This window comes from Hemitrygon akajei, chromosome 4, assembly GCF_048418815.1.
Source record: "Hemitrygon akajei chromosome 4, sHemAka1.3, whole genome shotgun sequence".
Taxonomy (NCBI): Eukaryota; Metazoa; Chordata; class Chondrichthyes; order Myliobatiformes; family Dasyatidae; genus Hemitrygon; species Hemitrygon akajei.
Genome location: NC_133127.1, coordinates 75,203,531 through 75,736,601, shown reverse-complemented (window position 1 = coordinate 75,736,601; position 533,071 = coordinate 75,203,531). Strand labels below are relative to the sequence as shown.

The window sequence follows — 533,071 nt, the reverse complement described above, 5'->3', positions numbered from 1 at the left end:
ATTCCTCTCAACCCCTGCCTTCTCCCCATAACCTTTGACACCCTTATTAATCAGAAACCTATCAACCTTGACTTTAAGTACACCCAAAGACTTGACTTCCACAGGCATCACCCTCTGGCTAAAGAAATTCCTCCTCATCTCTGTCCTAAAGGGACATCCCTCTATTCTGAAACTGTGCCTTGGACTCCCCCCCCCCCCCCCCCCACTATAGGAAACATCCACTCTGTCTAGGCCTTTCAATATTTGATACATTTTAATTCCAATGAGTACAGGCTCAGAGCCATCAAACACTTCCCATACGTTAACCCTTTTATTCCTGGGATCATTCTCATGAACCTCCTCTGGTCCTTCTCCAACGCCAGCACATCTTTTCACACTTAAGGGGCCCAAAACTACTCATGATACAGTCTGACCAATGCCTTAAAAAGCCTCAGCATTACATCCTTGCTTTTATACTCTAGTCCTCTTGAAATGAATGTTGACTTTGCATTTTCCTTCCTGACTACTAACTCAACTTGTAAGCTAACCTCTGGGGAATCCTGCATGAAGACTTCCAAGTCCCTTTGCACTCTTGATTTCTGAATTTTATCCCTGTTTAAAGAATAGTGTAAGCCTATATTCCTTCTACCAAAGTGCATGACTATAAACTTCTGCAGACTCCCTGCTTCCTCAACACTACCTGTCCCTTCAGCTATCTTCATATTATCTGCAAACTTAGCTACAAAACCATAAATTCCATCATCCAAGAAGTCATCTCTCTGACATAGTGGTGTCAAGAAAACAAAGGAGCTGGTTGTGGATTACAGGAGGAATGGAGACGGGCTAACCCCAATTGACATCAGTGGGTAAACAGCTTTAAGTTCCTCGGCATCCACATCACCAAGGGTCTCATGTGGTCTGTGCACACCAGCTGTGTGGTGAAAAAGACACAACAGCACCTCTTTCACCTTAGATGGTTGTGAAAGTTTGGTATGGGCCCCCAAATTCTAAGAAATTTCTGCGGGGGCACAATTGAGAGCATCCTACCTGGCTGTATTACTGCCTGGTATGGAAACTGTACCTCCCTTAATCGCAGGACTCTGCAAAGAGAGGTGTGGACAGCCCAGTGCATCTGTAGTTATGAACTTTCCATGATCCCGGACATTTACAAAGACAGTTGTGAGAAAAGAGCCCTTAGGATCATTGGGGACCTGAGTCACCCAACCACAATCTATTCCAGCTACTACCATCAGCATAAAAGCCAGGACCAACAGACTCTGGGACAGCTTCTTTCACCAGGCCACGTGACTGATTAAGTCATGCTGATTTGAATGTATTCTATGTTATATTGACTTCTGTTTATTATAAATTACTATGGTTGCACATTTAGACGGAGACATAACGTGAAGAATTTTACTCGGGTATGTGCAGGATGTAAGAAATAAAGTCAATTCAATTCAAATCATTGACATATAACATGAAAAGAAGCAGTCCCAATACTGACTCCTGTGGCATACCACTAGTCACCGGCAGCCAACTAGAAAGGCCCCCTGTATTCTCACTATTTGCTATCTACTAGGTTTCAGGTCCAGTCTCTCAGCTCTGTGGATACCAGAGGGCACCTACCAATATCTTGCCCGGACCGCTGAAAGGTCTTGTGCATCAGGTAGGAGAGAGAAAGAATCATATAATCATGCTAAGGGGAAGGGGACTTTGGTTGAGCCATTTCTCTCCTGCAGTCCAGGAAAGATTGAATAATGATGGTGGACTAAGAGTTTTGAAGAGGTGGGGGTAACTAACTGAACCTCCAGTCTGCTACTGGCAATTAGTTTGATTTCCAGCATGCCCTTCTCCAGACAGCTTAATCTGTAGGTGTACTGGGACAGAAACATTTGTGTGCCACTGTCTGCTGAAAAAGTGAGAATGTTGGCTAAGTTTGTGGTGTATTGTTGGTATGATTGATGGAGATGGTGAATGAACTCAAAGAAGGTGCAGATGCTGAAGACTCAAAATAAATAATACTGGAAAATCCTAGCACCGTCTATGGAAAGAGAAATAGACAACATTTCAGGTCCACAACCCTTCACCAGACTGGAGAAGAGAAAATAAACATTTCATTTTCTGCAATAGAGAATGGCATGTTCCTGGACTTGCCCAGTAGATCAGAAAAAGAAAAAACAGCCAATGCAACATGAAAATGGAAAATGCTGGAAAGTCTCAGTAGGACTGGTAGCCGTTGTGTTAACATTTCTAATGAGGGACCCTTCACAGCTCAGAGAGAGAATCAAGAGGCTAGTGTTGTGTATTTAATATTTATGTAATCTTGTTTGTGTGTGTGTGTATGCATACAAGTATATAGATAAGCATTTCTGTTCATTTAAATAATTCATTGAGTTGTATGCATAAATAAGTGAATCATCATGCTACCATGTGATACGTATGTGCCTCGCTTAGAGTAAACTCAGAGTTAGACTTGCATTTGAGACTCCCATGTCTTTACAAAACATAACACTGGTGACAAGGCAAACACGAGGAAATCTGCAGATGCTGGTATTTCTAAAACCAACCCGACTTGTTGAAGCGCAGCAAGAAGATCAAATTAAAAATTATGCAGCGTATGCATAAAGCAGCCCAGTACGTGTTCTTTGGAAGGGAAGACACAATGGAATTCTATTTCAAAGTAAGAAAACTGAAGAATTCATGGGTTCATAAAGAGTGAGTACCAGGTCATAACAGTCATTAAAAAAAAGCAGAAATGGCTAGCTACATCGGAAAGGACACATTTGATCACATAACAAATAATTGGATTTTATATCCTGAGCAAATTGAACAGTATTTTGAACCAAACTCACCCTTGCTGATACTGTCAAGAGGGATGCAGGAACACTTACAAATGAAACCACTGTTGATTACAGAATGCTTCAGGTTTCACAAGCAGAATCAAAAAGAAGACCATTTCAGTGTACGTGGCTGAATTGAAGAGATTGCGCATTGTCTGGTAATGTGTTTAATGATGCACTGAGAGATTGTTTAGTTTGTGGAATCAAATCATTCAAAAATGGCTCCTATCTGAAGCACAACTTTGCATTTAAAAGAGCAGTTGACATTGCTGTTCCAATGGAAAGCACAGACAGAGATGTGATTGAGTTTCAGTCAGGAATGAAAGTGAGTGCAAACAAAATGACAAAGTCTAAACAGAACTCGGCCTGGCTGAACAAATTGTGTTACTGTTGTGGTAGAGGCTCACATTCAGCAGACCATTGCAGATTTAACATAGAAATTTGCAGAAAATGCAACAAAGTAGGATGCATACAAAAAGCACGTCAGGCAGACAAACATAAATGGATTGCGTAGGGGAAAAAAAGAGATCAAAAAGTCAGTTGAAGTTTCCAAAAGAGCATGCTGTTGATGAAAAATCTGATAATGATGCCACAGTACTATGTAGCCTTGAGATTTACAATGTGTAAACTTATCTATATTAGACAAGCAATATGGCATACACCAGAAGTGAATGGGAAATTAATTAAAATGGAATTGGGTAAAAACACAAAATGCTGGCAGAACTCAGCAGGCCAGACAGCATCTATGGGAGAAGGTAGTGACGACGTTTCGGGCCGAAACCCTTCATCAGGAGTGAAGTAACATGGGATGGTCAAGGGGGGATAAGAAGTGGGGGGAGGGATGAAGTAGAGAGCTGGGAAGTGATAGGCTGAAGGGAAATGGGCTAGGGGGAAGGTGGAGAATTATGGGAAATGAAAGAGAATGAAAGGTAGGGCTGGGGGGAGATTATAGTGAGGGGGGAAAAAAGAGAGAGAAAGAGAACCAGACTAAAATAATAGATTGGAATGGGTTGGGGGGGGCAGGGGTATCAACAGAGGTCTGTGAGTTGGATGTTCATGCCGGTAGGTAGGAGGCTACCTAGGCGGGAGATAAGGTATTGCTCCATCGACCTGCGCGTGGCCTCATCTTGACGGTAGAGGAGGCCATGGACAGACATGTCAGAGTGGGAGTGGTCTGTGGAATTGAAGTGTGTGGCCACAGGGAGATCCCACCACTGCTGGAGGACTGAAACTGTTCGGTGTTCGGTGAAACGGTCTCCCAGTCTGCGGTGGGTCTCCCCAATGTATAAATGGCCACATCGGGAGCACCGGATGCAGTATATCACCCCAGATGACTCACAGGTGAAGTGGTGCCTCACCTGAAAGGACTGTCTGGGGCCTAGGTTGGTGGTGAGGGAAGAAGTGTGGGGGCAGGTGTAGCACTTCTTCCGTTTGCAAGGATAAGTGCCTGGAGGGAGGTCCGTGGGGAGGGATGGGGGGGATGAATGGACAAGGGAGTCGCATAGGGAGTGATCCCTGCGGAAAGCCGAGAGTGGGGGGGAGGGGAAGATGTGTCTGGTGGTGGGATCCCATAGGAGGTGGCGGAAGTTATGGAGGATTATACGTTGGATCTGTAGGCTGGTAGGGTGATAGGTGAGGACCAGGGGGACTGTATCCCTGGTGGGCTGGTGGGGGGATGGGGTGAGGGCAGAGGTGTGTGAAATACGGGAGATGCGATGGAGGGCAGAGTTGATAGTGGACGAAGGGAAGCCCCTTTCTTTAAAAATTGGGTACTGCTTCAGTAGTTTCAGTCACTCCACAAAATGAGTTGAATGGCATTTCAAAGATTCTAAACTAAAGCCTGCAGATATCCCACTTAGAACTTATACTGGGAAAAAGTTAACTCCTGTGGGAATGACATTCATAACAGGAAATACAACAACCAACAAGCCACATTGAACTTGTATGTGGTAAAAACAGGAAGGCCAGCATTATGGGGTTGTGACTGGTTGAGAACTACAACTTGATTAGAGATCCAGACACTTTGCATTCCACGTCCCCTGCAATGAAGCCACCAGAAAGCAAATTAAGAAATGTGCAGGAAGATGTCACAGCAGTGTTCGAGGCTGGCATTGGTAAACTCAAAACATACCAAAGGTAAAATAGTGTTAAATGAAAATGCTACATCCAAGTTTTGCAAAACCCTTCTGGTTCCTTATACCATCTGTGATAAATAGCCAGTGAGCTACATCACATACAAACTGAAGGAATTCTTTCCAAGGTTGAGTGGAGCCCATGGGCAACGTCAGTGGACCCAGTAGCCAAGAAGAATGGGTCTGTCAGGATCTGGTGATCCTGGCCCAGTACTAAAAGCAGATGAATTCCCTCTGCCTAGGATAGAGGATATCTTGACCAACCTTTCCGGTGCAAGACACTTCAGCAAAGTGGACTTAGCTAAGGCCTACTTGCAGATGGAGATGGAAGAAGATTCCAAAATGTTTCTCAGCATAAACACAAAGGGCTTTATCATTATAATAGGGTTACTTTTGGAGTAGCATCTTTAGACACAGCTTCAAGCCAAAGCTTTCATTTTCTACCAGCATGGAGATGAATTTGCTCTTGACGGAGGTTGCCTTATGTGGGGATTGAGAGTTTAATTGCTATCCAAGCTGAGATCTGAAGTGTTGGAGGCTAGGCATGGTTAAAATGAAAGTGTTGGCTCTTAGCTTTGTCTGACGGCCTGGGATAGATCAGCAGATCAATCAGCTTGCCATGATCTGTTCGGGATGCCAACATGTCCAAAGTTGCTTCTCCATTCATGGGAATGGCCTGCATTGCCCTGGCAGAGGATTCATGTGGATTTTGCTGGACATAAATTTCTGGTTGTAGTGGATACAGCTACAAAGTGGCCAAAAGGGTTGCCAATGGCCTCCACTACAGCCTCGTACACTGATGATGTTTTGAGAAGACTCTTCACAAGGACCGGTGTTCCAGAAACTTAGTCAGTGAGAATGGACCACAATTTGTTGTGAAACAGTTTAAGTCTTCCTGAACATGAATGGAATAAGATACATTACGTCTGCACCACACCACCCAGCTACAGATGGCTTGGTGGAAAGGTTTGTACAGAGTCTAAAGAACGCACTGCAAGCAATTTAACAGAACACACTACATTAACATTCAGCCAGAAGCTTGCCAATTTCCTCCTTATATATGTAATGGAACACACTCCACAACCACCAACTCACCAGCAACACAGTTCCTGGGCCACATTCACGCTTGGATCTCTGCAAGCCCAGTCTCCGAAGGAGGATGCAGGACAAGCTGAGACAAACTGAGGGCTCCTCAAACAAGGTGGTTTGATGTTTCACTCCTGGACAAGCGGTCCTGGTGAGGGACTACAGAGGTGATCCAAAGTGGGTACAGAAAGTTTAAGGACAGGGCTGGACCACTCTCCTACACAGTGGAGATTGCCTCTGGTCATCTGGAGAAGACACATCGATCAGTTGAGGAGACCAGAGTCAATGGCTAGAGAAGAAAGTTGGCTACCGCTATCAGAATCAGGTGTAATATCACCGGCATATGTCGTGAAATTTGTTAACTTTGCGACTGCAGTACAATGTAATACATAGGAAAAACACTGTGAATTATAGTGAGTACATATATGTTTATCAAATAGTTAAATACGCAGTGTAAAAAACAAAAATAAAAAAGTAGTGAAGTAGTGCTCATGGGTTTAATGTCCATTCAGAAATCAGATGGCAAACGGAAAGAAGCTATTCCTGAATCACTGAGTGTGTGCCTTTAGGTTTCTGTACCTCCCTCCTGACGGTAATAGTGAGAAGAGAGCATGTCCTGGGTGGTTGGGGTCCTTAATGATGGATGCTGCCTTTGTGAGACACTGCTCCTTGAAGATGTCTTGGGTGCTACGGAGGCTTGTACCCATGATTTAGCGGACTAATTTTACTACTCTCTGCAGCTTACTTCGATCCTGTGCAGTAGCCACCCCCCCCCCCCAAATACAGCCCGATGATGCAGCCAGTCAGAATGTTCTCCATGGTACATCAGTAGACATTTTCAGAACCAGAGATTGTTTTACAATTCTCACCTGTCAAACAGAGTGATCCCTCTTGTCAGGAAAGACATTAACTCACAAGAGTAAAAAATCCCTCACAGTGATAAGTCTTTAGGCCTGAATGGGACAGTTTAAAACTGACAATGCTGTGGGTGTCTATGTGTAGTGGTTGAGATGCATTCCCTATTGAGTTGGAGTTTATAGCTAAGCAGGGAGGAATGTTGTGTATTTCATTTTTAAGTAATATTTGAGTAATCTTGTGTGTGTATATATATATATATATACATACACACACACTGGTTTATTAAGCATTCTTGTTCAGTTAAATACTTCATTACATGCTATTTGCATAAATACATGAACTGCATACGTCATCACGCTGCCACATGATAAGTGTGCACCTCGCTAAAAGCAAACATGAAGTTAGACTCTTATTTCAGACTCCCGTGCCTTCCTATGAAGTAGTTTAATGTTTTGATGTAACAAAACATAATAGCTAGATAGAAGCAAAGGAAGGGGAAGAGATGGGATTTTTTTTGATCTGATGAATTCATATGACAGGTAGGATGTGACTAAACTAAAATGTATGTGATTGGTTGCTACTGTGGCAATGGCCTCCTGGGGAATGGTAGCAAGCTAGACTGCACAGAAGACAAAAGCAAGAAGGATGGCAGACAAAATGGGTTCTTTTATAAACAAGAAGATTTGGAGAATACAATATTGTGAAGTGCTCAGATGGAAGATATGTTGTTCTAGGTCTTGTAATAATGCAGGAGGCCACAGATTCAGAATGGGATGGTGAATTAAAGTGGCAAGCATTTAGGGTTCTTACTACAGACTGAACATACTGTAGGAGCTCAATCCATGTTTGCTCTCTCCATTGTAAGAGGAGGCCACATTGTAAACACCAAATAAAATACACCATATTGGAGGAATACAAGTGAAATGCTCTTGCATCTAGGAAGTCTGGTTAGGTCTCTGTCACAACATGTTGTACTGTACTCTCAGTCTATCTAAATAATTTTTATTTTTATCATTTTGAAATGGATAACCTCACTTTGCATCATTACACTCTATCAGACATGTTGTTGCCCATTCATATAACCTACCTGTATCCCTTTGAAGATTCAGTTTTGTTTCCTACTCATAACTTGCTAACTAACCCAGCTGTCTTTGTATTATCAGCAAATCTGGCTACAGCATACTCGGGCCCTACATACAAGCCATTGTAGAAAATAACAATTAGTTGAGACCCCAACACTGATTTCTATGGCAAACCACTAATTAGCAATTCATTGAGGAACCTATTTATCCTGAATTTTTCTGCCAGTACATCACCCCCAACTCCAAGAGCTCTTATCTTGTGCAGGGCAATCTTTCACATACCAAGATATTGGTGAGATTACACTTGGAATATTGTGAGCAGTTCTGGTCACCACACTATAGAAAGGATATTGTAGTGCAGAAGAGTACTATAGAAAAGATAGAAATAATGTTGAAGAGATTCACTAGGACGTTACCTGGAATGGAGGCCTTTAATTACAAGGTAGATGGGATTGTTTTCAGTGAAGTACAGGAGGCTGAGGGTGGCATTAGAGAGGCTTATAAACCCCAGAGAGGCAAGGATTGGATAGATAATTAGTTTTTCCATTGATATAAGAGTCCAAAACTGCAGGCCACAAGTTTAATATAAGGGAAACACTAAAAGGGAGATCTGAGGGGCAAATTTTTCACACACCAGGTGATGGTTGTATAGAACAAGCTGCTAGAGGTGGTGGTAGTGGCAGATACAATAACAATGCTTAAAAAGCATTTGGACAGATACATGGATTGAAATCGAGGGATATGTCCCAAATGACGGAAAACAATATTAGCATAAATAGCCATCTTGGGCAGCATGGACTTCATGGTGAAGTTTCCATGCTATATCACTCTAATTAAGTCAAGTTTCTATATTGCATTAGCAGGTGAAGAACTGCAAGAGCCCATAACTGATACAGAACAGCTCTCGAGTTCTCTCAGAGCCTGTGAACGATGGAGGGAGATTTTCCAACTTAATTGAGAAGAGGAGCTGCTCCATGTCCTCCCAGTGCCCTTAACCGGGAGGGGGAGCTGCTCCATGTCCTCCCAGTGCCCTTAACCGGGAGGGGGAGCTGCTCCGGTCCTCCCAGTGCCCTTAACCGAGAGGGGGCGCTGCTCCATGTCCTCCCAGTGCCCTTAACCGGGAGGGGGAGCTGCTCCGGTCCTCCCAGTGCCCTTAACCGAGAGGGGGCGCTGCTCCATGTCCTCCCAGTGCCCTTAACCGGGAGGGGGAGCTGCTCCGGTCCTCCCAGTGCCCTTAACCGGGAGGGGGCGCTGCTCCATGTCCTCCCAGTGCCCTTAACCGGGAGGGGGAGCTGCTCCGGTCCTCCCAGTGCCCTTAACCGGGAGGGGGCGCTGCTCCATGTCCTCCCAGTGCCCTTAACCGGGAGGGGGAGCTGCTCCGGTCCTCCCAGTGCCCCTAACCGGGAGGGGGCGCTGCTCCGGTCCTCCCAGTGCCCTTAACCGGGAGGGGGCGCTGCTCCGGTCCTCCCAGTGCCCTTAACCGGGAGGGGGCGCTGCTCCGGTCCTCCCAGTGCCCTTAACCGGGAGGGGGCGCTGCTCCGGTCCTCCCAGTGCCCTTAACCGGGAGGGGGCGCTGCTCCGGTCCTCCCAGTGCCCTTAACCGGGAGGGGGCGCTGCTCCGGTCCTCCCAGTGCCCTTAACCGAGAGGGGGCGCTGCTCCGGTCCTCCCAGTGCCCTTAACCGAGAGGGGGCGCTGCTCCGGTCCTCCCAGTGCCCTTAACCGGGAGGGGGCGCTGCTCCGGTCCTCCCAGTGCCCTTAACCGAGAGGGGGCGCTGCTCCGGTCCTCCCAGTGCCCTTAACCGGGAGGGGGAGCTGCTCCGGTACCTCCCAGTGCCCTTAACCGGGAAGGGGCGCTGCTCCGGTCCTCCCAGTGCCCTTAACCGAGAGGGGGAGCTGCTCCGGTACCTCCCAGTGCCCTTAACCGGGAGGGGGAGCTGCTCCGGTCCTCCCAGTGCCCTTAACCGAGAGGGGGAGCTGCTCCGGTCCTCCCCGTGCCCTTAACCGAGAGGGGGAGCTGCTCCGGTCCTCCCAGTGCCTTTAACCGAGAGGGGGCGCTGCTCCGGTCCTCCCAGTGCCCTTAACCGAGAGGGGGCGCTGCTCCGGTCCTCCCAGTGCCCTTAACCGGGAGGGGGCGCTGCTCCGGTCCTCCCAGTGCCCTTAACCGGGAGGGGGCGCTGCTCCGGTCCTCCCAGTGCCCTTAACCGGGAGGGGGAGCTGCTCCGGTACCTCCCATTGCCGGCGACGTTAGGAGGAGTGAAGCCCGGGAGCCGGAAGTGTAATAATTTGAGGCGACGGGGAGGGCGGAGTCGGATTGGGAGAAATCACCGGTGGTCGGGGGTTGCCGCGGAGACCGGTTCTCGGATTATTAGTGACCGCGGCTGGAGTTCAGGTACAGTTTACGAGTCTCCGGGGCTGGTCTCTTCAGCCGCCGGCTGTTCACGTTGTCTCAGGTTCCCGGAACGGGCTGAGAGTGAGATGGCCGCAGGCCCCCGCACTGGCCGGTGGTCGTGTCGCTCGGCCGACGTTACGTTGGCCCTGGCAGCATTTAAACATTCTTATTTCATTTATATGTTATTGAATAGGTGAGAAGCAAAAACGGTAAACTTTTAGAGGAAGTAGGAGACGCAGATCGGGACCATGCTGGACATGGACGCGGATAGACTGCAGGTGATAATGTGGGGGACGATTAATGTGTCATAATCCCACGGTTAGTCGGGGAAGAAACGCGAGGAAAGCATGCAAGCCACCTTATTGCGCACGTAAATAAATAATATTCCTTTACTAACTTCACTAGCTCATATGTTACTCTGTTTTCACCGCAATTAGATGTTAGGAGCAACCAAAGAGAAAGCAATAACTGCTGAAAACTTATGTCCGCTCTCATATTAAGGCATTAGTTGAAATCCATGTAAGAGAAGAATTAGCCTTGCTTCTGTTTCATCACTTCAGATTCTTTACTGGTTTATATTTTATTCGCTGTCCTAGGCGGCAGTGGAGGCCAAATCATTGAGTATATTTAAGGCAGAGGCTGGTAGATGCTTGATTAATCAGGGCATGAAGAGATACGGGGAGAAGCCAGGAAATTGGAGCTGAGAGGGAAAATGGATCAGCCATGACGAAATGATGAAGCTGACTCGATGGGGAAATGTCCTAATTCTGCTCCTATATCTTATGGTTTTGCTTACAATTATTTAGAAATGTAAGGTGTAGGACCACCAAAGTAAATTTGGGCTTCTGGTTGGACTTTTTTTTTTGTGTTTACAAATTGTTTCTCTTTTGTACAAGTTTAAAATACCTTCATCAACTCTGTAAGACTGAATAGATACAACCTGTCATGTTGACTATCCCTAATCGATCTCTGTCCATCCAAATAATATCCGGTCTCTTAGAGTCCCTTCCAATAACATGCCCACCACTGATGTCGGGCTCACTGGCCTATAATTTCCTGGCTTATTCTTGGAGCTTTTCTTAAATGATGGAACAGCAGTTCTCCGGCACCTATGCCTGTGGCTACGGATGTTTTAAATATCTCTGCTAGGGCCCCTCCAATTTCTGCACTAGCCTCCCACAAGATCTGAGAGAATACCTGGTCAGGCCCTGGTGATGTATCCACCATAATTTGCTTCAGGATAACAAGCACCTTCTCCTCTTTAATCTGTATAGGTTCCGTGACTTTGCTGTTTTGCCTCACTTCTATAGACTCCGTATCCATCTCCTGAGTAAATATAGATGCAAAAAAATCCATTTAAGTAAGATCTCTTTTGGCTCCATGCATAAATAACCACTCTGATCTATCATGCATCCATAGAAGCCCTTGGGATTCTTCTTGTCTGCTAAAGCAATCTTTTGCATTCTTTTAGCTTTCCCGATTTTCTTCTTGCATTTCTTATACTCAAGTACCCAATTTGTCCCTTTCTGCTTATAACTGTTATGCACTTTTTTCTCACCCAGGGCCTCAATATTTCTCAAAAACCAAGGTTCCCTAAACCTGACAGCATATATATATTAAAAAAATCTGTACTCCCAGAATTTCACTTTTGAAGGTCTTCCACTTACCGAGCACCTTTGTCAGAGAACAACCAGTCCCAATCCACACTTATAGAGAGAGTGCGGACAGGTGTAAGAAACCTAAGGTTGTGATAGTAGGTAATTTTAACTCTCCACATATTAACTGGGACTCCCATATTGTAAAAAGGCTAAATGGGATAGAGTTTGTTAAATGAGTTTAGGAAAGTTCTCTTAATATATAGAACTCCTACCTAGAGAGAGTACAATACTGGGAATGAGATAGGGCAGGTGACAGTGTTTGCATCTAGTGATTATAATGCCATTAGATTCAAAGTAACTATGGAGGAGGTTAGGTCTGATCCTCGGGATGAGATTCTAAATTGGAGAAAGGCAGCGTTAGAACCTGTTTATCCCTGATTATTCTTGATCTAAGGAGGAATTAAAAATCAGCTACCTTGGACGAGAAGTCACCTGAGTCATTTGGGAAAGATTGGATGTATCCTTTACAGAAGGATGTTAGATTTTTCAATGCTTGGAAGTGGCACAGAGATAACCATTTTTAGGCCATTTGGCTCATGGTGTTTGCTTCGCCATTATATCATGGCTAATTTATTATCCCTCTCAAGCCCATGATACTGTCTACTCCCTGTAACCTTTGAAGCCCTGATTAATCAAGAACCTATCAACCTCTGTTTAAAATATACCCAATGACTTGGCCTGCACAGCCGTTTGTGGCAATGAATTCCACAGATTTACCCCCTCTTGCTAAAGTAACTTTTCCTCATCTCTGTTCTAAATGGACATCCCTCAATTCTGAGGCTGTGCCCTCTGGTCCTAGACTCCCCCACTACAGGAAACATCCTCTCCACATCCACGCTACCTAGCCCTTTCAATATTCATTAAGTTTCAGTGAGATTTCTCCCCCCCCCCTCATTCTTTTAAACCAATGAGAACACAGAACATAAGATGTAGGAACAGAATTGAGGAGCAGGAGACGCTCATGGAGTGAGCACTGTTTCAGATTCGCTCCATAACCTTTACTTTTTTTGACCTATGATCACCCTTATTTAATTTATTTTTACCTACACCAAAAGATTCTTGTTACTTTTTTGGACTTATCTTTAAGAGTTTATTGTGAATTTTTGAAGAAAGGAATACAGAAATGGCTCTTAGATCTAAAGGGCGAGAACTCGGGAAGGATCCTAACGGGAAACGGGAAGAAGAAGACGACTGATCCTAAGGGCACTGAATTGACTTACGAAATGTTATTGGAGGTTTTAAATCAAAAATTTGAAGAACAACGACAAATTTTTAAACAAGATATAAAGGCTTTTCAAGATTATATGGATAAGACGGATTCAGTAGTTAACCAGCAACAAGTTCTAATCTTCGGAAGCGAGACTTGATAATTGAAAAACTGGAGCAGAACTTACTTTCGACGATTAAACAGGTGGAAACATTTAAAACCAAGAGTGTCGACTTTGAGAATCGGTCCAGAAGACAGAACCTACGCATACTTGGTCTCCCGGAAGGTATTGAACAAGGGGACCCCTCGCAGCACTTTGCTCAACTTTTAAAGGATGCGTTCCCTTCTGTATTCCCAGACAGTCCTCCGTTACTTGATCGCGCTCACAGAATTATGCGTCGATCACCAAGTGCTTCAGCTAAATCACCGGTTGTAATTGTCCGATTTCACTATGTGCATGTTAAAGAGCAACTTATTCGTGTGGCTCGGCGTGTAGGGATGGTCAAATTTCAAGATCACAATTTTCGTTTAGTAGAAGATTTTAGTCCAGAAGTAATGAAGGCAAGGCTTCTTTTTAAACCTCTGATGTCTGAATGTTATGAGAAAAATCTAAAACCTGCGCTCTTATACCCAACGAAGCTCAGAATATGGCCTCCGAATGCACCACGGCGTGTGTTTCTTTCTACATCTGAAGCGAGAAGCTTTCTGAATGAGAACTTCCCTACTGCTACGGACACTCATTTCAAATAAATGAGTGATTTTGACCGTGCAAGATGGTTTTTATTTCCAAAACCAGATTTTGTTTCTGGCTATTGGTGTAGGTTTACTCTATATTTTATACTCTAGTTAAAGTTTTTTTTTCTGGACATGCTAATCTTTTTATTTTACTTACTTCAACCACTGTACTTTATCTTTGGTCATTATTATTAATCCTTAGAAGGTGAATTTTTTTTTACTAAGATGGCGGTTTCTCTAAAATATTTTTGGCTTTTTTTTAATTTCGCCATTTTATTTTCTCTCGTCTTCTTCCTATAATGCATCTCTTATCACAGTTTAAATTTTTTTTGGTTTGTTTGGGTTTTAACCCAATTTATAAGTTACTAGTGATTATACTCTTTTTGTTTTTTTTTACTACCAATTATATTAAGTAGTTTGGTTTTAGTATAGTGATTATTATTTCTTTAGAGTTTGGGTGGATTTTTTTTATCGTTTATATACGGAGTTGTCTTCTGCTGATATGGGGGTAGATTTAGTTTCATCTTTCCCTTTTCCCAGCCTATCCTTGGCTGAGGTGGTCTTTTCTTTTCCTCTTGGGTGGGGGGTGGGAGGTCTTTTTCTAAATCTTATGTTTCTTATATCAGTTTTTTTCAGTTTTTTCATTTGGGATGATTTTAAACTACAAAAATGTCCGCGATGTCGTCACTTCCGGGTCCGCTCCTTATTTTTGTTCCTCTTCCGGGTGCATGAGTTCATAATTTGGTTAACCCTTTATTTACCAAAGGGTTGATTTCAGAAATATGGCTCAGACCATTAATTTTGTCTCTTGGAATACTAATGGCTTAAACCATCCGATTAAACGGAAAAAGATTTTCAAAGTATTCCAAAGACTTAATGCTCATATTATTTTTGTACAAGAAACTCATGTGAGGAAAAAGGACAATTATTGCTTTTTTAGGTTTTGGAGGGGTCAACAGTATCATTCGAATTCGAATGCCAAAGTAAAGGGAGTTTCAATTTTTATTGACTCCTCTATTGCATTTGTCCAACATGATATCTTTTTGGATCCGAATGGTAGATTTTTGTTAATTACTGGCTTACTTTTTAACAAAAAGGTTGCTATGGTTAATGTTTATGCTCCAAATGTGAATTGTCCTGATTTTTTAAGTCCTTATTTACTTCTCTACCTAATCTAAATGAATATAAGTTAATAATGGGTGGTGACTTTAATTGTTGTTTAAATCCTTTGATGGACAAATCTATATCGACTCAGACTTTACTCAATAAGTCGGCCACTTGTATTAACTCTTTTTTGACTGATAATAGAATTTTTGATATTTGGAGATTTCGGCATTCTAAGGACAAAGAGTTTTCTTTTTTCTCACATGTTTATCATTCCTACTCGAGAATTGATTATTTTTTTATTGACTCTTGTTTTATTCCATCGATAATTGGTTGTAATTATGATATTATAGCCATCTCTGACCATGCTCCATTAAAACTTTCTATTAAATTTACGGATACAGCTTCTAATGCTAGACAATGGCGATTTGATTCTACCTTACTGCAAGATCCGGATTTTATTAAATTTATGAAGGAACAGATCGATTTCTTCTTTTCAACTAATTCCACGGATGATATTTCTTGCGGAACACTTTGGGACACTTTTAAAGCATATATACGTGGACAGATTATCTCTTACTCTGTTGGTCTGAGAAAACGCATTAAGGAAACTCTTTTATTGGTTGATAAAATTAAAGAGATTGACAAGAAATATTCGATCACTCCTAGTAAGGAGCTTTACAAACAAAGGGTTGAACGTCAAACGGAACATAGTTTATTACTTACATCTTCGATTGAAAATCAATTAATGAAAACCAGATCTGATTTTTATATACAGAGTGATAAATCGGGTAAACTGTTAGCTAGTCAATTGAAGAATGCTTTGGTTAAACGTCAAATTACTAAGATCCGTCAGCAGAATGGGGATTTGACAGTTAACCATGATGAGATAAATAAATCATTTCAAGATTTTTAAACCTCTCTGTATCATTCCGAATTCCCTCATGATCGTAATACCATGTGTGATTTTCTTGGGAAATTGAATTTTCCAAAATTATCATCAGATGATCTTTCAATATTAGAAACTCCTATTAGGGATGCAGAAATTAAAGGGGTTATTTCCTCCATGAATTCTGGGAAAGCACCAGGTCCAGATCGGTATACAGTAGAATTTTTAAAATGTTTTTCCGCTACTCTTTCTCCTTGGTTATGCAGGGTTTTTGAAGAAGCAATTAGATTGGGCAATTTGCCACAATCTTTTTATAGAGCTTCCATTTCTTTAATACTGAAGAAAGATAAAGACTCTACTGACTGCGCATCCTATAGACCAATATCTTTATTGAATGTAGATTCCAAGATCTTTTCCAAGTTACTGGCGTCTAGGTTGGAGAAGGTATTACCCCAAATTATTTCGGAAGATCAAACCGGTTTTATTAAAAATCGCTATTCTTTTTTCAATGTTAGGAGATTATTGAATATTGTTTATACTCCTTCACATAGCACTTCAGAATGTGTTATTTCATTAGATGCGGAGAAAGCATTTGATAGAGTTGAATGGCCATACTTATTTAATGTGCTGGAGAAGTTTAATTTTAGTCCGACATTCATTTCCTGGATTAAACTGATATATCATACTCCAGTAGCCTCGGTGCTTACTAACAATCAAAGATCTCCCTTTTTTCGTTTATTTCGGGGCACTAGACAAGGCTGTCCTCTTAGTCCATTATTATTTGATATTGCTTTAGAACCCTTGGCAATTGCTATCAGAGAATCACAGAATATTTTTGGTATTAATCGTGGGACAGATATACATAAGTTATTATTATATGCAGATGATTTATTATTATTTATTTCTGATCCTGAGAAATCCATTCCTGCAGTTTTATCATTGTTGGCTCAATTTAGTGATTTTTCCGGGTATAAATTAAATCTTAATAAGAGTGAATTGTTTGCTTTAAATAGACAGGTTCCAATTTATGGAAATTTACCTTTTAAATTAGTTAATGACTCTTTTACTTACTTAGGGATTAAAATTACAAAAAACTATAAAGACTTATTTAAGGTTAATTTTTTACCCTTAATCGATCAGATTAAATGTTTGTTTACTAAGTGGTCACCACTATCTTTATCTCTGATAGGTCGGATTAATGCTATTAAGATGGTTATTTTACCCAAGTTTTTATATATATTTCAAGCGGTACCAATTTTTATTCCGAAATCTTTTTTTGCTAATGTTGATTCAAAAATTTCCTCATATATATGGCAGAATAAAAATCCTAGGTTAGGTAAAATATATTTACAGAAGGCAAGGAAGGAAGGTGGATTGGCATTGCCTAATTTTAGATTTTATTATTGGGCAGTTAATATCCGATATTTAATATGTTGGTTAAAGGATTGGGATATATCTTTTAGCCCTCATTGGGTGAACCTGGAAATTAAATCTGTACAAGGATTTGCATTGGGTTCTATTTTAGGGACTTCTCTTCCCTTTGTTCTTTCTAAATTGCCGAAACAAATTGACAACCCGATAGTTAAACATACTTTACGTATATGGTTTCAATTTCGGAAATTTTTTGGGTTGACTCAGTTTGTTTTAAATATTCCTATTGTATCCAATTGCTTTTTTTATCCTTCTATTATAGACCAAGCTTATTCAGCTTGGAAGACTAAAGGATTACTACGATTTTCCGATTTATTTTTGTATAATTGTTTTATGTCTTTTGAGCAATTATCTAATAAATATAATTTGCCTAGATTTCATTTTTTTTTTAGATATTTACAGATTAGGAATTTCTTAAATACTGTACTTCCTACTTTTCCAAATTTTGTGTCTTCAGGTATTTTGGAGAATTTGTTTGAACTAATCCTTTTCAGAAAGGGCTAATATCAAAACTTTACAATATAATTATGAAGATATGTTCAGAGCCCTTTTATAAGATTAAAAATGATTGGGAAAGAGAACTTAACCTATTGAGAATTGGGATAAAATTCTTCAATTAGTTAATACATCATCTATATGTGCTAAACATTCATTAATACAGTTTAAAGTTGTGCACAGGGCTCATATGTCCAAGGATAAATTGGCTCATTTTTATTCCTATATAAATCCTATTTGTGACAGATGTCATTCTGAGATAGCGTCTTTAACTCATATGTTCTGGTCGTGTCCACTTTTGAAAAAATATTGGAAAGATATTTTTGATATTATTTCTGCGGTATTGAACATTGATTTACAACCACATCCGATTACTGCAATTTTCGGCTTACCAATGATGGACTCACTCCGTTTATCCTCTTCCGCTTATCGAATGATTGCATTTCTTACACTAATGGCTAGAAGATCTATTTTGTTGAATTGGAAAGAAACTAATCCTCCTACTGTATTTCATTGGTTTTCTCAAACTATGTTATGTCTAAATTTTGAAAAAATTAGAAGTGTTGTATTTGATACTTCCATTAAATTTGAAAAGATATGGAGACCATTTATTCAATATTTTCATATGATGTAATATGACCCTGTTCCAAGCCTATTTGTTTTTCCAGTTTCGATTTTATATATGTTGAGAGGATCAGAGTTGACGACACTGATGATTTTGTATTTTTGTGAGATATTATAAACAGCCCTTTTTTTTCCATTTTCTCTTTTTCTCTTTTTTCTTTTTTTGTTTTTTTTCTTTATTAGTTATTCGATTAGTTTTCTTTTGCATAATTTTTTTTCTTTTTCTTTTTTCTTTTTTTTAAATATATACTATGATATACCTAGGTTTGCCTTGTTTATTTGTATATTGTATCGTTCATGATTTGGGAATACTCATTTATACTGTAATCATTGCTTATGTATTCTTTCATGTTCAGTTGAAATGTTTATGTTTGTAATCCCAGTATCTATGTATCAGTTTTATTTTGTTGATATTAATAACAATAATAAAAAGATTTGAAAAAGAAAGAAAGGAACAGAATTGGGCCAGTTGGGCCATCGAGTGTGCTCTGCCATTTCATCACGGCTGATCCAGTTTCCCTCTCAGCCCCGATCTCCTGCCTTCTCCACATATCCCATCATGCCCTTGCCAATCAAAAATCTATCAACCTTTGTCTTAACTATACATAAAGACTTTGCTTCCACAACTGCTTGTGGCAAAGAATTCCACAGATTCACCACTCTCTGGCTAAAGAAATTCCTCCATTTCCATTCTAAAAGCCCCCCCCCCCCCCATTCTGAGACTGTCCTCTGGTCTTAGAATGGACACACTCCCAACATCCTCTTAACATCCACTCTATCAAAGCCTCCCACTATTCGATAGGTTTCAATGAGGTCACCCCTCATTCTTCTGAATTCTAGTAAATACAGCCCCAGAGCCATCAAACATTCTTCATTTGACAAGCCATTTAATCCTGGAATTATTTTTGTGAACCTCCTTTGAACCCTCTCCAATTTAAGCACATCTTTTTTAAGATAAGGGGCCCAAAACTGTTCACAATACTCCAAGAGTGGCCTCACCAATGCTTTATAAAGTCTCAACGTTATATCCTTACTTTTATATTCTAGTCTTCTTGAAATGAATGCTAACATTGCATTTGCTTTCCTCACCACAGACCCATAGCCATTAACAGCTCCTGGTATGTTTTATTCCTTGGATCTTTCTCGTGAACCTCCTCTGGATCTTCTCCAGTGCCAGCAGATCTTTTATTAGATAAAGGGCACAAAACTGTTCACAGTACTCCACACGCAGTCTGACCAATGTCCTTTAAAGCCTTAGCATCACATCCTTGCTTTTGTACTCTGGTCCTCTCAAAATGAATGCTAACATTGCATATGTCTTCCTTACCAACAATTAGGGGGCTTGTCTTCTGTCGAACAAACAGCTCTGGCTTGGATGCTGCACTGCACCACCTCCAATGGGGCGCACTGACTCTGACACTTCTCTCCTGCGTGGCTGTATATAGGCAACACCGTGCTAGAGGCCTATCCTAGATATAACCAAAAGCATGGAGTTCACCCGTCACCCGCCAATAAATCAGTCACTTGGCCTTGCATCATTCCACATTAACAATGTCCAACAGGATCTTGTGATCACAAGAAAAGCACCTAAGACGATCGCTGTCTGTTAGACTGTACGCCTCCTCTGGACACCGACTCCTCCGATGTCTCTGACACAGGTAGCAGCGCAAACCACACCAAGTCCAGCTCCTTCAGTTTCTCTGCCAATAAGCGACCCACTGATAGGGTTAACCTGCAATGCTTTAACTTCTTAGTGTCCAGCAGGGTCTTGCTATTGTAAAAAAAAGTTTTAAAATGACAATAGCACCTTTGGTTGACCCTGTAGAAGCTGCTGTGATGGAGCGTGCTGCTATCTTACCGGAAGTTCCGTACCTTATTCTGTATACTCGTCGTTGTCTCCTCGCCTGAACCCTTAGTGCTTAGGTGGCACGTGGGGCCTCTATTCTGTATACTGCATGCATTCAAATAAAAACACCTTCAATCTTGTATTCGTCACCCTTTTTGTTTTGGCCCCGTGTTACAGTTTAACTCATCCAGCTGACCCTATTATTTGCCTGTCCTTCCTCACAGTCCCATTACACACTGCATCTGTTGTTTACCCATCCCTCTGGTTCCTATACCCCTGCCAAATTAGTTTTCTGCCAATAGGGAGATGCTGAATAAGAAGATAAGTCATACCATTGACATGAAATAATCCATTTCAAAAATATACTGTAGAATCTTGTTCACAGAAAACATTAGATGACATACTGTAGTGAAATTGGGGTGGGTTGTATTGGTATGGGTTTGCTTGAAAATGTTAATCCAATTTATTTTGCTTTGATGGACCAAGCAGATTCGTTATAAATGTCCATGGTTTGAGATTAGTTAAGGCACTGTTGCTTTTCCATTCATCTGGACTTGAGCAACTGTTCCTTCTAAATATTCTCATAAATGTGCAAGTGTCTTTCTTTTGTTGCCTGTTTATTTCTGGCCAATATATTTATTCCTTGTGACATGAAGGGGTACTTTAATTTCAGTACCAGCAAAGTAACACCAGTACTGCTGCTAAACGGAGATGTTGTCATGGGATTTGCTTATTTTGTTTTTCTTATTCTGCCAGTTTCTTTCACCATGTTCTCCATAATTCTCGTCGTCCGGTGCCTGAGACTCTTTTATTCATTTGCTGTCTTCATTGTACAGAAACTGTTGAACAGTGCGGGTAGTAAGTTTGGCCGAAGATCAATTGTGTTTGTGGTGGCCATTGAGATTCCTTAGTTTTGAACGAAATGGGAACTTGACCTATTTGGAGTCAATATGGGCTTCAATCAGCAAATCTTTACATATTTTCTTTGGATTGCAGTGTTTTGTTTTCATATTTTTGTAAAAGACAAATAATTCTGTTTCAGAAAATGGATCCATATTTAATTCATATTTAATCCTGTTACAGAAATGGATCCAGCATTATTGAAAGAAAGGGAACTGTTCAAGAAGCGTGCCCTTTCCACTCCTGCTGTAGAAAAACGAAAAGTGCCCTGCTCTTCAGGTTCCTCTAGTTCCAAAAAGAAGAAACCGAAGTCAGATCAAGGAAGTGCCTCAAAGTCAAATTCAGGTAATCTGCTGCATGTCCTAAAAATGAAGACTGAATGGCCCTTCCCCAAGTCGTGGCCCAACCTGCAGCTTGCAAAAATGCTGGGATTATTGCTGTTGGCAAGGCCTTAAGAATTTTGGGAGCCTGGAAGTTGCTAAAGGGACACCTAATCCTGTTCACAAAATGAACTTTTCCTACAGATAGCTAAGTATCCAGACTTGGCTCAAACATTCAAAGATCTTCTAAAATATTTGTTTAAAATAAATATCTTTAGTATTTTAAAAGAGTAAAACTTGAAGCACTTTTCAATAAAATCTAAATTAACAATTCATAAAATGTTAAAAGTTACTTAAATAGAATTATAATATTAAACAAATAGTATTGCTATGCATTTAGCAAAAAGTCTTATTTCTTTTTAAAATTCCACGCTAAGGGCAGGTTAATGTCAGTTTGCTGACAGCAACACATGCTGAAATCTCAGCTGCCATCCATATTACTTGGTGGTGAAGCAAACACTGGCTTCACTGACATTACTCCGCATGTTTCAGGGTAATACTCTTCCATCTAAGCATCTGTCAGAAATTCCTCAGATCTCTGAGCTTAAAGGAAATGAAACAATTTCTCTCTTGGTAGTTTTTCCACCATGTGCTAATATTTTTTTAATACGGGTTCTGAGAAGAAATTGAGAAGGTCATTTGAGCTTCTCTAATAAAACCATCTGCAGGACGTATTACGTTGGAATGATTCTTAACCATTTTATAAATAAAATCCTTTAAAGGTGAATTGGTGGAGAATGATGCTGGTGTCGTATACCTACCAGCATACTTTATCAATTCTGTATAATAAGCAAGTTTAAGGAATAGAGCATTTTATGTGTCGGATGAATTCTGAATTTTTTTTTGGGATAATTATAGAGGAAGAATGGTGAAATTCTTTCCAGGATGGAAACAGTATTTCCTTCTCAACATAGAAATGTCCGTATTTTAAAGAAAGTTTCTTCCTGTGTAGACTCAAACTTTTAATCTTGTTCTCGAAGATAGTAAGTTTTTGTGTAGTGTATATAACAGCATTTACCACTGTCACTAGTAATGATTCTGTAAACTTGCCTCAGTTAATTTCATTTGGCAATTTTGGAATTTGTTGTTCAATAAGTTGACTGAGTAATATATTTACATGTGTTTTTGTTTTGGTAACTAAAAAGTATAGGACATCATAATGGTGTGACCCAGGGACCATTGTGAAATAGGAACCTTGGTGTGCCAGTTCAAGTATTCTTAAAGGTGGCTGCACAAGTAAATAAGGTTTCGAAGAAGTATGTGGGATACTGGCTTTTATTGGCTGGGTTATAGAATATAAGTAATAGAAGTTATTATACAATTTTATTAGACCACAGCATGCAGTCCCGGGCACCCCACTCTAGGAAGGACCTAGAAAGTACTGGAGACTGTGCAGAGAATATTTACCAGGAGGTGGGTGAGATCAGATATATAGAATTAGGATGGACAAATACAGTGTGGATAGTGAGAAGCTGCTCCTAATTTGATGTCTTCCAGTAAGATGGTGGCAGATGTGGTGGTACTCTCGGGCTAACCAAAGGTGCTATTTTAATTTATAAAATGTTTTTTTTACAATCCAATGACAATTCTACTCCAAGAGCCTGGGGTATTGCAGGGCTATGCCATCAATGAGCTGCTCGTTGATCGGAGTAGCTGCACTGGTGTTGGCAGCGGAGCCAGCCGAGGATGGGTGGCGGAGAAAAGACTGGCCAAGTTATTGAAGGAGCCCGCCGGGATACCGGAGAGGCTGGTTTGGGTTTGGAAGAGATGACTGCAGACTGTGTTGCTATCCGCTACTCTGAAGCATTGGAGTTAGTGTACTATAACCATGAGCGGGTGTCTCAGACATTTCACTTGCATTGTGAAACTGTTGGACAGTGATAATGTAAGTTGCCTCAGGCCTGTTACTCTTGTTTGATGGAGACGCAGTCGACATGAGAGCTGTGTAGACTCAGTTGTAGCAAGAACTAGGCCATGGCTTGGGGCTTGCCTGCTATGCAGACGGTGAATGACACGGAAGCGCTGCAGTGTGGTTGAGCTCAGCCTGGATCTGGCCTTGCCTGTTGGTGCTGCCCTCTGGTGTTCAAGTGGTGGAATGACAGGCCAGGAGAATTTATCATCGATTGTACATTGTCACTTAGGGTCTTGGACTATATATATATATATATATATATATATATATGTTTTTTTTCAAATGAATATGCATCTTTGAACTTATTACTCTTTTTTTTGAATGTTTGTTTGCTATTTTTGAATATTTTTCACCTTGACCCCGGTGGCACGTTGTTTGTTTCACCTGTATCTATGTATGGCTTGAGTGATAATTAAACTTGATTTGATATAACTAGAGAACATAGATTTAAGGTGAAAGGTTAAAAGAAATCTGAGGGAAAAAATTTTCACCCAAAGTTTCAGAAAGCACTGCCTATGAAGATGATGGAGGAAGATAGACTTCAACATTTAATCCTTTATCTGTATGAACAACTTGAATTGTTGAATTGTTGGTCTACCATAGACCAAGAAGTGGTAGTAAATGGTATTGGTGTAGATGGATGGCACATATGTGGTAGACCAAAGGGCCTGTGATTCCAAGTGAATTTTTTTGAAGTAGAAGGATCTTGAATGTAAAAGTGCTTTGAAACTCTGTCCCTTTGTTAATACAGGTTGAGATTTCCTTCTGGATTGCTTCAGTACTGATTGCAGTGTTTACAGATTTACTGAAATTATTCTCAATAAAAAACTCCCAAAGAGCAAAAGTTGACAGTTCCAAAGTAATTTTATAAATTAGCAATGAAATTTTTTTAATACATTTCCATTTTATATAAATGTATTGTATTTTTTTTTTCAGAAAATGGACCTTTATCATACAGGGCACTTCCAGGAAGCACTGGGTACAAATTTGGAGTTCTTGCTAAAATAGTGAATTACATGAAGGTAATTTGCATTTATCTATTACTCCCAGGGTTGATAGTTAGCATTTCTGATTTTACATTAAAATGGGTATTGAATATTTTTAAGGTTCTACACTTTTACAGAAGCTATGTCAGCAAGTCTAGCTTGCGGTAGCTAAGTTTCGGTTGGATCTCACGGGATGGGCTGCTTTCTCACAACACTTGTATCTACACTCTCTCCCTTTATTCTCACTCCCCGCAGGTGGAAACAGTTCTTGGGCTTGTCTAACATCGCAAAAATACACAAGTATTTCAGTTTATTTCTCCTGTCTAATGCTTGTCACTGTATAATATTTGCATTTTAGATGTTTTTTTTTCTCATTGGGTATTGATTAGGTATTTATTATGTAATTATTATACAGAAGGGAAACTGAGCTCCAACTTGTGCACTTTAGACTTTCATTAAAATGGGCCCTTTTCTTTTTTGTTCTTCTTTACCCTTCAGTCAGATTAAGAATTATAACGCTAAATCGTTTAATTGCACATGGTATACTGTCTGTTATTTCGTGGCACTGTTTGGAACACATCACGCAGCATCCACAGAAACAGGAGGTTTTGCACCTCAATCTCATACGTTTGGCAGGGCCAGAGATTGTCTTCCCTGGACCTACACAGCCAACAAAACCTGAGGGTCGCAGTTGTGGGGGCTCCTCTGGGATTCATTTCGTTGGATGCTGTGCGATTGCCCTAAGCATTGAACTAATGGGTTGTGTGTTTAAGTCTGTGCTGAACTATTGTCTGGTAAAGCAATTTCGATACGTGGGTATGGATGCTGCCAGGGTTGAGTGGCAGTGTGTATCCACGAGGTTACAGGTAACAAATGTGTGCATGTTGAATGGGGAAGATATTCGTACTCCTGATGAATTGATAATTCAACTTTTAAGTATTGTTAAAGCTGTGGGCAAAGTTACAATTGTGGGGTGGAGATTTGATAAAACGGCAGGCGCGGACTTTGTTTTAGTTCAGACTAGTGTTGACGTAACAGCAGTGTAACTGCCTGGTACTGTTGGGACCCCAGGTGGTGGTGGTGGGGTGTGTGGACTGTCCAGACTTGTCCAGACTTTCCGGGAGGAGTAGAGTGTAGATGAGCAGGCTGAATCGCAAGTCGAGTCTCCCGTAGCTGGGGGCGGAGTCTTCTTTGGGATACTGCAAGTCTATGTCTTTACTGATGCTTTGCTGCGTGCTTAAGTGCTTGGTGGAGGGCGTTGATACTTTTTTTTTGCTGGTGGGGGGGTCATTGCCTTACTGCTGTTAGTGTGCGGGAGGGGGAGCTGGGGGGAGGCTTTGGGATGCTAACATTTAACTGCCATTTATTCTTTGGGGTACCTCTCTGTTTTCATGGATGTTTGCGATGAAAAAGAATTTCAGATTGTATGTTGTTAACAATTCTGACACTAAATGTACTTATTGGATATAGAGATAAAAAAGATAATAAAAATATGGCCAAAGGTCTTGTCCAAGATTGTTAAGGAAATAATGAAGGTAGAGTGACAGTCATTTAATAGTGGAATTATGTCCATACATGGCCTCCTCTACTGCCATGATGAGGCCAAACTTCGGTTGGAGGAACAACATCTCATATACCGTCTGGGTAGTCTCCAGCCCCTTGGTATGAACATTGAATTCTCCAACTTACGGTAATTCCCTCCCTCTCCCTTCGCCATCCCACCTCTACTCTGTCTCCTCTTCTAGCTGCCTATCACCTCTCTCATGATTCTGCCTTCTACTACCTATAGTGCTTTCCCCTTAGATTCCTTCTTCACCTCTCTGGCCTATCCCCTCCCCCCACTCCTTGATCTTTCCTCTGATTGGTTTTTCACCTGGCACATTCCACCCTCCCCCCCCCCCCCACCTTCTTTATAGGGCCCCTGCCCCCTCCTTCTTTAGTCCTGACGAAGGGTCTTGGCCCAAAACGTTGACTGCTCCTTTCAACGGATGCTGCCCGACCTGCTGAGTGCATCCAGCTTTTTTATACGTCTTGATTTAATAGTGGAATCCTGACCTATGGGCAAGGATAACTGATACAGTATCACAAATTACAGACCAAAGTAAAGGGGGCAGAAAGAGTGGGTTGTAAGAGGCTGCAAAAATTGGGAGAAATAATGGTAAGTGAAGGTGGCAGCGCTTGGGAAGATCTAATGAAGAGACATTAACTGTTGTTGTAACTAGTATGTCCGAATGTTTTACCATTTTAGATCATAAGATATAGGAGCAGAATTAGGCCATTTGGCCCATCAAGTCTGCTCCTCCATTTCATCATGTCTGATCCATTTCCCTCTCAGCCCCAATCTCCTGCCTTCTCCACATAAGCCTTCATGCCCTGACCAATCAAGAACCTATCAACGTCTGCCTTAAGCATACATAAAGACTTGACCTCCACCATTACCTGTGGCAAAGAATTTGGGTTTAGATCTTAAGCATTTGCTTATTTTACTTTTGTTTAACTGTAGAAAAAGATGTGAGAGAAAGAAAAAGTGGTGTCCAGCATAATAAAGGCACGGGGAAAAACGAGAGGTCGTCCTCAGATTACAAACACAGGCACTCCATACAATCAAAAACACTTCCATAAATATTAAATTCAAATGCAAATCAGTCTTGAAAAAAAATTACCTGAATACTAGAGACCTCCCTACAATAATCAAATGTTATTGTCTTTTAAGTAGAAAGGCAACTAGTTTCGTTGTGGGAGGCCAGTTAAGAAAGTTGTTTTGGAAACTGACAGTGAATCACTTCAGTTGATACACTTGTGCAATGATACTCTATCAAACAATGTAACATACACTCGTACAAGCTCATCAACTAGCCACTGAGCACAGGACTCTTGTAATTAGGTAGGGGAAGATGAGAAATAAATTCAATCTTAACTGGCCTTAATCAGCACCATTCATTACAATACCATTGAAGTATGGTTGTATCTAGTGATTTTGTCCATCTTCCAGCTTATGGACAAAATCAACTTATGGACATCTGCAAAAACAAAACCCATTTGTAAATGGGTAATGGCCTGAGTCATATCAAGTGGGGGAAGAAAAGCACAAGGAGGGAGAATACAGTGCATTTCTAACATTGTTTCAGTCTCATGGTGTGATCTGAAATCTGAATGGAGTTTCCCAAAAGATGGTCAGAAATATGGAAGGTAACAACATTCAAAAAGTTCGGAGAGGTAAATGAGGTTAGAAATCAGATTATTACTAGTAAGAAGACAACAATCAAGACTTAATTTTAAGACATGGGTCAATAGTTGTTTTGGATTATTTTTTCACTTGAAGTCTAAACACTGGTAATTGCTGTTAATGAATATATTCCAGTCCTAGTTACCAGCACTCCTCCAAGTCTAATGACTTGTCCATTCCCAGATTTAAACACTCCTTCGTTGGCAACCAGGATTCAGCTGTAGAGGCCATAGACTCTAAACTTCCAATCCTAAAACTTCTGCCTTTCTATCTTTTTCATCCATAAAGTTGTTCTTTAAACTCAACCTTATAGCCAAGACCTGTGACATATCTCTTTTTGATATTGCTCCTGAGATCTGAGGGATGGGTTTGATGTTTTGGTGTGAAAAAGGTATTGGATAAGTGTATTGTTATTTAAATTATTTATTTTTATGCAGACACGCCACCAGCGTGGAGATACCCATCCACTGACCTTGGATGAAATTCTGGATGAGACTAAACTCTTGGACATTGGCATGAGGCAGAAACAATGGTTAATGACAGAGGTGAGGCACTTGTACAACTAGTTGGGGACTGTGATCTTTACCAATCTGTGCAACTGTGACATTGAACATTGCAAGTGAAATAGAAGACAAAATTACCTGAACTTATAAAGCTTTTTTCATAGCATTTAGATATTCAAAAGGAGTTTATAACCACTTTGCTAATTAAAATGTAGTCAATATTAGAGTGAAACAGCAGCTAATTTGCTCTCAAAGGGGTTGTCAGCAATAAGAAAAAACACAGATAACCATATTATGTTTGAAAGATAAATATTGGCCAGATGTTATCAATCTTGCTTTTGTGTTTTGGAATCTTGCATCCATTTGAAAGAGCATTTGGAGTTTATTTGAAAAGATATCTTACCCTACAGAGCAGTTCTTGAATGCTAAAATCTAGATTACCTGCTTGAGTCTGAGGATGAGATTAAATTCAGGAACAGGCAGATACAGAAATTTCAATTTCTCGAACCTGTTTTGCTGTTTAGTTAGTTTGTGGCTGTAAAAGACCTTAACAATCTTCCATACCTTAACAGAAATGTTAATTATATTTTTCAAAGCAAGTTTTTTGAACAAATAATTTTTTAGAAAGATGTTTTTCATATCATCTTTGAATGACTCAACTCTAATTTTAATAAAAATAGTAAAAAATTAAATTAAGCATGGACGACTGTTTATTTGTTGAGATACAGTGCAGAGTAGGCCATCTGACAACCCCTGATTTAACCTTGGCCTAGTGACGAGACAATTTGTAATGATCAATTAGCCTACCAACCGTACATCCTTGGATTGTGGGGGGAAATCGGAGCATCTGGGGGAAACCCATGTCACGGGGAGAACGTACAAACTCCTTATAGGCAGCAGTGCGAAATGAACCCGGGTTGCTGGTACAGTAAAATAATGAGCTAACCACTTTGCTTCTGTCCTCTGTGTTAGCCACCAGGGAAGAGTGAAGTGAAACTACTCTAAGCTATCAAGTCTTTTAGACATCTTGCGCATCTCAGTTAAATTAGCCCGATCTTCTAAACTCAGGAAATAATGAAATTAGTCTCTGCAAGTGGTCCTCGGAGCTAAATTTATCTATCTTTGATATCCTTCAGTTAAATTTAAGCTGCAACCATTCCAGGGTAGCAAATTCTTCATGAGTTATGGAGCACAGAAACAAACATTACTCGGAGTGGAATCTAACCAGCATAGCCATCACTTCATATTTTCCACTCCTTGAGATGAGAGTTTTTTTCAATTTTGGTTACCTTGTCATTTTATTTTAGTGATTTCTGTACTTGTAGCAATAATAGAATTCATGTTTTTGTCATTGCTATTACTGAATAACATTTGGCGCCAAACAATATAGGGAGCCAATTGCTTGTTCAAAGCAGGATTTTAAAGAGAGTCTTAGATGATGTAAGAGAAGTGGAGAGGTTAGGCTGAGGCTATAAACAAAGGCTTTAAAGTTACTACATTTAGTTAGAGGAAATGTTGCTCATCAAATACCACTTGTTAGATAAGCAATACCATGAGTTGATTAAGGTGGCAGTGAGGCGTGCATGTGAACTTGTGTGTTTTTGGTAGAATTTGGACAAGAATTGTAAGGGGGATAATTGGAGACTGGTTTTAATGAGGATTAGAATATCAAAAATAAAGGCTATTTTGGGATTGGGAAGTTTGGAAGCTACAGAAAAGGCAGAGAATGGAGCTAAAAGTCCAAAGAGAAGAGATTTTCAAACTGTTAAAATAGCTGAAGCGAGTTTTTTTTCTACCCCAGTGGCAAAAAAAGAAATGTGGATTGGGAATGGTGATGAATGGAAAGGAATTCAAGTAAGTGACAGAGATGAGATTCTACAGATGATGGAAATCCTGAGCAACACACACAATGCTGGAGGAACTCAGCAGGTCAGGCAGCATCAATGGAGTGGAATAAAGAGTCGAAGTTTCAGGCTGAGACCTTTCAGCAGGTCTGAAGAAGGGTCTTGGCCTGAAATGTCGACTGTTTATTCCCCTCCATTGATGCTGCTTGCCCTGCTGAATTCCTCCAGCATTTTGTGTGTGTTGCTCAACGAAGTGATGGCATGACGTGTGCCTAGCTCAGTGGGAGTATGGACAATGGCACGATGTTGATCGTGAATGTGATAGGCAGGTTAGGAACAAATGGGTGAGAGAGGACTCTGCAGTGGTATTCTGTTGTATGTGATAGAGAAAGTGGTCTTTAATTGACGTGTGATGTCAGAAATTAAATACTCCCCACCTTGATCAATCCACATCATTACTTCTAGTCAGGCAATTCCTCAGGATACCTCAGTTTCTTAAATTCTGGTTCTAGCTGTCAAGGCAATAAGATTTTGTCTGAATTTATTACCTTTTTCCTCCTCAAAACTTTCCTATTTGGTGAAATGTATGTCATTTCCTCTTGTAACTGTTGTGATAAGGCACCCAGGCACCATGAGAATAGAAATTACTGTTGATGATGGTGTCTTTAATTTGGTCTGTAGAGCAACTTGTTTTTCTAGTTTTTAGGGTTACGCTACAAAGTGAAACAGAATATGAAAGGCAGAGGTATGCTAATGTTCCAAGCTATACCTCCCAAATTAGCCAGTAGTTACTCACGTAATTGTAAATTTCAGCCCTAGTCCCTCATCTATCCATCATAATACCTAGGCATATCTTGGCTGAATGATAGGGAGGAGTCAGCAGAGGTGATGCTACAGTTAGTAGTGAATAGCATTGAGTCCTCAACCCCCATGAAGGATTGTAACATCACATTAAGCAAGAATTAAGAATGCTGCTTGTAGAGTACCTCCCACCTGTGTCCTTCTGCTGATGAATCAGGACACTTTATTAAACGTCCCTTGTTATCTCCATGTCCATCATCAAGTGACTGAACTGGATGAATCCTGGGGACCTGCCTTTTAATGAGGTGAAAGTAAAGGGTTAACTGTGTTTGATGCCCTAATCTGGTGACTAGTAAATGGTAGATGTCCATCTGGATTTATTCTTACTCTGGTTTTGATGTGAGAGTTCGGTGCAACAACTGGCTTTTTGGCTAATTCCTTATCTTAAAACCAAAACTAATGAATCTGATGAGTTTCTGTGAACATTGGTAACTTTATAGCTGGGATAGCTTTATATAAATGAGTAGTTGTGATAGAAGTGAAGATTCAATAGAGGTAAACCATCCCATACATCTAAGCTTGGTGAAGAGCCAGCATTGTGACAGTATCTACTATATATTAAAACTACTAATTTTATATTCCTAATTTGAACATGATTAATCTGATACAGATTCTGTTATTAGCTGATAGAGCCCAGAGCTCTAAATCTCTGTAATTATCATACGCGGTAGTAATATTAATGACCTGAGAGACATTTACTTTGTCCTGACTTTCAAGAAACAGACATATTGGTGCAATAGATGTATTTCCTTAAAGTTTTTTATTCTGTTACATCTCTCTGCTTTTTCACAGGCACTTATAAACAACCCAAAAATTGATGTGACAGATGGAAAATATGCCTTTAAACCCAAGTACAACTTGAGAGATAAAAAAGCTCTCTTAAGGCTTTTGGACAAGCATGATCAGCGGGGTTTGGGAGGGATCCTCTTAGAAGACATAGAGGAAGGACTACCCAATGCACAGAAAGCTATAAAGGTATCTGTGTGAATCGTCACTTAACCTGTCTATGATTCTGTAGGTTTTTGTCACAGTTTACCCTGCTTACTTAGCTTTGTGTCATCAGCAAATATAGCAGTCTTTTCTCTAGTGCATGCAAAAGTCTTTGGCACATGTGAAAAAAAATTCTGCAAAGTGAAAATGCTTTCAAAAATAATGAAATGAAAATCTTCTAAATTAAAAACCTTTGCCTTTAAAACTGCATCAATTCTCTTGGGTTCACTGTCGTGCAGTTTTATAAGAAAATTGGCTAGTAGGTTGTTCCAGGCATCTCCGAGAACTCGCCACAATTCTTCTGCAGAATTTGGCTGTCTCGCCAGGTCCCAGGCATCGATGTTCAGATCAGGGCTCTGAGGAAGCCATGATTCCATTAATTCTAACCAGATCACCAATTTCATTTGCAGAAATACAATCCCAAACCTGCACGGAACTTCTACCGTGCTTCACTGTTGACTGCAGATACTCATCCATGTAGTGCTCTTCAGCTCTTCAACGGATAAACTGCCTCCTGTTTGAGCCAAAAATGTCAAATTTTGACCCGTCAGCCCAGAGCACTTGCTGCCATTGTTTATCACCCCAGTCTTTGTGTTTCTGTGCATAGGTGAGTCTCTTGGCTTTGTTTCCTCTTCAGAGGAATGGCTTTTTGGCAGCACTCTTCCATGAAGATTACTTCTGACATTACTTCTCTAGATTGTAGAGGGGTGTAATTGGGTTCCAGTGGTTTCTGTGAGTTCGGAGCTGATAGCAGTGCTGGGCTTCTGTGCTGGATAGCAGAAGGGACATCAGTTTGGTGCATCCTTCTCGTCTGCTGCACTCAGTTTCCATTCCTGTGCACTGCGTTTTTGGTCCTCAATTTTGTTCGTTTCTTTGTGCCTCTTCAGAAGACCTTGCTGATGCAGGATGACCACCTTGTCTTGTTGCTATTCTCACTCTTGCCATGGTGTAAGAATGAATGATTTGAAGGTTAAGCTGTCACTTCTGCCACACCCTCACCTTTTACTTTGGTTGTCCTTCACCCAATTTGATTCCTTCTACATCTGTTTGTTATCTTTGTTTAATCAAGCACTGGGCTGTGTACCTACAAATTAAGTTTTTATTTTGAAACGTGGTCTATTATTTAATTTGTTACCTTAATGAAATACAAAAAATTCTCTGCAAGATTTAATTTTTTGGAAAATGAATGTATGGATATCTAGAATTTGCTCTTTTCTACTGATACACTAAAGCAGATGACAAAAAAATCTAAAACAAAATTTATATAAAAAATCTAACGTGTCTAAGAATTTTGCACGATACTCTGTTAATTTATATAAATGTAGAAACTTGGCATCCCTTTACAAATCCAGTGGCCTACCAGAAAAAGACCCATTAATGTCTAGTTTGTTTTCCATTAGCCAACCAATCTTCTCTTCTTGCCAATATGCTACCTTCTACACTATGATCATTTTTAAGCAGAAACCTTTAATATGCCAAATTTTCAATTATTTTCAAAATGATATTGCCTAATTCCTTTGATTTTTTCTTTAAACTTTTAATAATAAGTAAGTTATTTTTTTACTTCCATTCTCCTTTTTTGAATAAAGGAGTCACATTTGTGTTTTTTTCAATCAAATGGATACTTCTCGGAACTTGGGGAACCAAGGCAATGCACTGTGTAGTTCCCAAGCCACTTTGAGGCTCAAGGATGAAGTTCACAAGGCTTGTTTTTTCAGATTCCTTTCAGTATCTCCAGACCGTTGAGCATTATTTAAGAACAGGTATATTATGAATTATCAAATTAGTAGAACTCAACTGGCATGTTTTTATTTTAATGTAAGAATTTTGGGTAACATGCATATGTGTACCTCTGTAGGTATTGGGAGACCAAATTGTGTTTGTAACACGACCTGATAAAAAGAAGATTCTCTTTTATAATGACAAAAGTTGCCAGTTCACGATAGATGAAGGTAAGCTGTTTTATTTTGAAACAAATGCACTTCTCAGTCATTGGTCCAGTTTTATTTCAGTACCTAGTAATACAAAATGTCACTACGTATTGCAACAATTTTAATGTGATTTTAATAAACAAGTTATTTTAGATAAACAGATGGCCTCAAGAGTAAAAGTTACAGAAGTTTGCATATGTGAGATCTCTAACCTAAAGTACTAAATTATTTAATGGGAGTATGATTAAACAAGTTGACAATAAACCGTAGAAAGACATTTATGGAAGACTTAGGGGATGAGATATAGAAGGTATTTTGGAGTTTGCACTCTACACACAGTGTATGATTGGCTGTAGTGCCGTTGTGATATTCAGGAGGCTGAAAGCACCTGAAATTGAGGGGTGCAGAGATGCAGAAAGTTTGTAAAGCTGGGAAAGTTTTCAGAGGTAAGAAGGTTTGGGGTGAGACTATTGATCCAACAAAGATAAAAATTTTAGAAGTGTATTGTAGGGCTTGAAACAAGTGTAGATCAGAAATGAACAAGTGAGATGAGAAATATGATTTTGGTTGAGCACAAATAGAAGATGGCTGGTCAGTAGTTGACAGTCAAGTCTAGAGGGAGCAAAGGCGTGGTTGAAGCTATCAGCGGCTGAAAAGCTATGCAAGGGTAGAATGGGAAATGTTATAGAACTGTGTAGTTTTGGTTATGGAAATGTAAAGAAAAATCAGTTTTGCATCAAACTCCAAGGGTGTGAGTGTTCTGGCTCAGGTTTGGACAGTCTGGTAAGAATGTTGCACTGCTGGTTGGGTTAGTGGTCCAGATGAAAACAGTGAGTGGTAGGGTGGTGCAGATGGTATTATTTCTGTCTCTCAGTGTCGGAGACCTGGGTGCAATCCCAATCTTGGGTGCTGTTTGTTCATCTGAGTGGATTTCATCTGGTTTACTGGTTTCTTCCTACCTCCCAAAGGTGTGCAGATTAGTTAGTTAATTTACCACTGTAAATTGTCCCTAATATGCAGATGAAATGCAGAGTCTGGGGGAAATTAATGACAATGTGGAGAGAATGAAAAGTGGGATTGATGTAGGATTACTGTTAATTGAGTGGTTAATGATCAGCACAGACTGGATGGGCTGAGGCTCTATCTCTGTGCTGTACCTCAATGACAATGACTTTACTCTCTATTTAGGCAGGAATTTTCTGTTTTGCTCATGTCACACTTCAGCTAAATGGCGTGATAAATTTGAGGCAGTGGAGTGATTGAAGGAGATGTTTAAGAAATGGAGTACAAGAGATAATACCTTCAAATGACATTGCTAAGAGGTAGAAACAGAGGGATTTTGATAGTTATGGTGCAGGAGTGGAGCAATTATAGTGCAGGATTGGAAAGGGAACTATTGTAGTGGACTCTGTTTCAATGATATAACAGTGGTACCATCCAGTAGGATATTAGATGAAAGATCTGGAAAGAAATGAAATGGTCAATTGTGTAATGGGCTGCAGATAAATTTAGAAGATTGATTTTATCTTAATTGTCACAGTGGTGACTTGTGGCTTTGATAAAGATCTGACGTGGCTATAAGCTAAATTTGAGGGGATGCAGATGTTAAAATGAGGAACTGATGGGCAAGGACCTCTCATTTGTCCTCGTGGCAGGGAGTTTGTGGTGGCAAGGTAATTTTCAAGATCATTGGGGTTAAGGGTGAATGGTGATTGCAGATATTCAAATAAGTTGGAAAACAATATTTGGGAAGAGGGCAATATTAACCAAATGGTGAGTTTCAGTAAGATTATCTTTTGTTTATCTAATCACCTTTTGTAATGTGTGCTTGTACTCTGCTTTTGGTAATCTGCTAATGAAGAAATAATCTGCACAGAATTTCAGAAGGGATGTTAGCAAAGCTCAATTTGATTATGGCAAGACTTTATTCACCAGCACTCTCCTATGTTTAGCTGTCAGTGGTGGAAACTATGCAAGAGGTGTGACGAGATCAGGGATTTCCCTTGTAGATTTTAGCAATTGTACTGGAGGAAATGGATTTAAATAGCCAAAGGCACTTTAACAACTCTAAATGATGGAGGCTTCCTTGTATTCCAGTTTACCAGTGAAATAAACGAGGTGGTAGATTTAGAAATTCAAGATGTTACGTTGTTATTTTTGTACCTGGTAGTGTTTTCTTTTATTAATGTAAAAGCTGTTCATAAACCAAAACAGAGTTACTCACAGGAAGTATTTTGGACCATATTTTAGTCCAACAATGAGATTGGAAATGTATCTCCGAGTAAGGAAGGCACCACCATTGCTAAAACTCCATATTTTTGTGGGTTTCAAATTTAATGAGTCAAAATACAGAAATGGGATAGAAAACATAGTAACACGGTGTCATGACAACAACCTTTTGCTCAATGTTAGCAACACAGAAAGGGGCAGTGCACATCCTCCTATCTACATCAACAATGTTGAGGTTGAGAAGATTCAGAGCTTTAAGTTCCTACATCACCATTAACTTTTTCTGGTCCAACTATGTAGATGCTATGGCCAAGAAGGCTCAACCAACACTTCTTCCTCAAGAGGCTATAGAAATTTGGCATGACCCTGTTGACCAATTTTTGTCAATGCAGCATAGAAAGCATCCTGTCTCGATGCTTCACAGTATGGCAACTGTTCTGCCCAGGACTGGAAGGAACTGCAAAGTTCTGGACTCAGTTGAGTGCATCTCAGAAGCCAGCCTCCCCTCCATGGACTCCCTGTACTTCTCACTGCCTCAGTAAAGCAGCCGACATGATCAAAGATGCCATCCACCCTGGGCATTCTCTCTCCTCTCCTCTCCTGTTTGGCATAAGCATGTACCACCAGGCTCAAGGCTTCCACTCCACTGTTACAAGACTATTGAATGGTTGCCTGGTATAATAAGATGGACTCCTGATCCCACAAACAACCTTGTTATGATCTTGCACCTTGTCTACCTGCACTACACTTTCTCTGTAGCTGTTGCACTTCTCTCTGCATTCTATTATTGTCTTACCTGGTACTAGCTCAATAATTTGATCTGTATGAGCAGTAAGGCAAGTTTTTCACTGTACCATGGTATATACAACAATGATAAACTACTTCCAATTCAACCATAATAGTATATTCGTCAATTAGCAACTCAGGGCAATCCAAGAATCAACGTCGACTTCCATGAGGGAATTGCCTAATTGCCTATCAATTTCATTATGAACATGACATTCAAATTTGCTTTGGATCTTAAAGCACAAGAGATGTTCTTCTGTTGGTTGTAAAAGGAATAGTTGCAAAGGGCTGTCATAGAGTTTGTTAGACAAATTTTAGTTGGGTTATTTGTTTTAACAATTTTTAAAATCTTTACAAGAATTTATTTCAAATTTCTATTGGCTTGTTGACTATTTTAAAATTGTTTTATTTTTGAGTCGCTTAAAATTTTTAAAAAATGTTTTGCTCCTTTTATGCCATCATATTCGTTCAATCCAGCGTATATACGAGACAGAAACCTTTCAAGGTTTCCACAAGAGCTTGCTGGGGGTATTTTGAAGAACAGTATCTTATTATTAACGAAATTAATAGCTGTCTGTTGGGTGATTCTGCCCGTTCAATTCATTCTTTTCATTAACAACTAGGAATAAAATCTCTGTATAATACATCAAGTCTATTTGTAGAATTTCAGAAATTGTGGAGAAGCATTCCAGTGGATTCTATGGATGAAGAGAAGATTGAAGACTATTTAAAAAGACAGGGAATTTCTTCAATGCAGGAGACTGGACCAAAGAAAGTGGTAAGTTCCTTTGTGTTGTGACTCCCTCGCTTGGGACAACACAACTAACCACACGCAATTTTTAACATTGTGTGTGCTGCTATCTGGTCCTCCGTCTACAGTTGAAAAGTGAAAAAGCATGGGTATAATGATTTTTTAAAAGTAATATGGCATGTAATGTGCATTAATTCAACCAGGCCAAATGACTGTATACTGTTATGTATCCCGTAACTGGATCACTTACCAGCAAAGATAGAGAGGTCCGCTGAAGTCTGATGGTACCATTTTTAAACGTTTTTATTTATAAAGGGGCACAAAAGTAAGGTTAATACAAACATTCAGATAACATACGTCGTCAATACTTAATCTAAAGCGCAGGGATAGTACTAATCAATAAGAAATAAGCTCTATCGTTGTCTAGGGGTAAGGTATATATTGTCCGCTGTATATCTAAAAGTCTCTTGCGTTCACTGCAGTTCCACCAGCTGCCGTCTTTTGGGGTGTCGCGGTGGTGCACTTTTGATAGAGAGAGAGAGATAGAGATTGAATGAAACAGTTACCCGGCGGGTTTTTTCCAACCTTCAGGAGTTCGATCCGTCGGAGTCTCATTGGGGGTTGGCCGTTCACTTGTGGCCTCTCCTGTAGCTATTTCTTTCGTGGTGAGGTCGCCAATCCCAGGCAAGGAAAAGACGCACACGAACCCCCCCCCACCGGCTGTCGCTATCAAACGCTGTCACAGGATTTCTAGCGTGTCTTCTGGTGCATCTGGGGGGGCCGTCTTTACAACCCCTCTTTTATCTGAACTCACGGGGTCTCAGATGTCAATCAGGTTGGGATGATGCAATCTCTCTCCATCTCTCCACCCACGTTGCCCTGAGGGTATACACGTAGTACAGTTCCCAATTCATAAAGGTGTCTCCACGAGACAATGACCACAGTCGCCAGCTTTTGCCTCGCCGTGAAACGAGGGACACCGCACGTATCTCTCTCTTCTCTTGGGTCATTGACCCCCCCTTCACTAGGGCTCTGGCGATTCTCACAAAGGAGGGGGCTGGGATCATAACAATACTGTACCATCACATCTCTCTTACACAGCCTCCACCACAGTATTATTTGTCCAATCAGTTGTCAAACTTACTTAGCATTTTCCCATCATTGATTCATTAAGTCCAAATGGTGCCACCATTGTTTTGGAACTCTATTGAAAGTGTTTTTTCTATAAATTTTGGCACCATTGACTCAAACTTTGTACCTGTAGGTAATGGACTGTGTATCATCTACACATTTCTAGATAATTTTTTTTGCATGAATGTAAAAAATTATTGCAAAAGATGTCCCAAAATGCATTTTCTAGGTCAGTAACAGTTTGCTTTCTTTTACTTTGGAAATATTGCCCTTAACTCTCGAATGTTCATTCCTTTCTACCCAATACTTATGCACTATATATGTATGTTCACCCTAATTCCAATACCCCTAATCTTTTCTGATAATCTTCTATAAGACATCAGATCCACCTATTTTCCACATCTATCATTTACATTTCCCTTTTGAGGAATTCTATGAAGTAAGTCGAGCTTTTTTTATTCCAATGCTTATGAGTTCGAGCCATTTCTCTTTTTATCTATATGTTGGTAATTTCTTCTTGAATTTTAAAATGTATTCTCCCACTAAAAAGGATCATACTGACTATGGCTAAATGGAGAAACTGTAGATCCTTTGCATTAAAACACGGATAAATTATTGACCAATCAACAATGAATCAAGGTTCTTAGATTTAAAGAATTGAACAGTTTTTTAATGTCATTTAGAGAGCGCTAATGGTTTTCTTTTCACTCAAGGTGCAAATTGGTATAGGTGAATACCCATATGAAAAGCAAAGGAAGATCTATGCCTGGTTCTCCCGAAGTGGCTTCCTCTACATTGGTGTGACCAGATGCAAATTGGGGACTGCTTTGTTGAGCACATCTGTTCCATCTGCCAAAACTAGAATTTCCCAATGGCCAACCATTTTAATTCCTATCCCCATTCCCGTTGTGACACATTGGTCCACAGCCTCCGTTTTTGCCATGATGAGGCCACTCTTGGGTGGAAGAGCAACACCTCATATTCCGCCTAGGTAGCTTCCCATCCAGATGGCATGAGCATGAGTTTTTTTTCTTTCCTCCCCTTCCCTCTTCTATATTTTATCATGGAACAGCATCGGATTTTGTCTGATGCTCCATGTATTCATTTGTCAATACCATGTTAGACAGATTGGCCTATCCTGAAGAAGAGTAAATATTTGCATTAGATAAAACTAATGCAAATTAATGATGAACAAATATATTCAATATAAACAGATCTATAAAACCATTAGTATCTCTTCTGTAGTTTAATGTTGCTAATACACAGAGATGCAAGAGGCAAGAAGATAACAAAATTGTAGCAGATGTTACACAGAGAAATGAAACATAATCCTATAGACATTTAAATAAACCTAACGTTATTTGCTTTCATGTTGGAATTTCAAAAAGCCCAGAAGCATTTGAGGTGGAACAAGAAGAGCATCAGTTTTATATTAAAATTAATAGCAAACTAATCAAATCAAAACAAGTTTAACTACCATTCAAACCAAACATATCCAGCTGAACGAGACAGTGTTCCTGTGGGGCCGAGGTACAAAACATTTAAAATAGCGAGTAACATAATTCAAGATAGTAAGCAGAGAAGCATATCCACTTGTCAGCTTCCGTTAACATCTCTTGATGGCTTCAGTTTTGAATAAGGACTTCCCATGGTTTAGTTCTTTACACTACTAATTTTGTAAGTAAGCATGCAAGTTAGAGGACTTTCTGGAGAGCCTGACACAATCTTCATAACTAGTTGCAGGTTTACCATAAAATTGTGGTGAGGATCTTGTTTTAAAATGGGCGTAGATGAGAATTCCAGTCAGATTCAAGTGTGGAGTTTCAAGTTTGTAACTCGTGGTGGGGGCAGGAACATTGAAATACTGAAGTCAAGATTTATCTTGCATTGTGCAGATAAAGTAAGAAACTCCCAGAAGTGGAGAATTTGTATGTAAACTTTGAGGGACACAGATTGTCATGTTTGTTTTACAGTGAGTATAGCTAAGTGTAGTAGTTAGTGAACATGATAACGTTGTTTAAATTAACACATCTACAGTGGCTCAAGGTGGCTTTACCATAGAGATGACATTTGAATGAAACATCAATGATTCTATGATTCAAAAAGGAATTGAACCCCAGCTTTGTTTTTAAGATTGATGCTAATGAAGAGAACATATTAAATTGATGTGGATTTCAGGGTCCCATTGATTGCACAAGATCTGGAATCTAGCTTGTCACTCACACATTGTAATGAGACCCAGGTAGATATTAAAAACAGAGGTTAGGCAACATCTGTGGAAAGAGAACCAGATGTGAGTTTATTTGCTGTGTGCTGTATTAGGCTTCATTTTATTGGAATAATATTGGAAGTGGTGGAGCCTCCAGTTGCTAGCAAATACAAATAATGAAACCTTTATCATGGAACAACATCAGATTTTGTCTGATGCTCCGTGTATTCATTTGTCAATACCATGTGTATCAAAGCACACTGCCATGCTGTCTGCTCTTCATGGCCTTGCCCTCACCTTCCTCATTTGTCTTTCTTGCTACATTACTTTCCTGTGCTTTTCTCGTGGTTCCGTCCTGCTCTCACTCTCACTCTGCCCTCTAATTTTCTGTATAATCCACACCACCCGCCCTGTGTGTTTTTGCTTTAGAAGCAGTCAACATATTAATCAGCCAGTTAAAGTGAATACCGCTATATTATTTATTTTAAAAAATGTATATTTATTTCAGCTATCTGCGCAGAAGAGGAAAAAGTCTGCTTCTCAGAGGAAAAGGAAATTCAAGGCACATAATAATCATATGGCGGGACTGCTGGAAGACTACTCTGAAGGTGTATCTGGCAAAGAATAGCTATATGGAAAGAGGAAGGAGAACAATACTTGAAAAGGAACTGAATAACGCAACAAAGTGCTGTGACTGAAGCACAGTGCAGTAAGACCGATCACAGCTTTTCAGTTGAGATCTCAGCTTTTCATTTGAGATTCCTTAGTTCTGTTACTTAATCTTATTTGAAAGTTTATAGAAACCAGCATTACCAATTATAGAGTTAACTTATTGGACAAGGTCTGTTTTGCTCAGTAAAATGTGTTTTCAACATCATGGGTTCTTATCTTTTTTTGGAATTCTGAAGTGTTTGGGGGAATATTGTATAATAAAAACAAGTAGGTATTGTATCAAAAATAATAAGCCTTAAAAACTAATTCATAGTGAATGCCCTATTTTTAACAACATTTCGGAGCCATTTATTGCCCTGCGAATAGTTTCGAACAGAATGACCAAGAAATTCTCTTGGGCTGTCCCCACTCTACTTCCATCATGCTGCAGAAGTTTCATGTTCTGTGTTTAATTTGACACAATTAATTCATGTTTGTACAGTCCCATACTACTCCAAATTGAGTTTTTAAAAAAATAGGTTTTTAGCCTAATTGCTTTGTAATTTCGGAGAAATAAAATGCAGTCCTAATTTTCTGTTTTAAAAAAAATCCTGAAATGTCACTATCAACAGAAAACTATTTTTACCATCTGTAATAATGAATCCCAACACACTGAACAATTGTTGTGCCTCATTGAATCAGCAGGAGATTAATCCATGAGATAATTGTGAATACAAATCAGGTTTGCTCGTACCCTAGAGGGCAGTGTGAGTGGATCATAAAGGAGAGAATCTGCAGATGCTGGAAATTTGAACACACACCTGACTCCAGCATTTTGGGAAGTGTGAGTAGACTTGCTGACTTGCTGATTTGGTGAGGCTGACTGGTGACCACTCTTCTCTCACACACTGTTTTTGTTTATTTCAAGTTTGGGTTATGAATGGAGCCGCCCAAACCTGAGGACTGCCTTATCTTGACTAAACTAAGTTTGCTGCCACATTAAACAGTACAAATAGGAGCAGGAAGTTGCAAAGGGACATAATGAGATTAACTGGTTGCGAGGGAAAATCTGTGAATGCAGGAGTTTATTTTTGGGATGTGTGTTATCATTCTCTTTGAAGCTAAGAAAGTTAGATCAGACTATGTTCTAGATGCTAGTTAGCACATCCCAATAATCTCTAAGACGAACTGAGTGTTACACTTACCATGGGGGTCAACTATATACTGTAGATGGATAAAAGTAACTTGCGTTACAATTGTATAGACTTTTGTTTTACTGTCTCTAGAATTCGATGGTCAGTTCTAAGCACCAGTCCTCAACAAAGGAACATTAGGTTTGGAGTACTCTGTAGCAGCACTTTCAATTTGCTGGCAAAATACTGCATTTAGTGGGTTAAATTATTAGAATAAATTAGTTTTGCACTCTCTCTTGTTTAAAAATAAAGGGTTAAATAAATGATAGAGGTTTCCTTTTGTTGTTTTTGATTCTTAACTGGTTCATCCCATAACCATCACTTCTGTCATTTTAGCTTCATTTTGGCCCTCATTTATTCCATGAAAAGCAATTATAGATATTTCTCATAAATCCCAGCCTTTATAACATCACCAGATTTTTACCAAAGTCTGCATGATCTGTCTGTTTCTCTGGTTATTTACAAGCCGTGAGCATCACTGTATTGCTCAGCCCTAGTCATCAATGAATGGCCGTCCTGAAACACTGCAGCTCTTCAGCTTGGAGACCTTTTATACTATCAAGACCTATAGGCAGGTGGCAATGAAATCTACATTGGAGATTAGTGCCAGAGGAAGCCCCAAGGACATGGATCCAGGATTGTCAGAAGTTCCTGTTGCAGTGGTTTCCAACCTATTTTAGCCCAACGCCCCCCTCAAAGCATCTTCATATGTGCCAACATCCTCTTAAAACACCTTCATACATGCAAACACCCCCTAAATCACCTTCATTACTTGCCAACACCCTCCAAAGCACCTTCATACTTACCAACACCCCCCTAAAGCACCTTCATACTTGCCAACGCCCCTCTTAGGCACAATATGCTTTCCGGCACCCCCATAGTGTAAAACCATGTCTACAATATTCTAACATGAGAAAACTGATTCTGCTTTAAATTTTCATTGTCTTTAAACCTAGTTTACACAATACCTGTACGTGCACTGTACAGTGGTTTCAATATCAATATGACCCCTGAGCTTGACAATTTTTAGCATGATTTGAAATATCTGGTTCAAGTTGTGACAGCAAAAGCCTTAAGTCCCCACGTGTAACAATGTCCAAGTGGTTTCTGTTCTTTGTCAGTAAGTGGTTCATTGCACTGAAGCCTCTTTCAACAAGGTGGTAGAAGGGAAATGCAATAAAGAGCAGTTTGAAACTTTGTATGACTTTGTAGCCATATACTATAAAAACAGACATTTTTGAAAAAACATTTTTGTTTCTTCATCATTCTGCGTTTTGGTAATTTCTTCTTGCAAGCCCTTTCTTGTTTTTCCACCTTGCAAATAAATGGATTAATTTCCCAGTCTGGAATTTCCAGATCATTCAAATCCTTGAATCAATTCTCAAAATCTTTCTTCAATGACTGCAGGTATAAGCAGTACTCTTGCAAATCACTGTCTGTGAAAGAGTACCATACTTTCCATGCAGGGAAACTATGAGAACATTTCTCTCCCAATTTTTGCTTATTTCCAGTTTTCTGATAAAAGTTGACATTACTTTTTGCCTGGATTAAAATGAAATTCTCATCCTGCAGTTTCATATTTAGAATGTTCATTCTGTCATACAGATCGGCGAGATCAATCTTGTTTCCCAAGCTCTTGTCGACTTTGAGCAAAAATTCAACAGTGTCAAAAAGACCAAAGAAGTGTTTTAAGCAGCAACCTTTTGACAGCCAATGCACTTCAGTGTGAAGAAGCAAGTGATTCAAACTTTTCATTGTTAACTTGGCATAACAATATTCAACTATTTAATGGATGAGCTTTAATTTTGTTGACAGCAGATAATAAAAGAGTCATGCTTGAACAAAGTTGCTGTCTGAGGTTTTTGGCTGCAAGATGTTGATGATGAATTGCACAATGAATGGATTGCAAACAGACTTGGAATTTCTTTTTTCATAAATACAACTAAACCAGCATGGTGACCTGCCATTTATGGTGCTCCATCTGTTGCACAAGAAATCATGTTTCTAATGTGAATGCTTTTATCCTCAATATACATTTTGAGCTGCTTGTAGATTGATTTTCCACTGATATTTGTTTTTAACTTTTTACAAGAGAGTATCTCTTCATAGACTTTTGCATTTTTGATAAACTGTTTACATATGCTATTCGCATGCCTTGTCCCACATATTAGCTCATCCAGTTGTATTTCAAATTCGGTTTTTTGTGGCTCTGTGCATAGTTGATACTCAATGTCTTCACTCGTTTCGTCAATACAACGAGCGACAGAGTTACTACTCAGAGGAATTGATTTTAAAATACTGGGATCCATTTTGAGAACAGTGGTGAGCACTTCTGATAAACCAGGCTTAATTAATCTTTCACCAATTGTATGAGATTTTCCACACTTTGCTATCATTTTGGAAATGTTATAAGAAGCAGAAACCACAATCCAGGTCATTTTTAACTTTCTTGACAAATGACTCGAGTGTGCAATGCTTTTCAAATACTTCTTTCATCTTCTGGAACTGAGTAATACCATGAGTAGCCTTTTCAGGGTGCCTTTTATGGAAGTGTTCCTGCAATCTTGATGGTTGCATGGCTTCATTACAGTACAGTATTACAAATAAGACACATGGGGTGTCACTGATCTGGCGGGAACAGAATAAAACCATACTTCAGGTATATAACATTGTATTAACGCACTTTCTGTAGTTTGTTTTTTAGCAGGATTAGAATTCAAGGTTTCACTGCCTTCAGACTTGTGGAGATCACATCGTATGTATTTATCCATTATTAATGGAGCTAAATTAAATTAACACTAACTGGGAATGACTATCAGATGCTGATAACAGCAGCAAGTTGACACGGATGGAATGATGGTAGTGGCATGCAAAGGAACGACGAGGTGAAGATAGAGACGATCACAACAGCAAAAATTATATTGACAAGGATTCAGGTTGGAATCTGAATGTTAGTCAGGATAGAGCTGATGTTCGGCAAGCTACCTTTATACTATTGCAGTTAGCGAACTGACCAAGTAGGGTCTCATATCCTCAAAGATGGTTCTTGTTCGTACATAATGAATCTGAGGTTGCTTTGAATACCTTGAGGAATCCTTAGGGTTGGCAAATTCACTGATTGGCTCTATTTCCCCATTTCATTGTGCAACCTGTTTTCCGTATTTCTGTTGAGAAGGTGTACTTGACTTACCAACTGTTAAATTGCTTGGATTCATTCTCTGCTGCGAGTTGAGGAAAGCTGTTGGGCACCCTGGTTGCTAATTTATGCGTTCCTATAATGAAGTTGGTGAGGTCTGTTGAGAGGTAGGTCAGATGTGTCGTGACGATGAGTGCTCACCGCCTGCAGAGCTATGCTTCTTCCCATGTTCCGTGCCTTTTGTTTAGAGGCGCCTGCTCTATTAATGGTTGGTGAGGTCTCGTGCCTCAAGTTAGGGTGCTGCTTACCACCCCTAGACTCTTGGACGCCCTCCAATGACTTCTATTTCCCATAGTGTGGTGCTACCCGCCCCCACTGGGAATCACTATCCTATGGGAAGGGTTTCCTACACGGTGCAATGAGGTTTGACTGAAAAGTGATTTTATTCAACAATTGTTTCTGTTACCTGTGAGTTATGTGGATAAGGATAAGATCTGTCAGGAGGGTGTGACATCAATATGTTGAAGCAGAAGACTATCTCATGGGTGAGGAAATGATATGATAATCGTGGAGGACTTATGGAGAAAGATAAATATTTTTGAAGAAGATTAAATCCCACTTTGTACATTTAGTTTTTTTGTGACACAATTGAGTTCTCTGTACTTTTTTCTGAAAAGCAGAAAATGAGTTTCAGCTACTAAAGTTTTAGATTGGTTAGCGCTGGCTTTAAGGTGATGAGATACTCTGACAGTGAAGTGCAAAATCTACTCAAAGAGTAAGTGGTTGTAGAGTGTTGGAATGGTTTCAGCAAATTATTTACTTGATACAGGATCCGTTCTTACAACTCAGTTGCAGCACTTTAAATTGAGAAAAAATTGATGAATAGAGAGGTAACAAAAAAAAACACATGAAGGGTAAAACATGCAGATCCTGGTAGCTTGGAGAGATACAGAGAATAGGAAAAGTGACAAGACAATGTTACATTCTAAAAATAAGCATGAAGAGAAGCTTGCAAAGGGTGTATTTCAAATTTAGAAAAATACTGTATATAGGCACTTTTAAAATGGAGAGCAGTGATACTGTAATTTAAAGCAAGGAAAGGGCAGAAATAGCGAATGCATATAGTATGTACTCAGATGAAAATGATGGAAATTAAAATACAGCTATAAAATTTCATAAATTTTGTTTAATTTTAATTGTGAGCAGTGCAGGTCACCACTCCTCCGGAAGATAATGTGGCCGGATGCCCCTAGATCCTAGAAAAACTGGTGTCCAATCAATGTCTAACTATAAGCTGATTGTTCACTTGCTTCGCAGGATTAGTGGTAGGAACATCTATGATGTTAAACATTCTTATATCACAAACTGGTGCCACCGATTCTTAAATAGCAACCACACCAGTATAAACATGTGTCCATCTGATCCTCTAAACTACGGTAAGTAATGATTCCAATTGAAAGAAGATTCAAGCAGGATAAACAAGACTTGAAATGTCACATGTCATTGCAGATTATTTCATCACCTATTTACAAAGTGTTTGTCAGTTAATACTATTAATGACATTTTCTTATGTTATTTTTGCCTGGTGTTGAAGCTGTTTCCAATTTGCTTAGTCACTGTTAGCAAGTACAAATGTAAAACTGATTCTTCCATAATTGAATAGGTGTAGCAGTTTGTATTGAGAATGAGGTTGTTCTCCATCACCACCTTTGTCTTACAAGATATGATATGACTTCTGTCAGTGGAGAGATTCATAGCACATAATACTGTAGTGCAGGACTGGCCCTTTTAACCAACTCTAAAATCAATTTAATCCTTCCCACACACAAAGCTCACCATTTCTTCTTAGTGCCTACCTAAGAGTTTAATTGCTGTCACCAATACAGCCTCCTCTACATTGGTGAGACCCTTTGTAAATGGGGGGACTGCTTCATTGAGCATTTCCGCTCCATCCACCAGAGGCAGAACTTCCCAGCGGTCAAACATCTTAATTCCGATTTCCATTCTAATTCTGGCATGTTGGTTCATGGCCTCCTCTTGTGCCACAATGAGGCCACCCTCATGGTTGAACAGCACCACCTTATCTTCCGTTTGAGTCGTCTCTAACCTGATGGCATGAATATCGAGTCTTCCTCCTTGTAAAAAAAACTTCCTGTCTCTCCTCTCTTCTATTCCCCACTCTGGACTCTTGATTCTTCTGAGCTGCCTATTACTTCCCCCAGTGCCCCTTCTTCCCTTTCTCTATGGTCCACTCTCCTCTTCTATCAGATTCCTTCCTCTCCAGCATTTTACCTTTCCTACCCACCTGGTTTCACCTATCACCTTCTATCTATCCTCCTTCCCCTCCTCCACTTTTTAATTCTGGTGTCTTCCCCCTTCCTTTCCAGTCCTGAAGAAGAGACTTGGCCTGAAATTTTGGCTGTTTGTTAATTTCAATGGATGCTGTCTGACCTGCTGAGATCCTCAAGTATTTTGTGTGTGTTGCTTAAGAGAGTCTTAAATACTCCCTAATGTATCTGTCTCTGTCACTACGCCTGGCAAGGCATTGCGTGCACCCATCACTCTGTGTAAAGAACCTACCTCTGACGTGCTCTCTATATTTTCCATCAATCACCTTAAAATTATGCCCTCTTTTATTAGAGACTTCCTCCCTAGGAAAAAGTCTCTGGCTATCCACTCTATCTATGCCTCTTAACATTTTGTACACCTCTGTCAAGTTACTCTCATCCCCCTTCATTTGAAACAGAAAAGCCCTGTTGATTTAATCTATCTTCACAAGATGTTCCCTTTAATCGAGACAGCATCCTGGTAAGTTTCCTCTGCATTCTCCATAATGCTTCCACATCCTTCCTATAATGAGGAGACCAGAGCTGAGCACAATATTCCAAGTGGAGCTGAAACATTACCTCATAGGTCTTGAACTTGATCCTCTGACTAATGAAGACCAATGCACCATATGCCTTCTTGATAGCCCTATGAGCACCCCAAGATCCCTCTTTCTCCACACTGCTAAGAATCCTGCCATTAACCCTGTAGTCTGCCAGCAGATTCAACTTTCCGAAATGAATCACTTCACCCTGTTTGGGCTGAACTCCATTTGCCACTTTCCAGCCCATCCTTGCATTTTGTCAATGTCTTACTGTGACCTAAAACAATCCTCCACACTACCCATAACTCCTCCAACTTTCATGTTATTTGCAAACTTACTCACCAACTCTTCCACTTCCTCATCTAGTCATATAAAAATCTCCAAAAGCAGGGGTCTCAACAGATTCCTACAGAAAGCCACTGGTCACTGACCCCCAGGCAGAATGTGCCCCATCCACCACAACCCTCTGCCTTCTATGAGGAAGCCAAATTCTGTATCCAAAGAGCTAAGTTTTCCTGGATTCCATGTTTCCTGCCCTTGGAATGAGTCTAACATAGAGAACCTTATCAACCGCCTTACTCCACATTGACTGCTCTACCTACATCAAAGTGCTTTGTCACATCCTCAAATAATTAAATTAGATACAAGAGTTATGACCTGCCCCTCACAAAACCATGCTGACTTTCCCGATTCAGACTATGCCTCTCCAAATGCTCATAAATCCTGTCTCTCATAATCTCCAATAATTTGCCCACCACTGAAGTAAGACTCACTGATCTATATTTCCCAGAGTTATCCCTACTCCCTTTCTTGAACAAAGGAATAACATTGTGTGAAGGAGAATGAGGGGAGATTTGATAGAGGTATATAAAGTTATGATGGGTATAGATAGAGTGAATGCAAGCAGGCTTTTTCCACTGAGGCTAGGGGAGAGAAAAAACCTCCCAGAGGATATGGGTTAAGAATGAAGGGGGGAAAGTTTAAAGGGAACATTAGGGAGGTTTCTTCACACAGAGTGGTGGGAGTGTGGAATGAGTTGCCAGATGAAGTGATAAATGCAGGCTCACTTTTAACATTTAGAAAAACTTGGACAGGTACATGGATGAGAGGTGTATGGAGGGATATGGTCCAGGTGCAGGTCAGTGGGATTAGGCAGAAAAATGGTTCGGCACAGCCAAGAAGGGCCAAAAGGCCTGTTTCTGTGCTGTAATGTTCTATGGTTCTATGGTTCTATTTGCCACGTACTCCTAAGGCCAGCGAGGATGCAAAGATAATCGCCAAGGGTGCAGCAATATCTTCCTTTGCTTCTCATAGTAACTTGGGGTATATCACATCTGGCCCCGGATTTATCTATCCTAATGCTTTTCAAAGGTTCCAACACATTTTTTTTTTAACATCAACATGTTCAAGCGTATCAACCTGTTTTATGCTGTCCTTACAGAGGTCAAGGCCCCTCTCACTGGTGAATACTGAAGCATTCTTTATGGATTCACCCTACTTCCTCCGATTACATTGGCTTCAATTTTATTTGAGCTCCTAGATGCCACATATAGGCCAAGGGTGTCATGACATCAAGAAAAATCGCTCTTACATTGCCTAAGAATTCAATTCTTCAGTCCATGTTTGAGGCTTCTGAAGCTGAACTTATGTATAACATTATCCTCTGGTGTTGATCCTTTTCTCCTGACTGGTGCATTGATCCTACCCCGATCTGAGCTCTAAATTAAATCCAGTTTCTGAACTGATGGCTTGCACTATCAAATCAAGTGACAGCATCTCAGTTTCTCTCTCCCACCAATGTCCTAATGGGTGGCAGTTCTTGATTATATAAAAATTTCAAGAGCGGGGAGAAAAAAGAGGGGCGAGTATGGAGTGAATACATCTTCAGAGAGTGTTGGGTGGTGAGAAAGGGGTATATCTCCATCTTGTGTGGACTCCACCTTGCTCCTCTCTGTGGACTCAGGCATGACCTCTCAATTAATGGTAAACAGTGACTCCTCAGAGGATAAGAAGATGCCGCAAGCTCTCTTCCCTGCTAGTTAGTTGCTGTTGCCTGTAATTATTCACCACTTTGTCTTGCAGGAAAGAGTGAACCTTTGTCTATGTGGTGGGATGTGGTACTTGAAAATCGATTCACTGACCTGGACCATTAGCCAACATCATGGAACTTCTTGCACGGAGGGGAACAACGTGGAAACAGGCATTCCCCTCGGTGAGACTGTCAACCCTCAAACATCGATCAGCAATCTGCACTGTCCCATTTTATTCTCTCCTCATTCCTTCTCTCCACCGTTCCACCTACACATGAATTGCAGGTCAACAGCAGCCAATTAACCCACCAATCTGCACGTATTTGGGCTGTGGGGAAAAATCGAAGAACTGGGAGCACAGAGCGTGAGTGCAAGCTCCACACAGACGGCACAATCGACGCCGAGCCACTGGACCTGTGAGACAGCAGCTCGCGGAAAGCTCCACCACAGTGTTGCCTTTTCTCCAGCCCTTTAGTTGTAAAGCCTAACAATGTTTTTTTCTGTGTTACTACTCCATTTTTCTGCACTATGTGCCTAGACTCCTAACCTGTTCAGACCTGCACAGTTCCAACTTTTCTCCATTTAAATAACATTCAGATCTGTCTCTTCTGACTCACAATGGTTGGCCTCACACTCTGCATTGAAATAGCACTAACATTCAAGGCCTCAAACAGTCCTTCCAGATGAAGCAACACTTCACCTGTGAGTCTGTTGAGGTTATATACTATGTTTGCTGCTCCCTGTGTGGCCTCCTGTGTATCGACGAGACCTGATGTAGATTGGGAGACCACTTCACCGAACACCTACGCTCCGCCCGTCAGGAAGAGTGCGATCTCCCAGTGGCCACCCATTTTAATTCCACTTCCCACTTCCATTCCAATATGTCCATCATGGCCTCCTCCACTGTCGTGATGTGACCACACTCTGGCTGGAGGAACAACACCTTATATTCCATCTGGGTAGCCTCCAACCTGATGGCATGAACATCAATTTCTCAAACTCCCGGTAATGGCCCCCAACCACCCCCCTTCACCATTCCCCATCCCCTTTTCCCTCTCTCACCTTATCTCCTTGCCTGCCCATCACCTCCCTCTGGTGATCCTCCCCCCTTTTCTTTCTTCTGTGGTCTTCTGTCTCTCACCAATTTACTTCCCAGCTCTTTACTTCATCCTTCCCCCTTCAAGTTTCACCTATCACCCTGTGTTTCTCTCTCCCTCCCCCCCACCACCTTTTAAATTTACATCTCTCCAGTCCTGCTGAAGGGTTTCGGCCCAAAATGTCGACTGTACTCTTTTCCATAGATGTTGCCTGGCCTGTTAAGTTCCTCCATATTTTGTGTGTGTTGCTTGGATTTCCAGCATTTGCAGATTTTCTCTTGTTTGGCATATTAACATGGTTGCCAATGTATTACTCAACAATGATAAATATAGTGATGAGTTGGGTCCATAGTTCAGATGCATATGGATCATCATTTGTTACTTCCTTCCATTTGAAGTACACAGACTATTAACCTCACAATCTACCCCTTCATGGCCTTTGCTTCTCATTGCCTGCAGGCACACAATTTCTCTGCAAGTTTAACACTGTAATCTGCATTCTGTCATTGCTTTTCTCTTATGGACCTTGATGGACTAACGGTGTGAATGGATGGCATACAAACCTCAGTCCATGTGACATTAATAAACTAATTAACAATTACGTACCATGCTATATATCTCCCACCCTTTAACAATCTTCTAATTAGGTAGTTAATTCACCTTTGATCCTATGCCTTTTATAAATCTCTACATAGAATCAGTAATTGTGATCAGTGAAAAGAAATCCAATGAAATAGCAATTGCTTTAGTTACACCCATATAAAATCCAATTGAATTTGCTGGCTATGACCCACCCTTTAAAGATCTGTGTTGGTTCTCTCTAATCACTTCAGTTTTTTTTTACCACTATTTTCTCCATGCTTATATAGTATATCAATATTTTAGACTAACAAGCCCTGAATATCTTGTTTACCCTCTCTCTTAGATGTTACAATTGCCATTTTCATTTCAGGGGGCAAAAATAAACCCAGAAAGCATTGGAAGATTATTCAGGAAACATTTAGTATTTCTACTTTCTCTAAAATCCCAGTATGCAAAACATCATGTCCTGAAGTTTGTACTTGAGTACAATATTCATTTTTAATACAGTATCCTTGTTTGTGTAAATTTAGTGGAGTTCTAGCCCTTGATTATTCATTAATTTCTCTCAAACACCAAGTAGATTATTTGTTTTGTCTAACATAAGACTAGATTGCTCAGTAAGTCTGTCATTTCCTTATTCAGTACTGAAGAGCATGAGTAACCAAGTCAAGCCAATTATCATTTAACTGCACTGATATATACCGTACATGTATCAATGACTTTCTTTGGTCAATACTCTCCAGCTGACGCTGGAAGCATGGTGACACTTGTGGGCTGCCCCCAACGCATTCTGGCACTGTGTTGGTCGTTGACACAAACAACACATTTCACTGTTTCGAAGTATGTGACAAACAAAGCTAACCTTTAATCTTTAGGTAAGGCACTTTTACTGAAATAGCCTCTGAGAGCTGAGAATGACGAGTGTTTTGCCAGCCATTGTTTCCCCTCTTCCCACACCTCCTCCTCATGCAGACAGCAGTTGAGATTCATCATGGTAAAGTTGTGGTTCATGAGCAAGAGATGCTCACCTGAGGGACACGCAATAAGTTCAACTGGAGTGATGCGGACACGAACTGCAGCGAGAGGCCTTTGACTGTTTGCTGTCTTGCATGTCTCATTATGGATATGCTCTGTGGTTCCTGACAAGGACCCTGACCCACCACATTACAGGTGATCTTTGTGCACCAGATATCCAGACTGCTTTCATTCCAAAATGATAGGCAGGTCACAATCAGTCATTGCTGCTGTTCCGAACATCATGATGGCAATGCCTGAGATCAGAAAGATCTGCTTACTGTGGGAACCAAATTCCTTTCAAGTGTGCAAACACTGTTATTTCCTTCCACTGTGAATTTTCCATTTGTATAAATAGCTACCGTCCTGTCCTTTTCATCTTGGTCAACGGAGGAAGAGATGCAGGCATTACTGAAGAAGGGTCTTTGACCTAAAATGTGACTCTGATCCACACATGTATTTTCTGTTTTCATTTCAGGTTTCCAGCGACAACAGTTCTTAAAAAAAGTTTCATTAGATACTGCCCTGGGTAGAGAGCTGCAAAAAGAGACACTTGCAGAATCTCACACCCAGTAGCTGATATTTCCTGTCTCAAAAGAGAAATAAAGAGTACTTTGTCATCTTCAGAAATGTTCACATTGCAAGGATGCCCTCTTTAGAATAAAAGGAGCCCATGGAAACTATAACTTTGACAGCAGCAGACAGTACTGGCCTCGGTGTGCTATGAGGCCCAATCTGTAGCCACAGCCGCTGGATTAGCTCGATAATGACCTTTTTGGTGAGGTGGTGTTGAGCAATTCCTCATCAGCTAACTTCACATGGGGGGGGGGGTAATACTCTTTTCATTGAGACAGGGTTGAGTGCCCCATTCTCACAGCAGCCATTCCCTTCCCCTCGCAACGTCTTCCTATCTCATTCTCCAGTCCCACAGGTTCTTCCCATCGTTAATATTTCTGAGGCCATTAACAGCAGTAGAATCTTTGTGTCTGGACAGTGACAGAATGATAAAAATAAACCACAAAGTACCCAAAGTACCAGGCAACGATGAGCTAAAAGACAAGCTGTGACCCACCCTCCCTTAAGTATTAACTGGTGAGGGACCTACCTTGTCCATTGGTGCTACGTGTTTAAAGGTAGATTTAGCACATAAAGTCAGAGAAAAGGGCAGCACATGAGAAATTGGTGAAAATGATACTGAAAGCAGGTCTGCTATTAATGTGGTGCTGTAAGTATAAACTGTGATACTGGGATTAAAAAGGAATGGAACCCTCTCAGTGTAGGCAAGTCCTTCCAGAGGCCAAAAACTTACTGTCTCCACAATTGAACTTTGCCAAAACGGGTGCTGCAAAATTAACCTCCTAGCTCATACCTTTGGAGAAAATCTTTTTGTGTTGTTGATATCCCTTCAAAGCTGAACTATAAGACTTGGAGACGTGGAGGCTTGACGCTTGAGATGAATCACTAAGCTGATTTATTTCACAAGCGACGAGTAAGCAGACTAGCTAACGGTCAAATTAAATTCCACTTACTTAGCTCCAGCTCACTTCTTCGATCAGAAATGTTAAGTGAAAAAAACTTCCGTAACATGAACTCCGTTCCTCCCTTCAACTGACTCTCTTTCTGTACTGCTTCTTATAGGAAGAACACATCCCCTGTACTTTTACTGCAGTTTTGGGGCAAAAATTGTGCTAGAACATTCTTAGTTAAAATCTTAAACAAGCTTACTCCATTAAGCATAGACTTCGATCTTTTGTAAATTCTGACCTGAGGGTTTAGAATCACATTCATCACAGAGGATGCAAGTTATTAATTGTCCCTGGATGAGAAAATTGCCAGGAGTCTCTATTTGTATTCTATCATTGTAACTTGGTAGGAACCCAGAGAAAAGACACTGGAAATACTAAACAGGGAACCCTCATATAAATTTTATCCCTGTGTGAAATAGAGTATGAATTGCAATTTACTACAAATTGGATCATCGTAGTTTTAATACCTGCAGCAGTTTAAAACTAGTGTGAACTCGGTTATTTTCTTTAAATGTAGCGTGACTTAGTTTAAAAATCCTTCCTTGAAATGAAGTGTTCATAAATTTTAAAAATGTGACAGGTATGTAATGCCCTCAGATGTGTGGCCAGTAAACATTTGTACAAGGATTACCCGAGGATCTCTTCTGACTGGATTAACCAAAAGCTTATGCAGTACCAGGACAAAAATAGCAAATTAGTCTGCCCATTCATTAATATTTAAAGCAGTTTAGAAAAGGGATTAAACTGATATTCAGAAAGCCTCGGATCTGATTCAGACAAGGACAGACGTTCCCTTTGCAAGAAAGTATCTCGCAATTTACAACAGGTGAATTTTTGGAAATTTATTTCTTCATGTATATACCGTTTTCTTAAACTTTTAGCAATCTCTGCTTTATGAGGAAAAAGCTAACTATTTTAAGTATAATGCTCAATGCTTATGTTCAAAATGTTGGTATTTAAATGCTTGCATTAATGAATAGGAGTAAATGTTAAATAATTTTGGTGTGGCTCTTTTTCAATGCTATGAAATATTTTTGTTTTTAAAGCTTCAGAATGATACACTAGTTTAGTGCCAAAGGAATCTCATCAGGGGCTATTGGTTTTCAAACAAAATAGAAATAAATGCTAAAGGTATTTGGATATGGGATTAGTTTTAGTTTCCTACTATTGTGGCTCTTGGTTTACAGAATAAAAATAACACATCTGGCAATGCCGTAAACAAAGAGATTCTGCATATGCTGGAAATCTAGAGGAACTCAGCAAGACAGTCAGCATCTATAGAGGGGAATGAACAATTGACATTTTGGGCCAATACCTTTGATGAAAGGTCTCAGTCTGAAACATCGACTGTTTATTCCCTTCCATTGATGCTGCCTGAATTGCTGAGAACCTTCAGTATTTTGTGTGTTATTCACTAATGCCAGTTTTTAAAATCAGAAATAATCTCTCCTTACGTCCACAATCACCTATCACACACTTACATAATAATTAACATTGTTATTCTGTATTTACTGTTGGTTATGATTCTGATTTGAATGTTAAATATTCTAAAAGATTTCCAAAATTTCCCAATCACTTTTTGCAATTGAGCTAATCTTCAATTATCCTGTCACTCTATTATGAATGATCTCAATTCCTTCTATGCCCTTCTAATTGTCATTTGTGGTGAAATAGCAGAATTGATACACAGTAAGCAGGGAAAGGTGAAAATAATTAAGTCAATAAGTTTGACTAAGTTAGTTATTAAGTCAGTAAGTAAGCTAATAGGCAAGATCACATACCTTTCTCTTCTTTCATCCAAGTCACATACAGATATAGTGAAAAGCCCCTTGCTGATTTGAATGTCTTTTCATTATTTGGCCCCATGTCCTACTGCCTTGCCAATTCTCCAGCCAGGTTGAAAGGTTTTTCTTTGGTTGCATCAGCTTACATGTTAATATCTCTTGGGCTGACATTTATTGAATAGTGATGGCCTGCAATAAATTACCTTTGGCACTTGTCTTTATATGATCTATTTCTGATCATGTGAGCAATGATGCTTTCATTGCCTGTTGCCGGGTGACAGGGAAGATAGCAGTGGTGCTGATGTTTGATTCACTGTGGCTGGGGTGGTGGTGACACCGGGGTGTTGAATGGAGGATCACAGGAGTTTGACCTGTGATGAAGAAGGAACGGCAATATAGGGTAAGTCAGGCTCTTGAGTGACTTAGAGGGAAATTTAAGAAGTGACGATGTTCTTGTGACCTTGTCTTTCTGAGTAACAGTGGCAGGAAAGTGTGCTGGATGAATTGCTGAATGGATCACATAGATTGCTCATAATGTAGGTCTAATGGGTGGGTGAGCTCCATAGTTATCTGTTCCCATATGGTCCTCATGCAGTACAACACACTGTTAAATGAAATGTTATGTACTGTATAAAACAGCTGCATTTAGATTTTCTATTTTACCCACTCAGTATCCATCGTCTAGACAATACTTGAGCCATGGTATAGATACAGGGGTCCAGTTCACTTCTAGTCACTGATTATTTCCAGTGATGTTGATAATTGAGAGCTCACTAGTGGTTTGTGACATTTAAAGGTCAAAATACTGTTATGCAGTCCTTTTGTTTAAGATTTTAATCTCTTAGCAATAACTGACTCAATTGTTACCTGCAACCTTTTGTTCAACATCAATATAGCATAAATATACAAACATGTTTCTAATATTCAGATAATCCTTGTACCATATCTTATTACATAAAAGATAGTATAACTCTTTGGTAGATGCTTTCTGAGTCAGAGCTAATCTGAGTCCGACCCAATCATAGCCAATCCAAGCACCCTGGCCAAGATCATAGCCAATTCAAACTCGGCCTGACCTTGGCCAATCCAAACACCTCTCAACCATGGCCAATCCAAACATGACCTTATCTTGGTCAATTCAAACCCCTCTTGACAAGGCCAAACCGAACCTCACATGCCTGTGGCCACGGCCCAAGCTCAATTCAACTAACCACAGATCTGGTCAATCCAAACCCAATTTAACCATAGCTACACCCGAGCATAGTGTTGTTTATCAATATCTGACAAAACCTCCAGGCAAGTAATCATACTCAACAGAGCTCTGTTTCCTAGCTGCTCTATTAATTCATGTATATACTGATTGCTTAACATGCACCATTCATTTACTTTTTCTAAGTTGGGACACTGCTTGCACACTTGCAAACCGACCAGGTTCTCTATGAGGTGTCTTCCTGACTCCTCTTGTCAGATGTGAGGGAGATAACCCCTTCCTTTGCAATGGATGGTCTCTGGAGTTGTTACTGCTGATACTTTTCCATAAATTCTCCCTAGATGCATCCTGATTTCTTGACAGCCACCCACAGGGCTATCAGCCTGTTCTTTCCCCACAATTGTACTTTCTTCGGGACTTCTTCACGTGCTGTCTCCACCTCGAACCTTGGTCTTCAAAGATGAATCTCAAGGATGTATATAGTACATAGGCTTTGATAGTGAATTTGAACTTACCTCTTGGCTTTGGTGTCTATCAGCCCATTTATTTGTAATGAGCTCAACAGACAAGAAACATCTGTTCTGTTGAGTAGTACAGATTAGTGAAGGTCTCTCTAAGTTTCAGATTGCTCTGAGTATGAACTTTCTACACAGCCGACTCCCTGACTGGAGAAGCTCCACTCCTGGAGCCTATCAGAATACTTGAGAATGGTCAATCGAAACCTCAGCAACTCACCAATCCAAGCCCCACCTGGTCTTAACCAACAAAATCTGAACTGGACCTAAACACTTGAAAGACTTTTTCTATTCCACATCATCACCCCCCCCCCCCCCACCCCACCTCCAATGAAAGCAGTGACAACCATCAATATCCTGAAGATGTTATTTATCTGTTTTGAGGAGAAATCACCCAATACTATCAAGAGCAGTGGCCACATGCAGTAATAGAAAGTAAATTACAGTGATCTGGAGAGACCACAGAACAGCCAGACTTGACTTGTTCCATCAGTAACCTACAACATAATTCCTGCAATTTTGAGGTAAGAGTAAATGTATGAAAACATTGAAGATAATATTTTATTGTCCTTCATAGGATGAATTACTCCAGGTTTGTCCTCCTCACCATTGTCATCTCATTTATTGAGGATTCCATTTCCACCTCCTGTGTTGTTGATCAATTCAGTGTGAAGAATGGATTTGACCAGAAGAGAGTAAGTTGTTTCTTATGTTTTAAATAAATCTGCAGTAAATAAGGAAAAAAATGTAAAAAAAAATCCAGTGGCAAAAGGCAGGATTTATCTTGTGTCATGCCGATCAAATACTGCCAGAAAAATTCGATCTGGGCACCACAGTAAGAGCAAGAAGCTGGGAGTTGAGAGAGTGAGAAATGTACACTCACTCCATCTATTGCTTGTAACTCAGAAGAGATTGTGGGACTGGAAAGGGAAACAGACAAAGGAATAAGCAGGCTAAACTGTCTCAAATTTGGCTTTGATCAGTGATGTCATGATGCTTGCTCCAATTATGTCAATGTTCCCTTCTCCAACGGGGTAGGAGGTCTTATTCACACAGTGTTTTTCTCTCACTGATTTGTTGTTGCTGGTACAAGTCATTCTATGGCCGCTCCTCTTGCTTGATAGAGGACAATAAAGGTTATACTATGTGTTAGTGCAGTGGGATTGACAGTTGACAGAGCATGCAGAGTCTTAAGTGTTGGGGGAAGGTTGAAGTACTGGTATGTGTGGATACAGCAAGTAAGATCTTTCCCTTCATCTGCCGTTCATCCATTGCTCATGAATCCTTCTATTAGGAATTGGAATTGGGACTGGATCCAAAGTAGCAGTGAGCAAGGAACATGGAGAAGGCCTGAGGGATGATAGGAGGAGAACTGGAGAAAGATATAAATTCAGCACAGTGCATGAGGGAAGCCTGGACTGGGATAAAAGCAGAGAAAGCAACTGTTACATATAGCCTCAAGCTTAGACACAAAGATTGAAAAAGAGACCATTGACCTTTTGGAAAAAGATAAGCAATGTGCCACCTTTCTCTCAACCATCAGGTTTCTGTCTAACATCGAACTATATTCCCTAAAACTCCAGGGTCTAAATCACTCTGGCCCCAGCCTGCGCACTGGCTCTTCTCCAATTGCAGAAATCTGGGCAAGTGATCAGCCACACCTTTAGAAAGCGGGGCTCCAAATGGTAATAGGACCTTCTGCCTGATGGTAGAGGGTCAAAGAGATTGTTGGATGGATGGGAGGGATCATTGCAATGGTAAGGGCCCTGAGTATGCAGCACTCCTGATAAGTATCTCTAAAGGGTGGAGGAGTGACGCCGATGATCCTCTCGGCAGTCCTCGCAATCCTTGGTAGGGACTTGCGGTCAGATGCCTTGCAATTGTAGGACCAGCGGTTGGAAAGACTCCCAGGACTGATGTGAAAGGACCTGCAGCAGTCCTGATTGACAGAGAATGCTGCTGGGATTGAAGATCTATTCACTTTCCAAAGATATGAGGACTCTTGGTCATTTTGAAGCAGTGCTTCCAATTGTTTGAAGCCATGTCCCTGGATCCGTTGCCCCCTCCCACCACAAATGGCGGAAGGGCCAACGTCTTGAGAGTTCCACCAGAAATTCTAGCAGCTGATGGTCTGCTCTACCAGACTAAATAATCATCCTCAGCATAAGTGTAAAGCCCAAAAGCATTAAATAAACAGCTGCTTCCAGCAGCTTGAGTTCTAACAGAATAGAAAATGTATATTAATCTTGCACGAATTTGTAAATTATATTTGTAACACAAGTAACTCAGCATAGCACTATAATTTGTGCATTTTACAAATTGCAGTACGCTGGAAAGTGGTATGCTCTGGCAAAGAAGGACCCTGAGGGCCTGTTCCTTCAGGACAACATCTCAGCCGAATACTTTGTGGATGATGAAGGAACTATGACAGCGTCTTCAAAGGGAAGAGTAAAACTTTTTGGGTAAGTTCCATTTTGCCACCATCTAGATTTGATGCTAAAAAGCCCTTGGCAAAGTCCAAAATAATAATCATTTAACTTACTTAATTGTCAATGTTCCTCCTTTAAGATTCTATTATTGAGCTGCAGTTACAATGGAGCATGCATAAGATTTATAAGAAGAAACGACTTATAATTTCTTCATTATTGCTAAATGGAACACATCTAACTGGGGAATATTACATTTCTGTATTTTCTTTTCTTAACTATTTGCACAGTGATGCTAATTAATTTTGACTTTCTAGTTTGGGTGTTCATTAATCTATAACATATGTCAAGAATACCACCAGATTACTTTCGAAACCAAAGTAGCCTAAGCATGCACGTTTAAGCCTTTCTTTTGAATGATAAGAAATGAACAAATCAGAAAGGAATTATATAAGACCATTTCCCTCAAAGTATCTGCTTCATCTCCCGGGCTATCAAGTAGAGTAGGGGTAAACAACATTTCCACTGTTCATGTTTTAACTTTGTAATGGTTGCTTTCTATTGGAACTAAATGGTTGACCATTCACTGGTAGGTTCTGGGTGATCTGTGCAGATATGGCAGCTCAGTATAATGTACCCGATCCTCATGAACCAGGGAAAATGGAGATGACCTACCAGGGGCTTGCAAGCTACCTGTCCAGTGGAGGTGAGTGAATGGTGACATTTATATTTTTATATTGACGAGACTACATTTAACGATCAAAGCTGAAAAGTTTCATTCCCCATTGATTTTACTGCCTTTAATAGACATATTCTTGTAAATTTGTTTCACTGGATGGTTATAATTATTTTCTTCAACCAGTAGAGATGATACTGAGACCTCAGAGCAAATCAAGGTTACAGACTGAGCTCTCTGAGTAGTCTACTAAAGACCCTTTGTGTGGACTGGAAAGATGCATATTTTCATCACATAGACAGAAGTCAGTGTTGTCTTGTTGATATAGGAACTAACCTTGCCAGCAATACCACTTCCTGGGAGCGTTCTAAGCAAAAATCAAAGAATGTAATTAGGATCATTTAAATTTTAGAGGATACATATTCCATTTGCACTGCACTAACCTTTAGTGCTAGCCAAGAAGGCGGCTCTTTTATCAGCCTGTTTAAAAGTATTATGCTCTGCTTGTGGTTTAGTTTCTGATTTCATAATTCTGCACACACTTCTAGTACTTCTTACAATGTTTGACCTCTTTTGAGCAGCCACTATGCCAAAACAGAGGCTGAATATCTATGAGTTTTAATGTTTTTCTTAATATTCAGCCATCCTTCACAAATAGGTTCTCCCCTGAAATGAGTGGTCAGGTAGGACAGACTTTGGAGAAGGATGGTGAAGGGGCTTCCATACTCTTACAGTGAAGAAACTTGAGGTTCTCAGATACTCCTTGTCGACTTTGATTGGTTAAGGGCCAAGGACGCCATCAGTGGGTGAGTGTTATATTTCTCTTCAAGGAGGCTTTGAGAACTTGCATGAAAGGTTAGTTTTACTCACCTGGTAATCTCTCGCTGTGAGGAACGCTGGAGTCGAGTGCCTGTTTGGGAATGATGTTGGCTGCCCATTGTGTTTGAAGCACTTGTAGGGCGTGGACTGAAAGCCAGTATGAAGCATGGCTAAAAAAACACAAAATACTGGCAGAACTCAGCAGGCCAGACAGCATCTATGGGAGGAGGTAATAACGACGTTTTGGACCGAAACCCACCCTTCATCAGGAGTGAAGTAACATGGGATGGTCGAGGGGGGATAAGAAGTGGGGGGAGGGATAAAGTAGAGAGCTGGGAAGTGATAGGCTGGAGGGAAATGGGCTAGGGGGAAGGTGGAGAATTATGGGAAATAAAAGAGAAAGAAAGGTAGGGCTGGGGGGAGAGATTATAGTGAGGGGGGAAAAAGAGAGAGAAAGAGAACCAGACTAAAATAATAGATAGGGAAGGGGGTAAGGGTGGGGGGCAGGGGTATCAACGGAGGTCAGTGAGTTGGATGTTCATGCCGGCAGGTAGGAGGCTACCTAGGCGGGAGATAAGGTATTGCTCCATCGACCTGCATGTGGCCTCATCTTGACGGTAGAGGAGGCCATGGACAGACATGTCGGAGTGGGAGTGGTCTGTGGAATTGAAGTGTGTGGCCACAGGGAGATCCCGCCACTGCTGGAGGACTGAGCGCCGGTGTTCGGCGAAACAGTCTCCCAGTCTGCGGTGGGTCTCCCCAATGTATAAATGGCCACATCGGGAGCACTGGAAACAGTATATCACCCCAGTTGACTCGCAGGTGAAGTGGTTGCCTCACCTGAAAGGACTGTCTGGGGCCTAGGATGGTGGTGAGGGAAGAAGTGTGGGAGCAGGTGTAGCATTTCTTCCGTTTGCAAGGATGAGTGCCCGGAGGGAGGTCCGTGGGGAGGAATGGGGGGGATGAATGGACAAGGGAGTCGCGTAGGGAGCGATCCCTGTGGAAAGCCGAGAGTGGGGGGAGGGGAAGATGTGGCTGGTGGTGGGATCACGTAGGAGGTGGCGGAAGTTACAGAGGATTATACGGTGGATCTGTAGGCTGGTACAGTGATAAGTGAGGACCAGGGGGACTCTATCCCTGGTGGGCTGGCGGGGGGACGGGGTGAGGGCAGAGGTGCGTGAAATACGGGAGATGTGATGGAGGACAGAGTTGATAGTGGACGAAGAGAAGCCCCTTTCTTTACAAAAGAAAGACATCTCCTTTGTCCTAGAATGAAAGGCCTCATCCTGAGAGCAGATGCGGTGGAGGCGGAGGAATTGAGAGAAAGGGATAGCATTTTTGCAGGAGACAGGGTGGGAGGAGGAATAGTCTAGGTAGCTGTGGGAGTTAGTAGGTTTGTAGTAGATGTCGGTGGATAGGCTGTCTCCAGAGATAGAAACAGAAAGATCTAGAAAGGGGAGAGAGGTGTCAGAAATAGACCAGGTGAATTTGAAGGCTGGGTGAAAGTTGGAGGTGAAGTTAATGAAGTCGACGAGCTCAGCATGTGTGCAGGAAGCAGCACCGATGCAGTCATCGATATAACGCAAGAAAAGAGGAGGACAGATACCGGTGTAGGCTTGGAACATAGATTGCTCCACATGGCCGACAAAAAGGCAGGCATAGCTAGGACCCATGCGGGTGCCCATGGCTACACCTTTAGTTTGGAGGAAGTGGGAGGAGCCAAAGGAGAAATTGTTAAGGGTGAGGACTAATTCCGCGCGGCAGAGAAGAGTGGTGGTAGAGGGTGACTGGCTGGGTCTGGAATCCAGGAAGAAACGGAGAGCTTGGAGACCTTCCTGGTGGGGGATAGAGGTATACAGGGACTGGACATCCATGATGAAAATGAGGCGGTGGGGGCCAGGGAACTTGAAATCTTTGAAGAGATGTAAAGCATGGTAAGTATCACGGACATAGATGGGAAGGGATTGAACAAGGGGAGATAAAACAGAGTTGAGATAGGCAGAAATGAGTTCAGTGTGGCAGGAGCAAGCAGAGGTAATGGGTCTGCCTGAACAGGCAGGTTTGTGAATCTTAGGTAGGAGGTAGAAATGGGAAGTGCGGGGTGTGGGAACTATAAGTTTGGTGGCCGTGGATGGGAGATCTCCTGAGCTGATGAGATCGGAAATGGTTTGGGAGACAATGGACTGGTGCTCCCTAGTGGGGTCATGGTCCAGGGGTAGATAAGAGGAGGTGTCAGATTTCCCCCCTCACAATAATCTCTCCCCCCAGCCCTACCTTTCTTTCTCTTTTATTTCCCATAATTCTCCACCTTCCCCCTAGCCCATTTCCCTTCAGCCTATCACTTCCCGGCTCTCTACTTTATCCCTCCCCCCACTTCTTATCCCCCCTCGACCATCCCATGTTACTTCATTCCTGATGAAGGGTTTCGGCCCGAAACGTCATTATTACCTCCTCCCATAGATGCTGTCTGGCCTGCTGAGTTCTGCCAGCATTTTGTGTTTTTTAATTTATTTCCAGCATCTGCAGATTCACTCGTGTTGCCTATGAAGTATGGCTACCTGCTGGGGATGGTTGCTGCCTTCCTGTAAAGTTCAGAGACCTGGAGAGCCTGCAGTTGGTACCACAAAGCACTGGAGAGATACCAGAAACATCGTCTCTGCCATACCCTCCAAATCTACTGAGAGGATAAACAAACTGAGTGGTGTTCTCTCCCAGCGTCAAGGTGCTAATTGCTCAACCAGCCACTGTACTCCAAGCAAAAAAAACCAGAACTGTTGGAGGGACTCAGCAGATCAGGCAGCATCTGTGGAGGGAATTAGGTTCTACACTGAGCTCTGTTAGGGCAAGCAATTGAGGAACATCTCTTCTGATTCAACATAGCCGAGAAAAGACTCTATGGTGCGCCTTCATTTTACTAGGGGGGCTCTCTCAAATCAGAGCATCCTCGGCACTGTCTGTGGGTGCTGCTTTGACTCAGATCTTTTAATGTTTAAGGTAAAAGAAGAGGACATACTTAACAAGTGGCCACTTTATTAGGTACACCTGTACACCTGCTCATTAATGCAAATATCTAATCAGCCATTCTTGTGGCAGCAACTCAATGCATAAAAGCACACAGATATGGCCAAGAGGTCCAGTTACTGTCCTGACCAAACATCAGAACAGGGAAGAAATGTGATCCAAGTGACTTTGAATGTGGAATGATTGTTGATGCCAGACCGGGTGCTTTGAGTATCTCAAACTGTTGAACTGCATTTTCACACACAGCAGACTCTAGAGTTTACAGAGAATAGTGCGAGAAACAGAAAAAAATACATCCAGTAGGTAACAGTTCTGTGGGCAAAAACACCTTGTTAAGGTGGGAGGTCAGAGGAGAATGGCCAGACTGGTTCAAGGTGACAGTAACTCAAATAATTACACGTTACAACAGGTGCGCAGAATCACCGAACACACAACACATCAAACCTTGAAGTGAAGGGCTACAGCAGCAGAAGACCATGAACATACACTCAGTGGCCACTTTATTATGTACCTCCTGTACCTAATGAAGTGGCCACTGAGTATCTGCTAAATGACGAGAGATTGGAGTAGATCTGATGGGACCTCTCTCACCTGCAGACAGGTCCCTGGGTGGACCTGACAACACCTTGTCACGTACCCCGTAACTGGGTGTCAGACCAGCAGAGAAAGAAGAATCCGTTGGAGTCTGGTGATACCAAACTAAAGGTGTTTATTAGTAAACTACACAATACAATATCAAAAATGCAAATATACATATAAAACAAGTTAGCAGTAATAAACCTAAAAGTGTAGGAATAATAATAAGCAATAATAAACAAGCTCTATTGATGTCTAGGGGTAAATGAATTGTCATAGAAAAGTATAAGATTCAGTTCAGTTCATACATGCGTGCTGAGGTAGTTATGGTTGTTGTGTTGTATTCGTTGGAGAGAGAGCGAGCGAGCGAGATGTAACAGCTGCAGCAGGCAAACCTTCTATTGCTTTCTTATTCCGTCATATCATTGGGGTCATTCAGCTATGACCCCTCTGTCCTTCAGCTAGACCGTTCTTCTGTGGTGGACTCGTCACTCTGGCATGAGTGGACACACCCACAAGTCCCCACCGGCCCTGCTGTAACACTGTGAGCTTTACTGACCGATCTCCTGGTTCGGTCTCCGAAGCCCCCCACCTTTCTGTGGGTTCCCAACACTCAGTCAGTGCCCACTGGTGTGTCTGAGGGGTGTCTCTCCAGACCTGTCTTTTATCCCCACTCACAGGGTCTCAGCTATCCACCAACTCTGAATGACCGTGTCCATCAAATCAGGCCACTCCTGTTATCTCCTGAGGAATGTTAACGAGCAAAGTAAAGTCCTTGTAGTGGAAGGTAAATAATCCAGGAAGAGTCATAATACAGTAAATCAACAATCTCTCTCCCCCTCTTATCTGTAGCAGATGTTCTTGCCTGTGTTTCATCTCTCTCTCTCAGTAGCAGCATAGCAACAGCAATAGTTCGTAGTTCTCAGGAGGGGGGTTGGGAATGGTTAACTCTGCACCCCATTTCCATCAGGTCTGTCCATCACTCATAACAACCTGAACTATCTTATCAAGGCATAGGATGCAATTGACCGAACACTGGAATACAAACGGGAGCCCTCTGGCTGGTGCCTGTTTCCATTTTCTATCACTCTGCCACTAACAAGCCAGCAATGTGTGGAAGTTCACAGTTACAGCCAGAATACTGCGGCTCCGTCGACCGGGGAAACTTTAATTCTCTACAGGTGAAGGGGGCTCGACTCCTGCGTTCCTCACAGCAGACTTATCAGTGTGGGTCTTACAAGCACCTCAGATCACAGTGGTTTACAGGCAGACACATCTCTGCCCACTACAGTGGTATTTTTCATGGTCCTTTCATCCTGTGATAGTCCTCAGGGCTGCCTTTATTTGAGACGCAGACTTCCTGTCCTGGCAGGATTAGTACTCTGCTGAATGTGATTATAACGAGAGCTGCTTTGCAGTAAGGACTATTCCTGACTAATCACTTATCGGCCTCAAGCAATTCTGCCCCTGATCGGACATAGGTTGTTCACTCCACAGACCACAGGTTTACTTACCTTCACCAGTATCTAGCCCTTACAATCAGCAATGTGAACAGGTGAGGGTGCTATAAGATTATAAAAAACAAATAAAACAGGAGACGGAGGAGGAAGGGGAGAGCCGGCAGCCACTGATCCTACTATCAACCTCGACTTTGAACAGCAGATTAATTAAAGAAGCCTACAGCTAAGTCAGCCCTCCACGTCTGCAGCCAGTAACCATGACAACCATTTCTTATCACCCGTTTGTTTTCTCCTGATCACACAATGAGTGGTGCAGTTTGACGGCTGGCAGAGCTGTTACCTCACAGTGCCTGAGACCTACGTTCAATCCTGACCCCGGGTCTGAGATCTGTAGAGTCTGCACACTCTCCGTGTCTGTATGGTCTCCCTCCAGGGGTTCTGGTTCCCTCCCACATCCCACAGATGTGCGGCTTGTTACCTGGTTACTGCTAGTTGCCCCTAGTCTGTGTGTGAGTGGGAGAATGTGGGGTGGGGTTACATGGAGAATAAAAATGGGATTGCTGTATGATTAGTGTAAATGTGTGGTTAATGCTTTCGAATGCCTGCCTCCCTGCCCATCGCCCTATGTTTCTATAACTTACCTTCAACTGACCTTAGAGAGGCTAAGGTCGCTCTGACATGGAATATGGAAGTTTGTGACAGCTGGCTAAATGGCACTGGGCCTGCAGTGGTCTGATAGGGAGAGAGGAGAGAGGGAGAGAGGAGAGAGGAGAGAGGAGAGAGGAGAGAGGAGAGAGAGAGAGAGAGAGAGAGAGAGAGAGAGAGAGAGAGAGAGAGAGAGAGAGAGAGAGAGAGAGAGAGAGAGAGGGAGAGGGAGAGGGAGAGGGAGAGGGAGAGGGAGAGGTGAGAGGGAGAGGGAGAGGGAGAGGGAGAGGGAGAGGGAGAGAGAGAGAGAGAGAGAGAGAGAGAGAGAGAGAGAGAGAGAGACTCTCTCTCTCCCCCCATGGAGTGAATACATTTAGAAAACCTACAGCACAATACAGCCCTTTGGGCCCACAATGTTGTGCTGAACACGTCCCTACCTTAGAAATTACTAGGCTTACCTATAACTCTCTATTTTACTAAGCTCCATGTACCTATCTAAAGCCTCTTAAAAGACCTCTGGAGTGCGCTAGCATATAGGAATCCCATTTCAAAACTTGCCTTAATGAGAACTGGGGATAGGTGTGCTTGAGTATTATCCTTGTTTCTATGGCAGCAATATGAGTTGACACAGAGCTATGTGAGTTTGTGTAACTTTAACTTGTGTTGTGCTGGCAACTGCAATGCCAGTTTTGTCTAAATTGGAAACTCCTGTGCCTTTAGTCAGTAGGTTCTGGGTTCATTGCCCATTTACAAAAAACTTGAGCAAAGAATCTACACTCTCACTTCAGATAGTTCTTTAATAAAATAATGTAATGTGTTGTATAAATGTGTGCAGATTTTCCATCATGGTGAGTTCCGCTTGAGGGGTGATGGAACTTGCCACTTGTTAGAAAGAGTTCTTTGTTGCAGAGTGCCTTGCCAAGTGTTAGGATTGGTCAGTCCTCAGTTAGGCCATGTGCACTCTCTTTGGTGGGATATCCAGTGCACCAAGCAGTTTCTGGCATAAAAAACAAGAAACTGAAATACTGAGCTCATCAAGCACCTGTGGAGTGTGAAATAGAGTTAACATTTCAGGCAGGTTAAGTTCTTTCATTAGTAGACCTTTTGCCCTTGAACTCTGCTTCAGAGTTTCCTGCAACAGAGCTAGTGTGTGATCTCATCCTCCGGTGAGATGGTATCAATGGCACGTGTTTCTCTGCTCTATGTCCTGCATGGTTTTGAGCTTGGGAGTGGAATGGAAAAATAGGATGGCAGGAAATGGAAAGCTTAGGTTTGCTCCTGTGTGCTGAATGCAGGTTCTCTGCAACACGGTCGTCCAATCTGTGTACGGCACTGTCAACACTGAATACTTTTAATAAACATATAGGATGGCAAAAGGTATGTGGATTTCCTTTGCAAGTTGGTTGAGTTATAGGCCAAGGAGATCATATCTACAGTCCCCTGTGATGGTTTGGTTTCCATCACTAAACTGAATATATTTATTCTGACAGCAAACATTCACCGAATTATTTCATGAAATCTTAGTTTGGCATGTAGGGAAGTGATTGATTAAATTGTCCTATTTCAAAATACCCATGTCATCATATAAAAAGCTGAGATTCATTTTCTTGCAGCCATACTCAATAATTCCATAATAGAATCAATGAAAGACAGCTTGAACTGTTTTAGCCAGAGTTTAAGACAATAAACACAGATCTTATTGACATGCAAGGTTCTGATCTGATAAGAAGTGGAGAGGATATTCCTATTTTAGACTGTCTAGAACCAGGAGACACAGTCACAGATAATGCTAGATAGACTTGAAAGTTCTTTGCAAAGAGAGTTGTGAATGTTTGGAATTTGTCATCCTTGAATATAATGGAAGTTCAGTCACTGACCTTACCCAAGGCTGAGTAACATTTTTTGACTCAAAGCAATCAAAAGATATGGAAACAAACATACATCATGCACAAGGAAGAGATTCAGCCCTGATTTCATCTGGTAGCAGAAAGGCTTAATGCATTGCAAGACCTGATATTCTACTTCTTTCTGAAAAGTAATCTTAAAAATATTCTATAGCCTCTGTTCCTCCACACCTGGATGGACAATCTTCAATTTCTTTACAAGCATCAGAATGTTTCTCTTCTAATCAGCTGGACAGCCAGTAGCGCCAATACTGCGATCCTTAGAAATAAAATTTCTAATTCTCCATGAAAGAAGCTGAACTTACTTTTTTTAGTTTAAATTTCTTTATGCTTACTTGCACCCTTTAGCTAAAAAGATACAAGTTGGGATCATCTCTGAATCAAATATCTTCTGATATTGTAATCCTTGATAACTCGGATAATCGTTGATATCTGCAATGTATACGTGTATAATGAATGAATTGTTCAGTGATAGTGAATCTTTTGTAATGCTGAAAATCTCCTCTTTCCAAATTCAAATGTGAATTATTTAGATTGATCTTTTTAGAATTTAGAATAATTTTTAGCTTGTTCTACAGAATGTACAATTATCTGATACTAAACGGTGTTTATACTGCCTAGGTGATCAGTACTGGGTTATTGACACCGATTATGATAACTATGCCATCACGTATGCCTGCCGTAGACAGAAGGCAGATGGAACCTGTGATGATGGCTACGCCCTCGTCTTCTCCCGTAACCCTCACGGTCTTCCATCGAACATCCAGCGCATTGTTCGTCAGAAACAGGAGGAGATTTGCCTCACTGGGCAGTTTGAACCAGTGCTGCAATCAGGTGAGTAAAATTAAACTCTATTAAAAATGAATAAAATGAGTGAACCAGAGCGTGTGAGATTAATAATGCCACAATGGAACACCTGTTCCAGCTATACCTCCTGTCTACTCAGTGTGGTGCTCAGGGAGATGGATATCTGGAGTGTATGCTGGAGTTTTAAAAATCTCAGATTACAGTGGGAACCATTTTCTGATATTTGACAGTCTCAACAACTGATTCACCACAACATAAAGGCAACTCGCAATTTGTGACGTTAACAACCAACAAGACCCTTCAGCAGCACTAACTAGCCATCTCTCCATTTACACTCGGGTTAGATGCAGATTTGTCTCTGGGGTAATGTCTGTCTTATTACTGACTTCTGAAAAATAACATTGTCATCTGAGAAGTTTTGCTGCTGCTTTCCCATCTGTTTCATTGCTGCTCTTCCACTATGTGTGGGTTTGTGAAGTGAGCAGGACCAAGTCACAAGCATGAGAATGAAGGGTAAATTATTATGCAATGGACCATCGGCTTCACTTAAGAACAATATACGAAGCACATTTTCTTTATAAAAGGCAGAACCCTCAAGCTAATGCACCAACTGCAATCAAAACTCAAGCTTCCTATTGGGTCATGGACAGTGCTGTTTATACCTATAAGGATCTCTGGGATCATCTTTGTTGTAATGGGATCCTTTCAGATTACAACATTTCGTCAATGACGGAACACAATTTATAGTCCACCACGTCAGTGAGGTTACCAAGCTTCTCTGTAGCAAAAGGCTAAGTTCTCTTCCTATGCCCAGCATGAAAGAGGACAGCAGAGTTCATATTGCAGGACCCAAGTTGGGAGAGATTGTACCCAGATTACCTAATGTGCTGCCCATCTTCCTGAACTGAAATGGATTACATCTCCTCAACGGCAGCTTGTTAGTGATCATAGATGAAATGCTTTCCTGTTCTATGCTTGACTTAACTGTAGATGAGACAGAACGAACCAAAGAAGAAAAGCATGTTTATCATATGAACCCCGTGCCCCAAATAGTCACAAACCAGTTCATTAAAGTGTACTTCCTTTGAGTTGCTGTTTCATGGTATCAGACAGGGAAACCTTCTGTCATTCCTTAGCTGAAACACTAGCTGTGTTTCTCCATATTGAATGTCACTTGGAAGAAGTATTGAGAGGACAAATGGACCAGAATTATTTTCAAGTAGGATCTCATTATCCATTAAACATCAGGCTTTCAGCACTGAGAACCGACCATGTCAGGACCAACACAAAGAATAACCCTTCTTGACCTTATTCTTACAAATCCACCTCTTGCAGATGAGTTTACTAGACTGGGCAAGGCACAGCTCTTTCATCTAGTCTGACAGTTGCATTGTCCAAAGTAGGATAAATTTAGGACAGATCTGACAATTTAAACTTCCCAACTGAGAACATTATGTAGTACTGATAGCATCAGACATGTAATTCTCTCCTAACTATAACTTCAAGCCTTAGAATCAGGGAAGCAATTCTGGTTTAGTGGGGAGTGCCGAGGACCATGCCGGGAACAGCTCCACATGAACATGGATGTGAGATGCCAAATCAACATCTTTAATCTGATGCAATACCTTCCACTTACCTGAATAAATCTACAATGCCATATGGGTCAAACCATGAAATTTGCCTGATGGGAAGAGGAGAATCCTTCACCATTAGCTCAGTTTTTCCATAACTGATACACTATGGGTGCTATATAGATTATCTTTAAAATGCATTGCAACAACTTCTTCAGTAGACTTCTGCCCCAGTCCCAACCCCCACCCTAAAAACCATGATCTCCATCACCCCAGAGACTGAGGACAACAAGACAGTGGTAATGTCACAACCTGCAAGCTTCTCTCCCAGTTATGTGTTATTGTGACTATGTCTTCATCTGTATTGGGTCAAACTCCCAGAGAGCCCAAGATGACAGCACTTTGAAGACTTGTTTGTAAATCTACATTTGTTGAAGAAGGTAGCTCGCAGCTGCAGGATAAGTAGCTTATAATAAAGGCACAAATAAATGGATGGTGGGAGGGTCTGATCAATGGGTTGTGGGGGTTGGGGCCCAAAGGGGAGCTTTCAAAAGTGATAAATATACATTAAAGACCTACTTGAGGGGGGGTTCCTAAACCTGACCTACTTGAGGTTAACTCCAAGACTAGCAGAAGGATAATTAAAAATTAACGAGTCACATGCATTGTCGACCTGCAAGGGAAATTTGCAAACTATTTTTTGGGGGCTGGAGGCCTGCAAGGTCATCTTTATTTAATTAATTATCAATTGTAATTGCAATTATCCTGTTTTCCATATAAATGTCATATCAAGATTTAGGAGCTATATTAATATTAAAATAATCTAGAGTTGTAACTAAACAGTTAAGAATTGTACTTAATTGTGATTTTTAAATTATTTTTCAGGCGCTTGTCCTTAAAGTTTCCAAAGGGAGAGACGAGTTGTTGGAAGCAGAAGCACAGGGTTTCATTATAAAGATCTGTTACATTAATTAAGGTTGCATCAATAGATGCAAAAACCTTGTAGGTCCTTTAAAAAATTATGGGGCAGAAGTAGTTGGTTTACACAGCCTAATGTTTTTGTTTTATATTTGTAATAGCAGATATTAATAAAAAATGTTTCAAATTGTTGCCCATAACACGGATAGAATCTTGGCACTAAACAATAATTAGAACTGAAATGAACTTCAGTATAATTTCCTCCTTGTCAAGTTGTAGACATACATGATTATTTTATAGGAAAAGCTATGATAAAGACCATTCATTCTCAAACTATGTGGAATAAAACATTGTTGCTGTTGTAGAGTGTGTGTATCCAGAAACTGATATAACTGTGACTTTTACCAATAAATACATCTGCTGAAAGATTTTCACCAGACTTCATTTCTGTTTAAAAAAAAGTCAGTCAGCACTAGTAGCCAATTTTTTTGAAATATAACATGGTTGATAGAATGAACAGATTGCAAATAGCGGAGACAAACCGCTCAATGAGGGAAATAGGTGAAGGTTGTGAGGAGTCATCACTTCATTGAGGAAGTACTTGCTGTAACCTGTCCCTTGCTGAAGCCATGATAATCTCCCAATTAAGTTAGCTTTAAATAATGCATGCTAGAACTTAATATGTGCCTTTGCTATCTTTAATATGTGTTCAAGATAAAAGCTACAGTTAGAACCATAGAACACTACAGCACAGTACAGGCCCTTCAGCCCTCCATGTTGTGCCGACCCATATAATCCTTAAAAAAGATCTGAGTTAACTTGCTAGAAATAGTCATCAAGTTGTGCGGCATCCGTGTAGGGAGAAACAGTTAACATTTCGGACTGGTTTAATCAGAACTAGCAAAAGTTAGAGGTAACACAAGCTTACAAGTGAAGAGAAAATGGGGTGAGAAAAACAAAAGGTCAGCCCAATGATGAAGGCAAAGGTAAGAGAGAAAAAGGGGAGGATGGTGATAATACCAAAACAGGAGGTGGAAATGGGAAGAGGAAAATAATCTGAAATTATTGAATTCTATGTTGATAATGGAAGTCTGAAAGAAAAAGGGTTAAGACCAATCTTACTAAACTAAGTTACGATCTAGCTGAAGTAGACTGGGAAGAGTTACCTCAGTCATACAAGTACAACACGTGAACTTGGAGCAATGGTAGACCCCTCAAGCTCGTTGTACCACTTAGTACAATCACATGGCTGATTGACTTTAACCTCAATTCTACATCCCCATCAACTTGTGGTAAACTTGCTTCTCCTTACTGACGATGTAGATCTGGGGATCCAAGATGTACTGGGTCAGATGGATCACAATGTACAAGTCCATGGACAATGGGGGTGGGTGGAGATCATACCATGTGTTGCCCTCACCCTGATGACCACCTTCATATGTGGCTGCATCAGGCTATGTGTAAAATCTAAGTACATAGGCAACAAATACCACTACATGCCAAGGTTCTGACTGTCCCTGGAGTCACGAAAAATGGGTTTATTTCTATTGCCACGTAATGTCCCAATCGGCTGCATGTTGCTGAACTACCTGTCCTCCGTGGAAAGGTTCTTCCAGACCAACGCCTTTGACCACAAGGCTCTCAGGCAATGGTCAGCATGGAGCATCCTGCAGACGCTGAGGGAAAGAACTTGATGGACACTGTGGAGTGGTTCCCTGAGCAGAGTATCCAGACCATCTGGCAGAATGCCTCACCACTAGATCTGAGTGACAGGCACCAAGACCTTGACTGGCTGGCAGTGAAGGGGGCCCTCCCAGTCAAATCTTCCGTGCACACTGCTTGTGGGGTGACTGTGGTGGAGACAAAACAGTTGCTCACCTTTTTGTGGACGTGGGATTGTGAAGGAGTTGCAGAGAAAGATGCAAGGGCCTGTGTCACGGTTTATCTGAGCAGCTGAGGACTCTCCGATGTCCCAGGGCCACACACAGGGATGGGCATCAAGTGCAGCTGGTAGATCATCGACTCGGTGAATGACTCCCTTTGGTCTGCCAGCACTTCGAGATGTCCATGGAGGAATGTTGCTGACTGCCACGTTCCAGCTTGCAGTGCTGAGAGATACATGCAAGGGCTCGATGGGGTGGACCACAGTATGGGAATCTTGCACTACTGGAGAGGGAGGGGCCAGGTTGGGTGAGGAAGCCCTCAATTATTGTAGTATCACCCTAGGGGACCACATGAGTGGTAACAGTCCTATTGGTTTTAAGGAATATAATAGAACACTACTTAAAGCATTGGTTATGAATGCAAGAATAAAAAGGCATTGCACTGCTTATTCTTCTAAATATATCTTTAAAATGAATAAACTTTATTTTTATATAAAAAACTTACAAAAATGTTGAGGTCCCAGCCAAGGTCCACATGACACACTGCTCCTTACAGAATGACTACTAAAAAAAAGACTAATTTATGCCTATTCTCTACTTCCTGGAACCCACCAGTCTTCTATCCATGATGATATATTACGCTGTTCATCACGAGCTTTTATTTTCCACAATACCCTTTGACACAGAACATCTACTCATTGCCTCTCATTTGGTGCAGTTAACATTTCAGGTTGAAGAATCTTCAGCAGAACTTCTAATTAATGGTGGTTCATAAAACTGTCTTCTGTTACATTTTGGACAACAATAAGTACACCGATCTGAACAGAAACTGCACATTGCCAGTTATTTCAAAAACTGTAGCGATAGAAGTTAATCTTGGTCATATACATTAATCTGTAAATCAGGATCCCTCAGAATAAAAGCAGTTAAAGATGTCACAGTAGCAATATACATAAATGGATCAGCCGTTGGCAGCATTTCTCTGGCTGAAACCTAATCCAAGTCCTTGACCTCCGTACCATCTATGGTATATGTTCAATGCTGATCACTTGTCATTATGCTTGTTACCTTAGAAAATTTACTACTGGGAGAGATTAGACAGAGGACAGTGGCTTCCTTCAGATCCCATAGAGGGTGTTGAGGAAGACCGTGAGACCGAGGCAGCCTATCGTCATGTGATCCTCCACACTGGCCAGGCTGCATTCTTGAGCCTCAGTAGTGAATGGCCTCATGCTGCACCTTCATCACGACAGCCTCAGCACACTGAGCAGAGGGGACAACCTTGGTCACCCTGTCAGAGGAAGGACGTGGAGGCTTTGGAAAGGGCACAGAAGTGGATTAGCGAAGCTTTGCCTGGATTAGAGGACATGTGTCATAAGGAGAGGGTGGACAAACTTGGTTTGTTTTCTCTGGAACACTGGAGGTTGAAGGGAGACCTGATAAGGGTTTAATAAAACTATGAGAGGTATAGGTAGGGCAGATGGTCAGAATATTTTCCCCAGGATAGGAATGTCAGGTACTGGAGGTCATGTATTTAAGGTGAGGGGGTGGTTGAAAAGGGATATGGGGTGTAAGAGACTGCTGGGTGCCTGAAATACACTTCTAGGGGTGCAGTGGAGGCAGATACGATAGTGATGTTCGAGAGATTGCAGATGGACACACGGATACACAGGGAATGGAGGGGTATGGATCAGGTACAGGTAGAAGAGATGACTTTTAAGTTAGCAGAGACATCATGGACCAAATGATATGTTCCTATGCTGTACTGTTCTATCTTCTTCATTTACTTATTTTTATTTAGAGATACAATGTGGTACAGGCCCTTCTGGCCCACCAAGCCACACCGCGCAGCACCCCTAGCCTAATCACAGGACGATTTACCATGATCAATTAACCTACTACTCAGTATGTCTTTGGACTAACTCATGGATTCAGTGATTATGGAGGATATAAGTTTTGCCAGATTCCTGGTACACAGTGTGTAGCCTAAACTTAGCAAAATATTTTTCATCCATGATGTTGTTTTAAAATAAGAATTACTATGCTTGTAATGCCATTTGATCTCTGATAATTACCTGCTTAATACTATTGGTATTACAAATATTTCTCACAAACATTTTCTAATACTTGGGTTCAATGTATTTAACAGGGTCAGAATATATTCCAGCCTTGCCCCAGTAATCTATCGCTCGAATCCGGTAGAAACCCGACAGATCTGTCAAAGAGGGAAAAAAAGATAGTTTAAGAAGTGATAAAAGGAGTTTTGCCCAAGAGATTTATTAAATGTTAATTAAGCAATCTCTACACTTTGTGATTGATTAGAACGTGATCTGGCAACGAGCATATCCTCTTGAACCAGACTGCTAAACTCTGCTTTGAGTAGGTCGTTAACTTACTGCAAGCACCTCCTGAACCTCATGGAGTGGTGCTGTATTTCCTAGGAATGTCTCCCTTTTCTTGCCCAAGGGAGGAAAACAAAACAACTGGTCATTGACTTCAGGAAGAAGGACAGTACACATGCTCTCCATCAATGGTGCTGAGGTTAAGAGGGTTGAGAGCTTCAAGTTCCTCGGAGAGAACATCACCAATAGCCTGTCCTGGTCCAACCATCTTGATGTCATGGCCAAGGAAGTTCACTAACATCCTCAGGAGGCTTGTCCCCATTGACTCCTACCAATTTGTATGAATGCACCGTAGAAACCATCCTATCTGGATGCACGATGGCTTGGAATGGCAGTTTCTCTGTATGCGGCCATAGGATACAACAGAGAATTGAGGGCACAGCTCAGCACATCATGGAAACCAGCGTCCCCGCCATGAATTCTTTCTACACTTCTCACTGCCTCCGTAAAGCAGCCAGCATAATCGAAGACCCACCCCCCAGGATATTCTCTTTCCCCCCTCTTCTATCGGGCAGAAAATACAAAAGTCAGAAAGCACACACAACGGGGCTCAAGGTCATCTTCTAGACTATTAATAAATAGCTTCTTAGTATGATAACTTGGACTCTTAACCTTGCAATCTATTTCATTATGATCTTGCACAATAATTTTTACCTCTACTGCACTTTCTCTATAGCTATTGAACTTTATTCTGCATTGTTACTGTTTTACTTTGAAATGCACCGTGTAATGATCTGATCTGTATGAACTGTAGATGAGAAAAGTGACTGTATACTTCCCCATGACTACTGACATACACGTTTCTGTGAGAAAAGGGTGCAGATGTGGATATTCCATCGGCCTTTCATCATGATACGTAAGAGGAGGCTTTGCATAACAGGGAAACTTAGCAGGGGAGGTGGGAGAAATGGGTCTCTACTCATATCCCAACCGTGTTCCTTATTATTTTGTGAATTGTCAAAACTCACTCACAAAGTACAAATATTTATTGCAAACTCTAAAAGTGACTTTTTAATCTCAACTAGTCTTTTGATAAAGTATTCCAGGCAAAACTCGTGAGTCATCTCCCATTTAGAACAGGAAAAAATGAAGGTCAAATACCTGCATTTTTGTTTCATTAATTCTCTACCAAAATATCTTCAAAATTAGTTCTTGTTCTAAATGTATGAAACAAAGAAATGGAAAGGAATATCAAGTGAAGTAACCATTTAATTAAAAACGGGGACAGGACACTATCTACAAGTTCAGAGTTGTGTTTTGTGCTTCACAAATGCGTAAGAAAGCCAAATACCAGGAGCTGGTAGAGCAGTGCCAGAGACAGGGGTGGAGGGCACGATGCTAGCCTATAGAGGTTTTGCTGGCTGCTCACTGTGCAGAACCTGCTCTCTTCTTGGCATTACAGGGGCTGAGCGAGCTTCCAGATATCTATGGATCAAGAGGTGTGACCTGTGGACCAGTCGTGCTGGGGCACAAGTTGGGGCCTGATCAGCTTTGGCTGGGTTGCCTGGGTGAGAGTGTCTGACGCTGGAAAACACGAAACATCCTATGGCCGGTGGTTACATCACTGATGATGGGTCTCAGCATGTCCCAGATGTATCTCAGCATCAGGAGAGTGACGTGGTCTCTATAAGCATTATATTTCTGGCAGCCAAATTTTACTTAAGTATTATACATACAGTAAATAAATTACAATTGTATTTTAATCCTATATTATCCATGTCTGTGAAGGGTGTGGACTGATGAAAGGTCTTAACCTGAAATGCGGGCTGTCCATTTTTCTCCATAGATGCTGCCTGACCCACTGAGTTGTTCCAGCAATTGTTTATTGCTCATTATAGTGCTTTTTTGGGTTAATTTCACTATGTAAACAAAAATGAATGTATAATACTAACCTTTCCTCTTTCCAGGTGGAGCATATACAAAAATGGTAAATATAGTGTCCATATCATTAATCCTTTTGTAAACTCTTCCATTAATTGAAAACTCCACTTCAAATGTTTTCAAACATCTGAAAAAATCAAAAAAAGTGAATATTGAAGACACTCGCATCTTAACTTCAAGTTTAAAATGGTAAGTAGTGATAGAACATAGAACAGCACAGGAACAGACCCTTAGCCTACAATCTTGTGCCGAACCAGCTAAAAAGTCTATCAAAAAAATCCCCCAAAACAAGTCCCTCCTGCCTCTGGTATTCGAGATTTCTACCTTGGGAAAAGATACTCCCTGTCTACTCTATCTATTCCTCTCTCAATATTGCACACCTCCATCAGCTCTCTCCTCAGCTTCTCCTGCTCCAGAGAAACAACTCATTTATCCAGCCTCTTGTGATGGCACATGCCCTCTAAACCGGGTAGCATCCTGACAAACATCTTCTGTACCCTCTCCGAAGCCTCAGCAGCCTTTCTATAGTGGGGCGACTTGAACTATTGCATTGATATTTGCAATTTAGAATGAAGTACCTGCTTAAAAATGTCACAGTATTAATTACATATGGGTTTCCCCACCAGTTTCGAAATCTTTCAGCAAGTTTTTACAGCAAGTACCTTTTTTTTTAGACAAAATAGTTAATATTACATCATGCAAACTCTGACAGGTTATTCCTCCTTTCAGTAAAGAACATTCTCAGTTTGTAGGTTCTTACTGAATTTTGTTGAGATGTTTTTGAACTACCTATAACCGTGTAAGGCTATTATTCTATATTTTGACAAACTTGTATCTAAAATTGTTTACAATTATTGTATTAACATGACATTAGATGATACATTTTTTACATTCTTTCATATTTGTTTAATGAATGTTCCAACTTGCACATTCAAAGTAAAGACCATTCTCCAAGTGTCACAGTCATGGAGTCATACAGCACAGAAATACGCTCTTTGGCTCTTCTTATACCATCACTATTAGCAGCACTTACCCATTTATGTCTTAGTGAGTACCTGCCTCCAATATCTTCACACACAGTGTGCTCCAGATTATCATAAGACCATAACATAACGGAGCAGAATTAGGCTATTTGGCCCATTCAGACTGCTCCGCCATTTCATCATAGCTGATCCAATTTTCCTCTCAGCCCCAATCTCCTGCCTTCTCCCCTTCATGCCCTGACCAGCCAAGAATCTAACAACCTCTGCCTTAAATATACATAAAGACTTGGCCTCCACAGCTGCCTGTGGTAAAGAATTCCACAGATTCACCACTCTCTGCATATAAACTCCTCCTCATCTCTGCTCTAAAAGAAGGGCCCTCTGTTCTGAGGCTGCGTCCCCGGTCTTAGACTTTCCCACGATACGAAACATCCTCTCCACATCCACTCTATCAAGGGCTATCAGCATTCAATAGGTTTCAATGAGGTCACCCTCATTCTTCTGAATTCTAGTGAATACAGGCCCAGAGACATCAAAAGCTCTTCATTTGACAAGCCATTCAATCCTGGAAACATTTTTGTGAACCTCCTTTGAACCCTCTCCTGTTTCAGCACATCCTTTCTACAATAAGTGGCCTTAAACTGTACACAATACTCCAAGTGAGGCCTTACTAATGCTTTATAAAGTCTCAACATGACATCCTTGCTTTTATATTCCAGTCCTTTTGAAATGAATGCTAACATTGCAATTGCCTTCCTCACCACAAACTCAACTTGCAAATTAACCTTTAGGGAATCCTGCAAAAGGAGTCCTAAGTTCCTTTGCACCTCAGTTTTTTTGTATTTTCCCTCCATTTACTCCTACCAAAGTTCATTACCATACACTTCCTGACACTGTGATCCATCTGCACTTCTTTGCCCATTCTCCTAATCCGTCTAAGTCCTTCTGTAGTTTCTCTTCTTCCTCAAAACTCCCAGCTCCTCCACCTATCTTCATATCATCTGCAAACTTTGCAACAAAGCCATCAATTCCATCATCCAAATCATTGGCATATACCGTAAAAAGAATTGGTCCCATTACAGACTCCTGTGGAACACCACTAGTCACTGGCAGCCAGTCAGAAAAGGCTCCCTTTATTCCCACTCTTTGCCTCCTGCCAATCAGCCACTGCTTTATCCATGCTAGCATCTTTCCTGTAATAACAAGGGCTTGTAGCTCGTTAAACAGCCTTACATGTGGCACTTTGTCACAGGCCTTCTGATATTCGAAGTACACAACATCAACCGATTCTCTTTTGTCTATCCTGCTTGTTACTTCTTCAAATAATTCTAACAGACTGATCAGGCAAGATTATCCCTTGAGGAAACCATGCTGACTAGGGCTTAATTTATTATGTGCCTCCAAGTACCCCGAAATGCATGCTTTTCATAAAACATAGAATAGTAAAGCACAGTACAGGCCCTTTGGCCCACAATGTTGTGCCGACCCTTAAACCCTGCATCCCATATAAACCCCCCATCTTAAATTCCTCTGTTATGCCCGTAGCCCCCTCCTTTGTGAGAATTGCAAGAGCACTATTGGGTTGGGTCAGGGGACCCAGAAAATGAGAGAGAGACGTGCAAAAATGCCTCGTTCCCCGGCGATGTAAAGTCACGAGACATATCCATTGTCTCTTGGAGACACATTTGTGGATTGCGATCCTTTGCTACGTGACCGCCTTCGGGCAAAGTGGGCTGGGTGAAGGGGAGAGATTGCATCATCCCCCAACCTGATTGACATCTACAACCCTGCAAGTCAGGATAAAAGAGGGGCTGTAGGAACAGCCCCCTCAGACGCACCAGAAGAAACGCTAGTGATCCCGTAATAGCGGGAAGCCATTTGAAGGAAGCCACGTGCGTTCGGTTCCCTTGCCTGGGAGCTGGTGGCGGGTACCACGGACAACGGATTTGAACTAACAACGGGGAACCAACTCCCCCGACTCAATGGATTGACATCATAAAAGACCCGGGCAAGTTTAAAACCGTCTCTTTTAAACCCAAAGGCTGCAGCCTACATGAACTGAGTGAACTTTATATTTCCATCCGACAATACATTATCCCCTAGACAACGATAGAGCTTATTTCTTATTGATTATTATTATTATACCCGCGCTTTTAGATTGAGTATTGACGACGTATATTATCTGAATCTTTGTATTAATCTTATTTTTGTGCTCCTTTATCAATAAAGAATTTTAAAAATAGTACCATCAGACTTCAACGGACCTCTCTATCTTTGCTGGTAAGTGACCCAGTTACAGGGTACGTAACACCTCCATATACCTGTTTAGTAGTCTCTTAAATTTCACTAGTGTATCTGCCTCCACCACTGACTCAGGCAGTGCATTCCAAGCACCAACCACTCTCTGAGTGAAAAACCTTCCTCTAATATCCCCCTTGAACTTCCCTCTCCTTACCTTAAAGCCATGTCCTCTTGTACTGAGCAGTGGTGCCCTGGGAAAGAGGCGCTGGCTGTCCACTCTACCTATTCCTTTTAACACCTTGTATACCTCTATCACGTCTCCTCTCATCCTCCTTCTCTCCAAAGAGTAAAGTCTTAATCTCTGATCATAATCCATACTCTCTAAACCAGGCAGCATCCTGGTAAATCTCCTCTGTACCCTTTCCAATGCTTCCACATCCTTCCTATATTGAGGAGACCAGAACTGGACACAGTACTCCAAGTGTGGCCTAAACAGAGTTTTATAGAACTGCATCATTACCTCGTGACTCTTAAACTCCATCCCTCGACTTATGAAAGCTAACACCCCATAAGTTTTCTTAACTACCCTACCTACCTGTGCGGCAACTTTCAGGGATCTGTGGACATGTACCCCCAGATCCCTCTGCTCCTCCACACTACCAAGTATCCTGCCATTTACTTTGTACTTTGCCTTGGAGTTTGTCTTTCCAAAGTGTACCACCTCACACTTCTCTGGGTTGAACTCCATCTGCCACTTCTGCATCCTATCAATGTCTCTCTGCAATCTTTGACAATCCTCTACACTATCCAGAACACCATCAACCTTTGTGTTGACTGCAAACTTGCCAACCCACCCTTCTACCCCCACATCCAGGTCGTTAATAAAAATCACAAAAAGTAGAGGTCCCAGAACAGATCCTTGTGGGACACCACTAGTCACAACCCTCCAATCTGAATGTCCTCCCTCCACCATGATCCTCTGCTTTCTACAGGCAAGCCAACTCTGAATCCACCTGGCCAAACTTCCCTGGATCCCATGCCTTCTGCCTTTCTGAATAAGCCTACCGTGTGAAACCTTGTCAAATGCCTAAGATCCATGTAGATCACATCCACTGCACTACCCTCATCTATATGCCTGGTCACCTCCTCAAAGAACTCTATCAGGCTTGTTAGACACGATCTGCCCTTCACAAAGCCATGCTGACTGTCCCTGATCAGACCATGATTCTCTAAATGCCCATAGATCCTATCTCTAAGAATCTTTTCCAACAGCTTTCCCACCACTATCGACTCCCAACATCTTTCCAACCACTGAGGCCTATAATTTTCCTTCATCTGCCTTTTCCCCTTCTTGAACAGTGGAGTGACATTTGCAATCTTCCAGTCTTCTGGAACCATTCCAGAACCTGGTGATTCTTGAAAGATGTAAGTGCTTTGGTTGAATGGTTAACTCACTGCCTAGTTTAGTGTCACCTGCCTCCTGTTAGTCTTTCCACAGAGCTCTGTAAAATGATGCAGGAAGCCCTTTGTCCAAGTGGCCACAGCAGATTCCCACCACATGCAATTTTCCAGCTTGTATGAGTGATACAAGCATCAAAGGTGAGAGTGAACTGTCTGGCGTTTTTCAGAGCTGGTGCTGCTCAGCGGGATGGGGACCCTGCATTTTCTTGGCTGCATAGTCCAGTCTACAGCCCAAAAGAGCAACTGAACGTGTATGCATTGGAGGACGTCACCTCTGGTCCTGCTCCCATCCAGGTGAAGGCTACAGCAGATGCCCATCAGGTGGGACACTTCACTACCGTGCATCACATAACCTGGGCAAATGAAGGCGTCATTCGCTGATGGAGAGAGGGCAGGAGGCAATGGCTAAGGACAGTGGTAGCAAAGTGAGGAAGCCATTCATCAGAACACTAATAACCTCATCTGTTAGCATAATTGAGTAAGTGGCCTTTGACTGAATTGCTGTGAGGGACTCCCTCTTGGAGACACTTTCCATAAGAAGCCTGGTAAGTCAAGTACCCACTGTAGACACTGTTAACATTAACGTCAGCATAGTTTGCCAATAGTCAGCCAAGAGAGGTCAGAGGTTAGGTATAATGATTTCTCACTGTCTTACCTGCAAGCCAACTGTGCTAATCATATTATTTCATTAAATGACTCAATGGTCTAATTACTGAAATAGCTTGGTAGAGCTCTTCAATACATAGTGTTATGACCTCGGCCCCCTCCTTTGTGAGAATCGCAAGAGCCCTAGTCAAGGGGGGGTCAACTGACCCAAGAGGGGGAGAGACGTGCTGAATAGACACAGGAAATGGGAGAGAGAGAAGGAGACGTGCGGAAGACCACGTTCTCCCGAGAAGCAGAATAAAGGCGACATTGACTATTGTCTCATAGAGACCACGTGAAAAGCCCTCGGGCAAAGTGGGCTGGTTGAGAGAGAGATCGCATCACCTGCAACCTGATTGACACCTGCGATCCCGTGAAGAAGTATAAAGGAGGGTCTGAGGGGGGCACAACCCTCAGACGCACCAAGGAGACACCAAGGAAGCACGATACCGATTCCCGTGGGAGCGGGAAGCCATTTTGAAGGAAGCCACGTGCGTTAGGTTCCGAATTTTGAATCTGTGGCTGGAACCATCGGAAGACCGCTTTTAACTAACAACGGGGAAGCCTGCTCCCCTGATTCCAAGGATTTGCTCTGTAAAGACAACGGGCAAGTGTTTATCCTTTCTCAACCATCTCTCTCTCTCCACAACGTGAAACCCCAGCGGTTCCCAAAAGGGAAAAGCCTGCAGACTTCTGAGTGACTCTTTATATTTCAATTGGACTCAGTATTACCCCCTAGACAACTATAGAGCTTATTTCTGATTGATTATTATTACACCGGTGTTTTAGATTGAGTTTTGACGATGTATATGATCTGAATGTTTTGTATTAACCATACGTTTATGCCCCTTTTTGAATAAAACGTTTGAAAATAGTAGCATCCGACTCAGCTGATCCCGCTATCTTTGCTGGTAAATTACCTGGTTACGAGGTTACGTAACAAGTGGGGTTCTCGTCCCGGATTTGAAACCAAAGGGGAGGGTTAGTGAATCGGGCTGTAAGTCCAAACTTAAATCTGGTTACGCAGGTAGCCAGACAGGAAACCAGCAAAGATGGATGTGGATGAACTTATGAGAAACCCGACGATAGAGGCGCTAGGGAAGGCTACAAAATCAGACTTGGTAAATTTGGCGCAGGTGTTAGACCTCACAGCGGTGAAGCCAGCAATGAAAAAGCAGGAAGTGCGAAGGGTCATACAACAGCATTACGTTGGGAAAAAGGTGTTTGCAGCTGAGGATTTGGAAAATATCCCCGAAAAGAGATTAGCAAGTGGGACAGATCAGGCAGAGTTGGAGAAAGCAAGGTTGGACCATGATCTTAAAGTAAAGCAGCTAAAAGCAGCTGAAAAGGCTGAAGAAAGAGCTGCAAAGGAAAAGGCTGAGGAAAGGGAGCATGTGTTCAAACTAAAGGAATTAGAGATGAAACGGGGTCATGAGCTCCAGCTAAAGCAGCTAGAAGCAGAAGCAGAAGAGAAAGAGAAACAAAGGAGCCATGAATTGGAGCTGGACAGGCGAAGACAAGAGCGAAGAGCTCAAGGGCAAGAGAGAGAGGAGGGGTTTGATGTTAGTCGGGCGTTGAGGTTGGTCCCCCCGTTCGAGGAGACGGATGTTGATAGTTATTTCTTGCTTTTTGAGAAGGTGGCAGTGAATCAGAAGTGGCCCAGAGAGCAGTGGGTGGCGTTGTTACAAAGTGTGTTACGAGGGAAAGCACAGCGGGCATATGCCGCGTTGCCCCCAGAAGGGGAAGGGAATTATGATCAAGTAAAGGAGGCCATTCTCCGAGGTTACGAGTTAGTACCTGAGGCGTATAGACAAAGGTTCCGAAATTTAAGGAAAGGGTGGAATCAAACGTATACCGAGCTAGCCCGTGAGAAGGGTGTGCTCTTGGATCGCTGGTGCACCGCGGAAAAGGTGGCCGAGAATTATGGGCGTATCAGGGAGTTATTTTTGGTTGAGGAATTTAAAGGTTGTGTTCCGGAAGAGATCTGGGTGTATTTAAATGCGAGGTCGAATCAGTCCATCTCAGAAATTGCTAGGTTCGCAGATGAATATCCCCTAACCCACAAGCCAAAGTTTTCCTCACCAAAAAGTTACCCAAGAGACCGTTGGAACGGCAGGGAAAGTCCGCCGGCTGAGGCGGAGATCCCGCCGGGAGCTAGCAGAAAAAGTGAGGATAACAGACAGGAAACCTGGAGACCCTCTGGTTTAACCTGCTTTAATTGTGGGAAGGTGGGTCATATCGCATCAAAATGCCCTGCTCCGAGGAAGGAGCCAGAGTGGGAGAGAGCAGCGATCCCTATCGGGCGTGCAGTGGTAATCAGGAAATCGACAAGAGGGCCCCAGGTAGATGGAATACAGGAGGGGTGGGAGACATTTAGTTCCGAAGGAACCGTGTCTTTGAAGGAAGGGGACCCCCCCATCCCCGTACGAATTTGGAGCGACACGGGGCGGAGCTATCATTAATTAGCCGTAACGTATTACCCTTCGGACCTCAGACGGGTGAGGTAGCCCTGAGAGGCCTAGGGAACTGGATCGAAGTAGTGCCTTTGCATAGGGTCCTTCTCGATTGCGAGTTGGTGTCGGGACCTGTGGAACTAGGAGTCCTGCCGGAGTTGCCGGGGGAAGGCGTGGACCTCCTTTTGGGTAATGACCTCGCGGGTGGGAAGATGGGAACCGCCCTGATAGTTGAGGCCCCGCCCATGGAGTCCCCGAGCTATCCCGCATGCGCGGACACTTGCAGCCTGTCGAGAGCGGCTGCTGGGACAGCGCGCAGTTTGAAATTGGCCCAGACGTTTTTACCGACCCTATACCACGAGGGTTCCGAGGGTGGTAAAACAGAAAGTAGTAAAGTGAAAGGGGGTAAGGGCGAGGAGATAGCCCTCCCCTTAGTGAAGAGAAAGGTCCTAGAGGTAGGAAATAAAGATGAGAAACGGATAAAGCTGTTAAAAGGTCCAGAGTTGGACATGATTGATCTGTCTGGTTTGGCAGAATTGTTTGGAGAAGTTGAGAGTTCTAAAGGTGTTCCCGATGGTCCCGAGAGTGAAATGAGGGCAGTCTTAGAGAGGAAGTGTATCCTTGCTGTGGAGAAGTCAGCTGAAATGGCCGAGGAGGTTGTTTCAGCTCGCAGGGTTGCGCCTTACCCAACGGGGGGCTGCCTAGAGAGTAACTGGAAGGATCGGGGGATGTTAGAATTTGAAAAAGGTACGGGTATTGAAAGCCTGGAAGAGGCCAATGTCCCGTTTGAGTGTGTCCAAGATGGGGATGCACGTGGTGCTGAACCTAGTCACGGAGCTCAGGAAAAAGCTGAGGTATTTGACTCAGCTGGACGAGACGGCCGTCCTTTTGGATCAGATAGGCTTGGTTCGGGGAAGAAAGGGTTAACCTTGGGGAGTGCGAGTCCCCAGAGGGTTGTGCTTAGGGGAGTGTTCAGAGTTAATGTGGAGTTTATGAATGGGGAGCTAACTGTTGTTGTGGGGGAGAACGGTAAATCTGTAGTTCACAACTCGAAGGGAAAAAGGTTAAAGTCTAAAATGATGCCTACGCACCGATTACGGGTTGATTTGGAATGTAAAGGTGCCTCACACGCTATTGTTATTCAAGAAAGCGCTGCAAGGAAACTGAAATTTAAATGCGGCCAGGGGGAAAGGTTCGCCCTGTAACACATCAGCCTGTATGGTCTTGGCAGAAGGGCTAACTACCTGGGTGGACGCGGAGTTAAGAGAATAACCCTTGTGGGAAGGAAAGGCGGGAGAGTACCTTGCCAAATTACTCGCAGTCCCCACGGGGGGACTCACCGGGAAAAGGCGATGGGTAATAGAAATGCCCTTTGTAAACCACAACGCCAGTTGTACAGGTTCACGCCAAAGCCTGTGAATAATAAAGACCACCCCTTGGGAGACCTGCCGGTGAAATACCACGACCGAAACGATTAGTATTTGTATAAACTTTTGTAGATGCACCTAAGCTAAGATCACACCCCCTTAGTTATGTTGCTGAAGAAAATAAATAAATAAGGTGGTTATTAAGCTGAAGTTTGATGCTACCAGACTTTAGTATGGCACGTGAGGTTAAGGTATTAAAGAAAGGGGCACTGTACTTGTTACCTGTTTAGATACTGACTTGAATGTATAACAGTAGTACTCTGTGAAGAGAAAAGCTTGTGTAGTATGTAGATTCAAAAAAAAAAGTCCTGTACCAACCTGTTTTTAACCGCTGGAAAAAAACCTGCTATGGGGGGAGGTGTTATGACCTCGGCCCCCTCCTTTGTGAGAATCGCAAGAGCCCTAGTCAAGGGGGGGGGGTCAACTGACCCAAGAGGGGGAGAGACGTGCTGAATAGACACAGGAAAATGGGGGAGAGAGAGAGAGACGTGCGGAAGACCACGTTCTCCCGAGAAGCAGAATAAAGGCGATATTGACTATTGTCTCATGGAGACCACGTGAAAAGCCCTCGGGCAAAGTGGGCTGGTTGAGAGAGAGATTGCATCACCTGCAACCTGATTGACACCTGCGATCCCGTGAAGAAGTATAAAGGAGGGTCTGAGGGGGGCACAACCCTCAGACGCACCAAGGAGACACCAAGGAAGCACGATACCGGTTCCCGTGGGAGCGGGAAGCCATTTTGAAGGAAGCCACGTGCGTTAGATTCCGACTTTTGAATCTGTGGCTGGAACCATCGGAAGACCGCTTTTAACTAACAACGGGGAAGCCTGCTCCCCTGATTCCAAGGATTTGCTCTGTAAAGACAACGGGCAAGTGTTTATCTTTTCTCAACCATCTCTCTCTCTCCACAACGTGAAACCCCAGTGGTTCCCAAAAGGGAAAAGCCTGCAAACTTCTGAGTGACTCTTTATATTTCAATTGGACTCAGTATTATCCCCTAGACAACTATAGAGCTTATTTCTGATTGATTATTATTACACCGGTGTTTTAGATTGAGTTTTGACAATGTATATGATCTGAATGTTTTGTATTAACCATACGTTTGTGCCCCTTTTTGAATAAAACGTTTGAAAATAGTAGCATCCGACTCAGCTGATCCCGCTATCTTTGCTGGTAAGTTACCTGGTTACGAGGTTACGTAACAATAGTAAGCACATTGCAGAATGATTATTTCTGCATTGCTCAGGTGAGTGGGGACTGGCCAATAGTGGTGATCACCTCCTCTCTGGTTCTTCTCGACTGTCCCTGTCTGCTTTCCTTGCCTCGCTTATGCCCGGGACCATCCTCCTGGCACGCATCTCACTGACTATTTGATTGAATTGCTATAAGGGACTTCTTCTAGGTGGGTCACTTCTCATAAGGAGCCTTCTAAAGGAAACCTATGGACTCTCTCCTGCTTCTTTTTTGGTAAAGGGCATTTTAGGAATCGAGTTAAGTGAACAGTATTTGAACTTTGGTAGTCAAGGGAGCTGGTTCATTTCTCCAATTAAAGAGTAGTAGATGACAGCAGGAGATCATGCAGACAGATAAAAGTATGAGTCAATAATGGTTTCAAACAGATCATATCTGTAAAGGAGGCAAGGCCAGTGGGAATTATTGTAAGAGTAAAACATGATAGATCAGAGACAGATAGGAAGCTCAGTATCAACAGAAAACCAGGACAAGGGAAGTGGATGACTCACATTTCAGATTCTGAAAGAGATACCCAAGGAATTCAGAAATAGACAGACACAACTTGATATGGATAGGTAGGATGGGCAACAGTGTACGTGTGCAAGCACAGGAACCTCTTTAAACAAAGGGGATTTGAACAGATTCGGTACCGTGAACAAGCAAGAGAGAAGACCCCAAGCTAGGAAAGCAGTGCATGTGCGAGAATTCAGCACAGTCCACCAACATCAGTAATGAGTATAATGCATCAGGTTTTGAGTTTTGTTAATCTTTAAATAAATAGCTGTCTATATCATTCCTTCATTTTCTGTTATCACAAAAATACCAAGTTTTGGCAACAGCTTGCAGCCTTTCTCTGCTCTGTGATTCCATATTGTGTGTTGCTGATGTTTGGTTGCCACAGAAGTGTGCCTTAAGGACCAATGCCCCCTTCAGATGAGTACACTGGCACTGGGTCCCACTGGGAACCTCACTGGTTTCAGTTCAGCACACGTTTCCAGGTATAATCTATTTCCGATGCCTTTTCACCATTTTCCTGACTTTATGCAGAGGACCCAGATAGACAGTGCAAAATGCCCAGCAATTTAAAAAGAGACACTTGGCTCTTAGCTTTTCTCCTGCACTGGGATGAAATTGTATTAATCTTTTCATCTGTAGCGTTCCCTCACATAAGCAGAGCCCTTCTCCCCCTGCTACTTTTGCTGTCTGTCACAACATTTGGATACTTTAAGCTTCTGGTGTTCTGTCTATCTATTTGACTGTATGTCACATCCACCATTGAACTCATCAGCTTCAGCCACTGACCGCTCCGAGGGCCTGCAGGGTTTGACACACTTGGCCAGATCTATGTCAGTTCTTCCCCACTATGCTGCCCCTTGATGTGTTGTATGCCAGTTGAGAACTCGGATAGGTAGCCCAGGTGGCGTTGCTGCCATGCAGACCAAGGGGCTGTCTGATGTTTCAGCCATCGCATGCACAACGAATGCTGTGAAATGGCGGTCCTCTCAAAGAAAATGAAGATGGCAGACAGCCAGATAGAGACTGGAAAGGTCACAGTCAAATGGGCCGTACTTCCTTTCAAGGGGATGGAGCTGCCGGCTGAAAGAGGTGAGCAGCTGCCACACACCTCCGATCAACTGTTCGTGCACTGTGCCCACAGCGTGGTCTGAAGCATCAGTAGTGATGGCAAAGATACACTGGGGAGCAGGTGCACCAGTAGGTTCACATTGGAAAGAGCCTACTTAGTGGCATTGCCTTTAAGCTCAGCAGCTCGTGGAATGAAGTGGGATAGAAGTTCATTTAAAAAGAGCTCAAAAATCTAGTAGCGTGGGGTGCTGGGAAATCTGTAATAGTGGTTACCTTTAATGGGTAGGGTTTCGCACCTTCTGCGGAGATGTGATGCCCGAGAAAGTCAATGGTTGACAACCTAAACTGGCATTTAGCAGGATTAGTATTCAACCTGTGTTGGCTTAAGTGCTCGAAATGTGTGTGGAGGTGAAATATGTGTTTGGATTTCGATGCACTAACAACATGTATGTCATCAGGTAATCAGAATCTAATTCTTTTAACACAGAGTCCATCAGCTATTGGAAAGTCTGTGCTGCATTTTTCAGTTCAAATGGCATGTGCAGAAATTCAAAGAGGCCAAACAGGGTTGCCACAGCCATTTTGGGAATGTCTTCCGAGCACACAGGCTAGTTAGTGCCTAACTAAGTTAAATTTAGAAAAAAAGTTAAAAGCTAAACGTGTTGAGAAGTCTTGGGTGTGTGGGACCGGGTAACGATTGTGGGTGGTGGCCCCATTAAGGCGTCAGTAATCGCTACATGGGTGGCAACCAGCATCGGGCTCAGGGACCATATGGAGGGGTAAAGCCCAGGGATTATTCGACCTGCATACAATGCCAAGTCTTTCCATATTGGCAAACTTGGCCTTGATGGTTGCAGCTTTTCTGGGTCCGGTCTACACGCACGGGCATGGACTGATGGGCCAGTTATGGAAATGTGGTGCTGGACCCCGTATTTTCTGACTGTAGTGGAGAATGTGGGCTTGGTGAGGTTTGGGAATTCACCCAGCAGTCGAGTGAACTCACCTGCAGTGGTGCATGTGCTTGACAGAGTCATGGGGATCCTACAGGGGTATTGACCCAAGGTCCTTGACATCCACAAGCTGGCTGTTCTTAAGACTGACCGGCAGTCGTTGGGCACACAGAAGATCTACACGGGGCACTCTCCAACCAGGACGAAGCCCCATGTGTAATGTCGCCCACTGAAGCAGAGCAACACCCGTCCTGTCCTACAAGTCTGGATCCTGCTGCTGTTGGCAGCCTCCAGCGAGGTTCCATCTTTCCTTGGCTTCTCATCGATAGACAATACTGGCAGCACACTCACTTTAGTACCCATGTCACACAAGGAATGTCAGCCTGAAAGGGTGTCCGTAATGAACAGCAGTCAAAAGCCACGGTGTTCACAGACCTCTGATGTCCCAATGTGCTGGCACTGTCAAAGCTGCAAGGCAGTTGGCATTTCTTGGCGTTCGTACCAAAGTGAGCGTGGTAAAAGCACAGGACCGACGTCTGTTTCAAGCCGCGGGCGTGTGTGTTGGAGACCCGTTGACCAGGAGGAGGAATTATGTACCTCTGATTGACTGAGTGTAGACTATCAAACATTTTAGCAAGGTCCCTATAGCCATTTATGGGTGCAATAGCGAGGGTCATGCGAACTTGTTCAGGTATTTGCTGCATGAAGAGCTCTTTAAAATAAAACAAGGATGGTGATTTCTCAGGAGAGGCAGTGTGTGGTCCATTAGCTCTGAAGGCCTCATATCCCCCTGGCTGGGCAAGGAGAGCAACTGTTTGGCGTGCTCAAACTCCGAAAGTCCAAAACTCGGTAACAGGTGAGCCTTCAGCGAGCTGTATTTATTGAGTTGCAGTGGGTGCTCAGGCAGACTCACCACTCTTGCTGCCGTGGAACTACTGAGAGGTGCTACTAGGTAGTAATACCTGGCGTCATCGGCAGAGATAACTCACAGCATGAATTGGGCCTCGGTTTGTACAAACCAACCGACGGCATTTTGCTCCCAAAACTCTGGTAGTTTCAAAGTGACTGAGTTGGCTAACATGTTGAATAACTCTGGAATCATCCTAGAGCATCGGGGTCAGCAATGTAGGCTTTCATAAATCAAATGGCAGAGGCATTTTAAGTTTAAGGGAAACAGTAACTACTCCTTCATCGTCGTCCAAACACAGAACAAAAAGCGCTGTAAAAAAACCACGTCATTATGTCATCACGTCAAACCAGCCTCTTAAAGTGAATCCCAACTCAACACTGGGTATGTTTCCACCAACTACATTATCCTACAATCTGATCTCAGGCTTGCAATTGCTGTAATATCTTTCGGTGACACAAGATGGCACTACATTCCTTACAGCTAATAGAAGTTTAAAAAGGCTACACGTCTGGAGATCTGAAATGCAAATTGAGAATTCTGAAATAATTAGAAGGTCCTATAATAGATAAATAACGATTAATATTCAATGTCGAGATCCGTATCATAATCTCTCATTATAAAGATGATCAATTACCATCTGCAACACTAACATTTTTTAACCGCTGAGGACATCCAATGCACATCCAGTGTCCATCACTCGTTTGCAGGACATCAGCACAACACTCTAGTACAAAATCTTGTTCCTTCACCTTGCATGCACATGTCAAACTGTAACAAGGTACCTCAATGATTGTAAAATTACAAAGACATGGACTCCAGCAGACAATTTTATTCTCAAAGTTACTGTAGTTCAGTAAATTAATCAATACATTTTGCTCTCACCTAGCCCGGAGTAACTTGCCTAGCCAAAATCACTACTTTTCAACAATAATATGCCTGGGGGGATGTCACGTGATGACGTAGGATCGAGATGTGGAAATCCAGCTCTCCCGTAAAAAACCAGTAAAATAATGTTTAAATGAAGAAAAGTTAGTAAATACTTTTAAAAAATTACTTATAAACTACTCAGGATTGTCTTAAGATAGCCTCGGGCTCAAGTTTTTGACCTCCGGCGATACAGAACAGGAAACTGCGGCAACATCAACCATTTCCAAAAACAAAAGAGCAACAGTGCGCATTTGCGCATGTGTGAAGGAAGGGGCATGCGCAAACACGAGCAACCCAAACTACAAATCCCAGTTATGATCGGAACTGAAAGTGGAAGTGAATGTGAGGTGGAATCAGATCCTCTGGATAAATCAGACGAAGATGAAGAGACAAACAAAGAAGAGCAACAGGAAGAGGTTGGAGGTGATATTGGAGACATAAAAAAATCTTTGGTGCAAACAATGCATGAATTAAAAGCATTAAAAGTAATAAAAAAGATATTAAAAATATGAAGATTATGTTTGATAAAATGATGAAAAGACAGGACAAAATGGACAAGAAAATTAAAAACTTGAAAGAAACAACGGGAGACACCATTGGTAGAGTGAATAAAATGGAAGATAATATTTCTGCCTGGACATCAGAAAGAAAACGGTTGTTGGAAAAAGTGGATGTACTTGAAAATTTTAGCAGAGGAAATAATATTAAGATTGTTGGACTTAAAGAAGGTATAGAGGGAGAGGATCCAATAAATAGACAATAGACAATAGGTGCAGAAGTAGACCATTCGGCCCTTCGAGCCTGCACCGCCATTTTGAGATCATGGCTGATCAATTCCTATCAATACCCAGTTCCTGCCTTGTCCCCATATCCCTTGATTCCCCTATCCATAAGATACCTATCTAGCTCCTTCTTGAAAGCATCCAGAGAATTGGCCTCCACTACCTTCTGAGGCAGTGCATTCCACACCCCCACAACTCTCTGGGAGAAGAAGTTTTTCCTTAACTCTGTCCTAAATGACCTACCCCTTATTCTCAAACCATGCCCTCTGGTACTGGACTCTCCCAGCATCTGGAACATATTTCCTGCCTCTATCTTGTCCAATCCCTTAATAATCTTATATGTTTCAATCAGATCCCCTCTCAATCTCCTTAATTCCAGCGTGTACAAGCCCAGTCTCTCTAACCTCTCTGCGTAAGACAGTCCAGACATCCCAGGAATTAACCTCGTGAATCTATGCTGCACTTCCTCTACAGCCAGGATGTCCTTCCTTAACCCTGGAGACCAAAACTGTACACAATACTCCAGGTGTGGTCTCACCAGGGCTCTGTACAAATGCAAGAGGATTTCCTTGCTCTTATACTCAATTCCCTTTGTAATAAAGGCCAACATTCCATTAGCCTTCTTCACTGCCTGCTGCGCTTGCTCATTCACCTTCAGTGACTGATGAACAAGGACTCCGAGATCTCTTTGTATTACTCCCTTACCCAACTCTATACCGTTCAGATAATAATCTGCCTTCCTGTTCTTACTCCCAAAGTGGATAACCTCACACTTATTCACATTAAGCGCCATCTGCCAAGTATCTGCCCACTCACCCAGCCTATCCAAGTCACCCTGAATTCTCCTAACATCCTCATCACATGTCACACTGCCACCCAGCTTAGTATCATCAGCAAATTTGCTGATCTTATTTTCTATGCCTTCATCCAAATCGTTAACGTAAATGGTAAACAGCTGTGGTCCCAATACTGAGCCCTGTGGCACCCCACTAGTCACCACCTGCCATTCCGAGAAACACCCATTCACCGCTACCCTTTGCTTTCTATCTGCCAACCAGTTTTCTATCCATGTCAATGCCTTCCCCCCGATGCCCTGAGCTTTGATTTTACCCACCAATCTTCTATGTGGGACCTTATCAAAGGCCTTCTGAAAATCGAGGTACACTACATCCACTGGATCTCCCCCGTCTAACTTCCTGGTTACATCCTCGAAAAACTCCAACAGATTAGTCAAGCATGATTTACCCTTGGTAAATCCATGCTGGCTCAGCCCAATCCTATCACTGCTATCTAGATATGCCACTATTTCATCCTTAATAATGGATTCTAGCATCTTTCCCACCACCGATGTCAGGCTGACAGGTCGATAGTTCTCTGTTTTCTCCCTCCCTCCTTTCTTAAAAAGTGGGATAACATTAGCCATTCTCCAATCCTCAGGAACTGATCCTGAATCTAAGGAACATTGGAAAATGATTACCAATGCATCCACAATTTCCAGGGCCACCTCCTTTAGTACCCTAGGGTGCAGACCATCTGGACCTGGGGATTTGTTAGCCTTCAGTCCCATCAGTCTTCTCATCACCGTTTCCTTCTGAATGTCAATCTGTTTCATTTCCTCTGTTACCCTATGTCCTTGGCCCATCCATACATCTGGGAGATTGCTTGTGTCTTCCTTAGTGAAAACAGATCTAAAGTACTCATTAAATTCTTCTGCCATTTCTCTGTTTCCCATAACAATTTCACCCAATTCATTCTTCAAGGGCCCAACATTGTTCTTAACTATCTTCTTTCTCTTCACATACCTAAAAAAGCTTTTGCTATCTTCCTTTATATTCCTGGCTAGCTTGCGTTCGTACCTCATTTTTTCTCCCCGTATTGTCTTTTTATTTAAGCTCTGTTGTTCCTTAAAAACTTCCCAATCATCTGTCCTCCCACTCACCTTAGCTGTCATATTTCCTTTTTTTTAATGCTATGCAATCTTTGACTTCCTTTGTCAACCACTGTGGCCCCTTTCCCCCCTTTGAATCCTTCCTTCTCTGGGGGATGAACTGATTTTGCACCTTGTGCATTATTCCCAAGAATACCTGCCATTGCTGTTCCACTGTCTTTTCTGCTAGGCTATCCGTCCAGGCAACTTTGGCCAGCTCCTCCCTCATGGCTCCATAGTTTCCCCTGTTCAACTGCAACACTGACACCTCCGAGCTGCCCTTATCCTTCTCAAATTGCAGATAAAAGCTTATCATATTGTGATCACTACCTCCTAATGGCTCCTTTACTGTGAGATCGCTTATCAAATCCTGTTCATTACATAACACTAAATCCAGAATAGTCTTGTCCCTGGTCGGCTCTCGTACAAGCTGTTCCAAGAATGCATCCCGTAGGCACTCTACAAACTCCCTATCCTGTGGTCCAGCACCAACCTGATTCTCCCAGTTCACCTGCATGTTGAAATCTCCCATAACTACTGCGACATTACCTTTGTCACATGCCAATGTTAACTCCCTATTCAACTTGCACCCAATATCCATGCTACTGTTTGGTGGCCTGTAGACAACACCCATTTGGGTCCTTTTGCCCTTACTGTTCCTCAGTTCTATCCACACAGACTCTACATCTCCTGACCCTATGTCCCCCCTTGCAAAGGACTGAATCTCATTCCTCACCAACAGGGCCACCCCACCCCCTCTGCCCACATTTCTGTCCCTACGATAGCACGTATACCCTTGTACATTCATTTCCCAGGTCTGATCTCCCTGCAGCCATGTCTCCGTTATCCCAATAGACAATAGGTGCAGAAGTAGACCATTCGGCCCTTCGAGCCTGCACCGCCATTTTGAGATCATGGCTGATCATGGTTTTCAAAAATGGATTCCGGAAATTTTGGAAATGGAAGAAGGAACCCAGTTAATTGAAATTGAAAGGGCTCACTTAAGATCAAGACCTCAAGTGATCAAAACCCACGATCAATCTTGATAAAATGCTTAAGATATCAAGATAAAGAAAAGATCCTGAAGGTGGCTGCCCAACGTGCCAGAAAGAGAAACGGGCCATTGATGATAGAAGGGAAAACAGTTCTTTTCTATCCTGATATAAATTATGACCTTTAGAAGAGAAAGAAGGAATTTAACCCAGTGAAAAAAGTTTTATGGGAAAAAGGTTATAAAGTTATATTGCGCCACCCGGCAACCCTGATAATTTTTTTAGATGACGGAAAAAGAAGATCTTTTACTGATTATTGGGATGCAGAAGAATTTGCACAAGAACTCCCAAATATTCGCTAACCACAGCCAAAGATTTAAAAGTGAAACGGATTAAAGATGAAGACAGGGACAGTGAATGGAGTTGATGGATGTTTAAGGACAGAAGAATATTTAAATATATTCTTAATTATATGATACGGGGGAGAAAGGTAAAAATTTGAGAAATATTAATCGAGAGTAGTGATATTATTTTTTCTTCTCTTATATGTACTTTTAATGTTACGGGGGAGCTGGGGGAACTTCGGATCGATTGCTACGGGATCCACGTGTGTAATCATGGCGATTGCCATGACCCGCACAATGGAGGGGGGTAATGTTGTGTTTTTTTTATTCACAACATTAGTAGGGGGGTATTTTGTTATTTTTTTCTTTATAATCTATTTTTGTTTAATCTTTCTTTCTTTGCCTGGACAATCGGGGGGGGGGAGACACATAGCAACACGGAGAATTTTAAAAAGATTCCCCAAGGTACTACGAAAGTTGAAAAGTTAGGTATTACTATAGACTGGAGTAACCCTGTTAAAAATAATGACTAATTTACTGAATTTTTAAAGTTTTAATGTTAATGGGCTTAATGGACTGGTGAAAAGAAAAAGAATTTTAACATACATTAAGAAAATGAAAATAGATATAGCTTTTAGCTGCATTCCATTTGAAAAAATTACTTATAATTTAAGAGATAAATATGAAATATTTCTGAAAGTTTGGCGCCCTTATTTACAAAAGATAGGATTAAATATATAGGTGCTCCGAAGATAAAATTATTGGTTATTTGGGGAAAGAAATAAATATATATACTAAAACTATTATGAACTCCATAGAGCATGTGGGGATCTTCCGATATCCAGGCATTCTTTCTTTCTTTCTTTTTTTCTCTTTCTACAGGGATATGTTGGGGGGAGGGGGGAAGGGTTGATAATTGTTTTTCCTTCAGTAAGCATTTGAAAATTCAATAAGAAAAATTTTAAAACCCAAAAAACAATAATATGCCTATCAGTGCATGGAAATTCATTCTCAGACGGTTGGGCTAAACAATGTATTGTGTCATATCAGTGTTTAGTACTATAACTATGAAATTAATTCTACTGAAGCAACATGTATCCATTTAAAGATTCAAATGGTTGTCTTTGATACAACTTGGTATTGGTTTCACATTACTTTTTCAATTCCTGCTTTGTTCTCATTTGACACACCCTCAATACCTCAGAATTAGTCAAGGGGTGGTGAGGTAAAACTTCTCCTTGTCCCTTTATTTATAAAGGGCACCATTTTAAATACCCTTTTAACAGTCTTTCCAACTTCCCTTAACAACATTGCAGATTTACTCACATTCATCTGCCCCCACACTTCTTGAAAATTGTTTAGTTTAATTTCAGTACTTACTTTGAATTGACACAACCATCATCCCACCTGATGACCACCTGACCCAGGGTCAGAGGTATGAAGCTCACACCATTAACCTGAAAAAATAATTGGAAAATAGTTCACAATGTTATGCTGCATTCTTTACTTCCTTGACAATATGTGACCTTTTCAAACATTAGTTGAAGTTGCTAAGAACTTAATGTTCAGTGTGTGTTCTTTCCATTCACAGATTCACAACCAACTGATAACACAACATATAAGCCTGGGTGCTAATGATTTTCGGTGTTCATGTTTATTTTATTACAAATACAGGCTTCCACTCTGATTAAAACACATCAACAGGCAATTGCTGGGTTATCCTAGGATAGTGATTTATTGCAGCAGTGCAGAAGGAGAAAATTGTGGGTCACATTGCCTGATTATAAGTGATGTAGGATTCTGGTATAACCTAACTTCTCTAAAATTCTTGGCCCCAGGCGAAAACTGAATTTTTTGTGTTCTTCAACACTTGAAATTTTGGGGCTCTTCCTTAACATCAAAACATCCAAGAGCCCGTGCATGACGTCAATGCCCAATTCATGCCTTTGCTGTAAATTGATTCATGGATGGTTAATCAACGAACAGCATGGGCAATACACAAGAAAGCAAGTCTGAACAGCAGAGACTAACATTTCTCCTGTTCTATTAGCCCAATAAATGAGTTTCTCTTCATCGCATTAATATGATTCATATGTTCTATGTCGGAGAGGACAATAGGAGTGTGCTTGGTTAACCTGGATCTGGCAGTTGTAATCCTAAGTGGCATAGGACACCATGTCACAATTCCTTTGTCATACTAGGAATGGCAGCATAGCCACAGGGTAATGACTGTATAATTTCTATTCAGTGCCCAGAACCTCCAAGTGCTAGAAACTCCCACTCCAGGCAAAGTGGCAGAACACTGGTGGGTTAAGTGGCTTCCAGCAAGCCAGCCAAGGAAATGGCTGCAGTTTGAGGAAGACGTAGGCCAAATCATTGAGGTAATAGCCAAGGAAGATGTTGATAAGACGACTCCAGACCTTATCAATTATCATTGTCAGTTGTGCTACTGACAGCTTTGGCCTAATGGAGAAGAAAGCCAGAAAAGCCCCTGACACAATAAACCATAGGGTGGGCAAAATACACTAAGCAGTACACAGCGCCAAGTTGCTGAGTTCTGTAACATCCTCAGAAGAAAGCTTATGACAGTGTGCAGGGCAGGCTGGGAGAGAGAGAGAGAGAGAGCCAGAAAATAAGCTGCTCTTTTTGATTCACCAAGCAGCTGCTAGGACAGAAGGCCACCTCGGAAGCTCCAAACAAGAGATGGATCTACACCTTCAGAATTCCCTCAGCGACTTAGAGAGGGAGCTGGAGCTAGGGCAACATAGCTCCCTCGTAAATCCTCCTCCTCCTGTGGTTGAGCTCAATGTCAAGGAGCTCTGCTGGAAGGAGATCCAGGAAAGAATCAGAGCAGCCAGAGCTAGTTCTGCCCCTGGTCTCAGTACCAGGGAGTACCCTACAAGGTGTACACGCACTACCCCAAGCTCCTCCAGTTACTTTAGAAATTCCTTAGGGTTATCTGGCGTAGGTGAAAGGTTGCAGACCAGTAAAGGTGTGCAGAGGGAGTCTGGGTCCCCAGGAGGAGAATTCTAAGGACAATGATCCATCTCACTAATCAGTGTGGAAAGAAAGTTAATTTTCAGTATCGTTTTCCGTCACCTGACTGAAGAACTGGCAATAGATTTCCCATTTAAGGACAGCTTGTGATGGAAGGAAGTCTGGAGTTGGCAAAAATCTAACACACGGGTTGACTCTGCCCTTCTCAGCAGGTAAATTTTAAGTCTCTGCAATGTGAAATTGAAAAGGGAATGATAATGGTGAGGGAATGGGCATGTAGATGGGGTTATAAGGCAGAAGGTGGTAATGGGAAATGAGGATGGGATACGAACATACCACTTTCCTGAATGAACAATGAAGTTTTGCTGATCGCTGGTTCTGTGGTGACACAGTTAATGATTGCCAGCAACCTGTCCCTTTAAGCGACTGACCAGCGGACGTGATGGGGTCAGTTTGCTGCAGCGACTTGCAGATGTGGATTATCTTCTGCTGCAAGAGATTGTGAAAGCTGCAAAGAAAGTGCCAAGAAGTGTGGATAATATGGCTTCATGAGTAAAGTACTGGAGAAGTGTGGAAAAAGCATGAAAAAACATAGCATGGAACAGTACAGCACAACACCAGCCCTTTGGCCCTTTTAACCCACTCTAAGATCAACATAGTCCTTACCTTCCCACATAGCCCTTCATTGTTCTTTATCCTTGTGCCTATTTAGGAGTCTCATAAATATCTGCCTCTACTACCACTCCTGGCAGTGTGATCCATGCACCCACCTCTCTGTGAAAAGAATGACACTACCCCTGATATCCCCTTATACTTCCCTCTAATCACCTCGTCTCTATTTCCTGAGGAGACTGAGGTTCTTTAACATCTGCCGGACGATGCTGAGGATGTTCTGCGAGGCTGTGGTGGCCAGTACTATCATGTTTGCTGTTGTGTGCTGGGGCAGCAGGCTGACGGTAGCAGACACCAACAGAATCAACAAACTCATTCGTAAGGCCAGTGATGTTGTGGGGGTGGAACTGGACTCTCTGACGGTGGTATCTGAAAAGAGGATGCTGTCCAAATTGCATGCCATCTTGGACAATGACTCCCATCCACTCCATAATGTACTGGTTAGGCACAGGAGTACATTCAGCCAGAGACTCATTCCACCGAGATGTAACGCTGAGCGTCATAGGAAGTCATTCTGACCTGTGGCCATCAAACTTTACAACTCCTCCCTCGGAGTGTCAGACACTCTGAGCCAATAGGCTGGTCCCGGACTAATTTCCACTTGGCATTATTTACTTATTATTATTTAATTATTTTTAAAAAAAAATCAGAAAGATCAAGGGTCCCAGTATAGATCCCTGCAGAACACCACTGGTCACTGTCCTCCAGGCAGAACATACTCCAACTACCACCCTCTGCCTTCTGAGAGCAAACCAATTCTGAATCCACCCAGCTATGCCTCCCGACTTTCTGAATGAGCCTGCTCATTTAATCATCTATGAATGGTTTGCCCACCACTGATGTTAGTCTTGCAGGTTTATAATTCCCAGAATTATCCATACTAACTTCCTTGACAAAGGAATAACACTTGGCACCTTCCAATCTTCTGGTACTATTATGGCCTGTGAGGGGCCAAAGATCATTGCCAAAGGCACACAATCTCTTCCCTTGCCTCTTGTAGTAACCTGGGGGTACATCCTGCCCAGCTTAATGTTTTTCAAAAGTTCTAGCACATCCTCTTTCTTAACGTTGACATGCATCAGCATATCAGCTGTTTTACACTGTCCCTCTCACTGGTGAATACTGGAGCAAGTACTCATTAAGAACCTCTCCTACCTTCTCCAACTCCAGGCACACATTTCCTCCTTTATCCCTGATCGGTCCTACCCTCTCTCTAGTCATCCTTATGTTCTTCATGTACGTATAGAATGCCTTGGGGTTTTTCTTTATCCTACACACCAAGGCTGTCTTGTGACCACTTTTCGCTCTCCCAAGTCCATCGTTAAGCTCCTTCCTGGTCACCTTGTCTGATTCTTGTTTCCAAAATTTAAGTATTCAATCAGATTGGATGTTTCCTATGGCGCATCAATAAAAATTGGTGAGGGTCGAAGGGGACCAGCCAAATTTCTTTAGCTTCTCGAGGAAGTAGTGCCACTGGTGAGCTTCCTTGGCTGTGGTATCAATGTGATTCATATGGTACAGGCTACTGGCGATGCTCACTCCCAGGAACTTCAAGCTCTCAACTCTTTCGACCTCGACCTCAGTACCATTGATGTACACAAGAGCATGTGCACTGCCCTTCTTTCTGGTCAATGACCTGCCCTTTTGCTTTGCTGACTTTGAGGGAAAGGCCGCTATCATGACTCCATGTTACTAAGCTCTCTGTCTCCTTCTACTTCCAGCTCATTATTTGAGGCACGGCCCACTATGGTGGCATTGTCTGCAAACCTGTAGATGGTGTTCGAGCAGAATCTGGCCACACAATTGTGAGTGCATAGGCAGGAGAGTGGGGTGGGGGTGGGGGTTGAGGTTGTGACCTTGTGTGGCACCAGCGCTGAAGATAATTGTGGCAGGTATGGTGCTGCCTATTCTTACTGATTGTGGTCTGTTGGTCGGGAAGTCAAAAATCTAGTCGTAGGGGAGGCATTGACTCCCACGTCCAAGAATTAGGAGATAAGGTTGTTTGGAATGAGAGTATTGAAGGCGAAGCTGTAAGTAATAACCTTTAGTTTGATGCGAGTGTTTTACCTTCCTGGTGCTGAAAGCTAGAGCACAGGATAAGGAAGACTGCTTCTGTTGTAGTCCTGTTTCAGTGAGGGGGAAACCTGCAGCGAGTCCAGACTGGAGTTAATGTGTGCCATGATCAGCCTCTCAAAGCACCTACATGATGGAGGATGTCAGAAGCCACCAGGCAGGAGTCATTAAGGCATGTTACCTTCTTTATCTTAGGTTCTAGGATGATAGTAGTACTCTTAAAGCGAGTGGCATCCTCAGATTGAAGCAGAGAGAGAAAATAACAATGTCTGAAATAACCCCACTAGCTGATCTGCACTGGATTTAAGGACATGGCCAGGGACACCATTCAGACCAGAAGCTTTACTGTAGAGCTATATACTCTATTGCGATACAGTTTTAAATGAACTAAGCAATTTCGTACTGATTTTGTTCTTTGCAATCAAATGATGATCATATATCATTTAAATCTTTAGCATGAGAAATTCTACAGATGCTGGAAATCCAAAGCAACACACAGAAAATGCTGGAGGAACTCAGCAGGTCAGGCAGCATCTATGGACATTAATAAGCAGTTGATCGGTTCTTTTACTGAGGAAGAAGTGGAGAGCTTTAAGGCCTTCTTGATGGGGGATAGAGTGTATAGGGACTGGACATCATGGTGAAAATGAGGTGGTCAGGGCCAAGGAATTGAAAGCTACTGAGGAGATTAAGAGCAAACAAGAGAAAATCTGCAGGTGCTGAAATTCTAAACAGCTGTCTCTCCCTGCACCTGCCCCACTAAACATAACCTCACACCTCAGTTCCATTCAATCCCCCTCAGTCGAAACATTGACTGTATTTTTTCCATAGATGCTGCCTTTCCCGCTGTGTTCCTCCAGCGTTTTGTGTGTGTTGTGAGGAGACTGAGAGCATAAAAAGTGTCACAGATGTAGGTGGGGAAGGGACTGAACCAAGGGAGATTGAATGGAACTGAGGTATGAAGTTACAAGTTTAGTGGGGCAGGAGCAGGGAGAGACAATAGGCCTATCTGAACAGTCAGGTTTGTGGATCTTGGGTAGGAGGTAGAGGTCAGCAGTACGGGGTAAGGGAACTATGACTTTGCTGGCAGTGGATGGGAGTTCACCAGAGATGATGAGATCAGTGATGGTGTTGGAGACAGTTTTCTGATGGCCCAGAGTGGGGTCTGCTTCAAGGGGTAAGTATGAGGAAGTGTCTGCGAGTTGGGGACAGTCCACCACACCACAACAGCACTCCCTTTGTACTTCTTCAATACCATTTCTCAAACTAAAATTCTCCACCATCGACAAGAAACAAATATTCCTCAATTGGAAAAACATTGTTATTTCTTCACCGCAGTTGGGTAAATAGAACTTTCTATCAATGAACACCGTGGGCATAACTTCATCATGCAAACTGGAAGTTCAGTAAGGTGACTCATTAAATAAAGATTAATTAGGGGTAGGCAAACTATAACAGTCAGGCTTTGAATAAAGAAAAAAAATTAAATAGAACGATAAGTCGTGCAGAGTAAAAATTTGAGTTTGCACGATCTCCCAATAATACAGTAAGGTTTTTCCTCATATAAGAACAAGATAATTCTAAAAAGTCAAATTATAACCTGATTTGGTGGCCTTTCGGGCTTTGCACAGACGTGCAGAAGATAAATGGAAGGAAGAGGAAGCTGTAGCTTTAAAATGAGTGTTTCTTCGGGAGAAAATGGCAATGGTCCCTTGACAATCGGATTCTGATGAAGATAGAGTAAAATTACTACAAAACACAAAACAACACATAATGCTTCCTATATATACTTCTACATGTAAAGGTAACTTTTAGAAACATAGAAAACCTATAGCACAATACAGACCCTTCGGCCCACAAAGTTGTGCCGAACACATCCCTACCTTAGAAATTACTAGACTTCCCCATAGCCGTCTATTTTTCTAAGTTCCATGTACTTATCTAAGAGTCTCTTAAAAGACCCTATCGTATCTGCCTCCACCATCGTTGCCGGCAGTCCATTCCATGCACTCACCACTCTCTGAATAAAAAACTTACCCCTGACATCTCCTCTGTACCTACTCCCCAGCACCTTAAACCTGTGTCCTCTTGTGGCAACCATTTTAGCCCTGGGAAAAAGCCTCTGACTATCCATATAACCATATAACAATTACAGCACGGGAACAGGCCATCTCGGCCCTTCTAGTCCATGCCGAACGCTTACTCTCACCTAGTCCCACTGGCCCGCACTCAGCCCATAACCCTCCATTCCTTTCCTGTCCATATACCTATCCAATTTTACTTTAAATGACAATACCGAACTTGCCTCTACCACTTCTAATGGAAGCTCATTCCACACAGCTACCACTCTCTGAGTAAAGAAATTCCCCCTCGTGTAACCTTAAACTTTTGCCCCCAACTCTCAACTCATGTTCTCTTGTTTGAATCTCCCCTACTCTCAATGGAAAAAGCCTATCCACGTCAACTCTATCTATCCCCCTCATAATTTTAAATGCCACTATCAAGTCTCCCCTCAACCTTCTACGCTCCAAAGAATAAAGACCTAACTTGTTCAATCTTTCCCTGTAACTTAGGTGCTGAAACCCAGGTAATATTCTAGTAAATCTTCTCTGTACTCTCTCCATTTTGTTGACATCTTTTCTATAATTTGGTGACCAGAACTGTACACAATACTCCAAATTCGGCCTTACCAATGCCTTGTACAATTTTAACATTACATCCCAACTCCTATACTCAATGCTCTGATTTATAAAGGCCAGTATACCAAAAGCTTTCTTCACCACCCTATCCACATGAGTTTCCACCTTCAAGGAACTATGCACCATTATTCCTAGATCACTCTGTTCTACTGCATTCTTCAATGCTCTACCATTTACCATGTATGTTCTATTTGGATTATTCCTACCAAAATGTAGCACCTCACATTATCAGCATTAAACTCCATCTGCCATCGTTCAGCCCACTCTTCTAACTGGCCTAAATCTCTCTGCAAGCTTTGAAAATCTACTTCATTATCCACAACGCCACCTACCTTAGTATCATCTGCATACTTACTAATCCAATTTACCACCCCATCATCCTGATCATTAATGTCTATGACAAACAACATTGGACCCAGTACAGATCCCTGAGACACACCACTAGTCATCAGCCTCCAACCTGACAAACAGTTATCCACCACTACTCTCTAGCATCTCCCATCCAGCCACTGTTGAATCCATTTTACTAGTTCAATATTAATACCTAATGATTGAACCTTCCTAACTAACCTTCCATGCGGAACTTTGTCAAAGGCCTTACTGAAGTCCATATAGACAACATCCACTGTTTTACCCTCGTCAACTTTCCTCATAACCTCTTCAAAAAAATTCAATAAGATTTGTCAAACATGACCTTCCACCCACAAATCCATGCTGACTGTTCCTAATCAGACCCCGTCTATCCAGATAATTATATATACCATTTCTAAGAATACTTTCCATTAATTTACTCACCACTGACGTCAAACTGACAGGCCTATAATTGCTAGGTTTACTCTTAGAACCCTTTTTAAACAATGGAACCACATGAGCAATACGCCAATCCTCCGGCACCATCCCTGTTTCTAATGACATTTGAAATATTTCTGTCAGAGCCCCTGCTATTTCTACACTAACTTCCCTCAAGGTCCTAAGGAATATCCTGTCAGGACCCGGAGATTTATCCACTTTTATGTTCCTTAAAAGCGCCAGTACTTCCTCCTCTTTAATCGTTATAGTTTCCATAACTTCCCTACTTGCTTCCCTTACCTTACACAATTCAATATCCTTCTCCTTAGTGAATACCGAAGAAATTGTTCAAAATCTCCCCCATCTCTTTTGGCTCCACACATAGCTGTCCACTCTGATTCTCTAAGGGACCAATTTTATCCCTCACTATCCTTTTGCTATTAATATAACTGTAGAAACCCTTTGGATTTATTTTCACCTTACTTGCCAAAGCAACTCGTATCTTCTTTTAGTTTTTCTAATTTCTTTCTTAAGATTCTTCTTACATTATTTATATTCCTCGAGCACCTCATTCACTCCATGCTGCCTATATTTATTGTAGATCTTTCTCTTTTTCCTAACCAAGTTTCCAATATCCCTTGAAAACCATGGCTCTCTCAAACCTTTAACCTTTCCTTTCAACCTAACAGGAACATAAAGATTCTGTACCCTCAAAATTTCACCTTTAAATGACCTCCATTTCTCTATTACATCCTTCCCATAAAACAAATTGTCCCAATCCACTCCTTCTAAATCCTTTTGCATCTCCTCAAAGTTAGCCTTTCTCCAATCAAAAATCTCAACCCTGGGTCCAGTTCTATCCTTCTCCATAATTATATTGAAACTAATGGCATTGTGATCACTGGACCTGAAGTGCTCCCCAACACATACCTCCATCACCTGACCTATTTCATTCCCTAACAGAAGATCCAACACTGCCCCTTCTCTAGTCGGTACCTCTATGTATTGCTGCAAAAAACTATCCTGCACACATTTTACAAACTCCAAACCATCCATCCCTTTTACAGTATGGGCTTCCCAGTCTATGTGTTAAAATCTCCCACGATCACAACCCTGTGTTTACTACAAATATCTGCTTTCTCCTTGCAAATTTGCTCCTTCAATTCTCGCTCCCCATTAGGTGGTCTATAATACACCCCTATAAGTGTTGCTACACCTTTCCCATTCCTCAATTCCACCCAAATATACTCCCTAGATGAGCCCTCTAATCTATCCTGCCAGAGCACCGCTGTAATATTTTCTCTGACAAGCAACGCATCACCTCCCCCTCTTGTCCCTCCGATTCTATCACACCGGAAGCAACGAAATCCAGGAATATTTAGTTGCAAATCACACCCCTCCTGCAACCATGTCTTCAGCCACGTGTTGATCTGCACTATCTTACTATTTCTAAACCCACCTGCACGTGGCACTGGTAGCAATCCTGAGATTGCTGTCCTGGAGGACTTGGCACCTAGTTCCCTAAACTCACCTTTCAGGACCTCCTCACTCTTCCTACCCATGTCATTGGTCCCTACATGGACCACGACATCTGGCTGCTCACCCTCCCTCTTCAGAATACTGAGAACTCGATCCGAGATATAGCGGACCCTGGCACCAGGGAGGCAACAGACCATCCGGGATTCTCAATCTCTTCCACAGAACCTCCTATCTGTCCCCCTAACTATCGAAACCCCTATCACTACTGCTCTCCTCTTTTCCCTCCTTCCCTTCTGAGCTGAGGGTCCAGTCTCGGTGCCAGAGACACAACCACTGCAACTTGTCCCTGGTAGGTCATCCCCACCAACAGTATCCAAAACAGTATACGTATTATTGATGAGAACAGCCACAGGGGTGCTCTGCTCATTCTGTCTAATCCCCTTCCCTCTCCTGACAGTCACCCAGCTACCTGTCTCCTGACTCTTAGGGGTGACTATCTCCCTGAAACTCCTGTCTATTTCTGCCTCTGCCTCCCAAATGATCCGAAGTTCATCCAGCTCCAGCTCCAGTTCCCTAACTCGGTTTGTCAGGAGCTGCAGCTGGATGCACCTTTTGCAGGTGTAGTCATCAGGGACAACAGTGCTCGCCCTGACTTCCCACATACTGCAAACGGAGCACTCAACTGCCCTAACTGCCGCCTCCATTACCTACTCCTAATCTAATTAGATTAATTAAAGGAGCTTACCCAGCCTTACCTCACCTGGAGTGAAGCTCGTACTCAGCCTCTGCTCGCTTTTAAAAATTCCCCCGCTGATCTCAGAGGCCGACTTACACGCATTTGCGCAGTCGTGCCCTGTTCAATCTCGCTTCTGCCTGTTCTCGCCGAAGCCTGATTGAGCCAAAGCCATCCCGCTCTGCCTCAGTCCACTCCGATCATGGCCGCTGTATATGGTGGTCTTTCTTTTAGACCTTTGGCACGCTATGTCACACACCTGCGCAGTCTAGCCTCTTTGCCCTGATCAGTTAACAAGAACAGCTTCTCTCCGAGCTTCTTTTACCTCTTCCCTCTCCGCCTCTTGCTTCGACTCCACATGATCAATGCCTCTCAAATTGTATATATTCTGCACATATAAACACTAAACTCAGAGTAAAAATAAAAGATAATCCTATGTTGATTCTATTGGACTAATTATGATACTTATCACTGAAAAAAATTTGAAGTACAACCTCCATTTCTCTCATAATATGAAACTGATCCACCGTTGGAAAATCCGGGCTTCCAAAATTCTTCCACTGTAGGTAAGGGTTGGTGTCCTTGTTATCCAGGTGGTAAATGACATACATGAGCTCTACAGAAAGATTAAACAGACCAGAAGTCAATCCATGTTAGAACATAATTGCAATTTAAAGATTCTGTAACACCATCTATTATACTAAATTCTTACTTGGGAAAAGTACGGGATGTGAAGAATGATCAAAACCTTTCTAAGTTAGTTGTATCTGGTGATCTAATACAAATAGGTTTCACTTTAAATTACAAATCCTCAGATACTGCAGTATCGCCAGAGATTTAGAGAAAAACGAGACCATTGTTTAACACTCCGAAAACAAGCCTGCGATGATCAGCCCTCTGCTTTGGTAATCAGGTTCACAGGGAGGCCCTGGAGAATGTTAAGTACATTGCATATCACTACCATCCAGTAGCCCTGACATCTAACATTATGAAGTGCTTTGAGATGCTAGTCATGGCACACATTAATTCCAGTCTCCCAAACAACCTCATAGCACTGCACTTTGCCTACCACCAAAACAAGTCTATGAAGGGCGTCATCTCCCAGGTTCTACAATCTTCCTCAGAGAATCTGGACAGTAAAGATTATTGATTATTGACTACAGTTCCCCTTCAATACCATAACTGGGGACTCTATAGTTAGGGGGTCAGATAGGCGATTCTGTGGATGCAGGAAAGAAACGCGGATGGTAGTTTGCCTCCCAGGTGACAAGGTCCGGGATGTTTCTGATTGTGTCCACGATCTCTTGAAGAGGGAAGGAGAACAGCCAGAGGTCGTGGTACATATTGCTACCAACGACGTAGGCAGGAAAAGGGAGGAGGTCATGAAAGCAGACTACAGGGAGTTAGGAAAGAAGTTGAGAAGCAGGACTCAAAGGTAGTAATTTTGGGATTACTGCCTGTGCCACATGACAGTGAGTGTAGGAATAGAATGAGGTGGAGGGTAAACACGTGGCTGAGGGATTAAAGCAGGGGGCAGAGATTCAGATTTCTGGATCATTGGGACCTCTTCTGGGACAGGCATGACCTGTACAAAAACAACAGGTTGCACTTGAATCTGAGGGGGACCAATATCCTGGCAGGGAGTTTTGCAAAGGCTATTGGGGAGAGTTTAAACTAGAATTGCTGGGGAGTGGGAGCCAAACTGAAGTGACGGAGGAAAGGGAGGTTGGCTCACAAAAAGAGAAAGCTTGGAGACAGCGTGAAAGGGCGGATAGGCAAATGATAGAGAAGGGACACGCTCAGACCTTTGGCTTGAGATGTGTCTGTTTTAATGCGAGGAATATTATGAATAAAATGGATGAGCTTAGAGCGTGGATCAGCACTTGGAGCTATGATGTTGTGGCCATTACAGAGACTTGGGTGATGCAGGGGCAGGAATGGCTAGTTCAAGTGCCAGACTTTAGATGTTTCAGAAAGGACAGGGAGGGAGGCAAAAGAGGTGGGGGCGTGGCACTGTTGATCAGAGATAGTGTCACGGCTGCAGAAAAGGAGGAAGTCATGAAGGGATTGTCTACGGAGTCTCTGTGGGTGGAAGTTAGGTATAGGAAGGGGTCAATCTGCTGTGTGTTTTTTATAGACCACCCAATAGTATCAGGGACATCGAGGAGCAGGTAGGGAGACAGATTCTGGAAGGGAGTAATAATAACAGGGTTATCGTGGTGGGAGATTTTAATTTCCCAAATACTGATTGGTATCTTCCTAGAGTGAGGGGTTTAGATGGGGTAGTGTTTGTTAGGTGTGTTCAGGAAGGTTTCTTGACACAATAGGTAGATAAGCCTACAAGAGGAGAGGCTGTACTTGATCTGGTATTGGGAAACAAACCTGGTCAGGTGTCAGGTCTGTCAGTGGGAGAGCATTTTGGAGATAGTGATCATAATTCTGTCTCCTTTACCATAGCATTGGAGAGGGATAGGAACAGACAAGTTAGGGAAATATTTAATTGGAGTAAGGGGAAATACGAGGCTATCAGGCAGGAACTTGGAAGCATAAATTAGAAGCATATGTTCTCAGGAAAACGTACGGAAGAAATGTGGCAAATGTTCTAGGGATATTTGCGTGGGGTTCTGCATAGGTACGTTCCAATGAGACAGGGAAAGGATGGTAGGGTACAAGATCTGTGGTGTACAAAGTCTGTTGTAAATCTAGTCAAGAAGAAAAGAAGAGCTTACAAAAGGTTCAAAAAACAAGGTAATGATAGGAATCTAGAAGAATATAAGGCCAGCAGGAAGGAGCTTAAGAATGAAATTAGGAGAGCCAGAAGGGGCCATGAGAAGGCCTTGGCAGACAGGATTAAGGAAAACCCCAAGGCATTCTACAAGTATGTGAACAGCAAGAGGATAAAATGTGAGAGAATAGCACTAATGACAGTGGAAAAGTGTGTATGGAACCGAAGGAAATAGCAGAGGTACTTAATGAATACTTTGCTTCAGTATTCACTACGGAAAAGGATCTTGACGATAGTAGGTATGACTTGCAGTGGACTGAAAAGCTTGAGCATGTAGATATTAAGAAAGAGGATGTGCTGGAGCTTTTGGAAACCATCAAGTTGGATAAGTCACTGGGACCAGACGAGATATACCCCAGACTACTGTGGGAGGCGAGGGAGGAGATTGCTGAGCCTCTGGCAATGATCTTTGCATCATCAATGAGGATGGGAGAGGTTCCGGAGGATTGGAGGGTTACGGATGTTGTTCCCTTATTCAAGAAAGGGAGTAGGGATAGCCCAGGAAATTATATGCTAGTGAGTCTTACTTCAGTGGTTGGTAAATTGATGGAGAAGATCCTGAGAGGCAGGATTTATGAACATTTGGAGAGACATAATATGGTTAGGAATAGTCAGTATGGCTTTGTCAAAGGCAGGTTTTGCCTTACGAGCCTGACTGAATTTTTTGAGGATGTGACTAAACACATTGATGAAGGAAGAGCAGTAGATGTAGTGTATATGGATTTCAGCAAGGCATTTGATAAGGTACCCCATGCCAGGCTTATTGAGAAAGTAAGGAGACATGGGGTCCAAGGGGACATTGCTTTTGGATCCAGAACTGGCTTGCCCACAGAAGGCAAAGAGTGGTTGTATACGGGTCATATTCTGCATGGAGACTGGTGACCAGTGGTGTGCCTCGGGGATCTGTTCTGGGACCCCTACTCTTTGTGATTTTTATAAATGACCTGGATGAGGTAGTGGAGGGATGGGTTAGTAAATTTGTTGATGACACAAAGATTGGGGGTGTTGTGGATAGTGTGGAGAACTGTCAGAGGTTACAACGGGACATTGATAGGATGCAAAACTGGGCTGAGAAGTGGCAAATGGAGTTTAACCCAGATAATTGTGAGCTGGTCCATTTTGGTGGGTCAAATATGATGGCAGAATGTGGTGTTAGTGGTAAGACTCTTGGCAGTGTGGAGGATCAGAGGGATCTTGGGGTCCGAGTCTATCGAACACTCAAAGCTGCTATGCAGGTTGACTGTGGTTAAGAAGGCATACAGTGCATTGGCCTTCATCAATTGTGGGATTGAGTTTAAGAGCCGAGAGGGAATGTTGCAGCTACATAGGACCCTGGTCAGGCCCCACTTGGAGTACTGTGCTCAATTCTGGTCGCCTCACTACAGGAAGGACGTGGAAACCATAGAAAGGGTGCAGAGGAGATTTACAAGGATATTGCCTGGATTGGGGAGCAGGCCTTATGAGAATAGGTTGAGTGAACTCAGCCTTTTCTCCTTGGAGCAATGGAGGATGAGAGGTGACCTGATAGAGATGTACAAGATAATGAGAGGCATTGATCGTGTGGATAGTCAGAGGCTTTTCCCCAGGGCTGAAATGGCTAGCATGAGAGGACATAGTTTTAAGGTGCTTAGAAGCAGGTACAGAGGAGATGTCAGGGGTAAGTTTTTTATGCAGAATGGTGAGTGCGTGGAATGGGCTGCTGGCAACGGTGGTGGAGGTGGATATGATAGGGTCTTTCAAGAGACTCCTGGATGGCTACATGGAGCTTAGAGAAATAGAGGGCTATGGGTAAAGCCTTGGTAGTTCTAAGTTAAGGACATGTTCAGCACAGCTTTGTGGGCCAAAAGGTCAGTATTGTGCAGTAGGTTTTCTATGTTTCTATAATTCCAAACAAACTCATTACCGGACTCCAGAGCTTGGGAGTCAATGCTTTCCTCTGCAACTGGATCCTTGACTTCCTGACCAGTAGACTGCAATTGTTAAGGGTAGGCAGGAACATCTCATCGCTGTTTCTTCAGCACTGGAGCCCCACAAAACTACATTCTCAACCCCCAACTCTACTCCCTGGACACTCATGACTATCCTGTCGGATTCTAACTCCACCTATAGTTTTACAAATGACAGTATCACGCTGGACCTATCTCAAATAATGATGAGTCTGCGTACAGGAAGGAGATAGAGAACTTAGTGACATGGTGTCACGACAACAACCTTTCCATCAATGTCAACAAAACAAAAGAGCTGGTCATTGGCTTTTGGAAAGGGGGCAGGGGCTGTGTCCAGGCTCCTATCTACATCAACGGTGTTGAGGTTGAGAGCTTCAAGTTCCTAGGAATGGACATCACTAACAGTCTGTCCTGGTCCAACCACTTTGGTGTGACAGCAAAGGAAGCTCACTAGCATCTCCACTTCCTCAGGAGGCTAAAGAGATTTGGCATGGCCCTTGCAACCCTTATTAATTTTTATTGATGCATCATAGAGAGCATCCTCTCCGGATGCATAACGGCTTGGTATGGCAACTGCTCAGCACACTGTTGTAAGAAACTGCAAAGAGTTGTGGACACAGCTCAGTAAATGATAGAAACAAATCCTCCCTCTCTGCACTCTGTCTCTACCTCTTACTTCCTCAGTAAAACAGCCAGCATAATCAAATACCCCACCCGCACTGGGCATTCTCTCTTCTCCCTTTGGGCAGGAGATCTACTGTAAAAGCCCGACATAACAGATGATACTGTCGGGTTCAAGGATGGCTTTTATTGCACTGCAATAAGACTCTTACATGGCTCACTAATGCGATGAGATGGACTCTTGACCTCACTATCTACCTTGTATAATTTTGCACTTGATTGTTTAACTGCATGGAACTTTCTCTGTAGCTATTACACTTTATTCTACATTGTTATTGTTTTACCTTTTTTCTTCCTCAATGCACTGTGTAATGATTTGATCTGTATGATTTGTATGCAAGATAAGCTTTTCACTGTCTTTGGTACACTTGACAATAAAGCAGTACTGATATCTTGGAAGCTATTTTTTTCAAAGGCTGACACTGCCAGTTAATCCAACATTGTCTTTAATGCATAGGCAGAACTTACGATTACTTAAGGAAACATCTTGGCAACTGTGACTGTCAATGCAAGACTGAGCTCATTGTTTATCAGACAGTTGTGATTCCCCTCTCTACTATAAGGTGTTGAGGCAAGGTCTACATATAGGAGACTACTTTCAGTTTCGACAGACTGTTGGTTGAGGAGCAGCAGATGGATCTCTGAGCTTTCAGCTATTCATATTACACTTTAAAGACACATAAAAGTCTAGGTATAGCGTGTCTAACTTTGTTGATAATATCAAGCTGGAGGCAAGTTGTGAAATGAGGAGATAAAGAATCTTTAAAGGGTTACAAACAAGTTCACTACATGGAAAATAAAGCAGCAGAATATGTTGGAATAATGCAAATAAGAAATTTTATAGGAACGTAATACCTTCTAATTGATGTGAAAATGGTAAATATTGTTAGAGGCAGCTTCTTTATGAGATGCAGAAAATAAACATGCAGGTAGAACAGAGAACTGGGAAGCCAAATGGATTATTTGATCAAAAAGGACAGCAGGTCTTGCTGCAGTCTTTGTTGGGGCTTCATATGTGTGCAGTTTTGCCCTCTGTTCCTACCTAAGAATCAATGACTAAATTGATTTCAGGGATGAGAATTTATCTTTTGAAGAGAGACTGGGTAGTTGTAGTTCAGAACAATGGGAAGAGCTTTCACTGAAGTAGAGAAGTACCTCAGAAGGATTGACAGAGTAGATGCTGAGAAGTAGTTTCTTCCAGCTGGGAAACTGGGATAAAGGTTCAGTTGATCTGGACTGAAATTTTTTTTCACATATAGTATATGATTGCATTTTTTTTGGAATTCCCTATTGATGCTTTCAGTAGCAACATGAAGAAAAGTGCTGGAGGAACTCAGCAAATCAGGCAGCATCTCTGGAAGGAAATAAACAGCTGACATTTTGGGCTGTGGCCCTTCGTCAGGACTGACAGCCTCAGCAACTGTTTATTCACCACCATAGATACTTCCTGACCTGGTGAGTTCTTCTGGCATTTTGTGTGTATTGCTTTGGATTTCCAGCATCTGCAGAATCTTGTGTTTATGATGCTTCCTATAGATGTTCAATTGCTGGAATTCAAAGGCTGAGATTTGCGAGTTTCTCTATCACCTCCATGATCAGATTATATTCCCTTCTGCTGCCTCTGGGATATCCTCCATGAACCCTTGTATGTTCCACTGATCTACCATCTGAGTGCTGTCTGAAGATCAGCTTTTTCTTCTTCACAAAATCTATGACAGCTATATTTTGGATAATTTCCCACTCTGCTGTTTTTCACCAGATTCCAGCAATCTTCTCTCTGAATCATCTCCTCATGTCCATTGCTTTGCCTCTGTGATCATCTTCCCGTCCCAATGTTCTTGCCCTTTGCAATCATCTGCCCATCACTTTCCTGTGAACAGCTCTACTTGAGTATGAGTGCAAGGTCGGCTCTAAAGCGCACAACATTTTGTTATGTTTTCACATGTTGCTGAATTTCTAGTTCAATAACCATTGCATGGCAACAAAAACAAACTACATTTACCTCTTTGGATGGGAAAATTGGTCAGGTTGACAGTCACGAAGGTAACATCTGAAGATGTTCGAATATCATCGCTATTGTAAATTAATACTGCAGCCTGCCAACTGTCAGACGAATGATTATTTGGTGGCTCATGAATACTTGCTAGTGCTCCTAAAGTACTATTCCAATTCGAAGTATCACCAGTGGGCATCATGTCTATTTTCAATTGCTTCTCACCTAATGTTAGAAAAAAAATGTTGTTAACAAAACTAGGAATAATGATATTGTATTTCAAGAAAGCAACAACTTTTCTGCCTTTTTACAACTAGTAAATTAATATAAATGTAATGAAAATGCCCGCAGACTATTTTGACAAAGGGCTGTTGAAGTGTTGAAATAAGAGAACAAATTCATGAGTGGCTCAGTTGTTAACTCTCTTTCCTCCCAATCATGAACTCGACTCTGTTTTCAGTTCATAAATCCAGATTGATGTTCCATGTAGAAATGAGAGAAAGCTGTTGAGAATGGCAGTAACAGTATTTGCACCTTAATACAAATGTAAAAGAACTCGAATGCATCCATTGTCATCATTACATTAGATAAAGAGTATGTTAGCATTATTTTCCACCCCTAAGGTGTAGAATAGGCAGCGGGGAAGCAGCATACTAGGGGAAAATAAAACCCGAAAATATCAGAAACACTCAACAGGTCAGGCAGCATCTGTAGAAATAGAAACAGTTAACATTTCATGCCTGGGACCATTCACCAGAGCCAGGAAAGAGAGGTAAATAGCAAGTTAATGGTAGAAAATACTATTACGGATGTTAGTAATCTGCAGTTCTAATTAAAGGTCATTTGTCTGACCTATACTGTTGATGCTGAAATGTGCCCTAAACATGGGATATAAGACTGGCTGTGCACTAGACAGTACTTCTGAAACTTGGGTCTGATCATGTGTGAATGACATTGCCAATTTTCTAATCCAAGGAGTCAATCCCACAATCAAGTGGGTGTTTGGACATCATGATGAGACATCTACAATCTTCTTATGAATTTGTAACATGAAACTAACAGGAGTTAGAAATTGTCCGTATTGTAGCGATGTACTACATAAGAGCTAGAGACAACGACACGCAGTCGGTAAGTCGTTTCGAGACTAGCTTATTCAAACTTCGCAGTGCTGGCTTTTAATCCCTAGCTCCCGCCCTCTCCGGGTGGAAATGACATCAGAGGTGCATTACCAAAGTCTCTCCCCGCGCGCTGGCTATTTGTGAGCCAGTTCGCCAGCGCAGAAAGTGGGTCGCCACAGTATTATTTTTTCTGTACCACTTTTTGTTTATATAAAAGCTTAAACATTTGTTTCTTTAATTAAACTTCAGTACTTTAGGGGGATAAACTGAAGTAATGAAAGACTTTTGGATAACAGAAAACACCTTTGTTCCTATGGATAATTGCACAAACCCAAACTAGCACTGAATGAATCCTAACCTAATGTATTTGCTTCCATCAAGGTGGAGTATGGTGTTGAAATCATGCCCACTCTCCTTTGATAACTATGTCATAGAAACAGGAAAATAAGCTGGCAGTTCCTCCAGCATTGCATGTGTGTTGCTTGTATTTCCAGAATCTGCAGATTTTCTCTTGGTAATTTATCCCTTTCTCCACATGCTTCATATCTTCAGCTAATGAAAAATGATTAGTTTCATATTTAAAATTTGTAATTGTCCTGCTGTTTTTCATGAAGTAGTCTATGTAGGTCCAAAGTAGATGTCCACAACTTATTAACTTACACAACAACATAAACAATACGGCAGTACCAAAGCCATTTGACCCATTGAGTGGTCTCCACCATTCCATCATAGCTGAGATATTATCCCTCTCAACCCTATTCTCCTGCCTTCTCCCCATTGATGAGAAATTCACTGGGTCAGCCACATAAACACTGCGGATACAAGAACAGGTCAGAGGCAGGGTATCCTGAATTGTTCATCTGCTGACTCCCATTAGCCTTATCAACAAGGCTCAAGTTAGGAGTATGTGGAATACACTCCACTGTACTGGATATGTACAGCTCCAACCTCACTCTAGCAGGCTGACACCAGCCAGAACAAAGCAGTCCACCATTTCCCACTTTAAACATTCATTCCCTCCAACAGCAGCACCCAATGGCTGCAATTTGAGGCATCCGCAAAATGCACTTGCCTGGTTTATACTGACAGCACTGCCTAAACCCACAAGCTCAGTGGAACCAGCTCAGCAGAGAACTGGGAGCTCCACCACCTACAGAATTCCTTCCCAGTCATATACCATGCTAACTTGGAGGCGTGCTGCTGTCCCTTCACCATCTGTGGGTGTAAATGCTAAATATTCCTGCCCAATACCTTTATGGGCATAATTTCATCAGAAAAGTATGCTCTCCATCTCCACCTCCTTGAACTGAGCCGAAAAATCCTAGTGCTACATGATAGAGGCATAACAGAGGATCTGGCCAAAGTTGATTGGAAGGAGACACTAGTAGGAATGACAGCAGAATGGCTGAATTTTCTGGAGACAATTCAGAAGGTGCGTGATAGGTGCATCTCAAAGATGAAGAAGCATTCTAAAGGGAGAATGGGGCAATTGTGGCTGACAAGGGAAATCAAAAAGACAGCACAAAAGCAAAGGACAGGGCATACAATATAACAAAAAATAGTGGGAGGCTAGAGGTTTGGGAAGCTTTCAAAAGCTATCAAGACATCTAAAAAAGCCATAAGGAGAGAAAACATGAAATAGTAAGGGAAGCTATCCAATAATATAAAAGAAGATACCAAAAGTTTTTATAAATATATTAAAAATAAGAGAGGCAACAGTGGATATTGAACTGCTGACAAATGATGCTGGAGAGGGAGAAATGCGGGAACATAGAAATGGCAGATGAACCTAATAAATATTTTGCATCAGTCTTCACTGCGGAAGACACTAGCAGTGCGCCAGAAATTCAAGAGTGTCAGGGAGCAGAAGTGAGTGTTGTTTCTATTACTAAGGAGAAGGTGCTTGAGATGCTGAAAATTGTGAAGGTAGATAAATCACCTGGACCAAATGGACTACACCCCAGGGTTCCGAAAGAGCTACTGTAGCTGAAGAGATTGTGGAGGTGTTAGTTATTATCCCTCAAAACTCACTAGATTCTGAAAAGGTTCCAGAGAACTGGAAAATTGAAAATGTCACTCCACTCTTTAAGAAGGGAGGGAGGCAGAGGAAAGGAAATTATAGGCCAATTAGCCTGACTTCAGTGGTTGGGAAGATGTTGGAGTCCATTATTAGGGATGAGGATTAGGGGTACTGGAAACACATTATAAAATAGGCCAAAGTCAGCATGGTTTCCTTAAGGGAAAATCTTACCTCACAGTTCTGTTAGAATTCTTTTAGGCAAGATAGACGGAGGAGGGTCAGTGGATGCTGTTTATTTAGACTTTCAGAAGGCCTTTAACAAAGTGCCTGCCATGAGGCTGCTTAAGGTAAAAACCCATGGTATCACAGGAAAGACATTAGCTTGGAGAAAAGATTGGCTGACTGGCAAGTTGTAAAGAGGGTCTTTTCTGGGTGGCTGCCAATGACTAGTGGAGTTCCACAGGGATCAGCATTGGGACCACTTCTTGCATTATATGTTAATAATTTGGATGATGGAATTAATGACTTTGTGGCCTGGTTTGTGGATGATAGGTGGAGGAGCAGATAGTTTTGAGGTAGCAGGGTGTCTGCAGAAGGACTTAGATTAGGAGAATGGGCAAAGAAGTGACAGATGGAATACAATGTTAGGAAGTGTATGGTCACGTATTTTGGTAGAAGGCATAAAGGCATAGACTATTTTCTAAACCAGGAGAAAATTTAAAAATCAGAGGTGCAAAGGGACTTGGGACTTCTCGTGCAGGATTCACTGAAGGTTAACTTGCAGGTTGAGTTGGTGGTAAAGAAAAAAATGCAATGTTAGCATTCATTTCGAGAGAACTAGAATATAAGAGCAAAGATGTAATGCTGAGGCTTCATAAGGCATTGATTAGACCACATTTGGAATATTATGAGCAGTTTTGGGCCCCTTATCTTAGAAAAGATGTGTTGGCATTGGAGAGAGTCCAGAGAGGGTTCACAGGAATTATTCTAGAAATGGAAGGGTTAACCAATGAGCAGCATTTGTTGACTTTTGACCGGAACTCACTGGAATTTAGAAAACTGAGGATCTCACTGAATCCTATCAACTATTGAAAGGTTTGCATAAGTGGATATAAGGAAGATGTTTCTTATAGTGGGGGAGTCTAGGACAGAGGGCACAGCCTCAGAAAAGAGAAACATCCATTTAGAACAGAGATGAGGAGGAATTTCTTCAGCCAGGGGTAGTGAATCTGTGGAATTCATTGCCACAGATAGTTGTGAAGGCTAAATCATTGAGTATATTTTAAGTGGAGGTTGAAGGATCAAAGTCTATGTCTAGACTCAGGTCTTATGTGTAGGTATGTAACACGTCATTTGCTGAGGAACTGTGAATGGGATTAAACATTGTGCTTGTCATCAGCACCTACACACAATGCTGAATTTAGGATGGAAGGGAAGGTCAATGATGAAGCAGCTGAAGATAATTGTCCAAGAAAATCTTCTGCACCGAAGTCCTAGGCTTGGGATACTTGATTTCTGAAAGCCATAATCATCTTTCTATGTGTGAGTTTAGTCTTCAGCTATTGCCATAGTTTCTTCCTGTGCACTGATCTAAATTTTAACAGGGCTCTGTTCTACCATACTCATTAAAATGCTGCTTTAACATCAAGGGCAGTCACTTTCACTCACCTTTGGAACTCAAGTCTTCAGTCTGTGTCAGGACCAAAGCTGTGATGAAGTCTGGAGCTAAGTGGTCCTGACAAAAACCATATCAAGCATCACTGAGCAAGTCATTTTTGGGAGTGTTACTTCTTAATGACAATCTCCTCCACTTTGCTGATGTTTGATAGTGGACTGATTGGGTGATAACTAGCTGGATTGGTTTATCCTGCAACAGTAAAGACTCTCAAATTCCATACTCAAGAACACATGACTTCTTCTATTATTTTCTCAGCGCACAGAATGGAAGAATGCAGGCTATTTACCTGCATTGTGGACTTCCCAAAAGTCCAAGAATTCACTAACCATACAACCAAATGCCAAACTCCTACATGCCTCCAACAAGTTCTGTTCTTCAGACTATCCTGCCCTTCTGTTCTAATTATTCAGAAACTAACTCTCCATAAGACCGTTGAGCATTGTTTGCATTGAAGTATGGCTTCAAAGATGTCACAAATTGTGCTAAATGCTGGCAGCTGCAAATATTTGCAACACATCTAGAGTCAGTTTCATCATGATGTGGAAAACCTGATAATACTGCCTTGTAAACTTTGAACTGGAAATCTTTATATTCGTGTAACATTCATAACCAGACTTCGAGTGATTCTGTCCCAGTGTACACTGACATTGATGGAGGAAAGGCAGACTCCTGTGTGGAGATGGCAAACAGAGTTTAGACAAAGGAATTCCAAGAGAACATTGGTAGCTTGACCGAGCGACACTGCAAAATGAAACATTCTCCAAACTAGTACCCTGCTATAAGCACTAAGAAACATCTGCTTAAATAGTACAGGCGGCCCAGAATCTCCGAGTCTATCAAAATAAATCTAACAAAGTTAAACCTCAATTAACCAATTAACCTTGGACTCCAACACTCTCCGGCTTTCTGCACAGGCCCGGAGAGCTTGGTACAGTTCCCACCCTTTCAATGGCTGGCACCTGACAGTCCAGGACGACCTGGGGAACTCAAGATCCAAGGACGAGGGCCAGACAGACCTGGTAAATTCAACACAGACCTGGTAAACTTGAGATAGCCCTGAGGAACTCAAGATAGACCTGCTAATCTTAAAACAGGCCTGGGGAACTTGAAATAGAGCTGAAGAATTCGAGACAGGTCTGAGGAACTCAAGACAGGGTGAACATAGAAAACATTGAATATACTTTGGGAACATAGAATAAACATCAGAAAAAAGCCCCTACAATGTAGACTAGAGAATCTTGGAATGTGGACTTGAGAAATTCAGAACGTAGACTAGAATCACCTGGAATGTGGACTTAAGAACAGATGGCATCCTTGGTTCAAGCTGACTGATGTCAAAACACCACTGTTCAACCTCCGCTGGATCCATCACATTGCGGGGTCTTTCTGTCAAGGAGGATGCTGACGATGGCAGAAACCAAGTGCGGAATAAAGACAGACTCCCACGTAGAGATAGCGAACACAGTGTGTGCATAGGATTTCCCACAGAATACTGGTGGCTTCACCGAGCCACACCGTGAGATGAAACTGTCGCCACAATAAGCGCTAAGGAATGCCCGCTTAAATAGTACAAATGACCCGGAATCCCCAAGCCTATCAAAATAAACTTAACAAGGTTAAACAATTAAATACTCTAGTTAACAATTAACCATTTAAGGTGCTCTAGAAACCTTGGGACACCACGCTGTCCAGCTCCCTGCACAGGCATGGAGGACTCTTTACTGCTCATTACATGATATTAACATCATCAAAAGGTAGTAATGATTCCTGACAACAAACACTAGATTAACAAGTTAATAATGGTTCAATAGTTTTCCTTTCTCACGTTTCTCAAATAGTAGGGTGATATTCAAAATGTTTCAGTCATAGCAATAATAATAATAGGCTTCAGAATAGCTCCTATAGATCTATACCAACTGGGATCAGAGTTCCAGAAGAGCATGCACTCACAGGAATCTTTAGTAGCAAAAACAAAGGGCATCAGAAGAAAAACTAGCCCAGAAACATTTCCTTTTGTGTAACACTACCTACTTGAGAAATACAACCTTCATCCTTCTCTTCAACGTGCAAAAAAAGACATCCTACCCCTGCAATATAGCAAAACATATGCTATCCATGTCCCTTTATAAACAAATTGGTAATGATCACTTTGGTGAATAAATCAACACCAAATCAGCATATTCCAAATGTGCAAGTACAGTCTCTGAATAAAACATGATCTAGTTCTAATACAATCCTTTTCATAGTAAAAACTATCAGTCCTCTTTCCTGCCAATGGATGTTGGTAATCACCCACTTTGCCACCTAAAAAAGGAAACCATGAATGCACATATGTGGGGCCAGGATGTTGGGTCTTTGCTCATTGAGACTGGGATCGATGTTGCGGAGGTGCCGGACAATGATAGGAATAGGGGTTAGTGGTTAAGTTGTTAGGTTGGGTAGAGATTAGGGCCCACTTGGATAGGAGGGAGACCAGTACAGGTCGAAATACATGCAGGATGGCAGTGCTAGTTAAAGGCGGTTGGTGAATGTACAACATGAGTGCATAGGAAGAGATGAATGGACTCTGAAACATCAGGGGTGCAGACAGAAAGAAAACTGAATGTTGGGAGAATGGGATAAGTGGCAGGAATGGTTAATTATATTACACTATTGAATTCAACGTTAAATCCTGAAGATTGAAGTCAGAATAGAAGGGGGATGTAGAAATTCCGTGTCACGCTTACAGATGGAATGGTCTTGCCCAATCTGCATTTGCTTTCTCCAATGCTGAGAAGATCCCTTTACAAACACAGAATGCAGTAAACTCAGCTGAAGACATGCAAGTGAATTGCAGCTGTTCCTGGACGACAGGAAAAGAGCATATCAGGATAGATGCTGTTGTTAACTCTTAGTTTCCAGTTGGACTTTTACAGTGGAAGCTCATGTAACACCCTGAGAAAGGTTTCACTGCTAATGTAATGGTCCTTCTGTAGAAGCACTGCTAATCTAAATAGTTTTTCTATAGCAGCAGTGTTTGGGTTATGGCTGGAGATAATGAGGGGTGAATGTGCGCTGTCCAATGAAGGGAGTGTTTTTTCTAGTTATGTGCCTGAGACCAAGGTGATCTGGTTCTTTTATTCGGTGGAAGATGGAGAGAGAAGATCCCAGAAAGGAGAGGTCGTAGACACTAGAAAGGAGACTTGGAGTGGGGCCAGGAGTCGACAAAGCCCGGGGAAGTCGATGGAGGACCAGCGGAAGGGAAATTGTGAGCTCCACCTTGTTGCATATCAGACTGTTTCATTAAAATGGGCCCTTTACTTTTTGTTTACTTTATTAACCCTTTAGTTAAATTAAGAATTATAAAGCGAAATCATTTAATTGCATATGATATACTGCCTGTTATTTCGTGGTACTGATTTGTAACGGGGTAACACAGCACCCACACAGCCAGGTTTTGCACCTCAATATCATACATTTGGTGGGGCCAGAGATCGTCTTCCCTAGATTTACACAGCTGACAGGACCTGAGAGCTACACTCAGATTGTCACAGTGTAGAACAAGAGACCTGACTGCTTTACATCAGGCCAGCAACATGTCCTCTACCAGGTTATCATCTCAAGGAATCGGCAGTAGGATCATGAACCCGCCTTTCTTTCTGTGGATTACAGCTTTCGTCCTCCCAGTCCTGGCACTCTGTCGGTAGCCTCTGCCAGCCTGCACAGACCGTTGCCACTCATGGCAAAAGACTCGATTTCTAGCTGCAGAATGGTGCAGTGTCCTTCCTCACTATGTGCAGCCTTGTCAAAATCACCATCCTTCCAACAGCGAATTACTCCTCTGGAATACGTAGTATGGGCACTAAGGAAAAGCTGAAGGTCACCATGACCTTGACTTGAATAAATCCAGCATTTGGCAGAAATCTGTGATTATCTTCTTTGTAATACAAACACCCGAGGTACTGCTCCTCAATTAAATTCATTCAAATCCATTGAGGTGCACAAAATAGGTCTCCTATTGAGAGATCTTCCTCATTCTCTTATGGCAGATGTCCCTGACTTGTGGACCCTTTCCTCATCCACCTTTTGAAATATTATGCTCACTATGTGTTTGCAGGTGACTCTAAAGAACTCCATGCTGATCAGCAGCCAAGATTTATAGCTCATCACTGGCAATGTAACAAAAAACCTTAACAAACTGATGATCCTATTGAATGGTGTAAGTGTGAGGCTGGTGAGGCAGTAGTGCCCTCCCATGCCACAAGGCAATTTTCCCATGTGCGAGTAACACCCTGAGTTGGCTGCATGGTGAAGCTACTAAGCTAGTGTGGGGGCTGGTATCAAATCAGCATTGTATGAAGACTGAGGAAAACAACCATGTGCTCAGCATACTTGCAGTTTGTGGTAAAATACAAGCTCTGCCACTTTATCCAAATTGCCAGACTTTGCAAGCTGTGCTAAAAATATGCTCACTGTTTGTGCTGGAACTTGGGAGATATTTCACCTCCCAGAGTGTTATCAAAACCAGCATTGTGAAACACATAAGTGCTGAGGTGGGTTTTGTCACAGACAGTAAGTTCTTGGCCACAACTGAACATTGCTCCTTGGCAGCCTGATCCTACATTAGACCACTTCTCAGGGGAAGTACTGGTGGGCCTTTCCCGCTTTCCTGCGACAGCAACGTTTAGCAAATAAAGTTCAGTCGCGGTTACTTCACTGGTTCAGGATCTGCAGCTCAGTGGCCAGTGGAACAAATCATACAAATGCAGGAGAAATTGCAGGTCAGGTAACATCTATGGAGGGAAACGAACAGTCGATGTTTCATGCCGAGACTCTTTGTCAAGGCTGGAAAGAAAATGGCTGAAGCCAGAATAAAAGGGCATGGAGAGGGGCCTTTTCTTACTGTCATTTAGAAATTCTGAAAGATAATCACGGAACAATAATGATTGTGTGCTCCTTTCTAACCTTGTTTGACTGTAGGACTACAATCATGTCAGGTCCACTGAGCTGATTAACCATGGCCGATGTCAACTATACCAGCAAGCTGGAGGAAGCTTTCTTTACGTTGCTGCAAAGGAGTGTTGTAACTTTGAGAGTCACAATGGTCTTCTGTTGCCTCCACAGCATCAGAGTGCAGTTAGGTACAAAATCCTTCAAAGATTCTGCCTTTTGTATGAACACTATGTAGATGCAGTGTCCATTATTCAGTCCCTCAGTCGGCTTCCAGAGAAAGGAGTGGCTGCAATGTGAGCTACTTCCTCACGTTGTATTTGCAGGATATAGTCTTCACAGTCCACCATAATACCTTGAGATTGTTATATTCAGCCACTTTCTCCAGATGTAGTAACTTATCTTGTGACGGTAAGGTCACATTCTCATACTGAGTGGTGGCATCCGTCAGTCTCGAGAGACCATGGATCTGCGCCTGGAGTTTCCAGGGCGCAGGCCTGGGCAGGGTTGTATGGGAGACCGGCAGTTGCCCAAGCTGCAGGCCTTCCCCTCTCCACGCCACCGATGTTGTCCAAGGGAAGGGCACTAGGACCCATGCAGCTTGGCACCGGTGATGTCGCAGAGCAATGTGTTGTTAAGTGCCTTGCTCAAGGATACAACACGCTGCCTCAGCTGAGGCTTGAACCAGTGACCTTCAGGTTACTAGTCTGATGCCTTGCCCACTAGGCCACGTGCCAACACATTCTCATACTGTTACTCCTTAAATTAGAACAATTGGTGGTAGGCATCAGATAGATGTGAGAGAGAGACAGCAGATGATGGAATCTAGAGCATAAAACAAACCCAGGTCTTTACACTTTTCATTTTAGCTTTCCTGTGTCCTTTCTGCATTGGTGAATTGCATGCATTGCAATTATTTTGGAGTTGTGCAACAGGAATATGCTCAGTGCCTGCTTGCCTCAACTCCTGTTGGATTGTAGGGTGCTTACAATAAAGATGGTGGATCTTGTAAAGACGTTGATGCTGATGTGGCAATTTTCAGAGTTTATACTGGGGATGTTGATGCTGGCAATCCAAGCTTATTAGCTGTTTTCTGTAGATTCTCCGAGTCTCACAACCGCAGAGGAGATGATAATCACTTTGTAGACTAAAGGTTAGGGTATGTACTTATTTTAATATAAAAACAGAAAATTCTGTAAATAGTCAGCAGATAACTGCATCTGTTGAAAGTAAAACTGTCAACATTCCAGGTCAAAGAAGATTCTGATGTAGGGTCTTTAACCTCAAGTCAAGTCAAGTCACCTTTATTGTCATTTCGACCATAACTGCTGGTACAGTACATAGTAAAAATGAGACAAAGTTTTTCAGGACCATGACACAGTACAAAAACTAGATTGAACTACGTAAAAAACAACACAGAGAAAACTACACTAGACTACAGACCTACACAGGACTGCATAAAGTGCACAAAAACAGTGCAGGCATTACAATAAATAATAAACAGGACAGTAGGGCAAGGTGTCAGTCCAGGCTCTGGGTATCAGGAGTCTGATAGCTTGGGGGAAGAAACTGTTACATTGTCTGGCCGTGAGAGCCCAAATGCTTCAGAGCCTTTTCCCAGATGGCAGGAGGGAGAAGAGATTGTATGAGGGGTCCATGGGGTCCTTCATAACGCTGTTTCCTTTGTGGATGCAGCGTGTAGTGTAAATGTCCGTGATGACGGGAAGAGAGACCCCGATGATCTTTTCAGCTGACCTCACTATCCGCTACATGGTCTTGTGATCCGAGATGGTGTAATTTCTGAACCAGGCAGTGATACAGCTGCTCAGGATGCTCTCAATACAATCCCTGTAGAATGTGAACCTGAAAGAGAAACTCGGTTTCCCTTCCAACAAATGGAGCCTGGCCACTTAAGTATTCCCAGAATCTTTTGCTCTTGTTTTAAACCACCATATTTGCATTTTTAAAAATATTTTGTGAATATTGAATACTTGGTGTGCGAAGGCAAGGTAGCTGAACAGATTCAGTGTTGAATCCAAACAGCTATGGTTATTCTCAGGCAGAGAGGGCTGCCAAACTAGGTAAAATTCAATTTCCTCATTGTCACTAACTTCTTTGTTGGGTCCAACCAATTATTGGCTGGGTACAGGCTGATAGAGACCTGATGTTGGATGGCAATGTCCTACAGCAGATGTATCAGGTTTTTTTATAGCTGCTAGAAAAATGGAGAAGAGAATGTGTTCCAGTACCCAGCCCTGTTTTGTGTTGGCTTAGATGACAAGGGGTTCAGAGATACAGAATGAAGCCAACCACATGATTGTGCAGTTAGCATGCTAATTTGCACACTGCATGGTCCTAAAAACAGAGTTTGTTTTAAGGATTGCTTTGGCTCACTGCTGGTGGGAAAGGAGGGGGTGAAAGTGAAGCTGTTGCACCTCCCGTGTCTGCAGGGGAAGTGTACTGAAAAGGACAGTGGTCAGTGGAGATGAAAGCATGAACGAGGGGCTTCAGAGAGAAAGGTTCCTTTGGAACACTGAAACAGCAGGGAGGGAAGATATGTCTCATAGTCCAATAGCACTGGAGATGGTCCATTGAATGAGATGTTGGTGAGGTAGAAGGTGAACACAAAAGAGCCCTCCAGTCTTGTTCAGGCTGGGGAAAAGGAACACATTATAAAGACACTGCTGTGCAAATTCTTGTCAACGGAACAGATATGGAGAATAGGATTGTCCTTATTGGAAGCTGGATGTGAGGGAATGTAGTTGACAGAGCTGTGTGAGTCTGTGGGCTAGCAGGCAAACACTCGTACCTTGCAATGCTTCACGAAGATTTACAGGAAGATGTTGTTTCCTGCTGGCATTGCTACCCACTGCACCTCCAACAGTGCTTATATTTATACTGTCCAAGCTGTCATGTCAGAGTAAGATTAAAATTTTGGCTTTGGAAATTCAACCCCAGTTGTTTGTGTTAAATGTGATTCATTTCCTTTCTACAATTCACTTCCACTGAAGATGATGTACTGATAATATTTAATTTCACTTTTAGTGCTGTTCGTCTAAGACAAACTTCTGCTGACCTCTACCTCGCTGAGGCCCAGCGCCAACTCTCAGACACCTCCTCCTACTTACCCCTTGAACAGGACCCCACTAAGAAACACCAAGCCATTATCTCCTACACCATCACCAACCTTATTGACTCTGGAGATCTCCCATTCACAGCCACAAACCTCATAGTTCCCACACCTCTCGTTTCTACCTCCTACCCAAAATCCACAAACCTGCTTGTCCAGATAGACCCATTGTTTCAGCTTGTTCCTGCCCCACTGAAGTCATATTTGCATACCTCGACTCTGTCTTATCCCCCCAGTTCAGTCCCTTCCCACTTACATCCACGACACTTCACATGCTCTTGATCTTTTCAAGGATTTGAAGTTCCCTGGCCCCCATCATTTTACTTTTACTATGGATGTCCAGTCCCTATACACCTCCAACCCCACCAGGAAGGCCTCAAAGTTCTCCGTTTCTTTCTGAACACCAGACTCAACCAGTCCCCCTCCACCACCACTCTCCTCCGTCTAGTGAAACTTATCCTGACTCTAAATAATTTCTCCTTTGGGTCCTCCCACTTTCTTCAAACAAAGGGGGTAGCCATGAGCACTTGCACGGGCCCCAGCTATACCTGCCTGTTTGTCGGCTACGCGGAACAGTCTATGTTGCAAGCCTACACTGGTGACTGTCCCGCACTTTTCCTACGCTTCATCGACGATTGCATTGGTGCTGCTTCCTGCACCTATGTTGAACTCATCGATTTCTTCCACTTTGCCTCCAACTTCCATCCTGGCCTCAAATTCACCTGGTCCATTTCTGACACTTCCCTTCCCTTTCTCGATCTTATTGTCTCTATCTCTGGAGACAGCTTATCCACAGATGTCTACTATAAGCCAACAGATTCTCACAGCTACCTGGACTATACCTTGTCCCACCCTGCTACTTGTAAAAACGGCATCCCCTTCTCTCAATTCCTCCGTCTCCGCCACATCTGAGAGATAGGAGCTACGGGGAGGTAGTTAGCCCTCACTTGCATAAGACAGGTAAATGGGTGATGAGGCTTCTCATTCTAGAACGTAGGAGATGTCCTCCTTTTTCAAAGAAAGGGGCTTCCCTTCCTTCCCCATCAATGCTGCCCTCAACTGCATCTCTTCCATCTCACGCATTCCGTTTGGGTAGCCTCCAACCTCATGGCATGAGCATCGATTTCTCAGACTTCCAGTAATGCCTACCCTCCCCTTCACCATTTCCCATCCCCTGTCCCTCTCTCATCTTCTATCTCCTTGCCTGCCCATCGTCTCCCTCCGGTACTCCTCTGCCCCCTTTTTCTCTTTCCTCCATGGCTTTCTGTCTTTTTCACCAACTTCCCAGCTCTTTATTTTATCCCTCCCTCTCCAGGTTTCACCTATCACCTGGTGGTTCTCAATTCCCTCCCCCATCCCTCAGATCTACTCCTCAGCTTTTTTTCTCCAGTCCTGCCGAAGTGCTTCAGCCCAAAATGTTGACTGTTCTTTTTTCCATAGATGTTGCCTGGCCTGTTGAGTTCCTCCAGCATTTTGAGTGCGTTGCACAAACTCCTGCTTCTCATTTTTCAAAGGCTTCTAAGGGTTTCTGCGACTCTCTCTATGCTGGCTTATTGCTATTGCTCCCCAGGTATCTTACACTTCTCTCCAACGGAGAGATTGTCTTTTAATGCCAGCATACATATCCTTCCAGCGAACCTTTGCTGCAGCATTAGGTATCACCTACTTTAATTTGCCATGACAATATATACTGGGCAACGAAGATATTGCTTCCTCAATACTTTTGGGAATATCTTATGGATCTTGGGCTACTGGCCATGAAAATTGCCATGAAATTTCCCTACCACACACCTTTTTTTGAAATTGCCTATATTTATTATTTCAATTCATAATTCAAGTCAGAATAACTGATGCCAAGATTAAGAAAGGTATTTTTGTTGGTTTACAAATACAGGTCATCAGTGACAGGCAATTTGCGGGACTTCTAGTGAGACCGGAGAAAATTGCATGGAAGGCATTCAAGGACATTGCAGTCAATTTTCTTGGCAACTACAGAGCACCAAACTAGGTGCAACTGGTTGACAACATGCTTCAAGCATACAAAACCATCAAGTGCAACATGTCACTAAAGATTAATTTTCTGCATTCCCATTTAGACTTCTTCCCTGCAAATCTGTCTCTGTCAGTGATGAGCATGGTGAAAGGTTTCACCAGGACATTGTAGTCATAGAGAAATGATATCAGGGCAACTGGAACCCATCAATACTGACTGAATATTGTTGGACACTTAAACGAGATGCCTCAGACACTGAGTACAAACAAAAATTATCAACAAAATATTTTCATCTTAGTTAACTATTGCAAAGCTTCAGCACTGTTATGCAATTAAACGTATTGTAGTCAATAAAAGTTAATTTCTTGTTTCTCCAAGTTCTTACGTGATACAAGTAGTCTGAAATTATATTTGTGTTCAGCTTCAAATGGTCTATCATAAACTAAAAAAAAAACTAAGGAAGCAACACTTTTGAAAAAAAATTGCTGTCCAGTCTAATTGGAAAATTATACCTCCCAACAATCAAATATGCAGGATCTTTTTTAAACAGTTCCATAAAATGTTAATTGTTTTTTAACTGGATAAACATCCCATCCCCTAAACAATGAGCACTCAGAGATTGGTGGATTGAATGTTTGGAACTCAGTCAGCATAAATGTTTAATGAAATGTGTGCTTATATCTGTAAATACAAGATATCCATGACTCATCAACCACAGAACAGGGCTCTTGCCATTTTCAGCCAAAGATAATTTTAGACATTTTAGCAGAAACACAGAACTAAGTAGAAATTAACTTGATTGGAAGAGTGTAAAATGCATGGCTCACCCAGAGTACCCAATAACTCAGGTTAAAACTCTCTTCCATCAAAACATTAAAATCTTTAAAAAGTCTACTTTCTACTTCCTCTTGATGTGCTTTGCACAATAACTTTGCAGAAAGTTCTTTTGGGTTCATTATAAATAAGAGTTGAGCTGATTGAGCAGAATTCCCTTCCTCAAGCAGTAAGCATGGAATTTTTAAATTAATATAATTAAACTGAATAAAATTGGAAGAGATGGCCATTTTCATTAATTGCACAACAACTGCATGTTGTGCATAAAGCGTGTGAATAGAAGTTTTTATAATTACCCCCAAAGATGTGATACATTGTAAAATCTGTTAATATAGCTTAAATGGCATTGCTGGACCTGATGGTTATTGATGAACTGGAAGTTGGCCCAGCAGCCCTTCAGTGTTGTTCTGACTAAGGCTCAAGCACTCCCACGGTGTTGCCTTGAGCATATTCTTAATACCTACCTGATTCTGGCCTTACAGCTCCCAGGCGTTATTCCTTTGTCAGTTTGACTGCTCTTGCTGAGATGTCAATTACTGTGGTTTGCTGGTCTGTATAGTGCCAGAACAACAAGATTTTACTGTACTACAGAAACAAAGACATACTATAGGGTTGGATTCAATATCTGGCACATGATGTGGGAGTGGCGGGCTGAGCCTGTTAACTTGTTGTAACTGCTGTTAAATCTGAGACACATTCAGACCTGCCAAAATGTCTCAAGGTGTTAATTGAATAGCTACAGCTTATTTTTATAACTATGCATCTATTTGGGTGGCGGGGTGGAGTTATGTCTCTACCAAAAGAGGTGTAAGGCGCACCTTCCCTCCAGTAGCCTGCAGGTCACCCTTTGGCAAGGTGTAGCACCTGCTTAGACACCCCCCACCCCCGATCAGGGTCACATGAAGCCATGGGAGTAGGTGGTGGATGGTCAGATCACAAGTCCTGGTTACGTGACCACTGACGCCAGGCAGACAATCTCTGAAGAGTATTGATAATGGCTGGGGTCATCTATGTTGTAAAGACACTGCCCAGAAGTAGGCAATGGTAAACTACCTCGGTAGAAAAATTTGGCAAGAACTATCACTGGAAAGACCACGATTGCCCACGTCATACGACATGGCACAAAATTAACGAATGAATGAGCATCTTCTTGCACTTTTAAAGCAACCTCCCACCTGAAACTGCTCGATAGTATTGTGGTTCCACTAAAAGTATTTATTAAGCTGACGCTGCAGGCATAAATGGGGATCTAATTAAGGAGCTTGTGTGCATTTATGATTGATCATAGTTAAACTTTGCCCTGTATATACTTAGCCACAAACTGCATGTCAAAAACCCATGATATTTCCATTTTTGGTATACACATTAAACTGACAAATGGTGTTGGCCAATACATTAGGTGATAATTAACATTAGATATTGTGTAAAGATTTGCAACAGAACTGATATATTAATCATAATTCATGATATCTTGTATTCACCATTGGTGCAGCATCAACACCAATCTCATTTTAATGGCTTGGTTTTGTAAATATCTAATCTTTGCAACTAAGAATAGTAGTAATTGCAAGTATAAATAAATTTAATTGTTTTTTTTATTTTTAGAAGTTACTTCCATGTTCAGCTTCAACTGAAGCCATTGATCTGATTGCTTTATGGTTTTTTGGCCACCAAGCTACTCATTGCCTACTCAGGTGGTCATCATGTCCGAGCCGTGAGAACAGCAGTAGGCAAACAACGCAACTGCAGAGGCTAAACCTAATCCTTGCCCGTCCAAGCACACCATCAGCTTTATTGTTTCCTTCCTAATCTGAGAAACGCAGGTGATCATCCATTAGGTTATTAGGTAATTAAGATCAGTCAACTCAGCTCAGAATGGAAACTAAAACAAAGAATGTACTTACCTAATAATGCCAACAGCCCCATAACAGTGAGCACTGGTTTGCGGATCATCTGTACGTGTGGTGGCTTTGTATTGTTCATCTGAAATCTGGCAGTAAGAGTCCTCTGTGTAAAGTAGTTTGGGTGGTAGTTCAGGAAGGCATTATCATTGCTTAGCAATGTGAAATTTATTGTGCTCTCTGGATTCGCAATTAGCAGATTCTGGTGCTGTGATATTATCTAGAAAAAAGCAAGAGAATAGCCTTTTGTAACTCAAAACATTTTTCATTCTGTCAAAAATCATTAATTAGACAAGGCAAACATTGTGCAAAACCTGCAACAGGATGTGATAAATTAAATATTGGTGTAAGAATTTTTAAGCAATTTATATTTGAAGCTGTAGTGCATCTAAGGGCCAAACTTTCCGTAGTTGCTTTCATTCTGCAAACCAATTGTGAATGGATCTGATCAAAGAGCGTAGATTGCTGCCATGTGTCAGTAATCTTGTGACTAATTTAATTAAAAATTTCACTTGGATAGAAGTTTAGGACCATTAACAAAAATAAATACTTCTACAAAATCACATGTTGCTGTAGTTAACTGGCCATTGAATCTTCAAACACATCTATTACTAACGGATTTTAATGTGTGGATAGTAAACAAGTGGTTCACCCTGGTGCAGTAACAATCTGGGACTATGTGAGCACTGAACAGCAGAAGCAGCAACCTCTCTTATTAGGCAGTTCCTTCGAGTTGAGGGAGACTTGTTTCCATTGAACTTCTGTGGGTTCTGAGTTGGCTGATATGTGGTTTGGCAGATAGTATGCTCCTTCTACTGTTTACAATGCACTTCTGTATGCTCGCAATGTTCTCAGTCGCTAATCCAACATTCTTTCTCCATTTTGAGTATCGCTAGCCCAAAGGTTGGTGAAGATATTGTACCTTTTCAAGACGTCTTTGAGAATAACCTTGAATCACTTTGACCTCCTTGCCGGTAACTTCTTGCCGTGACAGAACTAGGAAGAAATTGTATGTTTGGGTAGTCAGGTGTGATGTATGGTGTGATCTACCAATTGGGGTTGACTGAGGCCTCTTTGCTGGGGATGTTGGCTTGGAGGGGACACTGACGGATGATTGATTTTGTTTGTGAATTTGGGCTATTTTACAAGATGGCATTGTTGTACAGCAAACAATTCCACTCTGAATTTTTGAACATTGACCACACACACACACAGACACACACACACACACACACACACACACACACACACACACACACACACACACACACACACACACACACACACACACACACACACACACACACACACACACACACACACGTAACAGAATGTGTGGTGTTAAAGATTCTGGGGCCAACACTTTGCCTGACCTGCTGAGTATTTCCAGTATTTCCTATTCTATTTCACTCCTGATTCTGCTCATTACTACAAAGAAAAACAGCACAGTTAGTGCAATTTAAGCACTAAATTTATTTCACAAAACATGAAAAACAAGTAGGGGCATGGTTATAGTGCAAGCTTTCTAATCTTTCTAATTTCTAAGCCAATGTTTTCAATAGTTATTTGGATGTTAACAGGATGATGGTTGAAAGCAGGCACTTGATTGTATAATGCGATTAAATTCCTGCCATTTCATAATGCAGACATCATTTAATCATACTGTCTGAAGAGTTTAATGACTATTGTGTGCACCCATTTCTATGTGTGTTGCTGATTGGCCAGACATCCATATAACGTGGGGCAAAATCCAACCCTTCCTGTCTGGAGAAGTCGGCAGGCAGAATAAATCTGTATATGTGGTGTGGTGTTCCCATGCCACAGAAGGTGGCAATTCTCTGTATTTCTCTTTACTGAAGGCTTGTGGAGGCCAGATCATTAGGGGTATTTAAAGACGAAGTTGATAAAGTTTGGAAGATCATGGAATTATGAACTTTAGTAAACTGGCACAAGAAAGGAAATGAAGCCAGGGGGCAGATCAGCCATGATGGGATTGCATGGAAGGCACGAGGGGCCACCAGGCTTATTCCTGCTCATGGCTGCTTTAGCTTTTATGTTTTCCTTAAGTAAGATAGTGTGAGAGGGCAGAGTGGTGGCTCTGAACCTCTGCTCTGAAGAGGGGCTGCTCATGTCAGTACGATGATGCTGCCAGAATGGGGCTGAGCAAAATTGCAAAGGGTGGGAAAAAACAAACCAAAGATTAATGAAATTAACTGTAATTTGTCAAAAATGTTGGTGATGGATGGTTGAATAGGAGAAGAAGCAAGAGATGGATGGATGGATTTTTAAATATTAAGATAGTCAGGAGTAATGTGAGGAAGTGGTGCTGATCTGTTGAATGCCATAGTATGTGGTCCAAATGGCCTGATCTTGCTTCTGTTTTCTACTTCCTATGACAATTTGCTGGTAGTTGAAGGTTTTTTAATAGTTTGTCAATGCCACTGATAGCTGAAGATTATTAAAGACCATTAAATTATTTAAAACTTAGAGTAAATGTAATTAAGAGCACATTAAACACAAACAAATAATTAAAACAATTTACCGTAGATTCCGGATTTTAAGCCGCTACTTTTTTCTCACATTTTGAACAGCTTTGAACACTGCGGCCTTTAAAACGGAGCGGCTAATGCATGATTTTTTTTCATGCCGCCTTGTAAACATTTTGCCTCGTAACAGTAGACCAATAAAATTGATGAGTAGTTCACAGAGGTCCAATGAAATTGTACGATAAATCAAGCGCACTTTCACAATTAAATTATTGTAAATCAGTCATTTGTACTCACCCTCATCAACATGGAAAACACTCGAAGCATTGTGCTGCCTTATGGCAGTTATTTAGTTTATAATATTTTCGCTTAGTAATTCATTTTCTAGTTAAAGTTAGAAGAGTTTTAACTATATTTGTTTTCTGTACTACATCGCGGGATGCTATGACGTCACACCCGGTTTCGCCGCGTCTTGTGGGAAAACGCCGGTTTGCGATAAAACGGGACGGCGGGGGTCGAGCGGCATTACGCGAGCGGCATTAGATCTGAGCGAAACGCTGCTTTTAAATGCCGTTTACGATAAACGGGACGGCGGAGCGAAAACGCTGCTTTTAAGTTAAAGGCGATCAATAACTTTTCCTGGTAGGCTGCAGTATATATATTTTTTACCAGTCGTTAGGAGATATTGGAATGTTGTTCAGTAAAGAAGTATACGCAACGTATATTTAAAAGTAGCCGCGTTACGGGCACGGTTCGAAAAAAAGCATTTGCAATATGTATTTGTTTTTGTTACCATATGGATTTAATTAAAAGTTAAAAAATCCTCACGTGTAATATCTTTCTGTGTAAATATCTCATATTACAACGTGGGACACCTACGGCCGAAAATCCGGTGCGGCCTTTACAAGTAAAAAATTGATTTTATTTCTTAAAATTAGAGCCAGCGGCTTTTAATCAGGTGCGCTCTGTAGTCCGGAATCTACGGTAATTGAAGTGAAATAAATAAAGCACATGTGTTTTCTACAGAGTTGGTGGTCCTATTCACTGTTCCTACAAAGACCTGCTGGACCATATGGATCCAACCTGTCTTCAGTGAGCTGCCACTTTGTCGCTGTGCTCATTAGTGACTCCAGCGATAAGAGTATACTGCTATGGTTATCGGTAGTATGATTCAGCCCATATCTTTACAGTTAATGGAAAAACTGAATTGACCTTTTACAGCCTCCAAATCCACACTGAATAAATTTCCACATGATAAGATTATCGTTCTTTAATTTATAGTTCACCCTGAAATTGCTATTCCCAATTTGCAATGTTACTGCATCGTTATATGTCTTAACTGTTATATGATTCTCTGTCTTAACTCTTATACTTTTCAGTGTATCGTACACATGAAAACAATAAACCAATTATCAATACCAATTTTCATGCTGAAATGACAATTGCCTTTTATAAACCTATTTGATTCTGAAATTCCAGCCTAGTGGAAAATCCATTGAAATCACTCACTTAATATTCTAGTTCTCCCCATTAGTAAGTTGTTCATATTTGGAATATCCCTGAAGATCACCTTTATAACACTGCCTTCAGCACATTACAGATCTTTCACACTCAATGGATAAGCTCCCATATTAACTCATAGGCAAAAATGTGAGTGGGCTCCTATTGGCTCCCTGCAGTTTTGTTGATTCACATGACAGGAAGGTGCTTCTTTTTGGGGAGCTCTTTCAGGACTAGGTTCAGAGGGTTCAAAAAGGATAGATGTGTAATTTAGGAGGTTGTATGCTTGGCCTGCTGTCTGTACATGACCCAGCAAGCTCCTGTGTTCAAGCTCTTTCTTCAACTTGAGTAGCAATGCTTCAGAGGTACCCACTACTGGCTGAGGACATTGCAGTTTTTTTCCCCTCAAGGAGATTTTGAAGTGTTCTGTTGGAAAATCTCTTTGCATGCTGGAGTTAAGACCAGAGGATTTGCTGAGGGGGCTTGGTTTCTGCTGTGTGGTTGAGAATGCCTATGACCTGCATTGAACAAGTATGATCAAAACTGCTGGCATTGGCCTGGGCGAGGAAACCAACTAATTTACTTATCCTGATAATTTCCAAACTTCCAGTAAGATGGCACCATTAGGTGGCAACTCTTTGCATGCAGCACCGATGGGAATCAATAAATATTCTCATTTAGGACTACTGCAGCTGTAGTTCATGTTCACAGCCACATTTCCCAGTAAGCAGCATCATTTTACGAGGTTTTTAAAAAAAATCTATCAATACTCAAAATTGACAAACTTTGGACAACAGACTTGGGTCACAAGTACAGTTCCCCTTTTATGAAAATAGAAGCGAGGTCGCTGTGCCAGTCTAAAAGTTCGATTGAAACACAGAGGCATTAAACTTCCTCTCCCAACTATCCGGCTGGCAAATGTACAGTCTCTGTAAAATAAAATATTGCTGTATCAGAGGGACATCAGGGACTGTTGTGCACTTTGCTCTACGGAAACATGGCGCACACCCACAAATTCGGATACAGTGCTTCACCACTCTCTGCAAAGACGGGACAGCTCAGTCTTTTAAAGGCAGAGGAGATGGAGTATGCTTTATGATTAACTCATCGTGGTGCACAACGTGGGAGTTCTGTCTCAGTTTTGTTCGCCCAACTTTGAACATCTAATAGTCAAATGCCGTCCATTTTATCTGCTGAGAGAGTTTTCTGCCCACATCCTGGTAGTGATGTACATTCCACCACAGGCCAATACTGGGCAGGCACTGGAGGAGCTGAGTAATGTAATCAGCAGGCATGAAGCTGTGCACACTGATGCTTTCCCTATCATTGTGAGAGATTTTAACCAGGCCATCTTGAAAAAGTCTCTGAATAACTACCACCAATATATCACTTGTGGAACCAGAGTAGCTAATAAAAACAATACATTTAACCACTGTTATACAGGTTGACCTCCGATTTTCTGGAAACTGATGGTTCTCTTTTAATTCGGATTAAGTTACGAGACATAGTTTACTCGGCAGCCACCAGATGGCATTGTATGAAGCACACGCAGCACCAACTGTGGCGAGACTGATTTTGACAAAAGCATGCTATTTTTATTATTTACATTGCACATGTTGTTCATGGTCCCAATATTTTGTGCTTTGTTTACATAACTTCAATCCTAACAATGGCTTCTAAGACAAGTGCAAGTACCAGCTGTGCTGTCAAATGTAAAGATCAGTCCATATCAATCCAAGAGAAGGTTGAAATATTGAAAAACCTGGACCAAGGTGTTTCTGTGCGTGAGCTGTGGGACTTATATGACATTGGTTTGTCAACTGTGTATGATATAAAGCACCAAAGAGAAAAAACATTTGCAGTTCTATGCAAACAGTGATTCACTGCAGCAAATGAGCATTAGAAAAACTATGAAAGTTGAGCATGATCGAGTGATGATTGAATGGTTTCGCCAGCATTAGAGTGGAGTAGTCGACTTGTTGGGTAGTATGATATTGAACCAAGCTAAGTTGTTCCATAAAGAATATGTGTGCAACTATAGAGAAGGTTGGCTTCAAAGGTTTAACAAGCACCATAGAATTTCCATGTACAAAGTGTGTGGAGAAAAATGGTCTGCGAACCACGAAGGAGCTACCAAGTACATGGACTATTTTGCGAAGCTCATACATAGCAGACAAAAACATCAGTCCTGAGCAGGTGTATAATGCAGGTGAAACTGGTGATGCACACCTAGGAAAACACTAGCAACAGAAGACGAAGAAGATCCCACAGGATTCAACCAATCTAAGGACAGAGTTAACATTTTGGGGTGCTCCAATGTAGCAGGTACTCACAGATGTAAACCACTGGTGAATGGTAAAAGTAAATGCCCTTACGGCCTTGAAAGGTGTTAAAATTTACCCAGTAACATATCAGGCAAATAAAAATGGCTGAATTACTACCGAGATTGTATTAGAGTGATTTGAAAAATATTTTGTGTCAGAAACCAGAGCTCAGTTCACATCTGTAAGGCTAACTGAAGATTACATAATTCTTCTTATTTTGGATAACCGTTCAGCTCACCCCAAAGCTGAACTCCTGTGTAAGAATAATGTTTTTACAGTCTATTTACCACCATACTGTACATCATTTACCCAACCCCAAAACCAAGGAATACTGCGCTCCCTGAAGGCCAAGTATCACTCACTTTTCATGAAACGCCTGTGAAATGAGATGAGGTGACTGCTAGCAATTCTGTACAGACATTTATTAAAGAACTTAACATGATGGACGTTCTTTGGTTCATTGCTCGAGGATGAGAGAAGGTAGAATCTTCAACACTAATGAATGGCTGGCATTAATTGTGGCCGGACTTGACATTTGATGAGCCTGAAGAAAAGCTTGACAATGATTTTACAGTGTTTTGTGTACCAAAGGAGAAAGTATTTATTCACGATTAGCTATATATATTCACGAACTGTTATATGACCTGCTTTCAAAGATATCACAAGTAGTCTTAAGGAAGAAAATCCACATGTGGATGATTGTCATCGATGTAACATTTGTTGTGCATCTCCTTGCAGACTCGGAAATTATAGACAGTATTCTGAATGCTGATAAAAACACTGTAAGTGATGAGGATGGCAGCAATGATGATGAGACTGTAAGATTTACTATTGACAATTTAAATAAGTTGTAGAGTGATTTAATCAAAGGGTTAGAGAAACATATCTTCATGATGGAACAAGAGCTAATAAATTTTTATTTGATGCAAGAAAAATTACCCACGGAGAGATTCCATCACATGAAACAGCTTCGCCTGGATGAAATGTTTAAAAAGATAACCGAGAAGCAACATTCTTTGTAAGCACAGTAATTAATAAATTCACATTTAAATTTTGTTTGATTAATAATCCTTTTTAAGTTTCTACAGTCCATTTTTGTCATTATTATTGTGTGACTTCTTTTAATCCAGAAAGGCTCAGGAACTGAGGGTGCCGGAAAATCGGTGGTCAACCTGTACCACCATCAAGAATGCTTACTGTACCCTACCATGCCCACATTTCGGAATGTCTGATCACCTGCCTGTACTTCTACTCCTGGTGTATAGGCAGAGACTAAAGACCACAGCACCAGTGATAAGGACCAGAAGGTATGGTCAAGGGAAGCCGAGAAGTGCTTACAAGACTGCTTTGAGTTGGTGGACTGGACAGTATTCAGGGAGTCATAATTAAGTCTGAATGAATTTGCCACAGTTGTCATCGACTTCACCAAGAACTGTGTGGATGAGAGTGCGCCTTCGAGAACATACCAAAAAATACCCAAACCAAGAGCCATGGATGAATCAGGAGACTTGTAGTGTGCTAACGGTTAGATCTGTCACATTCAAGACTGGTGATTTAGAACTATACAAGAAGTCCAGGTATGACCGACAGAAGGCTATTTTAAGAACAAAAATAAAAGATTCTAATTAAGATTAAAGATGAAATGGGATGCACGTCAGTTTTAGTAGGGTTTACAAGCCATTACTTTCTACAAAGTAAAACCCTCAATGCCACTCTCCTGCCTTCTTCCCATAACCTTAGACACCGTTACTAATCAAGAACCTATCAAGCTCTGCTTTAAATATACCAAATAACTTGACCTATACAGCCTTCTGTGGCAATGAGTTCCACGTATTCACCACACTCTGGTTGAAGAAATCTATATCGGCCATTCAATATTTGATAGGTTTCAATGAGCTCCTCCCCTCATTCTTCTAAACTCCAGCAAGCATATGCCAGAGCCGTCAAATGCACCTCAGACGTTAACACTTTCATACGTGGAATCATTCTCGTGAACCTCCTCTGGACAGTCTCCAATGCCAGCACATCTTTTCCTAGATAAGGAGCCCAAAACTGCTCACAATACTTCAAGTGCAGTCTGACCAATGCTTTATAAAGCCTCAGCATTACATCCTTGCTTTTATATTCCAGTCCTCTCAAAACAAGTGCTAACATTGCATTTGCCTTCCTCACCACCAACTCAGACTAGCAAGTTAACCTTTAGGGAATACCTGCACAGGCTCCCAAGTCCTTTTGTACCTCTGATTTCTCAATTTTCTCCCCATTTAGAAAATAGTTCATGCCTTTATTCTTTCTACCACAGTGCATGACCATACACTTTCCTATACTATTTTCCATTTGCCCATTCCCTTAATCTGTCAAAGTCCTTCAGACTCCCTGCTTCCTCAACACTACCTACCCCCACCTCCACCTATCTTTGTATTGTTCGCAAACTTGGCCACAAAGCTATCAATTCTATCATCCAAATCATTCACATATAACCTGAAAAGATGCAGTCCCAACACCATCTCCTTCAGAACAACACTAGTCACCAACAGCCAACAAGTAAAGGCTCCCTTTATTACCACTTTTTGCCTCCTACCTGTCAGCTAATCTTCTATTCATGCTAGTATCTATCCATGGGTTCTTATTTTGTTAAGCAGACTCACGTGCAGCACCTTGTCAAACAACATCCACCTGCTTATTATTTAGAAACAATACAGGCCGTTCGGCCCACAATGCTGTGCTGAACATGTACTTACTTTAGAAATTACATAGGGTTACCCATAGCCCTCTATTTTTCTACGCTCTATGTACCTGTCCAGGAGAGTCATAAAAGATCCTATCGTATCCACCTCCACCACTGTCGCCGGCAGTCCATTCCATGCACTCACCACTCTCTGCGTAGAAAACTTACCCCTGACATTTCCTCAAAGAATTCCACCAGCTTTGTCAGGCAAAGAAAACATACAGACCTTGGCCTATTTTAACATGTGCTTCCAATTACCCTCAAATCTTATCCTTAATAATGGATTCCAATACCTTCCCAACCACTGAACTCAGGCTAACCGGACTACAATTTCCTGTCTTTTGCCTTCCTGTAGTAAAGCTACAATAATCCATCATTATATTGTTCAGAAACAGTGGAGGTTTTACATCTGGCTCACACATTCAATTGGCATCGGAACTAGGGGTTTAAAGTGCAAAACATGAGTGTGAAATTGAGCGAGAGTATGAGCATGTGTGTGCATAAGATACATTATGTCACTAAAGCAAGGAATCCATTCCGAGATAGATAGATACCTAATTGATCCCAGAGGAAATGACAGCATCACAGTAGCATTACAGGTGCACAGATATAAATATTAGAAGATAGGTAGAAAGAATAAAAAAGAAGTTACCACAAACAGTTTAAAAGGAAGGGGTGATCACTTCCCCGGATACAGGCTGATTCATTATGGAGCCTAATGGTGGAGGGCAAGAATGTAAGAGTGGAAGGTAAGAGTTTTCTTAAGCTCGTGCGTCCAAATCATTTCAAAGCTCCGGAAATTAGATTAAAGTCCACTTCTAAAGAATCTGTAGCTTTGCTTGAACCTTGTAACACAGGCAGGTGCCAGGTATATTGGTGTGTTATTGTAGCATAAGTATAGAGTTAATGGGTTACTGCTACCCACATAGATAAACAATGCAAACTTCCATGTGTTGTGTTTCTGAATTGGTCTTTCAAGTACTTTTATAGTTTCAGCTCCCTTTAAACTCACACAATTTACTCCTACACTTATTATACTACTGCGTAGCATGTAAAACAACTTAAAGTGTGTTTGGCATTAGTTCATGTATTTGATTATTTTAACCATGCTTACAAGGTTACAAGGTGGATCTGTGGAATGCTCTGCCTCAGAAGGCAGTGGAGGCCAATTCTCTGGCTGCTTTCAAGAGAGAGTTAGATAGAGCTCTTACAGATGGCGGAGTCAAGGGATATGGGGAGAGGGCAGGAATGGGATACTGATTGTGGATGATCAGCCATGATCACAGTGAATGGAGGTGCTGGCTTGAAGGGCCGAATGGCTTACTCCTGCACCTATTGTCTATAAATTTTCCTCAGCACTGCATTTTGATCCTGTAGTCCTAATTGCTGAAGTTCAATGTGCCAAAAACTATCTTCCCCACTGTGTCTGTCTGTGATGTCACTTTCAGGGATGTAACTCTCACTGTTACAACATGCCCCAGGGCCCTACTGATAAATGTGGAAGTTCTGTCCTCATTTGTCTTTCCAAATGCAACAGCTGGCACTCATCTGACTAAAATGCCACTTGTTATCTTTCAGTCCACTTGTACAGCTAATCAAGATAATCTTGTAACGTGATAACTACCTTCATTATCTACAATGCCAAGTGTTTTATTGTCATTTGCAAACTTACTCACCAAGCCTTGTGTATTCTCATCCAAATCATTGACACAGATGTCAAATAGCAATGGGCCTCACACTGACGATGGGAACACCAGTAGTGATGGGCCTCCAATCCAAAAAACAATCTGCCACCCTCTCTCTGCTTTCTACCATCAAGCCAATTGTTCATTCAGTTAGCAAATTCTCCCTGCATTCTGTGCAATTTAACTTTCTATAGCTGCCTAGCATGCGGAACCTAAGATCTGGGGGATCTCACTGAAACAGTTAGTTGCTTATTGGGAAACTGGAGTGCCAGCTTTTGTTCCTGAATAGCTGTGATCCAAGTACCCAATTCCATAGAATGACTTTAATGACAAAATGGAGACAATGTCCAATGTTGCACTGGTTGCAGTGAAGAATTGTCAGCTTTTGTCAATGCTAATTAGGCTATAAGCATTGTCTGGAGATCACAATTATAATAACAAAATGTAAGCACCAAGTTCGGATGTTACCCATTCTATGTCAAATGACTCTGTGTGGCCTGCTGCGTTCACCAGCGTTTTGTGTGTGTTGCTTGAATTTCCAGCATCTGCAGATTTCCTCGTGTTTGCTGTGTATTACTTCTTTTTTGTGATTCTAGTTTACATCCTCCAGGCATCCTAAATCTCACCTTTCCATTTCTTTTACACTTGTGACTAATTATTACTACATGTGCATTTACTGTGAATAATGCAAACCTGAATTTTGATGACACCCTGTATGTGACCCTATCTACCTTCAACTGAATTGCCGTTTGTTCTGCTTTATAGAATTGTGCAAACAATTCTAGTTCTCTGAAAATCTTGTTCAGACCATAAGTCCTCCCAGAGAACTACAATTGGAATGGGTTGTGGGGGGGGGGGGGGGTGTGGAGAAGGGTCAATAAATTTTGCCTTCAAGATGTTTTTGATCTATGAACCGAATATCCCCAATTTTTTTTTTGTATTTTGACAATCTCCTCTTCAATGACCATATATTGAACTTTCAGCAACCTAATCTATTGTTTTATCTCCACTAAGGATAACACTTTATTTGGTAACTGCCTTCTCTTTACCATTATAACTGCAGTAAAGACTGGCTATGAACATAAATAGGGCTTTGTGTATTTTCAGCAAAATTGTGGATTCTGTGCTGCCCTGATAAAATCATCAGCAGATAAGCAGAATAGTAGAGTGTGAAATATGTAAATATAGTACATTCGGCCCTCCTTATCCACAAGGGATTGGTTTCGGGACCCCTCATGGATACCAAAAAACACAGATGCTCAAGTCCCTTATTCAACCTGTTACAATTCGGTGGACCTTAGGACCCAGCGGAACCCCAGAGCTTATTTAACCTGTCTCAATGCGGTGGACATTAGGATCCGACGGCGGAGCTCTGAATCCGCACTGTTCATGAAAATAATCACGATCACGATTGAAAATAAAGTGATCGGAAAGAGGTGAAATGCCATTGGTCATTGTAAAATTGTTAGGCTACGTCGGTCAACGATCAGAACAATTTTAAAGGATAAAGTGAGAAAGGCCCCACCCCGATGAAAGCTACAATTATTACTAAGCAACGCAGTGGTTTAATTATTGGGGTTTGGGGTTTTTGATCCTCTACATCAACCCAGCACGGTGGAGAGCGCGCTCGGGAGCGGTCTGTCACTTCCGTTCCCGAGCCCGGCGCTGAAACATACATTCTTAAGTGTTTTATATGCATAGAAAGGTAAAATATATAGTATATACGAAGACAAACGTTTGACTAACTGACGCTAAATAATACTGGATGTACCTGTTCTGACTTACTTAGTAAGAGAACTTCCTTTCTTTTTCAATCTTTTTATTATTGTTATTAATATCAACAAAATAAAATTGATACATAGATAATGGGATTACAAACATACACATTTCAACTGAACATGAAAGAATACATAAGCAATGATTACAGTATAAATGAGTATTCTCAAATCATGGACGATACAATATACAAATAAACAAGGCAAACCTAGGTATATCATAATATATAATTTAAAAAAACAGAAAAAAGAAAAAGAAAAAAACTTATGCAAAAAAAACTAATCTAATAATCTAATAACTAATAAGGGGAAAAAACAAAAAAAGAAAAAAGAGGAAAAGAAAAAATGGAAGAAAAAAAAGGGCTGTTTATAATATCTCACAAAACTACAAAATCATCAGTGTCATCAACTCCAATCCTCTCAACATATATAAAATCGAAACTGGAAAATCAAATAGGCTTGGAACAGGGTCATATTACATCATATGAAAATATTGAATAAATGGTCTCCATATCTTTTCAAATTTAATAGAAGTATCAAATACACCACTTCTAATTTTTTCTAAATTTAGACATAACGTAGTTTGAGAAAACCAATGAAATACAGTAGGGGGATTAATTTCTTCCCAATTCAACAAAATAGATCTTCTAGCCATTAGTGTAAGAAATGCAATCTTTCGACAAGCGGAAGAGGATAAATGGAGTGAGTCCATCATTGGTAAACCAAAGATTGCAGTAATCGGATGAGGTTGTAAATCAATGTTCAATACCGCAGAAATAATATCAAAAATATCTTTCCAATATTTTTTCAAAAGCGGACACGACCAGAACATATGAGTTAAAGACGCTATCTCAGAATGACATCTGTCACAAATAGGATTTATATAGGAATAAAAATGAGCCAATTTATCCTTGGACATATGAGCCCTGTGCACAACTTTAAACTGTATTAATGAATGTTTAGCACATATAGATGATGTATTAACTAATTGAAGAATTTTATCCCAATTCTCAATAGGGATAGTAAGGTTAAGTTCTCTTTCCCAATCATTTTTAGTCTTATAAAAGGGCTCTGAACGTATCTTCATAATTATATTGTAAAGTTTTGATATTAGCCTTTTCTGAAAAGGGTTTAGTTCAAACAAATTCTCCAAAATACCTGAAGACACAAAATTTGGAAAAGTAGGAAGTACAGTATTTAAGAAATTCCTAATCTGTAAATATCTAAAAAAATGAAATCTAGGCAAATTATATTTATTAGATAATTGCTCAAAAGACATAAAACAATTATCCAAAAATAAATCGGAAAATCGTAGTAATCCTTTAGTCTTCCAAGCTGAATAAGCTTGGTCTGTAATAGAAGGATAAAAAAAGCAATTGGATACAATAGGAATATTTAAAACAAACTGAGTCAACCCAAAAAATTTCCGAAATTGAAACCATATACGTAAAGTATGTTTAACTATCGGGTTATCAATTCGTTTCGGCAATTTAGAAAGAACAAAGGGAAGAGAAGTCCCTAAAATAGAACCCAATGCAAATCCTTGTACAGATTTAATTTCCAGGTTCACCCAATGAGGGCTAAAAGATATATCCCAATCCTTTAACCAACATATCAAATATCGGATATTAACTGCCCAATAATAAAATCTAAAATTAGGCAATGCCAATCCACCTTCCTTCCTTGCCTTCTGTAAATATATTTTACCTAACCTAGGATTTTTATTCTGCCATATATATGAGGAAATTTTTGAATCAACATTAGCAAAAAAAGATTTCGGAATAAAAATTGGTACCACTTGAAATATATATAAAAACTTGGGTAAAATAACCATCTTAATAGCGTTAATCCGACCTATCAGAGATAAAGATAGTGGTGACCACTTAGTAAACAAACATTTAATCTGATCGATTAAGGGTAAAAAATTAACCTTAAATAAGTCTTTATAGTTTTTTGTAATTTTATTCCCTAAGTAAGTAAAAGAGTCATTAACTAATTTAAAAGGTAAATTTCCATAAATAGACTAATTTCCTGTCTATTTAAAGGAAACAATTCACTCTTATTAAGATTTAATTTATACCCAGAAAAATCACTAAATTGAGCCAACAATGATAAAACTGCAGGAATGGATTTCTCAGGATCAGAAATAAATAATAATAAATCATCTGCATATAATGATAACTTATGTATATCTGTCCCACGATTAATACCAAAAATATTCTGTGATTCTCTGATAGCAATTGCCAAGGGTTCTAAAGCAATATCAAATAATAATGGACTAAGAGGACAGCCTTGTCTAGTGCCCCGAAATAAACGAAAAAAGGGAGATCTTTGAGTGTTAGTAAGCACCGAGGCTACTGGAGTATGATATATCAGTTTAATCCAGGAAATGAATGTCGGACTAAAATTAAACTTCTCCAGCACATTAAATAAGTATGGCCATTCAACTCTATCAAATGGTTTCTCCGCATCTAATGAAATAACACATTCTGAAGTGCTATGTGAAGGAGTATAAACAATATTCAATAATCTCCTAACATTGAAAAAAGAATAGCGATTTTTAATAAAACCGGTTTGATCTTCCGAAATAATTTGGGGTAATACCTTCTCCAACCTAGACGCCAGTAACTTGGAAAAGATCTTGGAATCTACATTCAATAAAGATATTGGTCTATAGGATGCGCAGTCAGTAGGGTCTTTATCTTTCTTTAATATTAAAGAAATGGAAGCTCTATAAAAAGATTGTGGCAAATTGCCCAATCTAATTGCTTCTTCAAAAACCCTGCATAACCAAGGAGAAAGAGTAGCGGAAAAACATTTTAAAAATTCTACTGTATACCCATCTGGACCTGGTGCTTTCCCAGGATTCATGGAGGAAATAACCCCTTTAATTTCTGCATCCCTAATAGGAATTTCTAATATTGAAATTTTAGAAAATTCAATTTCCCAAGAAAATCACACATGGTATTACGATCATGAGGGAATTCGGAATGATACAGGGAGGTATAAAAATCTTGAAATGATTTATTTATCTCATCATGGTTAACTGTCAGATCCCCATTCTGCTGACGGATCTTAGTAATTTGACGTTTAACCAAAGCATTCTTCAATTGACTAGCTAACAGTTTACCCGATTTATCACTATGTATATAAAAATCAGATCTGGTTTTCATTAATTGATTTTCAATCAAAGATGTAAGTAATAAACTATGTTCTGTTTGAAGTTCAACCCTTTGTTTGTAAAGCTCCTTACTAGGAGTGATCGAATATTTCTTGTCAATCTCTTTAATTTTATCAACCAATAAAAGAGTTTCCTTCTTAATGCGTTTTCTCAGACCAACAGAGTAAGAGATCATCTGTCCACGTATATATGCTTTAAAAGTGTCCCAAAGTGTTCCGCAAGAAATATCATCCGTGGAATTAGTTGAAAAGAAGAAATCGATCTGTTCCTTCATAAATTTAATAAAATCCGGATCTTGCAGTAAGGTAGAATCAAATCGCCATTGTCTAGCACTAGAAGCTGTATCCGTAAATTTAATAGAAAGTTTTAATGGAGCATGGTCAGAGATGGCTATAATATCATAATTACAACCAATTACCGATGGAATAAAACAAGAGTCAATAAAAAAATAATCAATTCTCAAGTAGGAATGATAAAACATGTGAGAAAAAAGAAAACTCTTTGTCCTTAGAATGCCGAAATCTCCAAATATCAAAAATTCCATTATCAGTCAAAAAAGAGTTAATACAAGTGGTCGACTTATTGGGTAAAGTCTGAGTAGATATAGATTTGTCCATCAAAGGGTTTAAACAACAATTAAAATCACCACCCATTATTAACTTATATTCATTTAGATTAGGTAGAGAAGTAAATAAGGACTTAAAAAAATCAGGACAATCCACATTTGGAGCATAAACATTAACCATAGCAACTTTTTTGTTAAAAAGTAAACCAGTAATTAACAAAAATCTACCATTTGGATCCGAAAAGATATCATGTTGGACAAATGCAATAGAGGAGTCAATAAAAATTGAAACTCCCTTTACTTTGGCATTCGAATTCGAATGATACTGTTGACTCCTCCAAAACCTAAAAAAGCGATAATTGTCCTCTTTACTCACACGAGTTTCTTGTACAAAAATAATATGAGCATTATGTCTTTGGAATACTTTGAAAATCTTTTTCCGTTTAATCGGATGGTTTAAGCCATTAGTATTTCAAGAGACAAAATTAATGGTCTGAGCCATATTTCTGAAATCAACCCTTTGGTAAATAAAGGGTTAACCAAATTATGAACTCATGCACCCGGAAGAGGAACAAAAATAAGGAGTGGACCCGGAAGTGACGACATCGCGGACATTTTTGTAGTTCAAAATCAGCCCAAATGAAAAAACTGAAAAAAACTGGTATAAGAAACATAAGATTTAGAAAAAGTCCTCCCACCCCCGCCCACCCAAGACGAAAAAAAAGACCACCTCAGCCAAGGATAGGCTGGGAAAAGGGAAAGAGGAAACTAAAACTACCCCCATATCAGCAGAAGACAACTCCGTATATAAAGGATAAAAAAAAATCCACCCAAACTCTAAAGAAATTATAATCACTATACTAAAACCAAACTTCTTAATATAATTGGTAGTAAAAAAAACAAAAAGAATATAATCACTAGTAACTTATAAATCGGGTTAAAACCCAAACAAACCAAAAATATTTAAACTGTGATAAGAGATGCATTATAGGAAGAAGACGAGAGGAAAAAAAAGCGAAATTAAAAAAAAGCCAAAAATATTTTAGAGAAAAAAACCATCTTAGTAAAAAAAAAATTCACCTTCGAAGGATTAAAAATTCACCTTCGAAGGATTAATAATAATAACCAAAGATAAAGTACAGTGGTTGAAGTAAGTAAAATAAAAAGATTAGTATGTCGAAAAAAAAACTTTAACTAGAGTATAAAATATAGAGTAAACCTACACCAATAGCCAGAAACAAAATCTGGTTTTGGAAATAAAAACCATCTTGCACGATCAAAATCACTCATTTATTAGAGATGAGTATCCGTAGCAGTAGGGAAGTTCTCCTTCAGAAAGCTTCTCGCTTCAGATGTAGAAAGAAACACACGACGTGGAGCATTCGGAGGCCATATTCTGAGCTTCGCAGGGTATAAGAGCGCAGGTTTTAGATTTTTCTCATAACATTCAGACATCAGAGGTTTAAAAAGAAGCCTTGCCTTCATCACTTCTGGACTAAAATCTTCTACTAATCGAAAATTGTGATCTTGAAATTTGCCCATCCCTACACGCCGAGCCACACAAATAAGTTGCTCTTTAACATGCACATAATGAAATCGGACAATTACAACCGGTGGTTTAGCTGAAGCACTCGGTGATCGACGCATAATTCTGTGAGCGCGATTGAGTAACAGAGGACTGTCTGGGAATACAGAAGGGAATGCATCCTTTAAAAGTTGAGCAAAGTACTTCGTGGGGTCCCCTTGTTCAATACCTTCCGGGAGACCAAGTATGCGTAGGTTCTGTCTTCTGGACCGATTCTTAAAGTCGACACTCTTGGCTTTAAGTGTTTCCACCTCTTTAATCGTCGAAAGTAAGTTCTGCTGCAGTTTTTCAATTATCAAGTCTCGCTTCCGAGCATCCTCTTGCAGAGTTGCGATTAGAACTTGCTGCTGGTTAACTACTGAATCCGTCTTATCCATATAATCTTGAAAAGCCTTTATATCTTGTTTAAAAATTTGTCGTTCTTCAAATTTTTGATTTAAAACCTCCAATAACATTTCATAAGTCAATTCAGTACGCTTAGGATCGGTCTGCTTTTTCTTCCCGTTGCCATTAGGATCCTTCCCAGGTTCTCGCCCTTTAGATCTAAGAGCCATTTCTGTATTCATTTCTTCAAAAATTCACAATAAACTCTTAAAGATAAGTCCAAGAAAGTAGCAAGAATCTTTTGGTGTAGGTAAAAATAAATTAAATAAGGGTGATCATAGGTTAAAAAAAGTAAAGGTTATGGAGCGAATCTGAAACAGTACTCACTCCATGAGCGTCTCCTGCTGACCTCCCGTAAGAGAACTTCCGATTTTTTTCGATCCTGATCCACGATAACCCACACACATCCTCCCGTATATTTTAAATCATCTCTAGATTACTTATAATACCTAATACAATGTAAATGCTATGTAAAATAGTTGTTATACTGCATTGTTTAGGGAATAATGACAAGAAAAAAAATCTGTACATGCTCGAACAACAAGCGCTGGAAAAGCACTTCCAGGTTTTCTCGATTTGTGGTTGGTTGAATTCGCGCATGCGGAATTCGCGGATAAGGAGGGCTGACTGTACAGATATTTAATTCAATCATACATGAAATAATGTGCAATGTAGAGTAGTATAGAATAGATTGTTTTGATTTTTACCCCTATTCAGTTTTTTTTTGTTTTGACATCTCCGAAAAATCAAAGTTGTTTTCCAAACCAGTACTAGTGAAACTTTATCAAACCTAAAGTGTAATTGGAGAGAGATGAACACAATGTGAGAAAGTCAGTTATTTGTTTAAGTGATTTGTGCCTTTTTCATTACCATGTGTTATTTTTCTCAATCACTTTGCCAGCTCTTGTAAACCATCTGTTAGACCTCCCACACATTCAAAGCTTAACAAAGCTTTGCCTTCTTGCTGAAGGAAAAATAATGCAAACCTCCTTCATTGATGCTCGTTCCGAATGCAAACAGCTTACAGTCAATAATTTAAAGTGAGACGTATAATAAGATTAGTCCAGAAACAAGAGATATTAGACAGGAGGAATTGGAGGATAGATTAGGATGGATTTACAAAATATTATATATATATATTATTTATTTTATTTTGTTTAGTGATACAGCACAGAATAGGCCATTTCAGCCCTTCGAGCCATGCTGCCCAAACAGTTAATCCTAATCTAATTTTGGGACAATTTACAGTGACCACCCAACCTACTAACTAGTATCTCTTTGGAGTGTGGGAGGAAACCAGAGCACTCTTTACAGAACGGTGTCAGAACATCCGAGCGGTAATAGCATTGCATAAACCACTATGCTACTGTGGCCCCCATCACATGCACAAGTTGAGCACCCTTCTCCAAAATGCTTGGGGCTGGAAGTGTTTTGTGTTTTTTTCAGATTTTGGAATATTTGCATCTATATAATGAGATAACTTGAGGAAGGGACCCAAGTCTAAACGCAAAATCCATTTACATTACATATACAGCTTATACATACACCCTGAAGGTAGATGTATGTAATATTTTTAATAATTTTGTGCATGCAACAGTAACGTGTACATTGAACCATCAGAAAGATAAGCTATCACAACCCTGGCCACCTAGATGAACAGTCAGTGGCTGTTTGCTACTGACATCATTCCAGACTCTGACTTTGTGTGTTACCGGTAAGCAGCCTTTGTCTTACACTTGTTCATCACACTTACTGTAAGTACCGATTCAGCTGTTCACTGTGTTAGATTTTCATCAGTACAATCTGGGCCAACTCACAATGAATTTTTCTGCTGTTTTGTGAACAACACTTTATCACCCCAAATCACTGAAAATTTAATTCCGCACCTTTTCTTAAATTTCTGCAACCAGCCAGCTGAATATTCACAATTCCCTTCAATTTTCAGTTTGTTGATAGATCTTTGCTTGTTTCATGATATGCATACTGTTAAGAGGCTGATGAATTCAGTTTTCAATACATGATTGGGATCTTCATTTTTCACTTTATGCAGTGTTTTTCTACTTTTCATTCATTTCTGTTAATTACTTTCAGCACAGAACTTTAAGATTGTCCTTTTGTTTCTTCAGGTTGTAGGTGGACGTTCCGAAGCCCTACTCCTCTGTAGATGCTTCACACTTACACCGTTGTCAAGCTTTTCTCAACAAGTTGACTTTCTGTGTTATAGATAAACATAAACGTTTTTCTTTTCACTATTACCCAGGGGTAACAGCAGGCCTTTTTGACATTTTCAACGAAAAGACATCTTCACAACATGAAGCAGAGAATAAGAACAAAACACATGGTAATCGCTGCAGATAATGACTATGATGACTGCTGAAAACAACCGGTGCCCTGGTGTCAACAGGACTCCACTCTGGGTACGTGAGGTCACTTCGCAGAACAGTCTGTGGTGTGCACAGACCTGTGCATCATCTGGCAAATTTCCTAGCTCCTTGTGAAATTTTCCATCTGTGGCATTATGTTAGCACTGAAATCTCAGATGTTGTCCCCGGGATTTGTTGGAGCCACTCTCCCAGTCCAGGTGTCACAGCTCCGAGTGCTCCTATCACCACCAGGTTTACTCTGTGTGAGAGTCGAAGTAAATTAAGATGTGCGTTTCTGAAAGAGGTCGGGGTTAAAGTCAGAAAACAAATGTGATTTAATTATGTCTGGGTTAAAGTCAGAAAACAAATGTGATTTAATTATGAATGCAGAAGCCCTGACAAGATTAACTGTTTGTGGAATCATTGAAGTCCTGAGATATGGACTAGTTTTACAGAAATGTGTAAAAAAACAACTCCAAATATGGAATGGGAAAACACTGTGTACCTCCCGAGTCAGGGAGGGGAGGGGTAAGGAAGAAGGATAAAACCTGCTGCCCTGTAAGGTTCAGGGTTCCCTTCTCTGAAGGCACCCAGCTCTGCAGAACTGTTAATAAACTTTATTTCCTTGAATTTGTCTTGAAGCCATTATTCGGGAGCGTGGCTCGTTTCTGACACTCTGGCTTAAACCTTCTACATCCTTTCTATCTGCTCTTTCAAGCCCTGGTATTTCTCCACCTTCTCATATTCTTTCTTACTGATGTTACTGTCATTCGGGATTGCCACATCTATTATTATTGCCTTCTTCTGTTCCTTGTCCAGTAAGATGATGTCTGGTTGGTTGGCCAGTACCTGCTTATCAGTCTGCATCTGGAAGTCCCACAGGATCTTAGCTCTGTCATTCTCCACTACGTTCTCGGGTGTTTCCCATTTGGACTTGGGAGTGTTCAATCCATACACAGCACAGATGTTCCTGTACACAATTCCTGCAACTTGGTTGTACTGTTTAGTGTATGCTGTCCCTGCCTGCATCTTGCACCTTGCTACTACATGCTAGATGGTATCAGTGGATTCCTTGCACAGTCTGCATTGTGGGTCTTGTCTGGTGTGACAGACCCCTGCTTCTATAGCTCTGGTGCTCAGTGCCTGTTTTTGTGCAGCCATGAGCAGCATATACATATATAATTAAATTCATAGAGTGGGAGAAATAAAATTGTGGAGCTATACACATAAATAAACCACAGGGAATTGTAATGGTAATGGAGAATTGATTCAAAGGAATCATGAAAAATGGGGAAGTTGACAAATGGGTCATTGTAGGGTGGTGGGAAAGTGATGTTTTCAATCAAAGCCACTATTACAGGATGTTCTTAAGAGTTAAAAAACTTAAAAAGAGTTAAAATTTTTAAAGCAGACAGACAGGACCTTAAGTTCTTTACCCAGAGGGGGCTAAAGGTGTTTTCTTTTCACATGATAATTAGCCCTTTTTCACAGATCTCTTCAGGTAATCTGCATCCTGCATTCTAATAAAAACACGCCCAAAGGTCATGTGGCATGGTTCACTAGCCACAGGCCTCTAGTCAAAGAGGCAACCATCTACTACACTCTCTGGTTTCTCCTGCAAAGTCAATGTCTAATTCAATTTACTACCTAATCTTGAATGCCAAGTGACTAACTTTCTTCACCAACCTCCCATGTGGGATCTTGTCAAAGGCCATACTGAAGTCCATGTAGACAACATTCACTGCCTTCCCTTTGTGACCTTTCTTGTAACCTCCTCCAAAAACTCTATAACATTGTTAGACACGAATTACCACGCACAGTACCATGTAGACAGTACCTAATGAGGCCCTGTCTATCCAAAAACTTACAAATCTGGGCCTTTCGAATACCCTCCAATAACTTTCCCACTACTGATGTTAGGCTTACTGGCCTATTAATTCCTGGTTTATTCTTAGAGCATTTCTTAAACTAACAGAACAACGAGGTATTCTCCCATCCTCCGGCACCACACCCATGGCTAAGGATGATTCAAATATCTCTGCTAGGGCCCCTGCAATTTCTGCACTGGCCTCCCACAGAACCTGAAGGAGCACCTTGTCAGGCCCAGGGGATTTATTCACCCTATTTTCCCCTTTAATGTGTAATACAGTCCATGGCTTTGCTGCTGTATTGCCTCACATCTATAGACTCTGTGTGTCTCCCAAGTAATTACAGATGCAAACAATCCATTTAAGACCTTCCCCATTTTGGCTCCACGCATTGATTATCACCCTGATCTTCCAGAGCACCAATTTTGTTCCTTGCTATTCTTTTGCTCTTAATATATCTGTAGAAGCCCTACGATTCCCCTCCACTTTGTCCACTAGAGCAACCTCGTCTTCTTTTAACTATCCAGATTTCATTCATAAAGTGTTCTCTTGCATTTCTAATACTCCTCAAGTACCTCATTTTTTCCTACCTGTCTTTACCTGCTAAACACCTCCTTTTTCTTAACCAGGGCTTCAATATCTCTAAAAAACAGAGCTTCCCTAAACATGTTATCTTTGCCTTTTATTCTAACAGGAACATAGAAACTCTACACTCTCAAAGTTTCACTTTTGAAGGCCTTCCACTTATCAAGGACATCTTTGCCAGAAAACAACCTGTCGCAATTGACACCTGCTAGATCCTTTCTGATACCATCAAAATTTGGCTTTTCTCCAATTTTGAATCTTAACCTGAGTACCAGACCTATCCTTTTTCTGTAATTACCTTGAAACTAATGGAATTACGATCACTAGTTGCAAAGTGCTCCCCTACACAAACTTCTGTCACCTGCCCTGGGTCTCTAATATAATCTCATTAATGTGGTCATACCTTTATTATTCTTGAGTTCTACCCATAAAGCATCGCTAGATGAGCTCTCCAGTCTGTTCTGACTGAGCTCTGCCGTGACATTTTCCTTGACTAGTAATGCCAATTCTCTCCCTTTAATCCCTCCTACTCTATCACAAGAGAACCCCAGAACATTGAGCTGCCAGTCCAGCCCCTCCTGCAACTAAGTCTCACTAATGGCTACAATATCATAATTCCATGTGCTGATCCTTGTCCTAAACCCAGCTGCTTTTCCTATACTTCTTGCACTGAAATATATGCAGCTCAGAATATTATTCCCACCATGCATTACCTTTTGATTCCTGACTTTGTCATCGTCGTCGTGCTTAACAACATTTTTCTCCACAGCCACTCCACTATTAGTTCTGGTGCTCTGGTTCCCATCCCCTTGGAACTCTAGTTTAAACCACCAATGTGCAGCACCAGCACACCTTCCTGCCAGGATATTAATCCCCCTCCAGTACAGGGGCAAACTGACCCTTCTGTACAGGTCCCACCTTCCCTGGAAGAGAGCCCAATGATCCAAAAATCTGAAGCCTTTCCTCCTTAGCCGTGTGTAAAATTGATTGATCTTCCTATTTTTGGTCTCAATTACATGTGTACTGGGTAGCAATCCTGAGATCACAATCCTGGAGGTCCTGTCCTTTAACTTAGCAACTAACTTCCTGAAGTCATTTTGCAGGACCTTGTCACCCATCCAAAGTCCCCCTATCACCGACTGGCCCCTGTCTTACTGTTCCCCCTCATTTTATACTGGCTATAATCTTTCTCCAGTTTCTATTCAACTGCAAGGTCTCAACCCAAAATCCCAAACCTTTTACTCTCCCCCTGCCCCCCAATGTTGCTCGACCCATTGAACCTTTTGCTTGGAAAACTCCCCACTTGCTCAGATATATACAACTCCAACCACACTCAAGAAGGTCTGAGCTAAGTTTGACTTTCTGAACACCTACTCTCCAGCATGCTAGGTACATTGTGTATCATCTATAAAATGCACAGTAGAAATTCACCAAGGCTTCTTTGAAAGGATGTCACAAACTTATAACCACAACTGCGTAAAAGTAAATGGTTCCTTTGCAATCAACTAATTACCCAAACTCTGAAACATACTTTCACTGCATCAAAATCCTGAATGCCTTAGGAGCCCCATGGGTGTTCATTCTATTCAGGGATTACTCTAGTTCAAGATAGTGACTGACAGCAGGGAATTTCCAGTTGAACATTAATCTCCCAGCACTATGTATATCCATTTGTTCAACCAGATATAATAGCACTGTACTGAAAAGGTGTATTCAGTAGAAAAATATCAGTTTGTGTTTCATGGCTTTACAGTTCAAAACTACAACTATAATAAATTTTATTCTATCTGTTTCAGCCAACAAAACAAAGTTCTGGCAAAGAAAGTAGTTAAGTGCATTAACACCTTTTAAAACATACTCAGGCAGGAAATTGGATAGGAAAGGTTTTGGAGGATGCAGGCTGAACACGGCCAAACAATCTATCTTAGAATAGCTTAGGCGGGAATCAGAATCAGAACCAGGTTTAATATCACTGGCATATGTGATGAATTTTGTTGTTTTGCTGCAGCAGTACATTGCAATATATAATGATTAAAAACTATAAATTTGTGGTCGCGCTGATACTATTGGAGTATAAAAGTTGCATTATTTGCTGTGTAACCAAAACTATGTAGTCAGCTTTGAAACTTGCTATTTGCTATGCATGTATCCAATTCTGTAGGAGAATGAAATCTTAAGAATGTAGAAGACAATGGTGTGTTAATGAGAGGTAGCTAAGAGATGTGGATTATGTAGTCTGAGTTTGCTATTTGCTATGCATGTATCCAATTGAATGTAGAAGACAATGGTGTGTTAATGAGAGGTAGCTAAGAGATGTAGATTAGAACACGATTAAGTCAATGGGTAGAAACAATAGTGGCGGATGTACTTGTGATACGCAACTGTAGACTGATTGCATATGCTAATGCAACTAAACCAGGAGATTGCTATAAAAAATGCTATGTCCAAGGATCGGTGGGCAATCAGCGACTAGCTCAATGACTGTCTCAGCTTTGATTTGCAAATTAAAGTTGAACCCTTCTTGAAGAATCTTCTGCATCTCCTGGTCATTTGTGGGGCACGAGAAACCACGACAAAATTGGCGACCGAGGCAGGACCGGAAAGAGACCCGCGGAAAGGAAATGGCAGATTGGGGATGCTTCCCAGTCCTTTAGGGACCCCCACAAGGCTAACAGAATTAAAGGTGCACCCAAACAAAAGGTAAGCGCTTTTTGCGACAATTTGGACTAAGAATTCTGTTGGCTTTGGGGAGGTCTTGGAGTCTCAGAAGTGTGAAACCACTGCCGAAGTGTCTCTCCGGTCCAAAGAATCTGGCAGAATTGGGGGTTAACAGGAGGCTCAGAGGATTGATCAAGAACACTGCAGTGAGGGTAAGTACAAATAAGTTAATAAGAAGTTAAGTTAAGAAAAATTCCACGTGGTGTTGGTAAATCCCTGTGGATACCGCTTCATATGAAACGAAGGTCTGAACGGGCAGGGAAAGGGAAAATAGAGAAAATCCCTGTGGATACCACTTCGTATGAAACGAAGGGCTGAACGGGCAGGGAAAGGAAAATAGAGAAAATCCTCGTGGATACCGCCTTAAGAGATAAGGGTCTGAATAGATGAGGTGCAAAGAGTAAGTTCTGTGGGTACCGCTCTGAATAGAGGTCTGTACGGGCAGAACAGAATAGGAAACAAGGACAGTCCAATATATAGTTTAAAGCGCTGGTAGATAGACGATAGACTAGGCATAGAATTAGAGTAAATAATATTATCCAGTAAACGAACTGTGAATCTCTGAAATACCTTAAAAAGAGAGAATAACATGACAGGTAAAGGAACGGCAGCAGAGATTCTGAGCAAAAAATTCCCGATAAATAAATATGAGATCACAAAAACTTCAGAAAATGGGAAAAAAGAACCAAAAACCTGGTCACAAAGTGGCCAAGAGAAGGAACGTTTGATGTAAGTTTGTGCGAAGAAATGGAGGGACTAATTAAAAATTACAAACCAAAAGATAAATCTAAGAAGAGGGCAAAAAAGAGAACGAGAAATGGAAGTGCTAAAACTCTTCAGAACGGAGGGAGAAAGGCTGAGGAGGACAGGTAGAATATTGATTACAAGCGAGCAAGACACTAAGGTGCTGGAGAAACTGCCTGTTAGAGAGAGAGGAAGGTACAGTGAGAAGCTGGCTTCAGATCCGTACCCGGATGTGAAAGAAGCAGAAAGACCCCCTCCCTTATAATGAGGAAGGAACCCCTAAGCAGTGCCCCTTGCTGACGGGAACAGTAAACATGCAGGGAAAAGTACAAGTTTGGGATAATGAGGAGGAAAAAAAACAATACGAGAAGGAAAAAGCGGCGATATGGAAGGAGATACAGGCAGAAAGGATAAAGGTGGAACAGGCACAGAGAGAAATGGAAGAAGGGACTGAACGGATGAAATACTTGAGAGAGGAAAAGGAGTATGAGGAGTATCGGTTATACCATAGAAATAAACAGACTAGAAAAGAAAGTGGCTTATCAGGGCGGGAAGAGATGAGGCATTCAAGAGGAAGTGGAAAAAAGATAGGAGATGAGAGGCTTGGAGAAACACAAGAGAGAAGGGAATCAAGCACGAGTAAGGATCATGAGGAGTCCCTGCCACAGGTGTACAGACACGGACAGGAAGAAAGAGAATGTGACTCATTGGAGGAGCAAGAGTTAAGTGGAAAGAGAGAGGATGTGAGAATTTGTGGGGAAGAGGTAGGAGGCAGAAGCCTAGAAGAGCAGAAGGAGGCGGTCGGGGAGCGACTTGCGGAAGTAGAGAGAGAGCTAGATAAGTTACTGAGAGGGGATTGCCAGAGGAGATGCGAAAAATACTCCAGGGGCCAACCAAGTATTGAATCAAGACAGAAAGGAAGGACTCCACAGGGAGACCGAGGGAAGAAGAGGACCCCGGAGACATTTGTGTGGGAGGCAGTAAAGACATACCCTGAGACAGATGGGGAGTCAGGTGAGGAGGAGAGCCAGGGCAGGTGGGAAGAAGGAGGAAGAATGATGCCATTGTTAGTAAAAGGATCAGAACAAGTGCAGTATATCCCTTGGGGATCCCAGGACCTAGAAGGGCTGAAAAACACTCTGCCCAATCTACATGAAGGAGCAGGGAAATGGATTAGAGCCTTTGAAGAAGAAACGGCGGGACAATTATTGGCTATGGGAGATTTGAAGGCACTATTGATAAGGTTGATGGGAACCTCCAAATTTAATGAACTAATGGAAATGGCTGGCACAGTAAACTCGAACGACCCAAGAACTGATGGAGACGGGTTTGACAGAGTGAGGCAGAGGGTATGGCAGGCCCTCAGAAAGCTTTATCCACCTAAAGTGGACCCCAAAGCCTTAAAAGGGGATCCACTGGGAGACACTGAAAACCCAGCAGCCTACTTAGAAAACCAGTTGAAAAGGTGGAGACTGAGCAAGAGGTGGAGAATAGCTTATTTATGACCTCACTGTTCCGACATAGCATTTTGAATGCAATGCCTCCACAAGTAAAATCCAAACTGGAGGAGGTGGTTGGGCTAACGTCAATGACCCCACAAGAATTTAGAGACCACGTAGTCCATGCGGTTGAGAAATACCGGAAAGACAAACGAAGGTTGGCTGAGCAGCAGGAAAAGGTGCAAAGAAAGTTAATACAAATGCAGCTCAAAGAACTCAAAAAGAAGGAAAAAGAGAAAAACAAAAAGATGCTGCCAGCAACCACCGGTTCGAGTACAGCCATCAAACTGGACAAAGCACTGCTATATGGAGGGACTGATCATACTGTAAGACAAGGGCTGGAAAACCCCATGCTAATAATCGTCTTTGGGGGAACATTCCCACAAATGCCCTATCAGGAACAGACTAAATTCAAACAGCCCAGACAGGACTGGAAGTCCCAAGGAGGGGGACAGAGAAGCTATGGGCAGAGGGGACCAGTGAGGAAACGGGGGGGGGAAGAGGTAGAGAGATTGTGCTGGGGATGTAATCAGCCAGGTCACATGAGGAGATATTGTCTGTTTACACCATGGCCTGTCACACACCAGCAGGAACCGATAAGAAGGGAACTAAAGTTTAGCCAAGGACCAGCCCCCACAGGCTCAAGCGGACCTGTGCGAGGTATTAGGGGTGCTCCGAGAACTCGAGTGACATTACCCAATGATAACAAGGGAGGCATTGTTCAGGTTATGTTAGAAGGGCAACTGACACCAATGATGATAGATACTGGAGCCACGTACACTTGTGTACAGCCACAGTATGCCCTTCACCTTCCCATGTCAGGAAAGTTTATTAAGACGGTAGGGTTCTCGGGGAAAACACAGTTGACACAGTGCATGGCTCCAGTGCGGTTGAAAATGGGAAATAAAGGAATTGTTTTGCCGGTGCTAGTATTTAAAGGAACTCCGATTAATTTGTTAGGCAGAGATGCCTTATTGAAACTGGAATTAAAATTAGAATGCACCAGAAATGGGCTGAGTGTGGAAAGAGCAGGGGCTCAATTGATAGTGCAAGAAGACAAGAAGGCTAATGTCTTTTGGATAGGAGACATCGCAGATCAGATTCAGGAAACCTGGGAAAAATGGAAAAAGGGCGTGCAGGCTATATTACCCAGGGCTGTAATGCCCAAATCTGAGCTACATTGTACAGTGATTTTTGACAAGACTCAGAACAGGGAGTTAGAGGAGAAATGGCACCTGGAGGCATGTACCCAACAGCACCTGGAAGGGGAGGCTATGATAATTGGAAAGCAAGGGGCAGCTTTACAAGTTAAGTGGAACACCTTTTTAGAAAAATGGTACAGGATACCGGAGGCTGCGCCCCACGTAACGCTGTTGGTAAACAAGGGATATCAGTCTGAAGACTTAGGACCTTTAGTTAAGAGTGCTGAAACCGTAACAGTGTGGAGGAAAATCACGCCAGAGGTGTGGATATCAGAAGACAACAATTGCATTAAAATAATGGTAAGTGTAGATATGGTAGGGACAGTGAGAGAGGTCGAAATAACTCCCCAACCACACATGCCCGTGCTGGGAAAGGAAAGAGGCCAGCAGAAAGATAAAAGGTTAGATGAGTTGCCGTCTATTCTGTGGTCACAGCATGACACGGACGTAGGGAAAATAAAAACAGCTAGTCCAGTGGAAATAAGGCTGAAAAGGGGAGCAATTCCACCCAGGAGACCACAATACCCTCTAAGACCAGAAGCAGAAGAGGGAATAGCATCGACAGTGCAGGGGTTGCTTGAAATAGGGGTGCTTAAAAGAACAAACAGTCCATGCAATACCCCATTGCTGCCGGTCTTAAAAGCAGATAAATCTAAGTGGAGATTGGTGCATGATTTGCGAGCGGTAAATGATGTGGTAGAGGACTGGCCAGCGGTAGTCCCCAACCCACACACACTTTTGACTAATGTTCCACTAGAAGCAAGTTACTTTTCAGTGATTGATTTGTGTTCGGCTTTCTTCAGCATTCCTCTAGCCGACCAGTGTCAGTATCTGTTTGCATTTACTTACAGAGGTGCTCAGTATACCTATACCAGAATGCCGCAAGGATTTAAACATTCACCACACATGTTTAATCAGGTGTTGAAGGCAGACCTAGAGGGCATGCCATTGGAAAGTACATTGTTACAGTATGTGGATGACCTGTTGATTTGCTCCCACAGTGAGGAACAGTGTGAGCAGGACACTATAACTCTGTCAGAGAAGCTGGCGCACGGAGGACATAAAGTATCCAAAAAGAAACTGCAATTCTGCACGCAGCAAGTGGAATACTTAGGCAGGGTAATATCCAAGGGAGTGAAGGCGATAGCACCAGATCAGATTGAGGCAATAACTAAGGCCCCAAAACCCCAGACTGTAGGGCAGATGATGACGTTTTTGGGAATGGCAGGGTACAGCTCAGATTGGATAGGAGAATATGCTGAGATTGTGGCACCTTTGAGAAAGATAATGAAAGAAGCAGGACATACAAATTTGAAGAACGGCTTACAGTGGAATGGAGAGGCGGAGATAGCTTTCAATACTATTAAGCAGGAATTGCAGTCAGCACCAGCATTAGCTTTGCCTGACTACGAGAAGGTTTTTCATTTCTATGTATCCAACCAACAGGAGGGTTATGTCACAGCGGTTCTAACACAGGAGATAGGCACAGGAAAAGCAAAGCAGCCGATAGCATACTACAGTACAAGACTAGATGAGGTGGCTCAGGGGTATCCACCCTGTTATCAGGGATTGGCGGCGCTGTACTATGCATATGGAAAGGCATCATCTGTAACCCTGGGCTATCCTGTGACTCTGTACACACACCACAAAGTAGCAGAATTGCTGGAAAGAGGGAAATTTGTGCTGACGCCAGCCAGGATAGCAGCATATCAGATGCTAGTGACATTTCCAGACATAACTATACAGAGATGCACTACCAGTAATATAGCCGATTTTGTCCCTTTAGACTACGAAGGAGAACCCCATGATTGTGTAGGGAAGACGATGGCATTTGCCAATTTGAGAGCAGATTTACGGTCAGAACCACTAGAGGATGCAGATAAAAAGGTTCTGTTCATAGATGGCTCTTGTTATAGGGATTATGATGGAAATCATGCAGGGTTCTCAGTAGTGCAGCAGGATCAGTCGAGCTATAAGATTATTAGGATGGAGTCCTGTCCCCAACCGTGTTCCGCCCAACTAGCAGAAATCAAAGTCCTGACAACTGCGTGTGAAATGATGGAAGGTGAGGAAGTAGACATCTATACTGATTCGGCATATGCTCATGGAGTATGCCATTTGCTCGGGGCAATGTGGAAGCAGAGAGGTTTTTAAAAAAGTAGCGGAGATCCCATACAACATTGTCAGCAAATTCTAGACTTAATAAAAGCCATAATGAAACCTAAAGCATTGGCTATAGTAAAATGCCAGGCACATAAAAAGGGAAATGACGTAATAACAAAGGGAAATCAAGCTGCGGACGAGGCAGCCAGAAAAGCCTCTGGATGTACGTCAGCTGTCATTGCCCCACAAGTAAGCCTAACTCCAGAACCTGTGGTAGAGGACCTAATTGAAATACAAGGTAAGGCAACTTTGGCAGAACAGACAATGTGGAGAAAAAGGGGGGCCAAGCAGAACCCGGAAGGCTTGTGGAGCACGGAAGATGGTTTGTTGGTAGCGCCCACCCCTCTACTGACGTTTCTGATTTCAGAAGCACATGGGATTGACCATTGTGCAAGGGGGGAAGTGATAAAGCAAATAAAGAAGGATGGTTTTTGGTCACCTTATTTACAGGCTTCAGTGGACTTTGTCTTGTCACAGTGCGAGGTATGCGCACAGAATAATGTTCGGAAGGGAATTACAACCCCAATAGGTCACATTCCTGTACCCGAAGGACCATTTAAACATCTAGTGATCGATTACGTAGACATGATAAAGACAGTGAGAGGGAAAAGATACATGCTGGTAGTAATTGATCGATTTAGCAGATGGGTGGAGGCGGTACCTTCAAGAGATCAAGGGGCAAAGACAGTGGTAAAATTTCTGACAAATGAAGTGATCCCAAGGTTTGGAATACCTACAGAAGTTAGCTCAGACAATGGTTCAGCTTTTATCCAGAAAGTGGTCAAACTGGTACTACAGGCGCTGAGGATAAAGCAAAGATTTGGATGTGTATACCACCCTCAGTCGCAGGGCATGGTAGAGAGAATTAATGGAACCCTGAAAGCCAAACTAAACAAAATTTGTGCAGACACTAAACTTAATTGGGTCGATGCTTTACCGTTAGCATTGATGAGTTACCGCATGCAAACTAATCGAATGACATGCCTGACACCGCATGAGATGCTCACTGGGAAGCTATCATACCTGTGATAGGGGTGAGCAAAAATGTTGAATGGATAAACTATATATACTACAATCAACAGAGATTCATCAACTACACCGATGATGCACTGGAGGCCTTAGGGCAACAGCTGGATGCAACTAGCAGGATGGCGTGGCAAAACAGACAGGTACTGGATTGGCTTTTGGCAGAAAAAGGGTGTGTGTGTGTAATGTTTGGAGAACAATGCTGCACTTTCATAGCGAACAATACTAGCCCAGAAGGGACTTTCACCAGAGCAATGAATAAATTAAAGAATCTGCGGACGGAGGTCAAACAGAATGCAGGATTTGAACATCAGTTCTTTGATTGGTTGGAAAGTAGACTCGGAGGATGGGGAGCATGGCTGACTAAAATAGCAATAACTGTCAGTATTATATTGTTGAGCTGTGCGCTTGTGCTGTGCTGTTTTCTTTCTCGTCTCAAATCTCTTGCAGTGCGTGTTGCAACCAAACAATTTCCAATGCTCGTGGCAATTACTGAAGCAAGCTTAGTGGAGAAAGAAACACCGAAAATGTATCGTTACAGCCTACAACACCTGCAGGATGAACAAGAGCAAAATGACAGTGTTGGAGTAGATTGTAAGGGCTTCTGAGTCTTTTTCCCTGTCTCAGGTACAGAGGGACAGGTTTTTGGCTCAGCGGCCCAGGGTAACAGGGAGAGAATACTTTGAGGTCTTGGCGCAGAAAATTATAGTTTAACCCGAGATTTGGGAATAAGTTCTTGAGTTTATTGGGGCTTTTGTGCGCAAACTCTTAGTCTTCTTTCTCTGCTGGGTCTCAAAGGGGGGATATATTGGAGTATAAAAGTTGCATTATTTGCTGTGTAACCAAAACTATGTAGTCAGTTTTGAAACTTGCTATTTGCTATGCATGTATCCAATTCTGTAGGAGAATGAAATCTTAAGAATGTAGAAGACAATGGTGTGTTAATGAGAGGTAGCTAAGAGATGTGGATTATGTAGTCTGAGTTTGCTATTTGCTATGCATGTATCCAATTGAATGTAGAAGACAATGGTGTGTTAATGAGAGGTAGCTAAGAGATGTGGATTATGTAGTCTGAGTTTGCTATTTGCTATGCATGTATCCGATTGTATGTAGAAGACAATGGTGTGTTAATGAGAGGTAGCTAAGAGATGTGGATTATGTAGTCTGAGTTTGCTATTTGCTATGCATGTATCCAATTGAATGTAGAAGACAATGGTGTGTTAATGAGAGGTAGCTAAGAGATGTAGATTAGAACACGATTAAGTCAATGGGTAGAAACAATAGTGGCGGATGTACTTGTGATACGCAACTGTAGACTGATTGCATATGCTAATGCAACTAAACCAGGAGACTGCTATAAAAAATGCTAAGTCCAAGGATCGGTGGGCAATCAGTGACTAGCTCAATGATTGTCTCAGCTTTGATTTGCAAATTAAAGTTTAACCCTTCTTGAAGAATCTTCTGCGTCTCCTGGTCGTTTGTGGGGCACGAGAAACCACGACATACGCAACGAGTGAAAGCAACACACTGAGTCGAGCAGGGTCTGGTTGAACTGTTTACTGTTTCAATGTGTGTGCGCTTCAGTGCCCACTCCCAGCATCCCCTGCTCTTTGCGGGGTGGAAGTGATATTGGCTTCCGGGCCGAGGACTGCCCCGCACTCAGAGCCCTCTCGGTTGCCGCTGGCTGCAGACTCACCTGCGACTGCTGGAGCCAGTTCGCTTGCCGCGTGGGCGAGCTACCACATGACCCCCCCCCCCCAGAACCGGCGCTAGGAGTCCACAGTTCTTTTAGGTGGCCATCCTCGTCGTGGTGGGGGTGACACTGCAACCGGGTGTTCAAGGTCTAGATGCGCCAGTTTGAGACGGTCAATGGTAAAAGTCTCTTCGCAGCTGCTGATGTCGAGAACACAGGTCGTCCCATTATGGCGCAGCATCTTGTAGGGTCCTTCGTATGGATGCTGCAGAGGTGGTCTGTGCACGCCTCGGCGAACGAAAACATACTTGCTCTGTTGTAGGTCCTCGGGCACGAAAGAGGGTGTTGTTCCGTGATGGGATGTCGGGACTGGGGCAAGTGTTCCAAGCCGTTCCCAGAGTTTAGTTAGGACCGCCGTAGGTGTGTCCTCCTGGCCACGGGGTGCTGGCACAAACTCACTGGGAACTGTGAGCAGGGCACTGTGAACAAGTTCGGCCGATGATGTAGTCAGGTCCTCCTTGGGTACCGCGCGGTTGCCAAGCGGCACCCAGGGAAGTTCATCAACCCAGTCTGGCCCTCGGAGGTGTGCCATCAGGCTGACTTCAAGTGCCTGTGGAAACTTTGGACTGCGGGTGGTAAGCAGTCGTTCAGGAGAGCTGGGTTCTGAGGAGTTGTGCCAGTGCAGACCACAAAGCCGATGTGAGCTGCACACCCCTGTCTGAAGTGACGTGGGCTGGGAGTCTGAACCGTGCCACCCAGGTGGTAATCAGGGCTCTGGCACATGTCTCTGTGACCGTGTCAGCGAGTGGGATAGCTTCCGGCCACCTCGTGAACCTGTCCACCATGGTGAACAGGTATCTCACTCCTCTCGAAACCGGCAGTGGGCCGATGATGTCCATGTGGACATGTTCAAACCTCCTGTGTGTCAGCTGGAAGGGCTGCAGTGGGGCCCTCACGTGCCTCTGGATTTTGGAGATTTGACAGTGCGTACGTGTCCTGGCCCAGTGCCCGACCTGCATGTGTAGGCCGTGCCACACAAACCTGTCTGCGATCAGCTGGATGGTCGCCCGGATGGAAGGGTGGGCTAAACCGTGCAAGGCGTCGAAAACACGGCACCTCCAAGCTGTCGGGACAATGGGCCGAGGTTGTCCGGTGGACATATCGCAAAGGAGCTCATTACCTTTGGATCCAATGGGTATGTCTTCAAGCGGAGTCCTGAGACTGTGGTTCGGTACGCCGGCATCTCACTGTCCAGTCGTTGCTCCTTAGCTAATGCCGCATAATCCACCCCTGGAGACAGATATTGCACTGACTGGACGGTGCGCAACAGCGCGTCGGCTACCACGTTGTTCTTCCCAGAGATGTGCTTGATCGTGGTGGTAAACTCTGAGATGTACAACAGGTGGCGTTGCTGGTGGCCCGACCATGGGTCTGACACTTTGGCAAATGCGAAAGTGAGGGGCTTGTGGTCTGTGAAGACCGTGAACTCCCTCCCTTCCAGGAAATACCTAAAGTGCCGGATAGCAAGGTACTGAGCCAGCAGCTCCCTGTTGAAAGCGCTATACTTCAGTTCCAGGGGTCGTAGGTGCCAGCTGAAAAAAGCGAGCGGCTCCCACTGGCCTTCGATGAGCTGCTCGAGGTCGCCGCCAACTGCCGTATCGGAGGCATCCACAGTGAGGGCAGTGGGGACGTCGACCCGGGAGTGGACCAGGAGCGTGGCATTTGCTAGCATGTTCTTGGCTTGTTCGAAAGCTGCCGTCACCTCCTCTATCCAGGTGACTTCTTTGACTTTGCCGGAAAGGCCGAAAAGGGGCCGCATGACCTGGGCCGCTGAGAGCAGGAAACGGTGGTAAAAGTTAACCATCCCGACAAATTCCTGCAGGCCTTTAACAGTGCTGGGTCTGGCGAATTGGCGGATGGCTTCAACTTTTGCCGGCAGGGGCACAGCTCCATAGCAGTTGATCTGGTGTCCCAAGAAGTTGATGGCGGGTAGGCTGAACTGGCACTTGTCGGGGTTGATAGCCAGGCTGTAGTTGTAGAGCAGGCATAAATGTGCTAGATGTTCCTGGCGGGAGTGGCTGGCGATAAGTATGTCATCCAGGTAGATGAACAGAAAGTCCAGATCTCGCCCTACTGCATCCACCAGGCGCTGGAACGTGTGCGCTGCTGTTTTAAGCCTGAACAGCATCCTGAGGAACTCGAACAGGCCAAAGGGGGTAATGAGGGCCATCTTGGGTACATCGTCCGGGTGGACTGGAATCTGATGATACCCTTGGACCAGGTCAATCTTCGAAAAGATGCGTGCCCCGTGTAGGTTGGCCGTAAAGTCCTGAATGTGTGGTATCGGACGTGGTGGCATCGTTCAGCCTCCTATAGTCGCCGCATGGTGTCCACCCTCCCGCGGACTTGGGCATCACATGGAGTGGGGAGGCTCACGGGCTGTTGGAACGCCGCACAATCCCCTCTCCTCCATCTTCTTTGTATTTTTTTGTACTTTTGTCAGTTAAATAAAGGTTCACGTGAATTAACATATCACAGATTTTTGGTTTTATTGCATTTTGGAAAATATTGAATTAAACAAGTTCATTGTCCATTTAGAAACCTAATAGCAGAGGGGAAGAAGCTGTTCCTAAAATGTTGATTGTGTGTTGTCAGGCTCCTGTACCTCCTCCTTGATGGTAGCAATAAGAGGCACGTCCTGGGTGATGGGGGTACTTAATGATAGATGCCGCCTTTTAGAGGCATCGCCTTTTGAAGGTGCCCTGAAATGCTGGCTGAGTTTACAACTTGCTGCAGCTTTTTCTGATTATGTGCAGCAGTCCCTCCACACCAGATGGTGATTCAACCAGTTAGGATGCTTTTCACAGTACATCTGTAAAAATCTGCAAGAGTCTTTGGAGACATAGCAAGTTTCCTCAAACTCCTAATGAAATATAGCCACTGTTGTGCCTTCTTTGTAACTGCATCAACAGGTTGGGCCCAGGATAGATCTTCAGAGATGTTGACACTCAGGAACTTGAAGCTGTCCACCCTTCCCACTGCTGATCCCTCGATGAGGATTGGCATGTGTTCCCGACTTCCCCTTCCTGCACTCCACAATTCATTTCTTGGGCTTACTGATGTTGAGTGCAAGGTTGTTGTTGTGACACCACTTGACCAGCTGATCTATCTTGCTTCTGTACGCCTCATTGTCACCATCTGAAATTCTACCAACAATAGCTGTGTCACTGGCAAATTTATAGATGGTGTTTGAACTGCGCCTAGTTACAGAGTTGTGGATGTAGAGAGAGTAGAGTAATGGGCTAAGCCCATATCCTTGAGGAGTGCCAGTTTTGACTGTCAGCAAGGAGGAGATGTTATTTCTGATCTGTACTGACTGTGATCTCCTGGTGAGGATGTCAAGGATCCAGTTGCAGAGAGAGGTACAGAGGTCCAGGTTTTGGGGTTTGTTGATTAGAACCGTAGGTATGATTGCTTTGAATGCTGAGCCGTAACCAATAAACAGCGGCCTGTCATAGGCATTGCTATTGTCCAGGTGATCCAAGGCTGAGTTGAGAACAAGTGAGATTCCATCTGCTGTGAGGTGATAGGCAAATTGCAGTGAGTCCAAATCCTTGTTGAGTCAGGAGTTAATTTTGGCCATGACCAAACTCTCAAAGCACTTCACCACAGTAGATGTGAGTGCAACTGGGCGATAGTCGCTGAGGCAGCTCACCTTGCTGTTACTTACTGGCCACTGGTCTGATTGTCGCCCTTCTGAAGTAGGTGGGAACAGTGAGAGAGTGAAGACGTCCTTGAACACTCCTGCCAGTTATTTAGCATGGACTACTTGAACTGAAAGGCCTGTGTGATTCTATGTCTAAGATTCAATCTAGAAAAGGAGTGGAGATGCTGGATTGATTTTTTCATCAGACCACTCAACACTCTAAAGCACCACATACTTTTATTCTATTTCTGTTTACACCAACCTTTGTCCTAGTTAGAGTGGAACACAAGTTGAAAATAGCCCAGTTCCTTGAGAGATCTAATTCAGTCAATGAGGATCTGAGTCTCTTATTTCTGTATGGAATCAGTATCAAAGACCAAATATAAATGAGCCTGCTTTTGTTTTACCATCTTTAAGTTAATACCTTACTGAGGAACAAACTCATACTATGGAGAAAGGAGACTACAGATGCTGGGATCTGGAGCAACAAACAATCTGCTGGAGGGATTCAGTGGGTCAAGTAGCATCTGTGCAGAGGAAAGAATTGTCTACATTTCTCTTTCAGCTACAGGATGAAAAGAGATTATCTGTTCATTGCTGCTGGTGGGATTTTTCTGTTCTAAAATTAGCAGCCAAATTTCCCTCAATAACAACAATGGCTATAGCCGAAACAGTACTTTAATGATTGTAAAGCCTAGAGATATCCTGATAGGAATGCGATAAGATATAAGTCAATGCACACCTTCCTTTTTAACTGTGCAGTGGCATTTTATCTTTACCTTAACGACCATAGCAGCATATGTCACTTCAGCTCTCCAGACCTGAGGAACTGCCCAACCGACCAGTGGATCACCTTCATCGTTGTAAATGGACATTGACTGGAATTTAGGAAAGAGCTTCTGTATTTGATGAACTGTATCCAATTCTTGCTCTATGATATGCAGCGAACTACCAGCACCCTGTCAAAATAAACAAGCAACAAAAAAGTGAATGAAAGAACTTGAACTTTACATCATGTCATAACTGATTACAAAATCTTTATCTTATGTTTACTCCAATTTCCCTCAGTGGTAAGCATATTAACCTTCTTCTTAATTACTTAATGCATATTTTCGCCCAAACAATCTGCTCATTGTACTATTTCATTCTATTGCAATAGTATCACTTAGTGATTCAAATATAATAAAACCATTTATGAAAGTACTCTAATTAAATAAATATTAAAATGATTAAAATGACAAAATTTATTCATAACTCATGAATAACAAATACTGCAATAGTGCTATCGATGTGTGATTTTTGTGTCTGTACTATCTGACAGTGTGTGTGCATTTGAATCATGAATTGTATTGAGTTCTCTATCACCATGCTATAAGGACAGGTAATTACTGAATAGCATGCACCTATGGAAAATATTCAGCACTATTTGAAAAAAAGTTGTGATGTAAAATAACAATAAAAAAGTTATGTTATCCACAAAGACAATCTCTGCATAAAACGTAAAAGGATAACCAAGAAAGAATAGGATAAACAGGGATGATAAATGAACAATTTCAACCTTCAGATTAATCAGAGATGGTCAGCATTGATTTACTCAATGTTGTGACTGAATAACTTGATTGACATTTTTGAGGATGTGACATGCAAGGTTGAAGAGGGCAGTATTATCTATGTAGGTTACATGGATTTTACTACGACTTTTGACAAGGCCCCATTCTGAAGCAGAATACTAGCAGCTGGACTTAATCTAGACAAGTATGGGATAATGATTTTAGAGAGATGCATAAGACAAGGAAACACCCAATGAATGGCTGGAAGGTGCAAAGCGACCTTGCAATGCACATCCTTGGATCGTTAAAAGGCAGCAGAATGGGTAATTAAAGAGGTGACACAACTCTGAGACATGTCAATGTGATTCTATGTGGAGGGGTCAGTGATGACTCCATACAGAGACGATCAGCAGCTGGATCGGCGATGAGGTGAACCTTTGGACTTCATTTATTTCTTACTCCTTGCCCATTTGCATTCACCTCATTTTACCAACTCTAAATCAAAAGAAGGAAACTGACACCAAATCTAATCCTGTACCTAGTGAAGAATGACTTCAGAAAGGTGATCTACGTTTCTAACAGTTCCTGAAGATAATGCTGAGTACAAATTTGAAAAGATAGCAGATTGAGGTGTCCAGAAGTCTGCTTCTCGCCTCATACTTTGAACTTCGATACAATGATGAAATTATAAGGTAATTGCATCTGTCTGCAAGCCTTTTATAGTTAATGAATTACTGCTTTAGACTCGAGCAACTGAAACTCTGGATAATCCCCGAGGATGGTGCACAATTCTGCCATTTTCAATCAGGTTCCACAGATGCAAGTTCCTCTCTCTTGCCCTCTCAGTATCTTGCAGGAACCATTCCCTTTGTAACTCCCTAATCAACTCCTCCATTCTCATCAATCATCCCTCTTCAAATAGCACTTTTTCTTGCAAGTGAAGGTAATGCAACATTTTTCCCTTCACCCCTTCCCTTCCCACTAGTCAGGGACTGTCCAGGTACAACAGCAATTCATCCATTCTGGTCTGTGGTCTCACCTACAATGCAGAAACCAAAAATTAGATTTGTGGAACATCTGCATTCACTCTGCATGGGAGCCCTTAAGCTTCTCTTTGTCTGTCACTTTAATTATCAACCCTCTTTCCACTCTGACATACCCATCTGTGGCTTCTTATCAAAATGAAGTCCAACACAAGCTTCAAGAATGCTAACTCATTTTCCATCTGAGGAAAGTTTGCACCTTCTGGACAATATTGAACCCTTTGACATCTGGTAACTTGATTTCTTGGTCTGCATCAATTGTCCTTCTGTAATATTGGCACGGTTTGATTTCTTTTTATCCCTTTTGCTTTTTATCTTGAGAGTGAAGGATGTATCTGATCTACTGGGCTTGGCTTCTTGCTCTGCATTTTTCAACTCTGCATTCTTTTATTCATGTTCTGATGCTCCCATTCACTCAGCAACTAGGTAACCTTGTCTACAAGTTACCCTCATGGTCACCTTGGCTTTGTCCTTTTAGCAACATTCTCCTGCCTCCACCAACCTTCAGCCTCTCTGTAACCTAACAAGTTTCTTTTGTCAGCTTCCCAATTCTGATGGAAGGCCTTTGACTTGAAACATTTAACCCTGTTTCTCTTTCCACAAATGCAGCCTGTCCAGTTGGGTATTTCCAGCAGCTTCTGTTTTTATATATGGTAGATTCAAATAAATGGTTGAATCATAGTATCATAGAGCATAGAAATAAGCCCTTCGACGGACTTAAAGAAGGATAACTTTGAAGGTATGAGACGTGAATTAGCTAAGATAGACTGGCAAATGATACTTAAAGGGTTGACGGTGGATATGCAATGGCAAGCATTTAAAGATTGCATGGATGAACTACAACAATTGTTCATCCCAGTTTGGCAAAAGAATAAACCAGGGAAGGTAGTGCACCTGTGGCTGACAAGGGAAATTAGGGATAGTATCAAGTCCAAAGAAGAAACACATAAAGTAGCAAAAAAAAGCGGCACACCTGAGGACTGGGAGAAATTCAGAGACCAGCAGAGGAGGACAAAGGGCTTAATTAGGAAAGGGAAAAAAGATTATGAGAGAAAGCTGGCAGGGAACATAAAAACTGACTGTAAAAGCTTTTATAGATATGTGAAAAGAAAAAGATTGGTCGAGACGAATGTAGGTCCCTTACAGTCAGAAACAGGTGAATTGATCATAGGGAACAAAGACATGGCAGACCAATTGAATAACTACTTTGGTTCTGTCTTCACTAAGGAGGACATAAATAATCTTCCGGAAATAGTAAGGGACCAAGGGTCTAGTGAGATGGAGGAACTGAGGGAAATAAATGCTAGTAGGGAAGTAGTGTTAGGTAAATTGAAGGGATTAAAGGCAGATAAATCCCCAGGGCCAGGTGGTCTGCATCCCAGAGTGCTTAAGGAAGTAGCCCAAGAAATAGTGGATGCATTAGTGATAATTTTTCAAAACTCCTTAGATTCTGGCTTAGTTCCTGAGGATTGGAAGGTGGCTAATGTAACCCCACTTTTTAAAAAAGGAGGGAGAGAAAAACCGGGGAATTATAGTCTGACATCAGTAGAGGGAAAAATGCTAGAGTCGGTTATCAAAGATGTGATAACAGCACATTTGGAAAGAGGTGAAATCATCGAACAAAGTCAGCATGGATTTGTGAAAGGAAAATCATGTCTGACGAACTTATAGAATTTTTTGAAGATGTAACTAGTAGAGTGGATAGGGGAGAGCCAGTGGATGTGGTATATTTAGATTTTCAAAAGGCTTTTGACAAGGTCCCACACAGGAGGTTAGTGTGCAAACTTAAAGCACGCAGTATTGGGGGTATGGTATTGATGTGGATAGAGAATTGGTTGGCAGACAGGAAACAAAGAGTGGGAGTAAACGGGACCTTTTCAGAATGGCAGGCAGTGACTAGTGGGGTACCGTAAGGCTCAGCGCTGGGACCCCAGTTGTTTACAATATATATTAATGATTTAGACGAGGGAATTAAATGCAGCATCTCCAAGTCTGCAGATGACACGAAGCTGGGCGGCGGTGTTAGCTGTGAGGAAGATGTTAAGAGGATGCAGGGTGACTTGGATAGGTTAGGTGAGTGGGCAAATTCATGGCAGATGCAATTTAATGTGGATAAATGTGAGGTTATCCACTTTGGTTGCAAGAACAGGAAAACAGATTTTTATCTGAATGGTGGCCGATTAGGAAAAGGGGAGGTGCAACGAGACCTGGGTGTCATTGTACACCAGTCATTGAAGGTGGGCATACAGGTACAGCAGGCGGTGAAAAAGGCAAATGGTATGTTGCCATTCATAGCAAAAGGATTTGAGTACAGGAGCAGGGAGGTTCTACTGCAGTTGTACAAGGCCTTGGTGAGACCGCACCTAGAGTATTGTGTGCAATTTTGGTCCCCTAATCTGAGGAAAGACATTCTTGCCATAGAGGGAGTACAAAGAAGGTTCACCAGATTGATTCCTGGGATGGCAGGACTTTCATATGAAGAAAGACTGGATCGACTAGGTTTATACTTACTGGAATTCAGAAGATTGAGGGGGGATCTTATTGAAACGTATAAAATTCTAAAGGGATTGGACAGGCTAGATGCAGGAAGATTGTTTCCGATGTTGGGGAAGTCCAGAACGCGGGGTCACAGTTTAAGGATAAAGGGGAAGCCTTTTAGGACCGAGATGAGGAAAAACTTCTTCACACAGAGAGTGGTGAATCTGTGGAATTCTCTCCCACAGGAAACAGTTGAGGCCGGTTCATTGGCTATATTTAAGAGGAAGTTAGATATGGCCCTTGTGGTTAAAAGGATCGGGGGTATGGAGAGAAAGCAGGTACAGGGTTCTGAGTTGGATGATCAGCCATGATCATACTGAATGGTGGTGCAGGCTCAAAGGGCCGAATGGCCTACTCCTGCACCTATTTTCTATGTTTCTATGACCCTACACTTGCACGCCGATCAGTGAGCACCACTGCACATTGACACTATCACCCAGTGCTTGATCTAGCACCCAGCCTCTATGCCTGATTGATTCATGCAGTCAGCTAGACATTTCAACAACTCTGTCAGGCAGTGTATTCCATGTGCCTGCCACTGTATGGGTGAAGGAGAAACCTCTCTATATCTTCTCTAAATCTCTTTCCTCTGACCCTAAACCTGTGCCTTCTAGTTTTATATACCTCAGATATGGGGCAACTTGTCCTGCCTTCTACCCTTTCTATACCATTCATAATTTTATATACCTCAATCGTGACCCTCTTAACATCCTTTTTCCCAGGGAGAAAATATCTAGTTTCTCCACATAATACAACTGCTACCTTCAAAGATGTATGTATTTTTACCCGAAGTCCTCTGTCCTCAATTCTCCCCAGGGCCCTACCATTCAAGGTGCTTCAGGAAGCGCGAAGCGCAGAAACAAATATCACTGTGATGATTGTACGCTCTAGTATCAATTGTTTGGTGACAATAAAGTATTTGTATTTGTATCTCCATCCTCATTAGTACTCCCAAAATGGAAACCTCACCTTTGTCTGGATAGTGGCATAGCTAATCAGGGTGAGTATCACAGCTGATAAAAAGAAGAACATTTTGGAAGGATTGTCTGCAGAATCAGTGTTCATGGAAGTCCAAAACAGGAAGGGAGCAATCACTCTATTAGGAGTATTCTATACACTCCCTTCTCTCTCAATAGCAACAAAAACACTGAGGAGCTGATCTAGAGGCAGATTTTGGAAAAGTGCAAAATTAATAGGGGTATTATCATGGGGGACTTCAAATTCCCTAATATTGATCAGAACCTCCTTTGTGCAAGTGGTTTCAATTGGGTTGAATTTGTTAGGGATGTCGATGAAGGAATCATGACACAATATGTAGATAGACCGACTAGAGGAGAGGCCATAATGGGTCTGATACTAGGCAATAAACCTGGTCAGGTGACAGATTTCTCAGTGAGTGAACATTTCAAAGACAGTGAAATTTGCTTGGGAGCGTAAATTGGAAACAGATGTACTCAGGAAATATGGAGGTTGTTTAGGAGGAATTTGCATTGGGTTCTGGATAGGTTTGTCCCATTGAGACAGGGGAATGATTGTAGAGTGAGGGAACAATGGTTAACAAGAGATGTGATTGTTGAAGGCAAGATCAAACAGGGCTCCAAAGGGTTACAAAGTAGTCAATAAGAAGCTTAAGAATGAACTGAGGAGAGCTAGAAGGAAGCATGAGAAGGCCCCGGTGAGTAGGATTAAGGAATCCACAAGGGTAACTTTCACAGATGTGTAGAACAGGAACCCTCTTCGCCTTGCTACCATCATGAAGAAGTACAGAAGCCTGAAGACACACACTCAGCAATTTAGAAACAACTTCTTCCCATCTACCATCCGATTTTTAAATGGATGTTGAATCCATGAACACTACCTCACTATTCTTTTTAATTCTATTTTTGCACTACTTACTTAATTTGCTATACAAATATTAAAATGTTTATATGTTCTTACTGTAATTCAGTGTTTTTTCTATATTACCATGTATTGCATTGTACTGCAGCCACAAAGTTAACAAATTTCATGACATACGCCGATGATATTAAATCTGTTCCTGATGACCAGAGTTGAGGGTAGGACTGATCAGAAATAAGTGAGGGTAGAAACCTGTGCCTGGAGTTGGAGGAGGTAAGGAAGGTCTTTAAAGCATACCTTGCTTCAGTATTCATCAGCGAGAAGGACATTGATGAATGTGAGGACAGCATATAACAGGCTGATCTGCTGGAAGACGTCAACTTTAAGAAAGAGGATGTGCTGGAACTTTTGGTCTGTGAGCCTTCTGTCAGTGGTGGGCAAATTATTGGAGAGGATTCTTAGAAATAGGATTTCTATCAGTCTATGTATATAAGCAAATTTTAATTATTTATATATTGTGTTTATTTTAGTTGATTCGGAGTAACAATCACAAACAAGAGAAAATCTGCTGATGCTGGAAATCCAAGCAACACACATCAAGATCTGGGGATCTCCCAACCAGTCACCAACCTCATAGTTCCCACGCCCCACATCTCCTATTTCTACCTTCTACCCAATATCCACAAACCTGTAGACCCATTGTTTCAGCATGTTCCTGCCCCACTGAACTCATATCTGTATACCTCGACTCTGTTTTATGCTCCCTAGTTTAGTCCCTTCCTACCTACATCTGTGATATTCCTATGCTCTGGATCTTCTCACTGATTTCAAGTTACCTGGCTCCCATCATCTTATTTTCACTACAGATGTCCAGTCCTTGTACACCTCTATTCCCTGCCAGAATAGCCTCAAAGCTCTCCGCTTCCTTCTGGACACCAGACCCAACCAGTTCCCCTCCACTACCACTCTCCTCTGTGGAACTTATCCTTGCTCTTAATAATTTCTCCTTTGGCTCCTCCCATTTCCTTCAAACAAAAGGTGCAGACATGGATACTCACATGGGTCCCAGCTGTGCCTGCCTTTTTGTCAGCCATGTGGAAAGTCTATGTCCCAAGCCTACACTGGTGTCTGAACCCTACTTTTCCTACGCTACATCAATGACTGCATTGGTGCTGCTTCCTGCACCCATGCAGAGTTCATTGACATCATCAACTTTGCCTCCAATTTGCACCTTGCCCTCAAATTTACCTGGTCCATTTCCACCACCACCCTCCCCTTTCTCAATCTCTCTGTCTTTATCTCTGGAGACAGCTTATCTACTGATGTCTATTATAAACCCATGGACTCTCACAGCTACCTGGACTATACATCTTCCCACCCTATTACTTGTAAAAACGTCACCTCCTTCTCTCAATTCCTCCGTCTTCACCATAACTGCTCTCAGAATGAGGCTTTTCATTCCAGAATGAAGGAGGTGTTCTCCTTTTTCAAAGGAAGGGATTTCCCTTCCTTCACCCTCAATGCCGCGCTCAACCGCATCTCTGCTCTAACCCAGTCCTCCCGTCAGCCTACCAGGGATAGGGTTCCTCTTGTCCTCACCTACCACCCCACCAGCCTCTGTGTTCAGCACATAACTCTCTGCAACTTCCACCACCTCCAAGGGGATCCCACCACCCCCCCCCCCCCCATCAATTTCTGCTTTCTGCAGGGATTGCTCCCTAGGCAACTCCCTTGACAATTCATCCCTCCTCACTGATCTCCCTCCTGGCTCTTAGCCTTACAAGCAGAACAAGTGCTACACCTGCCCCTACACCACCTCCCTCACTACTATTCAGGGCCCTAAACACTCCTTCCAGGCGACGCGACAATTCACCTATGAGAGTTTTGGTATTGTATACTGTATCCGATGCTCTCTGTGTGGCCTCCTGTACATTGGTGATATCCAACATAGATTGGGAGACCACTTTGCCGAGCACCTACACTCCATCTGCCAGAAGACAAAAGGATCTCCCAGTGGCCGCCCATTTTAATTCCACGTCCCATTCCCATTCTGATATGTCTATCCATGGCCTCCTCTACTGTCGTGATGACGCCACACTCAGGTTGGAGGAGCAACACCTTATATTCCGTCTGGGTAGCCTCCAACTTGATGGCATGAACATCAATTTCTTGAACTTCCAGTGACGTCCCCCACCTCACCATTCTCCATCCCCGTTTCCCTCTCTCACCTTATCTCTTTGCCTGCCCATCATCTCCCTCTGGTGCTCCTCCCCTTTTCTTTCTTCCATGGCCTCTGTTCTCTCCTATTATATTCCCCCTTCTCTAGCCTTGTATTGCTTTTACCAATCAACTTCCCAGCTCTTTGCTTCACCCCCCCCCGCAGTTTCACATATCACCTTGTGCTTCTCCCTCTCCTCTCCCTACCTTTTAAACCTACTCCTCATCTTTTTTTCTCCAGTCCTGCTGAAGGGTCTCAGCCCAAAACATTGACTGTACTCTTTTCCATCGATACTGCCTGGCCTGCGGAGTAACAGTTATTTTGCTCTCCTTTACAACGGTGAACTGACAAATGACAATAAAGAATCTTGAATCTTGAACGTATGGCATTTGGAGAAGTATAATCATTATGGCTTTGTGAGAGGCTGATTGAATTCATTGAGGATTGATGAATGTGGTTTATATGGACATTAGTAAGTTCAAAATAAAATTTATTATCAGAGTATGTACATTTCACCATATACAATCCTGAGGTTTTTTTTTTGCAGGCATACCTAGCAAATCTATAAAACCGTCACTGTAAACAGGATCAATGGACAACAAACTGTGCAAATGCAGATATAAATAAACAGCAATAAACAACGAGCATGAAATAACAAGACAGAGTCTTTAAAGTGAGACCATCAGTTGTGGGAACACTAGAATTAGAATGAGTGTAGTCATCCTCTTTTGTTCAAGAGCCTGATGGTTGAGGGGTAGTACCTGTTCTTGAACCTGGTGGTGGGAGTCCTGAGGCCCTGTACCTTCTACCTGAGGGTAGCAGCGAGAAAAGAGCATGACCTAGGTGTGAGGATCCTTTATGATTGATGTTGCTTTTCTATGTAGATGTGCTCAATGGTTGGGAGGGTTTTAACTGTGATGTATTAGGCCAAATCCACCTTTTGTAGGATTTTCCCCTAAAAGGCATTGGTGGTCCCATACCAGGACATAATGCAGCCAGTCAGCACACCATACATCTATAGAAGTTTTCCAAGATTTTTGATGACATGTTGAATCTGCAGAGATGCCTGAGTAAGTAAAGCTGCTGTTGTGCTTTCTTTGCAATTATATTTATATGATTTCCAGGACAGGTCCTCCGAGATAGTGACACCCAGGAATTTAAAGTTGCTAGCCCTCTCCACTTCTAATCTTCCGATATAGACTAGTTAATGGACTTCTGGTTTCCCTCCCCTGAAGTCCATAATCAGTTCCTTGGTCTTGCTGACAATGAGTGAGAGGCTGTTGTTATGACTCCACTCAGCCAAATTTTCAAACCCTCTCCTGTATGCTGATTCATACCTTTGATTCAACCCACAACAGTGGTGTCATCAGCAAACTTGAATATGGCATTGGAGCTGTGCTTAGCCACACAGTCATAGGTGTAAAGCGAGTAGAGGGGGGGGGGGTAAGCACAGCCCTTTGGTGCACCTGTGCTGTTGGAAATCATGGATGAGATTTTGTTGCCAATCTGAATTGACTGGGAAATACAGTCTGTAAAATTACTGACAAGCAAGGAAATCCAGGATCCAATTGCACATGGAGGTATTGAGCCCAAGGTCTTGGAGCTTATTGATTAGTTTTGAGAGGATGAAGGTATTGAATGCTGAGCTGTGGTCGATAAAGAGCACCCTGATGTATGCATTTTGCTGTGCAGATGTTCCAGGATTGAGTGAAGAGCCAATAAGATGGCATCTGCTGTGAACCTATTGGTCCAGTAGGCAACTTGGAAAAGGTAAGTGACAAGAAGGAATCTGGTGGAGAGGAGAGTAGACCATGGGAGAAATGGGAGGAGGAGGAGGAACACCATTGGGAGGTGCTATGCAGGTAAAGAGAGGAAAAGAAGTAAGATGGGACCCAGAGTGGAAATGGAAGAAGAGAGAAAGGGAGGGAGAAAAATTACTGGAAGTTAGAGACATCGATGTTCATGCTACTTCAACCTGAGAGTGGCCTCATCATGGCAGAAGAGGAGGCCATGGACTGACATATAGGAATATAAATGGGGATTGGAATTAAAATCTTTTTGCAGATGGAGTGAAGGTGCTCAACAAAGTGGTCCCTAGTCTACATTGTGTCTCATCAATGTTGGGGAGGCTGCACCAGGAGCACTGGATACAACTACAACTTGTTTATTGGAACTTGCAGGTGAATTTCACTGCTTAATGTACAAGCAGCTTTAAGGTGGGCATAGCCACTTTTAATTCTTGTGAGCTGGGTTATGGATTTGTGTATTAATGAAAAACTCTGGAAGAGATATTGAGAAATAAATCAGAGTCAGGATCAGGTTTACTGTCATGATGTATGTTGTGAAATTTGTTCTTTTGCAGCAGTAGTATACAGCAAAACATAACAATTACTATAAGTTTCAAAAAGAAATAATGTTCAAAATGTAATGTGTAAAAAACAGTAATGTTCTTGGATTCATGGGCCATGTAGAAACGTATTCATATGGAAAATTAAAATAAAGAAAGCACGCTTCTGTTCTGCAAGGTTTCTGTCCTCCCTGAGGCCTTGAGACACCTGTATTGGGCGTGTGGGGGAGTGGGGCAACAGGTGGTGACAGTGGGGAAAGGGTATAGAAAAATGGTCATGTGTGAGATTTCTTTCTTTGCTGAATCAAACACTGAATTTTGAAACCTTTGGATTGCTATTGCACTCATTTTGCTTTTCGAAGCCTGACATTGGCTCTCCTTACTGGGCTTGGTTTTCAATTATTTTTTTCTGCAACGTTTGACCAAAGTACTTAAAGAATGGGAATACGAGTGATTTGTACAATTAAAATCTAGGCATCCTTGGCCGGATAAGTCTAAATCTATCTGGTTACTTGGGGTGTGCTTAATAATGAAGCCACAAGGCTTTTACATATCAGCAAGTGGTTAAACTAAAAACCAATTTAGTTAGGCTATCTGAACATTGAAGGGTAATCATTTCTGTCCAGTAATTTCAAGCTAAACCCAGAACCAGTCAGTTTAAAAAAACAATTTATTTTACCAATGCATTTCTAATGTTTACTGTACTTTGCAATGAATTCATCTGATTGATGAATAACAACCAGAACTCAAAATAGGGGTCATAGATTCCTGGCTTGACACAAATACATAGGGCAGCCTGCCAAACATCATGTTCTTAAGTTGGAAAGGATACTCTAATAGTGCTGTGATCAATTAAAGATATTAATAATTTAGCTTGTGTACAGAATGTTTAACAAACAGTAAAATTACAAATAACTGTAAAACTAATGAAGACAATAGAGAATTATACCAGGTGTTTGCACCAATGTACATTACTTATTACCCACAAATGCTAATAGATATTAAATTAAATATTTGAACCAAGCATATTAATGGAGAAAGATTTAAGCAAGTTTAAGACAGTTGACAATGCACAACCTTTTTGTGCCAGACTGGTACGTACGTATGCTTTGGGAAATACCCCCCATGCAGATCAAGCATTTAGCATAGCAAAGCTCTCAGACCGAGTCTACGGCAAATAGTGAGGGAACACATGTAGGGGAGATACTGTTTGCTGAACTATGTGATGCTGAGTATCAAATCTCCAAAAGACCCTCTGGAGGGTGACCACACCAGTGAGCATAAAGTCATCATTTCCAAGATCATCACTGACACATCTCCACTGGAGAATTTCCACTCACACTTCTCCATCCCACCCCTCATCCCAACCTTCTAAGTTTTCTCAAATGTCACACCCCTGAGATCTCCAAATGAAAATCTCTACATGGAACAATCTGTTGTTTCTATGTGGACATTTAATACAAATTGCTGTGACTGAGAAGTACTGCTTTAGCAGTTGCCAGTGTCAATTGAATAAACTAAAGTTAATTTAAGCTTTAAAATTCAAACTAAAGTCAGTTAAACTTCAGCAGCTGTGCAGCCTCACTGAACAACTATACGTAAATAGTTCAGCTATAGCATTGAATCAAGAGTAATATCTTATCCAAGGGTCAGAGATTTTGTGCTGATGAATGGCATTGATAAACTGACGTTGCTACATGGAGCAGTACTTTAAGAATGCTGAACTAAATAAATCAAGAGACTACCACATTGTCAGGTGATATAATGAAGATGGCAAGACATTGGAAAGATGATGCATTTTTGCATTCTACTTTCTAAACATTAGGTGCTTACTGGAAGTTGATGATGCCCACACCTTTGCACGTCAAAGTCTTTAAGACAGGATCAATGATGAAGGCTAACCATTGTTCTGAAATACTTAATCTTTCAGCTGTAGAATCATTTAAAAGAATTCATCCACTTGTACAAAATAAAAAGAACAGAAGTGTTCTTAAGTGTGCTCTAAGTAGAACCGAGGATGCATGCTTCCCTATCCATCTGATCATTTGAACTTTCCCCAATTTCTTATCATATTGCCTTCAGATTCCATTCATTTACAGTTGTTCATGCAATTATTGTGTATTTTTGACGCTTTAGGATCTGCTTTCTCTGATTGACATGAAGATGCAACTGGCAGTACTAGAAATGAATACTGTTAAGAAATTATACACATAGCTGCCTGCAAAGCACTCAATCTGACTAACTGGCAGTGGTAAAGTTACCTGACATTGATGTGCTGGATGTTCATTTAGAATGGTAATACAGTATAGTTTCTGATATCAACTTCGTAGAGATTAGTCATGGACCCAACTCGTTAATGCAATCATGAAGAAGGCACACCAGTGGCTCTACTTTGTTAGGAGTTTGAGGAGATTTAGTATGTCACCAAAGACTTTCAAATTTATATAGATGTCGAGTGGAGATAATTTTGACTGGATGCATCACAGCTTGTTATGCACAGTTTATACTCCAAAGCACAGGTTTCCAAGAGGCTGCAGAGGGCCGTAGACTCAGTCAGCTCCCTCCCTACCATCAATGACATCTCAAAAAGGCAGCATCCATTACTAGTGTCCCTCACCATTCAGGACATGTCCTTCTTTTGTTATTACCATAAAGGAGGAGGTATAGGAAGGTGGAGGACCCAAACACAATCATTCCAAAACAGCTTCTTCCCTTCCATCATCAGATTTCTGACCAGTTTGCGAACCAATGAACACTATTGAGTTATTCCTTTTTATTTGTACTTTATTTATTTTGGTAATTTTAGTAACTGTCTTTGTACAAACTGCCACAAAACAACATATTTCATGCCACCTCAGTCAGTGACAATAAATCTGTTTTTGAATGTAAATCAGTGCCTTTAGAGATTTGAGGGGTATAATGTTGGCACATGCAACTAGGAACAAGAAGAAACAACATTATACATGGTTGGGCAAAAGACATTTCTTTAGCCTGACCTTTAAGATTGGGCACTACATGACCATTTAGTGTGTGGAATGGTTAATGAGACAGTTGGATTGCACTACCTGTATGTATAATCTATATTTTCATTTATATTTATCATTATTATTGTTATGAGCAGAGAGACAACATCTGCCGGAAGTAAATTCCTTGTATGTGCATAGGTACTTGGCGATTAAAGTCTGATTCTGATTCTGATTCATGTGAAATTCTTAGAATCAGTTTCATTATCACTGACATGACATTAAATTTATTGCTTTATGGCAGCAGTACAGTGCAGGACATAAAAACTACAATGGATTGCAAAAATAAATGAATAGCACAAAAAACAAAGTAGCTTTCATGGGTTCATGGACCATTCAGAAATCCGATGGCAAAAGGGAAGAAGCTGCTCCTAAAGCTTTGAGAGTGGGTCTACAGTTGTGTGTACCTCCTCCTTGATGGTAGTAGTGAGAAGAGGACATATCCCAGATGGTGAGGGTCTTTAATGATGGACAATAGTTTATGGAATGCATGAGGTAGTCTTCATCATGGAGATAAAGTTCAAAAATATTTTAGATATAATTCCAGAGTGCAATTGTCAGTAGTGTAAAAGAAGATTTTAGTGGCATCAGACTGATAAGTTGCAGAACCATTCTGCACTGGCCAGCTGAGTGATTAGATAGAAGTCAGATTAGATAGCGGTTTCTACTTTTAATAGGCAGACTATATTTCCATAAGCAGAACTGCTTCCGCAACCATATTTCACTATGCGTATACTATGTACTTTGTCATCAAATCACATCACAATGATCGCACACAATCAAAAATACCCAATTAACGGTTAAAATAGTAAATCTAAAAGTCACAGTATTCAATAATTTCAATTTAAATTATTTGTTCCCGTTCTGTCATTGAAACTTCTAAGACCAAACAAGAGAATCAACTTTGTACAATCTTAATTAAAAACAATCTCAGCATTTTGTGTGTGAATCAATTTTTAGAGCAAGTTGTGAGCAACTTGAAGTTACATTCATGTCTTTCTTACCTTTTTGTGTAAAGCAATGAAATCCAGTCGTATTCCAATTTCTCCTGTAAAGAAGTTGGTTCCATTGTAGCAGTGGTTTAACAAGCCCCAACAAATTGGTGAGTGCGGGGGAGGATGGCATGATCCCCCAGGACCGCCGAATTTAAGCAGCCGGCTCGCATCTTTTAGACCTTCTGAACAGGCATCATAGTAGTTTTGGAATCCTAAAATCACACAAGTCATGAATATTACACATTTAATCAAGACTGCAATTTATCAAATCTAAGCCAGGTTTCAGCTGAGGAATCTTAGAAGTGAAGATTAGGAAAAGATCAGTAAGGGCAAACTTTACATACTTATTACCATTTTATAATCTATCTTGTCACAAAATGCGAGAGAATTATCTACAACATAATGCAGTCTTAACAAAATCAGTAAATAATAATGTCAGAGAATTTTCAATGGTTTTTACTTTGATTTGTTCTCATGTTTGCTTCTTTTTCCAAACGTATTTATTATTAATGTAAAGTGATTATATTTGGATTTTTGGTAACTTGATGACCTTTAGCTTGGGTATAAAAGCAGCAACATGCTAATAACCTTTAAGTACAATTTAATAACCAATGTTTAAAACATATGTTTCAATTCCTCATAGATGCCTTGTCAGGAAAATAATTCAACTGTGGAATTGGCTTTGGCTTAATCATTCACCTATTGCAATGCAATACACCAGCTGGTGGCCTAGAGGCATCAGCGCCGGACTTCGGAGCGAAGGCTCCAGAGTTCGAATCCAGCCGGCTCCAAAAAACTTGGAGAAGGATGGGCTCTGCCAGGTTTCAGATGCCCAAGACACGTATGATGAGCACCAAAAAGATCAGTGCAGAAAGCTTGACATGATAGTGCCCCGAGGACTCCACCAGGAGTTAAGGGCACTTAACATGGCAATGCAATACACTGTATAAAACAAGTTTCCTTATATTTTTTACTGATTAAGTGATAATTTTAAGCTGATGGCCACTTGTCATGAAAGACAAATCCACTCTATTAAAATATTTCATATATTTATTTTATTTGATTTTCTGTGTTTTAAGTCTCTCCTTGTATTTATAGAGAAATCATTTTGTAGCTCTGATGTATCTCCACATTTGCTATTTCCCTCATTACTAGGTTCACATTTACCTGCAGAGAGTGTGATAGCAAGGATTTCCTGGACGGATCTACCTTCAATATAACTGAGAAACCCCCGCATGGTGCAAAGTAGTCTGTAATCTGGCAAGGCCTACACAAACCCTGCCCACAGAAATGAAAATCAGAAACTTGATGCTTAGTGCGTTAGACAACATCTGTGGAAAGAGAAACATTTCATGTCTGAAACACCTCATCAGAACTGGAAAAGAGAGAAAATAAGTTAGTTTGCAGTAGCAGCGATACAAACTTGTTTTTCTCTTTCCCATTTCAGATGATGGATCTTGTCTTGTCTTGTCCATACTGCACCAACCACCGCCACTGGGCTATAAATGTACAGGAGCAGGAGCAGTGTGTGGGTAAGTGCCTTGCTCATGGACACACACGCCGCCTCGGCTGAGGCTGGAACTAACGACCTTCAGATCGCCAGCCCAAAGCCTTAACCACTTGGCCACACGATCTTGAATATGAAACATTAACTCTATTTCTTTTTCAGCAAATGCTGTCTGAGATGCTGAAATTTTCCAATGCCTTCTGTTTTCTTCCCCCCACAGATTTCCAACATCTGTAAGTTTTAAAAAGTTTTCAGTCGCAGAAATATTTTGTCAACTGGCTAAGTCACAGGCCTCATAGGCTGTCACAGATGTCAAATAGTATGTATGAATGGCTGTGAATGATTTTCACATTCACAAATAATTTATAAGTTATCCTCAGTATAAGCAAAATTAATCACAGTATTAAACATTATTGGAGACAGTTAAAAAATGTTAAAACACATGGTGAATATCTCTCAGGAAGCTCAGGATTTGAGCCTGCACAGGAGTTCTGAACTCCGAGGTTATTAATGAAAAACTTCCTGTTCAATGTTGAACTACTTGTATTTCTCAAGAACATCAGCCAGTATGATGAAAAACTATGTTGCAAGGTTCTCATAGTCTTAATGTCTTTTGTATAAGCTGATGGTTCTTCAAGGTTGTTATAGCCAGTAATGGTAATGGGGACAAGCTCCCACTACCTATTAAATGCTCCCAATGGCGCGCAACTCAAACAGCCTCTGACAACCAAGTCCAGCTCCTGGCCTTCATGTGTGGCTTAGTTTACAAGCCAAACAAAACCATTTGTACTGACAGAAGAAGGGGCAAAGGTGGGTTATCGGCACCTTAAAACTAGTCGCTTCAGGCAGATGGGACTTGTGAGCCGTGGTTGGCAGCTCATCTAGAAGGAAAACTCTGATCTGAAATTCTGCTGCCTTGTGACTATACCCATTCACGGGGAAGGCTTTGGGAGTAAACACCGAGGGAAAAATCCGGAGCTGGAGTCCCTAAAGCAGTCCTACATTGAATTCAATGCTGACTGGCAACTCTTGCGACGGCTGCTGTTCCTTTGGGTTCATCACATGTGTGGAGAGGGGGAGCTTTCTACATGGGCAAAAGCTTGCTCTCCAAATTGTACTGCCCAGGTCGGTGTACTAAGATAGCTAAGATGCAATATCCATGGTCAACTTTGATCGAAGGAGGCTTCAGGATCTGATACCATTGCTGTAAACCAACTGAAATCTAAACAAATGTACCTTAACATCTTTAGTCTTCTACTTTACATTCTACCTTCCATTCCACTGTCATGAATTAAATTCAGTCTTTTCTGAGCCTTTTTTCAATAGTTTTATCTAACTGCATTCGGAGCTTCAACAAATCATGTCTTTGAATTGTGTTCTCAGTTCTTCATCGTTTTCTCATTGGATGTAGGCATTCAGTTACAAGATGTACATAGTTGACAAGAAATTGCACAATTTATTCACCTCATTATCACCAGTGTACCTTTGATGCTACCTGTCTAAAATATTGTTTTTTTTTGTTTCAGCAGCAAATCTAAAGCATCTTATATTAATAACAAGATGAACCAGGGATAAACTAAAGGGGAAGGTTAAATTGAAGAGGGCAGACAAAAGTGCCAAATGAAATGGTCATGTGACATAATCTAGACCTAAGCTTGTAAGATTTCGGAGCAGAACTAGGCCACTCCCTAACTAAAGAAATTCCTCCTCATCTCCATTCTAAAAGAACCCCCCTCTATTCTGAGGCTGTGTCCTCTGATTTTAGACTCTCCCACCACAGGAAACAATCTCTCCACATCCACCCTATCAAGGCCCTCCACCATTCGATAGGTTTCAATGAGGTTGCCATCATTCTTCTGAATTCTAGTGAATACAGGCCCAGAGCCATCAAACACTTTTCATGTGACAAGCCATTCAATCCTGGAATCATTTTCATGAACCTCCTTTGAACCCTCTCCAGTTTCAGCACATCCTTTCTAAGATAAGGGGTCTAAAACTGCTCACAATACTCCCAAGTGAGGCCTCACCAGTGCTTTACAAAGTCTCAACAGTACACCTTTGCTTATATATTCTAGTCCTCTTGAATTGAATGCTGACATTGCATTTGCCTTCCTCACCACAAACTCCACCTGCAAGTTAACCTTTAGGGAATCCTGCACAAGGTCTTCCAAGTCCCCTTGCATCTCAGTTTTTTGTATTTTCTCTCCATTTAGAAAATAGTCAACCCTTTCAATTCTTCTACCAAAGTGCATGATCATACACCTCTTTGCTCATTCTCTTAATCTAAGTCCTTCTGTAGCCTCTCTACTTCCTCAAAACTACCTGTCCCTCCACCTATCTTTATATTGCCTGCAAACTTTGCAACAAAGCCATCAATTCCATCATCCAAATCATTGACATATAACATAATCATTCCTAACACAGATCTCTGAGGAACACCACTAGTCACTTGCAGCCAACCAGAAAAAGCTCCCTTTATTCCCACTCTTTGCCTCCTGCCAATCAGCCACTGCTTTATCCGTACTAGAATCTTCCTGCAATACCATGGGCTTGTAGCTTGTTAAGCAACCTCATGTGTGGCACCTTGTCAAAGGCCTTCTGAAAATTCAAGTACACAGCATCAACCAATTCTCCTTTATCAATCCCTTGAGGAAACTATGCTGACTTTAGCCAATTTTATCATGTGCCCCCAAGTACTTTGAGACCTTAATAATCGACTCCAACATCTTCCCAATCACTGAGGTCAGACTAACTGGCTTATAATTACCTTTCTTCTGCCTCTCTCCCTTCTTGAAGAGTGGAGTGACATTTGCAATTTTTCAGTCTTCCGGAACCATTCCAGAAACTAATGATTCTTGAAAGATCATTACTAACACCTCTATGATCTCTTCAGCCAATTCTTTCAGAACACTGGGGTGGACACTTTCTGGTGCAGATGACTTATCTACCTTCAGACCATTCAGATTCCCAGGAACCTTCTCTCTAAAAATGGTAACTTCACACACTTCATGACCCATGACAACTGGAGCTTTCACCACACTGCTAGTGTTTCCCACAGTGAAGACTGATGCAAAATACTTCTTCAGTTCGTCTGCCATTTCCTTGTCCCTCGTTACTACTTCTTCAGCATTGTGTTCCAGCGGTCCGATATCCACTCTCACCTTTCTTTTACATTTTATGTACTTGAAGAAACTTGGTATCACTGGCTATCTTATTTTTGTATTCCATCTTTACTTTCTTAATTACTTTTTAGTTGCTTTCTGTTGGTTTTTAAAAGCTTCCCAATTGTCTAACTTTGGACTAATTTTTGCTCTATTATTAGATCCTCCCTTTGGCTTTTATGTTGGATTTGACTTCTCGTTAGCCTTGATTGTGCCATTTTGCCTTTAGAATACTTCTTCCTCTTTGGGATTTACATATCCTGTGCCTTCCGAATTGCTTCCAGAAATCCCAGCCATTGATGTTCTGCCATCAATTCTGGCCAATTCCTCTCTCATGCCTCTGTAATGCCCTTTACTCCACTGTAATACTGATATATCTAACTAACAAATCACCTATCACCACAACGTGCCTTTTCTCCCCCACTTCCCTTCTGAGTCTCAGAGCCGGACTCAGTGCCAGAGACCTGACCACTGTGACTTTCCTGTTAGGTCAACCCTCCCCTCCCCCCCAAACAGTATGCAAAGTGATATACCTGTTGTTGGAGGGATGGCCACAGGGGTACTCTGCACTGGCTCCTTAACCCCTTTCCCCTTCTTGACTGTCACCCAGTTTCCTATGTCCTGTACCTTGGGTATAACTACCTCTCTATATGTCCTATCTATCACCCCTTCAACCTCCTGAGTGATCCCGAGTTTATTCAGTTCCAGCTCCAACTCCTTGATGTGGATTATTAGAAGCTGCAGCCGGATGCACTTCTCGCAGTTGTAGTTGTCAGGGAATTAAAAGTCAAATGTGAATTTTGCTTGACAGTAGAAAGTTAATTAAGTTGTTAGAGTTTATGGAAGTACCTGGTGTTATATGACCTAACTTGAAATGTATTTAAATATTTCATAATGCAATTTTTTTCTTCCAATGCAGGCAGAATATTGTATATGCTGGAAATATAAAATAAAGTAATTCGAGTCTCAGCTGATTGTTAATTGTGGAATGCTTCTCGGGTTGAGGATGTTTGTACTCCTTGTATTTTACAGGATTACTGCAAAACAACAGGAGGCTATGTACGTTGTGGATGAGACTTAAATTATTAAACCTAACAACTTCAGACCAGACAGCAACGAGACTGAAGCCAGAACAGTTAGAAATGTACTCACCAAATACTTTGACCCATAACTTACTGAATAAATACTCACTTTGCCCTGTTTTCTGTCCTTGCTTTTATGAAGGTGGTTTACTTATTTATGCAAGTACTTCTCTGACCATAGGTGTGTAACAGCGTAATATAACATTGTATGGAAATACAGGATAACACTGATGCAAACATGTTTTACACATTTAACAAGGTGTTTTATTAATGCAACAGAGTTTGTCAGTTTTTCAATGATCGTTGTCAGCCGGGTCATACAGTCCATTAACTCCCTGTCGGTTGCCTCCATATGCTCCAGTATTTGTGTTTTTTTTTTTACTTTTAAGTCCTCCTGCACAAGAGCCAACAGCTGCCTGTCGTTTAAGCTTTTCTAGTCTGTAACTGGGCAAACACGCACCATCTTCCACGGCGAGATTCGACACCAAACATGTCGCTAGTTTTCGGCAGATGTGTCCTACGCATGCGCATAAGGAGCAGATTCGCCGAAATATCCGTTTCAACGTGGAGAGATATTTTCAAAAACGCATAGTGTGGCCGCCTATCGTTTTTACGTGAAACCGGCGTTTTCAAAATTATCCGGTCTAGCGTGGATGTAGCCTAAGAATCTCAAACAGTTTTTCTTTCTATTTTTCTGCTGTTAACTTTCTCTCACAGATCATCCTCTACCAATTTCTCATTTATGTAGTAAAAGCATTATCCTTATCTTCAAGAACCTTTGTAATTCCACTTATTCCCCACCTGCCTCACCACCTATTTTCAACTCTCTGCAGCCTTTTATAGCCGGACAGATCTCTGCATGCCTGCACTTTAAATCTAACTTAGATCTACATAACCTCTGAAATGTGTTCCTTTCTACCTCTCTTTTAAGATGTTCCTTAAAACTGATCAAGACTTTGATTTTCTTTCCTAATATCTCTTGGTGGTTGAGTCAAATTTCACTTTGACCATGCTCCAATTGACTGTTTTGGGATCTTGTATTTTTGTAATTCAAATTTTTATTATTATTTATTCTTATTTTACAAAGCAGCACAGCATATCGTAGAGCAGATACAGTACAGCATATTTACACAGCCATCCCGTGACAGGAAAACATACAAAACTAAGGAACAGAAAGAAACTTCTAATTTAAGTCTAAATTAACATACAATCAAAATTGGTCCCATGCATCTTGTGCTTTCCCCTCACTGTTAATTCTTCCCAACGTGTTCATATGATGAAATCTTAACATTTCCTCAGTCCATTCCCTCACAGTGGGACATCTGGGTTTTTTCCAGTTTTGCAATATAATTCTTGCAGCTGTGATGAGACCCACCTTTAAAATAGTAAATTTGTCATTGTTTACATTAGGTATCATTGTCCTATCACCCAGGAGACAAAGCCGTGGGCACAAGGGCAGTGTAGGAACACTCCCAAATCATGTGAAAATATGTGCCCACCTCATTTTTACATTTCCAGCATAAATGATTATCAACAATCCCCATTTTGTAGAACAACACACACAAAATGCTGGTGGAACACAGCAGGCCAGGCAGCATCTATAAGGAGAAGTACTGTCGACGTTTCAGGCCGAGACCCTTCATCAGGACCTGCCAGCTTATCACTGAAATCCTCATCTTTTAACAGCATAATATTCATTCGCCACCTACCCCTCCTTCCCCTTTCAGTATTTAAATCAATTTGAATTTCAACTGGTGCGTGGTCTGATAATGCTATTGGGCCAATTTTACAGTCTATCACCTGTTCAACAATGGAGTTAGATATTAGAAAAAAATCTGTTCTACAGTAGGATTTATGTCGATGAGTGAAAAACGTATATTCTTTTCCAGATGGATTCACCAATTGCCGTATATCCACCAGACCGATATCCTCAATAAGTTGATGTAAGGCTGCCCTGTCCCTAGGTAAATGTGAAGTCTGAAATTTGCTTTTATCAATAACAGGGTCCATTACTTGGTTAAAGTCTCCTGCTAAAATTATTTTTCCTTCCTTGGCACCTAAAATTTCGTTCACCTTGTTAAGAAAGTCTGGGTCTTCCTTATTAGGTGCATATATGTTACAAAGTACCACCTTCATCCCATTAATAAGTGCATCTATACAAATTATCCTGCCTTCTTTAAATTCTCCAAGCAATACAAAATTAAGTTTTTTGTTAACTAAAATCATTGTCCCATTTTGTTTGCTATTAAATGATGAATAGAATACCTGGCCCACCCAATCTCTTCTAAATTTCAGTGCTTCAACATCTTTAAAATGTGTTTCCTGGACAAATGCAATATCAATTTGTTTACCTTTAAGGTATGATAAAATCTTTTTCCTCTTGATTGGGTTTCCACACCCATTAATGTTCCATGATATGAAATTAACCATTTTCATGTCCTAAACTTCATGCACACATGTTCAAAAATATACATTTTCCCGGATGACTGAGTCAGGAATGCAATAATTCCAAAAGAAATCCAAAGAAAAACCTGCTGTACTCTATCCCCATGCTCAATTATTACCAACAAACACTGCAAATGCTGCGCTTTCAAACAACAATTAAACAACCAACATAACCCAAAAACATAGCAATATATTCCTGCCAGATTAACTAACAAATAAAAACAAATAGGCAGGATAAACTCTACAAAGAAACAGAAAAGAAAAAGACACATGATATGGTCCGTGAATTACTGTGCCAGCTAGTAAGCCTAGCACTAAACAGAACGCTCTATCCAGCTCCCCACCCACCCTGTTGAATCTAAAAAGTTACCTCCACCTATTACTGTCTCTCAGTCAATGCCAGCGCTGCACTTTTCCTGAATGAATTTCTCTGTTTCTGCAGCAGTAGTAAACAACTTGTTCTTTCCTTTCCACGTGAAGCGTTGAACTGCTGGATAAGCGAGTGTATACCTCACGTTGACTCTTTGCAGCCGTAGTAAATGCCCTCCATTTTTCAGCCAATTCTCTGGACATATCTGGAAAGGAGACTTTGCATCCTCCCCACTCAACTCCTCTTTTTGTTTTGGCTGCTTGTAGCACTTTCTCTCTGGTCGAAGAGTGCAAGAATCGTATTAGCACCAGCCTGGGGGGGCGATCCTCGCCTGGCCTCAGAGCCGGGACCCGGTGCGCCCTCTCAATCTCAAACTCTGCGTTCAGTTTGATGCCAAATTCCTTGGACACGATTCTTTGCACACATTTAATCAGACTGCCCGTTTCCACACCCTCCTTTAGACTGACCAGCCTGATGTTGTTGCGTCTGCTCCCGTTCTCAAGCTCCTCGACACTGTTCCACAGCAGGTCCAAGCGTTTATTATTCTGCTCGCTGGCACCCACCAGTTGCACAGTGGTGTCCTCCACACTGGAGAGGCGACCCTCGGCTTCTGTCAGCCTCTCTTGAATGGCATTGATGGAGTTCTTCAACTCCGTTGTTGTTTCCTTAATCGTAGATATATCGGTAGCCACCATGAGTAGAGTGGAACTCATACGACTAACCTCAGCTAGTAAATTCTCCATGTTGGAGCCTTGGTCCATCTGTGTCATTAGTGTGCCTTGAGCTTCGGATTGTGAGCCCTGTCTTGTAGCCACGTGGCTCGCTGTAGCACTCTTCGAAGGTCTTGGCATTGTACTGAATTATCTCACAAAGTTGTTATTTTTTAGTGAAAAAAACAGTTTTTAACTGTGGAACAGCTGTATCCGAATAAGGCAGGATAAATACACTCTAATTAATAGAATTTTATGGTGGGTTGTTGGAGCTCCACTAACGTGCAGCCATCTTGCCCGGCACCCCAGGGATCTTGTATTAGAGGTGCTATGTAAATAGATGTTTTATATTGTTGTGAATTAAATTGTAACAGGTATTCCCTTGGATACTTAATTAACTAATTCTAAATTGCTGAACCATTTGAAAATGATTCATTGAGGGTTATTACTCCAAAATGCAAATTTTTGCCAAAGTTCTTTTAGAATTCACAAACCACTCTAAATTTCTTCCTGTGTTCACATTCACCTTGTGCTCCTGTGGCATGGGTAGCAATCCAGAGATCACAACCCTGGAGGTCCTGCTCTTTAACTCCTGCACCTAACTCCCTATGCAGAACCTCATTACTTGTCTGATCCATGTCATGGACCATGACCTCCTCTTCACCCTCCCACTTAAGAATGCAGTGGACTCGATCCAAGATGTCCCAGGCCCTGGAACCCAGGAGGGTGATTTCCCCTATCACCACAGTGCAGCCCTTCTCCCCACATCACTTCTGAGTCAGAGGCAGACTCCGTGCCAGAGACCTGACCACTGTGACTTTCCTCTGTTAGGTCAACCTCCTCCAACCCCCCACCCCCAAAAGAATCTTCAATTAAATCTTATCTTCATGTTAAACTCTTCAGCAATCCTAAAGCACTAAAGTGTTCTTGGAATTGAATAGCAACACTTCAAGTGGATTCAGTAAACTTTCTGACACTTTATATACGTTCTATTTACAAAATAAACTCACCTAGAACTGTGAATGTTAAATTATCGAAGTCATGATGATCTGGTTCATTCCATGTTTCAAAATTCCACTTTGAGACGTATGCCAAACTATATTTATCTATGAACCGAATGGAAAACTTCAGTAAGTCAAACATTTTATGAAGTTCTTACCTTTGCATTTAATAGAAGTATTGTTGTGTATGTACAGTATAGTGTAGAGGTCTTGGGCACACATAGATATAATTAGGGTGCCTAAAATTTTTTGCATAGTACTGTATTTGTTAATGTGGAGCAGAGAATGAGTTTGGAAATTTGGGGGGAGCAAAGGATGTTGGGAATGGTGTGGTGGTGCACTGCATGAAGGTTGTGGGACAGGTGGCAGAGAAGGTGAGGGTGGAGTGCTGGGGAACGATGTGGGACAGGTGGCAGAGAAGGTGACGGTGGAGTGCTGGGGAAGGGTGTGGGACAGGTGGCAGAGAAGGTGAGGGTGGAGTGCTGGGGAATGGTGTGGGACAGGTGGCAGAGAAGGTGAGGGTGGAGTGCTGGGGAAGGGTGTGGGACAGGTGGCAGAGAAGGTGAGGGTGGAGTGCTGGGGAAGGGTGTGGGACAGGTGGCAGAGAAGGTGAGGGTGGAGTGCTGGGGAACGGTGTGGGACAGGTGGCAGAGAAGGTGAGGGTGGAGTGCTGGGGAACGGTGTGGGACAGGTGACAGAGAAGGTGAGGGTGGAGTGGTGGGGAAGGGTATGGGACAGGTGGCAGAGAAGGTGAGGGTGGAGTGCTGGGGAAGGGTGTGGGACAGGTGGCAGAGAAGGTGAGGGTGGAGTGCTGGGGAACGGTGTGGGACAGGTGGCAGAGAAGGTGAGGGTGGAGTGCTGGGGAATGGTGTGGGACAGGTGGCAGAGAAGGTGAGGGTGGAGTGCTGGGGAACGGTGTAGGACAGGTGGCAGAGAAGGTGAGGGTGGAGTGCTGGGGAAGGGTATGGGACAGGTGGCAGAGAAGGTGAGGGTGGAGTGGTGGGGAAGGGTGTGGGACAGGTGGCAGAGAAGGTGACGGTGGAGTGCTGGGGAAGGGTGTGGGACAGGTGGCAGAGAAGGTGAGGGTGGAGTGCTGGGGAAGGGTGTGGGACAGGTGGCAGAGAAGGTGAGGGTGGAGTGCTGGGGAAGGGTGTGGGACAGGTGGCAGAGAAGGTGAGGGTGGAGTGCTGGGGAAGGGTATGGGACAGGTGGCAGAGAAGGTGAGGGTGGAGTGCTGGGGAAGGGTGTGGGACAGGTGGCAGAGAAGGTGAGGGTGGAGTGCTGGGGAAGGGTGTGGGACAGGTGGCAGAGAAGGTGAGGGTGGAGTGCTGGGGAAGGGTGTGGGACAGGTGGCAGAGAAGGTGAGGGTGGAGTGCTGGGGAAGGGTGTGGGACAGGTGGCAGAGAAGGTGAGGGTGGAGTGCTGGGGAAGGGTGTGGGACAGGTGGCAGAGAAGGTGAGGGTGGAGTGGTGGGGAACGGTGTGGGACAGGTGGCAGAGAAGGTGAGGGTGGAGTGGTGGGGAACGGTGTGGGAGAGGTGGCAAAGGTGAGGGTGGAGTGCTGGGGAACGGTGTGGGACAGGTGGCAGAGAAGGTGAGGGTGGAGTGCTGGGGAAGGGTATGGGACAGGTGGCAGAGAAGGTGAGGGTGGAGTGCTGGGGAAGGGTGTGGGACAGGTGGCAGAGAAGGTGAGGGTGGAGTGCTGGGGAACGATGTGGGACAGGTGGCAGAGAAGGTGAGGGTGGAGTGCTGGGGAACGGTGTGGGACAGGTGGCAGAGAAGGTGAGGGTGGAGTGCTGGGGAACGGTGTGGGACAGGTGGCAGAGAAGGTGAGGGTGGAGTGCTGGGGAACGGTGTGGGACAGGTGACAGAGAAGGTGAGGGTGGAGTGGTGGGGAAGGGTATGGGACAGGTGGCAGAGAAGGTGAGGGTGGAGTGCTGGGGAAGGCTGTGGGACAGGTGGCAGAGAAGGTGAGGGTGGAGTGCTGGGGAACGGTGTGGGACAGGTGGCAGAGAAGGTGAGGGTGGAGTGCTGGGGAACGGTGTGGGACAGGTGGCAGAGAAGGTGAGGGTGGAGTGCTGGGGAACGGTGTGGGACAGGTGGCAGAGAAGGTGAGGGTGGAGTGGTGGGGAACGGTGTGGGACAGGTGGCAGAGAAGGTGAGGGTGGAGTGCTGGGGAACGGTGTGGGACAAGTGACAGAGAAGGTGAGGGTGGAGTGCTGGGGAACGGTGTGGGACAGGTGGCAGAGAAGGTGAGGGTGGTGCTGGGGAAGGGTGTGGGACAGGTGGCAGAGAAGGTGAGGGTGGAGTGCTGGGGAAGGGTATGGGACAGGTGGCAGAGAAGGTGAGGGTGGAGTGCTGGGGAACAGTGTGGGACAGGTGGCAGAGAAGGTGAGGGTGGAGTGCTGGGGAACAGTGTGGGACAGGTGGCAGAGAAGGTGAGGGTGGTGCTGGGGAAGGGTGTGGGACAGGTGGCAGAGAAGGTGAGGGTGGAGTGCTGGGGAAGGGTGTGGGACAGGTGGCAGAGAAGGGGAGGGTGGAGTGCTGGGGAACGGTGTGGGACAGGTGGCAGAGAAGGTGAGGGTGGAGTGCTGGGGAACGGTGTGGGACAGGTGGCAGAGAAGGTGAGGGTGGAGTGCTGGGGAACGGTATGGGACAGGTGGCAGAGAAGGTGAGGGTGGAGTGCTGGGGAACGGTGTGGGACAGGTGGCAGTGAAGGTGAGGGTGGAGTGCTGGGGAACGATGTGGGACAGGTGGCAGAGAAGGTGAGGGTGGAGTGCTGGGGAACGTGTGGGACAGGTGGCAGAGAAGGTGACGGTGGAGTGCTGGGGAAGGGTGTGGGACAGGTGACAGAGAAGGTGAGGGTGGAGTGGTGGGGAAGGGTATGGGACAGGTGGCAGAGAAGGTGAGGGTGGAGTGCTGGGGAAGGGTGTGGGACAGGTGGCAGAGAAGGTGAGGGTGGAGTGCTGGGGAACAGTGTGGGACAGGTTGCAGAGAAGGTGAGGGTGGAGTGCTGGGGAAGGGTATGGGACAGGTGGCAGAGAAGGTGAGGGTGGAGTGCTGGGGAACAGTGTGGGACAGGTGGCAGAGAAGGTGAGGGTGGAGTGCTGGGGAAGGGTATGGGACAGGTGGCAGAGAAGGTGAGGGTGGAGTGCTGGGGAACAGTGTGGGACAGGTGGCAGAGAAGGTGAGGGTGGAGTGCTGGGGAACAGTGTGGGACAGGTGGCAGAGAAGGTGAGGGTGGAGTGCTGGGGAAGGGTATGGGACAGGTGGCAGAGAAGGTGAGGGTGGAGTGGTGGGGAACGGTGTGGGACAGGTGGCAGAGAAGGTGAGGGTGGAGTGCTGGGGAACGGTGTGGGACAGGTGGCAGAGAAGGTGAGGGTGGAGTGGTGGGGAACGGTGTGGGACAGGTGGCAGAGAAGGTGAGGGTGGAGTGCTGGGGAAGGGTTTGGGACAGGTGGCAGAGAAGGTGAGGGTGGAGTGGTGGGGAACGGTGTGGGACAGGTGGCAGGGAAGGTGAGGGTGGAGTGCTGGGGAACGGTGTGGGACAGGTGGCAGAGAAGGTGAGGGTGGAGTGGTGGGAGAGGTGTGGGACAGGTGGCAGAGAAGGTGAGGGTGGAGTGGTGGGAGAGGTGTGGGTCAGGTAGCAGAGAAGGTGAGGGTGGAGTGCTGGGGAACGGTGTGGGACAGGTGGCAGAGAAGGTGAGGGTGGAGTGCTGGGGAACGGTGTGTGACAGGTGACAGAGAAGGTGAGGGTGGAGTGGTGGGGAAGGGTATGGGACAGGTGGCAGAGAAGGTGAGGGTGGAGTGCTGGGGAAGGGTATGGGACAGGTGGCAGAGAAGGTGAGGGTGGAGTGCTGGGGAAGGGTATGGGACAGGTGGCAGAGAAGGTGAGGGTGGAGTGCTGGGGAAGGGTATGGGACAGGTGGCAGAGAAGGTGAGGGTGGAGTGCTGGGGAAGGGTGTGGGACAGGTGGCAGAGAAGGTGAGGGTGGAGTGCTGGGGAAGGGTGTGGGACAGGTGGCAGAGAAGGTGAGGGTGGAGTGCTGGGGAACGGTGTGGGACAGGTGGCAGAGAAGGTGAGGGTGGAGTGCTGGGGAACGGTGTGGGACAGGTGGCAGAGAAGGTGAGGGTGGAGTGCTGGGGAACGGTGTGGGACAGGTGGCAGAGAAGGTGAGGGTGGATTGGTGGGGAACGGTGTGGGACAGGTGGCAGAGAAGTTGAGGGTGGAGTGCTGGGGAACGGTGTGGGACAGGTGGCAGAGAAGGTGAGGGTGGAGTGCTGGGGAAGGGTATGGGACAGGTGGCAGAGAAGGTGAGGGTGGAGTGGTGGGGAACGGTGTGGGACAGGTGGCAGAGAAGGTGAGGGTGGAGTGGTGGGAGAGGTGTGGGTCAGGTGGCAGAGAAGGTGAGGGTGGAGTGCTGGGGAACGGTGTGGGACAGGTGGCAAAGAAGGTGAAGGTGGAGTGCTGTGGGAGAGGTGTGGGACAGGTGGCAGAGAAGGTGATGGCGGAGTGCTGTGGGAGAGGTGTGGGACAGGTGGCAGAGAAGGTGAGGGTGGAGTGCTGGGGAACGATGTGGGACAGTGACAGAGAAGGTGAGGGTGGAGTGCTGGGGAACGATGTGGGACAGGTGACAGAGAAGGTGAGGGTGGAGTGCTGGGGAAGGGTGTGGGACAGGTGGCAGAGAAGGTGAGGGTGGAGTGCTGGGGAACGGTGTGGGACAGGTAGCAGAGAAGGTGAGGGTGGAGTGCTGGGGAACGGTGTGGGACAGGTGGCAGAGAAGGTGAGGGTGGAGTGCTGGGGAACGGTGTGGGACAGGTGGCAGAGAAGGTGAGGGTGGAGTGCTGGGGAAGGGTGTGGGAGAGGTGGCAGAGAAGGTGAGGGTGGAGTGCTGGGGAACGGTATGGGACAGGTGGCAGAGAAGGTGACCGTGGAGTGCTGGGGAGAGGTGTGGGACAGGTGACAGAGAAGGTGAGGGTGGAGTGCTGGGGAACGATGTGGGACAGGTGGCAGAGAAGGTGAGGGTGGAGTGCTGGGGAACGGTGTGGGACAGGTGACAGAGAAGGTGACGGTGGAGTGCTGGGGAGAGGTGTGGGACAGGTGACAGAGAAGGTGAGGGTGGAGTGCTGGGGAACGGTGTGGGACAGGTGGCAGAGAAGGTGAGGGTGCAGTGGTGGGGAACGGTGTGGGACAGCTGGCAGAGAAGGTGAGGGTGGAGTGGTGGGGAACGGTGTGGGACAGGTGGCAGAGAAGGTGAGGGTGGAGTGCTATGGGAGATGTGTGGGACAGGTGAGAGAGAAGGATTGCTGGGGTGTTGTGGGTCCAGATTCTCCGAGCCCTGAAACACCAGGCAAGGTCATTTGATTCCAAACAATTGGTTTATTGATTATTACAGAATGGTGTGTCCCACTCCCTCCCCTCTCCTTTTCCCATTTCCCAACCATGATTCCGCTCTCCCTGCCCCCTCAGTCGATAATAGAGATCCATATCAGAATCAGGTTTATCAGCTCTCACGTATGTCATGATTTTGTTTTCTTGTGGCAGCAGTACAGAGCAATACGTAAAATCATTACAGTACTGTGCTAAAGTTATATATATTTGCCTAAGACTTCTCATAATATTGAAAATTTATGTTTTATTAAAATTGTAAAGATTAGGCAACTAAGAATCATGAGTATAATCAATAAAAGTCATAATAAAACTAGTTATCTGCATAAATAGGAACTTGTAATTAGTTATTTTATAACCATGCTAATATTAAATATTACTTATCAAATAATAGACCCATGGAGAAGTGTAAAACTTGAACGATGCTGAACACATTAATCAAGTAGTTTTCAAAAAGGTTTCTAAACTGGAGTTGAGACATAGCAGAATTGGAATGAAAAGCTAGAGATAAGCTATCGGGAGGAGGGTACAAAAGATAAGGGGTGTATGGGGTGTCAGGGAGAGGTAGTACCTCTGACGGGGAATACGTACTCTTCTGAGTAGTTCGTCCGCATTGGTCCTCACCTGACACTCAGCTCTCACCAGTGGTTCCTCGTAGCTGTTTGCAAGCAACAGCGGCCACACCCCGGGCAACGGCTTCGACTAGCCGGCAAAACCTAGTGAGGGTAGCCGATGGACCTCAAACCCTCGGTGAGTTAGGGCTTGTCTACCTACGCATGCGAAGACTGAATTCAGCAGACTATGCGGAGGAGACCACCACTTGGCGGTCCAACGAATAGAGAGGCGGACCCAGCAAAGCGTTGTGGAGCACAATCAGGGCACAGTGAGACACGTAGGACACTGCTGGCCATCCACTGCATCCCGACTTATCTCCAGCCATCTCAACTCCATCTTGCAACTGGATACAGATAGGTCGGGACGAGAGAGTGAGGCTGACGATTTGCGCAACTCTCCCTCACTTTAATCCAAGTCAAGCGCAAGTCACAACTCCAAACCCATTCCGCTAAAAAACTTCAAGTCCTGTGGCGATGGGCGAGTGGCGAAGCAGCAGGTGTGGATACACTGGAAGCTGTAGTCACAAACCTGCACACAGGTGGCCCAGGGCATTGGGTTGTTCTCCACTGGAATGAAGCAGCAGTGGAGCTCGCCAGCCCCCTGGGTGTCTGAGCAGTCCTCTTTAGGAATTGCTCTGCTCACCTCCATGGAGGAAAGGGCTAGAAAAGGTGCCTCAAACATAGCCTGCTTCATCTTACCCTGGCCAGCACACCGCGGCTGGCGGGGATCCCACTCAGCAGTCGAACTACAAAGAAGATGAAAGTGGAACGTGGAACGTGCAAACTCTGCTTGACATCACCAAGGCTGTCAGACCAGAAAGAAGAACAGCACTGGTCGCCAAAGAACTAGCCCGCTATAACGTGGACATTGCAGAACTCAGCGAAACACCCCTAGCAGACAAGGGCCAGCTTACAGAACGTGGTGGTGGGTACACCTTCTTCTGGAGCGGTCGCAGCAGCACTGAACGACAAGAGGCTGGCGTTGAATTTGCCATCCGATCCCACCTCGCTCATAAACTTGCCAAGCTTCCAGAGGGCATCAACGATCACCTGATGATGCTTCGGCTCCCACTTGGCAATAAGAGGAGTGCAACGCTGATCAGTGCATATGCCCCAACGATGACCAACCCAGATGACATCAAAGATAAGTTCTATGAAGTACTTGATGCCCTCATAGCAGCAGTCCCACAGTCAGAGAAGCTTATTGTCCTCGGGGACTTTAACGCCAGAGTGGGGACAGATTACCAGACCTGGGGAGGGATTCTTGGAAGACATGGTATTGGCAAGTGTAACAGCAATGGCCTGCTGCTCCTCAAGACATGCGCTACACATGACCTTGTCATCACCAACACCCTATTCCACCTCCCTACCCGTAACAAGACATCTTGGATGCATCCACGCTGTAGGCACTGGCATCTGATTGACTATGTCATCACCAGAAAGAGGGCCTGGCAAGACGTGAGAGTGACAAAGGCCATGTGTGGTGCTGAATGCTGGACGGATCATCGACTCATAGTGTCCAAGTTTAAACTTCGCATCCTGCCTGTGAGAAGACCCCAAGGTCAGAAGACTGCAAAGAGGCTCATGTCTCCAAGCTGAAGAGCAGCGTATTTGCAGAAGAATTTCATGAAGACCTAGATAGCAGGCTGCTTGACACACCCCAGGATGACCACACCAGCATTGAAGAGCAGTGGACGGCTTTCAGAGATACAGTCTACTCTACCGCTCTCGAACACCTCGGACCAGCAATCCGTAGACATCAAGACTGGTTTGATGAGAACGACGGGGAGATACAGGCACTGTTGTCAGAGAAACATCAACTGTTCAGAGCGCACCAGAACGACCCCACATTACAAGCAAAGATAGATGCCTTCGCCAGTGCAAGACGGAAAGTGCAGAAGAAACTCCGTGAGATGCAGGATGTCTGGTTCAGCAATAAGGCCAATGAGATCCAGGGCTACACAGTCACGACACCAAGCGTTTCTACGACGCTTTGAAGGCTATGTATGGACCTCAGTCCTCTGGCTCTTCCCCCCTCCTCAGTGCAGAAGGGACTTGGCTGCTGACAGAGAAAAAGCAGATTTTGGTGAGATGGGCTGAACACTTCAACCAGGTCCTCAACCGCCCTGCCGAAATCAATAATGAGGCCATTGCTCGCCTTCCTCAGGTGGAGATCAACCTGGACCTTGACAACCTCCCCACAGAAGAAGAAGTCAGAATAGCCATCAGGCAGCTTTCTTGTAGCAAAGCACCAGGATCAGATGCAATCCCTGCTGAAGTCTACAAAGCAGGAGGCCCATTCACGATGCAGAAGCTGACTGAGCTCTTCCAGTCTATGTGGAATGAAGGAAAGGTCCCGCAACAGTTGAAAGATGCCAGTACAGTCCACATCTACAAGAGGAAAGGCAACCGCCAGTCTTGTGACAATCACCGAGGCATCTCCCTCCTGTCCATAGCTGGGAAGATCTTGGCTCGTGTCCTGCTTAATCGCCTTCTCCAACACCTTGAGCAAGGTCTCCTCCCAGAAAGCCAGTGTGGCTTCCGTGCAGAGTGTGGAACTGTCGACATATTTGCTGCACGCCAACTCCAGGAAAAATGTCAAGAGCAGCACAGCGACCTCTTTATGACCTTCGTCGATCTGACCAAGGCATTTGATACAGTCAGCAGAGATGGCTTATGGAAGATAATGGAGAAGTCTGGCTGCCCTAGCAGGTTCATCACGATTGTTCGGCAGTTCCACGATGGCATGATGGTGAAAGTTTTGGATGATGGTGACGAGTCAGAAGCCTTCCCAGTGACGAACGGTGTGAAGCAAGGATGCGTTCTCGCCCCTACACTCTTTAACATGGTCTTCTCTGCTATGCTGACTGATGCCTTCCGTGATTGTCAGGATGGTATACACGTCAGATACAGGACTGGTGGTGGGCTATTCAACCTCCGGCGTCTACAGGCTGTTACAAAGGTAAAGGAGACCGTCGTCAGAGACCTCTTATTTGCTGATGATTGCACCCTCAACACCAGCACAGAGCAGAAGATGCAGCGAGAAATGGACTGCTTCTCACGAGCCTGTGACAACTTTGGACTTACAATCAGCATCAAAAAGACCGAAGTTATGTACCAGCCCGCACCTGGAAAGCCCTACTAGGAACCACACATCACAGTAAAGGGGCAGGAACTACTGGCAGTCGACAGCTTTACTTATCTGGGCAGTACTCTATCACGAGCAGTGAACATAGATGCAGAGATCAGCAACAGAATTGCCAAAGCCAGTGCCGCCTTTGGGAGACTCCGTGAGAATGTATGGGAGCGGAGAGGACTCAGCCTTACCACCAAGCTGAGGGTCTACCGAGCAGTGGTTCTCACCACCCTCCTCTATGCCAGCGAGACCTGGACTGTCTACAGCAGACACGCTAAACTGCTCAACCACTTCCACTTGAGCTGCCTCCGCAGACTTCTCCACATACAATGGCAGGACAAAGTCCCAGACACAGAGGTCCTGGAGCGGGATAGCACCCACAGCGTCTACACCCTCCTACAGAAAGCCCAAGCCAGATGGGCTGGCCATGTCGTCAGGATGTCTGACAGTCGACTACCGAAACAGCTGCTGTATGGAGAGTTGAGCCAGGGCAAGCGCTCAGTTGGAAGGCAGAAGAAACGTTTCAAAGACTGCCTCAAAGACCTCAACATCAATCCCAGTAGCTGGGAATCGCTTGCTCTGGGCCGCCCAACCTGGTGGAGCAGGACCACTAAAGGAGCGTATGCAGCAGAAATCAGACGCACCGTAGAGGCTCAGAGGAAACATGCCGCGCGCAAGGCTCGAGCTACCTCCACTTCCATTGCAGCACCTACCCTCATGTGTCCCACATGTGGGCGAGCTTTCAGGGCCCGGATTGGCCTCACCAGTCACCTTCGGACCCACAGTCACAAACCCTCCACCTGACAGAAGTCGTGGTCGTCTTCAACTCCGAAGGACGAACAGCAACACAAAAGATAACAAGGGATATTGGAAACATTTGCAAAGGAAAATACAGATTTTGTAATCAAAGGTTTGTCTATGCACATATTAATATGAAGAATAAAAAATAATCAGTTTTTTAAGCAGCATCTGTGGATAGACAGAATCTGAACTGATATTACAGAATGGACACTTTCTGATCTTGGGAGCTCTAGTTAAATCTAGATTTCCCTCTGAGTTTGCAATGAAGTTGAAGTGTAAAACAAAGCAAAATGGCTTCATACAGGCACCTAAAATCCCTACCAATATCTATCTTAGGATCCAGAAATAGATGAACTGGACTGGGACCACAATTGCAGGAAATCTGAAATAAGAACACAGCACAAAAGTTCAGCAGGTCAAGCAGCAAATGAGAAAAAAGGGTTACCCTTACAAGCTGATGACTCTTCATCAGACCTGGCCAGTTCGCACGCATATTAGAAGTCTAATTTTCTTAAAATTAATGTTGATATCAGCACCCACAGTTCCTATAGTATCTTGTAGGAGGGTTAGGATTGAAACAATGTAGGAGGCTAAACAGAAAACTTCAGGGTGGAAATGACAGGTAGCTAGCTGGGTTTCAGTCACGTTTGCAGACCGAACAGAGGCTTTCTGCACTCATCCTGCTCTTGGCTTCTCCAGTGTAGAGGTTCAAAGTTCAAAGTATATTTATTATCAATGTATACAGTATGCAACTTTTGAGATTTGTCTTCTTGCAGGCAGCCATGAAACAAAGAAACACCATAGAACTTGTTTAAAGGAAAACACCATACAACAAGACAATCACATCTGCAAAAAACAAGAACAAATCATGCAAACAAATAACACACAGAACATTAAACAACAAACCACAGTCCTTAAAAGTGAGTCCACAACCCTGAGCTGCCAAGGCGAGTGAAGCCAGTCCAGGAACCGATGGCTACAGCCACACCCACCTAATCAGTAAGTTCAGTGCTGTGTCAATGGCTGCAGGCCATAGCTGCAGATCCAGTTTTGCACTGAAGCACCTCGATCAAACAGAGCAAATAGTAAAGTGCATTCAGTGCCAACGGCAGTAAACATCAAACCGTAGTCTTTGGATGCTGGATGGGGCAAGGGAAGAGATCAAGCAGCATCTATTGTAAATGCTTGAGAAGGTGCAATGTGATGAGAATTGGATGTTGGTGATGACGGAAAAGTTCTTACCTATGTACCTTTGTGCTAAACAGGTGATCATTTTTTTCCATTCAAATACTTGTTTTTTATCTTCAAAATTGGTAAAATAACTTGAAGGATTTCCCATGAGTTCAAATCCTAAAAAACACAAAGGAAGAAGATGTATCGTCAAAGTATTAATTAAATAGATGACAATTAATGTAGTCAATTAACTTTGCATAAAAAATAATCAAAATACAAAGTGTATTATACAATTTAACACTCTGGTGCAGTGCAACCCAAAATGAAATTAACATGGATTCACCCAATGCAGAAAATTCTTAGCCATGTTGATCACAATTCAAATCATTTAAAATACGGAGTAAATATTCTAATGATAAGCAAGACCTGTGTCCGTTCTTCTAAAGTAAATTGCTAAACTGTAACTGATTAGTTTAATAAGTAAGAAATCAAAAGCAAATTAAGTGAAGATGCTTTTGATTTAGAATCCCAAGAAAACGTTGCTCCAGGAATACTGTAGACAAGTTATATCTAAAAATCTTTTTTTTTATCTACTTCAACAAGTTAGAAACTAGGAAGAATTTGAAGGTATCATCACAATGGTAACAAGTGAAGGATCAGGAAAATGATCTCCAGGATTGCATATGTGACCATATCAATTTTAGAGAACAGGAAAACAATAAGTTCTGAGAAGGATCAAGGGATTTCTGATGAAATTTTAAATTACTGAGAATGGCAAACAATATAAGACAAGATGGAATCTCATAAGGGACAAACTTTGGAGTGGCAATAGACAATAATTGAAAGATGTGAGAGTTGGAGCATGGTGAGACACTCAAGAGGAGGAGGAGATGCTGGAGTGTCCAAGATATGACATGAAACTAAAGTCACACACAGTTGTCAATGTTCAGGTTTAAAGTTAGTCAATGTCAAACATTCCTGTCAGAGAAATTCACCAACCAATGAGGCATGGTTTACTTAGTACCAATAGATCACTATCGATAGCCAAGATCTTGATTTCAGATTAAGAGAGGTGATTTACCAGGTAGTCTGGATTTGAGGTGTTACGTACTCTTGACACGTGACTGGGGTTGAAGCTATACTGGACTTGAGGTAATGGTCTTGTGATGGTGGAGTGACGTCATTTTCCCGCCAGTAGAGATCATGTGACAGGTTTTTTTTTTACAGGGTATAAGAGGAGGACCCCTCCCTGTGAGGTGGGGGCAATTCGTGGCTGGATTTGCCATGTTGACTTCATGCCACTGCGTGATTTAATGTGATGGCGCAGTTTAGTTGAAAGATGAAGTTTTATCTAATGCCTAAAGTTTAAAAGGTCATTGCCAGCAGTTTCTTTACAATACTGTTGGTTAAGAATCAGTGGAGAGTGAAGATTGGAGTTCGGGAGTTAAAGATCGAGGAGAATCGATTTTCGACGGTGAAACAGGTTCGACCTTGTTTGATCCTTATTCGGAAGGAATTCGTTGACTGTTCTCGTGTTAATCTCTGCTGGGTAGCAGAAAAGATTGAGGACAGTGTGGAAGGAAAGGTCAGTGCCTTTAAGCCGTTACGTTTCATAAAATTCTTCGTGGGAAGAGTTCGACTTTGGATACTGAAGAAAAACGACGTGAAAGAGAATTTAAATCGTCTTAAAAAGTCTCTCCTTTTTAAATGGACTGTGAGCATTTTGAACTTTTGGCAATACCACTTTAAAGAACTGTTTTTGCAACATCGCTTTAAGAACTGTTTAAGCTGCCGCACAGCAGCTGATTTCCGGTTACGTTAGTGTTTGTTTACTTTTGGGGGGTTTGTTTTCAGTGTTTAATAAAAGTGTTATTTGTTATAAAAATCCTTGCCTAACTCACATATATTTATTGTTGCCTGAATACATAACAGAGGAAATTGAATGAAGAACAAGGAACAGAATTTGAAAGCAATCATTAGACTATTTGTTGCACGATGATTCGAAAGCTTGAAGACATTGTGTAAAATACTGTCTCGACAATTGTGTTTCTGCTAACCTTACACTGATATTATGGGAAAGGGTTGCAAGAAGCATCATGAGAATTGTACTCTGTGCCCTTCCTATTCATTTTTGTTTGTTACTTACCTGGCTTTAGCCCATTCTGCCAGAGTCTGTGAATTAAACTATCCAAATTGGTAAAATTGTACTGAAGCTTGCCATTTATCTCCCTGTTCAGAAAGGAGGAAATGAAAAATATCTTATTCATAGCAAATTACAAAGTCCAACATTCAAATTATTCCAAATTGCTATTAGATTACAAGTTCTTTCATTTTTACATTTATCTCCTGTACTCATAAACATCAAGACAATCTGTCAGGACTTAAGATGACTTGCTTCCTTTCCAGTCTGATGAGTTTTGCTATGACTGATGATGCCAATGTGGGAACCATAACTTCATTCACAAATAGGTTAGGAGGTGTCTGACGGGACCAGTGGCTGGGTAGTTTTGAAACTGTGTGCTTCTTCTGCCAGTTATGGCTGGGTTTCTTTGTGCTTTCAATATATAAGCTCAAAATTCTTAGTGCCACTCCAAATGCTTTCAGCAGGAAATTCCCACCAATCAATGGGGATTTTGCATTTCTTTTCAAGGAGAATATGAACACATCCTTAAATATTGCCCTCTGTCCACTGGCAATCTCTTCTCCTGACAGAACTCCAAATGGATTCTCTTTTTGAGGAGTCTAGAGTTTGGCCTACCCATTGTCCATTGTATCACTGCGGTATCAGTTATGGGTTTCAGTAGGGGAGGGCACTGATGTTAGTTCCCTTACGCTACCTGTGAATTTGAAGGAATTTGCACCTAGATTTGGTGCTATTTTCTGGTGCTTTGAGGTGTCCACTGCCAGTAGCCCAGGTCTCAGACAAGCAAGCAGTTCATTTGTGCCACACTTTCCAAACACAAGGCAATTCAAAGTGCTTTACTTAGAACAAAATATAAAAGTCAAATATCAAATTTCAGACAATATATAAGAGAATAAAATCACACAAAAAAGATATAATAAATAGAAGTTACAATGCAGGAGATTCTAATTAAAAGCTATGGTGAAAAGAGAAGTTTAAGCTGCAATCTAAAAGAACTTAAAGTTGGGGCAGACTTGAGATCCTCTGGAAGATTATTCCAGATATATGGAGCATAGTAACTAAAAGCTGTTTCACCATGTTCAGTTTTGACAATGGGGACGGTAAGCAGACCCACCACAGGCGACCTGAGAGTTCGGTAGGTTCATAATGCAGCAAGAGATTGGAGGTGTATTTTGGCTCTCGACCGTTCAGTGCCTTAAAAAACCAGTAGTAATATTTTTTTCTTTTTACAATATTTTTATTCAGAAGAAAAAAAACAAGATTTACAGAGTGCAACACATAGATACATCTCAACATAACTTGTGTACATTCATATATTGTGATAAAATTGATCAAAATGTTATAGCATAACACATAAAGGTATACCACTCTGTAATCAAAAATTTAAAGATAGGTCATACATCATAAAAGAAATTTTTTATATAAAAAAAAGTCAACCCCCTACCAACTACCAAAGAAAAAAGCTGATGGATGATAATGGATAAGTTAGAAAACATATTCGCTTAAGAGAAGGTAAAAATATACATAAAAGTCTGTGGACTGTTAAACTTTATAAATTGGAAAAATAATTTAGGAAAGGTCCCCAGATATCATAAAAAGATTGTTTCGAATTTAAGACTGAGCAGCGGATCTTTTCTAAATTTAAATAAGACATAATATCACGTAGCCATTGAAGGTGTCTAGGAGGGGTAGACTCCTTCCATTTAAGCCAGATTGCTCTTCTTGCTAAAAGAGAGGTAAAAACTAAAACCTGTAGGTTAGAAGTATTTAAAGTTATATCTTCATCTGCAATAATACCAAACAAACAAGTTTTGGTCAAGTTGGACCCTAAAAAGTTGTGAGAAGGTATGGAATACTTCCCACCAAAACTTTTCAATTTTAGGGCAAAACCAAAACATATGAATTAAAGAGATATCAGCAGAGTTGCATTTATTACAAAGTGGAGAAACATTCGGATAAAAACTGGACAGCTTCTGTTTAGAAGTATAAGCTCTACGAACCACTTTAAATTGTAGAAGAGAATGACGAGCACAGAAAGATGATTTATTAACCCGTTTAAGAATTTTATTCCATCTATCATCAGAAATCTGACAATTTAGGTCATTCTCCCAAGCTTTTTCTATTTTATCTAAAAAGTCTTGTCTAGATTCAATCAACAAGTTATAGATACTGGTAATAGAACCATTAACAAAAGGTTTTAAATTTAAAAGATTGTTCAGTAAATTTTTATCAGGACCTATAGGAAAAGTAGTTAATTGGAAACATAAGAAATCTCTAATTAGATAGATAGATAGATAGATACTTTATTCATCCCCATGGGGAAATTCAACTTTTTTTCCAATGTCCCATACACTTGTTGTAGCAAAACTAATTACATACAATACTTAACTCAGTAAAAAATATGATATGCATCTAAATCACTATCTCAAAAAGCATTAATAATAGCTTTTAAAAAGTTCTTAAGTCCTGGCGGTTGAATTGTAAAGCCTAATGGCATTGGGGAGTATTGACCTCTTCATCCTGTCTGAGGAGCATTGCATCGATAGTGTTTTTGGGAGTGCAAATTTAGTTGACAATTGGTCAAATGAAGCAAGAGATCCTGAGATAAACAGGTCCCAAAAACACTTAATACCTAGTTCATCCCAATCCTTAAAGACTTTGTCAGTCATGGAAGGGATAAAAAAATAATTAAGGAGAATGGGAGATGATAATGAAAAATTCGCTAAACCAAAAAATTTCCTAAATTGAGACCAAATTGTTAAAGTTTGCTTAACAATTATGTTATCTGTTATTTTATTTGCTGAAAAAGAAGAATATGATCCAAGAAGAGAGACAATAGAGGAATTTTTTACAGAATTAACTTCTAAGGAGACCCATGATGGGCAATCTTTATGATAAATATAATAAGACCAGAAAGTAATATTCCTTATATTGGCAGCCCAATAGTAAAACCTAAAATTGGGTAGGGCTGAGTAATATTTTAAAGTCAATCCTCCGATGGACAGGAAGCTGGAGTGATTTGTTCTATTTTTTGAGGACTCTAACAGCAGTGTTCTGAATGAGCTGGAGGTGTCGGAAGGATTTGTTTTTACAGAGACCTATGAAAACGCCATGACAGTAGTCAAGCCTAATAAAAATAATCGCATGGAAGAGTTTTTCTAGATCTTGCTCAGATATAAGCCCTTTCATTCTCGTTATGTTTCTAAGATGGTAGTAGGATGACATTGTAATTGTCTTAATGTGACAGATAAAATTTAAGTCAGCGTCCATCACGACACCAAGGTTTCTGGCTTGATTTGTGGTCTGTAACAACAGGGATTCTAAGTGATCACTGACTTCTAATCGCACTTTTTTGGCACCAAAAACAATTATTTCAGTTTTCTGTTTGTTTAACTGGAGGAAATTTTAGCTCATATAATCAGTTTACTAGTGACCATAGTCACTTGATGACACTATGATATAAACCTGCTGAACAGAAAGAGCGTAGGAAGCTGAACCATGCCATGCAAAAGCCATCTATGCTCCAAACACCCAACAATTTGCCTCACTGCAAACCAAGAACAAAGGTGAACTCCAGTTTACAGACCTCCTCAATTATGATTCTGTCTTTCATGTGAATGCCTTTTGATACCATCTTACAGCAGGCTTGCTTCTGTTTGTGACCAACAAATAGTTGAGAAGGCCATATACCAATTATAAAATAACACAGTATTAGGAGCAGAAATCCCAAAAGTGAGTGGGAAGGGATTCAGTCAAAAATTCATTATCTCATCATTCACAGCTGGGAAAGGAGGCTATACCAGAAATGCCTTTATCATGACCAACTTTCAGGAAAGATTCAAATCCAAATGTGGGAAGTACAGTGGAGTCTCCCGCCATCTGTCACAGGGAAAGGCATCACCATGATCTTTCTGAGCGATTGGCCTAAAACTGCTTTCTGAATTCTCTGTTTCTCGAGTGAGTGGACATGGCCTTCATTGTGTGACAACTCCAAGGAGAGACAGGGAACAGCATTACCCACAATACAAGCTGTTCTAAACTTCACTAAATCACAGACATGAGCACACGTTTCAATCTTACTACAACTGAGTATAAAAGCAAGGTTACGAACAAGGAATAAGAAATACTTTATGGTTCTTTCATTTTTCCTGCTGAGAGTACAGTTTGATCAATCAGGCCATGTGACATACTTAATATTTTATCCATTGTTAGATAACTAGTTCTACATCATTTTGTATACCAACATTTTTTTCAATAGAGCTATTAAAATACTTTGATAACTTGCATTCAATTGCCATGTTTCAATACCTGCAATGTAAATCACTTATATTTGCTCAAGATGTTGTGATAATATTTTATATGTATCTGTGAAAATAATTGGTTTTACAGGTAATTCATTGTGTTGCTGAAAGATATAATCAGTATTTAGGTAAGACCAGGATTAACAGCACAGAAGATAATATTTTATCAACCAAACATACTAAAGTCCACTGAGATAGGACTTCAATACCTGTAACCTAGAACTAAGAAAGAGGGATGCAGGATAAGATAATCAAATGAACAAGCCTTTATTTCTAAATGGAGTAGAAAACTTTTATATAATGAGTATGCCAGATTTACAGTTTCAATACTGCATTGAAAATAAGTAATTTTGTAATTTTGATTACATTAAAGTGGATGGGAGCTTCATATTTTTATAGACAGAGTGGGCACTCAATTATTTAAAGCAGCTGGGAGCAGGTTGAAAATGGACGAGGGTACATTCCTTTTAACTGTAATTGTCATAAGCAGATTGGGTAAAGTGTGGTCCACAAGATAAATAATGAAGTTCCAAAGTCTATGGCCCTGATTTTAATTCAATCCAAATGCAGGGTAATGTTAACATAGAGGCAAGGGATCTAATTCCTGTGGTCCAGTTGTATAGCCCTGTAAATAACCTACTTCTCTGCAATGATAAGCAGGCCATCTATAAGGATGGACAAGATGGCCCCGTAAATATGCAGTCCTGGGATTTTAAAAAAATCAATATCAGTTGAATCCAGATGTTTCTGATATAGTGCTGAGGTTACAAACAGTAAACAAAGGAAACAGCTCAAGTGGAAGAGAAACATTGGTATTGTCCCACTAGCCCAAAAGTCTTTTTCTATTTCTGTGTGATTTTATCTTACTTTTTGCATGTATTCATCTTTCTTTACTGTACTTCCATGTACAACATTTAAAAACAAACTTAAACTTTTAGCAGTCATTCTATTCCATTTCAATTCAGCAACATCAGATGCCACCAGAAAGGCAGATTTAAGGCCCCCCCCCCCATCACCTAGGACATGCCCTCTTCTCATTGCTACCATCAAGGAGGAGGTACAGGGGCCTGTAGACAAACACTCAACATTTCAGGAACAACATCTTCCCCTCTGCCATCAGATTTCTGAACAGACAATGAAAACTGCCTCGATTTTCTTTCAAAAAGGAAATTTTTTCCTTTCGGTTAGTCCTGACGAAGGGTCTCGGCCCGAAACGTTGACAGCGCTTCTCCCTATAGATGCTGCCTGGCCTGCTGTGTTCCACCAGCATTTTGTGTGTGCTGTTGTTTGAATTTCCAGCATCTGCAGATTTCCTCGTGTTTGCTCTATTTTCTTTCTCTTTTTTTGCACAACTTATTAAATTTATTTATATAGAATTCTTTTTGCAATTTATTGTTTTTTTTTATCTGCAATGTACTGCTGCTGCAAAACAACAAATGACACAACATGTGTCAGTGATATTCACTCCACCCTCATTCCACTCACATTTACGGTGCACTGCCCTCCACTTGCTTCACACCAATCCCAACCTTACCATTAAACCACAGACAAAAGGGGTGCTGTTGTAGTTGGTGGACTGACCTCTACCTTGCTGAGGCCAAGCGGCAACTCTCAGACACCTCCTCTTACTTCTCCCATAATGACTTTCAATTCCCCCTGACCACCTCATTTTCACCATGATGTCCAGTCTTTATACACTTCTATCCACCATTAAAAAGACCTTAAAGATTGTCGCTTCTTTCTCAACAAAAGAATCAAGCAGTTCCACTTCACCACCACCTTCCTCCGTCTGGCAGTACAGGTCCTCAACCTCAACAATTTCTCCTCTGACTCCTTCCACTTTCTCCAAACTCAAGGAGTAGCCATGGACCCCTGCACGGGCCCAGCTATGCCTGCCTTTCCATTGGCTGTGCAGAACAGTCCAAGTTCCAGCCCTTCCCTGGTAATGTTCCCCAACTCTTCCAGTCTTAAATTGCTGCTTCACCTATGCTAAGCTAGTCAATGTCCTCAATTTTGCCTCCAGCTTCCATACTGCCCTTAAATTTACTTGGTTCTTTTCTGACACCTCTCTCCCCTTTCTCAGTCTCTCTGTCTCCATCTCTGGAGACAAACTGTCTACCTATACCTTTTACAAAACTACTGATTCTTATGGCTATTGTGACTATACCTCTTCCCACCCTGTAACGTTGACTCTGCCGCATCTATACCCAGGATGAGGCTTTCCTTTGCAGGATATCAGAAAAGTCTTTCTTCAAAAAATGGGGCTTCCTTCCACCAACACTGATGCTGCTCACCCGCAATCTCCTCCATTTCCCCAACGTTCGCGCTCACCCATATTCCCGCTGCCTTAACAGGGATAGAGTTCTATTTGTCCTCACCTACCACCCCATCCAACACATCATTCTCTGCAACTTCTACCATATTCAATGGGATCCTACCACCAAACACATCTTCACCTTCTGTAATACCCTTGTCCATTCAACTCTCTCCACTAATCTCCCTCCTGGCATAAATCCCTACAAAGTGACAAAAATGCTTCACCTGTCCATTAATTTCCTCCCTTACCTCCATTCAGGGCCCTAAACAGTCCTTCCAGGTGAGGCAACACTTCATCTGCAAATCTGTTGGGGTTGTCTATTGTATCCAGTGCTCCCGATGTAGCCATGTCTACATTGGTGAGACCCAACGTAAGTTGGTGGACCACTTTGTTAAGCAACACCACTCCATCTGCCAGTAGCGGAACTTCCCGATGGTCAACCATTTAAACTCCCATCCCCATTCTGATATGTCAGTCCATGACCTCCCCCTTTGCCATGAAGATGCTACCTCAGGTTGGAGGAGCAACACCTCATATTCTGTCCAGGCAGCCTCCAAACTGATGGCATGAACATTGATTTTTTTCCTTCTCCTATTCCACACTCTGACCTCTTAGCTCTGCTCCTCATCTGCCTATCACCTCTTCGTGTTGCCCCTCCTTCTAACCTATCCCTTTCTCCCATGGTCTGCTGATCTCTCCTATCAGATTTCTTCTTCTCTAGCCCTTTACCTTTCCATCCACCTGCCTTCACCTATCACCTTCCAGCTGTCCTGTGTCACCTCCCCGTGTGTTTTTGTTCTGGAAACTTCCTCCTTCCTTTCCAGTCCTGAAGAAAGGCCTCAGCATAAAATGTTGACTGTTTATCTATTTCCATAGATGCTGCCTGACCTGCTGAGTTCCTCCAGCGTTTTGTGTGTGTTACTCCAGATTTTAGATTTCAGATGTCACTATTAGTATTCATTTTAGGGCAAAGTTGAAGTGGAGGCACGATGAGATCAGTAGTTTACTGGGTGCAAACCTACCCTGTCCCTGGACACCATATTGTCACTTTTGAATTTAGATTCATTCCAGTTAGATGTGCTAAAAGAGTGCTGTGTTTGGTTCTAACACAATGCACAGGGGCCTGCAAAACATGAAAATTGCTAAACTGGAGAAATCTGCTCTAAAATACGTCACTAGTAGTTTCCCTTTCAGGTTTAAATGCTAAAATGTGACTTGCACAATTTGTAGCAATGGCTACATCTTTGCCCCTGGTGGTTATAGGGAACAGGCTTTGGCATCTGTGGCATGAAGAGAAGGGAAACATGGGATAAAGAAACATATCCTCACTCTCTTTGGTCTGACCCAACGCCTCCACTTTGTACCAAAGTACAGTTAGTCACATTGCATTTTGCAGCCAGTCTGAGAGCAGGCACTCAAAACACAAAGAACTGATCCAGTGTAGATATCAGTCAATGATCAGTAAGGCTGGCACTAGGAGCAAGTAAAATATCGACATCCCAGCAGGTTCATTCAGTGTGCATGTTTCGTTGCAGCTTTAGCTCATTGAATTATAGTCAGTGGAAACACATTTGCATTAACTTTGATCCATGATGATGAAATGAACATCTTGTACATTGATACTGTTGTCACTTCTGTGAACCACACCAAGAACACTCACTGATGAGGGGTGCTCTCAATTTCCCTATGGATCACATTTCATAGCAAAATAGACACAATTACGTTAAAAAATTTGCAGAATATATTTTATTCACATTTTTCACTTTAACATCGACACAAATCAAATGTCTCAGCATGAGTTTTGATCTATTTGTTGTCTCTGTCTTATTCTATTAAAGTGAATAGAACTTGGTCTTTATCCTTTTCAAACTTAACACATCATCAAATGGCCACTCGTTTAAGATGTTGCATTCGCTGCTTTATTTTGCTTTTCCTTCACTGATTCTGCCTGCTTCTTGCCATTTAACCAAGTTCCTGTAAACCATCGCTCTGTTTCAGCTATTTTGATCTTCGGCTGTCTCTGCACTATCAATCCTGAACTCTGCTCTACTCCCTTTAAAAACATTATCTCTAAACTGTCACTATTATATTGTTTCTGGGCTCAGTTTAAAGTCATTTACACCTTATCAGTGGGACTTTGGTAGACCAATTAAAATGTTTTGCAGAAAGTTTCCTGCTACATACAGTCGGCCCTCATCCGCGGGTTCCGTATGCGTGGATTCAACCAACCGCGGATCGTGAAACCCCGGAAGTTCTCTCTCCAGCACTTGTTGTTTGAGCATTGTTTGCCTCGCATCTCGTTTGGTCGCTAACTTTGTTTCTGTGAAAAAATGGCCCCTAAAAAGCAATTAGGTGGTCAAAGCAATTCCGCAAAGGCTAAGAAGGAGTGTAAACTGCTATCTCTTGCCGAGAAAGTAGAAATCTTAGATTTTTTGAAAAGTGGCATGTCGCTTGCCGAAGTGGTCCTCAGCCCTCAACCTCCACAGATCCTGACTTTAGTATTATTGAGCCTCCTCCAAAGGTCCTTATTCCCTAAACAATACAGTGTAACAACTATTTACATAGCATTTCCATTGTATTAGGTATTATAAGTACTGTAATCTAGAGATGACGTTGTTTGAGCATTGTTGACCTCATGTCTTGTTCTTTCGCTTCTTCTGTTGTAAGCGAGAGGAATGAGTTTAAGGCCAGTGCTAGGGATGGCTGGCTAGCTACGTAAAGCGCAACAGCCTCAAGAACTTAAAGATCACGAGAGAATTGGGATCGGCTGGTGCCGAGGCGGCATCAGCGTTCCCAGAAAAGCTACAATGGTCGCGTCTGTACTGAACATGTACAGACTTTTTTTTGTCATTATTCCCTAAACAATACAGTATAACAACTATTTACACAGCATTTACATTGTATTAGGTATTATAAGTACTCCAGAGATGATTTAAATTATACGAGAGGATGTGCGTAGGTTATATGCAAAATACTATGCCATCTTATATAAAGGATTTGAGCATCCGCTTTTTTTGGTATCTGCGGGGGGCCCGGAACCAATCCCCCGTGGATAAGGTGGGCTGACTGTACCTTGAACTTCTGAATCTAAGAGCTATTTTGATCAGCATTAATTGGCTCATTTTGGTGTAATCAGTAGGCAGTGTTATTGTAGTTTGTTATAAGACCTCTTATTACAATATTATACATGTTTCCTGATTGCCTTTCATATGCTGACCTTCCTCTGGGTTAGAAAAAGAATATTAATAATTGACATGCATTCAACTTTGAAATACATTACATGTATCATTTAAATACATAATTTTGATAAATGAAGAATAATTATAGTCTTTTAATTATTTGAGATTGTAATCTACGCTAAAGGTTATGCAGAACCAAGTGCTGCATTGTTAGAAATTCAGCCTGCTCAATTAGATAGTTTGGCACTGCCACCGAACTTACCTTCTTTTTAAACTCAAGATTTATTTTCTTATCTGAATTTAAATTTTCCAGCTGCCTTTTAAGCTTATGGTTCTGGTTTCAGAGGCATGTCTCCTAGTCTATTAACTTAACCTTTACATGTCTATACAGTACTTAAAACAACACAAATAATTAAATTGTAAAGCAGCTCTATTAAAATTTTAAAAAATAAGAATTAATTTACCTTAGCCAGAAAAATCTTTAATCTTCCATTCTCACTGAAACTGGTAAGATCATGGATCCTATGTCCAATCTGACATTGAATTGGATGGGCCAGGCCAAAAAAGCCATTAAGTTCAGGAGCCAAATGCATGAAGCTTTGGAGTAGATGTCAGAAAGCTTACATCAAGTTCAGGTTCAAGTTTAAGTTTATTGTCATGGCCATTCATGAGAAGTGGCTACGTTGATAGTCAGTGAAGAGAAGATGAAACTTCTGATCCATACTGATTATGATCTCTCAGATCCAACTGCAGAAGCAGATATAGAGCCCTGGGAAAAATACACTGGCTGTCCATTTTATCTATGTATATCTGATACACCACTATCAAGTCACCTCTCATTCTCCTTCACTACAAAGAGAAAAGCCCTGGCTCATGCAACCTTTCCTCATAAGACATGTTCTGCTAGAATTCAACATATCCATCAAAGGCACAAAGACTTTAAATATTTGACCATGTTTCAATGCATCTTCTATTAGTTGTCAATGGGAACATGGACAAAAGATTGTACATTGCAATCCTGAAGATTCTAAGGTTGATCATCCCAGAATCTTCTATATAGGAATGTAGTAATCTCTTCTGAGGGTATAGAACCAGGGAGCATAGTTTCAGAATAACACCTATTTCCTACAGAGAAAAAGAATTGGCAGAGAAGGCCTGAAGGGCTATTTGCCCAAAGTGGGCCTGTTTCTTATATTGTTATGTCCATTCTGTATCTCAGGAGCCTCCTGACAATGAATGGTGACAGCAATGATGAAATTTGCCAATGACTTTTGTGTATCAGCACACCACTGCCCAGCTGAGAAATAGAGTGCTTGAAGATTAAGAGCAAGCAGAATGCTTATGATGTACCTTGCCACAGTCAGTGATTTCTGTCTTCCATTGTGTTTTTGATATTTGGACTACTTGCAAGAAACACCTCAAGCCCTCCAGATCTATGGACTGGATAAGCAAATCAAGATGTCAAAGCACTATTTCAATGGCACTGAGAAACCCATACCCCTTCGCTGGGAGTACAAAGAAACCCTGGGAAAACAGCCGAAGGAGCAGGCACACCCAAAATAATTCACTTACCCACGATGTCCAGCATCTCCACCCCCACCTGTGGCAGGATACAGATCTGATCTTGGCACATCAACTATCTCAGAATCTGCCGATCTGGAATGGAAGCAAGTCATCCTTGACAGTTACAGACTGTCTAAAAGATTAGCATTTTTCTGTGTGAGACCAGGCAGAAACTTTTGCTTATCTACTGGTAAAATAAACAACAGGTGTAGTTTGTAAGTTAGAAAAAGGTGACACCCTGAAAACTCTAACAGTAAAAATTAACAGAAGGATTGGAGTGGTTGGAAAGATCAGATTTACAAAAAAAAAACTGCTTGTGGAAGGCAGGGCATCGGGGTGTCATGGAAGGATTACTATGGTAGCAGTTCACGGGCCTACGTGGAGTGTTTGTGTCTGTTCAAGCTGTGCTTTGAACTGTGTTCCTAGTAATGATTCATTTGGAATTGTGGCACTTGAAGCACTTAACAACCTAGATATCAGTATCAGTGATTGTCACCTCTCCCAATTTACCCTACTTTAGTACTTTTCATCAAAGCTACAGAGGTGTTGTAAAGTGAAGACCTTGGGAAATTCAGTCAACTAATTCCCATTATGTTATAGTTTTGCTGTAAAGTTGAGGGTGAGGCAGAGCAAAGAGTTTATTGTAGTGATGTGCTACACACAGCGCTGAAATAACGACACACAGTCGGTAAGTCGTTTCGAGATTAGTTTATTCAAACTTCGCGGTGCTGGCTTTTAAATCCCTAGTGCCCGCCCTCTCCGGGCGGAAATTACATCGGAGGTGCATTACCAAAGTCTCCCCCCGCGCGCTGGCTATTTGATAATGTCCACAGTCTGGATCAGCCTCTGTTTGGGAGGTCTGCCTCTGCGCCGCGGTGCCTGAACCTCGACCGGCTGCGCCAAGTCCACATGGGCTGGTTTGAGTCGGTCCACCGTGAAAACCTCCTCTTTCCCCCTAATGTCCAGAACGTACGTGGACCCGTTGTTGTTGATCACCTTGAATGGCCCCTTGTACGGCCGCTGTAGTGGTGCCCGGTGTCTGCCCCTTCGTACAAACACAAACTTACAGTTCTGCAGGTCTTTGGGTACATGGGTCGGGGTCCGTCCATGCTGTGAAGTTGGTACGGGGGCCAGGTTGCCGAGCCTTTCGCGTAGCCTGTCCAGGACGCTGCGGGTTCTTCCTCTTGCCCCCTTGGGGCTGGAATGAACTCTCCCGGGACGGCCAGGGGCGCGCCGTACACCAACTCGGCCAATGAGGCATGCAGATCCTCTTTGGGCGCTGTACGAATTCCAAGCAGGACCCAGGGAAGGTCGTCCACCCAGTTAGGTCCTCTCAGGTGGGCCACGAGAGCCGACTTCAAGTGACGGTGGAAGCGTTCCACCAGTCCGTTCGACTGTGTGGTGTAGCTGCGTTCCCAACAGGCTGGCCACAGCTGACCACAGGCTGGAGGTGAACTGGGCGCCTCTGTCGGAGGTAATGTGGGCCGGTACCCCGAAGCGTGCTACCCAGGTTGCGATCAGTGCTCGGGCGCAGGAATCGGCAGAAGTGTCGATGAGCGGGACCGCCTCTGGCCACCTCGTGAACCGGTCTACCATAGTTAGGAGGTACCGCGCTCCTCGGGACACTGGTAGGGGGCCCACGATATCCACATGAATGTAGTCGAACCTCCGGTGGGTGGGTTCGAACTGCTGTGGCGGGGCTTTAGTGTGCCACTGCACCTTGGCTGTTTGGCACTGCGCGCACGTTCTGGCCCATTCACTGACCTGCTTGCGAAGTCCGTGCCACGCGAACTTGCTGGAGACCAGCCGGACAGTTGTCCTGATAGATGGGTGTGCCAAACCGTGTATGGAGTCGAAAACTCGCCGCCTCCAGACTACCGGGACGATGGGGCGAGGTTGGCCGGTAGCCACGTTGCACAGGAGGGTCCTATCACCTGGGCCTATGAGAAAGTCCTGCAGCTGCAAACCAGAGACTGCAGTCCTGTAGCTGGGCATCTCGTCGTCTGCCTGCTGTGCCTCCGCCAGTGCTGCATGGTCCACCCCCAGGGACAGGGCCTGGACACCTGGTCTGGAGAGTGCGCCCGCTACGATGTTGTCCTTTCCCGAGACATGCTGGATGTCTGTCGTGTACTCGGAGATGTAGGACAGATGTCGCTGCTGGTGAGCCGACCAGGGATCGGACACCTTCATGAACGCGAAGGTCAACGGTTTGTGGTCCATGAACGCAGCGAACGGCCTGCCTTCTAAGAAGTACCTGAAATGCCGGATTGCCAGATACAGTGCCAACAGCTCTAGGTCGAATGCACTGTACTTGAGTTCGGGTGGTCGTAGGTGCTTGCTGAAGAACGCCAGGGGTTGCCAGCACCCCTCGATGAGCTGCTCCAACACCCCACCGACTGCTGTATTGGATGCGTCCACCGTGAGTGCGGTCAGAACGTCCGTTCTGGGGTGCACCAGCATCGCGGCATCTGCCAAGGCTTCCTTGGCTTTAATGAAAGCGGCCACGGCCTCCTCGTCCCAGGTAATGTCCTTGCCTTTACCCGACATCAGGGTGTACAAAGGGCTCATGATACAGGCTGCTGAGGGGAGGAAACGGTGGTAGAAGTTCACCATACCAACAAACTCCTGCAGGCCTTTGACCATGTTGGGCCAGGCAAAGTGACGGATCGCGTCTACCTTGGCGGGCAGAGGTGTTGCCCCGTCTTTGGTAATCCTGTGGCCCAGGAAGTCGATGGTATCGAGCCCAAACTGGCATTTGGCCGGGTTGATCGTGAGGCCGAAATCACTCAGGCGGGAGTAGAGCTGGCAGAGGTGGGACAGATGCTCCTGACAACAACTGCTGGCTATAAGGATGTCGTCCAAATAGATGAACGCAAAGTCCAGGTTGCGTCCCACCGCGTCCATTAGCCGCTGGAACATCTCTGTGGCATTCTTCAGGCCAAACGGCATTCGGAGGAACTCGAACAGGCCGAACGGGGTGATGAGTGCTGTTTTGGGGATGTCTTCAGGGTGTACTGGGATTTGATGGTATCTCCAGACAAGGTCTACTTTGGAAAAGATTCTTGCCCCGTGCAGGTTTGCTGCAAAGTCCTGTATGTGTGGCACGGGGTAGTGGTCTGGAGTGGTAGCCTCGTTCAGTCTTCGGTAGTCGCCACATGGTCTCCAACCCCCGGCTGCTTTGGACACCACATGCAGGGGGTAGGCCCATGGGCTGTCGGACCTCCGTACGATCCCCAATTCCTCCATCCTCTTGAACTCCTCCTTCGCCAGGCGGAGCTTTTCCAGGGGGAGCCTTCATGCTCGGGCGTGGAGGGGTGGTCCCTGGGTCGGAATGTGGTGCTGTACCCCGTGTCTGGGCAAGGCTGCCGTGAACTGCGGTGCCAGAATCGATGGAAAGTCCGCCAGGATTCTGGTGAATTCGTTGTCCGACAGCGTGATGGCGTCCAGGTGTGGAGCCGGCAACTTGGCTTCACCCAGGGAGAACGTCTGGAAAGTCTTGGCATGTACCAGTCTTTTCCCTTGCAAGTCGACCAGCAGGCTGTGAGCTTGCAAGAAGTCCACCCCCAGAAGTGGTTGGGCCACCGCGGCCAGTGTGAAGTCCCACGTGAACTGGCTGGTGCCGAACTGCAGCTGCACTGTGCGGCTGCCGTAGGCCCGTATCGTGCTGCCGTTTGCGGCCCTCAGGGTGGGTCCTGGCTTCCTGTTGTGGGTGTGGTACCCCGTCGGGGACAAGACGCTGATCTCCGCTCTGGTGTCGACCAAGAAGCAGCGTCCCGACTGTTTGTCTCAGACGTTCAAGAGGCTGTCCTGGTGGCCAGCCGCCATAGTCATTAGCGGCAGCTAGCCCTGGCCCTGGCCCTTGCAGGGCGGGCGACAACGGCGGGCTTTTGTGCCCCACTGCTGGTGGTAGAAACACCACTGTTCACTGTCCTCTTCACTCCTGCCTCTGTGTTGTGTGCGCCCCCCTGCCAGGCCTGGTCTGGTCTGCTGTTGGGCATGTGGCCTGGTAATCTGACCGACGGACGCCACGCTCTCCCTCTTGGCTTTCCACAGCATGTATGCCCGGGCCGCCACCTTCCGGGGGTCGCTGAAATCTGTGTCGGCCAGCAGCAGATGTATGTCCTCGGGCAGCTGCTCTAGGAATGCTTGCTTGAACATGAGGCAGGGCTTGTGTCCGTCAGCCAGGGCCAGCATCTCGTTCATCAATGCTAACGGCAGTTTGTCTCCCAAACCGTCCAGGTGAAGCAGGCGGGCACCTCACTCATGCCGTGAGAGGCCAAAGGTCCCAATGAGCAGCGCTTTGAATGCTTCATATTTGCCTTCTTCCGGGGGCGACTGTATGAAATCCTCAACCTGGGCGGCCGTCTCCTGGTCAAGGGCGCTCACCAAGTGGTAGTAACGCGTGGAATCAGAGGATATCTGCCGAATCTGGAACTGGGCTTCTGCTTGGCTAAACCACACGCGTGGTCGCAGCGTCCAGAAAGTTGGCAGTTTCAGCGAAACTGCGTGAACAGATGAAGAGTCGGTCATCTTTGGTCCAAATCCCGTTTGGACCATCGGGGTCACCAAATGAAGACCACGTGATGAAGACCATGGAGCGGCTGATAATACAGAATCTGAGGCCACAAACCAGGCACGCCCGGGATCCGCTTCAGTTTGCGTATAAGGAGAAGGTGGGAGTGGAGGATGCTATCACGTATTTGCTGCACAAATCACTCTCTCACCTAGATGGGGTCAGTTGTGCTGTGAGGATTACATTCCTTGACTTCTCTAGTGCCTTTAACACCATCCAGCCCAAGATCTTAAAGCACAAACTAACGGAGATGGGAGTAGACTCTCACATGGTGGATTGGATAGTGGACTACTTGACAGATAGACCTCAGTATGTGCGGTTGGGAGACTGTAGGTCTGACATGGTGGTCAGCAGCACAGGGGCGGCGCAGGGAACCGTACTCTCTCTGGTCCTGTTCACCCTGTACACATCAGACTTCCAATATAACTCAGAGTCCTGCCATGTGCAGAAGTTCGCTGATGACACGGCCATAGTGGGGTGTGTCAGGAATGGACAGGAGGAGGAGTATAGGAAACTGATACAGGACTTTGTGATATGGTGCAACTCAAACTACCTGCGTCTCAATGTCACCAAGACCAAGGAGATGGTGGTGGACTTTAGGAGATCTAGGCCTCATATGGAGCCAGTGATCATTAATGGAGAATGTGTGGAGCAGGTTAAGACCTACAAGTATCTGGGAGTACAGTTGGACGAGAAGCTAGACTGGACTGCCAACACAGATGCCTTGTGCAGGAAGGCACAGAGTCGACTGTACTTCCTTAGAAGGTTGGCGTCATTCAATGTCTGCAGTGAGATGCTGAAGATGTTCTATAGGTCAGTTGTTGAGAGCGCCCTCTTCTTTGTGGTGGCGTGTTGGGGAGGAAGCATTAAGAAGAAGGACGCCTCACGTCTTAATAAGCTGATAAGGAAGGCGGGCTCTGTCGTGGGCAAAGTACTGGAGAGTTTAACATCGGTAGCTGAGCGAAGGGCGCTGAGTAGGCTACGGTCAATTATGGAAAACCCTGAACATCCTCTACATAGCACCATCCAGAGACAGAGAAGCAGTTTCAGCGACAGGTTACTGTCGATGCAATGCTCCTCAGACAGGATGAAGAGGTCAATACTCCCCAATGCCATTAGGCTTTACAATTCAACTGCCAGGACTTAAGAACTTTTTTAAAGCTATTATTAATGCTTTTTGAGTTAGTGATTTAGATGCATATCATATTATTACTGAGTTAAGTATTGTATGTAATGAGTTTTTGCTACAACAAGTGTATGGGACATTGGAAAAAAAAATGTTGAATTTCCCCATGGGGATGAATAAAGTATCTATCTATCTATCTAATGTAGCGATGTGCTACACACAGCGCTGAAATAACGACACGCAGTCGGTAAGTTGTTTCGAGACTAGTTTATTCAAACTTGGCGGTGCTGGCATTTAAATCCCTAGCGCCCGCCCTCTCCGGGCGGAAATGACGTCAGAGGTGCATTATCAAAGTCTCACCCCGCACGCTGGCTATTTGTGAGCCGGTTCGCCTGCGCAGAAAGTGGGTCGCCACATTATCGTATATCAAACAAAGATAATCTGCTCAAATATACAACTTCTAAGTTTGTTCTTGATAACAAATTGTCAATTACACGGAGGACTGCAATAAATTGTACAATGGGAAATGAAGAACCCGGATAGACCCAAAAGGTGGTGAAGTTATGTAAATTTCTATTTCATTTTTACTGAACCACAGTGAAGACTACTGCATGAAGTTCTGAGTGCTATATGAATTGCAAGGGTTCAAAATGGGATTTACTCCTTTTGTTTCAAAGACAATTATGGATGGACAATAAATACTGGCTTTGCAGCAATACCCATCACTTGAAAATAAATAAGTAAAGCAGTAAATATGGTGGTATAACTGGGAGTCAAAAATATTTATGGGCAAGAACATTTAATAGCAAAAGACCTCCTTTCATTTATTCAGAAGTTAATGTCGTGGCGGAGAAGCTTGTGTGGTCCTGAGATCCCAAGAGCGATGCCGTCTGGAGCTATGCTCCTGGTAGGGTCACCCATGGTGGTAAGGTCGAGGGTGAGGTCCCTGACAAAGAACAATGGAACAGGTGGACGAAGTTACTTCGAACTCATCGGCTGTGAAGGCGGATGAAGGCTGCAACAAATCCATCAGCTCCAATCGTCGTGGTTTCCATCCCATTGGAATCAGTTGGTTGATTTGTGAAGTATTGTGTGCTTCTTGGAGTGCAACATCAAGTACATGTTAAACAAATACACGCACAGGCATCTTCGCTCTGTGGAAACGGAACGAAGACCATCATCCTCGACCTTGAGGGATAGCCACGACGAATTCCATAGCAATGAAAACTCCCTGTCAGGATCGAAATTGCAATACACCTTAGAAATGCTGAAATAACCAAATTGTGAAACCACTGCAGAAAAATGCAGTTAATCATTGAAAATCATGACTAATGTCTATTCAGGCAATTTGAGCCCCTTGGGAGGTCGTTGAGAGCACATATTTTAAGGGAACCTCTCATTCAAATTCAATGTTTTACTTTTTGTTAGTTAAATTACAATCCTTCACTTGTTTCTAACATTAAGAAGAAAATCTAATATTCAATAGCATCAAAGGATCATCTATAAATACTGCAGAACTGTTTAAGCTTTGCATATATTGAGAAAAGCCAATTGTGTTCCCTTCAAATTTGGTGAATTTACCAAAAGTAAAATCAAGACACTAATTGCCATAATCTATATTGTTTGGGTAAGAATTCTTCTTTATCACCTTAGATTCTTTTCAGTAATGAGAGCAATAATTAGAAAATGTATTATAGAAATTGTTAGCTAGCTAAAATGGAAATTAAAAGTAGTTTATATGATTAAGAAAAAAAAACACCAGAAGCTAAGCTAACTAATAACATTACTGAACATAAAAGTGGCAAGTCGAGCACTGAAGGACTTCCTAGTAGTTGTTATTAGTCAAGAAAGAAACTAATTAAAACATGTTTGAGTAAAAGATTGCTGTTGACTGTTTTCAGGTGGCACGTCAGAATCCATATACAGTACCTTGTAATGTAGAGACATTCAAGCCACCATTTGTGGTATATATTTCAAGCTACTTAATTAATTACTGGAATAGAGATTTGAATATATAATTCAATATTAAATAAAAGAGACTGAAATAATATGACAAAGTAATTTTGGACAGTCATTTTAATTGATTATTCTGGACAAATTCTGATTTAAAACCGAAACACAAAAGGAAGCGTTTATGAAGATGAGAAAGATCTTGGTTAAAGACAGAGTTTTAAGAATTTACAATGCAGAAGAGAAAGGTAATGACTGATATCTTCAGGTTAGTAATTTCAAGGCATTTGGTCTAGATAGCTATGGGCAAAGCAGTTTATGGAGAAGCAAAGGAAGTTTTAAATATTTTAAGTATGTAAACCGGAAGAGTGCAGGACTAGAGAAAGCAAAGCAAATAGGAAAGGATACTCATGGAAAGAAGTCGACAAGCTTGGTTCCACTGTGCTAAATTGCCTCTGTACATTCTTTAACTGCATGGTACTTTTGCTGATATATTGTGTCCTGAAGAATATATTAATGGAGCTAATGCCTAGAAAGTGATTTACAATTTCCTTGCTTTGATATACTAATTTTCTATTTATAAAGCTAAGGATCATGTATGTTTTAATTTGAATAGCAGTGTTATTAATTTGCTTTGCCAAATTCAAGGATTTATGAATGGGAATACTCAAGTTCTTTCCATTCTTGCACCTCCTTCAAAACTGCCTCAATCTTCATTCAAAATGATTTCAACTTCACTCTATTAAATTTCAACTGTCCTATTCAGTACATGTCTTGAAGTTTGTTTCTATTTTCATTGTAATTTCTTTTATTTTCTGGTTTTGTACATCAGTAAATGCCTTTGAAAATCATTCAAAAGTTCAAATATATGTTAAAAAGAACTGTATTCCTAATACCAACCACAGAGGTATACCAGACTCCTTTATTCATAGAAATATTCATTATCTTGCTTTCTCCTTCTTTATCTAATTTTCCTTGCATGCTGCCAAACTACTTTAATCCCATTCAGTTTGATGTTATTAACAAGCCTACCACATACTTTTTCCATTACTTATTCATAATATGTTGGAAAGATAGGAAGTATTTGTTCAGAGCAAAGGATCACTGATAAACAGGAGCACTAAACCTGTGCCATGAGGTTAAACTATGCCCGTTCATTCTAGTGTTGTCTGGATGTAGTATTTGCTTGCAATGCATATTTTAAGTGCACTGTATTCATTTCCCTTGGAAATGCATAGTTTACAATGATTAATAGCCAGCATTACACAAATATGCTACTAGGAAGTTTAATCATTTGTGATTCTCTGTACAGTATTATTTCACAAATACACATGGTCTGGGCTTGAGGCCTGAATCTTTTCTTTATAAATCTTAGCAGGCCCCAGGCTACAAAATTGTGCTGCACAGAAACAGTTTCCATGGTGATGGAATTCTGCTTACAATTTCATTTTTATTTTGTTCATGAACTACAGCACCCATTTTACCAAGTCTCTCATTGGTCACAAATTTGAGACAGGGTGAGAGCAGCATGTTACTCCTGTACATGGGGGAAATAAAGAGTTGGCTGTTGGTGACATTATTCCTGGTGCAACATTGACCTAATGTCAGCCCTGCTCAGTTTGACAACAAAGATCTGACTCACTAGATGTGCTACTTACCAGTAACTTAACTAGCACTCAACTGCAGTAAGATCTGGTCTCCTCCTTGAAGTAAGCCTTGCTAGTTAACTGAAACTTCAAGATTCAGTGGTTTATTTAAGACTGGCTTACACTTGAGTTTTTTTGCAGAAAATTGCAGTAACGGATTTATGAGGAGCCATAGGCAAGTCGTAGAACAACATTTAGAGGTCTATGGTGTGGGATAAGACAACATTTCAACTTTATACTTTTAGCCTTATTTGTTTGATGGTTTACGTGAACTTATAGTGTCATGCAAGTTTAGGCCCTCCTGGTCAAAATTTCTGTTATTGTGAATAGCTAAGTGAGTAAAAGATGACTTGATTTCCAAAAGGCATAAAGTTACAGATTACACTTTTCTTGAATATTTTAAGCAAGATTACTTTTTTTATTTCCATCTTTTACAGTTTCAAAATAACAAAAAAAGGAAAAGGGCCCGAAGCAAAAGTTTGGGCACCCTGCATGGTCAGTACTTAGTAACACCCCCTTTGGCAAGTATCGCAGCTTATAAATGCTTTCTCTAGCCAGCTAAGAGTCTTTCAATTCTTGTTTGGGAGATTTTCACCCATTCTTCCTTGCAAAAGGCTTCTAGTTCTGTGAGATTCTTGGGCCGTCTTGCACGCACTGCTCTTTTGAGGTCTATCCACAGATTTTCGATGATGTTTAGGTCGGGGGACTGTAAGGGCCATGGCAAAACCTTCAGCTTGCGCCTCTTGAGGTAGTCCATTGTGGATGTTGAGGTGTGTTTAGGATCATTATCCTTTTGTAGAAGCCATCCTCTTTTCATCTTCAGCTTTCTTTTTTCCACAGACAGTGTGATGTTTGCTTCCAGAATTTGCTGGTATTTAATTGAATTCATTCTTCCCTCTACCAGTGAAATGTTCCCCGTGCCACTGGCTGCAACACAAGCCCAAAGCATGATCGATCCACCCCCGTGCTTAACAGTTGGAGAGGTGTTCTTTTCATGAAATTCTGCACCCTTTTTTCTCCAAACATACCTTTGCTCATTGAGGCCAAAAAGTTCTATTTTAACTTTATTAGTCCACAGGATTTGTTTCCAAAATGCATCAGGCTTGTTTAGATGTTCCCTTGCAAACTTCTGATGCTGAATTTTGTGGTGAGGATGCAGGAAAGGTTCTCTTCTGATGACTCTTCCATGAAGGTCATATTTGTGCAGGTGTCGCTGCACAATAGAACAGTGTACCACCACTCCAGAGTCTGCTAAATCTTCCTGAAGGTCTTTTGCAGTCAAACGGGGGTTTTGATTTTCCAATCTAGCAATCCTACAAGCAGTTCTCTCAGAAAGTTTTCTTGGTCTTCCAGACCTCAACTTGACCTCCATCATTCCTGTTAACTGCCATTTCTTAATTACATTACGAACTGAGGAAACGGCTACCTAAAAATGCTTTGTTATCTTCTTATAGCTTTCCCCTGCTTTGTGGGCATCATTTATTTTAAGTGCTAGGCAGCTGCTTAGAGGACCCCATGGCTGCTGATTGTTGGGACAAGGTTTGAGGAGTCAGGGTATTTATAAAGCTTTGAAATTTGCATCACCTGGCCTTTCCTAACGTTGACTGTGAACAAGCCATAGCCCTAACAAAGCTAATTAAGGTCTGAGAACTTGGTGAAAGTTATCTGAGTGCTCAAATCTCTTGGGGTGCCCAAACTTTTGCATGGTGCTCCTTTCCTTTCTCCCCCCACTCTAAATTTGTACAAAACAAAAATAATACACTAATCTTGCTTAAAATGATGAAAAGAATGTTTAAACTTTAACTTTATGACTTTTGGAGATCAGTTCATCTTCTACTCACTTAACTATTTACAGTGACAGAAATTTTGGCCAGGGGTGCTCAAACTTCTGCATGCCACTGTATTTATAGATCTCCAACATTTTATTGGGATCTGAATGGGAGAAGGCAAACTTCCAGGTGGAGGTGGAATGGGTTTGGAACAATGTGCGAAAGTCTCAGACCAGGAAGAGATTAGTTATCAAATTTGTACCTGAACGATGAGCAGCAGCAGCTGATGATTGGGATCTACCACCTGCTTTGACCACAGCTGGAGGGTCAGATTGGCAAGTGGATTTTATTGCCTGAGACTATAAAAGAGATTGTGGCAATCAATGCCTTCCTCTCTGAATCTTGGGCTGGTGTGAGCAACAACAGCAAAATGCCAAATGAAGCAATGCACAGCTGTATTAGGGAGGTGACAGAGCAGAGGCAATCTTCACTTACTTCTCCTCAGATAGACAACAACTTGACAAGGAAGGGTGAAAAGCTGATGTTCCAGAGACTATTGTTGCCATGAGGGCTACACCTCAAAGGAAATGTTTGCAGTAGCTCTTCACAAGTGAACAATAATCCTTGATCATACACTGAGCGAGACATTAACATTCAATACAGGAAGTTGCATCAAAGTCTTAATGTTGTTTCATTGTGCCCTCTTTCTATGAGCTATAATGCCAATCAATAAGTGGGAACTTGATAGTAAAGGTTATCCTTTACTTATTTGCATTCTGATTCTCATATGGGGTTCATGCACTAAAATAGATTGTTTTCACCTAAAGTTCACAGTGGGATTAAGAATATCTTTAGTATGATGGACAGGTTACCTCCTTCATCAACAATATCCTGGGCACTTCATACTCAATTCAGTGGTCAAGGATTCCAGACCAGCATCTAAAAATCAGATTACCTGTTCTCACTTACATGCAAAACCTGTGGCATGACTTTCATCACCAGCTACAAAACATTAACAAATCCCCTTTTTAAAATGTTAAGTTAGCTAACATCCGCAAGCACCAGTTACTCATGACATCAGAAGCTGTGGATATGCACTAAGGCTATAATAACCAAAATTTAGCACCAAACTTCACTTCAGGTGCTCCTTAAATGCTCAATCCTTGGTGCCCAAAACATGATTGCCCATTAGCGGGACTATCCTGAATCTTTAAAGGGATTCATACACCATGCAGTTAGAATGTCTAAACCTCAGAAGCAGGTGTGGATAGGTGCGTGTTGTAACAGGACCCTCTCCCTATGGCTGACTCCCGACGGCTCTGACTACTTGGAGAGACGAAGGTTGTAGTCATGGATGAGAGCTGGATCCAGGATGTCTCTTTCAGGCACCCAGCACCTCTCCTCCGGTCCAAATCCTTCCCAGTCCACGAGATATTGCCAAACACCTTGAACAGTATGCGAGTCCAAAATTCTTCTCACAGTGAAAACCTACGCCCCATCAACAAACTTGGGTGGCGACAGGGCTGATGGTAGTGGGGCTAATGGGCTGGTGTTCACAGGCTTTAAAATGTCAAAAGTGGGACTGATCTTTAGGGCCAGGCTCTTGTGGTCCATCCATACGATAAAAAGGCTCTTGGCTCCCTCGAGCCAGTGACACCATTCCTCCAGAGCCAACTTGACTGCGAGCAGCTCTCTGTTCCCAATGTTGCAATTCACTTCTGTCGGGGATAATCGTCTGGAGAAGAATGCACACAATGCAGTTTACTGTCCGAAGGTGCCCATTGAGTCAACACTACACCCACTCTGATGTCCGAGGGATCCACTTCCATGATGAAGGGAAGGTCTGGGTTGGGTGTGACCAAAATGGGAGTTGTTGTGAACTGTTGTTTAAGCTTTGTGAAAGCAGCCGCCATCTCAGTAGTCCAAACAAAAGGACCTGTAGATCACCTGGTTAGTGCCGACAGCAGAGCCGAAGTTCCTGATAAACCTTTGATAAAAGTTGGCAAATCACAGGAACTGTTGGGACTTACTTCACACTGGATGGCAGTGGCTAATCTCTGACTGCCTGCATCTTACTAGGGTCCATCTTGAGTCTGCCGTTAGAGTTGAAACCCAAAAAAGAAACAATGGTTATGTGAAATGCAGAATTCTCCAGCTTGACATAAAGTCCATGATCAAGAAGCCTCTTCAGGATATCCCTGGAGTGAGCACTCTGCAAGTCCAGCTTCAAGAATACTCTTGCCCCTTGGAGAATCTCTAAAGCAGTGTTCATGGGTGGAAGAGGGTAATGATTCTTGACCATTATACAATTCAGTCCTCTATAATCAAAGCAAGGCCACAGACTCTCATCTTTCTGTATGAGGAAGCCAGTGCCGGTTGGAGAGGTGGAGGGCCGAATGAATCGCAAGGCAAGAGTCTTCTTTATATACTCCTCCATAGTGCCTCCTCTCTGGGCCTGAGAGTGCGTATAAACCCCACTGAGGACATGTACCTGACAGTAGATCTATTGCACAGTTGTAGGGTTGGTGCATTGGAAGAGTCAAGGCCTTTTCCTTAATGAAGACCTCTTTCAAATTCTTGTAGATGGAAAGGATTTCTGATGGCTTGGATGCCAAACCTTCCTCAAAAGATGACTTTTGAGGCCTTGTCGATCGCAGGGGTGTTCTGGCAGACTCCAGAGTCTCCCCATAGGTCTTTAAAAGTCTTTAGTGAAAACAGAGGCCAAATCACAGTCCAAATCCTTGTCTGTCTCCTCAGACATTGGCAGCAAGGTGTGACAAATGGTTCTTGTGCTCCTGGGACTAGATTCCAAGGATCTCCGTCTTGGAGCCTTCCCCTCAGACAGGAACTGGCAACTGGAACCCTTTGGCTTAGCTGCTAGATTTCCATACTCCTTGGGGATCTCCTTGGCTAGCTTCTGAACTAGAGATCTAATTTTGGTGCACCCCTCACTGGACAGGGCCAGGACTCGCACGGGCCTATTGGCCCTCGAATATAGGACTGAGTTTCCTGAAGGCTCCAGCTTATCCTGAACAGAAGTCTGCCGCCTTGTTGGCTGTGGGCCTCAGGAGAGTCTGGGGTTCATAACTAAGACAAAAACAAACCCTCTTAACAACGTCCAGACCACGCAGTGATACTCCACTCCCTCCAGTCCACAGATGGGTAATGCTGAGAGAGCCTGTGGATCAGGGGTATGAGTGGACAGCCAATAATGTAGAAACTAATGTCTTACACCTGATCTCCTATCCTCATCTGTAAAACCACAGTCTGTTGCTGGATCTGCCCGAAACCTAGCGAGCAGCCATCCAAGACAGTTCTGGGCAAGAACAGATTCAACTCTTGCAGTGGTCTGTTGAGCTGATGGGTGGGCCCAAAGTCCAGGAACTTTCACGCTGTTCCAGAGAATCCAAAAAAGCATTCACCTCTCATCGGTTCACACCTTCAGAGATCTCCGACCTCAGCGTGACACCAAAATCTGTGAGGCTGGGGGCTTGTGGCTGCTACAGTCACAGTTCTCCCAACACTGGCAGTTTCCAACATTCGGTTTGCAGGTGACCTGTTTCCCCCTAGTAATGGCAACAAACTCGACTCCGATGCTGGAACCTCTCATCAGCAGAGATTCTTATGCAGCCGATTTGCACAGGACACGGGATCCTAAGCATGGTCCGAGATTGGGGTGGGTGGGGGGGGGGGAGAGGCTGGAGGGCTGGAACTATGATGCATTGAGTTTAGACTTGGGCTAGCCCTCTTTGACTTTTTGATGTAGTACCACTTACACTCTGCTAGAAGATGATGATCAGAATCTCAAAGTCCTTGGCTGGTTCTCCCAAGGTGAGGGCATCCTTCGGTTCATCTCGGAGTCTGTGGTGGTATGGTGTTGTCAAGGCCTCCCCATTCTGGCCACTCTTGAGTCAAGGTCCGAAATTCAATCGCGTAGTCAGCTGCTGAACTTCCACTCTCTGAGTTCATCAGGTGGTCTGAGGTTTGGTTGGCAGACCTTCCTCATGGCGGCCGCGAATTCCTCTGAATCCGAGCAAATTGCTGACCTTCACTCCCAATGCGTGATGGCCCAGGCCAGGGCTCCTCCAGTCAGAAGAGAGATACCGGAGGCCTCCTTTCCGCACTCCAAAGGGAACTGGGGTGCCTGGAGCTCAAACACTAATGAGCAAGTGACAGCAAGAACCTGGGTCACCATCGAATCTCTCCAGGGTTGTAAGACGGACTGGCTCCACAGAGCGACCGACAGATTCACCCAAATAGCTTTGGCTTCCTCCCTGCAATAGTTGGCACAAGGCCACCTGGACATCGTGCATCTTCAGGCTCTGTCTTGAAATTTTCTCTCTGTGGTTGGCCACACTGACGAAAGGCTCCAATACGCCACAGGGTCCGTGTTGGTTCAATCGCACTGTGACGAGAGTCCTTGACGAGGATGGCTTGGACCCAAATGCTGGTGTATCCAAACCAAGGAGCGAGACACGGTTTCAAACTGGATCGAGAATCTGAGCACAAAACAAATGCTGGACGAAATCACGAGTAGGCTTACGATTGAGCACCAAACCTCAGTTCCAGTGTTCCTTTAACGCTCAAACCTTAGTGCACAAAACATGATTGCCAATGAGCAGGAATGTCCTGAATCTTTAAAGGGGCCATACCAGCTATCTATACTCTGGGCAGTTAGAGCGTCTAAACTTCAGAAGCTGGCGTGGATGGGCACAAGTCGCAACAAATGTTGTCCAAAGATGGAAAGTAGCTGAAATAGCTAATATTAAACCATCTTTGCACAGATGCTGCTTGATGTCTCCTGTATGTTCTATTCCTTTCACATATTTCCTGCATCCACATTGTCTTTCTTAAACAGCTGATTCTGGAGAAGTGGTGGTAAGTTTCAGACTCTAGGGTACGAAATAGAGAAAAGATGGAAGTTGGTTGTTTTTGTTTGAGAGAGAACATGTACCATAAACCAGTTCGTGAATGAATAACATGAACAAGTTTTGCTCAACCTAGTGCACAGAATTTGTGCACAGAAAGCAATGGCTTTACTTTTCTCAGAATTACAAGGATAGTTTCTACATAAGCAGTCTGATGGCATATGCAGTGAATGCTGACCTCAAATGGATGTCGTTACCAATTATATCATGCAAATCAGAAGAAGGTGGTGGCCATGACAGAATTTTTTTGAGAATCAGAAATAGCAGGGAGGGAGGTAGAACCAAGTCATCATCAAACCTGTGAGAATTATATTCACCTAAGAATCCATAGTTTGATATGTTACATTCAACTCTAATAGCTGTTCCATAAATTTGAGGTAATAGAAATACATAAAGTCATGGAACATTGGATTCTGGCTCCAAGGATATACCTTTACTACTCCTCCATCTTGATGTATGGGAAGACTTGCCTGCTCCGTGACCCTAGGGCATATGCTGGCAGGTGTGAAACTCTTGGTATGGACACATTGGCAATTCAAAAATGAGCCAGACTGAAGCTAATCCACTAATACTTTTTTAAAAATGAGCCAGAAAAACAATGTTCCATGTAATTGCTAGATCCAATTTGGTAAAAGCACCAAACCCAATGATTGTAGTGCTTTGCAATTTCTAGATGCAACTGTCAAAAACCAGTATCTTCCTTCTGGAGAGCACGATGCTTCACCAAAGTCAACGATGGTTTAAGGACAGAAAAGACAGGAAGAAAATAATTGACACTTGGGACAGACTGACTAAGCAGTTAACAGGTAAGATCAAGTACCCATAGCTCAATTCTTTCACCATATCTGTAAACTATTAAAATTTTGTCAAAAAATGTTCCACATCCACTGAAAAAAAACAAAGGGACTGCATGGTAAATTCTGCAGTCAGATCGAAAGGGAATTTCAATCAGTTTTATTGGTTGGAAATAAATAAAACATCATACAAATAATGTTAAAAACAGACTTGGTACCTGCCTAATATAGAAAACCGATAAAGAAATCAACCTATTGTAAGAGCGAACAAATAAAAAGGAGTGGCTGATAACTGCTGAGATACACACGAGATACATATTCATTTAGCCACTCGGAGACTAGTTAGACTGACTGCAGCTTTACTTTATAGCAAATTTCACATTTTATGTGTTCAAGCAAGAAAATTAGCTTGTTCAGTCTAGATTTGTCTTCTGAAATGATATAAATTAATATTGGTAAGTAAATACAAAAATATACTTTTCAAAAGTACAACTGTAATAGACTGTCCACTTTATGACTAAGTTGGAAAATTGCTACCCTTAATCATTGCAAGTGCGTAAAGATTTTGAGGTACCTCAGTGGCAGTGACAAAAGAAAATGGTACCCTTAGGTAGTTAAAAAAAAGTGTCTTTTAACTACGTAATAGTAGAGAGCTAGACGGAGGCAATAATCAGAGACAGATGTATGAAATGACCTGAGCTTATTCTTTTTATCAATGTGTAAGTCCAGTACATGATAGGTGAAAATATTGCACGTTCGTTTCATTCTGTGTATTGTGAATAAGCAGGAAAACATTTTGTGTACTACTCGGTAAACATGGCAGTGGAGTACAAGGCTTCAGAAATGCAGTAAACTTTCAATCTGGAGTATTATGTTAAATTTTGTTCACCGTTCTTCAGTAAGGATGGAATGGGGAGTGAACGTCACGAAAAGTAAGAAGAATCTAAGAAGGAATTAGATAACTTCAAGCTCTACAGTATAGAATGTACTGATAAATATGGTATGCAAAACATTGAAATAGATGCAGAAATCAATAGTGTTTAATAGTAAACTGGGGTTAATGAGTCCTAAGGCAAAAAAAATCGTAAATACCATTAACATTGAAAAGATAACAGACGCAAAGTTATTAGCTGATATCAAACTGTGGTGTAACCTATTCTTTTGAGAGATATCTGGCATCAATGATCTGAATACTTTGTCATTGTTATAAGAAAGGGGAAGTTGATTCTGTATCTGTTAATTACTGTGCTTGCACTTGAAGAACTGGTCAGGACACTTCGGCTTAATTGACAGAAGTTTTCAATGTGACAGTGTGAGAGGGTATAAATTTTTTAAAAAAGTAATAACTAAGAAGATTAGAAAAGGATTTACATATATTGTTATCAAAATGTGGAGTTCTAATCTGAAGCTACTTTGATAATTTTGTTTAAAGTAGGATTTAATCTTATGGCAAGTTTAAATGAGCTGGCTAGTGGATAGACTAGTCAGCCTTGTGGAGGCAATCACTGACTCATTTCTGTACAGTAACTTTATCACAAGCTGCAATTTATTTTGGCATATGAATAAGTAAATATGACTATCTTTTTATCTTAGTTTAAAATTCGTTGGGGTAGAGGTGCAGTACGAGACATTCAGGGGATAGAGTCTAGATACAGAATATGGAAGGTGGTGCTGCCTTTCTGAGGGTTCAACTTCATAACTTTCAGGTTATTGGCCTTAACGAAAAATTGCATGCTTGGAATTTTTGCAGATTATATAAAGTTACTAGAGGCAATTAGTAATGCAGATGAAAGAGTGTCATGAAAAGACCGACTAGTCAAAGCTATAACAGAATAATAAATAATATCTGTGCAAGTGTAAGGCTACACACTTTCAACCCAAGAGAGATAAATGTGTACATTTTCTAAATAGTGAGTCACCAGTCATTGCCGAGGAATAAAGTGATATGAGAATCTAAGTTCACAAATTGTTAACAGTCAGTATCAGTACAGTATAAAAGGGTTCAAAGATTGTATGCGGAATACAAAGGAAAGTATTAGCCCTATTACGCAGAGTTCTGCATTCAGCTGTAAACTGATCCTAGGAGCAATATACCGGCCTTGAAGTTTTGGTATAATGATATTGAAGCTTAGAGCATAAAATTATAGCCATGGATATAAAGCTTGCAATGTCTTCTGTAAAATAGATTCATAAAAGTCAAATGCTGTTCTATAGTCACTCATGGAATTTACAATGGAATTGGTTTATTATGACCACATGTAAGAAGATACAGTGAAAAGCTTGCCTAGGATACTGTTCATACAGATGAATCGTTACACAGTGTATTGAGGTAGAATGAAGTAAAACAATAAAAACGCAGAATAATGTGTCACAACTACAGAGGAAAACAAGAGCAGATAAACAATCAAGTGCAAGAGCATAATGAGGTAGATTCTATGAGAGATCATCATCCCAGGGAACCATTTACAAAGCAGTCCTTGAGCCAACTGGTACGTGCTTTCAGGCCCGATGGAAGAGGGGAGAAGGGAAAATGTCTGGGGGGAGTTGGGTCCTTGTGGTGAACTACATATACCAGAGTGGTTTGCTCCCAACAGACCCCTGCTGACTGCTCCTGTGGCTCCTCCCACAGACCCCTGTATAAAGGCCTGAGGCCGGCCCTCATTCTCCAGGATGTAGTGTTGTTCATTCTTCCAGTCAATAAAAGCCGATATCTCACTTCTACGTCTCAGAGTGAGTTATTGATGGTGCATCAGTCCTTAAAGATGCTGCCTGTTTTACTGAGCAGTGAGAAGAGCAGCCTCCATAGAGGGGAGGCTGGTTTCCATGAGGTGCTGAGCTGCATCCACAATGTTCTGCAGTTCTTTGCGGTCACATAGAGAGCAGTCGCCATAACAAGCTTTTTATTTTGTTAAGATAGATGCTGTTGTGAGCATAACACTTTTCAATGCTAAAGGATTTTGAAAAGAGCAAATGTGGTTGGTGAAACAAGATTTAGGGACATGATATCCTAAAATAAAAGCTAGCTCATGCGCAGACAAAACTAAGAATACTTTTCATACAAAGGATAGCAAACATTTGGAATTTGACCCCAAGAAAGATTGTGAATATTAGTACTCATAGAGCTTCTATGACTGAGATCCCTGTCAGCTAGGGGAAATCAAAAATAGATAGAACAGTTGTGGTGTATGGTTGTGGTTGCTTTAGGCCAAGTTTGTTTGCTCTAGAGAATTGCACAGAGTCCCTCCTCACTACTAATGTTGATATCCTATCAATGAATAGAAAAAAAATAGAAAACTAAGATGCCTTTCAAACAGACATCCCACCCTGCAAAAACTCATTTCAGGGAGGTAGCACCATCAATTTGCGGGAGACTCCCGGAATTTCTGGGAGAGGTGGGATGTCTGCAATAGAGTAGCTCCTTAGCAGCTAGCCAGCTAGTTTAAATAATGTTAGCTATGTTAATGAATGAATGACACCTGTTAAACTTACCTCAACATGTCTTTTACATTTTAACCCACCATGGGCAATAGAAAAGTCACTGTTGCAAACAGTGCAGTGAGCAACACTGTCATTATTTTTGACCTCTATTAGGGAGGGGTAAACTTTATTGTAGTCTGGGGTGAAGTACGCTTTACATTTTTTGGTTTTGGAACACTGTCATGGTGTGCGCTCTCTCTCTGTCACTCACTCACTCTCAAAAAAATCAATTTCCGGGATATTGTATATAATTTGTGGGCGTCAGAGAGCCACTATCAATATACGGGAGACTCCCGGAACTTCCGGGAGAGGTGGGATGTCTGCATTTCAGAACTGATCTAACTTGAGGAGTGATCCCAGTCCTATCTAGATTTATGATGCTACTTTGCACAATGATCCTTAACTGTGTAGAATCTCTCTCTGACATTTTGTAATGCATTGAAGTAGAATAAATACAGTTATCATGATGAATTTTCTTCCTTTTCATCTCTCTTTTCAGCACTATTGCTGCAGGCTTTACTTCTGGAGTAGTATAATTATGCTGAATCCAGCTGAGAACAGAATCTGGTCTGTTTAAAATCTGTTCACAAGACAAAAGAAAGAAAAGTTGCAGGGAAAAGGGGAAGAAAGAGTAGAATCCTGGTAGCTAACATGGGTAATATTTGCTAAATACTGTACTGCAAGTAGGGATCAAGTAGGCCCCATTTCCTTTCTGAGTCAAGCTTATCCTGACTTACAGCCACATTTCTCCCATGAGCCATCATTATAGTACTTCCTTACCACAAGTCAACACAAGTTGTTGAATCTGGATAGGTACATGGATGGGAGGTCTACAGAGGGTTAAGCTCCAGGTGTAGGTTGATGGGACAAGACAAATTAATGGTTTGGTTTCTGTGCTGTAGTGTTCTATGACCGTTATGACATTAGGACCAGAACGAACAGCATATTCCAAGTGTGGTCTAACTAGGGTTTTACAGAGCTGCTACATTACCTCACGGCTCTTGAACTCTATCTCCTGACTAATAAAGGCCAACACACCATACAACTTCTTCACAAGCCTATCAGCTTGTGTTTGTACACTGCTACCTCAAAAGAAAGGTTAACAAAGACATTCTCAGAACAACAGCCAAGATGAACAATTGCAGGTATCTTCAGTTGGAACTTGCTGCATAAAAGGTAACGTTTGCAGTGATTGAGACAGTCACTGGCATAATTATCCTTGCATTACACTGAGATAGGAGCTGTGGCTGGAGCAGGAGGGATGCTGTAGAGAGGGGATCCTTGAAGAAGTGAAAATGCATCACACTGCTCCTTGCTGAGTCATATAAATCATGATGCACACCAACCTGAATGCATGATCTTGGGGAGCAACTACAGTACATCACTGCAAATGCCTTGAAGCTAAGTTCATTGACAGCTGGTCTGAAAATTGCAAATGTTACCAATGACCATGATGCAGAATTCAAGCAACACACTGGAAATCAATCAGCAAGTCTGGAAGTGATTGGTAAAACTGTGGGAAGGGGGTGGCTACTCATAGAGTGGCACAGTGTTCGTGTTGCTAAAAGCCTGAACCCTGTGTGTTTGGGAGTTATTACTTATTCATTTATTGAGATAGAGCACGGAATACGCCCTTCTGGCCCTTTGAGCTACACCATCCAGCAATCCCCCAATTTAACCCTCGTCTAATCACAGGACAATTTACAGTGACCAATTCACCTATCAACTGGTACATCTGCAGTTGGAGTACTGAAGATCAAAATAGTGTACCAGCACCAAATCAATTTTATAAAAATGGTTTACAATCATCGTTGTGCACAATTCCAAATTTGCATAGTGGTGTCTGGTACAATACAAGTTATGTGTGTGAGTGTCACACCAGAATCACTCTCAACTCAAAACTGAAACAGCAGAAATCCCATGACTAAATTTTGTATGTAGCAAAAGGTTAAAAAAAACATTTAACAAGTTCACTGTTCTGAGGACTGATCACAATTACAGAACTAAAGGTGTGATTTAGTTTTCTTTAGTTTATTTAAAAATTGTTTTACATAGTACTCGTTTCATCGTCAGTCCTTTCAAGTGCAGTTATCATACAAAATCTACTTCATTCTGACTGCCACCAGGCAAAGGCCTAAACTTATGTAAATAATAACTCCAACGCATCCCCTACTCATATTTACTTTTTAGTAATGTTTTAAGGTATCATAAAGTTTGTACTTCGAAGGTTTACAAACCTACATAAAAGTGCTTTTCTGGTTTCTGATGCCTGGATCTTGAGCAATTCTTTCCATCCAAGCAGTTGTTTTGTCTGATTTTTGCCTCATCTGCAAGTTCACATTTAGGCTAATTATATGTCGGCGAGTAACCTGTAGATATCTGCATTCCTGTATCAGCTGTGGAGTACTCCCTGTTACAATAGCATATTTAAAGCAATTTTCATTTTTACTATTGGGAAAAGAACATGCAGAAACAAGTAGGCAGCTGATCCTCAAAATGAAAGAAAATCAAATGAGATTACCCATTTCTACTGGCAATAAAAGTTAAATACAACTTGTCAAGTTTACACTTATTCAGGAAATGAATGTGTGTCTTGGCTTTTTTTTAGCATTGGCGTAAAGATGTGTAAAAATTTGAAAAAAAAATTAATTGTGACAATGGAACTAACAAAACGTGACATTCCCATCAAAGTTCACAGTAAGTTTATTATCTGTCACCAAGTACAACACTGAAATTTGTTTTATTGCAGGCATACTCAGTAAATTCAAGAACCATAACAGAATCAATGAAAGATCACACTCAACAGAGTGGGCAAACAACCAATGTGCAAAAGACACCAAACTAAAAATACAAAAGAAAAAATAAATACCTAAATAAGCAATAAATATTGAGAACATGAGAGGAAGAGTCCTTGAAAGTGCGTCCACAGATTGTGGGAACAGTTCAGTGATGGAGGCGAGTGAAGTAATTCCCACAGGTTGAAGAGCCTGATAGTTGAGTAGTAATAACTGTTTCTGAACCTGGTGGTGTGAGTTCTGGGGCTTCTGTTCCTTCTTCCTGAAGGCAGCAGTGAGGAGACAGCATGACCGGGGTGCTGGGGCCCTTGATGATGCTACTTTCCTGTGACAGGGCTCCGTGTAGTTGTGCTCAATAATGGGAGGATTTTACCCATGATGGACTGGGCCATATTACCGTAGATTTCGCACTACAGAGCGCACCTGATTAAAAGCCGCTGGCTCTAATTTTAGAAAGAAAATCAATTTTGTACTTGTACAGGCCGCACCGGATTTTAGGCCGCAGGTGTCCCACGTTGTAATATGAGATATTTACACAGAAAGATATTACACGTGAGGATTTTTTAACTTTTAATTAAATCCATATGGTAACAAACAAATACATATTGCAAATGCTTTTTTTCGAACCGTGCCTGTAATACGGCTACTTTTAAATATACATACGTATCGGTAACACACAAATTACGTTGCATATACATTCCAATATCTCCTAGCGACTGGTAAAAATATATATACTGCAGCCTACCAGGAAAAGTTATTGATCGCCTTTAACTTAAAAGCAGCGTTTTGGCTCCGCCGCTCCCCCCCACCTTCCCGTTTATCGCAAACCGGTATTTCCCACAAGACGCGGCGAAACCGGATGTGACGTCTAGCATTCCGGGCTGTAGTACAGAAAACATACTAACAAATGAATTACTAAGCGAAAATATTATAAACTAAATAACTGCCATAAAGGCAGCACAATGCTTTTCTTCGAGTGTTTTCCATGTTGATGAGGGTGAGTACAAATGACTGATTTACAATAATTTAATTGTGAAAGTGCGCTTGATTTATCGTACAATTTCATTGGACCTCTGTGAACTACTCATCAATTTTATTGGTCTACTGTTACGAGGCAAAATGTTTTTGGCGGCATGAAAAAAAACCATGCATTAGCCGCACCGTAGTAAAGGCCGCAGTGTTCAAAGCTGATCAAAATGTGGGAAAAAAGTAGCGGCTTAAAATCCGGAATCTACGGTAACTACTTTTTGTAGGATTTTCCATTCAAGGGCATTGATGCAGCCAGTCAATATACTCTCCAACACACATCTATAGAAATTTGTTGACGTTTCAGATGTCACGCCAAATCTTTGCAAACTTCTAAGCAAACAGGTGCTACCATGCATTTTTTTCCATAATCGTACTTACATGCTGGGCCAAGAACAGCACCTCTGAAATGATAACACCAAGAAACTTAAAGCTGCTGACCCTCTCCACCCCCGATCCCCTGATGAGGGCTGACTCGTGGACTTCCAGTTTCCATCTCCTCAAGTCGAATAGCAGCTCCTTGGCCTTGCTGACATTAAGTGAGAGGTTGTTGTTGTGGCACCGTTCACTCAGCCAGGTATTTCAATCTCCCCCTTTCCTATATGCTGATTTGTCACCACCTTTGATTTGGCCAATGACAGTGGTGTTGCCAGCAAACAAAATATGGCACTGGAGCTTTGCTGAGCCTCACAATCGTAAGTGTAAAGCAAGTAGACCTGGGGTCAAGCACACAGCCTTGTGGTGCAGCTGTGCTGAGGGAGATGGTGGAGGAGATGTTGTTGTCAATCTGAACTTACTGGGGTCTGCAAGTGAGGAAATCAAGGATCCCATTGCATAAGGAGGTATTGAGGCCATTAAGAAATGGCCAAAAATATCCATGTATCGTGAATGGAGAAGTGTTGACTGCAATATAATGTCTTATAAAATGGATTTTGCTAGGTTTAAAATGTCAAATGACTGCAAGATGTGCTTATTATTAGTGATGTCCTACTTCAGCCCCTAGAAGTAGAAGTTACAAGAAAGAATAAAAAATAAGATTACAAAAGTGATTAGTAGAAAAGGAAACCGGCAATGAACCTTGCAAGTGTCAATTAATAATCTACAATGTTCAACCATCATTCGAGGTCAAGCTTCAGTTTGCATTGTGGTTCTCAAAAAATTGCCATGCCTCACTGATCTGGTTGAAATTTTTGAGGTCATTAACTTGATGGATCTGGACTTTCAAAAGCAATCACAGAGAAGTATAATAAAATAAACCCTCTGCAAAAGTAAGGTGGTTCCTGCATCGAGGAGAGCTGTTGTGAATGGTCTTACATGAAGACCAGCTATAAACGGAATTCTTTAGTGATCCATGCTGGTACAACAGATTTGTACAATTTATAATAAGGATCTGGGTAGAACTTGGGTGGCAGGGTGGAGATACCTCTCTATCAAAGGAGGTGTAAGGTACTCCTTTCCATTCTCTAACCTGCAGGTCATTATTGGGCAAGGTGTAACACCTGCTTAGTGCCTGGACCAGGGTCACAATAAGCCATGGGAGCAGGTGGTGGATGGTCCCTAATTGTCCTCAGAAGTTGAAAGTGAGATTCATTAACCTGTTGCAATCGAGATGACTACTGAAGCATAGAACTGATTTAAGTATTGGAGATTTTCTTTATACACAGGTTATCCACAGTTAGAGTAAGTTATCAGCTCAGTTGTTAATACAAGTTTGCTGTTAAAACTTAAAAGAAGTTGGACAGGTTGCTTACACAGTGGCTGCAATCATGGGCACAGATTATTTGTGGAAAACTGGGAATACAATGTTATCAATAAGGAGCAACTGAACTTGTTTTGACCTACTGTAAAGAAATTCCTGTATTTTCCCCAGACTTTCTGATACCTCTCCGAGGAGCCTGGGTGGTAGTGCTCCTGATAAGCATCTTTGATGGATAGAAGAGAGACTGCAAAGATCCTCTCAGCAGTCCTTGCAATTGGGACGTGATCAGGTTCCATACAGTTCCAGTATCAGACAGTGATACAGCTGGTTAGGACACTCTTGACGGTGCTCCTACAAAAATTGGTTAGAGTGCTGGGTGGCGGGTTCACTCTCCTCAGGAAGTGAAGATGCTGCTCTGCCTTCTTGACCAAAGATACGGTATTAAGGTACTGGGTGAAATTGTCCATTATGTACACTCCCAAAAATTTGGTGCTCCTAACCCTCTCCACAGATGAGCTGTTGTATCTTCCTAAAGTCCACTATCAACTCTTTGGTCTTGTCCATGTCGAGACCCAAGTTGTTGTGAAGTCATTCTCCAGCCGCTATTCTGATTCTGTTTTACACAAACCTGTGAGCAGTGAGGATGTAAAGATGCTTCAACAAACAATATGTAGACAAGTTGACCGATTGACAAGAACATGGCAGGTGAAATACAGTATGGAAAATATGAAGTGATCCACTTTAGATGCTCAAAATGGCATAAAGTGTATTGTACACAAGCCACTGATTGTCGGAATCAGATTTAATATCACTGGCATGTGTCATGAAATTTGTTGCTTTGTAGCAGCAATACATTGCAATACAAGATAATAAAAAAGCTATAAATTGCAATTATAAAATATATAAATATATATATTATTGGGCAGGATTCATGAATTCATTGCCCAATTTGGAAAGGTTTAGTACAGGCTGAAATATGGCAGCAGGGTCTAGGTCCAGAGTGCATCGATGTGAAGGGCCTGGGTCCTAGTGTGAGGGATGACCCTGTTTGGACAATTTAAATGCCAGGCCAGATGGATTGAAAAGTCAGGGTGTTGGGTGAGATGAGTGTTGGTCTGGTTCTGCTTGCTACTCTGTGTTTATTCAGCTCTTTGCTGCACTGAGGCCAAGGCTGTGGCCAGCTCCAGCTGCTCTGGGCTTCGTGTCAGAGCACTCAGTTTTGTTCTAAATGCAAGTTGCTTACTTTTATTGCTTGCACAATTTGTTTCTCTCTCTCTCTCTCTCTCTCTCTCTCTCTCTGCACATTGAGTGTTTGCTTGTCTATTTTTAATGGGTTCTTTTGGGTTTCTTTGTTTTGCTGGAAGGAATCAAATCTGAAGGTTGTTAAATGTATCCATCCTTTGATAATCAATGTACTGTACTTTGAACTTATTTCCTTGAAAATCTGATGGCAGAGGTGAGGAAACTGTTTCTGAAATGTTGAGTATGCCTTCAGGGCACGTCCTGGGTGATAGGGATCCTTAAAGATGGCTGCTACCTTTTTGAGGCATTGTCTTTCGAAGGCCTCCTCGCTGCAGGAGAGACTAGTGCCCATGATAGAGCTGGCTGAGTTTACAACTTCCTGCAGCTTTTTCCAATCCTGTGCAGTGACCCTTCCACACCAGGTGGTGATGCAAGCAGTTAGAAGGCTCTCCACAGTATATCTCTAGAAATTTGCAAGAGTTTTTGATTACTATGGTTATTAGAATGTTGGCCTTCAGCTCAAGGCAGCAGAAATACAAGTGTGGTAGTTATGCAAGAGTCATATAAAGCTCTAGTTATTTTGTATCTGGAGTATTGTATTCAGCCAAAAAAAAAAATTGACTTCAGAGTGAACTTCTCAGAGGTTACAGGTTAACTTATAACCAAAGATTGCGCAGACTAGATTTGTATATTCTCGGGTCCTGAAGATCATGAATGTAACTGAGGTACTTAAGTTCATGTTCAATCTTAATTGTCATTCAACCATACATGTGAATACTGTACAGCCAAACCAACAGAAATTAGTTCATACATACTGATGCACCATCAATAACTCACGCCGAGACTTAGGAAGTGAGATATCGGCTTTTATTGACTGAAGAACAACTACATCCTGGGAAAATGAGGGAGAGCAGCAGGCCACAGTCGCCTTTATACAGGGGTCTGTGGGAGGAGCCACAGGGGCAGTCAGCAGGGTCTTGGGAGGAGCCACAGGAGCAGTCAGACAGGTATATCTAGTTCACCACATTCACCCCCACTTTGTTTAAAAAAAATTCCCAAGCATATTTACAGGTTAAGTCGATCAGGTGGTCGAATCGTTCGCTGCGATCTACGTAGCTCCGGCTGCAATTGCACAGGAGCCGGAGGTGATGACGGCACAGGTGCCGGAGGTGGTGTTTGCTCCGGAGGCGGAGAGTGGGTTAATTCTGTCCCAACAGGAGGTGTCAGGGATCCCTCGCATGTGAGCGAGGTCCCTGGAACAGACGCATACGGAGTCTGTGTGGGGCACGGTGCGTGCGGAGTCACCTCGGGTACAGGGTGCATAGTTACCGTGGAGTGCTCGGGGTAGTGGTCTGCTGCTCCGGCGGGCGCCAGGTCGCGGACAGAGACCGTGTCCTCCCGCCCATCAGGCAAGACCACGTAGGCATACTGGGGATTAGCATGCAGGAGGTGAACCTTCTCGACCAGTGGTGAGTACTTATTACTCCTCGCATGTTTACGTAGCAGCACTGGCCCCGGGGACGTCAGCCAAACTGGCAGGGTGGTCCCAGTGACAGACTTCCTGGGAAAAGAGAATAAGCGTTCGTGAGGGGTGGCATTAGTGGACGTACACAACAGGGAGCGGATAGAGTGGAGTGCCTCAGGGAGGACCTCCTGCCATCGGGAGACCGGCAACCCTTGTGACTTAAGGGCTAAAAGTATGGCCTTCCACACTGTGGCATTCTCCCTCTCCACCTGGCCATTCCCCCGGGGATTATAACTCGTGGTGCGACTAGTAGCTATGCCCCTAGCAAGCAGGAACCGGCGCAACTCGTCACTCATAAAGGAGGACCCTCTATCACTGTGGACATAGCAGGGATATCCGAACAGAGTGAAGAGCTGGCGCAGGACTTTTATGACCGACGTGGTAGTAGTGTCGGGGCAGGGAACGGCAAAGGGGAATCGCGAGTACTCGTCAATAATACTGAGAAAGTAGACATTGCGGTCGGTGGAGGGAAGGGGGCCCTTAAAGTCAATACTCAGTCGCTCAAAAGGGCGGGTGGCCTTGACAAGCTGCGCAGTGTCAGGACGGTAGAAGTGCGGTTTGCACTCAGCGCAGATCTGGCAGTCCCTGGTCATCGTCCTGATGTCCTCCAGGGAGTACGGCAGGTTCCGGGCTTTAATGAAATGATAAAACCGGGTGACCCCCGGGTGGCAAAGTTGGGCATGAAGGGCATACAGCTGGTCGAGCTGGGCACTAGCACACGGTCCCCGGGATAGGGCATCAGAGGGTTCATTGAGCCTGCCAGGCCGGTACAGGATATCGTAAGTATAGGTGGAGAGTTCTATTCTCCATCGCAAAATTTTATCATTTTTGATTTTGCCCCGCTGTTGGTTGCTGAACATGAACGCAACCGAGCGCTGGTCGGTCAGCAAGGTGAACCTTCTGCCGGCGAGATAGTGCCTCCAGTGCCGAATAGCTTCCACTATGGCTTGGGCTTCTTTCTCCACCGTGGAGTGCCGAAGTTCAGAGCCTTGAAGGGTACGAGAAAAAAACGCCACTGGCCTGCCTTCCTGATTGAGGGTAGCAGCCAGCGCGACGTCAGAGGCGTCACTCTCTACTTGGAAGGGAATGGTCTCGTCTACCGCATGCATCGTTGCTTTGGCAATGTCCCCTTTAATGCAGCTGAAGGCCGCGCGGGCCTCGGCAGAGAGGGGAAAGGTGGTAGACTTGACCAGGGGGCGGGCCTTGTCTGCGTAATGGGGAACCCATTGGGTGTAATAGGAAAAAAAACCCAGGCACCGCCGGAGGGCCTTGAGAGTAGTGGGAAGAGGGAGTTCTAACAGGGGGCGCATACGGTCGGGGTCAGGGCCAATGACCCCGTTCTCCACGACATACCCAAGGATAGCGAGTCGTGTGGTTCTGAAAACACACTTGTCCTTGTTATAAGTGAGGTTCAAAGCATCGGCCACCTGGAAAAAACGTTGGAGGTTGGCGTCATGGTCCGACCAGTCGCGACCACAGATGGTGATGTTATCTAGATAGGGAAATGTGGCCGTCAGTTTGTACTGGTCCACCATCCGGTCCATCTCCCTCTGGAAGACTGAGACCCCATTTGTGACACCAAATGGGACGCGCAGAAAGTGATAGAGCCTGCCACCCGCCTCGAAGGCGGTGTAGGGGCGGTCCTCTGGGCGGATGGGGAGCTGGTGATAAGCGGATTTCAGATCAATTGTCGAGTACACCTTGTACTGAGCTATCTGGTTGACCATATCCGCGATGCGGGGTAGGGGGTACGCGTCAAGCTGCGTGAATCTATTGATGGTCTGGCTGTAGTCCACAACCATCCTATTTTTCTGCCCAGTCCGAACAACGACCACCTGGGACCGCCATGGGCTTGTGCTTGGCTCAATGATCCCCTCCCTGAGCAGCCGCTGCACCTCTGAATGAATAAAGGCCCTGTCCCCCGCACTGTACCTCCTACTTTTAGTTGCCACAGGTTTACAGTCGGGGGTCAGGTTGGTGAACAGCGATGGGGGAGGGATCTTGAGGGTGGAGAGGTTGCAAATAGTGTCAGCAGCACAGCTATCGGCATGGTGCTGGGCGGGATGTGGGGTTCGGGGTGTATGTGCGTGTGGTAACGGAGTATATGGCGAAGTCCCACCAAACTGAGGATTCCTGACAGTGAGTGGTGGGTGGGGCCCGTCATATGCCATAGTCACACTTTCGAGGTGGCTCTGGAAGTCCAGCCCCAATAGTACAGGTGCGCACAGTCGAGGCATGACCAGTAGCGCAAAGTTCCGATACTCTGTGCCCTGCACCACCAATGTCGCTACACAACCCACCCGGATGTCTGTGGAATGCGACCCTGAAGCCAAGGTGATCTTCTGACGTACCGGCCGTGTCACGAGTCCACAGCGTTTCACTGTGGCCGGGTCAATAAAACTCTCAGTGCTGCCCGTGTCAAACAGGCAGCTAGTCCTGTGCCCCTCCACCAGGATGTCCATCATCGACCTTGCGAGCTGGTGTGGGGCGCTTTGGTCGAGGGTCACGGAAGCCAGCGTTGAACGGGGCGTGTCGGGGGCGGGGCCTGGTGACGCCGGCAAAGATGGTTGTCCACATCCGGTCATGCAAAATGGCGGCCCCCAGGTCTCAGACGCAGCGCTGCTCGACCCCGGGCGCGGTTTAGACTTACATACTTTGGCGAAATGGCCCTTCTTCCCACAGCTGGAACAAGTCGCTTTGCGTGCCGGGCAGCTGTTTCTGGAATGTCTCTGAAGCCCACAAAAGTAACAGAGTTTTATACCTGGCGAATTCGTGGGGTTTGAGATACCGCGACTGGCAGCGGCGTTGGCGAATTCGCTCGGAACCGGGGAATCGCGCGGCTGGACCTCTTCGGCGTACAGCTGCGCAGCCTCTATCGTATCGGCCGTCTCTATCGCGGAGCGTAAGGTAAGATCAGCTTTTTCCAGCAGCCGCTGGCGGATACACACTGACCGGACCCCAGTCACAAAAGCGTCTCGGACCAAGAGTTCCGTATGCTGTTCCGCTGTGAGCGCTTGGCAGTCACAAGTCCGCGCGAGTGCCTGTAGTTCTCGGAGAAATTCAGCAGTCGACTCCGTAGGCCGCTGTTTTCGTGTTGCCAAGCGGTGCCGTGCATAAACTGGATTTACTGGCCGCAGGTACTGTCTTTTGAGGGCGGCAAGCGCCTCCTCGTAGGTGGATATGTCCCTGATGAACGAATAAACTTTTGGGGCGACCCTCGAGAGGAGAAGTTTGTGCCGAACAGCCGAATCGGTGGCACGAACCTCCTCTAAGTACGATTGGAAGCACACCAGCCAGTGTTCAAAGGCAAGAGCTGCTCCAGGGTCTTGGGGGTCCAAGTCTAGGCGTTCTGGGCGTAAAGCGGTTTCCATGTTGTAACTTTCAGTCAATAAAATTGATGCACCATCAATAACTCACGCCGAGACTTAGGAAGTGAGATATCGGCTTTTATTGACTGAAGAACAACTACATCCTGGGAAAATGAGGGAGAGCAGCAGGCCACAGTCGCCTTTATACAGGGGTCTGTGGGAGGAGCCACAGGGGCAGTCAGCAGGGTCTTGGGAGGAGCCACAGGAGCAGTCAGACAGGTATATCTAGTTCACCACACATACATCGAGAGTACCTACAACAAAGGGTGAAATTGTAAGGCACCAACTCTCTAATGAAAGTCTGCATTTCCCCATTAAGCATTCTATTGTTAGAGAGACTGGACCAGGCACTGGAACTAAGGGAGAGATTTTACCAAAGAATGATAAATCTCTTTTGCATTTGGAACAGTTTTTACCCTTGTAATTTGTCACATTTAATATCACTTTTAATCCTGTTGGAGATTTTGACTGATTCCTCCTGATCTTGTGTCTGTACAATGTACACTGTTCTATTGAAAATTAATTATAATACATGGTAAAGGTACTATGAGGCAATATTCAGATAATGCACCTAATATTTGTTCAGATAAAACAAAATGGATTTTTCCTCAGCAACACACATATTACACAAATGATTAACATTGAAAAGATCACAAACAAAATGAGTAATAAAATAGAAATTAGAGATTTTATTCTACACAAACATTATTGCCTGGAAATGGGAAAAAATTACCAAAGACACATGATAATTTGTCACCACTAAAAGCTTACGTTTGTAGTAATGGTACAAAATACTAACTGCAATTATCAGAATCAAATCCTTAGCACTTCACTGCTATAACGTGCATATTCATTTATGCAGCAGAATATATTTAGAGCAAGCTCCAAAATATCCTTAGATTTCACAAAACCTGGAAGACAAATCCATCCAAATCAACCTCAAATCCACAGTGCAATTTCTATTGTTTCTCATTTTGAACCATACAAGCACTTTACATTAAGACTCATATTCACTGGTATATGTTGAAAAATTGATTGTTTTGAGGTAGCAGTATATTACAATTAATAATTTTTTAAAAACTATAAATTACAAAAAATATGTATTTGAAATTTTGTAGGTAGTGCAAAAAGAGACCAAAAATAGTGAGATAGTATTCATTGGTTCATTGCTCATTCAGAAATACGATGGCAGAGGGGAAGAAGCTGTTCCTGAAATGTTGTATATGGGTCTTCAGGCTCTTGTACCTCCTCTTTGATGGTAGTAATGAGAAGAAGGCATATCCTGGAGAATGGGGCCCTTAATGATGGATTCTGCTTTTTGAGACATCACCTTTCGAAGGTGACCTGGATACTGGAGAAACTAGTACCCATGATGGAGCTGGCTGAGCTTACAACTTTCTGCAGCTTTTTCTGATTCTGTGCAGTCGCCCCACCATGCTAGACAATGATGTAACCAGTTAGAATGCTTTCTATGGTCTGCTTGTAGCAAATCTGCAAGAGTCTTTGGTGACATACCAAGTCGCCTCAAATTCCTAATGAAATATAGCTGCTGTCATGTCTTCTTCGTAATTGCATCAATATGTTGGGGCCAGGATAGATCTTCAAAGATGTTGACACCCAGGAGCTTGAAACTGCTCACTCTTTCCACTGCTGATCTCTCGATGAGGACTGGTGTGTGTTCCCTCGGCTTCCCCTTCCTGATGCCCACAATCAATTCCTTGGTCTTACTGACACTGAGTGCAAGATTGTTGTTCCAATCACCATTCAAATAGCTGATCTATCTTGCTCCTGTATGCCTCCTCGTCACCATCTGAACTACTTCCATCTGTAGTTGTGTCATCGACAAATTTATAGCTGCTGCTTGACCTGTGCCGAGCCACATAATCGTGCCTGTAGAGAGATTAGAGCAGTGGGCTAAGTATGTATCCTTGAGTTGCTCCAACAAAGAGATATTATTTCGATCTGCATGGACTGTGGTCTTCTGGCGAAGAAATCAGGGAGCTAGTTACAGAAGGAGGTACAGAGGCCCGGGTTTTGGAGCTTGTTGATTAGAACTGAGCCTATGATTATGTTGAACACTGAACTAGAATCAATTAACAGTAGTCTGACATAGACATTGCTATTATCCAGATGATCCAATGCTGAATGGGGAGCCAGTAATATTTCATCTGCTGTAGACCTATTGTGGCAATGGGCAAATTGCAGCAGGTTCTGGTCTTTCCTTAGGCAGGAGTTGATTCTGACCATTTCTAACCTCACGGAGCACTTCATCACAGTAGATGTGAGTGCAACTGGGTGATAGTCATTGAGGTAGCTCACCCTGCTCTTCTTAGGCACTGGTATGATTGTAAAGCAGTTGGGAACCTCTGGCTGCAGCAGTGAGAAATTGAAGATGTGTTTGAATACTCCTGCCAGTTGTTGGCACAGATTTTCAGTGCCCTAGGAAGTATACCATAAGGGTCTGGTCTGATGCTTTGCAAGGTCTCAACCTCTTGATGTCAGCCTCCAAGAGAGAGAGATCACAGCCCCTTCTGGCTGCTGTGCCATTCAGTAAGATTATGACTGATCTTCCACTTCAGTGCCATTTTCCTAAACTCACCCATATATCTTGATTCCTTTAATATCCAAAACAATGTTTCAATCTTGAATGTACTTGGCAGCAATAGCCATCATAGCTCTCTTGGGCACAAAATTCCAAAGATCCACACTATGTGTAATGAAATTTCTTCTATATAGACAGTCTCTTAAACTGATAGTGTGATCTTTGGGTTTAGACAACTTTGCCAGATGAGATACCATCCTCACATCTACACTTTCAGACTTCATGAGCATTTCTATTTTTAATGAAATCATTTCTCACTCTTCTAAACTCCAGAGAGTTCCAGTGAACTTAATCTCACCTCAAATGGCCAACATTCTATCCAAAGAATCTCGTAAACCTTCACAGTGCCCCCTCTTAACCTGTACTGTATACCCTTCCTCAGGAAGGGAGACCAGACTTGCACATTATGGTAATATTCCAAATATCCAGGGTCCCATGTAATCGATATAATCTCCACTCTTGTACTCAAATCGTTTTGCATTTTGCCTTCCTAATTGCTTCAAGCACCTGGATGACTTGCATACAAGGAAAGTCAGCTACTGCTGAATACCAACATCATTCCATTTCTCACCAGCTGTAAAATACTTTGCAGTTCCATCCAATGCTCCAGTTAGCCACTATAATATGATTTTTTAATTGCTGTGATACTTAAATAGAAGCTTATTCTCTAGATCTTAGTCTAATGATCATTGTGACTGACTTTTACTAGATAAACTGTGCTGATTTTAAACACGAGATTCTGCAGATGCTGGACATCTTGAGCTGGAGGCACTGAGCAGGTCAGGCAGTATCAGTGGAGGAGAATAAACAGTTAGTGTTTCAGGCTGAGTCTCTTCATCAGGACTGGCTCTAAATCATCAGGACTGAATTTCTAGGTCGAAAAAATCCACTGATTTTCATCCCAAAAATGGCTCACATTCCGAGAAATTCATCCCTGTAATATATATGGTGTCTGGATATTAGATTCTATTTCCAAGATTCACTCTAACAATTTACAATGTCTTTGTACTGACCAAGATGGATTTCTAAACAATAGTAAGCACGTGTGCATACATTCTACCTTCTAGAATTTGGGTTAATGGCACCAAATATCTCTTGCTAACTGGGTAAGCAACTGGCCAAATTGAAAGAAAGACTCCATCTATGTGAATATAAAGCCCAACTAATTCCTCATCATTACATGGTGCTGCATTTTAAAAGTCACTTAGCCTGGGCACACGTGTTCTCTCTGAAAAGTTGCCATTGCAGTTGCAGATTCTGCCTGTAAAATACATTCTGGTAAGTTTTAAAAAAAATTTGCCCAGCACAATGCTGATGTTCTGTTCATTTGACCTGCTGCAGAGTAGTGATCTACCTAGTATCTCAATCACCATTCCAATTTAATCAGTTCCACTCTTTCATTCTCTGTTCCTCTGAAGACTGGAGAAAGTCAAGGGTATTTATGTAGCTCCTGTAAAAGTGAAGGATATATTAAGAGGTTTCATAAGAATTTTCAAACAGAATTTAATGCCAAACTATTTTGGGATAAATGGCCAGAAACTTGTTCAGGGATGGTGGGGCTGGAAGATTTGGGAGCAAACTCTCGCTATTCCCCGGTGATCTGTTTCAAGGCCACAAGATAAAATAACTTTCACGAAAACCATCCATTGCAAGTCAAATTCACTTCTCGAAATCCCATCCAGAACCACTGCTTTCAGATCTTCTGCCATTGTTAAAGCACACAAGTAGGAGCTTCTCAAAATAAGCTTAAACTATACTGGTTGCATTGAACAGAAGGAAACTGTGCCCAGGCAGTCTTTTTTTAATTTTTTTTTATTGTTTTCAAATAGTTACAGAATAAATGTGTATGAAAAAAAATGTTACCCAGCCCCCCTCCCCCCTAACATCCCTATTAAAAAAAAATAAGAAAGAAAGAAAAAAAAAGGAGGAATGCCTGGATATTGGAGGGTCCCCACGTGCTCCGTGGAGTTCGTAATAACTTTAGTATATATATTTATTTCTTTCCCCAAGTAACCAATTATTTCATCTTCGGAGCACCTATATATTTAATCCTGTCTTTTGTAAATAAGGGCGCCAAATTTTCAAAAATGTTTCATATTTATCTCTTAAATTATAAGTAATTTTTTCAAGTGGAATACAGCCATAAATTTCGTTCTTCCAACGATCTATACTTAGATATGTATCCGATTTCCAAGTCACTGCAATAGCTTTTTTGGCTACTGCCAATGCAATTTTTATAAATTCTTTCTGATATTTATTCAATTTGGATATCGGTTTTATCCCTTCAATATTACCTAGTAAAAGTAATATTGGGTTGTGTGGAAGTTGTATTCCAATAATTTGTTCCAGTAAAACTCTTAAATTTGTCCAAAAAGGTTGAATTTTAGAGCAAGACCAAGTAGAATGTAAAAAAGTACCAATTTCTTGGTTACATCGGAAACACTGATCAGATAAATTTGGGTTTAATTTATTTATTTTTTGTGGTGTAATATATAGTTGATGTAAAAAATTGTATTGCACTAATCTTAATCGAACGTTTATTGTATTTGTCATACTCTCAAGACATAGTCTTGACCAGTTTTTTTCTTCAATTTTGATATTCAAATCACTTTCCCATTTTTGTCTTGACTTATGGACTCCTTGTTTAATTGCCTGTGTTTGAATCAAATTATACATACAAGAGATAAATTTTTTAATCTTTCCTTTTTGAATTAAAGTTTCTATTTCATTGGGTTTCGGTAGTAACATTGTTTGACTTAACTTTTCTCTTACATAAGCCCTTAGTTGAAAGTAACAAAAAAGAGTGTTGTTTGATACTTTATATTTATTCTTTAATTGATCAAATGACATTAATATACCTCCTTCAAAACAATCTCCTATATATCTAATCCCTTTTTGAAACCAATTGTATAAAAGTTGATTATCCATTGTAAAAGGAATAAGTCTATTTTGAATTAAAGATCTCTTTGCTAATAAGGATTTCTTTGTCTCATCGTCAACATTTATCTTATTCCATAAATCAATCAAATGTTTTAATATAGGAGATTCTTTCTTTTCCCGTATCCATTTAGACTCCCATTTATATATAAAGTCTTCCGGTATGTTTTCTCCTATTTTATCTAGTTCTATTCTGATCCATGCCGGTTTGTCTTTCTCAAAAAAAGATGCAATAAATCTAAGTTGATTTGCTTTATAATAATTCTTAAAATTTGGAAGTTGTAACCCTCCTAGCTCAAATTTCCATGTCAATTTTTCCAACGATATTCTTGACATCTTACCTTTCCAAAGAAACTTCCTCACATATTTATTCAGCTCTTGAAAAAACTTCTGGGGTAATTGTATTGGTAGTGATTGAAATAAGTATTGTAATCTAGGGAATATATTCATTTTTATGGTATTTACTCTACCTACTAATGTTATTGGTAATACCATCCATTTATCAAGATCTTCTAGAATTTTTTTCAATAGTGGTAAATAATTTAATTTGTATATGTTCTTTATATCATTATCGACTCTTATACCTAAATATTTTATACCATTTGCCGGCCATCTAAATTGGGTTATTGATCGACATTGATTATAGTCTCCTTTAGTAAGAGGTAAAATTTCACTTTTATCCCAATTTATTTTGTAACCTGATACTTTCCCATATTCTTCTAATCTATAGGATAATTTATGCAATGATTGCAATGGGTTTGTTAGATAAAGCAGAACATCATCAGCAAATAAGTTAATCTTGTATTCTTCCTGGTTAACTCTAAAACCCTTAATATCTGGGTCCATTCTAATCAATTCAGCTAATGGCTCTATTGCCAACACAAATAAAGCAGGTGACAATGGACAACCTTGCCTAGTTGACCTTGTTAACTGAAATGGTGTTGAAATTTGACCATTTGTCACTACTTTAGCTTTGGGATTAGTATTTAAGGTTTTAATCCATTTTATAAAAGATACTCCTAATCCGTATTTTTCCAATACCTTAAATAAAAAATCCCACTCCAATCTATCAAATGCTTTTTCTGCATCTAAAGCAACTGCCACGCTCATTTCCTCCCTTTTCTGTGCTAAATGAATTATACTAAATAAGCGAGTTACATTATCTGCTGATTGTCTATTTTTAATAAATCCTGTTTGATCCATATGTACTAATTTTGGTAAGCATTTAGATAATCTATTAGATAAGATTTTTGCTATTATTTTATAATCAGTATTTAATAAAGAAATCGGTCTATATGATGATGGCTTTAAAGGATCTCTATCTTTTTTTGGCAATACTATTAAAATGGCTGTCGAAAAAGATTCTGGAAGTTTATGCGTTCTTTCCGCTTGGTGTATTAACTCCATAAGAGGAGGAATTAATAAATCTTTAAACTTTTTATAGAATTCAGGCGGAAAACCATCTTCTCCTGGAGATTTATTACTTTGAAGTGATCCTAGGGCTTCTTCGACCTCTTTCAATGTAAAAGGCATATCTAATCCCTTCTGTTCTTCCGTATTTAATTTTGGAAGAGTTATTTGTGATAGAAACCTTTCTATCTTGACATTGTCATTTTGTGATTCTGATTTGTACAACTCAGAGTAAAAATTCTTAAAAGCTTCATTAATTTCTAAAGGTTTATAAGTAATTTTATTTACTCTTGTTCGAATTGCATTTATTGTTTTAGAGGTCTGATCTGTTTTTAGCTGCCATGCAAGAACTTTATGTGATCTTTCACCTAGTTCATAATATCTTTGTTTAGTTCTCATAATTGCTTTTTCTGTTCGATATGTTTGGAGCGTATTATATTGTAACTTCTTGTTAATAAGTTGTCTTCGTTTTTCTTCTGTCATATTTCTTTGGGATTCTTTTTCTAATTTTGTAATCTCTTTTTCCAATTGATCTAACTCTATCATATATTCCTTCTTAATTTTAGAAGTATAACTTATTATCTGACCTCTCAAGTATGCCTTCATTGTTTCCCACACTATAAATTTATCATCAACTGAATGTGAATTTATATCTAAAAAGAACTGAATCTGTTTTTTCATAAAATCACAAAAGTCTTGACGTTTTAATAATATTGAATTAAATCTCCACCTATAAACTGATTCCTCTTTATCTATCATTATCATTGTCATTATTAAAGGAGAATGATCTGACAATATTCTTGCTTTATATTCCACATTTTTCACTCTATCTTGAATATTCGTTGATAATAGGAAAAAATCTATCCTTGAATATGTTTTATGTCTATTTGAATAAAATGAATAATCTCTTTCTTTTGGATTAATTCTTCTCCATATATCAATCAGATTTAAGTCTTTCATCAATGATAGAGTTAATTTTACTGCTTTTGATTTTGTAACAACCTTTGTTGATCTATCTAAAACTGGATCTAGACAAAAATTAAAATCTCCACCTATTAATATTTTATCATGTGCGTTAGCCAAGTTCAAAAAGACCTCCTGTATGAATTTTACATCATTTTCATTTGGTGCATAAATGTTCATAAGGGTCCATAGTTCTGAAAAAATTTGACAGTGTATAATTAGATATCTCCCCGCCGAATCAATTAATACATTTTGTATTTTAATTGGTAGATTTTTGTTAACCAAAATTGCAACTCCTCTCGCCTTTGAATTAAATGAAGCTGCAATAACATTTCCAACCCAGTCTCTTTTTAATTTCTGATGTTCTATGTCTGTTAAATGAGTTTCTTGTAAAAAAGCTTTATCTGTTTTCATTTTTTTAATATATGTTAAAATTCTTTTTCTTTTTACTGGCCCATTAAGCCCATTAACATTAAAACTTAAAAAATTTAGTAGATTAGTCATTTTTTTAATATTACTCCAATCTATAATAATACCTAATCTTTCAACTTTCGTGGTATCCTGGGAAATCTTTATAAAAATCTCCATGTTGCTATGTGTGTCCCCACCAATCATCCAGGCAAAAAGATAGAAGAAAATTAAAATATAAAGAAAAAAACAAAATACCCCCTACTAATGTTGTGAAAAAAAAACACAACATTACCCCCCTCTGCTGTACGGGTCATGGCAACCGCCATGATTACACACGTGAATCCCGCAGTAACCGATCCAAAGCTCCCCAGCCCCCCCGCAACACAAAAAAGTATATGTATGAGAAGAGAAAAAAAAATACTATTCTCATTTAGTATTTCTAAAATTTTGCTTTTCTCTTCTATAATATCCATAAATGTCCATCACTTCTGTTCGTTGGGTCTATCTTCATCTTTGATCCATTACGTTTGGAAGCCTCTATGTGTAATTAGCGAATAGATGGAAGTTCTTGTACAAACTCCTCCGCTTTTCGATAATCGGGAAAAAAAATTTTTCCTTCCTCCAAAAAAATTATCAGTGTTGCTGGATGACGCATTGTAAATTTCTAACCCTTTACCCATAAGATAGATAGATAGATAGATACTTTATTCATCCCCATGGGGAAATTCAACATTTTTTCCAATGTCCCATACACTTGTTGTAGCAAAACTAATTACATACAATACTTAACTCAGTTAAAATATGATATGCATCTAAATCACTCTCTCAAAAAGCATTAATAATAGCTTTTAAAAAAAAGTTCTTACGTAGTTTAAATACATTAAATACAATCAACCCCGGCACTTTAACATATCTTACTCCTGGCGGTTGAATTGTAAAGCCTAATGGCATTGGGGAGTATTGACCTCTTCATCCTGTCTGAGGAGCATTGCATCGATAGCAACCTGTCGCTGAAACTGCTTCTCTGTCTCTGGATGGTGCTATGTAGAGGATGTTCAGGGTTTTCCATAATTGACCGTAGCCTACTCAGTGCCCTTCGCTCAGCTACCGATGTTATACTCTCCAGTACTTTGCCCACGACAGAGCCCGCCTTCCTTACCAGCTTATTAAGACGTGAGGCATCCCTCTTCTTAATGCTGCCTCCCCAACACGCCACCACAAAGAAGAGGGCGCTCTCCACAACTGACCTATAGAACATCTTCAGCATCTCACTGCAGACATCGAATGACGCCAACCTTCTAAGGAAGTACAGTCGACTCTGTGCCTTCCTGCACAAGGCATCTGTGTTGGCAGTCCAGTCTAGCTTCTCGTCTAACTGTACTCCCAGATACTTGTAGGTCTTAACCTGCTCCACACATTCTCCATTAATGATCACTGGCTCCATATGAGGCCTAGATCTCCTAAAGTCCACCACCATCTCCTTGGTCTTGGTGATATTGAGACGCAGGTAGTTTGAGTTGCACCATATCACAAAGTCCTGTATCAGTTTCCTATACTCCTCCTCCTGTCCATTCCTGACACACCCCACTATGGCCGTGTCGTCAGCGAACTTCTGCACATGGCAGGACTCCGAGTTATATTGGAAGTCTGATGTGTACAGGGTGAACAGGACCGGAGAGAGCACGGTCCCCTGCGGTGCTCCTGTGCTGCTGACCACCGTGTCAGACCTACCGTCTCCCAACCGCACATACTGAGGTCTATCTGTCAAGTAGTCCACTATCCAATCCACCATGAGAGAGTCTACTCCCATCTCCGTTAGTTTGTGCCTTAAGATCTTGGGCTATTAAATATTGGGATATTTACGCATTATTTGCCTCAAAGTCTTTTCTATATTTCTAGAAGGACTTTTAACTTCTTCTTCATCTGATCCTTCCGAGACATTTGACTCGCCCTCTGATTCACTATCACTTTCAGTTGCAGTGGTAGCTGGGCTTTGTAGTTTTTGTTGCTCCCGTTTGCGCACGCTCCATCCTTAGCGTTTGCGCAATTCACGATGGCCTTTCCCTGTAGGAATGGCCAATGTTGCCGCCGTCTCCTGTTCCGTATCGCCGGTGGTATAATGTACCTGAGACCGCAGTTCCTCGGTAGACGTGGGCCTTGTTCTTGTTCCAACTTGCGTAATCTTCCCGGTATTAGTTTTCTTCATCTTCCTTCTTTGAGGCATAGCTTGACACAATCCGGAGTAGTTTATAAGTAACTTTTAGAAGGTACTGACTAACTTTTCTTCATTTAGACATTAATTTATTAACTTTTTACGGGAGAGCTGGGTTCCAGCGTCTCGATCCTACGTCATCACGTGACGTCCCCCCTGCCCAGGCAGTCTTCAAAGAAACTGGCATGGATTTCATGTGTGAAGTTATTTCAGGGGACAATGTTATTTCATGCTAGAATTTCCAACCAATGTACTTAAAATACACAAGTTCAAACTGATTTCAAAATATTTGTTTCAGACCTTGAAAGAGTTTGGCATCGCTACTATACGTACAAGATGCCTACAGATTAATGGATAGCAAATTTAAGAGATGATGGCTTTGCAGTTACTGTGTTTGGGAAGAAACAGAGGTGGGGACATATAGTCAGACTAATAGGTGGACAGTACAAATATTTCCTGGGCATGTGAAACCACAAAACACTCTATCCAGCTTTGAACATCAAGATAGGATAAGATGTCTGTTTTTATGTTCATTTCAGTTTATGGGAATTTGAGTTTCTCATGTTTGAAATGTAGTGCACTGCTGCTGCAAAACGTTAATTTTCATGGCATTAATATCCTGAATATGTACAACAAATTAGAACTTTATCTCAGGAATATAGGTAAGCCATGCACTAAAGAAAATTCTTCAACAAGCACGTAGAAAGGCTTTAACAGGTATGTTATTTACTTACACTAGAATTGAAAAGAGGTGAGTCTGGGTGTTTTCACTTTACAGCATTTTAAAAGAGGTAAGCTATCTAATTGTTAGTTAATTGATGACTGGCTATTTAACTACCAGCTGCCAAGAAAAAAGGTAGAATTAAGTTCTGAAACAAAATATCTCACAAAAGTCAAAGTTTGAAGTAAATTTATTATCAAAGTACATATATGTCACCATATACAACCCTGATATTCATTTTCTTTTAGGCATACTCAATAAATCTACACAATATTAACCATAACAGAATCAATGAAAGACTGCCCAACTTGGGCATTCAACCAGTCTGCAGGAGACAACAAACTGTGCAAATATGAAAGAAAGAAATAATAAAAAATAAATAAAACAATAAAAATCATGAATCTGCAAATACTTAATATAACTTCAGGTGTAATGTTTTAAAAGGTATTAGTATTCCATAAAATTCTGCAGTATACCCACGCAAGGAAGCAAGCCATGCTTTGAACTAACATTATGGGTTTTCACCATAACAATGGAATAGTTCTGTACATTGATTATCAAGGAAGTTGATGTTGAATCCTGAGGGTTAGCTGGCTGATAGGGTCCTGGTGCAACTGTGCAAGGAACCAGGCACAGGTCTAATCTCTCTTCCAAAGTCAGGATGTGGGACGAAGGAAATGAAAAAAAAGTTTCCATGATGCTGTTTCTCAAATTTGTGTTGGGTTTTGTTTTATCACCTCGAAACAAGCGTCTGCCCTCCTACTGATATCTCATGCAGATTAGCTGTGCTTGACAAGCCAACACACATCGCATTCTGTCTCTTTCGGTCTCCACCCTATCACTGAGTACTTTTTTCTTTTTACCTCATCTCCTTCTTTGCAACTTAAAAAAATTATTTGTAACTTTTCCTGGTTCTGGTGAAAAGTTATCAACTAGCACTTTCTGCTTTTTTTATTGGACACTTTCAAACTTATAGCTTTTTGCACTTAGATTAATTCAAAGATTGTGCCCAATTTGGCTGCATATTTGCACACACAATAGTGGTTAGACCTTGAAATTTACTCATTGAGTACAAAATTCATCGCTGTTAGAGTTTTTCAGGGCAGTCTTTTCATATTCATATTCAACCTTTTCAGCTCCTACTTCAGATAGAGTCAAGGTGTTATAGAAAAGTACAACACCAACATTCAGCCCATTTAGTCCATGCCAAACCATTTATCATAAGATCAGGCACTTTGGAACTGCAAGTTCCTCACAAAGTCATAAATTATCCTGACTCAGAAGCATTTTACTAGAGTTCAAGAGAGTGCGAAGGGAGATTGAGAATGCATTAAAGATCTCGAGGGGTCTTGACAGGGTGGATGTGGATAGATGTTTCCTTACATGAGAGAATCTAGAACAAGAGATAGCTATTTCATAGAAAGGGATCGCTTTTCAAGTTCAAGTTTACGCTTACTGTCATTCAACTGTACACATGTATACTGTCAAACATTCCTGCAGACCAAGATGCACAAGACAGTACGTATAATTCACACACGTAACACATGAAGTAACATCACCACAAATAAATCAGCAAATAAAGTGCACATATGATACAAGTGAAAAAGTAAATAGTATAACAGAATTTGTGCTTCAAACGTGATGAAGCTGGGTGATGGCAGGAAGTTCAATAGCCTTACAGCGTGGGGGAAGAAGCTGTTTGCCATCCTAACAGTTCTTATGCTAATACTATGGTATCTCCTGCCTGGTGGGAGGGGGTCAAAGAGACTGTTGTACGGATAGGAGGGATCATTGACAATGCCGAGGGCCCTGTGTATGCAGCAATTCTGACAAATATCTCTGAAGGATAGAAGAGAGACACTGATGATCCTCTCAGAATCCTTGCCATCCTTTACAGGGACTTGTGGTCAGATGCCTTGAAATTCCCAAACCAGATGGAGATGCAGTTGATCGGTTCTTAGAAAATTTGGTTAAAATAGTTGGGAGGGAGGAACTTTACTCGCCTCAATTTCCTCAGCAAGTGGAGATGTTATAGTCCTTTCCTGATCAGAGGTGGTGTTGAGGGAACAGATGAGATCATCCGTTATGTACACTCCCAAAATCTTAGTGCTCCTAACTCTCTTCAGGGAGAAGCCGTGTATGTGCAGTGATGAATGTCCAGCTTTCCTAAAGTCCACAATGATCTCTCTGCTCTTGTCCAAGTTGAGACTCAAGTTGTTATGCTCACACCATTTGACCAGCCACTCTACTTCCTCTCAGTATGATGTCTCGATGTTGTGTAATCAGTGTACTCGGTTTGAAGTGGATCAAGTAGTGCAGTCAATCGTCCCCAGCGTGAACAGCAGTGGGCTGAGCACGCAGCCCTGGGGAGCACTGGCACTCAGTGTGATGGAGCTAGAGATATTTCTGCCAAAACAAAATGAAAGTGGCCTTTCTATCAAGAAATCCAAGATCCAGTTACAGAGAGAGATGTTGAAATCCATTGAGGACTGTTTACCCATCAGGTTTTGAGGAAGATCATATTGAATGCTGAGCTGAAGACGTTAAAAAGCATCCCGGCATATGAGGCACCGGGACAGGACAGAGTGGAGTGCAGAGGCTATAGTGTCATCAGTAGATCGATTTGAGCAATAAGTGAACCGGAAAGAGTCCAATGAAGCAGGAAGATGGGATTTAATGTGATCCATAACCAGCTGTTCAAAGCACTAAAGTATTATTGAGGTCAGTGCCTCTGGACGGTAGTCATTAAGAGAGGTAACTGTCCACACATTAAACCGAGCAAAAAAGACATTCAGCCTATTAGAAAGAGAAGTTTCACTGGCGTTGACATGTAGGATTAACTTGCAGACCATTATAGTCTGAATGTCCTTCCAGACGTGCCTCATGTCTCTGGTGTCACAGAAATGGCCGTATATTTTTTGTGCATAATCCCGTTTGATGGCACAGGAAAAGTGCGGCTCTTGCTGACCTGAGAGCTGTCTTATCCTCCAATCTGAATGCATTCCTGAACTCTCAGCCATGCTCAGACTTCTGCTGTGAACCATGGCTTCTGATTGCACTCACATAGATGTGTTAAATAATAGTGATGTCCTCAGCACATTTCTCTATGTAGCCAGTCACAGGTATTCATCGATGTTAACGTGATGGTGGTAGGCAGCCACCTCCCTGAACATGTCCCAGTTTGAGCTTTCAAAACAGTCCGGTAATGCTGAAGTTTCTTCTTCTGGCCAGGTCTTTATCTTCTTTTGAACTGGTTCCACACGTTTAATTAGTGGGGAGCAGCGTTGTAGGCACTAGGGATGTTGGCGTAAACTAGGTCTAATGTGTTCTCACCTTTGCTAGCAATGTCAATATCCCGGTAGCAAGACAGATAAAATCTGTTCTCTCAGAGAACTGAGTTTTAAAGTGCAGTGGAAGCAAAGTCTTTGAACATTTTTACAGCTGAGGTAGATTTACGTAAGCAGGTGAAAGAGGTGGAGAGGAATGTGGAGTTGGGGCTTCAGTCAAAATACTATCGGATTCAATGGAAGGTACACTGAGGGGTGAGAAACACACTCATTTTTTTGTTTGTACATCTCACTTTTACTTTATTGCCTCCAGAACTCCAGTCTGGCACCACTATCGGAGTACCTTCTCTACACTGGTTAGTGATCTCTGACAGCATTTTACCAACACCCAAGTAAAGAAATTGCTGTTAACAGTAATTGCTGGCCTTGATATGTCCACATTCCATCAATGATAAACAGATACTGTAAAGGATGTTATAAGATGGTACTTATATGAACTTTTTTATTCAGCAAATAACCCTCAATCTTCATGACGCTATGTTAAGCTTTGACATTAACTAGTTTATGGTTAATCCCTGTTAAAAAATAACTATTTCATATCCCTGTTAAGCAGTAACCATTTCATACTACTGTGCACTTTTGGACAGAATAAGCTGCTGCAAAGATTGTTGTTTTCAGTATGGACTCCATCATTCAACAGTAGATATGCCGTAGGGAGCTTCCTAACAAGCTGCACCACTGCATGGTACAGAAAAAGCACTGCAGTGGACAGAAAGGTCCTACAACGTGTAGTCAAAACTGCCCAGCACATCACTGGCCAATAACATCATGAAGGATCCCACCCACCTTGTTCATGGACTGTTTGTCCTACTCCCTTCATGAAGGAGGTTACACAGTATCCACACGAGGACCACCAGAGTCAAAACCAGTTATTTTCCTCAAGCTGTAAGGCTGATCAACAGTCCACCCACTAACCCATCCCAATCACCACTACTTTATCATTTCCTGTCACCTAATGCACAGACTCTCCTGTGCCTAACAGAACTCTATTGTCATACTATCTATGTATATGACCACTCCAACATGGTTATCCAAGATGGCGGCACGACACAGCTTGCAGCAGCCACTCTGGAATTGATCATCTGTTATTTGTGAAGTGGGGTGCCGTGCGCAATCATAATCGATTGAAAACGGACGTGGAAGCACGGAGAAACATTGGGAAATTCCAGGAAGACCTTCTTCGTTGCTGCTGCTGCTGTGAGGTCCGGGACTCTGCTGGGAAGAACAGGCCCCCAGTCCTTGGGGTCGCGTTGCCGATGGCCGTTGGCGGGGCCGTCTTAATACGCTCGGCAGAGGATGGTGCTCGGAGAAGCTGTGCCGGAGGGGATGGTCGTCGGCTCGGAGGTTCGACTGACTCAGGTCGCTTTCGGTGTGTACTGCGTCTGCGAGGCTGGTTTCGACGGAGCTTCCATTGTGTGCTGCGTCTGCGAGGTTGAGTCAGGCAGCACCTTGGAAGTCCATAGTGGGGATACTCCCTTCTGCCGCTGGCGTGGGATGGCGAGTCTGTTGGGACCCTGGGGACTTGTGGAAACTGTGGTGATTTCTTTTGAACTTACAGTCCTTTAACATCTTGGACTATTTTTACTGTGCCCATGGTCTGTTTTTTTTTAATCAATTATGCTATTGTTTGCACTGTTGTAACTATATGTTGTAACTATGTGGTTTTGTGCAGGTCTTGTAGCTTTAGTTTTTGGTCTTGTTTTGTCTGGTGGATTTGGAGCTCCTTTCCGGGGAACGCGCTAGATGGTGAGACGATATTAATACGCAGCAGCCTCTCTGGACTCTGAATCGGGGATTGCCAAACGTTATGTGGATTTTCTGGTGTAGTCTGTTTTGTCATATGCTTTTGTGATATCATTCTGGGGGAACGTTGTCTCATTTTTTTAAACTGCATTGCATTTGTGGTTTCTAAATGACAATAAACTGAATCTGAATCTGAATCTGAATATAAGCTAGCTTATGTATTCTTTTTTTTTGTTTTAATATTATTGTTTCTGGCTGCATCGGATCCGGAGGAACAATTATTTTATCTCCTTTACACTTATGTACTGGCAGTGACATTAAACAATCTTGAATCTCACTTGAACAAATTTTCAACTAAGTTAAGAAGAACAATTCTGTGATCACTGTTCCCTCTAAGTACTGTACTGCAGGTGTGTGGCTGCACAGTAACTGAACTGCTCCTGCACACATAGCCTTTGTTGCTATGCAGCTGGAATTTACTTTTATACATTAATATAATTATGAAATAACTTGTAATTAATTGTGCTAATGAATATAATCTATAGATTTTCTAAATAATGAATGTATCACAACCTTTCCTCTGAAACATTTTAGAACTTCAACATATTAACACTGTCAGTGTTTCAAGTTACAACAATTTAAGACTTCCATTAAGATTGAATGTAAAAAATGTTTCAGTTACCAATTTTCCATAATAAATCGCATCCTATTCCAGTGCTAGTGGGAATGCAACAGAATCCAATTCCAAATTAATAGTAGCATTGCCACTCAGACTGGCACCAAACAAGTCTAGAGTTCGCCTATTTGCTCTATCCTGTAGGCAGACCAGTCTACTCTTGAGCAGTCATGGGACAAGCTCAGTGGCAGTCCCATATCATAGCTTTTAGTTATAATGCCACCGGTAAGATTCTTCTATAATAACTACTCCTCTCCCATTGTCAAAGAAAAACACATGATTAAGTGGTGGGGATAATTTGGTCATAGTGGTATTTTAATTAACCAGATGACAATATGGAGCTGGTCTGTTCGACGGAAGGACCATATCTTTCTGGACAACAGAACCACTAAGTGCTCTTAAGTCCTCCCCTGCAGTAATTTGTCTGAACCTGCAGCTTTGGTTGAATCTTATTTCAAGAGAACGAGTTTGGGTTTCCAGGAAATGGCTTCAACAACAAACAGACAGCTTGTAATTTTACTGTAAACATTCTGTATGTATATGCAACAGTGATGAGAATTCAAGTGGATGAATGAATGGCAGAGGAAGACTGATGGGGAAAGGTTAGTGCTGGTAATGAGAGCAAACACAAAACGTTAGAGGAGTTCAGTAGGTCAGGCAGCGTCTGTGGAGGGAAATAAACTGTCTATGTTTTGGGTGGAGACCCTTTATCATGACTGAATTCTGTCTGTGTCAGTATAAAGGCATCACAGATTCTACCAGGAAGGCAGCTCAGACTTGAATGATCTACTGATTATGGTAATAAAAAAACAAGTTTGAAACTGCTGTACTGTATGAAGTCTATTATCCTGAGGATGTGTGGACTGCTAATTGTGCAATTCCCCAATGGGAACAGCTTCTGTCTATTAAATCAACTGTACCTAAATACATCGTGACTTCCATCACGTCGTCTGCTGTGCTGGATCTTCACTTTCGAGGAACTGAGGGGCTTATTGCTGACCTCAGCTTTCTGGCACAGAACATGACCTTTCCAAAGGGTCAGAATTGAGTTTGCTCAGCTTCTTGTAAAAAAGTAAACAGTGAGCTATTGTAGATCCAGATTTAATCAATGTCAGACAATGGGTTACATTGATCTGCCTGCATCAAACCAGGCAACACTAGCCAAGTCATTTGTACTATTGTGATTGCGTTTAAGGAAGCTTGCAGAGCTGACTGATTTTGTCACTCAGCACATCAAACAGAGTCACAGCTATAGTTGATCAATTAATAGTTATGGTGTTTGTGTATTCAGAGAGTCAGCCCTCACAGGATTAATTTAGGGTGCCTGGAATCTTTGTCCTCAGGAATGTTCAGAAATTCTGCGTGAATTACTTTGTTCCAGCAAAGGTATCTGAAAAACATCACATGTAACCAAGATGGCGCTGTGTACGGCGGCCATGTTGCGAGCTCATTCCAAATCTACAGTATACTACTAATTTCTACAATTTTCTGAGTACTTTATGTTCAAGTAGCTGATAATCACATCAGATACAATAGACTGACCCTTCTGAACATCGGAAAGAAGGCATTTACCCACAATGTGCCGCCTTTCCTACACTGAGATCCCCTACTTGTGCGATCCATGGGAGACTCAACTCTTACACCACCACTACCTTGGAAGAAGCGCTGGAGGCAAGGGAGAAGGTCCAGCTTCCTGGTGAGGCTGAGACGGTATGCAAATCGACTGCTGCTCCCTAGCATACTCCTGGCTAACGTTCAGTCCCTGGATAACAGGCTTTGTGGACTGAGAGCCAGAAGTTCCCAACAGTGGGAAACAAAGGAATGCAATGTTTGTGCTTCATGGAGACCCGGCTGATGGAGGAGATCCAGGATCATGCCATCGAGCCCTCTGGGTTCTTTCTCCCTGTTTCAGGCAGACAGGTCAAAAAACCTCACTGGGAAGAGTAAAGGAGGAGGGGTATGCTTCATGGTCAACAATGCTTGGTGCAACCACCAGAATGTGCATGCACTCAAATCCTTTTGTTCACCAGACCTGGAATACCTGGTGTTGCTGTGCAGACACTACTGTCTGCCTAGGGAGTTCACGGCTGTTATCATCACAGCGGTGTACATTCCAACACAGGCTGATACTGACCTGGCTCTCGAGGAACTCTATGAGAGCATTAACATGCTGGAGATTGCACACCCAGATGCTGCCTTCATCGTCGCCGATGTCTTTAATCGAGCGTCGCTGAGGAAAGCCTCGCCGAAGTTTTGTCAGCACATCCAGGTGAGCACTCGTGGAGATAACACATATGACTACTGCTACACTCCCTTCTGCAACACTTACAAAGCTCTCCTTCACCCAGCTTTTGGAAAGTTGGATCACTCTTCTATCCTGCTTCTGCCGACATACAAGCAGAAGCTGAAACAAGAGGCGACCGTAGTAAAACCATCCATTGTTGGTCTGACCAATTGGCCTCCATGCTGCAAGACTTCTCCGATGATGTCGACTGGAATGTTTTCCATGATGAGGATGTCTCTGAGTTCACTGATGGAGTCACGTGCTTCATCCAGAAGTACATTGATGATGTTGTCCCCAGAAGTCGGTCATGGGTTCCCGAATCAGAAACCCTGGATCAATAGTTCCATGCAAGCAGCACTTACAGCGCAACATCGAGCTTGCATCACTGGAGATTAACTAGAGCTCAAGAAAACCAGCTATGATCTGTGCAAAGCTAACAAGGCTGCAAAACAACAATATCGGGAGAAGATTGAGTCAAGATTCACAACGAATAGCACACACAACTTATGGCGTGGGCTGTATACCATCGCAAACTTCAAAGCCAGACGTTGTGGTGTCGCCAACATCGCGGCCTCTCTCCCAGATGAGCTCAATCGCTTTTACACTCAGTTCAACGTCGCTAACTCTGATCCTCAGAGGAAAGCCACCACTACAACCTGCACCCTGGTCATCTCTGAGGCTGAGGTACGCAGATGTTTCCAACAAGTGTACAGTCACAAGGCTGCAGGACTGGATGGCATCCCAGGGCGAGTACTCAGGGTGTGCCCAGCACAACTGGCAGCTGTGTTTCCAGACATTTTTAATCTCTCCCTCTTCACATTGTAGAGTGCCTTCCTGCTTCAAATTATCCACCATTGTCCCTGTACCAAAAAAGACCAAGGTAACATGTCTGAATGACTGGCATCTATCGCACTCACCTCAATAATAAGCAAATGCTTTGAGAGACTGGTCAAGGATTACATCTGCAGCAGCTACCACCCACAATGGAACCCCTACAATTCGCCTACCGACACAACCAATCGACAGATGACGCAATAGCCAGTGCTCTACATACCATCCTTACACATTGGGAGAAGAAGGATGCTTATGTGAAAATGCTGTTCTTGGACTACAGTTCAGCATTCAACACCATAGTTTCATCCAGGCTTGACAAGAAGCTCAGAGACCTTGGTCTTGATCCTGCCTTATGTAGCTGGATCCTGGACTTCCTATCAGATCGCCATCAGGTTGTAAGTGTGGGCTCCCTCACCTCCAATCCTCTGAGTCTCAATACAGGAGCTCCTCAGGGCTGGGTACTGAGTCCCCTCCTTTACTCCCTGTAGACCCATGACTGTATCGCCACCCACAGCTCCAATCTGTTAATTAAATTTTCCAACAACACTACATTGACTGGCCTGATCTCAAACAATAATGAGGTGGCCTTCAGGGAAGAAGTAATCTCCCTGACCCAGTGATGTCCAGAAAACAACCTCTCCCTCAACATTGCAACAACAAAGGTGCTGATTATGGATTACAGGAGGAATGGAGATGGGCTAACCCTATTGATATCAATAGATCTGAGGTTGAGAGGGTAAACAGCTTCAAGTTCCTCAGCATCCATATCACTGAGGACCTCACGTGGTCTGTACACACCAGCTGTGTGGTGAAAAAGGCACAACAGCGCCTCTTTCACCTCAGATGGTTGAGGAAGCTTAGTATGGACCCCCAGATCCTAAGAACTTGCTACAGGGGCACAGTTGAGAGCATCCTGACTGCTGCATCACTGCTAGGTATGGGAACTTAATTGCAGGACTCTGCAGAGAGTGGTGCAGACAGCCCAGCGCATCTGTAGTTGTGAACTTCCCATGATTCAGGACATTTACAAAGACAGGTTTGTAAAAAGGGCCCGTAGGATCATTGGGGACCCAAGTCACCCCAACCACAATCTATTCCAGCTGCTACCATCTGGGAAACGGTACCGCAGCATAAAAGCCAGGACCAACAGGATCCAGGACAGCTTCTTCCACCAGGCCATCAGAGTGATGAACTCACGCTGACTTGAGTGTACTCTACATTACATTGATTGTTCTATTTATTATAAATTACTATGATTGCACATTTAGACAGAGACGTAAAGTAAAGATTTTTACTCCTCAATGTGAAGGATGTAAGAAATAAAGTCAATTCAATTCCATTTAAATAATATTAACTTGTAGTAAAACATGTTAGTAAAAAATGTTATAACACATTGGGGATTATTCAGAACGACAGGGAGAATGACATATGACAGGAAGAAAAATTAGAATTCACTCCTCAATCTTTGGCTTCTGCCATGAATGACTCATTGGTCTATCTTGTTAGCATGTTCTTTTAGTTTCTAAGAATTGTATCTGTGTTTGGAAATCCTATGTACTTTATAAATCTTTCGTAATTTGGCAACGTTTTATGAATCAGAAATCTCCAGTATGAGTTAAATGACTGTTAAGAACTATTTGTCTAAGTTTAAACATGTATCATTAAAAATAAAATAAACTGTGTTTAAACTACTTTGTTGGCTGGAAGGATCTCCTCCTTGTAGGGCGAGGGAATCCACCACTCAAGCAGTGGGTTATTGGCAGTTGGACCTCACCACACACGCCAGACAGGAAAGTAAGCTAGACTTTGAAGAGTAGGCTGATACACTACAGCCTTCTAATAGTGAGGGTACCTGTAGATACCCGTATCGAATAGGATTTAAAATCTCCTTTAGAGTTTAGGCTTTGCGGACTGTGAACCCACTGCTTGCTTCAAACCTTTCACTACTCCAAATTAACCAACTCCAGCTTCATCAGTCTAACCTTGTAGCTGAAGTGTTTCACTCCAGAACAATTATGATCAAACTTTATTGCAGACTTTCTAGGGTCTCCACTACCTTGATAAGCATGGTAACTGGAACTGAACACAATTCCCTTTCCTTATGGATGCCCTGAATAGACACAGTACTGCAGTTTTGAAAATATCTTAATAGAGCATCCTCTTTTTTGTACTCTATGGCTAAAAGTTTAGGATCTCACATACTTTACCAGATGATTGCTCAACATGTTCTTCCTCTTTAAAGTTACATACCCAAATTTCTCTGTTGTAATACATCCATTGTAAGTGTGGCATTTCATGTAAATTTTCTCAGCACATTCTTCCTGCATATGTGATTTCACATTTCTCTCTACTGATCTTCTGTTAATTGTCCACTTTCACAGCATTCTCCTGCAGTCAATCACCATTCTGCTTGCTCATTACCACACCATTAAGTTTTGCATCAACAGCAAAGTTTTACATTTTTGCTGCACACCCTCTTGAAATAGATGGTCCTGCAGCCCATTGGACAATTCCATGCCATGGAGTTCAATACTAACCAATAAGTTACTTTTGACTGGTCCATGCTGTAAATCCAGCAATTTTTCTTTTTGGACTATTGAGAAATGTAGGAATGTGGTGAACATATAGGAAAGTGGAGTTGTACCCAACCATCATTCATGAAATGGAAATGCATGTGCACACAGGCTCAAGAGAAATCTACTTCTTTCACTGTTATAGCTAAATAATATAAAGAATTGTAAAGTGACAGAGATGGGGAGGGGAGGTTTGGAGACTGAGGGTAGGGGAAGGAGACAAGGAGGGGATGGGAAGAAAGGAGAGAGATGATAATGATGAGAGACAGAAAGAGGGCAGAAGAATGAGAGTTGGGGTAGAGAAGATAAATGGGACATGAAGAAAGACAGAGAGAATGAAGAGGGGCAGGGAAAGAAGAGAAAGGACAAAGTAGTGAGATGAGGAAAAGAGAGAGAGGACAAGGCAGTGAGATGGTAAAAAGGCAGGGGAAAGAAGCAAGATAAGAGGAAAAGAAATGAAGGTAAGCCAGAGAGGCAAAGAAGATAAAAAGATGGTGAAGAAAGACCACCTCTGATCTCTCTCATTAACAAGGCATTTTTTGGTCCATAGAACTGCTGCTCATTGGATTTTGTTTTTTGGGGTTTTTTTTGCACCATTCCCTGTAAACTGTGGGCATGACAATCCCTAGAGATCCCTAATTCCTAGTTACATGTAAGAAGTATGTGAATGTCATACGTAATTACATCACCATGTACCTCACTAAGAAATAGGGTTAAAAAAAACTAAGCAGACAAGTATCCTGGCTACTGTGTTTTTCTTTCAATTCATTTCTGGAGTTACAAGACATTAACAGTGGCAAATAGGTTTCATGAGCATAATCAAAAGGAAGGGAAGTCCATTTCAGCCTACCGTACGTAGCTGTATTGAAGATATTGTTCAAACAATGCCAGTTCAGTGATGGGCTTAATGATGCACTGGGAGATCATTTAATTTGTGGAATCTTACAAAAAAAAGCATTCAAAAACAACTCCAAACTGAAGCACAATTCTCATCTAAAAGAGCAGTTGAAACCATTGTATCAATGGAAACAGCAGCCAGAGGCGCAATTGAGTTACATTCAGGAATGAAAGTGAGTGTGAACAAAATTGCAACATCTAAACAATAACTTGCTTGGCTGAACAAATTGTTTTTCTGTTGTAGCAGGGGCACACATACACCAGAATAATTCAGGTTTAAAGGTGAAACTTGCAGAAAATGCAACAAGGATACATGCATTCAGCATGTTGGTCAGACAAAAATAAATGGACTGCACAGGGAAGAGAAAATGATAAAAAGTCAAATTGCAGTTTCAAAAAGAGCACCAATCTGCATGCTGTTGATGAAAAATCTGATAATGTTAAGAGTGACAAAGGACTGAGTAGTCTTGAGATTTACAATGTGAAAATTAATAAGAGACATGCAATATGGCTTATACCAGAAGAGTATGCCAAGTTAATTAAAATAGAATTGGACATGGCTGTTTCAGTCATTCCACAAAATAAGTTTGAACAATAGTTCAAAGATACTGAACTGAAGCTTGCATATATCCAGCTGATAACTGATACTGGAGAAAAGATAACTCCTGTGGGAATGACATTCATAACAAGGAAATACAACAACCAACAAGCCACATTGGATTAGCATGCAATAAAAACAGGAGGGCCAGCATTGTGGGTTCATGATTGGCTGAGACAACTACAACTTGGTTAGAGAACCATCCACAATGTGTATGTACCAAACCTGGCTATCAACCCTTGAACTCATTACTACAGATCGGGAAGAAAGGGCAACGGACAAAGCAGTGTGAGGTGGCTTTCCAAAAGGTAAAGGCTTTGATGACGCCTGACACTGCATTCACACATTATGATCCACATTGTTCCGTGAAGCTTACCACTGACAACTCACAATATGGTTAGGTGTAGTCATGTATCATGTTAGGAGTGATGGAAGTGAACATCCTGTTGACATATTCTCTCTAATGCAAATGGGAAATCTCCCTATTATGGCAGAGGTGATCCAAAGGGAAACCAGAAAAGACCTCACACTGCCTCAGGTCTACATGGCCACCCAAAATGGAAGGAATATGCAACAGAAATTCCAATTCCTCCTATTTTTACTAGCTCTGGGATGAACTTGCCTGGGACAAGAGTTGGTGGGGATTAAGAGTACCATCCATGCTGAGAGCTAAAGTGTTGGAAGAGCAGTCATCTAGGCATGGTCAAAATGAAAGTGTTAGCTCGAAGTTGTGTCTGGTGACCTGGGAGAGATCAGCAGATTTGGCAACTTGCCATGCACTGTTCGGGATGCCAGCACGTCCAGAAGATGCCAAGAGCAGTGCCTCTCTACCTCTGGGAATGGCCTGTTTGCTTACACAATTCATTATAGTAAGACATACATCGTTATACTATCATATTATATGTGAGTGCCTCACTAAAAAGGAAAATAAACTAAGTAAACAAGTATCCTGGCTCCTATGTCTTTCTATCAATTAGTTTATAGTTACAATGTATAACAGCCAGTTTATTAGGTACACCTGTACACCTGCTTGTCAATGTAACTATCTAATCAGCCAATCATGTGGCAGCAACTCAATGCAAAAAAACCACACAGACATGATCAAGGGATTAATTTGTTGTTCAAATCGAACATCAGAATGGGGAAGAAATGTGATCTAAATGACTTTGACTCTGGAAGATTTGTTGGTATGTTACGTACACCGTAACTGGGTCACTTACCAGCAAAGATAGAGAGGTCCGTTGAAGTCTGATGGTACTATTTTTAACAGTATTTATTGATAAAAATACACAAAAATAATATCAATGCAACCATACAGATAATATACGTCGTCAATACTAAATCTAAAAGCGCGGGTATAATAATAATCAATAAGAAATAGCTCTATCGTTGTCTAGGGGATAATGTATTGTCCGATGGAAATATAAAAGTCATTCAAGTTCATTCAAGCTGCAGCTTTTTGGTTGGAGAGAAAGACGGAGGTTTAACTTGCCCATTCCTTTTATGATGTCAATCCTTCGAGAGTCGTTGGGGACTGATTTCCCCTTTGTGATTAGCTAAACCGTTCTTCCGTGGTAAAGGTCCACCAATTCCGAGGCAAATGGAAAAGGACGCACGTGGCCTTCCCACCGGCTTTCGCTATCATGGGATCGCTAGCGTTTCTACTGGTGCGTCTGAGGGGCTGTTCCCACAGACCCTCTTTTATCCTGACTCACAGGGTCTCAGATGTCAATCAGGTTGGGATGATGCAATCCCTCCACCAACCAGCCCACTTTGCCTGAGGGCTTCCACGAAGCACAGTATTTTAATACACAATTCCGTCTCCAAGAGACAATGGCCATTTCCCGTAGCTTTATATCGCCGGGGGGGGGGGGGGGGGTCAAGACATTCCAAACGTCTCTCTCTCATTTCCTGGGTCTCCTGACCCAAATCAATAGCGATCCTGCGATTCTGAAAAAGGAGGGGGCTGCAGGTGTAACAGATATCAGACTGCTTTGATTATCTTAGAAACTGCTGATCTTCTGGAATTTTCATGCACAACAATCTTTGAAGTTTACAGAGAATGGTGCAAAAAACAAAAAAAGACATCTGAGGAGTCGAGGTTCTGTGGGTGAAAATGCCTGGTTAATGAGAGGTCAGAGGAGAATGGCCAAACTGACAGGAAGGTAACAGGAACTCAAATAAGCACACATTATAAAGGTGGTGTGCAGAAGAGCATCTCTGAATGCACAACACGTCGAACCTTGAGGTGGATAAGCTACAGCGGCAGAAGATGAACGGACAAACTTCCTGCATCCAATAAAGTGGCCACTGAGTGTATGTGCATGAAAGTTCACTTCTCCTGAGAATCAAGACTATTTCCACTCAGCTACAGCTCCTAAGAAGAATACAAATGACAATATGATTTGCAGCCAAGGAGGATACTGGCAACTTCTACAGTGCTACTTTTAATGAACAAATGACTGATGGACTATAATATGGCCAAATATGTGGTTTTGCTGTTTGGAAGATCAAGTTTAAAGGGTCAGTACACTAATAATGGCAATACCCTTAACACTGTTGATGCACAGAGGGATCTTGAGGTCCAAGTATCTAGCCCCTTGAAAGTGGCTGCACAGGTCTGATAGGGTGGTAAAGTCAGCACATGCGATGCTTGCTTTTATTAGACAAGGCTCTGAGTCCAAGAGTCAAGAAGTCATGTTGCAGTTTTATAAAACTCTGATTAGACCGCACCTGGAGTATTGCATTCGGTTCTGATTGCCCTATTATTGGACAGATGTGGAGGGTTTGGGGGGATTTCAGAAAGGTTTTACCAGGATGCTGCCTGAAGGCACGTGTATTAAGGAGAAGTTGGACAAACTTGGGTTCTCTTGAGGAGCAGAGGCTAAAGGGAGACCCGATTGGAGTTTATAATATCATGAAAAGCAAAAGAGAGAGTAGACAGCTGCGAGAGGGGTCAAGTTCACAGCAGATGCATGGAGCATTTTCTTTACACAGAGAGTAGCGGGTACCTGAAATGAATGATCATGGTTGTAGTGCAGGCAAATATGATGGAGGTGTTTAAGAGGCTCTTATATAGGCACATAAATGTGCAGAGAAAGGAGGTATATGGACATAGTGCAGGCACAAGGGGTTACTTTAATTAGGCATCTAACATAGAACATAGAAAACCTACAGCACAATACAGGCCCTTCGGCCCACAAAGTTGTGCCGAACATGTCCCTACCATAGAAATTACTGGGCTTACCTATAGCCCTCTATCTTACTAAGCTCCATATACCTATCAAAAAGTCTCTTAAAAGACCCTATCATATCCGCCTCCACCACCGTTGCCTGCAGCCCACTTACCCCGACTTCCCCTCTGTACCTACTTCCAAGCACCTTAAAACCGTGCCCTCTTGTGCTAGCTATTTCAGCCCTGGGAAAAAACCTCCGACTATCCACATGGTCAATGCCTCTCATCATCTTATACACCTCTATCAGGTCACCTCTCACCGTCCATCGCTCCAAGGAGAAAAGGCTGAGTTCACTCAACCTATTCTCATAAGGCATGCTCCCCAATCCAGGCAACATCCTTGTAAATCTCCTCTGCACCCTTTCTACGGCTTCCACATCCTTCCTGTAGTGAGGTGTCCAGAACTGAGCACAGTACTCCAAGTGGGGTCTGACCAGGATCCTACATAGCTGCAACATTACCTCTCGGACAAGTAATTACTAGTTTAATGAGTCTGGCACAGCATGTGGGGTGAAGGGCCTGTTCCTGTGCTGTTACATTCCACGTTCAGCCGAACAAGTCCATGAGTGAAAGGAATAATTACAAAGTTAAAATAAAATTGCCTTGCTTTTGCTTTGAATACAAAATTTTCTTTTTCCCATTCTCTATTTGAATACATTAATTCCTTCCCAAGATGACAAATTTAACATTCCACCTATTGCTCATTCTGTTTCAACATAAAGTACAGATATTTAAATGCTTCTGGGTCCTGCAGCACTGTGGTTTAGGTACAGGAAGGACATCAAGAGCCTAAGCAACTAGCCCCAAAACTTCAACCTGAATTCACCATTGTGGCTAGAAAATTTACATTCCAGTTGTTAAATAAATCTGGAGTTTAAAGCAATTATTTCAGTAATGGTAACCAAGAAAATGCCAGATTGCGATGGAACCCCACGTTAACTAATATTCTTCAGGAAGAGCAATATGACTTCTTTATCTAGTTTGAATTATATAGCTCCAGACTACAGTGAATATCATGGATGGAGCATAAGCATTAATATTGTTGGAAAAGCCTAGAAGAGGAGACACTGGAAATTTGAAATAAGAAAATGCTTGAAATACTCAGAAGAAGCAGAATCTGTGATGAGAAAATCTAATTAATACCAATAAGATTTCTCTGTTGATCACTTAGACTCAAAACATAAACTCACTTTCTCTCCACAGAAGCTACTTGAATTGCTGAATATTTCCAGCATTTTCTGCTAATAATGCTATAATAACAATGTTAATAGTGCAGGAATAATCAATCACATTAAAAATGCAACATCTGAAATGATTGAAGCATGGTTACTTTCCAGAGCTATCATCAGAGAATGGGCGTAGAAATGTGTTAAAGATCTTTTATTAATTATATTCACGAAAGTGCAGATAATACTAAATTGAGTACTTAGAAGCAAAAAATTGAAAAACAAAATTACAAGACTATGAATCAGTAATAAATAATCACCAATAAATCTAGAGTAACACACACAAATGATGGAAGGGAATAAAGTTGACATTTCAGATCGAGATCCTTCATCAGGACTTGGCCCTGATCCCTTTATTCCCTGTCTTAAAGAGTTGACCCTTTATTACTCTCCATAGATGCTGCCTGACCTGCTGAGTTCCTCCAGCATTTTGTGCACTACTCTGGATTTCCAGCATCTGCAGACTCTTGTCTTTATCAATAAATCTAGATATTTATCACAAAATAGTTTAAGTTAAGGTTATTACCCAAAATTACTATAACCTAGATTAACACATCATGGGTATGGGCTAACTTTTTTAACCAATATTATTCCTTTTGTAACAGATTCACAGTTGCTCTTCCATTTAATGGTTATTATCTTCTTGTACCTTCCCCTCTTGATATGGTGAATTAATTCTTTCAGTAATTGTATCGTACTTCTTTTATAAAAAGGCTACCAGTTAATTATTTTACCTTTCTATTATGTTCCCAAACTTTGAAAGTTTGCTTTAATTATTTTTAACAATATCATTCTATTCTGACCATTAGTATATTGTATGAAATGTAGGAAACAATAGCCCAATTTCTCCCCCAAGAAACCCTGACAATTCTGCAAGGAACTCCCAACATTTTCCCACATAGTATCAAGTAGTTCAGACTCCCCAAGCTTCCTGGGAAACCTGTGCATTTGTCACTTTGACAGTGTTGTCACTGTACTCTTCAAGGAGTTCAGCACATGTCTGCCTGCAAAGGCTAGACTTTTTTCTAAATAAGCATTTCCTTGATTTTTGAAAAAGGATAGCAAAAGAAGTTCAACTAATTATTATTGATTTAATGACTTTGAAGTATATGATACTCGCCATAATTTTGAATTGTCCGCATTTATTTTATAGCTCAGCATTTTTCACATCTACAGGATTTAGTGGCAGAAACATTTACTTATTACAGTGCTCAATTAATTTACTCTAGCCCACATAGCTTTCTTCCCTACTTCACTTTTTGTCCCTAGACAAAATCTAGTTTACATTGAATGAATAGCATTATCACAGTATTGCAAAATTTGCATGTTTATCTTAGTAACCCACAATTATAATCCAGACATAAATTAATACCTGTCTGATCCAGAATATTTACATCGTATAAAAGTCACCGGAGTGAAACAATGCTAAGTTGGTGTACTGCAGAAGCAAAGATTTTACATGCTGTGTGAAGTATATTTTGCTTTTGAATTGCAGAACTTTAGACCTACTTATCTCTCATACTCTACGGGAACGGCTGAAAAGAATGGAAAACGACGAGCAATTGACTAAAAGGGATCTTCATTTAGAATCTCAAATACGGATTGAACGGACAGTAAAAGCAAAATCTGACGTGAAGAAAACAATTGTAAAGAAGTTGCAAGAAAGTTGCTCATGTTCATCAGATAAACTTAAAAACCTAATAACTGGTTTCTTCCCTGTTCTCTACTGGCTCCCAAGATATAAGTTAAAAGAATGGATTTTAGGTGATACCATTTCTGGTATCCTTGTTGCTGTTGTCATAGTTCCTCAGGCAATAGCATATGCATTACTTGCTGGCTTAGAAACCAGCGCTAGTTTGTATACATCCTTTTTCTCCTGCATTATTTATTTCTTGATGGGTACCTCACGCCATATTTCAGTCGGCATTTTCAGCTTAATATGCCTCATTGTGGGGCAGGTGGTGGATCGGGAGCTTCTTTTGGCTGGATTCGAAGTCGATGAGGACAGCAAAGTGATGCCATTAGGAATGAGCAATGCAAACAACTGGAACATCACTAGTGACTATGCATCCATGAAAATGAACGTCACCCTTCCTGGACTGCTGGGCTTTGAATGCGATAAAAAATGTTATGCTGTCAGTGTTTCGGCTGCTCTAACATTTATGTGTGGCATTTATCAGGTAAGACTTTAATTGTAAAGCCTAATGCTGTCTTTTCATAACTTCAAACATCATAGGTGCAAAGTGAATAATTTTGGCACCTAAAATGACATTATATTTTAGGAATAATTCAAGAAGTTCTCCTTTTTAGGATTTCAGGATTCACCTCAATGATATGGCAAGTTTCCATGAGAGTGTAAAATATAGCAAATTGAGTAATCTCCATTAAAGAAATATCACAAAAGTCAAATGATTATATTTATCAGTTGCCACAATTTTTTTTCATATACATATTGGCCTTCAATATTCAACACTTCAAATTGATTATTTAGTTAGCACCTGGAATCCAGATCAGAGTAGAAATAAAGTCAAGGGAGAACACAGCAGTTATGAACATGGGAAGATTTATTTTAGTTGTTTTTAACACTGAAAGATAAAGCCCTGTTGAGATAAAGACAAATTTGCAATTCTGTAGAAAAGTATAAGGTATGATCATCTTGCATAATTGGTAAAAACATATGTCAATGTTAAATTAACAGATTGAGCAAAAGCTGCTAATCATTATAACGATTCTGTAAATTCATGCAACTTCAGAAAATCTCAGATGCCACACTAAATAGCTTAGGACTGATAAAGTATTTCTTGCAATTGATTGGGTTGCAAGCCTTATTTTAATGATTTATTTATTCATATTCAATTCTTTAGTTTGTTAAAGAACAACAAAGTGATCTTAGATTACAAACCCGAAGATCACTGAAGGTGGCAACACATGTAGATAGTGTGCTGACGACAACATAGGAGACTCTTGCCTTATTAACTGGAGTGCAAGTACAGAGCAGTCTTAGTACAACGTTAGTGACACCATTGCTGTCAGCCTGTGTGCAGTTTTGGTCACCATATTGATTAGGAGATGGCATGGATCCCATAGGCTAAATGGCCTCCTTGTTGTAAAAAGCAACCACTCCAAGGAATATAGAATGTTATGAAGCAATTCGATTAAGGTTTTTAAAGTATAAGGGGTGATTGACAAGATACATAAAAAGAAACTATTTCTAGTAATTCTGTCCTCCTAGTCTTAATCCCCTCTTCTAAAAATTAGAGCCAGAGCTTCTGAATTGAAGTTAAGAAACACTTCTAAATGAAGACAGGTGGAAATTACAAATGTGCTTCTGCAGACAGCAATTAATACTAGATAAGTTGATTGAGCAGAGGCAGGCACTCCGAACAGTATCACAGTTCTACTACAATCTTACTAAATGGCAGAACAGTATTCCAGCAGCAAACTATTCAAATTACCCAATTAAGTGCAGAAATAGTAGGAAAAAAGGGTAGTTATCATTTTGGATCTTTGAGCTTGGAATTTAAGAGACATAATTAAACTATGAATAAAGTTGTAGTTTTCCTGCCATCTTGTGATTTATGTGATGATGTGCCCAGTAAAATGGATTCCAATTAACTGGACACATCAGGACCAGTACATTTTGGCCCAATTAGCTGAAGTTTCATGAAAATAGTTACAAAGGTATAAAGAGACCAACTACCATTTAACTGAGTAACAAATTATGTATTTAAATGAAATACAGACAAATTAGAACACTACCAATACTACTACAATCCTATAAAACTACGTATTGGGTTGTAATAGTTATCGACGGAGGAATTCATCCACTGTATGTTGTCATGTTCTTTAGATTGACTGCAAATGAATAAAACCAGTGCAGACACCCACTGTAGATAATGGACTGCCTTCACATAACTTTTTCAACAATTGCATTCTCCAAATCTTCATTTTCATTGTAACCTTCAAGATGATTGTCAACACCTTCAAATTCTTCAGTTCCTAGTAATGAAATCATTTCATTTTCACACAAGACCATTTCTGGCATCTCCAAGCCTGAATGCTTGAGACTGCAGAGAGTGAAACAGTTCGGAATTGTCTTACTGCTTATTTCTCGCCAACTATCAGTGACAAAAATTACTGTTTTTGAACGCAAACACACACAAGTGACGCTATTTAAAAACTGAACACTCTAAGTAGTCTAACAGCCATGCAAGTCCACATGACTGATGCCCATTACAAATTATTTGGCAATAGTCTCCAGAGTCCCAAATAACCGAACAGAATCCTGTCAATTTTCTCAATTAGATCTTGCTCATTAAGAGTTGCCCTAAATGAACAGCTGCCCTGTTTAACCGATGGCCCATTTAACCAAAGTCCACTATATTACTCAATAGAACAATAGCTGAGAAGCTTGGTGGCAGTGTTTCTCAGCCATTCAACACAGTATGGCTGGGGGCCATGAAAGAGAGCTATCTAGGTATAATCTAAACTTTGCATTACAATTGTTTTGTGGTGTCTAATTACTGATTGATAGCAATATCCCTATTGCTTTCCATTCTTCTGTGGATAACATCTTAAGACTAACAGGGCTGGACTGGATATCGCTAGTGTCTGTTGGATAGCAGCATTAGTGGTACTTGGACTGTTCAGCTGCATCCGGGGCACAAATTCAGTAATGGTGATGGGATATCGGTTGTTGACCAAACACTCAATCATTTTCCCAGTTTTAAAAATATACAAATTTTATAACCAGCAAAATAAACTGGCTGAAAACTGGGCATTGGGATGATAGGTAAAACTGATCAGCCACCAGCACTCTGGTTGAAGAGGCTTGTAAACTGTTGCATTCTATATTTACATCCTGGGCTCAATCATCATTAAGAGATGATATTCTTGAATTGTTTATTTCTTGTTAACTTGTTTGAAGATTGACAAAAAGCTTTGAGCTGATCTGTTGGTTGTGATGGTCACTTACCTATGTCCACAGCTTGCAACTTTCATTGCCCAGCTTACAGATATTCTTGTGTATAGCTTGTCACCGTTTTCTTGACTGTACATCTGATTTACATTGCTCCTGACGTGGCCTTCTATGCTCCTGACTATATCAGAGTTGCCCCTGATAATGGTATCTAAGGGTTGTGTAGGAACTTCAGATTTTCTGTTCCTTTTGATACTCCACGGCACTTCACGAGTGAAGAGCCTACAGCTATCAAAATGTTCCAAATTTATCCCATTGCATGCAAGTGCCACATGCCACATGATGAAGAGAGAACTTTACTTCAGAAGAACAAAATTTAATGACAAATCCATGGACAACAGGTTGATTGGTGAGGGGGAGATTAAGTACTGATGTTTAATCTTGCACACCTACCATCTGTTAGCGAGATAATCAAAAAGAGGGAAGGAAACAAGTGAGATGGAGCTAGTTGGGGGGGGAGAAGAGAGGAGAGCAGAGATGGGATACAATGCAAATTCAGGATCTCCGCCCAAACATCAACTGTTTGCAAGCAGAAATACTATTTCTGTTTATCATAGCCCTACAGTAAGTGACAGTGTGACTGACACAGGCTGACTCATGGTGCTTTATGGCACAGAAACAAACAGGCGTTTTCAGCCCCAATTTGTACATTCTGACCAAGTTGTCCACCTGAGCTAATCCCATTTGCTTGCATTTGTGCATATTCCTCCAAACCTTTCCTATCCATGCAACTGTGTAATTGTCTTTTAAATGATCAAAGTATTCCTTATGATGCCAGTAAATCATCAAGGATATTTCATGGATGTGGGAAAAAAATCTTTTTATTGGTGGCATAGGTATTTGATTTTATATTTATGTTTTTTCTCATTCTTTGTTTCTTATTCCAGTTACTGATGGCAGTTTTCCACCTTGGATTTGTATCCAAGTATCTATCTGAGCCCTTGCTTGATGGATTTGCAACTGGTGCCTCAATTACCATTGTAACAATGCAAGTCAAGTATCTCATTGGAGTAAAACTACCACGTAGCCATGGACCTGGTAGCGTTGTTGTAACTTGGATAAACATTTTTAAGAACATTCATAAAACCAATCTCTGTGATTTGATAACAACTGCCATTTGCATGCCTTTGTTGATTACCTCCAAAGAATTAGGAGAAAGATACAAGGATAAGCTTAAGTTTCCCTTCCCAATGGAACTGACAATTGTAGTCATAGCTACATTGATATCTCATTTTGTAAATCTAAATGAATTGTATGGTTCAAGCATCACTGGTCCAATCCCCACTGGTTTCTTACCTCCTAAAGTTCCAAGTTTATATCTTTTACCAAGAGTTGCTATTGACGCTATAACACTTGCAATCATCAGCTTTGCCTTCACAATCTCACTGGCCGAGTTGTTTGCAAAGAAGCACGGATACACAATTCATGCCAATCAAGAGACTTACGCTCTTGGATTCTGTAATGTAATACAATCATTTTTTCATTCATACGCTTCCAGTGCAACTTTGGTTAAAACACTTGTTAAAGATTCCAGTGGGTGTCAGACTCAACTGTCTAGTCTTGTCAGTGCTGTGCTGGTATTGATGTTACTTCTTTTCTTAGCTCCTGTATTCTATTCTTTGCAGAAGTGTGTGCTGGCAAGCATCATTATAGTCAGCCTAAGGGGAGCTCTCATGAAATTTCGTGACCTGCCAAAGTTATGGAAAATGAGCAAAATTGACACTGTGGTCTGGTGGGTCACTATGTTGTCTGTAGTTTTAATAAGCACTGAACTAGGGCTTTTCACAGGGGTAACATTTTCAATTTTGTGCGTCATTGTTCGCACCCAACTACCCAGGACAGCTTTGTTAGGTCGAATGCAGGATTCAACTCTGTATGAAGATCAGTCAGAGTATAATAATCTCACATCTGTTCCCCAAATAAAAATCTTTCGGTTTGAAGCTGCCCTGTACTATGCCAATAAAGATTACTTCCTAGATAGCCTAATGAAGAAGGTTGGTCTGAATCCTGCTTTGGAAATTGCAAAACAGAAAAAGGCAGAAAGCAAACGAAATGAAAAAAAGAAAGCAGGGAAAACATTCAGTGGTAACATCAACCAAGAACAATCTGTTGTTATCAAGGAAATGATTCCTAAAATTTATAACTTTCACACAATTATTCTAGATTGTTCCACCATACAATTCTTGGATACCGTTGGTATTAATACAATGAAGATGGTTCTGCAGGATTACAATGATATTGGTATCAGAATCCTCCTGGCCAGATGCAATCCTTCAGTGATCGATTCACTGAGTCGGGGAGAGTACTTTGGAGAAAACTGTAAGGAGATGAACACTTTGCTTTTCTATAGTGTGCATGCAGCTGTTCAGTATGCTGAAGCCCAATGGTCTGAGTCAGGTAATTCCACTCTCTAAGTACATTCTGTTGCCAAGTATTGACCATGCACTATGGAAACAGCAAAATGTGTCCTTTTTAAAGGACTTGTTATTCCAAGCTATGGATCACAGCAAATTTTAATCAGTTCTGATGTTATATTCCACTGGATATGGCACAGAAAGCTAATTTACCACATTGTGGTCAAATAGATTGCAAAAATCCTTATTTTGATTTGACTCTGATTTATATGGGTGATGAAATTTTATAACACAATTACTATTCCTTGGTGAACAAGGGAGGAAAAAAGGAGGGGGGCATCTTTGATGGAATTAATCTTTTACACAAAGATGAAAGTATTTACCTAAAGAATAGGCATGAGTAAATACATTCATAATGGAAGAATAAAATGTTACTTTTTAAACATAATTTATCAGTAGTGACCACATGAGTAAAGACCATTGTTTTCCCCATGTTAAAATGTCCTATGTTAATAGTTCAATTAGTTTATGTGAACAGAGCAGAATTATTAAACTGCACACAATTCTTTCAAATTCTGTTGACACTGGCTTAAGGTGCCAAGCCATGTTCAATGGATATAATTATTTTCCTGCTATAACAGTTTAGATAGAAATGTTCTCTCAATATCGTACAGATAGGCACTGCTGACATTAATCTGGTATTGCTAATTTAAAGCATGGAACACCGAGGGCTTGCTCCTTTTACAGGAGAAAAGTCATCACTTTGCAAGTCCATTTGTGTGCCCTCACCACAATGTCAACAACAATGTCATGATTACAATTAGGTCCAAGTTATTTTTCTGCTTTTGTAGTAAATTGATAGTGGTTTGTCACAGTGTTATCCATAAATTTTATAAGCACTGAATTAGGTGTTTTTTTTTGCAAAGTAGCATTTGTGGATATGTGCATCATAATTCAGAATCAAGTACTAGAATAGCTTCATCAGGATTGGAGCTAAAGAAAAGATACCTTTCCCCAAGCTCTTTGAACCAACTATCTTACACTGTGCATTATGAAACAACAGTATCTGGTAGATTTAATGAAAATATTTCTAAATATATATATGATTGAGGATTATATCCCCTAATGACAAAATTCTGAGCTTGTGAAAATGAGTGACTTGAACTAATCAACTTGAAATATAAATAAATTAAGACTTACTATTTATAATTCTGGTATTTCATTTGTTTTTATTTTATTCTAACATTGCTTTGTTACTATATCATGGACCAATAATTTCGGAAGTAGTCTGTGCTTTCCAACATTCTGGTCACCAGCTGTGGACTTCAGCTTGAATTGTGTCCATAAGTGAAGCTAATTAGTTGTCTGAACAAATTTCAACAGACTACAAAACAGAATAATTCTAATTAAAATTCAAATTGTTGCTTACTTACAGTCCTGCTGTTGTACTGAAGTGACCTCTGCTTAAGGGTATCTTTTGGGCAAAAGGGTTAATGGGTTCCAATATGTATTAAATAATTGAAACTGCACTTATCTATAATATTATCATGAGATTACAAATAAGTCATCAAAATATTAATATCTTGTAAACTGTATTTAAGTCATATCATTTGCCGCATGTATTAATTCTGTATACATTATAGAAATTATTCCATATCTGTACTTGAAACATACAACTAATAAATTAGGAATTAAAGAATTGTATATACAAAAGCCCGTTTTTGATTCAAATAAAACACTGGACAACTTGTGCTTTAATCAATCTCAGTGGCCTTGAACTTCAGTCCTGTGGCAATGTTACTTCCTTAACAAAGACCTATTTCCAGTCTGCAATGCAACTATAACCAGGTCTAGGTTAAACTACCCAAGTGCAAAAATTAAATTTGTTATTTATGGTTACCATTCAACGATAATATGAATTATTGGCAGGCACTTAGCAGTATTGCCCAGAAATCAGACCACTTTGTTTCATGAAGTGATACTTGCTGGTGAGTTTCAAAATTAGGCTTCCACATCTTCTCAACTCTGCTATTTTCAGGAATTTTCAGGGACATGTTGAGAACCCAATCCATTGAGGCCCATTAAAATATTTCATTCTGTCCATGTCTCCAACAAGCACTTTGATCCGTCACTTCCAAGTCCAGACCCTGACTTTGCGTCAACGCCATCATACTCAGACCTCAATCTTCAACAATTGGCCCCACTGTGCCCCCCAATCCTGACTCTAGTCTACTTCTGCATGCTCCACGGCACAGTAAAAAGAAACTGAGCTGGAAGGGAATGCATGCTCCACAGGAAAATGTGCAACCCGACAACTTCAGCTCTGGGCACTGGTGAAGTTTGCCTTTGTGAGGCTGTGACAGAAAAATCGTGTACCACTAACTTCAGAGATGAATTCTTACACCTAAAATGATTAAAAGAATTTCTGAAGACTAAACCATTGTCAGAAGTTGATTCATAAAATTCTGTCTGTAAAATGTGGAAATTAAACTACAACACCCCATTTTCTGCACAGCAGTTTAAACGTTCATCCTGAAAAATACTGATATAAAGCTCAATATGGACACACAGCTGGAAGACAGAGTCATAAGCCACAGAAATAGGGTCTTCAGCCTAACCTGTCCATGGCAACCACCATTAAACCCAATACAAATTTTTCTTCATGTATTTACTATACACTAAGGACAATTTTTAAATAACTAATTTACTGACCAGCTGCCATACCTTTCAGGTTCAGGATTCAAGATTGTTTAATGTCATTTTTCAATACGAGTGCAAAGGGAAATGACATGATCATTACTCCAGATCCGATGCAGCATAAAAATGCAATAAATATAAAGAACACAATAACTAAAAATTGATAAATCAGATGCGAGCGGAAACAGAAGTACAAGGTGGATGTGAACACAGGAAGAAATTTAGAGTGGTTTGTGAATTCTAAAAAAGGGATTTGGAGCTTGGGTGAATGTTTGCATTAATGATCATAATTTTGGAGTAATAGCCCTCAACGAGTCACTTTCAAATGGTTCAGCAAATTAGAATTAGTTAATTAAGTATCCAAGGGAATACCCGTTACAATTTAATTCACAACAATAAAAAAAACACTAATATAATACAAGATCCCAAAAAAGTCAATTGGAGCATTATCAAAGTGAAATTTGACTCAACCACAAAGAGAGATATTAGGAAAGAAAATCAAAGTCTTGGTCAGTTTTAAGGAACATCTTAAAAGAGAGGTAGAAAGGAACACATTTCAGAAATTATGTAGATCCAAGTTAGATTTAAAGTGCAGGCATGCAGAGATCTGTCCGGCTATAAAAGGCTGCAGAGAGTTGAAAATAGGTGGTGAGACAGATGGAGGATAAGTGAAAGTACAAAGGTACTTGAAGATAAGGATGATGCTTTTACTACATAAATGAGAAGTTGATAGAGGCCAAGGGCAGATTTGTGAGAGAAAGTTAGCAGCAGAAAAATAGAAAGAAACAGTTTCAAGTTGGGTTCTAGTTCAATAAGAAAGGAACAAAGCAAAATCAATGAGGGGCTTTTCAGCTAACTGTGTTGAACACTGCATTTGTATTGAGGAAAAAAAAGACAAGCAATACTTTCCTAGAGTTAAGTTTGTTATCTGTCAAAAAGAGTTTTTGAAAAGTTACACACAACAAAAAGTAAAACATGAATAAATAGTAAAATTCAAATACTATACTGCCTATTTTTCTGTTATAAATATTTATTCCACTAGTCTAATGACTATTTTTATATAGTTGAACTTCTGTTCTTTAATAATTAAAGTCTCATCCAAAACTAACACTGCCTCCTGCTGTTTCACAGTAATTCTACAAAATACTGTATAGGAAATATTAACATCCTAAAGCTGAGGTGCATTCCACAATTACCAATGATGCCCAATTTCATGAGGCTTGAGTTAGTTTATTTCACATTTCCAGCATATACAGTGTTCTGCATGCATTGGAAAGAAGAAATTGCATTATGAAATATTTAAATACGTTTCAAGTTAGGTCATATAACACCAGGTAATTCCATAAACTGTAACTTTCTACTGTCAAGCAAAATTCACATTTGACTTTTAAACAAAATATTAACAATAAATAATGTCTGATATCTTTGGCTATACTTCTGATGTCTGCTACAGACATTCCTCCTCCCCCTCACACTGGGTTCATCAAGACCAGCTAATCTGAAATTGGAGATCTGACCTACCTCACTACAAGTCACTTCTGTGCATGCTCATTCTTGGAATGCTTGATCAGGCTCACCTCTACATCTTGGTTATTTTGCATAATCTGTGTTTCTTTGCATTGCGACAGTCTTGAAACACACAGCTACCTTTCTACATACAAGCCAGGTAAGTGTGTTATAGTGATATAAGTCAGCCATGGCTACTACTCAGTAAATTCCAGGCATTTAACCTGGGTATGTAATAATATTTATTTACTCCAAAGGTATTCCCACAGTCATCTTTCCCCTACTATTATCACACAAAGACCAAGAGGAGATGACTGGAATTCTTCAAAGGTATTCATTTAAATGCTTACCTCTATATTGGTGTCTAGCTCAAATGCATCCTTTGCCCATATGCTCTCAGCAAGATTTTCCAAATTCAATAGAAGGATCATTAAAATTAATGTCAGTGCCCTCTACAAGACAACAACCCCAGTAGTTACAAACTCAAATACAGTTTATTGTTGTTCAACTATACACCCGTACACCACCAAATGAAAAAAATGTTCCTTCAGAGCAAGGTGCATAACACAGTCCATATAACTCATAACAATACAAAGTTATATTACCAAAAATAAATTAACAAATAATAAGGTGCATATATGATACAAGTTATAAACAGTAAAATGCTATTGGTGCTTCATGTGTGATGAAACCTGATGCTGGCAGGGAGTTCGGGGGGGCGGGGGGGGAATGCTGTTTCCATCCTAACAGTTCTTATACAGTACCTCCTGCCTAACGTTAGAGGGTCAAAGAGATTGTTGAACAGGTGGAAGACATCATTGACAATGCTGAGGGCCCTGCGTACGCAGCGCTCCTGACAGATTTCTCTGATGAGTAGAAGAATGACCCCGATGATCCTCTCAGCAGTCCTCGCAATCCTTTGGAGGGGCTTACGGTCGGGGGTCTTGCCAGACAGGGATGCAGCTGATCAGGACACTCTTGATGGTACTCTTATAAAAAGTAGTAAAAATGGGGGTGGGGGAGGGAGTTGAAAGATCCTCTCTCATCTCAATCTCCTCAGGAAGTTGGGACACTGCTGTGCTTTCTTGACTAAATAGGTTGTTAGATCTGCTGGGCAGGCCACCATATCCGCATGCCCAATATGAGAGTTTAGCAGATGGACTGACAAAAGGATCTCAAACGTGATCAATGCAACACCCCCACTGAAGCTTGCTTGGCTTTTGACTATTGGAAGCAGATTTCGGTTGCTATGGAGATTCTCAAGCCATGCAACAGAAACACAGTATAATCTATTTGATAAATTACCCACCCTGATAGGCTTTTCCTGATATTTCCATATTGTCACCATCAGACATTTCATCACAGACTCTGAGGGAGCACTGAAGAAGAAGTCTGCACACCTATAATTCATTTATCACCAATACCACCTCCCTAACCCAACTATGAATTAATGTGGATAAATTCATGCTTTTCACAATAATCTGCCTCAGTAACAAACCTATCACATCTCATGGAAAAGTAACCAACCCAAAAGAATATTTTATAACCTTGGGTTAATAATGTGTTATACCTAAAGAAGCGAGTACTACATTATTTAGGAAATTTTTAATGCATATTTGTGCAAATACATTAAGGTATATAATTTTGCAGACTTACCGGATTGAGATTAATTCTAATAGCCAATGGATTCGAACTTGTTCAATACCATTGTGAGGTACTGAGGCAACATATGCAAGGTTCAGTTCTTGGTCTTTACTTAAGTCAAACAGGTCTGCTCTGTTGTGTGGAAGAGGAGGGCTGTGATGATGTATAAAACAAAAATAAGCAAATATAGTCAATGTAAGTAATTAAAATGCATTAAGTGTCTTTTTTAAAGAACAAAGCAATCCAAACACAAATAAGAAATATATGCAAGGTTTAAAGGAGTAGTATATTCTAAAAGCATGGAATAGAATTACAGAATTAAAGGACTAAAAAGTGTCATTATCATTCAAAATTACAACATCTAAAGGAATTAGTGACAAGATGTTGACGCTGTAATAAATCTCTCTTTCTCTCTGTCTCTCTCCCCTCCTTCCCCCTTTGAGGGGTATAGCATAACTAAAGGCCATTAATTAGATGATTACCAGGAGACAGCCAGAGTGGTGAGACTGAGGCTACATCCACACTAGACCGGATAATTTTGAAAACACCGGTTTCGCGTAAAAACGATAGGCATCCACACTAAGCGTTTTTGAAAATACTTCTATCCACATTAAAATGGATATTTCGGTGAATCTCCTCCTACTGCGCATGCGCAGGACACATCTACTGAAAACAAGCGACATATTTGGTGTCGAATCTTGTCGCGAAAGACTTGCTGCACATTTGTCCAGTTACAGACTAGAAAAACTTAAACGACTGACAGCTGTTGGCTCTCGTGCAGGAGGACTTAAAACTAAAAAAACAAATACTGGAGTGTATGGAGGCAACTGACCTAGGGAGTTCACGGACAGTATGACTCAGCTGACGACAAACATTGAAAAACTGACAAACTGTTGCATTAATAAAGCCCCTTGTTAAATATATAAAACATGTTTGCATCAGTATTATTTTGTATTTCCATACAATGTTATATTAGGCTGTTACACATCTATTGTCAGAAATGTACTTGCATAAATAGGTAAACCACCTTCATACAAGCAAGGACAGAGAACAGTGCAAAGTGAGTATACTTATTTATTCAGTAAGTTATGGGTCAAAGTATTTGGTGAGTACATTTCTAACTCTTCTAGCTTCAGTCTCGTTGCCATCTGTTCTGAAATTGTTGGGTTGCGTTCAAGAAAACAATGAAATAGCGCGCTGCCGTCACCATCTGTTCCGGCATGTCATGACAGCGTTTTTAGATTTCTCCGGTTACCCCGTCCACACTGATCCAGCCAATCCGGCGTTTTCAAATTTATACACTCTGGAGAGCATTTCTGAAAATCTCCATTTTCGGGGGAGGAAAACGCCGTTTCAGTGAGGACGAAGAGAAAAAGCTTCGGTTACGGATTTATCCGGTGTAGTGTGGATGTAGCCTGAGGCACTGGCTTGCAAAGGAAGTAATTTAACTTAATAGTGTAGATTACGGTAATTTAAGAAGCCCATGACTGGGTGAAGGAAACAGTGGGTTACACTGGTACATTTAAATAAGATAAGGCATGAATGGTGACTGAACACTGGTAATGGCTAAGTAACACACACAAAATGCTGGAGGAACTCAGAAGGCCAGGCAGCATCAATGGAGAAGTGTACAGTCGACATTTCAGGTCGAGACCCTTCAGCAGGACTGGAGAAAAAAAAAACGATGAGGAGTTGGGGCTGGAGTCCAGTCCCGCTGAAGTGTCTCAACCTGAAATGTCGACTGTACTCTTTTCCATAAATGCTGCCTGGCCTGCTGAGTTCCTCCAGCATTTTGTGTGTGTTGCTTGAACTTCCAGCAATGGCAGATTTTCTCTTGTTTGTGACTGCTAATGGCTAATTGGGCTCAAAGGGATCTGTCACAAATATACAATGTAACCTGCATTGTTAGAGCTAGCCAAAACTTTAACATTTTAAACCTTAAAGCAACTTAAAAAACAATAAGAGCATAAGACAATAAGACACAGGAACAGAATTAGGCCATTCAGCCCATCGAGTCTGCCCCACGTTTCCATCATGGGTGATCCCGGATCCCACTCAACCCCATACATCTGTCTTCTCGCCATATCCTTTGATGCTCTGACCGATCAGGAAATATTCAACTTCCACCTTAAACATACCCATGGACTTGGCCTCCACCGCAGTCTGTGGCAGAGCATTCCACAGATTTACTACTCTCTAGCTAAAAACATTCCTCCTTAACTCTGTTCTGAAAGGAAAACCCTCAATTTTGAGGCAGTGCCCTCTAGTTCTGGATACTCCCACTAGAGGGAACAACCTCTCCACATCCACCCTATCTAGTCCTTTCAACATTCAGCAGGTTTCAAAGAGATTCCTCCCCCCCCCCCATATTCTTATAAATTCCAGCAAGTACAGGCCCAAAGCTGCCTCGTGCTCCTCATGTTAACCCCTTCATTCCTGGAATCATTCTCTTGAACCTCCTCTGGACTCTCTCCAATGACAATACATCCTTTCTGAGATAAGGCGCCCAAAACTGTTGACAATACTCCAAGTGCATCCTGACTAGTGTCTCATAAAGGCTCAGCATTATCTTTCATTTATATTCTATTCCCCTTGAAATAAATGCCAACATTGCATTTGCCTTCTTTACCACAGACTTAATCTGTAAATTAACCTTCTGGGAGTCTTGCATGAGGATTCCTAAGTCCCTCTGCACCTCTGATGTTTAAACCTTCTCCCCATTTAGATAATAGTCTGCACTATTGTTCCTTTTACCAAAATGTATTATCATACATTTGCCAACACTGTATTCCATCTGCCACTTTTTTGCCCGTTCTTCCAATTTGTCTAGGTCCTGCTGCAATCGCATTGCTTCCTCAGCACTACCCTCCCCTCCACCTATCTTCATATCATCCACAAACTTTGCCACAAAGCCATCAATTGACAAACAATGTGAAAAGTAGCAGTCCCAATACTGACCACTGAGGAGCACCATTAGTCACTGGCAGCCAACCAGAAAAGGTCCCCTTTATTCCCACTCGCTGCCTCCTGCTTGTCAGCCATTCCTCTATCCATGCCAGTATCTTTCCTGTAATGCCGCAGGATTTTATCTTGTTAAACAGCCTCATGTGAGGCACCTTATCAAATGTCTTCTGAAAATCCAAGTAAATGACATCCACTGCCTCTCCTTTGTCCACACTGCTTATTATTTCTTTGAAGAACACCAATAGATTTGTCAGGCAAGATTTCCCTTTACAGAAAGCATGCTGACTTTGACTTATTTTATTATTAGTCTCCAAGTACCCAAAACCTCATCCTTAATAATAAATTCCAACACTTTCCAAACCACTGAGGTTCCGCTAACTGGCCTATAATTTCCTTTCTATTGCCCTCCTCCCTTCTTAAAGAGTGGAAGTGACATTTGCAGTCTTCCAGTCGTCCGGGACCATGCCAGAATCGAGTGATACTTGAAAAATTACAGCCGATGCATCTGTTATCTCTTCAGTAAGCTCTCTCAGGACTCTGGGATCTAGTCCACCTAGTCCAGGTGACTTACCCACCTTAAGACCTTTGAGTTTGCCTAGCACTGTTTCTATTACAGTAGCAATGGCACTTACTCCTCCATTAAGTTTATCTGCCAACTTTTCCACTGGTCCAATATCAACTCTCACCTCCCTTTTATTCATTATATAACTGACAAAACTTCTGGTATCCTGTTTTATATTACAGTATTGGCTAGTCTGCCCTCATATTTCATCTTTTCCTTCTGATAGCTTTTTAGTTGCCTTTTGTTGGATTTTAAAAGCTTCCCAATCATCCAACTTCCCACTCACTTTTGCTACCTTTCGTTGGCTTTTATGCAGTCTTTAACTTCCTTTGTCAGCTACGGTTGCCTACCCCTACTATTTGAGAACCACATTTCCTCTGCGAGACATATCTATCCTGTGCCTGGTGAACTATACCCAGAAACATCAGCCATCTCTGCTCTACCAGTATCCTCCTCCAATCCTCCTCTCTCATGCCTCTGTAATTCCCTTTATTCCACTGGTATACTGATACAAGTAAGGAGAGAAAAGCTGAAATATGAAGGTATGCTAGCTATTAATATGAAAGAGGATATCAAAAAGTATTTTTCAAAGTAAGAGAGGCAAAAGTGGACATTGGACCACTGGAAAATGGGGACAAAAATGCTAGACAAACTGAATAAGTTTTTGCATCAGTCTTCACTGTAGAAGACACTAGTAGCATGCCAGAAATTCAAGTGTGTCAGTGGGCAGAAATAAGTATATTCAGTATGTACTTGCTTGGGAAGCTGAAAAGTCTGAAGATAGATAAATCAGCTGGATTAGATGGACTATGCCCCAGAATTTTGTTAGAGGAAATTGTGTAGGCATTAGTAGTGATGCTGTAAGAATTACTAGATTATGGAATGGTTCCAGAGGACTGAAAATTGCAAATGTAACTCCACTCTTTAAGAGACAGAAGAAATCATAGGTCAATTCGCTGGGAAGAGGTTGGAGTCTTATTAAGATTCAGGTTTTGGGATACTTGGGGGCATGTGATAAAATAGGCCAAAGTCAATGTGGTTTCCTTCAACGGAAATCTTGCCTAACTAATTTGATGGAATTCTTTGAGCATGAAGGAAGTTGACTTGGATTTTCAAAAGGTCACATGAGGCTGCTAGATAAGCCCCTATGGTATTGCAGAAAAGATATTAACACTGACAGAAGATTGTCTGAGTAGCAGAAGGCAAATAGTGGGAATAGAAGTTGCCTTTTCCGATTGGCTGCCAATGATTAGTGGTGTTCCTTCGGGGTCAGTGTCATGTCCCCTACATTTGATGTTATACGTTAATAGTATAGATGACAGAATTGATCGCTTTGTAGCCAAGTTTGTAGATGGACACAAAAATAAATGGAGGGGCAGGTAGTGTTGAGGAAGCGTGGAGTCTGCAGGACTTGGACAGATTAGAATTAGCAGAGAAGTGCCGGGAATAAAGGCATAGACTATTTTCTTAAACACAGAATGAATCCAGAAATCAGAGGTGCAAGGGGACTTTGGAGTCCTGCTGTATTCCCAAAAGATTAAACTTGCAGATTGAACCAGCAGTAATGAACGCAAATGCAAATATAAGCAAGGCTGCAATGCTGAGCCTTTATAATGCCACATTTGGAGGCGTGATGGTGGCTGTGATTGTTGAGGTTCAATTCCATGTGAGTGTGTTTCCAATAGGCACCATGTCTGAGGCTACTGTCTGGTTTTGTCATATTAGAATGTACGGGAACGGGAGGTAACCATTCTTCGTAAATTGAATGTATGCTGTTCATCTGGAAGAAATACCGGATTAATACCACCCATAAACCCGTAAGAAAGCTCAAATCACAGCTTGTGCAGGTGAAAACGATCTGGGACTCAGGACGGCTGCTGTTTACATGAGTCCCTGTGAATGCAGAGCCAGAGGAGATGCACAATGGACACCCACATCAAGGAGCACCAGAGGTGTATCTGTTCGGGTTACCCAGAGAAACTGGTGGTAGCAAAACATTGCATTTGCAATGGCCATAGGGTTAACTTTGACAGCACAAAACTACTGTGCTGCGCCAATGGCTTTTGGGACCGTCTGGTGAAGGAAGCCATTAAAATAAAATTATAGAGGAAAAGAATTTTAGCAAAGATGGTCTCTCTCTAAGTAAACAAGATGGGAGAGTGAAAACCTGATTGGATAAGTAGTAACCAATCAGGAGGGACGGACGACAGAGTATACATACCACGGGACTAGACATGCCCAGGCATCATCCCTGATGAAGATGGCAGAGTTTGTCATCAAAACGTCAGTTAACATCGATACCTGTACTCAGCTGGAAGCCTGAGAAGAGTTTATTCATGCATCACTTAAATTCCATCTGCCAATGTTCCTCCCAACTTTATAACTGATCTATATCCTGCTGTAGTCTTAGACAATGTCCCTAGCTAGCCACGACATTATTAATCCTTGCATCATCTGCTGACTTCCCAAATTCACATCTCAGTTGTTTATATTACAAACAGCAGAGCTCCTAGCATGAAGCCCTAACGTACATTATTCCTCATGAGAAAACCATCCTCCCATCACTACCCTGTACCTCCCAACACCAAAATAATTTTGGAACCAATTAGCCAGCTCTCCACTTGGATGTGCCTTAACCTTCGGAATAGGAAGGTCCATGTGGGACCTTGTCATATATCCAAATGAAGTCTACATAGACAACATCTGCCAATCTGCTTCCTTGGCCTCTTCTCTTCCTAATGGACTGCTAGTGCCCGTGCTTCATGACCAGAAGTGTGGGCTGAAAAATCTCTCTAGGGTACACAATTTTACGCATACTTTGACAAGAAAATGAACCTTCGAAGGAGGGTCATACACATTTCAGAGTTGCCTGAAAAAAAAACAATTGGTTAATCTACTTGGATTGTGCTCAAGAAATCTGAGGTGCACACTACATGGATAGGAGCATATTGGAGCCCCATAGTCATTAAAGGATCAGGGTATTGAACAGATGTGTCAATGGGAAGTTGAAAAATGTCCAGTACTAACTGTGAGTAAACAGGCACTCACATTAAATGAGATAGCAGAATAAAGACTGCTGAAGTTTCAGACATTTTCAAACTCACTCAAGAGACTTTTTAAATGTAATTTGACATTTTATTTAAAAATTGGAGAGTGCCAGTGGTGAAACATTTGAACCAAGAATGAATGCAGTTATATTTTATCATAGTTCTGCAAAAATACAGACACCAGCCAATTGAAAAGAAATCACTGGGATACAAGAGGCTCTGTAGATACTGGAAACCTTAAGCAACACACACTAAATGCTGGAGGAACTCAGCAAGTCAGGCATGATCTGGAGAGGGAAATAAACAGTTAAAACTTTGGGTCAAGACCCTAAATCAGGATTGGAAATGAAAGGGGCAGAAGCCAGAATATGAAGGTAGGGAGTACAAGCTGTTGCTAGATGAAGCCAGGTGAGTGGGGTGCAATGCAAGGCAACAAAGGAAAGACATATAAAAAATACCAGGAGACCCATCAATACAGGGTGTGGAATACAGTGTTCAGGGATAGGATTAGAACAGCAAAATGGAATGGCAACGAGGATAGATGGAAAAAAATACTGTGATATATAACCAAAGCAAACCAGAACAATTTCTGTAAAGAGATTAGAGCTCATAGAATTGAGGACTACATTACAATTGAAATTGCTTTTTTTGAATTGCCACATATACCAAGATATAGTGAAAAACAATTTTGCAAGACATTCATAAAATTCATTTCAAAACAAAATATACTGATATAGTACAAGGTAACTCAATAGTACACAGAAGTTACAGAGCATGTTCAGTGTAGGCAGACAGTTAGGTGCATTCAAGATCTTATGACAGTTGGATAGAAGCTAGTGGTATTTTCAAGATTTTGTTTAGGTGCCTCTTGGTGGTGAAGGAGGAGTTGATGGGATTGGACCATGAAGAGTGGTCCTCATGGATCACGTTGGAGAAGGCAGAAACATCAAAGTATGATATGTTGGATACAGATGCTGGTGGGGTGACAGGTGAGGTCAACGCGACCTATCACTGTCATTCCAGTTGAAGTGAGATTCACCTGCATCACTTCCACGCTGGTCTATTGCCTTTCATGCTAACGATGAGGCCTTCAATGAGCATGAAATCCTTTTGAATTTAAATATCACTCTAAATCCTTCACACAGCGATGGTCTAAATATGTTTAAGTGTTTACAAAGCAAAATTAATTAACCTACCAAAATCCTGTACTCCTCCAGAAATGTTTGAGTTCTTTTTGTGGCTTGGAAGCATCCACTACTACTGAGTAATATTGAGGTCCATATTGTTCTGGGCGTGTAGAGCAGTAACAAGTCATTATACAGCACTGCAGTGCACTCACGAGAACCGAAATCCTGGGATTCATGATTAACGCAAAAATATTTAACGCTAGAGGCTTAAAAGTCTTGGTAAGATCCTCACCAAAAAGACACTTGGTGTCTGTTAGAGCAAATTTAGCGATTGGCCATTTGACAGCTCCTCTGCTTTCATGGCCGCTCTTCCTCGTTGCTACACAGGATCCCAAACCGAGTTACTAACAATCCAGCAGACGCCCTTAAATCACATAAAATCATTGAAAAGCAAGCCACAACATTACTTCCCTCAACAACTTGCCGCGGCGTCACATGATCACCCCGGCGTCCGGAACCCCCGTTTGATTGGCTCGCTGCTCGACCTTTGCCCTGATTGGACGGCGCTCGCGACGTTCCTGCCTTCGCGCCGGTTTTGCTGGATTCAAATTTGAGTTGTTTCCGCTGTGGCCCTTTAACGGTGTAAATTTCCTCTTGCTCCGGTTTATCGATTGCAATATGACCCGAGAGAGGTGTGTGTTTTCTGTTTATTTAAGTGCAGAGCAGTGGGTACTTCACTTGTATTTTCGTGCAATGTGTTATTTCCAACTCTGTAGCACATCCCAAATCTCTCCAACTACACTATGTGGTTCTATCTCGGCCAGTTATTTGTTGTGAAGTTGATGTTGGTAGGACCGGGTAAAGGCTCCTTCTAAACCCCACTGGTCTGAAGTAACTTCTTAAACACTTTAGAAACTGGGAGGGTTGATGAAAACCTGCGATCAGATAGTAAGTTTTTTTTGTGATCCCTTTAAGAAGTTGAGGAGTATTTGGAATTTAATTTGTGTATTTTATTTCAGTGAAGTTGTGGCCTCGGCTATAATCCATCTGCTGAACATTAAGTTGGCAGCGCTTCAGGATGTCTGGGATGAGATTGGCATTATGGAAGACAAGCGGGTTCAGCGGATATCATCTGTAAAGATGCACATAGAGGTAACCTTAAAGAAATATTAAAGGAATTCTTTGCCTTCCAACTGGTTAGACGCAGATGCATATAGAGTTAATTAATTAAATTGATGTATTTTAGGACGTGGAGGCTGCTATAGTTTTACAACCTGAATTTTCAAAACAAAAATCTAGTGGCTTTTTACAGGCATTGTGACTTTACATAGTTTTAAATTAATGCTATGGTTGACCTTATTCAACGTTGCTAATACTGCATCTGCCCCTTCTCCTTCCTGTACCAAACTGACATGGTACTGTTCTAGGTAAAGCACAGCCCTTCTCTGTGAAGTATGCAAACTCTAAATGGATCACAACCTTCCTCAATCTGGTTATTTCCTTTACATGATTCTGAGGATTTGGAAGTAATATAATCATGAATTAAAGCTATTGCAAATTCATGAGCTATTAGACATGTTTCAAGTGTGTGTATTTTGCAAAAGTAACAATAATAATTGAAATAATAAATTGATAAGGGAAGAGTAGAATATTTGATTTATCAGAGATTAGTAAGGCTTTCAGCAAGATCCTCTGTTGTAGGCTTTTATAAAGGGTTAAAGCACGAGGAATCCAAGGTGCATTGATAAACTGGATCCAAACTTGGCTGGGCAATAGGAGCCAGAGGTAGTGGTAGCAGTGGTGTACTATTGATGCTGAGGCTTTTGTGGTTTGTGACACGTACAGATGAGTTGGATGAGAATATATGTGGTCTGATACACAAGTTTTCAGACAACTCAGTAGATGAATTAAACTGGTAAAGAAAGTTATCTAAGAATGTGATGGACCAGCTGGAAAGTTGGGCGGGGTGATGACATATGGTATTTAATCCAGATCAGTGTGAGATAAAGCACATTGGGAAGTTAACTTTTGGTAGGCCACAAAATAAATTGTAGAGACCTTCAGGATCATTGCTGACATTCATAACTGCCAGAAAATGACAACACGTTAATAGAGTAATAACGAAGGCATTTGATATGCTTGCCCCCCCCCTAAGCCAAGGCACAGAGTACGAATTGGCTGTGATGTTGCGCTGTTGCATAGGTTAGGTTGTAATTGGAGCATCGTGTACATTGTCGATGTGGTAGTAACATGATGCTGAAATGATTCACTGGCATGGAGGGCTACAGTTGGAAGGATTGGGTAGGTTGAGTTTATTCACATTAGTAGTGACCATTCAGGGTTTATAAAACTGATGGCAATATGTTGGCCTTATTTACCAGGGTGTGGGAGTTTAGAACTTGGATTGGAAACTAGATGGGAAAGGCAAAGGAGGGATATGAGTCTAAGGTATGACAATGGGATTGGCATTATAGTCCGTATTCCTCGGGTGGTCCAAAGGGCTTTTTTATTTTTTGTTGCTGTATGTTTCTAAAATAAATTTTATAATCCCTTTTAAAAGTTTTTCGACTGTTGAGCAAAGTGAATGATTTACCTTGAAGTTGGTATGTTCATGATAGAACAATGGATGCGTGTGTATGGATTTGGTAAGCTAGTTGACAAGGTTCCCCATGGTAGAATCATCCAGACAGTCAGGAAGCATGGGATCCAGGGAAATGTGGTGGCGTGGATTCAGAATTTGCTTGCCCACAGAAGGCAAAGGGTTGTAGTAGATGGAGCGTACACTACCTGGAGGTCAATGACAAGTGGTGTTCCACAGGGATCTATTCTGGGACCTCTGCTCTTTGTGATTTTTGTATAAATTACAGGGGGAGTAGTAAGTTTGCAGTTGACTTGAAGATTTAGTGTTGTGATTGAACTAAAACTGAGTCACACAGATGAAGTAACTGGGAAATATGGAAGTCCTTACTCGCACAGTGAACCTTCAGGAGAGAGAACTGGGTGAGGAGGAGAAGTTGTGTCATTACTCCAACCCTCTTCTCAACTTTCAGTTGGAACTGGGACTTGAGACAGGACATGGGAAATATTTGACCTTTATCATCTGTTTCTGAACTAAGAGGCTTCAAATTGGTCAGTGAATTGCAGTAGGCAAATATTCTTGCATATCAGAATTTTGGCTATTGACTCCTTGTTTAAAATGCGCATAGGATAGGCCTTGCATCATTAAGTGGCAATCTTTCCGGTCTACAATGCAAACGCCATTAATGCATGTAGTCTCAATATAATTGGTAAGGTACTGAAACAACATAATTTACTCATCAGTCAGTTTTAAGGCTCTCCTTGCTTTTCTGGTGGATAAGCTCCATTATCCACATGACCAAAACCAGATTCCTAAAATCGGCACTGTGCTCTGAGCTTTGTTACAAAGACTTTTTTTTCAAGAGGGAATTCTCAGAGCCTTGGAAAACAAGCAGCATTCACACTACACAATATAATCAACCCATAAAACCAGACTAGAATCAAGTTTGTCATAAATCCCATGGGACTGCTTAAGAGGGGGAGAAAGCTATTTTATTGAAGAATATCACAAACATAGAATAAATTTCCCTGGTCTACAATACAAATCTGTCATTAGTTATGGCTCCCTAGTCGGAACAGGGGGTCTTTTCATGACTGTTTAAAATTAGTTTTATTACAATTCTACTGCAAAAGCTATCTTAAAACATTGGAGCAGAATTAGGCCATTTAGCCCACCATTCAGTCTGCTCGACCATTTGATCATGACTGATCCATTTTCCCCCTCAACCCTATTCTCCTGTCTTCTCATAACCTTTCACACCCTGACTAATCAAGAACCCATCAACCTCTGCCTTGAATACCCGCCCTTCACAGCTGCCTGTGGTAATAAATTCCACAGATTCATTGCCCTCTGGTTAAAGAAATTCCTCTTCATCTCCATTCTTAATGGACAATCCTCTATTCTGAAGTTGTGCTGTTTGGTCCTAGACTCCCCCCACTAGAGGAAGCATCCCCTCCGCATCCACTCCATCTAGATCTTTCAACATTTAATAGGTTTCAACGAGATCTCTCATTCTTCTAAATTCCAGTGAGTACAGGCTCAAAGCCATCAAACGCTCCTTGTATAAGCCTTTCAATCCCAGAGTCATCTTTGTGAACCTTCTTTGAACCCTCTTCAATGTCAAAACATCCTTTCTAAAGTGAGAGGCCAAAACTGCTCTCAATACTCGAGTCCTCACCAGTGCCTTATAAAGCCTCAACATTACATCCTTGTTTTTATATTCTAGTCCTCTTGAACTGAATGCCAGCATTGCATTTGCCTTCCTCACTACTGACTCGACCTGCCAGCTAACCTTGAGGGAATTCTGCATGAAGACTCCCAAGTCCCAATGCGCCTCAGATTTTTGAATTTTCTCTGTTTAGAAAATGGACTGTGCTTTTATTTGACCCAATATGCTTCCTGACACTATTCCATCTGGCACTTCTTTGCCCATTCTCCTAATCGAAGACCTTCTGCAGCCTCCCTGCTTCCTCAGCGCTACCTGCACTACCTTCATATCATCTGCAAACTTGGCAACAATGCCAACTATTCCATCATCCAAATGACTGACATAAAACATAAAAAGAAGTGGTACAAATGCCAACCCCAGCTGAACACCACTTGTTGTTGGCAGCCACTCAGAAGAGGCTCCCTTTATTCCCACTCTTTGCCTCCTGACAGTCAGCCAATGCTCTATTTCTGCTAGTATCTTTCCTGTAATACATTGGGCTTGCTCACCAGCCTCGTGTGTGGTGCCTTGCCTTCTGAAAATCCAAATACACCAGATACACCTTTTTCTATACTGCTGGTTATTTCCACAAAAAATTCTAACAGATTTGTCAGGCAAGATCTTCCCTTAAGACTATGCTGACTTTGGCGCATTTTATCGTATGCCTCAAGTATCCCAAAGCCACATCCTTAACATTTGACTCCAACCACTTCTTCCCAGCCACTGAAGTCAGGCCTCTCTCCCTCCTTGAAGAAGTGGGATGATGTTTGCAATTTTCCAGGCCTCTGGAACCATGTCAGAACCTATTGATACTTGAAAGATTATTAATGCCTCCATAATTTCTTCAGCTACCTTTCAGAACCCTGGGGTGTAGCCCATCTGGTCCAGGTGACTTTTCTACCTTCAGGCCTTTCAGCTTCCAAACATAGTCTCTCTAGCAATATCAACTGCACTCACTTCTATCTCCTGACTCTCAAACATTTGGAATACTGCTACTGCTTTCGGCAGTGAAGACTGAATACTTGTTCAGTTCCTCTGCCATTTCCTAGTCCTCCATTAATGTCATTTTCCAGTGGTCCAATATCTACTCTCACCTCTCTACCTCTTTATATATCTGAAAAAACCACTGGTATATATCTGAAAAACCATTGGTATCTTCTTTGATAATATTAGCTAGCTTGCCTTCATATTTCATATTTTGCTGCTTATAGCTTTTTTGGTTGCTTTCTGTTGGTTTTTAAAAGCTTTCCAATCCTCTAACTTCAGTTGCTATGTTATGTGCCCTCTTTCCCTTTTTGCTGCCTTTCACTTCCGTTGTCAGTTGTGGCTGTGTCATCCTGCCTTTAGAATAGCACTACTACTTTGTGATGTATCTATCCTGCACCTTCTGAATTGCCATCGGCATCACTGCATTTCTGATATCCCTGTTAGTGTCCCCTTCCAATCAACTTTACCGGCTCCTCTCTCATGCCTCTGGAATTCCCTTTACTCTACTGTAATAGTGATACTTCTGACTTTTACCTTAAGGTTCCTAATCAAATCTGGTTCATTGCACAACACCGATACAGAATAGCTGATCCCCCAGTGAGCTTAACCACAAGCTGCTCTTAAAAAGCCATCTCATTTGCATTCTACAAATTCTCTCTCTTGGGATCCAAAATCAGGACCAAGCTGATTTTCCCGATCTACCAGCATATTGAGAACCCCCTTGACTACTGCAACATTGCCCTTTTGACGTGCACTTTCTATCTCCAATTGGAATCTGTAGCCCACTCTTCAAAGGCCTGTACATCAGGGTCTTTTTACCTTTGCAGTTCCTTAACACTATTCTCAACGATTCTACATCTTCCGATCCAATGTCTTTCTAATGACCTTATTTTGTTTTTTAACCAATAGAACCACACCACCCCTTCTGTCTATCTGACTTTTCTTTCAAGACAATGTCTATCCTTGGATGTTATGCTCCCAACTATAATCTTTCAGCCATGACTCAGTGATGCTCTCAACATTATACCAATCAAACTTTACCTGCTCTACAAGATCATCTTCCTTGTTCTATATACTGTGTGCATTCAAATCTAATACCTTCTGTCTGGTATTTGTCACACTTATTGATTTTGACCCTCTTAACGCTGTAACTCATCCCACTGACTGGAATTTTGCCTTATCATCCGTTTGTCCTTTCTGACAGTCTTATTACACACTGCCTTTGCCTGTGTACCAACTGCCCCATCACTCAGTTTCCCATTCCCCTGCCAAATTATTTTAAACCCTCCCCAACAGTTCTAGCAAACCTGCCCGCAAGGATATTGCCCTTTCCCAAGACTCGGGTGCAACCCATCCTTTTGGTACAGGTCATGCCTTCCCCAGAAGTGATCCAGCAATTAGAAAGCATACACTAGTTCCTCAGCCACACATTTGTCTGCTAGTTTATTCTATTCTTGCTCTCAATGACACAGGCAGCAACTCAGATTAGTACCCTGAAGATTCAGCTTTCTATCTAGCACCCTAATCTCTCTCTACAGGACCACCTTCCTTTTCCTACCCAAGCCATGTGTCCAATATATACCAAGACCTCTGGCTGCTCACTCTGCACCTTTGGAGTGCCAGGGACCCAATCTGAAACTCCCCTGACCCTGGCACCTGGGAGGCAACGTGCCATCTGAGTGTCGCTATTAGGGCCACGGAATCTCATGTCTACTCTAACTATGGAATCCCCTATCACTACTGCAGTCCCTTCCTCCCACTTCTCCAATCCTCTGTGTCAGAGACCCAATTGCTGCAGCCCATCCTGGTAAGTCCACCCGCACAGTGGTATACTTGTTGTTGAGAATGGCCCACAGGAATACCCTGCCTACTTCCTTTCCCTCTTCTGACTGTTACCCTGGTACCTGCCTCCTGCAACTTAGGAGCCACAGGGCAGTGGTCACTCCCATCTATCACCAGCTCAGTTTCCCATACGAGCCAAAGGTCATCGAACTGCAGCTCCAGTTCATGAACACGTTCTCTGAGGAGCTGCAGCTCAGTGCACCTGGTGCAGATGTGGTCATCTGGGAGACTGAAGGTCTCCTAGAATTCCAGTGTCTCACGCAAAGAACACAGCATGGCCCCGGTATTAGATTCATTGCTCTTGCTAATGAATTGTGATTTGATAGGACAGCTGGAAAATGCCAAAAGCCTGTGAATGCTCCATTTTAAAATCTTAATCAAAGACCTGTGAGTAGCCTCCTCCCTCATTCCCAATTCAGCTGGGCTGCTAGGATCTTCAACCCCAGTCACATGCTGTTCCCTAACCATAATATTAAATTGAACGAGCACACTGCAATTGCTGTCCTTATTTAACCACGAGATGACTGCTTGTATTTATGTTGTATTTCTGTTGTATTTTTATAACCTGTTTCAAACAGTAACATGCTGAAAGCCTTCCACTAGACCCTTCCTACCTTCAAACTTCATGCACAATGTTTTTCTTTATACTTGGCTTGCAGCTATGTCCATATAGTTATTGACAGTTTGAGCGAGTGGAATTGTCGTGCCTACTTTGCCTGTATAGTAATGTTCCCTAAATGTATTCATGAAAAGCTTGACACCAAGTTTTAGATCTTCAACTCCCAAAGAGTGGATTACTCTCTATTCCTTTAACCCTTAAACTTTCTAAGATCAAATCCTTGTAATTTAACCCTTGGATATTGGGTAAAAATTATTTTTCAGTACATGTAAATGTTTCCCAATTTTGTTTTATGAAGAAATAATTAAAACAATCCTTGACTTCAGTAATCAACATTTTTCTTCAATCTTTTTGACAGCGACTTCTAGATCAAATGATTCATGAGGAGGGTCTTTTGAGAGAGCATTTAAAGGAAGCTATTACGAATTGGCAGGAGAAGCTGCAAGTTTTATGTTCTGAACTTCATTTAGATCCTTATAAGGTAATGTACTCTATAATGTGAAGATTTTTGAATCGCAGTGAATAATCTTTTTTCCTATTAGACCTTGTTTGCTTAGTTTAACTTGCTGGAAAAAGACTGATGGAATTTGGGATTGTGGATATTCCCAGAATTCCATAAGGCAGATAATTGTGTCCTTTTGGCTTAGTCCTGGAAAAATGCTTGTTTGAGAGGGCGTGAAATCCATTGTTAGGCTGATTTTACTTAAGGCTGCTGACAGTCCTTTTATCCAATATAATTTTTGGGTGACACTAACCCGGCCTTGTTCTTTGCTGTGATCAAGTTCATTAGTTCAAACCTTTTGTATTTAGTTACATTGGACACCTAGGGGCATGAGGGCCTGTTCAAGTCTACATTTTTGTTGAGCATTTTAACTATTGTCAGTTGTTTTATTTATTTATTTTTCTTTCTTTTTTTGTGTTTGTTATTAGTCTTTTGCACACTAGTTGTCTTCCCTGTTGGTGCAGTCTTTCGTTGTTTCTATTATAGTTATTGGAAATTGAGTACGCCCACAAGAAAATGAATCTCAGGGTTGTATAATGTACTTTGATATTAAAATTACTTTGAATTTTGTGTTTCAGTTTCCTCACAGCATTTTCCTGGCCGAATTCTTTCTTTTCAAAAAGCCCTGAAAATTTATCCTATTCATAACGAGCTTAATCTAATGTTGAGTTTAGTAAAATAAAGCATCCATCTGGTTAACTTTCTCATCATCTGATGAGAGAAAATGCAGGAAATCAAAAGGTCGAGCAGCATCAAGATGAAAGGAACAACTGAACTGATGCGGATTGATCTTTCATTATAATTGGCCAATTCTGACATGAACTGGAGTGACAAGTTGCCTGAACTTTGTTGAATTTAGTAAGCTCTGGGAGTTGTCAGAAAATAAGTTGTTTCTCATATTTCTGTCAAGCAAAGCCCAGTAAGACCTCTGTTAAAGAGGTCCAAATGGTAAAGTGATTAAAGTAATAAGAAACAAACACAGGATCATCAGTCGTCGATCTGTAAAGCTAAGTGTTCTTTTCTCTCTGCACGTGTTGTCTGACCTGTGCATTACCAACACTGTCTATTTCAGATTTTCAGTGTCTGCAGTCAGAACAAAAACAGCCACTTCTAGAAAGCTGTAATGAAATTGGAATATAAAACAGTAAAGAGACAGTCCAAAAACTTTTCAACTGGAAAAGTACAACAAGGAGGATGGAAAGAATGGAATGTCTGCAATGGGTTGCAAGAAAGTAATTTTTTAAAAAGCTGAGACAAAAGGCAAAAGACAAAAAAACTAGTGTAACCACAAAGGGGCAGCCACATCAATGGGTGGAAAAGTAGTTACTTGAAATTGTTTTGTACCAAAGTAGTCCTAGAGGAATTAATAGCACAGAAAGCTGGTACTTCCCAGTGTGTGATAACTTGCATCCCAGAGTACTATGGAGGTAGCTATGGAAGTAATACGTGCATTGGTTATGATTTGAAGGAATTCTGTAGCTTTTTGCAAGGTAAGAAGGGAAATGGTATATGTACCCTCCTAGCAAGAGGATTTGACTACAGGACGAAGGTTGCCTTTCAGCGCTGTACAGGGCCATGACAAGACCACACCTGAACTATTGTACACAGTTCTGGGGGTGCCCAAGAATTCCAGTGAAGTACACTACAATTTCAGTGATGTAATAACAACCTCTCACTCAATGTTGATAAGACCAAGGAACTTCAGGAGAGGGAAACCAGAGGTCCATGAACCAGTAATCGAAGATCAGAGGTGCAGAGGGTCAGTAATGTTATATGCCTGGCTGATACCTGCCCTAGATCCATCATATAAATATAATTGCAAAGAAAGTACGACAGTGTCTCCTCTTCCACAGTGGTTTCTGGAGATTTAGCATGCCATCAAAAACGTTGGCAAACTTCTATAGATGTGTGGTGTAAATTGTGCTGACTGGCTGCATTAGGGCCTGGTATGGGAACACCAATGCCTTTGAGCGGAATATCCTACAAAATGTAGATTTGGCCCAGTACATCGTAGGTAAACCAACCCCCCCCCCCAACCATAGTGCACATCTATGTGAAGCATTGCTGTAGAAGAGCAATGTCCATTATCAAAGCTTCTCACTACCTAGACTGTGCTGTTTTGTCGCTGCTGTCTTCAGGTAGAAGGTCCAGGTGCTTTAGGACTCTTGCTATCAGGTTCAAGAACAACTACTACCTCTCAACTATCAGGCTCTTGAATAAAAGGGGATAACTACACTCATTTTCTTGTTGTTTTTTTGTTATTTATTGCCATTTATTTATATCTGCATTTACAGCATTGATTCTGTTACTGTTCAGTTACTGTTCTATAGATTTGCTAAGTGTGCCCGCAGAAAAAGAATCTCAGGGTTGTATGTTTTTCTTTTCTCCCACACAAATATTCCAAAGCAACACTCTCTGCAACTCCTGTCCACTCTTACCCCATCAATCGCTCCCTGCCTCATGTCACTTTTCCAAGGAATGGTAGGAAATGGCACACATCCTTCCATCACCACCCCCACCTATCTCTTTCTATCATTCACAAATGCACATTCACTTGTATACTTCCAATTCAGTATATTCGGTGCTTTACAATGTGGCCCCTTCTATATTTAGAGAGTCAAATGATCAATTTGTTAGCACTTTGTGGAACATCATTAAATCGGCAAAAAGGAATCTTAAGGCTCTAGTCACCTTTCACTTTAATTGGGTCTTACTCCAATTCTGATGTCTTTGACTCCCTGCTTTGCTCTACTGACAGCCAAGCAAAACTTGAACAGCATCCCATATGGACGTGTTGCAGTCCTTATGACTGGATACTGAACTTGCGTTTAGACAACTAGTATTTTCACCCTCTTCCACCAGAGTGTGTGTTTTACAAATTTATCTTTTTGTTTTAATTTAATGTCATGGTGGTATAACTATGGACTGCCATGTCGATGTCTACCTATTAGCCTATCTAGAGGTACAGTACATGAATTCCATTTTCATGCTTGGGACTGTATCTTCCTATACTATGCCTTAAGTAATGTTACTACAAACATCAATTGTACACAATAATTGTATCTGATTCCACCAACTCTGGCAGTGCACACTTGTGAGAGCTCACTAGTTCAAAATTTAACTGTGGCCATTGTAATAAGGTAACTAGTTACAACTTGAACTAAATTGTGTTCACTAATCCTACAGGCTGATGAAAATTCTACTCCACTTCATATGGAAAAAGAACTCCGAGATAAAGTGGATGATTTACTTAAAGAGAAAGCTGTTCGAATGAAAGAGTGTGAAATGCTTCAGAAAGAAGATCAAGCTTTGTGTACAGATCTCTGCAAGACTCCTTACTATATTCCTACTGGCAAAGTTCCTTCCCTCAAAGAACTTGAGGAACTTAAAAACCACATCTTGAGTACAGCCAAAGAAAAGGTGTTATAATTATTTTCAGTGTCCTCTTAATAATTTGCAACTGCATCTATGAATCATGATAACAATGGTTAGCAGGTTTTTTTGAGGGCAAGGAAACAAAAAGGAATTGCAATTGATTTTGACTTTCTATGATAAGGTTTTAAAGGGATGTTCCTGATTTGTATATTTGGTAATTGAATCTGGTCATTGGAAATGATGAGAGCAAAACTTTGATTCTTTTCCTTGATTGAGGTTTTTCAAGGTTGCATGTTGCTCTGTCAAATCTATGCTTTACAGACAGGAATGTATTCTTGGGAGTCAAATTTAACATTGTATTGAGTGCAATGTTAAATCGCCTGTATTGATGATGATATGTCATTGAAAATTAAATGGCAGGTAGAAATAGTAGGAATAGAGGGGTAGTAACTAGTAATAGAGGGATGTACTCAGATCAGTGTGTCTTTTCAGAATTTATATTAGTGATTTTATCTAAGGGGAACAAATGTAATATTTCTAAATGCTCTGACAATACTATGAGCAGGCAGCAAAGACAATTCAAGCTTGATCATTGTATTTTCTCAATAGTTGATGTTGACTTCTGTCTGAAAAGGGAAAATATTTTAAAGTGATTTCATTATTTGCTGGATCGCAAATATTTTTGAATATGTTAGTTCAAGTTGAATATATTAAGTATTATGCAAACATTTTCTAGTTAATATATGTTCTGAACTGATCAGTACTTCATCCCATTGATATTTACAGAGCAAATGACCATATCAGGCTTAATGTGAGTTTAAGAATTCTGCCCGGCTTTTCTTGTCAACCACATTGTGCTTTGATGTACTTAGCCGTCCAGTGTAATCTTGCAGATTTAAAATGACGTTTGGATCTATTGTATTTGTACGCTTGAGTATATCGGGCTTTGACTCTACTGAAGAGTCTTGATGCCTTGCTTTCCCCAGGAACACCGTTTAGCGACCTTCCTGGGACTACGACGAGAGATCACAGATCTTATGGCAGACATTGATCACATTCCTGATACTACATTTGAAAAGGATGCAGTTCTAGAACAGGAGGATCTTTTTTTCCTTTCTGATGAAAACATTAAGTCATTAGAGGTACTACGTAAGCAGGTCAGTGTTCTAGTTTGGATTTTAATGAATATTTAAATTACTGAATTTAAAAAAAATTGACTTTGTATAATTGGTTTCTTTTTATTAAAATATAAAATTGCAGTTGTTGATGAGAAAACAAGAGATGATAACCACACAGGAGTCTCTGAAAGAACAGATTTGTTCTTTGTGGAATACATTGCAGATTCCTATAGAGCAGCAAAGCATGGATACAACAGGCTCCATATCCGAAGTCAATGCAACGGTGTGTGTTGAATCTTCATTCTTAAGTATTGTTTCTGCTATTCTTGTCATTTTGATGAATGGAAATGAGCAGCACAGACAAAATTGCAATTGCTATGAATAATTGTTTTCAGAAGTGAAGTTGAATGTCTGCATCCATAATGTAGGCTTTTAGCTGATCTTTTCTGAAAGTTATTTTATGATGGAGAAATAACAAAGGCTAACATGGGTTTCACAACTGTATTTCACAATTGTGCAGATCCTGACCCAGGTCCATGTAAAAGAGGAATGTAATGTGTGTTACTTATGTCAGATGTTTTCATAACTGGAAGTATTGTCTTTTCGTCCATGAGTGATCTGGGTTCCTCTTAAAGGTGATTCAGTGCAGTCAAAAAAAATCTTACCCAAAGGAACTAGTCCTATACTGTAGTTTTGCGTTAATCTGTTCTGTGCTACATTATAATTCCTCAATGACTTGCAGTTGCAGCAGACCCTTGAGCAACTTCAACAAATGAAGATTAAGAATCTCAAACGAGTCATCACTGGGCTTCGAGAGAAGCTGCATGCTTACTGGGATAAGTGTCTCTACAGCCAGAAACAAAGAGAAGAACTTGATTTCCTGCAGAATGGTATTTTAGCATTTGCTCTTAATAGCCCGTTGTCTGACCATGTCGTAGTTTTGGTAGGTAGAATAAAACGGTGGACTATTTGCTAGTCTATATATGGAAAGAATTCAGAAATCAAGTGCAAAGGGATTTGGGAATCTTTATTCAGGATTCCCTTAAGGCCAGCTGTAGGTTTGCTATAGTAATAAGAAAGGCAATTGCAAAGTTGGTATTTATTTTGAGAGGATTGGAATATGAAAGAAGGTATGTACTACTGAGACATTAAGCTGTTGGTCACACTGCATCTAGAATAGTGAGCAATTTTGTATCCAAGGAAAGATGTACTGGCCTGGGGAGCATCAGGGGATATTCAGAAGGATGATCCTAGGAGTTAAATATTTAGCATGAGTGGCATCTGACTCCGGCCCTGTACCCGATAGAGTTCAGAAGAATTGTGAAGTTGACAGTAACTCAAATAACCTTGCATTACAACTGTGGTGTGCAGAAGAGCTTCTCTGAAATCAACATGTCGAACCATGAAGTGGATGGATTATAGCAGCAGACCATGAAAAAGCACTAATGGCCACTTTATTAGGTGCAGAAGATACTTAATAGAGTGGCCGCTGAGTGCAGATATTGGGTGAGAGCTCAAACTGCTTTCTCCTTGCCCAGCTATACAGTATGTATGGTGTGAAAATTGGTTTGCGTAGGTTAGACTTGTCTCCCAATGATTATAGCTCCCCAGTGCAAAGCTGCTGTTCTGTCAATAATTAGTTGACATATTTAAAGGCCAAGGGAGCAGCCACTGTGAATGGTGGCTCAGTGCAGGGTTATCTGCAGTCATTGTGAATAATTTTAAGGCACACAGATTTTTATTCTGTAACTGTCTCAATATTAACTTTGCTCAAACGCCAGGGTGCTGAGATTTCAGTTAATGGAGGTGGGAGGAGAATGCAAGCAGTGAAATGATGTTCCTGTTTACCATGGCTTTATATAGGGATGCCCCAACAATACGAGCATGCACACTATTAAAAGAAACAGTTAAGAGGGCAGTGCTTGAGAACAGAAATTGAAGGATGTGTCATATGAATGGATTTGGGATTTTTGGACCACTGAGTTCTCTTCTGGCTTGAAAATTACCTTTTACAAGAGGGACCAATGGCTTTGAGCAGATTTGATGGTGCACCTAGGGAGAGTTTAAACTAGATTGGCAAGGGTGTGGGCTGGGATACAAAGCAGCAGAAAAGTAAATAAGAGTTCAGAAGCTGATACAGAAGTCAATTGACAAGATAGGCTGGAGGAGAGAATGGTATTGAATTACATTTACTTCAATGCCAGAGGCCTAACGGGTAAAGTGAATGAACTCAATGTGGATAGATGCATAAGACTGGATGTTGCATCTGTTACAAAGAACATTGCTAAGGAAGGGTCAATGCTGGCAACTTGGTGTTTAGGGTACAGCTGCTACAGGCAGGAAAGAGACAAAGTTGCATGTTTTGATTAAGAAGGCTGTCACAATATTGGCCCAAGATGGGATTGCTGAGGGGCTATCGAATGAAGCCTTTGAGTTGAGGTGAGAAATGGGTCATCATATTATTGGTACTGTACTATGTGTCACAAATGGCTAACATAAAAGAGATTAATATTTGGGGAAAGCTGCAAGGATAATGAGGGTTACCATTGTAGGGGATTTTAACCTATCTGTTGTATAGACTAGGACTGCCACAGTTCTAAGGATTTAGATGGGGAGAATTTAAGTGTTCAGGAAAGCTTCCTCAAGCAATATATACAGGGCCCAACTAGGAAGACAGCAAAGTTGGACTTTGGAAAGGGGGCAGGACGATTGAATAGGGTGTCAGTGAAGGAAGCACTTTGGGGCCAGTGCATTGTTCTATCAGTTTTAAACTTTATGGAAGATAACAACTGGTCCACAAGTTAAAACTTTGACATTGAAGTATGGTGAATTTTGACAGTACTAGTCATGCAGTCTTGCAAAGTTGATTGGAATAGCTTGTTGCAGACGAGGGCATTTGGAAAGTGGGATGGTTTTAAAAGTGAGATAGCAAACATTCAAGGTCTGTATCTTCCTGTTAGACTGAAGAGGGGGGTGGAAACTTGCAGATGTTGGTGCTCTTTGTTAAGAGCAGACAATTATAAACATAGAAAACCTACAGCACGATACAGGCCCTTCGGCCCACAAAGAGGTGCAGAACATGTCCTGTCCTTAGAACTACCTAGGCTTACCCATAGCCCTCTATTTTTCTAAGCTCCATGTACCTATCCAGGAGACTCTAAAAGACCCTATCGTTTCCGCCTCCACCACCGCCGCCAGCCCATTCAATGGACTCGCCACTCTCTGTGGGGGGGGGGGGGGGGGAAACAAACTTACCCCTGACATCTCCTTTGTACCTACTTCCAAGCACCTTAAAACTGGGCCCTCTCGTGCCAGCCATTTCAGCCTGGGGGGAAAAAATCTCTGACTATCCACACAATCAATGCCTCTCATTATCTTGTACACCTCTATCAGGTCATCCCTCATCCTCCATCACTCCAAGGAGGAAAGGCCGAGTTCACTCAACCTATTCTCATAAGGCATGCTCCACAATCCAGGCAACATCCTTGTAAATCACCTCTGCACCCTTTCTATGGTTTCCATGGGATCAAAGAGAATCTCCAGAAGGGGGATGGAGGAGTATACTTAAATCAGGAGGGCAAAGGAGAGCACAAGATTAGTTTAAGAAAGATCCAAAGAGATTTCCCAAAATAAATTAAGGAGGGAAAAGAGTAATTGTTGAGTGAATGGTCCTCTCAAAGACTAGAGATAGGTGAAGTCTTTAATGAATAATTCTGCTCCAGTAGCTTATGGAATACTGCACCTTGCTAACAGCAGTTCAAGATGGAGTTTTTTATTTTCAGGTTTTACATGCTTAATGATAAATTTATCTATATACAGACAAGTTCACAGAAGAATTGCTGCAAGTGCATGATGAAGAGTTGGTAAAGATCACCCTTTACTATGAAAAGTACCAAGAATTGTTTGATAACATTGAAAAATGGGAACGTTGGTGGAAGTTGTTCCTACAATTTGAGGTACTATACTTTGCTTCCTAATCAAATTATAAAATCTAACCTTGCTTCACGCATACTTGAGGGTGTTCTTTATGTAAATATTAGCCATTTCAGTGCCTACTGCAGTCTTGTCTTTTTTAACAGCATTATCAAAATGTATTAAAAAAAATTGCATTACATTCACATTTAGACTATATTCTCCATTGAAGGCTCATTTTTCTTGTCACTATTATTTGGAAAGTAAGTCTCTTGGCAAAAAGAAATTACTTAAGTTAATTTTGACCTTAATCCCTAGACAAAAATGACTTATTGAGACTTTTAAATAATGATAACAAACATTTCTCTGATTTGATAAGTGTCTGTATTTGGTGTACCAAGCCACTTTCAATTGTGACTACAGATGTAATATCTGAAGTGTTCCTGGGTACCAAAATTGCTGCAATTTTAAATGCAAGTTTCATTCATTGTAAAAGATTATGCAATTTGTTTTAACTTGATGTTCAAATGCTGTGTAATGGTCTGCTTAAGTTTAAATTGCTCGACAAATGTATTATTGTATTCAACAAATTAGGGTGGTGTAGCGATGTGCTACACACAGCACTGAAATAACGACACACAGTCGGTAAGTCGTTTCGAGACTAGTTTATTCAAACTTCGCAGTGCTGGCATTTAAATCCCTAGCGTCCGCCCTCTCCGGGCGGAAATGACATCGGAGGTGCATTACCAAAGTCTCCCCCCGCGCGCTAGCTATTTGTGAGCTGGTTCGCCTGTGCAGAAAGTGGGTCGCCACAGTGTTTCATTTATTTGGGATCCTTTAACACTGATGTACAGAAGGATCTTTAGGTGCAAGTCCTTAGCTTCCTGAAAGCAACAAAAGTGAGTAGGTTGTTAAAGAAGGCATACAGCATACTTGCCTCATCGATTGGGGATTTAAAAAGAGGCAAGTTTTGTTGCAGCTGTATAAAGCTTTGTCTAGGCCACAGACTGGTGTTCTGGAAGGTCACGCATGCTTTAGAGAGGGTAAGAAGATGTTCGTCAGGACATTACCTAGATTGGTCAAACTTGGATTGGTTTCTGTGGAGCATCAGAGGCTGGGGAGTAAGTTGACGAGCGTATAAAATTATGAGCAGTATAGAGGTTGGATAGTCTTTCTCCCTAGGAAGGAAATGTCAAATACTAGATGGCATAGGTTAAAGCTGGGAGATTGATGTACCATCAATAACTCTCTGAGACGTGAGGTGAGATATCGGCTTTTATTGACTGGAAGAAAGAACAAGCAGCAATTGACCACCATGCTACATCCTGGAGACTGAGAGGCAGGGCTCAGGCCTCAATTGCCTTTATACTGGCGTCTGTGGGAGGAGCCACGGTCAGTGGGAGGAGCCACAGGAGCAGTCAGCAGGGGGAGCGTGTCCAGACAGGTATATGTAGTTCACCACAGAGATGGAAGCTTAAAGCAGATTTGAGGTGAACTTTCTGTTTACACAATGATCATCATTATGTGCCGTGTCATATAGATGTGGGCAGTCACGGTCCTTCCATCGCCATGATTGTTCTTGGCAAATTTTTGTACAAAAGCGGTTTGCCATTGCCTTCTGGGCCATGTCTTCACAAGACTGGTGACCCCAGCCATCATCGATACTCTTCAGAGATTCTGTCTTGTGTCAGTGTTTGCATAAACAGGACTTGTGATTTGCACCAGGTGTTTCACCTTTCCCAAAGGTGACCTGCAGGCTAGCGGAGGGAAGGAGCGCCTTGCACCTCCTTTGGTAGAGGCATATCTCCACCCCGTCACCCACAGTGGTAGATACCAGAAATGTGCTGCTGGGAGGTGGTAGAAGCAGATATGATAGCACCTTAAAATGGTGCTGAGCCACATGAGCAGGCAAGGTTTGGAGGGATGTTGTCCATGTGCACACAGATAAGATTAGTTTAAAGGAGCAGTCCTTAATGTGTATGCCTATCACAAGTCCAATTGGCATAGACATTAAGGACTGTTCCTCTTTTGTGTTCTATTTGACTTTCTGCTGATAATCTTCAAGGCAATTTAAAAATGTATGGTAAAGCTATATAATGCAAAGTCAACAGGTGCGTTTTGGAAGGTTTCCATTTTTTTGTTTCAGTGCACTTATGAAATTTTTCCAGTCTAACTAAAAGACCTTGATATATTTTAGAACTATATTTTAAAATGGGTTGCTTACAAATGGTGAATTCAAGATCTTGAACAAAGTTAATGCTTTCAGTTGCAATAGGATCTAATGTACCCAGTTATCTCTCATATGGTTAAAGTTCAGACTCTCAGTTGGCTAATTTGATTCACAAATGAAAGCAAAGGTCTTCCAAAAGGAGTGTAATTTGCTCGTGAATTTATATCACACTACACAAAATAGTCTACTGCTTGATAGCTAATAACAAATCACTAATCACTTCAAATTTTGAAATCTACAAATGAAAAATGGTGTAAAATGATTGTGTTATTTTAACATTGACTTTAAAACTGAAAAAATTTTGATATGGATTTGACTTGTACAGAAGAAGGCATCCGATCCAAACAGATATGCTAATAGAGGTGGGACTCTACTGAAAGAGGAAAAAGAGCGTACTCAACTCCAGAAGAAACTACCAAAGGTAAACCTATAAATAGGAATTGCTTTCGCATATCAGTTAAAATTTTCTAAACCATGTTCGTGCTACTTGATAATTTATTGCTTTTATTTTTGTTTCCAAATTTCCAATTCTATTGATACGGCCTAATTGATTTTTTTTCCAGCTGGAAGAGGAACTGAAATTAAATATTGAAAAATGGGAAACTGAGCAAGGGCGTCCCTTCATGGTTAATGGTCAAAATTTTTTAACTTGTATTGCGAACCAATGGGAACAGCATAGAATCAAGAAGGAACAGGAGAAACAAGAAAGGGTATGTCATTGGATTTGAGCAATATCATTTCATGTTGAAAATCTAATGTGAAGTTTGTACATTTTAACTGACCTTTTTTAAGATAAATGACACTTAAAATAATTTGCTATTTAAGTTCTAAACTTGATATTAGCTGAATTTGATTTTTTTAAAAATTCTTGTTCATATTTAGTTCATAAGATGTGTGCTTTCATTTAATACATGGAGCTAATTGTATGGAATTAGATTCTTGTCTTCTGGTCCTTTTCCAGTGTATAAAGAAGGACGAAGGGCTTGTCTGTAAAACTCCTTTAAAGCGGCCATTGGGCCCATCAAATACTCCACAGAGCAAATTCAGAAGGGTGAGTAATGTTTTGACCTTGTAATTGTAGTGGTTTATTCAATTTGTAGCAGGCAGAAAGAATTAAGAGTTTGATTTTTCCATTCAGTGTGATCATGACAGATTTGCTCCAGTCTATGCCATTTCGCATGTGGTTCTGATCTTTCAATTTATGTATCTACTTCCTCTAAAAACTTCCAATGATTTAGCCTCCAGAGTGTTTCTGGATAAAGAATTCCAGAGACTTGTTACCCACTGCCAAACCAAATTCTAATATATCTCTTTTTAAGTGTCCACCCATTTTCTTGTACCTTTGACCTCTTGTTCATGATTCTCCCTCTAGTGGTCTTCTGGTCTTTGGCATTTTGTATGTTTCAACATGATTTTTTTTCTCTCCTTTTTCTGGTCTAAAGAAGGAGATGTAACTTTGGCTACACATGAGACCAACCCTCTGTTCCAGTAATTAGTCTGGCAAACTGCTGGACTGCCTCCAGTGTCCATCTTTCCTCGTATGAGGGAGCTAAAACTGTTCAGGTGTAGCCTTGCCAACAACCTGTACTTTCTTGCAGTGAAAGTCAATGTCTCTATAACTACAGTGTTTGCTGTGCCATTCTATTAACCAGAATGCCCAGATCCTTTGTACTTCACTCATTTACATCTCATTTAGAGAAGTGTTTTTTTTGTATCTTTCACTGAATTGCATGACCTCACTTCCCCCTCACTAAGCTCCATTTGCCAAGTTTTCACTCACTAAATTTATCTATCCTGTTGAGTATAGATATGCTGATTGTAACACGTCCTTCCTGCTCTTCTGGTGTCATCTTCAAGCTTGGACACTGTGCCCTCTTCCCTGTTCCCTCGTTCATTAATATAAATAGTAAAAAAAATTGAGGGCCAAGCGTGATCTTTGGGGCACCTCACTAATTAATCCTCGCAGCCTGAAAGATTTAATTATTCCATCTCTGTGATAATCAGTCTTCAGTCCATACTATTGTGCCGCCTTTCCTCCACCCTTCTGAATACCATTCTGAATATCTTGCTCATTAGCCTTTGGCCCATTATCAAACATCTTTAAAAACATTACATCTACAGTATATATTCCTCTCCATTTACTCTACTTACTACATCCTCAAGGATTCTACCAGATTTGTTTAATGTGACTTGCCTTTGATTGAATAGCTTTTCTAAATGACTAGTCATCTCTCTTGTAGAGACTTCAGCCTCTTGTCAACAACAGATTACAGCTAAAGGATATAATTTCCTGCATTAATCTCCCTCCTTTGCACAGGGAGCACAGGAGGATTAGCCCCCTCAGCCCATGATGGTTTGCCAAGCTAATTAAACTGGTGATTAAATGTCTGACTAAACAAATCCCTTTTGCTTCCATAACCCTCTCCTGCACACTCATGTGCCTATCCAAGAGCCTCTCAAATGCTTCTGTCAGGTTTGCCTGCTCTACCATCCCCGGTGGCGCATTCTGGGCACACTCCTCTGCGCATATTTAAAAAAATATAAACCAACTTGCCCTGCACTCTTTCACTCTAAATGAATGCTCTCCAGTATTAAACATTTTAACCCGGGGTAGGGGTGGAGATATCAGCTATCTATCTATATTTCACAGACATAAACTTTTACCCCTCAGCCTCTGCCATTCTAGGTACAACCACCTAAGTTTGTGAAATGTCTCCTCAAAGCAGGTGTTCTCTAAACCAGGCAGCATCCTGATAATCTTCTCCAAACCCTCTTCATCCGTCCTGTAATAGTGACCAGAACTGAATGCGATACTCCTGATGTGGCCTAATCTGATTTACAAACCTGCAACTTAACTTCCTGACTCTTGAGTTCAATGCCTTCACTAATAAAGGCATGTCATGTGCTACCTTTACCTCCCATTCAGGGAGCTACGGGCTTGGCCCTCGAGATTCCTCTGTGCATCAACATTGTAAAATGTCTTGCCATTAACTATATACTGTACCTGATTTCTCATTGTACAACATCTTTGACAAGATTAAGCTATCTACGATTTCTCTTCTATACTATTCTCAACACCACATCTTTGTACTGTCTACAAACTTGCCAGTCCAAGTCACTTTTATATAAAAAATATATCGCCAATAGCAGAGGTCCCAGTACAGTTCCACCAGTTGCAGACCTCCAACCTTGGATCCCGTGCTTCTTCATCTTCTGGATGACCCTGCCATGAGGGACCTCATTAACACTTTGCTAAAATGCATGTAGACAACATCTATAGTTTTATATTGAATCACCTTTGTCACTTCCATGGGGAAAACTCAATTAAATTAGTAAGACACTGCACAAAGCAATCCTGACTGTCCCTAACTAGGCCATGGCTTTCCAGATACTCATAGATCTTCCCCCTAAGAATCCTCTCCAATAGCTTCCTGGCTACTGACATAAACCTCATTGTCTAGAGTTTCCAGGGTTACCCTATCTGCTGTCTTGAATAATAGAGCATTAACTGCTTGCCAGTCCTTTGTGACCTTGTCTGTCACAAGGGAGGGCACAAAGAAGCCCTCGAGGCCTCAGCAATCTTACCACTTTTCTCTCAATATCCTGTGGTATATCAACATCCAGCTGGAGGATTTATCTACCTTGATGTTCTTTTAAGAAACCCAAAGCAACTTTTTGTTTAATCTCAGTGCCCTAGCATATTGGCATTATCCTACTCCTCCAAATCCTTCTCGGTAAATATTGATGCAAAGTACTCATTTGACGTCCTTGCCCACATCCTTTGCCTCCATACTTGTTCCTGTTATTAATTACATGTGTATTTGTGCCCACCCCCTGTACTGGGGCATGGGCTGCCAACAGTAGCTTGCCAGAGTCCACTGTCCTTTGCTAGATGGCACCAAGCATATCCTCCTTCTCCCAGGCATGAGGTCTTTGAGCATCTGTTGGTGTTGCTGTGGCATGGGGTTTTTCCAGGATGTGATTGCCAGCCCCATGTCCAGCCCTCTTGTAGCTGGGCCTGGGACCGTCCATGGCAGAGTTCCTGTTATTAGTATCCAGTGATGGAATTCCATGATCGAACAAAGTGTGGGACATCTAAGTTTAAACTCCAGATGGTGGATATCTTGGTGTTGGTGGGGGAGAAAGGAGGTACCAAGGAGATGATCAAAAGTGCTGGAAATACTGTTAGGCAGCATTTGTAGAAAGACAGTTTTGAGCTGAAGATATCGCTGTAAACTATCCTGTAGAAAAGATAATAACACTTAATATTTTAAAATGTATCACATCATAATTCAAGACATTTAGAATCAGATGAAACTGAAGAAACTAAACATTTATTAAAACAAGCATTCCTAAACTGTCTGGCAAAGCAAGCATTCTTCAACAACTAGCCTGCAGTTTCTTGGCTTCTGGGCTTCTAAGCTTTAATTAATACATAGTTGCTTATGCAGGTGCAAAAACAATTTAGCTTAAGAATCTCAACAGTACATGCTGAAGAGAAATAAAATTGATCATCCAATTATCTAGTTTTTCCATTTGAGACCCTGAGTACATCAATAACCTGTAAAGGGGTGTCATCTGGTACCGAGCATGTCAGTAATGCATCACTATTTTTGTGGAATGCCCTAAATGAAGTGTTCATCATAGAAAAGGTGAACAGAACATGAACATTACGGCTCACAATGTTGTGCTGACCTTTTAACCTACCTAATCTAACCCTTCCTTGTATTAGCCCTCAATTTTTCTATCATCCAGGTGCCTATCATTTTTTTTTAACTGCCTATAATGTATCTGGCTCTACCACTACATGTGTGTGTCCACTTGATCCATGTTTTTTATCATCCTATACACCTTTATCAAGCCTGCTCTCTTCTTTTGCTCCAAAGAGAAAAGCCCTAGCTCACTTAACCTATCCTCATAAGACATGCTTGCTAATCCAGGCAGCATCTCTCTGCTGGTTGGAATCATACCTGATGCAGGAATCTGGTTGTGGTGGTTGGAAGCTAATCATCTCATCCTCAGGACATCACTGCAGGAGTTCCTCAGGGAAGTGTCCTAGGACCAGCCATCTTCAGCTGCCTCATCAATGACCTTCCTTCTGTCATAAGGTCAGAAGTGGGGATGTTCACAGACAACTGGACAATGTTCTGCACCATTCATGACTCCTCAAATAGTGAAGCAGTTCATACCCAAATGCAGCAGGACCTGGACAATATCCAGGCTTGGGCTGACAAGTGGCTAGTGACATTTGAGTCAGGCAATGACCATCTCCAACAAGAGGCTCTAACCATCGTCCCTTGACATTCAGTGACATCACCATCACTGAATTCCCTACTATCAACATCCTGGGGGGTCACCATTGACAGCAAACTGAACTTGTCTAGCCATATAAACACTGTGGCTACCAGAGCAGGTCAAAGGCTAGGAATCCTGTGGCGTGTAACTCACCTCCTGATTCCCCAAAGCCTGTCCACCATCTACAAGGCTTGGGTCAGGAGTGTAATGAAATGCTTGCCACTCGTCTGGATGAGTGCAGCTCCATCAAGAAGCTTGGCACCATCCAGTACAAGGCAGCCACAAGCATCCAATCCCTCCACCATCTACGAACAGTTGCAGCGGTGTGTACTATTTACAAGATGTACTGCAACAACACAAAATTCCTAAGGCAGCATCTTCCAGACCCATGACCACTAACATCTAGAAAAACGAGAACAGTGGATACCTGGGAACACCACCACTTTGAATTCCCCCTCCAAGTCGCTCTCTATCCTGACTTGGAAACGTATCACCATTCCTTCATTGTTGCTGAGTCAAAATCATGGAATTCTCTCCCTAACAGCAATATGGGTGTACCTGCACCTTGGGAACTGCAGTGGTTCAAGAAGGCAGCTCATCACCACCTTCTCAGGTAACTAGGGATGGGCAATAACTGCTGGCTTAGCTGGTGACACCCACATCCCATAAATGAATAAATTTAAAAATCCTTCCACATTCTTATAATGAAATGACCAGACCTGAACACATTGTTTCAAGTGTAGATCTGGTCCTCGGGTTAAGGTTCTAAACTGGAAAAAGGCCAAATTTGAAGAAATGAGAAAGGACCTAAAAAGCATGTATTGGGACAGGTTGTTCTCTGGCAAGGATGTCGTTGGTAAGTGGGGGGCCTTCAAAGGAGAAATTTTGAGAGTGCAGAGTTTGTATGTTCCTGTCAGGATTAAAGGCAAAGTGAATAAGAATAAGGAACCTTGGTTCTCGAGGGATATTGGAACTCTGATGAAGAAGAGAGATGTATGACATGTACAGGAAACAGGGAGCAGATAAGGTACTTGAGGAATATAAAAAGTGCAAAATAATACTTAGAGATCAGGAGGGCTAAAAGGAGACATGAGGTAGCTTTGGCAGTCAAGGTGAAGGATAATCCAAAGAGCTTCTACAGGTATATTAATAGCTAAAGGATAGTAAGGGATAAAATTGGTCCTCTTGGTTCCACACATAGCTTACCACTCTGTTCTTCAAAAGAAATGGGGGAGATCTTAAATAGTTTTTTTGCATCTGTATTTACTAAGGAAACTGGCATGGAGTCAATGGAAATAAGGCATACAGGTAGTGAGGTCATGGAACCTATATAGATTGAAGAGGAGGAGGTGCTTGCTATCTTGAGGCAAATCAGAGTAGATAAATCCCCAGGGCCTGACAGGGCATTCCCTCAAACCTTGAAGGAGACTAGTGTTGAAATTGCAGGGGCTCTGGCAGATATATTTAAAATGTCGGTATCTACGGGTGAGGTGCCGGAGGATTGGAGGATAGCTCATGTTGTTCCGTTGCTTTAAAAAGGCTCTAAAAGTAATCCGGGAAATTATAGGCCGGTAAATTTGATGTCGGTAGTAGGTAAATTATTGGAAGGAGTACTAAGAGATGGGATCTACAAGTACTTGGATAGACAGGGACTTATTAGAAAAAGTCGGCATGGCTTTGTGCGTGATAGGTCATGTTTAACCAATCTATTAGAGTTTTTCGAGGAAGTTACAAGGAAAGTGGATGAAGGGAAGGCAGTGGATATTGTCTACAGGGACTTCAGTAAGGCCTTTGACAAGGTCCCCATGGGAAGTTAGGAAGATTCAGTTGCTAGGTATACATGGTGAGGTAGTAAGTTGGATTGGACATTAGCTCAATGGAAGAAGCCAGAGAGTGGCAGTGGAGGATTGCTTCTCTGAGTGGAGGCCTGTGACTAGTGGTGTGCCACAGGGTTCAGTGCTGGGTCCACTGTTATTTGTCATCCATATCAATGATCAGGATGATAATATGGTAAATTGGATCAGTAAATCTGCTGATGATACAAAGATTGGAGGTGTAGTGGACAGTGAGGAAGGTTTTCAAACCTTGCAGAGGGATCTGGACCAGCTGGAAAAATGGGCTGAAAATGGCAGATGGAGTTTAATACAGTGTTACGTACCCTGTAACTGGGTGTCTAACCAGCAAAGATAGAAGAATCCGTTGGAGTCTGGTGGTACTATTTTCAAACAGTGTTTATTAGTAAAATATACAAATCAATATCAACAATGCAAATATATAGATAATACACGTTAGTAATAATAAACCTAAAATTGTGGGTACAATAATAGTCAATAATAAACAAGCTCTATCGATGTCTAGGGGATAATGGATTGTCATATGTGAATATAAAGTTCAGTTCAGTTCATACGTGCTGAGGTAGATGTTGGTCATTGTGTTGTAATTGTTGGAGAGAGAGCGAGCAGGCAGGCAAACCTTCCTTTACGTTCTTGATCCGTCGATGTGTTGTGGCCATTCAGGTATGACCCCTCTGTCCTTCAGCTAGACCGTTCTTCTGTGGTGGACTCGTCACTCTGGCATGAGTGGACACACACACAAGCCTCCACTGGCCCTGCTATAACACTGAGTTAAACTGACCGATCCTTTGTTCAGTCTCTGATGCCCCACACCTTCTCGTGGGTTCCAACACTCAAGCAGTGCTCAATAGTGTGTCTCCTGGTGTGTCTGAGGGGTGTCTCCCCAGACCTCACTTTTATCCCTACTCACGGGGTCTCAGGTGTCAATCAGTTTTGAATGGCTTTGTCCATCAAACCAGCCCACTCCGGCTGTCCACTGAGGAATTTTAATGAACAGAATAGTATAAGGTAAACAATCCTCTCAGAAGCCATAAGTCTTTCAGAAGTCATAATATGGTGAATCAACAAGCCTCTCTCCCCCTTCTGTATCTCTCTTATCTGTAGCAGATGTTCCAGTTCCAGCATGTTTTTCCCTCACATCTCTCTCTCATTAGCAGCATAGCAACAGCAACGGTTTGCGATTCTCCCGGGGGGGGGGGGGGGCAGGGAACATGGGCAACTCTGCACCCTTCTGCCCATCAGAGCTGTTCATCCTTCATAACAACAGACAAGTGAGGTATTGCACTTTGGAAGGATAAACCAAGGTAGAACATACAAGGTAAATGGTTGGGCACTGAGGAGTGCAGTAGAACAGAGGGATCTGGGAGTACAGATACAAAATTCCCTAAAAGTGGTGTCACAGGTAGATAGTGTAGTAATGAGCGCCTTTGGTACATTGGCCTTTAAAGTACTGAGTATAAGAGTTGGAATGTTATGGTGAGGTTGTATAAGACATTGGTGAGACCGAATTTGGAGTATTGTGTGCAGTTTTGGTCACTTAATTACAGGAAGGATATTAATAAGGTTGAAAGAGTGCAGAGAAGGTTTACAAGGATGTTTCTGGGACTTGAGAAACTGAGTTACAGAGAAAGGTTGAATAGGTTGGGACTTTATTCCCTGGAGCATAGAAGAATGAAGGGAGACTTGATAGAGGTATATAAAATTATGATGGATATAGATAGAGTGAATGCAAGCAGGTTTTTTCCACTGAGGCTAGGGGAGGGAAAAACTAGAGGGCATGGGTTAAGGGTGAAGGGGGAAAAGTTCAAAGGGATCATTGGAGGGGCTTCTTCACACAGAGTGGTGGGAGTGTGGAATGAGCTGCCAGGTGAAGTGGTAAATGCGGGCTCACTTTTAACATTTAAGATAAACTTGGACAGGTACATGGATGAGAGGTGTATGGAGGGATATGGTCCAGGTGCAGGTCTCTGGGACTAGGCAGAAAAATGGTTTGGCACAGCCAAGAAGGGCCAAAGGCCTGTTTCTGTGCTGTAATGTTCTATGGTTTTATAGAACTGCAACTTTACCTTGTGGCCCTTGAACTCAATCCTTCCATTTATGAAAGCCAACACGCCATACACCTTCACAACCTTACATGGCAACTTTGTGGAGGAACAGAGGGATCTTGGGTCCATGGTCATAGATCCTTCAGTGCTAAGAATTTTGTATTCTGCTTCAGATTTGGTCTTCCAAAGTGAATCGCTTCAGTCTTCCTGGTTGAGCTCCATCTACTACTTCTCAGCCCAACCCTGCATCATGCCAATGTCCTATTGCAACCTACAACAATCTTCTACACAATTCACAGCCCAACCAACCTGTGTCATCTGCAAACTTATTAACCCACCCTTCTACTTCCTAATCAGTCATTTGTAAAATTCAAAAAGCAGAGGTTCCAGAATAGGTCATCGACCTCCAGGCAGAATACCCTCCATCTACAATCACCTTCAGCCTTTTATGGGCAAGCCATTTCTGTATCCACACAACCAAGTTTCACTGGATCCCACATCTCCTGACTTTCTAAATCTGCCTACTTTGGGGAACCTTATCAAATGTCTTGCTAAAATCCCATCTCTGTCCACCATGGCTTGTTCACCCTACCATCCTTTCCCTGCCTCAATGGGTCAAGCCTATCCACAACCTCACGCAAGTGATCCCTAAACAACCTCCACACTTGTACACTTCCCTGAGTATGTCTGTTCAAATTTGTCTCCCAAGTTCCTGCCTAATTCTTTTTTCCCACCCCCCACACCAAAATTACATCTCCCATGCTGTTTGCTCCTATCCCTGTCCAAGGCTGTAGTAAAGATCTTGGAGGTTACTGTCACCCACGGAGAGATCTGGTCTGGTTGATTGCCTGGCACCAGATGCAGTATGGTGTCTCCTCGTTGGCCTCTGTGTAGTGTCAGGACACCTGACAAATTCCACCCCGTCTAAACGATTTGTGCTAAAGTCTCAATCAATAGTATGGAAGTTGAAATCACCCACAGCAGCAACTGTTGTTTGTTTATTTTGCACCTTTCTTAAAACCTTCCCCTCTACCTGTTTGCCAGTGTCTCTGTTGCTATTGGGGGTGGGGGGGGCGGAAAGAGGAAGGACTATAGAATACTCCCAGTAGAGTAATTGCTCCCTTGTTTCTAATTTCCACCCATATTGATTCAGCAGACAATTCCTCCATGAAGTTCTCCCTTTGAGGCCATGAAACTATCTCTGATTGGTAATGTCACTCCCCCATCTCTATTTCCAAAGAGACAGTGAGGGTGGTAACACCTAAACCCCAGAACATCCAGCTGCAATTGTGACAGCCAAGTTTCTGTAGTAACCACAGCATTATAGTTCCAAGTACTGGCCTATGCTCCAGGTTTATTGCCCTTGTTCCTGATAATACTTGGAATAATATAAGCACAAGTGGAGGCCAAGTTATTGGGTGTATTTAAGGCAGAGATAGATAGGTTCTTGATTAGCCAGGGCATCAAAGCATATGGGGAGAAAGGGGAGTGGGAATGACTGGAAGAATTGGATCAGCCCAGAGCAGACTTGATGGACCGAATGGCCTACTGCTGCTCCTATAGCTTATGGTCTAATTCAACCCATCCCTGTGACTGCAATTATGCCCAGCTACCTATCCCTCCTCATTCTCTATACCTACAGCTACCTGTATATCAAGTGCCCCATCATCTGACTATCACTCTGTTTCCGATTGTCCCTGCCACACTAGTTTAAACCCTCTGCAACAACTCTAGCAAATTTGTCTGCAGGGATATTGGTCTTCAAGTTTGGGTGTAGCCTGTGCTTTTCGTGCAGGTCATACAATACCTTCCCCAGAAGAGATACCAATGATCCACAAATCTGAAACCCTGCACCATTTCTTTAACCACATGTTCATCTGCCAAATCACTGTATTCTTGCCCTCACTGGCAAGTGGCACAGCCAGCCCCTGAAATTACTACCCTTGATATCCTGCTTTTTTGCTTCCTGTCGAGCTCCCTAAATTGTCTTGATGACCTCATCCCTTATCATTACCCCAACCATATCCGTATAGTTATTATTGAGGGAAATGGTCACAGCATTATTCTACAATGTCTTATTCTTTCTCGCCTAACAGTCACCCAGCTACCTGCCTCCTGCAACTTCTTGGGTGACTACCTCCCTGTAGCTACTATCATCTTCAGTCTCCCAAGTGATCCAAGGATCATCCAGCTGCAGCTCCAGTTTCCTAACACTCCCTGCAGTTGGATGCATTTTACAAAGATGTTATCAGGGAGACTAGTGGTGTCCTGGAACTCCCAATGACATGAAAAGTGCACCACTGACCTGGGACCATTCTCCTGCTCTAGCTAGGCTCTAATAGAAAAAGAATGAAACTTACCAGAAACTTGCCTTAATGTTTGCCTCTTCTTGCTGAAGCCCCTTGAGCCAAAGCCTCAAGTTCTTCACTCTAAACTTGGCTCACTTACATATTGGCCACTCTACTTAAACCTCACTACTTTTTATAAGCCTTTGATAAGTGCCTGATAATTTGCAGTATCTCAAGCTTACTAAAGTTTCCTTGGAAGTAAAATGATCAACCATTCAATTTGAATTGGAATTCAGCTGTTAATATCTAGTTTTCTCATGCATTGGAAAGAATGTAATGAAAAATGCATTGTTGGGTTTTATTTTTGGGACCAGGAATTTCCGCTGAAGGTCTGAAAGAGTTTGTTTCCATTTCAATATTGTTGTCACAAACATACATATCAGGTAAATTTGAAGTTTTAACTGAATATTACTTTATTACGAAAGGTTTGGTTCTATTTAAGTTATGGTGACTTAGCAGTCATCTCTGTGACTCCTGATGATCTCAGGTAGTTGCATATGGATGCTGATAATGCAATTCTTGAGATGGTGAATCTATTTGGAAATTTAATGCATTTTGAAATCTCAATGCTCAGTACATGAAATGACTTGTGTATATTTCAGGCTGAGGACTGTAGTCAAACCAAATTTTCTCTTCACAGTTAAATGTGACTTCAGCTGTTATGAATAGTGGAGGCACTTATAACCAAGCAACAAAACCACCACTTTCAGCACGAAAGGTCAGTTTTTTCATATTGAAATGTTAATGTGAATAATTACTTTGTAGAGCCTGTAATATTTCTAAAATGAATTTATGTGCAGAATAAGACTAGGTAATAGTTTTTGTAAATAAGACTTGTACTTTTTCTTTGGATTCACATGAACTGGAAGATGCATCTGTCCAAGTAATAACTTTTCCCAACAAAAAAACTTTTGTACTGCAAAATGCTGTATTGAGTCAAAAACTTGATGTGTAGAATAATTGGATTTAGTATGTGATTTAAACAGTTTGCAGCACTTATTCTTCATGCTTGATACTTAATTCAGCATGGTTTGTAATTTCTGAGGTGATTTATTTAAATCATTATTTGTTTGTTAGAATCCAAATGCAAGCAAGTTGCCAGAACTGTTGCAAAGATCATCTCCGCAAGACAAAAAAACAATAAATACATTGACTCCCAATACGGCACGGCAACCTGGTACATTTAGCACAGTGGTTACCAGCTATTCAGAATTTTCGGTAACAGTTTGTTTTAAAGTTTGAAGGGTGGAGAAGATTTGAAGAAAAGTTTAATTATGTACAAACTGGATAATTGTATAGTGACTTGTTAATTGTTGACCAGTAATTCACTTTACCTGTATCTTAGAAAAAATAGTTGGAGATGGGGGGGTGATATATACTCTATATTAATATTGATATAATATATAGATTTCAACTAAATGTTCTTGCTCTAATGGTGATAAGTGCAGTATATCACTGGCTGTTTATCTTTAGCTAATTTTAAATCTATTGGCTGCAAAGTCAGGAAGTCGTAGCTTTGCACTTTTCTTCATGAGCATCCCTTAGATTATCCAGGAAGAATCTGAAGCAAAATATTTAGAATTGGAGTTCTCCGTATTTTTTTTTCACAGTTTGAGGAAATCAGTTAGGCTTATCTGAAACAGCAAGTGGCACAACAGTAGTTTCTTCCTCTGTTTCATAACTCAGTCAACTTTGACTTGTGCTCTGCAGAATTTGCATGTTCTGCAACCTCAACCCCTCAGCCTCCAGCTTTGTGGATGTCCTTGGGGTACTCCAAGTTTCCTCACATGTGATTTGGTCAGGCAAATGCAATGCATCCTGAGACTTTCAGAATTAAGTGCAACTTATGTAGAGTAAGTCAATGGCCTCAAAGCCTTGGATCTCTTTGCTTTATAATGTCACTACCACCACCCACTTTTTTTTAAATTGCAGTTCTATTTTACATTTGGTGAAAAAAGTGGTTATTAGTTACTGCCTTTTTGAGCTAATTTAAATTCTTCTGTACCATCCTACTTTATCCCATTATTCCTTGGCTGCACCCACAGATCTTTCTTGTATTTTTTAAGTATAAGAATCTGAACAGAGTTTATTTCATCTAATATTGATGACTTTAGTTTAAACACATTTACAGAAGGCTCTCCTTATCCACAAGGGATTGGTTCCAGGACCCCTCGCGGATATCAAAATTCGCGGATGCTCAAGTCCCTTATGCAACCTGTCTCAATGCAGTGGACCTTATGACCCAACAGAACCCCAGACCTTATTTAACCTGTCTCAGTGCGGTGGACGTTAGGACCCGGTGCCAGAGATCTGAATCCGCAGTGTTTCTGTTCATGAAAATAATCACTATAACGATTGAAAATAAAGTGGAAATAATAAAGCGATCAGAAAGAGGTGAAACCCCATCAGTCATTGGAAAAGCGTTAGGCTACATCGGTCAACGATTGGAACAGTTTTAAAGGATAAAGTGAGAAAGGCCCTGCCCTGATGAAAGCTACAATTATTACTAAGCAACGCAATGGTTTAATTATTGGGTTTTGGAGTTTTGGGTTTTTGATCCTTCACATCAACCCAGCACGGTGGAGAACGCACTCGGGAGTGATCTGTCACTAGATCGAACTCGGGAACTTCCGTTCCCGAGCCCGGCGCTGAAACATACGTTTCTTAAGTGTTTTATATGCATAGAAAGGTAAAATATATAGTATATACGAAGACAAGCGTTTGACTAACTGACGCTAAATAATACTAGATGTACCTGTTCCGAATTACTCAGTAAGAGAACTTTGGATTTTTTTCGATCCCGATCCACGATAACCCATGCACATCTTCCCGTATTCTTTAAATCATCTCTAGATTACTTATAATACCTAATACAATGTAAATGCTATGTAAAATAGTTGTTATACTACATTGTTTAGGGAATAATGACAAGAAAAAAAAGTCTGTACATGCTTGAACAACAAGTGCTGGAAGAGCACTTCCAGGTTTTTGCAAATCGCGGTTGGTTGAATTCGCGCATGCAGAATTCGTGGATAAGGAGGGCCAACTGTACTAGCCACATTCAAGTTCATAAAGAAGTGATACTGCACTTGAAATTTCAACCTTTTTCTCATTATATTGAATTGTTTAGTGATACAGTAAAATAAGATTATATTGATTCAAAAATAATTAAGTTTTATTCACATGAAACTTCATTGTCTTTCTAGCGCAACTTTTCTAGAAAATCTAATAATATCAGTGGACAGCTCAATTCCACAACTCTTGGAAGTCCGTGAGTGATCTCGGATGCCTACCAGTTCAGATGAAATGGATCCTGATGTTTTGGAAATATAAATGTCAGCTTTGTTTGAAGTTCATAGTTATGGTTAAAGACATGATTGCTGGATTTCAATTTTGAATGCTGTATTACTGCGGCTGTTACAGTGTGCTGATCACTTTTGTCTATTTGTGTGCATCTGTGTGTGGGACTATTTATTTGCCGTTTTGCTTGTATTTCCCACTTTGAATAGAACGTGTATTATCTCTCTCATTTCGTTTGTAAATTAACTGACCTACTCTTTCAATAAGGCAATTCAAAGCAGCCAAAACTAACTTTTTGTGAAAGTTTCATAGCTTTTCTAAGTTGCATTGAAAATATGTGCTTGTGTTTTTTTAAAATAAAGAATTGGGTTTTTGTGGGGAAAGGGGTTGTATCAATTTTACAGATGTTAATATTGGGAATAAGATGGCTAAATTGAAATGCTGGAGTATTTACCTTCATTACCTTAGTAAAACCAATCCCACCTTGAAAATAATTACTATTATGTAAGGTGCCTTTCTTTTTAAAAAAGCTACTTATTTCCTCTTAGTGTATTTATGAATTGATTACGTATTTAGCTTATCAAATGTGGTTATGCAATAAAATATTGAGATGTTTTGTGTCCATAGTCTTGCTAAGCTTGAGAATCCCATATCAAATAGTGAAATTCTGACTAAATTTTAGCAAAATTAAATATTTATATTGCAAAGTTTCCAACATGAATTGCACAAGGTAGTTTCTTGAGTCAGTTCTTAGTTTTATAAAGAACTGCAAAAATATAGGTTGCATGTCATTGTGTAGAATATGCAAATTTAAGTTATTACATGTGCAACTAGAAAACAAAAGCCAATAGTTAATACCAGGCAGAAGTATAAAAACAATCAAATTCTCCCTCGGTCAATCCCTCTGACTGCTCATTCTGTATACATCATCCCCTTGATAAAGCTGTTGTCCCTTGACCTTAAACTTAGCCCTCTAGTTTTTGCTTTCCCTTCCCTGAGAGGGGGAAAAATGTGCATTTCCCCTCACAGTATTATACACCTCTATACAGTCTCCTCTCAATTTTCTGTTTCAAGGAACAAAGTTCTAACCCACCCAACTTCTCGCTATAACTTTGGTCCTTGTCAGAGTAAGATTCTCAAATCTTTCCTCTTTCCAGTTTAATGATATTGTTCCTATCACAGACTAACCAAAACTGTACACAATACTTCAAGTATAACTCCACTAAGGTCTTCTACAACAGCAGCATAACATCCCAACCCCTACAGTCGCTGCCTTCCCCACCCTGTCAACCTGTGATGCCATTTTTGGGGAATCATGTACTTTGGGCCCCTTTGTTTTACACAGATGTGGACTCACTAAAGTTCTGTAATTAGAGCATGCCTTTGTATTTTTCTATCCATTTCCTGTAGCAATATTAACATTAGTTTTTGTATTTTCTGGCAACATCTGCATTTGTCTATTGTGGGCAGCCAGGTCCCACTGTATTTAGTTTCTCTAGTCTCTTGCCAGTTAGATAATACCGTATATTCCAGAGTATAAGCCAACCCGCCATTTTCAAGGTTTAAAAAAAGTGCCTTTTTCACGTTACCTTTGTATAAGCCGACCCCTTTTGAAGAGGTTTTTGATTTAACCAGAAAAGTTCACAAGATCTCACATGCCGGTACTCAGCTTTGCCAGATCCGGAACCAGGAAATTTTGTGAACCAGTACCTGCTAAGAAAACAGGCCTACACATTGTAGAGCGTTATAAGTGAATTCTTAATAAATAAATCGGGGAGGGGAATCTTGGATTAGGTCTCCAATGGTAAAGAATCCTCAGAATTGTAACCCCCTGTGAAATCATTTAGCGCCCATCGTAATCTCGTTAAAACATAACACGGGGTGGTGGGATCAGTACGTCTACTCAGTATTGAGTTTGTGACCGCCATGTACAAAAGTTTAAAACATATGTGATATGATGCTGGCTTCAGGCTGAAGGTTGTTGATTTTGCTAAAGGAACGAATAATTCTGCAGCTGCTAAGAAGTTTAGTGTAAATGAGAGAGAGAGTGGAGAAAGGCAGAGAACACGCTGAGGGAAATGCCAAAGACAAAATGTGCAAACCATGGGAAAACACGCCAGTGGCCAGAACTGGAAAAAAGTTTTAGAGTGGGTGAATCACCAGTGATCGTCCGGATACATTTGTTACCAGAGAAATGATTCAAGTTCAAGCATTGAAATGGGACGAAAAACACCATGAGGTCAGCAAAAATTTCAAAGCTACGCGAAGTTGGTGCACCCGATTTATGAAGATGTGATCTTGTGTTGAGACAAAAAAACAGACTGCTCAGAAAATTCCCACGGGGTGTTGTCGTTTATGTTCAAGAACACTGCTGGACAGACGAAGCCGGTTGCTTGAAGTGGGTTAAAGAGGTGTGGCGTCAACGTCCCAAAGGATTCAGGAAAGAAAAGTCACTACTTGACTAGGACGTCTTCAAAGCACATCTCTCAGGTGAGACAAAAGCAGCATTGAAAGCTGAAAATACGGATATTGTAGTCATCCCCGGTGGTTTGATCTCCGTGCTCCAGCCACGAGATTTGAGTTTAAACAAATCATTCAAAGAATTCATGTGACGACAGTGGCACGAATTTGACACAAAAACAGCCAATAGATATGACCTGTCTTCCATGTATTCGTTTTTCCAAAGTTGGCACCCTGTGTATAAGCCGACCCCCCTAATTTTAGGACCAAAATTTAGGGCTAAATTCTTGGCTTATACACCGGAATTTATGGTACTTTTCTTTCCCCTCAAAATAAGTAATTTCACTTCACTCACTTTTCCTTAATTTACTTCCTGCCTAGCCCATTCCAGCATAGCCTCCTTGTATTCTCTGCAGCTTATTTTCCAGTGTGCAATTAACAGATCCAGTATTTACACTTTTAGTGCCTTTTTCCAATAACTTATATAAATTGTAAATGGTTCACACCTTTAAGATCTCTGTGAAAACCTACTGATTGCATCTTGCCAACTAGAAAAAGGTCCAATATGCTGACTGCCTGTCTTTGTTAATATTGTTGCCACCTCCTGCAGCATGCTCTTTAAGCCATTGAAAGCTTCTGCAAGAAAATTTATCAAATTCCTTTGCAAAATGTCATGTTATTAACATTTGTGCCTTGGCTGGCTTTTTGGGCGGTTTGGCACATGATTTTTCACCTTGCATATGATTAAAAATTAATTATCTAGGTGTTTTTGTAGCTCAATATACATGTTGTAAAGGTTACTGAATTAGAAATTATCCTCTAACTTTATAGCCAGAGATGTAGGATGGAAATGGGTCATTTGGCTCTATCCATTTGACCATTGTTCTATCCATAAGTTGGATATCCACAGTTGCCTTGTTATGTCTGTATTTCAATGGTGCTGTTGCCTTAATTCACAAATGTATTGCATCCCTAATGCCTGATCCATTCATACTTTACCTGTTCCTAGCCATCCAATGCATGAAAATCCTTTCCCATAGGACCAGTATTTCTGGATGGGATTTATTCCTATGATTCTGCCAGAAGTACAGAATGAAAATTGAGCCTGAATATTATACAATTAATTGTTCAAGACATTGGTGAGGTCGCCTACCTACAGGAAAGATGTCATTAAGATTGAAAGAGTGCAGAGAAAATTTACAAAGATATTGCCAGGACTTGAGAACAAGTTATAGAAAAACGGAAGAGGTCATGTAAACAGACCACAGGAAGTTAGGAAGGAAGTTGAGAAGCAGGAGCTCAAAGGTAGTAATCTTGGGATTACTGCCTGTGCCATGCAACAGTGAGATTAGGAATAGAGTGAGGTGGAGGGTAAATGCATGGCTGAGGGATTGGAGCAGGGGGCAGGGATTCAGATTTATGGATCATTGGGACCTCTTTTGGGGCAGGCGTGAGCTGTACAAAAAGGAAGGGTTGCACTTGAATCTGAGGGTGACCAATATCCTGGCAGGGAGGTTTGTGAAGGCTATTGGGGAGAGTTTAAACTAGAATTGCTGGGGGGTGGGAACTGAAGAGATGAAGGAAGGGGCTGTTGGCTCACAAATAGGGAAAGCTTGTAGACTGTGCGAGAGGGAGGATGTGCTCAGTCCGATGGTTTGAGATGTGTCTGTTTTAATGCAAGAAGCATCATGAACAAAGTGGATGAGCTTAGAGTGTGGATCAGTACTTGGAGCTATAATGGTGTGACCATTACAGAGACTTGGATGGCTCAGGGCCAAGAATGGTTACTTCAAGTGCCAGACTTTAGATGTTTCAGAAAGGACAGGGAGGGAGGCAAAAGAGGTGGGGGCGTGCCACTGTTGATCAGAGATGGTGTCATGGCTGCAGAAAAAGAGGAAGTCATGGAGGGATTGTCTACTGAGTCTCTGTGGGTGGAATTTAGAAACAGGAAGGGGTCAATCATTCTACTGGGTGTTTTTTTTTATAGACCACCCAATAGTAACAGGGACATTGAGGAGCAGATAAGGAGACAGATTCTGGAAAGGAGTAACAATAACAGGATTGTCATGGTGGGAGATTTTAATTTCCCAAATATTGATTGGCATCGCCCTAGAGTGAGGGGTTTAGATGGGGTAGAGTTTGTTAGATGTGTTCAGGAAGGTTTCTTGACACTATGTCGATAAGCCTACAAGAGGAGAGGCCGTACTTGATCTGGTATTGGGAAATGAACCTGGTCAGGTGTCAGGTCTCTCAGTGGGAGAACATTTTGGAGATAGAATTGTGATCACTATCTCCTTTACCATAGCATTGGAGAGGGATAGGAACAGTCAAGTCAGGAAAGTGTTCAATTGGAGTAAGGAGAAATATGAAGCTATCATGCAGGAACTTAGAAGCATAAATTGGGAAAAGATGTTCTCAGGGAAATGTACGGCAGAAATGTGGCAAATGTTCAGGGGATATTTGTGTGGTGTTTTGCATAGGTATGTTCCAATGAGACTGGGAAAGGATGGGAAGATACAGGAACTGTGGTGTACAAAGGCTGTTGAACATCTAGTCAAGAAGAAAAGAAGAGCTTACGAAAGGTTCAAAAAACTAGGTAATGATAGAGATATAGAAGATTATAAGGCTAGCAGGAAGGAGCAGAAGAATGAAATTAGAAGAGCCAGAAGGGGCCATGAGAAGGCCTTGGCGGACTGGATTAAGGAAAACCTCAAGGCATTCTACAAGTGTGTGAAGAGCAAGAGGATAGGACTTGAGAAAGTAGGACCAATCAAGTGTGACAGTGGAAAAGTGTGTATGGAACTGGAGGAGATAGCAGAGATACTTAATGAATACTTTGCTTCAGTATTCACTAAGGGAAAGGATCTTGGTGATTGTAGGGATGACTTACAGTGGACTGAAAAGCTTGAGCATGTAGAGATTAAGAAAGCGGATGTGCTGGAGCTTTCGGAAAGCAACAAGTTGGATAAGTCACTAGGACTGGATGAGATGTACCCCAGGCTACTGTGGGAGGTGAGGAGAGGAGATCGCTGAGCCTCTGGTGATGTTTTTAGCATCATCAATGGGGACGGGAGAGGTTCTGGAGGATTGGAGTGTTGCAGTTGTTGGAAGGGAGTAGAGATAGCCTAAGAAATTATAGACCAGTGAGTCTTACCTCAGTGGTTGGTAAGTTGATGGAGAAGATCCTGAGAGGCAGGATTTATGAACATTTGGAGAAGCATAATATGGTTAGGAATAGTCAACATAGCTTTGTCAAGGGCAGGTTGTGCCTTATGAGCCTGATTGAATTTTTTGAGGATGTGAACAAACATATTAATGAAGGTAGTGTATATGGATTTCAGCAAGGCATCTGATAAGGTACCCCATGCAAGGCTTATTGAGAAAGTAAGGAGGCATGGGATCCAAGGGGACCTTGCTTTGTGGATCCAGAACTGGCTTGCTCACAGAAGGCAGCGAGTGTTTGTAGATGGGTCATATTCTGCATGGAGGTTAGTCACCAGGAGTGTGCCTTGGATCTGTTCTGGGACCCTTACTCTACGTGATTTTTGTAAATGACCTGAATCAGAATCGGGTTTATTATCACTGGCATGTGACACGAAATTTGTTAACTTAGTAGCAGCAGTTCAATGCAATACAGAATCTAGCAGAGAGAGAAAAAAACATAATAAATAAACAAGTAAATCAATAACATATATTGAATAGATTATTAAAAAATGTGCAAAAAGAGAAATACTGTATATCAAAAAAAGTGAGGTAGTGTCCAAAGCTTCAATGTCCATTTAGAAATCAGATGGCAGAGGGGAAGAAGCTGTTCCTGAATTGCTGAGTGTATGCCTTCAGGCTTCTGTACCTCTTAACTGATGGTAACAGTGAGAAAAGGGCATGTCCTGGGTGCAGGAGGTCTTTAATAATGGACTCTGCCTTTCAGAGACACTGCTCCCTAAAGATGTCCTGGGTGCTTTGTGGGCTAGTACCCAAGATGGAGCTGACTAGATTTACAACATTCTGCAGCTTCTTTCGGTCCTGTGCAGTAGCCCCTCCATACTGGACAGTGCTGCAGCCTGTCAGAATGCTCACCACGGTACAACTATAGAAGTTTTTAAGCGTATTTGTTGACATGTCAAATTGCTTCAAACTCCTAAGAAAGCATAACCGCTGTCTTGCCTTCTTTATGACTACATCAGTATGCTGGGACCAGGTTAGATCCTCAGATCTTGACACCCAGGAACTTGAAGCTGCTCACTCTCTCTACTTCTAATCCCCCCATGAGGATTGAATTAGTATGTGTTCCTTTGTCTTACCCTTCCTGAAGTCCACAATCAGCTCTTTCGTCTTACTGACGTTGAGTGCCAGGTTGTTGCTGCGGCACCACTCAACTAGTTGGCATATCTCACTCCTGTACGCCCTCTCGTCACCACCTGAGACTCTACCAACAATGGTTGTATCGTCAGCAAATTTATAGATGATTTGTACCTGGATCAGGAAGTGGAGGGATGGGTTAGTAAATGTGCTGATAACACAAAAGTTGGGGGTGTTGTGGATAGTGTGGATGGCTGGTCAGAGGTTACAGCGGGACATTGATAGGATGCAAAACTGGGCTGAGAAGTGGCAGATGGCGTTCAACCCAGATAAGTGTGAGGTGGTTCATTTTGGTAGGTCAAATATGATGGCAGAATATAGTATTAATGGTAAGACTCTTGGCAGTGTGGAGGATCAGAGGGATCTTTGTGTCCGAGTCCATAGGACACTCAAAGCTGCTGTGCAGGTTGACTCTATGGTTAAGAAGGCATACGGTGCATTGGCCTTCATCAACTGTTTAAGAGCCGAGAAGTAATGTTACAACTTTATAGGACCCTGGTCTGACCCCACTAGGAGTACTGTGCTCAATTCTGGTCGCCTCACTAAAGGAAGGATGTGGAAACTATAGAAAGGGTGCAGAGGAGATTTACAAGGATGTTGCCTGGATTGGGGTACAGCCTTATGAGAATAGGTTGAGTGAACTCGGCCTTTTCTCCTTGGAGCGACGGAGGATGAGAGGTGACCTGACAGAGGTGTACAAGATTTTGAGAGGCATTGACCATGTGGATAGTCAGAGGTTTTTTCCCAGGGCATGAAATGGCTAACACGAGAGGGCACGGTTTTAAGGTGCTTGGAAGTAAGTACAGAGGAGATGTCAGGGTAAGTTTTTTTTTATGCAGAGTGGTGAGTGCGTGGAATGGGCTGCCAGCAATGGTGGTGAAGATGGATGCAATGGGGTCTTTTAAGAGACTCCTGAATAGGTACATGGAGCTTAGAAAAATAGAGGGCTATGGTTAACCTTAGGTAATTTCTAAGTAAGTAGATGTTTGGCACAGCATTGTGGGCCAAAGGGCCTGTATTGTGCTGTAGGTTTTCTATGTTTATTGCCTAGAGAGTAGAAGAATGATGGGAGATTTGATAAAGGTATACAATATTATGAGGGTTACAAATAGGGCAAATGCAAGCAGGCTTTTTCCATTGACGTTGAGTGAAACTAGAACTTGAGGTCATGGATTAAGAATGAAAGGTGAAATGGTTAAGGGGACCGTCTGCACTCAGAGGCTGGTGAGAATGTGGAATGAGCTGCCAGCAGAATTGATGGATGGAGGTTCAATTTCAGCATTTAAGATAAGTTTGGATAGGTACATGAATGGAAGGGATATGGAAGGCTCTGGTCTGGGTGCAGGTTGATGAGAGTAGGCAGATAAATTGTTCAGCATGGACTGGATAAACTGAAAGGTTTGTTTCTAGTACTCTAGGACTAATACTAATCTGAAAAAAAAATCCTTACATGAGGATGTTGTTTTGTAAAAGGACCATTAGACTTTGACCTCTAGCTATACAGTACTTCACATGACTGGCATGAACATCTCAGTCATGTGATCAAATATCTCATGCTCAGAAAGCCCCCTCTAGTCCAAACCAGACTTCGCAAAACAAATGATAGGCAGCCAAGAATACCCCTTGTGAAATATCTCTGTTGAAAGGATTATACAAGAATATCTATGCATGTGACACAGCAGTAGACCCAGAGCAGCAATGGTTAATGGACCTCTGCTTTAACGAAGCCGTTACCTTATTCCCTGCAATGAAGAGCTTCTCCAGCACTACAGATGCATTACAGCACTGAAAGCACTCCCCGACTTTATGTAAAGATAACCATTACTAGGATCTTATTAAAAAAGGAGTCTAAAGTTGGTTGCTGACAGTATAATGGACATGAACTGATCTAGTTTAAATTCATTTTCAGTTACGATTTCATGTTTCTTACCAATTATACAGATATCAAAGGTTCATGATGGTTGCAAATTATACAACTCTGAAATTCTTCTCCAGGTAGCCATGAAACCAAGAAAGAAAAGAGAGGCAGTATGATCGTCAATCCTCACATTCCTCCTCCCTGCACAAGAAAAATCGGAACAGGCACATCAACCCCCAAATCCCTCCCCTCACACAAGAAATCGAACAAAACTGATCAGGCATGTTGACCTGAAAACTGCCTCCACCCATGCACACACCCCCCACACAAAAAAAATGAGCAAGATTGGGTGAAAAGCACTGAATATATAAAAAACTGTGGGACTGGAAAAAAGTCTGTAGTCCAAGTCCACATCCCAAATGCAGAAAGCCTGGACAGAACAGCTGGCACTACCCTCTCCAATACGGAGCAATCAAAAGACAGGCAGCTGGCACTCAGCCTCCAAGCTTGCCTTGATACCTCAATCCCTCTCGTTGCTTTAATCAGTGAAAACTGGATTCAAACATCAGCTTGCTCCCCCTCCTGCAGCATGCCCACAATGAGGCTCGTGCACATTACCTCAGAGAGTGCAGAGCGATGGAACACCTAAACAATCCCCAAACAGCAACTCACAGGCTTCAACAGACTCACATCCAAGATAAAGAACCAATGTAAAATACATAAAACTGAAATATATAGTTTCATGATCTATCCAGAAGGTGTCGAACGAAGGAGCGTTGTATGCAGGTGCCATCTTGGCCGGTAGGTATTTAGGCTGAGAAAAATATCCCTGGGAAATAGATCACAATCAGGTTTAATATCACTAGCACATGTTCTGAAATTTGTTGTTTTGCAGCAGCAGTACTCTACAATGGTTGTGGCACATCTAGTGTGGTGGTGTAGTGGGTGGTGCTTGTCACTCTCACTTTCAGCTTCCACCGTCTTGCAAAGAGGAGAGCCGAATGTGTAAGTCTCTCCCTGCCAGTACACAGTCTCTCCAGCAGTCGGCGACACATGGAAACTGACCTCTTTTTGGACTGAGGCTGAACTACAGTAGATAGGGAGGAGGTCTAGTCCTTGCACACGTAGCACGCAGGCCCACTGGCGTGTGGACACACCCTGGTGCTTGTGAACCAGATCCCCAGCTATGGGTAAATAGCCCCACTGTCCTGTGGGCAGCCTTGGGAGAGACAAAGGCTATGGGAGTAAGCGCTGGAGTGGAGCCCCTAAGGCAGCTGGGCATCATTGAACATCCTTCCGGCAGCTCCTGCAGCCAAATGTATTGTTTCATAAGCTTTCCTTTGGAGTACACTGTGAAGCCGAGAGGGGAGCTTGACGACTGGGCATCTCAGGATCGCATACCTTCCGCCCAGGCTCGGGATGATGATGATCCTTCGAGACAAAAGGATGTCAAGCATCGCGTGGTAATAAAAAGTATATATAAAGAAATAAATAAGTGCAAAAAGAGAGGAAAAAGATACTGAGGGAGTGTTCATTGGATCACTGTCCATTCAGAAATCTGATGGGGGGGCGGGGGAAGAAGCCATTCCTGAAACATTGAGTGTGTACCCTCATCCTCCTAATTGATGGTAGCAATGAAAAGAAAGCATGATCTGGGTAATGTGGCTGCTTATTGAGAGATGCTGCCTTTTTGAGGCATCACCTTTTGAAGGTGTCCTCAATCCTAGGAAGGCTAGTGGCCATAATGGAACTGAATGAGTTTACGTCTTTTCCAGCTTTTTTCTGATCCTGTGCAATGGACCCTTGATACTGGGTGGTGATGCAACCATGTAGAATGCTTTCCACATTACGTGTGTAGAAATTTGCAAATGTCTGGAGTCATACCAATTCTCCTCAATCTCCTGATGAAATATAGATGTTGTCATGGCTTTTTAAGTGCATCAAGGTGGTTGCTGTGACACCACTCAACCAGCTGATCCAGCTCATTCCGATGTGTCATTGGCAAATTTATAGATGCCATTTAAGCTGTGCCTAGCCAGACAATCGTGGGTGTACATGGTGTACAGTAACGGGCTAAGCACACATTCTTGAGGTACACCAGTGTTGATTGCAAGTGAGGAGGTGTTATTTCCAATCTGCACAGACGATGGTCTCCTGGTGAGGGGACCAAGGATCCCATTGTAGAGGGAGGTACAGAGGCCCAGGTTTTGGAGCTTGTTGATTAGAACTGAGGGTACGATGGTGTGGAATGCTGAGCTGTAATCAATAAACAGTGGCCTGACATAGATGCAAACACGAGGAAATCTGCAGATGCTGGAATTTCAAGCAACACACACAAAATGCTGGTGGAACGCAGTAGGCCAGGCAGCATCTATAGGGAGAAGCAATGTCGACGTTTCGGACCGAGACCCTTCATCAGGACATGTGAGTCTCGACGAATTGTCTCGGCCCGAAACGTCAACATTGCTTCTCCCTATAGATGCTGCCTGGTCTGCTGCGTTCCACCAGCATTTTGTGCGTGTGGCCTGACATAGATATTACTATTGTTCAGGTGATGCAGTGTCAAGTGGAGAGCCAATGAGTTTGCATCTGCTGTAGACCTATTGTAGGAATAGGCAAATTGCAGTGGGTCCAGGTCCTTGCTTAGGCAACAGTTGATTCTAGCCATGACCAACCTCTCAAAGCACTTCATCACAGTAGATCAGCTCAATGCCACTACATCCAGATTAATAGAAAGACCTCAGACAATAGGGTTCCATCCAGCTTACAGTATTAACTGAATGATAATAATGCTTCTGAAGCCTTCTCTCCCTTCATTCAGGATGTTTGAAAGCAACATTGATGAAGATACTTATATTGTCTAGAGCAGTGGTTCCCAAACATTTGTGGCTATTGGCCCTAGGCTCCTAGACCGCATCCCTAGCACCCCCACCTCCTTTTCCAGCATGACATAAAAGCTATAAAGAATTTTGATTTACAATGCATGGCAAAAGAAAATAGGAACTGCAAATTCGAAACAGGGACAAATACTTGCAAAAATTTTTCAAATCTGTTTAAAGCTACCACTAAAATTATTTCTTTATTCAGTTACAGAAAGCAATTTTCATTGCAATTTTAAAGTGTAGATTAGTAGTCCAACTTTTCACTACCTCATTGCCTTTTCATCTTACAGTGAGGTGGAAGGGCTTGGTGCAGTGATGTCAGCCTCTCAACATCAGGCTGAATGTCACTCAGGGTACTCAGATCCCCATGTTCAGTAATTTGCAGCCTGTTTCATTGCTTTGAAAGAAGTAGGGTGACTGCAAGCTACTAAATATTATATTTGAAAGGCATTAGAGAACATCTTGACCTTTGTTCACAGTGCAGGATAGCATTCAGGGATTTCTTTCAGAAACCCAATGCCCTGATACAATTTTTTTGAACCTAGGCTTCAGCTCAAACTCATGTTGTAGTGAGATCAGTTCTTCCTCCATCCTTCCCGTTAATTCTTCATTATAAGTGTTCAGGAATGGATTTATTACCCAATCTGCAATTTGGATCAAGAGAAGATCTTACAATCTCACTGACATATCTTTACGCAGTACACTCAGGTGGACACGGTATACATCTGGTATTCCTTTTTTCTTCCAACTCAGTGAAGCTCAAGAATTTATTGTCAAAGTGCATTTATTAGCAAAGTACATATAAATTATACAACCTTGAGATTTGCCTTCTTACAGGCAGCCACAAAGCAAGAAATCTGAAAGAACCTGGACGAGATGTACCCCAGGCTACTGTGGGAGGCGAGGGAGGACATTGCTGAGCCTCTGGCGATGATCTTTGCATCATCAATGGGGACGGGAGAGGTTCCGGAGGATTGGAGGGTTGAGGATGTTGTTTCCTTATTCAAGAAAGGGAGTAGAGATAGCCCAGGAAATTATAAACCTGTGAGTCTTAACTCAGTGGTTAGTAAGTTGATGGAGAAGATCCTGAGAGGCAGGATTTATGAACATTTGGAGAGGCATAATATGATTAGGAATAGTCAGCAAGGCTTTGTCAAAGGCAGGTCATGCCTTACGAGCCTGATTGAATTTTTTGAGGATGTGACTAAACACATTGATGAAGGTAGAGCAGTAGATGTAGTGTATATGGATTTCAGCAAGGCATTTGATAAGGTACCCCATGCAAGGCTTACTGAGAAAGTAAGGAGGCATGGGATCCAAGGGGACATTGCTTTGTAGATCCAGAGCTGGATTGCCGACAGAGGCAAAGAGTGGTTGTAGATGGGTCATATTCTGCATGGAGTTTGGTGACTAGTGGTGTGCCTCAGGGATCTGTTCTGGGACTCCTCTTCGTGATTTTTATAAATGACCTGGATGAGGAAGTGGAGGGATGGGTTAATAAGTTTGTTGATGACACAAAGGTTGGGGGGGTTTTGGATAGTGGAGGGATTTCAGAGGTTACAGTGGGACATTGATAGGATGCAAAACTGGGCTGAGAAGTGGCAGATGGAGTTCAACCCAGATAAGTCTAAGGTGGTTCATTTTGGTAGGTCAAATATGATGGCAGAATATAGCATTAATGGTAAGACTCTTGGCAGTGTGGAGGATCAGAGGGATCTTGGGGTCTGAATCCATAGGACGCTCAAAGCTGCTGCACAGGTTGACTGGGTGGTTAAGAAGGCATATGGTGCATTGACCTTCATCAATAGTGGGATTGAGTTTAAGAGCCGAAAGGTAATGTTGCAGCTATATAGGACCCTGGTCAGACCCCACTTGGAGTACTGTGCTCAGTTCTGGTCACCTCACTACAGGAAGGATGTGGAAACTATAGAAAGGGTGCAGAGGAGATTTACAAGGATATTGCCTGGATTGGGGAGCATGCCTTATGAGAATAGGTTGAGTGAACTCGGCCTTTTCTACTTGGAGCAACGGAGGATGAGAGGTGCCCTGACAGAGGTGTATAAGATGATGAGAAACATTGGTTATGTGGATAGTCAGGCTTTTTCCCAGGGCTGAAATGGCTGCACGAGAGGGCACAGTTTTAAGGTGCTTGGAAGTAGGTACAGAGGAGATGTTGGGGTAAGTTGTTTTTTTTTAAAACAGAGAGTGGTGAGAGCGTGGAATGGGCTGCCGGCGATGGTGGTGGATGCAGATATGATAGGGTCTTTTAAGAGACTCCTGGATAGGTACATGCAGCTTGAATGAATAGAGGGCTATGGATAACCCTAGATAATTTCTGAAGTACATACATGTTTGGCACAGCATTGTGGGACGAAGGAATGTATTGTGCTGTAGGTTTTCTATGTTTGTAACCCAATTTAAAAAAAAGACCAACACCTATTGTAAAGAGAAAGAGAAACACAAATCATGCCAACAATAAAAGCAAGCAACAGGATTCGGAACCGTATTGAATCCACAGATCTGAATTTCAGAACAGACAAGAGTAGGGCCATAGCCCCAGTCTCAGATCACCATATAGTGGGGCAATAACTATGAAGCTCACAGACACAGAGAGTGTAACAGGCAGAGTGGTTTCAGAGCCTCAGTGCTGTCGAGAGAGAAGTGAACATCACGGAAGAGCAAGTGGAATTGGCCCGACCCTCACCTCTGGTCCCGACATCCTGCCTTTCCAATTTATCTGGATCAGCGTTAAAATGGTCCAAACACCAGTTTGTGCCTTGCACTGAGACCTGGACCCCACTGTGGTGATGCACTCCGGGCCGAGACCTCACTGCCCAGGCTAAAGCCATTCTCAACTTTTTCAAATCCGCTCGGTGCTGATCCAACCTCGCTCACAGTTTAGGAGGATGTGCTATGAAACTTCTTTGTTTCAACTCCTCTCCGAATTGCTCAGTCCAACTCCATCACTGACTCTGACATCATCTCTAACATGGTAATCGCTTCAAACACATTTGCAATACACCAGCGGAGCTCATCCCTCCTGGCAGCTTCGTCTTCACTCTTTGTGGTGATAATTCACCACAATGAATCTCAGAATGGTCATCATTCCTTCCCCAGGCCGCATTCTGGCAGTCAGATCATTTCACTGTACTCCTTCTACCTGCACACAGACAGAGCCTAAAGAGCAAGGCCCCAGAGATTAAGACACCTAAGAGGTGGTCGTGGGAGGCAGAGGAACGGTTATAGGGTTGTCCTGAGTTCATAGACTGGGCTGTGTTCAGTAACATAGCTGAGAACCTGAATAATTATACCAAGGTTTTTATAGACTTTACTAAAGCAGCTGTGCATGAGTGCATCCCCACAAAATTGTTCAGGTTCTTCCCCAGTCAGAAGCCTGGGTGAATAATGAAACCCAGAATCAGAGACATTCAAGACCAGAGATCAAGAATGCTACAAGAGGTGCAGGTATGATCTCTGGAAAGCTGTCTCTGGGTCAAAGTAGAGATTCCAGACTAGACGGGAATCAACGAGGGACGCTGGACAGCTGTGGTAGCATTTGAATACCATGATATCCTACAAATTTAAATCTTGTGACATAGGGGACAGCAGGGCTTCACCTCCAGATGAGCTCAATGCCTCCTAGGCTGGCTTTGATCACCAGAAGAGGGAGGAAGCATCACTCACCTCCATGTCTCCCGATGATCCTTAGGTCTCAGTATTTGAGGATGTACAGACTGCCTTCAGGAGAGTGATCCCATTTCAAGGTTCATTTATTATTATCAAAGTCTACAACTCTGAAATTCTTCTCCAGATAGCTGCGAATCCAAGAAAGAAAATAAACAGCAGCAGGATCATCAACACCCAAATCCCTCCCCCCCCCCAAAATAAAACAAACAAAAACAGAACAGGCACATTGACCCCCAAATCCCTCCTTCCGCACACAGAAATACAAGGAAGATCAGGGGAAAAATACAGAATAGAAAAAACCATAAGACTGAAAAAAAATCCAAAACGCAGAAAACCCGGGCAAGATTTTTCCTCTCGGTGGCAGAGCGATCTCACCAGTGATAGAAAGGCAGGCAGCCAGCCCTTCAATCTCCCTCATCACTTTAATCAGTAAACAATGGAAGCTTTAATCAATGAAATGACTTGCAGCCTTTTTGCCATGAGGATCCTACACACTTCCTCTCTCCCGGAATCCCCTCGGAGACTGCAGAGCACTGAAACACCAAACAAGCTCCAAACTGCAAGTCACAGTCTCCAGCAGTTCCAGAATCTCATTCAAGATGAAAAACAAATGTAAAAGACATAAAAGTAGTGAAATATGTGGTTTCATGATCAGGTCCTGATGGAGTACCTGGCCAAGTATTGAAGACCTAAGCAGACCAACTGGCTGGTATCTTTACCAACTGATATCTTTAGCTTTTTGCTCCAACAGTGTGTTGTATCCACCTTCTTCAAGAAGGCTTCAGCACCTCTTTCTGTTACAAGGGGGTGTTGAAAGCGGACCCAATTGCAGGACACAGGCACCGAGATCGAGTTGGACGCTAACACAGAGGTGAACGTTGGACAACAAACAGGAGGAGTCTGGACTGGGACTTGGACACGGAACGACAAAATCAAACAACGACAGAATTTGTATCTTGACTCGGAGTAGCAGCAAACGGCCGGCAAAACTCAGCTGGACAGGAAAACAACAGAATTCCCAAAGCAACCCCGGGCACCGAAGCAACTTAGAGTCCACTCTTCTCGGCGGCCCAGAACGTGCATTGCTGCACTGGCTGAGGTGACGGACCAGCCCCAAGTAGAATTAAGCCAGAGTTTTTATGCTGCTGGTTCGGATGAGAAACAGGTGCCTCAATCAGGGAGCCGGTAAAACACGGGGAAAAGGGAATTAACAGAAATGAGGAGTCAACGGAGATGGAAACCTGCTGAAAGGATGTAAAACTAAAGAGCAGATGGAGAAGGCAATGAAGGTGACTAATGTTGGGAAAGTCAAAGTGTCCAGGGTTGTAAGAGTTGGAGCACAAAGGGTCAATGGTTGCAAGGGAGTGAGCTCTGGGGTTCCCCTCAGTGTTAATATGAAGGAGCTAGTGGAGAACTTAAGGGTGAGGAATAGTTCAGTGAAGAGTGTGAAAAGAATGACAAGGGGAGCAGAGAAAAGGGAGACTGAAACTGTTCTGGTAGAATTTGAAGAAAAGGTGCCTCCAAAGGAGTTATATTTTGGATTTCTGAGATACAATGTAAGAGAATATATACCAAAACCTATGAGGTGTTTCAATTGCCAGGAGTTTGGGCATGTGGCCAAAGTGTGCAAAGGAAAGAGAAGATGTGCAAGGTGTGGTGGGGAACATGAATACAGAAAATGTGGAGAGGGAGTGGGACCAAAGTGCTGTAATTGTGGAAGTAACCATAGTGTAGCGTACTGGGGATGTGAAGTGGTGAAAAAAGAGGTGAAGGTGCAGAAGATAAGGGTGAAAGAAAAAGTCTCATATGCTGAGGCAGTCAAGTTGGCAGGACAGAAGTAAATGAATGAGGGAGGATGTAGCAAAGAGCAAGTGGCAGCTAAGGAAAGGCAAGATAAGAATGCATGGAGAGAGAAGAAGAAATTGGTGACCTTTATAGCAGGAGTGGTAAATGCAACTTGTGAGATCAAATCTAAAACTGAAAGGATTCAGATTATTGTGAAAGCTGCAGAGCACCATTTGGGTATGATAGGATTAAAATGGGAAGAGGTAAATGATGAACTCAGGGTACAGTCAAGTCAAGAGACAGGATGTGTGGGTTGATATTACTAATAATGCTAATTCTTCAATGGAGTGCAAGAAGCCTGATTAGTAATGGACAAGGTTTCAAGCAGTTTATAGCTAGCAGGAGAGAAAAGCCAGATGTTGTGTGTATCCAGGAGACCTGGTTAAAACCTAATTTAGATTTTGTTTTATATGGTTATGAGGCAGTAAGGTGAAACAGGAGAAAGGGGGGAGAAGGAGGATGTGCAACTTATGTAAAGCAAGGTATTCCTTATAGAATACTAGGTATAGGAAGTGAACAAGAGTATGTGGTAGTAAAAGTACGGGCTGAAAGGAAAGAGTTGGTGATTGTGAATTATTATAATCCATGCAAAAGGCTAGAGTTAAACAAGCTTGAGGAGATAGAAGGGCAGAATAGGAGTAACGTTGTTTGGTGTGGTGATTTTTAATGGACATAATGTATTATGGGGGAGCGACAGAACAGACATCAATGGTCAAGTAGTAGAGGAGTTGCTAGAAGAGAAGTATTTAGTGTGCCTAAATGATGGCAGTAGTACTAGAATTGATGTTAATACAGGTAAAGAATCTGTGCTTGATCGTACATTAGTATCAAACTCTATTGCATCAGTATGTGAGTGGTTAGTGTACCAATAAGGAACTGTAAGGAGTGATCATTACCCAATCTGGTGAGAGATAAATATTTCTGCCTCATTGGTCACAGAGAATATAGGTGGGAAATGGATCCTTGAGAAAGCCAATTGGGAGAAGTTTCTGGAAAAAAGTGATAGATATCTAAGTTGGGTCAGTGGTGAGATGGACATAGAAACACTTGACAGCATATTAAAACAAGGTATAACATCAGCTGCATTAGAATCCATTCCTAAAAGTAAAGGAGGAACAAAGAAGAGAATAATGCCATGGTGGGATGATATTTGTAAGGAAGCAGTGAGAAATCAAAATAAGGCTTTTAAATTGGTTAAAAGAGCTGATAACTTCCAACATATGATTCAGTACAAACAAGCTCAGGCAGTAGTAAGGAGGACAATAAGACATGCTAAAAGGATGCACTGGAAAAAGTACTGTGATTCAATCGGAAACACAACCCAAGTAGGAGAGGTGTGGGGGATGATAAAAAGGATGGGAGGGGACAGGAGAGAGTGGAGGTACCCAGTTCTGGTGGATGGAAATGTGACTGCAGTAACAAGTAAGGAAAAGGCCGAGTTGTTGGCAAGTACTTTTGTTATGGTACATAGTTCTGATAATTTGTCTGAGAAGGGAAGAAGAGGTAGAGAGAGAACAAAAGCTGGAAATATGGAGGCTTTATGTAGGAAAACTAACCTTGACGGTGTGCAAGATGTCCCTTTCAGCATGGGAGAATTAAGAAAGGCACTAGATAGAACAGGAAAGACTGCACCAGGTAAAGATTAAATATGTTATAGTATGATAAAACACCTGAGTGAAGGAAGTCTGGAGAAACTACTGCTTCTGTATAACAAAGTCTGGGATGAAGGGAGGTTACCAGGGAGCTGGAAACAGGCAATAATTATTCCAATAAGGAAACCTGGAAAAGATGCCAGCAGGCCAGGAAATTACAGGCCAATTGCCTTGACGTCTCATATATGTAAACTTATGGAACGTATGATACTTTCTGGAAAGTAGGTGGCTACGTATCAAAACGAGTTCAGGAAAGGAAGGAATACTATGGATCCAGTGGAGTGTTTAGTGAATTAAATAAAAGCACAAGTAAATAAAGAGACAGTGGTTGCAGTTTTTTTTGATGTTGAGAAAGCTAATGACATGTTATGGAAGGAGGGGCTCCTAATCAAGCTGCATTTAATGGGAATCGGGGGGGGGGGGGCAATGTTCAATTGGGTTAAGGACTTTTTAAACGGGAGAACTATTCAGGTGAAGGTAGGATCAGAGCTATCAAGCCAGTATGTTGTAGAAAACGGGACACCTCAGGGGAGTATAGTGAGTCCAACTTTATTCTCCATTTTGATAAATGATATATTCATAAATATACCAACAGAAGTGGGGAGGTCATTGTTTGCAGATGACGAGGCTTTGTGGAAAAGAGGAAGAAATATTGAACATATAGTTATGAAAATGCAAGATGGAATTAATCAAGTTGAAGAGTGGGGGACAAAGTGGGGTGTTAAATTTTAAGTGGGGAAGACAAAAACCATGTTCTTCACAAGGAAAAAGCTTAGGGGACTTAATCTGACTCTGTATGGAAGTAACCTGGAGAGAGTTGAAAGTTTTCGGTTTTTGGGAGTGCTCTGTGACTTGAGATTAACATGGAGAGAACATGTTAGATATGTAGCTGCTAAATGTAAAAATGTGATAACTGTCATGAGGTGTCTTGCTGGTTTGGAATGGGGTGCTGATTTTGCATCACTGAAGTATATTTATGTAGCATTAATAAGATCAAGTTTAGATTATGCAAGTATTGTTTGCGGGTTAGCAGCAAAATCTGTGTTAGCAGAATTGGGTATCGTGCAAGCTCTGGCTCTAAGGGTGTGCTTGGGAGTGGTTAGAACTTCCCCAGTGTGTGTACTCCAAATTGAAGCAAATAAAATGCCATTGGGACTGCGACGTAAACAGCTGGAGGCCAATTACTGGATTAATTTAATGAGGCATGGTGATAGCCATCCTACAAAAAGGGTGTTGGAGACATACTGGGAGAAGGAAAGGACACAAAAAGAAAGTTTTGGCTGGATAGGAGAGCAAACAGCAAAAGATATGGGTGTAAATGATAAAGAGTTTTGTCCAAGTGTGGTGTGGCCTGTCAGACCTTTCTGGGTATCAGAAAATCCCTCTGTAGATTTGGAATTGCTTAAGATTAAATATAGTAATAAAATGGCTGATATACTCAGTGAATATCATAGGTATAGGGAATGTAAATATAAAGACGTACAGATTTTTATGGATGGATCAAAGGATCCAGAACCGGGTGCAACACGGTCTGCAATTGTTGTGCCAAGTTATCAAGTGAAAATTAGCAAGGGAACACCAGATTGCTTGAGTGTTTATGCAGTTGAAATGTTTGTCATATTGTCAGCACTAGAATGGAGTGAGCAGGTTGATTGTAATATTATTGTGATACGTAACAATTCTGTATCAGCCCTTGCAAGCATTAAGGTGGGTAAAGCTAGAGGACACCAGGATCTGCTTTATGAAATCCTGTTTGCAAATTCAAGACTGGCTAAACAAGGCAAAAATATGGCATTCATGTGGGTTCCAGCACATTCGGGTATTATGGGAAATGAGACAGCAGATAAGCTGGCAAAAGCAGTAGTCAAAAAAGGATCTGTAGAGGTCAATATTAAACTATCAAAATCAGAGGGGAAGAGCATAGTGTGGAGAAGGATAAATCAACAGTGTCAGTAGCACTGGGATAGAGCAATAAAAGGAAGGTATTTACATTCAATTCAGAACAGAGTAGATATGGGAAGGATTAGGGGAGTAAAGTGGAAGGAGCAATTAATTATAAGTAGATTGAGAATTGGGCACAACAACCTTAATGGTACTCTGGCCACCATAAATAAACAACCAACTGGTTTTTGCCATCTACGTCAGGAGACTGAAATAGTAGAGCATATCCTTATTTCATGTAGGAAATTTGCACAGGAAAGACAACAAATGCTACAACAATTACGCAAAATAGGACTGGTAGAGAACAGTGTTAAAGGTTTATTGGAATGTGGGGAGAGTGATCAGGGGAGGAAATGGTTGTTTAGTTTTTTAAGGGCGACAAGACTGGAAAGACGACTTTAGGCAGTCAAGTGAATGGACGATGAGGGACAGTAAATACTGAAGGTGGCAGTAATGCAACAGTGTGGATGCCAACTGCCGTAAAAACTCAAGGAAGAAGAAGAAGGGGAGTCAACGGACCTGACCGTGACAGAGTCATCATCTTGTGCCAGTCACTCTGGAGATTTACTTGATGACTGAACCATTTCTGTGATTGCATTTCTATTTAGGAAACGGCCACAAGCCTTATCTAAGGCAGCCACAAAAGCCAGCATCATTGTTGAAAGCTGACATCACTAATGCATTATTCTCTTTATGACATTCAGAATTGTCTAAAGATACATTTTGGGATCATCTAGAGCAGCTTCTCCATGCTGCTCAATGGCAGCCAAGTTTCTTCAGCTCCTCTCGGCCATCTTGGATTCGAGACACTAAGTTATACATTTATCCAAGTCCTCATTTCTATCAGCATCTACTAAGCTCTGGAATTTCGTATGGAAAATCTCTGGATGTTACTCCATTAGTACTTGTTTATATTTATGAGCCAGCTCATCCTGAGTACTTTCATCACAGTCCCAGCGGCCCCAATGTTGATTGAGGTAGGCACAGACTCCATTCAACACTTTCACTTGAAAACCTGTAATCTTTCCACTTGCTGGGCATAAAATTTGAAATCACTTTCATCCTTCCATTCTTCATTATCCTTAAGAAGGTTTGCCAATTCTCTCATTTCAATAGCACATCTTTCCAATTATTGTGCAGCAGGGAATATATGTAAGAAATCCAGATCCTGAATTTGATGTGGTTCCAAACAGTGTGATCACTACAGGTCTGGCAATGCAGACACAATTTTCTTAGTCAAGACTATCTTCTGACCAGTTGTAGAATTTTCTTGTCAATGGCGACAGTCCCTTAATCCTAGCTCAGAATTATAATTCAGTTTGTACCGACACATTCACTTCTTCTAATTGTCCGAACAAACAATTAGAACATCTGAACTGCAAAGGTGCGTACATCAGGATGCTCTTTATCGATTACAGCTTGGCATTTAACACCATCATCCCCTCAAAACTAATCAGTAAACTCCAAGACCTGGGCCTCAATACCCCTTGTGCAATTTGTTCCTTAATTTCCTCACTTGTAGACCCTAGTAAGATCTGATTGGCAAATACGTCTCCTCTACAATCTCCATCTGCACAGGAGCACCACAGGTATGTGTGCATAGCCTCCTGCTCTACTTGCTTTACACCTATGACTAAGTACAACTCCAACACTGTATACAAGTTTGCTGATGACACCACCGTTGTGGGCTTTAACAAAGGTGCTGATGAATCAGCATACAAGATGGAGATTGAAAACTTGGCTGACTGGTGTGATAACAGCATCCTCCCACTCAATGTCAATAAGATCAAGGAACTAGTAGTAGATTTCAGGAGACGGAAACCGGAGGTCCATGAGCCAGTAATCATTGGAGGATCCGATGTGGAGAGGGTCAGTCACTTTAACCTCTTGGGTGTCAGTATCTGAGAGGACCTCTCCTGGATGTATCATTTAAAAATAATTGTGAAGAAAGTACAACAGTGGCTCAACTTCCTCAGGAGTCTGCAGAGATTTTGCATGTAATCAAAAACCTTGGCAAACTTCTATAGGTGTGGTGGGAAGTGTGCTGACTGGCTACATTATGGCAGAAAATCCTACAAAAGTTGATGGATTCAGCACAGTACATCACAGGTAAAACTCTCCCAACCACTGAGTTCATCTACATGAAACATTGCCGTAGAAAAGCAGCATCCATCATCAAAGATCCTCACCACCCAGGCCGTGCTCTTTTCTCGCTGCTTCCATCAATTAGAAGGTACAAGAACCTCAGGACTGGCACCAGCAGGTTCAAGAACAGTTACTACCCCTCAATCATCAGGCTCTTAGACAAAGGGGATAATTACACTCACTTAAGGACTCTTTTATCTTGGTATTTCATGCTGATTATTAATCACTATTTATTTATTATCTACATTCGCACAATTTATTTATAGTTTACAGTTCCTGATGTTTACAGATCTTGTTTATAGTTAGCATTCTATAGATTTGCTAATATGCCTGTCGAAAAAAATCCTCGGGGTATGAATGTGGTTGCATGTATGTACTCTGATAATAAATTGTGCTTTGAATTTAGAACTAGGAAAAGTGTTATTAATAATGTTTTAGTCAAATTTCTTGTCTTTTGAACTACCCAACTTCTGTATCGCCATCTTAAACCAGAAGTAGTTTGAAAAGCTCATGATGCCAATGTTGCCCTTAATGTTGGAGTCAACCGATTTGACTTTGATAAGATTCACATTATTTCCCAGAAACTGAAAAATGATTTCATTCGAGAAGGCAGGAGATGGGAGGAGGCCGAGAGAAGTATATCAGAAAGAGACCTGGAGTTTCCCAAAGACAGTCCTCACCCCCTTCAGAAGAGCCATAAGGTTTGGCTAACTTTAAAAATGTTGAGAAGCGAAACAGAAGCAAAAGTAGACCGTGATATACCTATCTCGAGAAATACTTATTATAATGTGGATTTTATATTACTTCGTTGTTATTCTTTATTTGCTCACTTACTCCTTTTTCCCCACAAAGATGAGAATATATATATGTGTGCATATATGTGTATATATGTATATATATGTGTGTGGGGGGGTGTGTGTGTGAGTGTGTGTATATATATATATATATACATACACACATATATCTATATAGGAGGAGTACACAGAAATCTTTTCTGTGTAATGGATTTGTTCACTGACTTTTATGAATACTGCAATGGGGGCCCTCAACTCACAAGTAGGAGGGGTTATCCCCCACAGCTAGACATTTCCTCTAGGTCAACGCAGGGTCATCTACTAGAGACCTCAGCCTTGGAATCACACATTCGTTACCATTTTTGTTATTATTTGCATTTCTTGGTTCTTATTTGTTCAGGGAGTAGGTCGATTAAGTTTTATTCTGCTAATTTCAATGATACATTGACAGATAAATACAGATGGCTAATGACAAGGTAAAATTCATTTCTTTTAATGGCAATGGGCTATTAAATCCAATCAAACATAATAGAATTTTATCCAAAATGAAAAAAGAACAAGCCCATGTAGTATATTTACTGGAAACTCATTTAAGAGATAATGAGCATAAAAAACTAAAGAGAATGGGCTTCACTAATTTGTTTTTCTCCTCATATAAATCAGGACATAGGAGAGGAGTTGCTACTCTTATCTCAAGTAAGCTAAATTTTGAAAAAGTATTCGAAATGGGAGATAAAAAGGACAGATATATTCTGGTAAGGGGGAATATAGATGGAAATTCAGTTACTCTATTGAATAGATATGCACCCCAGGGAAGTGATATTGGTTTCTTTCAGAAAATTACTGATATTATGGTAATGGAAACAGAAGGTCTCTTGATATGTGGGGGAGACTTAAATTTACAATTACAACTAAACTTAGACTCTTCCAATAGAAAATCCTATGAAACAAAATCTTTACATAAGAAAGTTAATACACTTTTTGAGGATGTTGGTTTAATTGATAAATGGAGGGACCTTTTCCCCGACAGAAGGGATTACACTCTGCTCCCCACTCTGTGTATACAAGAATAGACTATTTCATAACATTTGGAAAAGACAAAGACAAAATAAACACCTGTGGAATTGGGACAATAGTGACCATGCACCTATATATTTATCTGTTGATTTTGACCTACAACCAAAGAATACTATTTGGAAACTAAATTCAAGTCTACTCAATGATCCATACTTTAAGGAACAAATTAAAAAAGAAATTGGTCTCTACTTAGAATTTAATGATAATGGAGAGGTTTCACCTCCCATTTTATGGGCTACTCTGAAGGCTGTCTTAAGAGGGAAAATTATAGCGATATCTTCATATAAGAAAAAAATAAGGAATAAAACATTAGAGGAATTACAAAATAGGCTGAAGGAACTAGAGAAAAACACAAACTGAATTTGGCACAGGATACATTAGGGGAAATTAAAAGAATTAGGAACGAAATTAATAGTTTGGCTATGCAAGAAATCAGGAAAAATTCAATGCTTCTGAAACAGAGACATTATGAAAGTGGATCCAAATCTATGAAAATACTGGTGTGGAAACTGAACAAAAAGATAGCAGAAAATACAATTCATAGAATTAGAGACCCAAGAATGAAAATGATAAAAAATAAGCTAAGTGAAATTCAAGAAGCTTTTGAAGTGTTTTAAAAAACTCTATATTCCAAAGTTCCAAGGGGAAGCATAACCCAAATTCACACCTTCTTGAATTCTCTAGAGTTACCCACTTTAAGCAAAGAACAAAATAGAATGATGACTACTGACATAATTGAAGTTGAATTAAAAGCTGCAATTAGTAGGCTTAAATTAAGCAAGTCACCAGGATCAGATGTGTATACGGCAGAGTGGTACAAAGAATTTAAAAATGAGTTAATTCCTGTTTTACTCCCCACACTGAACTGGGCTCTAAAAAAGGCACAAATGCCACCCAGTTGGAAGGAAGCGATAATCTCCGCTATACAGAAAGAAGGCAAGGATAAAATCGAATGCGGGTAATTTAGACCAATATCCGTTCTTAATGTAGATTATAGATTATTTACCTCCATCATGGCCCAAACGATTAGAGGAGTTTCTACTCATACTGATACGTAATGATCAGACAGGTTTTATACGACAACGCCAGACACAAGACAATATACGAAGGACACTTCACATTATGGATCATATACAAAAAAAAAATCAAAGCAATAGTGATCAGCGTGGACGCTGTAAAAGCATTTGATTTGGTTAATTGGAATTTTCTTTACAGAGTTTTACATAGATTTGGTTTCCAAGACAATTATTAAAACTATACAGACACTATATGACAATCCTACTGCTAGGATTAAAATCAATAGATATTTATAAAATAGTCTTACCCTAGAAAGGGGCAAGAGGCAGGGTTGTGCATGGTCACCACTACTCTTCGCGTTATATCTGGAACCATTAGCTCCATACATCAGACAAAATGAAGATATCAGGGGAATTACTATTAAAGGGACAGAGCATAAATTGGCTTGTTATCCGGATGGCATTTTGATCTATCTAGGGCAACCAACATACTCTTTACCTAAATTGATGCAATCCTTTGAACAATATGGTCAATTATCAGGATACAAGATCAATATAGATAAAACCCAATTACTTTCATATTACTACAGCCCACCAAGAGAAATTGAAAGTAGATATCCCTGGGCATGGCACACAGAGTCTTTAAAATATTTGGGCATCATTATGCCAAAAGATTTGGCAAAATTATCAGAATGTAATTATCAGCCTTTATATAAAAAAATTAAGGAAGATATGACAAGATGGAACCTGATTCCTTTTTTCAGTCTCAGTTCAAGGATTGAGTCTATTAAAATGAATATATTGCCCAGACAGTTATATCTCTTTCAGGCCCTACCAATAGAGATTAATCAAAATCAATTCAATGAATGGAACAAGATGTTATCAAGGTTTATTTGGCAGGGTAAAAGGCCTAGAGTTCATCTCAAAACTTTGCAATTAGCAAAGGAACAGGGGGGACAGGGCCTACCTTCTCTTAGAGATTATTATTTTGCAGCACAGTTGAGAGCTGTGATATGCCGGTGCAACCCATCATATGACGCTCAATGGAAAAACATTGAGGAGCGGGTACTTCCCATCCCCATACAAGCAATTTTGGCTGATAACAACCTGCAAAGGAACATAAATACTATTGATAACCCATGGGTGAAATTGACTCTTAAAATACGGAAAACTACTATAAAAGAAGATAACCTCGAGGGAGATATTGCAATTCTTAAATGGTGTGCATATGACTCAGATTTTACACCAAATAAATTGGATGCTAGATTTAAGGACTGGACAGCTAAAGGAATAACAGCTCTTTGCAACATAATGAAAGAAGGAACACTGTTTAGTTTTGAAATGCTTAAAGAGAAACACTTATTAGAAAAACAAGATTTTTATTGGTATTTACAGATGCGACAATATGTCAATAAGACGCTTAAAAATGTAACCAAGGCAAGTACATGCTTGATAGAGCTATTTAGAAAAGCATATAATTCAGATAATGGTAGTAGAATAATTTCAAGCATGTATAAGGGGTTGTCAAATCTTAAAACACATTCAACTTCATACATTAAAACAAAATGGGAGAAGGAAGGAGGGATAATTATATCTGAGGAAGAATGGACAAAGATATGGAGATATTAATGGAAGTGTACCAATTCACAGAAATGGAGGGAGTTCGGATGGAAAAACGATAAAATATTTTATTACACCCTCTCAGAAATCCCATTATGACAGTAACCTCCCTGTTTGCTGGAGAAATTCTGGAAATCAAAATACAAATCATTATATTTTTTGGGACTGCCCTGTTATCAAAAACTATTGGAGGGGGATGCACAATGCCCTACAAGCCATCTTTAAATGTGAAACACCCTTAGAGAGTAAGACCATATATTTTGGATATATACCTCAAGAATGGTTGAAAAGAGATAAATATTTAATGAATATACTGTTGGTGGCTGGTAAAAAGACTCTTACTAGGAAATGGTTATCACAGGAGAGCCCAACTTTAAATACCTGGATAGAAATGGACATTTACAAACTGGAGAAGATAACAGCATCTGTTAATCATAAGCTGGAACAATTTGATTCATACTGGGAAAAATGGTTTAACTACATAATGCCTCATAGGCCTGATTTTATTCTCACAAATCAATGAATATGTTATAAAAAAAAAAGATCACTCCCTACTTGTACATAGTTCTTTCCTTTTTCTTGTTTTTTCTTTCCACTCTTCTATAAGTGTATACCTCAGATAAATACTTTGTGGAGATTTTGTGATATATATGATTATTTGATATATATGTACAATGTCTGAAATACATCTTATGGAAATGTTTGATGATGAACTTCAATAAAAAAATAAATTACAAGAAAAATGATTTCATTAACCTTTCTGAATAATTCTGGGAAATAAGTAATGTCATGCCTAAAATTTTTGAGTTGATACAGAATGAAGCACTTGAGCCTTCAAAGAATTTTATCATAGTTTCATAAATGACATAAAAGCATCTCAGGCAGTTTCCTTTTGAGAGCCATCTGACTCCTGTGTGCAACAGCAACTGTTCATCATTCTCAATACAAAGCTCTCAAAGCAGTTGACTGGATTTTACTTATTGCTGTGATAACAGTATTTAATCATTTGTGCAGCCGATCACAGGCTTTTTTGCGACAAGATGTTTTCTATGACTTACACAGTGAACAGTAAATATGTTCTGCATGGCTTTTGTCAGGAAATTAATAACCCCAAAGTGTATCCTGATTTTGATGGTGTCCCTGTTGCACAATGAAGAGTGTTGGTGAGTGGGATCTCCTTCTTTTTGAAAAATTGTTCAATAACCCAAATATTGACTCCCCTTTGTGTCTGTTTTCAGTCCCCTTGCAAATAAAAACTCTTGAAAACATGTTTTCATCTTTTATGAAGTGAACATATCCAGGAAGCAAAGATTTGTTGCCTGACAAAGTTGAATCATCCAACTGCAGAACAAATTCTGCTGTCCTAAGTATGTTGCACAATCTGTCTTCCACATTCCCAGAAATTTCATTTATTCGTCTTTGTAGAGAGTTGTCACTGAGCAGAATCTCTTTCCTCATTTGACCTTGTGACTTATGCAAAACCATACTCAGAACCCCCCTTATTGCTGGCAGAATCAGTTCTCCAATTGTGTGGTGCTTTCCAGATTTAGCAAAGAGCAATGAAAGGTTGCCTGAAGCGGGCAGACTATCACTGTTTTGTTGTGAGGCACTGGTAAACATGTTTTGAAGTATTTTTTATTACTGAAAATTTTCACAATGTGATTGAAAAGAAACCAAGTTATTGTTTGCTTTATCAGAATGTATTCTGTTCAAATGTTCAAGGAGCATCATTTAATAAAACATTTTTGCACAATAATGTTGTTGGTTGCATTGTGCTGATATAAATCCATATTCCAGTTACTCCACACTACTGTCTCCGCTCCATTTTCATTTGCTCGGCTTCTGCAGTTTTCTTAATGGCCACAATCAATCGCCTATTGTTTAAGTCCAACATCAACCGCTGTGGCCAGTAAAGGGGAAAGTTATGACATCATAATAGCTAAGGCAAAACTTGACATTCTGTCTGAAGGTATGTAAAGTGGGGCAGCAATATTTTGGCCGGGCTGTGGGCTAGAGCAATGCGGTCAAGACCAATCGGAAGGTCAGATTCTGAACTTAACCCCATTGTACAGGAACTGCATCACTGTGTGTTTCGAGTATGGGAATCATACTAACTAACACTGTACTACAGTAGTGATCAGCAATAATGCACAGAAATAATACAATTTCTCATGAAATGCCAAATACAGAAGTGTCACATTGTTGTTCAACAACTATAGTGCACTTTGAGCAAAGTCTAAGAGAACAGTGTGTTAGCAAGAGATGATGTGATCATTGTAATCAATTCTGAGGCACTGAGGATCTAATGTTTATAATAAGTAATTTACTTATTAAAGTAAGTCTGTAATCCCTCAGCAGGCCTTCTTGTTACTGAGCACCCCTTCTCACTGACCCACTTAGAAATGACCACCATCCTCAGGGGTGATATCACTTTGGGAACCACTGGTCTAGAGTGAGTCAGTAAAGTAGAAACTTGTCTTAGTAATTCTCATGTTGGCTCTCAGTTGTTTCAACATTGCCATTAATTTAAATGTAATGAATACCCTTACAGATAGACAGTGTATACTCCTCACGGGGTAGTATAATCTCAGATTTATTCAATGAGGAGGACTCAGTTTGTGAATGGAAATAGCTCTTGTTTCTGAGGTTCATCTAGACATACCACAGTGGTTATGACCAGCTGCACCACCTTCCCACTGTAAAGACTGTCCATGATTTATACTCAGAAACAATGTTTGTCAATATTTTTCACAATTGAAAGCAAGTTATTGAACTAAGAACATTTCTGTCATTATCTAGTATAATCTCTCCAGAATGCTATTTCTTGGGTGGATTCATCTGAATGACTCTGCAATATGTTGTCCTGAGAAGCTGCTGGATTAAATCCTTCTCACTACTCAGGTGGGAACCTTCTTCACCTGGTTGGGGGAAGCGGTGGAGAAGGACTGTGTGGAGGCCAGGAGAAAAGCAGTATCTATCCCAGCTGTCAATTGGCGAATGACAACTTACTCGGCCCAGATGTAGCGATATCATGATCTCATCACAAGGTGATTCTGTTTGTAGAGAGGATTTTCACACAAGAGGGAAGAAGAGATGTAACCTCTTTCTAACTTGCTCTGTTACAGTCACAAATATTCATTCAGGAAAAACCCTTGAAGGGTGTTGTGCTTTTGTTCTAAGTCTTTGTTGACAGCAATGTGCCAACCAATGAGTTGAAATCAAGGCAGAGAGCTTATCTTAATTTTTAACAGTAATGTCCATTTTCCAGAAAACGAATAATACTCAGAAAACACTCGATTTAAAGAATGGAGGGAACATAATAAAAATTGCTTTATTCTTGTTCAATTCCCTTCATTCATTTGTTGGATCTTTGTTGCTGCTGTTGGGTCTGTGAATAATTCCAAAGCAAGTTAATAATTACTATGAATTTTCCATGATTTCCTCTAAATTACCCCTTTTGAAAAGATTGTGAAAGATTCTCTTTAACGTTTTTAACAAACAATCTCCATTAATGTTTACACTCTTGTTGCAAAACCTAAGTGACTGTTTTGCTTCCAACTATGCCTGTACTGTGTTTGGTGTGCTTTCCTGGACATGGGGATGTGAACAGGAAAGGTACTTGACACTTCGATTGCACTGGGACTAAAGTCCTAGCTGATTGAGTAATAGTCCTGTAGATAAGGGATAATAGTTCTGTAAATAGCCAAGCATTTGGGAGAGAGTTAGAGTGAAGGTCTTGAAATGGATACTGAGAATGTGATTCTTTCAGTAAGGGCAGTATGCAAAAATATGAATTAATTTCCAATCAATTAGAGTTTGGAAAAATGGTAAAAATACAGAACAGAAGGTTCTGTAACTGAATGTAATGCACAGCTCAGAAAAAGATTGATGAGTTAATGCTATTAATCGAAATGTATGTGGAAGTTCTGATAACAGTTGCGGTGATGCTAATGCAAATGGCATAATTGGGAATGAGATACTTCACTTTTAGAAGAGAGGGCATACCTGAGATTAAAGAAAAGGTAATTAATAAGAAAGCATATTTGCTCCAAAAATTTGACCTTGAATTAGAATGGATGCATCTAAGAAAATCAAGGAACAGACCCCAAGCAAGTAGTAGCAAGTAAGTAAGGAAATGTAGGAAATCAGAGATGTCTTCCACTCCCTGACATTTACCATAGCCTTGGACAGGGATAGAAGCAGATGGCATGGGAAAGAATTTAATTGGGGAGAGTGAGTTATGATGCTGTTTGGCTGGAACTTGAGAGCATAAATTGGGAACAGAAGAGCTGGCTTAGGGAGCCCTTGAATAGGGTTCTGGATAGATTTGTCCCATTGAGGCAGGGAAAGGATGGCAGGGGGAAGGAACCATGGTTGATAAGACGAGTGGAACATCTAATAAAAAGAAGGAAAGAATGAAGCATACTTAAGGTTTAGGAAGCAAGGATCAGACAGGGCTCTTGAGAGTTGTAATGTAGCCAGGAAGGAGCTTAAGAAGGGACTTAAAAGAGGTAGAAAGGGGATCAGAAGACCTTGGTGAGTAGGAATAAAAAGAACTCCAAGAATTCTACATGTCTGTGAAGAAAAGGAAGATGAGTAGATTGAGAGCAGGACCAATCAGGGATAAAATTATTTTGAGTATTGTGTGCAGCTTTGGTCACCTATGTACAGGAAAGGTGTGAATAAGGTTGAGTGAGTACGGAGAAAATTTACAAGGATGTTGCTGGGACAGAAGGTCCTAAGTTATAAAGAAAGATTGAATAGGTCAGGACTGTATTCTTCAGAACAAAGAAGACTGAGAGGAGATTTGATAGAGGTATACAGAATTATGAGGGGCATAGATAGGGTAAATGCAAGCAGGCTTTTTCTACTGAGGATGGGTGGGACTACAATTGGAGGTCATGGGTTAAAGGTGAAATGTGAAAAGTTTAAGTGGAACATGAGGGAAATTTCTTCACTCAGAGGGTTGCAAGAGTGTGGAACGAACTGCCAGCGCAAGTGGTGCATGCGAGCTCAATTTCAACATTTAAGAGAAGTTTGGATTGGTACATGGATGGTATGGAGGGCTATGGGCCAGAGGCAGGTTGATTAGACTGGACAGTTTAAATGGTTTGACACAGACTAATGGGCCAAAGGTTCTGCTTCTGTGTTGTACTTTTCTATGAGTCTAAACACTCTCATAAGCTCACATTTTCATTCCAAGAATCTCCTCAATACACTCTCCAATGCCAGCACATTTTTTCTAAGATAATCGGCCCAATACTACTCACAATACTCCAAGTGTGGTGTGACCAATGCCACATTAAGCCTCAGCAATACACCCTTGCTTTTATATTCTAGTCATCTTGAAATGAAAGCCATCACTGTATTTGCCTTTCTTATAGCTGACTCAACCTGCAAATTACTCTCAAGGGATTCCTGCACAACAACTTCTATGACCCCTTTGCACCTCTGATTTCTGAATTTTTTGCCCATTTGTAAAATAGTCTATGCATTTATTCCTTCTACCATACACTTCCTACAATATATTCCATCTGCCAGTTCTTTGCCCATTCTCCCAATCTGTGGAGGGTAGTTATTGAGTTTATTTAAAATGGAGATTGATGAGCTCTTGATTAGTAAAGGTGTCACAGGTTAGAGGGAGAAGGCAGGAGAAGTTGGTTGAGGTGATCTACAGAGAGGAGGTAAAGGAGCTCAAGGTCTGGTGCCAGGCAAATAACTTCTTCGTTAATGTCAACAAGAGAAAAGAAAAGGAAAGCCAGCTTCATATCAGTGGATTTAATTTTTCAATAACATATATAGTTTAGTTAAGCATTCTATTCATTTAAATATTTAATTATCCGTTATTTGTACAGAGGGGTCGGGTTTAAAAAAAGGTCATAAATGGATTAATTCAGGGTTCATAAACAGTGAATAATAATCATTTAAAAAAATCAAAAATGGCTAGATTGATGAGTTTGATTACACAACGGGTAATTAGCTGATGCATACTGAGTTACTGGAACAGAATTCTGAAGCAAATGAAATAACCAGTGAGAAGCAAGTTGAGATGTTGCATTAGGTTTAAAGGCATACAATTTGCTTCAAAGTTTGACTGTTCCAACCAGACCATCAGAAATGAGCTTTAATGATATTGTTCAAGTGACACTTAGAACCAAAGACATTGTTGATTGCAGAGTGTTTTACGTGTTATAAGTGGAATCAAAAGGATAGAGAATTATTTTGAGCATACATGACTGAATTGAAGCAATTGTCGGAGCATTGTCAGTTTGGTAATGAGCTTAATGATATACTGAGAGTTTTAGTTTGTGGAACCTTAAAGGAAAGCATTCATAAATGGCTCCTAACTGAAGCACAGCTTACGTTTCAAAGTTCAAGGTAAAATTTATTATCATCATACGTACATGTCACCACACACAACCACGAGATTCTTCTTTCTGCGGGCATACTCAGCAAATCTATAGATCAGTAACTGTTAAACATGATCAATGAGCAGCTAACTGTGCAATGTAAATATAAATATTTAACAATAAATAACAAGTGTGAAATAGAGTCCTTAATCTTGTCTTTAAAAGAGCCGTGGAAATTGCTGTTTCGATGGAAACTGCAGAGAGAGGCGCAATTGAATTGCAGTCAGGAGTGAAAGTGAGCGTGAAAAAATTGTATTTGTCTAAACAGAAAGCAGCCTGGCCAAACAAATTGTGTTACCATTCTGGCAGGGGCTCACATACACCAAACAAATGCAGATTTAAAGGCGAAACTTGCAGAAAATTTACCAAAGTAGGACACATACAAAGATCTTGTTGGTCAGACAAAAACAAATGGACTGCATAGAGAAGAGAAGGAAGATAAAAAGATGAAAAATCTGATAATGATGAGAGTGACACAGGATTGTGCAGCCTTGAGATTCATAGTGTGAAAGTTAGCAATAGACCAGAAATATGACTTACACCAGAAATGAATGGCAAATTAATTAAAGTGGAATTGGACACTGGCTCAGCTGTTTCTGTCATTCCACAAAGTGATTCTGAACAACATTTCAAAGAACCAAACTGGAATATGAGTCGGTCTTCCAATTTTCATTACATTTGTTGGCCCTTCAAGCTTACTGCACCTTTCTAAAGTCCTGGCTGATTCAATTTTAGTGTCAACGCCGCATCCGGCTCTCTTCACAGACAGAGTGACTGTCAGTCTCTGCTTTGAAGGTATTCAGTCAGTCACTCTTTACATATTTCTGTGGTAGAGTATTCTAAAGATTCAGAACCCACCAAGGAAAGAAATTCTTTCTCACCTCCAACTGAAATGGGTGACCTCTTATTCCTTGTTTATAAATATTCCACTAGGATAAAATTTCTCTCAGTTCCGCTCAGGATCATAAATGCTTCAATATGATCTTGTTCATTGTACCATACTTTAGTGAGTATAACCCAGCTCAACCTTTCTTCACATGGAAATCCCCTCATTAAAATTCACCTAGTAAACTGCTCTGCATTGCCCCTAGTGCAGTTGAACATAAGAACATAAGAAGTAGGAACAGGAGTAGGCCATCTGGCCCGTTGAGCCTGCTCCACCATTCAATAAGATGAATCTGGCTGATCTGGCCATGGACTCACCTCCACCTACCTGCCTTTTCCTCATAACCCTTAATTCCTCTAATGTGCAAAAGTTTATCCAACCTTGTCTTAAGTATATTTACTGAGGCAACCTTCATTGCTTCATTGGGAAGAGAATTCCGCAGATTCACCACTCTGGGAAAAACAGTTTCTCCTCATCTCTGGCCTAAGTATACTCCTCTGAATCTTAAGGCTATGTCCCCTCAATCTAGTCTCACCTACCAGTGGAAACAACCTTCCTGCCTCTATCTTATCTCTTTCTTCATAATTTTCTATGTTTCTATAAGATCTCCTCTCATGCTTCTGAATTCCAGCAAGTACAGTCGCACGCGACTCAATCTCTCCTCATAGCCTAACCCCCTGGTCACTGGAATCAGCCCGGTGAACCTCCTCTGCACCGCATCCAGACCCAGTATATCCTTCCTCAAGTAAGGAGACCAGAACTGCACACACTAATCCAGGTATGGCCACACCAGTCCCCTGTACAGTTGCAGCATGACCTCCCTGCTCTTAAATTCAATCCCTCTAGAGATGAAGGCCAACATTCTATTTGCCTTCTCGATAGCCTGCTGTACCTGTAAGCTAATCTTTTGTGACTCATGCACACATACTTACAAGTCCCTCTGCACAGCAACATGCTGAAATTATTTTACCATTTAAATAATAATCTGCTCTTTCCATCCAAAGTGGATAACCTCATATTTATCAACGTTGTACTCCATCTGCCAGACCTTACACTCACTTAACCTATCTATATCTCTCTGCAGACTCTGCGTATCTTCTGCACAATTTGCTTTTCCACTCAGTTTAGTATCATCAGCAAACTTAAATACATTATACTCGGGCCCCTCTTCCAGATCGTTAATGTACATTGTGAACAGTTGTGGGCCCAGCACCAACCCCTACGGCACACCACTCACCACTGATTGCCAATCAGAATAACACCCATGTATCCCAACTCTCTCCTTTCTATAAGTTAACCAATCCTCGATCCAAGCTATTACATTATCCCCAACTCTATGCATCCTTATCTTATGGATAAGTCTCTTATGCGGCACCTCATCGAACGCCTTCTGGAAATCTAAGTAAATAACGTCCATCTGTTCCCCTCTATCCACTGCGCTTGTCATATCCTCAAAGAACTCCAGTAAGTTTGTCCAACAGGACCTGCCTTTGCTGAATCCATGCTGCGTCAAACTGTATTCTTCTTCACATACGTTGACCAAAGATGTACATTGTACACCAGATCTGCTCTCAACAACACCCTATTAAGATCCAATTCAACTTTCTTGCTTTTAAACTCTGTTCCTTCTGTAATAAGAGTCAACATTCCATTATTCTGCTTAGATGCTAACATATTGTGTTTCATGCACGAGGACGCCTCTCCTCCCAACCTCGTTATCCTGCAACATTTTGTAGCTTTACTTTATTTTGGAAAGTAACTTGCATTTTCATATCTGCTTTTAAAGTGGAGAAAGTCACATGAAATGAAAATTAGAGTGGAGTTTAGTTTACAGATTGACGACAATTCATGAATTCTTAAATGACCTGCCGGCTATGAAGTTCATGTTTGTTGACCATGGTTTTTGAGTTTGCATAATTCCTCGTTTACAAGCCAAGAAATAAAGGCAGTTTGCAGCAGTGAAATAGTGAATTGACTGAAAAGGAATCACAAAACTGAATCCAAATGAATGCCAATGTTGCTGTGGTTATTCTTGCTCTGTTGGTGTGCAATGTATCATCTACAACAGGTACGACATAACTGGGACTGGGAGCAGCTGCATGCCGTTAAGTTTATATCTGCATAGTGGGAAGAATTCAAAACAGAATTAGTGAGAATCAAAGGCTGACTGATCCCTGTAAATGTGAAAGCCAAGGTGAATACGTACAAGGAACTGCGGCTGTTAATGGATGTTGAGGGTTGGATCGAGGAAAAAAAAGTTAGTGTGAAGCAGGACCGAAGATAGACGCTAGCTATGAAAAATGGAGGGTGGCAATTAAAATGAAATTAGAAAGGCAAAGAGAGTTACAAAATATCACTGGCAGACAAGATTAAGTTAAATCTGAAGGCATTTTGTAGGTATATGATGGACAAAAAGCAAAATAACCAGGGAAGTAGAAGTAGGTTACTGTACACAGAGCCAGAAGGTATAGATGAGTTTGAAAATAAGTTCTTCCCAACAGCTTTCAAAAAGGAAACAGACTTTATCATGTAGTTGGAGAAAGGAATGAAGAGGAAGGGGAAATTGTAGTGCAAGTCTCCATAAATAACAGAGTGAAAAGTGTCAGCAAGTAGGGTACTTGATAGTTGGAAGGCAGCAAAAGTGGTCCCCCTTTACAGGAAGAAGGGCTGCGGGGAAAAAGCTGGCAATTACGTCTGTAGTAGGGAAGTTATTGGAAAGATTTCTGAAGAGTGGTAATTATCGGTAGAATCATTTAGTTGTCAAATGAAGAATGCACCAGTATGTGGGAATGAACATGATTATAGAATGAATAGGGCAGAGGAAACAATTTAACCCACTCTCCTTGTGCATGTTTTTAAAATCTTACTTCCTGCTCTTTGCCATAGTTTTACATTTTCTCTCTTCTTTTTTATTGTTTTTACAATTCTCTATTGAAAATGGCCATAGAATAACCTTCTGTCAGATCTTAAGGAAGTGCTCTCCAGATTATAATATGTTACTATATAGCTATTTCTTTCACTTTTGTCACTTGAGAATGATGAGAATGGACACTATGAAAGTCCTTTGGCTCATCCCAAGGGCTACTATCCACCCTTCTTACATGAATATGGAAATTAAGATGTACAACAACCTCGACATTGATAATCCTAGTTGTCATGGAATGACACAAGGAGGGAATGAGGATTTATATGCAGAATTAAAAGGGCTAAAACCTAACTGACTTATTTGCAGTTTGGTTAATAATGCCCCCTGCACCTGCTTCTCAGCCACATATTGATCTGCCAAATCATCCTGTTTCTACCCTCACTGGCACGTGGCACAGGCAGCAATCCTGAAATTACTACCCAGGAGGTCCTGCTTCTCAGCTTTCTACCTGGCTCTTTAAATTCTCTTTTCAGGACCTCTTTGCTTTTCCTTCCCATGTCATTGGTACCAATGTGTACCAAGACATCTGGCTGCTCTCCCTCCCCCTCCAAAATACTGACGTTACGATCCAAGATGCTCCTGACCCTGGGATCTGGGGGGCAACATACCATCCGGAGGTCCTGTTCATGTCCACAGGATCTCCTCTCTGTTCCCCTGACTATTGAGTCCCCTATCACTATCGCTCCCCTTTTCTCCCGCTTTTGCTTTTGCACCACGGACAGTAACCCGGTCACCTTGGCATCCCCCTGGGAGGTCAACCCCCCACAACAGTATTCAAAGCGGTATACTTATTATTGAGGGGAGTTGTCACAGGGGTGCTCTGTGCTAACTGCCTATTCACATTTCCGTTTCTCCTGACAGTCACCCAGATACTCACTTCCTGCAACTTTGGGGTGACTACTTCCCTGTAACTCTGATCGGTAATCTCCTCACTCTCCCATGCAAGCTGTAGGTCATCCAGCTACTGCTCCAGATCACTAACACGGTCTTCAAGGAGCTGCACCTGGATGCACTTCACACACACATGTAGTTTCCTGGGAGACTCTGGTTCTCCCAGGACAATAACCTCCGGTATGAAGAACACATAACTGTCATTTACTACACTAGGCACAGTAAGAGAGAGAAAAAAGGAAGCTTAACAGAAACTTACCCAGAGCCAATGCCTCTTTTGAGCCAAAGCCTGACACTCCTACTCTCACCACTGACCTACCCCTAACAATGGTCGCCCTGCTTGTCCTTCTTGTACTTTTAAACAAGTGTCACCAACCTGCAAGAAACCTTCCTGCTGCTGATTGGACCGCTGGAAGGAGATATATGGATAAGGAGAGAAAAGAGGGGTTGGAGCTAGTGGTGGGCAGTGAGGGAGGGGGTAGAGAATAGGTCTGAAAAGTGGAAAGAAGAAGCTGTAGATGCCGGAATCTGCTTCGTAAGGAAGGTGATTAGGAACCAGATAACGGAGGAATGATAGGCAGATGGGACCATTTGATGGAGGGAATGAAAGTGGGAAACTGGGTGGGAAGGTGGGAGAGGGCCAACACTAGAGATGAACACTGGAAGTGTGGGTCACCTGAACCTCGAAAATTCCAGGTGGAAAACGAGGTGCCCTTTTTCTGGTTTGTGCTTGACCACACCGTGGTGGTGGAGAAGGCTGAGGGCTGAGAGATCAGTGTGGGAATGGGAAGGGCAGTTAAAACAGCATGCAACTAGAATGTTGGGATAGCGACTTGGGACGGAGCGTTGGTGTTCCGCAAAATTGTCGGCAGGTCTATGCTTGGTCTCCCTGCTGTGGAAGAGGCCACATGAGAGCGCCAAAATGCAGTCAATAGAAATGAAGAAGGTGCATGTGAACCTTTGCCCCACCTGGAAGGGCCATTTAGATCTATGAATAGTGCTGATGTAGGTTGTGAAAGGACCTATTCCATTGACATAGACTATTTTGTTGTCACCAAGATGCTGATTAAGAAACTGAGATCTTCCAGTTTTTTGTTTCCTGCTCCAAATTTCAGCATCTGCAGACTGCTGTGTGTCCTGTAAGTACTCTTTGAAGGATTATGATTGTGAGTCATTGGATTATAAATCATTTCAGGACTGATAATAAGTCTTCCCAGTCTTCTGGCTGTAAAATGCTGCCTGAAATTAGTGAAATGTTATACAAATTGCTTGATAAAGCACATTCAGGACACAAGGCCACTCTGATTCACAGCAATTGGATAAGAGGTTCCATGAGCCTCTTCTCTATATCTACTAATAGGCAGGTAAGTAACCTACGTGCAAATGTCAGTGGAATCTGATTGACAGTAAGTAGTTACTCACAAAAAATGTAAGTGTATCTGTCATGAACACTTAGCCCAGTCCTCAGGCAACTAACAAATAGATAAAGATGAGAAATATGCATATTTCCTGCAATGATTAGGGATCAGTAATATTTTCATTATACAGATTCACCAGAGTCCTTTTCCTGCCGCTGCCTGCAACGTATTTCAACGTTCATCTCGCCACGTTTTATGAGGAGTATTGAAGTTTTTCCAAGTAATCACCGTTGCCCCGTGGTCGAAGTAATGTAAGTCTTACTGATTAACCACCGTGGCATTAATGTTACCAGTTTTTACCATTCCCTATGGGTACTCCATTGGATGTATTAATGGTATTCAAAGGGAGGGGTTGTAATTTGAACAATTTGTAAGTGGATGTGAAACTTGTTCACATCCACTAAGGTGGCTGACGTCACTAATGAGAGAGGAGCGATTTTCTGCTCTTACTTCCTTCCTCAACTGTTAATTCACAAGTAACTGCTTTTGTAACATGTAAATATGATGCTTTACTAGTCACCACCTACCAAGGAAAACTTTAGAGATAAGTTTGTTCCATTTGGGTAGCTACATTCCTGAGTTTTGATTTAATTTTACAATTCTTTTCAGAGCCACGCTCAAGTCTGGTCGTCGCGTTTGTCTGGACCCTGATGCCGCTTGGGTGAGGACGGTGGTTCACAGACTTTCGTAGAAAATTGAATCAATCTTCTGAGTAAGTTCTCATTTCTGTAATTGGTTAAGAGATAAGAAGCCTACAACATTTACACATCTTCATATTGCTGCCAGGCTCACACTCCCACCATTCATCCTGAACATGTTCCTTTATCACCACCTGCTCTTCTTCTTTCCCATCCGGCAATTTAAATTTTCCACTGGGGTACATGAACTGTCTAACAACTGATGATGCATGGGGGTGGGGGAGGGAGGCAGCTTCTGTCATACAATTCAGAGCACAGAACCGTATGCATCCCGTGGTGTCTATGCTGAATATACCAATGTAACTGATCCCATCCGCCTGCACTTGGTCCATATCCTTCCGTTCCCTGCCTTTTCATGTGCCGGTCCAATTACTTTTTAAACATCACCTTCCCTGTCAGGCCTACACAGCAGTCACCTGCCAGTCTCCACCCAGTTAACAGGAGTCACCTGCCACGTTTCCAAATCATCACAATCCTTGTTCACTCATGTGAACCAGCCAGCCTCAACTAGTTGCTCCGAGCCTTCAGTTACCTTGTTGCCTTGTCATGATAAAAATCTATTCTCTCTGTTTTGTGACCTCTCTTGGCTTCTTACTTTGCAGCTTATTATAAAGGCGATTGTCTCCACTGCCCTGCACTTGGGTCAAGCTCCCTCTATATTTCTTGACAGGATGAGTGAACCAGTGATTGACCCAGCAGAGACTGTTCGCCTAAAGGAAATTATCCCCCTTAATGAGCACTCGATCCAAAAGCAGTTCACAACTCTCTGTCTCGTTGCAGCAACCCCACACCAGTCAACCTCCTGCCTTGGAGCCCCAGATTGTAGATCCTAAATGCTTTTCGGATCCCCAACCTGATGGCGCACTTTTCTGTCCCAGTGCACCTTTCACTTTTCAAGCTGCAACATCTCTATTCTACAGATTGAGCCAAGATTTCCTTAATCATCTCTCCCTTGACCGGGAGAGCTCTAAACTGGATCACCTCTAATCCGGGCAATGAAAACACGATCAGTAAAACATGTGAGAAGCTCACTGATGAGATGAGCTGAATTTTTGACCAATCAGGAAGCGCAGGGGCAGCCAAAAGCTTAAAAGCCAGGAAATGCCCACCGACTTCCAACACCTCATCTCTCTGGCCATCTGTACCGACAAACTCTTATGGAATGAACCTCTAGATCACCAGCCAGAATACCACTTCCATTCCCAGAACCTTTTCAGGCAGCCTGTAGTTACTAAGGGCACCCTTAACCCTTCTCACCCAAGAACATGAGCAAAGGTGGAGAGACAATTTGTGCATTCACTTCAGATTTCAATTACCCACACACGAAATGCCCACTGCACCCAGGAAACCAGAATCAGCAGATAGAGACACGGTGCCTGCTATCTGGCATGCTCCCCCAGCTCCTCGTTCTGGCACCATAGCCTGACTCACTCTCTCTGTTCTCTTCCATGCCCCGATGTCTCCACACACACAGGAGGCTCTGGTGGATTCTGCCTGCACCCACAGCTGACTTCACCCAGTAGATCCATGGAGACGGAGGAAACCCTCGACCTCACCAAACTCCCACAGGAATTCCATGACTTAGCCATTGCCTTCAGTAAAATGGAAACCAGCACCCTACCAGCTCACCAACCACATGACAGCTCCTACTATCTCTGTGTAAAATATTGAGGGATGCAATTCCTTAAACATTCCCCGTTTCACCTTTAAAGCTGTGCTCGGTAGTACCTGACATTTCCTCATGGGGCTATCCCCCACATACACCACTCATAATTTTATGTAGTTCCCTCCAGGTCCCTGTGCAGTCTCTCCAGAAGAAACAACCCAGGTCTGTCTAAACTCAGCTGGTATCTTAAATTCTGTAATCTATGCAGCATCCTGGTGAGCTTCTTCTGCACCCTCACTAAAGCCTCCACCTCATTCCTGTATTATGGTGACCAGAGTTGCAGACATCTTTTTATGGTCATGGAAGTCTCTAAGCAAAAGGAGAGGAAATGTACAACATTGAAACAGGCCATTTGGTCCTTTGACAATATGGGGGATCTCAGAGTAAATCCCATCATCCCACTCCCCCACTTACTTCCCTCTAGCACACACTCACTCACTTAGTTAATCAATTTACCCCCTAGTTGCGTTGCCATCCACTTACACTGAAGGTAATTTCCAGTGCTCACTGAACCTGCCAGCTTGTCTTGGGTATGTGGGAGCAAACCTACATAAGGACATCCTGCAAACTCCGGACAGACAGCTCCTGGTGTCAGATTGAACTGAAGTCACTCGAGCAGTGCCCCAGCACCATTAATTGCTGCACCATTACTTTTGTGCCTTAACACCCAGCAGACACTCATTGGATAAAGTTTATTTCAAAGAATAACTTAAAATAAAATCAAGCAAGATCCAAAGTCTTTCTCTCTGTTTTTGTTTTGTGAGGGTCCTTTCGGAGTTAATTTACTGAGCTAATGTACTGATGATGTATTTGTCTGAAATTTCCCAGTATGTGCTCTTTTAGGACAATTTTTAGCTTGCTTGAAAATAAAATGGTATATGCATCAACTAATATCTACTGAAACATGCTTGTTACTTTGAACGCAGTTGTGAAATATTTCTACGTGGATAAATTAATATATTATTTTCATTTTATAAAGCTTGTCTGCTTTTTGAACATGAAGATGACCCCAAGACTGACCCGAATCAGCGGGTCACTTTCGCTTACCTCCTGCACAAGGACTGGAGGTTCACCTTTAGCACTTCGTTGCTTCTGTCCTCATCAGCCAAAGGAAGACTAGATTGATTCGCTTTCAGATGAAGTTGAATATTCAATGTAATCATGTTCATATCTGAGCAATGTCTTCATTAAATCCAATAAACCTTACCTGGGATACTGGTTACTTGATTATGAACAAGCAGTGGATTGGTTATGATGTTCCCACTCAATTAACAGAGATTAAAAGAATGATAGAAATTGATGGTTCAGTGGGAATTAACTAACAGAAGAAGACAGGACAGTTTACAAAGATGTCAAAAAACATTTTGAATGCAGAGTGGTTCTGAATTTCTCTGATTAAAGGGGAAAAAAAAGGAGGTGCATAGAATGTATAGGCAGGTAAGGACAAATGAGGTACTTATGGAGTGTAAGAAATGCAAGAGAACACTTGAGAAAGAAATCAGGAGGGCTAAAAGAAGGCATGAGCTTGCTCTAGCAGACAAGGTGAAGGACTCCCAAAGGATTCTACAGGTATTGTAAGGATTGTAAGGGTCAAAATTGGTCTTCTGGAGGATCAGAATGTTAAACTATATTTGGAGCCAAAAGAGATGGGGGAGAGCTTAAAAAGATATTTTGCATCTGAATTTAATTAGAGTCTATAGAAGTGAGGCAAAGCGGCATCAACTGCATGCACCTTATACAGATTACAGAGGAGGAGGTGTTTATATCCTGAGGTAAATGAGGGTGGGTAAATTCTCAGGGCCTGACAAGGTGTTCCCTTGGACCCTACTAGAGGCAAGGCCAGAAATTGCTGGGGCCTAGCAGAGATACTTAAATCGTCATTAGTGACTGGAGAGATACTAGAGGATTGGAAGATAGCCGATGTTGTTCCACTGTTTAAAAAGGTTCTAAACATAAACCAGTTAATTATAGGCCGGTGAGTCTGACATCATTTGTGAGAAAGTTATTGGAAGGTATTCCAAGGGACCAGATATTTAAGTATGTGGATTGACATGGACTGATTAAGGGTAGTCTGCATAGCTTTGTGCGTGGTAAGCTATGTCTAACCAATCTTGTAGTTTTTCGAGGAAGCTACCAGAAAAGTGGATAAAGGCAAGGCAGTAAGTATTGTCTACATGGACTTTACCAAGGCATTTGACAAGGTCCCGCATGGGAGTTTGGTCAAGAAGCTTTAGTCACTTGGCCTTCAAGATGAGGTAGTAAATTGGATTAGACATTGGCTTTGTGGGAGAAGCCAGAGAGTGGAAGTGGATGGTTGCCTCTCTGACTGGAGGCCTGTGACTAGTGGAGTGCTGCAGGGATCAGTGCTGGGTCCATTATTGTTTGTCATCTATATCAATGATCTGGATGATAACGTGGCTAACTGTATCAGTGCACTTGTGGATGGCTCCAAGACTGGGGGGTATAATGGACAGTGAGGAAGACTATTATGGTTTGCAGAGAGATCTGTATCAGCTGGAAAATGGGCTGAAAAATGGCAGATGGAATTTAACGCAGACAGGTGTGAGGTATTGCATTTCAACAGGACCAACCAGGGTAGGTCTTACACAGTGAACGGTAGGGCACTGAGGCGTGTGGTAGAACAAAGGGACCTGGGAGTACAGGTCCACAATTTGTTGAAAGCAGTGTCACAGGTAGATAGGCTGCAAAAGCCTTTTGTCACACTGGCCTTCATAAATCAATGTATTGAGTACAGGAGGTGGGATGTTATGTTGAAATTGTACAGGATATCGGTGAGGCCTAATTTGGAGTATTGTGTGCAGGTTTGGTCACCTCCATACAGGAATGATATAAGTAACGTAGAAAGAGTGCAGAGAAAACTCACAAGGATGTTGCTGGGTCTGGAGGACCCGAGTTATAAGGAAAAAATGAATAGTTAAGGACTGTATTCTTTAGAATGTAGATCGAGAGAATTGATGGAAGTTTAGAAAATTACAAGGGGTATAGACAGGCTAAGTGCAAGCAGCATTTTTCTACTGAGTAACACACCATCAACGCTGCCTTCACACACATCTCTTCCATTTTGCATACATCTGCTCTCATCCCATCCTCCCACCACCCCACCTAGTTTAGTGTTCCTCTTGTCCTCAGCTACCACCCCAATAGACTCCCCATCCAGCACATAATTCTCCATGACTTCTGCCATCTCCAATGGGATCCCACCACCAAGCACATCTTTCCCTCCCCGCACTTTCCATTTCTCGCTCCCTACACGACTCCCTTGTCTGTTTGTCACTCCTTTCTAATCTCCCTCCTGGCACTTATCCTTGCAAATAGAACAAGTGCTACACCTACCCCTACACCTCCTCCCTCACCATCATTAAGGGCCCCAAACAGTCCTTCCAGGTGAGACGACATTTCACCTGTGAGTCTGTTGAGGTCACCTACTGTATCCTCCCAGTGCGGCCTCCTATATATCAGTGAGACCTGACGTAGGTTTGCAGACCGCTTCGCTGAGCAGCTGGGCTCCATCCGCCAGAAATTGTGGGATCTCCTGGTGGCCACTTATTTCAGTTCTAGTTCCCACTCCCATTCTGACATGCCAGTCCATGGCCTCCTCTACTGCCACGACAGGGTCACATACAGAAGGGGCAACACCTTATATTCCATCTAGGTAGCCTCCAACCTGATGGCATGAACATCGATTACTCGAATTTCTGGTAACTGCTCTCCCCCCCACCCCTTCTACATTCCCCCAATCCCGTCTTCCTCTCTCACCTTATATCCTTACCTACCCATCATCTCCCTTTGGAGCAACAGCTCTCAGATACCTCGGTTTACCAATACCCGGATGATGACCCCACTGACAAACACAACATTTTCTCCCGCACTGTGACAGATCATCAGGAGATCTTGCTACCACAGCTTCTAACTGGATAGTGCCTCAACCCCATACTTCTTACTCCTGTCTCCTACTGAGGATCCACAAACAACACTGTCACTGTTCCTGTCTGCTCTTGCCCCACAAACATAATCTCCTCTTACCTTGACTCCATCCTGTCTCTCCTTGTCTATGGTGTAAAAAACCTCTGCTTCTTTCTACAAGGATCCAACCAGTTCCTCTCCACCAACATTCTCACCTGCCTGGCTGAACTTGTTCTTACCTCTCACTTCCTACCAATCAAATGTGTATCCATGGGCATCTGTATGGTCTCCTTATATTCCTGGCTTTGAGTTGCCTATGTTGAACAGTCCCTGTTCCAAACCTTCTCCATTACCACTCCCCAACTCTTTCTCCATTACATCGATGAGAATGGTGTTGCTTCCTGCACACATGCACAATTCTTCAATTCTATCACCTTTGCCATCAACACAATTCTCTCAAATTCATGTGGACCGTTTCTGACACTGCTCACTTTTTCTAGATCTCTCTGTCTCCATCTCAGTAGACAAACTGATTTTGACTGTAAAGCCACCCATCTACTCAGACTTCACCTCTTCTCACTCTGTCTCTTCTAAGGAATCCATTCCTTTTCCCCAGTTCCTCCATTCCCACCGTATCTGCTCTCAAATTGAGGCTTTCTGTTCCAGGACATCTGAAATGTCATCTTTAATCAGGAACCATGGCTTCCCTTCTGCTTTGGTTGATGGAGGCAGGTGTTACATCTCCTCTGTTTCTCGCTTCTGTTGGTACTCCACCTCCTCTCAAACGGACCAAAGACAGAGATCCCTGATAACTTCCTTTCACTCCATGAGTCAGCACATCCAGCATGTCACAATGTGTGTTATTTCCCTCAGCTGAAACGAAATCTTAGCACCAGCCACATCTTCTCCCTCCCACCCCTTTCTTCCTTCTATAGGGTTTATTTCCTGGGTGACTTTCTGGCCTGTTTGTCTCTCCACATCCATCCTTCCCTGACTCCAGACACTTTTCCCTGTCTTCACAGTAGATGCAACACACACCTCCTGCCCCACCACCATCCAGGACCTAAAGTTGATGCAAAGTTTCACATGCATGTCCTCCAAACTTGTCTACCGCGTTCGGTTGTCCTGATGGGCCTCGAGATCAGCAAGACCAAGTGTTGACTCAGCAACTGTTTCACAGGTGCCTACACTCAGTCCACAATAGCCACCCCGAGTTCCCCGTTAGAGAGCATTTCAAATCCACGCTAACCTCTCCATCCTCGGCCTTCTCTACTGTGAGGATGAAGCCTCATGCAAACTGGACAAGTGACAACTTGTATTCCACCCGGAAAGCCTACAATTTAATGTTTTCCATCGCCTCCATCTCTGCGCCTACTTCTTAGGCAAGGAGTCTCCAGTCCACTCCAATGACTCCCACTCTCATCTTCAACCCATCTCCTGGCTCTGGTCTTCTGCCCACTCTGGATCTTTTTATTTCTAACTGCCAATGAGACATCAGGCATCCCGACTTTAATGCTCCTCTCTCCAATTCAATCCCTCTGAACGTGCTGCTCTCCACTCTGTTCTCACTAATCCCAACCTCACCATCAAACTCACAGATGGGAGGGGGTGTTGTAGTAGTCTGGTGAACTAACTTCTACCTCGCTGAGTTTAGACAGCAACTCTCAGTCACCTCCTCTCACTTACCGCTGGAAGATGAAGCATCAGGAGCACCAGGCCCACTAAGGAGCATCAGGCCTTTGTTTCCCAACAGTGGTGATCTCCCATCCACTGCCACCAATCTCTGCACCTCCTGTTTCTACCTCCTATCCAAGATCCACAAACCTGACTGTTCACGTAGATTGTCTCATTTTCATCACGGACGTCCAGTCCGTACACACTTCTGCCCTCCATCAGGAGGGCCTTAAAGCTCTCCACTTTTTTCTGGATAACAGAACCAACCAGTTCCCCTCCAAAACCAGTCTCCTCCATCTATGGAATTGGTCCTCACCCTCAGCAATTTCTCCTTTGCTGTAGCCATGGGCACTCTCATTAGTCCCAGCTCTGCCCAATGAGACTGCCGATGCTGGGATCTGCAACTATAAACTTAACACTGCCTAGTTGACTGAGTCAAGTGAAGGCAGAAAGTTTAGGATCAAGATCATTCATCAGGACTGAGATGGAACATGAAGGGTTTCCAAAATGTAGCTTTATGCAGCAGAGTAGGGTAGAGCATGGTCGGGATAGATGGAACCAGGTTTGGAAACGGGTGGAGCAGATGAAAGCAGATTGGGAAAGGGGGTGGTGGGAGGGAAACTGGGAGGAAATAGGTGGAGCCACTTGGGGATGGGTGGAGTACGAAGCGGAATGATGTATAGATAGACGAGATTGGAGAGGGACATGAAAACAAGGTGGGCAGGGAAAAAGGTGGGAGGAAGTCAGTTGGAGATGTGGACTACCTAAAATTTGAAAACTCAGTGTCTATTCCCTAACAGTTATTCTGTTTTTCCAATTGATATTGAGCTTGTTGGCCCTTCAGATCCGCTTCGCCATTCTGTAAAGTTCTGGCTGATTCAGTCTTGGTCTCAACGTCCCATCCCACTCTCTCCAGACCTGAGGACCTGGAGCTGCAACTCAATGACCTTCGACATATGGGAGAATGAGGAGGTTATAGACATCAGCTACAGCCTGGTAGTCACTGCTAGTTTGCAGCACACAGGTCACTGGGTGACTGTCAGGAGAAAGAGGGGAGATGCACAGCCAATGTGGAGTACAGCTGTTGCCATTCCCCTCAATAATAAATACATGACTTTAGATATTATTGAGGAGATGACTTACCAGGGTGTGAGACAATGACTGGATCTCTTTTACCGACTCTGGTGCTGTGGCTCAGAAGAGTAGAAAGGTGAAGAGGACCGCAGTGTTGATAGGAGATTCCCTAGTCAGAGGAACAGAGATGAGGTTCTGTGGGTGTGATAGAGATACCCGGATTGTATGTTGCCTCCCTAGTGCCAGGAACAGGGATGGTAATAAAAGTTAATATTCCATTAATCTGATTGGATATTATTATGTAGTGTTTCCTGTATCTCCCACCACCCTTTGTATGGGACCATTTTGTAGCTTTATTGTGTTTAAATGATTTGTATTTTCATTTCTGTTACAAAGTGGAGAAGCTGACAGGAAAAGAAAATTAGAGCAGAGATTAGTTTACACATTGGCTACAACTCATAAACTTGTCATTGACCTGCCAGCTTTGAACTTCATGTTTGTTGACCTTGTTTTTAAGTTTGCCTAATTCCTTGTTTATAGGTCAAGAATGTTAGCTTTAAATAACATGTTTCTACAGTGAGGAAATAAAGGCAGTTTGCAGCAGTAAAGCGTGAGTTGATTAAAAATCACAAAACTGAAGCAGCATGTTTGCTAAAGCCACTTTTATTATTCCTGTTCTGTTTGTGCTCCACCTGTCTTCCGCACAAGGTAAGAACTCAGTCAGTAATGGGGCGTATACCAGGTTTGTTATTATTTTTCTGCCTACTGATCAAAACTTTAATGAATCTCTAGGACTGTGATGTAGTTTTCAAACTTGAGCTGGTTGAGAGAGCGGCAAGGCTGGCTGCTCAGTTTTCCCCGGTACCGAACTTTCAGGTGAGACTGAAGAGCTGTAAAAGAAGGCATGGCAAGTAATGCACTTGTGGGAGAACATCCAAGTCAAGTCACGTCAAGTCAAGTCACTTTATTGTCATTTCGACCATAACTGCTGGTACAGTACATAGTAAAAATGAGACAATGTTTTTCAGGACCATGGTGTTACATGACGCAGTACAAAAACTAGACTGAACTACGAAAAAAAAACACAGAGAAGGCTACACTAGACTACAGACCTACACAGGACTGCATAAAGTGCACAAAAACAATGCAGGCATTACAATAAATAATAAACAGGACAATAGGACAAGGTGTCAGTCCAGGCTTTGGGCATTGAGGAGTCTGATACCTTGGGGGAAGAAACTGTTACATAGTCTGGCCGTGAAAGCCCGAATGCTTCAGAGCCTTTTCCCAGACGGCAGGAGGGAGAAGAGATTGTAATGAGGGGTGCATGGGGTCCTTCATAATGCTGTTTCCTTTGCGGATGCAGCGTGTAGTGTAAATGTCCGTGATGGTGGGAAGAGAGACCCCGAAGATCTTCTCAGCTGACCTCACTATCCGCTGCAGGGTCTTGCGATCCGAGATGTTTCCTCAAGCAAGGCTACGTGGATAGGGATTAGGAACATAATGGAAGTTAGCTCTTTGTTGAGGGTGTATTACTGAAAACAGGAAGCAGAGGAACTGGTACGTAGACAAATAGAGAAATACGATAAAAAGATAGGGCTGGACTTCCGGTAAGATGGCGATTGTTTAGCTGCTCCGAACTTTTGTTCCGTTACTGTCGCTATCTTTGCACTAAATGTCTCCATGTTTTAAACCTTAGTTAGGAATTTTTTTCGGTATCTCTTACTTGCCTGTGAACATATCTAACTTACAATGTCAAGCAAGAGTTCTAAATCCGGGAGAAAGGAAGCTACGGCTCCCTCAGACGAGACTCTGGCTGCGCTCGGAAAGCTCTGAGACGAAATTTTAAAGGAATTTAAAACCGCTTTCAAACAGTTGGAAGACAAACTGGATCAGATCAACGATAAAGTGGACAAACATGCCGAACACCTATCTCGCATTGAATCGACTTCTGAAGATTTAGAAAGTCGTGTTCGATACTTGGAGACTCTCTGTTCCAGCTTAGAGGAAAAATGTAACAAACTCCTTTCCAAAATGGTGGATCTCAAAAATCGCAGCAGACGCTGCAATCTTAGAATTCTTGGATTGCCAGAGGCGACCGAACATGGTCCAACCGTGAAGTTTTTTGCCAAGTTTCTCTGTGAGATATTCGGGAAAGATTTGCTTCCAAACCCGCCCGAGCTCGAACGGGCACACAGAGTTTACGTTCCCCCCCCGGAATTCTGGGCTCCCAGCCGCGACCAGTAATCTTGTGCTTCTATCAATACCAGGTAAAACACAGTCTGATTGTAGAGGCACGTCGCAGGGGTTCTTTTCCTTTCCAGGATACAACCATTCGCTTTGTGGAAGATTTTGCACCCCAGACCTTAAAGATGCGCACTGAGTTTAAAGGCGCAATGAAAGTGCTTTTTGATCGTGGTTTTAAACCCTCTCTTCGCAATCCTGCCAATCTACGAATCAAGCTTAATACCGGAAAATACAAGTGGTTCAAATCAGTGAAGGAAGCTGAAGCATTTGTGGCAAGTCTTCTGGCTATCCAGTCATCTTCGGAATCTGATCGGACCTCCTAAAATGGTGGATAAGTACTCCTCGTAGTAAAATTACTTTTTCTGGACTCAGACTTTATGTGAATCGTTCAGACATTATTCATTGAAACTCTAAGGGCTGTTGATAATCTCTCCCGGGATTTGGTGTGTGTGTAATCTATTTTTATTCTTGTATAACTTTATCTACAGAGTTCTACAACTGACTCTAACTTGTTTTGGAGGTTCGAAGTCTTTAGTGAAGGCCTCCCTGTTTGTTGGTTCACAGTTTAATTGCTGATTTATTTTTCCTTTTTATTTATCTATTTATTTATTTATTTATTCTTTTCTTCACTCCTTTTTTCTAATCTCTGAATTTTTTTCTCTCCTCTCTGTAAGTGGTTGATAAATACTCGTCTTGAATCTATAACTTTCCTCTTCCTCTCCTTTTTTTCACCTTTTTTTCCCTTTTTCTTACTTTATTCTTCTATAATTTTTCGCGAGTAGGTTAGTTTTGGTTTTCTTCCGATTTTCTCTGTATTAAGTTTTATATTTCTGCAGAAGGTGTTCTAATCTGTAGTTATGTTTTCTAGTGCATAAACTAGTTACTATTTGCTATAGTATTTATACGGAACTGCTGTTAATGACACAGATCTGGAAGTTGTATTTGGGTTAATTTTTTTGGTAGAGCTAGCTACTTGTTTTGGTAGCCGTCTAGTTTTGGGCTGTGTGGGTGGGGTGGATTTTCCAGTTCCAACATCACTCACTGTATTTATTGTTTCTCTTTATTGCTCAGGACATGTATATGTTTTGATTTTACGAATCTATGTTTACATCTCTGCTCCCAGACTGCTATTGTACTGCTTGACTTTTTATATGCCTGCTGCCTTTTATGCATTATACAAGAAGCGCGTTGAACTCCAAACTAAATTTAACCTTCTGTCCACTCAACCTGTCGAACGCCAACTTCTCGAAAGCAAGAGTCGCTTTTACATTCATGGGGATAAGTCTGGTAAATTTCTAGCCAATCAGCTGAGGCGTTCCAAAGCCAAACAAGATATTACAAAGATCCGGAAGGAGAATGGAGACTTTACATCGGATCATTTAGAAATTAATGACGCATTAAAAAATTTTTATTCTCGGCTTTATTCCTCTGAATCTCTGAATGACAATATCTCTGTTGATCAATTTTTACAGAATCTGAATATCCTCTCACTTTCATCTGATTTCAAAGCCAAACTCAATGCGCCTATATCATCAGAAGAAATATCTTTTGCAATTTCTGCACTGTCCTCAGGGAAATCTCCTGGACCTGATGGGTTCCCTGTAGAATTTTATAAATCATTCTCTTCACTTCTGTCTTCTCAGTTACTTTCAGTATTATCTGACTCGTTTAATTACGGCAAATTGCCACCCTCTTTCAATGAGGCATCTATTATTCTTCTCTTAAAAAAGGGCAAAGACCCAACAGAGTGTTCCTCGTATAGGCCGATCCCTCTGCTCAATGTTGATGTAAAGATCTTAGCTAAAGTTTTGGCTCATAGATTAGAAACCGTTATTCCCTCCATTATCTCTGATGACCAAACAGGCTTTATTAAAAACCGTCCCCCTTTTTTTAACATTCGGTGTTTATTTAATATCTTATACTCAGCTCCAACTGGGATTCCTGAATGTGTTATTTCCCTCGATGCGGAGAAAGCATTTGATCGTATAGAGTGGAACTACCTTTTTGCAGTCTTAGAAAAATTTGACCTGGGCCAAAATTTCATCTCTTGGATCCAATTGCTGTACCTGTGTCCTACTGCTTCTGTTTTAACTAATTTTCAGAAATCCCAAGTATTTAATCTCAAACGTGGCACCTGTCAGGGATGCCCCTTAAGTCCCTTTCTCTTTGATTTGGCTATAGAACCTCTGGTGATAGCATTTCGAAACTGTCCTGAATTGACCGGGATTTGGAGAGGGGGTGTTGAGCATAAAGTTTCTCTCTAAGCTGATGACTTATTACTCTTTCTCTCAAATCCGTCTACATCCTTACCTCTAATGTTTTCACTTCTTGACCAGTTTAGCCAGATCTCTGGCTATAAACTTAACTTACATAAGAGTGAACTTTTCCCAATTAATAAAGAAGCACAAGAACTAACATTTCGTGATCTCCCTTTTAAAGTAGTCCATAATCAATTTACCTATCTTGGAATTACAGTCACAAGGAAGTTTAAAGATCTCTTTCGTGAAAACTTTGCCAATCTTTCATATGCCATAAAACAGAGTCTGGTACAATGGTCACCTCTATCTATGTCTTTGGTAGGTCATATTAATGTTGTTAAAATGTATGTTCTCCCCAAATTTTTATATTTATTTCAATCTATCCCAATTTTTATTCCTAAATCTTTTTTTGATTCCTTAGACTCTATTATTTTGTCATATCTGTGGCAGAATAAGCGCTCTAGAATTAATAAAATCCATCTCCAAAAATCTAAAAAAGAGGGTGGCATGGCTTTACCTAACTTTCGTTTATATTATTGGGCAACTAATATTCGTTGTGCTACCTTTTGGTCTTTCTTTCACAGCCAACCCGAGTGTCCTAACTGGGTGGCAATGGAGTTGACCTCCACTAAAGAATTATCCATCTCTGCACTTCTTGGTTCTGCACTCCCTAGTAGTCTGCCCAGATCAATAGCTAATCCTCCATAAATAACAGAGTGAAAAGTGTCAGCAAGTAGGGTACTTGATAGTTGGAAGGCAGCAAAAGTGGTCCCCCTTTACAGGAAGAAGGGCTGCGGGGAAAAAGCTGGCAATTACGTCTGTAGTAGGGAAGTTATTGGAAAGATTTCTGAAGAGTGGTAATTATCGGTAGAATCATTTAGTTGTCAAATGAAGAATGCACCAGTATGTGGGAATGAACATGATTATAGAATGAATAGGGCAGAGGAAACAATTTAACCCACTCTCCTTGTGCATGTTTTTAAAATCTTACTTCCTGCTCTTTGCCATAGTTTTACATTTTCTCTCTTCTTTTTTATTGTTTTTACAATTCTCTATTGAAAATGGCCATAGAATAACCTTCTGTCAGATCTTAAGGAAGTGCTCTCCAGATTATAATATGTTACTATATAGCTATTTCTTTCACTTTTGTCACTTGAGAATGATGAGAATGGACACTATGAAAGTCCTTTGGCTCATCCCAAGGGCTACTATCCACCCTTCTTACATGAATATGGAAATTAAGATGTACAACAACCTCGACATTGATAATCCTAGTTGTCATGGAATGACACAAGGAGGGAATGAGGATTTATATGCAGAATTAAAAGGGCTAAAACCTAACTGACTTATTTGCAGTTTGGTTAATAATGCCCCCTGCACCTGCTTCTCAGCCACATATTGATCTGCCAAATCATCCTGTTTCTACCCTCACTGGCACGTGGCACAGGCAGCAATCCTGAAATTACTACCCAGGAGGTCCTGCTTCTCAGCTTTCTACCTGGCTCTTTAAATTCTCTTTTCAGGACCTCTTTGCTTTTCCTTCCCATGTCATTGGTACCAATGTGTACCAAGACATCTGGCTGCTCTCCCTCCCCCTCCAAAATACTGACGTTACGATCCAAGATGCTCCTGACCCTGGGATCTGGGGGGCAACATACCATCCGGAGGTCCTGTTCATGTCCACAGGATCTCCTCTCTGTTCCCCTGACTATTGAGTCCCCTATCACTATCGCTCCCCTTTTCTCCCGCTTTTGCTTTTGCACCACGGACAGTAACCCGGTCACCTTGGCATCCCCCTGGGAGGTCAACCCCCCACAACAGTATTCAAAGCGGTATACTTATTATTGAGGGGAGTTGTCACAGGGGTGCTCTGTGCTAACTGCCTATTCACATTTCCGTTTCTCCTGACAGTCACCCAGATACTCACTTCCTGCAACTTTGGGGTGACTACTTCCCTGTAACTCTGATCGGTAATCTCCTCACTCTCCCATGCAAGCTGTAGGTCATCCAGCTACTGCTCCAGATCACTAACACGGTCTTCAAGGAGCTGCACCTGGATGCACTTCACACACACATGTAGTTTCCTGGGAGACTCTGGTTCTCCCAGGACAATAACCTCCGGTATGAAGAACACATAACTGTCATTTACTACACTAGGCACAGTAAGAGAGAGAAAAAAGGAAGCTTAACAGAAACTTACCCAGAGCCAATGCCTCTTTTGAGCCAAAGCCTGACACTCCTACTCTCACCACTGACCTACCCCTAACAATGGTCGCCCTGCTTGTCCTTCTTGTACTTTTAAACAAGTGTCACCAACCTGCAAGAAACCTTCCTGCTGCTGATTGGACCGCTGGAAGGAGATATATGGATAAGGAGAGAAAAGAGGGGTTGGAGCTAGTGGTGGGCAGTGAGGGAGGGGGTAGAGAATAGGTCTGAAAAGTGGAAAGAAGAAGCTGTAGATGCCGGAATCTGCTTCGTAAGGAAGGTGATTAGGAACCAGATAACGGAGGAATGATAGGCAGATGGGACCATTTGATGGAGGGAATGAAAGTGGGAAACTGGGTGGGAAGGTGGGAGAGGGCCAACACTAGAGATGAACACTGGAAGTGTGGGTCACCTGAACCTCGAAAATTCCAGGTGGAAAACGAGGTGCCCTTTTTCTGGTTTGTGCTTGACCACACCGTGGTGGTGGAGAAGGCTGAGGGCTGAGAGATCAGTGTGGGAATGGGAAGGGCAGTTAAAACAGCATGCAACTAGAATGTTGGGATAGCGACTTGGGACGGAGCGTTGGTGTTCCGCAAAATTGTCGGCAGGTCTATGCTTGGTCTCCCTGCTGTGGAAGAGGCCACATGAGAGCGCCAAAATGCAGTCAATAGAAATGAAGAAGGTGCATGTGAACCTTTGCCCCACCTGGAAGGGCCATTTAGATCTATGAATAGTGCTGATGTAGGTTGTGAAAGGACCTATTCCATTGACATAGACTATTTTGTTGTCACCAAGATGCTGATTAAGAAACTGAGATCTTCCAGTTTTTTGTTTCCTGCTCCAAATTTCAGCATCTGCAGACTGCTGTGTGTCCTGTAAGTACTCTTTGAAGGATTATGATTGTGAGTCATTGGATTATAAATCATTTCAGGACTGATAATAAGTCTTCCCAGTCTTCTGGCTGTAAAATGCTGCCTGAAATTAGTGAAATGTTATACAAATTGCTTGATAAAGCACATTCAGGACACAAGGCCACTCTGATTCACAGCAATTGGATAAGAGGTTCCATGAGCCTCTTCTCTATATCTACTAATAGGCAGGTAAGTAACCTACGTGCAAATGTCAGTGGAATCTGATTGACAGTAAGTAGTTACTCACAAAAAATGTAAGTGTATCTGTCATGAACACTTAGCCCAGTCCTCAGGCAACTAACAAATAGATAAAGATGAGAAATATGCATATTTCCTGCAATGATTAGGGATCAGTAATATTTTCATTATACAGATTCACCAGAGTCCTTTTCCTGCCGCTGCCTGCAACGTATTTCAACGTTCATCTCGCCACGTTTTATGAGGAGTATTGAAGTTTTTCCAAGTAATCACCGTTGCCCCGTGGTCGAAGTAATGTAAGTCTTACTGATTAACCACCGTGGCATTAATGTTACCAGTTTTTACCATTCCCTATGGGTACTCCATTGGATGTATTAATGGTATTCAAAGGGAGGGGTTGTAATTTGAACAATTTGTAAGTGGATGTGAAACTTGTTCACATCCACTAAGGTGGCTGACGTCACTAATGAGAGAGGAGCGATTTTCTGCTCTTACTTCCTTCCTCAACTGTTAATTCACAAGTAACTGCTTTTGTAACATGTAAATATGATGCTTTACTAGTCACCACCTACCAAGGAAAACTTTAGAGATAAGTTTGTTCCATTTGGGTAGCTACATTCCTGAGTTTTGATTTAATTTTACAATTCTTTTCAGAGCCACGCTCAAGTCTGGTCGTCGCGTTTGTCTGGACCCTGATGCCGCTTGGGTGAGGACGGTGGTTCACAGACTTTCGTAGAAAATTGAATCAATCTTCTGAGTAAGTTCTCATTTCTGTAATTGGTTAAGAGATAAGAAGCCTACAACATTTACACATCTTCATATTGCTGCCAGGCTCACACTCCCACCATTCATCCTGAACATGTTCCTTTATCACCACCTGCTCTTCTTCTTTCCCATCCGGCAATTTAAATTTTCCACTGGGGTACATGAACTGTCTAACAACTGATGATGCATGGGGGTGGGGGAGGGAGGCAGCTTCTGTCATACAATTCAGAGCACAGAACCGTATGCATCCCGTGGTGTCTATGCTGAATATACCAATGTAACTGATCCCATCCGCCTGCACTTGGTCCATATCCTTCCGTTCCCTGCCTTTTCATGTGCCGGTCCAATTACTTTTTAAACATCACCTTCCCTGTCAGGCCTACACAGCAGTCACCTGCCAGTCTCCACCCAGTTAACAGGAGTCACCTGCCACGTTTCCAAATCATCACAATCCTTGTTCACTCATGTGAACCAGCCAGCCTCAACTAGTTGCTCCGAGCCTTCAGTTACCTTGTTGCCTTGTCATGATAAAAATCTATTCTCTCTGTTTTGTGACCTCTCTTGGCTTCTTACTTTGCAGCTTATTATAAAGGCGATTGTCTCCACTGCCCTGCACTTGGGTCAAGCTCCCTCTATATTTCTTGACAGGATGAGTGAACCAGTGATTGACCCAGCAGAGACTGTTCGCCTAAAGGAAATTATCCCCCTTAATGAGCACTCGATCCAAAAGCAGTTCACAACTCTCTGTCTCGTTGCAGCAACCCCACACCAGTCAACCTCCTGCCTTGGAGCCCCAGATTGTAGATCCTAAATGCTTTTCGGATCCCCAACCTGATGGCGCACTTTTCTGTCCCAGTGCACCTTTCACTTTTCAAGCTGCAACATCTCTATTCTACAGATTGAGCCAAGATTTCCTTAATCATCTCTCCCTTGACCGGGAGAGCTCTAAACTGGATCACCTCTAATCCGGGCAATGAAAACACGATCAGTAAAACATGTGAGAAGCTCACTGATGAGATGAGCTGAATTTTTGACCAATCAGGAAGCGCAGGGGCAGCCAAAAGCTTAAAAGCCAGGAAATGCCCACCGACTTCCAACACCTCATCTCTCTGGCCATCTGTACCGACAAACTCTTATGGAATGAACCTCTAGATCACCAGCCAGAATACCACTTCCATTCCCAGAACCTTTTCAGGCAGCCTGTAGTTACTAAGGGCACCCTTAACCCTTCTCACCCAAGAACATGAGCAAAGGTGGAGAGACAATTTGTGCATTCACTTCAGATTTCAATTACCCACACACGAAATGCCCACTGCACCCAGGAAACCAGAATCAGCAGATAGAGACACGGTGCCTGCTATCTGGCATGCTCCCCCAGCTCCTCGTTCTGGCACCATAGCCTGACTCACTCTCTCTGTTCTCTTCCATGCCCCGATGTCTCCACACACACAGGAGGCTCTGGTGGATTCTGCCTGCACCCACAGCTGACTTCACCCAGTAGATCCATGGAGACGGAGGAAACCCTCGACCTCACCAAACTCCCACAGGAATTCCATGACTTAGCCATTGCCTTCAGTAAAATGGAAACCAGCACCCTACCAGCTCACCAACCACATGACAGCTCCTACTATCTCTGTGTAAAATATTGAGGGATGCAATTCCTTAAACATTCCCCGTTTCACCTTTAAAGCTGTGCTCGGTAGTACCTGACATTTCCTCATGGGGCTATCCCCCACATACACCACTCATAATTTTATGTAGTTCCCTCCAGGTCCCTGTGCAGTCTCTCCAGAAGAAACAACCCAGGTCTGTCTAAACTCAGCTGGTATCTTAAATTCTGTAATCTATGCAGCATCCTGGTGAGCTTCTTCTGCACCCTCACTAAAGCCTCCACCTCATTCCTGTATTATGGTGACCAGAGTTGCAGACATCTTTTTATGGTCATGGAAGTCTCTAAGCAAAAGGAGAGGAAATGTACAACATTGAAACAGGCCATTTGGTCCTTTGACAATATGGGGGATCTCAGAGTAAATCCCATCATCCCACTCCCCCACTTACTTCCCTCTAGCACACACTCACTCACTTAGTTAATCAATTTACCCCCTAGTTGCGTTGCCATCCACTTACACTGAAGGTAATTTCCAGTGCTCACTGAACCTGCCAGCTTGTCTTGGGTATGTGGGAGCAAACCTACATAAGGACATCCTGCAAACTCCGGACAGACAGCTCCTGGTGTCAGATTGAACTGAAGTCACTCGAGCAGTGCCCCAGCACCATTAATTGCTGCACCATTACTTTTGTGCCTTAACACCCAGCAGACACTCATTGGATAAAGTTTATTTCAAAGAATAACTTAAAATAAAATCAAGCAAGATCCAAAGTCTTTCTCTCTGTTTTTGTTTTGTGAGGGTCCTTTCGGAGTTAATTTACTGAGCTAATGTACTGATGATGTATTTGTCTGAAATTTCCCAGTATGTGCTCTTTTAGGACAATTTTTAGCTTGCTTGAAAATAAAATGGTATATGCATCAACTAATATCTACTGAAACATGCTTGTTACTTTGAACGCAGTTGTGAAATATTTCTACGTGGATAAATTAATATATTATTTTCATTTTATAAAGCTTGTCTGCTTTTTGAACATGAAGATGACCCCAAGACTGACCCGAATCAGCGGGTCACTTTCGCTTACCTCCTGCACAAGGACTGGAGGTTCACCTTTAGCACTTCGTTGCTTCTGTCCTCATCAGCCAAAGGAAGACTAGATTGATTCGCTTTCAGATGAAGTTGAATATTCAATGTAATCATGTTCATATCTGAGCAATGTCTTCATTAAATCCAATAAACCTTACCTGGGATACTGGTTACTTGATTATGAACAAGCAGTGGATTGGTTATGATGTTCCCACTCAATTAACAGAGATTAAAAGAATGATAGAAATTGATGGTTCAGTGGGAATTAACTAACAGAAGAAGACAGGACAGTTTACAAAGATGTCAAAAAACATTTTGAATGCAGAGTGGTTCTGAATTTCTCTGATTAAAGGGGAAAAAAAAGGAGGTGCATAGAATGTATAGGCAGGTAAGGACAAATGAGGTACTTATGGAGTGTAAGAAATGCAAGAGAACACTTGAGAAAGAAATCAGGAGGGCTAAAAGAAGGCATGAGCTTGCTCTAGCAGACAAGGTGAAGGACTCCCAAAGGATTCTACAGGTATTGTAAGGATTGTAAGGGTCAAAATTGGTCTTCTGGAGGATCAGAATGTTAAACTATATTTGGAGCCAAAAGAGATGGGGGAGAGCTTAAAAAGATATTTTGCATCTGAATTTAATTAGAGTCTATAGAAGTGAGGCAAAGCGGCATCAACTGCATGCACCTTATACAGATTACAGAGGAGGAGGTGTTTATATCCTGAGGTAAATGAGGGTGGGTAAATTCTCAGGGCCTGACAAGGTGTTCCCTTGGACCCTACTAGAGGCAAGGCCAGAAATTGCTGGGGCCTAGCAGAGATACTTAAATCGTCATTAGTGACTGGAGAGATACTAGAGGATTGGAAGATAGCCGATGTTGTTCCACTGTTTAAAAAGGTTCTAAACATAAACCAGTTAATTATAGGCCGGTGAGTCTGACATCATTTGTGAGAAAGTTATTGGAAGGTATTCCAAGGGACCAGATATTTAAGTATGTGGATTGACATGGACTGATTAAGGGTAGTCTGCATAGCTTTGTGCGTGGTAAGCTATGTCTAACCAATCTTGTAGTTTTTCGAGGAAGCTACCAGAAAAGTGGATAAAGGCAAGGCAGTAAGTATTGTCTACATGGACTTTACCAAGGCATTTGACAAGGTCCCGCATGGGAGTTTGGTCAAGAAGCTTTAGTCACTTGGCCTTCAAGATGAGGTAGTAAATTGGATTAGACATTGGCTTTGTGGGAGAAGCCAGAGAGTGGAAGTGACTAGTGGAGTGCTGCAGGGATCAGTGCTGGGTCCATTATTGTTTGTCATCTATATCAATGATCTGGATGATAACGTGGCTAACTGTATCAGTGCACTTGTGGATGGCTCCAAGACTGGGGGGTATAATGGACAGTGAGGAAGACTATTATGGTTTGCAGAGAGATCTGTATCAGCTGGAAAATGGGCTGAAAAATGGCAGATGGAATTTAACGCAGACAGGTGTGAGGTATTGCATTTCAACAGGACCAACCAGGGTAGGTCTTACACAGTGAACGGTAGGGCACTGAGGCGTGTGGTAGAACAAAGGGACCTGGGAGTACAGGTCCACAATTTGTTGAAAGCAGTGTCACAGGTAGATAGGCTGCAAAAGCCTTTTGTCACACTGGCCTTCATAAATCAATGTATTGAGTACAGGAGGTGGGATGTTATGTTGAAATTGTACAGGATATCGGTGAGGCCTAATTTGGAGTATTGTGTGCAGGTTTGGTCACCTCCATACAGGAATGATATAAGTAACGTAGAAAGAGTGCAGAGAAAACTCACAAGGATGTTGCTGGGTCTGGAGGACCCGAGTTATAAGGAAAAAATGAATAGTTAAGGACTGTATTCTTTAGAATGTAGATCGAGAGAATTGATGGAAGTTTAGAAAATTACAAGGGGTATAGACAGGCTAAGTGCAAGCAGCATTTTTCTACTGAGTAACACACCATCAACGCTGCCTTCACACACATCTCTTCCATTTTGCATACATCTGCTCTCATCCCATCCTCCCACCACCCCACCTAGTTTAGTGTTCCTCTTGTCCTCAGCTACCACCCCAATAGACTCCCCATCCAGCACATAATTCTCCATGACTTCTGCCATCTCCAATGGGATCCCACCACCAAGCACATCTTTCCCTCCCCGCACTTTCCATTTCTCGCTCCCTACACGACTCCCTTGTCTGTTTGTCACTCCTTTCTAATCTCCCTCCTGGCACTTATCCTTGCAAATAGAACAAGTGCTACACCTACCCCTACACCTCCTCCCTCACCATCATTAAGGGCCCCAAACAGTCCTTCCAGGTGAGACGACATTTCACCTGTGAGTCTGTTGAGGTCACCTACTGTATCCTCCCAGTGCGGCCTCCTATATATCAGTGAGACCTGACGTAGGTTTGCAGACCGCTTCGCTGAGCAGCTGGGCTCCATCCGCCAGAAATTGTGGGATCTCCTGGTGGCCACTTATTTCAGTTCTAGTTCCCACTCCCATTCTGACATGCCAGTCCATGGCCTCCTCTACTGCCACGACAGGGTCACATACAGAAGGGGCAACACCTTATATTCCATCTAGGTAGCCTCCAACCTGATGGCATGAACATCGATTACTCGAATTTCTGGTAACTGCTCTCCCCCCCACCCCTTCTACATTCCCCCAATCCCGTCTTCCTCTCTCACCTTATATCCTTACCTACCCATCATCTCCCTTTGGAGCAACAGCTCTCAGATACCTCGGTTTACCAATACCCGGATGATGACCCCACTGACAAACACAACATTTTCTCCCGCACTGTGACAGATCATCAGGAGATCTTGCTACCACAGCTTCTAACTGGATAGTGCCTCAACCCCATACTTCTTACTCCTGTCTCCTACTGAGGATCCACAAACAACACTGTCACTGTTCCTGTCTGCTCTTGCCCCACAAACATAATCTCCTCTTACCTTGACTCCATCCTGTCTCTCCTTGTCTATGGTGTAAAAAACCTCTGCTTCTTTCTACAAGGATCCAACCAGTTCCTCTCCACCAACATTCTCACCTGCCTGGCTGAACTTGTTCTTACCTCTCACTTCCTACCAATCAAATGTGTATCCATGGGCATCTGTATGGTCTCCTTATATTCCTGGCTTTGAGTTGCCTATGTTGAACAGTCCCTGTTCCAAACCTTCTCCATTACCACTCCCCAACTCTTTCTCCATTACATCGATGAGAATGGTGTTGCTTCCTGCACACATGCACAATTCTTCAATTCTATCACCTTTGCCATCAACACAATTCTCTCAAATTCATGTGGACCGTTTCTGACACTGCTCACTTTTTCTAGATCTCTCTGTCTCCATCTCAGTAGACAAACTGATTTTGACTGTAAAGCCACCCATCTACTCAGACTTCACCTCTTCTCACTCTGTCTCTTCTAAGGAATCCATTCCTTTTCCCCAGTTCCTCCATTCCCACCGTATCTGCTCTCAAATTGAGGCTTTCTGTTCCAGGACATCTGAAATGTCATCTTTAATCAGGAACCATGGCTTCCCTTCTGCTTTGGTTGATGGAGGCAGGTGTTACATCTCCTCTGTTTCTCGCTTCTGTTGGTACTCCACCTCCTCTCAAACGGACCAAAGACAGAGATCCCTGATAACTTCCTTTCACTCCATGAGTCAGCACATCCAGCATGTCACAATGTGTGTTATTTCCCTCAGCTGAAACGAAATCTTAGCACCAGCCACATCTTCTCCCTCCCACCCCTTTCTTCCTTCTATAGGGTTTATTTCCTGGGTGACTTTCTGGCCTGTTTGTCTCTCCACATCCATCCTTCCCTGACTCCAGACACTTTTCCCTGTCTTCACAGTAGATGCAACACACACCTCCTGCCCCACCACCATCCAGGACCTAAAGTTGATGCAAAGTTTCACATGCATGTCCTCCAAACTTGTCTACCGCGTTCGGTTGTCCTGATGGGCCTCGAGATCAGCAAGACCAAGTGTTGACTCAGCAACTGTTTCACAGGTGCCTACACTCAGTCCACAATAGCCACCCCGAGTTCCCCGTTAGAGAGCATTTCAAATCCACGCTAACCTCTCCATCCTCGGCCTTCTCTACTGTGAGGATGAAGCCTCATGCAAACTGGACAAGTGACAACTTGTATTCCACCCGGAAAGCCTACAATTTAATGTTTTCCATCGCCTCCATCTCTGCGCCTACTTCTTAGGCAAGGAGTCTCCAGTCCACTCCAATGACTCCCACTCTCATCTTCAACCCATCTCCTGGCTCTGGTCTTCTGCCCACTCTGGATCTTTTTATTTCTAACTGCCAATGAGACATCAGGCATCCCGACTTTAATGCTCCTCTCTCCAATTCAATCCCTCTGAACGTGCTGCTCTCCACTCTGTTCTCACTAATCCCAACCTCACCATCAAACTCACAGATGGGAGGGGGTGTTGTAGTAGTCTGGTGAACTAACTTCTACCTCGCTGAGTTTAGACAGCAACTCTCAGTCACCTCCTCTCACTTACCGCTGGAAGATGAAGCATCAGGAGCACCAGGCCCACTAAGGAGCATCAGGCCTTTGTTTCCCAACAGTGGTGATCTCCCATCCACTGCCACCAATCTCTGCACCTCCTGTTTCTACCTCCTATCCAAGATCCACAAACCTGACTGTTCACGTAGATTGTCTCATTTTCATCACGGACGTCCAGTCCGTACACACTTCTGCCCTCCATCAGGAGGGCCTTAAAGCTCTCCACTTTTTTCTGGATAACAGAACCAACCAGTTCCCCTCCAAAACCAGTCTCCTCCATCTATGGAATTGGTCCTCACCCTCAGCAATTTCTCCTTTGCTGTAGCCATGGGCACTCTCATTAGTCCCAGCTCTGCCCAATGAGACTGCCGATGCTGGGATCTGCAACTATAAACTTAACACTGCCTAGTTGACTGAGTCAAGTGAAGGCAGAAAGTTTAGGATCAAGATCATTCATCAGGACTGAGATGGAACATGAAGGGTTTCCAAAATGTAGCTTTATGCAGCAGAGTAGGGTAGAGCATGGTCGGGATAGATGGAACCAGGTTTGGAAACGGGTGGAGCAGATGAAAGCAGATTGGGAAAGGGGGTGGTGGGAGGGAAACTGGGAGGAAATAGGTGGAGCCACTTGGGGATGGGTGGAGTACGAAGCGGAATGATGTATAGATAGACGAGATTGGAGAGGGACATGAAAACAAGGTGGGCAGGGAAAAAGGTGGGAGGAAGTCAGTTGGAGATGTGGACTACCTAAAATTTGAAAACTCAGTGTCTATTCCCTAACAGTTATTCTGTTTTTCCAATTGATATTGAGCTTGTTGGCCCTTCAGATCCGCTTCGCCATTCTGTAAAGTTCTGGCTGATTCAGTCTTGGTCTCAACGTCCCATCCCACTCTCTCCAGACCTGAGGACCTGGAGCTGCAACTCAATGACCTTCGACATATGGGAGAATGAGGAGGTTATAGACATCAGCTACAGCCTGGTAGTCACTGCTAGTTTGCAGCACACAGGTCACTGGGTGACTGTCAGGAGAAAGAGGGGAGATGCACAGCCAATGTGGAGTACAGCTGTTGCCATTCCCCTCAATAATAAATACATGACTTTAGATATTATTGAGGAGATGACTTACCAGGGTGTGAGACAATGACTGGATCTCTTTTACCGACTCTGGTGCTGTGGCTCAGAAGAGTAGAAAGGTGAAGAGGACCGCAGTGTTGATAGGAGATTCCCTAGTCAGAGGAACAGAGATGAGGTTCTGTGGGTGTGATAGAGATACCCGGATTGTATGTTGCCTCCCTAGTGCCAGGAACAGGGATGGTAATAAAAGTTAATATTCCATTAATCTGATTGGATATTATTATGTAGTGTTTCCTGTATCTCCCACCACCCTTTGTATGGGACCATTTTGTAGCTTTATTGTGTTTAAATGATTTGTATTTTCATTTCTGTTACAAAGTGGAGAAGCTGACAGGAAAAGAAAATTAGAGCAGAGATTAGTTTACACATTGGCTACAACTCATAAACTTGTCATTGACCTGCCAGCTTTGAACTTCATGTTTGTTGACCTTGTTTTTAAGTTTGCCTAATTCCTTGTTTATAGGTCAAGAATGTTAGCTTTAAATAACATGTTTCTACAGTGAGGAAATAAAGGCAGTTTGCAGCAGTAAAGCGTGAGTTGATTAAAAATCACAAAACTGAAGCAGCATGTTTGCTAAAGCCACTTTTATTATTCCTGTTCTGTTTGTGCTCCACCTGTCTTCCGCACAAGGTAAGAACTCAGTCAGTAATGGGGCGTATACCAGGTTTGTTATTATTTTTCTGCCTACTGATCAAAACTTTAATGAATCTCTAGGACTGTGATGTAGTTTTCAAACTTGAGCTGGTTGAGAGAGCGGCAAGGCTGGCTGCTCAGTTTTCCCCGGTACCGAACTTTCAGGTGAGACTGAAGAGCTGTAAAAGAAGGCATGGCAAGTAATGCACTTGTGGGAGAACATCCAAGTCAAGTCACGTCAAGTCAAGTCACTTTATTGTCATTTCGACCATAACTGCTGGTACAGTACATAGTAAAAATGAGACAATGTTTTTCAGGACCATGGTGTTACATGACGCAGTACAAAAACTAGACTGAACTACGAAAAAAAAACACAGAGAAGGCTACACTAGACTACAGACCTACACAGGACTGCATAAAGTGCACAAAAACAATGCAGGCATTACAATAAATAATAAACAGGACAATAGGACAAGGTGTCAGTCCAGGCTTTGGGCATTGAGGAGTCTGATACCTTGGGGGAAGAAACTGTTACATAGTCTGGCCGTGAAAGCCCGAATGCTTCAGAGCCTTTTCCCAGACGGCAGGAGGGAGAAGAGATTGTAATGAGGGGTGCATGGGGTCCTTCATAATGCTGTTTCCTTTGCGGATGCAGCGTGTAGTGTAAATGTCCGTGATGGTGGGAAGAGAGACCCCGAAGATCTTCTCAGCTGACCTCACTATCCGCTGCAGGGTCTTGCGATCCGAGATGTTTCCTCAAGCAAGGCTACGTGGATAGGGATTAGGAACATAATGGAAGTTAGCTCTTTGTTGAGGGTGTATTACTGAAAACAGGAAGCAGAGGAACTGGTACGTAGACAAATAGAGAAATACGATAAAAAGATAGGGCTGGACTTCCGGTAAGATGGCGATTGTTTAGCTGCTCCGAACTTTTGTTCCGTTACTGTCGCTATCTTTGCACTAAATGTCTCCATGTTTTAAACCTTAGTTAGGAATTTTTTTCGGTATCTCTTACTTGCCTGTGAACATATCTAACTTACAATGTCAAGCAAGAGTTCTAAATCCGGGAGAAAGGAAGCTACGGCTCCCTCAGACGAGACTCTGGCTGCGCTCGGAAAGCTCTGAGACGAAATTTTAAAGGAATTTAAAACCGCTTTCAAACAGTTGGAAGACAAACTGGATCAGATCAACGATAAAGTGGACAAACATGCCGAACACCTATCTCGCATTGAATCGACTTCTGAAGATTTAGAAAGTCGTGTTCGATACTTGGAGACTCTCTGTTCCAGCTTAGAGGAAAAATGTAACAAACTCCTTTCCAAAATGGTGGATCTCAAAAATCGCAGCAGACGCTGCAATCTTAGAATTCTTGGATTGCCAGAGGCGACCGAACATGGTCCAACCGTGAAGTTTTTTGCCAAGTTTCTCTGTGAGATATTCGGGAAAGATTTGCTTCCAAACCCGCCCGAGCTCGAACGGGCACACAGAGTTTACGTTCCCCCCCCGGAATTCTGGGCTCCCAGCCGCGACCAGTAATCTTGTGCTTCTATCAATACCAGGTAAAACACAGTCTGATTGTAGAGGCACGTCGCAGGGGTTCTTTTCCTTTCCAGGATACAACCATTCGCTTTGTGGAAGATTTTGCACCCCAGACCTTAAAGATGCGCACTGAGTTTAAAGGCGCAATGAAAGTGCTTTTTGATCGTGGTTTTAAACCCTCTCTTCGCAATCCTGCCAATCTACGAATCAAGCTTAATACCGGAAAATACAAGTGGTTCAAATCAGTGAAGGAAGCTGAAGCATTTGTGGCAAGTCTTCTGGCTATCCAGTCATCTTCGGAATCTGATCGGACCTCCTAAAATGGTGGATAAGTACTCCTCGTAGTAAAATTACTTTTTCTGGACTCAGACTTTATGTGAATCGTTCAGACATTATTCATTGAAACTCTAAGGGCTGTTGATAATCTCTCCCGGGATTTGGTGTGTGTGTAATCTATTTTTATTCTTGTATAACTTTATCTACAGAGTTCTACAACTGACTCTAACTTGTTTTGGAGGTTCGAAGTCTTTAGTGAAGGCCTCCCTGTTTGTTGGTTCACAGTTTAATTGCTGATTTATTTTTCCTTTTTATTTATCTATTTATTTATTTATTTATTCTTTTCTTCACTCCTTTTTTCTAATCTCTGAATTTTTTTCTCTCCTCTCTGTAAGTGGTTGATAAATACTCGTCTTGAATCTATAACTTTCCTCTTCCTCTCCTTTTTTTCACCTTTTTTTCCCTTTTTCTTACTTTATTCTTCTATAATTTTTCGCGAGTAGGTTAGTTTTGGTTTTCTTCCGATTTTCTCTGTATTAAGTTTTATATTTCTGCAGAAGGTGTTCTAATCTGTAGTTATGTTTTCTAGTGCATAAACTAGTTACTATTTGCTATAGTATTTATACGGAACTGCTGTTAATGACACAGATCTGGAAGTTGTATTTGGGTTAATTTTTTTGGTAGAGCTAGCTACTTGTTTTGGTAGCCGTCTAGTTTTGGGCTGTGTGGGTGGGGTGGATTTTCCAGTTCCAACATCACTCACTGTATTTATTGTTTCTCTTTATTGCTCAGGACATGTATATGTTTTGATTTTACGAATCTATGTTTACATCTCTGCTCCCAGACTGCTATTGTACTGCTTGACTTTTTATATGCCTGCTGCCTTTTATGCATTATACAAGAAGCGCGTTGAACTCCAAACTAAATTTAACCTTCTGTCCACTCAACCTGTCGAACGCCAACTTCTCGAAAGCAAGAGTCGCTTTTACATTCATGGGGATAAGTCTGGTAAATTTCTAGCCAATCAGCTGAGGCGTTCCAAAGCCAAACAAGATATTACAAAGATCCGGAAGGAGAATGGAGACTTTACATCGGATCATTTAGAAATTAATGACGCATTAAAAAATTTTTATTCTCGGCTTTATTCCTCTGAATCTCTGAATGACAATATCTCTGTTGATCAATTTTTACAGAATCTGAATATCCTCTCACTTTCATCTGATTTCAAAGCCAAACTCAATGCGCCTATATCATCAGAAGAAATATCTTTTGCAATTTCTGCACTGTCCTCAGGGAAATCTCCTGGACCTGATGGGTTCCCTGTAGAATTTTATAAATCATTCTCTTCACTTCTGTCTTCTCAGTTACTTTCAGTATTATCTGACTCGTTTAATTACGGCAAATTGCCACCCTCTTTCAATGAGGCATCTATTATTCTTCTCTTAAAAAAGGGCAAAGACCCAACAGAGTGTTCCTCGTATAGGCCGATCCCTCTGCTCAATGTTGATGTAAAGATCTTAGCTAAAGTTTTGGCTCATAGATTAGAAACCGTTATTCCCTCCATTATCTCTGATGACCAAACAGGCTTTATTAAAAACCGTCCCCCTTTTTTTAACATTCGGTGTTTATTTAATATCTTATACTCAGCTCCAACTGGGATTCCTGAATGTGTTATTTCCCTCGATGCGGAGAAAGCATTTGATCGTATAGAGTGGAACTACCTTTTTGCAGTCTTAGAAAAATTTGACCTGGGCCAAAATTTCATCTCTTGGATCCAATTGCTGTACCTGTGTCCTACTGCTTCTGTTTTAACTAATTTTCAGAAATCCCAAGTATTTAATCTCAAACGTGGCACCTGTCAGGGATGCCCCTTAAGTCCCTTTCTCTTTGATTTGGCTATAGAACCTCTGGTGATAGCATTTCGAAACTGTCCTGAATTGACCGGGATTTGGAGAGGGGGTGTTGAGCATAAAGTTTCTCTCTAAGCTGATGACTTATTACTCTTTCTCTCAAATCCGTCTACATCCTTACCTCTAATGTTTTCACTTCTTGACCAGTTTAGCCAGATCTCTGGCTATAAACTTAACTTACATAAGAGTGAACTTTTCCCAATTAATAAAGAAGCACAAGAACTAACATTTCGTGATCTCCCTTTTAAAGTAGTCCATAATCAATTTACCTATCTTGGAATTACAGTCACAAGGAAGTTTAAAGATCTCTTTCGTGAAAACTTTGCCAATCTTTCATATGCCATAAAACAGAGTCTGGTACAATGGTCACCTCTATCTATGTCTTTGGTAGGTCATATTAATGTTGTTAAAATGTATGTTCTCCCCAAATTTTTATATTTATTTCAATCTATCCCAATTTTTATTCCTAAATCTTTTTTTGATTCCTTAGACTCTATTATTTTGTCATATCTGTGGCAGAATAAGCGCTCTAGAATTAATAAAATCCATCTCCAAAAATCTAAAAAAGAGGGTGGCATGGCTTTACCTAACTTTCGTTTATATTATTGGGCAACTAATATTCGTTGTGCTACCTTTTGGTCTTTCTTTCACAGCCAACCCGAGTGTCCTAACTGGGTGGCAATGGAGTTGACCTCCACTAAAGAATTATCCATCTCTGCACTTCTTGGTTCTGCACTCCCTAGTAGTCTGCCCAGATCAATAGCTAATCCTCTTGTTAGACACACTTTGCGTATATGGGCTCAGTTCAGGAAATGCTATGGTTTCCAGGGGTTTTCCGTTTCCAGCCCTGTCGCACATAATCACCTTTTTTTACCTACTACGTACGATTCAGCATTCCATGTTTGGTATAGGAAGGGCATTAGACATTTTGATGATCTTTTCATTGTTAATCGCTTCGCCTCTTTTCAGCAGCTCTCTGTTAAGTTCAATCTGCCTAATGCTCATTTTTTCAGATATCTCCAAATCCGACACTTTACTGCTCCTTTAATTCCTAACTTTCCTGAAATGCCTGCAAAAAATGCTATGGACCTATTTCTTTCCATTAATCCACTAGGTAAAGGTTTAATATCAATTATCCGAGATAAACTAGCAGCCTTACGACGGGCCCCTGTGGATAAAATTAAAATGGCCTGGGAGCAGGATTTAAATATCTCCTTATCCGATGAGAGCTGGGACTCAGTTCTCAAATCGGTTAACCCAACCTCTCTTTGTGCTCGCCATTGCCTTTTACAGTTTAAGATTGTTCATAGAGCCCATATGTCTAAATCTAAACTATCTCGATTCTACCCTGGCATTAGTCCGCTCTGTGATAAATGCAAGAGGGGCGTGGCCTCTCTCATCCATATGTACTGGTTCTGTCCTAGTTTGGAGAAATCCTGGAAAGATGTCTTCACTACGTTATCGTGTATTCTGAATCAGCACCTAGAACCAAACCCCTTAATTGCTCTGTTCGGTTTTTGGGGCGAGACAGATTTATGTCTGGGTCCGACCAAATGCTGAATACTATCCTTTGCCTCTCTCCTGGCTAGACGCTTGATCCTCCTTAGATGGAGAGATGTTGCCCCGCCCACCCATGCGCAATGGCTTAACGACATTATGGCCCGCTTGGACCTCGAAAAAATTCATTATTCGGTTCTTAATTCGGATCTAAAGTTCCATAAGGTCTGGGGACCTTTTATCGAGTACTTTCATAACCTTCCTCTTGACTAGGGTTTTTTTTCTTTTTTTTCTCTTCTTTTCGGTCCCTTGCTTTCAGCTCCCTTTTTTTTTCTGGTAGTAGGCATTATTATCCTCTGTTGCTAAGTGTATTCACAGTCTGGGAGTTCAACTGTCCTGCCTTATACTCTCTATATTGTGTTGTGGTCGGTCTGGAGTTGTTTTTTTTTCTTGTGTTTTGGGGCTTGGGGAGGATACTAAGCTTACCTGTCTTTAATTTAGGTGCTTTTTTGTTAAATTCTCTTCCTTTGTAGCAAATTGTTATTGTATGCTTAAATTTGCACTGTATTAATGTTCCTCATTGGGATTTGGGGTTTTTAATTTGTAAAATGTTTTGAAAAACTAATAAAAAAAAAATTTTTAAAAAAAAGATAGGGCTGTTGTACAAGTGAATTTCAATTTCCCAAATCTCACAAGGGATGAATTCCCATAAAAGGGTCAGAGGAGACGGAATTTTTGAAGTGTGTCCAGGAGAGCATTTTGTTGCAGTGTGTAGATTGAGCAATGAGAAAAGGAGGATGGCTGAAGTTTGTCTTGGGGAAAGGAACAGCTCAGGTGGCGAGAGTGTCAGCCTGAGGACAGTAATGATAACTCCATATATTTAAAGTGGCTATGGAAATGGTCCAAGAAAGAAGGTCTTAAGTGAAAGGTCAATTTCAGTAAATTAGGACAGGATTTGGCAAAGGTAGCCTGGGAGCATCTACTTGAGAACCAAAGAGGATAATTAATTTCAACTTCATTTGCCCCATCATTGAAATGTTTTCACTTTCAATGACTCTTCATCTCATGTGCCTGATATTTATTGCTTATTTGTTTATTATTATTACAATTTCTTTTGTTTGCATTTGCACAGCTTGTTGTATTTTGAACACTGGTTGAATGCCCAAGTTGGCACCGTCTGTTATGGTTATTATTCTATGATTTATTGAATATGTGCACAAGAAAATGAATCTCAGGGGTGTGTATGTTCTTTGACAATACATTTACTTTGAACTTTGAATTTTGAAAACTGAAAGCATGCTACGTGTATGTGAGGAACAGAAGGACGACTAGAGTGAGGGTAGGACCTTTCAGGATAAAGGGGGAAATGTGCCTGATACAACAAGAGGTAAGGGAGGTTGTAATTGAATACTTTGCTTCAGCTTTCACCAGTGAGACAGACATTGATGAATGTGAAGTCAGCACAGAACAGGCTAATGTGCTGGAGTGTGTCAAAATTAAGAAAGAAGCATCATCGGAGCTTCTGAAAAACATTAGGATAGATACAGACCTGGGCAGGACAGGATATATCTCAGATCTTTATCGGAAGCGAAGGAAGAGATTTCTGCGGCATTGATTTTTGTGTCCTCTCTAGCCCCCAGGAATGGTACCAGAAGATTGGAGAATGGCAAATGTTCATTTGGTCGGAAGATGTAATAGGGTAATAGACCAGCGTGTCTTACTTCAGCATTGGGAGAATGAATACAAATGATTCTTAGGGACAGGATTTACACATTTGGAGAAACATTCTCTTATTAGGGATTGTCAGAGTGGTATTGTGAGGGGGAGGTTGCTTTGTCAAGGAATTAACTGAACGAATTGATAAAGGTAGAGCACTGGATGCAGTGTACGTGGGTTTTAAGTAAGGCATTTGACAAGGTTCCCCATGGGAAGCTCATTCAGAAAGTCACGAGGCATGGGATTCACGGAAACCTGGCTATGTGGATTCAGAACTGGAGTTCACAAGACTGATGGTGTGGTAGATGTTGGATTAGGGTGTAAAATTTTTATTTTCTAGTGTTTCCTTGTAGTTTAACGTTCCTATGCTTACTTGTATTTTTATATAATTACCTATGGTATATACATGTAATCCAAAAAATCTTATGGTAATTTTACTATGGGTGATTCTGTATTTTTCTAGAATCTTGTTAGGTTTTCTGCAGCAGGGTGTCACACCACTTTTATCTGATTATTTTATAGTTAATTTTTATCACGGGAATTTAATTTATCTCCAGTTTGAATATGAGACAGCCACAACTTCTTTTCCTTTGTCATTTATTTGCTCATTCTGTATTCTTTCAACAATTAACTGGCAATTAGTACCAAGTTCCATGGCTCATTTTTGAATTCCAAAGAATCTTGGTTCAACATCACCAGATCCAACAAGATGGAGATTATTCTGCCTGGAGGATGGTAACTCGTGATGTTCTGCAGGGATCTGTTCTGGGACCCCTGCTCCTTGTGATTTTGATAAACGACTTGATGAGGAAGAAGAAGTGGAAGGGTAGGTTTGTAAATTTGCAGATTACATGAAAGTTGCGATGTTGTGGATAGTGCAGAAGGTTGCCGCCGGTTATAATGGGACATAGACACGATGCAGAGCTGGGCTGAGAATTAGCAGATGAATTGAAAGATTGAACTTGAAAGCAGAACACAAGGTTAACGTGAGGATTCATAGCAGTGTGAAGGAACAGAGGGAACTTGGGGTCCAAGTCCATTGATAAATTGAATTATCTACAAATGTTTGTAGGATGGTTAGGAAGTTTTTTAAAATTCTGGTTGGGCCACACTTGTATTGTGTTCAGTTCTGTTTGTCTCATTAATAGGAAGGAGTTGAAAGCTTTGGAGATGGTGCTGAGGAGCTTTACTAGGGCACTGTCTGGATTTGGAGAACATGTCTAAAGAGGAAATGTTGAACGAGCTGGGGCTTTTCTCTTTTCTCAGAGGAGGAGGAGGATCAGCGACTTGTTAAAGGTGTACAAGATCATGGAAGGTGTAGATCGAGTGGACAGCCAGCACCTTTTTCCCAGGGCAACAGTGACCAATACCAGAGGACACCTGGTTTAAGGTGAGAGTTGGAAAGTTTAGGGGAACTGTCAGAGGGAGGTTTTCTACAAAGAGTGGTGGATGCCTGGAATGCAGTGCTGCAGTAATGATAGAGATTGATACATTAGGACACTTAAGAGAGTTTTAGGTAGGTACATATATGTGAAACCTCCTGGTTTCCTTGGCTGCATAAGTCTAGGGAAAACACTCTCCGGTCCCACCAAACTCGTGTGAGTGAGACAGCTCTCCCGCCTCAAACCCCAGTTTGTGTGAGTGCTGTGTAATTTACTACCCTGTTACAAATCAGTGCCACGAAATATCAGACAGTACACTACATATGATTAAAGGAATTATATTTATGAATCTTAACTAAAGGGTTAGTAAAGAAAAACAAAAAGAAAAGGGCCCATTCCTATTAAACGTGCATAAGTTGGAGCTCATCTTGAACTTCTCAGTCATTCACACACACTGGGATCTCAGTCAGTGTGAAAACACACACCAACTTCCGAACGTCGCTCACAATCCATCTCAAACAAACGGGTCTCTCGCTGGGTCGTATCCGACGACCGGTTCTCCCCAGTGTCTTCTCCAGCCAAATGAAAAACCTCCAAGACCAACCTTACCAAAGAAATCTCCCTCCATGTTAATTGGATGGCACACATTCCACAGCATCCCTCATCTTCAACAGTAACCCAAACAGGCTGAAAGCAGAACAGACTGTTCTTACAGAACTGCCAAAATGAAGTACATACAGCATAACAGTAAGATTATGAACCAGGGCATTACATAGGTAAGAAAATGGAGGGTTACAGGCTGTGTAGGAGGGAAAGGTTAGAAAGATTGTGGAAATGGTTGAAATGTCAGCACTGTGTCGTGGGCCAAAGAGATGTTTTATATCGACCTGCACAATGAGAGGTACTCAAATGATAGTGTTGAGAATTCAGTGCAGAAGCTCTTGTAAAGGTGAAAACCAAGTGTAAGAAGTACAAGAAACCATCGATATTGAGGGATATTGACAACTGCATAGACAGAAAATAGGAAGCATATAGCAGACCAGGCAATGTAAAGGATTAAATAATAGTGCAAAAAGAAAGGGAAATAAAAACTGAAGTGGTATTCATGGGTTCATTGTCCATTCAGAAGGTAGTGGACGTTATTACAGCTTGGGCAGTCCAGAGTTTGGTGTTCAGTCCTGGTTCCATTCTGTAAGGAGTATCTTATGAACACCATATGGAAGGCATGGGCCTTCCTCGGATGTTCTTGTTCTCCCACTTTCCCAAGATGTATCAAGTAGGTTATCAGAATCAGTTTTAAATTCACTGGCATATGTTGTGGTATTTGTTGTCTTTGCAGCAGCTGGACAACGCATTGCATAATAATAGAAAAAAACGGTGTGAATTTCCGTAGGTATATATACAGTCTATAATAGATCCACGGTTATAGGTAAACAGCATATTGTGGGCAGCCTCGGGAGAGACGAAGGCCACGGGACTAAACCCAGGCAGCAAGTCCGGAGTGGAGCCCCTAAGACACCTGGATATCACTGAACATCCTTCCGGCAGCTCCTGCAGCCAAGCTGGTGCCAAACGTACTGCTTCACAAGCTTTCCTTTGGACTACACTGGTGAGGCCGAGAGGGCAGGGGTGATCTTGATGACTGGGCATCCCAAGATCTCCACACATTCAATACCAAAGCTTGTGCCCTGGAGGGGTGATGCACCATCAATAAATCAATCTGAGACGTAAGAAGCGAGATATCGGCTTTTATTGACTGTATTATGATCCCAGCCCCCTCCTTTGTGAGAATCGCCAGAGCCCTAGTGAAGGGGGGGGGGGGTCAATGACCCAAGAGAAGAGAGAGATACGTGCGGTGTCTCTCGTTTCACGGCGAGGCAAAAGCTGGCGACTGTCTCGTGGAGACACCTTTGTGAATTGGGAACTGTACTACGTGTATACCCTCAGGGCAACGTGGGTGGAGAGATGGAGAGAGATTGTATCATCCCAACCTGATTGACATCTGAGACCCCGTGAGTTCAGATAAAAGAGGGGTTGTAAAGACGGCCCCCCAGACGCACCAGAAGACACGCTAGAAATCCTGCGACAGCGTTTAATAGCGACAGCCGGTGGTGGGGTTCGTGTGCGTCTTTTCCTTGCCTGGGATTGGTGACCTCACCATGAAAGAACGGCTTAGCTACAGGGGAGGCCACAAGTGAGCGTCCATTCCCCAACGAGACTCTGACGAATCGAACTCCTAAAGGTTGGAAAACCCCGCCGGGTAACTGTTTCATTTAATCTCTATCTCTCTCTCTTTAACAAAGTGCACCAATGCGACACCACAAAAGACGGCAGCTGGTGGAACTGCAGTGACCGCAAGAGACTTTCAGATATACAGCGGACAATATATACATTACCCCTAGACAACGATAGAGTTTATTTCTTATTGGTTATTACTATACCTGCGCTTTAGATTGAGTATTGACGACTTATGGTATCTGAATGTTTGTATTAACCTTACTTTTGTGCCCCTTTATAAATAAAAACGTTTGAAAATGGTACCATCAGACTTCAGCGGACCTCTCTATCTTTGCTGGTAAGTGATCCAGTTATGGGATACGTAACAACATGGGAGCCTCGTCTCGAGATTTGAAACCAAAATTGGGAGGGCAGTGAATTGGGTTTGTAAGTCAAAAAAAAAAAAAAAATAAATTTGGATCTGGTACGCGGGTAGCCAGACGGGAAACCAGCAAAGATGGACGTGGATGAATTTATGAAAAACCCGACTGTAGAGGCGCTAGAGGCGGCCACCAAATCAGACTTGTTAAATTTGGCGAAGGGATTGGACCTCGCAGAAGTGAGGTCGACCATGAAAAAGCGGGAGGTGCGAGGGGCCATAACTCGGTATTACATTGGGAAGAAAGTGTTCGAAACTGAGGTCTTGGAAAATATCCCTGAAAAAGTACCAGCAAGTGGAATGGATCAGCTAGAGTTGGAGAAATTAAGGTTGGAACATGAATTTAAAATGAAGCAGCTGGAAGCGGCTGAGAGAGAGAAAGAACGGGCTGAGAGAGAGAAAGAAAGGGACCAGGAGCTCCAACTAAAGGAGTTAGAGGTGGAAAAAGAGCGAGACCAAGCTGAAAAGCAAAGACAGCATGAAATTCAGCTAAAAGAGCTAGAAGTAGCCAAGAACGAGAGGGAACGAGCCGAGAACGAGAGGGAACGAGCCGAGAATGAGAGAGAACAAGCTGAAAAGCAAAGAGAGTATGAGGAGAGACGAGAACAGAGGGAACATGACTTGGAGATGGAGAAGTTAAAGAAAGAGCGAAGAGATCTAGGGTTAGAACGAGAGGAGAGGTTTAATGTTAGTCGGGAGTTGAGGGTAGTACCTCCATTCGAAGAGTCGGATGTTGATAGTTATTTCTTGCTTTTTGAAAAGGTGGCAGTAAATCAGAAGTGGCCCAAAGAGTAGTGGGTGGCGTTGTTACAAAGTGTGTTAAAAGGGAAGGCACAACGAGCATATGCGGCCTTGGCCGTCGAGGAAGGGGAAGCGGAGAATTATGCCAAAGTAAAAGAGGCCATTCTCCGGAGTTACGAGCTAGTACCGGAAGCGTATAGACAAAGGTTCAGAAATTTACGAAAAGGGTGGAATCAAACGTATACCAAGCTAGCCTATGAAAAGGGTGTGCTCTTGGACCGTTGGTGCACCACGGAACAGGTGGACGGGGATTATGGGCGTATCAGGGAGTTATTTCTGATTGAGGAATTAAAAGGGTGTGTTCCGGAGGAGATCCGGATGTATTTGAATGAGAAGGCGAATAAGTCCATCTCAGAAATTGCTAAGTTCGCAGATGAATATGCCCTAACCCACAGGATAAAGTTTTCCTCGCCAAAAGGTTACCCGAGAGACCGTTGGAACAGTAGGGAAAGTCCGCCGGCTGAGGCAGAGGTCCCGCTGGGAGCTAGTGGTAAGGTTGAGGGGGAAAGGCCAGGCGGCCTGAGATTTCCAGGCTTGACCAGTTTTAATTGTGGGAAGGGAGGAAATATTGCCTCTAGGTGCTTTGCTCCGAGAAAGGAGCCAGAAAAAGGGAGAGCAGCGGTCCCTATCGGGTGTGCCGTGGTAATCAGTAAATCGACGAGAGAGTCCCGGGTAGACAGAGTACGAGAAGGGTCAGAGACTTGGCTGTCACCCGGAACCGTGTCCGTGAAGGGGGGAGACCCACCCATTCCCGTCCGAATCTGGCGAGACACCGGGGCGGAGCTGTCGTTGATCCGCCGTGAGATACTAGATTTCGGTCGGAGAAGGGGAATGGTCGCCGTGAAGGGGATAGGTACAAGAATAGAAATGGTGCCCCTACATCAGGTAATTATGGATTGTGAGTTGGTATCTGGACCAGTCGAAATAGGGGTGCCATCAGAATTCCCGAGAACTGACGCGAACGTCCTCCTCGGAAATGATTTAGCCGGGGGGCAGGTTTGGACAAGGATGACACGGCCCAAACAGCCTGTGAGGATTGCAGCCCCGCCCCTCGCATCTCCAGTCTGTACCACAGGCGCGAGCATTCGCAGCCTGTCGCGAAAGGCAGCTGAGAAAGCGAGTAGTTTAAATCTGGCCAGTATTGATTTGGCCGAGACGGTCCTACCGACCCTGTACCACGAGGGTTCTGAGGGGGGTAAACCGAAGAGTAGTAAAGTGAAAGGGGTTAAGGGAGAGGAGCGAGATCTGCCCTTAGCGAAGAGAAAGGTCCTAGAGGTAGGAAATAAAGATGAGAGACGGAAAAAGCTGTTAAAAGGTTCAGAGTTGGACATGGATGATCTGTCGGGGGTGGCAGCCCTGTTTGAAGAAGTTGAGAGTTATCAAGGTGTTCCCGATAATGAGATGAAGGCAGTCCTAGACGAAAAGGATGCCATTACCTTGGAGAGGTCTGCTGGGTTGGCAGATGAGGTTGTTTCAGCCCGCGGGGTTGAGTTTACTCCGGAAGGGAGTTGCCCAGAGAGGAACTGGGAGGATCAGGGGAAGTTAGAATTTGAAAAGGGTACGGGTATTGAAAGCCTGGAAGAGGCAGATGTCCGGTTTGAGTGTGTCCAAGATGTGGATGCACGTGGTACTGAACCTAGTAATGGAGCTCAGAAAAAGTCTGAGGTATTTGATTCAGTTGAAAAGGAATGCAGTCCCTGTGGGTCAGATGGACTGGGTTCAGTGAAGACAGGGTTAACCCTGGTAATTGGGGGAAGGGAGGGTTCCCAGGTGTTTGTACACGAAGGGGTGGTGAACCTTAAAATGGAACTTGACCATGGGGGGGATAAACATTATTATTGAAGGGAACGGGAAGTTTGTAGTTCCCAAATCGAATGAAGAAAATTTAAAGTTTAGATTGGTGTCAGAAGAAGCAACCAAGCTACAGAAATGAGGGCTTGGTAACGCGGTGCCTGCGCATCGATTACAGGTGGATTTGGAATGTAAAGGTGCCCCACACGCTGTTGTTATTCAAGAGAGCGCTGTGAAAAGGCCGAAATTTAAATGCGGCCTGAGGGAAAGGTTCGAACTGAAACCCATCAGCCTGCATGGTCTTGACGAAAGGGTTAGCTACCTGTGTAACATTAAAGATTTGGGTGGAAATTCCCACGATGATTTAAGTTTGGGACACGGTGTTGAGAGAATAACCCTTATGGAACGGAAAGGCGGGAGAGTACCTCGCCAAATTACCCAGGTCCCCCACGTAGGAACTCACCGGAAAAGAAGTGACGGCTAATGGGGGCGCCATTTTTAAATAGAAAAACCGGCTGTACGGGATTTTGACAAAGCATGTGAATAACAAAGACGACCCCCTTGGAACCCTGCCTGTTGAAATCTGATGCTACCAGCCTTTAGTCAGGGACAAGATGTTACCATATTAAAGGAAGTGCCACTGTAATCGTTAACTGTTTAGATGCTGAAAAATGTATGACGGTACAGCTCTGTAGTTAAAAGAAAAGCTTTTGTACTATGTTAAATCCTAAAACTCTGTAAGACTCTGTACCACTCCATTTTAACCGCTGGTAAAAACGTTTTTAAGAGGGGAGGTGTTATGATCCCAGCCCCCTCCTTTGTGAGAATCGTAAGAGCCCTAGTGAAGGGGGGGCGGGTCAATGACCCAAGAGAAGAGAGAGATACGTGCGGTGTCTCTCGTTTCACTGCGAGGCAAAAGCTGGCGACTGTGGTCATTGTCTCTTGGAGACACCTTTGTGAATTGGGAACTGTACTACGTGTATACCCTCAGGGCAACGTGGGTGGAGAGACGGAGAGAGATTGCATCATCCCAACCTGATTGACATCTGAGACCCCGTGAGTTCAGATAAAAGAGGGGTTGTAAAGACGGCCCCCCAGACGCACCAGAAGACACGCTAGAAATCCTGCGACAGCATTTAATAGCGACAGCCGGTGGTGGGGTTCGTGTGCGTCTTTTCCTTGCCTGGGATTGGCGACCTCACCACGAAAGAACGGCTTAGCTACAGGGGAGGCCACAAGTGAGCGTCCATTCCCCAACGAGACTCCGACGAATCGAACTCGTAAAGGTTGGAAAACCCCGCCGGGTAACTGTTTCATTTAATCTCTATCTCTCTCTCTTTAACAAAGTGCACCAACGCGACACCACAAAAGACAGCAGCTGGTGGAACTGCAGTGACCGCAAGAGACTTTCAGATATACAGCGGACAATATATACATTACCCCTAGACAACGATAGAGTTTATTTCTTATTGGTTATTACTATACCTGCACTTTAGATTGAGTATTGACGACTTATGGTATCTGAATGTTTGTATTAACCTTACTTTTGTGCCCCTTTATAAATAAAAACGTTTGAAAATTGTACCATCAAACTTCAGCGGACCTCTCTACCTTTGCTGGTAAGTGATCCAGTTACGGGATACGTAACAACGGGAAGAATGAACAACACTACATCCTGGAGAATGAGGCCGGGCTCAGACCTCAATTGCCTTTATACAGGGGTCTGTGGGAGGAGCCACAGGAGCAGTCCAGACAGGTATATGTAGTTCACCACAAGGGGTCACTCCAGTGCCACTTCTCCATTGTCCTTCAAGGCAGACGGATGCCACCATCATCATATGACAGTTGAATTAAATAAGTAATGCAAAAAAAATAGTGAGGTAATGTCCATGGGTTCAATATCCATTCAGAAATTGGATGGCAGAGGGGAAGAAGCTGATCCTGAATTGCTGAGTGTATGTCTTCAGGCTCCTGTACCTCCTCCCTGACAGTAACAATGACAAGAGGGCACGTCCTGGGAGATGGTGATCTTTTTGAGGCATCTCTCTCTGAACATGTCCTAGATGCTGGTGCCCTTGAAGAAGCTGACTGAGTTCACAATTTTCTGCAGCTTCTTTCAATCAGTAACACACCACCCCCCATAACTGACAGTGATGCAGCCACTTCAAATGTTCTCCATCTGTGGAAACTTGTGGGTGTCTTTGGTAACAAACCAAATCTCCTCAAACTCCTAATGAAATATAGCCACTGTCGTGCCTTCTTTGTAGTTACATCAATATGTTAGGCCCGGACAGATCCTCAGAGATGTTGACACCCAGGAACTTGAAATTGCTCACTCTTTCTGATTCTGATCCCTGCATGAGAACTGGTCTGTGTTCCCTCACCTTACCCTTTCTGAAGTCCACAATCAGTTCTTTGGTCTTACAGGTGTTTTGCTGCAACACCACTCAACAAGCTGATGTATCTCGCTCCCGTATGCCCTCTCATTACCACCTGAAATTCTGCCAGCAATAGTTGTTTTATTGCAAATTTATAGATGGCGCTTGAGGTGTGCCTAACCACAGAGCTAGTTGGTCATTGTAATTACTTCGGGTTAATTGTCAGTGCGAGGTTGTTGGCGCAGCATATCCAAGATGTGAACCAGATGTGCTTACTCCACAATGTAAATAAAAATAAATAAATTTGATGAAAGATGGGAAGAAGCTGTTCCTGAAACATTCAGTGTGTGGCTTCAGGCTCCTTTGCCTCCTCCTTATCAACATGTACAAACAAGCTGGATGAACTCAGCAGGTCGGGCAGCATCCGTTGAAAGGAGCAGTCAACGTTTCGGGCCGAGACCCTTCGTCAGGACTGATGAAGTCCTGAGTCCTTTTGTTGTGCCTTCTTTTGTAATTGCAGCAATATGTTGTGCCCAGAATAGAGTTTCAGAGATGTTGACCCACCAGGAACTTAAAACTGCTCACCCTTTCCACTGCTGATCCCTCAATGAGGTGTTCCCTCGACTTCTCCTCTCTCAGCTCCACAATTAACTCCTTGGTCTTAGTGACGTTGAGTATGAAGTTGTTGCTGAAACACCACTCGACCAGCTGATCCATCTCACCTCTGTACAATAGTTGTGTTGTCAGAGAATTTGTAAGTGGTATTTGAACCGTCCTAGCCACACAATCGCGGGTGTAGAGCGAGTAGAGTAAGCACATCTCCACTTGCTGAGGAGGTTAAGGTGAGCAAGGCTCCCAACCCCCACACTATTACCACATTCTACCGGGACACTGTCAGGAGTGGATTGACCAGCTATATCACCGTCTGGTATGGCAATTGTAAGGCATCTGACTGCTAGACCCTGCAACGGATTGTGAGGTTTGCTGAGAGAATCACCTGGGTCTCTCTCCCTTCATCTAAAATGTACACCAGAATTGCTGTGTCCTCAGAGCCCTCAGCATTGGCAAAGACCCCTCCCATCCCTATGAAATTTTCTCTTCGACCTCCTACCATCAGGCAGTATAAGAACAAGGACTATTAGGCTGAGTGACAGTTTCACCCCCCCAGTCTGTGAGATTTCTGAACACCCTGCTACCATCCTGTACACTAGTGGTCGCCAACCCGTCGATCTTTGAGACTTTCCCAGTAGATCACAAAAAAAAAAGAAAAATAAATATACAAATACTGTTGAGAGATTGTTTCCGGGTTGCGGGGTTTTCGTTCCGTTCTTTCTGCCCAGTGCGTATGCATGTAGCTCCCCCGCACTACACAGTGTGCTTCAGTGGTCCCCAATCACCGGGCTGTGAGGAAACAATATGAGTCAGCTGCACCTTTCCTCATTCCCTGTCACAGCCACTGTTGAACTTAAACCTGTGAGAGGTCATCAGTTGCCTAAACGCGCAGCTGGCGGGAAGAGCCGATGCTACTGGCCCGGAGCACGGCCAGATGGGCGTCGCCTCTGAACCTGTTTAGCACACCGAATGTTCGTGGGGAATCCGGTGCTAAAATATTCGCAGATGACCTAACTTGGGCTCAAGGTTTCGTAAGTATCAGAGCAGTTACCTCGCTGCAATCTGCTGAAACAAACTTTTGTCGGCCGATAGATCCTACAAGGGGGGGCGGGCGCGGGCCTCTCGCTCGCCTCGCTCGGTCGGTCGCTCTGTCTGGACTGCAACCGCCGTGGCCCCGGCATGGGGACCACTGGCCCTGACCTTGACCTCTCACCCTACCCACGACCAGCCGCACCTGGCCAGGGTGTCTGGCGGCGGGCGGGCAGAGGCTGGAGTTCGGGCCTGGAGGCTGTCTAATGCGGCAATGAAGCCCTCAAAACTGCTTCGGTACCCCGAGTCCAAGCACCCTGCACTTAAAGACTAACCTGTTGAGTCTTTTCCGCGGAAAAAACGTGAGCATGGCGGGACAGCAGCTAAGTGCCAAGAGCCGCGAAGGTTGTGTTTAACACCCTCCCCCCCCGTCGGCCGGTCCGCAAGAATATTGTCAATATTAAACTGGTCCACAGTGCAAAAAAGGGTGAGTACCCCTGGTGCTTATGCATTATTTCTACTTCCGGGTTGCGGGGTTTTACTTCCGGCCTTTTCTGTCCCAGTGTGCATGTGTGTGACTAATCAATTTGGAGTCGATCTCGCCTTTCACTCAGGCCAAGGTTGGTGACCACTACTGTACACATTACTTATGACAGCATCAGCAGCAGTAATAATGCAGCATATTTAACTATATATAACTATGCACTGTGTGTCAACTTGTACTTCTACAAAATACTTTTTATCTGTTAATATTATTTTATGCATAGTGTGTGATATACGTCCCGTTTTTTGCCTCTTGGTCCCAGAGGAATGTTGTTTCATTTAGCTGCATATATGTATTTGGCTGAAAGGCAGTAAACTTGAACTTGGACTTCAAAGCGCATCAAATGCAGTAGGTATGAGTGGACTTTTGCCTCACTGGGAAGGGCTGCTTGGGTCCCTGGGTGGTGCTAAGGTTGGAAATGAAGGGAGCACTATCCCATTGCCTCCATATTCAGACACTGAGTGCTTCCAGCAATTTGTTATCTTCTCCAGATTCCAGTATTGACAAACTCCATGGTTATTCTAGGAAGGATTATGATTGTACATCAGTCCTAGACTCATGACAAGTCCTGCCTGTCTGCTGGCTCTAATATACTGCCTGAAATTAGTTAATTCTTATACAAACTGCTTGATAGAGCACATCCGGTTTATGAGATCACTCTGATTCACTGCAACTGATTAAGAGTTTCCACGGACTGTTAATCTGTATCTACTAATGGGCAGATAATCAGGTGCCGTGCCTGGTACGTGGGAGATTGATATGTTACCCGCAAGAAATGAAAAAATTAGCTATAATAAATTCTCAGCCCTGTTCTCAAAATATCTAATAAATAGACAAAGATGTGAAATAAGTATATTTACTACAATGATTAAGGATTTGTGATATTTCTTTGCAGACACATTTCTCAGAGAGAGTCCAGGGGAGCTTTACTGCCGTTGCATCCACCGCACCTCTAAGTTCATTCATCCAGTGACTATGAAGGAAGTTAATATTATTCCAAAGGGTCCTCATTGTGCCGTAGTAGAAGTAATGTAAGTCTTATTGATAAACCATTGTGGCATTTACAAATTACCAGTTAGTCCATTAGATATATTAACTGTATTCTCAGTTGTTGAGGGAGGAGTGTGGAATGATTCAATGAAAGGAAACGGTCAGGGAAACGGGGGATAACATCTGAACTATTTGAAGCCAAGCGCGAGACTTGATCACGTCCGCTGGGATTGCTGATGTCGTAAATGTGAATTGTGGCACGGACAGGGATCTTTGGCTGAGCTGAGACGTCAACTGGCTGGTGCTGAAACGCTGGACCATTGGGCTAGTGCCTTGGTTGTATAATATAAAACGCAGGCAGCTTCCATCTCTACTCTTAGACAAGCAAAACACTGCTGGTTCTGGAATCCTGAAATTGGGAGTGAAGATGCTGCAACCACTTTATCAGTGAAAGGGCAATGCTCCCCTCAACTGTCACTTGATCCGAAATACTAACATGGCTTCTCTCCCCAGAGACTTGCTGAATATTTCTGCTCTATTTCTCACCTACTAACTCTATGGCTGAAATTGCAAGTGAATTACTTTGTGCCAGGTTGGGTAGAGTTGAGTTCATACGTAATTACACAGGTGCAATGAAAAACTTAAATCCACAACATGGGCACATAGCATTATAAAAGCAGGATTCACAGGGAAAATATAAATTAGACATAAATTATACATTTTTTTACAAAGTAAAAGTTATAATTAAAACAAAAAAGTGCAAAGTGATCAAAGTGATGAAATGTAGGGTTTTGCCAGTTGGTTCAAGAACTGAATGGTTGTAGAGAAGTAGCTGTTTTTGAACCAAGTGGTGTGGGACTTCAGGCTCCTGTACCTCCTGCCTGATGGTAGCCATAAGGCCTGGATGGTAGGTTCTCTGATGAGGTCTGTTGCCTTCTTGAGGCAGCTACCGATGGTGTGGAAGGATGTACCTGTGATGTACTGGGCAGAGTCCACTACTTTCCTCAGCTCCTTGCGTTCTTGAGCATTTAAATTGCTGTACCAGACCACGATGCAAGCAGCCAGGATTCTTTCAACAGTACACCTAAATTTGTTGATTAGTTTGGTGACAATCCAAACTTCCTAAGCCTCCTCAGAAAGTAAAGACACTGGCATGCTTTCTTTATGATTGTATCTATGGGCTGGGCCTACAACAGGTCATTTGATACGTTAATGCCCAGGAATTTAAAGCTGCTGACTCTCTCCACCACAGATTTTCCAATGTAGAGGGGCACATGTTCACCCCCTACCCTTTCCTGAAGTCAACAATCAGTCCTTTGGTTTTACTGACGCCAAGTGGAAGATTGCTGTGGCGACACCACTCAACCAGGTGCCTTACCTTGTTCCTGTAAGCTGACTCATTACCACCTGTGATTCCTCCAACAACAGTCGCTTCAGCGGTAAATCTGAAGATGGCATTGGAGCTGTGCTTAGCTTGAGGGGCTAAGCAGACAACCTTGATGTGCACTGTTATCAATCCTCACTGACTGAGGTCTGCTGATGAAGAAGTCAAGCGTCTAGATGCAAAGGGGAGGAATGGAAGCCCAGATCTTGCAGCTTGATGGTGGGTTTGGAGGGGAGTGCTAAACTGCGGATGTTGAACAACATCCTGACGTATGAGTTCCTGTTGTCCAGGTAGTCCGGAACAGTGAAGAGTCAGAGAAATCACATCCACTGTTGTCTTGTTGTGACAGTAGGCAAACTGGAGAGGATCCATCTCATCTCTGTCGAGCTGATTTGCACCATAACCAACTTCTCAGAGTACTTGATGTAAGCACTATACTAGTGGTCATCGAGGGAGGCCACCATGCTCACCATCCCTTTTTGAAGCAGATGAGAACCTCAGAGCACAGAAGGATGAGGTTGAATATGTCTATAAATACTCCATCTGGTTGGTCTGCAAGGCCCTTTACTCCATGGTCAGGTACGTGGTCTGGACCAGACACCTTTTGTGGATTCATCCTCTTGAAGAATACCTGGACATTAGGGTCAGAGACTGTCCTAACAGGGTCACATGGAAATGGGGGTTGTGCATGAGTGTACCATTGTTCTCTCTATTAAAGCATGCATAGAAGACATTGAGCTAGTCATTGCCAATTATGTTGGATGTTATATTGTGCAAGCCTACCACAGCTGCTGAACGGACAAATGGGATTCCAGTTGTGTTTGTGTTCGCATGACTGGATAGCCAGCTGTAAATCAATCAGTGTGTAAATATGTGAATCATCCAGGGATTATGATTGGGGAAGACTTGGAATGGATCTTTGGGTACACATTCACATATTTACACACTTCTAGAGCCAGTTACAGCTGTGGCATATTTATTCAGGCCTGCTGATGAATCCTTGAACATGATCTCATCCACTGACTCGAAGCAATCCCAAATTTGCTCTTTCACTTCTGTTGTCCAGCTCTTTGTGGTTCTCTTCTCTGGCACTGTGCCCTTTAGTCTCTGTACACAGGCTGAGGCAGCACAGCCAGGTGGTCAGCTTGAACAACTGCGGGCGAGGGATGGAGTGGTAGGTATTCTTGACAGTGGTTTGCTCTGGAATTGCTGATGATGTGTTGATAGTAGTTAGGCAGAAACTTCTTCAAGCTGATCTGATTAAAGCCTGATAAGGCACCAAATAAAGGCTAAGGAAAACTTAAGAGGTACTGTAAGTTTGTTATTCAGCTAATTAGATATCAAACTGATTGAATTAATTTTACAATGTTTTTTCAGAGTCACACTCTACAATAATAGGAAAGTTTGTCTGAACCCTGAAGCCAAGTGGGTGAAGAAATTGATTGACATAATTTTAAAAAACAATTGAAGAATTTTCTGAGTAAGTTTTCATTTCATGTGTGCTCTCCGCTCTCTGTTCTTAGAACAGCTGGTACTGGAGCCTACCAGGAAGAAGGCAATTCTAGATTTAGTGTTGTGCAATGAACCGGATTTGATCAGGGACCTCGAAGTAAAGGAACCATTAGGAGGTAGTGACCATAATATGATAGGTTTTAACCTACAATTTGAGAAGGAGAAGGGAAAATCGGATGTGTCAGTATTACAGTTGAACAAAGGGAACTATGGAGCTATGAGGGAGAAGGTGGCCAAAGTTCTATGGAACAATACCCTAGCAGGGAAGACAGTGGAACAAAAATGGCAGGTATTTCTGGGAATAATGCAGAAGGTGCAGGATCGGTTCATTCCAAAGAGGAAGAAAGATCCTAAGGGGAGTAAGGGGTGGCCGTGGCTGATGAGGGAAGTAAAGGGCAGTATAAAAATAGAAGAGAAGAAGTATAGCATAGCAAAGATGAGCGGGAAACCGGAGGACTGAGAAGCTTTTAAAGAGCAACAGAAGATAACAAAAAAGGCAATACGCCAAGAAAAAAATGAGGTACGAAGATAAACTAGCCAAAAATATAAAGGAGGATAGTAAAAGCTTCTTTAGGTATGTGAATAGCAAAAAAATAGTTAAGACCAAAATTGGGCCATTGAAGACAGAAACGGGTGAATTTATTATGGGAAACAAGGAAATGGCAGATGAGTTGAACAGGTACTTTGGATCTGTCTTCACTAGGGAAGACACAAACAATCTCCCAGATGTAATAGTGGCCAAAGGAACGAGGGTAAAAGATGAACTGAAGGATATTTATATTAGGCAAGAAACGCTGTTGGATAGACCGTTGAGTCTGAAGGCTGATAAGTCCCCGGGACCTGATGGTCTGCATCCCAGGGTACTTAAAGAGGTGGCTCTAGAAATCGTGAGCGCATTGGTAATCATTTTCCAATGTTCTATAGATTCAGGAACAGTTCCTGCTGATTGGAGGGTGGCTAATGTCATCTCGCTTTTCAAGAAAGGAGGGAGAGAGAAAACAGGGAATTATAGACCGGTTAGCCTGACGTCAGTGGTGGGAAAGATGCTGGAGTCAATTATAAAAGAGGAAATTACGACACATTTGGATAGCAGTAGAAGGATTAGTCTGAGTCAGCACGTATTTATGAAGGGAAAATCATGCTTGACTAATCTTCTGGAGTTTTTTGAGGATGTAACTATGAAAATGGACAAGGGAGAGCCAGTGAATGTAGTGTACCTGGACTTCCAGAAAGCTTTTGATAAAGTCCCACATAGGAGATTAGTGGGCAAAATTAGGGCACATGATATTGGGGGCAGAGTACTGACATGGATTGAAAATTGACTGGCTGACAGGAAACAAAGTGTAGCAATTAACGGGTCCCTTTCAGAATGGCAGGCTGTGACCAGTGAGGTACTGCAAGGTTTGGTGCTGGGAACTCAGCTGTTTACAATATACATTAATGATTTAGATGAAGGGATTAAAAGTAACATTAGCAAATTTGCCGATGACACAAAGCTGGGTGGCAGTGTAAAATGTCAAGAGGATGTTATGAGAATGCAGGGTGACTTGGACAGGTTGGGTGTGGGCAAATGTATGGCAGATGCAGTTTAATGTGGATAAATGTGAGGTTATCCACTTTGGTGGCAAGAACAGGAAGGCAGATTACTATCTAAATGGAGTCAAGTTAGGAAAAGGGGAAGTATAACGAGATCTAGGTGATCTTGTACATCAGTCAATGAAAGCAAGCATGCAGGTACAGCAGGCAGTGAAGAAAGCTAATGGCATGCTGGCCTTTATAACAAGAGGAATTGAGTATAGGAGTAAAGAGGTCCTTCTGCAGCTGTACAGGGCCCTGGTGAGACCCCACCTGGAGTACTGTGTGCAGTTTTGGTCTCCAAATTTGAGGAAGGACATTCTTGCTATTGAGGGAGTGCAGCGTAGGTTCACAAGGTTAATTCCCAGAATGGCGGGACTGTCATATGTTGAAAGATTGGAGCGACTGGGCTTGTATACACTGGAACTTAGAAGGATGAGAGGGGATCTGATTGAAACATATAAGATTATTAAGGGATTGGACACGCTGGAGGCAGGAAGCTTGTTCCCACTGATGGGTGAGTCCAGAACTAGAGATCACAGTTTAAGAATAAGGGGAAGGCCATTTAGAACAGAGATGCGGAAAAATTTTTTCACCCAGAGAGTGGTGGATATGTGGATCACTCTGTCCCAGAAGGTAGTGGAGGCCAAGTCTCTGGATGCATTCAAGAGAGAGTTAGATAGAGCTCTTATAGATGGCGGGGTCAAGGGATATGGGGAGAGGGCAGGAACGGGGTACTGATTGTGTATGATCAGCCATGATCACAGTGAATGGCGGTGCTGGCTAGAAGGGCCGAATGGCCTACTCCTGCACCTATTGTCTATTGTCTCACCAGGAAATTCCTCCTTCATACTTTCCTTTTTAAATTTCCACTGTTGGTGAAGCTCACGAAGTGTAAACTGTCTAACAAGTTGATGATGTGAGGAGAGCAGCCTCTTTCTCCTATGGAGTTTCATAGTTAGACATGGAATATCAAACAGTTTAGCTCAGAAACAAGCCCTTCAACCCATGATGTCTATTCCAATCATACCAGTCTACCTGATCTCATCTGTCCATAGCCACAGGATTCATATCCCGCCGGTTCATGCACCTGTCGAAATCCCTCTTAAATTTACTATCTTATCTGCTGCTGTCCACTAATCATGAATATGTAGGAGTAGTCAAACATGTGGAGAATTTGCGAACTCTGGACAGATAGCTCCCGATGTCAGGATTGAACCCAAGTCACTCGAGCTGTGCCCCAGCTTCACTAATCGCTGCATCATTGTACCCCCTTACCTTTGGTTTTTGGTACCCAGCAGAAACTTATTGGATAAAGTTTATTTCAAAGAATACATTAACATAAAATCAAGCAAAATCCCCAAAGTCTTTCTCTATGTTTTTATTTCGTGATGGTCCTAGACCATAAGGCCATAAGATGTAGAAACAGAATTAAGTCATCCAGGCCAGTGAGACAGCTCTGCCATTCCATCATGGCTGAGTTATTATCCCTCTCAACCCCATTCTCCTGCCTCCTCCCTATAACCTTTGACCCTCCGAATAATCAAAAGCCTAACAGACTCTACTTTAAATATACTCAATGACTTGGCCTCCACAGCTCTCTGTGCCAATGAATTCTGCAGATTCAATACTTTCTGGCTAAAGAAGTTCCTCTTCATCTCTGTTCAAAATGGATGTCTCTCTATTCTGAGGCTGTGCCCTCTGGTCCTAGACTCCCCCACTACAGGAAACATCCTCTCCATATTCAATCTATCTAGTCCTTTCAGTATTCAATAGGCTTCAATGATATCCCTCTTCATTCTTCTAAATTCCAGCGAGTACAGGCCTTCAAATGTTCCTAATACATTAACCCTTTCTTTCCTGGAATCACTCTCATGAACATCCTCTGGACCTTCTTCAATGCCAGCACATCTTTTCTCAGACACAGGGCCGGAACTGCTCACTATACTCCAGTGCAGACTGACCAATGCCTTATAAAGCCTCAACGTTACAACCTTGCTTTTGTATTCTAGTCCTCTGGAAATAAGTGCTAACATTGCATTTGCCTTCCTCACCTACAAGTTAACCTTCAGGGAACCCTGCACAAGGACTCCAATGATTCTTTGCACCTCTGATTTTCGAATTTTCTCCCCATTTTAAAAATAGTCTACACCTGAATTCCTTCTACCAAAGTGCATGTCCATACACTTCTCGATACAGCATTTCATCTGCTGCTTGTTTGCCCATACTCCTAATCTGTCTAAATCTTCCTGAAGACTCACTGCATTCTCAACATCACCCGTCCCTCTACCTATTTTGGTATTGTCTACAAATACGGGGACAAAGCCATCAATTCCGTCATCTGAATTGATATATAACGAGAAAAGAAGAGATCCCAACACCGATAGCTGCGGAATGTCACTAGACACGGGAAGCCAACCAGAAAAGGCCCTCTTTATTCCCATTCCTTGCCTCCTGTCAGACTGCCAATCTTTTATCCGTGCTAGTATTTTTCCTGCAATACCATGAACTCCTATCTTACTTAGGAGCCTTTTGTGGCACTTTGTCAAAGGCCTTCTGAAAATCCAAGTAAACAACATCCACTGACTCTCATTTGTCTATCCTGCCTGTTATTTCCTCAAGAATTCCAATAGGCAAGATTTTCTTTTAAGGAAACCATGTTGACTTCATTTTACCTTTTGCCTCCAAGCACCCAAAACTTCATCCTTAATAATGGACTCCAACATCTTCCCAACTATTGAAGTTAGAATAACTAACCTTTAGTTTCCTTTCTTCTGCCTCCCTGCCTTCTTAAAGAATGGAGCGACATGTTTTGCAGGCATTCTACAAGTTCCCTTTCTTGGGATCCAGCACCAACCTGATTTTCCCAATATACTTGCATATTGAAATCCTCCATGCCTGTATATATGCCATCAGGGTCTTTGTACCCTTGCAATTCCTTTAGGAGTGTATTTCCTGAAGTAATGTACTGATGATATATTTGCCCGAATGTCCCCTTTATGCTCTTTTAGGACAATCATTAATTAACCTGCTTAAAGTAGAACATAAGGTGGCATATGCACCAGCTAATATCCACTGAACAGCGGTGTAGTGGCACCTGTACCGGAGTCCAAGTTGAGTGATCCTGAGTTTGATTATGGCAGGGTCCTTGCACGCTCTCCATTTGTGCTGGTTGAATGTCGAGCTAACAACTCGGCCTCGTAAAGTACAGACACACACTAAAGAAATGGCAAGGTGGTTGCCTGATGCAACAAGATGTCAAGTGGAACAAGATAAAGTGGAACATTATCTACTGGATAATAGGAAACATTCCTGTTTCTTTATTCCTTGTTCTAAAAAACTTCTGTGCTGATGAATTAATGTTTTGATCCTCATTTTATAAAAACAATCTGCTTTCAGAATGTGAAGATGACCTAGGAAAAGTGCGAGAGCATAGACTGGCACCAATCAACAAGTCACCCTCGCTTACCTCCTGAACAAGGACTGGAAGATCACAGCCTTCACCTTTATCATAACCTTGCTCTTGTCTTCATCAGCCAAAGGAAGACTGGACTGATTCACTTTCAGATTGAACAATATCTTTGCGTTCGTATCTGAGTAGTGTCTTTGTTATACTTTATTAAACCATTCTCAGTATAATGGTAGTTGGATTACGAGCAAGCAAGCAGATTGGTTGTATCATTCCTAACCATTTAACCAAGATCAAAAGAATCATAGTCATTTATGATTCAGAGGTGCCAGCTAAATGACAGACAACATTCCAGCCCGGTTATACTTCCCGGGTTTTGATTCGTAATCCTGAAAGTTACAACAGTTTACCGTTACATCTAACATCCTTAACTACTTTGGCTTGGTCTCTTCAATAAATCTTCCTTAATTCCCTTAAATTCCAAACAAAACAATATTAATCCTGGCAGTCTTTCCTCACAGCTAAACTTCTCTATTCTCAGCTTTTATGTAAGTTTCAACAAGAAACATCTTTGCTGGATGCACCACAACTATGTGCAGCATTCTAGATGTAGACCAACTTTTACGTGGATTCAGGTCACTTCCCAGTCCTTATGTTCTATGTCCTGTTACTAAAGGGAGATAACCTGCCACTCATAGTCATAGAAAAGCACAGCACAAAAACAGGCCTCTTAGCCCATCCAGTCCATGCTGAACCATTTAAGCTGTCAAGTCCTATTAACCTGCACCGGGACCATAGCCCTCCATACCCCTCCCAACATGTACCTATCCAAGCTCCACTTAAACGTTGAAATCAAAATCACATCCAACAGTTGCACTGGCAGCTTGTTCCACACTCTCACCAATCTCTGAGTAAATGACTTTCCCCTCAAGTTCCCTTTAAACATTTTACCTTTCACCCTTTACCCATGACCTCTAGTTGCAGTCTCACCCAACCTCAGTGTAAAAAGCTAAATTGCATTTACCCTATCTATACCGCTCATAATTTTGTACATCTCTGTCAGATCTCCCCCTCAATCTTTTATATTCTAGTGAATAAAGTAACCTATTCAATCTTTGGGATATGTGAGGGAAACTTAAACACTTGGTTGAAATCTAGGGAGAAAATGCTAACTCCACATAGACAGCTCAGTCTGCTTCCTGGGAATTATATTCCTAATGGTTCCAGAGATAAGAGGGGTCACTATGGCATTATAAGAGAAATGCATTTCTAAGCTCATGTTGTGCCAGAGATCTGGTTGAGGCTCCAGCCCCTGCTGGCAGTCCTTGTCACAACAAAACAGTTGAAGTGACCTGATCACCCTATGGTTCAGTGTGGAGTAAGCCCCAGAGGCCGTGAGGGCTGGAATACACGGTGCGTCTGCTCGGCCCTGATATGGGGGCTTGGGGCTGCGCTTGGCTATCACCATGAGTGTGGACCACTGCTGGGAAGTGGCAAATGTGCTCCACATGTCGATGGACCAACTGCCTTCTGTTGTTTCTCTCATCACCTGCTGCAGGACGGTGGTGAACTTTGTGGCGTTCCCTTCACTTTGTTTGGCTGCACCGTTCTCCCCACCCCAGCCGTTCCTCTGTGACTCAGTGGCAGTGGAGAAGTGGCTGGAGTGTGCAGAGAGAGGCAGCGTCCTCCTCATCCAACAGGACTGTGCCGGCTAGTGTGCAGAGCTCGGCACACAGTCGCCCTGCCGTTCACTCCCACCCTCCAGATGGCACAGGACTCCACATTGTGCCTCCATGACAGACGAGGTCCAGTGGTGATGAGGGCAGAGGGTCGCAGCAGGTTAAAGAACAGTGGGGTATTTGCCTGTGTGAGTTCAGACCCCAGGACCAAACATCTGTGCTTTGTGGCAGAGTACCAAGCCAGTAGCAGTGTCAGAACCAGAATCAGAATTATTATCATTCACATAGAGTTATGGAAAAATACAGCACAAAAGCAGGCTCTTCAGCCCATCTAGTTTATGCCAAGCCATTTAAACGGCCTACTCCCATTGCCCTGCGCTGGGAACAATAGCCTCCATATCCCTACCATCCACATATCTATCCAAACCTCTCTTAAATGTTGAAATCAAGCTCGCATGCATGACTTGCGCTGGCAGCTCGTTCCACACCCTCACAACTCTCTGAGTGAAGAAGTTTCCTCTCATGTTCCCTCAAATTTTTCACCTTTCACTCTTAACCATGACCTCAGTGGAAAATGCCTGCTTCCATTTACCCTATCTATACCCCTCATAATTTTGTATACCTCAATCAAATCTCCTCTCAATCTTCTACATTCCAAAGAATAGAGTCCTAAACCTATTCAATCCTTCCGTATAACTTGGGTCCTCCAGACCCAGTAACATCTTTGTAAATTTTTTCTATACTCTCAATCTTTTCACATTTTAGCCCTAACTCATGACCTCTAGTTGTCGTCCCATCCAAACTCAGTGGAAAAAGCCTGCTTGCATTTACCCTATCTATACCACACATAATTTTCACCATTATCAAATCTCCCTCAATCTTTTATGTTCCAAGGAATAAATTCATAATCTATTCAATCTTACCTTCTAACCCATATTCTTCAGACCAATCAACATCCTTGTAAATTTTCTCTGAACTCTTTCAACCTTATTTACATTTTTCCTGTAGGTAGGCAACCAAAACTGCACACAATACTCCAAATTAGGCCTTACCAATGTCTTATACAACTTCAACATAACATCCCATCTCCTGTACTTAATACTTTGATTTATGAAGGCCAAAATGCCAAATGCTTTCTTTATGATCCTAGCAACCTGAATTTTGGACCTGCATTCCCAGATCACTTTGCTCGACTGCACTCCTGAGTGGCTTATTATTCACTGTGTAAAGACCTACCCAGGGTGGTCCTACCACAGTGCAATGCCTCGCACTTGTCCGCATTAAATTCCACATAGACAATATCCACTGCCATGCCTTCATCAATTTTCCTGGTAACTTGCTCGAAAAACTCCATAAGTTTGGTTAGACATGACCTACCATGCACAAAGCCATGCTGACTATCCTTAATCAGTCCCTGTCTATCCAAATACTCACATATCCAGTGCCTTAGAACCCCTTCCAATAACTGCTGATGTCAGGCTCCCCGGCCTATAATGCTGTGGTAAACTATGTGTATACCTGTCTGGACACGCCCCTCTACTGACTGCTCCTATGGCTCCTCCCACACACCCCTGTATAAAGGCGATTGGTGGCACTGCTCCTCCCTCAGTCTCCAAGATGTCGTGGTCACGTTTGCAGCTAATAAAAGCCTATGTTTTGCCTCCAGTCTCCGAGAGTTATTGATGGTGCATCAAATGTCCTGGCTTATTAGAGCCCTTTCTTAAACTGCAGAAGAACATTAGCAATCCGCCAATCCTCTGGCACCTCAGCTGTCACTAGGGATGATTTAAGTGTCTCTGCTAGAGCCTGGCAGTTTCTGCACTTGCTTTCTGTAAGGTCCATGGGAACACCTTGTCAGGCCCTTGGGATTTATCCATCCTGATCTGCCTCAAGGCAGCAAACAGCCTCTCCTCTGTAACCTGTAGAGTCTATGAAGTTGATGATGTTTTGCCTCTCTTCTGTAGACTCTGTGTCCTTCTCCTGAGTAAATACAGATGCAAAAAAAAAAGGCATTTAAGATCTCCCCGTCCTTTTTAGCTCCACACATAGATGACCAATTCTGATATTCCAGAGGATCAATTTTGTCCCTTGCAGTCCTTTTGGTCTTAACATATCTGTAGCAGCCTTAGGATTCTCCTTCGTCTTGTCTGCTAAGGCAACCTCATGCCTTCTTTTAGCCCTTCTGATTTCTTTCTTTCTTAAGCCCTTCTGATTTCTTTCTTATACTTCATAAGCACCTCATTTGTTCCTACCTGCCTATAATGAGGCAAAGCACCCCCCTCTTTTTTCTTAACCAGGGCCTCATTATCTCTTAAGAACCGAAGTTTCCCAAACCTGTTATCTTTCCCTTTCATTCTGACAGGCACATATAAGCTTAGTACTCTCAAAATTGACTTTTGAAAACCTCCCACCTACCAAGAACACCTTGCCAGAAAACAGCCTGCTCTAATTCACACTTATAAGATCCTTTAGCAGGCTTACTTTGAAACTAATGGCACTGTGATCACCAGATGCGAAGTGCTCACCTACACAAACTCCTGTCACCTGCCCTGTCTCATTCCCTAATAGCAGATCAAATATTGCACACTCCGTCGGGAAGCGGCCTGGTTGAGGGAAGTGCCTGGAGTGAACAGTGCTAGTTTTTGGCTCGAGAGTCTTCGGCGAGGAGGCTGAGAGAGGAGACTACGCCAGGCACAATTGCAGAGGGTGAAGACATGACCGCTAAGCTGATTCAGTGTGCTACGTGCATGATGTGGGAGGTCAGGGACACTGATGGTGCCCCCGACTGCTACAGCTGTGGAAAGTATGTCCAGATTCAGCTTCTGAAGGAGCATGTTGCAGCACTGAAGAAAGAACTGGATGACCTCAGGTTTATCCGTGAAAACGAGGGTTTTCTGGACAGGACCTACAGTGAGGTCGTTACACCAAGGATACTGGAAGAGAGAAAGGGGGCGACGATGAAGAAGGAAAGGATGCTTGAAGTACAGGAGACCCCAGGGGATGTACCTCTCGTAAACAGGTTCACCTTCTCGGAAGCTGTCAGGACAGAAGATACTGCCAGTCTGAGAGGCGGACAGGTCTGCGAGCCGAAAATTGGTGCAGAAGCAGAGCCGAGGAGTCAGACATCAGGAAGAGCCGTGGTAGTAGGGGACTCCATAGTAAGAGGTACGGAAAGGGGTTTCTGCGGCAACAGGCGAGATTTAAGGATGGTGTGTTGCCTCCCTGGTGCTAGGATCCAGGACATCACGGACCGATTGCAGGGTATCCTCAAGGGTGAAGGTGAACAGCCGGAAGTGGTAGTGCATGTCGGCACAAATGACATCGGGAAGAAGAGGAAGGACATTCTGCAGCGGGACTTCAGAGAACTTGGAAGAAGGCTGAAAAGCAGGACTTCCAGGGTGGTTATCTCCGGTTTGCTTCCAGTTACTCATGCTGGAGAGGGCAGGAACAGGGAGATAATGGATCTGAATGTGTGGCTGAGGAACTGGTGCAGGAAGCAAGCATTTACATTCTTGGACCACTGTGATCTGTTTTGGGGTGGGGATGAATTGTACAAAAGGGACGGGTTGCATCTTAATAGGCGGGGGACCAGCATTCTGGCAGACAGGTTTGCCACTGCAACACGGATGTGTTTAAACTAAGTAGTGGGGGGGAGGGGATGAACTGGAAATATAAGGATGGAGTTAAAGGGAAAGTGAAAATAAGAAAAGTTAAAAAGGACAACAGAATCAATGGAGTAGAAAGCTCAAGAAGAGATCATACAGTATGGCCAAGTGAAATAGGAATTGATATGAAAGGAGAGGGGAGTACCGAATTAAAAGTATTATATATGAATGCACGAAGTATAAGGAATAAAGTAGATGAGCTTGAGGCTCAGTTGGAAATTGGCAAGTACGATGTTGTGGGAATAACTGAGACATGGCTTCAAGCGGACAGGGCCTGGGAAATGAATATTCAAGGATATACATCTTATCGAAAGGACAGACTGACTGGCAGAGGGGATGGGGTGGCTCTGTTGGTGAGGAATGATATTCAGTCCCTTGCGAGGGGGGACATAGAATCAGGGGATGTAGAGTCAGTATGGATAGAACTGAGAAATTCTAATGGTAGAAAGACCCTAATGGGAGTTATCTACAGGCCCCCAAACAGCAGTCTGGATGTAGGGTGTAAGTTTAATGAAGAGTTAAAATTGGCATGTCGCAAAGGTAATGATACAGTTGTCATGGGGGATTTCAACATGCAGGTAGACTGGGAGAATCAGAATGGTACTGGACCCCAAGAAAGGGAGTTTGTGGAATGCCTCCGAGATGGATTCTTAGAACAGCTTGTACTGGAGCCTACCAGGGAGAAGGCAATTCTAAATTTAGTGTTGTGCAATGAACTGGATTTGATCAGGGACCTGGAGGTAAAGGAACCATTAGGAGATAGTGACCATAATATGATATGTTTTAACCTACAATTTGAGAAGGAGAAGGGAAAATTGGATGTGTCAGTATTACAGATGAACAAAGGGAACTATGGAGCTATGAGGGAGAAGGTGGCCAAAGTTCAATGGAACAATACCCTAGCAGGGAAGACAGTGGAACAAAAATGGCAGGTATTTCTGGGAATAATGCAGAAGGTGCAGGATCGGTTCATTCCAAAGAGGAAGAAAGATCCTAAGGGGAGTAAGGGGTGGCCGTGGCTGATGAGGGAAGTAAAGGGCAGTATAAAAATAAAAGAGAAGTATAACATAGCAAAGATGACGGGAAACCGGAGGACTGAGAAGCTTTTAAAGAGCAACAGAAGATAACAAAAAAGGCAATACGCCAAGAAAAAATGAGGTACGAAGGTAAACTAGCCAAGAATATAAAGGAGGATAGTAAAAGCTTCTTTAGGTATGTGAATAGCAAAAAAATAGTTAAGACCAAAATTGGGCCATTGAAGACAGAAACGGGTGAATTTATTATGGGGAACAAGGAAGTGGCAGATGAGTTGAACAGGTACTTTGGATCTGTCTTCACTAGGGAAGACACAAACAATCTCCCAGATGTAATAGTGGTCAAAGGAACTAGGGTAAAGGTTGAACTGAAGGAAATTTATATTAGGCAAGAAACAGTGTTGGATAGACTGTTGAGTCTGAAGGCTGATAAGTCCCCGGGACCTGATGGTCTGCATCCCAGGGTACTTAAAGAGGTGGCTCTAGAAATCATGGATGCATTGGTAATCATTTTCCAATGTTCTATAGATTCAGGAACAGTTCCTGCTGATTGGAGGGTGGCTAATGTCATCTCGCTTTTCAAGAAAGGAGGGAGAGAGAAAACAGGGAATTATAGACCGGTTAGCCTGACGTCAGTGGTGGGAAAGATGCTGGAGTCAATTATAAAAGAGGAAATTACGACACATTTGGATAGCGGTAGAAGGATCAGTCTGAGTCAGCATGGATTTATGAAGGGAAAATCATGCTTATCTAATCTTCTGGAGTTTTTTGAGGATGTAACTATGAAAATGGACAAGGGAGAGCCAGTGAATGTAGTGTACCTGGACTTCCAGAAAGCTTTTGATAAAGTCCCACATAGGAGATTAGTGGGCAAAATTAGGGCACATGGTATTGGGGGCAGAGTACTGACATGGATTGAAAATTGGCTGGCTGACACGAAACAAAGTGTAGTGATTAACGGGTCCCTTTCGGAATGGCAGGCTGTGACCAGTGGGGTACCGCAAGGTTTGGTGCTGGGACCACAGCTGTTTACAATATACATTAATGATTTAGATGAAGGGATTAAAAGTAACATTAGCAAATTTGCCGATGACACAAAGCTGGGTGGCAGTGTGAAATGTCAGGAGGATGTTATGAGAATGCAGGGTGACTTGGATAGGTTGGGTGAGTGGGCAAATGTATGGCAGATGTAGTTTAATGTGGATAAATGTGAGGTTATCCACTTTGGTGGCAAGAACAGGAAGGCAGATTACTATCTAAATGGAGTCAAGTTAGGAAAAGGGGAAGTATAACGAGATCTAGGTGTTCTTGTACATCAGTCAATGAAAGCAAGCATGCAGGTACAGCAGGCAGTGAAGAAAGCTAATGGCATGCTGGCTTTTATAACAAGAGGAATTGAGTATAGGAGTAAAGAGGTCCTTCTGCAGCTGTACAGGGCCCTGGTGAGACCCCACCTGGAGTATTGTGTGCAGTTTTGGTCTCCAAATTTGAGGAAGGACATTCTTGTTATTGAAGGAGTGCAGCATAGGTTCACAAGGTTAATTCCCGGAATGGCGGGACTGTCGTATATTGAAAGATTGGAGCGACTGGGCTTGTATACACAAGAATTTAGAAGGATGAGAGGGGATCTGATTGAAACATGTAAGATTATTAAGGGATTGGACACGCTGGAGGCAGGAAGCTTGTTCCCACTGATGGGTGAGTCCAGAACTAGAGGCCACAGTTTAAGAATAAGGGGAAGGCCACTTAGAACAGAGATGCGGAAAAACTTTTTCACCCAGAGAGTGGTGGATATGTGGATCACTCTGTCCCAGAAGGCAGTGGAGGCCAAGTCTCTGGATGCATTCAAGAGAGAGTTAGATAGAGCTCTTATAGATGGCGGGGTCAAGGGATATGGGGAGAGGGCAGGAACAGGGTACTGATTGTGTATGATCAGCCATGATCACATTGAATGGCGGTGCTGGCTAGAAGGGCCGATTGGCCTACTCCTGCACCTACTGTCTATTATCTATTGTCTATTGTCCGTTGCTGGGACTTTTATGTACTAATTAAGAAAACTTTCCTGAACACATTTGACAAACTTTATCCTATCTAGTCCTTTTTTAGTATGGGAGACACTGTCAATTATTCTGGCCCTCTGGTTCCCATCCTCCTGCAACTCTAGTTTAACACCCCACCCCCACCCCGTGCAGCTCGAGCAAACCTTCCCTCTAGGATATTAGTCCCCTTCCCGTTCATGACATATGTCATGTAACATGTTGTTTTCTCATCGCAGTACAGTGCAATACATTAAATACAATAAGAAATATATATTAAAAAATTAAATAAATAGTGCAAAAAGAGAGTGAAATTAGTGAGGAAGTCTTCATGGGGTCATTGTCTGCGCAGAAATCTAATGGTAGAGGGGAAGAAGCAGTTCCTAAAACACGGAGTGAGTCCAGAGGCTCTTGTACCTCCTCTCTGATAGCAGCAATGAGAAGAGAACATGTCCTGAGTAGTGGGTGGTCCCTAACGACGGATGCCGCCTTCTTGAGGCATTGCCTTTTGAAGATCTCCTCGATGGTAGGGAGGCCAGTGCCTGTGATGGAGCTGGCTGAGCTTAAACCCTCTGCAGCGTTTTCCAATCCTGTGCAAGCCAGATGTTGATGCAACCAGTTAGAATGCTCTCCACACTACACCTGTAGAAATTTGCTGGAGACATTGGAGACATACTAAAACTCCTAATGAAATACAGGTGCGGGCGTGCCTTCTTCATAAATGCATCAACATGTTGGGCCTGGGATAGGTCTTTAGAGATGATGATACCCAGTAACTTAAAACTACTTACCCTTTCCACTGCTGACCCCCTGGTGAGGACTAGTGTGTGTTCTCTCCTCCTGAAATCCATAATCAATTCCTTGGTCTTACTGATGTTGAGTGAAAGGTTGCTTTTGCGACACCACTCGACCAGCTGATGTATCTCACATCTGAACACCTCCTCGTCACTATCTGAGATTCTGCCAACAACAGCTGTGTCATTGGTGAATTTATAAATGGCATTTGGTCCGTGCCTAACTTCAGAGTCATGCTTAAAGATGAAGTAGAGCAGTGGGCTAAGCACACATCGTTGAAGTGTGCCCGTCTTCTGAACCATCTCATCTACATGTCCTGCTGCTTCAGATGTCAATGGACATGCACTCTGATGAACCTTTGCTCTCTCAATGTTCTACCATTTGCTTTCTTCATCCTTCCCAAGTGCCTTACTTCACATCTTTTCAGACTGAATACCAGTTCATTAATAACTTCCTGGCATCCTCAACTTTCATCTTGTAACTTGTAACTGACTTGAAACCACCTGGAAGCTTGTTAATCATGCCCACCGTGATCGCCCAATATATTGACATACGCTAGTAAAACTAAGGGAATCTGTACTGAGCCTTGATAATGACACTGGAAATAATGAACACAGTTCGATCATGAGTACACTCATTGTTGGGCTTTGCTTCCATTCACTGGGTCTGCCGAGCTTTTATTTTCATGACCAGTTTTCTATTTAGTAAAACACACAAAATGTAGGAGGAACTCAGCAAGTCACCCTGATGAAGGGTCTAGGCCCAAATTATTAATTGCTTATTCCCCTCCATAAATGCTACCTAACCTGCTGATTTCCTCCAGCATTTTCTGTGTGTTTCTCATGATTTCCAGCATCTGCAGAATCTCTTCTGTTTCTATCTAGAGCCTTGCTAAAAGCTTTGCTGAAACATCAAACACGAGGAAATCTGCAGATGCTGGAAATTCAAACAACAACACACAAAATGCTGGTGGAACACAGCAGGCCAGGCAGCATCTATAGGAAGAAGCAATGTCGACGTTTCGGGCCGAGACCCTTCGTCAGGACTAACTGAAAGGAGAGATACTGAGAGATTTGAAAGTAGTGGGGGGAGGGGAAATGCGAAATGATAGGAGAAGACCGGAGGTGGTGGGATGAAGCTAAGAGCTGGAAAGGTGATTGGCGAAAGAGATACAGAGCTGGAGAAGGGAAAAGATCATGGGATGGGAGGCCTCGGGAGAAAGAAAGGGGGAGGGGGGGAAGCACCAGAGGGAGATGGAGAACAGGCAGAGTGATGGGCAGAGAGGGAGAAAAAAAACAACTAAATATGTCAGGGATGGGGTAAGAAGGGGAGGAGGGGCATTAACGGAAGTTAGAGAAGTCAATGTTCATGCTATCAGGTTGGAGGCTACCCAGCTGGTATATAAGGTGTTGTTCCTCCAACCTGAGTTTGGATTCATTTTGACAGTAGAGGAGGCCATGGATAGACATATCAGAATGGGAATGGGACGTAAATTAAAATGTGTGGCCACTGGGAGATCCTGCTTTCTCTGGTGGACTGAGCATAGGTGTTCCACGAAACGGTCTCCCAGTCTGCGTTGGGTCTCACCAATATATAAAAGGCCACACCGGGAGCACCGGACGCAGTACACCACATCAGCCGACTCACAGGTGAAGTGTCGCCTCACCTGGAAGGACTGTGGGGCCCTGAATGGTGGTGAGGGAGGAAGTGTAAGGGCAGGTGTAGCACTTGTTCCGCTTAGAAGCATAAGTGCCAGGAGGGAGATCAGTGGGAAGGGATGGGGGGGACGAGTGGACAAGAGAGTCGCGTAGGGAGCGATCCCTGTGGAAAGCAAAAAGGGGGGGAGTGAGGAAGGAAAGATGTGCTTGGTAGTGGGATCCCTTTGAGCACTGGAGGCAGTATACCTGCCCTTACACTTCCTCCCTCACCACCATTCAGGGCTCCAGACAGTCCTTCCAGGTGAGGCGACACTTCACCTGTGAGTCGGCTGGTGTGGTATACTGCGTCCAGTGCTCCCATTGTGGCCTTTTATATATTGGTGAGACTCGACACAGACTGGGAGACCGTTTCGCTGAACACCTACACTCGGTCTGCCAGAGAAAGCAGGATCTCCCAGTGGCCACACTGATGCACCATCAATAACTCTCAGAGACGGGAGATGAACGATAGGCTTTTATTAGCTGCAAGAGACCACGATTAGCAGCACGAGACCACCACACAACATCCTGGAGACTGAGGGGGAAGCAGTGCCTCCAATCGCCTATATACAGGGGTCTGTGGTAGGAGCCACAGGAGCAGTCAGCAGAGGGGCGTGTCCAGATGGGTATATGTAGTTCACCACACACACATTTTAATTCCACGTCCCATTCCCATTCTGATATGTCTATCCATGGCCTCCTCTACTGTCAAGATGAATCCACACTCAGGTTGGACGAACAACACCTTATATACCGGCTGGGTAGCCTCCAACCTGATGGCATGAACATTGACTTCTCTAACCTTCGTTAATGCCCCTCCTCTCCTTCTTACCCCATCCCTGACATATTTAGTTGTTTTTTTTCTCTCTCTCTGCCCATCACTCTGCCTGTTCTCCATCTCCCTTTGGTGCTTCCCCCCCTCCCCCTTTCTTTCTCCCTAGGCCTCCCGTCCCATGATCCTTTCCCTTCTCCAGCTCTGTATCACTTTCGCCAATCACCTTTCCAGCTCTTAGCTTCATCCCACCCCCTCCGGTCTTCTCCTATCATTTCGCATTTCCCCCTCGCCCTCCTACTTTCAAATCTCTTAGTATCTTTCCTGAAACATCAAAATTCACTTTTCTCATCAGCCTTCCTTGTTACGTTCTCAAATTTAATCACATTGAAGACAACCTTCTCTTAACAAATCCACATTTACTTGCTATGGATGAAAAGCCGTTAAGAGACTGTTGCCCTAAACGTAGCATGACTTTATTCAATTCAACTGAATGCGTAGCGGATATTGAGTTACACCCAAATACTCTTTTGATACAATGACAAAGCAGACACACGATTGACAGCCATCAGATGTGACCATAACAAAGTCTGATCTGCATAAATCATAAAGTAACCAGTCCCATGGACCAAGCATGGATTGGAAACGTGGGTCCAGTTTGTCTATTGCTTCCCCTATCTGTAGTTCAATGGTGAAAAAGATCTTAACTCCAAGATACCTAGTTCTAATGCCGGCTTCAATGGTGCCAAGTGCCTTTGCTGTTCCATGCCTGGTGTTCAAATCCCTTGTCTATTGTTTCCCTGTATCAATGGCCATTGTCAGCAATCTGGTGCCTTTCACACTGTTATGTTTTAACTTGATGCAACTTTATCCCAGTCCCACCAGGGGCTCAGTTTGTTCCCCTGCTTTTTTTTTTGGTAACCCATACCAGAATGCCTCATAGTTATGTGACTCTTGCTTTGCCCAATTATTGAACAAATTTGAACATCCAGAACTTGAGGAACAAGCTAGTACTTTGTAATTACAGTGGTCACTTTCCAAACCACCTGAGTTGAATTGCTTTCTGTTGTAAACAATCAATTTCTTTAACTTGTGGGCCAGTCTTTGTTTACAGAGCTGCCCCTTTAAATTTCAGGGCTGATTATGATAGTTATATCTTAAAGTAGTTTGGAGAATGGTTCTTTCTCATACCATTGCTTTCTAGATTAATTAAATATCGTCTGACTGTGGCACACTGCTCCCTATCCCTAATGTAACTACTGAATCAACCTGTGCATTTGTTATGTCTGCACTTTCTAAATGCTAATTAATTACATTCTTCACTTCTACAGCAGTAAATATCTGCTAATTTGCAAAAAGAACATAGAACATAGAATAGTACAGCACATTACAGGCCCTTCGGCCCACAATATTGTGCCGACCCTCAAACCCAGCCTCCCATATAAAACCCCACCTTAAATTCCTCCATATACCTGTTTAGTAGTCTCTTAAACTTCACTACTGTATCTTTCTCCACCACTGACTCAGGCAGTGCATTCCACGCACCAACCACTCTCTGAGTGAAAAACCTTCCTCTAGTATCCCCCTTGAACTTCCCTCCCCTTACCTTAAAGCCATGTCCTCTTGTACTGAGCAGTGGTGCCCTGGGGAAGAGGCGCTGGCTGTCCACTCTGTCTATTCCTCTTAATATCTTGTACACCTCTATCATGTCACCTCTCATCCTCCTCCTCTCCAAAGAGTAAAGCCCTAGCTCCCTTAATCTCTGATCATAATCCATACTCTCTAAACCAGGCAGCATCCTGGTAAATCTCCTCTGTACCCTTTCCAATGCTTGCACATCCTTCCTATAGTGAGGCAACCAGAACTGGACACAGTACTCCAAGTGTGGCCTAACTAGAGTTTTATAGAGCTCTATTTTAAAGAAGATTTATACAGTTTTGAAATATTCCTATCAGCAAGTTTATTGTGTTTTATTGTTTAATATTGGTTTATTTGTATATCTAGATAGATAGATCCTTTATTGATCCCAAAGGAAATTACACTGTTACAGCAACATTACAAGTGCACAGATATACAAATATACAAATATCAGAAGAGAACTAAGAAAGAATAAAAAATAAGTTACCACAAACAGTCTAAAAGGAGGCTATAGGATTTTTTTGCTCAAGACCCTGACGAATGTCTTGGCCTGAAACTTTGACTGTGCTTCTTCCTATCAATGCTGCCTGGCCTGTTGCATTCCACCAGCATTTTGTGTGTGTTGCTTGAATTTCCAGCATTTGCAGATTTCCTCATGTTTGCGAAGTCATCGACATAGTCTGTTTACTTACCAAAGAGCCCCTTGTGCAACAGCATTGGGATACCACCATATAAATCCCGGCAAACACGTGATAAGAAGTTCAAAATGTACATGTCCATGCTGAGCTGTGGAGAATTGTCTGCATTACCCCAAAAAATCCATCCCAGTGGAATCGTATCCCTTCACAGTACATTCTATAATGATTAATGGCCCAACACATTTAGGGGACAATCATTACTGAAGTTGCCTAATTATAAATTTGTAAGTAAAATAGAATGAAGATGCATTTAATGCAAGTATTATTTGGAAACAATATAACTTCCCTTTTTTAAATTAAAAAAGGATGTTTTATTGAGTCTGATGATCCTGGACTGGAATATGGGTGTGTAAAGTGTACCTTTTAGTAAGATTCCAAGTCAACAAACCAGTCAAGGCAATACTGCATTAAGAGCAATGATTTTTAAAAATATCACTTGAAAGGTAGGGGGAGCCATTTCTTTCAGCAATGTGAAACACTGGGGGTTATGTCTCATCAGAGAACAGCCGAGCGACAGTTATTGTTAGGGAGACTGATAGGAGTTTCTGTGACTGCAGAAGGAATTCCAGGATGGTATGTTGTTTCCCGGGTGTCAAGATCAAGGATGCCTCTAAGTGGTTGCAGAATATTCTCAAGGAGGAGTGTGGGCATCCGGAGGGTATGTGCACATTGGTAACAATCGCAGAGGCTGAAAGGAGGAAGAGGTCCTTCGCAGTGACTGGTTGAGAAAGGGACAGGACTGCTTGCTCAATATTTCAGGATTTCTATGTTCTAGAAAAAACAGAGAGGGGGTAAAACGATGTGGTGGTGAATTTGTGCTATAAAACAGGGATAATATCACAGTTGCTCTCAGAGAGGCCATAACGGAGGCTCATTTGCTTAGTCTGTATGGGTAGGACCCAAAAATGCAAAAGATGCAGTCACTCTGGTGGACTCATACTATAGACCTCTCATACAGACATTGACAAACAGAATTCAGGTTTACTGTCACTGAAATAAGTTGTAAAATTTGTTGTTTATTGGCAAGAGTACAGAGTAGGCACAACATAAGTTACAATAAAAATGCAGTGTCCACTTTATTATGTACCCCCTGTACCTATAAAATGGCCACAGAGAGTACGCTGGTGGTCTGTTGCTGCTGTAGCCCATCCACTTCAAGCTTTGACATGTTGTGCATTCAGAGATGTTATTTTGCATACTATTGTAATGCAAAGTTATTTGAGTTTCTGTCACCTTCCTGTCAGCTTGAACCAGTCTGGCCATTCTCCCTTCACCTCTCTTATTAACAAGGTGTTTTCATCCACAGAACCGCCGTTCACTGGATTTTTTTTTAGTTTTTGTACCATTCCCTGTAAACTCTAGAGACTGTGGTGCATGAAAATCCCAGGAGATCAGCCATTTCTGAGATACTCAAACCATCTTGTCTGGCTCCAACCATCATTTCACTGTCCCTGTCACTGCCACAGATTCGGCAGTGCAGTAGATATGGGAATTGCGCTCATGAACATGTACATGTCAGCTAATTATTTCATTGTGATGGTATTTAACTCCATTCATTCCATCGTAGTGTTTGTCGAGACTTGGACACTGACACAGCAACACTTCGCTGCCTGCTTGCATTTATTTGCCTTGCCTGAGAAATCGATCTGTCCAGTGAACTGACTCTGAAGACAGCGGTATTCGTTCTATTCTTGTTCTTTTCAGTGGCAATGTAGGCTTTGTTTTCCATTTCAGGGTTTTAGTTAACAGCCCTGTTTAGCCTAGCATTTGTTGTTTCCGTTTTCCTTTAACACTGTTCTGATTAAAGTCTGTGAACTATCGGCCCACTTCAGTGTCTCTCACTCTGCACATGGGCCATATCCGCATCGGGTGACAGCAAGTCCCGACAACACAGATGGACCCAGCAGAGAGAGAGCAGCTGACCTTGGCTGTGAAATTCATTGGTCAGAGTGATTTGTTGAGGCAACAATGTTCCATCGAATTCCTATGTATGAACTCTTGTTTCTGTGTCCATTGTGACAGAAGGATCTTGCCAAGTAATGGAGCTAGCAAAGTTTGAACAGTGACGTTTTGACTTTGGTGGCTTGAGGTGAGGGTGCCTTCTATTCTCAGTGCACGTCCTGACTCTACATTCCGAGAGTCCCAAGTCTACCTACCGAGCTTCTCTAGTCTACATTGAGTTTCTCCAGTATCCATCCCAAGCTTTTCAAGTCACAAGGACCCAGGTTCCCAGACTCAGGTCTGCATAAGAAATGAACTCTTCAAGCAAGCAAATCATCATTCAAGTCAATAGTGTAAATTCTGGAAGAGCCCTACTCCAAAAGCTGATCCCTGGCTGAAGTGTGCAAATACACAAGTAACCCCATCAAGAGTATTTTTAACCTCTTGATGAAAATCATGGTACAGACTGAGAAAATTGAACTTTCATGTAGCAAATTAACCAGATTTACAGAGAACCAGCTAGATTAGTGATAAAAGAATCCTGTCTATGCTGTCCTGACCTGTAAAATTGAGATTATATCCTAATTGCCTCTGGAATAAATTGTGAAAAATAAAACAGTGTAAGCAAGATCTGAAAAGGTTCCTTCTCTAGGTTTCAGATTTTATGGTTTCAAGGTTTCCCAAGGACTTTTCTCTACATTCTCAAGGTTTTCCTTTTCCAATCGTTTCCAAGGCTTATTCAACGTATTTGGGGTTTTTCGATATGCTCTCCACCTTGAGGACTCCCAAGCCTCCGTCTCAGCCCCGCCCGAGGATTTTTGATCTCACTCGAGGTCCCCAGGTCTCTCATTCTCTCTGGCTCCCCGAATCTTCTTGCTTCTTGAGTTTCCCATATCTCCTTCTCAAGTTCCCCAGGTCTGTCATTCTCTCTGGCTCCCCAAATCTCCTTGCTTCTCGAGTTTCCCATGTCTCCTCAAGTTCCCCAGGTCTCTCATTCTCTCTGGCTCCCCAAATCTCCTTGCTTCTCGAGTTTCCCATGTCTCCTCAAGTTCCCCAAGTCTCTCAAGTCGTTCCTGGATCTCACATTTTCAGATCTTCCTGGGCCATCATATATAGGGAGGGGGGCCCTGTAGTGACTTCTTCAGGCCTCTGCAGGGCATCAGGGAGCATTGGGCTCTGAGGTTTTTTAGAGCACCTGAATTGGTTAATTGTTGCTTAACAACAATTATTAATGATTTAAGAGTTCCTTGTGTTTTTTTCCTTGAGCGACTCGGTCTTTGTAATCCGGTTTCCTGGTGCTTTCTGTTTAAGTTTATTTTGATAGGCTCAGGGATTCTGTGTTAGTTTTATTGTTGAAGCAGATGCCCGATTAGCTCCAGTCGGAGGGTCCTCATTTTGAGAATAATCCATCTCATGGTGTCATTTGGTTGAGCTACCTCTGTCTAGCTCTTGTTTCTCTCTACATGGAAGTCTTTGGCTCCAATATTGGCAGTACACACCTTGACATGTATCTGCCAGCCTCACTAAAGAACATCTTGGACAAGTCTCCCATCCGGGACTTCCAGCGGACACAGGTTTGTGGCCCCTCAGGGGGTGCACCTAGAGAGGGGGCCCAGTCACAACCATGGATTTGGCAGTGCAGTAGATATGGAAATTGTGCTCGTTAATATGCACGTGTCAGCTAATTATTTCATTGTGATAGTATTTAACTCCATTCATTCCGTCGTAGTGTTTGAAGAGACTTGGACTTGGACACAGCAACACTTTGCTGCCAGCTTGCATTTACCTTGCCTGAGAAATTGATCTGTTGAGTCAACTGACTCTGAAGACTAGCGGTATTCATTTTATTATTAGTTCTTCTTTTCAGTCGCACTGTAGGCTTCATTTTCCATTTGAGGATTTTAGTTAACGGCCCTTTTGGCCTAGTGTTTATTGTTTTCTTTCATTAAAGTCTGTGAACTATCAGCCCGCTTCAGTGTTTCTCCCTCCGGACTTGGGCCACATCCGAACTGTGTGACAGTCACGGCCACTTAGATCACATTTCTTCTCCATTCTTACGCTTTGTCTGAATAACAACTGAACCTCTTGACCACGTCTGCATGGATTAGGGAGGAAATAGTCGTGAGTTTATGGATTGTTCGGAAAACTGATGGCCAAGGGGAAAAAGAAATCTCCCTAAAGCATTGAGTGTGGGTTTGCAGGCTCCTGTATGTCCTTCCTGAAGATAGTAAGGTGAACAGGAGATGTCTGAAATGTTGAGAGACCTTACTGGTGGTTTCCATCATCTTGAAGTGCTGCCTTTATAAGATGTTGTCGATGGGAGCAGACATGTGCCCACCATGGAGCTGGCGGAGTCTACAACCCTCTGAGACCCCTCACAATCCTGTGCATTGGAGACTCCATACTAGACAGTGATGCTACCACTCAGAATGATCTTGTCAGTACACCTGTAGAAATTTTGTTACGGTCTTTGTTAACAGACCAAATCTCAGAGGACTGATGAGGTATAGTCACTGGCATGCCTTCTTCATGATTGCATTATTATGCTGGGCCAGGACAGATCCTCTGAGATGACCATGCTCAACAACTTGAAACTGCTCACCCTTTCCACCGCTGGCCCCTCAATGACAATTGACACATGTTCTCCATACCTCCTGTTCCTAAAGTCTATAATTAATAGACTGGCTTGGCAGCCAGTATCTTTTCTCCAGAGTTAACGTATCTAGTACTAGACAAGGTGACAGAGTTAGTTCAGAAGAGATATCATTTGCAGGTGTAATGCCCTGGTTCACATCTTTACTGTTATGCTGTAGGTATTTCATTTCGCAGTTCTATAAGAGCAGTCTGTTCTGCTTTCAGCACGTTTGAGCTATAAGGGATGATGTGGAATGTGTGCCATCCAATTAGCAGGAGGTTTTCTTGGTGAAGGAAAATAAGGTTGGGCTTGGGGCTGATGTTCAAGAGGAGATGAGGAGAGAAGACGCTGGGGAGAACCGGTCGTAGCTTATGACCCGGTGGGAGACCCGTTTGTTCAAGATGGATTGCGAGTGACGTTCGGAAGGTGGTGTAGGCTTTCACGTTGACCGAGGGCCCAGCGTGTGAGTGACAGAGAAGTTCAAGATGAGCTCCGACTTGTGCACATTGGACTGTTCAATTAGAATGGGCCCTTTTTGTTATTCTTTACTAACCCTTCAGTTAAGATTCATAAATATAATTCCTTTAATTGCATGCAGTGTACTGTTATTTTGTGGTATTAATTTGGAACAGGGTAGCAAATGACACAGCATCCACACAGACCGAGGTTTGGGGTGGGATCGAGCGTGCCTCAATCTCATGAGTTTGGTGGGGCTGGAGGTTGTCTTCCCTAGACCTAAGCAGCTGCGGAAACCAGGGTGTTTCACAAGTGTTTTGTGCAGGGACTGGTGGTTATCGGGAATGATACAAAGATAGGTAATGCTGAAGAGCAGGGAGTCTGCAGAAAGACAGCTTACGAGAACGGGAAAGAAGTGGTGGATGGAATACAGTGTAGGGAAGTACGTGTCTTGCATTATGCTACAAAGAGTAAAGCCATAGATGACTTTCTAAAAGGGGAGTGAATTCAGAAATCAGAGGAGCAAAGGGATATGGGAGTCCTAGAGATTAACTTGCAGGCTGAGTTAGTAGTAAGAAAGGCAAAATCAATGTAAGCATTCGTTTCAAGAGGACTGGAATATAAAAGCATGGAACTGAATTGAATTGACTTTATTACTTATATCCTTCATATACATGAGGAGAAAAAATCTTTATGTTATGTCTCCATCTAAATGTGCAATGTACAATTTATAGTAATTTGTAATAAATAGTGTGTACAACAGGACAGACAATATAACATGGAAATACAATTGTATCAGCGTGAATTAATCAGTCTGATGGCCTGGTGGAAGAAGCTGTCCCGGAGCCTGTTTGTCCTGGCTTTTATGCTGCGGTACTGTTTCCCAGATGGTAACTGCTGGAACAGTTTGTGGTTGAGGTGACTTGGGTCTCCAATGATCCTTTGGGCCCTTTTTACACACCTGTCTCTATAAGTGTCCTGAATAGAGGGAAGTTCACATTTACAGATGTGCTGGGCTGTCCGCACCACTCTCTGCAGAGTTCTGTGATTGAGGGAAGTACAGTTCCCGTACCAGGCAGTGACGCAGCCAGTCAGGCACTCTCAAATTCTCCTGTAGGAAGTTCTTAGGATTTGAGGGCCGTACCAAACTTCCTCAACCGTCTGAGGTGAAAGAGGAACTGTTGTGTTTTTTTCACCACATTGCCAGTATGTACTAATCACTTGAGATCCTTGGTGATGTGTATAGCAAGGAACTTAAAACTGTTCACCCTCTCAACCTCAGATCCAATTACGTCAATAGTGGTTAGCCTGTCTCTATTCCTCCTGTGGTCTATGACCAACTCCTTTGTTTTTGCAACATTGAGGGAATGTGTCAGAGTGATGACTTCTTCCCTGTAGGCCACCTTGTTATTGCTTCAGGTTAGGACAATCAATTAAATCTGTCAACAGCAAATTTAATTAACAGATTGGAGCTGTGGGTGGTGACACATCCATGGGTATAGAGACACAGCCCTGCTTAGGACTGTGTCACAGCTTAGGACACAGCCCTGAGGGGTACCTATGTTGAGGGTCTGAGGGGACAGAGGTGAGGGAGCCCACTCTTACCACCTGCCGGTGTTCTGACAGGAAGTCTAGGATCCAGCTGCACAAGGCCAGGTGAAGGTGAGGTCTCTGAGCTTCTTGTTGAACCTGGAGGGAATTATGGTCCAAGAACAGCATTCTCACATAAGCATCCTTCTTCTCCAGATGTGTAAGGCTTTATAACACATTGGTCAGAACACATTTGGAGTATTGTGAGTAGTTTTAGGCCCCAAATCTAAGAAAGGGTGTTCTGGCACTGGAAAGGGTCCAGAGGAGTTTTACTAGAATGACCCCAGGAATTAAAGGGCTAATGTATGAGGAGTGTTTGATGCCTTTAGGCCTGTACTCACTAGAGTTTAGAAGAATGAGAGGGGATCTCGTTGAAAAATATGAACATTTTGAAGACCGAGATAGAGTGGACGTTGAGAGGATGTTTCCTTCAGTGAGCGAGTCAAGGACCAGAGGATGCAGCCTCAGAACAGAAGAATGTTAGAACAAAGATAAGGAGGAATTCCAGGGTGGGGGTCAGGGGTATCTGTGGAATTAAAGACTACAATCGGCTGTCGGGGCCGAATTATTGGATATATTTAAAGCAGAGGTTGATAGGCTCTGGATTAGTAATAGTGTCAAAAGATACAGGGCAAAGACAGATGGATTATAAATCAGCAATGGTGGAGCAGACTCGATGGGCTGAATAGCCTAATTCTGCTCCTATACCTTATGGTCTCATGGAATGTGCTGCCTGGGCTGGTAAAGGATGCAAATGCAATGAAGGTGTTTAGGAGCCTCTTAGATAGGCATGTGTTTGTGCAGATGATGGAGGGATATGGACATTGTGCAGGCAGAAGTGGTTCATTTAGTTAGGCTTTTAATTACAGTTAAATTCCTTCAACATAGCATCAAAGGAAATAAAGCCTGACCCTGTGCTGTCCTGTTCAATCTTCTGAGTTCTGTAAAGAAAATCTAACCATATCAATGCCTTGATTCTTCTTCAAAGAACAATAGAGGTTGCCTTTGAATATTTTTAAAGCAAATATACTGTACATGGATTTTAATAAGCAAATTGGTGGAAGATTATTACTGGTAGACAGAAATGTTGAACTTAGGTTACTTATGAATGGTAGAGCAAGTCTGAGGGATCAGTGAGCCTACATCTATTCTGAATTCATACCTTTTGTATTAATTCTGATTTCCATTTCCACCAATGTTGATTAAAGTGGATTTCCCTACACATTGTGAGCCTTCTTGGGACATTTTTTTCTGTGCTAAATGCACTGTGTTGTTGTTGACTTGTGACTTACTAAGTATCAAAAAGAGCATGACAAATATTATCACTGCCAACCAGAGGAACGGATGTGCATTTCTTATGTCTGTTCTTTCCTCTTCACTCTCCTCTAAATGAATTTGCAGTTTGCTATCACCACATTATGACTGATCTGTCAAAATGAAGGCTGCCACTTCTTTTTTTAAAACATATCTATATTGCTTTTACAGAATGAAAAAGCAATCATCCATAGGTTTGAAAGTGCAACAAAGTTAAAGAAAAGGGAAAAATAAAAAACATAAGAAATCAAAAGAAAAAAAGCAAACACCCCGCCATTAAAAAGGCAGTCAATTCAGTTCGTTGCTTTCATCATCCTGAATATTGTTCTCCAGAAACTTATAGAAAATGTCCCAAATTTCCCAAAATTTACCAAGTTTGCTTTTTGTGATCATTTCTAGAGCAAGATAAGAAGTCATTCCTTTCAGCCATTGAGAAAGTCCACAGGTTGTTGGTTTCTTGTATGAATAGGCTACGCAGGGCTTGGCTTCCAAAGCCAAGTATTAAGCAGAGACCTTACATTTTTGGAGGTTACGAAGTCTTTTGGATAGATGTTCAGAATACGTAATTTAGGATCAAGGGGCACCTATTTTCCAATAATCTGACTAATCAAATCCAGCACCTTCTTCCAGAAGCAGATTATCGGGGGGCACTCCCACATACAATGGAACAGAGACCCCTTTCGGTGATTACGTTTAATGCATGTGTCTGGAATGTTGGGGTTAAAGTGATCCAACCTGATTTGAGTAAAGTACTGTCTGGTTATCCATTTGTATTGTAGTAATTTAGAATGAGTGTTCACTGATTGGGTTTGAACTAAGGAACAAACTTCTGACCACTCTTTTTCCGACAGGTTCTCATGCAAATCAGTTCTCCATGCTTGTAGTATGTTGTTTGATGACTCTTTGCATTTACTTGCAAACAAATTGTATAAAACAGACACATGTTCCCTAGTTCCAGATAATTTCAGAGTGATGTCTTCTAGGATAGATAAAGAAGGGGAGCTTCAAACTGTAACCTCGCCTGGACGTAATAAAACTTTGCAACTGAAGGTATTTAAAAAAGTATTTTGTTGGAATTCCATATGTGGCCTTGAGTTCTTCAAATGACATTAATGTATTGCCGTTATAGAGATCAGACACCTTAGCAATGCCTCGGGTTGACCAAGTTTTAGAGCCAGGGTCTGCTCTGCTATCATTACCAAAGATAGGAGTGAACTGGGAAAACTGTGATGTGTCTCCCAAATACGCAAGAGCATCATGCCAAACCATTACTGTATTTTTTAAGAAGGAGTTTTTAGTTTGTTTGACCAGTTTTTTCTTATCTGCTGAATACATGTATAGTTCTAGAGGGATATTGATCGACTGGGATTCCGTTGAGACCCAAGTAGGGGAGTGATCCTTAACAAAGTAAAACATTCCTGCTGTAACTTGGGCCGCCCAGAAATACCAAATAAGATTTGGTAGCTGTAAGCCGCCTCTATCATATGGCAGATATAACAGGGAAAGCCTGAGTCTTGGATGTCTATTATTCCAGATGAAATTAGAAACAATTTTCTTTAATAAATAAAAGAAAGATGATAGAGGAGAAAGTGGGATAGGTTGGAAAAGGTACAGGAACTTCGGTAAAATTGACGTTTTTAGAATGTTTATGCGTCCAATCAAAGACATGGGCAATTTCGTCCATCTGTTTATAAGTTGAATAACTGAGTCTGTGAGAGGGTTATAATTAGTTGGGATAATTTTATCAATAGTAGGAGTAATTTTAGCACTCAAATAAGTAAAACCCTGTTCTGACACAAGGGGGGGGGGGGGGATTGAGTCTCTCATCTTTATCCATGAATAATATTGCAGATTTGTTGTTGTTTATTTTATAGCCTGCAAAAGTACCAAAAGTACTTATCAGGTCAATTAAGGTGTTTGTTTCAAGTTGGAGCAAAACAAAATTACGTCATCCGTGTACTGGGCTATGCGATGTTCTATATCTCCTATAGTTATTCCTGCTATGTTAGCCTGTTTTCAAATTGACATAGCAAGTGGCTCAATGGCCAGGATAAACAGGAGGGGAGACGGGGGAGAGCCCTGTCTTGTTCCCCGTTGGAGTTTAAAGGTGCTGAAAAAAGCCCGTTAGTTAAAATTTCAGCCCGTGGGTTCGAATAAAGAAGCTGTATCCACCTTAGAAATTTTCCCTCTATACCAAATCTTTCTAAAACTTTAAATAGATTCTGCCACTCAACTCTGTTGAAGGCTTTCTCGGCATCTAATGACAGAACAGCGCTATCAGAGCTTCCAGATTTTTCATAAAGTATATTAAGCACTCTTCGAATGTTGTGGAAGCCCTGTCTTCCCTTAACAATCCATGTTGGTCAGGGTGGATCATTTTTGGCAAGAGTGGCTCCAGCCTCCTAGCTCACACCTTACAGAGATTTTGAGATCATTGTTCAGAAGTGAGATTGGCCTGTAAGATCCACATAGGGATGGTGATTTTCCAGGTTTTAACAGTAGTGTAATTGCTGCCATATTAAGAGAGGGGGAAGGGGATCCAGTGTCAAATGACTCCTGATACATATCAAGCAGAGGTGGTATTAGTTTAATCTTAAAGATTTTATTTATTTCAATTGGAACTCCAGCGGGCTCAGGAGGTTTCCCTCCCTTCTTGTTAGTTATAGCTTCAGACAACTCTTTAGCCTCTAAGTTAAACTCCAGCGAGGTCAGGGACATTTCATCCAGGGGTGTAAATTCTAACAAATCGAGAAATTCCTTTTGTATTTGTGGAGAATATTCTGAGTTATACAGATTTTGGTAAAATCTCAAAAAGATATGGTTTATTTATTTTGGGTCAGCGGTTGCCACCCCCTCATCTGATTGTGTGGAGTTTATTGCCCTTTCTGTTTGTATCTGTTTGCTGCGCCAGGCCAGCAGTTTACCAGCCTTTTCACCCTGCTCAAAATAGCATTGCTTCAGTCTCATCAAACTTTTTGTTGCCTTATTAATGGCCAATACATTAGATTTAGCTCTCAGTTTGTTAATTTCTGCAAACAGCTGCTGAGAGGGATTTTGAAATATTTCAGATTCAGTCTCTTTTATTCTTTTTTCAAGCTGTTCTATTTCCAATCTAAAAGATTTATTTTTAAACCTGGTAAAGCTGATCATCTGACCTCTTAGAAAGGCTTTAAAGGCTTCCCACCTTAGAGTAGCAGATGTCTGGTCCATATTATTTCCAAAATAATAGTTTATCTGTTCTCCAAAAAGCTCTATAAACTCTGGATCCCTAAGCCAAATCATTTGAAGCCGCCAGCTTGGGGAGTAATATAAAGTGTTAGGTGGGTTCAAAATAAATGAAACTGGGGTGTGATCTGAATTTATTATGCTATCAAACCAGCAGCTAATAATTGTGGATACTAAAGCAGCTGAAACTAAGTAATAATCAATTCTGGAAAAGGTCTGGCAAGAGTTAGAATAGCAGGAAAAAGTTAGTTTATCCGGGTACTTCCTTCTCCACACATCAACTGAATTAAAGTCTTTAGTGCATTGCAATAACTCTTTCCTTGTCTGATGGTGAGAGGTCCCATTAGATCTGTCTAGTTCAGGCTGAAGTGCACAATTGAAATCACCACCTACAATAAGATGGCCCGACAGAGCAGCTAATGATAAAAACAAATGTCTGAAAAAAGCTGGATTGTCATCATTGACACATTGACCAAATTAAGCCTGATTGAGAAACTTTCGCATTGAATAATAAGGTATCTGCCAGATTGGTCCTCAGTAACATTAACAAGGTGGAAAGGCACCGACTCATGTATAAGGATATTTACCCCCCATGAGTGTGAGCTGAAAGAGGCTGAAAAAACCTGTCCCGGCCATCTCTTCCTTACTCTAACTACATCCTCAAGGGTTAAATGGGTCTCCTGCAAAAAAACTATTTTGGCTTTTAACTGTCTTATCCTACTCATGACTTGATATAACTTGACAAGTTTATTTAATCCTCTTACATTCCAAGAGGTAAACTTAAGTTCACAGGGCATAGGCTATTAGTTATAATTTCAATGTTGAGCTGAACTAACTTAGAATGACTGCTAAATGAAATTACAGCGTAACAAAAAAAGTTGAGTAAAAACCAGTAAATAGTAACTAGAACATTGTAAACGTATTTCCTGAACTGAAATACACCCACCCACTCCACAATAAACACCTCCTGACGGCCCCGTAACAGAGCCTAATTATGGAGCTTAACTGCTCCTCCCACACTGTCGTCATGGTGAGGAACAGCGTGGTCAACAGCCAGAACAGCCGTCCATCCAGTGCACCACCAACTGTTCAGCTTCCTCTTCTCTCTTCATCTTCCACCCTCTGCCAACAGGACTTGGCACTTGTGGGTCCTTCTCCAAACATCTTCTCCACATACCAGCTTGGTAGTTGGCTCGCTGTGCATATTCTGTTAAGCAGTCCTTGCATGTTGGGAGTTGATGACTTTCAATTTCACCTTTTTTGGCACAGAAAAGGTGATACCTGAGCTCATTGACCTTGGTGGTCGATGTACCAGCAGTTATGGTCGAAATGACAATAAAAAGTGACTTGACTTGACTTAACTTTTGGGGCATACAGGAGACATGTAAATGCCTCCAGTTTGTCCATCAGTTCTGGGGAGAGCTCCCATTCCTGACCCAACTCTAAGAATGTGTCCTGACTTTCCCTGTTGCTGCTCAGAAGTTTTAGGGCGCTTGTCTTCCCTTTGCCTGCAAAACGCTTACAGTGTCACATCCTGTATATGCTTGCAACCCGATGAGAGCCCTACAAACCTCCATGCCAACTGTGACAGCAACCTTCCTGACGTCTACAAGCCTTGTACGAGTTCTAGTGCCACACTTCTGGAACAATGGGGCCTCAATCTTATCACAAAATGCTAAAGACATGATAAAGACATCTGTGTCTTCTGAGCAGATCACTACAGATTGGTATCCCTCTCTTGTGGCATGGGCAGCATGGAGAAGTAGGCGGCCATCTGCTTCTTCTTGTTGACACTGAAGAGCTGACACCTCCTCACTGTCTTGAGATGTGATTCTGTAACATTTGTCATTCAGAGTTGCATACAGAATCTTCTCCTGTGGCTTTGCTCTGTACACCACCTTCCTCCATTCATGGACTATGAAGCTAATGAGACTATTTCTGTTACTGACTTTGGTCAGGAAGCTCCTCCATTGCCTCACCATCTGTGTGCCTGTGATACTTTGCAACTCATGACCAGTCTTTTCACCCCGAGAGATCTTTCACTATTCTTGATAGAGTTCTCCTTGTATGTGTTGAACACAACATCTGTTTTGCTATTCTGACTGCCTTCCCTCAGAGCCATACCCAGAATTGTTGTGGCAACATCTCTGAAGGTAACTTGATCACCTTTCACTCCTTGGACCAAGTTCATTCCATCAACCACTGTAGCAGAGTTTCCTGGGAGCTGCTCTTCTACTGCTACATTTTTCTGCAAGGTTGTGGCTAAAGTAGCTTTATTTGTCTTTCTCAGCTATCCTTCTGGTGTGGACAGGGCCCAGGGCAATGGTCCAAGGGGATGAGAAAGGATATTCTGCATACGTATACTGCGCCCTTGTGCCATCACTTTGATGTGTCCAAACAAAGACCTGTCTGCTTTCAAGATGATCGCCCTCCCATTTGATTTCACTTCTCTCTTCTTACACATATCACTGAATGTTTTCAGCTTGTTGGTTTTCAATGAGTCATGGAATTTCTTTGCTGGTGGGTCTTCCTCTAGTCCATATATGTCAAACTCAAGGCCCGCGGGCCAAATCCGGCCCGCGGTGGAATTATCTTTGGCCCGCGAGATAATATCTAATTACTATTAAAGCTGGCCCCAGTAATCGAAGCACCTATGGCGTATGATATGGCTAATGCTGAGTTTATTCAGGTACCAGGTTTTCAGGGTTTTTAGTGTTTATTCAGCAGTCTTCTTCATAAGAAATGGAATTTGTAAAGTGAAACACTTTGTAGTTGTAGCAGAGACTGAGACACACGAGAGCAGGCTGAAAAAACGGAGGCAACGAAAGCTGCGTTTGCACGCGTCCGACTGATCCGGCCCGCATGAAGCTGCATTTTGCTCAATCCGGCCCGTGACCTAAAATGAGTTTGACACCCCTGCTCTAGTCTCTCATCTTGAAGGTTGCAGAGCATTGCTCACCAATCTCATATGTCTTCATCAGGTCAGAGGCAATGACCTTGGGGGCTGCCTTTGCCGTAGAGATGCTAAAGAGGTCCTGCTTCTCTGCAAATGGGTTGACCCATTCACGTTTGAGACTAACCACTGCTGAAACTGCTTCCTCATCTTTCTGGATTCTTGTAGCTCCGCATGACAAAGCTCTGATTTATTGCCTTGCACCGTCTCCCTTAACTGTCCCAGGAATGCACTGCGGTGCTCAGCTGTTATGTAGTAACGCTCGATAGCTCCAACATTCAGGCTGAACCGTGATGTGCCTCCAGGAGTCTGTGTGTCTTTGTTCAATAGCCTGGTCCACAGGGATCTGCCCAAAGGGGTTGTTACTTGACAGCTGCACTGAGAATTGGCCTGTCTTGAAGGCCTTCATACACAGAAGGATTCTTCTCTGGGAGGTTCATCATCTGAGCAAAGTAAGGGGACAGGTACCTGGCATAATTCATCTTATCATAGGCAAAGCACCATGGGATCATGGTTCTTATAGCATGGAGTTGAGACTCCCAGTCCCCCTCACGAGAGGCACGCAGAAGCCCAAGTACTACGTTCTCTACCATGTCAATGTATGATATCCAGAATGTGGATAGCTCTCCATCGTTGTGACGGAGGTGTTCCAGAAAGTCTGTCCACAGGGTCATCAGCTCAGCTCAGAGTGGATTTTGCAGCAGACTGTTCAACTTCTGTTGGTTCAAGTCACTGGCCATGTCGTTCACATGGTCTAAGAACCATTTGAAGAAGTTACTGCCACTACAATGCTATCACATATTTTCTATCACTAGGGGTGTATACCTTGCCAAAAATCACTGTAAGAATTATTCCCCCCCAGATGGCACCAGTAGCCGAAATTTGGGGTCATGACACACGGAGAAGAATTCATTATCTCTATGAATTAATTTGTAAAGTGATTTTACAGAGTGCTGGTAAATATGGCAAAATACCTCTATATGGTTTGAATTAACTCCTTCTAGAAAGAGAAAGTTATACTCAGGGAGACTGCTATTAGCAAGCGTTTAAATGAGAACAATAGTGGCCATCTGGTGGTGGAATATCAAGTTAAACTGCTGTTGGATTGAATTGTGTAATAGGGGTTTCCGACTGGTTAATTCAAGCAATGGAATTTCACTGGAATGTTGGTTGTTTGATTGGAAATCTTCGTCTCCCTTCTCTCCCCCTCCCCTCCCACTCTCCCTCTCTCTCTCCCTTCTCCTCTCCCCCTCCCTACCTTTGTAGCTTTTATTCTTATAATAGTAAACAATCACAAGCAACAAGTTTTATGCTTAACCTATGAAGAACCTCAAATCAAAAGCTTCAGTTTCTAATATTGACAGAAAAAGGAGACAAAGATGCATTCTTGCCAACAGGTCTTATTCTGCCAGAGCATTCCGAAGCACAGGATCAATCCATGGGTTTCTCCATGGAGATGTTTGCACCACATTGTGTATGCTGAGAAGCAGGCTCTCTGCCTGTCGTGGTGAAGACAAAGTGGCCTTTAATCTTTTTACATTTGGCTTCTTCTAACCAGATGGTAAAGCTACTGAAGAAAGATCCCAGGAGGGCCAGGTTTTTGTGAATCAAACAGCATGAGGCATTTTAATTTTAAGAAAAACCTCAACAACTCATTTATTATCCTCCAAACACTGAACATCAAGTGTGATAAAATAACTTCACATAATTCCATCATCAAGTCAGACCAGCTGCTTAAAGTGAGTCCCAACTCGGTGGTTGAGAATTCTGTATGTTTCCACCAATTACATTACCCTACACAGGACTCCCAGAATACACTAAGACGGGAAATGTGAGCCTGACTCAGGTCCTGTGTTCCATGGGTGGAGGAAGAACAGGTGCCTCTGGCTTGTCCTGATGTGTGTTGACACACTCATGGTCATGTTGTGACAGTAGGGTCATGGTAGCAGAATCCTCCAAATCTTGGTGGGCTGGTTTAAGGCGATCTATTGAAATACATTCTGGTTTATCCCCCTTATCTATGAGAAATGTCTTTAATCTCTGTACCAAAACACAGAGTGGCTCATTGTAAGGGGGCCTAAGGGGATGCTGGTGTGCATTATGGTGGACGAAATCAAACGAGGCGGAATGTAGGTCAACAGGACCCAAGAGTGCTGAACACCATGATGGGAGGTAGGAAGGACAGCAGGTCTGCTTTTGAAGCTGTTCTGGGCCCTACCAGGACCATGGGAGATGATCATGTCAACACTCAATCATCAGGGAAGCTCTCAGAACAGCCTTTAAAGAGTGGTGAAACTGATTGTTTAGGCCATTGGACTATGGGTAATACGCCATATTATGATGTAGACTATTGCTAATGTTCTGGGCATTCATAGCCCAGAGGTCTGATATGAATTGGGGACTGCGGTCAAAGGATATATCAGATGGGGTGACAAACTGAGCAACCCAGCTGCTGATGAACCCCGAGCAACCATAATCTGTGGTCATCATTGATGTTAGAGGGATGACCTCTGGCCACCTGGTGGTACGATCCACCATGGTTCGTGAAACCACAGGAGGGAGAAAGAGGACCAACAAAGTTCATATAGACGTGATCAAACCGTCACTCAGGGTCCTCAAAAGGTGCCATTGGTGCCTGAACCTGATGGTTAATGTTTGCCCACTGGCACTCAACACAAGAGGCCATGCATGGAGTTAAAAACAGTCTGGTGGGCACTCTGGGGCGAGGGTGACCAATTGAGACATCGCACAGGAGAGAAACCCTAGCTTCCCTAAACTTCACGCCAGCCAACTGCAGACCCGTGTCTGCTGTTCAGTAAGGCAGGACCGCTGGATCAATACCTTGGTTGGCTGCCATGCCGGTATAGTCAACCACCATGTGTGTGGCCTCAGTGGCTGGCTTTGAGAGGCAATCAGCCACGGCATTATTTTTCCCTGTTGATATGTTGTGTATCAGTTGTGAACTCTGACATGTAGGGCAGGTGGTGTTGCTGCCGTGCAGGCCAAGGGTCTGATATTTTGGCCATCGCGTGCAAGAGGGGTTTGTGGTCAATGTATGCAGTGAAATGGCGACCCTCTCGAAGAAGAGGGTCAAATAAACTCACATACAGTGGTGCATGTGCTTGACAGAGTTGTTGAGGGGAACTTATTGGGGGAGTAGGGTAACGACCCAAAGTCCTTGACATCCGCAAGCTGGCAAGTTTGACCAACAGTTCTTGGGTGCACAGGAAATCTGCAGTGAGCAGAGGTCCAGCCACCTTAGCCAGGACAAAGTCCCACTGAAGCAGAGCATCTCCAGTCATGTCCCACAAGTGTGGATCTTGCTGCCGGCGATGGCCTCCAGTGAGGTTCCGTCACTCTTTGCTTCCCATCAATAGGTGGTGCTGGCAGCACACTCACCTGAGCACCCGTGTCACACAGAAAGCGCTTCCCTGAAAGGATAGATAGATAGATAGATAGATACTTTATTCATCCCCATGGGGAAATTCAACTTTTTTTCCAATGTCCCATACACTTGTTGTAGCAAAACTAATTACATACAATACTTAACTCAGTAAAAAAATATGATATGCATCTAAATCACTATCTCAAAAAGCATTAATAATAGCTTTTAAAAAGTTCTTAAGTCCTGGCGGTAGAATTGTAAAGCCTAATGGCATTGGGGAGTATTGACCTCTTCATCCTGTCTGAGGAGCATTGTATCGATAGTAACCTGTCGCTGAAACTGCTTCTCTGTCTCTGGATGGTGCTATGTAGAGGATGTTCAGAGTTATCCATAATTGACCGTAGCCTACTCAGCGCCCTTCGCTCAGCTACCAATGTTAAACTCTCCAGTACTTTGCCCACGACAGAGCCCGCCTTCCTTACCAGCTTATTAAGACGTGAGGCGTCCCTCTTCTTAATGCTTCCTCCCCAACACGCCACCACAAAGAAGAGGGCGCTCTCCACAACTGACCTATAGAACATCTTCAGCATCTCACTACAGACATTGAATGACGCCAACCTTCTTAGGAAGTACAGTCGACTCTGTGCCTTCCTGCACAAGGCATCTGTGTTGGCAGTCCAGTCTAGCTTCTCGTCTAACTGTACTCCCAGATACTTGTAGGTCTTAACCTGCTCCACACATTCTCCATTAATGATCACTGGCTCCATATGAGGCCTAGATCTCCTAAAGTCCACCACCATCTCCTTGGTCTTGGTGATATTGAGACGCAGGTAGTTTGAGTTGCACCATATCACAAAGTCCTGTATCAGTTTCCTATACTCCTCCTCCTGTCCATTCCTGACACACCCCACTATGGCCGTGTCATCAGCGAACTTCTGCACATGGCAGGACTCTGAGTTATATTGGAAGTCTGATGTGTACAGGGTGAACAGGACCGGAGAGAGTACGGTTCCCTGCGGCGCTCCTGTGCTGCTGACCACCGTGTCAGACCTACAGTCTCCCAACCGCAACAACAAAAGGTGTCCGTAATGAACTGTAGACATCCCTGGCAGCTGAAACTCATGGTGTTCACAGGCCTCTGATGTCCTGATGCGCTGGCACTGTTGAAGCTGCATGGTGGTTGGCACTTCCTAGTGCTCATACCAAGGTGAGCTTGGTAATAACACAGACTCGGCGTAGTCTGCCTTGCAGCATTAGTTAACAGCCTGTTTCATGTCAGAGGCCTTGCTGATCAGGCTTATTTAGGCAAGGAAAGGAGGAGGGATGATGCAGCTCTGCCTGGCTGAGTGTAGACTATCAGCCATTCTAGCAAGTTCCCTGTAGTCCTTCTTAGGTGCATTAGTGAGGGCTATATGAACTTGATCAGGCATTTTCTGCGTGAAGAATTCTTTAAAAATAAAACATGAAAGGTGATTTCCCAGGAGAGACAGCATGTGGTACATTAGCTCTGAAGGCCTAGCATCACTGAGGCTGGGCAAGCGGAGCTATTTGTTGGTCCAAAATTCTATAAAAGGTTCCAGCGATCGTATTTATTGTGTTCAGGAGGGTGTTCTAGTCGACCCAACACTCCCAATGCCATGGAACTGCTGAGCAGTGCTACCAGATAATACAAATTGGTGTCATCCATGGTGATTCCTTGCTGTGCGATTTGAGCCTTGGCTTGCACAAACCAAGCAACAGCATTTTGCTCCCAAAACTCCTGCAGTTTTAAAGCAACTGTGTTGGCCGATGTGTTCAACTCTGGAATCGTCCTAGAGGGTTGGGGTCATCACTGTAGGTTTTAGCAACTTAAATGGCATGAGGCATTTTATATTTAAGAAAAGCAATTTATTTATTGCCTTCAAACCCTGAAGACAAAGTGCAGCAAAAGAATTTCATGTAATTACATCATCACGTCAGACCAGACTCTTAAAGTGAACCCCAACTCAATGTCAGTGGTTGCCATTTCCACCAATTGCATCAGCCTACAGACCAATTCAAATCCAGCTATAAAGTGACTGTAAAATGTTATGTTTAAACAGTCAATTTAAAGTTTCACATAAAAAGTGATATGGTCACGTAACTACCAGAATGATACAAAAACTTATCAGTTCTGGTTCACTACTGCAATTCTTTAGAAACATAGAAACATAGAAAACCTACAGCACAATACAGGCCCTTTGGCCCACAAAGCTGTGCTGAACATGTCCCTACCTTAGAACTACCTAGGGTTACCCATATCCCTCTATTTTTCTAAGCTCCATGTACCTATCCAGGAGTCTCTTAAAAGACCCTATCGTATCCAACTCCACCACCGTTGCCGGCAGCCCATTCCACGCATTCACCACTCTCTGTATAAAAATACTTACCCCTGACATCTCCTCTGTAAGTACTCCCCAGCACCTTAAAACTATGCCCTCTCGTGCTAGCCATTTCAGCCCTGGGGAAAAGCCTCTGACTATCTACATAATCAATGCCTCTCATTATCTTGTACACCTCTGTCAGGTCATCTCTCATCCTCCATCACTCCAATGAGAAAAGGCCGAGTTCACTCAACCTATTCTCATAAGGCATGCTCCCTAATCCAGGCAATATCCTTGTAAAGTTCCTCTGCACCCTTTCTATGGTTTCCATAACTTTACTGGTCTGGCCTATATGCAACTCCAGATCTCAGCAATTTGACTCTTATCTGCCCTCAGAAGGTGCCCGGTAAGACACAATACTCATATTGGCTATGCTAAAATAGTAAAGAAGGATAAAACTAGGAAGACCATCTGCCATGAAACTAGGCACACACAATTCGACACGGCAAAGTTGCTCTCAGCCTACTGGCTAAATAGGGCTACTGCAAGTTATGAACATATGGCAACTAAAATGGGCGAGCTGTTCCGCTGACTCATCAGCCCAAGATACACATGATCTCTGAGTAATTTCTTACAGACCATGTCCCAAATTCTTCTACCACGGTCTGCAGATCTATTCTGCCCGGGTGAGAGGCTGCAACCTTGTGAGTCCTCAGCATTGACTCTAGAACCACATGAATACCATGGTCATACACTGAAGAATAATACTTCTCCTGACTACCAGCTGCTGAATTGATTTTCCTCCATGTTGAGTAAAGTTTGGAAGAGGCACAAAAAGCAGCAAGAGCACAGAACATACTCTGGTTGGAGGATTTTAATGTCCATCACTGGCAATCAACCTTTGAGGAGCTTCAGGTCAATGCCATGCTATGAATGGACCAACGTAATGGACAAGGAACTTGCCTTTGTCCTTACAAACCTTACTGTGGTAGATGCATCAGTCCGTGTTAGGACCCTCAACCTGTCCTTGTGGAAAACAGAATCCCATTTTCCTATTGTAGGTAACGTTGCTAAATGTTAGAAGAGCCCTGGTCATTCAAAACTAGACCACCATGGCGAACAGCAGAAATGACATTCTACACCACAGTCAGAGTGCAGCACATCCCTCTCTTGGCCACGTTATTACCAAGCATTGGTTCAATGAGATACATGAAAGGGTTTGCTGAGAGCAGCACCAGGCACAGCGGAGAATGAGGTGCCAGCCAGTCGAAGATGCAGTGTAGGATAGAACTCAAATTAAACAACAAGAACAGCTTACAAAGGACAGAGCCCAGAAAATCCACAGCCAATCAATATTTCAGAGAAAATGTTTGCAGTCCTGCTTCATCAGGTCATAATCAGTGCGGCAAAATAAACATCTTATGACAGGAGGTTCCCAAAACATCCTTATCCTCAACAAAGGCTGGGCCCAGTGTTGTGCCAAAGATGAGAGCTAACCATTCGAAACATTCAGTTAAAAGCGTCATGTGGATGTTCCACCTTGGCTCACTCTGAGATTCACTCCACCACAGAAGCCAGTCTTCAACAAATTTAGTTAAATTCACTTGCTATCCTCAAATGGCTGTGAGAAGCAGGAACAACATGGTGCTGGGACTAGTGTCATTCTGGATGTCGTATTGAAGGCTTGTGCTCCAGAATTAGCTGTGCACCTAGCCAAGGTGATCCAGTACAGTTACAACACTGGTACCAACCCAACAATATGGAACATTGGCCATGAATGCTCTGTTCACAAAAAAGGAGAATCTGACTAGTTTCCATTCAGTCAGACTACTCTTAAGCAAGGTGATGCAGGGTGTAATCAACAATACTGCCAAGTGGCCCTTATCAATAACTTATTCATTGATGCCCAGTTGGGGTTTGCCAGGACAAGTGGATTTCAGTACTTATCACAGCTTTGGACCATAAAGCTAAATTTCCAAGGTGGGGTGGGAGTGACTGCCCTTAATTTCAGGGCAGTCTGAATGCTGTGGAATCTCCTGTTTGGTGGAAGTTAGGCCACTGCTGGTGAGCTGCTGTCTGAGATAATCTTTTTTGCAAGATTCTTGAGCCCATCAAAATTGCTTTCTTTGCAGTAAGATACCTGTTACCGCTGTTGATTTGGAGAAGTGCTGATGGAAATAACTGCAGATTATGTGGTGGTCAGCACAACAGTGAACAGTAACAGTGGGTGATTAGATTAGGTTAAATTAGTTTATTGTCATTTGTGTATACACCAGGACACTATGAAGTTCCTTGTTCATGCGAATCTCACAGAATAAATAGCATGCACGATAATGAAAATATTGTAGCGGTGTGCTACACGCAGCGCTGAAATAACGACACGTAGTCGATGAGCTGCAGTTGCAAAAGAGATTTATTCGAACTTTGTGGCCTCACTTTAAAGACTTCCTGATCCCGCCCTCCCCGGGCAGGAGAGCTGTAGGGACTGCGTATTCACAGTCCCGTCCCGCGCGCGGGCTTTTCCCCTTGCTGGTGAAGCAGACTTGGCGCCCTTTTTGGGACCGGCCTCAATGCTGACGCGCGCCACTTTGTGAGCCGGTTCAAGTGCGCTGGGAAGTGGGTCACCACATAACGCCCCCCAGAACCAGCAATACACCCCCCCCCCCAATGTCCTCAGTCTGGGTCGGACTCTGTTTGGGAGGTCTGCCTCTGCACCGCGGTGCCTGAATCTTGACCGGTTCCGCCACGTCCACATGGGCCGGTTTGAGTCGGTCCACCGTGAAAACCTCCTCTCTCCCCCCAATGTCCAGCATGAATGTGGACCCGTTGTTTCTGATCACCGTAAACGGCCCCTCGTAGGGCCACTGTAGCGGTGCCCAATGTCCGCCTCGTCGTACAAAAACGAACTTACAGTTTTGCAGGTCTTTGGGTACGCAGGTCGGGTTCTGCCCATGCTGCGAAGTGGGTATGGGGGCCAAGTTACCGAGCCTCTCGTGTAGTCTGCCCAGGACTGCTGCGGGTTCTTCCTCTTGCCCCCTTGGGGCTGGTATGAACTCCCCTTGGACGACCAGGGGTGCGCCGTACACCAACTCGGCCGATGAAGCGTGCAGATCGTCTTTGGGTGCCATGCAGATGCCGAGTAGGACCCAGGGAAGCTCGTCCGCCCAGTTAGCTCCTCGCAGGTGGGCCATGAGAGCCGACTTTAGGTGACGGTGGAAACGCTCCACTAGTCCGTTCGACTGTGGGTGGTAGGCAGTTGTGTGGTGCAGCTGTGTCCCCAAAAGGCTGGCCATAGCTGACCACAGGCTGGAGGTGAACTGGGCGCCTCTGTCGGAGGTAATGTGGGCCGGTACACCAAAGCGGGACACCCAGGTGGCGATCAGTGTCCGGGTGCAAGATTCGGAGGTGGTGTCCGTGAGCGGGATCGCCTCTGGCCATCTTGTGAACCGGTCCACGATAGTGAGGAGGTGCTGCGCTCCTTGCGACACTGGCAGGGGGCCCACGATATCCACATGAATGTGGTCGAAACGCCGGTGGGAGGGGTGGAACTGCTGCGGCAGGGCTTTGGTGTGCCGCTGCACCTTGGCTGTTTGGCAGTGCATGCACGTTTTGTTCCATTCATTGACCTGCTTGCGGAGTCCGTGCCAAACGAACCTGTTGGAGACCATCCGGACGGTTGACCTGATGGAGGGGTGCGCTAAGTTGTGAATGGAGTTGAAAACGCGCCGCCGCCAGGCTGCCGGGACGACGGGGCAGGTTGGCTGGTGGTGACGTCACAGAGTAGGGTCCTCTCACCTGGGCCTACGGGGAGGTCCTGGAGCCACAAACCGGAGACTGCGGTTCTGTAACTTGGGATCTCCTCATCTGCCTGCTGTGCCTCTGCCAGCGCTTCATAGTCTACCCCTAGGGACAGGGCTTGGATGTTAGGGCGAGAGAGGGCGTCCGCCATGACATTGTCCTTTCCCAAGACATGCCGGACATCCGTCGTGTATTCAGAGATGTAGGAGAGATGTCGCTGCTGGCAGGACGACCAGGGATCGGACACCTTCGTGAACGCAAAGGTAAGCGGTTTGTGGTCTGTGAACGCGGTGAAGGGCTTACCTTCCAAGAAGTACCTGAAATGCTGGATTGCCAGGTATAGCACCAATAGTTCCCGGTCGAAACCACTGTATTTGAGCTCGGGTGGTCGCAGGTGTTTGCTGAAAAACGCCAGGGGTTGCCTGCGACCCTCGATGAGTTGTTCCAGCACCCCACTGACTGCCGTGTTAGATGCGTCCACTGTGAGGGCGGTAGTGACGTCCATTCTGGGGTGCACTAGCATCACGGCGTTTGCCAAGGCTTCTTTTGTTTTAATGAAAGCGGCGGCGGACTCCTCGTCCCAGGTAATGTCCTTGCTCAGACCCGACATCAGGGCGAACGGGGTGCATGATTTGGGCAGCTGAAGGGAGGAAGCGGTGGTAGAAATTTACCATACCCGTGAATTCCTGAAGGCCTTTGATTGTGTTGGGTCTGGGGAAATGGCGGACTGCGTCTACCTTAGCGGGCAGAGGGGTTGCCCTGTCTTTAGTAATCCTGTGGCCTAGGAAGTCGATGGTGTCGAGCCCGAACTGGCATTTGGCCGGGTTGATTGTCAGGCTGTATTCACTCAGTCAGGCGTAGAGTTGACGGAGGTGGTACAGATGCTCCTGACGACTGCTGCTGGCTATGAGGATGTTGTCCAAATAGATGAAAGCGAAGTCCAGGTCGCGTCCCACCGCGTCCATTAACCGCTGAAATGTCTGTGCGGCATTCTTCAGGCCGAACGGCATGCAGAGGAATTCTAAAAGGCTGAAAGGGGTGATGAGTACCGTTTTGGGGACGTCGTCCGGATGCATCGGGATTTGATGGTATCCCCGGACGAGGTCCACCTTGGAGAAGATCGTTGCACCGTGCAGGTTTGCTGCAAAGTCCTGAATGTGCAGCACAGGGTAGCGATCTGGTGTTGTAGCCTCGTTCAGCCTGCGGTAGACACCGCATGATCTCCAGCCCCCTGTTGCTTTGGGCACCATGTGCAGGGGGGAGGCCCATGGGCTGTCGGACCGCCGTATGATCCCCAATTCCTCCATCCTCTTGAACTCCTCCTTCGCCAGTCGGAGCTTGTCCGGGGGAAGCCTTCGAGCACGGACGTGGAGGGGTGGTCCCTGGGTCGGGATGTGGTGCTGTACGCCGTGCCTGGGCATGGCTGCCGTGAACTGCGGTGCCAGAACCGATGGGAAATCCGCCAGGACTCTGGTGAAGCCGTTGTCGGACAGCGTGATGGAGTCTAAGTGTGGGGCTGGCAACTGGGCTTCTCCCAGGGAGAACATCTGAAAGGTCTTGGCGTGGACCAGTCTCTGCCTCAGCAGGTCGACCAGTAGGCTGTGAGCCCGCAAAAAATACGCACCCAGAAGCGGTTAGGCTACGGCGGCCAGTGTGAAGTCCCACGTGAACTGGCTGGAGCCAAACTGTAGCCGCACCGTACGGGTGCCGTAGGTCCTTACTGTGCTGCCGTTCGCAGCCCTCAGGGTGGGACCCGGTGCCCTGTTGTGGGTGTTGTAACTCGTCGGAGGTAAGACGCTGATCTCGGCTCCGGTGTTGACCAAAAACTGGCGTCCCGACCTCTTGTCCCACACATACAGGAGGCTATCCCGACGGCCAGCCGCCGTAGCCATCAGCGGCGGCTGGCCCTGGCATTTCCTGGGAACTTGCAGGGCGGGCGACAACGGCGGGCTTCTGCGCCCCACCGCTGGTGGTAGAAGCACCATTGTTTGTTGGTCTCCCCACCCCTCCCTCTGGGGTTAGTGGGCTCTGTGGCCGGGCCAGGTCTGGTTTGCTGCTGGGAGCGTGGCCTGGTGATCTGTGCGACAGACGCCCCACTCTCCTCCTTGGCTTTCCACAGCAAGTCCGCCCGGGCTGCCACCTTCCGGGGGTCGCTGAAATCCGCGTCGGACAGCAGCAGGCGTATGTCCTCGGGCAGCTGCTCCAGGAATGCCTGCTCAAACATGAGGCAGGGCTTGTGTCCTTCAGCCAGGGCCAGGATCTCGTTCATCAAAGCGGACGGCGGCCTGTCTCCCAAACCATCCAGATGCAGTAAGCGGGCAGCTCGCTCACGCCGTGAGAGTCCAAAAGTCCTTATGAGCAAGGCTTTGAATTCTGTGTATTTGCTGTCCTCCGGGGGAGACTGTATGAACTCCTCAACCTGGGCCGCTGTTTCCTGGTCGAGGGAGATCACCACGTAGTAGTAACGTGTGTCCTCCGAGGTTATCTGCCGAATGTGGAATTGGGCTTCTGCTTGCTGGAACCATAGGTGAGGTCGCAGCGTCCAGAAGCTTGGCAGTTTTAACAAAACTGCATGAACAGATGTAGCATCGTTCATCTTCAGCCCAAATATCGTTTGGGCCGTCAGGGTCACCAATTGTAGCGGTGTGCTATATGCAGCGCTGAAATAATGACACGTAGTCGATGAGCTGCAGTTGCAAAAGAGATTTATTCGAACTTCACGGCCTCGCTTTAAAGCCTTCCTGATCCCGCCCTCCCCGGGCGGGAGTGCTATAGGGGGCGCGTATTCACAGTCCCGTTCCGTGCGCGGGCTTTTCCCCTTGCTGGTGAAGCAGACTTGGCACCTGTGAGAGGTAATTACGTTATTAAGATGTGCAGTGACCCGAAGGAGTTCAATATTGAGCTTCTGCTAAACTGCTAACGCAAGGATGACTAAGGGGGAGGGGGGTAGTCGCTAAAGCTGCAAGTGTGTAACCATGGAGATTGTGAAATAAGCTACTGATAATAACGTGGAGGATGTAAAGGTGGGCTGCAGGTTGTAAAAGCAAGACAACTCCAATTAGGGAATGGAAAAGTACTGAGTACTAAGCTCAAGAATGTGCACTTCCCAGCTCTTCTGAGCTGGGAGGGGAGGAGTTAAAAGAGACATATAAAAGTTGGAACTGTGTAAGGCTCGGGGTCCTTTGTTTAAAGGCACCCAGCTCTGAAGACCTGTTCTAATAAACTTTGTTTCCTTGAATTTGTCCTTTGCCATTATTCAGGGCAGACGTTTCTGACAGCGCCCTTTTTGGGACTGGCCTCAGTGCTGGCGCGCGCCGATTTGTGAGCCGGTTGGAGTGTGCTGGGAAGTGGGTCGCCACATAATAACACTAATATAGAAATGACCACAAATCAGCTGAATAGTGCAAACACACACACACACACGCACACACACCTTTGAAACACACCTTCATACTTGTAATGGGCTCTAACGCTCCTGCCTTCTGACCCCTTGCACATTCGATTTTCCCCCACCCTTGAAACTCCTGACATGCAGTGTTCAGCAAATCTCCTAACCTCCTCCCACCTTCCCTCAGTCTCTAAAGCAACTCTTCTGTCCCTTGCCACTTGGGATCCTATTATTTTCTCAATAGGCTTCTCAACATGAGTGGAGGAAGTGTGACTTGCCCGGCGAGAAGGTGAATCCATCCGTATTCACCCGGATATGCAGGGGCGCACCGGACTGGCTGTCCCACACTGGGAGGATGCACATTGGTAGCCTCAGTCTTTAGTAAGTGGGTGATCGCAGACTTTGAGAGTGGCCCAGGATAAGTTACTCAGTCAGCCTCAGGCACCACTGGGCTGCTCCAACTGCACCCCAGTTGGTGTGCTCTGCTCCTCTCACCCGCCTAGCCTTGCTTCTGCTGACTGCTGGCCATTCCCTCCCCCTCTGCTGCACCTGGCCTCATCTCCCTGGTGGCCCAGGGCTGCGGCTTTGTCATTCCCAGGATCTCACTCAGCTCGAAGCCTCCCGACGCTGAACCACCATAATATGCCGGAGGAACTCAGCAGGCCAGGCAGCATCTGTGGAAAAGAGTAGAGTCGACATTTCATGCCGAGACCCTGTAGCAGGGCTGGAGAGAAGAAGACGAGGAGTCAGAGTAAGAAGGTGGAGGGAGGGGAGGGAGAAACACGGGGTGATGTGTGAAACTAGGAGGTGGAGGGGTGAAGTAAAGAGCTGGGAAATTGATTGGTGTAAGAGATACAGGACTGGAGAAGGGGGAATCTGATAGGAAGGACAGAAGGCCATGGAAGAAAGAAAAGGAGGGAGGAGCACCGGAGGAAGGCAATGGACAGGCAAAGAGATAAGGTGTGAGAGGGAAAGGGGGATGGGGAAAGGCGAAGGAGAAGAGGGAGGGAGGCATTACTGGAAGCTCGAGAAATTGATGTTCATGCCATCAAGTTGGAGGCTATCCAGATGGAATATAAGGCGTTGTTCCTCCAACCAGTGTGGCCTCATTGAGACAGCAGAGGAGGCCATGGACAGACATATCAGAATGGGAATGGGACGTGGAATTAAAATGGGTGGCCACTGGGAGATCTGAGATGCTGCTTTTTCAGGCATATGGAGTGTAGGTGCTCGGCGAAGCAGTCTTCTGGCAGTGTCAACCCCACGCCATTCCCCATCCCCTTTTTCCTCTTTCACCTTATCTCCCTGCCTGCCCATCGCCTCCCTCTGGTGCTCCTCCCCCCTTTTGACCCTTTGATGATCTTCTGTCCTCTCCTATTAGATTCCCTGTTCTCCAGCCCTGTATCTCTTTCACCAATCAACTTCACAGCTCTTTACTTCACTCCTCCCCCTCCTGGTTTCACCTATCACCTTGTGTTTCTTCCTCCCCTCCCCTCACCTTCGAACTCTGACTCCTCAACTATTTACTCCAGTCCTGCTGAGGGGTCTCAGCCTGAAACGTTGACTGCACTCTTTTCCCATAGATGCTGCCTGGCCTGCTGAGTTCCTCCAGCATTTTGTGTGTGTCACTTGGATTTCCAGCATCTGCAGGTTTTCTCTTGTTTGTGATTGGATAAACCGCCAACATGTGGCTGAACATTACCACAATCTGTTCAAACTTCACACGCTTTCCTCTTTGACAGCCCTACCAACTTCCTTAATTTCTTTTCTGATTCCCCCACCCTTTGCAATTTCTTCTGGTTCCATATCTAGGAAGGATGTCTGGTATCAGCCAAAATCTAGAGGATGCTTACAAGAATGATTCCAAGAATGGAAAGTTTATTAAGAGCATTTCATGGCACTGGGCTCGTGTTTGCTGGAGTTTAGATGGATGAAGGGGCTCTCATCGAAGCCTAATGAATATTGAAAGGCCTAGATAGAGTGGAGATGGAGGGGAAGTTTCCAATGGTGGGACAGTCTACAATCAGAGTGCACTACTTCAGAATAGAAGTATGTCCTTTAGAACAGAAACGAGGAGGAATTTTGTTAGCTTGGGGGTGGTAAGTTTGTGGATTTTATTGCCACAAAGAGCTGTGGTGACCCATTGGGTATATTTAAAGTGGAGGTTGATAAGTTCTTGATTAGTAAAGGCACCAAAAGGTTATGGGGAGAAGGCAAGGTTGAGAGGGAAAATAAATTTGCCATGATTGATGGCAGAGCAGGCTTAATGGGCTGAATGGCATAATTCTGCTCCTCTGTCTTATTGTCATATGGACCCCTTCCCATCCTCCATGGAATATCCCAGGCAGCGCCGTTTCCTGAAGGACATCATGCTGTTCAGGACTACTAACACATTTTGGTCAGACCAAAGTACGTCTCTCACTGAGCTGATGATCTTGCAGCTGTACTTAATATTTGCCTTGACATTTGTCCTTGGGAATAACTCGAAGATCAGAGACACTTGGACCTGGCAAGAACACTGAGAAGAGTTTATGAGCCAGGAAGGCACTAGATCCTTTTTCAGAGAATCCCTTGTTATGCAGATGCTTGGGATGAGCCTTGTCAGAAACTCCTGCTTCCTTTTCTAGACCTCCTCTGTAAATTCACAGATGACAGAGTGTTGGGTAATGCCAATGGTTTAATTGGAAGCAGCAGGTTGGCCGTGGTGAACTATGTTAGTTAGAGACAATACTTCAGTTGTTTTATTATTTTTGACAAACCCCCATGCTTTTGATTTTGTGCATTTAGTATAAAAGTCAGGATGTTGCATGTTCCACTACAGCATTAATGGTAGAAAAAAAATCAAAGATTGTATCTCTGCAACAGGAATAAATGCTTTCTGTCCCAAGTTTTCAATGTTATGGAAAAAATAGCGAGGAAGATAAAAAAAAGGGTGGGGGAGTAGGGTGTTGAACTACTAATTAGGGATAATATTACAGCTACGTTCGGGGGGAACATAATGGAGGGCTCGTCCACTGATTCTATATGAGTTGAACTCAAATAGGAAACGTATTATCACTCTGATGGGATTGTACTACAGAACGCCCCCCCCACCCCCCACCAATAGTCACTGGGATATTGAGGAACAGATATGCAGGCCTTCTAAGGAAAGGTGTAAAAACAATAGGGTTTTTATCATGGGGTCGGCAACTTCCCACGTATAAAGTGGAACCTGCTTAGTGCAAGAGATTTGAGTGGGACAAAATTTGTTAGGTGCATCCAGGAGTGTTTCTTGGATCAATATGTACTATAGATAATCCAACAAGGGTCTGGATCTGGTGTTGGGTAATGAGCCTGACCAGGTGACTGACCTTTCAGTGGCTAAGCAGTTAGGGACAGTGACCATAACTCCTTAGTGGGGGGGGGGGGGGGGTCTAAGACCCAAAGCACAGGCTCAGAATAGAGTTAGGTCCATTTAGAACCAAGATAAGGAGGAATTTCTTCAGTCAGGTGTTAAAGAATCTATAAAATTCATTTGCCAGAGAGGAATAATAAATCAGCCATGATAAAATGGTGGAGCAGAATCAATGGGCCAAATGGCCTAATTCTCTTCCTATGTCTTATGATATTAAGTTATATATAAGGATAAGTATGGACTTGGGGAAAGTATTAAATTGGAGCAGGGCAAAAATGAGAGCATAAGACTATAAGACATAGGAGCAAAATTAGGCCATTCAGCCCATCGAGTCTGTTCTGCCATTCCATCATGGCTGAACCCCGATACCACTCAACCTCATACACCTGTCTTCTCGCCATAACTGTTGATGCCCTGACTGATCAGGAAACTATCAACTTTGCCTTAAGTATACCCACGGACTTGGCCTCCACTGCAGTCTGCGGCAGAACATTCCACAGATTCACCACTCTCTAGCTAAAATAAAATTCCTCCTTACCTCTGTTCCGAAAGGTCACCCTTCAATTTTGAGGCTGTGCTCTCTAGTTCTGGATACCCCCACCATAGGAAACATCCGCTCCACATCCACCCTATCTATTCTTTTCAACATTTGGTAGGTTTCAGTGTGATCCCAGTGCTTTCTTCTCAATTCCAGTGAGTGCAGCATTAGGCAGGAACTGGTGAGATTTAATTTGTACAACTGTTACTCAGCAAACAGAGTTTAAAGACCAGCTGCACAGAGTACAGGACAGGTATGTTCCAGTCAGATGGAAGTGTAAGAGAACCTTGGATGTTGAAAGAGGTGATGAATTTAGTAAGGAAGAAATGAAAGTATGTAAAGCATAGGGAGCTAGAAGCAAGCAGAACCCTTGAGGAAAAGAGCTCAATAGGGAATTCAGAAGGTAAGGAGGGGCCATGAAAACTCCTTGGTAAGTAGGATTAAAGAGAATCCCCAGGGATTCTGTCCATATATGGAGAGAAAGAGGATAACTAGAGAAAAAGTAGGACCACTCAAGGATGGGGGGGGGGGGAGGGGGGGATGGGCATTTGTTTGGATGCAGGGGATGTGGATGACCAAGGGGCTGGAGACTACCCAGACGGTATGTGAGGTGTTGCTCCCTTGGTATGAACATCGAATTCTCCAACTTCCGGTAATTCCCTCCCTCTCCCTTACCCCACCCCACTTTCACTCTGCCTCCTCCTCCAGCTGCCTATCACCTCTCTCATGATTCTGCCTTCTTCTACAATACAATGCTTTCCCCTTACATTCCTTCTTCACCTTTCCTGCCTATCCCCACCCCTTGATCTTTCCTCTGATTGGTTTTTCACCTAGCACCTTCCACCCTCCCCCCACCTTCTTTATAGGGCCCCCGCCCCCTCCCTCTTCAGTCCTGACGAAGGGTCTCGGCCCGAAACGTTGACTGTTCATTTCCACGGATGCTGCCCGACCTGCTGAGTTCCTCCAGCATGTTGTCCGTGTTGATTTGACCACAGCATCTGCAGTGTACTTTGTGTTTGCTATAATGACAGGTTGGACAAGCTTCGATTGTTTTCTCTGGAGCGGCCATGAACTCAATAAACAACAGAGTTGAATCAACACTATAATTACATCTCCTGCCTTTCTCCACTTGAATAATTACAACATATATATGCTGTGGAGAAATTTTTAAAAAAATTACAAAGCTGGAAATACTCTGTGTTTGAAGAAGCATCTCTGAAGAGACAGAGCTAACATCTCTGAATTCTGATGAAAGAGTCATGGCCTGAAACATTAACTCTATTTTACTTTCCACAGATGAGCATTTATAGAATTCCCTGTCTTTCTTTCAAATTCCAGTATCTGGAGCACTTGCGCTGAAGGGTCTCGGCCCGAAATGTCGACTGTACTTTTTTCCATGGATGCTGCCTGGCCTGCTGAGTTCCTCCAGCATTTGCGTGTGTAGCCTTTAGAATTGAACTAGTTCCTGTCTCAGTATTTAGGAACCATCGATTTTCACCCACATCCCTATGAGACTGTTCCTTTTTTCTAACTGCTTCTCAGTCAAGCCCCTGCGAGGCTGCACAGCAGGCCTAACATGACCTTTTATCTTAGACTGTCCCTTGGGTTTGATGCTGACTCACTTCATTTGCCAGTTTTGTGGGTTTTGAGTTGGCTAATGAGGCAATGTGGAAGTCATAAATTCTTCCACAGATGGGAAAGAAGTTGCCTGATAGGGCAGGTGTGTCGGCAGTACCTAAGGACAGCTTCTTCCTGCTTCTGATACAGCGGCTCAAGGTTTTCACAAGCATTTTGAATGTTTGGAGCAGGCATGAGCCAGAGGCTACCAGGTATCAGTGGTGATGATCGATTTCCTCAAGAAGACTTTGAGCTCATCATTGAGTCTTCAATCAGATTTGTCACCCTTTCCATGACAAGAATGGAGAACGGAGAGTTTGCCTTGGCGATTTGCTGCTGTGCTACTACATTTAGATAGAGCCCCAAGTGCAGAGCGAGAGACACTGAGGCAGGTTGATAGTTCACAGACTTTAATGCGAACAGAGTTAGAGGGAAAAGAAAACAATAAGTGCTAGGCCAAACAAGGCTGTAAACTAGATTTCTCAAATGGAAAATGAAGCCAACACTGCAGCTGAAAGGAATGTCTAAACATAAATCAAATACTGCTAGTCTTCAGCATCAGTTGACTCGACAGTCCAATTTCTCAGGCAAGGCCGAATGCAAGCAGGCAGCAAAATGTTACTGTGTCCAAGTCTCAACAAGCACTACGATGAAAAGAATGCAGTTAAATACTGTCACAATTAAATAATAATTAGCTAACATGTGCTTATTCATGAGTGCAATTGCCCTATCTACTGCTCCGCCGAATCTGTGCTTGTGACACTTGAATGGACCTTGATCTTTTGATGAGCTCTTGATCTTTTGGTCTATCTCATTTTGACCTTGCAGTGGGTAGTCCAGATCTCAGGAATATGTGAGTAGCAGATCACTGAATGGATTAATGTCTGTTCGTGTATGGGACATGTCTGTGGATTTTATCATCAGTGCTGCCACCACTCAAAGATGGCTTCAGAGATAAAGGATGTGGTCTCTCTTTGAGACATATGATGATAATGTGAGTGCATTGAACAGTGCAGTGGTTATGTAAATCTACTAATCTGAAAAACATTATTTTCTATGTGCATTTGAGACAGAGACAATGATTGACATTAATCAGATAGTGACGTGATGTGACCAGTCATATGCATACATCCCCACAAATATCTTATAAAATACAGAGGAAATGAAGCCTGCAGAAGGACTTAGACAGATTAGGAGAATGGACACAGGAGTGGCAGATGGAATGTAGTGTCAGGAAATGTAGTCATGCACTTTGGTAGAAGGAATAAAGATACAGATTATTTTCTAAATGGGGAGAAAATTAAGAAGTTGGATATTCAAAGGGATTTGGGAATCCTTTGCAGGATTCTTTAAAAGGTTAATTTGCAGCTTGAGTAGGAGGTAAGGAAGGCAAATACGAGGTTAGAATCCATTTCAAGCTTAGAATATAAAAGCAAGGACATATTGCTGAGCCTTATAAGGCATTTTGTCGGACCGCACTTGGAGAATTGTGAGCAGTTTTGGGCCCCTTATCTAATAAAAGGATGTGCTGGCATTGGAGAGAGTCCAGAGGATGTTCACCAGAATTATCCAGGAAATGAAAGGGTTAACGTATGAGGACATTTGATGGCTCTGAACCTGTATTCACTGGAGTTTAGAAGAATGTGGGAGAATCTCATTGAAACTTATCAAAAATAGGTTTCAAAGAAAGGCCTAATAGAGTGGATGTGGAGAGCGTTTGCAAGAGTTGGGTGAGTCTAGGACCAGAAGGCACAGCTTCAGAATAGAGGGTCATCAACTTAGAATAGAGATGAGAAGGAATTTCATTAGCCAGAGGGTGGTGAACCAGTGGAATTTATTGCCACAGGTGGCTGTGGAGGCCAAGTTGTTGGGTATATTTAAAGCAGAGGCTGATAGATTTTTGATTAGTCAGGGTATCAAAGATTGGGGGAGAAGGCAAGAGAAAGGAGTTGGAGGGATACTACTACTACTACTACGTCAACTCAGGCCTAGGGGGCTGGCGTCGAGCACAATGGCGGACTCTCCACTCCTCCCTCTCCCTCATCCGAGTGTTCAGTCCATCTACATTAGCTGCACCACTATCTTCTAGGAACGTGTTGACCATAGTCTTGGGAGGGCGCCCAGGGTTCATCCTCCCATGCTTGAGCTCCCATGTGATGACTAGGCTGGCAGGGAGCTCAGGGTGGTGTAGACAGTGCCACGTTAGTTGCAATCTTCTCGCCTCGATTTTAGTGGTGAGCATCGGTAGGTCGTCATAGAGCTCGATGTTCGTCATTTGCTGTTGTCAACTCACGTCAAGAGCCATCCGGAGCATTCGTGTATAGCGACCATCTAGTGACTATCTCATGGTCTTGGTGAGTGTCCATGCCTCGTATCCGTATGTGAGAATGGACTCTATGACTGCTGTGAAGATCCTCTTTTAGAGCCCTCCGGTCAGGTTTGACCTCCAGATTTCCTTCATGTCGTTCATAGCCCTCCATGCCAGCGCCTTTTGTATCTTTATGTCCTTTTCCAAACTCATCATTCTTGACCCAAGATACTTGAAGTCTAAGACTTTCTTAATGGTATCATTCTTTACGGTCTTGAGGGTACCTTCATCACAGTTGAATGCCATGTACTCTGTCTTTTTAGCGTTTAGGTGAAGTCCAACTTTATTGCACTCATATTCCATTTTTGTCAGTAGCTGCTGTGCTTCCTCCATCTGGTCAGAGAGCAGGATTATGTCATCTGCAAAATCGAGATCTGTGAGTGTAACTGGTCTGACCTTTTTGGTTCGTCCTGGCTTTATGGTAAAACCAATCTTTGGTAGCTTGACGTAGACTGTAATTGAGGATGATTATAAAGATGTAGGGTGCCAAAGTGTCTCCTTGCAGCACACCAGCAAGGAACTCGAACACTGCTGTTCCTCCGTCTGGTGATACAACTTTCACCATGGTCTTGGTATAGCTGGACTCCTGCGCTCAGTAGATGGTCTGGCACTCTGTAAGCTTTCAGGATCTTCAGCATTTTACCTTGGTGAATGGAGTCAAAAGCTTGACCTGCATCTTAGCAAAGATATACAATCGGATGATCTTGAACAGGATTCGTACCGCCATTGACCCTAAGCTAAGATTCAATCAGAATGGTTTTCAGCAGAAGTGCACAACAGGAATGCAAATACTTGCTCTCTGTAGAATCATCGAGGAAGTCAAGAAGAACAATCTACCAGCTGTGCTTACTTTCAGCGATTTTCGCAAAGCTTTTGACTCCATTCACCGCGGAGGGATAATAAATCAGCCATAATGGAATGGGAGAGTAGATTTGAAGGGCTGAATGGCCTAATTCTGCTCCTATGTCTTATGGTCTTAAAATACTATAAACTAACCTGGAAAAGCTTGCTGCAATGTTAGACTGAAGACTGGATACAGGTTAATCGTAAGCTGGATGCTAGCTGTTCAAGCGATACAAGACAGTTCAAGGGCTCAAGGACATTAAGTCGAGATAAGGGTAAAGATATCCCTGTTGTGGTTGAAAAGACATTTGGATCACCCTCTTCCTAAGCCATATTTGTATTAAGCACATGAAAACGTGCTGTGGTGGGGGGGGGGGGGGGGGATGCAAATCAGGTAGATGGATTTTTAAAAATCTCATTTGCATTGAGTTTTTTAGTACTTACATAAAATGACCATGCAGGGCAAGTGGTTGGCAGTCCATTAAATATGATCACTAACATTTTGATGAGGATAGGTGCACTCAGAACCCTCTGGGATCTCACATGACCCTAATTACATTTGGGACAAAGGACATTTTCATTTTTTTGTAATTCATTTTTTATTGAAGTTCACCATCAAACATACATTTCCATAAGATGTATTTCAGAGACTGTATATACATATCCATAAGACAAAGGAGCAGAAGTCGGCCATTCGGCCCATTGCGTCTGCTCCGCCATTTCATCATAAACTGATCCAATCTCCCCTATAGTCCCATTCCCCTGCCTTCTCACCATAACCTTTGATGCCCTGACTACTCAGATACCTATCAATCTCTGCCTTAAATACACCCAATGACTTGGCCTCAACTGCCGCCCGTGGCAACAAATTCCACAGATTCACCACCCTCTGGCTAAAACATTTTTTTCACATCTCTGTTCTGAATGGGCGCCCTGCAATCCTCAAGTCATGTCCTCTCGTACTAGACTCCCCCACCATGGGAAACAACTTTGCCACATCCACTCTGTCCATGCCTTTCAACATTCAAAATGTTTCTATGAGGTCCCCCCTCGTTCTTCTAAACTCCAAGGAGTACAGTCCATATATCATATACAGTATATCATATAGTCATTTTGCCACAAATCTCCACATAATATTTATCTGAGGTATACACTTACAGAAAAGAGTGGAAAGAAAAAACAAGCAAAAGGAGAAAACTATCAACAAGAAGGGAGTGATCTTTTTTTTACAACATATTCATTGATTTGTGAGAATAAAATCAGGCCTATGAGGCATTATGTAGTTAAACCATTTTCCCCAGTATGAATCAAATTGTTCCAACTTATGATTAACAGATGCTGTTATCTTCTCCATTTTGTAAATATCCATTGTAATTTCCATCCATGCATTTAAGGTCGGCCTCTCCCGTGATAACCATTTCCTGGTAAGAGTCTTTTTACCAGTTACCAACAGTATATTCATTAAATATTTATCTCTTTTCAACCATTCTTGAGGTATATATCCAAAATATATGGTCTTACTTTCTAGGGGTATTTCACATTTAAAAATGTCTTGTAGGGCATTGTGTATCCCACTCCAACTGTCTTTGATAATGGGGCAATCTCAGAAAATATGGTAATTTTGATTTCCACAATTTCTCCAGCAAACAGGGAGGTTACTATCATAATGGGATTTCTGAGAGGGTGTAATAAAATATCTTATCAAGTTTTTCCATCCAAACTCCTTCCATTTCTGTGAACTGGTACACTTCCACTGATACCTCCATATTGTTATCCATTCTTCCTCAGATATAATTATCCCTCCTTCCTTTTCCCATTTTGTTTTAATGTATGAAGTCGAATGTGTTTTAAGATTTGACAACCCCTTATACACGCTTGAAATGATTCTGCTACCATTATCTGAATGATATGCTTTTCTAAATAGCTCTATCAAGCATGTACTTATCTTGGTTACATTTTTAACCCTCCTATTAACATACTGTTGCATCTGTAAATGCCGATAAAAGTCTTGTTTTTCTAATACATGTTTCTCTTTAAGCATTTCAAAACTGAGCAGAGCCTGACTGCAGCTAAGAAGATCGTAGTCCAGTGTTGGAAATCTCCTCATGATATTTCATATACTCACTGGCTTCAGAGCTTTTTGAACATTTCTTACCTGGAACTTTCATCAGCAAGAGTAAATGACTCACGACCAAACACAATCTTAATGTGGGCAAATTTGATATCTCACTTAAAAGATATTTTCTTAAAATAGGAATGCTCTGTCTGTGTATGCACTGCTATTCAGTTGGTGGGTGGAGGGGAGAGGGGTAGGGGGGGATGGTGAGGAAGGTTGGGGGGTGGCTGGGTTAAACAGTCAAAATGTAATTGGTAATTGGTTGTATTGAATGTAATTTGTTGGTGTTTCAATAAAAAATTAGTAAATAAAAAAACTGAACAGTGTTCCTTCTTTCATTATGTTGCAAAGAACTGTTATTCCCTTAGTTATCCAGTCCTTAAATCTAGCATCCAGTTTATTCGGTGTAAGATCTGAGTCATATGCACACCATTTAAGAATTGCAATATCTCCCTCTAGTTTATATTCTTTTATAATAGTTTTCCATATTTTAAGAGTCTATTTCACCCATGGGTTATCAATAGTATTTATGTAGCTTTGTAGGTTGTTATTAGCCAAAATAGCCTGTATGGAGATGGAAGGTATCCTCTCCTCAATGTTTTTCCATTGAGTGTCATATGATGGGTTGCACCAGCATATCACAGCTCTCAACTGTGCTGCAAAATAATAATCTCTAAGAGAAGGCAAGCCCCATCTCCCCTTTTCTTTGGCTAATTGCAAAGTTTTGAGATGAACCCTAGGCCTTTTACCTTGCCATATATATCTTTGATAACATCTTGTTACATTCATTGAACTGATTTTGGTTAATCTCTATTGGTAGGGTCTGAAAGAGATATAATAGTCTGGGCATTATATTCATTTTAATGGATTCAATCCTTGAACTGAGATTAAAAAAAGGAATTAGATTCCATCTTGTTATATCTTCCTTAATTTTTATATATATATATATATATATAGGCAGATAATTGTATTCTAATAATTTTGCCAAATCTTTTGGCATAATGATGCCCAAATATTTGAAAGACTCTGTTTGTCATGCTCAGGGATATCTACTTTCAAAGTCTCTTGGTGGGCTATAGCTATATGAAAGTAATTGGGTTGTTCCTTCCTGCAACCAAGTCTCACTAATGCCTGCAATATCTAATTCCATGTGGTGATCCATGCTCTAAACTCATCTGCCTTACCTAACAATACTCATTGCGTTGAAACAGTCGCAGCTCAGAATATTATTCCTACCAAGCACAACTTTTCAGTGCCTATCTTTGTAGGCTTAACATCTACTTTGCCCACAACCGCTCTAATAGCTGTCCTGGCACACGAGAATTCTAGCTCTAGTTCGATAAGGTGGGCTCATAATCTCTCAATCCACTTCAGTATGATCCGGCATTGCATTGTTCGTTCGCAATGCACGTTCTCTGTAGCTTTGCACTTTATTCTGCGTCATGTGTTATGTAATGCACTGTGTAATGATTTGATCTGTATAAACAGTATGCAAGTCAAGTGTTCCACTGTATGCGTGATAATCAGCCAATACCAAATATAGTAATTTTACATTTTTGTCCTGTAATGCTGCTGCGAAGCAAATTTTGCGTCATTCAGACAGTGAAAGAACCTGTTTCTGAATTCTCCATGCTGACTGGGAGGGAAATAGTTAATACAAGGGTGGTCAGACAAGAACAAACAGATGCAAAGGAAACAGAGGAGATACTACACAAAAACACTCTGCTTGATGAGGCTTGGAACTGGAGGTTAAATAATAGCATTCCCCCTTGGGTTAGAATCATATTCCATGCCTTGGTAGTAGTACAGTTAGTGATATTGGTAGCTACGTTTTGCCATTACCTGAATGGATTTAATAGATCAGAGTCCTTATTAATTAAGAAATAAGGAAAAAATGGTTATTGGGACAATAAAGTGAATGGTGTACAGTATTGTGTTCTAACTATGTAAACTATTCTGGAGGTTGCCTAAGTTAAGGGAGAATTGGGCTGATGAACTGTGATCCTCCCAAAGGTCTGAACATCCAGGAGGAGGAATGTAAATTAACAACCATTGTGACTCTATCGGTTAAGTTGCAACCAAAAGGAGGGAATGTAGGAGGGAATAGTGGATTCTTGGCTCTGTTGAGCGATAGTAGAGAACAGGGGGGGGGATGATGTGGTGAAGGCTGAGGGGAATCTGATAGAAATTTATAAGATTATGAGGCATAGATAGAGTAGACAGACAGTATCTTTTTTCCCAGGTTGCAATGTCTAATCCCAGAGGGCAGGTATTTCAGGTGAGAGGGTAATTTCGAAAGGGATGTGAGGGGCAAGTATTTTACACAGAGTGGTGGGCACTTGGAATGTATGCCTGGGTGGTGGTAGAGGAAGATACCTTTGAGACTCCTAAGAATTGTTGAGATAGTCATAAGAATGAGAAGAAAAAGGAAGGATATGGACATTGTGTAGGCAGAGGGGATTAGTTTAGTTGGCCATTTGATTACTACTTTAATTAGTTAGCATAACATTGTGGGCTGAAGGGCCTGTTCCTGTGCTGTACTGTTCTACAGTTTATCTTCTATGTTTTATGTTCTCTCATGTAGCAGAGAGATAAAGAGAAATACTACAGTGTTGGTACCAAACAGAGAAAGTTTGGAACAGGTCCAAACTAGCATGAACCACAAAATGCAGGCTAAAGTCAATTACAGTTAATTCAAGATCCTCAAAGTAATGTGGCAGTTCTATAAAACTCTGGTTAAAACACACTTGGAATATTGCATTTAGTTCTGGTCACTTTATTATGGGAAGAATTTGGAAGCTTTAGAGAGAACACAGAGGATGCTGCCTGGATTTGGAGAATATGCTTCATGAGGAAAGGTTGAATCAACTGAGGCTTCAACTCTTTTGGAGCAAAAAGGATGAGAGGTAATTTGATGGAGGTGTATAAGATGATGAGAGACATTGACAGAATGGACAGACAATGCCTTTTTCCCAGGGTGGAAATAATTAATACCAGAGGGCGTAATTTTAAGTTGATTAGGGGAAACTATATGGAAGGTATTAAAGCAACACACACAAAATGCTGGTGGAACGCAGCAGGCCAGGCAGCATCTATAGGGAGAAGTGCTGTGGACATTTCGGGTCGAGACCCTTCGTCAGGACTAACTGAAAGGAAAGATAGTAAAGGTTTTTTTTATGTAAAAGTGGTGGTTGCATGGAATATGCTGCCGCGGTTGTAATGAGAGGCATATACATCAGGGATCTTTAAAAGATTTAGTTAGACTCATGGATGAAATGAAAATGGAGGGTTATTAGAGTAAGTACTTGTGCTGTGCTGTACTGTTCTATGTTTTGCATAGGTTCTATGTCCACGCCTGGTCACCAGACTAACAGAAATTCCATAAACTCCAGGGCGGAAGCTTGCCATTGTACATACGAGGCGAGGATGTGCACGGCTCCTGTAGAACACCAGGTGTTCAAGCTTGAAACTCACATAACACATTGGCACTGAAGCCTACCTCTGCAAAAGGCTTATCTCACTATGCGAACATAATGCATGTAGGGTAGAGATCATAGGGGTATATGTAGATAAGAAATTGTATAATGAAAACTTTGGATCAGGGAGCATTTGTTTGAGGTCAAGTGAGTCTCCAGTTGACGTCAACTAGTAATAAAAAAGGAAGCTTGCTCTATATGTAAGCCTCTGATTCTAAGTAGATTCCCTCTGTTTATAGAAAGACACCTGGGGCATAGGGAATGATGCTGGTAAAGTTTGAACATGACATTGGAAGTGGTGACTCTTTGCGTGCAGCTCCGAAGGGAATCATGAAATATTCCCGTTTAGGACTACTGCTGCTGAAATTCACGGTCACAGCTATGAGTACTGCAGTAAGCAAAATTGTCTACAGATGTTTAAAAAAATCTGTCGATCCTTAATATTGGCAGACCCCAGACAACAGAGTCAGGTTGTGAGTGCAGGTTCCCTTTAAGAGAAAGGAAATGTGGAAAGCATGCTGGGCTGTAATTAAGATTGAAACACAGGGTTCTGAAACCCCTGCTTCTTACTATCTGGCTGCCAATTGGAAAATAAAATTGAAGACCTTAGAACTACAGTAGATTGCAGAATCAGAGGGATGCCAGAGACTGCTGTGTACTTTGCTTCAGGGAATCGTGGCTTACACCTACCATTTCAGCTGTAGCACTGCATCCCAAGGGCTTCTCCATCCTCTGCGCGGTCAGAACAGTGGAGTCCCTTAAAGGTAGAAGTGGGGGGGGGGGGTGTAGTGTGCTTCATGATTAACTCAACATGGTGCACAGACACAGCAGTTCTGTCTCAGGCCTGCCCACACAGCCTGGAACATCTAGTGGTCGTGTATTGTCCATTTAATCTGCTGAGGGAGCTTTCCACCATCATCCTGGTAGTGGTGTATGTTCCACCCCTGGTCAAGCAGGCACTGGAGGAGCCGAGCACTGTGGTCAGTAATCATGAGAGAGTGCATCCTAATACCTTCCTCATCACTACTGGGATTTCAATTAGGCCACTTTGAAGATGTCTCTGACTAGCCACCACCAACACATCACCCGTGGAACCAGAGGAGCCAACACACTTGACCACTGTTACACCGCCGTCAAGAATGCTTACCGTGCTGTCAAGTCCGATCACACAGCTGTACCTCTATTTCCTCCGTACCGGCAGAGACTGGGGACCACAGCACCAGTGGTGAGGACCACGGAAGTATAGTCACGGGAGGTGGAGGAACACCTACAGACTGGTGGACTGGACAATATTCAGGGATTTATTTAAACGAACACATCACAGTTTCATCAGGACCTGTGTGGATGAGGGAATGCCTTTGAGAATGTTCTAGATTCAAAAGCCGTTGATGAACCATCTGCTGAGGGCTAGATCTGTGGTGTTCCAGACCCGTGATCCAAAACTGTACAAGAAGTCTAGGTACAACCTACAGAGGATCATTTTAAAATTGAAGTAACAATTTGATTGAAGTTAGCGGTGGAATTGGATGCACTCGGGCTCCGGCAGGGCTTGCAGGCCATTACTCCCGGCGTGACAAAACCTAACATCATAAATGGCTGCGATGCTTTACTCCCAGATGAGCTCAACACTTTTAAAGCGTGCTTTGAAAGCGAGAATAAAGCTTCTCCTGTCCAAATCCCTGCAGCATCTGGCAAGCCTCTGATTGCAGTCTTAGAGGCTGACGTCAGAATATTTTTCAAGAAGGTGTGCCTTCATAAGACATTAGGCTGTGGTGGTGTACCTGGTAGGGCACTGAATACCTGTGCTGATCAGCTTGTGGGAGCATGCAAGGATGCCTTCATATTCTCACTGCTGCAGTCAGATGTTACCACTTGCTTCAAAAGGGTGTCAATACCAGTGGCTAAAAAGAGCAGGGTGAGCTGCGTCAATGTTCCTCAACCATTTGTACTCACTGTGATGACGCTTTGAGAGTTTGCTCATGGCTAGAATCAACCACTGCCTAAGCAAGGACTAGGACCTGCTGCAACCCTCCTAACACCACAATAGGTCTACAGCTGATGCAATCTCACTAACTCTCCACTCGGCCTTGGACCATCTACCCAACTGCAATACTCATGTTAAGCTATTGGTTGTTGATTACAGCTCAGTATTTAACACAATCATACCCTCAGTATCATCAACAAGCTCCAAAAACTGGGCTTCTATACCTCCCTTAGCATCAGAATCCTTGATGTCTTCATTCGGAGACCACAATCAGAATGAATCAGAAGTAACATCTCGGCCTCTCTGATGATCAACACTGGCGCACCTCAAGGATGTATGCTTAGTCCACTGCTCTATTCTTTCTACACCATGACTGTGTGGCTTGGCATAGTTCAAAAACCATCTATAAATTTGTCTATGATACAAATGTCATTGGCAGAATTTCAGATGGTGATGAGGTGGTGTACAAATATGAGATAGGTCAGCTAGTTGACTAAGTGGTGTTGCAACAACATTGCACTCAATGTCAACAAGACCAAGGAATTGATTGCGATTCAGGAAGGGAAAGTCGAGGGTACACCCATCTGTCCTCATCGAGGGATCAGTAGTGGAAAGGAAGTGCAGTTTCAAGATTTTGGATGTCAGCATCTTTGAAGATCTATTCTGGGCTCAACATACACGTGCAATTATAAATATGTCTCTCAGTGGCTATATTGCATTAGGATTCTGAGATCTGGTACATCACCAGTGACTCTGGCAAATCTCTAAAGATGTACGATAGAGAGCATTCTAACTGGTTGCATCACCGTTGGTATGGAGAGACAACTCCACGAGACTGGAAAAAACAGCAGAAAGATGTAAATTCAGCCAGCTCCATTATGGGCATGAGCCTCCCAAGCATTGGGGACATCTTCAGAAGGTGATGTCTCAAAAAGGCAACACCCATTATTAACGATACCCCTCACCCAGGACATGGCCTTTTCTCAGTGCAACCATCAGGGAGAAGGTACAGCAGGCTGAAGCCACACACTCCATGTTTTAGGAACAGCTTTCTCCCCTCTACTGGACAGTACGTAATTCTCGTTGTAATTTATATTTTGTTAATGTATTGTTCTGTACTGCAGCCGCAAAACAACCAATTTCGTGACCACTCCCAGTGATACTAAGCCTATTTCTGATTCTGAAAAGGGAAGGAAGAAAACAATCAGAACAAATTAGATGAGTAAGACTCAACAAAAATAATATTACAGTTTAGATCAAGAGACATGGGGAAAACGGTTGACTAAATACAGGCATTGAGTGTAGGTGGATATGCTTTTGTTTGATGTGACTCTATTATGAGCTTACTGGGATCAGCCAGGCTGCAGTTTACCTGGGCTGAATAAGCCCACACATGAGGAAACAATGCCATCAATTTACATCAATGAGGGGCAGAGTAAGGGAAATGCAAGTTGTTGTCAATCTGGGAGATTCAAAGGATGGTTCTGTTGCTGGAGAAGACAGAGTTTGCTCCCAGATGGACTAAATTGTCTGTGGGGCTGTTAACTAACTACAGTCAGCCCTCCTTATCCGCGGGTTCCGCATCCGCGGACTCAACCAAACGTGGATCAGGAAAACCCGGAAGTTCTCTCTCCAGCACTCGTACAGACTATTTTTTCTTGTCATTTCCCCCTAAACAATACAGTATAACTACTATTTGCATAGCATTTACATTGTATTGGGTATTATAAGTAATCTAGAGATGATTTAAAAGTACAGGCAGTCCCCGGGTTATGAACGAGTTCTGTTCCTGAGTCCATCTTTAAGTCAGGACAGGTACATCCGGTATTATGCAGCCTCAGTTAGTAAAACGTTTGTCTTAGTATATAGTATTTATTTTACCTTTCTCTGCATATAAAACACTTAAGAAACATATGTATTTCAATAATTAAACCACTGCATTGCTTAGTAATAATTGTAGCTTTCATCGGGGCAGGGCCTTTCAAATGCTCCATTAAAATTGTTCCGATCATTGACCGACTGTAGCCTAACGCTTTTCCAATGACTAATGGTAGTTCACCTCTTTCCGATCACTTTATTACTTCCACTTTATTTTCAATCGTGACCGTGATTATTTTCGTGAACAGAAACCCTGCGGATTCAGAGCTGCGCTGGGTCCTAAAGCCCACCGCACCGATACAGGTTAAGTAAGGGACTTGAGTGCCTGCGTTTTTTGGTATCCGCGGGGGGCCCCGGAACCAATCCCCCGCGGATAAGGAGGGCCGACTGTATACTAATGGAGGCAGTCATTGGAATCAATAATGCTCGATAATGTACCTCTTCTTCACTAATACAGGTATTCTAATAGTCCTTCTTTTAACCTTCATGTTATAGGAAATCTGCATTCAAGTATCTGCCTGTTAATGCATGGGCGAGGCACCTGGGATCCAAACTTGCTTCTGGCTACAGGAGAGTGAAAATATAAAGAGTGTGGTATGGGCATCCTGCTGGATTCAGGCAAATCTTAGTTAACTCTCAATATACGATAGCAGTAACAATTGTATCTCTGTGCTGGAGTCTAGTGCAGGGTTTAGACGTCTCAGAAAGGGCCAGATATGGGATAATGGACTTTAACAATTAGGAACCAATATGGGAGGTTGATATCGAGTACTGATAAAGGGATGGGACTATGAAGGAGAATTAAGGTTGTAATTATATCATTGATTTGAATCAAGAGCAGTCACTGCTAAGTGTTGGATGGAGGCGAGGTCACCACTTTACCAGTCAAGGATATCAGGGCCATGTTTAACACTTGGCACCCAGACTCCAGCAGAATGAAGATCACGTGATGCCAAGAGTAAGGGGAACACAAGGTTCGCCATTTGTATGTGGGGGGGATGGAAGTGTACGACGGAATTTCTGCAGATGGATTGGAGGGTACTAGCGGATTTACTGTCCAAGCTAACCAAGTGTGGGTGGCTAGGGGGTTGGGTGGGAGGAGGAGGAAGGGGTGCGATGTGATTTATGCCGAAGTATTGGAAGGAACGTTAAGGGACATATATCCCTGTGTAAGTCCAGAGATGATTTTATGGCCAACCAGTTCTGAGCCTTACTGATGGAGTCCGTTAACATTTCCAGCCTCATCACCCTAGCCTGAATTCAGTCACTTTCAATAGTGGGATCTGCATAAAATGTAATATATAATCTGAATAGCTGAATCAAGTGCCCTTCGCAGGCAGTGTAATCCAAATCAGACTACTTTTAGGGGATATCTCATGCCCACTAAAACATTGCTTACATCAATGTATGACTTCCATCCATGAATTCCTGATCAAATAGTCACGGATATGAATGAAGGGCTCAGGATGACCCAGCTCTGTGGGCTTGACTGGGACCACTCAGTCACTGGAACTGGAAATTACTGAGAGTCAGTACTGGCAGTTCACCTGGCCCACTAGGAAAATACTGTATCACAACCACACTAATAAAATATCCAATTGATTGATATTTGGTGAGTCCAATCAATGTTTCCCTTTTTTGTCTTTCGGCTCGAGGAATATTTCTCTTCGGTAGAGAATAATATTGAGCATTTGTGACAGAGGCCAGATTGAAGTTGTATCAATGATTCTCTCAGACTATATCTCCATCACTCTGCTACTTATGATATTCCTAAGATACCAGAACATTTAGCAGAATGTATGGGATGTGAATGATCTGTAAACAATACTGCAAGTCAAGGGGTGACCAAACCCTCCATTTGCATTTCCAACACATACAGAGAGGACAGGGATTGAATTTCCTGAACTCTATTACATGAACATAAAAGATTTCAGGTAAATTTACCAATATGTTAGATACAAATGTTGTTTGGCACAGAAGAATTCCTAGACCAAGTACTTTAATTTTTTTGAAAAAGATACTTCATTTATTGGAATTCAAATATTTCACAATATTAATTTTCAACAAACAACATTCACATGTATGTTAATCACACATACATCTTAGAGACATCAAAATAATTAAACATTTTTATAAATAGAAATAAATAAACTTCTTTATAGATATTAAGGCAAGTAAATAAAATACAAATTAAACTAATCACAATAAATATTAAAGACCTTCCTGCCATTGTACTGTGCTGAACTTGTAAACTTCTTTCAAACAAGTTGTACATTCTGCAAACCCATAACCTGGAGGCAAGTGGCTGACAGTATGATAACAGAATCAAAAGAGACTAGGTAGTTAATTGCACAGCTCATGACTAATCTCTGGTTGCCAGCACACAGATTAATGAAATCTCATCAAGGGGAACACCTATGCTGTAAATTTTGATTTGTCTCTCACCATCACTTGAGTATGGATCAGTGCAAAAATGAGAAAACTTACTTCTTACAATTACTTCAGTTTCTACTGATCTCTCAGCACAAAACCAGCACAGGTGCCAGAATCAATTTCATAGGAATAAAATTCACAAATACATAAATACTAAATTACAAAAGTTTAGATGAGGGATAGTAAGCAACTATGGGATGACAGAATGGACACAAAATGCTGAAGTATTTCAGCAGGTCAGTTTGCATCTATGGAGAGAATTGACGAGCTGACATTTCAGGCCAAAGTACTCACTGGTTTGGATTAAGGATCTCGCCCGAAATATCAACTGCTCATTACCCTCCACAGATGCTGCCCGACCTGCTGAGATTCTTTAGCATTTTGTATGCTTTGATCCAGTTTTCCGGCATTTGCAGTTTCTCTTGTGCCAAAGAGATGTCATAAATAAAGAGTCCTAACTGATAAATAGTGACGAACATTGTTTTCAACCAGACATGCTTTCTCAAGTTGACATAAATCTGACAACGAGTGCAAACAAGTGTATATCTTCCTGAGCTGATCTGGAATCACAATTGCGAATCAGTGTCACATTTCTGACATTCAGCCATCCAACTTCTGTGAGCGAGGTTCATCAGATCACTTGGAACTGTGGAAAATATAGAACATTTTGTAAATTACTAAGTCACCATTTAGGAACACCTAGGGAAATTGTTCAGAAAAACAGTCAATTTCCAAAACAAACATTTAAACGTTTATTTCAGCAATTGAGTTCATGTATGAATTTCCCAAACATGTAAAAACATAGAAAATATGGATGAAAAAGGATCTCAAATTTTCAAATCATATTACCTACTAGAGTTTTGATGTTAGTTCCATTAGACTAACTATGCCATGCCCAACTACTTAGTTAATCTTAGCTGCACTTGCTATTGGACCAGTAGGAATGGGAATATGAAAAGAGGATGAATATTAGACTCATTGAGTTATGCAATATGGATACAATGCCAAGAGTCCTATCTAAACTACCCACTAGCCTGTGTTTGGCATATGCTCTCTAAAGCTTCGCTATTCATGTACCTGTTCAAATGTCCATTGATAATTTTTCTAAGTCAAAGTAAATATCCTCTTTTACTGTATGGAGACTATTTGCTGGAGCACATCTTTCCAGAACCTGCCTGACATTCGTTTCCAATTTCAGGTGGTTTCCTAAACAGGACAGGGAATCTGCTCTGATGGAGAAAATAAAAAATCCCTCCTATATACCATATGCTTTATTTCTCTTTCCTTTGATTTCCATGTGGTAGCTGGGAGAGCTAGGTTACTAATTCCAATCTTTTTCTGTGGATTTTCTTTTAACCTTCTGGTTCAATCTACACTTCACGAGTTTTAGTGCAAACTCATGTCTGGAACTTACCTCTTGATTAACATTTGGATGATTTTTTTCACCCATTGGGCTTCAGGATTCAGACACACGGAGGAACCATTTTTAAGGATCACGCTGAAAGAAAGGAAAGGAGACAATTACTTCAATATAGAATGTAACAATGTCCAAGGAATGCTGTGTGCATTTCATTAACACAAATTAGATTATCAATTACCACTCTAATTAAAACTTACATGATTTCAGTCTTTGCACAGTGTGGGCCACTTGGAATAATTTCAATATTTTCCATCTGCTTGGGGTGGATGAATTTGGAGTTTGTATTAATGCACTGGCATCGCAGACCCACTTTTGAATTTCCAAGAGAAGCAGCTGTGGAAGGAAAAATGGGACAGACTTTATACCTGTCACTTGAACTTATTTCTTACAAATTCATATATAACTTTCGGAGAAACTGATAAGTTCTAAGGAGATATTAATGTTACATTTAGAGAAACTGATGTATAACATACAAGGAGAAACTCCAATTTGTTTCTCTAATACTGTGAAGGTGTTCCCCTATTAATTTTCTAGACAATTTTCATCATAAAACTAAATTCCATTTTGAAAATCCAAAAAACATATCTCCATATGGAAAGCAATGAGAATTTGTAAATTATGTAAATCTATCCCAACCCATGTTGATGCACACTTCAAATTACTAACGTATAGAACTGACCTCTAATGGATAACAGGGTTTTTTCAGAACTCATTGCCTCGTATTAATATTTTCTCTGTCAACCACAGTATCTCCAAATTATTAGTATTATAGTAACATTTTGAGTCTATCTGTCTAAATATAAGTTTGAGTCTAACTATAAGTTTAGTCAAACACTAATAGCTCTTAAAGTGTTGATATACAGTATTTGAAGTATGTATCAAAATTATAAATTCTGAACAAACACTTTGCAGTCATTATAGCTATAACTGTTAAATAAACAATTGCAATTTTTTCCACAAAATTTTAGATTCTACATATTATTAGGTTAAGATAAAGCCAGGCGATTGCTTACCTTGTGTCGAAGCCATACACAGTACAAACAGGGCTACGACACTGAGAAGAACTCTGCTGTTCATTTTGCTTGCTTTTCAGAAGTAGTACTCTTACTACTGTTGTGTTGCTGAAGGCTTTTGTATCCCTTGCTGTTCAGGTCCTCCTTTTATAATCAGAGCCCTGCTACTCAGTGGTGAAATGACGTAACTGGGAATTTCACAGGAAGTTATGAAATACTATTAAGCATTGAGAGACTAAGAATGAGTCATTGCCTAAAAACACCAGAATGCAGAATCCAAAAAATAAACTTTAGTGGATTGATACATTTCCTTCTAGTTTATTTATTTAAACTCAAAATAATCTTGAATTTTTATGGATTTATAAGAAGTATTTGGTGTTGAAAATACTGTTTTTGCTTTGGAACATTGATTTTATATTCAATTTCTTCCAAAATTATTGTAATAAAATATACACAATTTTATATAATATATAATTATTTGTGAACTATTGGTGCTTGTTCTTGCCTAAATAATCTCATTGTATCCATGGAATGTAAATACTGGCAGCTGAAATAAGAAATCATCAGAGTCGTCAAGCCATTCAGCACAGAAGCAAGCTGATAAGTCGTTAAGCCTCAGTGTGCCTTGCCCATTCTGATCAAGGTGCCTGCTGATTTAATTATTTAAAGGTTCAGCACAGTAAGGGGGCTCTTGCAGTCCAATGACCCTGTGCTGCTCAATTACATCCAAACAACCAATTAGCCTAGTAAACCATATATCTTTGGAATGTGGGAGGAAAACAGAGCACCTGGAGGAAAGCCATGCAGTTACGGGGAGAACGTACAAACTCCTTATAGACAGTGCTGGAATTGAACCAGGATCGCAGGTGCTGTAATGGCATTATACCAAACACTACACTATTACGCTGCCCCAGTGCAAGCTGTTTGCCTACATTTGACCCATCTCACTAATAAACCTCTTCTATCCATGTACTCCTCTCAATACTTGATGAACATTGCAATTTGATCTGCCTCTAAAAGCTTGCTCTGTATACTCACCACCTCTGTGTGAACACTTTCCTCTCAGATCCCCTTTCAGTCTTTCCCCCCTCACCTTAAACCTATACTCTCTAATTCCAGACTCCAACATCACACCGTTACTGTGTCTGCAAGTTAACGTTCTGTGTTATTTGTACCAGGACTCCTGGGCCACTCTAAACATCATCTTCTAATAGAATATTGAACATGCAACAGTAGAGCATACAGTGTTGTGCCAGACTAATTACATTAGCTATTAAATGTACAACATTTCCCTTTCCCTTCTGCCTACAAAATGCCCATATCCTGCACATTTACAGACCTATCCAGGGGCCTCTTGAACACCTCCATTGTATTTGCCTCCATCACCAACCTAGGCAGCACATTCTAAGCACCTACAGTAAAATAACTCATTGTCTCTCACCTTGAATCCACTCCCTCTGGTATTGAACGTTTCAACTCTGGGAAAAGATAGTGGCTGTTTGCTCTCTCATGGTCATATCAGATCTCCTGCTGCTTGGGTGAAAACAACTCATTTATCCAGTCTCTCCTTCCAGCATGTCCCCTCCAATCCAGGCAGCACCCTGATAAACCTCTGCAGCACTCTCTCCAAAGCCTTGACATCCTTCCTATGACCAGAAATGAATGCAATTTTTGTGTCCAAACTAGACTTTTATAAAGCTGCAGTGTAACTTCCCAACTCTTGAACTAATTTCCTCGGGTAATAAAGGAAAGCACATGCCATATTGCTTCTTTATCAGCTTGCTTAGCCACTTTCAGGGAGCACTCAGAAACCCCAAGATGCCTCTGCACATCAACACTGTTGAAGATCTTGCCATTAACAGTCCCTTTACGTCTGGTCTCCCAAAGTGCACCACTTCACATTTGGCCAGGTTGAACTGCATCTGCTATTTTTCCACCCATATCCACAACTGATCTATATCCTTCCTCAGTCTTCCAGTCTATCCACAATACAACTAATTTTCACATCGCCTAACAAATTAGGAACCTCCCCATCTATTCTTTCATTCAGGCCATTGGATATATCACAAGCAAAAGATCTGAACACAGATCCCTGCAGAACATCACAAGTCCCTAGATGCAGACAGAAAAAGTCCCATCGACCATTACCCTCTGGCTTTTCTGAATCTAAGGCAATTCTGCATCCAGAAGGTCAATTCACCAAAGTTTCCATGCATCTTAATTTTCTGGGTGAGCCTCCCATGAGGGACCTTGTCAAACACCTTACTAAAATCCACGTAGAGAACAGCCACATCGTTCCCCTCAAAAATCACCTTTGTTACCTCCTCGAACAACTCAGTCAAGTGACTAAGATACGACATGCCTCATACAAAGCCATGCTGACTGCCTCTAATTAGATAATGGCTTTCCAAATGCTCATAAATCCTATCCCTACAGAACCTCTCAGTAACTTCTGTACTATTGGTATGAGACTCACTAGTCTATAGTTTCCAAGATTATCTTTATGTCCTTTCTGGTATAATACAACAACATCAGCTACTCAGTGTTATGTTTTGTAATTCCAAAATGTAAAACTAATAGCAAGAAAAAGACAGGAGCCCAAGAGAATGGGTTTTACTTTTGTTTTTACTTTAAGTGAGGTACACATGTCTGACTTGGTGATGTGATGACGTATACAATTCACATACCTTTACAATAATAAACCATAATAAATTTTTAAACAACAAAGAATGCTTAATAAATCAATATATTTACAATATTGCTCAAATATTAATGAAATATTAAATACACAACTCTCGCCAGTCCCTGAGACCTCACATACTTAGTTTCACACGTAAACAAAATTATGACGTTTGACCATTTTTGGGTCTTTGCTGATATCAGATTAGGAGAGTTTCCAGATTACTGGGCACTACAATTAATACGTCATTACACTTTTAATCCCTGCTTTTTAGATGTTACATTAGAGCATAATGAACTTTTCAGTAAAACACAGTAATTTTAAAGTCGGTGCCAGAATCAAAATTCCAGTGTATTAAAGGGAGTGTGGAAAACTGGGGTGTGGTGTGTTAAAGGGAGGTGGAAAACTCTGGTGTGGTGTGACAGGGGAGTGTGGAAAACTGGGGTGTGGTGTGTTAAAGGGAGGTGGAAAACTCTGGTGTGGTGTGTCAGGGGAGTGTGGAAAACTGGGGTGTGGTGTGTTAAAGGGAGGTGGAAAACTCTGGTGTGGTGTGTCAGGGGAGTGTGGAAAACTCAGGTGTGGTGTGTAAGGGGAGTGTGGAAAACTCAGGTGTGGTGTGTCAGGGGAGTGTGGAAAGCTCTGGTGTGGTGTGTAAGGGGAGTGTGGAAAACACTGGTGTGGTGTGTCAGGGGAGTGTGGAAAACTCTGGTGTGGTGTGTCCGGGGAGTGTGGAAAACTCTGGTGTGGTGTGTCAGGAGAGTGTGGAAAGCTCTGGTGTGGTGTGTCAGGGGAGTGTGGAAAACTCTAGTGTGGTGTGTCAGGGGAGTGTGGAAAGCTCTGGTGTGGTGTGTCAGGTGAGTGTGGAAAACTCTGGTGTGGTGTGTTAGGGGAGTGTGGAAAGCTCTGGTGTGGTGTGTTAGGGGAGTGTGGAAAACTCTGGTTTGGTGTGTCAGGAGAGTGTGGAAAGCTCTGGTGTGGTGTGTCAGGAGAGTGTGGAAAACTCTAGTGTGGTGTGTCAGGGGAGTGTGGAAAATTCTGGTGTGGTGTGTCAGTGGAGTGTGGAAAGCTCTGGTGTGGTGTGTCAGGGGAGTGTGGAAAACTCTGGTGTGGTGTGTCAGGGGAGTGTGGAAAACTCTGGTGTGGTGTGTCAGGAGAGAGTGGAAAGCTCTGGTGTGGTGTGTCAGGAGAGTGTGGAAAGCTCTGGTGTGGTGTGTCAGGGTAGTGTGGAAAGCTCTGGTGTGGTGTGTCAGGGGAGTGCGGAAAACTCTGGTGTGGTGTGTTAGGGGAGAGTGGAAAACTCTGGTGAGGTGTGTCAGGGGAGTGTGGAAAGCTCTGGTGTGTTGTGTCAGGGGAGTGTGGAAAACTCTGGTGTGGTGTGTCAGGGGAGTGTGGAAAACTCTGGTGTGGTGTGTAAGGGGAGTGTGGAAAACTCTGGTGTGGTGTGTCAGGGGAGTGTGGAAAACTCTGGTGTGGTGTGTAAGGGGAGTGTGGAAATCTCTGGTGTGGTGTGTCAGGGGAGTGTGGAAAGCTCTGGTGTGGTGTGTCAGGGGAGTGTGGAAAACTCTGGTGTGGTGTGTCAGGGGAGTGTGGAAAACTCTGGTGTGGTGTGTCAGGAGAGAGTGGAAAGCTCTGGTGTGGTGTGTCAGGAGAGTGTGGAAAGCTCTGGTGTGGTGTGTCAGGGTAGTGTGGAAAGCTCTGGTGTGGTGTGTCAGGGGAGTGCGGAAAACTCTGGTGTGGTGTGTTAGGGGAGAGTGGAAAACTCTGGTGTGGTGTGTCAGGGGAGTGTGGAAAGCTCTGGTGTGTTGTGTCAGGGGAGTGTGGAAAACTCTGGTGTGGTGTGTCAGGGGAGTGTGGAAAACTCTGGTGTGGTGTGTAAGGGGAGTGTGGAAAACTCTGGTGTGGTGTGTCAGGGGAGTGTGGAAAACTCTGGTGTGGTGTGTAAGGGGAGTGTGGAAAGCTCTGGTGTGGTGCGTCAGGGGTGTGTGGAAAGCTCTGGTGTGGTGTGTCAGGGGAGTGTGGAAAACTCTGGTGTGGTGTGTCAGGGGAGTGTGGAAAGCTCTGGTGTGGTGTGTCAGGGAGTGTGGAAAACTCTGGTGTGGTGTGTCAAGGGAGTGTGGAAAACTCTGGTGTGGTGTGTCAGGGGAGTGTGGAAAGCTCTGGTGTGGTGTGTCAGGGGAGTGTGGAAAACTCTAGTGTGGTGTGTCAGGGGAGTGTGGAAATCTCTGGTGTGGTGTGTCAGGGGAGTGTGGAAAACTCTGGTGTGTTGTGTCAGGGGAGTGTGGAAAGCTCTGGTGTGGTGTGTCAGGGGAGTGTGGAAAACTGTGGTGTGGTGTGTCAGGGGAGTGTGGAAAGCTCTGGTGTGGTGTGTTAGGGGAGTGTGGAAAGCTCTTGTGTGGTGTGGCAGGGGAGTGTGGAAAACTCTGGCGTGGTGTGTCAGGGGAGTGTGGAAAACTGTGGTGTGGTGTGTCAGGGGAGTGTGGAAAGCTCTGGTGTGGTGTGTCAGGGGAGTGTGGAAAGCTCTTGTGTGGTGTGGCAGGGGAGTGTGGAAAACTCTGGCGTGGTGTGACAGGGGAGTGTGGAAAACTCTGGCGTGGTGTGTCAGGGGAGTGTGGAAAGCTCTGGTGTGGTGTGTCAGGGGAGTGTGGAAAACTCTGGTGTGGTGTGTCAAGGGAGTGTGGAAAACTCTGGTGTGGTGTGTCAGGGGAGTGTGGAAAGCTCTGGTGTGGTGTGTCAGGGGAGTGTGGAAAACTCTAGTGTGGTGTGTCAGGGGAGTGTGGAAAGCTCTGGTGTGGTGTGTCAGGGGAGTGTGGAAAACTCTGGTGTGTTGTGTCAGGGGAGTGTGGAAAGCTCTGGTGTGGTGTGTCAGGGGAGTGTGGAAAACTCTGGTGTGGTGTGTCAAGGGAGTGTGGAAAACTCTGGTGTGGTGTGTCAGGGGAGTGTGGAAAACTCTGGTGTGGTGTGTCAGGGGAGTGTGGAAAGCTCTGGTGTGGTGTGTCAGGGGAGTGTGGAAAGCTCTCGTGTGGTGTGTTAGGTGAGTGTGGAAAGCTCTGGTGTGGTGTGTCAGGGGAGTGTGGAAAACTCTGGTGTGGTGTGTTAGGTGAGTGTGGAAAGCTCTGGTGTGGTGTGTCAGGGGAGTGTGGAAAGCTCTGGTGTGGTGTGTTAGGTGAGTGTGGAAAACTCTGGTGTGGTGTGTCAGGGGAGTGTGGAAAGCTCTGGTGTGGTGTGAAAGGGTAGTGTGGAAAGCTCTGGTGTGGTGTGTCAGGGGAGTGTGGAAAGCTCTGGTGTGGTGTGTTAGGGGAGTGTGGAAAGCTCTGGTGTGGTGTGTCAGGAGAGTGTGGAAAACTCTGGTGTGGTGTGTTAGGGGCGTGTGCAAAGCTCTGGTGTGGTGTGTCAGGGGAGTGTGGAAAACTCTGGTGTGGTGTGTAAGGGTAGTGTGGAAAGCTCTGGTGTGGTGTGTCAGGGGAGTGTGGAAAGCTCTGGTGTGGTGTGTTAGGGGCGTGTGCAAAGCTCTGGTGTGGTGTGTCAGGTGAGTGTGGAAAACTCTGGTGTTGTGTGTTAGCGGAGTGTGGAAAGCTCTGGTGTGGTGTGTCAGGTGAGTGTGGAAAATTCTGGTGTGGTGTGTTAGCGGAGTGTGGAAAGCTCTGGTGTGGTGTGTCAGGGGAGTGTGGAAAACTCTGGTGTGGTGTGTCAGGGGACTGTGGAAAACTCTGGTGTGGTGTGTCAGGGGAGTGTGGAAAGCTCTGGTGTGGTGTGTCAGGGGAGTGTGGAAAGCTCTCGTGTGGTGTGTTAGGTGAGTGTGGAAAGCTCTGGTGTGGTGTGTCAGGGGAGTGTGGAAAACTCTGGTGTGGTGTGTTAGGTGAGTGTGAAAAGCTCTGGTGTGGTGTGTCAGGGGAGTGTGGAAAGCTCTGGTGTGGTGTGTTAGGTGAGTGTGGAAAACTCTGGTGTGGTGTGTCAGGGGAGTGTGGAAAGCTCTGGTGTGGTGTGTAAGGGTAGTGTGGAAAGCTCTGGTGTGGTGTGTCAGGGGAGTGTGGAAAGCTCTGGTGTGGTGTGTTAGGGGAGTGTGGAAAGCTCTGGTGTGGTGTGTCAGGAGAGTGTGGAAAACTCTGGTGTGGTGTGTTAGGGGCGTGTGCAAAGCTCTGGTGTGGTGTGTCAGGGGAGTGTGGAAAACTCTGGTGTGGTGTGTAAGGGTAGTGTGGAAAGCTCTGGTGTGGTGTGTCAGGGGAGTGTGGAAAGCTCTGGTGTGGTGTGTTAGGGGAGTGTGGAAAGCTCTGGTGTGGTGTGTCAGGTGAGTGTGGAAAACTCTGGTGTGGTGTGTTAGGGGCGTGTGCAAAGCTCTGGTGTGGTGTGTCAGGTGAGTGTGGAAAACTCTGGTGTGGTGTGTTAGGGGCGTGTGCAAAGCTCTGGTGTGGTGTGTCAGGGGAGTGTGGAAAACTCTGGTGTGGTGTGTAAGGGTAGTGTGGAAAGCTCTGGTGTGGTGTGTCAGGGGAGTGTGGAAAGCTCTGGTGTGGTGTGTTAGGGGAGTGTGGAAAGCTCTGGTGTGGTGTGTCAGGTGAGTGTGGAAAACTCTGGTGTGGTGTGTTAGGGGCGTGTGCAAAGCTCTGGTGTGGTGTGTCAGGTGAGTGTGGAAAACTCTGGTGTTGTGTGTTAGCGGAGTGTGGAAAGCTCTGGTGTGGTGTGTCAGGTGAGTGTGGAAAATTCTGGTGTGGTGTGTTAGCGGAGTGTGGAAAGCTCTGGTGTGGTGTGTCAGGGGAGTGTGGAAAGCTCTGGTGTGGTGTGTCAGGGGAGTGTGGAAAGCTCTGGTGTGGTGTGTTAAGGGAGTGTGGAAAACTCTGGTTTGGTGTGTCAGGGGAGAGTGGAAAACTCTGGTGTGGTGTGTCAGGGGAGTGTGGAAAACTCCGATGTGGTGTCAGGTGAATGTGGAAAACTCTAGTGTGGTGTGTCAGGGGAGTGTGGAAAACTCTGGTGTGGTGTGTCAGGGGAGTGTGGAAAACTGTAGTGTGGTGTGTCAGTGGAGTGCGGAAAGCTCTGTTGTGGTGTGTCAGAGGAGTGTGGAAAACTCTGGTGTGGTGTGTCAGGGGAGTGTGGAAACCTCTGGTGTGGTGTGTCAGGGGAGTGTGGAAAACTCTGGTGTGGTGTGTTAGGGGAGTGTGGAAAACTCTGGTGTGGTGTGTCAGGGGAGTGTGGAAAGCTCTGGTGTGGTGTGTCAGGGGAGTGTGGAATGCTCTGGTGTGGTGTGTCAGGGGAGTGTGGAAAACTCTGGTGTGGTGTGTCAAGGGAGTGTGGAAAGCTCTGGTGTGGTGTGTCAGGGAAGTGTGGAAAGCTCTGGTGTGGTGTGTCAGGTGAGTGTGGAAAGCTCTGGTGTGGTGTGTCAGGGGAGTGTGGTAAGCTCTGAGTGGTGTGTTAGGGGAGTGTGGAAAACTCTGGTGTGGTGTGTCAGGGGAGTGTGGAAAGCTCTGGTGTGGTGTGTCAGGGGAGTGTGGAAAACTCTGATGTGGTGTGTCAGGGGAGTGTGGAAAGCTCTGGTGTGTTGTGTCAGGGAAGTGTGAAAAGCTCTGTTGTGGTGTGTCCGGGGAGTGTGGAAAGCTCTGATGTGGTGAGTCAGGGGATTGTGGAAAACTCTGGTGTGGTGTGTCAGGGGTGTGTGGAAAGCACTGGTGTGGTGTGTCAGGGGAGTGTGGAAAGCTCTGGTGTGGTGTGTCAGGGAAGTGTGGAAAGCTCTGTTGTGGTGTGTCCGGGGAGTGTGGAAAGCTCTGATGTGGTGTGTCAGGGGAGTTTGAAAACTCTGGTGTGGTGTGTCATGGGAGTGTGGAAACCTCTGGTGTGGTGTGTCAGGGGCGTGTGGAAAACTCTGGTGTGGTGTGTCAGGGGCTTGTGGAAAACTCTGGTGTGGTGTGTCAGGGGAGTGTGGAAAACTCTAGTGTGGTGTGTCAGGGGAGCGTGGAAAACTCTGGTGTGGTGTGTTAGGGGAGTGTGGAAAACACTGGTGTGGTGTGTCAGGGGAGTGTGGAAAACTCTGATGTGGTGTGTCAGGGTAATGTGGAAACCTCTGGTGTGGTGTGTCAGGGGAGTGTGGAAAACTCTGGAGTGGTGTGTTAGGGGAGTGTGGAAAGCTCTGGTGTGGTGTGTCAGGGGAGTGTGGAAAACTCTGGTGTGGTGTGTCAGGGTAATGTGGAAATCTCTGGTGTGGTGTGTCAGGGTAGTGTGGAAAACTCTGGTGTGGTGTGTCAGGGGAGTGTGGAAAACTCTGGTGTGGTGTGTCAGGGGAGTGTGGAAAGCTCTGGTGTGGTGTGTCACGGGAGTGTGGAAAGCTCTGGTGTGGTGTGTCAGGGGAGTGTGGAAAACTCTGGTGTGGTGTGTTAGGGGAGTGTGGAAAGCTCTGGTGTGGTGTGTCAGGGTAGTGTGGAAAACTCTGGTGTGGTGTGTCAGGGTAATGTGGAAAACTCTGGTGTGGTGTGTCAGGGGAGTGTGGAAAGCTCTGGTGTGGTGTGTCAGGGAAGTGTGGAAAGCTCTGGTGTGTTGTGTTAGGTGAGTGTGGAAAATTCTGGTGTGGTGTGTCAGGGGAGTGTTGAAAGCTCTGGTGTGGTGTGTCAGGGGAGTGTGGAAAACTCTGGTGTGGTGTGTCAGGGAGTGTTGAAAACTCTGGTGTGGTGTGTCAGGGGAGTGTTGAAAGCTCTGGTGTGGTGTGTCAGGGGAGTGTGGAAAGCTCTGGTGTGGTGTGTTAGGGGAGTGTGGAAAGCTCTGGTGTGGTGTGTCAGGGGAGTGTTGAAAGCTCTGGTGTGGTGTGTCAGGGGAGTATGGAAAACTCTGGTGTGGTGTGTCAGGGAGTGTTGAAAACTCTGGTGTGGTGTGTCAGGGGAGTGTTGAAAGCTGGTGTGGTGTGTCAGGGGAGTGTGGAAAGCTCTGGTGTGGTGTGTTAGGGGAGTGTGGAAAGCTCTGGTGTGGTGTGTCAGGTGAGTGTGGAAAACTCTGGTGTGGTGTGTCAGGGGAGTGTGGAAAGCTCTGGTGTGGTGTGTCAGGGGAGTGTGGAAAACTCTAGTGTGGTGTGTCAGGGGAGTGTGGAAAACTCTGGTGTGGTGTGTCAGGGGAGTGTGGAAAACTGTAGTGTGGTGTGTCAGTGGAGTGCGGAAAGCTCTGTTGTGGTGTGTCAGAGGAGTGTGGAAAACTCTGGTGTGGTGTGTCAGGGGAGTGTGGAAACCTCTGGTGTGGTGTGTCAGGGGAGTGTGGAAAACTCTGGTGTGGTGTGTTAGGGGAGTGTGGAAAACTCTGGTGTGGCGTGTCAGGGGAGTGTGGAAAGCTCTGGTGTGGTGTGTCAGGGGAGTGTGGAATGCTCTGGTGTGGTGTGTCAGGGGAGTGTGGAAAACTCTGGTGTGGTGTGTCAGGGGAGTGTGGAAAGCTCTGGTGTGGTGTGTCAGGGAAGTGTGGAAAGCTCTGGTGTGGTGTGTTAGGTGAGTGCGGAAAGCTCTGGTGTGGTGTGTCAGGGGAGTGTGGTAAGCTCTGGTGTGGTGTGTTAGGGGAGTGTGGAAAACTCTGGTGTGGTGTGTCAGGGGAGTGTGGAAAGCTCTGGTGTGGTGTGTCAGGGGAGTGTGGAAAACTCTGATGTGGTGTGTCAGGGGAGTGTGGAAAGCTCTGGTGTGTTGTGTCAGGGAAGTGTGAAAAGCTCTGTTGTGGTGTGTCCGGGGAGTGTGGAAAGCTCTGATGTGGTGAGTCAGGGGATTGTGGAAAACTCTGGTGTGGTGTGTCAGGGGTGTGTGGAAAGTACTGGTGTGGTGTGTCAGGGGAGTGTGGAAAGCTCTGGTGTGGTGTGTCAGGGAAGTGTGGAAAGCTCTGTTGTGGTGTGTCCGGGGAGTGTGGAAAGCTCTGATGTGGTGTGTCAGGGGAGTGTGGTAAGCTCTGAGTGGTGTGTTAGGGGAGTGTGGAAAACTCTGGTGTGGTGTGTCAGGGGAGTGTGGAAAGCTCTGGTGTGGTGTGTCAGGGGAGTGTGGAAAACTCTGATGTGGTGTGTCAGGGGAGTGTGGAAAGCTCTGGTGTGTTGTGTCAGGGAAGTGTGAAAAGCTCTGTTGTGGTGTGTCCGGGGAGTGTGGAAAGCTCTGATGTGGTGAGTCAGGGGATTGTGGAAAACTCTGGTGTGGTGTGTCAGGGGTGTGTGGAAAGCACTGGTGTGGTGTGTCAGGGGAGTGTGGAAAGCTCTGGTGTGGTGTGTCAGGGAAGTGTGGAAAGCTCTGTTGTGGTGTGTCCGGGGAGTGTGGAAAGCTCTGATGTGGTGTGTCAGGGGAGTTTGAAAACTCTGGTGTGGTGTGTCATGGGAGTGTGGAAACCTCTGGTGTGGTGTGTCAGGGGCGTGTGGAAAACTCTGGTGTGGTGTGTCAGGGGCTTGTGGAAAACTCTGGTGTGGTGTGTCAGGGGAGTGTGGAAAACTCTAGTGTGGTGTGTCAGGGGAGCGTGGAAAACTCTGGTGTGGTGTGTTAGGTGAGTGTGGAAAGCTCTGGTGTGGTGTGTCAGGGGAGTGTGGAAAACTCTGATGTGGTGTGTCAGGGTAATGTGGAAACCTCTGGTGTGGTGTGTCAGGGGAGTGTGGAAAACTCTGGAGTGGTGTGTTAGGGGAGTGTGGAAAGCTCTGGTGTGGTGTGTCAGGGGAGTGTGGAAAACTCTGGTGTGGTGTGTCAGGGTAATGTGGAAATCTCTGGTGTGGTGTGTCAGGGTAGTGTGGAAAACTCTGGTGTGGTGTGTCAGGGGAGTGTGAAAAACTCAGGTGTGGTGTGTCAGGGGAGTGTGGAAAGCTCTGGTGTGGTGTGTAAGGGGAGTGTGGAAAACACTGGTGTGGTGTGTCAGGGGAGTGTGGAAAACTCTGGTGTGGTGTGTCCGGGGAGTGTGGAAAACTCTGGTGTGGTGTGTCAGGAGAGTGTGGAAAGCTCTGGTGTGGTGTGTCAGGGGAGTGTGGAAAACTCTAGTGTGGTGTGTCAGGGGAGTGTGGAAAGCTCTGGTGTGGTGTGTCAGGTGAGTGTGGAAAACTCTGGTGTGGTGTGTTAGGGGAGTGTGGAAAGCTCTGGTGTGGTGTGTTAGGGGAGTGTGGAAAACTCTGGTTTGGTGTGTCAGGAGAGTGTGGAAAGCTCTGGTGTGGTGTGTCAGGAGAGTGTGGAAAACTCTAGTGTGGTGTGTCAGGGGAGTGTGGAAAATTCTGGTGTGGTGTGTCAGTGGAGTGTGGAAAGCTCTGGTGTGGTGTGTCAGGGGAGTGTGGAAAACTCTGGTGTGGTGTGTCAGGGGAGTGTGGAAAACTCTGGTGTGGTGTGTCAAGGGAGTGTGGAAAGCTCTGGTGTGGTGTGTCAGGGAAGTGTGGAAAGCTCTGGTGTGGTGTGTCAGGTGAGTGTGGAAAGCTCTGGTGTGGTGTGTCAGGGGAGTGTGGTAAGCTCTGAGTGGTGTGTTAGGGGAGTGTGGAAAACTCTGGTGTGGTGTGTCAGGGGAGTGTGGAAAGCTCTGGTGTGGTGTGTCAGGGGAGTGTGGAAAACTCTGATGTGGTGTGTCAGGGGAGTGTGGAAAGCGCTGGTGTGTTGTGTCAGGGAAGTGTGAAAAGCTCTGTTGTGGTGTGTCCGGGGAGTGTGGAAAGCTCTGATGTGGTGAGTCAGGGGATTGTGGAAAACTCTGGTGTGGTGTGTCAGGGGTGTGTGGAAAGCACTGGTGTGGTGTGTCAGGGGAGTGTGGAAAGCTCTGGTGTGGTGTGTCAGGGAAGTGTGGAAAGCTCTGTTGTGGTGTGTCCGGGGAGTGTGGAAAGCTCTGATGTGGTGTGTCAGGGGAGTTTGAAAACTCTGGTGTGGTGTGTCATGGGAGTGTGGAAACCTCTGGTGTGGTGTGTCAGGGGCGTGTGGAAAACTCTGGTGTGGTGTGTCAGGGGCTTGTGGAAAACTCTGGTGTGGTGTGTCAGGGGAGTGTGGAAAACTCTAGTGTGGTGTGTCAGGGGAGCGTGGAAAACTCTGGTGTGGTGTGTTAGGGGAGTGTGGAAAACTCTGGTGTGGTGTGTCAGGGGAGTGTGGAAAACTCTGATGTGGTGTGTCAGGGTAATGTGGAAATCTCTGGTGTGGTGTGTCAGGGGAGTGTGGAAAACTCTGGAGTGGTGTGTTAGGGGAGTGTGGAAAGCTCTGGTGTGGTGTGTCAGGGGAGTGTGGAAAACTCTGGTGTGGTGTGTCAGGGTAATGTGGAAATCTCTGGTGTGGTGTGTCAGGGTAGTGTGGAAAACTCTGGTGTGGTGTGTCAGGGGAGTGTGGAAAACTCTGGTGTGGTGTGTCAGGGGAGTGTGGAAAGCTCTGGTGTGGTGTGTCACGGGAGTGTGGAAAGCTCTGGTGTGGTGTGTCAGGGGAGTGTGGAAAACTCTGGTGTGGTGTGTTAGGGGAGTGTGGAAAGCTCTGGTGTGGTGTGTCAGGGTAGTGTGGAAAACTCTGGTGTGGTGTGTCAGGGTAATGTGGAAAACTCTGGTGTGGTGTGTCAGGGGAGTGTGGAAAGCTCTGGTGTGGTGTGTCAGGGAAGTGTGGAAAGCTCTGGTGTGTTGTGTTAGGTGAGTGTGGAAAATTCTGGTGTGGTGTGTCAGGGGAGTGTTGAAAGCTCTGGTGTGGTGTGTCAGGGGAGTGTGGAAAACTCTGGTGTGGTGTGTCAGGGAGTGTTGAAAACTCTGGTGTGGTGTGTCAGGGGAGTGTTGAAAGCTCTGGTGTGGTGTGTCAGGGGAGTGTGGAAAGCTCTGGTGTGGTGTGTTAGGGGAGTGTGGAAAGCTCTGGTGTGGTGTGTCAGGGGAGTGTTGAAAGCTCTGGTGTGGTGTGTCAGGGGAGTATGGAAAACTCTGCTGTGGTGTGTCAGGGAGTGTTGAAAACTCTGGTGTGGTGTGTCAGGGGAGTGTTGAAAGCTGGTGTGGTGTGTCAGGGGAGTGTGGAAAGCTCTGGTGTGGTGTGTTAGGGGAGTGTGGAAAGCTCTGGTGTGGTGTGTCAGGTGAGTGTGGAAAACTCTGGTGTGGTGTGTCAGGGGAGTGTGGAAAGCTCTGGTGTGGTGTGTCAGGGGAGTGTGGAAAACTCTAGTGTGGTGTGTCAGGGGAGTGTGGAAAACTCTGGTGTGGTGTGTCAGGGGAGTGTGGAAAACTGTAGTGTGGTGTGTCAGTGGAGTGCGGAAAGCTCTGTTGTGGTGTGTCAGAGGAGTGTGGAAAACTCTGGTGTGGTGTGTCAGGGGAGTGTGGAAACCTCTGGTGTGGTGTGTCAGGGGAGTGTGGAAAACTCTGGTGTGGTGTGTTAGGGGAGTGTGGAAAACTCTGGTGTGGCGTGTCAGGGGAGTGTGGAAAGCTCTGGTGTGGTGTGTCAGGGGAGTGTGGAATGCTCTGGTGTGGTGTGTCAGGGGAGTGTGGAAAACTCTGGTGTGGTGTGTCAGGGGAGTGTGGAAAGCTCTGGTGTGGTGTGTCAGGGAAGTGTGGAAAGCTCTGGTGTGGTGTGTTAGGTGAGTGCGGAAAGCTCTGGTGTGGTGTGTCAGGGGAGTGTGGTAAGCTCTGGTGTGGTGTGTTAGGGGAGTGTGGAAAACTCTGGTGTGGTGTGTCAGGGGAGTGTGGAAAGCTCTGGTGTGGTGTGTCAGGGGAGTGTGGAAAACTCTGATGTGGTGTGTCAGGGGAGTGTGGAAAGCTCTGGTGTGGTGTGTCAGGGAAGTGTGAAAAGCTCTGTTGTGGTGTGTCCGGGGAGTGTGGAAAGCTCTGATGTGGTGTGTCAGGGGAGTGTGGTAAGCTCTGAGTGGTGTGTTAGGGGAGTGTGGAAAACTCTGGTGTGGTGTGTCAGGGGAGTGTGGAAAGCTCTGGTGTGGTGTGTCAGGGGAGTGTGGAAAACTCTGATGTGGTGTGTCAGGGGAGTGTGGAAAGCTCTGGTGTGTTGTGTCAGGGAAGTGTGAAAAGCTCTGTTGTGGTGTGTCCGGGGAGTGTGGAAAGCTCTGATGTGGTGAGTCAGGGGATTGTGGAAAACTCTGGTGTGGTGTGTCAGGGGTGTGTGGAAAGCACTGGTGTGGTGTGTCAGGGGAGTGTGGAAAGCTCTGGTGTGGTGTGTCAGGGAAGTGTGGAAAGCTCTGTTGTGGTGTGTCCGGGGAGTGTGGAAAGCTCTGATGTGGTGTGTCAGGGGAGTTTGAAAACTCTGGTGTGGTGTGTCATGGGAGTGTGGAAACCTCTGGTGTGGTGTGTCAGGGGCGTGTGAAAAACTCTGGTGTGGTGTGTCAGGGGCTTGTGGAAAACTCTGGTGTGGTGTGTCAGGGGAGTGTGGAAAACTCTAGTGTGGTGTGTCAGGGGAGCGTGGAAAACTCTGGTGTGGTGTGTTAGGTGAGTGTGGAAAGCTCTGGTGTGGTGTGTCAGGGGAGTGTGGAAAACTCTGGTGTGGTGTGTCAGGGAAGTGTGGAAAGCTCTGTTGTGGTGTGTCCGGGGAGTGTGGAAAGCTCTGATGTGGTGTGTCAGGGGAGTTTGAAAACTCTGGTGTGGTGTGTCATGGGAGTGTGGAAACCTCTGGTGTGGTGTGTCAGGGGCGTGTGGAAAACTCTGGTGTGGTGTGTCAGGGGCTTGTGGAAAACTCTGGTGTGGTGTGTCAGGGGAGTGTGGAAAACTCTAGTGTGGTGTGTCAGGGGAGCGTGGAAAACTCTGGTGTGGTGTGTTAGGTGAGTGTGGAAAGCTCTGGTGTGGTGTGTCAGGGGAGTGTGGAAAACTCTGATGTGGTGTGTCAGGGTAATGTGGAAACCTCTGGTGTGGTGTGTCAGGGGAGTGTGGAAAACTCTGGAGTGGTGTGTTAGGGGAGTGTGGAAAGCTCTGGTGTGGTGTGTCAGGGGAGTGTGGAAAACTCTGGTGTGGTGTGTCAGGGTAATGTGGAAATCTCTGGTGTGGTGTGTCAGGGTAGTGTGGAAAACTCTGGTGTGGTGTGTCAGGGGAGTGTGAAAAACTCAGGTGTGGTGTGTCAGGGGAGTGTGGAAAGCTCTGGTGTGGTGTGTAAGGGGAGTGTGGAAAACACTGGTGTGGTGTGTCAGGGGAGTGTGGAAAACTCTGGTGTGGTGTGTCCGGGGAGTGTGGAAAACTCTGGTGTGGTGTGTCAGGAGAGTGTGGAAAGCTCTGGTGTGGTGTGTCAGGGGAGTGTGGAAAACTCTAGTGTGGTGTGTCAGGGGAGTGTGGAAAGCTCTGGTGTGGTGTGTCAGGTGAGTGTGGAAAACTCTGGTGTGGTGTGTTAGGGGAGTGTGGAAAGCTCTGGTGTGGTGTGTTAGGGGAGTGTGGAAAACTCTGGTTTGGTGTGTCAGGAGAGTGTGGAAAGCTCTGGTGTGGTGTGTCAGGAGAGTGTGGAAAACTCTAGTGTGGTGTGTCAGGGGAGTGTGGAAAACTCTAGTGTGGTGTGTCAGGGGAGTGTGGAAAACTCTGGTGTGGTGTGTCAGGGGAGTGTGGAAAACTGTAGTGTGGTGTGTCAGTGGAGTGCGGAAAGCTCTGTTGTGGTGTGTCAGAGGAGTGTGGAAAACTCTGGTGTGGTGTGTCAGGGGAGTGTGGAAGCCTCTGGTGTGGTGTGTCAGGGGAGTGTGGAAAACTCTGGTGTGGTGTGTTAGGGGAGTGTGGAAAACTCTGGTGTGGCGTGTCAGGGGAGTGTGGAAAGCTCTGGTGTGGTGTGTCAGGGGAGTGTGGAATGCTCTGGTGTGGTGTGTCAGGGGAGTGTGGAAAACTCTGGTGTGGTGTGTCAGGGGAGTGTGGAAAGCTCTGGTGTGGTGTGTCAGGGAAGTGTGGAAAGCTCTGGTGTGGTGTGTTAGGTGAGTGCGGAAAGCTCTGGTGTGGTGTGTCAGGGGAGTGTGGTAAGCTCTGGTGTGGTGTGTTAGGGGAGTGTGGAAAACTCTGGTGTGGTGTGTCAGGGGAGTGTGGAAAGCTCTGGTGTGGTGTGTCAGGGGAGTGTGGAAAACTCTGATGTGGTGTGTCAGGGGAGTGTGGAAAGCTCTGGTGTGTTGTGTCAGGGAAGTGTGAAAAGCTCTGTTGTGGTGTGTCCGGGGAGTGTGGAAAGCTCTGATGTGGTGAGTCAGGGGATTGTGGAAAACTCTGGTGTGGTGTGTCAGGGGTGTGTGGAAAGTACTGGTGTGGTGTGTCAGGGGAGTGTGGAAAGCTCTGGTGTGGTGTGTCAGGGAAGTGTGGAAAGCTCTGTTGTGGTGTGTCCGGGGAGTGTGGAAAGCTCTGATGTGGTGTGTCAGGGGAGTGTGGTAAGCTCTGAGTGGTGTGTTAGGGGAGTGTGGAAAACTCTGGTGTGGTGTGTCAGGGGAGTGTGGAAAGCTCTGGTGTGGTGTGTCAGGGGAGTGTGGAAAACTCTGATGTGGTGTGTCAGGGGAGTGTGGAAAGCTCTGGTGTGTTGTGTCAGGGAAGTGTGAAAAGCTCTGTTGTGGTGTGTCCGGGGAGTGTGGAAAGCTCTGATGTGGTGAGTCAGGGGATTGTGGAAAACTCTGGTGTGGTGTGTCAGGGGTGTGTGGAAAGCACTGGTGTGGTGTGTCAGGGGAGTGTGGAAAGCTCTGGTGTGGTGTGTCAGGGAAGTGTGGAAAGCTCTGTTGTGGTGTGTCCGGGGAGTGTGGAAAGCTCTGATGTGGTGTGTCAGGGGAGTTTGAAAACTCTGGTGTGGTGTGTCATGGGAGTGTGGAAACCTCTGGTGTGGTGTGTCAGGGGCGTGTGGAAAACTCTGGTGTGGTGTGTCAGGGGCTTGTGGAAAACTCTGGTGTGGTGTGTCAGGGGAGTGTGGAAAACTCTAGTGTGGTGTGTCAGGGGAGCGTGGAAAACTCTGGTGTGGTGTGTTAGGTGAGTGTGGAAAGCTCTGGTGTGGTGTGTCAGGGGAGTGTGGAAAACTCTGGTGTGGTGTGTCAGGGAAGTGTGGAAAGCTCTGTTGTGGTGTGTCCGGGGAGTGTGGAAAGCTCTGATGTGGTGTGTCAGGGGAGTTTGAAAACTCTGGTGTGGTGTGTCATGGGAGTGTGGAAACCTCTGGTGTGGTGTGTCAGGGGCGTGTGGAAAACTCTGGTGTGGTGTGTCAGGGGCTTGTGGAAAACTCTGGTGTGGTGTGTCAGGGGAGTGTGGAAAACTCTAGTGTGGTGTGTCAGGGGAGCGTGGAAAACTCTGGTGTGGTGTGTTAGGTGAGTGTGGAAAGCTCTGGTGTGGTGTGTCAGGGGAGTGTGGAAAACTCTGATGTGGTGTGTCAGGGTAATGTGGAAACCTCTGGTGTGGTGTGTCAGGGGAGTGTGGAAAACTCTGGAGTGGTGTGTTAGGGGAGTGTGGAAAGCTCTGGTGTGGTGTGTCAGGGGAGTGTGGAAACCTCTGGTGTGGTGTGTCAGGGGAGTGTGGAAAACTCTGGAGTGGTGTGTTAGGGGAGTGTGGAAAGCTCTGGTGTGGTGTGTCAGGGGAGTGTGGAAAACTCTGGTGTGGTGTGTCAGGGTAATGTGGAAATCTCTGGTGTGGTGTGTCAGGGTAGTGTGGAAAACTCTGGTGTGGTGTGTCAGGGGAGTGTGAAAAACTCTGGTGTGGTGTGTCAGGGGAGTGTGGAAAGCTCTGGTGTGGTGTGTCACGGGAGTGTGGAAAGCTCTGGTGTGGTGTGTCAGGGGAGTGTGGAAAACTCTGGTGTGGTGTGTTAGGGGAGTGTGGAAAGCTCTGGTGTGGTGTGTCAGGGTAGTGTGGAAAACTCTGGTGTGGTGTGTCAGGGTAATGTGGAAAACTCTGGTGTGGTGTGTCAGGGGAGTGTGGAAAGCTCTGGTGTGGTGTGTCAGGGAAGTGTGGAAAGCTCTGGTGTGTTGTGTTAGGTGAGTGTGGAAAATTCTGGTGTGGTGTGTCAGGGGAGTGTTGAAAGCTCTGGTGTGGTGTGTCAGGGGAGTGTGGAAAACTCTGGTGTGGTGTGTCAGGGAGTGTTGAAAACTCTGGTGTGGTGTGTCAGGGGAGTGTTGAAAGCTCTGGTGTGGTGTGTCAGGGGAGTGTGGAAAGCTCTGGTGTGGTGTGTCAGGGGAGTGTTGAAAGCTCTGGTGTGGTGTGTCAGGGGAGTGTGGAAAACTCTGGTGTGGTGTGTCAGGGGAGTGTTGAAAGCTGGTGTGGTGTGTCAGGGGAGTGTGGAAAGCTCTGGTGTGGTGTGTTAGGGGAGTGTGGAAAGCTCTGGTGTGGTGTGTCAGGTGAGTGTGGAAAACTCTGGTGTGGTGTGTCAGGGGAGTGTGGAAAGCTCTGGTGTGGTGTGTCAGGGGAGTGTGGAAAACTCTAGTGTGTTGTGTCAGGGGAGTGTGGAAAACTCTGGTGTGGTGTGTCAGGGGAGTGTGGAAAACTGTAGTGTGGTGTGTCAGTGGAGTGCGGAAAGCTCTGTTGTGGTGTGTCAGAGGAGTGTGGAAAACTCTGGTGTGGTGTGTCAGGGGAGTGTGGAAACCTCTGGTGTGGTGTGTCAGGGGAGTGTGGAAAACTCTGGTGTGGTGTGTTAGGGGAGTGTGGAAAACTCTGGTGTGGTGTGTCAGGGGAGTGTGGAAAGCTCTGGTGTGGTGTGTCAGGGGAGTGTGGAATGCTCTGGTGTGGTGTGTCAGGGGAGTGTGGAAAACTCTGGTGTGGTGTGTCAGGGGAGTGTGGAAAGCTCTGGTGTGGTGTGTCAGGGAAGTGTGGAAAGCTCTGGTGTGGTGTGTTAGGTGAGTGTGGAAAGCTCTGGTGTGGTGTGTCAGGGGAGTGTGGTAAGCTCTGGTGTGGTGTGTTAGGGGAGTGTGGAAAACTCTGGTGTGGTGTGTCAGGGGAGTGTGGAAAGCTCTGGTGTGGTGTGTCAGGGGAGTGTGGAAAACTCTGATGTGGTGTGTCAGGGGATTGTGGAAAGCTCTGGTGTGTTGTGTCAGGGAAGTGTGAAAAGCTCTGTTGTGGTGTGTCCGGGGAGTGTGGAAAGCTCTGATGTGGTGAGTCAGGGGATTGTTGAAAACTCTGGTGTGGTGTGTCAGGGGTGTGTGGAAAGTACTGGTGTGGTGTGTCAGGGGAGTGTGGAAAGCTCTGGTGTGGTGTGTCAGGGAAGTGTGGAAAGCTCTGTTGTGGTGTGTCCGGGGAGTGTGGAAAGCTCTGATGTGGTGTGTCAGGGGAGTTTGAAAACTCTGGTGTGGTGTGTCATGGGAGTGTGGAAACCTCTGGTGTGGTGTGTCAGGGGAGTGTGGAAAACTCTGGTGTGGTGTGTCAGGGAGTGTTGAAAACTCTGGTGTGGTGTGTCAGGGGAGTGTTGAAAGCTCTGGTGTGGTGTGTCAGGGGAGTGTGGAAAGCTCTGGTGTGGTGTGTCAGGGGAGTGTTGAAAGCTCTGGTGTGGTGTGTCAGGGGAGTGTGGAAAACTCTGGTGTGGTGTGTCAGGGGAGTGTTGAAAGCTGGTGTGGTGTGTCAGGGGAGTGTGGAAAGCTCTGGTGTGGTGTGTTAGGGGAGTGTGGAAAGCTCTGGTGTGGTGTGTCAGGTGAGTGTGGAAAACTCTGGTGTGGTGTGTCAGGGGAGTGTGGAAAGCTCTGGTGTGGTGTGTCAGGGGAGTGTGGAAAACTCTAGTGTGTTGTGTCAGGGGAGTGTGGAAAACTCTGGTGTGGTGTGTCAGGGGAGTGTGGAAAACTGTAGTGTGGTGTGTCAGTGGAGTGCGGAAAGCTCTGTTGTGGTGTGTCAGAGGAGTGTGGAAAACTCTGGTGTGGTGTGTCAGGGGAGTGTGGAAACCTCTGGTGTGGTGTGTCAGGGGAGTGTGGAAAACTCTGGTGTGGTGTGTTAGGGGAGTGTGGAAAACTCTGGTGTGGTGTGTCAGGGGAGTGTGGAAAGCTCTGGTGTGGTGTGTCAGGGGAGTGTGGAATGCTCTGGTGTGGTGTGTCAGGGGAGTGTGGAAAACTCTGGTGTGGTGTGTCAGGGGAGTGTGGAAAGCTCTGGTGTGGTGTGTCAGGGAAGTGTGGAAAGCTCTGGTGTGGTGTGTTAGGTGAGTGTGGAAAGCTCTGGTGTGGTGTGTCAGGGGAGTGTGGTAAGCTCTGGTGTGGTGTGTTAGGGGAGTGTGGAAAACTCTGGTGTGGTGTGTCAGGGGAGTGTGGAAAGCTCTGGTGTGGTGTGTCAGGGGAGTGTGGAAAACTCTGATGTGGTGTGTCAGGGGATTGTGGAAAGCTCTGGTGTGTTGTGTCAGGGAAGTGTGAAAAGCTCTGTTGTGGTGTGTCCGGGGAGTGTGGAAAGCTCTGATGTGGTGAGTCAGGGGATTGTGGAAAACTCTGGTGTGGTGTGTCAGGGGTGTGTGGAAAGTACTGGTGTGGTGTGTCAGGGGAGTGTGGAAAGCTCTGGTGTGGTGTGTCAGGGAAGTGTGGAAAGCTCTGTTGTGGTGTGTCCGGGGAGTGTGGAAAGCTCTGATGTGGTGTGTCAGGGGAGTTTGAAAACTCTGGTGTGGTGTGTCATGGGAGTGTGGAAACCTCTGGTGTGGTGTGTCAGGGGCGTGTGGAAAACTCTGGTGTGGTGTGTCAGGGGCTTGTGGAAAACTCTGGTGTGGTGTGTCAGGGGAGTGTGGAAAAGTCTAGTGTGGTGTGTCAGGGGAGTGTGGAAAACTCTGGTGTGGTGTGTTAGGGGAGTGTGGAAAACTCTGGTGTGGTGTGTCAGGGGAGTGTGGAAAACTCTGGTGTGGTGTGTCAGGGTAATGTGGAAACCTCTGGTGTGCTGTGTCAGGGGAGTGTGGAAAACTCTGGAGTGGTGTGTTAGGGGAGTGTGGAAAGCTCTGGTGTGGTGTGTCAGGGGAGTGTGGAAAACTCTGGTGTGGTGTGTCAGGGTAATGTGGAAAACTCTGGTGTGGTGTGTCAGGGGAGTGTGGAAAAGACTAGTGTGGTGTGTCAGGGGAGTGTGGAAAACTCTGGTGTGGTGTGTCAGGGTAATGTGGAAACCTCTGGTGTGGTGTGTCAGGGGAGTGTGGAAAACTCTGGAGTGGTGTGTTAGGGGAGTGTGGAAAGCTCTGGTGTGGTGTGTCAGGGGAGTGTGGAAAACTCTGGTGTGGTGTGTCAGGGTAATGTGGAAAACTCTGGTGTGGTGTGTCAGGGGAGTGTGGAAAAGTCTAGTGTGGTGTGTCAGGGGAGTGTGGAAAACTCTGGTGTGGTGTGTCAGGGTAATGTGGAAACCTCTGGTGTGGTGTGTCAGGGGAGTGTGGAAAACTCTGGAGTGGTGTGTTAGGGGAGTGTGGAAAGCTCTGGTGTGGTGTGTCAGGGGAGTGTGGAAAACTCTGGTGTGGTGTGTCAGGGTAATGTGGAAAACTCTGGTGTGGTGTGTCAGGGGAGTGTGGAAAAGTCTAGTGTGGTGTGTCAGGGGAGTGTGGAAAACTCTGGTGTGGTGTGTCAGGGTAATGTGGAAACCTCTGGTGTGGTGTGTCAGGGGAGTGTGGAAAACTCTGGAGTGGTGTGTTAGGGGAGTGTGGAAAGCTCTGGTGTGGTGTGTCAGGGGAGTGTGGAAAACTCTGGTGTGGTGTGTCAGGGTAATGTGGAAAACTCTGGTGTGGTGTGTCAGGGGAGTGTGGAAAAGTCTAGTGTGGTGTGTCAGGGGAGTGTGGAAAACTCTGGTGTGGTGTGTCAGGGTAATGTGGAAACCTCTGGTGTGGTGTGTCAGGGGAGTGTGGAAAACTCTGGAGTGGTGTGTTAGGGGAGTGTGGAAAACTCTGGTGTGGTGTGTCATGGGAGTGTGGAAACCTCTGGTGTGGTGTGTCAGGGGCGTGTGGAAAACTCTGGTGTGGTGTGTCAGGGGCTTGTGGAAAACTCTGGTGTGGTGTGTCAGGGGAGTGTGGAAAAGTCTAGTGTGGTGTGTCAGGGGAGTGTGGAAAACTCTGGTGTGGTGTGTTAGGGGAGTGTGGAAAACTCTGGTGTGGTGTGTCAGGGGAGTGTGGAAAACTCTGGTGTGGTGTGTCAGGGTAATGTGGAAACCTCTGGTGTGGTGTGTCAGGGGAGTGTGGAAAACTCTGGAGTGGTGTGTTAGGGGAGTGTGGAAAGCTCTGGTGTGGTGTGTCAGGGGAGTGTGGAAAACTCTGGTGTGGTGTGTCAGGGTAATGTGGAAATCTCTGGTGTGGTGTGTCAGGGGAGTGTGGAAAACTCTGGTGTGGTGTGTTAGGGGAGTGTGGAAAGCTCTGGTGTGGTGTGTCAGGGAAGTGTGGAAAACTCTGGTGTGGTGTGTCAGGGTAATGTGGAAAGCTCTGGTGTGGTGTGTCAGGGTAGTGTGGAAAACTCTGGTGTGGTGTGTCAGGGGAGTGTGGAAAACTCTGGTGTGGTGTGTCAGGGGAGTGTGGAAAGCTCTGGTGTGGTGTGTCACGGGAGTGTGGAAAGCTCTGGTGTGGTGTGTCATGGGAGTGTGGAAAACTCTGGTGTGGTGTGTTAGGGGAGTGTGGAAAGCTCTGGTGTGGTGTGTCAGGGTAGTGTGGAAAACTCTGGTGTGGTGTGTCAGGGGAGTGTGGAAAGCTCTGGTGTGGTGTGTCAGGGAAGTGTGGAAAGCTCTGGTGTGGTGTGTTAGGTGAGTATGGAAAATTCTGGTGTGGTGTGTCAGGGGAGTGTTGAAAGCTCTGGTGTGGTGTGTCAGGGGAGTGTGGAAAACTCTGGTGTGGTGTGTCAGGGAGTGTTGAAAACTCTGGTGTGGTGTGTCAGGGGAGTGTTGAAAGCTCTGGTGTGGTGTGTCATGGGAGTGTGGAAAGCTCTGGTGTGGTGTGTTAGGGGAGTGTGGAAAACTCTGGTGTGGTGTGTCAGGGGAGTGTGGAAAACTCTGGTGTGGTGTGTTAGGTGAGTGTGGAAAACTCTGGTGTGGTGTGTCAGGGGAGTGTGGAAAGCTCTGGTGTGGTGTGTCAGGGGAGTGTGGAAAACTCTGGTGTGGTGTATCAGGGGAGTGTTGAAAACTCTGGTGTGGTGTGTCAGGGGAGTGTGGAAAATTCTGGTGTGGTGTGTCAGGGGAGTGTTGAAAGCTCTGGTGTGGTGTGTCAGGGGAGTGTGGAAAACTCTGGTGTGGTGTGTCAGGGAGTGTTGAAAACTCTGGTGTGGTGTGTCAGGGGAGTGTTGAAAGCTCTGGTGTGGTGTGTCAGGGGAGTGTGGAAAGCTCTGGTGTGGTGTGTTAGGGGAGTGTGGAAAGCTCTGGTGTGGTGTGTCAGGGGAGTGTTGAAAGCTCTGGTGTGGTGTGTCAGGGGAGTATGGAAAACTCTGCTGTGGTGTGTCAGGGAGTGTTGAAAACTCTGGTGTGGTGTGTCAGGGGAGTGTTGAAAGCTGGTGTGGTGTGTCAGGGGAGTGTGGAAAGCTCTGGTGTGGTGTGTTAGGGGAGTGTGGAAAGCTCTGGTGTGGTGTGTCAGGTGAGTGTGGAAAACTCTAGTGTGGTGTGTCAGGGGAGTGTGGAAAGCTCTGGTGTGGTGTGTCAGGGGAGTGTGGAAAACTCTAGTGTGGTGTGTCAGGGGAGTGTGGAAAACTCTGGTGTGGTGTGTCAGGGGAGTGTGGAAAACTGTAGTGTGGTGTGTCAGTGGAGTGCGGAAAGCTCTGTTGTGGTGTGTCAGAGGAGTGTGGAAAACTCTGGTGTGGTGTGTCAGGGGAGTGTGGAAACCTCTGGTGTGGTGTGTCAGGGGAGTGTGGAAAACTCTGGTGTGGTGTGTTAGGGGAGTGTGGAAAACTCTGGTGTGGCGTGTCAGGGGAGTGTGGAAAGCTCTGGTGTGGTGTGTCAGGGGAGTGTGGAATGCTCTGGTGTGGTGTGTCAGGGGAGTGTGGAAAACTCTGGTGTGGTGTGTCAGGGGAGTGTGGAAAGCTCTGGTGTGGTGTGTCAGGGAAGTGTGGAAAGCTCTGGTGTGGTGTGTTAGGTGAGTGCGGAAAGCTCTGGTGTGGTGTGTCAGGGGAGTGTGGTAAGCTCTGGTGTGGTGTGTTAGGGGAGTGTGGAAAACTCTGGTGTGGTGTGTCAGGGGAGTGTGGAAAGCTCTGGTGTGGTGTGTCAGGGGAGTGTGGAAAACTCTGATGTGGTGTGTCAGGGGAGTGTGGAAAGCTCTGGTGTGTTGTGTCAGGGAAGTGTGAAAAGCTCTGTTGTGGTGTGTCCGGGGAGTGTGGAAAGCTCTGATGTGGTGAGTCAGGGGATTGTGGAAAACTCTGGTGTGGTGTGTCAGGGGTGTGTGGAAAGTACTGGTGTGGTGTGTCAGGGGAGTGTGGAAAGCTCTGGTGTGGTGTGTCAGGGAAGTGTGGAAAGCTCTGTTGTGGTGTGTCCGGGGAGTGTGGAAAGCTCTGATGTGGTGTGTCAGGGGAGTGTGGTAAGCTCTGAGTGGTGTGTTAGGGGAGTGTGGAAAACTCTGGTGTGGTGTGTCAGGGGAGTGTGGAAAGCTCTGGTGTGGTGTGTCAGGGGAGTGTGGAAAACTCTGATGTGGTGTGTCAGGGGAGTGTGGAAAGCTCTGGTGTGTTGTGTCAGGGAAGTGTGAAAAGCTCTGTTGTGGTGTGTCCGGGGAGTGTGGAAAGCTCTGATGTGGTGAGTCAGGGGATTGTGGAAAACTCTGGTGTGGTGTGTCAGGGGTGTGTGGAAAGCACTGGTGTGGTGTGTCAGGGGAGTGTGGAAAGCTCTGGTGTGGTGTGTCAGGGAAGTGTGGAAAGCTCTGTTGTGGTGTGTCCGGGGAGTGTGGAAAGCTCTGATGTGGTGTGTCAGGGGAGTTTGAAAACTCTGGTGTGGTGTGTCATGGGAGTGTGGAAACCTCTGGTGTGGTGTGTCAGGGGCGTGTGGAAAACTCTGGTGTGGTGTGTCAGGGGCTTGTGGAAAACTCTGGTGTGGTGTGTCAGGGGAGTGTGGAAAACTCTAGTGTGGTGTGTCAGGGGAGCGTGGAAAACTCTGGTGTGGTGTGTTAGGTGAGTGTGGAAAGCTCTGGTGTGGTGTGTCAGGGGAGTGTGGAAAACTCTGATGTGGTGTGTCAGGGTAATGTGGAAACCTCTGGTGTGGTGTGTCAGGGGAGTGTGGAAAACTCTGGAGTGGTGTGTTAGGGGAGTGTGGAAAGCTCTGGTGTGGTGTGTCAGGGGAGTGTGGAAAACTCTGGTGTGGTGTGTCAGGGTAATGTGGAAATCTCTGGTGTGGTGTGTCGGGAGTGTGGAAAACTCTGGTGTGGTGTGTCAGGGGAGTGTGGAAAACTCTGGTGTGGTGTGTTAGGGGAGTGTGGAAAGCTCTGGTGTGGTGTGTCAGGGTAGTGTGGAAAACTCTGGTGTGGTGTGTCAGGGTAATGTGGAAAACTCTGGTGTGGTGTGTCAGGGGAGTGTGGAAAGCTCTGGTGTGGTGTGTCAGGGAAGTGTGGAAAGCTCTGGTGTGTTGTGTTAGGTGAGTGTGGAAAATTCTGGTGTGGTGTGTCAGGGGAGTGTTGAAAGCTCTGGTGTGGTGTGTCAGGGGAGTGTGGAAAACTCTGGTGTGGTGTGTCAGGGAGTGTTGAAAACTCTGGTGTGGTGTGTCAGGGGAGTGTTGAAAGCTCTGGTGTGGTGTGTCAGGGGAGTGTGGAAAGCTCTGGTGTGGTGTGTCAGGGGAGTGTTGAAAGCTCTGGTGTGGTGTGTCAGGGGAGTGTGGAAAACTCTGGTGTGGTGTGTCAGGGGAGTGTTGAAAGCTGGTGTGGTGTGTCAGGGGAGTGTGGAAAGCTCTGGTGTGGTGTGTTAGGGGAGTGTGGAAAGCTCTGGTGTGGTGTGTCAGGTGAGTGTGGAAAACTCTGGTGTGGTGTGTCAGGGGAGTGTGGAAAGCTCTGGTGTGGTGTGTCAGGGGAGTGTGGAAAACTCTAGTGTGTTGTGTCAGGGGAGTGTGGAAAACTCTGGTGTGGTGTGTCAGGGGAGTGTGGAAAACTGTAGTGTGGTGTGTCAGTGGAGTGCGGAAAGCTCTGTTGTGGTGTGTCAGAGGAGTGTGGAAAACTCTGGTGTGGTGTGTCAGGGGAGTGTGGAAACCTCTGGTGTGGTGTGTCAGGGGAGTGTGGAAAACTCTGGTGTGGTGTGTTAGGGGAGTGTGGAAAACTCTGGTGTGGTGTGTCAGGGGAGTGTGGAAAGCTCTGGTGTGGTGTGTCAGGGGAGTGTGGAATGCTCTGGTGTGGTGTGTCAGGGGAGTGTGGAAAACTCTGGTGTGGTGTGTCAGGGGAGTGTGGAAAGCTCTGGTGTGGTGTGTCAGGGAAGTGTGGAAAGCTCTGGTGTGGTGTGTTAGGTGAGTGTGGAAAGCTCTGGTGTGGTGTGTCAGGGGAGTGTGGTAAGCTCTGGTGTGGTGTGTTAGGGGAGTGTGGAAAACTCTGGTGTGGTGTGTCAGGGGAGTGTGGAAAGCTCTGGTGTGGTGTGTCAGGGGAGTGTGGAAAACTCTGATGTGGTGTGTCAGGGGAGTGTGGAAAGCTCTGGTGTGTTGTGTCAGGGAAGTGTGAAAAGCTCTGTTGTGGTGTGTCCGGGGAGTGTGGAAAGCTCTGATGTGGTGAGTCAGGGGATTGTGGAAAACTCTGGTGTGGTGTGTCAGGGGTGTGTGGAAAGTACTGGTGTGGTGTGTCAGGGGAGTGTGGAAAGCTCTGGTGTGGTGTGTCAGGGAAGTGTGGAAAGCTCTGTTGTGGTGTGTCCGGGGAGTGTGGAAAGCTCTGATGTGGTGTGTCAGGGGAGTTTGAAAACTCTGGTGTGGTGTGTCATGGGAGTGTGGAAACCTCTGGTGTGGTGTGTCAGGGGCGTGTGGAAAACTCTGGTGTGGTGTGTCAGGGGCTTGTGGAAAACTCTGGTGTGGTGTGTCAGGGGAGTGTGGAAAAGTCTAGTGTGGTGTGTCAGGGGAGTGTGGAAAACTCTGGTGTGGTGTGTTAGGGGAGTGTGGAAAACTCTGGTGTGGTGTGTCAGGGGAGTGTGGAAAACTCTGGTGTGGTGTGTCAGGGTAATGTGGAAACCTCTGGTGTGGTGTGTCAGGGGAGTGTGGAAAACTCTGGAGTGGTGTGTTAGGGGAGTGTGGAAAGCTCTGGTGTGGTGTGTCAGGGGAGTGTGGAAAACTCTGGTGTGGTGTGTCAGGGTAATGTGGAAATCTCTGGTGTGGTGTGTCAGGGGAGTGTGGAAAACTCTGGTGTGGTGTGTTAGGGGAGTGTGGAAAGCTCTGGTGTGGTGTGTCAGGGAAGTGTGGAAAACTCTGGTGTGGTGTGTCAGGGTAATGTGGAAAGCTCTGGTGTGGTGTGTCAGGGTAGTGTGGAAAACTCTGGTGTGGTGTGTCAGGGGAGTGTGGAAAACTCTGGTGTGGTGTGTCAGGGGAGTGTGGAAAGCTCTGGTGTGGTGTGTCACGGGAGTGTGGAAAGCTCTGGTGTGGTGTGTCATGGGAGTGTGCAAAACTCTGGTGTGGTGTGTTAGGGGAGTGTGGAAAGCTCTGGTGTGGTGTGTCAGGGTAGTGTGGAAAACTCTGGTGTGGTGTGTCAGGGTAATGTGGAAAACTCTGGTGTGGTGTGTCAGGGGAGTGTGGAAAGCTCTGGTGTGGTGTGTCAGGGAAGTGTGGAAAGCTCTGGTGTGGTGTGTTAGGTGAGTATGGAAAATTCTGGTGTGGTGTGTCAGGGGAGTGTTGAAAGCTCTGGTGTGGTGTGTCAGGGGAGTGTGGAAAACTCTGGTGTGGTGTGTCAGGGAGTGTTGAAAACTCTGGTGTGGTGTGTCAGGGGAGTGTTGAAAGCTCTGGTGTGGTGTGTCATGGGAGTGTGGAAAGCTCTGGTGTGGTGTGTTAGGGGAGTGTGGAAAACTCTGGTGTGGTGTGTCAGGGGAGTGTGGAAAACTCTGGTGTGGTGTGTTAGGTGAGTGTGGAAAACTCTGGTGTGGTGTGTCAGGGGAGTGTGGAAAGCTCTGGTGTGGTGTGTCAGGGGAGTGTGGAAAACTCTGGTGTGGTGTATCAGGGGAGTGTTGAAAACTCTGGTGTGGTGTGTCAGGGGAGTGTGGAAAGCTCTGGTGTGGTGTGTCAGGGGAGTGTGGAAAACTCTGGTGTGGTGTGTCAGGGAGTGTGGAAAACTCTGGTGTGGTGTGTCAGGGGAGTGTGGAAAACTCTGGTGTGGTGTGTCCGGGGAGTGTGGAAAGCTCTGGTGTGGTGTGTTAGGGGAGTGTGGAAAACTCTGGTGTGGTGTGTCAGGGGAGTGTTGAAAACTCTAGTGTGGTGTGTCAGGGAGTGTGGAAAACTCTGGTGTGGTGTGTCAGGGGAGTGTGGAAAACTCTGGTGTGGTGTGTTAGGTGAGTGTGGAAAACTCTGGTGTGGTGTGTCAGGGGAGTGTGGAAAGCTCTGGTGTGGTGTGTCAGGGGAGTGTTGAAAGCTCTGGTGTGGTGTGTCAGGGGAGTGTGGAAAGCTCTGGTGTGGTGTGTCAGGGAAGTGTGGAAAGCTCTGGTGTGCTGTGTTAGGTGAGTGTGGAAAACTCTGGTGTGGTGTGTCAGGGGAGTGTGGAAAGCTCTGGTGTGGTGTGTCAGGGGAGTGTGGAAAACTCTGGTGTGGTGTGTCAGGGGAGCGTGGAAAACTCTGGTGTGGTGTGTCAGGGAGTGTGGAAAACTCTGGTGTGGTGTGTCAGGGGAGTGTGGAAAGCTCTGGTGTGGTGTGTTAGGGGAGTGTGGAAAGCTCTGGTGTGGTGTGTCAGGGGAGTGTGGAAAACTCTGGTGTGGTGTGTCAGGGAGTGTGGAAAACTCTGGTGTGGTGTGTCAGGGGAGTGTGGAAAGCTCTGGTGTGGTGTGTCAGGGGAGTGTGGAAAGCTCTGGTGTGGTGTGTCAGGGGAGTGTGGAAAACTCTGGTGTGGTGTGTCAGGGGAGTGTGGAAAACTCTGGTGTGGTGTGACGGGGAGTGTGGAAAGCTCTGGTGTGGTGTGTCATGGGAGTGTGGAAACCTCTGGTGTGGTGTGTCAGGGGCGTGTGGAAAACTCTGGTGTGGTGTGTCAGGGGCTTGTGGAAAACTCTGGTGTGGTGTGTCAGGGGAGTGTGGAAAAGTCTAGTGTGGTGTGTCAGGGGAGTGTGGAAAACTCTGGTGTGGTGTGTTAGGGGAGTGTGGAAAACTCTGGTGTGGTGTGTCAGGGGAGTGTGGAAAACTCTGGTGTGGTGTGTCAGGGTAATGTGGAAACCTCTGGTGTGGTGTGTCAGGGGAGTGTGGAAAACTCTGGAGTGGTGTGTTAGGGGAGTGTGGAAAGCTCTGGTGTGGTGTGTCAGGGGAGTGTGGAAAACTCTGGTGTGGTGTGTCAGGGTAATGTGGAAATCTCTGGTGTGGTGTGTCAGGGGAGTGTGGAAAACTCTGGTGTGGTGTGTTAGGGGAGTGTGGAAAGCTCTGGTGTGGTGTGTCAGGGAAGTGTGGAAAACTCTGGTGTGGTGTGTCAGGGTAATGTGGAAAGCTCTGGTGTGGTGTGTCAGGGTAGTGTGGAAAACTCTGGTGTGGTGTGTCAGGGGAGTGTGGAAAACTCTGGTGTGGTGTGTCAGGGGAGTGTGGAAAGCTCTGGTGTGGTGTGTCACGGGAGTGTGGAAAGCTCTGGTGTGGTGTGTCATGGGAGTGTGCAAAACTCTGGTGTGGTGTGTTAGGGGAGTGTGGAAAGCTCTGGTGTGGTGTGTCAGGGTAGTGTGGAAAACTCTGGTGTGGTGTGTCAGGGTAATGTGGAAAACTCTGGTGTGGTGTGTCAGGGGAGTGTGGAAAGCTCTGGTGTGGTGTGTCAGGGAAGTGTGGAAAGCTCTGGTGTGGTGTGTTAGGTGAGTATGGAAAATTCTGGTGTGGTGTGTCAGGGGAGTGTTGAAAGCTCTGGTGTGGTGTGTCAGGGGAGTGTGGAAAACTCTGGTGTGGTGTGTCAGGGAGTGTTGAAAACTCTGGTGTGGTGTGTCAGGGGAGTGTTGAAAGCTCTGGTGTGGTGTGTCATGGGAGTGTGGAAAGCTCTGGTGTGGTGTGTTAGGGGAGTGTGGAAAACTCTGGTGTGGTGTGTCAGGGGAGTGTGGAAAACTCTGGTGTGGTGTGTTAGGTGAGTGTGGAAAACTCTGGTGTGGTGTGTCAGGGGAGTGTGGAAAGCTCTGGTGTGGTGTGTCAGGGGAGTGTGGAAAACTCTGGTGTGGTGTATCAGGGGAGTGTTGAAAACTCTGGTGTGGTGTGTCAGGGGAGTGTGGAAAGCTCTGGTGTGGTGTGTCAGGGGAGTGTGGAAAACTCTGGTGTGGTGTGTCAGGGAGTGTGGAAAACTCTGGTGTGGTGTGTCAGGGGAGTGTGGAAAACTCTGGTGTGGTGTGTCCGGGGAGTGTGGAAAGCTCTGGTGTGGTGTGTTAGGGGAGTGTGGAAAACTCTGGTGTGGTGTGTCAGGGGAGTGTTGAAAACTCTAGTGTGGTGTGTCACGGAGTGTGGAAAACTCTGGTGTGGTGTGTCAGGGGAGTGTGGAAAACTCTGGTGTGGTGTGTTAGGTGAGTGTGGAAAACTCTGGTGTGGTGTGTCAGGGGAGTGTGGAAAGCTCTGGTGTGGTGTGTCAGGGGAGTGTTGAAAGCTCTGGTGTGGTGTGTCAGGGGAGTGTGGAAAGCTCTGGTGTGGTGTGTCAGGGAAGTGTGGAAAGCTCTGGTGTGCTGTGTTAGGTGAGTGTGGAAAACTCTGGTGTGGTGTGTCAGGGGAGTGTGGAAAGCTCTGGTGTGGTGTGTCAGGGGAGTGTGGAAAACTCTGGTGTGGTGTGTCAGGGGAGCGTGGAAAACTCTGGTGTGGTGTGTCAGGGAGTGTGGAAAACTCTGGTGTGGTGTGTCAGGGGAGTGTGGAAAGCTCTGGTGTGGTGTGTTAGGGGAGTGTGGAAAGCTCTGGTGTGGTGTGTCAGGGGAGTGTGGAAAACTCTGGTGTGGTGTGTCAGGGAGTGTGGAAAACTCTGGTGTGGTGTGTCAGGGGAGTGTGGAAAGCTCTGGTGTGGTGTGTCAGGGGAGTGTGGAAAGCTCTGGTGTGGTGTGTCAGGGGAGTGTGGAAAACTCTGGTGTGGTGTGTCAGGGGAGTGTGGAAAACTCTGGTGTGGTGTGACGGGGAGTGTGGAAAGCTCTGGTGTGGTGTGTTAGGGGAGTGTGGAAAACTCTGGTGTGGTGTGTCAGGGGTGTGTGGAAAACTCTAGTGTGGTGTGTCAGGGAGTGTGGAAAACTCTGGTGTGGTGTGTCAGGGGAGTGTGGAAAGCTCTGGTGTGGTGTGTCAGGGGAGTGTGGAAAACTCTTGTGTGGTGTGTCAGGGAGTGTGGAAAACTCTGGTGTGGTGTGTCATGGGAGTGTGGAAAACTCTGGTGTGGTGTGTCCGGGGAGTGTGGAAAGCTCTGGTGTGGTGTGTTAGGGGAGTGTGGAAAACTCTGGTGTGGTGTGTCAGGGGAGTGTGGAAAACTCTAGTGTGGTGTGTCAGGGAGTGTGGAAAACTCTGGTGTGGTGTGTCAGGGGAGTGTGGAAAACTCTGGTGTGGTGTGTTAGGGGAGTGCAGGAATTGGAGGAATTGGGACTCTGATTCTCTCCAACTCTCTACAGGCTTTCAGCTGACACCATTGTCGTGCGCACAGATGTATAATAATGATGAGCTGGAGTACAGGAAAGTGTCATGACAGCAATTTCAGTATCAGCAAAGCAAAAGAGCTGTCCCTCATCGTTATGCGCCCCCCCATGATTTGGCTTGTTATTTTATTTCTGGCTTCTGCATCTCATTGCTTACTTGTAAGTTTACATAGATAGATCCTTTATTCATCCTCATGGGGAATATTCATCCCCATTGCGTCATTAAGTAATTAACCCTCGACTTCAGGTTGGCCATTATATAATCGTTTGTATATTTATTCGCTTGCTAGAAGCACTTTGTTACAGGATGAAGGAATTTTAATCAATATTTGAATCTGTATTTCGTGAGAACGCAGTCAAATACTGTCTTTTACTCAACTCCTTGCCTACTGTAACTTGTCGGTGAACAATAAAACCTCTTCAGACTTCAACTACACCGGGAATGGAGTTCACCTAGCTGCCTAGCTTAAGAAAATGGGGGAAACTCCCCAGCGGGGGCAGAATAGGAAAGAGACGCTCTCAACAGTGATTCCAGCCACTGATTCTGCAAGCTCCTGCATGGCAGAGAAACAAACTGTCGGCAGCAGAGAAGAGAAGCCTTGAAGGCAGGTCAGTGTGTTTGTTACGTTCATCTAGATTATCTAGACCGTCTAGTGGATCAGTGGCAGCGCTGGAAGCCTGTGCAAGGGCCAACGCAGTGAGGGCCAGGGGGTCATTTACACAAAGAGAAACTGATGTTAAAGTGTTTAAACGTAGAGAAGACCCTCCTGTAAACCACATTGGGGGCAGTGCAGTATGAAAAAGCAGCAAAGGCAGCTTTAACTGAGGCCAAAGTCTTAGAGCAGCTAGCTGAGAATGATATCAGATCAAATTCACCATGTCATTCAGCTGAAGGCACTAAGAAGTTATGTTCGAGACCGGTCTGCCTATGTTTATAGCCACCCCATAGCAGACACTGAATTCTCAGAGCAGCCATTGAAGATTGAAGGGGGGAGCTCCACTTCCTCATGGTAACAGACCCCAACTCGATCCAAACAGGACAGAACAGAGACTCCCTCCCACACACTGAATGGGCAGATATTTCAAAACGTCCAGTGACTCATTTGCTGGAAGAGACATGCAGCCATGTAGTGGTAGACTCCAAGGCTCATAGGTGCCATGGCATAACACAGCTGGTGACCCCGGTAAGGTGCACCCTCAACCTCATCGTGATGTATCAGATCCTGCGAGATTCTCAGCCCGTCAAATTTGATGATAAGCCAGAGAATTACTGGGCTTGGAAGTTCACATTCTCTAACACCACCCAAACTCAGTGAAGAACTTGACCTGCTGGTGAAGTGGCTTCAACCCAAGGCTGCTGAGCATGCAAGAAGATTAAGGTCAGTTCGCATCGAGCTCCCCAGTGCTGCTCCCAGCTTAGTCTGGCAAAGAACGGAAGAGTGCTGTGGATCCGTAAAGGCAATGGAGACTGCTCTCTTCAACAAACTCTAGTCCTTCCCCAAGATTTCTAGCAGGAAGCCCCAACATCTGCAAGAGCTAGGAAGTCTGCTGTTAAGCTGAAGGCTACTTGCTCACCTTGTCTTACCTAGACACTGCACAAGGCATTAGTTCCATCTTGGAGAAACTCCCATTTAGTCAGCAGGAGAAATGGATGTCACAGGGAGCCAGGTACAAACTGGAAAATAAAGCCAGCTCCGCACCCTTCTCCTTCTTTTCCAGTTTCATCCATCCAGGATGAAGCCAAAATGAGGAATGACCCCAGTTTCATCATGACCCCCTCTAGCTCACCACCACCTAAATCAGAGAAACCTGCTAATGGTGCACAGACCTGAGGCGGACAAGGCTGTCCAAAGGGATGAATCTAAAATGTTATTTATTTATTGAGATACAGTCCATAAATAGGCCCTTCTGGCCATCCAGGTGCACTGCCCAGCGATCCCCCGATTTGATCTGAGCCTAATCACAGGACAATGACCAATTAACCTATCAAATGGTACGTCTTTGGACTGTGGGAGGAAACCAGAGCAACTGGAGGACACTCATGCAGTCACAGGGAGAACGTACAAGCTTGTTATAGACAACAGCGGGAATGGAACCCAAGTCACAGGTACCGTAAAGCGTTGTGCTAACCTCGACGCTGCCGTAGAAGATCTGAGCAAACAGTGCCCTCTACATTGGAAACCACACCCTCTCCGGAAGTGTAGAGACTTCAGGGAGAAACCTCTAGAGAGGCAAAGGACGTTCCATATGCAGTTCTTCAACCGGCCACCAGGTGAGGCACTGTAATGCGGTCTTCCAGTGCTCTGAATGCAACAGCAACACACACGTTGAAGCTCTTCATATTCGTCTATCTCCCTGGTCTGTGAAGAACAACACAACTACCTTCTCACAGCATGGTGGGGAGGAAGATGAATCCCCTTCCTTTCTAGTCACTACCTCTTACTGTACTAAGGTCTGTCGGGAAAACTCCACTGGTAAGGCCTGTCCAAAGATCTACCTTGTCATTGTCTACCTCGAAAACCATCGTGAGAAGAAAATGAGGATGTATGTTGTCTTGAATGATCGGAGCAATATGTCTCTAGCCAAATCATCTTTCTTCAACATAACCGATGGCACTTCACCTTACACACTTCAGACATGAAGAGGTGTGTTACGGATGGTTGGGTGAAAAGCAAGAAGCTTCATTGTCGAATCTGCTGGTGAAAGGACTCATTTAACTCTCCCCACTCTCACTGAGCAGGATGAACTTCCAGACAACAGGAACGAAATCCCCACTCCAGTAGCAGCAACTCACCACCCTCCCCTCATGTCCCTACTGTCACTCGACCCAAAGGCTGAGATCCTGCTCCTGCTGGGAAGGAACATCACACAGGTACACAAGGTACTCGAGCAATGTAACAGGCCTCCAAACACTCCCTTTGCGCAGAGGTTAGCACTTGGCTGGGCCATAGTAGGAGAAATCCCCCTAGGGGGTACACAAAAAACCCTCACCTGTGAACATCTTCTGAACCAGCATTCTAGAAAATGGACACCCCAGTCTCATGACTCTCTGCCTTAGCAGCATCCACATCAAGGAGAGCTTCAGCCGGACCTGCCAGCCTCCCGCCTCTCCCGCCTCTCCCGCCTTGACCTCTCCACACAGGGGTTTGACAAACGACACAGCAAGCATGGGTGAATCTGCCTTTGTCTATACAAAGGATAACTATAAACCAGCTCCTTCCGTGATTGAGATTCCATGACAGGCAGGTAGGGTGACTCTATTGGTGAAAATTAAGCCAAATTCTTAGAAAGAGATGACATAGGATTGGAAGACGTGGAATCCTTGTGGGTAGAGTTTAGAAAATGCAAGGGTAAAAGTTTCCTGGTGGGAGTTATACACAGGCCTCCAAACAGTAGAGAGCATGTGGGCTACAAATTATAGCTTGTGCTTGAGCCCACCAGCGGAATGGAATTTCTGGATTGGGTGTTGTGTAATGAACCAGATTTGATTAAGGAAGTAACAGAAGCAATGATGATAATATGATAGAATTCACCCTGCAGTTTGAGGGGGAGAAGACAAAGTCAGATATATCAGTATTACAGTGAGGTAAAGGGAATTGCAGAGGCATGAGACAGGAAATGGCCAGAATTGACTGGAAGGGGACGAGGGGACACTAGCAAAGAGGAAGGCAGAACAGTAATGGCTGGAGCCTCTAGGGACAATTTGGAAGATGCAGGATAGATACGATCGAAAGATGAAGAAATATTCTAAAGGGAGGATGGTAGAATGGAGCTAAGGAGGAATTTTTTTTAGCCTGAGAGTAGCAATTCGGTGGAATGCTCTGCCACAGATTATGGTGGAGGCAAAGCACGTGGGCATATTTAAGGTGGAAGTTGATAGTTTCCTAATCGATCAGGGCATCAAAGGATATGACAAGAAGGCAGGTGTATGAGGTTGAGTGGGATCAGAGATCAGCCATGATGGAATGGCAGAGCAGACTCGATGGGCTGAATGGCCTAATTCTGCTCCTGGGTCTTATGGGTTAAACCAGCCTAAACCAACCACAACAGTAAATGTTGAGTGCACTTTTAAAAGACCAACAGTATGTGTTACCATTTTATTATATTTAAGTCAGATGTATCTGCACTACAACATGCATACTTGATGTAATAGTATTTGATTTAATCTGATGACTTTAAATATTTGATCGCAGGTTGTAAGATATGTACATCTGCATCTGAGATGGACTGAGTGTTTGGAGATAGAAGAGCCCCTTACATCAGGAGCATTGATCCAACAATGGACTAACGGCACTCCCACTTCTGATTATGCATTTCTTCCGAGTTTCCGTAAGAAGACTTGACTGAGAACCCTTCCTTGACGGCCACCTGAGGAAAAGCAGGTTCACTAGACCCCTGAAAATATGCTTTTGTCCCTGACTCAAACACAAAGACCTTAAAGACTGGGGAGGCAGGTGAAGGTGATTCACCTCTCACCAGGTACAATCAAAACCATCTTGGACTTTCCTACAATCAGGTCTTTCTCTGCTGAGTCCTAAGTGTCTGTGGATACACAATGATTCACTGTTCTGTTCTGTTAAATGCTGACCTTGCAACTGTTCCCAGATCCCATGAGTAAATAAAGGGAACTCATTTCACTCGGTTTCCCTTTGTTACTAATTATATCAGCTTCTGCTTGAGCTCAACAGAAAAGCTCTGTACATTCCTAAGGCAACGGGGGGGCTAGAGGCGAGTTAGCTTCAGGTATCAGAGTAACGCTGGAATACATCATTAAACAAGTAGCAACAGGAACAGGATTTTTCAGATTTCACATAAATTTATGGTGTAAGTTTTATGATTTCTTCGCTATCATTCATCAATAGTGTACGTGAAGAGTGCAGTTAAAAAGCAAAAATAGTTGATGGGGTATCACAGGAAAGATCACAGCATAGGGTAAATGCTCATGAATGTGGAGAATGGAATATATAAGATATAGGAGCAGAATTAGTCCACTCTGCTCACCGAGTCTGCACTGCCATTCCATCATAGCTGATATCTTTTCTTTGACTTCCTGGCTACCCGGAGCCAACAAGTTCCGCTCATATGTTAGCCCTTTCATT

General features: G+C 42.9%; 6 protein-coding genes and 3 long non-coding RNA genes across 17 annotated transcripts; 7 read left to right on the top strand and 2 right to left on the bottom strand.

The window, feature by feature from the left end:
- The first annotated feature begins 10,212 nt into the window (after positions 1–10,212).
- gtf2e2 (general transcription factor IIE, polypeptide 2, beta) lies at positions 10,213–41,872 on the top strand. The gene is made up of 8 exons (XM_073042878.1): positions 10,213–10,367; positions 21,440–21,601; positions 24,485–24,570; positions 28,198–28,305; positions 31,761–31,943; positions 33,817–33,910; positions 37,567–37,682; positions 41,504–41,872. Exons 2-8 carry the CDS (start codon positions 21,442–21,444, stop codon positions 41,621–41,623), a joined length of 867 nt encoding a protein of 288 aa, XP_072898979.1. The 5' UTR covers positions 10,213–10,367; positions 21,440–21,441; the 3' UTR covers positions 41,624–41,872.
- A 13,913-nt stretch (positions 41,873–55,785) lies between these two features.
- On the top strand, positions 55,786–73,851 carry rbp4l (retinol binding protein 4, like). The gene is made up of 6 exons (XM_073042877.1): positions 55,786–55,919; positions 59,180–59,297; positions 60,928–61,064; positions 61,622–61,734; positions 70,751–70,963; positions 73,393–73,851. Exons 2-6 carry the CDS (start codon positions 59,181–59,183, stop codon positions 73,404–73,406), a joined length of 594 nt encoding a protein of 197 aa, XP_072898978.1. The 5' UTR covers positions 55,786–55,919; position 59,180; the 3' UTR covers positions 73,407–73,851.
- Positions 73,852–75,775: 1,924 nt separating this feature from the next.
- Positions 75,776–305,097, bottom strand: idua (alpha-L-iduronidase). 2 transcript variants are annotated; one of them, XM_073042871.1, is made up of 14 exons: positions 304,659–305,097; positions 296,902–297,042; positions 211,767–211,849; positions 209,690–209,797; positions 198,519–198,614; positions 188,243–188,445; positions 173,460–173,639; positions 134,904–135,120; positions 117,307–117,522; positions 110,387–110,508; positions 105,793–105,918; positions 99,831–99,907; positions 79,603–79,718; positions 75,776–77,523 (listed from the first exon to the last, which is right to left on the bottom strand). In XM_073042871.1, exons 1-14 carry the CDS (start codon positions 304,823–304,825, stop codon positions 77,429–77,431), a joined length of 1,947 nt encoding a protein of 648 aa, XP_072898972.1. In that variant the 5' UTR covers positions 304,826–305,097; the 3' UTR covers positions 75,776–77,428. The 2 variants fall into 2 exon arrangements, with proteins under 2 accessions (XP_072898972.1, XP_072898973.1); XM_073042872.1 differs by lacking the exons at positions 296,902–297,042; positions 304,659–305,097 and adding an exon at positions 223,133–223,263.
- Positions 230,314–292,804, top strand: slc26a1 (solute carrier family 26 member 1). Of its 4 annotated transcripts, XM_073042868.1 has the most exons (4): positions 230,314–230,449; positions 239,789–239,921; positions 285,206–285,890; positions 289,576–292,804. In XM_073042868.1, exons 3-4 carry the CDS (start codon positions 285,255–285,257, stop codon positions 291,100–291,102), a joined length of 2,163 nt encoding a protein of 720 aa, XP_072898969.1. In that variant the 5' UTR covers positions 230,314–230,449; positions 239,789–239,921; positions 285,206–285,254; the 3' UTR covers positions 291,103–292,804. The 4 variants fall into 4 exon arrangements, 3 of the variants coding, with proteins under 3 accessions (XP_072898969.1, XP_072898971.1, XP_072898970.1); XR_012098642.1 differs by lacking the exons at positions 285,206–285,890; positions 289,576–292,804 and adding an exon at positions 271,317–276,799; XM_073042870.1 differs by lacking the exon at positions 239,789–239,921 and having other exon boundaries at positions 230,350–230,449.
- A 45-nt stretch (positions 305,098–305,142) lies between the features above and the next one.
- LOC140726460 (protein regulator of cytokinesis 1-like) lies at positions 305,143–338,925 on the top strand. 3 transcript variants are annotated; one of them, XM_073042873.1, is made up of 14 exons: positions 305,143–305,281; positions 305,609–305,741; positions 312,682–312,804; positions 316,012–316,245; positions 317,187–317,357; positions 317,461–317,601; positions 318,061–318,208; positions 321,138–321,274; positions 323,786–323,881; positions 324,024–324,170; positions 324,422–324,511; positions 335,642–335,719; positions 336,079–336,219; positions 338,208–338,925. In XM_073042873.1, exons 1-14 carry the CDS (start codon positions 305,268–305,270, stop codon positions 338,274–338,276), a joined length of 1,722 nt encoding a protein of 573 aa, XP_072898974.1. In that variant the 5' UTR covers positions 305,143–305,267; the 3' UTR covers positions 338,277–338,925. The 3 variants fall into 3 exon arrangements, with proteins under 3 accessions (XP_072898974.1, XP_072898977.1, XP_072898976.1); XM_073042875.1 differs by lacking the exon at positions 305,143–305,281 and adding an exon at positions 305,325–305,537; XM_073042876.1 differs by lacking the exon at positions 336,079–336,219.
- Positions 338,926–374,843: 35,918 nt separating this feature from the next.
- LOC140726457 (uncharacterized) lies at positions 374,844–381,738 on the top strand. The gene is made up of 4 exons (XR_012098641.1): positions 374,844–375,001; positions 378,299–378,419; positions 378,778–378,880; positions 381,512–381,738. It is a non-coding gene; the product is annotated as an uncharacterized lncRNA (long non-coding RNA).
- A 6,021-nt stretch (positions 381,739–387,759) lies between these two features.
- On the top strand, positions 387,760–398,638 carry LOC140726456 (uncharacterized). Of its 2 annotated transcripts, none has more exons than XR_012098639.1 (4): positions 387,760–387,912; positions 395,199–395,319; positions 395,678–395,780; positions 398,412–398,638. It is a non-coding gene; the product is annotated as an uncharacterized lncRNA (long non-coding RNA). The 2 variants fall into 2 exon arrangements; XR_012098640.1 differs by lacking the exon at positions 387,760–387,912 and adding an exon at positions 388,061–388,080.
- Positions 398,639–404,540: 5,902 nt separating this feature from the next.
- On the top strand, positions 404,541–432,033 carry LOC140726455 (uncharacterized). Of its 2 annotated transcripts, XR_012098638.1 has the most exons (5): positions 404,675–404,782; positions 404,867–404,950; positions 412,990–413,113; positions 423,812–423,947; positions 431,777–432,033. It is a non-coding gene; the product is annotated as an uncharacterized lncRNA (long non-coding RNA). The 2 variants fall into 2 exon arrangements; XR_012098637.1 differs by lacking the exon at positions 404,867–404,950 and having other exon boundaries at positions 404,541–404,782.
- Positions 432,034–493,064: 61,031 nt separating this feature from the next.
- On the bottom strand, positions 493,065–496,041 carry LOC140726454 (interleukin-8-like). The gene is made up of 4 exons (XM_073042866.1): positions 495,908–496,041; positions 495,092–495,227; positions 494,889–494,972; positions 493,065–494,120 (listed from the first exon to the last, which is right to left on the bottom strand). The coding sequence occupies exons 1-4, from the start codon at positions 495,969–495,971 to the stop codon at positions 494,111–494,113; spliced, it is 294 nt and encodes a 97-aa protein (XP_072898967.1). The 5' UTR covers positions 495,972–496,041; the 3' UTR covers positions 493,065–494,110.
- Between the last annotated feature and the right edge of the window lie 37,030 nt (positions 496,042–533,071).

Coding starts and splice junctions, on each gene's coding strand:
- gtf2e2 (XM_073042878.1), top strand. CDS start 21,442: ATGGATCCAGCATTATTGAAAGAAAGGGAACTGTTCAAGAAGCGTGCC. Junction 21,602..24,484: donor TGCCTCAAAGTCAAATTCAG/GTAATCTGCTGC, acceptor TTTTTTTTTCAG/AAAATGGACCTTTATCATAC. Junction 28,306..31,760: donor AACAATGGTTAATGACAGAG/GTGAGGCACTTG, acceptor GCTTTTTCACAG/GCACTTATAAACAACCCAAA.
- rbp4l (XM_073042877.1), top strand. CDS start 59,181: ATGAATTACTCCAGGTTTGTCCTCCTCACCATTGTCATCTCATTTATT. Junction 61,065..61,621: donor GGAAGAGTAAAACTTTTTGG/GTAAGTTCCATT, acceptor ATTCACTGGTAG/GTTCTGGGTGATCTGTGCAG. Junction 61,735..70,750: donor AAGCTACCTGTCCAGTGGAG/GTGAGTGAATGG, acceptor TATACTGCCTAG/GTGATCAGTACTGGGTTATT.
- slc26a1 (XM_073042868.1), top strand. CDS start 285,255: ATGGAAAACGACGAGCAATTGACTAAAAGGGATCTTCATTTAGAATCT. Junction 285,891..289,575: donor TTATGTGTGGCATTTATCAG/GTAAGACTTTAA, acceptor TTCTTATTCCAG/TTACTGATGGCAGTTTTCCA.
- idua (XM_073042871.1), bottom strand. CDS start 304,825: ATGAATCCCAGGATTTCGGTTCTCGTGAGTGCACTGCAGTGCTGTATA. Junction 198,615..209,689: donor TTTAGCACAAAGGTACATAG/GTAAGAACTTTT, acceptor TTCGGTTCATAG/ATAAATATAGTTTGGCATAC. Junction 135,121..173,459: donor ATGCTGCTATGGTCGTTAAG/GTAAAGATAAAA, acceptor GCTTTTTTCTAG/ATAATATCACAGCACCAGAA.
- LOC140726460 (XM_073042873.1), top strand. Junction 323,882..324,023: donor TCCAGAAGAAACTACCAAAG/GTAAACCTATAA, acceptor TTTTTTTTCCAG/CTGGAAGAGGAACTGAAATT. Junction 324,171..324,421: donor AACAGGAGAAACAAGAAAGG/GTATGTCATTGG, acceptor GTCCTTTTCCAG/TGTATAAAGAAGGACGAAGG.
- LOC140726454 (XM_073042866.1), bottom strand. CDS start 495,971: ATGAACAGCAGAGTTCTTCTCAGTGTCGTAGCCCTGTTTGTACTGTGT. Junction 495,228..495,907: donor GTGTATGGCTTCGACACAAG/GTAAGCAATCGC, acceptor TTCCTTCCACAG/CTGCTTCTCTTGGAAATTCA. Junction 494,973..495,091: donor TGTGCAAAGACTGAAATCAT/GTAAGTTTTAAT, acceptor CCTTTCTTTCAG/CGTGATCCTTAAAAATGGTT.